The sequence below is a fragment of the Daphnia pulicaria genome, chromosome 5, assembly GCF_021234035.1.
Source record: "Daphnia pulicaria isolate SC F1-1A chromosome 5, SC_F0-13Bv2, whole genome shotgun sequence".
NCBI lineage: Eukaryota > Metazoa > Arthropoda > Branchiopoda > Diplostraca > Daphniidae > Daphnia > Daphnia pulicaria.
The window spans coordinates 5,403,291-5,922,555 of record NC_060917.1 but is presented as its reverse complement, the minus strand read 5'-3'; the positions used below and the strand labels follow the sequence as shown (position 1 = coordinate 5,922,555).

General features: G+C 41.8%; 95 protein-coding genes, 22 long non-coding RNA genes and 1 other non-coding gene across 183 annotated transcripts in view; 55 read left to right on the top strand and 63 right to left on the bottom strand.

Moving 5' to 3' along the window:
* LOC124340991 (U4/U6 small nuclear ribonucleoprotein Prp3-like) overlaps positions 1–1,571 on the bottom strand; it is a 2,513-nt gene extending 942 nt beyond the window's left edge. The window contains exons 1-3 of one of the 2 annotated variants that reach the window (XM_046793857.1): positions 1,397–1,571; positions 1,153–1,234; positions 1–966 (exon numbers count right to left, since the gene is read on the bottom strand). The exon at positions 1–966 is cut by the window's left edge and continues 942 nt beyond it. In XM_046793857.1, coding sequence (XP_046649813.1) covers positions 1–930 — 930 coding nt within the window. In that variant the 5' untranslated portion in view covers positions 931–966; positions 1,153–1,234; positions 1,397–1,571. Of the gene's footprint in view, positions 967–1,152; positions 1,235–1,350 lie in introns of both variants that reach the window. The other variant, XM_046793856.1, reaches the window with a different exon arrangement.
* A 705-nt stretch (positions 1,572–2,276) lies between these two features.
* On the bottom strand, positions 2,277–4,087 carry LOC124341267 (serine/arginine-rich splicing factor 1-like). Its single transcript, XM_046794292.1, has 6 exons — positions 3,738–4,087; positions 3,577–3,681; positions 3,315–3,448; positions 3,081–3,253; positions 2,980–3,022; positions 2,277–2,919 (listed from the first exon to the last, which is right to left on the bottom strand). Exons 1-6 carry the CDS (start codon positions 3,905–3,907, stop codon positions 2,756–2,758), a joined length of 789 nt encoding a protein of 262 aa, XP_046650248.1. The 5' UTR covers positions 3,908–4,087; the 3' UTR covers positions 2,277–2,755.
* A 2,370-nt stretch (positions 4,088–6,457) lies between these two features.
* LOC124341223 (2-methoxy-6-polyprenyl-1,4-benzoquinol methylase, mitochondrial-like) lies at positions 6,458–14,169 on the bottom strand. Its single transcript, XM_046794231.1, has 7 exons — positions 14,155–14,169; positions 7,628–8,180; positions 7,456–7,562; positions 7,232–7,393; positions 6,861–6,949; positions 6,691–6,802; positions 6,458–6,623 (listed from the first exon to the last, which is right to left on the bottom strand). The coding sequence occupies exons 2-7, from the start codon at positions 8,001–8,003 to the stop codon at positions 6,522–6,524; spliced, it is 948 nt and encodes a 315-aa protein (XP_046650187.1). The 5' UTR covers positions 8,004–8,180; positions 14,155–14,169; the 3' UTR covers positions 6,458–6,521.
* On the top strand, positions 10,121–11,112 carry LOC124341355 (39S ribosomal protein L18, mitochondrial-like). The gene is made up of 3 exons (XM_046794433.1): positions 10,121–10,393; positions 10,605–10,833; positions 10,907–11,112. The coding sequence occupies exons 1-3, from the start codon at positions 10,185–10,187 to the stop codon at positions 11,042–11,044; spliced, it is 576 nt and encodes a 191-aa protein (XP_046650389.1). The 5' UTR covers positions 10,121–10,184; the 3' UTR covers positions 11,045–11,112.
* Positions 11,095–14,252, bottom strand: LOC124340966 (gametogenetin-binding protein 2-like). Its single transcript, XM_046793819.1, has 10 exons — positions 14,100–14,252; positions 13,759–13,870; positions 13,505–13,695; positions 13,285–13,428; positions 13,132–13,218; positions 12,938–13,066; positions 12,668–12,871; positions 11,921–12,597; positions 11,633–11,826; positions 11,095–11,565 (listed from the first exon to the last, which is right to left on the bottom strand). The coding sequence occupies exons 2-10, from the start codon at positions 13,846–13,848 to the stop codon at positions 11,386–11,388; spliced, it is 1,896 nt and encodes a 631-aa protein (XP_046649775.1). The 5' UTR covers positions 13,849–13,870; positions 14,100–14,252; the 3' UTR covers positions 11,095–11,385.
* Positions 14,253–14,379: 127 nt separating this feature from the next.
* LOC124341280 lies at positions 14,380–15,894 on the bottom strand. Of its 3 annotated transcripts, none has more exons than XM_046794315.1 (7): positions 15,746–15,894; positions 15,416–15,596; positions 15,206–15,349; positions 15,052–15,141; positions 14,831–14,983; positions 14,741–14,760; positions 14,380–14,649 (listed from the first exon to the last, which is right to left on the bottom strand). In XM_046794315.1, exons 2-7 carry the CDS (start codon positions 15,553–15,555, stop codon positions 14,444–14,446), a joined length of 753 nt encoding a protein of 250 aa, XP_046650271.1. In that variant the 5' UTR covers positions 15,556–15,596; positions 15,746–15,894; the 3' UTR covers positions 14,380–14,443. The 3 variants fall into 3 exon arrangements, with proteins under 3 accessions (XP_046650271.1, XP_046650272.1, XP_046650273.1); XM_046794316.1 differs by having other exon boundaries at positions 15,750–15,894; XM_046794317.1 differs by having other exon boundaries at positions 14,831–14,977; positions 15,746–15,893.
* Positions 15,895–15,995: 101 nt separating this feature from the next.
* On the top strand, positions 15,996–24,786 carry LOC124340771 (transcription elongation factor SPT6-like). 2 transcript variants are annotated; one of them, XM_046793397.1, is made up of 22 exons: positions 15,996–16,113; positions 16,179–16,248; positions 16,341–16,425; positions 16,496–16,695; positions 16,763–16,865; positions 16,937–17,126; positions 17,186–17,423; positions 17,484–17,624; positions 17,690–18,973; positions 19,037–19,522; positions 19,592–19,906; positions 19,968–20,183; positions 20,245–20,559; positions 20,629–21,784; positions 21,856–22,056; positions 22,119–22,190; positions 22,258–23,336; positions 23,399–23,500; positions 23,565–23,663; positions 23,727–23,834; positions 23,902–24,449; positions 24,521–24,786. In XM_046793397.1, exons 2-22 carry the CDS (start codon positions 16,210–16,212, stop codon positions 24,603–24,605), a joined length of 7,062 nt encoding a protein of 2,353 aa, XP_046649353.1. In that variant the 5' UTR covers positions 15,996–16,113; positions 16,179–16,209; the 3' UTR covers positions 24,606–24,786. The 2 variants fall into 2 exon arrangements, with proteins under 2 accessions (XP_046649353.1, XP_046649352.1); XM_046793396.1 differs by having other exon boundaries at positions 16,493–16,695.
* A 569-nt stretch (positions 24,787–25,355) lies between these two features.
* LOC124340855 (piwi-like protein Siwi) lies at positions 25,356–30,575 on the top strand. Its single transcript, XM_046793591.1, has 17 exons — positions 25,356–25,503; positions 26,479–26,641; positions 26,702–27,068; positions 27,134–27,342; positions 27,403–27,504; positions 27,566–27,661; positions 27,724–27,879; positions 27,953–28,254; positions 28,319–28,427; positions 28,482–28,626; positions 28,688–28,829; positions 28,897–29,062; positions 29,134–29,256; positions 29,327–29,502; positions 29,565–29,679; positions 29,758–30,087; positions 30,154–30,575. Exons 2-17 carry the CDS (start codon positions 26,513–26,515, stop codon positions 30,268–30,270), a joined length of 2,784 nt encoding a protein of 927 aa, XP_046649547.1. The 5' UTR covers positions 25,356–25,503; positions 26,479–26,512; the 3' UTR covers positions 30,271–30,575.
* A 770-nt stretch (positions 30,576–31,345) lies between these two features.
* LOC124341268 (14-3-3 protein epsilon) lies at positions 31,346–35,216 on the top strand. 3 transcript variants are annotated; one of them, XM_046794295.1, is made up of 6 exons: positions 31,346–31,572; positions 33,215–33,414; positions 33,476–33,582; positions 33,900–34,037; positions 34,092–34,306; positions 34,408–35,216. In XM_046794295.1, exons 1-6 carry the CDS (start codon positions 31,509–31,511, stop codon positions 34,458–34,460), a joined length of 777 nt encoding a protein of 258 aa, XP_046650251.1. In that variant the 5' UTR covers positions 31,346–31,508; the 3' UTR covers positions 34,461–35,216. The 3 variants fall into 3 exon arrangements, with proteins under 3 accessions (XP_046650251.1, XP_046650250.1, XP_046650249.1); XM_046794294.1 differs by having other exon boundaries at positions 34,405–35,216; XM_046794293.1 differs by having other exon boundaries at positions 34,399–35,216.
* Position 35,217: 1 nt separating this feature from the next.
* Positions 35,218–37,444, bottom strand: LOC124341138 (stress response protein NST1-like). 2 transcript variants are annotated; one of them, XM_046794090.1, is made up of 8 exons: positions 37,305–37,444; positions 37,013–37,239; positions 36,907–36,952; positions 36,482–36,843; positions 36,296–36,425; positions 36,135–36,235; positions 35,854–36,059; positions 35,218–35,798 (listed from the first exon to the last, which is right to left on the bottom strand). In XM_046794090.1, exons 1-8 carry the CDS (start codon positions 37,306–37,308, stop codon positions 35,663–35,665), a joined length of 1,212 nt encoding a protein of 403 aa, XP_046650046.1. In that variant the 5' UTR covers positions 37,309–37,444; the 3' UTR covers positions 35,218–35,662. The 2 variants fall into 2 exon arrangements, with proteins under 2 accessions (XP_046650046.1, XP_046650047.1); XM_046794091.1 differs by having other exon boundaries at positions 36,482–36,840; positions 37,305–37,443.
* A 1,010-nt stretch (positions 37,445–38,454) lies between these two features.
* LOC124341092 (mothers against decapentaplegic homolog 6-like) lies at positions 38,455–43,420 on the top strand. The gene is made up of 5 exons (XM_046794022.1): positions 38,455–39,421; positions 39,493–39,654; positions 41,377–41,508; positions 41,629–41,898; positions 42,037–43,420. Exons 1-5 carry the CDS (start codon positions 39,124–39,126, stop codon positions 42,519–42,521), a joined length of 1,347 nt encoding a protein of 448 aa, XP_046649978.1. The 5' UTR covers positions 38,455–39,123; the 3' UTR covers positions 42,522–43,420.
* Positions 43,421–43,480: 60 nt separating this feature from the next.
* LOC124341217 (transmembrane and ubiquitin-like domain-containing protein 1) lies at positions 43,481–44,831 on the top strand. The gene is made up of 3 exons (XM_046794226.1): positions 43,481–43,630; positions 43,737–44,249; positions 44,318–44,831. Exons 2-3 carry the CDS (start codon positions 43,744–43,746, stop codon positions 44,769–44,771), a joined length of 960 nt encoding a protein of 319 aa, XP_046650182.1. The 5' UTR covers positions 43,481–43,630; positions 43,737–43,743; the 3' UTR covers positions 44,772–44,831.
* Positions 44,832–44,839: 8 nt separating this feature from the next.
* LOC124340952 (WD repeat-containing protein 76-like) lies at positions 44,840–47,727 on the bottom strand. 3 transcript variants are annotated; one of them, XM_046793801.1, is made up of 10 exons: positions 47,643–47,727; positions 46,895–47,542; positions 46,597–46,817; positions 46,243–46,530; positions 45,999–46,177; positions 45,851–45,923; positions 45,657–45,792; positions 45,393–45,586; positions 45,210–45,328; positions 44,840–45,144 (listed from the first exon to the last, which is right to left on the bottom strand). In XM_046793801.1, the coding sequence occupies exons 2-10, from the start codon at positions 47,494–47,496 to the stop codon at positions 44,995–44,997; spliced, it is 1,962 nt and encodes a 653-aa protein (XP_046649757.1). In that variant the 5' UTR covers positions 47,497–47,542; positions 47,643–47,727; the 3' UTR covers positions 44,840–44,994. The 3 variants fall into 3 exon arrangements, with proteins under 3 accessions (XP_046649757.1, XP_046649756.1, XP_046649758.1); XM_046793800.1 differs by lacking the exon at positions 47,643–47,727 and having other exon boundaries at positions 46,895–47,634; XM_046793802.1 differs by lacking the exon at positions 47,643–47,727 and having other exon boundaries at positions 46,597–46,814; positions 46,895–47,634.
* Positions 47,728–49,013: 1,286 nt separating this feature from the next.
* LOC124340998 (WD repeat-containing protein 76-like) lies at positions 49,014–51,700 on the bottom strand. Its single transcript, XM_046793863.1, has 10 exons — positions 51,555–51,700; positions 51,031–51,487; positions 50,851–50,975; positions 50,528–50,794; positions 50,285–50,460; positions 50,116–50,197; positions 49,912–50,053; positions 49,643–49,842; positions 49,457–49,575; positions 49,014–49,385 (listed from the first exon to the last, which is right to left on the bottom strand). Exons 2-10 carry the CDS (start codon positions 51,483–51,485, stop codon positions 49,233–49,235), a joined length of 1,719 nt encoding a protein of 572 aa, XP_046649819.1. The 5' UTR covers positions 51,486–51,487; positions 51,555–51,700; the 3' UTR covers positions 49,014–49,232.
* A 348-nt stretch (positions 51,701–52,048) lies between these two features.
* On the bottom strand, positions 52,049–53,686 carry LOC124341371 (cysteine proteinase 6-like). The gene is made up of 5 exons (XM_046794456.1): positions 53,044–53,686; positions 52,873–52,961; positions 52,606–52,762; positions 52,356–52,525; positions 52,049–52,276 (listed from the first exon to the last, which is right to left on the bottom strand). The coding sequence occupies exons 1-5, from the start codon at positions 53,068–53,070 to the stop codon at positions 52,207–52,209; spliced, it is 513 nt and encodes a 170-aa protein (XP_046650412.1). The 5' UTR covers positions 53,071–53,686; the 3' UTR covers positions 52,049–52,206.
* Positions 53,687–53,863: 177 nt separating this feature from the next.
* LOC124341412 (annexin B9-like) lies at positions 53,864–54,481 on the top strand. Its single transcript, XM_046794511.1, has 3 exons — positions 53,864–53,946; positions 54,007–54,183; positions 54,251–54,481. The coding sequence occupies exons 1-3, from the start codon at positions 53,938–53,940 to the stop codon at positions 54,464–54,466; spliced, it is 402 nt and encodes a 133-aa protein (XP_046650467.1). The 5' UTR covers positions 53,864–53,937; the 3' UTR covers positions 54,467–54,481.
* Positions 54,482–59,130: 4,649 nt separating this feature from the next.
* On the bottom strand, positions 59,131–60,335 carry LOC124341404. 2 transcript variants are annotated; one of them, XM_046794501.1, is made up of 4 exons: positions 60,064–60,335; positions 59,783–59,998; positions 59,622–59,723; positions 59,131–59,561 (listed from the first exon to the last, which is right to left on the bottom strand). In XM_046794501.1, exons 2-4 carry the CDS (start codon positions 59,813–59,815, stop codon positions 59,271–59,273), a joined length of 426 nt encoding a protein of 141 aa, XP_046650457.1. In that variant the 5' UTR covers positions 59,816–59,998; positions 60,064–60,335; the 3' UTR covers positions 59,131–59,270. The 2 variants fall into 2 exon arrangements, 1 of the variants encoding a protein (XP_046650457.1); XR_006918233.1 differs by having other exon boundaries at positions 59,303–59,561; positions 60,060–60,319.
* Positions 60,336–60,991: 656 nt separating this feature from the next.
* Positions 60,992–72,862, bottom strand: LOC124340795 (mucin-12-like). 2 transcript variants are annotated; one of them, XM_046793469.1, is made up of 15 exons: positions 72,708–72,862; positions 70,983–71,122; positions 69,944–70,187; positions 69,506–69,856; positions 65,889–66,310; positions 65,021–65,177; positions 64,046–64,935; positions 63,857–63,965; positions 63,479–63,783; positions 62,710–63,395; positions 62,466–62,636; positions 62,171–62,384; positions 61,920–62,080; positions 61,671–61,843; positions 60,992–61,590 (listed from the first exon to the last, which is right to left on the bottom strand). In XM_046793469.1, exons 2-15 carry the CDS (start codon positions 71,055–71,057, stop codon positions 61,466–61,468), a joined length of 4,083 nt encoding a protein of 1,360 aa, XP_046649425.1. In that variant the 5' UTR covers positions 71,058–71,122; positions 72,708–72,862; the 3' UTR covers positions 60,992–61,465. The 2 variants fall into 2 exon arrangements, with proteins under 2 accessions (XP_046649425.1, XP_046649424.1); XM_046793468.1 differs by lacking the exon at positions 72,708–72,862 and adding an exon at positions 71,269–71,692.
* Positions 72,863–73,014: 152 nt separating this feature from the next.
* Positions 73,015–77,608, bottom strand: LOC124341298 (GTP cyclohydrolase 1-like). 2 transcript variants are annotated; one of them, XM_046794345.1, is made up of 7 exons: positions 77,389–77,608; positions 77,214–77,294; positions 75,690–75,813; positions 74,830–75,018; positions 73,907–74,072; positions 73,712–73,828; positions 73,015–73,617 (listed from the first exon to the last, which is right to left on the bottom strand). In XM_046794345.1, exons 3-7 carry the CDS (start codon positions 75,787–75,789, stop codon positions 73,488–73,490), a joined length of 702 nt encoding a protein of 233 aa, XP_046650301.1. In that variant the 5' UTR covers positions 75,790–75,813; positions 77,214–77,294; positions 77,389–77,608; the 3' UTR covers positions 73,015–73,487. The 2 variants fall into 2 exon arrangements, with proteins under 2 accessions (XP_046650301.1, XP_046650300.1); XM_046794344.1 differs by lacking the exons at positions 77,214–77,294; positions 77,389–77,608 and adding an exon at positions 75,946–76,063.
* Positions 77,609–77,635: 27 nt separating this feature from the next.
* Positions 77,636–78,575, top strand: LOC124341367 (B9 domain-containing protein 2-like). The gene is made up of 3 exons (XM_046794451.1): positions 77,636–77,969; positions 78,057–78,317; positions 78,397–78,575. Exons 1-3 carry the CDS (start codon positions 77,882–77,884, stop codon positions 78,573–78,575), a joined length of 528 nt encoding a protein of 175 aa, XP_046650407.1. The 5' UTR covers positions 77,636–77,881.
* An 18-nt stretch (positions 78,576–78,593) lies between these two features.
* On the top strand, positions 78,594–80,674 carry LOC124340946 (tectonic-3-like). Its single transcript, XM_046793788.1, has 2 exons — positions 78,594–79,386; positions 79,472–80,674. Exons 1-2 carry the CDS (start codon positions 78,594–78,596, stop codon positions 80,659–80,661), a joined length of 1,983 nt encoding a protein of 660 aa, XP_046649744.1. The 3' UTR covers positions 80,662–80,674.
* An 8,370-nt stretch (positions 80,675–89,044) lies between these two features.
* LOC124341037 (homeobox protein OTX1-like) lies at positions 89,045–95,517 on the top strand. Of its 2 annotated transcripts, none has more exons than XM_046793926.1 (5): positions 89,045–89,184; positions 92,118–92,989; positions 93,116–93,276; positions 93,681–94,616; positions 94,690–95,517. In XM_046793926.1, the coding sequence occupies exons 2-5, from the start codon at positions 92,797–92,799 to the stop codon at positions 94,903–94,905; spliced, it is 1,506 nt and encodes a 501-aa protein (XP_046649882.1). In that variant the 5' UTR covers positions 89,045–89,184; positions 92,118–92,796; the 3' UTR covers positions 94,906–95,517. The 2 variants fall into 2 exon arrangements, with proteins under 2 accessions (XP_046649882.1, XP_046649881.1); XM_046793925.1 differs by having other exon boundaries at positions 89,047–89,184; positions 92,118–93,004.
* A 6,537-nt stretch (positions 95,518–102,054) lies between these two features.
* Positions 102,055–117,110, top strand: LOC124341075 (homeobox protein OTX1 B-like). Of its 2 annotated transcripts, XM_046793993.1 has the most exons (7): positions 102,055–102,186; positions 102,350–102,466; positions 102,692–102,837; positions 114,653–115,105; positions 115,182–116,130; positions 116,199–116,469; positions 116,556–117,110. In XM_046793993.1, exons 4-7 carry the CDS (start codon positions 115,027–115,029, stop codon positions 116,688–116,690), a joined length of 1,434 nt encoding a protein of 477 aa, XP_046649949.1. In that variant the 5' UTR covers positions 102,055–102,186; positions 102,350–102,466; positions 102,692–102,837; positions 114,653–115,026; the 3' UTR covers positions 116,691–117,110. The 2 variants fall into 2 exon arrangements, with proteins under 2 accessions (XP_046649949.1, XP_046649950.1); XM_046793994.1 differs by lacking the exons at positions 102,055–102,186; positions 102,350–102,466; positions 102,692–102,837 and adding an exon at positions 104,769–105,371.
* A 41-nt stretch (positions 117,111–117,151) lies between these two features.
* Positions 117,152–125,240, bottom strand: LOC124340847 (EH domain-binding protein 1-like). The gene is made up of 14 exons (XM_046793583.1): positions 125,074–125,240; positions 124,653–124,763; positions 124,374–124,581; positions 124,129–124,310; positions 123,960–124,048; positions 123,378–123,888; positions 123,212–123,317; positions 122,665–123,144; positions 122,252–122,599; positions 121,923–122,190; positions 121,530–121,851; positions 120,625–120,698; positions 118,135–118,249; positions 117,152–118,054 (listed from the first exon to the last, which is right to left on the bottom strand). The coding sequence occupies exons 2-14, from the start codon at positions 124,754–124,756 to the stop codon at positions 117,973–117,975; spliced, it is 2,889 nt and encodes a 962-aa protein (XP_046649539.1). The 5' UTR covers positions 124,757–124,763; positions 125,074–125,240; the 3' UTR covers positions 117,152–117,972.
* A 200-nt stretch (positions 125,241–125,440) lies between these two features.
* Positions 125,441–130,322, top strand: LOC124341447. The gene is made up of 12 exons (XM_046794551.1): positions 125,441–125,867; positions 125,943–126,031; positions 126,372–126,582; positions 126,648–127,025; positions 127,320–127,508; positions 127,747–127,902; positions 128,072–128,149; positions 129,006–129,122; positions 129,190–129,301; positions 129,372–129,710; positions 129,772–129,880; positions 129,955–130,322. The coding sequence occupies exons 1-12, from the start codon at positions 125,841–125,843 to the stop codon at positions 130,139–130,141; spliced, it is 1,992 nt and encodes a 663-aa protein (XP_046650507.1). The 5' UTR covers positions 125,441–125,840; the 3' UTR covers positions 130,142–130,322.
* Positions 130,323–130,465: 143 nt separating this feature from the next.
* LOC124340766 (dynein axonemal heavy chain 12-like) lies at positions 130,466–148,326 on the top strand. Of its 3 annotated transcripts, XM_046793382.1 has the most exons (54): positions 130,466–130,702; positions 130,806–130,831; positions 130,905–131,232; positions 131,297–131,580; positions 131,642–131,831; positions 131,899–132,066; positions 132,138–132,294; positions 132,363–132,531; positions 132,592–132,696; positions 132,758–133,019; positions 133,082–133,479; positions 133,543–133,696; positions 133,763–133,819; positions 133,889–133,986; positions 134,057–134,164; positions 134,235–134,347; positions 134,413–134,564; positions 134,628–134,803; positions 134,861–135,089; positions 135,153–135,356; positions 135,432–135,601; positions 135,675–135,793; positions 135,855–136,021; positions 136,084–136,323; positions 136,386–136,551; positions 136,622–136,707; positions 136,795–136,932; positions 137,000–137,134; positions 137,194–137,357; positions 137,428–137,614; positions 137,679–137,777; positions 137,839–137,966; positions 138,035–138,216; positions 138,281–138,482; positions 138,549–138,723; positions 138,821–138,987; positions 139,057–139,249; positions 139,318–139,523; positions 139,594–139,750; positions 139,818–139,996; positions 140,057–140,220; positions 140,285–140,475; positions 140,541–140,732; positions 140,800–140,918; positions 140,996–141,402; positions 141,475–141,548; positions 141,614–141,700; positions 141,774–141,840; positions 141,914–142,067; positions 142,131–142,704; positions 142,789–143,010; positions 143,084–143,555; positions 143,622–145,541; positions 145,625–148,326. In XM_046793382.1, exons 3-54 carry the CDS (start codon positions 130,954–130,956, stop codon positions 146,242–146,244), a joined length of 11,826 nt encoding a protein of 3,941 aa, XP_046649338.1. In that variant the 5' UTR covers positions 130,466–130,702; positions 130,806–130,831; positions 130,905–130,953; the 3' UTR covers positions 146,245–148,326. The 3 variants fall into 3 exon arrangements, 2 of the variants coding, with proteins under 2 accessions (XP_046649338.1, XP_046649337.1); XR_006918179.1 differs by having other exon boundaries at positions 130,466–131,232; positions 145,625–147,299; positions 147,364–148,326; XM_046793381.1 differs by having other exon boundaries at positions 130,466–131,232; positions 145,625–146,246; positions 146,990–148,326.
* On the top strand, positions 147,320–149,913 carry LOC124340725. The gene is made up of 4 exons (XM_046793334.1): positions 147,320–147,970; positions 148,409–148,507; positions 148,563–149,817; positions 149,900–149,913. The coding sequence occupies exons 1-4, from the start codon at positions 147,320–147,322 to the stop codon at positions 149,911–149,913; spliced, it is 2,019 nt and encodes a 672-aa protein (XP_046649290.1).
* A 2,572-nt stretch (positions 149,914–152,485) lies between these two features.
* On the top strand, positions 152,486–154,659 carry LOC124341512. The gene is made up of 7 exons (XR_006918398.1): positions 152,486–152,563; positions 152,664–152,768; positions 152,870–152,944; positions 153,042–153,271; positions 153,331–153,432; positions 153,492–153,720; positions 154,534–154,659. It is a non-coding gene; the product is annotated as an uncharacterized LOC124341512 (long non-coding RNA).
* Positions 154,660–156,238: 1,579 nt separating this feature from the next.
* Positions 156,239–157,009, bottom strand: LOC124341534. Its single transcript, XR_006918428.1, has 3 exons — positions 156,904–157,009; positions 156,627–156,806; positions 156,239–156,524 (listed from the first exon to the last, which is right to left on the bottom strand). It is a non-coding gene; the product is annotated as an uncharacterized LOC124341534 (long non-coding RNA).
* An 806-nt stretch (positions 157,010–157,815) lies between these two features.
* Positions 157,816–159,630, bottom strand: LOC124341219 (annexin B9-like). Its single transcript, XM_046794228.1, has 9 exons — positions 159,557–159,630; positions 159,316–159,495; positions 159,044–159,248; positions 158,897–158,976; positions 158,741–158,813; positions 158,480–158,653; positions 158,333–158,408; positions 158,164–158,269; positions 157,816–158,099 (listed from the first exon to the last, which is right to left on the bottom strand). The coding sequence occupies exons 1-9, from the start codon at positions 159,563–159,565 to the stop codon at positions 158,049–158,051; spliced, it is 954 nt and encodes a 317-aa protein (XP_046650184.1). The 5' UTR covers positions 159,566–159,630; the 3' UTR covers positions 157,816–158,048.
* LOC124341132 (leucine-rich repeat and immunoglobulin-like domain-containing nogo receptor-interacting protein 1) lies at positions 159,572–163,218 on the bottom strand. 2 transcript variants are annotated; one of them, XM_046794077.1, is made up of 7 exons: positions 162,670–163,218; positions 161,694–162,612; positions 161,486–161,620; positions 160,605–161,413; positions 160,462–160,532; positions 160,335–160,386; positions 159,572–159,638 (listed from the first exon to the last, which is right to left on the bottom strand). In XM_046794077.1, the coding sequence occupies exons 1-4, from the start codon at positions 162,697–162,699 to the stop codon at positions 161,277–161,279; spliced, it is 1,221 nt and encodes a 406-aa protein (XP_046650033.1). In that variant the 5' UTR covers positions 162,700–163,218; the 3' UTR covers positions 159,572–159,638; positions 160,335–160,386; positions 160,462–160,532; positions 160,605–161,276. The 2 variants fall into 2 exon arrangements, with proteins under 2 accessions (XP_046650033.1, XP_046650035.1); XM_046794079.1 differs by lacking the exons at positions 160,335–160,386; positions 160,462–160,532.
* On the top strand, positions 159,977–160,257 carry LOC124341621. The gene is made up of 2 exons (XR_006918542.1): positions 159,977–160,116; positions 160,178–160,257. It is a non-coding gene; the product is annotated as an uncharacterized LOC124341621 (long non-coding RNA).
* A 93-nt stretch (positions 163,219–163,311) lies between the features above and the next one.
* LOC124341131 lies at positions 163,312–164,734 on the bottom strand. Its single transcript, XM_046794076.1, has 3 exons — positions 163,756–164,734; positions 163,561–163,689; positions 163,312–163,494 (listed from the first exon to the last, which is right to left on the bottom strand). Exons 1-3 carry the CDS (start codon positions 164,705–164,707, stop codon positions 163,352–163,354), a joined length of 1,224 nt encoding a protein of 407 aa, XP_046650032.1. The 5' UTR covers positions 164,708–164,734; the 3' UTR covers positions 163,312–163,351.
* A 464-nt stretch (positions 164,735–165,198) lies between these two features.
* Positions 165,199–169,804, bottom strand: LOC124340848 (peroxidase-like). Its single transcript, XM_046793584.1, has 16 exons — positions 169,330–169,804; positions 168,749–169,204; positions 168,385–168,679; positions 168,069–168,298; positions 167,959–168,004; positions 167,786–167,880; positions 167,657–167,689; positions 167,371–167,567; positions 167,022–167,256; positions 166,602–166,947; positions 166,378–166,534; positions 166,217–166,301; positions 166,036–166,124; positions 165,765–165,963; positions 165,602–165,704; positions 165,199–165,531 (listed from the first exon to the last, which is right to left on the bottom strand). Exons 2-16 carry the CDS (start codon positions 169,191–169,193, stop codon positions 165,201–165,203), a joined length of 2,886 nt encoding a protein of 961 aa, XP_046649540.1. The 5' UTR covers positions 169,194–169,204; positions 169,330–169,804; the 3' UTR covers positions 165,199–165,200.
* Positions 169,805–170,978: 1,174 nt separating this feature from the next.
* Positions 170,979–177,843, bottom strand: LOC124340852 (peroxidase-like). The gene is made up of 18 exons (XM_046793587.1): positions 177,728–177,843; positions 176,379–177,242; positions 175,135–176,311; positions 174,675–175,062; positions 174,292–174,586; positions 173,988–174,217; positions 173,874–173,919; positions 173,699–173,796; positions 173,604–173,633; positions 173,331–173,527; positions 173,027–173,267; positions 172,614–172,959; positions 172,386–172,542; positions 172,225–172,309; positions 172,066–172,154; positions 171,799–171,997; positions 171,633–171,735; positions 170,979–171,566 (listed from the first exon to the last, which is right to left on the bottom strand). Exons 4-18 carry the CDS (start codon positions 175,060–175,062, stop codon positions 171,245–171,247), a joined length of 2,826 nt encoding a protein of 941 aa, XP_046649543.1. The 5' UTR covers positions 175,135–176,311; positions 176,379–177,242; positions 177,728–177,843; the 3' UTR covers positions 170,979–171,244.
* Positions 177,844–178,945: 1,102 nt separating this feature from the next.
* LOC124340724 (peroxidase-like) lies at positions 178,946–180,919 on the bottom strand. Its single transcript, XM_046793333.1, has 10 exons — positions 180,899–180,919; positions 180,792–180,848; positions 180,588–180,720; positions 180,072–180,417; positions 179,855–180,011; positions 179,682–179,766; positions 179,531–179,619; positions 179,267–179,465; positions 179,104–179,206; positions 178,946–179,033 (listed from the first exon to the last, which is right to left on the bottom strand). The coding sequence occupies exons 1-10, from the start codon at positions 180,917–180,919 to the stop codon at positions 178,946–178,948; spliced, it is 1,278 nt and encodes a 425-aa protein (XP_046649289.1).
* Positions 180,920–187,671: 6,752 nt separating this feature from the next.
* On the bottom strand, positions 187,672–188,407 carry LOC124340723 (bromodomain-containing protein 3-like). Its single transcript, XM_046793332.1, has 2 exons — positions 188,201–188,407; positions 187,672–188,124 (listed from the first exon to the last, which is right to left on the bottom strand). The coding sequence occupies exons 1-2, from the start codon at positions 188,405–188,407 to the stop codon at positions 187,672–187,674; spliced, it is 660 nt and encodes a 219-aa protein (XP_046649288.1).
* A 4,090-nt stretch (positions 188,408–192,497) lies between these two features.
* On the bottom strand, positions 192,498–193,147 carry LOC124341592. The gene is made up of 4 exons (XR_006918510.1): positions 193,061–193,147; positions 192,832–192,974; positions 192,630–192,751; positions 192,498–192,570 (listed from the first exon to the last, which is right to left on the bottom strand). It is a non-coding gene; the product is annotated as an uncharacterized LOC124341592 (long non-coding RNA).
* A 372-nt stretch (positions 193,148–193,519) lies between these two features.
* LOC124340722 (chromodomain Y-like protein) lies at positions 193,520–193,992 on the top strand. Its single transcript, XM_046793331.1, has 3 exons — positions 193,520–193,581; positions 193,643–193,765; positions 193,827–193,992. Exons 1-3 carry the CDS (start codon positions 193,520–193,522, stop codon positions 193,990–193,992), a joined length of 351 nt encoding a protein of 116 aa, XP_046649287.1.
* Positions 193,993–197,646: 3,654 nt separating this feature from the next.
* Positions 197,647–200,407, top strand: LOC124341054 (UDP-GlcNAc:betaGal beta-1,3-N-acetylglucosaminyltransferase 9-like). 3 transcript variants are annotated; one of them, XM_046793952.1, is made up of 6 exons: positions 197,657–198,386; positions 198,473–198,543; positions 198,623–199,593; positions 199,669–199,870; positions 199,939–200,204; positions 200,239–200,407. In XM_046793952.1, the coding sequence occupies exons 1-5, from the start codon at positions 198,375–198,377 to the stop codon at positions 200,162–200,164; spliced, it is 1,482 nt and encodes a 493-aa protein (XP_046649908.1). In that variant the 5' UTR covers positions 197,657–198,374; the 3' UTR covers positions 200,165–200,204; positions 200,239–200,407. The 3 variants fall into 3 exon arrangements, with proteins under 3 accessions (XP_046649910.1, XP_046649908.1, XP_046649909.1); XM_046793953.1 differs by having other exon boundaries at positions 197,659–198,386; positions 198,465–198,543; positions 198,655–199,593; positions 199,939–200,203; positions 200,236–200,407; XM_046793954.1 differs by lacking the exon at positions 200,239–200,407 and having other exon boundaries at positions 197,647–198,386; positions 199,669–199,876; positions 199,939–200,009.
* A 581-nt stretch (positions 200,408–200,988) lies between these two features.
* Positions 200,989–201,713, top strand: LOC124341606. Its single transcript, XR_006918526.1, has 3 exons — positions 200,989–201,066; positions 201,336–201,441; positions 201,523–201,713. It is a non-coding gene; the product is annotated as an uncharacterized LOC124341606 (long non-coding RNA).
* Positions 201,714–202,596: 883 nt separating this feature from the next.
* Positions 202,597–216,861, top strand: LOC124340721. Its single transcript, XM_046793330.1, has 5 exons — positions 202,597–202,697; positions 202,787–206,979; positions 207,050–210,897; positions 210,973–216,500; positions 216,648–216,861. Exons 1-4 carry the CDS (start codon positions 202,597–202,599, stop codon positions 215,971–215,973), a joined length of 13,143 nt encoding a protein of 4,380 aa, XP_046649286.1. The 3' UTR covers positions 215,974–216,500; positions 216,648–216,861.
* Positions 216,862–218,033: 1,172 nt separating this feature from the next.
* LOC124341564 lies at positions 218,034–220,447 on the bottom strand. The gene is made up of 3 exons (XR_006918474.1): positions 219,617–220,447; positions 219,221–219,484; positions 218,034–218,402 (listed from the first exon to the last, which is right to left on the bottom strand). It is a non-coding gene; the product is annotated as an uncharacterized LOC124341564 (long non-coding RNA).
* Positions 220,448–220,602: 155 nt separating this feature from the next.
* On the bottom strand, positions 220,603–221,600 carry LOC124341358 (superoxide dismutase [Cu-Zn]-like). The gene is made up of 2 exons (XM_046794439.1): positions 221,369–221,600; positions 220,603–221,296 (listed from the first exon to the last, which is right to left on the bottom strand). Exon 2 carries the CDS (start codon positions 221,291–221,293, stop codon positions 220,733–220,735), a length of 561 nt encoding a protein of 186 aa, XP_046650395.1. The 5' UTR covers positions 221,294–221,296; positions 221,369–221,600; the 3' UTR covers positions 220,603–220,732.
* A 585-nt stretch (positions 221,601–222,185) lies between these two features.
* On the bottom strand, positions 222,186–225,012 carry LOC124341039 (putative ferric-chelate reductase 1 homolog). The gene is made up of 9 exons (XM_046793929.1): positions 224,189–225,012; positions 223,794–224,117; positions 223,476–223,716; positions 223,273–223,409; positions 222,953–223,205; positions 222,761–222,873; positions 222,567–222,698; positions 222,373–222,492; positions 222,186–222,328 (listed from the first exon to the last, which is right to left on the bottom strand). The coding sequence occupies exons 1-8, from the start codon at positions 224,393–224,395 to the stop codon at positions 222,385–222,387; spliced, it is 1,515 nt and encodes a 504-aa protein (XP_046649885.1). The 5' UTR covers positions 224,396–225,012; the 3' UTR covers positions 222,186–222,328; positions 222,373–222,384.
* A 124-nt stretch (positions 225,013–225,136) lies between these two features.
* LOC124340878 (peroxidase-like) lies at positions 225,137–228,959 on the bottom strand. The gene is made up of 16 exons (XM_046793631.1): positions 228,813–228,959; positions 228,380–228,735; positions 228,022–228,316; positions 227,730–227,959; positions 227,627–227,672; positions 227,454–227,551; positions 227,364–227,393; positions 227,089–227,285; positions 226,793–227,030; positions 226,385–226,730; positions 226,159–226,315; positions 226,001–226,085; positions 225,847–225,935; positions 225,577–225,775; positions 225,408–225,510; positions 225,137–225,349 (listed from the first exon to the last, which is right to left on the bottom strand). Exons 2-16 carry the CDS (start codon positions 228,723–228,725, stop codon positions 225,253–225,255), a joined length of 2,556 nt encoding a protein of 851 aa, XP_046649587.1. The 5' UTR covers positions 228,726–228,735; positions 228,813–228,959; the 3' UTR covers positions 225,137–225,252.
* Positions 228,960–229,094: 135 nt separating this feature from the next.
* Positions 229,095–231,547, bottom strand: LOC124341113 (oplophorus-luciferin 2-monooxygenase non-catalytic subunit-like). Its single transcript, XM_046794049.1, has 7 exons — positions 231,235–231,547; positions 230,986–231,048; positions 230,761–230,888; positions 229,833–230,682; positions 229,635–229,769; positions 229,310–229,541; positions 229,095–229,261 (listed from the first exon to the last, which is right to left on the bottom strand). The coding sequence occupies exons 2-6, from the start codon at positions 231,002–231,004 to the stop codon at positions 229,405–229,407; spliced, it is 1,269 nt and encodes a 422-aa protein (XP_046650005.1). The 5' UTR covers positions 231,005–231,048; positions 231,235–231,547; the 3' UTR covers positions 229,095–229,261; positions 229,310–229,404.
* Positions 231,548–232,735: 1,188 nt separating this feature from the next.
* On the bottom strand, positions 232,736–239,746 carry LOC124340814 (fibroblast growth factor receptor 1-like). Of its 5 annotated transcripts, XM_046793503.1 has the most exons (22): positions 239,411–239,746; positions 239,154–239,330; positions 238,742–238,751; positions 238,558–238,661; positions 237,999–238,496; positions 237,767–237,926; positions 237,512–237,691; positions 237,264–237,428; positions 236,979–237,181; positions 236,725–236,899; positions 236,495–236,661; positions 236,165–236,342; positions 235,867–236,088; positions 235,604–235,771; positions 235,509–235,543; positions 234,451–234,513; positions 234,235–234,367; positions 233,932–234,162; positions 233,650–233,864; positions 233,466–233,588; positions 233,271–233,400; positions 232,736–233,192 (listed from the first exon to the last, which is right to left on the bottom strand). In XM_046793503.1, the coding sequence occupies exons 2-22, from the start codon at positions 239,211–239,213 to the stop codon at positions 232,876–232,878; spliced, it is 3,537 nt and encodes a 1,178-aa protein (XP_046649459.1). In that variant the 5' UTR covers positions 239,214–239,330; positions 239,411–239,746; the 3' UTR covers positions 232,736–232,875. The 5 variants fall into 5 exon arrangements, with proteins under 5 accessions (XP_046649459.1, XP_046649458.1, XP_046649460.1 ...); XM_046793502.1 differs by having other exon boundaries at positions 239,154–239,746; XM_046793504.1 differs by having other exon boundaries at positions 235,509–235,540; positions 239,154–239,746.
* Positions 239,747–240,592: 846 nt separating this feature from the next.
* LOC124340720 (dynein axonemal heavy chain 3-like) lies at positions 240,593–254,689 on the top strand. The gene is made up of 48 exons (XM_046793328.1): positions 240,593–240,673; positions 240,740–240,825; positions 240,912–241,038; positions 241,108–241,517; positions 241,586–241,781; positions 241,840–242,041; positions 242,112–242,329; positions 242,400–242,775; positions 242,860–243,288; positions 243,351–243,562; positions 243,631–243,874; positions 243,937–244,547; positions 244,613–244,819; positions 244,886–245,001; positions 245,065–245,194; positions 245,262–245,347; positions 245,417–245,585; positions 245,643–245,836; positions 245,908–246,024; positions 246,089–246,287; positions 246,364–247,185; positions 247,245–247,365; positions 247,429–248,042; positions 248,104–248,289; positions 248,347–248,736; positions 248,798–249,040; positions 249,099–249,338; positions 249,413–249,687; positions 249,742–250,204; positions 250,270–250,460; positions 250,535–250,742; positions 250,815–251,075; positions 251,140–251,341; positions 251,398–251,556; positions 251,623–251,774; positions 251,837–251,979; positions 252,060–252,153; positions 252,227–252,309; positions 252,369–252,477; positions 252,537–252,698; positions 252,756–252,889; positions 252,951–253,122; positions 253,191–253,397; positions 253,462–253,663; positions 253,742–254,052; positions 254,118–254,275; positions 254,355–254,514; positions 254,600–254,689. Exons 1-48 carry the CDS (start codon positions 240,593–240,595, stop codon positions 254,642–254,644), a joined length of 10,917 nt encoding a protein of 3,638 aa, XP_046649284.1. The 3' UTR covers positions 254,645–254,689.
* A 4,855-nt stretch (positions 254,690–259,544) lies between these two features.
* On the top strand, positions 259,545–261,245 carry LOC124341562. Its single transcript, XR_006918472.1, has 5 exons — positions 259,545–259,592; positions 259,657–259,813; positions 259,873–259,974; positions 260,039–260,283; positions 261,121–261,245. It is a non-coding gene; the product is annotated as an uncharacterized LOC124341562 (long non-coding RNA).
* Positions 261,246–262,087: 842 nt separating this feature from the next.
* LOC124341597 lies at positions 262,088–263,130 on the top strand. Its single transcript, XR_006918516.1, has 3 exons — positions 262,088–262,099; positions 262,509–262,511; positions 263,043–263,130. It is a non-coding gene; the product is annotated as an uncharacterized LOC124341597 (long non-coding RNA).
* LOC124341543 lies at positions 262,779–263,743 on the bottom strand. Its single transcript, XR_006918448.1, has 3 exons — positions 263,606–263,743; positions 263,380–263,501; positions 262,779–263,276 (listed from the first exon to the last, which is right to left on the bottom strand). It is a non-coding gene; the product is annotated as an uncharacterized LOC124341543 (long non-coding RNA).
* A 1,680-nt stretch (positions 263,744–265,423) lies between these two features.
* LOC124341602 lies at positions 265,424–266,347 on the top strand. Its single transcript, XR_006918522.1, has 2 exons — positions 265,424–265,517; positions 265,595–266,347. It is a non-coding gene; the product is annotated as an uncharacterized LOC124341602 (long non-coding RNA).
* Positions 266,348–266,873: 526 nt separating this feature from the next.
* Positions 266,874–267,955, top strand: LOC124341381 (adhesive plaque matrix protein-like). Its single transcript, XM_046794474.1, has 5 exons — positions 266,874–267,004; positions 267,100–267,205; positions 267,304–267,372; positions 267,449–267,514; positions 267,604–267,955. Exons 1-5 carry the CDS (start codon positions 266,990–266,992, stop codon positions 267,834–267,836), a joined length of 489 nt encoding a protein of 162 aa, XP_046650430.1. The 5' UTR covers positions 266,874–266,989; the 3' UTR covers positions 267,837–267,955.
* An 813-nt stretch (positions 267,956–268,768) lies between these two features.
* LOC124340932 (coronin-2B-like) lies at positions 268,769–277,506 on the bottom strand. 3 transcript variants are annotated; one of them, XM_046793764.1, is made up of 8 exons: positions 277,417–277,506; positions 273,073–273,127; positions 271,762–272,956; positions 271,525–271,658; positions 270,953–271,159; positions 269,860–269,964; positions 269,617–269,772; positions 268,769–269,487 (listed from the first exon to the last, which is right to left on the bottom strand). In XM_046793764.1, exons 1-8 carry the CDS (start codon positions 277,488–277,490, stop codon positions 269,344–269,346), a joined length of 2,070 nt encoding a protein of 689 aa, XP_046649720.1. In that variant the 5' UTR covers positions 277,491–277,506; the 3' UTR covers positions 268,769–269,343. The 3 variants fall into 3 exon arrangements, with proteins under 3 accessions (XP_046649720.1, XP_046649721.1, XP_046649722.1); XM_046793765.1 differs by lacking the exon at positions 277,417–277,506 and adding an exon at positions 275,311–275,501; XM_046793766.1 differs by lacking the exon at positions 270,953–271,159.
* On the top strand, positions 274,174–275,396 carry LOC124341623. Its single transcript, XR_006918544.1, has 2 exons — positions 274,174–274,579; positions 274,647–275,396. It is a non-coding gene; the product is annotated as an uncharacterized LOC124341623 (long non-coding RNA).
* A 4-nt stretch (positions 277,507–277,510) lies between the features above and the next one.
* LOC124341182 (glycerol-3-phosphate dehydrogenase [NAD(+)], cytoplasmic-like) lies at positions 277,511–280,254 on the bottom strand. Its single transcript, XM_046794179.1, has 9 exons — positions 280,142–280,254; positions 279,915–280,044; positions 279,410–279,590; positions 279,184–279,324; positions 278,867–279,121; positions 278,575–278,805; positions 278,360–278,466; positions 278,205–278,297; positions 277,511–277,821 (listed from the first exon to the last, which is right to left on the bottom strand). Exons 2-9 carry the CDS (start codon positions 279,956–279,958, stop codon positions 277,797–277,799), a joined length of 1,077 nt encoding a protein of 358 aa, XP_046650135.1. The 5' UTR covers positions 279,959–280,044; positions 280,142–280,254; the 3' UTR covers positions 277,511–277,796.
* A 1,176-nt stretch (positions 280,255–281,430) lies between these two features.
* Positions 281,431–283,011, bottom strand: LOC124341232 (single-strand selective monofunctional uracil DNA glycosylase-like). The gene is made up of 4 exons (XM_046794240.1): positions 282,550–283,011; positions 282,169–282,432; positions 281,930–282,079; positions 281,431–281,856 (listed from the first exon to the last, which is right to left on the bottom strand). The coding sequence occupies exons 1-4, from the start codon at positions 282,913–282,915 to the stop codon at positions 281,722–281,724; spliced, it is 915 nt and encodes a 304-aa protein (XP_046650196.1). The 5' UTR covers positions 282,916–283,011; the 3' UTR covers positions 281,431–281,721.
* A 107-nt stretch (positions 283,012–283,118) lies between these two features.
* LOC124340948 (mothers against decapentaplegic homolog 4-like) lies at positions 283,119–286,399 on the bottom strand. 2 transcript variants are annotated; one of them, XM_046793790.1, is made up of 12 exons: positions 286,160–286,399; positions 285,945–286,092; positions 285,785–285,889; positions 285,551–285,725; positions 285,200–285,490; positions 284,912–285,121; positions 284,552–284,839; positions 284,364–284,479; positions 284,156–284,292; positions 283,650–284,088; positions 283,503–283,585; positions 283,119–283,433 (listed from the first exon to the last, which is right to left on the bottom strand). In XM_046793790.1, exons 2-11 carry the CDS (start codon positions 286,074–286,076, stop codon positions 283,505–283,507), a joined length of 1,974 nt encoding a protein of 657 aa, XP_046649746.1. In that variant the 5' UTR covers positions 286,077–286,092; positions 286,160–286,399; the 3' UTR covers positions 283,119–283,433; positions 283,503–283,504. The 2 variants fall into 2 exon arrangements, with proteins under 2 accessions (XP_046649746.1, XP_046649745.1); XM_046793789.1 differs by having other exon boundaries at positions 283,119–283,585; positions 286,160–286,398.
* Positions 286,400–286,755: 356 nt separating this feature from the next.
* Positions 286,756–289,525, bottom strand: LOC124341018 (sialin-like). Its single transcript, XM_046793900.1, has 11 exons — positions 289,271–289,525; positions 288,958–289,184; positions 288,738–288,877; positions 288,555–288,663; positions 288,291–288,474; positions 288,055–288,188; positions 287,822–287,971; positions 287,630–287,762; positions 287,383–287,555; positions 287,242–287,313; positions 286,756–287,156 (listed from the first exon to the last, which is right to left on the bottom strand). Exons 1-11 carry the CDS (start codon positions 289,347–289,349, stop codon positions 286,935–286,937), a joined length of 1,623 nt encoding a protein of 540 aa, XP_046649856.1. The 5' UTR covers positions 289,350–289,525; the 3' UTR covers positions 286,756–286,934.
* Positions 289,526–291,028: 1,503 nt separating this feature from the next.
* Positions 291,029–297,632, top strand: LOC124340891. Of its 2 annotated transcripts, none has more exons than XM_046793665.1 (11): positions 291,029–292,130; positions 292,203–292,290; positions 292,354–292,467; positions 292,545–293,994; positions 294,813–294,937; positions 295,221–295,307; positions 296,440–296,566; positions 296,730–296,779; positions 296,873–296,943; positions 297,017–297,094; positions 297,191–297,632. In XM_046793665.1, exons 1-11 carry the CDS (start codon positions 291,995–291,997, stop codon positions 297,319–297,321), a joined length of 2,457 nt encoding a protein of 818 aa, XP_046649621.1. In that variant the 5' UTR covers positions 291,029–291,994; the 3' UTR covers positions 297,322–297,632. The 2 variants fall into 2 exon arrangements, with proteins under 2 accessions (XP_046649621.1, XP_046649622.1); XM_046793666.1 differs by having other exon boundaries at positions 291,083–292,130; positions 296,918–296,943.
* On the bottom strand, positions 297,499–298,221 carry LOC124341617. The gene is made up of 2 exons (XR_006918538.1): positions 298,131–298,221; positions 297,499–298,015 (listed from the first exon to the last, which is right to left on the bottom strand). It is a non-coding gene; the product is annotated as an uncharacterized LOC124341617 (long non-coding RNA).
* Positions 298,222–302,466: 4,245 nt separating this feature from the next.
* Positions 302,467–323,954, top strand: LOC124341059 (cell wall integrity protein scw1-like). Its single transcript, XM_046793966.1, has 9 exons — positions 302,467–302,909; positions 303,744–303,941; positions 311,321–311,452; positions 311,524–311,586; positions 312,717–312,861; positions 317,371–317,600; positions 318,691–318,965; positions 319,053–319,507; positions 320,036–323,954. The coding sequence occupies exons 2-9, from the start codon at positions 303,792–303,794 to the stop codon at positions 320,047–320,049; spliced, it is 1,464 nt and encodes a 487-aa protein (XP_046649922.1). The 5' UTR covers positions 302,467–302,909; positions 303,744–303,791; the 3' UTR covers positions 320,050–323,954.
* Positions 323,955–326,798: 2,844 nt separating this feature from the next.
* Positions 326,799–328,793, top strand: LOC124341553. The gene is made up of 5 exons (XR_006918459.1): positions 326,799–327,042; positions 327,129–327,299; positions 327,548–327,626; positions 327,691–327,927; positions 328,763–328,793. It is a non-coding gene; the product is annotated as an uncharacterized LOC124341553 (long non-coding RNA).
* Positions 328,794–330,557: 1,764 nt separating this feature from the next.
* On the bottom strand, positions 330,558–332,103 carry LOC124341498. Its single transcript, XR_006918374.1, has 2 exons — positions 331,449–332,103; positions 330,558–331,348 (listed from the first exon to the last, which is right to left on the bottom strand). It is a non-coding gene; the product is annotated as an uncharacterized LOC124341498 (long non-coding RNA).
* A 114-nt stretch (positions 332,104–332,217) lies between these two features.
* Positions 332,218–333,441, bottom strand: LOC124341608. Of its 2 annotated transcripts, XR_006918529.1 has the most exons (4): positions 333,339–333,441; positions 333,138–333,272; positions 332,754–333,072; positions 332,218–332,360 (listed from the first exon to the last, which is right to left on the bottom strand). It is a non-coding gene; the product is annotated as an uncharacterized LOC124341608 (long non-coding RNA). The 2 variants fall into 2 exon arrangements; XR_006918528.1 differs by lacking the exon at positions 332,218–332,360 and having other exon boundaries at positions 332,611–333,072.
* Positions 333,442–334,086: 645 nt separating this feature from the next.
* LOC124341487 lies at positions 334,087–335,210 on the bottom strand. Its single transcript, XR_006918333.1, has 5 exons — positions 335,120–335,210; positions 334,934–335,001; positions 334,638–334,702; positions 334,387–334,444; positions 334,087–334,178 (listed from the first exon to the last, which is right to left on the bottom strand). It is a non-coding gene; the product is annotated as an uncharacterized LOC124341487 (long non-coding RNA).
* A 2,689-nt stretch (positions 335,211–337,899) lies between these two features.
* On the bottom strand, positions 337,900–342,383 carry LOC124340888 (dipeptidyl peptidase 9-like). The gene is made up of 15 exons (XM_046793658.1): positions 342,279–342,383; positions 341,743–342,002; positions 341,317–341,672; positions 341,096–341,236; positions 340,921–341,020; positions 340,656–340,832; positions 340,401–340,587; positions 340,193–340,337; positions 339,903–340,129; positions 339,705–339,831; positions 339,463–339,635; positions 339,283–339,402; positions 338,931–339,226; positions 338,760–338,871; positions 337,900–338,689 (listed from the first exon to the last, which is right to left on the bottom strand). Exons 2-15 carry the CDS (start codon positions 341,970–341,972, stop codon positions 338,597–338,599), a joined length of 2,484 nt encoding a protein of 827 aa, XP_046649614.1. The 5' UTR covers positions 341,973–342,002; positions 342,279–342,383; the 3' UTR covers positions 337,900–338,596.
* A 27-nt stretch (positions 342,384–342,410) lies between these two features.
* LOC124341047 (BTB/POZ domain-containing protein 17-like) lies at positions 342,411–344,728 on the top strand. Its single transcript, XM_046793943.1, has 8 exons — positions 342,411–342,655; positions 342,714–342,854; positions 342,927–343,038; positions 343,096–343,291; positions 343,361–343,677; positions 343,747–343,974; positions 344,040–344,137; positions 344,222–344,728. Exons 1-8 carry the CDS (start codon positions 342,536–342,538, stop codon positions 344,510–344,512), a joined length of 1,503 nt encoding a protein of 500 aa, XP_046649899.1. The 5' UTR covers positions 342,411–342,535; the 3' UTR covers positions 344,513–344,728.
* Positions 344,670–346,941, bottom strand: LOC124341032 (WD40 repeat-containing protein SMU1-like). Its single transcript, XM_046793919.1, has 9 exons — positions 346,809–346,941; positions 346,675–346,741; positions 346,447–346,590; positions 346,257–346,371; positions 345,772–346,190; positions 345,487–345,710; positions 345,117–345,411; positions 344,888–345,040; positions 344,670–344,823 (listed from the first exon to the last, which is right to left on the bottom strand). Exons 1-9 carry the CDS (start codon positions 346,832–346,834, stop codon positions 344,725–344,727), a joined length of 1,542 nt encoding a protein of 513 aa, XP_046649875.1. The 5' UTR covers positions 346,835–346,941; the 3' UTR covers positions 344,670–344,724.
* A 1,992-nt stretch (positions 346,942–348,933) lies between these two features.
* On the bottom strand, positions 348,934–354,140 carry LOC124341311 (acidic phospholipase A2 D-like). The gene is made up of 5 exons (XM_046794365.1): positions 353,274–354,140; positions 352,862–353,198; positions 352,158–352,209; positions 351,982–352,039; positions 348,934–349,515 (listed from the first exon to the last, which is right to left on the bottom strand). Exons 1-5 carry the CDS (start codon positions 353,335–353,337, stop codon positions 349,367–349,369), a joined length of 660 nt encoding a protein of 219 aa, XP_046650321.1. The 5' UTR covers positions 353,338–354,140; the 3' UTR covers positions 348,934–349,366.
* Positions 354,141–355,539: 1,399 nt separating this feature from the next.
* LOC124341431 lies at positions 355,540–357,381 on the bottom strand. Its single transcript, XM_046794532.1, has 5 exons — positions 357,051–357,381; positions 356,807–356,860; positions 356,644–356,723; positions 356,492–356,545; positions 355,540–356,316 (listed from the first exon to the last, which is right to left on the bottom strand). The coding sequence occupies exons 1-5, from the start codon at positions 357,081–357,083 to the stop codon at positions 356,193–356,195; spliced, it is 345 nt and encodes a 114-aa protein (XP_046650488.1). The 5' UTR covers positions 357,084–357,381; the 3' UTR covers positions 355,540–356,192.
* Positions 357,382–357,678: 297 nt separating this feature from the next.
* On the top strand, positions 357,679–357,818 carry LOC124341640. The gene has a single exon (XR_006918556.1). It is a non-coding gene; the product is annotated as a U4 spliceosomal RNA (small nuclear RNA).
* Positions 357,819–357,988: 170 nt separating this feature from the next.
* On the bottom strand, positions 357,989–359,479 carry LOC124341296 (peroxisomal membrane protein 11C-like). Its single transcript, XM_046794342.1, has 6 exons — positions 359,372–359,479; positions 359,094–359,304; positions 358,988–359,034; positions 358,722–358,921; positions 358,590–358,656; positions 357,989–358,520 (listed from the first exon to the last, which is right to left on the bottom strand). The coding sequence occupies exons 2-6, from the start codon at positions 359,214–359,216 to the stop codon at positions 358,253–358,255; spliced, it is 705 nt and encodes a 234-aa protein (XP_046650298.1). The 5' UTR covers positions 359,217–359,304; positions 359,372–359,479; the 3' UTR covers positions 357,989–358,252.
* Positions 359,480–360,117: 638 nt separating this feature from the next.
* Positions 360,118–361,419, top strand: LOC124341414 (ATP synthase lipid-binding protein, mitochondrial-like). Its single transcript, XM_046794513.1, has 3 exons — positions 360,118–360,252; positions 360,490–360,573; positions 360,846–361,419. Exons 2-3 carry the CDS (start codon positions 360,532–360,534, stop codon positions 361,194–361,196), a joined length of 393 nt encoding a protein of 130 aa, XP_046650469.1. The 5' UTR covers positions 360,118–360,252; positions 360,490–360,531; the 3' UTR covers positions 361,197–361,419.
* A 296-nt stretch (positions 361,420–361,715) lies between these two features.
* On the top strand, positions 361,716–363,370 carry LOC124341321 (ras-related protein Rab-11A-like). The gene is made up of 6 exons (XM_046794378.1): positions 361,716–362,010; positions 362,207–362,328; positions 362,394–362,467; positions 362,550–362,676; positions 362,876–363,023; positions 363,112–363,370. The coding sequence occupies exons 1-6, from the start codon at positions 361,971–361,973 to the stop codon at positions 363,246–363,248; spliced, it is 648 nt and encodes a 215-aa protein (XP_046650334.1). The 5' UTR covers positions 361,716–361,970; the 3' UTR covers positions 363,249–363,370.
* A 1,110-nt stretch (positions 363,371–364,480) lies between these two features.
* Positions 364,481–367,077, bottom strand: LOC124341450. Its single transcript, XM_046794553.1, has 6 exons — positions 366,973–367,077; positions 365,632–365,701; positions 365,380–365,568; positions 365,176–365,314; positions 364,943–365,104; positions 364,481–364,878 (listed from the first exon to the last, which is right to left on the bottom strand). The coding sequence occupies exons 1-6, from the start codon at positions 367,075–367,077 to the stop codon at positions 364,581–364,583; spliced, it is 963 nt and encodes a 320-aa protein (XP_046650509.1). The 3' UTR covers positions 364,481–364,580.
* A 255-nt stretch (positions 367,078–367,332) lies between these two features.
* Positions 367,333–376,528, top strand: LOC124340868. The gene is made up of 4 exons (XM_046793615.1): positions 367,333–368,155; positions 373,038–373,287; positions 373,378–373,725; positions 373,827–376,528. The coding sequence occupies exons 2-4, from the start codon at positions 373,045–373,047 to the stop codon at positions 375,873–375,875; spliced, it is 2,640 nt and encodes an 879-aa protein (XP_046649571.1). The 5' UTR covers positions 367,333–368,155; positions 373,038–373,044; the 3' UTR covers positions 375,876–376,528.
* Positions 376,399–379,251, bottom strand: LOC124341109 (uncharacterized protein B0303.7-like). Of its 4 annotated transcripts, none has more exons than XM_046794041.1 (6): positions 379,036–379,251; positions 378,864–378,960; positions 378,217–378,608; positions 377,610–378,031; positions 376,978–377,193; positions 376,399–376,839 (listed from the first exon to the last, which is right to left on the bottom strand). In XM_046794041.1, exons 1-6 carry the CDS (start codon positions 379,061–379,063, stop codon positions 376,720–376,722), a joined length of 1,275 nt encoding a protein of 424 aa, XP_046649997.1. In that variant the 5' UTR covers positions 379,064–379,251; the 3' UTR covers positions 376,399–376,719. The 4 variants fall into 4 exon arrangements, with proteins under 4 accessions (XP_046649997.1, XP_046649999.1, XP_046650000.1 ...); XM_046794043.1 differs by having other exon boundaries at positions 378,864–378,957; XM_046794044.1 differs by having other exon boundaries at positions 378,217–378,605; positions 378,864–378,957.
* Positions 379,252–380,324: 1,073 nt separating this feature from the next.
* LOC124341386 (calmodulin-like) lies at positions 380,325–381,229 on the bottom strand. Of its 2 annotated transcripts, XM_046794480.1 has the most exons (4): positions 381,087–381,229; positions 380,993–381,023; positions 380,619–380,927; positions 380,325–380,553 (listed from the first exon to the last, which is right to left on the bottom strand). In XM_046794480.1, the coding sequence occupies exons 1-4, from the start codon at positions 381,087–381,089 to the stop codon at positions 380,450–380,452; spliced, it is 447 nt and encodes a 148-aa protein (XP_046650436.1). In that variant the 5' UTR covers positions 381,090–381,229; the 3' UTR covers positions 380,325–380,449. The 2 variants fall into 2 exon arrangements, with proteins under 2 accessions (XP_046650436.1, XP_046650435.1); XM_046794479.1 differs by lacking the exon at positions 381,087–381,229 and having other exon boundaries at positions 380,993–381,056.
* Positions 381,230–381,372: 143 nt separating this feature from the next.
* On the top strand, positions 381,373–388,897 carry LOC124341444 (structural maintenance of chromosomes protein 6-like). Its single transcript, XM_046794548.1, has 23 exons — positions 381,373–381,528; positions 381,587–382,022; positions 382,082–382,273; positions 382,336–382,891; positions 384,446–384,541; positions 384,604–384,765; positions 384,824–385,068; positions 385,195–385,386; positions 385,451–385,546; positions 385,609–385,680; positions 385,752–385,846; positions 385,909–386,108; positions 386,168–386,305; positions 386,390–386,574; positions 386,644–386,972; positions 387,043–387,262; positions 387,325–387,495; positions 387,563–387,750; positions 387,807–387,972; positions 388,032–388,145; positions 388,208–388,438; positions 388,531–388,670; positions 388,735–388,897. Exons 1-23 carry the CDS (start codon positions 381,464–381,466, stop codon positions 388,760–388,762), a joined length of 4,317 nt encoding a protein of 1,438 aa, XP_046650504.1. The 5' UTR covers positions 381,373–381,463; the 3' UTR covers positions 388,763–388,897.
* A 158-nt stretch (positions 388,898–389,055) lies between these two features.
* On the top strand, positions 389,056–400,629 carry LOC124341025 (aldehyde dehydrogenase, mitochondrial-like). 2 transcript variants are annotated; one of them, XR_006918194.1, is made up of 14 exons: positions 389,056–389,156; positions 389,223–389,389; positions 389,473–389,577; positions 389,661–389,801; positions 389,864–390,057; positions 390,116–390,168; positions 390,232–390,383; positions 390,456–390,491; positions 390,550–390,699; positions 390,762–390,769; positions 390,830–391,124; positions 391,189–391,384; positions 397,738–398,398; positions 398,566–400,629. XR_006918194.1 is itself a non-coding variant. In XM_046793911.1 (13 exons), exons 2-13 carry the CDS (start codon positions 389,252–389,254, stop codon positions 391,578–391,580), a joined length of 1,578 nt encoding a protein of 525 aa, XP_046649867.1. In that variant the 5' UTR covers positions 389,056–389,156; positions 389,223–389,251; the 3' UTR covers positions 391,581–391,703. The 2 variants fall into 2 exon arrangements, 1 of the variants encoding a protein (XP_046649867.1); XM_046793911.1 differs by lacking the exons at positions 397,738–398,398; positions 398,566–400,629 and adding an exon at positions 391,433–391,703 and having other exon boundaries at positions 391,189–391,346.
* LOC124340719 (motor neuron and pancreas homeobox protein 1-like) lies at positions 393,373–398,465 on the bottom strand. The gene is made up of 2 exons (XM_046793327.1): positions 397,757–398,465; positions 393,373–394,756 (listed from the first exon to the last, which is right to left on the bottom strand). Exons 1-2 carry the CDS (start codon positions 398,463–398,465, stop codon positions 394,176–394,178), a joined length of 1,290 nt encoding a protein of 429 aa, XP_046649283.1. The 3' UTR covers positions 393,373–394,175.
* A 474-nt stretch (positions 400,630–401,103) lies between the features above and the next one.
* Positions 401,104–402,838, top strand: LOC124341538. Its single transcript, XR_006918441.1, has 5 exons — positions 401,104–401,156; positions 401,222–401,437; positions 401,505–401,599; positions 401,664–401,897; positions 402,675–402,838. It is a non-coding gene; the product is annotated as an uncharacterized LOC124341538 (long non-coding RNA).
* A 761-nt stretch (positions 402,839–403,599) lies between these two features.
* LOC124341215 (post-GPI attachment to proteins factor 3-like) lies at positions 403,600–415,654 on the bottom strand. 2 transcript variants are annotated; one of them, XM_046794224.1, is made up of 7 exons: positions 415,295–415,654; positions 415,071–415,213; positions 414,860–415,012; positions 414,655–414,779; positions 414,450–414,592; positions 414,270–414,361; positions 403,600–403,893 (listed from the first exon to the last, which is right to left on the bottom strand). In XM_046794224.1, the coding sequence occupies exons 1-7, from the start codon at positions 415,425–415,427 to the stop codon at positions 403,876–403,878; spliced, it is 807 nt and encodes a 268-aa protein (XP_046650180.1). In that variant the 5' UTR covers positions 415,428–415,654; the 3' UTR covers positions 403,600–403,875. The 2 variants fall into 2 exon arrangements, with proteins under 2 accessions (XP_046650180.1, XP_046650179.1); XM_046794223.1 differs by lacking the exon at positions 403,600–403,893 and adding an exon at positions 413,966–414,093 and having other exon boundaries at positions 414,157–414,361.
* LOC124341539 lies at positions 404,226–404,695 on the bottom strand. Its single transcript, XR_006918442.1, has 2 exons — positions 404,420–404,695; positions 404,226–404,316 (listed from the first exon to the last, which is right to left on the bottom strand). It is a non-coding gene; the product is annotated as an uncharacterized LOC124341539 (long non-coding RNA).
* LOC124341587 lies at positions 404,784–405,643 on the bottom strand. Its single transcript, XR_006918505.1, has 3 exons — positions 405,562–405,643; positions 405,180–405,496; positions 404,784–404,942 (listed from the first exon to the last, which is right to left on the bottom strand). It is a non-coding gene; the product is annotated as an uncharacterized LOC124341587 (long non-coding RNA).
* On the top strand, positions 413,219–417,066 carry LOC124341152 (alpha-(1,3)-fucosyltransferase C-like). The gene is made up of 2 exons (XM_046794109.1): positions 413,219–413,845; positions 415,923–417,066. Exons 1-2 carry the CDS (start codon positions 413,428–413,430, stop codon positions 416,699–416,701), a joined length of 1,197 nt encoding a protein of 398 aa, XP_046650065.1. The 5' UTR covers positions 413,219–413,427; the 3' UTR covers positions 416,702–417,066.
* LOC124341063 (monocarboxylate transporter 12-like) lies at positions 416,861–419,299 on the bottom strand. Its single transcript, XM_046793969.1, has 10 exons — positions 419,079–419,299; positions 418,636–418,958; positions 418,278–418,544; positions 418,031–418,184; positions 417,891–417,964; positions 417,769–417,810; positions 417,541–417,664; positions 417,290–417,415; positions 417,078–417,197; positions 416,861–416,995 (listed from the first exon to the last, which is right to left on the bottom strand). The coding sequence occupies exons 1-10, from the start codon at positions 419,296–419,298 to the stop codon at positions 416,988–416,990; spliced, it is 1,458 nt and encodes a 485-aa protein (XP_046649925.1). The 5' UTR covers position 419,299; the 3' UTR covers positions 416,861–416,987.
* A 213-nt stretch (positions 419,300–419,512) lies between these two features.
* Positions 419,513–425,054, bottom strand: LOC124341056 (monocarboxylate transporter 12-like). Of its 6 annotated transcripts, none has more exons than XM_046793963.1 (10): positions 423,444–425,054; positions 422,419–423,064; positions 422,021–422,346; positions 421,738–421,953; positions 421,522–421,672; positions 421,335–421,450; positions 421,120–421,243; positions 420,919–421,044; positions 420,054–420,184; positions 419,737–419,811 (listed from the first exon to the last, which is right to left on the bottom strand). In XM_046793963.1, the coding sequence occupies exons 2-9, from the start codon at positions 422,699–422,701 to the stop codon at positions 420,084–420,086; spliced, it is 1,443 nt and encodes a 480-aa protein (XP_046649919.1). In that variant the 5' UTR covers positions 422,702–423,064; positions 423,444–425,054; the 3' UTR covers positions 419,737–419,811; positions 420,054–420,083. The 6 variants fall into 6 exon arrangements, with proteins under 6 accessions (XP_046649918.1, XP_046649919.1, XP_046649917.1 ...); XM_046793961.1 differs by lacking the exons at positions 419,737–419,811; positions 420,054–420,184 and adding an exon at positions 420,243–420,834 and having other exon boundaries at positions 422,419–422,722; positions 422,796–423,064; positions 423,444–425,052; XM_046793960.1 differs by lacking the exons at positions 419,737–419,811; positions 420,054–420,184 and adding an exon at positions 420,243–420,834 and having other exon boundaries at positions 422,419–422,882; positions 422,944–423,064; positions 423,444–425,052.
* An 883-nt stretch (positions 425,055–425,937) lies between these two features.
* On the top strand, positions 425,938–428,040 carry LOC124341104 (carboxypeptidase B-like). Its single transcript, XM_046794036.1, has 9 exons — positions 425,938–426,027; positions 426,088–426,278; positions 426,338–426,532; positions 426,592–426,783; positions 426,854–426,985; positions 427,055–427,167; positions 427,241–427,363; positions 427,431–427,605; positions 427,672–428,040. Exons 2-9 carry the CDS (start codon positions 426,095–426,097, stop codon positions 427,845–427,847), a joined length of 1,290 nt encoding a protein of 429 aa, XP_046649992.1. The 5' UTR covers positions 425,938–426,027; positions 426,088–426,094; the 3' UTR covers positions 427,848–428,040.
* A 470-nt stretch (positions 428,041–428,510) lies between these two features.
* LOC124341242 lies at positions 428,511–430,402 on the top strand. Its single transcript, XM_046794258.1, has 5 exons — positions 428,511–428,612; positions 428,728–429,001; positions 429,067–429,232; positions 429,299–429,445; positions 429,509–430,402. The coding sequence occupies exons 1-5, from the start codon at positions 428,579–428,581 to the stop codon at positions 429,743–429,745; spliced, it is 858 nt and encodes a 285-aa protein (XP_046650214.1). The 5' UTR covers positions 428,511–428,578; the 3' UTR covers positions 429,746–430,402.
* Positions 430,403–430,412: 10 nt separating this feature from the next.
* LOC124341410 (salivary glue protein Sgs-3-like) lies at positions 430,413–431,366 on the top strand. The gene is made up of 2 exons (XM_046794508.1): positions 430,413–430,874; positions 430,952–431,366. Exons 1-2 carry the CDS (start codon positions 430,762–430,764, stop codon positions 431,241–431,243), a joined length of 405 nt encoding a protein of 134 aa, XP_046650464.1. The 5' UTR covers positions 430,413–430,761; the 3' UTR covers positions 431,244–431,366.
* A 432-nt stretch (positions 431,367–431,798) lies between these two features.
* Positions 431,799–432,917, top strand: LOC124341264 (salivary glue protein Sgs-3-like). 2 transcript variants are annotated; one of them, XM_046794287.1, is made up of 3 exons: positions 431,799–431,909; positions 432,021–432,304; positions 432,371–432,917. In XM_046794287.1, the coding sequence occupies exons 1-3, from the start codon at positions 431,898–431,900 to the stop codon at positions 432,807–432,809; spliced, it is 735 nt and encodes a 244-aa protein (XP_046650243.1). In that variant the 5' UTR covers positions 431,799–431,897; the 3' UTR covers positions 432,810–432,917. The 2 variants fall into 2 exon arrangements, with proteins under 2 accessions (XP_046650243.1, XP_046650242.1); XM_046794286.1 differs by having other exon boundaries at positions 432,021–432,917.
* Positions 432,918–436,246: 3,329 nt separating this feature from the next.
* LOC124340833 (chromatin-remodeling complex ATPase chain Iswi-like) lies at positions 436,247–440,562 on the bottom strand. The gene is made up of 14 exons (XM_046793555.1): positions 440,317–440,562; positions 440,176–440,238; positions 439,574–440,116; positions 439,213–439,500; positions 438,807–439,151; positions 438,605–438,745; positions 438,349–438,543; positions 438,005–438,286; positions 437,826–437,935; positions 437,637–437,760; positions 437,231–437,570; positions 437,017–437,168; positions 436,795–436,955; positions 436,247–436,727 (listed from the first exon to the last, which is right to left on the bottom strand). Exons 1-14 carry the CDS (start codon positions 440,377–440,379, stop codon positions 436,421–436,423), a joined length of 3,114 nt encoding a protein of 1,037 aa, XP_046649511.1. The 5' UTR covers positions 440,380–440,562; the 3' UTR covers positions 436,247–436,420.
* A 440-nt stretch (positions 440,563–441,002) lies between these two features.
* LOC124341077 (alpha-L-fucosidase-like) lies at positions 441,003–443,513 on the bottom strand. Its single transcript, XM_046793997.1, has 10 exons — positions 443,313–443,513; positions 443,084–443,250; positions 442,880–443,018; positions 442,705–442,811; positions 442,472–442,632; positions 442,205–442,406; positions 441,987–442,127; positions 441,725–441,887; positions 441,507–441,654; positions 441,003–441,444 (listed from the first exon to the last, which is right to left on the bottom strand). Exons 1-10 carry the CDS (start codon positions 443,414–443,416, stop codon positions 441,352–441,354), a joined length of 1,425 nt encoding a protein of 474 aa, XP_046649953.1. The 5' UTR covers positions 443,417–443,513; the 3' UTR covers positions 441,003–441,351.
* Positions 443,514–444,157: 644 nt separating this feature from the next.
* On the top strand, positions 444,158–447,927 carry LOC124341110. 2 transcript variants are annotated; one of them, XM_046794046.1, is made up of 5 exons: positions 444,158–444,624; positions 444,697–445,002; positions 445,133–445,348; positions 445,466–445,544; positions 447,613–447,927. In XM_046794046.1, the coding sequence occupies exons 1-5, from the start codon at positions 444,202–444,204 to the stop codon at positions 447,744–447,746; spliced, it is 1,158 nt and encodes a 385-aa protein (XP_046650002.1). In that variant the 5' UTR covers positions 444,158–444,201; the 3' UTR covers positions 447,747–447,927. The 2 variants fall into 2 exon arrangements, with proteins under 2 accessions (XP_046650002.1, XP_046650001.1); XM_046794045.1 differs by having other exon boundaries at positions 445,133–445,544.
* LOC124341485 lies at positions 444,881–452,406 on the bottom strand. 10 transcript variants are annotated; one of them, XR_006918327.1, is made up of 10 exons: positions 452,093–452,406; positions 451,772–452,031; positions 451,481–451,690; positions 451,298–451,391; positions 451,065–451,223; positions 450,533–450,858; positions 447,307–448,697; positions 445,949–446,163; positions 445,589–445,820; positions 445,443–445,527 (listed from the first exon to the last, which is right to left on the bottom strand). It is a non-coding gene; the product is annotated as an uncharacterized LOC124341485 (long non-coding RNA). The 10 variants fall into 10 exon arrangements; XR_006918328.1 differs by lacking the exon at positions 451,481–451,690 and having other exon boundaries at positions 447,307–447,777; positions 447,868–448,697; XR_006918323.1 differs by lacking the exons at positions 445,443–445,527; positions 451,481–451,690 and adding an exon at positions 444,881–444,967.
* Positions 452,407–452,562: 156 nt separating this feature from the next.
* LOC124340923 (NHL repeat-containing protein 2-like) lies at positions 452,563–455,690 on the top strand. Its single transcript, XM_046793747.1, has 10 exons — positions 452,563–452,794; positions 452,856–453,025; positions 453,090–453,249; positions 453,318–453,622; positions 453,684–453,821; positions 453,890–454,357; positions 454,420–454,647; positions 454,704–454,820; positions 454,883–455,069; positions 455,137–455,690. Exons 1-10 carry the CDS (start codon positions 452,635–452,637, stop codon positions 455,385–455,387), a joined length of 2,184 nt encoding a protein of 727 aa, XP_046649703.1. The 5' UTR covers positions 452,563–452,634; the 3' UTR covers positions 455,388–455,690.
* Positions 455,691–455,822: 132 nt separating this feature from the next.
* Positions 455,823–458,142, top strand: LOC124340980. 2 transcript variants are annotated; one of them, XM_046793840.1, is made up of 4 exons: positions 455,823–456,906; positions 456,974–457,767; positions 457,834–457,912; positions 458,047–458,142. In XM_046793840.1, the coding sequence occupies exons 1-3, from the start codon at positions 455,928–455,930 to the stop codon at positions 457,891–457,893; spliced, it is 1,833 nt and encodes a 610-aa protein (XP_046649796.1). In that variant the 5' UTR covers positions 455,823–455,927; the 3' UTR covers positions 457,894–457,912; positions 458,047–458,142. The 2 variants fall into 2 exon arrangements, with proteins under 2 accessions (XP_046649796.1, XP_046649795.1); XM_046793839.1 differs by lacking the exon at positions 458,047–458,142 and having other exon boundaries at positions 457,834–458,019.
* Positions 458,143–458,445: 303 nt separating this feature from the next.
* On the top strand, positions 458,446–460,258 carry LOC124341142 (gastric triacylglycerol lipase-like). 2 transcript variants are annotated; one of them, XM_046794098.1, is made up of 9 exons: positions 458,446–458,577; positions 458,642–458,819; positions 458,887–459,001; positions 459,058–459,144; positions 459,202–459,358; positions 459,420–459,578; positions 459,645–459,729; positions 459,820–459,968; positions 460,037–460,258. In XM_046794098.1, the coding sequence occupies exons 1-9, from the start codon at positions 458,461–458,463 to the stop codon at positions 460,184–460,186; spliced, it is 1,197 nt and encodes a 398-aa protein (XP_046650054.1). In that variant the 5' UTR covers positions 458,446–458,460; the 3' UTR covers positions 460,187–460,258. The 2 variants fall into 2 exon arrangements, with proteins under 2 accessions (XP_046650054.1, XP_046650053.1); XM_046794097.1 differs by having other exon boundaries at positions 459,811–459,968.
* A 91-nt stretch (positions 460,259–460,349) lies between these two features.
* On the top strand, positions 460,350–463,084 carry LOC124341202 (tachykinin-like peptides receptor 86C). The gene is made up of 9 exons (XM_046794207.1): positions 460,350–460,556; positions 461,080–461,273; positions 461,392–461,503; positions 461,583–461,684; positions 461,993–462,127; positions 462,216–462,287; positions 462,375–462,540; positions 462,609–462,802; positions 462,868–463,084. The coding sequence occupies exons 2-9, from the start codon at positions 461,102–461,104 to the stop codon at positions 462,929–462,931; spliced, it is 1,017 nt and encodes a 338-aa protein (XP_046650163.1). The 5' UTR covers positions 460,350–460,556; positions 461,080–461,101; the 3' UTR covers positions 462,932–463,084.
* An 880-nt stretch (positions 463,085–463,964) lies between these two features.
* Positions 463,965–464,842, top strand: LOC124341281. The gene is made up of 2 exons (XM_046794319.1): positions 463,965–464,062; positions 464,138–464,842. The coding sequence occupies exons 1-2, from the start codon at positions 464,015–464,017 to the stop codon at positions 464,840–464,842; spliced, it is 753 nt and encodes a 250-aa protein (XP_046650275.1). The 5' UTR covers positions 463,965–464,014.
* LOC124340907 (neprilysin-4-like) lies at positions 464,828–472,983 on the bottom strand. 5 transcript variants are annotated; one of them, XM_046793704.1, is made up of 17 exons: positions 472,752–472,983; positions 472,576–472,661; positions 472,390–472,515; positions 472,146–472,307; positions 467,654–467,737; positions 467,384–467,589; positions 467,126–467,323; positions 466,936–467,055; positions 466,729–466,870; positions 466,546–466,663; positions 466,168–466,441; positions 466,004–466,110; positions 465,882–465,940; positions 465,769–465,820; positions 465,648–465,715; positions 465,449–465,591; positions 464,828–465,387 (listed from the first exon to the last, which is right to left on the bottom strand). In XM_046793704.1, the coding sequence occupies exons 1-17, from the start codon at positions 472,817–472,819 to the stop codon at positions 465,046–465,048; spliced, it is 2,355 nt and encodes a 784-aa protein (XP_046649660.1). In that variant the 5' UTR covers positions 472,820–472,983; the 3' UTR covers positions 464,828–465,045. The 5 variants fall into 5 exon arrangements, with proteins under 5 accessions (XP_046649660.1, XP_046649658.1, XP_046649659.1 ...); XM_046793702.1 differs by lacking the exons at positions 465,449–465,591; positions 465,648–465,715; positions 465,769–465,820; ... (7 more) ...; positions 467,384–467,589; positions 467,654–467,737 and adding exons at positions 469,805–469,947; positions 470,000–470,067; positions 470,133–470,184; ... (7 more) ...; positions 471,722–471,927; positions 472,000–472,083 and having other exon boundaries at positions 472,752–472,982; XM_046793703.1 differs by lacking the exons at positions 465,882–465,940; positions 466,004–466,110; positions 466,168–466,441; ... (4 more) ...; positions 467,384–467,589; positions 467,654–467,737 and adding exons at positions 470,251–470,309; positions 470,376–470,482; positions 470,549–470,822; ... (4 more) ...; positions 471,722–471,927; positions 472,000–472,083 and having other exon boundaries at positions 472,752–472,982.
* A 2,959-nt stretch (positions 472,984–475,942) lies between these two features.
* Positions 475,943–477,323, top strand: LOC124340718 (rho GTPase-activating protein gacN-like). Its single transcript, XM_046793326.1, has 2 exons — positions 475,943–477,229; positions 477,309–477,323. Exons 1-2 carry the CDS (start codon positions 475,943–475,945, stop codon positions 477,321–477,323), a joined length of 1,302 nt encoding a protein of 433 aa, XP_046649282.1.
* Positions 477,294–479,241, bottom strand: LOC124341244. 3 transcript variants are annotated; one of them, XM_046794263.1, is made up of 7 exons: positions 479,029–479,241; positions 478,902–478,955; positions 478,713–478,836; positions 478,549–478,643; positions 478,326–478,485; positions 478,015–478,254; positions 477,294–477,934 (listed from the first exon to the last, which is right to left on the bottom strand). In XM_046794263.1, the coding sequence occupies exons 1-7, from the start codon at positions 479,137–479,139 to the stop codon at positions 477,918–477,920; spliced, it is 801 nt and encodes a 266-aa protein (XP_046650219.1). In that variant the 5' UTR covers positions 479,140–479,241; the 3' UTR covers positions 477,294–477,917. The 3 variants fall into 3 exon arrangements, with proteins under 3 accessions (XP_046650219.1, XP_046650217.1, XP_046650218.1); XM_046794261.1 differs by having other exon boundaries at positions 478,019–478,254; positions 479,029–479,239; XM_046794262.1 differs by having other exon boundaries at positions 478,019–478,254; positions 478,713–478,833; positions 479,029–479,239.
* A 4,022-nt stretch (positions 479,242–483,263) lies between these two features.
* LOC124341570 lies at positions 483,264–487,503 on the top strand. The gene is made up of 5 exons (XR_006918482.1): positions 483,264–483,309; positions 485,527–485,652; positions 485,756–485,906; positions 485,987–487,325; positions 487,385–487,503. It is a non-coding gene; the product is annotated as an uncharacterized LOC124341570 (long non-coding RNA).
* Positions 483,332–486,976, bottom strand: LOC124340910 (neprilysin-like). Its single transcript, XM_046793708.1, has 16 exons — positions 486,879–486,976; positions 486,726–486,811; positions 486,544–486,663; positions 486,322–486,483; positions 485,967–486,256; positions 485,691–485,894; positions 485,523–485,636; positions 485,320–485,461; positions 485,051–485,265; positions 484,809–484,985; positions 484,637–484,740; positions 484,514–484,572; positions 484,403–484,454; positions 484,272–484,339; positions 484,064–484,206; positions 483,332–484,003 (listed from the first exon to the last, which is right to left on the bottom strand). Exons 1-16 carry the CDS (start codon positions 486,935–486,937, stop codon positions 483,662–483,664), a joined length of 2,337 nt encoding a protein of 778 aa, XP_046649664.1. The 5' UTR covers positions 486,938–486,976; the 3' UTR covers positions 483,332–483,661.
* A 42-nt stretch (positions 487,504–487,545) lies between the features above and the next one.
* Positions 487,546–489,781, bottom strand: LOC124341172 (1-acylglycerol-3-phosphate O-acyltransferase ABHD5-like). 2 transcript variants are annotated; one of them, XM_046794145.1, is made up of 10 exons: positions 489,599–489,781; positions 489,383–489,473; positions 489,238–489,320; positions 488,960–489,169; positions 488,770–488,896; positions 488,494–488,702; positions 488,287–488,404; positions 488,185–488,209; positions 487,945–488,106; positions 487,546–487,885 (listed from the first exon to the last, which is right to left on the bottom strand). In XM_046794145.1, exons 2-10 carry the CDS (start codon positions 489,451–489,453, stop codon positions 487,757–487,759), a joined length of 1,134 nt encoding a protein of 377 aa, XP_046650101.1. In that variant the 5' UTR covers positions 489,454–489,473; positions 489,599–489,781; the 3' UTR covers positions 487,546–487,756. The 2 variants fall into 2 exon arrangements, with proteins under 2 accessions (XP_046650101.1, XP_046650100.1); XM_046794144.1 differs by having other exon boundaries at positions 489,383–489,608; positions 489,667–489,738.
* A 247-nt stretch (positions 489,782–490,028) lies between these two features.
* Positions 490,029–491,932, top strand: LOC124341123 (interleukin enhancer-binding factor 2 homolog). Its single transcript, XM_046794064.1, has 8 exons — positions 490,029–490,150; positions 490,217–490,555; positions 490,632–490,800; positions 490,887–491,067; positions 491,127–491,247; positions 491,312–491,423; positions 491,488–491,640; positions 491,703–491,932. The coding sequence occupies exons 2-8, from the start codon at positions 490,226–490,228 to the stop codon at positions 491,870–491,872; spliced, it is 1,236 nt and encodes a 411-aa protein (XP_046650020.1). The 5' UTR covers positions 490,029–490,150; positions 490,217–490,225; the 3' UTR covers positions 491,873–491,932.
* On the bottom strand, positions 491,870–493,340 carry LOC124341212 (beta-sarcoglycan-like). The gene is made up of 5 exons (XM_046794219.1): positions 493,108–493,340; positions 492,967–493,043; positions 492,824–492,902; positions 492,594–492,768; positions 491,870–492,522 (listed from the first exon to the last, which is right to left on the bottom strand). Exons 1-5 carry the CDS (start codon positions 493,209–493,211, stop codon positions 491,974–491,976), a joined length of 984 nt encoding a protein of 327 aa, XP_046650175.1. The 5' UTR covers positions 493,212–493,340; the 3' UTR covers positions 491,870–491,973.
* Positions 493,341–493,426: 86 nt separating this feature from the next.
* On the top strand, positions 493,427–498,568 carry LOC124340816 (FYVE and coiled-coil domain-containing protein 1-like). 2 transcript variants are annotated; one of them, XM_046793513.1, is made up of 13 exons: positions 493,427–493,650; positions 493,719–493,838; positions 493,899–494,011; positions 494,077–494,327; positions 494,627–494,708; positions 494,988–495,200; positions 495,264–496,454; positions 496,611–496,733; positions 496,831–497,043; positions 497,114–497,268; positions 497,356–497,844; positions 497,938–498,109; positions 498,178–498,568. In XM_046793513.1, exons 1-13 carry the CDS (start codon positions 493,578–493,580, stop codon positions 498,409–498,411), a joined length of 3,429 nt encoding a protein of 1,142 aa, XP_046649469.1. In that variant the 5' UTR covers positions 493,427–493,577; the 3' UTR covers positions 498,412–498,568. The 2 variants fall into 2 exon arrangements, with proteins under 2 accessions (XP_046649469.1, XP_046649468.1); XM_046793512.1 differs by having other exon boundaries at positions 496,810–497,043.
* Positions 498,454–505,501, bottom strand: LOC124340916 (protocadherin-like wing polarity protein stan). The gene is made up of 15 exons (XM_046793722.1): positions 505,316–505,501; positions 502,485–502,657; positions 502,316–502,396; positions 501,986–502,119; positions 501,788–501,856; positions 501,568–501,660; positions 501,381–501,488; positions 501,183–501,284; positions 500,927–501,052; positions 500,666–500,756; positions 500,435–500,544; positions 500,170–500,346; positions 499,849–499,995; positions 499,287–499,762; positions 498,454–499,212 (listed from the first exon to the last, which is right to left on the bottom strand). Exons 2-15 carry the CDS (start codon positions 502,570–502,572, stop codon positions 498,756–498,758), a joined length of 2,259 nt encoding a protein of 752 aa, XP_046649678.1. The 5' UTR covers positions 502,573–502,657; positions 505,316–505,501; the 3' UTR covers positions 498,454–498,755.
* LOC124341523 lies at positions 500,212–502,320 on the top strand. Its single transcript, XR_006918414.1, has 4 exons — positions 500,212–500,340; positions 500,404–500,530; positions 500,603–500,804; positions 501,998–502,320. It is a non-coding gene; the product is annotated as an uncharacterized LOC124341523 (long non-coding RNA).
* Positions 505,502–505,824: 323 nt separating the features above from the next.
* On the top strand, positions 505,825–506,639 carry LOC124341451 (stress-associated endoplasmic reticulum protein 2-like). The gene is made up of 3 exons (XM_046794554.1): positions 505,825–506,030; positions 506,248–506,320; positions 506,394–506,639. The coding sequence occupies exons 1-3, from the start codon at positions 505,947–505,949 to the stop codon at positions 506,429–506,431; spliced, it is 195 nt and encodes a 64-aa protein (XP_046650510.1). The 5' UTR covers positions 505,825–505,946; the 3' UTR covers positions 506,432–506,639.
* Positions 506,640–506,651: 12 nt separating this feature from the next.
* On the bottom strand, positions 506,652–508,831 carry LOC124341378 (RNA-binding protein 1-like). 2 transcript variants are annotated; one of them, XM_046794472.1, is made up of 5 exons: positions 508,689–508,831; positions 508,279–508,488; positions 508,071–508,214; positions 507,020–507,115; positions 506,652–506,966 (listed from the first exon to the last, which is right to left on the bottom strand). In XM_046794472.1, the coding sequence occupies exons 2-5, from the start codon at positions 508,485–508,487 to the stop codon at positions 506,957–506,959; spliced, it is 459 nt and encodes a 152-aa protein (XP_046650428.1). In that variant the 5' UTR covers position 508,488; positions 508,689–508,831; the 3' UTR covers positions 506,652–506,956. The 2 variants fall into 2 exon arrangements, with proteins under 2 accessions (XP_046650428.1, XP_046650427.1); XM_046794471.1 differs by having other exon boundaries at positions 506,652–506,956.
* A 199-nt stretch (positions 508,832–509,030) lies between these two features.
* LOC124340954 (microprocessor complex subunit DGCR8-like) lies at positions 509,031–512,287 on the top strand. 3 transcript variants are annotated; one of them, XM_046793805.1, is made up of 12 exons: positions 509,031–509,372; positions 509,466–509,735; positions 509,801–509,920; positions 509,994–510,136; positions 510,201–510,466; positions 510,532–510,816; positions 510,883–510,998; positions 511,067–511,272; positions 511,337–511,440; positions 511,503–511,659; positions 511,736–511,930; positions 512,037–512,287. In XM_046793805.1, the coding sequence occupies exons 2-12, from the start codon at positions 509,474–509,476 to the stop codon at positions 512,127–512,129; spliced, it is 1,947 nt and encodes a 648-aa protein (XP_046649761.1). In that variant the 5' UTR covers positions 509,031–509,372; positions 509,466–509,473; the 3' UTR covers positions 512,130–512,287. The 3 variants fall into 3 exon arrangements, with proteins under 3 accessions (XP_046649761.1, XP_046649759.1, XP_046649760.1); XM_046793803.1 differs by having other exon boundaries at positions 509,031–509,735; XM_046793804.1 differs by having other exon boundaries at positions 509,032–509,735; positions 511,340–511,440.
* LOC124341234 (transport and Golgi organization protein 2 homolog) lies at positions 511,957–513,786 on the bottom strand. Of its 3 annotated transcripts, XM_046794243.1 has the most exons (7): positions 513,607–513,786; positions 513,256–513,533; positions 512,937–513,192; positions 512,633–512,866; positions 512,471–512,575; positions 512,283–512,411; positions 511,957–512,164 (listed from the first exon to the last, which is right to left on the bottom strand). In XM_046794243.1, the coding sequence occupies exons 2-7, from the start codon at positions 513,398–513,400 to the stop codon at positions 512,131–512,133; spliced, it is 903 nt and encodes a 300-aa protein (XP_046650199.1). In that variant the 5' UTR covers positions 513,401–513,533; positions 513,607–513,786; the 3' UTR covers positions 511,957–512,130. The 3 variants fall into 3 exon arrangements, 2 of the variants coding, with proteins under 2 accessions (XP_046650199.1, XP_046650200.1); XR_006918201.1 differs by having other exon boundaries at positions 512,223–512,411; positions 513,256–513,783; XM_046794244.1 differs by having other exon boundaries at positions 512,231–512,411; positions 513,256–513,784.
* Positions 513,787–519,265: the final 5,479 nt, after the last annotated feature.

Genomic DNA, 519,265 nt, shown 5'->3' with positions numbered 1-519,265 from the left:
CTGTCCGTCTTCGCCTTCGTAGCTTCGTGTTTGCAAGATGACCGAGTCCCACCATTCCAAATCAATGTCCTCCTCCTCTTGACGATCGCCAACTCGTGGGGCAACTAGAGCAAGTGCAGTGACTGAATTGATGCCAGTCTTACGGGCAATTTGAGAGATTTCGCTTTGCAATTTGTCTAACTGAGCCTTCATTCGCATTCGAGATGCCACTTGTTGAAATTTGCCCTGCTCGTGAAAGTGGAAGGTTCTGCGTGTTCTCACGGAGGATTTGGCTGCAACACGTGGATCGAAGAAGCGACTTTCCGTCAAATTTCCCGCTTCCTCGCTTTGTTGTTGAGATCCTTTGCCCATATGAGTCTTGAGCACCTCGCGTTTTTTGGCACGAATGTTTGCCTTGAGAGTTGGTGTGTATTGGGCCAAGGCAATCTCTTTACCAGTCGCATCAACTGTCCTTCCATCAGCGTTGAGAATCAGTGGGCCAGGTTTTGGCTCATTATTAGACCCTTCCCCTGTTGATGCAGGGACACTGGCTGTTTTAGGAAGACTCAAGTTCAATGTGGCTAAAGTGGAGGTGGCTAGTTTTGACTGAATTTGAGCCTGTAGTTCAGCAATCTTTCTGGCCCGTTCATCCATTGAAGATGGGGGAACGGCTTTAGGAGCTACAGGTGTTGGAAGTGATGAGAGCACTGGGGTAGTCTTGAGAAGAGCTGGCGGTTGATTGAGAGATCGTTTCCTTTCCTCAATCATCTTTTGAGCATTCATCATCATTTCTCTAATCTGAGAAGAAGAGAGTTGCTCAGTAGTATCCTGGTCACTCTTTCCATCTCCATTGCTGTCATCCTGGAATCGTGATTTTAACTTTTTTGCTTCTCGACCAGGTCCATCGAGTGAATCTTCTTCTTTAGGTCTTTTTATGCTTGTAGTAGCCATGATTGGAAATACCCAAAAAACCTATATCACAGATGCCTAAAAAAAAAAGAAAGAAAAGTTGTTGTTTATTGAAGAGGAAACATTCTGCTACATTGTTATTATAGTGACAATTTTCAATGTACTGAAAATATCTTCTAACAATGTTTGATCTATGACAAATGATGAATGAGCTGTGAAATAAAATCATCGGTTTATTGAAGAAAAAACTAAAATTATTCTTACCAATGCTTCAATCTTCCACTGTAGTTCGTAACTGCAGGTCTAAACGTGCTCTGTTAGAGACCGGTTAACAACCGATAAGAGCCTATTGATGCACAGAAAAATCGTAGAAATTCAGATAATAAAATCAAAACGCTGTACAAATATATAATTTCAAACAATATGTTTTTTTTAGTATGCTCAAAATAAGTGTGTAATTACACTATTTTGGGGGAAAATTTGTACGTTATTATACGTTTTTGGTTACCCAAGCAACGCGAGGACGCCATCTAGAGGAATCTTGAGGAAGTACTGGGACTTTCGTAAAAAGAAAAAGAAGCAAGCGCTGAAGTTCAAAGCATTTTTGGTTCTCATTTTTGGTTCCAAGCCAAGGAGATATAAATTTAGAAAGAAATTAAAACTAAACTAAACAACCTATTTTTTTCTCTGAAACAGTTTCTATGGTGAGTAACTGTACTGCGAATTGTTTTAATTGTTCTTTGTGTTTAAGACGAAAAGCAACTTTGTATTTTAAACACGTCATCAAATTTTTGTTTTAGTCTAGAGAACAGAATAATTTTGGGTCATAATTTTTTTTTTCAAAAACATTTCACTGGTTGTATTAAATCGTATCATACATAAAAAAATTGTCATTAAAATGGTAATACTGTTTCCAATGTGCTGAAAACAGAAGTATCGGTAAACATCGAAGGAATTTCTTTGTACTCCAAGGAAATATCACCATTTGCAAGGCATGTATTATTTCCATTTTGTCGTCATCCGTCGGTTTCTTCTTTCTCTGAATGATGATGAAAAAAGTGCCTGAAAATCAAAGGGTAAGCAATCCTAAGTTAACTCTTCTCTTAGGTCGGGCTCAATTCCAAAGTGCCGGAGTCCAACAGATCTCTTTAAAATAAAAGGGTCCTGACACGGCAAGTCCACAGCGATTCACCACGACGGTTGTAGACAAAGGAGAAGTGGTTGCTGTTTCCAGCATATCCTCCAGATCCTGTCACCTATCAATCCACAATGCATCCATCCAAATCCATTCCAATGAAATCCAAATCCAATGCAATCCAAATCCCACAACAATCCCATCCAGAGAGAGCAATAACCTTGCTGTGTACGCTACAAATAGAAAGGGGAAGAAAATGAGAATCATGTTTATTCGACGCACAGCTATTTTGTGTATTACAAGAGGGAGGGGAAAAAGGAAAGGATGAGGTTGCTCACGGAAAAAAAAAAAAATTTAGTTGGTTGGAATCGGGGAGCTCTGAGGGTATTCGAAACCAAAAAGGATTACGTGTACGTCGAGAAGAAACTGAATGATTAGTAGCAATAATTGCAAATGCCAAAATCATAACCCAAGAAAAATATTTTGAGTTTCTCATAAAAAAATGAAATCTTTGATGTAGCTTGTTGTAAAAAAAAAAAAAAATTGGTTTTTGCAATTTAAAAGATTTGCTATTCATCTAAGAATTTTGAAAATATAGTATGAACCATGGAGACAATACCAAAGACCCCTTTCCTCCTCCAGTCCTTCCAATCCTTAAGCTTTTTGTTGTCCACATCGCACAACTTTTGTCTTTTTGTTTAGTTTTGCCTTTTTCTCGTTTCCATAACTTTTTTAAGATCGTGATCTGGAACGAGGTGAGCGTGAGCGTGAACGGGAATATGAACCACCACGACGAACGGGGGAATAGCTGGGGGAGCCGCGACTTCCACGTGTTTTGCCGCCACCACCGGCTGGAGAATAAGATCGCGATCGATCACGAGTTCCGCCGCTGCGACCTATAGAAGAAAAATTCAAGGTCAATATTTACTTTAAACAAAAATTGAAATGTAACTTACCGTCTCCGCTATCTTCCTTAACGCGCACATATGATACTTCTCCCTGTAAACGTACGAATAATTTTGAAAACTTTGTTTATCAAGATTTGTAGAAAATATACCTCATGTGATCGGAATCTTGAGTCATCTAATTTCTTGATGGCGTATTTCATATCCTCGTAGCGAAGGAATTCAACCATTCCAGTTCCATCTTTATAGGTATCAGCATAACACACATCACCAGCTTCTCTCATGTGATCTTTCAAATCTTGCCATGATCCAGTAGGAGGGAGACCTGTGAATATCAAAAGTGGCTTTAAATGATGGTTTAAAACTTTACTAAATGTTTAACTCACCAGTTACAATGACTCTGTAATTTGTTCTTCTTGCTGGTGGCCCTCGACTCCTGCCTCCACCATTGCTACCACCACCATCACCCCCACCTCTACCTCCATCACCACCTCTTCCTCCACTTCGACCACCACTACCCCTAAAAAAATAAATATTATGAAAAATTAAATTAGGATTTTTACTTGTTTGTCATAATTTCTTTTACCAGCAAAATAAAACAATCACAACTAAATTACAAATATGGTATGTGAGCATAGAAAAACTGACCTGTGTCCACCACCAGAATTCTGTGATCCTCTTGGAAATTCCACTCTCAAACGATATCCATCATAGTCATAGCCATCACGAGCATGCACAGCATCCTCAGCATCCCTATAAAGTGCTTGAAATTAACTAAACAAGGAAACAAATATTGCCATGCAACATACCTGGGATCTTCAAATTCAACAAAAGCAAAAGGAGGTCCTCGTCGGTTCTTTAAATCAATGTATGCAATCTTTCCAAATTTGTAGAATAAGTCTTCAATGTCCTTGGTACGAATGTCGGGTGGCAAGTTACCGACGTAGATTCTGGCTTCATTGTTGCGAGAACTTGACATACTGACTGTTTTTTGTCACTTACGGTTAGTTGCCAAATGTGTATGTTAAATCGAATTCGAATACGGAATTTGCTTTTTCGAAAAAAGACGTCACAGTAGTCTTGGGTGTTAGGCGCCCCTTGTCAAACAGAAAAATGCCGTAAATTTTTCTGAACGGGTAATGGCGTCAGCCATGGAGCATTGCCAGATCAGCAAGTTGATACGCTTTTATTTTTATTTTTTGTCTTTTTTTTTTATAGTTACCAGAGTGTAGTTACTATTTTTGTGATTTTAATTTTTTTTTGTTTGCCTGTAAAAATAAATCTAGCAAATAAATCGCGGATGAAAATTAATTTGAAATAAGTTCATATTAGTGGCTTTTTGAATAATTAGGTTTCAAAGTGAACACGGTGGCACTCTAGTAAGCGCAAACCGAAGACCGAACCACAGCTATCAATGGTTAACTCAGTTATCTCAAAATTATGCTTGTTATCTTGAGTACTTCTTTGTTCTGGTGCAATTAACTGAATGACCCTTTGCATGTAGAGCCTATTGCGCGACATTTTTGTTGGGCTCTTGGTAACGACGTTCGCGTGCAATCTATACCTGGTATAAAATCGTACATCAAGGTCGAGTTCTTTTCAACCGCATTGACGTAACGATCAACTTTGTGACAAGGTCATTTGCTCTGGGGGTTATCTCCTTTCAAGAACTGGTATAAATAAACCGGCATTGGTTACAACAATAACCTACCTTTAAATTTTCAGTGGTGCATTGCTTTCTTTTTTCCTGTGAATTTTGAGTTCTCCTTAGCAATAGGCCAATAGCTCTGAAAATTGTAAGTCTGAAAAATAGCTGAGCGTGCCATAAGGGATAAGGCAACTTAGATTTGAAATAATAATAACAAAAAAAGTATTTATGTTCTTCTTTTGTGTTCCTTATTATATTTCACAATGTTTTGTTTTGTCCGTTCCGCCCGGAAATGTGATATTTAAAAAAGTATTACAACAGCAGCAAACGGAAACGATTAAAAATGTTGACGTCACACATTTCATTTTAATTAAAAATTTTAGCAAGGAGAAACGTGGATAATTATTATTGTTAATTATAGTTGATAGACTTTCAATAATTTCCCTGTTTAAAAAATACGCGCCTTTTGTAACTATCGTTAGAATCACTCGGTTCTATCATTTACTTCTACCGATACTTAAAGCCTTAATACGTTGGAGCAAGGTATTTGTGCGATAGGCAATTGACTGTAAATTTTAGTCCCGCATTTTTTTGCTACGGTTACTACTGCCCTCTAACGGAAAACATTCATTCAGTCAAAAACGTTTTCCCTCATGAATGCAATCTGAAAATAAATGAGAAATCAAATGTTGTTAACCTTGTATTTTACTAACCAAATTGTAACCATATTATCATGATAGTATGTTGTTTGAATGAATTAGTCCACTGGTGGCGCTTTGGACACAACTTGGTCTACGAACATCAGAGTTCATGTAAGTTTCTGGTAACAGGCCTTTGTTAATATCATTGAAGAAGAACTTAACCGTCTGCAGATCTGCGCCGGTCAGAAAGATCTTGAATTTAACGTTGTCAGTTCTGAGTGTGCTTGACTCTATAGTTGATTTACTGTTGCCGAGGTCTGTGCAGTAGAAACTTCTAGGTTTTTTGAAAAAAAGAAAAGATTCAAGACTGGTCCTTTAAAACAAGTATTGATTTATTCATCATTTTAGCACTCAAAGTGGCCCTATAACGCAACAGGTCTGATTCATTCCCATTTTTCATCTCCTCCCGCAGAAGTTTTGACAAAATTTTAAAAGAATGGCCGATCGAAAAGCTGTTATTAAAAATGCGGATATGTCGGAGGAAATGCAGCAGGATGCAGTAGACTGTGCAACACAAGCCTTGGAAAAGTACAATATTGAAAAGGTCAGTCAAAATACTTGAGTAATTGGATATTTCAAACATTGAAAACAATGTGTTAAAGGAACAAAGTTGTTTGATTTCGCTGGTTGATTCATAATACGTTTTTCTCATAGGATATTGCTGCATACATAAAAAAAGAGTTTGACAAAAAGTACAATCCCACTTGGCATTGCATAGTTGGGCGGAACTTTGGTTCTTACGTCACTCATGAAACCAGACATTTCATCTATTTCTACTTGGGGCAGGTGGCAATCTTACTCTTCAAGTCTGGTTAGGGTAACCAACTAGATCCTAATCATTCAACAAATACACATTTTACAAGGTTTTACACTCACAAAAGTGATCCATCCCCATGATGTAACCCCTACTGGTCTCTTGCTCCACCCCCAACCTCACATCGCTCATATTTTTTTTTTGTTTTGCCATCTAGCTCTGCCCACCCCTCAATATTTCACAGTACATTATTGAAAATGCTTCAGACTCGTAAAACAGGATAATATTGAACGTGCGGTTTATCGATGTAGTCTGTCACCCTTGGTCACTTTTCTGTTGTGAATCTCTGTGTTCATGTCCACCCGAAATCATCGCCAACAGATGTTACCGCGGGCTTCTTCGCTAATACAAAAAAAATTAACACTCGACGAATAAATGCACCTTTATTTAGAAATTCAATACAATCTAAACCCAGGATAAATAGGTACTTTTAAATCTTATATCCAGAGTGGATAGTAACTACACCAAATGACAAATTTTCATATTTAACACTTCGAAATCCTGCCTCTTCAATCATTTCCTTAAACCGATCCTAGTAGAAGAAAATAGAAAAATAGAAAATCAAGTTTTTTTTCACAAAAATATTTATTTATAGTTACTTGTGTATGGAACTTTCTTATGCTTTCGACGAGGTACTGATAAGATTTCCAATCTCCTGCAAAAACTTCTCCTAAGGGAGGAATTATTTGGAAGGAATATGTGTCATACACCCTAGGATAGAGAGTTATCTTAACAGCACATTCTATTATTCCATATCAATACTTATTACTGTTTTAGAAGGGGATTCTTCACATGACTAAATTCCAGGCACAAAAATCTTCCTCCAGGTCTTAATACTCGGTAAGCTTCGTCCAAAGCCTATGAATCAACAAATTAAATAAATAATCAGAAATCACTTTTCTGCAATTCCGAGAGAAACATAATGCTGTGAAAATTTCCACCGATTACCAAATCAACTACTAGATTAAGAATAACGTCCAACATAACAATGTTGCATGGGAGGATCATGACACTATGTATAGTATATCCTGTATAAAGGTTCAGGTGGAAGCGGATATATTAATCCGTCTCTATGAAATTCAAGACTACTGGAAAGAACAGCCTTCAACTGACAATAAATGAGAGATTATAATTCATTACTTTTGAAATTTCCGTTACGTTTCGAATTCCAAACGCGATGGTATAAAGATCAAAAGAGTTGTCGACTAAAGGCAGCTGTTGAGCATCGGCGCATAGCCAAGATAGCATATCCGATTGAAGGTTCATTTTTGACGCTCTTTCTTTTCCGACATCTAGCATAGCCTGAAATATTTAACAAATTGTGTTTTAAAATGATATAATGTAAAGAATAAAAAAAAAAATACTTGATTAATATCACTGATCAGAATGCTGCTGTTTTTTTGGGTTCCACTAACATCAAACTGTTTATCTTGCCTTTCAATACTCTGCAGCATTCTAAATGCTATATCACCTGAAATGTCAAATTTAAGTAGGAAAATATACTTAGTTTAAAATGTACAATAGTTTGCAATTTACCAGTTCCACCAGCAACATCAATAATACTTGTTCCCGGGGGAAGGGGAAACATTTTTTTGACAAAGTAGTCTTTCCATATTCTGTGAATGCCTACTGACATCACATCGTTCATAAGATCATATTTGGAAGCAACATTTTCAAAAACTTGGTGAACTTTTTCTGCCTTCTCACTAGCAAGAACTGTCTGAAAACCAAAATCCACTGTTTTTTCTTTGCTAGTTGTACTGCTATTTACATTTTCAAAGTTTGGATCATTTGAAGCTTTATTGTATGAAGAAACATGCAGCCTTTTGGAAAAACTCTTATGAAAATTTACGTTACGAAAATTACTTAAGCTACCGATTGGGGAATGTCGTACAAGCTGTAACAACGACATTTTCAACAAATAATTGAAAACAAACACTTGTGTCTGCTGACTGTTATGGTTTGATTTTTGATAGAACCCACGCTGTTAAAAAGTTACGGCACTATACTATCCCACGTACATGTCACGTAGACTCTTTGAATATATATAGTAACTCAGAAATTAAGAATTATAGAAACCTAAAGAATTCTGAGAAAACTATATTTCAGTTAAACCAGTTGATTGAATGAACCGCTCAAGGCCTCAAGCTCGAAGGCACGACTGAAGTTCCGGGTGTTACTAAACTATGGACTTGGACAGTCCATTTTGGACTACTAAAATATGGACTTCGGTGCAAAACTATGGACTTCACCAGATGGCGCTGCCTGTCAAAGTCCATATTTTAGAACCAGAACGCTCCACCAATGGCCATACTAAACTATGGACTTTATCCAAATTCAACATAAAACATAAACTACGAAGTACGAATCGTTCTATCATTTTTTTGTTTGATATATTTAACGTCCGTTCAATAAACTACAATAAGCCACGAGCTTTCTAGAGCTGGCGGGACACTTACTTTTTTAAAGCCATTTTTTAAAGCCATTTTGGTTCATTGTTTTTTATTATAATAATAGTAACAAATGCCAGAACACTGCTTGGTAGAATTCCGTCGGCGGTAGGATATATTTTTGTAAAATATTCTATTTTTTTTTTAATTTCTTCTAAAGTATTATTTTTTATTAATTTTGTCTTGCTTTATCCGATCTATAAAACGGTTTAAATACAAGATGTTTTTCCGTGTTAATTAAAGGCAAAATCTCTTGAATATTTTCAATCTTCTATTTGCGAATTTAACTAATATTCTTTCCTCCTATATCCACATTACTCTCACTAAGTTTACCCGGTTCCAAAGATAAAATTGAAAATTCGGGTTGTCCAAGTAAAGCACCAACTGCAAGAGAAGCATGAGCTACATATCTTTTTTGCTTAATTAATAGGTTTAAGCTTTTTATCAGATGATGAGCTATGCTTTTTATATCTTCGATTCATACTTAAGATCTCATTTTTTTAAAATTGACTTTTGCTTTTATATAAAACAACGTATAGGGCAAGAACAGTCTTTAGAGACATAAACGGTTCTGCAGCAGATTTAAAATTAATTCCCTCTTTTGAGAAATGTGTTCATACTGTGTACCTAAAAGATCAATAGCTCCATTATTAACAAAACCACTACCATATCTTAAAAAAATAAAGGGATACAAATAATGGGTATAATGGGTAATGCGAAAGCCAAAAAGAAAGCGGAAGTTGCGGATTATATGTCATCGCATTTGCGACAGCCTTGGCATTTTCATTTAATCCATCTGAATTGAGGTTTGATGGGTCACAAATGCGCTCCCATCTAATGAAATGCATTTCCGACGGCGCAATCATTCCTTTTCCAACCAAAGGACTCCGAACGCGTTCAAATTGGAGACCAAAGAAACAAATTTCCATTCCCCTCTTCTGTGTGTGTCGGATGCCCGACTTTGGATTTCATAAACTCCTTCCTAAAAAATTTCACGTTATGGTACAGTGCAACATTTGCCAAGAATATTTCCATCCGGAATGCGAGAACATACCCGAATCTGCCATCAAGTGCAAAAAAGTGCCCTGGTATTGCTCATCTTGCATTTAAACCTTGAATGACTTTGTTTTATTTCTTTTCTCAAATGTCAAATCAAGAATAATAATTAACCTTTTTTGAAATGTTCAAAATGTACCTTGTAAATCGTGTATTAATATTCGCAATACACCATTCAGAATGGATTTGTTGTTTTCTTAAATTTAATTAAAAGATATATTCATTTAACCGTTTAAAACTTAAGCGAAAATATTCGGATCTAAGCCAAGTTTATAAATTTAAAGTCCATACTATAGACGCCAAGTCCAGTGTTTCGGATACAACGCCATCTGATGAAGTCCATAGTTTCTGCAGGTTAAAGTCCATATTTTAGGTCCCAAAGTCCATAGTTTCGGACAGGCAGCGCCATCTGGTGAAGTCCATAGTTTTCGATCGAAGTCCATAGTTTAGTAGTCCAAAATGGACTGTCCAAGTCCATAGTTTAGTAACACCCTGAAGTTCCGCAATGTTCCGCACAAGTTTTCGGCTGCTAAAATCCAAAACCATCCGATTATAGCGTGCGTCGGTGAAACGGGAAACATAGAAACATGTTGGAAGCAAGGATTAGAAATACCAGTTTATTTTCTTTAATTAAAAGAACATATTCTTCTGGTAATGAAGCTTTACTTGAAGGACCAAACAATTCTTTCCTTCCTTTCATCTACAACAGAAATCCCAGAAATTTAGAGAGGTTAAGAATTGCCCCTAAACCATCAGGTTATGTGCTCGACAAGAAACCCGTAAACTATTGGCACAGGTATATTTATTTTTGAGTAAAGAATTTTTAAATATTATATCAATGATGACAATTCACTGCGCAAAATTGAAGAGGCTCATCTTGAATTCCCTCTGTGGTTGAGTTTGATCTGTTTCAATGTCAAAAAAAAATTCTGATTTAATTTGATGATTTCTTTGTTTTTCTATTGAAATTCATGTTTTAATAGCATTTGTTTTTAATCTGTTCTCAGGCTTGTTATTGAGCAGTCAAACAAACATTGGAATGCTTATATCGAACACTTTGAAGGAAGCAAAGTTGTTACAGCATCAACTAAAGAGTGGGCAATCAAGCAGTTTTTGAGAAGTACTTCAGACTCTGTGGCTGCAGCAATTGTAGGCAAAGTTCTTGCCCAACGTTGTCTGGAATTTGGTTTACTGGAAGTAAATTCAGACTATGACTTAAAACAGACTTCTCCAAAAGTGAGTTTCATCACACTTCTATAATAGTCACTTACTTTTTGATGTTTTATTTATTTTTAAATTTTTATTCCAGATTACTCTAGTTTTAAGAAACATTGAAAAAGGAGGTATCGCCCTTAAAGAACCGGAGCAATTCCTTCCGCACCGTCACTGGAGTCGCGAGGCGAAAGAAGATCCTACGAAAGTTTATGAAGAAACACAGTCGAGATAAACAAAATAGATGTCATACAAAATTAAAAGTTTAAATTAAATGCAATAAAGTTTCTGATTTGAATAGTACATTTGTCCCCAGTGTTAGCAAATGACAAATACAGAAAAACGAAAAGGGCATACTAAGAGTGCCTCATAAAGACATGAACTGTAAAGAAAACGAATGAAGAGAAAAAACATTCGTTGAAAAAATATGGAGGGAGCGCGAACTCGTGATGAACGCACTCGTTTATTTGCCCATAAACAACGCCAACAATGCCTCTCATTTTTTTTTTTTATTTGTGATAACCAACGAAGGCGAGAGGCACGAACGGGCTACGCTCCATTTTTGTTTTCTTGAATCTATTGGGACTGATTCTGAACACGCCCACAAAGCTGATCAAACTTTAGGCGTAAGTCATTTCGTAGCTGGCGACGTTGTTCGTTATAATGTTGTTGTTGCTTGCGAAACGCTTGCACTTCTTCCAACGGAATAAATCCCTCTTCACCTTCGTCATCGTCATCTGAATTTACGTGCCATTCCTGATTTAAAAAACAGAAACAACAATGTACAAACGTATAAAATATTTAAAAGCTTAAAAAAAGTTACTTCGAGCATTTGTTGCAGACTTCGACCGTTACGACAGTTTTCACGTAATCTGATATGAATGGGACATCTACTGGCACGGCTCAAATTAGCTCTCGTTTCAGGATTTTCGTATTCGATATCATCGCAGTTACAGTGGTCTTCTGAAAGGCCTTCAGGGACTGGACTCGGGCTTGGACGACACTGCACAGGAGAACCTACAAAAGAAATCCAGCAGAAAATATAAGAAGAGAACATTAGGCTGTGTAAAAAAAAAAAAAAAAAAAAAACCAACGAAATAAATAAACTAACCTGAATGGTGGTTACAAAGTCCTTCAGTACACGCAACGTCAGATCCTTCAGGGGTAGTCAAATTGCTCGAATTGGTTGAAGAGTATCCAGATTCTTGTGGGCACTTGCGAGAGCGACCATTTACGAAAGATGGCTGTGCTGCGAAAGGAGCTTGTCCAGGGCCGCTGGAATGCTTGGCGTCAGAAGCCGAGCAAGGACAGTTTTCACGACTGGGCGACCGGCTTGATTCCATAATAGAACGATGACAAGTTGGCGGTGGGGGAACAAGGGCTGGGAGAATCTCTTCATCGGCATCTTCCTCCACATCATCTTCATTGTCGTAATCTTTTTCGCTTCGACAAATGTTGTCGGAACTTGAAATACTATCTTTCTTTCCACGCCGCTTCTTACGCTTCTGCTTCTTTGCTTCTTTCCGTTGCTTCTGAGCAGCCTCTTCACGGCTAAGCTCTTCACACAGTAGTTCAAGCTGAGAGACTCCTCGTTTAGATTCCACAGCCATTTCGAATGATCGACGCAACGCCTGCAAGGACGCAAACTGCAGCATATCCACCATCTGCTCCTCTTCTCGCAGCCTCTGCGCGACTCTCTGAAGCCGTTCTAGCAAGCAAATTCCCACGCAAGTCACAACTTCTTCCTGAGCAACTTCCATCGTCTTAGCATGTCTCTCTCGACGGAAACTAGACAACAAAATTTAGTCAGTTTTCTTTTTGTTCTACTGACGCCTTTCGAAGAATAAAATTTGGTTACCTTCCAACAAGTTCAGGTTCAGCCCTGGCGATGAGCAAAGACATCAAATCTGCATTGCACTGGACATGAATATGTTTTTCCGCCGGACAGCATTTTAGACCGAGATATAAAAGAGGCTTGTAACCCTTTTCTTCTGTAGGCTCGACCTCTCCTACCAGAAGACTGTATGCTCGCAGAACCTTTAGACGGCATTCTGGACAAAATCTATCGTAACAAAAGTGAATTTTCATTTTAATTTTTCGTACAAGACAAAACGGAGAGTAAATTTACCGGTGCTTCTGGAGATATGCCTCTAATGTATCAAGTAGAGTATTGGCTTCCACCAAAGTTAACTCTTCCCTGCATTCCTGAGCCATTGAATCCCACAGTGGGCGCCAATTCACACCAGAAGGCCGAGCTCTGTAAAAACAAAGCGACACACTTATTCATATGTTTCCAACTATACTGAAAAATAAACCACAAACCTATGCGCATCTAATGAGTGCAATGGACATCTTCGATTTTGACGGGACTTGGTCGTAATTGACTCGGCCATTGTGCTAAGTCGGCTCCTGTATGTCGTTAAAAAATATTAATACTAGTTCTCAGTGTTATGTTTAATAATACAACAAACATACCCATAATACTTTAACAAGATAAAAAGCTTAGATGAAGAAGATATAACCTCAGGAGCTAGCCCCAAAGAACCACTTGGAGATAATGTAACAGGATACAAGGCATCTTGTCCAGATGCTACAAGTTCATGAAACAGTCTCTCAACACTAAATTTTTAAAAATCTGTCAGTTTGTCTAACACAGTATGGCCTAGAATAAGTAAATTCTTGAACAGAATCATACCTTCTCCTGCAACCAACACATGGGACATTGGGCCCAATAAGCTCTAACACTTCCTGGCTAGAGACTTTCATGGAATCATTCATCTCTGCTACTGTCAGCAACTTTCGTTTGTCTACAAATGCATCATTCTCAGAGCCTTTCAAGCAAGAAGGTAAACGGGTCAAATTCAATTCAGGCAACTTCATCACCATCTATCATAAACATAAAGACAATTAGTTTAACTGATTTAACACAATTATGAAAGTGAGACTTACAGAAATATTTTCATCAAATGGAAGAGGGAGTTCCCTCCTGCCTAAAGGTGATGGGGCATCATCCCGGTAGAGAGAAATTAATCTGGCCATCGTTCCAGTAATGTACCAGAAACTGCAAAACAAAATAAACTATAAGAATGTTTGAAAGCTTTCCTCCAAAAGAGATGATTATGTTTCGGCGGCTTTTATGATAGAGCTGTTATCAGCAATCAATTTCGAATACGTCGACACTTTCATAAGAGATAAGTTGTTACTGTCACACGCAATTCTTTATGATTTTAATGCAACCATGTGCGGCAAAGAACATGCGACAGAAGAAGGAACAGTAAATAATCGCTTACACTTGATCAACTATGAAGGGGAAATTAGACCTAAATAAAAATAACGGCCTCGAACTAGACTTGAGAAAACAGACAGGTCGGGTCTTTTTCGGCCGAAAAATATCTGAGTCTATGTGGGGTGTTTCTAATCGGGGGACCGACGGGTACGCAACAAATTAGCGCATAGCGATTCTGGCATGATTCTGGTCGAGTGAGACATTTTAAAAGTTGATTTTTTTTAAAGTGACAAATAGCATAAAATAATGTTTAAAATAAAATAAAAAAATTGTACGCAAATAAATTCACCGACAAAAACGCTTTATTTTATCAAAATTAACATACAAATTCAAAAAATAAAAATGTGATTAGAGATCATCATCCATTTCGAGATCCGATTGGCTAGCCATCTCATTTAAGTTAAAGTTATCAATTGGCTCATTGTTGTTGCTTTCGTCTTCGTGAAGCTCCAAGCCATTAGAAGGATTTTCTTCTAAAGCCGCCCTGCAAGACTGTTCTTCTGTTGAACTGGTAACGAGCTGGTGAACAGTGTTCCTCGGCTGCCATAAAACAACTTATCGTTTTTTTTTAGTCAATGGAATAAAACAAGATTGTTAATTAAATAAATAATAAAATTTTTTTGAAAAATATTATTAAATACAAACCTGCCATTGAAGGTTTGTTACTGCAATAACAAAAATAAAATGTTTTAAAGGCTTACATCAATTAAAGAAATGAATTTGTTAAAAACGTACAAGTTTTCAAGAAGAGATGCAGGGATGCTATTTTCGCGCTGGAAGTTAAGAATTTCTTCGGAAAGCACTAACTTGGAGCAGGAATCAATTTTTAAACCTTCTAAACAGGTTGTGGTGGGTGTACTATCCTCTTCCATATTATCTAATCTACAGCTTAAAACACATTAGCATTTTGAGAACAAATCTGAGTACATTTACATTGAACACAGCAACCAACTCACTTGGTATGTTCCACTGTGGGGGATCCTATTTGAAGTTGACTCAAGTGTGCAGAAATTTTGTCTTCAGTTATAAGCTGTTTTCTAACTTGTCTATAAAACCATACAGTTATTAAATCCAAAATTTGAACAAAACAATTACTATTCCTGCACTTACTCTTCACAAGGATCTTCAATTTTTCTTTTTATGGGTGAAGCTAATGGCATTAATTTCCAGTTGTCCTGGGGGGTGTTCCAAAGTAACATTGGTTCATTTGAAACTGCAGTGCATGACGATTGTGTGTCTAATTCACCTGAAAACCTAAAAATAACATTGAAATGTTGGTTCTGAAATTAATAAATAACTAGATACAAATTTCCTCACAACCTTGTAACTCTGTGCTGTGGTAAAGGACCCCAAGGCATTGATTCCGGTGGATGTTGATTCCATGTATTGTGAGTTGGAGAAACCACAGTGTTGTGGGGACTACTAGAGGTTACTGGTAATTTGAATCCAGATGTAAACATTGTTTACGCAGTAGGATTCTCTGTCGAACTCGATTGTGAATCTGTGAAATACATTCGAAGTCGAACATAGCTTAGGTTATTATTTATTTGTGCTAAACTCTTAAAATATTGACGGACGATCACCAAAAATTCTATAATTTTATCACACCGTTTATGGACTATAATCTTTGCAAATAATTACAAACGGTACCTACGAGATCTTCGTCGTTTGCTCGTTCGGGGAATATTCCAGGAATCAAATTCAAGAGAGAAGAATCCGGAGTAAATTTCTGCTTTTTGGTGATCGTGTAATGTAAATACAGCAGAACTTCAGAATGGGAAACACTAAAGTGTGGGAACGCATGTATTGGCTTACGACTATGGCTACCATCTAGCGAGGTTGTTAAAACTACTTTGCATGAGACATCTATCGCAAACCTGTTGAAATGTATACCGGCTAAGCCCGCACAGACGATGCTCAGTTGTTCGTCTCGGACCTTCGAAGTTGTTGTAATAACGTGTAGCATTGGCAGCATTTATCGGTTTTCTTCCTATGAACACTCTTTTAATAATTGTTAAGTATGAAATTTTAAGGATTTTCAAATGGTGTTAATGTGATGAATGTAGAATTATATGATTTTCAGGTATTTTGAGGTAGTTTTCTAACCCAAAACCATGGCTGATTTTATCGACTCGGAAGCTGAAGAAAGTGAGGTATGGGAATGATTTATTCATCAGTTTGCACTGATTATAAAAACGTTTTCGGTAAATTTTTTGTCATGTAAAAACGTTTTTCTTAATGTCAGGAGGAGGAGGAATTGACAGAAAAGGAAAAATCAAAACTGAAAAAGATGAAAGCTGCGGCTATCGACAGTGATGATGACGAAGAAGGTATTGTGCTGATTAATTTGCCATAATTTTCACGATTTTGAGCTTTTTGGATAAACTGTTCCAACAGAAGATGATGAACAAATGCAAGAGGAATTAGGGGACTTGATTGACGACAACCCAATTGAAGACGATAGTAGCAGCAGTGGAAGTGATAATGAAACCTCTGGTGGTACCAAAAGAAAAAGAGACGATGATGACGATGAACTGGATGACCGACTCAGTGAAGAGGATTTTGAGCTCATTGAAGAAAACTTGGGCATCAAAATGAAGGTAAATACATGTGTTATTTAATTTAAAAGCCTTCAATCATAATATAAATGATTTATTCCCTTCTCAGCGTAAGAAAACTTTTGTCAGAGTCAAAAGGATTGTTGACGATGAATCTGATGAAGAAGGACAAGAAAGAGGGAGAGATGCTATTGCAAATGAGTTATTTGAAGGTAAATTTCAGTTAATTTTGCTACATAATACTAGCTTCGACTACCTAAATAATTGAATGTTTCAACTTTAGGTTCAGATGGAGAGGATAGCAGAAGAGCTGCCAGTAGAGTCAGACAAGAAAGAGATGAAGATGAAAATTTAGATAAATACTCTGATGAGGAAGATGAAGACGAGGAAGATATTGGTGATTTCATCGTAGACGCCGAAGGTCAGCCTATTCATGGAAAGAAGAAAAAAAGAAAAGCAATTTATACTGACGCGTAAGTCACTACTTTTTTTTATCGAACTTACGAATTCCCAACGATTTTTGTTTTCTCAGAGCTTTGCAAGAAGCCCAAGATATTTTTGGGGTTGACTTTGATTACGAAGATTTCAACCAAGAAGGTGAAGAATATGAAGACGATGAGGAAGAAGAATATGAGGATGAAGAAGGAATAAGGAAGACTCGCAAAAAGACTGGTGTTGTTGTGAAAAAGAAGTCACAACGAAAAACTATCTACGATGTCTACGAACCTAGTGAACTTGAACGGGGTCATTTTACTGATTTCGATGAAAAGGTAAAACTGTATTTACTCTTGCAATAGTTTTGTTTCTAATGGTAAACATTAATTTAACAGATTCGAAAAACTGACATGCCAGAACGCATGCAACTCCGAAACGTTCCAATTACTTCTGTCGAAGAAGGTTCTGCCGAATTGGACTTAGAAGCCGAGTGGATTTACAAGCATGCTTTTTCCAAAGCGTCCATTTCAAATCAGGTAAAAACAACTTTAACTTAACTTCATGCAAGGCAATTTCTCAAGTCCCTTTTGAAACCGTAAAGGACGGTACCGCAGATGGACGAGAAAAGGTGATTAAGGGACCTCAGACTGTCGAAAAGATTCGTAAAGCTCTTGAATTCATTCGCAATCAACACTTCGAAGTTCCTTTTATAGCCTTCTATCGTAAAGAATACGTCCTACCAGAATTGAGCGTAAATGACCTTTGGAGAGTCTACAAGTTTGATGAAAAGTGGACCCAACTGCAGACACGTAAAAAAAACATGATGCGACTCTTCAAGAAAATGCAAAAATACCAATCGGAGAAGCTTACGCAAAATTTGACGGAATCTATTCCTGAGAACGTGCGTGTTCTTAAAGATGAAGACACCGATAGATTGAGAATGGTCCAATCCATTGAAGAGTTGAGCGACGTTTACAATCACTTCACCCTCTATTACGGCAATGATGTACCTGCCATGCAAGAAGAACATCGTCGAAGGGCAAGAGAAGAAGCCAAAGAACGGCGAAGCTCAGCAGCCAGGCGAAGATTGAACGAAGATGGTGAACCTATGGATGTCGACGATTTGGGTGAAGATTTGCGCGACCCAGATGATGTGAATGTCGACGAGGAATCTTCAATCAAACAAGCTAAGCGAAGTGACTTGTACTCTCTTTGCGCCAGAGCTGGCCTTGATGGCTTGCTAAGGAAATACGGTTTATCTCCGGAGCAGTTCGCCGAGAACATGCGCGACAATTACCAACGACACGAAGTTGATCAGACATCAACAGAGCCGTTCGATGTTGCCCTCGAATATGTCTCGCCCAAGTTTCCGACCGCTACTGAAGTTCTCAAAGCGGCAAACTACATGTTGGCTGTACAAATCGCTAAAGAACCTTTGGTTCGTCAGTGCGTCCGTGAATCCTTCTTTGAACGCGCTCGTATTGACGTCATCCCTACGAAGCAAGGTTTGAAGGAAATCGACGAGAATCACAACCTTTATCCCATCAAATTCCTTAAAGATAAGCCGGTGCGCGATTTAGTCGATGATCAATTCCTCCGACTGGTGGTCGCTGAGCAAGACAAGTTGCTAACCATTGTCTTCCAAACGAAAATTGAAGGAGCCACTACTGCCAGTTACGTTGACGAGATAAAGGCACTATTTACCCGGGACGAATTCAGCAAACTTGTACAGGAATGGAATGATCTGCGTAATGAGATTATCGATCTTGCCCTCAGTAAATTTGTGTTCCCAGCGCTGGTCAAAGAACTAAAGGCAAAGCTGTTGAACGAAGCCCGAGAATTTGTTATGAGAGCTTGCTGCCAACAATTATACAACTGGCTAAAGGTATGTTTGATTCTGACACAATGTTCTTTCTATTTAATTAAAAAACCATTTTATAATTATTAGGTTGCCCCTTACAAAGTCGACTTCGATGACGAAGAGGATTGGGACACAAAAAATGGTATCAGAGTCATGGGTCTCAGCTATGTAGCAGATCTCGATCAAGCAGCATTTGGTTGTTTGATCAACGTCGATGGTGAGTGTTCCGATCACATTCGTCTGGAACACATTCTGAAACGCAAAAATGCTTGGAAGGAGATGGATCGTACCGGCAAAGAGAGGGACCTCAATATGTTAAGGAATTTTATCTTCAGTAAGAAGCCTCATGTGATCGCCGTGAGTGCTGAGTCTCGAGAAGCCACGATGCTGGTTGAAGATTTGCGAGCAATAACTGCTCAGCTAGTCGAGGATGAACAGTGGCCAACGATCAATGTCGAACTTGTGGATAACAGTTTGGCTAAAGTGTTTGCAAATTCGACTCGGGCAGAAACTGAATTCCGTGAATATCCGCTGTTGTTGCGCGAAGCCATCAGCATTGCCAGAGGCTTACAGGTAAATTTTTCATAAACTACATTCATTTTTAACTTGAATTCAGTTAAACGTTTTTTTATTATTATTTAGGACCCTCTTATTGAATACTCTCAACTGTGTAACACCGACGAAGAAATCGTCTGTCTTAAATATCATTCTATGCAAGATCAACTATCCAAAGAAGAACTTTTGGAAGGTCTCTATCTTGAATTTGTGAACCGAACAAACGAAGTTGGTGTTGACATCAATCGCGCCATTAACTACCCGCACACGGCCAATTTAGTGCAGTTCATATGCGGTCTCGGACCAAGAAAAGGTCAAGCTTTGATCAAAATCCTGAAGCAAAACAACCAGAGACTAGAAAATCGAACACAGTTGGTTACTGCTTGTCACATGGGTCCAAAGGTAAATTAACTACATTGCTACAATTTTGTAAAGACAATCTTCTAAATCAATTTGTTTATAGGTTTTCATAAACTGCGCTGGTTTCATTAAAATTGACACAAATTCGCTGGGGGACAGTACCGAGTCGTACGTCGAAGTGCTAGATGGTTCTCGTGTCCATCCGGAAACCTACGAATGGGCCCGTAAAATGGCTGTTGATGCTCTTGAGTACGATGATGAAGATGCCAACCCTGCTGGTGCTGTTGAAGAGATTCTCGAAGCTCCCGAGCGACTGAAAGTATGCTCAACATTTGTCGCAGTCTGTAAGAGTTGATTTTACGTTTAATTGTCTTTGACAGGATTTAGATTTGGATGCCTTTGCTGATGAGCTGGAGAGACAAGGTTTCGGCAACAAACGAATTACTTTGTATGACATTCGCTCTGAACTAAACCATCGCTACAAGGATGGTCGGCCGTCATATCAGCAACCATCACCTGAAGATATCTTCAACATGGTTACCAAAGAAACTCCGCAAACCTTTTTCATCGGCAAACTGGTCTTGGCAACCGTCACAGGCTTCCAACATCGTAAACCCAAGCGAGAAGAACTGGACAGAGCCAATCCAAACAGAAACGATACTACTGGCTTGTGGCAATGCCCGTTTTGTCTGCAGGTAAAATTGTTGTGACTAACATTTCAAATTTGTCTTCAATCCCAGTAATTTATTGATTTATTTTTATAGAATGATTTCACTGATCTGTCAGAAGTTTGGAATCATTTTGATGCTGGATCTTGCAGTGGTCAGGCGATCGGTGTTCGTATCCGCTTGGAGAATGGACTGTCTGGATTTCTTCCAATGAAGTGCCTCTCTGATTCTGAAGTAACGAATCCGGAAGAACGTGTCCGTCCAGGACAGACGATCCATTGTCGCATTACTAAGATCGACGTCGAACGCTTTTCCGTAGTGGCAACATCTAAATCTTCCGATTTGATGGACAGAAATGGTGAATGGCGCCCGCCAAAGGACGCTTACTACGATACACCAGCCGAAGAAGCTATCTTAAAGGCAGAAGAAGATTCCAAAAAGCTCAAGCATCGTCAAAGCTACACAAAACGTGTCATTGTTCATCCTTCTTTCAAGAACATTGGGTTCAAAGAAGCAGAGAAGCTTATGACGTCAATGGATCAAGGTGAAGTCATTGTTCGACCATCCAGCAAAGGAACGAATCACTTGACAGTCACTTGGAAAGTTGGCGAAGGCATTTGTCAGCACGTCGACGTCAGAGAAGAAGGCAAAGAAAATGCTTTCAGCCTCGGCCAATCTCTTATGATCAACGACGAGGAGTTTGAAGATTTGGACGAAATCATTGCTCGTCACATCAATCCAATGGCTGGACACGCCCGAGATTTGTATGCCTTCCGCTATTTCCGCGATTTAGGCATTCCAGAAGAGAATTATACAGCAGGAAAAGAGCGTGAACGCGCCGACGAAGTGATCAAGGATGACAAAAAGAAAAATCCTGCAAAGATCCATTACTTTGTTACGGCTTCACGCGACTTTCCGGGGAAATTTATGCTCACCTACTTGCCACGGACAACGTCTAAACATGAATATATTACTGTCACGCCGGAGGGATTCCGCTTCCGAGGACATGTCCACGACAGTTTAGCGTCTCTATTCCGATGGTTCAAAGAACATTTTAGAGATCCCGTTCCTGGCACTCCTTCATCACGTGGTGGTGGCGTCGGCGGCGGCCATCACGCTAGTTCTTCCCGTACACCCGGCTACGGTGGGACTGGAACTACTCCCAATGTTAATCCAGAGACTCTTCAGCGAGTGGCTCAATCGATCCCAGCCAATATGCTTCACTCCCTTAGTCAGGCTGCACACTTCCAAGGTAAAAAACAAATATTTATGTCACGATTTATCAACTCAAACTTATTTTTGTTTTACATTTTTAAATTGTAGGAACGCCTACCCCATTCGGTTATCCAGCTAACACTCCATACACACCTTCGGGAACAACTCCGTTTATGACTCCGTTTGCAACAACCCCACACCAACCTCAAACTCCACGGTATTCGGGCACACCTGCAACAAACGCCGCACCTTCGGCAGGGGGTTCTCAGGGCACGTTCAGGACTCCTGCTGCCCCAACTGCTCACAGAGGTAAATGATCAGGTGGAATTCGATGTCATTTTTCGTTCTAAACTTTTAATGTTCGTTGATAGGATATGGATCGCAAAATCATGCGTCACCATTCAACCGTCAATCTAGTGGATCTAATCGACCCAGTTCTCAAAGTAATTTTAATTAATCTGCGAAATGGCTATTTGTTTTGACCATTTTTTTTATTTCTCGTTATATCAGGTTCATCCAGAGGTGCCGCAACCGAATCGTGGGATGCTCCTGTCGATGATTGGGGACTGGGAAGCACCGCTAATGGTTCAAAGACCTCTACATCTCGTTCTGCAGCACCCGCCAGCAGCGAACCTGATGACTGGAACGCTGCAACCAACGCCTGGGGTTCCGTTACATCCAATCGAACTGCAGCGAAAACGACGCCTAATACAAGACCTGCATCGAGTAGTGGCGCCTCTAATGATGATTGGGGAGCTAGTGCTGATGCGTGGGCATCGGGCGGAAGTTCAGCTCCTCGTGGAAGAACAACACCAAGTGCAAGCCGAGCAGGAACCAGCACGGATGATTGGGGCGCACCCAGCAAAACGCCAACCAGTGGTAACGCTGCTGCGGCGGATGATTGGAATTCCGGCTGGGGATCTACATCTAACCCGTCGACTCCCAAGTCCACTTCTGCTCCCAAATCTGGAGGTGGTGATGACTGGGGAGCCAAAGCTGATGCTTGGGCAAGCTCTAAGGGAAGGACAACTCCAAGCGCTAACAAAGGAGATGATTGGGGAGGCTCTACCAGTTCAAGCAGTCCCTGGGCAACTGGCGCAAATGCTGCTCCCCAATCAAGAGGTGGAAGAACTTCTTCACGAGGTGGATCCAGATCCGGTGCTCCTGCCGTCAGCCAACCCGCTCCAGTCGACGATTGGGGTATACCAAGTGATACACCAGCTGCCCCACCTGCTACAACTACACCTCGTAGCGGTGCAGCAACATCATCAGCCAACGACGACTGGGGTTCAGAAGCCGATGCCTGGGCATCTGGAACTAGTAGCAAGCCAACAACTCCGAGAGCTGCACCGGCCGCTAGTTCATCTGGTGGTGGCGGTGATGATTGGTCATCAGCAGCTGATACCTGGGCCAGTGGAAGCAGCTCCAAGACCACAACGCCTAGTGCCAGCAAATCGGATGATCCATGGAGCGCCGTAGTTAACAGTGGAGGATCGTCTTACAGCTCTAGAGGAGGAGGCGGGGGATCGTATGGCTCTAGAGGAGGCGCTGGCGGCGGCAGAGGAGGAGGAGGAAGACCCTGCTTTAATGTAATTTTCTTGCTTCTTTCGTATCATGTAATATTTATCATGAATCTGTTTTGAAATCCTAGTGCAATGAAGAAGGTCACATGTCTAGAGAATGCCCCAAGCCTTCTACCAGGGGAGGTGGTAGAGGAGGAGGAAGAGGAGGAAGCACTGCGACGTGTTATAATGTAAATTTATTTATTTTACTTTTTTATTTGTATCGTAGTAATCAATTTGAACCTTAAAATGTAGTGCAATGAAGACGGACACATGTCGAGAGAATGCCCCAAGCCTTCCACCAGGGGTAGAGGAGGTGGAGGAAGAGGAGGAGGAACCGTGTCCTGTTATAATGTAAACGACGTGTTAATTTTTTATTTTTGCCCTGGAAACTTATTTGAAAATATTTTCTTATAGTGTAATGAAGACGGGCACATGTCGAGAGAATGTCCCAAGCCTTCCACCAGGGGTAGAGGAGGAGGAAGAGGAGGAGGTAGCGGTGGTGGAAGGAATACTTGCTTTAAGGTGAATTTATTTTAATTTAATTTTGTTGTTGATTTCCTGATATCTAATATTTTACTTTCTATTTTAGTGTAATGAAGAAGGGCACATGTCAAGAGATTGTCCCAATGGAGGCAGTAGCGGGGGAGGCAGTCGCTCCCGATCCAGTACCGCGCTTGCCGATGATGATTGGGGAACATCTTCCGCCACCAGCAGCAGCAGTCCATGGGCTACGGGTGCTAATGCAGCTCCTAGAGGCAGAGCAACACCGAGTGCTGGAAAATCAAATGATGATGACTGGGGAGCTCCAGCACCTCCTCGAGGAGGCAGTAGATCAACACCAAGTGCCAGCAAGTCAAATGACGATGATTGGGGAGCTCCTGCGCCTCCCGTAGCAGGTGGCAGAGCAACTCCTAGTGCTAGCAAATCCAACGACGATGATTGGGGAGCTGCTGCCGATTCCTGGTCTTCGGTTACTGGAAAGAGTGGTGGTGGAGATCGCGGGTCACGATCTAGTAGAAGTGTTGCACCTTCAGGGGATTCTTGGGACACTGACGCGACCTCCAAAGCTTCTGCTTCTAGAGGAGATGATGATTGGGGTTCGTCTACCACTGCACCTGGAACAACACCGAGATCTGGGTATGATTTTAATTCTGGATTTATTTATTTTAAAATGTGTTTTATGTAACTGTTTTCGTTTGATTTTGTAGTGATGGTCGAAGAAGCTCCCGCCCAGGTGGTCGCAGTCCACGACAGATGGAAATGGGTGATGCCACTCCACTCTACGACGAGTGACGTGCTAATAATTAACCCCTAACGTTGAATTTTCTCTGTTCCCTTTGCTCATTTTTTGTTTTCGTTCTTAATCATCTCTCTAACCTGGCTTTGCGAAAATCATCACTAGTATCGTACTGAGTTCGGGCAAAATTTTGATACTTGATAATTGAATACAAAGGACACGTATTTGCACTTGCAATAATGCTCATTAAGATTTTTCTTTTTTATTGGTATATCATTGTCACATAAAACAATTTTGTATAAAAAATTGTGATAGCAAGCAAATAGCCACCAAAATACTAGCGCTTCACACATGCCAGTGAAGCGATTTGTAACCTTGATTATTTTATGCACGCGCTCGCCCCCCAAGATGCAGACGTGGAGGGTGAGGGGATTTTCGTATGTGTCAAGGTTAGGGGGTAGAGTTGCGTTATTCTGAATTTTACTTGATTGACTGCTCTGGGCGTAGCCGGAAGATTTCCCCCTTATTTTTGGAGGTCACCAAGGGAGGGGGGGGGGTGATGTGTAGGTAAATCGAAGTAATCGAGAACCCCCTATCGGAAATAAAAATCAATTCAAAAATTCTCTATCTACGTTATGAGCATTCGAATTTCTAAAATTATTTACATTTCCTGTTATTTTTTTATAAGTTTGTGTTATGTCACAGGAAGACCACAGAAGCAAGTGGATAGATTGGGTCATTTCATATTTTCATTCATGTTTTTTTTTTTTTCAAATTTCAAAATAATCTTCGATTAAATCCGGCAACGCTGGAACGGCCTCCAGCAGATATTTCCTTCGCCGTCATGTACTTGCCAAACTCGCGGCATTTCTCAGCGCGAGGTCTTGAGCTCACGAGTGAATTATCTGCAAGTGTGAAAAGGTGAAATTGGAAAACGAAATTGGAGTCTTGAGGGTAATGACTATTTTTTATTTCATTTTGTATTCAACCCATTGATGGTTTGTGGTGATTGAAACACCAACATAGATGCATTTGTTACGTGGACTCTGAAAACGATTGAACAGATTTTGCACACTCGCCTAGCGACTAGGGGTAATAACAAACACATGCTGTCAATTTAATCGTCTGAACCGGCATGGCTCATTTTTCCCAACCCTTTCTTTTTGGCATACCAAAATGGCTGAATTTGGTGTTTGATTAATTGCTATGTGTTTCTGTGTTTATCTATTTTAATCATTGCAATCTGATTTCACTCAAGTTTTGCTTCTCGTTTTTGTTTTTTGTTTTCTCTCTTGTCACATTTAATTGTTAATTTTTTTTAAAATTTTTATCAAGATTCAAGTAAGATTTAGATAAATTGTCTTTAAGATTTTGATCGTGTCTGTAAAAGTGTATTCGTCATACTAGCCTTAGGCTATAATGGTTTCCACTATTTGCCCTCAAAACTAGGGTACTATATACCTTCAGGGGGATTTTCTCTGAACCGTCAGATGGGATGTAACTAAACACTAGTGATCAGGGCATCGGGACGTCGAGAAACATTACGCTAATGGGTTGAATCGAATATTTCAGTTTTGTTTTTCTGTCAGTGACTTGTGTTTCTCGTGAAATATGAGAATTTAAAGGTCTATTTTTAAATTTCTATTTTCGTCGCCCATTCATGTGTTTCGTATCTGTGTTCCTTGATTTTCATTTTCGATCGAGATCTCAGGGACTTGTTTCTTAAAAATTACGCCATTGATTTGCAGGAATGAAATTATTTTCTTGATCTAAAGAATCCTGTATTTTCTGTTTTTAGATATGATTGATAGAAACTATTATGATCTAAGAACTTTGCCTGCATTCATTTAGTCAGCAGGAAATTTGTTTCTGAATTGGTGGTTTGTGACGAAATGAAAAGTTTGTTTAAATGTTGTTTTAAATTATTAGGTTTTATTTTTGAAGTGAAAATCGACATCGGAAAATGGATCCTGCTGGGCGTGCACGAGGTCGTTCACGTGGTAGGGGTCGTGGAGATGAAGTAGAAACGACAAGGAGACCTGACTTGGCTCAGCAACATGGAATCGCGCCCTATTCAACACAGCCACCACACGTACTTAAATGAATATTTCTTCTAAGAATCTGTGTCAATTAATTCTTTTTCCATGAATAGTTGGCTGGACGGTCAAGAGGAGGTATGACACAGGAATCCGAAGGCCGAGGTCATGGACCACCATCTTCATTCACTAACACATCTGGATCAGGGGGTCGAGCTACAAGTGGCTCCTCAAGTAGAGATACGCCTCAAGAACCATCTTATGGTCCAAGTGTACCTGGTGGTGGACGAGCTTCATTGGCCCCTCGTGGTGGTCCAGCTGCACCTCCACAGGTTCCTTCCGCTCGCGCACCCCCACCAGGTGTAGTAGCCCCAAGGGCCTCTGGGGATGCTGCTGCCAGCATGGGACGGGGTGCTAGTCGTGGACGCGAACAGAGGGATGTGCAGATTTATACTCGCCCTTCGGCTGAATTTGTTAAATTAGGTAATTTTTCGAAAAAATTGACATTCGCAATGTGTTAATATTTCAAATTACTTTTTTTTTTTAAGGAAAAACGGGAAGTCCTCTCCCAGTGACTTCGAATTATTTTGAGCTTATCAAGAGGCCAGATATGCACTTGCTTCAGTATCGTGTTGATTTCACTCCTGATGTTGATCATATTGGTGTTCGTAAAGCCCTCATCCGTGTTCACGAAAATGTGCTCGGCAAGTATCTTTTCGACGGCACTCTACTGTATAATGTTACTCGTCTAGCACAGGTATAATTTCACTTCATTGTTGTCGCAATTCGCTCTTTTCATTGACACTTTTCTATACAGCCACTGGAACTGCATTCCAAACGCGTCTCGGACGATTCTGATGTTATGGTCAGTTTCCGTCTTGTCGGAGAAATTCACAAAGAAGACGCTACCTACACTTCGGTATATTTATTTTTAATTACACTCAAGTAGTTTTCTAATTATTGGTTATATTTTTCTGTAGGTCATGAACATTATTTTACGCCGTTGCCTTGGCATGCTTAATTTGACTATGTGGAAACGTGATTATTATGACCCGGCAGCCTTGACTGAAATTCCGGTAAGGATTTTCTTTTATAATATCCATAAATTTTTTTTACTTAAGTTCGGTTCGTCTTGTAGCAACATTTCTTGAACGTATGGCCCGGCTACCTGACTACTATCCGACATCACGAGGATGGATTTCTTCTTGGTGTAGAGATCATCCATAAAGTTTTGCGTCGAGATACTGCCTTAGATGTTATGGATAGATTGCGTCAATCTGGGGGTGATATTCAGGTATGCAATTTGTAACTGAATTTTCAAAGGACGATTTTTAACCTAACAATTTTATTTTAAATTGCTGCTTTAGGCACTGTGTAAGGCGGAACTGCTAGGAAAAGTTGTCATGACGCATTACAACAAAAAAACTTACCGAATTGACGATGTCGACTTCACCAAAAACCCCAGATCAACCTTCCACCTGCGCAAAGAAGACCGTGATGTTTCGTACATGGAATATTACCAGACGCGTTATAGCCTTTCGGTGAGGAATGCTTCCCAGCCAATGTTAGTTTCACTCCCTTCACGACGAGATAAAAATCGAGGCGACGACCAACCAGTGTACCTCATTCCAGAACTGTGCGGCATGACGGGTCTCAGTGATGACCAAAAGTATACATTAACTCGAGAATTCAGTATTGATAATAATTTTACTTAATCATTTCTCAATTTTTAGAAAAAATTTCAATTTGATGAAGGATGTCGGTAATATTACGCGAGTTATGCCAGATAAACGTGTTGATGCCCTCATGAAGTTCCGCAAACGACTGGCCGATAATCCAAAGGTGAGTGTGGTTAAATATGACTTATTACAATCTATTAATGATATGTTCTAACAGATTCAAGAAGAGCTTAACAGTTGGGGTCTCGACTTTGCCAAAAATATTGTCTCTTGCAATGCGCGTATTATTCCTGCTCAAACGATTCAACAGGGTGGTAACAGTTTTCCAACACAAGAAGGAGACTGGAGTCGTAATATTCAGCGTAAGTTATACTTGACATTAAATGACGAATCCGAGTACTATTCAATTTTTAATCGATTTAGGATCCAGGATGTGTGTGTCAGTGGAATTACAGGATTGGGTTGTATTTACGCCGTCAGCAATGATGCAAGAAATCACACCCTTCGTTAATATGATGAAGCAAGTTGGAGCTCAACAGGGTTTTAATATCCCGCAACCTGAATAGTATGCGACCATTTTTCTAATATATTTAATATTCAATTCATTCTTAAATTACGATTTTCAATAATAGTATTAATATGCAAATGGACCGTACGTCAAACTACGTCGAGGCTATTCGAGCGGAATGTGGTCGAAAGCAATTCAGCCTTATTTTTTGCGTGTTGCGTGCTGCACGAGCAGATACGTATGCTTCAATCAAGAAGATGACGATCTCAGAATTCGGCATTCCATCTCAGGTATCCGTTTGAAAGGGAATCGTAGTTGGCATCTTCATGATTGTTTAACTAGATTTGATCTTCTTGCACAGGTGATTACGGGAAGAAATATCAAGGGACAGCCAGGTAAGCTCATGTCAATCGCCACCAAAGTTATGATTCAAGTTGCTTCGAAGTTGGGTGCGGAACCTTGGAGAGTTGCAGTCCCCCAGACGGTAACTTTTCTCGATCGAGACGTTTGCTTCTTGAATTCTTAATTTATCTTTTGGCTATTATTGAATGTAGAAATGGATGGTTATCGGCTATGATACGTACCACGATGCACGCCAAAGAAAAGCTGTCGGTGCATTTGTTGCATCCATCAATCCGACCTTCTCGCGTTACTATTCTTCTGTGAAAATTCACGAAAACAATGAAGAAATTTCACCCAGCTTCAAAGATCATCTCTTTGGCGCACTCAAGTATGTTTTATTATGCTCTCTTTGTTCCGTGCAAATAATATCTTTTTCATTCGCACAATTAGATCTTATTACATCATGAACGAAAAAACATTGCCGGAAAAAATCATTGTCTACCGTGACGGTGTCGGTGCTGGAGACATTGCGCGACTAAAGGATACGGAAGTGGCGGCACTGAGGGTAATAATGATGAGTGACGGTTTGTGGGAAGATTGAGGCTCGTTTTTCTATACAATTATCATTTTTTGGCTTGAGTAGGAGGCTTGTTCCGATGCTGGTGCTCGAACAAATTACCTCGGGACTGGTGTGTATAATCCACCCATTGCATTCATTGTCGTAAGCAAGCGGATCAACACGCGATTTTTCGCCATGGGACAACGTGGAGCGAGCAACCCGCCTTGCGGCACGGTTGTCGACAATAAAGTGACGCTCAATGAGAGATTCGACTTCTTCCTGGTGTCTCAAAAAGTTACGCAAGGTACCGTTTCTCCCACCAGCTACAATGTTATTGAAGATGACACTGGAATCGCCCCTGATATCCACCAGCGACTGGCTTATGCTCTTACCCATCTTTACTACAATTGGCCTGTAAGTTTTTTTATTTTTATTGTCTATTTTATTCAGAATTGAATTTAACCAATTTGTTCATTTAAGGGTACCCTGCGTATTCCAGCGCCCATCCAGTATGCGCACAAGTTGGCGTACCTTGTTGGTGAATCAATGATGACGCAACCGCATGAAGGACTGAATCGACTTCCTTATTACCTTTGAATTACCTTTCATTTATTTTCTCCCTTAAGTTTTGTCATTTTTAACGTATTAATTTGTTCACTCACAAGAAAAAAACTACAAGACGACGAGACATGCCTCACTCGCACGATTTTCGAAAGACGCCAAAAATATTTTTCTTGAGTTTGTTTGCAATGGCGGATATCGACAATGGAAGTGTTTTTCATGCAATTTTTTTTTTCTGTTTCACCTTCATGGGCCATGTCAGAAGTGTGATAATGTACGCCCCTTTGTGCCATGTTGTATGTAATCAAGGAATGAGTAATAAACCTTTGTTTTTAAATGAAGTGGATTTATTGACTTTCGTGTGGTGAGTTTTTATATGATGAAATAAACATGAGTTTCAATGGAATTCGCGTTCAGATTGCATTGACGGAAAAGCTCTAGTGCTCTACGTGTGCAATGCACATTAGGTGTTTCGAAAGCACTGAGGAAAACAAAAGAATGTGGCATCGCTGCTTGGCAGGCGTGGTCAAGCTGACAGCTGTATCGAGAAGAATGCAGGCCTGCAAGGCCAACAAGGGTACGTCTGGGCAGGATCGTCTGGGCTTCCTCGATAGTCAACTTTCAGGTCCGCAAAAGCCAAAAGAACTCGCAAGTCATTGAATTGCTAATTGTCCACTAGAGACACCATGCGGCTGTATTATTTGTAACCAAGGGCTTTCAATCGATCTTTTAGCGAACTAAATCGTTTAAAAATTATTTCAATACTATAAAATGACTTGATTTCATAATTTCAAGCTTTTTAAAAACACGATAAAATAATATTTACGTAACAAAAATAGATGGTTGCTAGACATTCAACGATGAATTTTGCATAGAATCAAATGATTGGAATGAAAATTTCATTGCTCGAATAAAAGAAAATTTGAATCAAAGTTTTATTTCATAAGAATCAATTAAATACCTAAAAGATTACAGGCTTACAGCCCCCCAAAGGTGTTTGGCCTTGTATAGATGTCAGCACTGTACGCTGCTAGATGCATAGGTAATAAGAAACGAGATCTGGCAATCTGGCCTCTTCCCATCCCATCGACTCTCGCTGGCATTTTCCGCTTTAGCTACAGGGCAAAGCATTCTAGCAAGCGTACGGTGGAGTCTCAGTTGCTAGCTACACTCTTTGGTCTTAGTCGAGACAATTCGAGGCAGGTTCCGATTCCAACGGTCTCGCTTTTGTTTCTTTATCCAGTGACATCTGCTTATAGTTTATTCCAGCAGCCATGGCAGACAGAGAGGATAACGTTTACAAGGCAAAACTCGCCGAACAAGCCGAAAGATACGATGGTACGTAAATGTCATTTAAATGTAAAATCGAAAAAAAGAATGAAGTTTCATTTCCTCTGTGTCTCTATGACTGTGCATCTCTGTGGGTAAAACCGAACGAGACGGTAGGCGGCTTTGAAAAAAGGCTTGGGCGTTTGACAGACTTGACGTTTTGACTTTTTGTCTTTTTTTCTTGTACATTCGGTTGTGTAATGGGGAAATTCAGCGGCGTCCCCCCTCAGTGTTGGCTTGAATACTTTCGATCAATATGACACTCGTACTTGAGGTTCATTTTTCCTGACAATTCCATTTTATCAAGTATAGTATAATCTCAGTCATGTTTTCTAGAATCTCTTTTGAGGGTTTTGTCGCAGTACGAATTTTAAAAAAAAGTAATTCTGGGTGTGTGTCCGGTGTGTGTGTGTATCTCTGGGTGGTTTTCCTCGAAACCTACCGCTACGTAACGAGATGACTTGGATCAATGAGTCATGAGAGAGAGAGAGAGCAGAGACTTTGGACTGTCTCTTTGTATACTTGCTTTCCAATAACTTTTTTATTCTCTTTTTCGTGAAAAATACGTAGTCGTTTCTATTCAACTTGGGCCTCTCACCATTGCGCATCACCAAGGCGACGGATCTCTTCAAAACGACGCTCGGTAGAGTACCCCACCCTTATGTGCGTGATGCGTTGGGGGTCCTGGCTACGTTGATGAAAACATGCCGTCAAAAAAAGCTTCTCTCTCTCTCTCTCTCGAGGACATCAAAAAGGAAACCGTTCACACAACAATGGCCGCCTGTGATGGTTAATTTTCTCTTCTATATTTTTCTCTCGACTCTTCTGTCTGCGGCTTACAAAAACCAAGAATCGGTCAAGCTCTGACAGTGGGCGGAGAAACCCGATGGAAAATTAGCCACCATTTTTATTTTTCGTCTTTTTCCTTTAGGAAAATATTCCAACTGGTATGAATGGGGCGTTTTTCTATTTCCACATATTTTCGAAAAAATAGTTGTCGCACGTGACGCGTCTCGTGCCTTTTGTCGTTGGAGTAAAAAAATTAGTTTTTATATTTTTAACTTTATTCCCCCCCCCCCTTCACGTTTCAATGATGGAGGGAAGTTGGAAAGAAGAGAAAATGCGGTGTGGGTGTGTCGCCCTAGAACCTGTCATTACGCCACTGCGATGTGAATCCAAGTGGAGAGCCTGTCCGTGCATACAACTCGATCGTCTGGTTATTATTTCCCTGAATTCAAACATATACGCCCAGCTGGAGAAACTTTTATTTTTCTATTCCTCCCTTAGAAAAAAAGAGGACACACATAGTTATGTGTGTGTGTGCGTAACGTCAACTCGGTTTGCCCCTGTACTTTTCCTTCCGCCACCCGATGGGGATGCTGATGTTGGGGGTTATATGACGACTGCGACGTGCTGGATGTGTGGAGAGCGGGCGGAACTAGGCGGTAGCGTGTTTCCTCCCGTGGCCGTTATTGATCCGCTACTTGAAAAGTCGCTCGAGTGTGGGGGTGGGGTAGACAGGGAGATGGGGGGAAAGAAGGCGAAGCCTTTATGTCTGAAATGTATCTATCTTTTTCTGTCCAAAAGAGAAAGGGATCCTCTGACAAGTTTCTTTGGCTAAGACTATATGATAATCTGTTTGTTGATGCAGAAATGGTCGAGTCCATGAAAAAGGTGGCGTCGATGGACGTCGAGTTGACTGTCGAGGAGCGGAATCTGCTGAGCGTGGCTTACAAAAATGTGATCGGCGCTCGCCGTGCATCTTGGCGCATCATCTCGTCCATTGAACAGAAAGAGGAGAACAAGGGAGCCGAAGATAAACTTGAACTCATCCGCAATTACCGCAATCAGGTATGGATAATGTATTCAAATTTTATTCATTGATTTGTGCCTTTATCTGTTTTGTCTACAGGTCGAGAAAGAGCTGAAGGACATTTGCTCTGATATTTTGAGCGTCCTCGAGAAGCATCTCATCCCGTCAGCCACCACTGGAGAATCTAAAGTCTTTTACTACAAAATGTAAATCGATTTTGCTTGGCTTTTTTTCAATCTTGCGAGTAGTAGTTGGACATTCCTATTAAATGCACCGGTGGATTTCTAAGTCCTTGAGACTCGAGCGTCTGCGATTTCGAATTCTACTCGTGTTTCGCTTTGAGAGAAAAGAAAAAGTGTCGTTACTATCTATACCAAACGTGTACACAATTTTATCGTACGTAAACGTTGCGCCAAGCGCAACTTTGTGTGCGCGCAGACATGTTGAGGATGGATGGCCTGGTATTGATTATTGACGATTTTACACAACTCCCTTCCTCTGCTTTTGTCGTTGTGTTATACAGGAAGGGTGATTACCATCGGTATTTGGCCGAATTTGCGACAGGAAATGACCGAAAGGAAGCTGCAGAGAACTCGTTGATGGCTTACAAAGCCGCCTCCGACATTGCCATGACGGAATTACCCCCCACCCATCCCATCAGGTAACTTAACTAACAATTTGTTGCCGATCCTCAACTTAACTTTATCATTTCTAGATTGGGATTGGCCTTGAACTTTTCCGTCTTTTATTACGAAATCCTCAACTCTCCGGACCGAGCGTGCCGGTTAGCCAAGGCAGCTTTCGATGACGCCATCGCTGAGCTCGACACCCTTTCGGAGGAGTCGTACAAGGACTCGACGCTCATCATGCAGCTCTTGAGGGACAACTTGACCCTCTGGACTTCCGACATGCAGGGCGATGGAGAAGCTGGTTAGTAGAGAAACAGCTAATTGATTTTTGTCCAATCACGCCAACAGGACTTGTGTGTGTTAATAATTAAAATTTCCTTTTTTAAAAAATTGATCAAGGAGATGGTGAACCAAAAGCGGAAGTCGCAGACGTTGAGGACCAAGACGTCTCCTAATCGGCGATGTAATTTGTATTGATGTGTTTTTTTTCTTAAGTCCTACATGATTTGTTCAATTTTTTCATTATATTATTAATTTTTTTTTTCAACAAAAAAAAAGTAATCCGGAAATCCACCACCTATGTTTCCTTTACTCTTATCTGTCTCCCATTCGCTCCCCCTCCCTCTAATTGTTCATCCCGCGCTCTTCATCGAACACTGGAAACTGCATTACAACAATTACCGAAACGGTTTGCATGGACACGTGTATAACTCCTCAAAACAAAACAAACAAAAAATAATTAATAAGCAAAGGCTGTGTGTGGTTTTTGTTGTCATTCCCGTTGTCCCTGCCCTCTGTCTCTCTTTAATTTCCAATAATCATTTCCGTTATCTCTTGGATCTTCCTCGTCGTTTTATTCGTCGAAGATCCAGCGTGCCCGCACACACACACACACAGACGATACACAACACACTCACAGTTTCAATTTCTCTTCGGAATTTTTCTCTATCTCTCTGCGATGTAGTCTGGCGTCACACAAGACTTCACGTGTAACCTATTAAAACAAAAGCTGCTGTTGTCTTTTCAACTTTTCTGTAAAACTGCCGCGATTTCTTCATTTCCTCAAATTTGTATCAAATGGGATTGAATTTTCTACCAGGGGCTACTTAGAGAGAGGAAAGCTGAAGAATTCGAGTAGAGGTAATTGTGGAAAAGTATTTGATTCAGTCTGTCCGCAACTAAATAATTGGCAATGGAATTTTTGAAAAGTATAAAAACACGAATGGAAGAATAATTTTCTTGGCTTCGTATCGCATTTTCCCCCCTTTACTATTTACTATTAGGCCTACTATTAAGTTTTTAACTTTTTCCATGTCGCTCGAGCCATTCCCTATTTATTTCTCTGTGGTGTCCAAACATTTGCTCACCATCATAGTTGGGAAAAAACCAAGAAGAAGAAAAAATATTTGAATTTTGGAAAAGAATTTTTTTTGGTCCGACGTGATGTAACCAGTCTCCTTTTTTGCAAAGAAAAATAATCTCCTTTTCCTTTTTCTATCATCTGTCTGGTTGTAAAACAAAATAATCAAGAGGATGACCGCTGCAGAAAGAAAGCTAGGTCAAATACACGCGCGCATTCTTTTGTCCTCGGTTTCCACAAACAATAATTTTTTTCTTATTTAAACACATTTTTATTTTGGTTATATTAGACGCATCATCATGATATTCTGTGCAGTGTCATATTCTTTCGGTAACATTGGATACTACAGAGTGGCACTGCCGTCTTGGAACATGAGTAGCGCTTGAGATTAGTGCATCCTTGCACTCCACAGTTGACTCGAGCAGGTGGTTCTCTAAAATAATAGACAAATTAACTTAAGTTTTGTCTATTTGAAAAACATTACATACTTGACACTCTGTGGGGCCAGTGGAAAAGCAGCTCCAATAGGTACACTAAATGTTATCTCCCCGTCTTGTGTTTGTTTCCACGTATAGGAAGAGACGTGACTGGGGACGGAAACAGAGGCTGATGAAGTCGAAGCCGAAATACTCGCAGCACAGGATTTGTTCAGTTTACTTTCCTTTTTCAAGAGAAGGCGATCGATGGTTCGTTTCTGAGTAAACGGGAGAAACACCAATTCAAATTACAGCGATGAATAAAAGAACAATATCTCGTACGTGATTAATACCTTTTCCTTTTCTCTTTTTTGAGCAGCCACTTCCCGTCGTCGTTCGGATTTAATGGCTTTCTTTTTCAGTAACTCTTCCGTCATCACGGTTTCCTTGTAACCTGAAACAATCCATTGTCAAACTTGCATGGCTGAATCTTAAATATTTTAGAGGGGTGTACCTGTTGGCAGAGCTACAAGTTCCTCTTTGATGATTTCTTCGTTCTGCAATTCTCCTTTCCGCTCTAAGAGCGCGCGTTGACGAACAGTCATCAACTTGGGGTTCTTGATCTTCTTGAGTTCATCGTCAACCTGTGGAAAGCCATTGAAGATTATGAGGGGTATTTAAATATGAATCATTGCTATACCTCTTCTAATTTCCCTGATTCTAAAGCCTTGAGCCATGCCTCTTCTCCACTTGATCCTTCTCCATCATCTCTTGTTCTCTTTGAACGATCTCTCACTCTCTTTCTGGATGAATCTTCCACCGGTTTGGGTTTTTCTGGTGTGTTGTCTATAGGTTCTTGTTCTTCTTCTTCATCATCTTCTTCTTGTTCTTCTTCTTCCAAATCTTCATCTTCAGATTCTTCAACATCATCTAGTAAGTCTTCTTCAATGTCTTCAAGGATTTCTTCATCTACACCATCCACATCAACCACATCTAATTCATCATAGTCTTGGCCATAGTTTTCCAATACCATTTCTTCCATGTTGATGGTACTAATGTCTGCTTAAAAAGTATTATTAGAACATTAGCTAGAGGATAGTTTTATCATGCAACTTATCTGTTTACCATTTACGTCAATCTCTACGAGCTCTTCAATGACTTCAAGGGCACCCTGATGAATTAAATAGAATAGCCTCAATTTGAAGAATGAAATTTAATTTTGTGATTATACCTCACAGTGCTCAGCATCCATGAGAAAATGTTCTTCTGCCGGGATCGTAACAGCTTCTTCGTGGATCATATCCATGCTGTACTCAATCTGATCGAGTTCTATCTCTTGTTCTGTGCTACCCTCTTCGGCTTCACTCATTTCTTTGATGCCTTTACGATGTTTCTTGTGTTTCTTGTGTTTATGTTTCTTGTGATGGCGATGTTTCTTATCAGGTGACGAATCCAAATCTGAAAATTAAAATAAAGGTTAAATACTTAATTTTAAATGCAGTTTTCAGTTACACTCTACATACCCATCTTTTAAAATCTTTATCGGGATTACTTTTGCTTTCAGAGCAATTAATAATGAAAATGTTAAGGAATAATAACACAATCGGCGGCTCGGCGTTTGTTTTTATCGCAATTATTGACAGCAGAAAGTGGTGCCACCTAGTATCCAAACTTACAACTAACAAAAATAATTTTCGATCAGCAGAAATTCCTTCTCTTTCACAGTGGAACCTTAAGCAACCGCACCTTGGAAACCATGTCCACTGGCAAAACCAGTTTTTCCCCTCGTTATTAAACGCTCAAATGTCCATGGCACCGTACGTACATACGGCAATGCATTCCTTTGACTGGCTCAATCATGAATGAAATCATTTTGACGGTGCAGAAATCATTTGTCTACTTGTGTGACGATTAGAATTCCACAATTTAGACAGGGGTTGAATAAACCCCTTCACCTAGGAAATGCATAAATTTTCCTTTACATGTTTTTCAAAATAAGTTGAAAGAAATTTTGGGGGAAAACTAATGCTCTCTGCGGGATGTGTTTATATTTATTTCCCCCCCCCCCCTTAATATTTTGTGTTTTTTTGTTTTGTTGAGGTTCAACAAAAAATCCTCAAAGAATCTAGTCGGAAACAAAAGAAGAAGAAGAAGAACAGTGAATGGTAAGGGAATGGAAGAATGGATAAGAGGTGATAGGGGAGGGGAGAACCATGGCGCCACTCGAAAAGAGCCAGACTTTTTATTTTATATATATTTTTTGTTTCAAGAAAAAAACATTTTCTTTTTTGAAGAAGAAAAGGCGGGGGCCCTATGACGATGGCTGTCGGCGATTCCATATATCTACTCCCATCGTCCCGTAGCTCCTCCCATCTAGCGGTTCCAATTCGGTTTCGATTCAAACACCCCTTTGAAATGCTTATCGCATTTCCACTACATTTCTCGATCGATTTGAATCCAGAAACGATTCAAAGTATGAAGATTCAATTCAAAATTCATCTTTAAGTGGAATTGAATCAACGAAATGTGGATGTTGTTGTCTGGGCGGTTTGAATCCGAGTTCACATACCATCTAGCCATGTGGTGGTTGGGCTTATAAAAAAGAAGGGGGGGTTAGGAAGAAAAATGGCTTGCGGCTATTTGAGTTTCAGCCCCGTCGGTTGCCCACTCTGTCGGGCTGTCTCAGTCGCGTCCCTTCGTACCACGAGACACACACGGCCGGTCGGCGGTGTCCGTTCCTTTTTTAAAATAAAAGACTACAACCCTGTGTTAGTGTGTGTGTGTGTGTGTGTCAGTTTCAATGCTACATAATCGTGTAACACGAGAAAAATTTGATTTATAAAAGAAGAATTTCTCCAAGTGAAATTGATTGTTCTAAATAACGTGGCGACAACGTGTTGTGTTTTGTTCTTTCTCGGTGTCGGCCATTTTTATACCGAGTGAAAATCGTAACTGGCGCGATGGCAACGTGGTGAGAGGAAGAAACGTTTTTCTTCATAAAACGTTAACATACACACACGTATTTGAGTGTGGAATATTTGAATGATTTGGATGCGTGCGCAATGCCATCATCAGAGAGTGAGGTGTCGTTGGCCGTCAGTCGTCAGCAGTATCGGGCGTCTCGATTGAAATTATTAAAAATTAATCAAGTTACTGTTGTTGTTGTTGTTGTTGGGGTTGTTGTTGTTGGTGGTAGCCACGGCTCCTCCCGGCTCCTGTAAATTCCTCCACCCGGCTCGTGTGGTGAATGGGTCCGGCTCGGCGACGGCGGCGTCGGCGGCTGTAGGAGGCGGCGGCGGCGGATCGTCTTCTAAACTGCTGCGTAGCTGTCCGTCCTTATTCATGTTCATGTTCCGTTCGAGACGTAACGCCCTCGTCAAGCGGCTGTGGCGTCAGGCCGCTCTCCGGAGAGGAGGAGGAGGTGGTGGCGACGACGACGACCCGACACCAGGCGAGACGGCGGCGGAGGAATGTGCTCCTGAGGCCACCAGTGAGGAGCAACAGGTCAAGAGCTGGATCAAATCCGCCGCTCACGCCCTCTTTAAACGACTGACGGATGACCAATTGGCCTTGCTGCTGGACATTTTAGACGGCGCCTCAACGTCGCCTTGTTTCCCGCTCGACACGGACCTCGTCAACAGTAAAACTAAATTCTTTTTCATTTTATGTAAGCCATTGTTCCATTTCCTGTTTATTTTACCCGTGAAACAGGAATTTGTCCAACGGAAGGAATCCATCGGCTGTTGTGTCGTCTGTTTCGATGGCCGGAATTGTCAACCGGGACTGAATTGAAACGTGTCATCAATTTATGCGGCCATCATCAGTCGACGACGACGATATGCTGCAATCCTTACCACTGGAGCCGCCTCTCAGGTATATTATTCATTAACAAGAGGATCACGTCTAATCACACGCAGACGTACGTCGACTGGAAAAGAAAAGCTGTCTTTTGGCTGTGCTGCTGCTGCTGTTTATTAGCGTGAACAGTAAGACAGTCTAGACAGTCGTTTGGTCGGGACCTTGAGAGAAGAGTGGTGCGTGTTCTTTTTTCCAAGGTACACGTATTATTGTGTGGGGGGGCTTATATCACACGCGCTGTGCATTTCCCGTCCCGAAAAAATAAAATAAAAAAGAACTGGGCTCCACACACATTTGCAGCATCGGCGGGCGTCAGTAGGGCGGGCTCCAAAACCAGTGATGATGATGATGGCGGCGGCGGCGGCGACGGCGGCGGGTCGGTTTCCGCTTTTGATGGATATAGTCTGTCTGGCTCCTAACCCACAGAAAAGGAGGGGGAAAAGTTGTTGCATTGGCGCCGTGTGTCTCTCCTTCTTCTCATTGTGTTTCAATAGTCGACACATTATTGCCACAAAAGAATTTTTTCTTCTTCTCCGCACTATTAACATTTTCTTTTTAACCAAATTCGATCGAAGTAGAAAAAAAGAGTTGCGGCTCTCCCAAGGTCCCGGACAAACTTTTTTCGTGTGTGTGTGTTTCCCCTCATTATAAGTCCATTAGCGGCGGCCGGTTTTTTTTTTTTTTTTTTATTTTTTCTGTCAACACACATAACATTCGATAGAATCATTAATTAAAGTTGAAAAAACTAGAACTTTTTTTTCTCTTTTTAAAGAACAATTTTTGTTTGTGTTATCAACAATAAGGAGTGTCCTTTTTTTAAAATGTTGGGAGGTGGTGGGCGGGTAAAGAAAAATTGCAACTTGGGAGAGCAGAAGGAGAATATGTGTGTGTGTGTATATATATAAATATATACAAGAAAAGAAAAGGAGAGAAGGAGGAGTTACGGGTTTTTTTTCTTCAAGAGAGAGAAAAGGGGCGCGGAGGGTCCTGGCGTCGTCTGGGCGGCTGCGAAGAAGAACATAAAAATTTTTTAAAAAGAAGAAGAAGAAGAAAAGAGAGAGCCACCTTGTCGGGCCTCGTATCTGCGACCGACTCTTTGGCTCCCTTTTCTCTTTTTTTGGTGATTTGATCATTCCAATAGGTTTGATCCATTCTTTTGTGAATGCGTGGATGAAAATATCTTGATATATTCCCACCAACCAACCACCACCTTCTTTTTTTTCTCTCTCTCTCTATCCTTCATTCACGTTGTTGGCCGTGAGACGGTGACGTCACCTGGCGGCGACCGGTCCGTCCACAATGTGTCGCGACCCCATTCTCTGCCGTCTTTTTTCTTCGTTGGGAAAATAAGAAATTAAGGCGCACCAGTGTCGAGTTTCATCATCTTTTAAAACAAATTTGAGAATCTTTTTTAAACCTTCCCCTTCCGGCTAGTGGTTTCGCATCACTCTGATCGAAAGGTCAAGGCCGATTTATTAGAGACGACTAGACGAGAAAATGAAAAAAAAAAAAATGTTTTTCCAGACATCCTTTCAACAGAAAATAGAGAAGAAACCGTTTTTCCATCTACCCCAAATTGAAGTTTTTTACCTGAAATATCCCCCCAACTTCCCTCGAGCTGATTTTGTAAAAAATTTTCCTTTTTCTACCTGTTTCTCTGATGTTGTCTCGAGATGGAAGGAATTTTTTGTTTCAAAAGTTTTGACCTTTTGTTTTCCTTTTTTTCCCCATTTGCAGATGTGGCTCCACCGCCTTACACCCGACTGGGCCTCAATCATGATCGACCAAGTCGCCTTACCAACAGTTATCCCGTTGAATCGCTGGAAACGGGCGGAACTAACCAGTACAGCAGTACAGGAAGCAATTTGGGTACTAAAGAAAACCTTTTCGGTCATTAATCATAATAAATTATAGATCTCTCCCAAATAAGAATTTCTAGTTTTTTTAAAAAAAGAAACCGCATTTTAATTTCGGTTCCATTTCGGTCAGATGGTGGCGTGGTCCGATTACGGCCGTGGTGCACATTAGCATACTGGGAACTGCGTCAGCGAGTGGGTCGTTTGTTCCCCGTCACGCAGCCATCGGTGGCTATCTTTTCGGACTCGTTGGCGACGGCAGCTACTTCTTCTTCGATGGTGGTACCAATGATGCCGCTCGATCGTCAGTGCAACGCCACTAGCCTCTGTTTAAGTGCACTCACCAGTCAAAGACCACCGGAGACGGACGCCGTCCGCCGCACGCGACAGAAAGTCGGATTAGGTATGATCTACACATTTTTCTCTCTCTCTCTCTACTCCCGAGAAAAAGACTTTCCAAAAAGTTGTTTTCTTGTTTTATTTTTCCCTTTTTTCTTTTTTAATGGTTTCCTTTCTTTTGTTTTTGGCTGCATTATAATAGGACTGTTGCTGTGCCAAGAGCCTGACGGGGTGTGGATGTACAACCGGTCGGAGAACCCAGTATTTGTCAACTCTCCGACGCTCGATCCGCCAGGAACCGGTCCGGCCGGCGCCCCCCGCACTCTACTCGTTTACAAAGTGCCGCCAAGTTTTGCCATCCGAGTCTTTGATCACGAACGATCCTTGTTATACCAACAGTGCAGCAGTTTGTCTGAATCTCTGACCGGCGGACCGCCTTGCTATCGCCTGGACGGCAACACGAATTCTACAACAATAGAAGCGAGTGGAACTAAAGTGGCCAAGATGATGAACGAGTCCCGTTTGCTCACCCCTTGCTTCGTCTATAAAGAAGAGTACACTGACGGCCCGTTCGATCCCAACGCCCTGCGAATCAGTTTCGCCAAAGGATGGGGACCTAAATATTCTCGACAGTTCATCACCTCTTGTCCCTGTTGGATCGAAGTCCTCTTGGCCCCGTCCAGATGATTATTGTCCCTCTCTCTCTACGTTGAAACCAGTGCAAAAATAGAATCATCCCTCCATGAACACACACGCCCGAATAAAACCACACACACACACACATATGCAAAAAGACACCATGGTTCTAACTCAGGTTACGCCAAACATTTGTTTATTTTCTTTTCTTCTTAAATTCTACTTGTAATTGTTGTTATTTCTTACACACACACTCTCTCTCTCTATCTCTCAAGATATGGAATGATACCTTGATTACCTCGTTCGCTTGGAACAAATGATGGAAAAGCTAGTGGCAGAAAAGAAACATCTTGATGCATGAATTATTTTCTCTCTGTGTGTGTGTGTGTGTATATTATATATGTAAATATGGGTGGAATCGTCAACTATAATTTTTCGAATCTCGCCGTTGGTGTGAGGGCGTTTGTGTGTGACAATTTATCTGTTTCCGATTTATTTCTCTCTTCACACATTTGAAGAATCCCGCGCACGCTCTTTTGTTTTTCTGTCAATGTACGTATATGATTCATGTGTTAAAATTTGTTTATCCTTTGAAGAAATGTCTTTTGGTCGCTATCTATTTGTACATTGTTCGCGCATTCTTAAAAATTGCACACAACTCAAAAAAGTGTTAAAAATTTTGTGGCCTCTTTTTTTCCGTTTTTCTTTGTACAGTGCCGAGTGTCTTTTAGTCTCGTTGAGAAAAACAAAATTATGATTATGACCGTGCTCTTCTATCACAAAACACGTTGCCTGTTGATGTCGTTTCCCATCTACCTTACTCTCTTGTTATACTAATAATTTACAATCGACGATATACCGTAATTCCCTTTGTCTATTACTGTACAGCACTGTTGAATATGAAATTGGATAAAAAAACAAAACAGAAGAATCAAAAGTTCAAAAACAGAGAACTTGTTTTTACGCTTTTCTCTCGAGTGACAGACGACCTGACAACTCAGCATGTTGTGTTGTCTGCAAACTCCATATCTCTATTTCTAAATTTTGGTTAACAGCTTCACAGCTTTCTCTTCTTTCTTTAACTCTTGTTTGTATCTGAAAATCATGTGATAGTTACGTTCCATTTTGTAACAGAATCAATTTATCATCATAATATTCAAGTAATCAATTCATGTTATTTTAACGTAAATTTTTCTCTAGAGGGATAGTAGGTCGAGTGACGCATTTACATTTGATCTATTAAGTATACTGAATTATGTTTTTCAGTTTCAGCATGTCGTTGATCGAAGGAATGGGCGATGAAGTGCCCATATTTTTTGTTCTGGCTGCAATCGTCATCGTGGCTTTCATGGTTTTAGCCTGGAAATCAACTGATGTTCCCGAACTGTCCCTTCCATCACCTGTCCTGACATTCACACTAACCCAAAGAGAAATTCCTGCTGCGTCTGGACTTGTTGTAAATGAAGATAGACCTCGGCTTACACCTGAAGAAAATGTTTTAAATCAAGATATTCCTTCACCCCCCAATCCAGACTTGATTTCAAGTCATCAAGCCACAACGATGGGCTCTGACACACAGCCTGCAAATGGTGATTCAGAAACTGTGGCTGAAGCTACATCTGAAGCCATTTCTGAAGACAAAAGTGGTGAACTGAGGGAAAGACAGACTGATGCTTCTCACAGTGAAGCTACCATCATCAGTGTGAAATTAAAGTACATGAATGATACACACAGGGTTGTAGAAAGTCTTATACACTCAACTATTGGCGATTTTAAAAGGTGACTACTAAATCAAACTTCTCACTCACTTCTTGCCATTTCTCACCATTTCATTGATTATTTTTCAGGACACATTTCAAGAAAGAATTGAATGAAAACAAAGTAGTTAAACTCATCTTCAATGGCCAAGTACTCAGCGATGAGTCGTCTTTACTCTCCCAGCTGGGTCTCGACAATAATTCTGTAGTTCACTGTCTTATTCATCAACCTCGTTCATCCGATACTACACCTTCATCTCCTCCCCATACTAGCAACTTGCCACGTCCAATTCACCATCAGCAACAAACAACAGAGGATTCGATTCCTCGACAGCCCGGGCAGCAGAGTGCCGCTGAGGCCGGTATAGACATTGGCGGTCTACTAGTCCCTCTTTTTGGAGTCATTTTAGGTTTGGTTTGGTATTGCCGGTTCGCCTACGCCTCTTATTTCACCGCTGCAGCGACAACTGGTCTTGTTGGACTTTCAGGGCTCTGCATCTTCTCGGTCCTCATTATTTGGTATCCTGAACCCGAAGCACCTTAGATGACCTGTAGGTTTGACAATTTTGTTTTTTCCCAAATACAATATGACACGTTGTTTCCATCCAAATGTTAAATTATGATGAAAATTTGTATTTTGACGAAAATAGCATAAAATATGCAGGGAGGTAGACAACATACCGTTCAACTGCGGGTTTTAAAAGATTTTAGGGGGAAAAATCTAAAAATCATTGCGCAATTTAAACCAATTTAAAAGTCGCGCGAAATTACGGACGAAAAATGTGAACTTGAGACAAGTTACAAGAAGCAAAAACAGGTACAGTTGGGTGAAAGGTGGCTAAGGAAGTCATTGAATCCAAGACATCCCCTTCGAAGGTATGAAGAAGTTCGCAAGAGGGAGCGCCATAAAGTTCAACCTATTGAAATAATGGGTTTTGGTTAGTTCCTTTGTATTTGAAAGAAATTTTTTCATTTTAATTACCCGACTAGGATCTTCACCGCTGCCAACGATAAAAACGTCTTCGCGTTGAGGATGCCAATTGGCTTTGAATGGGGCAAGGAAACGTCCAACGTAGTTGTTATGATGGATGGATTTGATGCCTGTTAATGGAGTTTTATCTTATTCTAAAAATTTAACTTTGGTAAAAATTTGATTCAATTTTACATTCTGGTTCGGAATTTCCCTTCTGGACATCGTACAATGTTATAGTGTCATCGGCACCCGTAGTCAAGGCGAAGTTTCCAGTAATAGGAGAGAAAGACGCTCCATTAATTCGTTTTGAAGCCTTTGGAAAACTAACGACCGGCACGGCAACGGCATTTGTCGCCGTGTATCGCATATCAAATATTCCTATTTCTCTATTGTTTTGTTTTTTTATAAATAAGTTGTTAATTTCATGATCTGATTTAATGAATTTATAACTTTTACCCGGTGCGACCGCAAGCGATGAACAGATTTTCGTCCTGTGGATGCAAGCTAATGGTATAGGTAATATTTTCAAAACACTGAATCGTGTTTTCAATTCTACAAGATCCTGTCCGCATGTCAATCACAACTGCATTTTCTGTAGATTGAAAATTAGGGGATTGATTTCTCGTGAACCTATTCATTAATGGACTTACTGTGCGCCACGATTAAAGTGGATCGATTCTTCTGTGCATGATCAGTTATCCTACTCGATGATGAATGGAAAATCTAACAGACAGCGGTGGTAAACAATAGGGAAAATGCCCTTATTTTAAATAATTTAAAAATATATGTGTACATTACTTTTTCGCAGACGTTAGAATGCAAATCCAAACTTCGAAGACAATAATCATCACCGCTAGTTATCAGTCGCATTCGGTTTGAAGTGTCGAACGTTACGCAGTTGATTGGCATTGTGTGGACCTTGTTGAAAGCCCGAACACCTTGATACTTGTCATCAAGCTTATCAATATCCCACAAACCTGTGTAAATTGTCGAGATTTACTATCGAGAAATATGGCAAATAAAGGTAACAATATGTCATTACCAATGTTTCCGTAACGATCACCGACTGCAACAAGAAGTTTGTAGTTACTTGGATGCCAAGCAAGGCATTTTATATCGGTCTGGGATATTTTGGCCACTCCTTTCTCGTGAATGCTGAAGGATTTCATCAATTTCAAAAAATCTGGTTGGTCTACAGGTAATTCTTCCAATTCACCTTCTTTTTCTAGCAAAGGAATCATTTCTTTGATGAATTTGCTGTCAACAATAGATTTGTGTTTCAATTTCGCGTCAGCCAAAGTGACTAGGTCCATACGTTTCCTCCATTCCTCTAATTTTAAAAGGAAAACTTGTATAGCAGATTATTTAGGTAATGTTTTGTTGTTGTTATAATTACTTATTGTGTAATTTCTGAGACTAGGAATTTCTGTGGCTTTATCAACTTCCGTTTTCCTCCTATAGACAGGTCTTTCATATTCATTGCTGATATCTGAAGATCCCTCTGAGCTTTCCTCTGAGCTTTCCTCTGAAGGTCCCCCTAAAAGTTCATTATAATTTTGAATTGGTAATGGAGTTTTCCTTGCCCTCAAAGATCTATTAATCGAGGTCAGGTCTCTGCTTTAAAAAAATAGTGCGTGTAAATATTTTCGAAATTTCTCATGCTGAAATTAATAAGAAAAGTGTTCTCAAGATACCTTTTATTCATATCTTTTTGCTTGTATAAACGTTTAACAGCTCTGAACTCCTGCTCCTGCTCATTTACATCGTTGTACCATCTCCTCTTCTTCTTCTTAGTTACTTCAACATTATTGTAGTTTTTCTTCGGTACTACTTTCATAAAACCCTTTTTTGCACCTCCAATAAATTGTTGGAACATTTTCTCATTTTCTTCTATGTTTCTTTGAATTTGCTTTTCATATTCTGACATTTCAGAAGTGGCTTTTGCATTAATTTTTCTTTCACTTGTTCTGTTTTGTTTGACAGGTGTTTCATTTTCTTCCACAGACTCCACTGAAGCTTCAGATTCATTTTCCTCAGCAAACTCTTCTGCTGAACATTCAGATTCATTTTTCTCAACAGACTCCTCTGAAGATTCAGATTGATCTTCCACCACTTTTCTGACTGGTAATAACCTTCTGAGAGTTTCTTGATCAAGTCTTTCAACACGGACATATGGCTGAAGAAGTGTGAAGTGTTTTCCAATTAATGGCTTCTTTTTAGGAAAGGAATCCACTGACGAATTAGGGGCAGCGTTAACCAATGACATATCTGCAAATGTTGAGCTTCTTTTCTGCATGATGCCAAGAGAAGCAAAATATCTGTGTAATTTTGATTTGTAGCCCTATTACATGGGATCAACCAAGTGAGTTACAGAAAAACTTGGCATAAACTATCTTCTTATAGAAGGTGAATTGATAAAAAATGTATTGCCTACCAAAGAGCAAAGATGTATGTAGGTAAGAGAATTCCTTAGAAACAACAAGGCACAAGCACAAGATAAAGAATATTGCCGCCAAATGATAGCAAGTTAACAACACTTATAATTTGAGCAGACGATTTTCATAGTTTATCCGTTGGGAGGCGGTAAATACGGGCGTCCCTAAACTGCGAAAGCGAAACGCGAAACGCGAAACGCCTAAAATGCGAAACAGCTGTGCGAAACGGACCAAAAAGTTGGGACCCTGTTTCGCATTTTAGTCTTTGGGTCCGTACTAAACTGCGAAATCGGTGTGTGCGAAACGTCGCAGTGTAAACGTCTTGGTAGCAGACGACAATGGACGCCATCAACAAACAAATTGTTAGAGTTTCAATTTTTCGAAGCGACTACGAGTTTCGCGCACCTTATTATGGCCGGTCTATTTGTGTGTTGACCATGAATACGGAATTTTACCTTGAATGCAATAGGTGTTTTTATTAAATTTTTTGGTATAAAAAATTAATGGAACTTCTCGTTTTCATGTATCAATCAGATTAACATTCTTAATTTTAAGGAAAGTTTTAGCTGATTACATTTTAGCTTCATTTGGAACATGGGATCGTGGGATGAGCTTTGATTTTTAGCTTGATTTAAGGCACTCATGCTGTAATGGCCGATTTTTCTTTGTGCACGTAGCCTACTAGTTGATTTAAATAATTTAATGTAATGTATAGTAATCCCTGTGCCATTATCTAATATATTATTATTTACAAATATCACCATACCGTGCTGCTCTATGTCATTCATTAGTTTAATCGTAAAATGCGCATTAAAACATAACAGGGGTAGTGGCCGAAGAAATCGAATTTGATTGCCCCCTACCTCCTTCCTCCTTTAATGCCTCATCATAGCGTGAGACAATGAAAAATGGCGGCAATCTCCATCAATTTGGACCTCTGTGGGGAAAAGGAAAACTATTTGTTTCGCAAGATGTTTCGCTCTTTAGTATGCCCTCCGGCATTTGGTCCCGCGAAACGGTCCCAAAATTTTGGTCCGTTTCGCACAGCTTTTCCGCATTTTAGGCGTTTCGCGTTTCGCGTTTCGCTTTCGCAGTTTAGGGACGCCCGGTAAATACGGCGGAAAAGTCACTAAATTGCGGAAACTCGGCGCTTGAAAAAGAAAAACACGCAAGCCGACTCCATCGATCGGAGATAAAAAATTAAAAAGGTAAGACTTTTAAACACTTTTTAAAAATAGATAGAATTGAGAAAACTTTTGAGTAAATATGAGAGCTAAAACTATGATAGGTTATGTGTGGGTTCGACTATTTAAGTTTGACCGCTTTATTTGCCACCAGTAAAAATTCAAAATTGGTTCTATTAGTCTCGCAATCAAACTTGTTTTTTAAAAAGTGTATTATATAGGGAGGAGCAAAGAAGCAGGCACATACATCTATCAATTCAGAGGTAGAATTTGAGTTATCTACTCAGACGAAGCCTTCAAATTACCAACGAAAACTGCTTCCCCACAAATATATTGTGGTTTTAATTGTGATGCCACTTAAAACTTTTCAAACCAAAATCGTCGAAAAGTCGTGAAATATTTGGAAGGTAAAACTAAGCACGGAAAATGTGGACTCGGCCGCTTGAGTTGCCGCCAGCAAAAATAGGTACTGTCGGGTGAAAAGCGTTTATTGAAGTCACCGATGCCAGGAAATCCCCGTTGAAGTTATGGAGGAGTGTGCCGGAGGGAGCGCCATACAGTTCAACCTATTTAAAGAGTCAGTTCTATTTATTTTGTTTTCTTATTTAAAAAGAAAGTTGTTTTTTGATTTTATTACTCGTCTAGGCTGTTCCATGCTTCCAACGATAAAAACGTCATCCCGTTGAGGATGCCAAACAGCTTTGAATGGGGTGAGCCAACGTCCAGTGAAGTTGTTATGATATATGGACTTGATGCCTGTTAATAGATTTTGTTTCTTTCATTCCCATAGATTTCGATTAGGTTATATTTTATTTGAATTTACACTCTGGTTCCGATTTGCCCTTCTGGACATCATACAACTTCAAGGTGTCGTCGGTACATGTAGTCAGGGCGTACTGTCCGCTGATGGGAGAGAAAAACGCTCCATGAACTCCTTTTGGAGCTTTCGGGAAACTAACGACTGGCACGGCGAGGGCATTATTGTTTGTAGACGTGTATCGCACATCAAATATTCCTACCTCTCTGAAATCAAAAGAAAAATTTTAATAAGACAATTAATTTAATTTTTTTTTTTTTTTTTTTTTGTTTTACCCGTAGCGATTGCACGTCATGAAGAGATTTTCATCCTGTGGGTGTAAACTAACTGTTCTGGCGCTCATTTCAAAACATTGGATCAAGTTTGCAACGCTACCAGGTTTTGTCCGGCAGTCAACTACCGCTACATCTCCGTTGGCTACATAGCATCAAAATTCGGGTAAAAATTTGTTTATACAGTTTTTTAAACTTAATTCTTACACTGTGAAATGATTAGGGTAGATGGGTCTTTCTGTGCGTGATAGGCTGTCCACGTTTTATTCGTTCTTTTGATCGAGTAAACCTTATGATCCAAGACAAGACGACAGGAGATTAAAATCTTCACAATTTAACAAATTTCTGATTCATGTTCCTATTTCAAGTATATTACCTCATCAAACACGTTGGAATGCAAATCTAAGCATCGGACATAACCATCGTAGCTAGTGGTTAGCAATCTTGTTGAGTTAAACTTATCGAAAGTTATGCAGTTGATTGGCTGGTTGTGAACCTTAAACGCCCGAACGCCTTGATGTTTGTCGTCAAGCTTATCAATATCCCAGAAACCTGTCCAAATTAATGAGATTTGACAATTTGTTTCACTTGGCAGAAAACAAGCAATGTATGTCATTACCAATGTTCCCATCACGATCACCGACGGCAACAAGGAGCTTGCAGTTACTCGGATGCCAAGCAAGGGAATAAATTCGGGACTTGGACACCTTGGCTACTCCTTCCTCGTTAATGCTGAAGGATTTCATCAATTTCAAGAAATCTTGTTGATCTGCAGGTAATTTTTCTAATTCACCCTCTTTTTCCAACAAAGGAATCATTTCTTCTATAAATTTGCTGTCATCAATTGACTCTTGGTCCAAGTAGGCATCAGCTAATGTAAAGGTACCTAAAATAAGGGATTTTGAGGCTTAGCTAATAACCAAAAAACTTTATTGTATTTACCTGATTTATTAACTTTAGGATTACTAGGCCATTGCTTGATTTCATCGTTATCTTTCATAATGAAAAATTCTTCTTTAGGTGGCTTTCTGCTTCGTAAAGACATTCTCAAGGGAGGGATTTCAATGCTATGCAAAATATGTTTGTAAATCGTTTCTGCAATCAATTCAAGTTATTATATACCTTTCGTCCATTTTCCTTTTTAGTCCACGTTGAGTTGCTTTGTTTACCTTCTCCCGAATTACTTCACTCTCAAAATCCTTTTTGGCATCCCCAACAAGTTCTTGGAACATTTTCCTTCTTTCTTCAATGTTTCGTTGAATTTCCTTTTCATATTCTGACATTTCAGATGTGGCTTTTGTGATCACATTTTCTGTCTTTTTTTCACTTTTTTTGACAGGTGTTTCATTTTCCTCATTAGATCCCTCAGAGGATTCACGTTCATCTTTGATCACTTTTTTGGTTGGTGATGTTTTTTGGGGAGTTTCCAGATTCAATTTTTCAATAGAAACATATGGATCAAGAACTGTGAAGTAATTTTTAATTGTTGTCTTCTTTTTAGGAGAAGAATCTACATTTCTTGGTGGAGGAGACTGGACTGATAATTTTTCTGACACTCTTGCACTCCTTCTCGCCATTTCTAAGCAAAAGAAAATACGTATTATTTAGAGGTCATCTACAAGGCATTTTAGTAACGAATAACTCACTAGTATCGATTATTATAATAGATTAAATGTTTAAAAAATTAGTCCAGTGTACAATGGAACACCATAATTTTACGAAGCACGATAGGTGATTGTATTTTACACGTTGTAGCAGAAATCTTCCACTTCTAGTTCCAGAAACACACTCTAGAAATTTGCCGCCAAATCCAAGGTACTACAAAAAGTTTTTAAGCAGACGATTTTTTTCAGTTCAAATGCCGCGGGATTCAAACTTGGCACTCGAAAAAACGCGCAAGCCTCTACGGAAAATTTTCATCATCGGGATACAAATGGTAATCGCTCCAGGAAACATAATTTTATTCGAATTCTTTTTTTGCTGCTGATTAAATGTATTTCAAATGAAATTCACCCAGGGTTAAAGCTACAAACACCCACGACCAAAAGTCCAAAATAGGATATTGTTGTGAAGGTAAGCCGGTAGTGCATAGTGGCATAAAATTGAAAATGTTGAGAAATCCTGTAATTTTTGGGTTTTGGGTTTTAAGCCGCAATAACAGCCATAGGATACGATTCAATGCTGCATTTGTTGACACCACGCTGAATCATTCCGTAATCCAAGAGCCCCCATGTGGTTCCCCAGGAGTTACGAATGATCCAGTAGTCGGTTCCAGACGAGCATTAAGTTGCATTTGTCTTACCAAACCCGACAATGTTGATGGCATACTGTTTTGTTATCACAAGCCACATCGTTGTAAACGCCGCTCCTTTTTGAGGATAGTAAGAAACGTTATCATTTATCTTATAACAATTAACAACTACTATGTTTAGATTTATTACACTTACTTATAGCTCATGAAGGACGAGGCAGTGGCGATGGCAACTGCAAGAGGACCATATTGGAGCAAAGCCGATTGCATAACCGATGCGGTATTGTTAGAGCTACTGCTTCCTACGTTACCAAAATTCGAAACCTTGGCTCCCAGCATAGATGCAGTGTATTTGCAGGCTTTCCTCTAAATTTATTAGGTAACTTGAATTTGTCGTTCTTCTTTGGCATTAAACTAATTAAAAGTAATTATCATTGACGATTTACTGCGCAGCAGGAAGTTGTACAACAAGTAGCGGAGCTGTAAGCGTAACTCGCAGCTTTTGCCGATCCATTCTTGGTTTTGATGTGGTACCAAGCGTTCGTCGGCCAACCTCCATTGCATGCATTATCGTAAAGATCGCAATCAATCAGATGTTGCTCACTGAAGAAATTTTGGGTGAGATTTTTGTAGCCTAAATGTTTTATTTCATAAAGTTAGTACCTGATCCTCTTTCAGTAAACCTAATAGACTAACTTATTTAAAAACCTCACCTCAATGGAGTTAGTACTTTAGTTGCGGTTTTGTTGCAAGCAGAGAACTCGAGTGGATTTATGGCAGCAAAGGACCAGCAGCTTCCACACTGTAAAGTTATCAAAGAGTAAGGTAAATATAGTTAAAACGCAACAACTATTCTGGATAACTGTAGAAAAACGAAGAATTACCGCTGCTTGGTTTCGAATTGGTGCCATACATTTATGCTTGCGATAATCCAACTAAATCCCCAACATTTTTTAAATAATTATTTACAAACTCGTAATATTCTTCTCAGTTTTTAAAACCAAAATCGATATTTAAAATACGTAAAGTAGCAGGGAGAGCTTGGCGATTTTCACGGCTAATTGTAGTAATTAGAGTACTTCCTTTTTCGTTGGCTGGTTTCTTGTCTCCATCAGTGCGGCGATTTCAAAGTCGAACTAAATTTGAATTATTATTATTATTATTATTATTTCATTCATGTAGTATGTAGTTACAGATTTGCTGTAATTTCAATTGGCACATTTGAATGGTATTACCATATCAGAGAAAACGTTGTGATCTTGTTTGTATTTTTCGTGAATGCGACGTGTAGCCTTTTATAGCAGGTAGAAAACTTACACTCGCGACGCTAGTTGAGTTTCTTCACTAGCCGCGTTAAGAGTTTCTCTTCTTAAACAGCCGCTTGCTCTGTGTTTATATGATTTTAATAAATAATCGACGTTCATTTTAAATTACTTTGAAGCAGCAAGCAGGTAATTATCTCATTTTTACTTAGGATTGATTTCTTATTTTGGTGAGATAATTTCAGAATTATTGTCATTAAATGTTTTAAACTTGTTTTTTCTAAACCTTAAAGAAATTTATCTCTTATAAATTCTATCCTATAGATAAGAGCGTTGAATGTTGAAGCATCAACCTTAGAATGTTTCCACTCTACAATTAATTGTCATATCAAATGATTTGATTATCTAGAACAAATTTTATCGACTATTTGTTTTTTTGCAGCACCTAAAACAAAACATCCGCTTCACGCAGCATTACAGGGCTGTTTTCAGACGTTAATATTCAGCATCCAAAAAATGGGGGAAGTAAGCATACTGATTATTGTAAATGTGTCAAATAATTTGAACTCGAAATTTAATTTTCAGAATATTCCTACTATATTTCCGGCTTCATCGTTTAATCCCCGAGCTGATGCTGATGCGCTTCATAAGGCAATGGAAGGTTTCGGTACGGACGAAAAAGCTCTGATAAGCATTCTGTGCCATCGCACCTGTGACCAGCGCGCGTCAATAAATCTTGCCTACAAGGCAGGCTATGGAAAGGTTATCTGGCAACAATATGTATTACATACATTTTTTTTTAAATTTGAGCTCGTAATATATAATTTAGGATTTGGAGTCGGCATTAAAGAGCGAATTAAGCGGTTTTTTTGAAAAATTAATGGTTGCTCTCTGCCTTCCTATAGCTGAATTTATGGCACGTGAAGTTCATCATGCTATCAGTGGAATGGGGACCAATGAAGATACGCTCATTGAAGTTCTTTGTAGTGGGAATAACCAGGAGATTCGCGAAATGAACGCTGCCTACCAACGATGTGAAAATTAGAAATCAACAGGTTTATTACGTTCTAGATTGTTATTTGTGGATTTTTATTCGTCTAGTGGGCACCCTATGGAGAAGGATATCAAGGGAGATATTTCTGGTGAATTTGAATTGCTTCTCGTTCCAATGGTCCAGGTGTAGTTCTTGCTGATTTAATGTTCTCGTTATATGTCCTGAGTTTATTTTTTTGTATTTACAACGCCATTGATGGATTGGGCACAAACGAGTATGACCTAATCTTTATTGATTTTTCACTTAATTTAATTGACATATATATTTCACATATTAAGTCGTAACCTTATTCGTATAATCGTTGGTCGTTGTGATGTTGATCTCAACAACATAAAACAAGAGTATGAAAGGAAATTCAGCCGTAGTCTTCAAGCTGATGTTTCGGTACAAAATTTCTTTTATTATAATCATGTTTATGGAATAATTGTTGCCGAAATAGTTACAATTGTTTAAGAATAATAAGTGTCTTAAATCTGCTTCTTTAATTTGCTAATTCTTTACTAAATATGCAATAAACACACTGTGGTTTTGGAAACCACTCGGGCATTATTATTGCGAGCCCGAAGGGCGAAGCTAATAATCGCATACGCAGAAAAAAAAAAGCCATGTCACTTTGTCTGTATGTGTGTCTGTATGTAACGCTTCATAGCTCGGGCGTTTTACGACACATTTCAGACTTTTTGGTTTTAAAAATTAGACAAAAAATATGCGGTGCGACCAGAACAAAAATAATTTCATTTACTTAATTGGTTCTCCCGTAATTAATGAAAAACTGCTAAAATAATTGTTTAACGACTAGAGACATCTGGCGTTGGCGACTACAACTTTTTCTCCTTAGGTTTAAATTCCAGTTTCCACTACATGTGTAAGCTTGTCATTTACTAAACGTGTTAAGTTTAAAATTAATCCTTTTCGTCGAATATTTTTTATTGAAATAGATTCGTAATGTATGGTTAAACATGAGTAAAATAATATTACGAATATATGCCGCCCAAATAAATCACCACCAGATGTCCATAGCATCGCCGTGATGACGCAATCTTTGATGACCCAACCATGACGCAATAACCAGATTTGTATTTAAGTTTTGCAGTAATAAAAATAAATGATGGTCATGTTTAAAATTCAATCATTGAACTTTATGTGTAAAAATAGGAACATATGAGTTGAGCAAACTAAACGTAAATAACTTGCAAGGATATTGGACTGTAACAGAAAAATCCCGTTTTAAAACCAAAAATTCTGTGAAGAAAAGTGTGAATTGTGGATAATTCCGACTTAACAATAGGCCCTGAATTTGTCATTTAAGACAGTTTTCAACTGGCTTACGACTATCCCTTCGCGGCGAGCTGATAAGCTTGCTTTTCTATCTTAATCGCATACGCAGAAAAAAAAAAGCCATGTCACTTTGTCTGTATGTATGTATGTATGTATGTAACGCTCCATAGCTCGGGCGTTTTACGACACATTTAGGACTTTTTGGTCTTAAAAATTAAACAAAAAATATGCGGTGCAACCAGAACAAAAATAATTTCATTTACTTAATTAGTTCTCCTGTAATTAATGAAAAACTGTTAAAATAATTGCTTAACGACTAGTGACATCTGGCGGTGGCGACTACAACTTTTTCACCTTAGGTTTAAATTTCACTTTCCACTACATATGTAAGTGTCATTTATTTAACGTGTTAAGTTTAAAATTCATCCTTCTCGTCGAATAATTTTTATTGAAATATATTCGTAATGGATGGTTAAACATGAGTAAAATAATTTTACGAATATATTCCGCCCAATCAAATCACCACCAGATGTCCGTAGTATCGCCGTGATGACGCAATCTTTGATGTCCCATCCATGACGCAACAACCAGATTTGCATTTATGTTTTGCAGTTATTTGACTAAAAGATGGTTATTTTTAAATTCAATTATTGAACTTTATGTGTAAAAATTGGAAAATAAGAGTTAAGCAAACTAAACGTTAATAACTTGCAAGGATATTGAACTGTGACAGAAAAATACCGTTTTAAGACCAAAAAGTCTGTGAAGAAAAGTGTGAACTGTGAATAAGTCCGAGTTAACAATAGGCCCTGAATTTTTCATTTAAGACAGTTTTCAACTGGCTTACGATTATCCCTTCGCGGCGAGCTGATAAGCTTGCTTTTCTATCTTAAATAATAGCCAAGTTTCTTTATACATGAATGTAAAACTTCAAAGACAAATAAATATTCGGTTTTATTTGCTAAACATTACTTTGTTATAAATTACTCAGACACAATGAACAAAAACATGAAAAGGAATTGCTTTATTTTCCCACCTCAGCCCACAATTCCTCCACTATTTACAATCACACATATACATACATACATGCATACATACATACATACATACACTTAAGTAAACCCGTTGGCTGCCACGCCATACAACCCGTAGGTTGTTCTCTACTCTCTACGCGCCATGTCTGAAGGATCCATGACCAAGGTGGGACTTGCCATTGCTGACAAGTCCGGGCTGACACGGTGACAGGAGAAGATGGAATGCACGCCTCTAGAATCCATCACCGTATCGACAAGGGGGAAGTCCCTATGGTGCACTGCCTAACAGGCGCCTTGCGGCGAATCTTGGGCTGGTGCGACTGTCCGACCCCGCGGCATGTAAACCACGAGACCGAACAGCGCGGCCCGTGCTAAGGAGCTAGGGGAGAACAAAGGCGTGGCAGCCAACGGGTTAACTAACACAAACGAAAACATTACCAACAACAAATGATGGTCCGCGCTGACATTTTGGACCGGCGAAGTTTTGGTGTCCATCTTCTCGACGTCTCCTCTATAACCTATACCTAAATAAAGACAAAACAAGCGTTATTAAGTGAAATGCCAATAAAAGTTACATAATACATAAAGGTACATTGATCTGTTTGTTTTTGCTAAAAATTTTACAGGCGCTTAAAAATTTTGCTTTTAACATTCAGAACTGTACACAGAACCAGTGTTCTGCCGAATAAGGTATAGATTTATTTAAATATGAATATGAATAAAATGAAAATTGGATCGAATAAAGAATAAGAATAAAGAATAAAAATAAAAAATGAAGAATAAAGAATAAAGAATAATAATAAAATTTATTTTTATTCGTATTTCGAATAAATTTTCGAATAAAATAAATGCTCATAATTTGCGAAATTTAAGGATATTTTGATTTTTAAATCATAAAATTATTTTAAAAAACCATTAATAGTAAATAATTACTTTTAATTAGGCCTTGTTTAACAGTTTAAGTGATTTCTTTATTTCTCTGACACATCACCAGTCCAATCAAATCAAACAACTTCAAAAGTCAAAACCACTGGAGCCAGATTCATGAAAACACTGAATCCAGATTCATGAAAACAAACAGAAAAAATAACAAATATTGATACAAGACCGAATTAAATTAAACGCTTTTGTTGATTGATTGATTTGATCTGAACAGCTCACACCTGTCTTACACTCACACATGTTCAAAATGGAGCAGTCTAACATCCTGTGTTGCCATCAAATTTGTGTCCAAAATGGCCAATCAGCGTACAGCATCTTTAAAACGCTGTACGCTGATTTGGGCCATTTTGGACACAAATTTGATGGAAACGTGGATGTTAGACTGCTCCATTCAAGTAGCCCTATTGTATTAGTATTCAATAATAAATAAAATGGCAATATTTGATAATTTTATTACCAAAATGCCTAATTTCCAGTTTCAAAATTTGAATATTTGAATTTGATACACAACGTTTGATACTTAACAGCTTAGTTTTATACTTTAAGTTCTTCCCGCAGTACTATCACTAATTCACTAGTGTGCTTACTGCCGTACTTACTGCTTAGCGCATGGTGTACACCATGCTTAGCGTGAGACAATTATTGGCCTCATGACTATTTCAATGGCTAAACGGAAAAAAATTACTCCAAACAAAAGAGCAACGGCCAGCGGAAATATGAAATTTTAAACTTGAAAGAACTTTATTTTTTATTCGCCTTTTTCGTTTAAGTTTTGGATAATCGAATAAAGAATAAGAATAAAATAAAGCTAACAATTATTCGAAAATAAAGAATAAGAATAAATTGGATAAAAATTTATTCGAAATAAAGAATAAGATTTTATTCGTATTCTTATTCAGAATACGTTTTTTATTCGAAAGAACTTTATTCGGCAGAACACTGCACAGAACAAAGCTCACTTGCTAATTTTATGAAAATTTTCCGGAAGTATACCGGAAGTAACCACAGCGCCTCAACAATTGAGCTGTTGTCAAATTTAACCACATATTCGTGATCTCCATGAAATTTGGGGTCGATTAAATATGATTTAAACGAAATCCAAAATTTGGCCAAAATCGAGAATTTTCCTGAAATCTTGAAACCGGAAGTACGCGTAGGTACAAAAAATTACATTAACTTTACCACCAATTTGACGAGGATCACGAATATGTGGTTATTTTGCTCCTCGAATGAATATTTACTGAACTACTGACTGAAATCAGAAAACCGGAAGTAAAATCAAAAACACATAATTCAAAATCTAACAAATGAGCTTTGTTGGTGGAAAAGTTATCGTCAGTTTTCACTAAAAATTCCTACACAGCAGCTGCCGATAAATGTTTAAAGAGATTTGCAAAGTAACTGAAACTGACTGTTTTGACAGCTGAAAATTATCGGAAAGCCATCTAGCGTTAGAAAAAAGAAACGTCTAAGTAACACACTAACACTTCTTTTACACGCAAGAAGGGCCTGATTTTAGAATTATTACACAGACAGAGAGTTTAACGCAAATAGATTACTAGAAGATAATCTACGAAAATAAGTGAATTGTGCGGTACCTGGCCATAATCCCGTGGTGAGTGACTGCAGGTGTCACAGCAACGGAAGTGATCCAACTCGCCAGTGAAGCAAGAAAAGTTGTGTAGCAGGACTAGCAGCATAAGAAGCACTGAAGCTGTGAAACTGGATGAGTCTTGAAGATAAGGATGGAGCAGAACGTTGGTGGAAGTCCCTCTTCTGTGATGGACAAAATCCAGCATTGGCTCAAAGATGTCTGTGGGATCTTGCTTGCTCTGTAAAATTAATGTTACATTAATGAAAATATAAAAATTAAAAAGCATATCAATCTTTACCTTTTCTAAGAAGCACACTGAAATGTTCATGATGAAAAACCGTGATAATGGAACTACAGCAACCAACTGCATTTCTCCTCGGGTGGGATAAATTTCCTGATGCTAAAGAAAGTGTTATGAAGTATTGCAATAGCGTGGTGATAGGTGATATTGATGCTTACCTTTATCATATGGGTGATGATGTAGTAAGGCATTTGACGTAGTGTGGTTTTTGTGGTAGCAGTAATGGGAAAATACCTTATCTCCACACATTTGTATACCACTATATGTGTGCTTCAAACATGAGTTTTAGGCTTTTGACAGCATGAGTATCTAATGGATGGAAAGTGACTGAGCACTAAGTCAACTTGTTGGGATGACTGACAGTAGCTATGCATCTAAAATTTGAAGAAATCAGTTGGTATAATATGAAAATAAGGAAATTATGTCGAGATAAACCTACATTAGATACGAAGCTCAATTTGTTATTTGAAATCACAGGAATATAAGTATAATTAGCAACAATTTTGTTTCGTCCATTGCGTCCATTTCACCTCGTTTCATGACAGGCGTAGTAACAACAAGAACGACAGTGGCGACATCTAGTAATGAGTTTTGAATCTTATGTTTGTTGCACAATCACAGTTCTATCGAGTTCGAACAATTGAGATATTTTTTTTATAAAAAAATTCAATTGATTTCTGCTGTCGGGCATGAAAATAGTTTAAAATCATTGGAGTTCTATTGTCGGACATGAAAATAATTAAAAATAATTGGAGTTCTACTGTCGGGCACTGGAGTTCTATTGTCGGGTATTTTTAATAATATTTAAAAAAAAAATGAGTTCTTATGTTTTTGGAGTTCTACTGTCGCATACAAAGAAATTTTTAAAAATTATTTAAAATATTGGGGTTCTTTCGTGGGTGGAGTTCTTCTGTCTTCTTGGAGTTCTACGGTCGCCATACCTTAAAAACCAATTAAAAACTGACTAAGAAAAGGTCCCACTTAACTTTAGCATGGTTGAACTTGAATCCAACTCTTGAATCTTGAATCCAAACTCTTGAATCAAACACTTGAATCCTCTTCCCTTGTCTCTACTCTTTTTTAGATTGCGTAAATGACAAACACTATCGACGGTACTGGAAAATTGGAATGAGGAAAAATATTTTATGTTAAAGAACACAGCATTTTGTGGAATTTTTTTAAAAATACCACTCAAGGTCTCATAGTTACTGAATAACTTGAAACCTTGTTGCGCCTTCCTTAATATACATATCTTGGTACAATGGTACGGTATGCACGGCATTGAGTAACCAGGAAGTTAAATTTTTTCAAATAAATTCGAGAAAAAATTGTTGATCTGTAGGAAAATATCACAATTGACAAACAGAAAGCGGCAGTAATTTGTATAATTAATATTCCAATCTAGACATTAGTCGATAACTCATTCTTGTTTTTATCAGATACGGATAGGAAAGAAGTACTTTCTTGCCAATGTATAAAAAGTAAATAATAATAAGAAAAAAACTGTACAGTTGAATTTTAAGGAAGAAGAAGCCAACAATCCATCGTGTCAACATTTTTATGGCCTATCACCCAATTTCATTGTATAACGAATATAACAGACTTATTTGCGCAGGCAATTCTTTCCGAAAAAGACACTCAAAAGGAGAAGTAGAAATAGAACAAAACATTTAAGTGAGCAGTAATAAATTGTCCTACGCCAGAGAAACAAAAAGTGGGAGGCGGGGGTTAAACAGGGTAAAGTAAATCCTGTCATAATCGAAATAATGTATACGTCAGCTTCAAGCAATTAAACGTCAGTAGAAATAGACTTGAAATCGTGAAAGCGTATAAACAGATATTCAATAAAAATCCCCACTAGTGTAGCCATTCCAGTCGTCTCCCTCAGTGGTTGTACCATCGTTTAGAATAGCGCCTTCTTCTCCGCCGCCATCTAAAACGTCTTCAAACAAGACCTGGTCCAGCGCTGATGACCAAAATAAGCAAAACGAAATGTCATTCCTGCTTCATGATGAATACCGCGGGACAAAAGTATGACAAATTTACCTTGAAAGACCTGTTCGACGCGTTTCATAACCTTGAGCGTGCCAGACAACTCCCTAGAGCTTGACCTCCCTGCTGTCATCGAGTGAATGGGCGATTCCGAGGCGCAGTCAGACAGGCGGTTAAGGGCATCGTCAATCAGGCCCAATCGTTCCAAATCGTCCACATATTGTGGCCTAGTCAAAGACAAAGAAATGATAAGATTACCAAAACAGGTCAAAGACAACGGAACAAAAAGGAGTTGGAACACACCTTAATTTCCTCATTAGGCTCTCGGCGTTTGAGCGTATTTTTGCTGACATCCCGTAGATTGTAGAAATGACCAAGTTGTCCAGTGCTTCTAGTTTTGTGCGTGCTCGTAAAGACGAATTGGAGGCCGAAGTGCGCATCAATAGTCCGTCTTCCATGTACAACTAGATACAGCGAAGAATTTCGTTAATCAACATTGACAATCAATTGCCTTGAAATCTAGGATAAAGAAAATCAAAAGTAAATCATACTACCTTTCTTCGGGGGGATCCGGGACTGGAGGTTAAGTCTACGTCATTGCTCATGACGCTGGCCAAGTCGCTGAAATCGGCAGGCAAACTGGGTGGAGAATTGTGCGAACTTGTTTGCATCAGGTTGAGACCCATATACTTGCGGGTGGTCATCGGACTGGGTTTGGGGCTTGCCTTCTTTGGTGGACTGTAAAGCATTTCGTTCTCGTCGTCCGAGCTGGAAATTTGCCATTTGGCAATTCAAATGAAATTGCGACCAAAAACAGAAACAGTAACAGCCAAACAAACGCTTGTCTACCTGTAAAGTAGGGCGGAGTTGTGCATCGACGAGGGCTTGTGATGCGACGTCCTCCTACTGTTATTGTTATACTTCGATTGCTGCCCAGCGGTATCCATTCCTGCGGAACGAGCTTTTGAATTGTTCACGCAAGTGAAGGAAGCGGAACGGATGATTGTTCGGGGCGGTGGGCTATAGGAAACGAAAATGAAAAATTGTTAATTTTTGGATCCGATTGGTTGGAAAATGAAACAAAACAACGCACCTGGGACTTTGTGACGACGGGCTGCTAGCCATGCTTGTCACGGTACCAATCATGCTCTGGCTCATGGTCAGCGTCGTAGTCTGGGCCCGTCTAGCAGCTTCCTTCTTCTTGCCTTCAGCTGCAGCTTTCATGGGATCGTAGTTCTTTCGGCGTTTCCAGTTCTGGAATTCGGCTTCTTTGGATGATAAGGTCGAGTTGCTTCGGCTCTTGCGAGCACCGGTAACATGAGGCGGTTGCGGAGGAGATGCAATCACTTGCTGCGATGGAGAGGGCATGTGGCCGCTCTGACTCTTACTGACTTTGACTGGCTTGTAACTCGATGGCCCAGGTGTCGCCATCTTTTCCGTTTTGCTTCCAAGACGCAGGCTGAATCGGCCACCGTCGTTGCGGGAAAACGAATTGGAATTTGGCGGAGTAGCTCTGGCACTGTGGGTAGACGTCGCCGACATTTGACTGTTGGTCGAAATCGACGACAACTTCCTGGCCAGTGGGGCAGTTGCAGCAGCCGGAACTTGAGGGCTAGAACCACGCGAAGGTGAATCATTAAGTCGGCGATGTTCCTTGTTGGGAGCCGAGGAGGATCCAACCGCAGACACCGAGGCAGATGAGCCTTGCTCGACGTCCAGACCGAGTCTACCTCTGCGTAAACTGAGGGCTCGGTTGTACCGTACGGCTGGCGCATTGTTCTGCAAATAATGAAATGCCAATAAATACCTCAAGAGTTTTGACCTTATACGGCAATTGTGAATGAAAACGTGTTAACGCTTACCGGTGTCTTGTGATCCTCGTGAGCGTGTCTTGAACGAGAGCTAGTCTCTCCCGAAGTGAAATCACTGAGGCTGCTATCTGAATGAAGGCTCTTGGCGTCATCGCCATGCAGTTCGTTGTGGATTATATTGGTGGCGGTTGTGGTGGTAGTGGAAGTGTTCATGGCGTTAGTGGTGCTATTATTGGCAGTCATGACGTAAGTAGTTTTGCGGGTAGGGGCTAAAGGCGCCGCAGGTGTAGACGTTACTGGGTATTGCTCGTCCAGGCTGCGGATCTTGGCTCGCAATTGTGCGCTCAGTTTGCGACCTGAAAGGGGGAAACATAAAATAATAAAAATTAATTGTGATCACTTAACAATCAAACCAAATAATATAAGTACTGTTTTCTAGTTCAGCAGGGGCGGCGGAAGAATGGACGGACTGGCGATAGCTGCTGCTACTTCGAGTTTCAGCATCGGATTCTGTACTACTCCGGCCGTCGACTCGAGCCTAGGTGTCGGTAATAATAAAGATAATCCAATTACGTCAATAACCAATAAGCTGCCTGATTCGATTAAGATGGCACACACCTGCATAGCGGAAACGACTGATTCCGTATCACGTAAGAAAGACTCGGTTTCCAAACTGCTGTCACTTGGATCGGACATGTCACTGGGACGGGGAGAGGAGCGGGAGCGAGAGCTACCGTTGCTAGCACCGGGCGGAACACTCGGCAGACGACGCCGGGGACGTTGTGCCGTCGGAAGCTCAGGCGGAGGTGGACGGGGATGCGACGGAGGTTTGGCCAAGTTGGCCGGAGCGGCCGGGATGTTGAGGTGAGCTAAAGGAGCCTCTTGCTGTTGTGCAACTTGTGCTGCCCACTCGCGGATCCACTGCGGAGTCGATCGGTTGTTGTTTTCAATGGAATCGATTTGGCCGGCTGCCGTGATGGTCGCCAAAGAATCCGACTGAGAGGATAGAGCCCCAGGGGGCAAGAGACCGAAAACGCGATCAATGTCGCGTCTCGATTGATCCTCGTCTGGCGACGGACTGTCCTTTCCGATCGTGTACGTGCCCGTCTCACTGGCCGCATCATCACAGCGATCCTCCTCTTCCTCCACCGTCTCCGCGGCCGTTTCACTGTCATTGGCGACTTCCGGATGGCGGCCACTCCCAGTACGCCCAGTGCCACCCATCATCACTTCCTGATGATGATACTCATATCCGCCCTCATCCGACTCGATCGACTGTTGTGGCTTCAACTCGCGGCCCGTAGGATGTGAAGTCGCTCTGGTCGACCCGTTGTTGTATGCGGGCCGGTTGATGCTTTTGACGGGCGACGGTGGCGGAGTGGGTGACGGAGAGCGTCGAGCCAGCGGCTCTTGCGGCGGTTTCTTTCTCAATCCGTTGGATTTGGCGGCCGAGACTTCGCTAGTCCTACCGACCGATGAGTTACGATTGGGATTCGTAATTTTACCACCTTAACATAACAACAATAAGGAAACATCATAAAATAAAAATAAAAAGTGGGATTCAGTCATTGATTTGTATCGCTGGGTACTCACTCTTGGTAACCGCCGCGGAGCGTCTCGGAGTCTCGACGGTCTCGATCTCAGGGCTGGTATTAAATTTCGACAAAGGACTGAGCTGACCACCCAGCCGGTTGCTCAAGGACTTGAGCATCTTGGTCTCGGACGGCTCTGTTGCGGTGCCACTTTCACTCTGAAAGAATACAGCGCAAAGAAAACAAAACACACACACACACCCACAAAAGGCTGGAGTTAGAATAGAACAAAAGAATCCGAGATCGCACTCCACATCATTATGCCAAAATCGACAATTGCCTGCGCAAACATCAACAATAACAACCTGAAAGCCAAAGCAGCACAACAGACGCGCGCCTACAGACGGACTAAGACACGCTTGGGCACTGGGCAACGGGCGAGATCGGACTACGCGACATCCAAATCTCGCTGACCAGTTTTCGTGTGCAAGAGATGGAGAGAGAGAGAGAGAGAGAGAGAGAGAGAGAGAGAGAGGGAAAGTCACCTTAAAGCTCTGCCTTCTAGCGCACGAGGTAAAAGTTGGTTGGCTGCCAACCTGTACGTACCATCAGAGAACGACGGTCCATATAGAGCGAGATGAAGGTCAACATTCAAACAAACTCAAGCGAGAAAGAGAGAGAGAGTTTGAAAAAAAATGCCTTGTTAATTCCTCCTCTTTTTTTTTTTTAACATTCTATCTGGTTTAGAGCCTGGCCTGCTGATGACATCATCTTTTTTCATTCTTACCCTTGAGCCGGGCAGGCCCCATCACGAAAGTCATTGTAATACTGTATATATTTTATAGACCTCCGAAGGGGAAGAAAGTTTTTTGGGAAAAAAAAAGAGACCTTAGAAGGAGTTGTCAATGTCGCAATTGAGATTCAATCACCTTCTTAACTTCCGCTTTGCCGGACGGCGATGCGCGTTTGCCGAGCCCTCCGCCACTGGACGCTGCGGCCAGACGTTCGGCGAATCGTTTCGGGGGCGCTTCTTTCTTCTTGCCGGGCGTAACGTCGCCAAAATCGATGGTGAACGCCAACGGTTCCAACTTGACAGTCTCCGTGCAGCTGCTGCTGCTTTCTTCTTCCTCTTCAACCACTTCTTGGGCCACGGCCGCGTGCTGTTGTTGTTGATGCAGTTGTACCTGTCGTGGTGGGGCCGATTGTTGTGGAGTCACGCCGGGCGAGTTGAGCGAGTCTTTACTGAAATCCAGCAGAGCAGACGACGACTGCTGAACTACTGGAGAGGATTGAACGGCGATTGGGCGTTTCTCTACCGCCATGCACGATCCGGTTTCCGGAATCCAATGACCTGGAAAGGTAAGAGACCATATCCGTTAATGCTACAAGTAGTAGTAGATCAACGCATACCATATTATCCATCCGTTACAATCTCCCCCTCCCACCCACACACGCACTTTGAATTCGGGACCTACGGCGTGACAAGTGCAGCGAATCCGGGACAACTCCCACTGACTGAGCTGCTGTTGCCATTATCTTCCCATCTCTTTCTCTTTCCTATTGTTTTCGATTACAAGTGTCTGTCTGTGTGTGTGGGGGGCAAAGGCACAGAGACACAGGCCGATAGTTTACAACACTCCCGGCCCCTCCCCCAATCTCCTTCATAGAAAATTTATGCCACGTCGGTTGAACTTAATCAAGAACAACATGAGAAATAATCGAGAAATGAGAGCCCCAAAAGGCCGGATAGCTTCCTTTTTTTTACGGCCATAATCCCCCACCCAGCGGTGTCGAAACGCCCAGATAACACCCATAAAGAAAAAAGGAAAGAAACCAACTGAACAGAAGAAATAGAAAATGAAATAAAAACCACACGACCGATAGAACCTTTCGGTTCACACTGGAAGAAAAGAAAAAAAAAATAGTGAGCAGAATGGCCTCCGTGAGCTACTGACATACCACCATCGGCACAAGCCGATAAATATATCCGACTCGAGTATATCACCTCAATAAGTAGGCAGAAAGGTAAACAAACAAGCCAGACAAAAGAGGAAAAAAAAAAAGGTTGGTGGCTCCCGGGAAAAGAAGCCACCGCCGCCGCCACTGTTGCTGCCGGAAACGGGGTAATTCGGTCACACACACAAAACACAAGACACAAGGAAAACTGATTCTTTCGAAGAAGATAGAGTCGTCAAGAGAAAAGAAATACACGTATGCAAAAGGCGTGCGTACAAAATTCTTTGACCCGAGAAAAATACATGTCCAACCGCAAAACTCGACCCAATTTAATTCGAGACTCTCTTTCGTCTTCGCAGACCGTCACGACTTTTTTTTTGATGGAATTTTGAATTTCCAAAACGGATTGAATTCGTGCGTCAACATCAAAGTAGACTATTTTTTCCCAGTTTTAGCCAACTTTCGTCCAGCCAGGGAGCAGCATTAAACAAGAGAAAAACGGAACACACACTCGGCCCATGATGAACTCGAAAATAGGGGCGGCTACGGTCACGAGCGTAACAACGGATTAAACCTTATAGCAACCTAAACCTAGGATGGATGCAATCTAAAAACTTGAGCTTTAAAAAAATTATTCGAAAGGAACTCCCCCCCACACACACACGATAATGTCTAATTATGTTTTCAAATTGAAACGAGTGTTATTACTGTATACGTTTTAACATATATACGTTCAGTTTCCCACGCATTGCGGCAGCTGGGGGTAACGCCCGAAGGAGACAAGAGTGTCATCCGGGTGGGCCCCGTTCGACCCTTCTCTCTCTCTCTCCCTTTAACATTTGGAAACGGCCAGCATTTCCGGCCGGGACAACACAAAGTTGGTCGTGCCCTTTGTTGCGTTTCAACCAAATCCTGGAGAGGGTCGCTGATCTTTTTCCAGAAAAGGAAAATTGAACAAATGGAAAAATCTGAGTTACGCAAACATGGTGGGCGCTGGTACGAAAATGTGACAGGCAAACTTTCTTCGGATGATTTTTTTGTTTTCTCCCACCTTTTTAAGCGGCTCACTGCATTGCCAAAACGACAAGGAGCGTCCAGCTAACAAGTCCCGTTAGACGACACCACAGGCTAGCAGACAAACAAACAATCACGCACGCACGCACGCTCACACACATACGAACGAAATGGAGGGGGTGGATAGGGGCTCGTATATCCTGGAAACCACTAAAAACAAAAACAAAAATGACGTCGGACAGGCGGACGTTGTTTCAAGCTCAAAAGTCGAATAGAGACTACTGCCGAGGTTTCTTTTTCCCGTCCATCTTACATTACCAGTGGCACTCGCCTGTTGTTTATCCCACCTCCACCCACACCACCAAGCCCCCCGGTCCGTCCTCTTTTTCGTTTTCTTCTTCCTCGACTGGCAATCACGGCCGTGTAACGACTCACGACTGATTGTCTACTTGCGCCAAACAAAGCCGAGGAACACGGGAAGGAGAAGACAATACAAAAAATGAAACAATTCGTGAAAAAAGTCGTGACTAGCTCTTTCATGGTCGAACTTTGGCTTCCTGCTATCGGTGCCGTTTTTCCTCGATCGCGTGACCTTTAATCATCGCGCCAAACTCAATTTGATAGTTGGAAAAAAGATAAAAGAAAAAGAAAAATTTCGGTAAAGGAAATTGCGCACGCTCCACTGCCCTCCCCATATGTTGCACGTACGGTCACGCAAACTCTCCTAAGTGTCTTCTATCAGGTGTTGTGTGCCCAACTGTGCACTCATTTCACAAATTTGGGATTACCTTTTCTGGTGTTTTGTATCTCTTTTCTGACTTTCGGGGGCGGTTGTTGGTGCCAGTGCCAGTAGGCTTGGGATATTCTTTAACGAGGCCATTCGCACCTTCAAATTCTCCTTAATGTGCCGATGACTATTATTTCCTAAAAGTTCTCAAACCCACCCAGCAACGTGAAATGGCCTTCTTACTTTTCAGCTATAAAGCCATACGATCTAATCGCTGTGGAATGACACAATTGAAAGGTGAGATTTTATAGACTGAGCGGAGACCAAAAGAATCCCCAAAACAAACATAATAAAACAAAAGAAACATTCTGAAATGATATCCTTGGCTGGCCACGCACAAGGAACGAACAATTCGGAGAATAATAAACGAAATGCAGCAAGTATTTTTTGTTTCTCGTTTTCTTTCACGAAATTGTAGTCAAGTAGAAAGAAGGAAATAACTGGGGCAGGACGTCAACACCCACCGGCGGACCCAGGATGGGATGTTCCACTGGATTTACTCATCGAGCAGCTGTTTCTCTCTCTCTCTCTGTCGTCGCTTTAACACTACCACACACCACCACCGCCACCACCCGAAATTGTGTAAAAAGCCTACGCGGGAATTAAACGCTTTCTAGATAACAACAGTTACGATCGAAATGACTCCAACCCGTTACTTTTAAGCGCGACGTTTTCTCAATAGAGAAAGGGATATTAACATTACGATCACGGGTTTTTATTGCGCCCAGTCTTTTCTTTATTCGCGTTTTATTTTAGTTTTTTAGTTGTGTGTTTATTTATTTTATTTACCGGAATTGTGGCTGTCGTAGTTGATGTTGTTCCAGCGCTGGGCGGTAGGTGTCGCACCGGCGAACTCTCCGGCGATGCACTGCTGACAATTCTGATGATTGCTGAACCTCTGGTGCTGGTTCCCGATCAGCGAATCATCCGAATAGGTAGAATGAGCACTTTGAATGCTAGCGTTGCTCATGCTGGTACTCAGGGGCAGAGCGACCACTGGAGAAAGCGATTTGTCGCGGAGGGGCAGCGACAAATTGCCCGTCTGTGCAGGGCTCGACGTGTATGGTGGCGATCGTCTGCTGACTTGAGGCGACAGGATTCGATCCAAACTGGCCTTGCGGATTGGAGGTGAATCCCTAACTGTAAACAGAGTTGGCCATCCAAAAGGAAAGGGTCGGCGTTAAGAGAGAAACACGACGTGAGCTGCTTTCTATTGAAAAGACGGACCTGGTCTGTACTCGAGCGAGTCGGGCTCCTTGCTGTCGTCGTTTTGGGAGTTAGTGGTAGTGCTGAAGCTGGAAACTGGCGTAAAATAATGGCTGGATGTGGTCGACAACTCCCGTAGTAGTTGTTGTTGCTGCTGCTGGTGCTGATGAAGCTCGGCTCTACCACTACTACCACTGACCTGGCTCAGTGGCGAAAGCGAAACGGGTTCTGCACTATTGCCGCTGCAGTGACAAGTGCACGCCATCTGAATTTTCAAATCAAACAAAAACAAAAAAGCAAAAAAAAAAAAAATGAAACCCGTTATAGTGCACCTGTTTAGCATAAACCGACAAGTTATTATAGGGTCATTCGACCCTAAGAAGGAAAAAAAGTTGATAGTCTCAATGGAAACAACATGAATTCCTTTTCTTCGTTTCGCTGATCGATTAATGTGGCAAAGAACCGGAAAGATATTTGACTAGAAAGTAAGCGCGTGTAAGAGACAAGACAGGGAAAGAAACAAGAAATAAAAAAAAAACCTGCACCACAGTTTACCCGCATTTTAGAGCAATCATCTTTTTTTTCTTTTTAACATCTATATTTTTCTTGTTCTCTCAAAGTCGGCACCGCCCAATTGGGAACGCTCGTACGGCACAAACACAAATCTCCACTAGAGCAAGGTTTTGAATATTATGACTCGGAGTAGTAGATATAAAGTTGTGAGGCTTTTTTAAATGCTGCTGCCCGAGTTATAATGTTAGAGTGCGTAGCAAACGGCTCCATTTTGGGTTCGTTTGACGGTCCGACGAGATAAGAAAAAGAGAGAGAGAGGAAAATCCTGCGGGTAAAGAAATAGTATCGTGAAACGACGCCCGAGGAGAGAGAGAACGAACGAAAAAGGGAGAGAGAATAGATGAAGATGGAGAGGAGAGAGGTGCTGGATAAGAGGGAACTGAATGAACAGGTACAAGGTCTCCCCTCTTGCTGGCTCATGTTTTCTCTCTAAAAAGATGTTTGTATTGCCTTTGCGTCTGTATGTTTTTTTCTTTCTCTTGAATACCTGCGTGTGAGAGGGTGTCGCTGGAAGGCCGCGAGAGGCCCAAGGTGTCAGCAGGCCGTCCGCATCAGAATCCATGGCTTCACGCAACTTATTCAACTTTTTGGCAGGCACACATGAAGAATCCGGCGGCGGCGGGGGTTCTGTCGATGAGAAAATTTCAACATCAAACAAACAATCACACTTGATGCAGTAACACAATATCTGTGGTCGGTTTCAAAATGAAAAAACAAAAACAAAACAAAAACAAAAAATAAAACTAAAGGCAAAAAGAGACTGTATGGCTAACCACGACTCTCAGGCACTTTGGAGTTGAACCCTTTAAAAACCGATTGACGCAGAAGTTTGGGACTTGGAGGTGGTCGGATCACGTTTTGCTCTTGACTCTTCACACCGTTTAACGTCGCTTTATTATTACTGACATTGCTGGGCTGTTTACTGACGCTTTTGTACGATGAGGAATTGGTGTTAAGTATGCGTTCGGGATTGTAAACGTGAACGATCATTTCCGAAATGATGAATTCTCACGGCCATAAATAAAACTTGAAAGAAAAGCACTGGAAGAGAGGCTAGCCGGGGACCAAGGAGATGGTGATAAGCGTGTATGAATGAATCGCCGGAGCAACGGAGACTGAGCCGATAGAGCAGAAGAGGGAGAGAAAACAGCTGAGGCTGTTGCAGGTGTGGCCTAGCCATATTCCCCCCCACTGAACGAAGGGGAAATCGCCGACCTTCAAACAAAAAAACTAAAGTAAAATACAGAGAATCACTCCTCCAACCTAGCTAGCATGTCAAGAATAAGAAACCGGTTAGGATACTAATAAGAAAACCGCGGACAAAGAAGGCATTCGCCACTTTCCTCTCTCTCTCTCTCTCTAGACCATATGGACACTTCGACTGATTTAAATAGCTCCTCCTACCTTGGACCATTTACATTGGGTTACATGATCACCAGGGAGATAATTATCGGGCAGAGAATAGAGCGAGCCATCCGCTCCACTTTCGACATCGTCAGCAGTTTGCAAAATCAGTTTAGAAATTTGTTGATTACTCTCTATGACGACGTGGTCATTCTCTTCGGTTTCTCTTTACGGTCGCAACACTCTCCTGACACATTGTGTTTTCATTTTCAAAATGCAAAAGGTATGGAGGAGAATCAGAATATTCTATTTGGTTTAGGCCTGCGACTGGAACAAGGTTTGCATCTCCTTTTGGACACCTCTGATGCACAAGAGCAGCTGCTGAATAACAATGACTCTGAACAAAATCACACAGCCTCTGGCTACGAAAACAGTTGGTGTGACCGTTTTAAGCACACACACTGTGCCAGCCATGAAATACCACAGAATTCTTTGGGATAAAGAGATATGAAGCAAGCTGTGGGCAAGTCTTTCCTAAATGCATTTATGGCATTGCAACCTGTGCTTGATAAGGACCGAGCTGCTGCTGAGACTGCAAGCGAGTTTTAGAAGAATTCCAGAGATGCTGGTTCTTGAGTAATTAAGTCTGCTCAGTCATCCAGAGTATTTCACAAGGAAAATTCTTGCACATAATTGTTAATATACGAAACACTTTTGGTACTCGGCTAGCCAGTTTAATGATGGTTGACAAGGGGGAAAAACAGTAGAGTTCAGCAGCAAAGTTTGGTGTTGTCAGGGTTATCTGTCACAGGATTGTAAGCCAAACTACGGGACCGGCGTACAGGACACATAGATTTGAACTATTTACCTGGTAAAGAACAGAGAAGATGATAAAATGGTAAGCCACTTCAAAACAAAACAGAAGCCGTTGAAGTGAGAACCAAATTATTACATGTTACAGAACTTTACACCTGACGAAGCACACAGAGAGCAGCCATAGGCCATAGCGGACACTTATGACAAAGTCCAAACTAACACCGGTAGATGGCTAATTTTGCATCCCAACAATGCTGCAGCAATGCAGCGGTTCCTTTGAAAGCAAAAATGACAAGAATATTTATCGAATGAATCTAATCTAGCATTCATTTGCTGACAATCCATTAAAACGAATACGATCCAGATAAGCTCTATATTTTTCAAAGACACGAATATATTATCAATCGATGCTGTTGATATAAATAATATCTTAAGTCACACCAATTAAATGTAACGTAACGTATCAATTTTTAAAAGTTACCACTGAAATGGAATGCTTCAATATTCGCAAACACAGCTAGCTAAACAAAAAAAATTATAAAAAGATGAACAAACTGTAATAATATTTGATTAATGAGAATTTTTGTTAAAGTTGATAATAATATGCTGATGGTAATCATGGTCCCCACAATGATCCGAGACAATACTAATTGATACATTCTTGTGGCAGGGTCATGCTTCCTGTACGCAGCGAACTTATGCAGTGCTACTTAACACATTCCTCAGGCAGGACTGTTGGAAATGAGTAATAAGTGATGTCATTCGGTAATTTGGATGATGGAGTCGTATTCCGGATTGGCAAAGAAACATTATTACTACCAAAAAACCGGGGTCAAGGAGTGCGCACAAAAGTTAGAAATTCTTCGCGTGTCTTGGAGTCATCACGGAAACCGCCCAACATGGCGGAAGTGACTGTCTTGGCGTTGATCTTCTGAACGCCCCGCATGACCATACACATGTGTCTGCAAAATGAGCACAACAACAAAAGGAGATCAATGAATCATCCAATCAATTGTGCTGTAACAAATGATGAATTAACAATGTTCAAATATTTACGTTGCTTCTACTACAACGCCGACTCCGTGGGGCGTTACCGCCTCACACACGGCCAGTGCAATCTGTTTGGTCAACCTCTCCTGGACTTGTAAGCGACGACTGTAGATCTCCACAATCCTGTTTTGGAAAAAACAAAAACAAAAACCTGTTATATTTTATTTCATTCAAAATTAGATATTCAAATGAACAGCAAACCTGGCCAATTTGGACAGTCCAAGAACTTTGCCGTTGGGCAAATAACCGATGGACACTTTACCGATGAACGGTACCAAATGATGTTCGCACATGGAAAACATTTCAATGTCTTTGACCACGACCATTTCGTCGTGGTTTTCATCAAAAATGGCATCGTTCAAAACCTCTGTCAAAAGAAAATAATAACAAATGACTTGAGAGTTTTTAATAAGATAGGCGGCGCCAGCTGTCAAACTGTCACGTAGACAATGATTATGAACAAAGACATTCAAGCCCCACCAAACGAGACAGTGAAATGAAAAAAAAAAATGAAACTAAGACGAAAAAAAAAGTCATTTAAGTGACAGGCGAAACGAAAGGGACAATTCCTAACTAAGCTGCTTTTCATCATCTACCCCCGCACGATATCGATCGCGTGCCAGCAATCTGGTGAAAGCTAGACGCGTCACGTACTGCGAGGACCGTCTATCTAGCGACAAGGAATTTTTCTTGGAGGGGCTCGTGCTCAACAGGCAGCAATCAGGAAGAATGTTCGCAAGTCGAAGAATGGGACCAATCACTCCTACGAGAATAGCAAGTCAAACGAATATCCCTTTAAGGCTGCTCAATCTTAATAAATCGCGGAGAAAATCATTTCGGGCGGGTCTTGTGCCGGACGGGATGGAAGCAGTAAACCATAAAACAGCACTAATAAAAAAGGAGGATTGTTGACGGCCGGCTCATCATCCCGGCGTGCGGGAATGAAAGCGCTTTCACAGCCGAGTAGAATGGAAGATGCCTTTAAGCGCTGCCCTAGTAATCAACAACGGCCCGTCATTTAATTACAGACATCTAACGGGAAAAAAACGTTTCTTCGGAGATTGGACGAGGAGAAAAGAAAAGAAAGACAAGATAGATTGGCATGAATGATGTCTTGGAATAACCTTCTAGCGTCTGTTCATATCCTTTTGTGAAAAAGAGGAAAGCTTTGGCCGCTCTCTCGGGCGTTTTCAGCAGCCCTTGGCGACATGGGTCCTCCCCTACGTCAGACAGCAAGGAACGATACGACTCCACCATTGACGGTAACATGTCCTCGCGATTCAGCCGTGGAGAACTCCGCAGATTGTCGACATCTAATAAAAAAGGAAAGAAATAAACAAAAAATTATGTTTTACAATAATCATCATTTTTATTATGACTTGTAATTGACGTCATGTAAAAGTAGGATGCTGGGCCTTGATTAGAAACGTAATAAGATCCAAGTCGTTGAATTCCCCATAGGTCCCCTAATTTAATTTGCTACATCCATTCTGGCAAAAAAATATGGGCTATAGTTATCAGCAGGTTTCTGATGAAATTAGATTTTCCCGGAGAAAGCTGAACCTCGGTTGATTTCTTTCGATGTCCCAGAACTACGTATGTATCGATCGTCAACCGTCTCGAATTTTCATGCTTAGCATATCAGACGAGGAGCAAAGTACATTGTCTTGTCAAAAATGAGACCAGATACTTGTGGGGTATTCCTGTATATGTGCGATCTAGGTATTACCACGATCAGTTGTCACACACGACACACACACAACTCTTTGAACCTCATTTTCTAAATCTCGACTAGACATCTCGTGGAGTTCGGACCAAATTTGAAAGCTTTTTATTCGCATTTAAGGCTTTCACATAGATTACGAACCAAGCCCAGGGCGTTTCTACGCGACACATTTGAAAGAATGAATGAAAAAAAAAACAGCTTAAACCTCAACAGCATTTGTCTTAAACTCAAAGTAGAGGAAGGAAAGTAGAAACTAACCGATTGTCCGTAGTCCATTAGTGATGGATTTACACTCGGGATCATCTCCGTTTGTGACAGCCGCTCCAGCTACTGGCTTACTGCCTTTGAAAGCTTCCATGTTAGTAGTATCAGATTGATTGATCTAAAGATTGAAAATTGAAAAAAAAAAAAGATTACAAATAAATCCGGCTATTTTCGTATTTTTCCTATTCAAACAGTAAAATGAAAAAACGGGAAATTTAACAATGGAAAAGTCATTTTCTTGATTCTGTACCTAATCTTTTTTTGAGAAATAATATATATATTTTTTAAAAACTAAATGTCCAGCTGCCTGTTGGTTCTGCCACTACTGGTGCTGTTGCTCCGGAGACTGTGAGGGGACTGAACCTCTCTTCTGCCGACCTTCTTTATATAGTGCGTAGGGCGCACGCCGAGAAGCAAAGCAACAATGCTCTCGTTTCATATTCGGGTTACCCAATAACGCCGCAAGCTTATATAACACTCAATCAGTCCGCATTTGATAGATCTCGTTTAATAGAAAGTGAACAGCAACCAACAAAAAATAGGTGATTAAGGTGTAGCAGCTGGAGCAAATTGGATAAAAAGTGTCCAGGAAAGTTTGGCGGGAAAAAACGCTAAATTTTATGCAAGTGCATTGAACTGCAGTTCCGAATAAGTGAACGCCTCACATATAGGGAACCCTGTCACGTAGACCAAGAGTATTGGTATCCTCTTCCTTTATCGTCTCGCTGTATGCAATTATCAGATTTTTTTTTCCCCCGGCCAAAAATGTCAATCGAATATACGAAATATATTGAGGAGCGCGGGGGCAGCAGCGCGAAAGACTTTAACAAGAATTCAATCGCCCATAGAGAGTGCCTTGATGAATCTTTGATGAAAATGCCAATTTTCCATTCCCGACCCACCCAAGCCGACGGCGGGACTTGATGCATCTACGGATCGATTGCTTCTGTGAGAGAGTAGATTGGATCAAACGACTCGAACGCTAAAAGCTGATCTCATGTTCATTCATCGAGCGTTGAGAACTGCAACACGGTGCCCTCGAGGGGCACTGTAGAAGGTTTGAATCGATCTACTTTCCCCCCCCCCCCTCCCCACCCACGATCCATTCAACTTATGGCGAGTTGCGCAACAAGATTTATCTATCGGTTGTTTTTACTATCAGCTTGTGAATAATGCCCATCAAAAATTGTTTGCGTATGTGCAGCACCGACGACACAATATACTGTACAAACTGATGATCGATGGCCACACTTTGGACGTTCAATCAATTACATTAACAGATTTCATCAGAATCTATCAACATTGATTGGATATGAAATAAGTGACAATAATTTCAAATAGGATTTGAAATTACACAAAGTTCTATAAATCAATCGCTATAAAAAATCACTAAAATTATAAGGCATTAAAGCCAAACTTGTACAAGTTTATGGTTATATAGAGCAAAACTTGTACAAGTTTGGCAAATAAAACTATTTCTTGTGATGAAGTGATGCCAAATATTGAAATGACACCTGCCTTTTAAATCAAGCAAGGTTGGAGACAGATCTGCTACTGTTGAAAGACTAGGTCAAGGCTTCCATACCATCCACATGGAAACTGCAAATATTTCAACATAAAATAGATTATAATATTTTTGAAAGTAAAATTGTGCAACAAAATCCAAATGGTTGAAACAAATATATATACTAACTTGAGAGATTGTGACGGTTCAATGAACATGTGTGCCAATTTAAACTTGCAATGAAGTGAAATAAAGATCTTTGAAAGCCAGGAAACTTTAAAAGTTAGCCAACACACAAAAAAAGATCTTGTTAAGATAAAAAAAATATATTCTGAGAAATTTGTAGGAAAAAAAAACTGGTCCAACTTTTAAACTCTCAATTCAGTACAACGAACGCCACTAGTTATTTCTAGGTTGAAACTAATACTACTATTACTGTTCTCGCTTTATTGAGGTTCTACATGTAATAAGATAAGATCAAAATCTTTGTTGGATAAGTTATTCAAAAGGAAAACCGGATTCAAATCGTGTCTCTTTAAAAAACAACAAAACTATCTTGACAAACAAGCAGACGACTTTGCCATTGCCATAGTAACTAGATCACCCATGGCAACCTTTTGTTTGTTTTCTTTTCGAGTAGTTGGCGTCTCTCTCATATTAGTAGTGGGATGGAAAAAGGGATATGGCAGAACTACATTTAATCGGGCAAATCATCGGCGGAACAGAGTTTTCCGAGAAAACAATTTGCTGTCGCTGGCAATTATCTTCAGGTAGGTGCCAATCGGCTTTTACGTGCGCTTTCTCTCTTTAAATGTGATCGGGCTCGTTAACGTTTTGAATTGTGAAACACATCACAGGTAAAAATTGGCGTGTTCTAGAAGGAGCCACTGAAGGCCAGACGCAACTTGACACACCACAAATCGGTTCTGTGAGCAGCTGGAATCATCCATTGGACGTGCACTGGGCTACTCGAGGTCTTCAAGGCTGGCCGCAAATTCACCTACAGATTTACCACCTGGACGCTTACTCACGAACCAATTTGATAGGCTACGCATCTGCATCCATTCCTACTCGGCCCGGCATCCACTACATCGACGCTCCGGCCTGGAGACCTTTAGGTTCTTATCTTGTCTCCCTTTTTTAGAAAAACCTGTCCGTTTAGGAGTTAAGAGTGATCAATTCTGGTTTTTTTAAAAGGTACATTCACTGAGGAGTTGATGCGTCATTTCATTGGCGGTGGAGTCGAGTTGGCTGACGCAGAGCGAATCCAAAACGGAGCCGATCGATCCCGTTTGAGAACTGAAGCCACCGGAAGAGTCTACTTGGAAATCGGATTAGTCTTCCGGGATTTCAAAAAGTTTGGCATCGAGTACTGACGAGACGTCAAAAAGAAAATGGCCAAGTTACCCACTCTTCAGCTGCTGTTCGTCATTCTACAATTTGCCCTGCTCATCTCCAAAACTTTCGTCTTTTCCCAGTCCGCGACGCAAAGTGCAGTCGATCCATCTGAAAGTAATAACCAAACCGACTTGAATCGAAAAAACCAGTCGAGCACCTTCGATTCGACGACGGCGGCGACACCTATGTCAGAGAATTTAACCAATTCCTTATCAACAGCAGATAATAATCTAGATGAGAATATTTTCCTTTATCTCAACACCGAGTCGTCGTCGGAATCCATTCCGACAACGACCGTCGCTCCCGAGCCACCGGAATCGGATCCGTTCGATTACAATTTGTTCTTCTGCACTTGCGATTTGATTGGCGGAGAGTGTGACGTCAACTGCTGCTGCGATCCCGACTGCAGCCAGGACGACCTCCGCCTATTCAATGGCTGCTGGTCGCCGCCCAGTTCGTATTTCGACCGTTACTACTGCTCGCCGGATCCTGATCGTTACGGACTCGTATGGAACAATACGCCGGAATTCCGCGTCCAGTGGAGTTCTCGCAGCGGAATGTTCTGCATCGTCACAGACAACGTCCCTAAAAAGAGATTGTTCCAAGATCGAGCTCCCGTTACCGAAGATGAGCTTTTAAAACAGATCTCACCCAAATTGTCCGGCAGATGGAACGATCCGGAGAGCCAAGAGCCAAGTGCCCGATTGGAACAATGGATTTATCAGCCGTACTACAAGCAAGGGTCGCCCATCTTCACTCTCCACATCAACGGGATCGTTAGCGTCTTGAGTAATGGCCTGAAATTCAATTTTTTCTTTTCTAGACTTTTGAATTATTGATGCGAATTGGTTTTAATTGCAATTTCATTTGTCAGAGTTACCGCGTTCGCTCAATAGCGCTTCGTGCAACACGGCCCAAACGGTCCATTTCCTGGAATCTGATAACGATTACCAGTGCAGTCTGCCGGGCGAGGATCGATGCCGTCCAACGATTCGTCTTGAAGAATGGCTGGCCAATTTAGCTGTCTTCCGGCTTCCGTCTTATTCGCTCTCTTCGAACGGCAACGCCGGCAATAGCAGCGCCCGATGGGGCGACATGGACAAGTTGGCGCCGGTGGTTGTCAGAATCTGCGAGAACTCTTATTCCGGATGCAGATCGGATCTTCCAGCACCTGAGCCCAGCTGTCGGAATTCGCTGGCCACCGTAACGTTGCGCATTACTCACAACGGGACAGAAGGCATCCGCTCCGTTTTGGCGGATCTGCTCTACACGTCGGCGTCGGCGGGACCGGTCCGTTTCCAAACGATCCATCAATCACTGGCCGAAATGAACCGACCGAGTGGCGGTGCGAATAATCCGCTGAGAACACGGTCGGGAAACCCTGGCTACCTGACGGGCAAACCCCTTCTGGTTGCCAAATTGAACTCGTCCAGCGGAGAAGGAGCTTACCAAACGCTGGACGTCTTCCCCGGCACGCCCAAATCCCGGCTGATCCGATTTGGAGAGGACAGTTACCACGCTTTCCGTATGAATGGGATCAAGATGGACAATCGGACTCAATGGTGCACAAACTGGAGCCAATTCGTCCTGGAATCTTTCTGGGGTCCGCAATTGCAACTGCTTCGCTTGGGGGCTTTCGGCAACGTCGAGCTGAACGAAACGGAAGTCTCCAGCTCTCTGTGGCTGGCCATCAGGATCCAGACGGAAGAGCTGAGCTGCTTCGATTCGCTCATCCACGGCCAACTGGTCGTCGCCTACGCCAAATCGGGGTCGTACGACCAACCGCAGAACAAACTGCTGGGCGCTGGGTTGACGCTGAGGTCGTCCGGTGCGGATTGTCTCGTCGAATCGTCCAACAGGTGCTCCCTCCAGCTGACTCAAACCGTTTCGTTCGTCATGTCGGATTCTCCCACGTTCATGGTTCTGCCTCAACCGCCCCGTTGGAAAATCCAGTTACCTCACGATTTCTTTTATCCTTTTCTTTTGTCCTCGGCCGGAAGCGTATTATTAAGTCCGTCCATCACGCTTCCTCTATTTCTCGTCGTCGTGTTTTATGGCCGTTAGATGGTGTTCACTGTCTCCTATTTTGGAAAAATAAAAAGCGGAGAATTTCTTATCAGTTGACTTTTCGACCGCTAGATGGCGCCTAGGGTTACACATAACAAATAATAACAATAATGCTGGCAAAAAGATAGGGACTGAAGTGAAGCCATGAAAGAGAAGAGAGAGGATCACACTAAAGTATTAAAAAAGAAAAGATAATAAAAGAAAAAGAAAAGAAAACAGGTTTAAATTTATAATGGAAATAGTAAAAGTCGAGAGTCGCAAGTTCTTCTGCATAAAAGGATGATATCGCGTGACAAGAAAAACGAGTAACATAGTATTATTATAACATTCCGAAACAGGAAAAAGAGTGAAAACTTTTTTTTCCTTGGCTAGCGTACAGGATCATCGCATCCGATATATCGACGGGAGGATTACGCGCTAGCGCGGCGACTCCAAAAAAGTCAAAACAACAACAACAACATCCACCGGGGCAGACAGGGGAAAAGAAAAAAAGACACACAAAAAGGACGGCAACTTCAACCGTCGAGGAAAGTGCGAAGCCAAAAAACCACACCCACCCAAACACAGAGAAATATAAGGAGGTACTATACTTACTACTATACGATTATATGCAAGTCTGATCAGAACGACGATAGAGATACAGGATCCCCCTCCCGTCGAAACGCCACAGCAGAGTTGAACGAAAAAAAAGGTGAACTTTCGACGCCGGTTCACGGAGGAACATGAACCGACAGTGGGTGCGGACGGTCGGAATTTGTTGGGGAGGGCATGTACTTACACACATTTCTAAATACTTTGTGTGTGTGTGTGTGTCTTTTTTTTTTTTTATTCTAGTACTAGACTATTTTTTTTTTTGAAATGTCCCGACCCCGGTGACCGTCTCAATTTGCTCGCCGATAACCCTCGCTGACTCGGTCGCCGCTAAATAACCATAAAGTTCACCAGCGGAAGATTTCTAATTCAATTTTACAACCAAACCCCCTCAAAAAAAAAAAAATGTTAGACAACCAACAAAATAATAGATGTGTGCTGATGCACCCGACGACTTTGGGCGACTCCTATATATCGATCGTCTTTTTGATTGTTAGGGAAAAGAAACAAAATAACCGACACAGTGACATCATGTCGGAGCGGGAGCGTCTAAACGAAAAGATATAGAGGAAAAAGGCTTAGTCCAATTAGAAAAGGTCCCGGGATTGTCCCGCCAAGAAATAATAAGACGTATATACTATATTACGTAGTGCAGCCTACGTGTATGGCAATTATAGCGGCCGGATCTCTCATCTATCAAAGTTGATTCCACTTTTTTAGAGGGGGAATCTAGACTAGATCTTTTATAAATTATTATTATTGTTACCATCGTTGGGAAAAAGAAAAAAAAATGTGTTGTTATTTCTAAAGAGGTCACGTGACTGACGAGTGCGACTGGAATAAGCGAACGGCGTTCATCGCTCGGTGGTTGAACGCCCGCCGAAAATGCGGCCCAGTCACGTGCCGCACTCATCTCTCCATCCGTCGGAGATATATCTCATGCGGCTTATTGATCCGGCGCTCTCTCTCCACACACACACACAGTGTGTGTGTGTGTACACATATCATCGCTGACAATCCGGGGTACTAAAAAAACCGAGTGAGAGGGGGGAGTGAAACCGCTAATTAACCGCCGGGCAATGGTGCGGAACGAATGAATATTTCAACTCGGCGTCCGTCCATCTATCAACAATTGGCCGGCATCAACTTGCGATTGTCCCGGTGTTGAGTGACAGGGCCCATCCGACGCCAACAATCAAAAGACTCTCGTCTTTCCCACTCACTTTTCCGCGCACTTGTGCTACACACATACACAAAGGTCGTTTTGAGGTGGCCATGAATAATTCATCGATTTTGGTATAGAAATAAATAAAAAAGTGGCTCATTTCTTTTTTGCTGGAACAGTTCAGCACAGCCGGCGCAGGGACTGTGTTATTCTTTAGCCTATATAGCGCTCTCCTTTTTTTTATATTTTTGTCATTGTTAAATATAGAAAATAATAGGAGAACCTCTTTTTTTCGTTTGGGGGGGCTGTGTGAGGGGAGTGATGATTTTGATACAGCGGGTAGAGGGGGGGCCTTCTATATAGTTTGACAGCCAACGACCTTTTTATTATACGGACAATCAAACAGCACACGGGAGCAGAAAAAGAAAAAGAATCTATATATATATGCCGCGCTCGCTGTCTATCATTGGAGCTGTGCTGTGCTGTTGCAGCCGTCGATGACAAATCTATTCCGCACCAGGAATGTTTTTGCTATCGATTCTATTCAACACCTCCGGTGTAGAAGAGGAGGAGGAGGAGGCAGGCCTACACATGAAAAGTGCTGGATGTGGTGTTGAATTGGCCATGTGCGGATGATGATGGCTTCTTCGGGGGTCTCTTGTTGTTACAAGGGACCCTAGACACACATAAGGGGGAGACCGACGCTCCTATATATCTATACGATGCGGTATTCCAAGCGTTTCAATGAATATAGGGGATCGGGCGGCCGAGGTTTTTTCCTCTCTTCTTTTTTGGGATATTCACAAGAGGGGAGAAAGAAAAGCGACAGAGTTTCTCTAACGGTTACTACTTACCCCAGTGTGTGTGTGTATCCAAAGTCAACAGGGCGATGGATCTACACGGACTCTCACTTAGAGTAACAGCGCAATTTATCGTTCTAGTACCGCAGCAGCCCACGAAAACTAGGCAAACATTTACCACATACATTGGCTACTGCACTCCCCATTCAAAAAAGGCCCGTCTCTCTCTACTTGGCTGCTGCTGGCCCTGACGTCTTCTTTTATATCTCTCGACAAATAGGACCAATGTTTGCCCAGTCTCCCCTCCTATAACCCATATGTACATTTATGTGTTATGTATAGGCAAACAGCAGCAGCTGAGAGATATTAGCGATATCTTCATTTCAAATCGATTTCCTATGTATATTCCGTGCTGTGTGTGTCGCGTGTTCGATGCAGTGTACAGTCTCCGCTGGAAACCGCTAATTTCGATGCCATTCGACGATATAGTCAAACCATCTCTTCTTCACAAACTCGATGGTCATCATTCATTGAGAATGGCTTGGAAATGGCCAAGCGTGTGCCCTACATACGAGAAACCTCCCCTTTTATTTTATCTTTATCAAAGAAAAGAAAAAGAATATGAAAAAGGGTCTCTGATGGTCTGGGTCTGATGTCGGGCGTGCGCCCACGACGTTTTTCTCTTTTACCATTCGCCCCCCCCCCCTTTTTACAACATGTTTCAATGAGAACTTAACACAGACACACACAGACAAAAAAATTGGCATCTCGGGTTACCTTTTGATATGATAGAAGCGGAAGAAAAAAGACTAAAGAGCTAGAGAGGGGGGGGGAGAGACTCTTGTGTCAACAATTGGCCCGACGCCCGTCCGCGCACATTCTGCGCGGGGGTTTCAAGTTCACCAGCTCGTATTGATAATCATCGTTGCACTAGTAGTAGACTAAATAATAATAGTTATTTTTCTTAGTGTGTGTGTGTGTGCCAGCAGCACGCGACCGTTGGTCTCCAATGTCACGCCCCTCCTGCTAAGGCTGACGAGTTTCAAAAATGGCGCCACCAGATTATTATGATTACATTTGAATCCTACATGTAGTTATATTTTGGGAAGTATAGTAGTACCTTTTCTGGCGTCTGTGTATAGCGGAGCCCAGCTAGCAGCAGGATTATAACATAATATAAAACCGGCGCTCCTTGACTCATCATCACCATTTGACTGACTTATTGCACTTTTTTTCTTCTCAATAGAAAAGTTGAAAAGCAGCAGCACAGGATATTTGGGAGAATATCTTGCGTGTGGCTTGGCTATATTTAGAAAAAAGATATAGCTACATACACGCGCTATAGCTTCTTCTTCTGATCTTTTTTGTGAGTATAGAAAGAAGAAGAAGAACAAGTCTCTGGTTGGTCACGTGGTTATATTATGGGATAGAGATCTACTTAATAGTTTTTACGCATAGTAGTATAGTAGATAAGCTCCTTAACTTTTTAACGGTGGGGTGGACGGAAGAAGAAGAAGAAGAAGAAGAAAAGTTTGTTTTTTTCTCACTTGTGGAAGAAGAAGAAGTAAAGCGCATAATTTACGGTGCTGGCCCTGGCCGAAAGGTGAAAAACGGACGAGCGTTCAAAAAAAATATTTCGAAAATAATAATTCTACGACTTGGCTCGCTCTTTTCTTTAGCTGGTTCATATTGTTTGAATTCTATCAACAACTACACCACTTTTTTTTTTTTTTAGTTTACGAACTCGTTAAAAAAGAAAAATCCGAAAATCCCCTTTGATATTTTTCATGACGACGCGGCTGTGTGTATAGCACGCGACCGTTGGCCTATCCAAAATAAAAAAAAGGGGGGAAATTCAAACCAGCCAAACCAGAAGACGACGAAAACACGCGTTGATAACATCTTACGGTACACACACGTCTGTTTATGAAAAACTTCTTCTTTTCAATTTGATATCGATAATAATAACAAGGTATAGGGCCTATTTATTCCGTCGAGCGAGGAGGAGAAAAGGGGGGAGGTCAAAGAAGAACTTTCCCCACGAAAATCCTTACAGTACACGGTTATCGCGGTGTAATCAAACACACAACCGACTCTCTCTCTTTACCAATTGGCCTCTCTCTTTGCTTTTGTCTGACGTTTTATTTGTGGCAAATGACAATTCAAGAGTATCTCTCTATCTCCTGGATCGCGTATATAGGGTGCGAGTGGGGGGAAGGCCAGAAGGGATTGGGAAGTCCATCGATCATCTACAGACCCATCCGCAGTTCATCACATGATGGGCACCAAATTGGTGCAGTGGTTTGAGACGGATCGATTCTCTCCGCGCCGATCCGTGTAGAATCATTTCATCGTTCGATATCAATAGAGAGAGAGAAGAGAGCCAGCGATGTTTGGCCAGTAAATAAATCAAACTATAATATACGTGTAGTAGAACTCTAAAAATAGGCCATGTGAAATTAGCAATTTTCTGCCAATTGAACCGCAACGGCGGTGGCGGCAGCCAAAAACGGACGATCTAAACAATAGAACTTTTTATAACTGTACACAACGTTTTATAAATAGGTGCCGGAATGCTTCACCTGGCCTACTCCTCCCAACGCCAGATAGGAGGAGGGGTGGAAATAAGCCTCCGGTCAATCAAAGAAAAAGAATTCATCTCCATCCATCCATCTAGGTATATAGCTGAACTATTGAAAAAGAAATATACATATCACACAGCTCTACATGTCCAACACACGGACGTTTGTGCACAGCAGAGTATATGCGTATACGAAGAAAGCGGGGTCCCTGTTGGCGTCCCATGATGATGGGCATACAGGGTAGGTAGTACTACTATATATATACCCTGCTGTGAAATGATAGTGTGGCGGAACCCCTCCGTTTAGACACACAGGATCCCTCCCCTTTTATTTTCTGCACAGCACCATTCAATCTAGCGAAAATACAGAGGCCATCAGCCATCATTCTCTATACACTTTTCTTCTTCGTTCCCCCTATATTCTGTGTGTTTATTTGTATACACATCAACGGTGTGTGTGCTGTGTGTGTACAGATAGACGCCGAGGCGTGAAATGTGCCCTGCCGTTTTGTGTATCGAAAAACGTCGTCCTGTGTCGGACATTGGCGGCCATTTGCCGCTAGTTTTCTTCTATGATCAAAAATGGTTTTCTATTTTATTATTTTGGCCATTTCCTCACTCCTTTTCATCTGTCAATTCTCGCCTTCCATTCAAACAAATCACAATATAACTTGGGGGACGTTCAAATTGTGTACACACACATTTCCGCTGGCCCGGAGAGATTGACAGCCGTCCAAGGAGAGAGAGCCGGAATCTAAAAAAATAAAGGTGTAAAGATGTACCAATAATCGAAAATGGATTGGTCTATCCATTTATACACCTTTTTGTAGAGATTGATCGAGAGATCAAAAAGAGCGATCTCATTCGATTTTCTCATAATAGATTATACATATTAGACGTTATTATCTAATATATCTCATCATTACAAGATTGAGATGATTGGATTTCTTCGCTAGGAAAGGAGGGGGGGGGGGGGGCTTTATACCGGGGTACACATATAAAAGCTCCTGGGTGTCTGTAATACTTTCTTTTCTTTTTTGTTCATCCGATAGATTTATAGAGTGGCTCTGTGTGTAGTGTAACACAGCAGCGATGATTAAATGAATGAACCATCAGCAGCCAAAAACAAATATCAAAAAAGGAGAAAAGGTTTGATCCTCTACAACAACAATAAAACAACTCGGAAAAAAAAGCACGGCATCATCATCATCATCAGCTCACACACACACACATACAATGTGTGTGTGTCTACAGCTACTAAAGTCGCCGGCTCGTCTATGTACATCTCTATAGGACGAAAGAGAGGCTGAGCTTTGAATCAACAGCTTATTGCGGTTCTCATCTTATAAGTCGATTATTGCTGTGTGTGTGTGTATTGTCAACGGTGTTAGACGCCACTAGACTATAGGCGGGAGGAGCCTTCGTGTTTTTGTGGTGTAGTAGCTAGTAGTAGTCACTCGGGATGATGATGATGGATCTAATAATAGGCGATTCTCAACTGTTGAAGAAATCCCGAAATCCTACACATGTTTCTCTCTCTTTTCTTACAATTGAACGAGGAGGGGGGACGACCTTATAAATAACCATCAACTCACAAAGCCGATCAAGTGTTTGTGTGCGGTTTGATATTTTTGTTTGGCCTAGGAATTTATACACACTTACTTACTTACTTACTGATGGCCTTTCTGGCCCCTCAATCAAAATCCGATCCTTCTTAGCCGTCGTCACTCGTCACTTTTCAAGTGCATTAGCTCCACCACCACTGACCGTTGACTGGGCACACGGGTGGGTTTATATGGTGGAATGAAAACAGCTGAAAAGCCGATGACCATCATCATGACCGGGCGGGCCATCATGCACACGACGGCGACGACGACGAGCGAGTGTGAGCAACTCGACACAAGCGATCACAATATAGGATCTAGACGGGCATTAAATCAATGAAGAAGGAGACGAGAGCCGGATGAAAACTTGTCGACCAGCTTTTTTTAGACTCTATAGGAGGATCATGCTGTCTCTTCAACAACAACAACAACAACAACTTGAACCCAGGGATATAGAAATGAAATATCAAAGTTATCACGAATTGGATCTGTTTTCTCTAGTGGCCCATTTGTCTGATTTCTAAAGATGATTGTCGATCATGAGGAGGGGGAATTTCTGACAAATAGTTGATTGAATTAATTCGGAGAAGAAAATAATAATTATTCAACTTTAAGTTCTTCTTCTTCTTTTTAGTTTTCGATTCCCCCGTGAAGACGAAAAAAGATTGGGGGGGGGGGGGGGGATGGGAGGAGAGTGTGTGTGGGGTGGGACCCATTGGGGCGGAAGCGAAAAACGGTCCGGAAACAAAAAAAGCTGATGGAGGGTCGGTCCCTCCTCACCCAATGAAAAGAGAGAGTCTGGGCGGAGTTGTCGAGTCTGATTGGCGGTGGAGATGGGCGGAACGAGGCGGAGCCCAAACTGGGCAAGATGAGAAATGACAAGGCGGAGCCAAACTCCCCACGTTCGTAACAGCCCCCCTCCCCCGTTCTTTTCCCGATGGTTTATATCCTATCCAGCCAGATCCATCCATCCATCGACACAAAAAAGAAAAATAACCCAAAAATAAAAATAAAAAATAAAAAATAAACGAGCGAGTTGCTGGCTGCTGTGTAACAGCGCACCCCCCTCTCTCTCTATTCGTCCGCCCAGTCAAAAACGCTTGGCCCGTCTGGTACCACTGACTGTGCGTGCGGATATGCCCGTTTGCTGGCTGCTGCCCGTTTGTTTGTGTGCGCTAGTCGTCGCGGCAGGGACTGTTCTGGGCTAGCTTTCGTCTGTGTTGTAGTGTGTCTCTCTGTACAGTGTGTGTAGTGTGTGTGCAGCTAAAACATCAGAGGCAGTTATTGGGCAGGGAGGGCGGCTAGAAGGGCTTATCGCATCGACGTCGTCGCGTGGTCAGATTTGAGCACTGGCACACACACACATAAGGGCAACAGCCGCCTTAGAGTGTACAGCCCATAGTCGAGCGACTCCTAGTCGACAGTCGCACACAACACACACAAGAGCTTAAAGAGAAAAGCGCCAGACTCTCTCTCTCTCCTTTGCTCTTAAGTCCTGGCGTCTTAAGTTGTGTGTGTGTGAGAGGCGCACAGAGAAAAATATATAAGCGAACACCATCAGCTTTTTTTTATTTTATTTTGTGTGTGTGTGTGTTGTTGTCGGGAGGTGAAGCCTCTTAAGGGAGAAAAAAGTTCGGACAAGACAAAATAGAATTTTCGTTCAGTTCACTAAAAGGAGCGACACGGTTTCCGTGGGTTATAATATTCGTGTGCGTGTGTTTCTTAGTAGTAGTGGTGGCCCTACGGAGTGAATCCAACATTGGACAACTGGGAAAAAAGGTAAGAAATAGAAAATTTGAATAATTGCAAGAGTTTCAATATTTTGATAGCAAAAAGTGAATCGAGACAAAATGTGTGAATTTCTTTTGATTCTGGTTGGGTGGAAAGAAGAAAAAACAAAAAACAAACAGAAAAGTCAATAGGAGACGCGGCGAAAAGCCGGGAGCTTATTGGTTTATAGACTCTCAATTTGACTAAGACACTTTAGGCCGATTATTAGAAGCTCAGAGCGGCTCTCTTATCTCTTCTCTGTATGTGTATGTGTAGTAGTAGGTAGTACTACTATGTGTGTGTAGATATATATTTGTCTGTGTGTGTGACTGCCCCCTGTGTGTATGTGTCGATGAGTTAAGTAGAGTATAACACACCCCTCTTACTTATTGACAAGAGGTCATTTAACCCCGCGTGAAAAACAAACAAACAAATAAGAAAAAGACTTCCCTTTTCTTCCGGTTGGGTTTTATTTTTTTTTATTTTTGTGGAATTCCGGAATAGTTTCTCGGAATTTTAATTTCCCGTCGGATGAGGGCCAGTAGTGTGAATCAAAATGGTCCAAAAGGTGGACAAACAAGGTTCTGAAGAAGGAGCCGTTGGGCACAGCTCCTTTCAACAGGAGGAGGATGTGGGGGAGTACAAGTGAGGGGGAGGGAAGGATTGATGGGCGGAAGTGCGCGGAAGTTAACTCGGATACCCCCCCCCCCCTCTCACCTTTGAGCAGTCGGTTTGTGGCTTAATATTGGCTGGTATTATGTCAAAAAAAAAGAGATGGGAATCTTTGATATGTTTCAACGTAAAAATAGCCAACCCGATCCGTTGACAAGAATCGTAGAAACACATCCGGACTTCCGGACAGAGTCACACACAGTAGAGAGATTAGAAGCGGATTGTATTGTTTCATTCGCCGAAACTATAGGCGCTTGTGTGTTTCTAACGAAAAAAGTTGTTTTTCTTCCGGCTTCCGTCGCGTGCCGTTGGATATCCCCATCCGGAACTACAACAACTGCTAACCGTGGGACCTTTTCTTATTATTAGTCAAAAACCTCAACAACACTCAAATGGTTGTTGTTCTCGATGATGATGATGATGTTGTGACCTTTGATAGACGAGGGTCCCATCCATCATCGGAATGTCGGATGCGTTGTGGCTCGTGCCCCCCATCCAGCTACTGCTACAACCCGGTGTGCAAAAACCCAAGAGAATGTGAAATAACCCATCAAGAAACGATCATCTATTAAATGCCATTTTCTCTTCTTCTATATATATATGCACTCTTTTACTCGGAAAATCATTAAGCCCTTCTGGTCCCCCCACCACCACCTTTAGGCTACATAGAGGCCTATCTGAACGATAAGGGACTCTCCTTCCATGACCGGATCAACCCCACACCCTCTCCCATTGAATTCTATAAAGGTTCAAGGAGTCAATTAGGCAGCCACTACTACACCACCTCCGTTATTTTTGTTGAATGGGGGGGTTGGAAACAAATAATAAAAGATGATTGGGACGAAAAAAAAGTTAACAAAATTTTTTGCTGGCCATTTTTTGGGGCAGGGGGTTGCAGCTAGGGACTCGGGATCAAAAGTTCTTTTGGCTATTAGATTACAAATAAGAGGAGAGGTTATTATATTTAGTGGTTCGAACCGAGAGTTTGAATTGTCTCTCTCGGGTCAAAGGTCGTACATACCCCCCATAAAAAAAGCGAGAGGGGTGACCCCGGAGAAATGAGGCCCCATCTACTCACTACCTATGCGAACACACACAACAACACAAACAGAAACAACAAAAGATGCGAGAGGGGAATAAGAGAAACAGGGTTCGATTTTTGAGCGAGATGGGCCATCCATCCATGCACACAAGAGTCTAACCTGGTGGTGTGTGTACAACACAAAAACCAGCTATACGTATAGGGTCCTCGGCAGCTGCTGTCAGCAACCTCAGCAGGCGGTACATATAACCGGAATAAAATTGTATCTCTCTCTCCGGGGTCGTGTGTGTGTATACGATTTTAATCCTGTCGATTTGTTACTCGATTCATTTCTTTCTTTTTTCCCCTTTTTTTCTATTCTCTTTTGTTGGTTGATTCACTGTTGCTTTTCCCACACATGAACCACCGAGCTCGAATTTTGGACGCCATTTGTCAACATGTTAAACGAATGGGGGTGTGGTGGTTACATGACCCAATTGGCCTGGGTGACAAATGATTTCAGCCAATCAAGAAAAATAGAAATTTTGATTATTCCCTAGCTGCAGACACAGTGTGTTTCAATTCAAGAAAATTCTTCCAACTTTTTTGGGTTGGAAAAAATAGGCAATTGGCAGAGCATATACGATCCGTGGGAAACACGACAGACGGAAGCTGGAGTCTCTCTCCCCAGAGTTTTATATATACCAACTAAATATATTCTTTTTTAAAAAATAGGAGAAGAAAAACATGTATAAAGAAGCTGGAAGAAGAAGAAGAAGTTTCTTTCTGTTAAAAAATAAAGTTTGATTGACAAGTGGAGGAAGAATAGGCGGGGTCAAATCAGGTAGCCCCCAGTAGCTGTTGTATAGACACACTAAGCAAGTCTACCTTTTAATTGGGTCTTTTCTTTTTTCTTTCTTTCTAACCTTTTGTTGTATGTTTTTTGTGTGTGTCTCTCTCTCGGAAATGAAGATCCCCCCAACTCTTGACGTTCTTCCCTCCCACCATTTTGATTCTTCTCTCCCCAAAGAGATGAAGAAAAAATAGAAAAAAAAAATTCTTAAAACAAAAGAAAAAATGTGACAGGTGAAAAATCGGCCATTTTGAATTGTGGTGGGCGTTCGTTCTCTTCCCACACGATCCAAAAAGTTTTTCAAACTGAGAAAAATTTCATTGCCATTTTCATCGCCCAACCAAAAAAATACGTTTTCTTCTCGATTTGATTGAGATTCAATTTCTATTCCAACAGGTTTGAAATCTCGACGTAGGTGAAAAACACAATCATCCAATTCCCCCAGAAGAAGCAGAAGAAGAATCTCCTTAAGGCTAGAAAAAAAGGTGGGGCTGAAGAAGAAGAAGAAGAAACCTTCACTCCTCCTCCTGAGAGGTGCCCTGGGCCAGTCCCTTCCCAGATCCATCGTCATCGGTCGTGAAGGTTTTCTTGGAAGAAAAAAGGGGAAGACGAGGACACACACACAACTAGAAGAAGGAGGGAGGAGATCCAAATCTTTTTTCTCTCTTCCCATTTTACTTTTTCCACTTGTGTCAAGACTTGATCCCACCAAGTCCAGTGCAAAGTGAACTATCGACCGGCCGTGACGTGTGTCTCTGAGCCTCCCCAACAACGTTTCTAACCTGATTTTTGAGTTGAAATAACTATTTGATAAAAGAAGTTTGCACTTACTACTTTTGGCTGGTTGGTGTGAGTGTGACTTTGGTGTTTTATTAAACGTGTGCTGCAGTAGTGTGGTCAATCGAAAGTGGTTGCCAAGAGCTCAAGTGTGGAGTGGACTCGTCTGCTAGACCGCGCTGCTGATTACTGGGGATCATCAGCAGCAGCCAATCACAGCAGCGTAGCAGACGTCCATTGTTTCGACTTGAATTATCGTCTGCACGACAACTCGAAAATTGATAATTCTGCCAACATCATGGCCTACCTGGCCAAAGGCAATCCGTACGCCATGAATATGGGTGTGGGCATGGGTCCCGTCGGCCTACACCATCACCACTCGCAAGGCGGTTTGGGTCACGTCGGCGGCGGTGGAATGCCTGGGCTGGCCGGTTTGGCTATGCCACCGTCGGCCATGGACCCACTCCACTCGGCCGTCGGGTTCCCTCCAGGTATGGACCGACCATGTAAATATGACCATTTTCCAACTTTATTTCTCTTTTCTCTCCGTTTTGATAAATGAGCACTGTCCACATGGTTTCGTTCGTCAACTAAACGTTTCATTTGGTTTTGTCCAGGGAGTAACGGAGCTGGTAGGAAACAGAGACGAGAGCGGACGACATTCACTCGAGGCCAACTGGACGTCCTGGAATCTTTATTCGCCAAAACGCGTTACCCGGACATTTTCATGCGGGAAGAAGTTGCACTCAAAATCAACCTGCCGGAATCTCGTGTCCAGGTAAAAATAAAAACTAGTTTTCATTTTAACATGTTACGCTCGATTGGCTCGTTTAATGGCGGGTAATTCCGGGCAAACGGTAGTCACCGTTTTCATGTCCTTATTTGTGTGTGTGTGTGGAATGAAAAATTGGATGACGGTGGCGGTGGCACGTGCACAAGACACTTTCCTTTTTCAAGAAATAAAAGAGAATCTTTTTGAATAGAAACGGTTCATGTGACGACAGTCTTTTTTTGAAAAGAACCCGACAGGACAGTAAATCTTTTTCCTTGAATGAGACACACGTCGTTGACATTTGAGAACGACGTTTTCAAGCTTTCGCAATTTGAAAATTACGTCAGCACATTTTTAACATGTCCAATTAATTTATTAATAAAAATGTGTTTATTCAATTGAATTTTTAGGTTTGGTTCAAGAATCGACGGGCAAAGTGTCGCCAACAGTCTCAGCAGCAACAACAGCAACAACAGCAGCAGCAACAGAATTCGGGTGGAAGCTCCGGCGGAAGCAAAAGCACCGGAACGCCGAGGCCTAAAAAGATCAAGAATTCATCGCCGGGCAGTCCTGTTTCGAGTCGCCAACAACAGCAACAGCAGCAACAGCAGCAACAACAACAACAACAACAACAACAATCGTCAATCATCACCCCGAGTCAGCCCAGCAGTCTTAGCTTGCAACAACAGCAGCAGCAGCAGCAACAACAAATTCAACAACAACAACAACATCAAACGAAAATGCATCGCGAATGCAGTCCGCCTTCTTCACTGCCACTCCATTCTCCCCATACTCCATCGTCGTCCGTGACTCCTACACCGACGCCTCCTCCTTTAGGAGCCGGCGGATTGACGGGCGGATACGGGACTATGGTGGCCGGAATGGTGAATGTTTCTACGCACGCCTCTACCGGCGGAGGAGTCGGTGGTGTGGGTGTAGGCGGCGGTTACGGCAACGGAGGCAACACCAACTTTTGGGGTGGACACGATTTTCACGTTCCGTCGCCGCAGCGGGCCGGATCCTACGGATTGGCGACTGGACCGAAAATGACTGGATCGAGTTCATCGGTCGGCACGCCCATGAGCGGCTCTATGGGCTCGTTTTCATCTCCTAGTTCGATGCACGGCATGTCGCCGATGGGCATGATGCCCACCGGTTATCCATCACCTAATCCGAGTCCGGCTGGATGTTACGGCGTGGCTTCGGCTGGTGGCTACGCTGCAGCTGCGGCCGCTGCTGCCAACGCGGCTCCTTATTACAGTAACGTCGGCATGGACTATCACCACCACCACCACACTACTCACTCCATGGCCAGTCATCATCATTCCATGGGCTCTTACGGACAGGTAAATTTCAAACTCCATTTCATCTTCGACCAATTGTATTAAATTGTTTGGTATTATTTGAATTGGATCACAGATGTCTAGTTATCCTGGATCGGCTCAATCGGCCTATGCCAGCGCTTCAGCAGCTGCTCAAGCGGCCGTCCAGGCCAATCATCACCACCACCACGGCGGAGTGATCGGCAATGGCCGGCCAACGGTGCCCAGCAGTGTTGGCGTTCAACAGCAGCAGCAACAACAGCAGCAACAGCAAGATTGTCTGGACTACGAGGCTAAATTCCAAGTGCTGTGAGAGACAAAACAAACGAACAAAAATTCAATTGAACAAAAAAAAAAGACATTATTTCTCTGTAACATAAAAAATATCGTTGGCTATTGCTGCCGCATCTTCTCCATTTTCTCTCCTATTCTTTTTTTCCCGTTTATTTTCCTTCACGGGCTGGCCGTCAAAACTTTTCTTTTCAGAATTTCAGTTGTTTTTGATGTGATGACTTGATGAACAAATTTTTACCTACACACACACAAAAGAAAAGAGATCAAATAGTGTCTTCCCCTGCCACCCCCATCAACCTTGGATCCTTGTAACCTTCCCATATTTTTTCCTTTTATAATTATCTTGGAATGATTTTAAAAGAATTTTTTGACCACGGATTTCAAAGGAAAAAAAAATTGGAGAAAAAAAAAGAAAAAAAAAACACAATCGCTGGGAAAAAGCATAAACAATTTATCCATATTAATCTATTGTCATTATGTAATTTTGTCTCGTGTGTGTCTCATCTTTAGTGTCCTTCCTCAATGAAAAACTGGCTGCCCTTTTCCTATTTTAATTTTAATCTCGTTTTTTTATTGAAAGACAAGTAATAATAACTGTATATTTGATTGAATAAGAACGGCAAGACAATTATTGGAATTTTGATTACTGGGTGACTCACAGCTCCCCTCCCATCTCCCCTGAAGGGTTTTTAGCGTCTTCGAAATGGGTTTTTGGAGATATTTTTCCAAATAACAAATGTTGATCAACATTTTGAATTAGAGCTCAAAGTGTTTCTGTTCGTTTGTTTCGACTATATTACACCTTCTCTTTCCTCAAAATCTCGATGAATCTGTAAATAATTGGATTAAAATAGTTGTCATTCCCCATCATCATTTTTTTTTCGTGTGTCAAATTGAGAAACAAAAGTTTGTAATTTTCTTGTTTCCCTTTTTGTCTGATTGCGTCATATCACACACCTTTTTTTTAAATTAAATTAATGGTCCCTCGTTATTTTTTCAGTTACAATTTGAATTGAAAAAGAAACGAAAAACAAAAAAAAAATCGTGTCGCATTCCGAGTCATTTATTCCCTCCGCTCCCGCGTGTGTGTCGTGTAATTGATAATCTCTCTCTCAACAAAAAAAAAAATTGTTTTGTTTGTGCGTGTACGTCTTTTATTTGACTATTTTTTCCAATATTTCTCGTATGTGTGACTTGTGTGTGACTACATTAAAACGAACCGATGAAAAAACTGAAAATTTCGTGTCCATATTTCCGCACACCTTATCCAGCCATTTCCGATGTGTCGAAAAAACAAACAAACAAACAACAAAATGATTAACCGAAATTAATTCTTAACGGTTAATTGATTTTTCACTTCCCTCAATTTTCTTCGTCTCTCATATTATATATAATATTATATAACAACTTATGGATACTATCACACACAATACACAATTCGGTTCAATGTTATAGCCCGAAACGCGCAATTTTTATTCGCCGGATGACAATAGAAATAAAAAATGGGAGGGGGGGGGAGTGGATCAAAGTTTTTTTTATTCAATCATTTGAAATTTATTTTTTTTTCAACATTTTATTATCCGTCGTCGTCGTCGTCCAATGATACAACACGGATGAAACATTTTGTTGTGGAATGAATGGAGGGAGAGAGGGGAAAAGGTTTCTGGGTTGGCCATTCCGGAATCATCCGCCAGCACACCGGATTATACACACACATCTCCCCCCTCTCGTAGCTATTCATTCTTACTCTGCTGTGTGTGTGCGTCCCTTTCATACGCATCACATGCAAAGGTTCCGTGTGTGTGTGTGCCGTTCCTCGTCGTGATGCAAAATGGGAGGAAGAAAAAATAAAAAAAATACAAATCCTCAAAAAGAAACAACAACAAAACCAAACAGCTGCGACACTTCCCACACCTGGATCTAGATCAGGTTTTTTTTTTCCTTCTCTCCTCCTTGTCCAACTGCTATCAAATGTTAGGTTGATTGCATTAAACAAATATATGACCAATCCGGTTCAAATAATAATTCCCCCGCCAAAAAATAAAATAAACCCGAATGGTGACGACGACGACAGGGAAATAACACGAGTCTAATAACGTAACGTGACTCTGCGGGAATGTCGGACATTACAACACGCATCCCAAGCCTCTTCTCCTCAACAGGAGTGAGCGTGATTTATGGGTTGGCATCTCTCCATGCTGCTGGCTGCTACTGTGTTGCTTTTGCTTCTGTGTATATTTTCTTCTTCTTTTCGTTCGTTCAACAGCCCGGGTGTACACAGTAGCAGCAGCTCTATACTATAGCTGATCTCCTTCTTCCTCCCGGCACGAACGATGATGATCACATTTTGAATATGATTTTTATTTCCTGGCGACCTTTTCTTGTATTATATGTTTGTTGACTCGGACAAGAAGAAAAGAAGAGCCCTCCATAGAAATACAAAATTCTATCATAAATAATACCCCCCTGGACCTGGGACCAGTCCAGTTGTGTGTATCTTTTTTTTTTCTGTTTGTGGAAAAAACGGTGATGGCGGACATTTTGGCTTCACCAACCATAGGAAAAAAAAGGGAGGCGGGTAAAGTCATGGGAAACAAGTCCAAAAGGTGAGGCTCTTACAAGAAAATGTTGTTGCCCGTTCTCTGTGACCATCACACCCGCGCTATATACGCCGATCCCGTCGGAATTGTGTCTGAAAAATAAAAATCTAAAAATTCATAACGTCCTATACAAGAAGAAGATTGTGTCAACACGACTTCCTGTTTCTTATTTTTTCACCTTCAGAAGTTTGGCCCTCGAGGGCAAACTATATACTACACCAACCTGTTTCTTCTTCCCCATTCACCCAACTTTCTTCTATTGAAATTGCCTTTTTTTCTTGGTCGAATATAAAAATTTTGTTTTTTGTTCGTCTTCACACACACAGTTTGCGGTGCTCTGAATAGTCAACTTCTTTTTCTCCTATTTATTTATATCGACTCGAGAAAAACCGGATGTGTATGACGCCATTCAGAATTCTTTTAAGAAATAAAAAATTTTTCGGACCTTTTCATCAAAATGACACTATAACTCAGTGTATGAAAACTGTACACCTTTTTTTTATTTTATTTATTATCATTTGTTTTGTATACACATACACACACACCTTTTCTTGAAAGTCGGTGGGAAATGTGTCGGTAATTTTATTTTTTAAGAAAAGGATGAAAAGAAAAATTTTACTCTAAGGAACCGAAACAAGGAAATTTGATGTCTCTATTTCAAAATATATAACCCTGGGAGGGGGGGTTCTGTTGCTGCTGGCCTTTACGTGTTGTTTGTTGTCGCTATATTTTTCTTTCTTTTTCGTTCAGCTTTGAACTTTTTTCATGTGCAAGTCTTCATCACACTCGAAGGAGTGGTGGGCGCCTTTTTTTTCCCACTTTGAAATGCGATCAGATCCGCTAACTTCCAGTTCATTGATCGACATCAAACAACAAAAAACCCACAGAAGAAAAAGGTTGGACGAACGGAACCCAAGACACAGACAAGAAGGGAAATATTTGAACACAAAATGGCTGACTGCCCTCTCCGGAAAACCCCAACATCTATTACTTATACCAGATAGAATAGGACTATTTCCTTACGTGACATGACTGCTGGCAAAATGGCCAGTCACGCCCATCACATATCCCTCCCACTCTTTTCGAAAAACAAACACCCGGGGGATTATAACAATTATTGAATCTAAAAAATAAATAAATAAATAACCAAACTCGTATAAATACTAATCAAAAGAAAAAGCGAAATAATAATAATTTGTGTTTAAAAATGCGCTGAACGCTGTCGGTCCGGCGAATTAGGAGGATCATTGGATCAGAAAGGAATTAAAAGAGGAATGAATGACACTCGAGTACTTCCTATGAGATTACACAGACTCAATCGGCTGTTGAGCACGTCAATTCCGTATACATACAGGCCTATATCCGACACTACAGACACAGAGAGAAAAAACCGGAGGATTTCCACAGCCGCCCCCAAAAGGAAACAACAACAACTTAAGATTTGCTGCTGCTGAGCTCATCATCAGCTTTAGATAGATTCTACTTGTCAATGTGTGTGTGTGTGTGTGTGTTTGTCTGTATTGTGGGCTGAATAACTAATAACCCGCCAAAAATATAAGAAGAAGAGTCAACTCGACAGTTTCCGAAAAAAAAGGAAAACAACAAGGAGGGACATTTAAGGCGATTTTCCATCTCCTTTTTCTCGCTCTCGACGTCGAAATGGTTTGAGAAAAATCTTGGAGAGAAAAATAGCCATCGGCCCGAGTCACACAGGTGTTGTGTCGTTATACGTAGAGAGAGAGGTGGGCCGATCGGGCGTGAGGAGAACAATGAAGAGAGAGATCACACTTTATTCTTTTTTCGGTGTCTATACCCACCCAACATGCCAAAATGTCCAAATATCGATCGCGGAAGAATTCGAGGGTCTAATATAATAAAAGGTGTGAGATTTTAGATTTTTATTATACACCCAATTGACTCCTGGACTTTTTGAGCTCCACAATGTCTACTACGTGGTTTTCGTCCGTAGGCCTATAGTGTAGTACAGGTGGATGTCGTACGCATCTATCTCCCCCACCTGGGTGTGTGTCACAGGGACAGAAGTGTCACGTGCATATAATTGCACAGGGAGTTGTAGCTGGCTGCATTGGGGGTTTGATTTAATAGCTCCCATTGGGAGGAGGGTGTCCCCCACCACCACCACCAAAAGAAAAGGTCTTTCTCTATCCATGTCGTATGTAGTAGTTAGCAAAAGGTCACGACCCTTCACCCCGCCCTCGAAATTGATGGAGTGGATTTTCTTTTTTTCCCCCTGTTATTGTATCGAGTTTTTCTTCTTCTTTTATATTGTCCAATAAATATTGGAGTTGGCCCACTCCTCTGCGACAAATGACTATCATAACAGACACCTCGTCAAACACCTGGAATGTACCCCCACCTCAATCTCCTGAACGAAATGGGAGTCCAAAAATTTCTATCAGATAATTCCGCAACAGCTGATGAAAATATTTGAAAAATGAAAAAAGAGTTGCGCGCAAAGAGTTCCGGATTAAAAACGCGTTTCTTTGAATAAAGAGAGATAATACCCCATACGATTATCATCCCCTTTTTGTCGCACAATATAAAAAAAAGGGGAAAATTTCTATTCTTTTTACTCATCACTATACATGATACGTTATACAATCCTCCCCTCACCATCTCTCTATACAAACTAGGGGTATATCATAGCCTCAAACTACCCCCTACTACCCCCTTGGTTATACAAATCATCATAAAGAAAGAAAAAATGAAATGCCGTTTGTGTGTCTGTGACATAATAATAGTTGTGTGCTTCGTCTTCTACAAACATATAGCGGTGGTGGGCTATTCCCGCTATATAATACCGGTATCATCGTATATATAAAACTGTTGGGTCGTCTGCTGCTATAGCCAAAGGAGGGGATTTATACGTCCGATATGATATCACACAAAAGGAAAAAAGAGGAAACTCTCTTCATCCCCCCGGTTTCTTTTTCAGAAGAATTTTTCTTCCTTCTTCCGAGCAGGGCGGAAAGATATGTTTCTCTTTTTTCTATTTAATCCTTTCCGGCCGTTATCATCACAACAGTTCGGAAACTGGGAAAAAAAAAATATTTTTCAGTTTTTTATTTTTCAATGGATTTGATTTGTTGTTTGAATTGCCCACGCAATAAAAAAAAGGGGCGCTAAGATGTTATTCCATAAGCCTATTTGTAGACTGAGAGAGAGAGAGCTCTGTGCTATTATGGCACACACCAACTGTTGAGAGATATCATTCGTATTAAATCAGAGTAGTGCGGCTTTAGAATAAGACGACACGCGAAAAATAAAATAAAAAGGCTCGAGACTCTTATAGATTAAACGAGGAGGTGCCGGCAGTCAACCGCCTAGCTTAGAGGAATAATCGTACTCTGTACTATGTCACGATTTACAATCAACGCCACTAAATGGTCAAAAAGGAAGAACATATTTGTCCTACCTTTAAGCCTGGGAAATACGGCCAGGAGCCCATCCACAAGTGCTCCATCCGTAAAAGAGTTGAATGTTAGACGCAGGCGGGATAGATATAGAACGCCCTCGTGAATACACCCACACTCACATGGCTGTACACGAGGACATTGTAACTCGACCGACATCGGTAGTTCCTCGAATCAAACGGGATGCTGTTTATCTAAAATTCAAAAATCAAAAATGGTTATGAAAAATATATTGACAGAAACAACAAGGAAAAGTTGAAAATGAGACTGTGCCCTAATTGTATACAAACAGGAGAATTTGAAGTTTGCTAAAAGTTGTTAAAAAAAGTAACGAAATTCATTAACCAAGAGATAATTTGGTTGGTTTGATGCTGATGACAGTCAATACCAGTACCAGTACAAACAATGCTGGAATGTCTAGTGGTGGCTGACTCAGGCCTCAAATCTACACTTAAAGGAAAAGTTAAATATCATATCAAACTGCCATGCAGAGACAGGGGATTTGCATGATGTGGAAATCAGAAACTAACATGTGACAATTTGGAACAGATTTAACTCTATTCTATTTCAGCTCCCAGCACAATAATTTTATTGATATTCTTATTATATATACCTGCTAAACAGCACATAGTGTGGATTAAGGTATTACAAGACCAGAATTTTCACGACGAACACATTTTCGTAATTTTATCTAATTGAGCTATTTTGGTGAAGACAGCAGACGACACTAATCTTCTAATTAGTCATGCTTTAAGATATCGATAGAAATTGTTCCCTTTCGGACAATTTGCGGATTTCGTACAAACGTTTACTAATTACTATGACTTGTTTGTGGTGGCTGGGCTTAATTCTAAATTAAAAATCAAGCGATGTGGAAATAATACTGATCCGTTCAGCAGATGTTGAGCTCTAGCCGTCTAGCGAAAACCGCTTTTATCCTTTTTCGCGGTTTAAATTTTAGGGGAGGGGGGGGGGGGGTTTATTTTTAATAAATTATAATCGATATCTTAAGTATTGCTAATTAGACGACTATTGACTTCTGCTTTTTCGTTTTCAACTTTTCAAGTCAGATACAAGCGATACAAGTCTCGAAAAGGAGAAAGTTAAATAAAAAACAAAAAAAAATTTATAAATATCAAAGAAAAAGGAACGATCACCTATTTGGACGTGGATACACGAAGATCAAATTACAAAATTTTGTGGTCATCGTTATGTGAACTTTAGTGTCGGAGCTTTTCATTCTCTCCACTCCATGCTGTATAGCAGGTAAATACTAAATACTCGGAATAAAAATAGGATGACTGGGAGCTTAAATAGAGTTAAACTTGGTCCAAGTTTGTGAATTTTTATTTCCTGCTAGCATTATTTATCCCCTTGTCCATGCATGGCTGTTTGTTTGCACTATAATGTAACCTTTTCCTCTGTGCAGATTTGAGGCCTGAGCCAGACATCGTAACAGCAAAGTTTTACCTGTGCTGGACCTCCAGTCATATGATTGGACTGATGACCTCCTGTCATCAGCAGCAATCACAGTTTCATCGCTCAGGTAATAGATTTCGTTACTTTGATTAACCTGCATGTGACCTGCCAGATTTTTTAATGATGCATGACTTGCATAAAAGCAAGTGTCTTTCATGGATTCCGTGAATTCTCCTGTTTATTAAACTAGGGCATTCTCCAGGTTTACAACTGTCTTATTTTCAACTTTTGCTTGCTTGTTATTGCTTCTGTAAATATTCTTCGTAACTCATTGTTGAAATTTTCTATTTAGATAAACAGCATCCCGTTTAATTGGTTCCTAATGTACGCCCATGTGAATGTGGATGCATATTCACGAGGACTCCCTTTTACCTGGCGGATTCAACTTGTCTGTGGATGGAGCACGTGGATGCCTGGCTGCATTTCCCAGGCTTAAATGTAGGGCAAATTCATCTATCTTTCCTTTCTGACTATTCAGTGGATTATAAATCATTGCGGAGTACGTTGTACGATTATTCCTGGGCCATGCAGTTGGCTGAAACTGTTTCATCTTGCCCTTTTTTGTTTTTCTTAGTCAGGGTTCATTAAATAGATAGAACCACTGCAGATCAGAGGCTTGTTTTTGTACCTCACCACTTTGTCTGTGGGTAAACAATCAAATTCAAAAACTTTTGAACTTGAAACGTACTTGAAGCAAAGTGAAACTTGAACAATTTTTTCCACAAAAATTTGCTGTCACACCGGCACTTTCTGTTTAAATCGACATCCGCTGAACGGATCAAGATTATTTGTGTATCTTTTAGTACTGAACCAGTTTGACTAAAGTCCCCTACAATGTCAAGATAATAGTCAAATTTGGCACGAAACCCCCTCCCAAGACCCTCTTGATGGAAGCCAAGAGGGAATCTAAAACGGTTTAAAGAGTCGAGATTTCCGGGCTTCTTTGAATCTAAACAAATAAAAACACGTCGAGACCTTTTTTGTTGGGTGAAATCTTTTAATAGCCCGTGTGCTGGTTGAATGGCGGGCGTGTTCGGCCGACCCGGCTGTGACCTGGACCGCATCATCCATCAATTTCTCGTATAATATCCTTACAAAAAATTGAGGTCCAATTCTTTCCCTTATTTTTCAGAGTTTGTTAACTGTCCGCCCAAACAGTCAATAGATATAATAAACAGGACTGGACCACCTACGAGAGGGGGGATGCATTTGTAGCCTATACTATATAGGAGACCTGCAGCAGAAATAAAAAGAAAATGCTAGTGCCTTTGATATAATCAAATTATCAACAATAGTTTCGCGTGTGTGTCGTCGTCCCTACGCATCGGGAAAAAGGAGAATAGACAGGTTGAAAACAAAAATATAGTTGTCTCCTCGACTATAGATTCACGGTCTGAAATTGTTATTTAGTTAAAGGGAAGCATGTAGCGTGCAAATAGAGACTGGGATCCATATAGGTGAAGCCCCAATGAAGCTCTACCTGTCCTCCGTACCTTATTGGAACGCGAGACTGTAGTGTATGCTGGACTGCATGTAGGACGGCCATCACACAACAGTCACACTATATGCCCGCTCCCGCATATTGGGTGGAGAGGGAAAACCTACACAGTTTTCCGTCTTTTTTCCCCGACAAATATTTATTCGACATGTACGCAGGCCAGTGTGGAAGGGGGGGGGGGAGAGAACACCTCAACTCTTCCATTGCGGGTTGTTGTATGTATGGGACCGAGGGCCGGCAGCCCGGCCAGAAATGCTCGCGGGAGAGAAGGAAAAAATCATTTCAAAGTCTTCCTTCATATTTTTTCCAATAATTTTTTCTTCTTTTATTATTTTTCCCCTCTGGCTGGTTCCGTGAGGACACACAACCCCGTTTGTGTGTGTACATTTCCCGCGACATGACATGCAGCACGAGCGGGAGAATCCTTAGAAAAGAAAATATCGTCCGTCTATATGTACGTGTATACCACTGGTCCCCCCTCCCTTTTGCGCTTCTCTCTCGTCATATTTCACTATGTGATGTCTGCATTTGAGAGATATTCCCAGTATAATTATTTATAGACTAGTTAATTTTACGTCATTTATTCGTTGATTTTATTTCGATTAGGATCGCTGGATGTGTTCGGTTGTTGCAAATTTTTTGAAACAGAAAATTTAATGGGCGAATTTGAGATATGGTGTCCAGGAGAGTGACCCACCTCACCTGGGTGATTGTTTCAAAGTGGGGTGGATGGGTGGTGGGTGGTGCTTCACCCAGGTTTCCTCTCCCGCCGCGATGAATATGTCACAGTCTACATATTCGTGTAAAAAAGGAAAAAGAGAAAAAGTTTGTTGGTGGGCGCCATGTGAGTGTCGTGTAAGTTCGAGTCGGCCAGTTCTTCGAGTGTTGGCAATAAGGACAGGTCGCATTCAGATTGACCGAAAAAATTTCCCCCCAAACAAACTTTTATTTTCCACTTTTCGAAATGTTTTAAATTTTATTATTCGATTGTGTGGGCCCACCGTCAAAGTTCCGATTCACTCGTGTGTCAGGTGTGTTTTTATTTCTCTCTCCTTTCAACTCGGAAGAGACACAAAAATAAAAAATAAAAAACCTTTTGGGCGCAAAAATAACATTTCCATTCCCAGCAGCAGCAGCAGCGATTCTCGATCGTGTCCAGTCGTGCACTCGGAGGATTTAAAGAAAGTTTTTTTTTGTTATTCTTTTCTTTAAAATCAAAATTTGTCTTCCTTATATATTTATACATTTCTATACCCCCTTTTGCGAGAGAGAGAGAGAGGAACGTGTTATGGTTATTGCCCTCAAACGGGTCCTCCGTTGTAGTTTGGACCGAATCGGGTCCGTTTTTTTTCTTCTTTCTCCAGTCGACCGAAATATTTTGTGCCGGTCATTTGACAGTTCCGAATTGTGACGTTTTGTTCAAAACATTTTCGTGCGTGCGGTTGTTCCATCAAAACTACAAAACTTGATAAGGGTAAGTGATTATTATTACGCCAATTGATGTATCATCAAATCGATCGATCAAAATTCATTTTTTCTGCGTGTGTGTGTGTTATAAGGCTTAGATAGAAAATAAAAAAAAAGGGGGAGAGCAAAAATCGTATTCATAGTACACAGAATAATGGGTGTATACTAGTTATGAATAATATCGAATGTTGGTCGGTCTTCTATGGTGGGGTGGGGTGGGACTCCCTCCTCTTTTTACCCGCACCCAGCAGCACTAGAGAGAGACTCTCTCCCTTGTAGTAGTAGTAGCAGTGCATGGGGATCCCACTCGTATAAGGTATCGCAACTGTTCGATATGCGATACATACATATAAACGACTAACCAGCAAACTTATAGACACACACGAGAGCGAAAAAAATATATGTGTAAAGAGGGCCTTGCGGGACTTGAAGTGGGGGGACCCCATCTGTTCGGCAACCTAAAACTCGGTTGTTGATCGTGAAATCAGAGAAACCCAAAAGACTATAGCAGTATACGTTTATTGCACACATATGTGCTCCGCCGGACTATAGCTAGCTATAGATGTTCCAAACGAACTATTGTCTACCACCGCATGAAATCGACAAGAGTTTCTCTCGTCATCCCGCAGGAGGTACTCGACTTCTTTCAGCTGGAAGGGGTACTACCCACATCATCATCAGCGTGAAGAATGAAGAAGAAGAAGTAGAAGCATCTGTGCTCTATTATCAATCGATTGTAGTATTTTTGGGTGGAGGGGGGACGCTGCGTACAAAGCTGCTGGTGTACAAGTATAGTTCGCGGCAGCCCAACAAAAGAGACACTTCTTGTGCCATCTTCTTCAAACAGCGAAAAAATAAAAGTAGAAGAAGAAGAAGAAGAACAAGTGTTTGATGGCCTATAGAAATAGACGCCCGTTTTTTTCGGGATGTGGAGGAGGAGGTTATATTGATTCCCCCCCCCCCCCCGCTTCTTCTTATATTCTTGAATTGATGGGAGTCACCCAAAAAGAGAATGAGAGTATAGACAACACAACAATGGGGAAATGTTTGAACGATCATCAAGTTTCTCTTCTTGTTGGCCGGCTAATTGCTTTGCACTTTGTGTCATGGCCAAAATAGAAGAAGCCCAAACTCTTTCCTTTGATCATTTCTTTTTTTTTCAAATAGTTTTTCGGTGATAGGTTAGATCTATGTGTATATGGGGGAGAGAAAAAGGAAAAGAATTGAAATGTTTGGGTTGATATATAATCCGACCCGGCTAGGAATGTATGGGCGTATCGATTCGTTTCAATCTCTCTCTCTCTAAGGAAAGAATTAGAAACATCGAAATGTTGGCATGTACATATTACCTTTCAGCAAATGTATGATGTTGTATATGTAGGAGCTACTGTGTACAAACGATGTGACTTGATGGCCAAGTGCTGGAATGATTGACGGACACGCTGCCAGGCTACTGTCGTTTGTCTCGATCCAATGGATAAGATGGACGTCCGATAATTTCTGTGTGTGTTTCCCCCCTCAAAAGTCACTTGGCTGCTGCATCTTGTGTCCATCAAGTCACTTTTCAAAAAGAAACATGTCCATCCGTGTTTGACTTTGGCAATATGTGTCAACGGACACAGAAATACTAAAATCTACAAATATGTGTCTCCTTCCGCATTGCATTCCGCGCCGGATTTCCAGATTGATTTTTGTTCAGATGGTCCCAGCCCAGCCCAGCCCAGCACTTGAATGTTATTTCATTTCTCATTAAAAGCGACGGCGTGTGCGGCTTTTTCATTTGAAACTTTTCAAATGTCCGACGACAAACAATCAAGACAAAAAGAAAAAGGCCCAGGATCGAAATGTTATACATTTCATATTTCCCGCGTCGCCGTCAAAAGAAAACTCCAACCATCCAAGGGTCGCAATACTCGTAGCGATATTATATATTGACGACGAGTACTCGATATTAGTTACAGTGTATCAAATAAAGAACCAACCCGCCGGTAAAAGAAATGGGGAAATCAATTCAATGGACGCGTTCAACCGCGGTCGCCAGCACACACACACACATATAAGAGACCGCACCCCTTTTTTTCTTCTTCTTTGTAGATATACGTATATTTCTCATCTGTGAACCGCTGCTGAACGGTTAGTTACTTTGGACCCTCTGTGTCTATACACAGTGGCGAGCGTCGGTCGTTCTCCCATCAAATATTGACACGTGACTTTTCGAGAGCGCCAACTTGAGAAAATTTTTTTTTTCTTTTATTGATTTCGATTGAGGAATGTTTGATGTAGTAGGGGGGGACCAAACTTTTCCGTTGGGAAGATATGTTATATATCGGTTGATTGGAACGTTATTTCCATGATATAATGCCGATAGATTAAATCAATACAAAAGACAATCGATTGAGCGGAATAAGACGAAAGTTGTCTATATCTATAGTTTGATGGGGAAAGTCTAGTATATAGATGGGATGTTAGTATTATAGAGAGAGAGACCACCCCACGGCTGGAAGATGGATATAGAAAAGATAGTATAAGATGGCGATTGATTGGATGATGCAATCGAGCGGAAAAGACGCTGGATCGACCCGCGCCCCCCTTGTATCGTATAGTTTTGTGCGCCGTACTACACATCATCCAAATCGGCCATCTTTCTTTCTTCTGTTGCGTGTCTCTAGAAAAGAATTTAGAAGACGGCCAATGGCCGCCGCCGCCAAGGAACTTTGTGTGTGTGAAAAAGAAGAAGAAGAATACATTTTCCGTCTTGTATTCTTCACTGTGGCCGTTCTTACGTGCTGTACAATACCCGATTTAGTCTTTTCCCTTGGCGGCCTCTCGTCCAGCATCCACCCCACTGTGTGAGACCCAAGGAACCTGCACACGGCCCCCCCCCCCCCTCAAAAAAAAAGAGACGGACTCAAAAAAAAATCTATACTGGAAAAATTGGCAGTGGACGCGGTGCATATCTAAGGTTTATCTTGTAGATACCCCATGATTTATATACATACATACAGGCAGAGAAGATATATCCTTCGGAATAATACAAACCAAGAAAAGGTGTGTTCCCCCCTCCCCCCCCCCCAATAAGAAAATGTCCAGTTGTTGTTGCCCGGCTGTGGGCGGATAAGGACGACGACGACACAGCACAGAGTGGCAGAAAAGTAAAACCACAGAGGACTATATGCGACCATCTCATATCCCTGGTACTATATAGAAAATAAGAAAATAAGAAAATAATAATAGAGCCATATAGTAGTCTCTAGTATAACTTAAGAGTGCTGTAGTAGTAGTAGTTTCAGCTATATAGCAGAAGAGGAGTTCTTAAGTTTTTTGGGGGGGTCTGACCCACCTCTCTCTCACGATAAGCCGGTCATAATTGGGCGAACTGAGGTTTTTTTTTTCTCTCTATTCTTCTTTCTACCTTGGTGGACACGGAAAATCGATTAGAAAACAACAAGGAAAAAAGAAGAAGAAATTCCCTCCTTCGAATTTTTATAGAACGCGCGCAAAATCTTTTTTTTTATTTTATTTTATATTTGGTGACTATTATTTTCCTGGTCGGGGGGTACTATTATAAATGGAGGCATGCGCGGGAGGCTGCAAGGAAATACACAAGAGGGAGGTGCCTTTCCACTCGGTCGCTTCGACCGTCTTCCATCCGGATTGGATGGGCTTTTCTCCCCTGAATTTGGTGTCCCCTCCTACTCGTGTGCGGATGCGTGTCCGTCTCTATTGCCCATAGAAATATATACAGGCAGAGAGCGCCCTCGTATAATAATATCGACCGTAGATATATATTGTGCAACGCCAAAGTCCGTCAACATTTCAACAAAAATCAATTTTGATGGAACTTTTTTATTTTCACATGCGAAACCTTTTTTGGCCAGACGTTTTCGATTTGTGGTGTGTCTGTCCCCCCTATATCACAACAATAAGATTTACCAGACTTTTTTTTTTCTCCCTTTTCCGTTTTATTTTTTCGGTTAATATAATCCCTCCTCTGCAATCCTGCGGAAAAATTCCTGTCCGTCTTAACGGCGTTTCAAACCAGCCGCCCACGGAACCAAAAAATGTAGAAGAATAAAATAACCCAGCGCGTCAATGATTCGTTGGAATTCTTTGAGACGTTGTTATTATTATTATGATTGCCGTGTTTTTGTGCTATCACATTCCAAAGGAGACTCAATTCAATTTCAGGTGAAAATAACAAAAAATAAAATATCTTGCGTGTTATTTTCTTAGCCGGACAGATTTCGACGCCATATTGGACGCAATCAGGAATATGGTCGTTTCCCCCCTTAAAAGAAAATCAGATTTTTCCACCTTGTTCAGATGATGGGTTCCCCCCCCCCCTTTTGATACATCCGACCATCTGATGCTGTACGGAAAAACGGATTAATATCGATATAATATAGCCAAACACACACACATGTGTGTAATGTTAGATGTGGAACAGAAGGCGAATCAGAAGTGGTCGGTCGGTCGCTAGGGGGTGAGCCCGCGCCATCTGCAAAAATCCCAAAAATAAAAAGAATATCAAAACCAATCCAATCGAGTAATGTGTATGTGCGTTGCACAGCAGCCCATATTATATTATTATTATTACGCTGATACGTACATATATATATCTATCAAATAATACCTCCTCCTCTTCCTGTGGTGGTCTCTGTGCACAGCAACGCTCTCCATAACCTCATCGCCCGGAGCCATGATATGATTCCATCTAGGAAAATGACATCGGTCGAAGCACTCTGATAAATATGTGTGTGTGTGTGTCTATCTCTCCATCCCAATAGCAGAAAGCCGGATGCGTTATAAGCTCTTCTCTCACGCACACACACATATACATAGAAAGAAAACCGCACCGGCCATCCGCTAGCGCTGTGGATGCGTCTACATATATATATAAATCCATCAGGTCCATCCGACAATTTATTCTAGGCCTATATAACATCTAAAAAAAAAATAAAGTTGAAATTTTGTTTTCTTCTTCCTCTTCTTTCTATCGTGTTGATGTCGGCCGTGGCCGTGAAGTGTAGAGAGAGAGTGCCGCCGGGCCGCCTTCTCTTCCATCTTCAATTGCTTCTACGTGAGATATCAACGTCGTTTAGGATTAGCATCGTCTGATGCTCCTGACTTCTCCTCTCTCCCTGTGACACACACACCAAAATGCCATTGCGCCGGAGGAGAGAAAATCATTTTATTCGATTCGGCTGATGGCCGCTCTTGTCTGTGTCTGCCGGCTGCAGCAGCAGCAGCAGCAGCAACAGAGAGAAATGGAAATTTGTTTGGCCCGTCTCTTTCTTTCTCTGTGTGAGAAGATTGGGTTGGACTCTTCTCACCAATTCCCAGGGTATTGTTGTCCGTCTTCTATAGGCCCCTAAATAGTTTCCACAGAGTCTGCAACAATAACGGAGATGTGTCTACATATTAAATAGCATCTTCTTTGATTGCGTAGTTGTTTAACAAGAAATACCAAAACTCTCAAACGATCAAATATTTCATGTGAGCCGGGGTTCGCGCGTTCTCCGTACAAATTGGCGACTGGGAAAGATCCGGATGGGAGCGTAGGAAGAGATCCTGATGCTCTTCCTACTTGGGAATTAGGAAATGATGTGGGAGAACTTGACAAATGAATTCTTGACGTTTGCGAATAGTGGGCGTATTTATATTTAGGCAAGTGGTAGACGTTAAGGCGAATGAATAATTCAATGTAATCACAACGAATGGAAAACAATGCGCCAGATTTAGTCAAGAGAAAAAGCCCAAGGTACACGCTCTATACATCCTCTTATAGTACCTATAAATACTGTTGAATCATAGGTTATTAACTTATTATGTAACATTTTATTTTTCGTTTTCTTAGCCGCCACCGAGGGAATTATAGCGCACAATAACTCGTATAATACGGTCTCTCTAAGATATGTCGGGGATTTGCCATTCACTACTAATGAATACTGAATCGTGTACTAGCAGTTTTATTTATTTATCGATTTTTTTTAACCGTGTACCAGCATTTATTATTTAGATAGTTTGGAATAATATCCAATCAATTTTTTTTTTAAATTTAATCAATTCATTTTTTACCTCGCTATTATTCTATCGCCCGTCACATTTAATTGAATGTAAACTGAAATTGGGATTATAAATAATAATTCCTTAAAATTTTCATAGTGCGTTTAAATCCTATTTGGGTATACTGCACTTGGGGTACAAAATTACATTGTTGAGGTGTACACCTACACCCAGTTAAAAAAAATTTAAGCGCTTTCTAAAACTTTATCAATCCCTTTAATCGTTTAACATCAACACTTTCAATTTTTTTCTAAATTATATTTACTCAACGGCTCGTCATAGTCGCTCAACATAGGTAATTCTGAACCATATGTGCCAGTTATGATTGAGATATCTGGAATATCCAATCCATGCAGAACAGAAGCTAGGCTTCATTTTTTTTATCTCAAGCTAAAATTTTATTGCTGTATCGAATTGAGATTACACTCAAGATCAGACTCAAATTGGCATCTAAAATAATTCTTTAAAATTGATAGTGCGTTTAGATCCTGTTTGCATGCGCCTGGGGTACAAAATTATATTTTTTGGGGTTATTACAATGCACCTACACCCAATTAAAAAAAATGGTTTGAACATAAAAAAAAAAAAAACTTAATTTATTCCCTTATTTATTCATTAAGCAATTTAATTTTTTTTTATCATTTCCTTAAATTAAAATTTTAAAAAAATTGTAGTCTAGGCGTCGGCTCGTCATATACGGATTGACAAGCCGTTTGTGTTTGCATACACGATGATACATAAGTTGCTGCTCCGCATGGAACTGCTGGATGAAAACAAGAATAAGAGAAAAATGTGTACATCCGATATCCGTACACACACACACACACATGGGCGCTTGTATTTGTGTTTGTGCTAATACAATTGCACTCACACAGACGACTCGATTTAGCCCCGACGGGCGTGTGTATTGACACGTCAACAAGTGGCGAAATCTACTCCAACTAGCAAACAAACGTCTAGATACATTCCCCCCTCTCTTCTACTGCCAGCAGCAGCAGCAGCTTTCCAGTTTTCTCTTTTGGGGCCCGTCTAACAATGGAGGACACACCTCGTTGATGGCCAGATTGGCCTCATACAGCCTCCCCCCCCCCCCCCTTGTATAGGTAGAGAGGTGGAAAACGGTGTACAGATGAACCCTTTTGATTTACTCTTTTCAGACTCTTTTTCTACATTTCTTGATTCTTTTCTCTTGTTTGTCACTGCGCTCTGGGATTTGCTGTGTGTTCCTGGAAACTCTATCCGCTAATCCTCTCTGCCCAGCAGTTTCTGTGTGTGTACCACCGTCACCTTCCACGGCGGATATGTACACTATTTTTTTTTACTCCGCGCTGGAACAGTCTGTCACATGTATCGAAAGAAGAAGAAGAAGGAAAGGTGTCCAATTTCTTGCAATCCGTCGTTATAGATAAGGAGAAAAGAAAATCCGAGAATTTGTCGGAATTTTTTCCCCTCCATTTTCTATACCCCCGTCGAGTTGCTGCCGGGCATCAAATGATGACCGGCCCAAGATATATACGCGTATATATTTCTACCTGTGTTTTTGGGAGAGAGAGAGAGGAAACGTGCGGTTATATTCCTCGTGGAAAGTTGCCAAAATGAGAAAAAAAGGGAAAAGAAACGGGATCATGTTGTTTTAATCCGACGACCAGAGTGGGGGGAGAAGAATATATAGAATGCTCCATGCCATTATATTTTCTGCACTGCTGAATCTACCTGTGATGTTTGTAGTCTGGGCATCAGCTATTCTTCGATTCTCTGCTCAAATGGAATAAGAACTTGAGCCTTTTTTTTCTCTCTTTTCCCTCCATCAGTCCGCGGCCGATAGGCCCAGCAAACAAGGTCCGATAATGCACTCGACTCCATTCGACACGACGGCCAAGAAGAACCGATTATAATCGCCCCTTTTTATTTTTACATTCATAGGGGTGAGAGACGAATGTTGTGTTGTGTGTGTGTGTATGGACAAACAGACAAATAACAACAGTCTTGCATTTCACGCTTGTCCGCTGGATACAACCCGATCCGCTGGTCAGAACAAAACCGGTTGTTCCGTTGTATCCATTTTTCCAGGGTCGGGGGTTGAAGAATTGCGGTTGGATATCATTTTATTAAGACGTGGAAAACTGCGTCGAAAGTTAAAGGGGAAAAAAGGATAACGAATGAAAAATTCAGATTTCCATTCCGGCGGGTGGAAAATAAGTTTCCCATCATCGTCGTCTTCAATAGCAGATGATGATGAAACTACCCGGGATATTTGTAATGCGCATATGAAGACGTCAGCCACTGCGCTTTCTAGACGAGTTAAATAAATAAATGACATGCCAAACTAGAAAGCGACCCGGCCGAACCATAAATATGTCAACGTTATCTAAAAACAAATTTTCAAAACTCCCGCCCCAGCAGCCTACTCTAGTCAAGGAAATTAAGTCTTCCCAAAATTCCAGGTATATAGTATATGCCTATATAGACGTATGAGGACTGAGAACGGGTTTTGTAGGTCTGACAGAAGAAAATGGAATTGTTAATCACTTTGATGAATAACATTATTGATTCATATCGACACAACACTAAGGGTTGTGAAATATACGCTCCCCCTACACTGTCATCGGGCCGGATCAAAATGATCCTGGCGCATTTACATTTTTCAGAGAACATTTACTACCTCTTAATGTTGATCACGCATGTGGTATATTTGATTCCGTCTGCCGGTTGTCCTGTCCCGTTCGAAACCTGTCCATATGTGTGTCTTTATTTATTTTTATATGTCGAGTTGAATATTCAAACTGAGAAGATCTTGTTAGATTTTTATTTATACAAAACAGTCCCTTCCACAAGGGAAAAAGTAGTAATCCTACGTCCAATTAGACAAGGTTTCCTTGACGTAGTACACGCGCTACTCATCTTAGATATTTCTTCGAATTTACCAAAGGTAGCCTGTAAAGTTGGAAAAATAAAAATCATTTTTAAAATCCCGACATGCTGATAGGGTTGGGATCCTGGATATTATAAGAAATCTATTCTCCCCGTCAGAGAGACCTCGCCCAATGCGACTTGTATTAAGTCGAGTCGATTATTTTAAATTAGTTCTTCAAGTATCGTGAGCGCGCTCAATTCGTGCATCATCCATTAAAATGAATAACTTTAGATGGCTATATTATGTCGTAGGAAATTAGCTCAGAATGTTAATTTTTTTCATTTTTTTTTTCTCTTTGAATCTTTCAGGAAGTAAAAACCCAACGAGACGGCACACAACCATCCGGGGGCGATCAATAGCTCTGCCTTTGCGCGGTGTGGTGGTGCTGGGCACAGGTGGAAATCAACGACGGAACTTGAACATTTTTGGGGCCTATAATTTCCGGTCGTCGTCGTAAAAGAGAGAACTGGCGTTTTCCAGTTACGGGGGGGTTTTGCTGGATGGGCCCAGTTGCAGTCAACAAGCGCCAATCTGCCCGGCCCCCCAGTTATCGATACAACAGCCAACAGCCAATAATAACAAGCCGCCAGTTCCTTCCGGCATCCAACAGCACAACAGCGGGAGCAGCTCTAGCAATCCAATCAATAATAGCAGCAGCAGCAGCGGCGGCTACTTTGTCGGAATGGCGATGGGAATGTCGATGACCTCTGACCCTCAACACCACCCCATGGGCAGCATGAACGGCCTCTCCTACAGTCACGGTATAATCACATTAGAGCGCCAATAGGCCTCGATGAATTTCTCTTAAAATTTCATTTGAAAACCAATTCAAATTAGGTGGAGCCGGACGGAAACAGAGACGAGAGCGGACGACATTCACTCGAGGCCAACTGGACGTCCTGGAATCTTTATTCGCCAAAACGCGTTACCCGGACATTTTCATGCGGGAAGAAGTTGCACTCAAAATCAGTTTGCCGGAATCGCGCGTCCAGGTCTGGTTCAAGAACCGGCGGGCCAAATGCCGCCAGCAGCAGAAACAACAACAGCAACAACAACAACAGCAACAACACAACGGGGCCGCCGGCGGCGAAAGTGGTGGTAACAAAGGTGAGAAGAGGATACGCAAACGAGGCGGACAAACTAACACGACGACGACTACCAATCCGGCCGGCGCTCCAGCAACCAACAACGCGACGTTGAACAACAAACAGCCGGCCCGTAATAATAATGCGGTTGACCCTGTTTCCCTGTCGTCGGCCGTCATGCCGCCCGTCAGTGGTATCAGCACTGGTCCGCCCAGCACGCCGTCGGCCGTGTCTGCCGTGTCGATGGAAGGTGGCGATTCCAGTCAAGTGATGATTCCGTCACCTTACCGCAATTTGGCCATGGCCCTCAGTCCGATCCCGTCCAATTTGATGTGCAACAGCATCAGCAGTTCACCGCCGTTGATCCAGCAGCAGCAACAACAATTGATCCAATCCATCCAGCAACAGCAGCAGCAACAACTTCATCAGCCGGTCCCGGCTTCTTTCGGCTCGGCCTCGTCGTCCACCTCATCCAGTTCCGGCTCCAACAACAGCAGCAGTTACGCGGCTCCATCCTATCACTACCATCACCAACAACAGCAACAACAACAACAGCCAATCAGCAACAGCCATTTCAACGGGTCTCACCATCATCATCTCCATCATCACCATCCGACCGGATCATTCGGGCCGGCCACTGACGCCAACAACAGCGGCCTCTCCGGCTTTTTCCCGCAGTACACCACGGCCAACAACAGCGGGTGAGTCCAATGCTACAATCCATCCGGATGCCACAGTTATATACAATTTTGGTATTATTTATTTCCAGTGTGGATTTGATGCTGTCGTCGCCAACGATCCTAGCGGCGGCCGGCAACATCAGCTCAACGAGCGGCGGCCTCGGTCCGGCCATGAACTGCCCCGGTGGCAATGGCAACGCAAGTATCGGCGGCTCGTCTTCGTTCTGGGCCTCGCCTCCGCCGATGATGGATTACGGCGGATCGCCGTCCATGTTGCTTCCGTCATCGGCCAGCACCCAGTCGTCGTCGTCGTACTATTCGTCGCTCGACTATTCCCTCTACGCGCCCAGTCTCCATTTGGTATGATGGAATCACCAAAACGATTTCGGTTCTTCTTAATGAACCTGTAGACTAAATGACTTTTTCTGTGAAAATTCTCGATCCAGCCGCTAGCCAAGAGCTCGACCGTCGATGAAGTGGATCAGCTCATCCATCGGGAAGCCTCCAACAAGAATTCTAGTCCAGTCGAGGCCGACGACGATCAATCGTGGGCCAAATATACCAATTTCCAAATCCTTTAATTTGATGCAGCACCGCCCGTGTCCAGCAGATGAGACCAATTAAAACCGGATCGGATCCAAGAAAAGAAAATGCGCCATCCGCTTGTCAAATTGCTGATTTGTTGTAGATCTCATTATCATTAGTCTTACACACATTTTTGAATACGAAAAGAAAAATCATACATCGTCAGGTAAATATTGTAGACACACTTTTGATAGACTTTGGATTCACTTTGATCATTTTCACATAGAGTTTCAAATCGCTGATGCCTAAACTGTGTGTGTGTGTACCTCTCTTTTCACTACTGCAGATTTCTGACCCAAGTGCAATATAAGCCTTTCTAAAAGCCCCCCCATTTTGTGTGCGTATCAGTGTGTAAGTGCTCGTCTTTGTGCGTGTGTTTCTGTGTGTCTCTCGTGAATACATTTTTCATCTCACTCTACCGTCTAAAAGTAGAACACCACCATCACAAGAGATCAGCCAATTTTTTCTTAAACTTGTATTGTTTCTTTTCTTTTTTCGCGCGGGTTTTTGAAAAGTTATCCGACTAGACGCCGTCCAAATATGTATATAATCATACGGGGGGAGATGAATTCATTTCAGTCTGAAATGATAGAAGAAGAGGCCATGGCGGGAATTTTGAAACGAATTTCTAAACAAGGAGCTAAAGAGACCAGAGGAGATGGGAGACAAGAAAGTAGGTGGTTTAATACGCGAAAGCTCAAACTGCAATGTCTCAAAATTTGTTGAAGACATTCGAGACAACAGCAACAAACAAATGACGTGCTAAAAAGAAGAATATAATAGAATTTTTGTTTGTTTGTTTGAAATGACGGGGGGAGGGGAGTTTATCACGCTCTTTCGTTTACGAAATTGATGGGGGGGGGGAGAGGGGCTACTGGATAACTAGCACAGTTCATAAAAAGAGTATTCAAATGAGAGAAGAAGATGATTTTTTCTTACGTGGATGGATGATGAAGAGGCTGGGAGCGGGTAGCGAAAGTGAGGAGGATAATATGCCAGCAGGTGTATAACATAGTTTAGGAAACAAAAGCTATTACGATTCTTTTCTCATCATAATATAGCGTCAGTATTAGGAGGGGGGTAGACAATAATTTTCTTTTCTCTTAGTATTATTATTATTTGTTTTCTTACCAAAGCGATTCATGGCATGAATGATTGATTATTACTGAATTATTATTGTTCCGTTTGATAATTTCCATTTCCCGCTGCTAGAGGAGGAAAATAGGCGGTCGATAAAAAGAGAGAAAGAATTTCCTTGCGAATTTGCCTGGGTCGGGATCATTGGATGATGCAACCCCGGTCGTGATTACTCAAATCGGCGTTGTGAACTTCCCTCTGAATCAGATCATCCTCTTCGATCCTGAATGGGATAAAAATACAATCAACGATCAAAGAAATTAGGAGCCGGATGACACAGACTCAAAGCTCTAGTCAACTTACGCCTTTTCTTGACTGTCCAAGTGATGGACGAGCTCGTCGCGCTTGTTGACGATGGCCACCAATTCTTCCAACAGAAGTTTCTCGCGCAGCTTCTGCGCCTCCGTCTTCTGCCAATCTGTTTGTGTAAGTGTAACGTGCGAAACAAACAATCAGACAAAGACAGACAGACACGGTGACAAAGAACCGTCACAATATTTGCCTCCCCCCCCCCTCGCCTTATCAATAGGAAACGGAGCGTTCAACGATATCCAATTTGAATAATAATCAAGTTATTATTTGGGTTATTATTATTTCTACCCTTAGATAGAGAAAGAAAGAAAAGAAAAGAAGGAAAAAAGAAAGAGGAAGAACAAAATATATAGTATCTAAATAAAATAAAATATAAAATCGTGCTCTCCGTTCCACGAGGCTGGAACGTTACGCCACCAGGTTCTTTCTCTCTCTCTCTCTCTGGGAGAGCTGCTGGGAGCTACGGAGAAACTTATAATCGGCTTACCAGCTTAGCCAACAATGCACTCAAGGCACAGAGCTCGCTCTCTCTCTCTCTCTCTCTCTCTGTGTCTGTCTGTCTCTCTTCAAAAAGTCAATGGCTTCCAAAAGAACAAAAAATACACACACACACACACAAATAATAATATTTCAACTACACTAAAGCATCAGAGTGACACAAAGAACCTTTTGGAACATGTTATACTGGCTGCTCTAGCCTCTGAAAAAGCCCAGCTAGGAGCAGCAGCAGCAGCAGAGCCTGAGAATCGAGGCAGGCCGAATAGGGACCCGACGGATGGATTGGATGGATGTATACAGTATATGTACACAAGGATGGATGGCAGTAACGGCAGCCAGCCAGCCTATATAACGTTGAGGCCCGACATATTTAGTTACTAATGCAAAGTCATCTGGTAATATTTCCTTCACGGGCAAAACCACATAGGAGCCGAGCCGAGTAAGAGGGACCCTGGGCTGAACTCTCTGGCGCATCCACCAGATGTCACATAATAATTTAGGGATGAACTTTTTTTTCCTTTTTTTTCAAGTTTAAGTTTCCCCCCTGAATTGAAGATGGTGTTTGTCTGCGGCACGGTAATACAAGCGACAGCCGCACAACATGGCAAGGGAAAAGGACATCCTTACATGGATCGGATCGGCCCAATCATCTCATGATTAGGCGGGGTTTAGACAAGCAACACAGGAAAGTCGAGAACTCCAAACTCTACGTCTCTCTCTCTCTCTCTCTCTCCAATCCGATTGTCTTTTTTTTAAGGGGAGGCCGTATTCTCTTTTCGACTACAATTTCTACTTCTCAAATTACGTGTGCTGCTTCTAAAGACAACAGAGAGAGGTAGGAACGTACGTATAGGTAGGTGGGACCCCGTCTCTTTTATATAAGTATATCTTCCGCTCTTTCCATCCCAATTAGCTGCAGGATTTCCCCAGCGCCCAACTTCCATCCCATCTGCGTCAATCCGTTCGAGTGACCGTCAAGATTCTAAAGTCTCTTTTACAATCCCCCACCCCCCTTTCCCGTCCTTCAAGGCATTTACTTTTAGTCAGATGGTGTAAAAATACGCATCAAAGTATATACGTATTTGTTTTTATTCTAGTAGCCGGAGGGGAATTAAAAATAAAAATATATACACGCCGAAAAAATACAAATAGGGAGCCCAAAATGGCAAATGTAACAATCCAATTTGATCTGCGGGATCGAGTGCTGGACTTGTTTTGATTTTGTTTGTTTTTGTACAGTTGTTGTTATTTTTCCCGAACGCTTTTCGTTTGGCGGCCCCCATCTTTTCACCTCCCACCTTAAACGATTCGGCGGATGTGATTGGTCACGGGGGGCGTGACTGAAGGCGGGACACGCGGCTGGCGGAACCGTCCGGGAACGACAACACCTGCCCGGGAGGGGTTGTAGGAGCGCAAGATGGGAAAAAGGGTGGGAGCCATGCCAGCAGAAGTGAATAGCGTTGCGTTTAACTCGGGAAAAGAAAAAGAAAGAAGAAGAATACAAAAAAGATAAAAGGAATAAAAGAAAACTGACTCTTCAAAGAGACAGAAAAGAAAAAGGAAAAATGGGAAAATCGATACGAGAAACGCTGGGAGAGAGAGAGGAAGAAAACGAGGACCAAGATGAAGACATAATAATGACCTCCTCCTATTTCTCTCTTCCCCCTCCCTCCTTTTCCCTCCTCTCTCTCGTTCCACCAACGTCCCGAAGAGATAATCGGCTTAAAAGACACGGAGGCTGCACCGTGCAGATATCACGCACACACACTCCCAGCAACATTGAAATGCACTGCAACTCTCTCCGCTTGTCATATCAACTCCCACTCCCTCGCTTCCCCCGTTTTTTTCTCTCTCTCTCCCGGCCCTGTCCGACAGTCCCCCCCCTCCCAATCTATTTATAACAAATGTCGTTATAGTCACGAAAAAATAACAACTCAAAATAAATTCAACACTAGTGACAATTTGGTCGTTTTTTTTTCTTACCTTCAATGGCTAAAATGTCGCGCAGTTCTTGGTCCAGCAGAACAAATCGTCGCTCCAAATCGTCCTCCTTCTCCCTGGAAAGTAACAAAAGTAACGTAAGAGATAACATCAATCAGCCGCTCGTTTACGTGTGTCATCAAACATGCAATCACTACTAGACGGTGCCTCCCTTTCTGGTTTGCTTGACAATAGGCCGGGCAAAGAGATGGGTAGGGGGGGGGGGGGGGAGGCAGAACACGAATTCGGTCTCATATGTTCGGAATCAAAGTCTGTGTGTGTGTGGGATGGAGCAGCGCAACATTGGGCGTGCCCCCCTAGAGACGAAGAGAGCTAAAAGCGGACATACAATCGGGACCGAGAGAGAGCGTAGAGTAGTAGTACTCTCCATTAGTGGGGCAAGAAATTCAATCATCCTTTTGCGACGGATTAGAGGCAGAAGCGAGGCGGCAGCAGCCAGCGTCGTTGCATTCAGAACTGGGCACTGGGATCGTAGGGGGGGGGGGGGGAGAGATGTGGGGGCTAGAGATGGAGCAAGCCCAATCACGCGTGAGTTTCACTTTCATATCTCGTTCCGACTCGCTTTTTATCTCCCTCCGCTCTCTTCTTCATTCATGAGACCGCAAATGAATTGGGAGTGGGTCCACCATCCCCCCTTATCTCCCAAAGGGACGCAGAGAAAAGGGGAGAAAGGGGGGGGGGGTAAATGATTTTCATACGCTCGGTACACACGTAAATGGAATCGCACTGATACCATAACAAAATCAGCGGTCCCCCACCCCCCAGAAACTGTTGAATGCTATTCGATCAATTCGTAATGAAATGAGTCTCTCTTTTGGAGATCCGCCGGGGCGAGGTGATGAGGGGAGAGAAAGCGGAGCCTGGACAATTGACGACCAAAAACTTACAGAATGTTAAGTTGCATTTGGCGGCGAATGAGAGCGTTCTTCTTGTTCACCAGGGTAAACCATTGCTGCATGAGCTGCTCCTCCGTCTCGTTGCGGTTTCCCACACCGACGACGCCGCTGCCGCCGCCAGGACCGGCGGGCTCCATCAACTTGCGTAGTTTACGCTCCAAAATGGCCGCCTGCTGGTCAATCTTCAACTGCTCCTTTTCCAGAGTCTCCAGCTCGTTGGCTATGTAATTGCTCGTGTCACGTCGAGCGCCTTCGGCCACGGCGCTGGCGTTACCGATGTATCCCGGCGTTTTTTCTCGATCCGGTGTCTTGGCTGTCAAATTCAAAAGATGAAGTGATGGTTATTGCAGCCAAAGTTCTTTTTAAAGAAAAGAGGCAACTGACATTTACGGATGGAAGCATCTTGAGCTTTATCAACCATTCCTTTAAAGGTTTGCAGGCGATTACCGCCGCTGCTCAAAAACTTTTGAATTGATTCCGTCGGGCTGGGACTCGGGCTGTGACTATGACTGCGGCTGCTGGAACTCTTCCGGCTGGATCCGTTGTTAACAGACTCAACCGGTGTGGACGCAGGTGTGGACAGACCCTGGCGAGCTTCAGCAATCAACTTACGAGCTCGCTCTCTCAACTGCTGCTGACGTTCGTCTTCTTCCTACAAACAAAGATATTGACGCAATGATTCAATCAGCAAATAAATGGTGTGGTTTGTATACCTGGGATCCTTGTTTTGATAAGGGTTTCGTCGATGACGGGGGAGAAGACGTCGCTTCTCGTTTGGTTTGTTCCAAGAGTTTGCGAGCCCTTTCCTTCAGGTCATCCGTTTTGGAATCTCGGGGATTTGGATTCGATTTGATCACCTCTAGGTCTTCCTCGACTGCTCCAGCAATAACCAGTAACGAAGGGACCTGACTATCGCGCCGGATCTTTTCCGCAGATTCTTCCTTGGGACTCGGGCGTTCTGGGCTTTCGCTGGGAACTTTCGTTGGAGTTTCATCTTCATCTTCAGATCCGAATGGGTCCGTCAATTGTTGTCTAGTCATCAACGCAGGTCCGTTTCTCACCTAAATCAAAGGTAAATAAAGATGAAAAATTGAGATTCACAATTCACTTGGGGCTGCTTAAATACCGGGATGGTTCGGATTGGAGATTCTGGAGGGGCGGAAGGCGATTTTTCTTTGGAAGGCGACAAAACTTTGCCAAACTTGATCAATTCTGAAGTAATTGATTTCGCTTTGTCTTTGACCAATTGAACGGCTGCAGCAGCAGTGGCCGTTCCTGATCCAACTGTGACATTTTCTTCCATGGGACTGGTTCGTTCGCGACGAAAGATGACACCGGCGCCAACTCCAGTGCTACTTCCGCTACTCTGCCTTCGCCTCCTTCCGGCCTCCTCTTCGGCGGCCTTCAGTTCCTGGCTAATAATTTCACGCGTAATCTCGCTCCGCTCCGACTGATTATCCGAAACATTTTGTGACGTCGAAGTGTAAGAAGAGTCTTCAGTGCCACCTCCAAGCTGAGCAACCGACATTTCCTGTCCGGTGAAATGGGCTCGCAATTGATGCAGATATGTCATGACTGCCAATTTATCAGGCACATTCAATAAAACCTGTAATTCAATATAAACAGTAAAAAGATAAATTTTCCAGACACGAAAAAGTATTCAGAAAACATACCATGTCAGCTGGCTCAATAACTCGAGGAATTCCGAGTTTCTCAGCCGTTTCGAATGCTAACTTACAATTGCCTCGAGTATCTTGTGAGCTCAAGGATCCAAAGTTTCTAAAAACAACAAAAATTTAAGATAAAGGTAAATTCGATTGGTTTGGAATTTCTACTAACATCAAATCAGGTCGAAAACGATGCAATATGGCGCAGAACGCTAGTCCATTCCGCCAGGAAGTCGTCATATTCGTGATTCTCACTCCACTGTACCCTTGAGTGACTTCTTGACACCACTCGAGCAGATCTTTGCTTGGATTTATTGCCACAGAGGGATTAGTTGGAACAACCACTGGTGTTTGAATTCCAGGCGATAGATCCTTGACCGCCAGATCTACGATTTTGCGATCCAATATCAAACGGTCTTTACTTGGTTGGTCAACCGTAGAAGGCTGCCGAACTGGTTCAGAATGAGTATGCAGGTCCAACGTTGTAGGCCTCGGCAAAGAATTCTCCTGAATTGCTGGAGCTGGTTCGGGGAGCTTTTCTTCCACTTTTGGCTCATTGATTTCATCGGGTTTTGGACGGACGGGTTTTTCTGCCGTTACCGCCTGATAACCTTCTTCAGTTTCCATAAGAAATTGACTGATTTGTGAAGTAAGGTCCAATAATTCCGAGTTGGGTTCGATAGCTAGAGATGAAAGGAGGAGCCATGAATACCTTGATTAAATAATTTAAACATTCTATGGAACTAAAACTTACAATCTTCTTCCTCAAAATCTTCTAAGGGAGCTATGTCCCCTGTAGTATTTACTGACATTAAACTGGCCAAACTTTGCATGTCTTCGTCACTGAATAAGCGTAAATGATACAAGATAAAAATCACGCGGACGAAATGACTGAGCGTCACAGTTCTAGAATCAACACTTACGTGGCTTTGCCTTCTCTAACGAAAACGCAGGAAACAGTCAAATTAAGAGATGCGGAAACAATCTTCTTTGACGAGATTGTCATTTTCAGTTTCACGGGCTGTTGACTTGGTACCATGCTTGCATATAACTTCATGTTCAAACAAGCACTGGCCAGTTGACGGCGTTTTCCCGTACTGGAAACCTAACACGAAAAAGAATTATGTGAAAACGTTTTCTCTTCTCATCAAATTTAAATTATGCTTACATCTTCAAGAAAAAAAGTCCACATCTTGTCTTCAAAATCATGGGATCGTGGGTCCCCAAATAAGGTAATTGAGGCTTCTTTATTTTCTGGGACCGTCCATACAACTAACCCCTTCATGGGATTTTTCATTGTTGGATCCCATTTTCTAGGTTCTGTAACAAGTCTTCTGTTACGACGGGTCCATGTCACTGACAGCATATTGGGTTGCCTGTGGTGGAACAAAGTAAGTCTGTAATGAAAACGATAATTTAAGGTGACCAAACAACAATAACAACAAACCATTTTGTAGTTGTTTCAACTGAAAGTTCATTGTATGACACAGTAAACTGAAATTTTGCAGCTCGTTTGTTTACTCGCTGAAGCCTTTTCCAAACAGATCCCATTTTAGATCTAATTCAGACAGAAAACTTAAATTTGTTAGTAAACAGCACATACAAAAAAAAGTAAACAATTCACTGAGAACAGAAAGTAAAAAATGTCTTTGAGATTAAATACAAACCTAAGATGAAAGACATTCAACAACTAAAGAACAACAACACAATCTGAATTGAAGAAAATACACACAACAGGAAGAGATCATCAAGAAACTCAATGGAGAACTAATTGATTTAAATATCGCAAAGGAGCAGCTATAGATACTAGCCAAAGGTTCTTCGACTTGACGATTTTTCAAAGTTAAACGAAGATATCCATTATTTACCTATTATGCGTAAAACAAAAGGAGGGGCTATTCACGGACGCCCATGAATGATATCAGTCCAGTAATTCTTGATTATACGCTTCTATCCTTTTTTCTATCACTCACATAGCAGACAACGATAGTATTCTTTTTTTTTCTTACACACTGCGCCCATCAAAACACTGATGCGTTGACGCACTTAACTTATTAAAATATTTTATATTTCTTTGTGTAATGGAAGTACTCACAAAAAACGAACTCCAAGAATTAATTTAAAGTTTTTTATTTAATAATTATTATAGTTTATTTTTACTGAAAAATCTAAAACAAAATATTCCCGCTCATGAGTCATGAACGACTTAATTAATTAATGATGTGACGACTGCCGATTCATTTATATAAACTATTTCCCATGAATTCAGGCACAATGCATTAGATTACAATCCTATAGATTTCGTAATTTTTTTTCCGGTTTCGTCAACACTCAACTCTGACTCAGGTTTAGCTTCACAAGTCACGACATCCAAAACAGAGGCAGCGTCATGGTTCCGTGATATTATTTTGTTTTAGCAGACGCTCCATAGATTTTGTTCACCTACCTGTAAACTTTGTATTTTCCGTAAGATATCATTACATTAGTTTATTACGTGAAAGGGCGCTGATGAGATAGTTCTGTTCTATACGTTATCTTGAAATTTGTTTTTATCTGTCAGTGTGTTTCCGCCCACCATCGAATATTCCTTTTGAAACACGCCATTTTTCTCTGACGAAAGAAAGAACAAGCAAATATGGCTGCTACGTCCATAGCAAATCCGGTATTAAGAGACATTTAACTTAGATTTATATATAAGACTGATTTGGTAATAATTAATGCTATTCTTTTAAAACAGCAAATGCCTCTTTTGACACCTATCCCAGGTGGTTTCATGCATGGGAAAATCGTAAGAATTCAAGGCTCACTAAGTCCCTCAGCCCAACGGTAAACTTTCTTATTATTACAGTTTAACTTCATGAAAACATGCCACACAGTCTTACTATACTTTATTTACTTTTACTTAAAGTTATTTCTTTACAAATGGAAATATCTATAAAAGTTTTCATTTCAAACACATTGTGTACTAACCTGTTTTGGAATTGAGAGTGCTGAATGCATTCTCATGTGTTTCGAAGCTTTCTAAAAAAAAAAGGCACTTTTTTTATTTACCATAGTGTGCAAAGATATTTAGTTTCATCCATCAAATATTGAATTGATAAATAATCTTAAGACAATATTAAACTTTATCTGTCAAAATCAACAATTTTCTTTTTCTTGTGATCAGTTTTGCTATAAATCTCCAGTGTGGACCCAATACAAATCCACGTGATGATTTGGCTTTACATGTGAACGCAAGAATCCATGAGCGCGCTGTTGTCAGGAATTCTCTCGTCAGTGGTCAATGGGGACCCGAAGAGCGACACGGTCCCACATTTCCATTTGTGCCTGGACAAGGATTTGAAATACTAATTTTGGCAGAATCCAATAACTATAAGGTAAATTTCATTACGAATCCACTATGAATGCAAAACAAATTCCATCAGTAACTTTTGTTCCTCAGATTGCTATCAACGGTCAACATTTTGCAGAATTTCGCTCTAGAACTCCAATGGAGCGTGTTTCATATTTATCGGCCGATGGTGAAATAATGATAGCTAAGATAAACTTTGAAGGGGGTAGTCATGGGATGCCAGGTATGCACGCTCCGATGCCCGCTCCGATGCCCATGCCCATGCCAGGAATGCCTCAACAACACTATCCTGCTCCCGGGATGCCCCATCAACCTTATCCCGCTCCAGGGGGAATGTATCCGACGCAACCAGGCATGGGCTATCCAACGCAACCGGGCATGGGCTATCCAACGCAACCAGGCATGGGCTATTCAACGCAACCTGGAATGCATCCAGCTAATTATGGACATCTTTCTCCAAAATCAGCCGTAAGTTATGAGACGTTAATTTTAACCATTTCTTTTGTAAATCACATCTTCAAACCTTTCACAATTATGTTCTAAGATCGTCAGATAATCGCGTTTGAATCCAGAGATTTTACCAAGACACCAGATTTGTTGGTGTAGGTTGGTTCACTTGTGTTTTCTTCTTTTATTGTGGTGTTCCGAGTCCATGTGAAAGTCTTGTGGTTCTTTGCCATAATCGTACTTGTTGATGTGACTTCATATGTGGATGACTCCTTGAAAAATACTAAAAGCAAATGTTCGGCTTCGTCTCTTCAGCCCTATCCTGATCCCTACGCGCCCAATCCTGATCCGTACGCGCAGTACCCGAATCAACCTGCTCACGGCGGTAGTGCCGGTTCGGGCTCAGGATTGAGCGGTTTGATAAATAAGGCTTCCACAGCTGTCGCTGGCCTTGGACTGGCATCTGGAGTAACTGGAATATTGGGATCTCTTGCCGGAGGAGGAGTAAGCTTAAACGAACCTAGGCTGAAACCTTGCATGACGACTTCTCCCATTCGATTCTATCTGCGATTTTCCGCTTTTTTAATTTTTACTTTCAGATACCAAAATAACTTTCTATTGGGTCGTCAGTGGCCCATTTGTTTTTGCTTGCTATTTTCAAAGAGCTTACATTTTGTTTATTTCCTTTCTTGTGACATTTGTGAGGGTGTACCCCATTGTCTTCTTGTTTTTTGTCGTCCAGCATCGCAGCAGTGGTTATCCCGCTGCAGGTTATCCTACGGGTTATCCGGGTCAACAACCGGGATTCATGAATCAAGGAAGTGGAGGGGGCGGACTTCTCGGTGGTCTTGGTACCGCAATGGGTGCGGCTGCTTTGGGAACTGCTTTACTCAATCCCGTAAGCGTCTTAACATTGTGGCGTATGTTTGTGGCGTGACCACGGAAAGAGTAAAAATTCTTTTAATTTTTTCTTATAAATTTATTTTTACCAGATCTCCAATTTACTTTTCAAATTTGTCATACACAACGCTTAGCTTGTTTTTTGTTTTTATTATTATTTCTTCTAGAAAAAAGCTGCCAAGAAACAACATAAAGCACAAAAGAAGGCGATGAAATACGGGATCCCGCTAGCTGCAGTGGGGGCAGTGGGGGTTGGCGCCTACGGTCTTCACCATGGAATGAAACATCACGGATATCATGGTCGCAGTTCCAGTAGCTCGAGCAGCTCCAGTGAATAAGAATGCACCATAGTTTCTTATGACGTATAGGATGTGATGCCATATACGGTTTTTCTGTGTGAAACTCTTCTTTTCGTTATTGTTATTCCCTTTTAGATGTTTAAGCTTTCAAGTATCCTACTCTATACTTCTTTGGTGGTTTATTTTTCAATTTTTATGAAGCAGAATATTATGAACTAAACTTGCGGCCTTAGGAAACTTGGTGATTGAACAGTATTATTAACAGAATGTAGCCCTGAATAACGTGGCAAATTGACACGATTACTGTGCGATTGCTATGCGATTACGAGTGATCACAAGATGTAGGTTGTAATAGTTCGCATCAACGATATGTTTCCTTGTACTAACTTTGCTGCACAGCCTATATTATAACATTTTCAATAAGAATTTCTTAGCCAACTTGGCATTTAGGGCAACTGCTTGTGGTCGGAGTTATGGAACCCAAGTTTTACAATTCCGATCAAAACCAAACAACATTTAATCCTTTAATATATTAAGAGGGTATGGATATTAAGAGTATACAATACGAATACACTTTTGATGTTAATTCAGAATATTGGAGTCAATAAGTGCGCTCAAGTTATTATTCCGCAGTGAAACCGCAAAAGAAGTGGCTTCAAATACACGTAGGGTACTTGCGTCGTCTGCAACCTCTCTCTGTGTTCTGACTGACTATCAGACGGTGTGACACGTCCTAAAACTTTAGACGTAAGCAACTCTCAACACAAACCTAGGCGATATATATATATCTACATAGTTTGAGAAAAATATTGACAAAATGGGCTTGTGCAAATGTCCTAAACGAAAAGTAACGAATCAGTTTTGCTTTGAACACCGAGTCAATGTATGCGAATCATGTATGGTATCAAATCATCCTAAGGTATTTCTTTTGAAGTAAACATAATTTCTTAGGGCATAAATATAATTTTTTTATTATTATTTATTAGTGTGTTGTCCAATCATATTGCCAATGGCTAAAAGATAGTGACTACTGTTCTACTTGTACACTGTGTTCCACAGATTTGTCACAAGATGATTGCATCCGACTCATCTGCTACCGTAAGTCATTATAATAATTGAACTAGAAGCACAATGTTGAAAAGGTTATGATTGTGTTTCGATTATGCAGATGTATTTCATTTGAAATGCTTGGATGCTTACTGTAGACAGTACCCAGTTAACACTGCACCTGCAGGATATGTGTGTCCCTCACCCTGCTCCCATCCAATTTTTCCAGCATCCAATCTTGTTTCTCCAGTTGCCGATGTAATGCGATCGGTCCTTGCTAATCGACCATGGGCCAGAGAAGGACTAGGTCTACCTCTGCTGCCATATGACAATGCAGTTGATTCAAACCAACCAGAAATTCACCAAGCTAAGATTGTTGCTGTTCAGAAAGAAGTAACTAATTACAGTGTAGTCAATGTTGAGGGAGATATTTCGAACACAATTCACCGCAATGAACCTAGTAAGAAATTTCTATTGTAAATTTTTTCAATGTAACTACTAATGTTGTGTTTATTATGCAGTAATTCATGCCAAACGTCCAATCGGGTTGCTTGCCGACTCGGATCGTGACGAAAGTATTAATAAGTATAAACGTCGTCCACCGTGGGAATCTTTTAAACGTATGCTCAGGTTGGTATTTTAATAATGTTGCCGTGATTTCATCAATGGTTTTAAAATATATTGAATTGCGCTTTTTACTTCAGCAATTTACTGGACCCTCACTCCAGAAATCGCCAACGTGGTCATCTTCGTCGACGCTACGCCTTAATGTTGGTTATAGCTGTCTTTGTTCTATTATTCATTTTTGCCATTGGCTCAAGAATATTTAACAGCCCGGTGGATCTTGAACCGCTAGATGCACCATTTAATCATAGAGTTGCATCGAACTAATGAATTAATAAAACCAACAAATTTTTATTAAATAATACTTTGTCGTTCGTAAAATTACGTTGGCATATAATTCCCAACCATGTTAATTTTCCATATTTTCTGCTTACATTAATTTGATACTGTGTAAGTGTATATGTATATGACATTCTATTAATTAAAGGTACAGAAATCGGCTATTGGACATAGAAGTGTCGAATTTCATCTTTGGAGTCTGGTATGCTTTTATTTTAAAACAAAAAAATTTCATTAAGTTTTATCTCTGTAATTTGTTATCAATACCTATTTAATCTCTTTCTTGTTGTATCCCTACTATCGACCATATTTTAGAGCGTCCTAGTGATCAAACGCTAATGAGTTTTGTTTACTCATTGGTCTGTTGCTAGTTTCATTGAAATAACAAAAAAATCTGACCCTATCCACGGCGCAGGTCACTTTATTCATGCAATTTTATATCAGTAAGAAAAATAGTTGGATCGGCCGTGTTTGTTTAGGAATGATAGCAATAGTCCCGACTGCGAGTCGCTCAACAGACATCGATCCAACATCCGGTTGTCCTTGCAGGTAACACCGTTGAACTTCATTCTCTTCAACACCCACCCCAACAACTAATAATAACGTATTCAATGTTCTTGCGGTTCTTGTTTTCAACGTTGGATAATTATAGATATTTTTAGGTCTATTGTTTAAAAGGTGAGTGTTTATCTTCTCATAGATTTTAGAATAAATTCATTTATGTTAAATTACAGCTATGCTGCCTTGTTAGAATGGTCAAAACAGCTCCCTGATTTAAATACGTCCAAAATCAGACAAAAATGAATAGACGGAAGATCAAACAGCAAGTCAGCGAAAAGCAAAAGCTGACTGAAGTGATGGCCGATATCCGCGAAAAGGATCGCGAAAGGATAGTTTTCTTCCGTCAGATTGGAGAAATTGCTGATAGATATGCTTGGAAAGGCATCCACCAGAACGGCAATCATGGTAAGAAAAAACGCCCGACAGGAAGAATTCCAGCTATTCCTACAAGTATAGTCCCTCCCGGGAATAAGTCAATGGTTCCATTTCCCTCTCTGTGGATGGAGTCCGTTTTTAAAGTAAGTGCCACAGTATAGTTTTACATGAAAAATAGTAAAAGAGACTAATCTGAGAGTTCTATAGCGTGTTGGATTAGAAATCCGGAACCAGTCGTTGACGAATGAGCTTAAACAAGAAGTAGATTTGGATTACTGTACTGCAATTAAGAACATCAAGACATCCAATTTAGTAAAACCACCAATTTCAGCTGGAGAATATGGACTCGTACTGGATAACAGTAAAAATAGTTTCAAAGAGGCTCTTCGTGTTATTCAACGCAATTTAATTCGATGTCATCCTCTAATTCATCGGCCGGCCGTTCATTTACGCTCAAAATTGATCAATGTTCGATTGAAACCACTATTAAGGTAATTTGGACAGTTTCTACTTAAATTTCAAGAATGCCTTATAAGTTATAGCCCATTATAGAGGAGAGTACATATCACTTGAGGACATGATTGATTCCATTTGGTCGGAATGGAAGAAAACTACAGATGAATTCAAGGAAGCCGCACTCAGCGTTCGCCAACGAATACTCATCAAAACGAAAAACAGTCCAACAGCAGTTCAACGACTAGCCAGAATTGATGCCACTGTATGCGTCATGCTTTCCTTGCAGGTAATCCGCAAATCAGTTTGATTTATCCATATAGATTATAGATTTATCACTATATATTAATGTGAAGGTCCAAGAAACTTGTGCAAGACTGATGAAAGATTTGGCAGTTTTACTTGGAAGCCCCGCATTCGTTCCATTATCGATTGGCGTTGGCTGCTGTAATCAAGAAAATGTGATCACCGTTACTCACACAGCTGAAGATATCGAAAAGGCTCTATTGGATCTTCTCGAAAAAGTAAGAAAAAGTTTCCAGTTTCACTAACAAAACAAATAGGCGATCCTATATATTGTATTAAATCGCAATAGATTACTGTCAATGTACCTTTCGATGCTGATGCTATCCCTGCAAAATGCAACCTAAGTCTCACCGTACCGACTGATGTGCAGTTAATTTTCGAAGATAGTATCCGACGTTTTTCCGCTAAGTGCCGTGAAGAGAAAGATTTCTATCTTAAAGAATGTGGTAATTTATGTCATCAATTGTAAATACTCAGATCAAAATCACTCAAAGGAATCATATTTATTTCAAAGACACGCGCTTTGGCGATATCATTCGTGGAGAAGTAACCGCTAAAACAGACGAGCTTTTGGCTGCTGAAGAATGTAGCATCGATGTGTTTATCCCTGCAATAATTAAACTTCGTTCTCGGCTTAAGCAGGCTGGCCTTCTTTGGGAAATCTACCCTTACCATCGTTTATGGTATTACGTTTTCTTTACCGAATTAATGTCGCCCTAATTCTCCGTCGATTACTTCTTTAGGTTCTTGAATGTGGAATTGAAGGTCGAGATTCACAGCCAGTTGACAAATGATAAAACCCGTTTGAAAGAGTGTTTGCTAGGAAAATATCGCAAGGAAACTAATCGGTGATCAATAAATTGATATTCCGTTCATAATCAATGAATTTATATTAATGATATTTTAAAGGTTGCTGGCGGAATTGGATCGAATGAAAAAACAGATTCTGCAGCCTCCTTCAAACACAATGGAACTGCTGGGACGTAGTGCCTACTTGGAGGAAGCTCGCAATAAACCCCTGAACGATCTGATCGCCTCTATGACAGCACTCAAAGGACTTTTCGTTCGGCTTACAGAGATTGTCACTTATAGCGATGCTGATGTTATAAGATCTTCGCAAGCATTCTTCGGACCTGACGAGATTGTACCTATGCTTGACGATGGCACTGAGGTATATTGTGAACTCTAATTTTATTCGACAAACACAAACTAAAGGATAAATTTTGCAAGTAGTTGATCGCAAAATATCGGAGGCAATTCGAAGATCGCTATCAGGAAGTACTTGAAAAGACACAAAAAGATTTGAAGCGCTTGAAGGTGAAAATGAAACATTTTAACAATTGTGGTGACTGGGAATCGGTAGAGCATTACGTTAAAGACATTACGACAATGTCCCGTAAAGTTCAAGAGATTCAAAAAACAGCCAACTGGATTACCCAAGAAGAAATTCAGCTCAAGTACCCCATCACATCATTCCCGGAAATTGTAGAGATTAACAATTATATTGAGCCCTACATTCGCCTTTACGTCAGCGTTCACTCTTGGCGAAAACTGCTGAAACGCTGGTTAGATGGTGATTTCCATAATTTGAATGCTGATGATATAGAAAATCAAACGGACGAAATGTCGAGGTATGATGCTCATTTTTTGTGCTTTTATTTTTACGAAAGATGACGTGTTTACCAATTATTCAGGGAAATGTTTCGACTCCAAAAAGTGTTTCGAGCTAGAGGAAAACAATTGGAAGTTGGTAACGCTCAGTCAAGAAAAGCAAACGAAGGCGCCAACCAAATGGGATCATCTTTAAAGATGTGTCAAAGAGGGCTAGATGACGTGAAAGATTTCAAGGTGCCCCTTAAAAAATGCGCGGTGGTTGTGTTTTAGAAAAACTAATGTTACAAAATTACGTCATAGGTACAATTACCGCTAGTTGGAGTTATATGCAATCCTGGTCTAAGGGAACGACACTGGGTTTGTTGTGTCATTTAAATTGCACAATTTTTTATTGGTAAATCTAATATGGCAATTCAATCTTATTAGAAAGACATGTCGGAGCTAGTAGGCAAAGATTTAAAGCCAAACACCGGAACGACGCTGAGAAAGTTCTTGAATCTCGGCTTGATGCCCTATTTAGAAAAGTGAAAATTTGAAATCTCATGTCCTTTTAACATTCACACGTGTAAGAATTTTGGTGTTACCTTGTTTCAGGTTTGAAGTGATCAGTGGAGCAGCCAGCAAAGAATTTAGTTTAGAAAGAGGCATGAAATCTATGGCTGAAGAATGGAATGTCGTGGTTTTTTCTACCGCCAAATACAGGTACCGCAAGTCGGATGTAAACGTATTAATTTTGCCATGTTTGGCATAAAGATACTGACCTCTTTGACAGAGACACAGACACACCTATTTTGGCAGGCGTGGATGAAATTCAAGCTCTTTTAGACGACCACCTTATTAAAACACAAACCATGAAAGGATCGCCTTTCGTCCGACCAGTAGAAAGTATTTTATTTCTTTGGCTTATTCCTCCTTTAAAGAAATAATTACTTTAATTTCATATTGAACAGAGCAATTACTCGCATGGGAGAGTACTTTGTTGAGAATTCAACAGACTATCGAGGAATGGCTGGTAGTTCAAAGTCAGTGGCTGTATCTGGATCCGATTTTTTCATCACCAAATATTATCGATCAAATGCCTGAAGAGGCTGCTTTATTTAAGGCATTTTCATTAAAATCTGGATTATATCTACATTCTTGATCTCATACATTAACTTTCCTATAGAGCGTCGATTCAATCTGGCACAGCGTTATGAGTGCACTGGTTTCAGATCCAAATGTGATGCAAACAGCCGGATCGGTAGGATTGCTAGAACAGTTGACCCATTCGTCAAAACTTCTTGAACAAATCAACTTTGGTGTCAACGCGTACCTCGACAAAAAGCGGCTATATTTTTCAAGGTTTACCTTCTAAGCAAACTATTTTTAACTGGTTGTTTGACTTGTTTATTGTATTAGGTTCTTTTTCCTTTCGAACGAGGAAATGCTGGATATTTTGTCAGAAACGAAGGACCCGCTGAGAGTACAGACTCACCTTAAAAAGGTCTTTGAAGGGATCGCTTCGTTAGAGTTTGATGAGGATTATGTTATTCACGCAATGATCAGTCCGCAAGGAGAGCGAGTTCCATTCATCAATCCAGTAAGGACTGCAGATGCTCGAGGAAGCGTTGAAGTTTGGCTTCTTCAGGTATTTTCTAAACATTATTATAATCAATCCTTTTAATAATAGAACTAAATTTGTTTTCTGAAGGTTGAGGAAGCTATGATTGATGCGTGCCGCGGTACAATCCAGCAATCGCTAAAAACCTGCGTCGAATCAAGCCGACACGATTGGGTAGCGAAGACCCCGGGACAAGCTGTACTCTGCGCCGCTCAAGTTCAATGGGCGGCTGGTATCACTCACGCTATTATGCAAGGACCTAAAGCGCTGAAGCAGTATTATAAGGACCTATGCGTATGTTACACCCCAGATTTATTTTAATTTGTATGGTATCAGAGCTTATGAAAATTAGGTTCTGTTTCTTTATAGTGTAAATTGAACGAGAGCGCTTCGCTGGTAAAAATGCCTTTGGCTAAATTAGCGCGTACTACTTTGGGAGCTCTGGTGGTAACAGAAGTACATACACGAGATCTCGTCCATGAACTGATAGAAAATGATGTCACCGACATAAACAACTTTAGTTGGATTTCCCAATTACGGTATGGAATTAGCGTTTTCTTAAAACAATTGTGTAATACTTGATAATTTTCGATTGCCATTTTTTTTCATTAGCTATTACTCAGAAGAAAACAACGAAATTCTTGTAAGGATGATTAATGCTACATTGAAATACGCATACGAGTACTTGGGCAATACATCGAGATTGGTTATCACACCACTGACTGATCGCTGTAAGTTTTTCATTTAAGTTGTTTGTGGTTATTTGTAAAATCTCCCGTTTCTTTACACAAGGCTACCGAACACTCATCGGAGCATACCACTTGCATTTGAGTGGTGCACCGGAGGGTCCAGCTGGAACGGGTAAAACCGAAACAACAAAAGATTTGGCCAAAGCACTAGCCGTCCAGTGTCTGGTATTTAATTGCTCGGATGGTCTGGATTATGTGGCTATGGGAAAGGTAGAGTGAAATTTTGAAAACTTATGAGATTCATTTGATGTATTTTATGTGGTTCTTTTTAGTTTTTTAGGGGTCTTGCATCATCCGGAGCATGGGCATGTTTTGATGAGTTCAACCGAATTGAGGCTGAAGTGTTATCAGTGGTTGCCCAGCAAATGCTCTCTATTTTACACGCCATTCAATCTCACATGAAGACTTTCATTTTTGAAGGGATTGAACTTAAATTAAATCCCATGTGCTTTGTCTGTGTAACTATGAATCCTGGATACGCGGGTCGTTCTGAACTGCCAGACAATTTGCGGGTAAACCCACAGACTTAAAAAAGCTAAAACTTAATTTTAAAAAAAATTATATTCAAATGTAGGTTCTTTTCCGGACTGTGGCCATGATGATTCCTGATTATTCAATGATTGGAGAGATCTCACTTTACTCTTACGGATTCACAGATGCGCGTAACCTAGCCACAAAAATTGTCACCACCTATAAACTTTGCTCTGAGCAGCTGTCCACGCAGTCACATTACGATTACGGTATTGAAATAATTCGAAACATTTATTTATTTAGAGCGGAAATCCTAATTTGTGGAGCAATTTTTCACAGGTATGCGTGCTGTGAAGTCTGTGCTGGTAGCCGCTGGTAATCTCAAAGTCCAGTCACCGACCGACGCAGAAGACTCCCTTATCCTTGTGAGTTTTGTTTTATTGAAGCATTTCTACATGATCTAATTCGTTTACGTTTTAAAAAATATCTGGCCCCATCCTGAATGGAAAAAGCGATCCTTAATGGATGTAAATTTGCCCAAGTTCTTGGCTGGAGATCTTACTCTATTTCATGGTATCATAGCTGATCTTTTTCCTGAAATTCCTCTGCCTCAGTCTAAACACAATGCTTTGCTGGCTGCCATTCAACAGGTTTGAAGTTGTTTTCTTTATTATTTGCTATCGTGTTTCCAATTTCTTAATCTGAATTTAACTTTAGGCTTGCGATGAGAGAGACCTGTTGTTGACGGATAAATTTGCACAGAAAGTGATCCAAATGTACGAGATGATGTTAGTCCGACATGGATTCATGCTCGTCGGTCGACCAATGGGAGGCAAATCGACAGTGATTCAAGTGGGAAAAGTCTTAAATTATTAATTTTCATTACCTTTATTTTCATTAAAACTTCGAAGGTTTTGGCAGCTGCTTTGAATTTTCTTTCAACGAAGGATAACGAAGAAACTGGCGTCATTTATCGCACGCTGAATCCGAAAGCGGTTACACCCGGATTGTTATTCGGCCAGTTCGATCCTGTAACTCACGAATGGGTTGATGGCATTGTGTCTCTCATATTTCGGTAATGGACGAAGGTTTCTTTATTCTTTTTAAAAACTTCGTTGAAACTTTCTTTTCTTTCGACCCTGTAGCGAACTATCAACTTCGGAGTCAACAGCCCGAAAATGGATCATCTTTGACGGACCGGTAGATGCTGTTTGGATAGAAAATCTCAACACAGTATTGGATGACAATAAAAAACTTTGTCTAGCGTCGGGTGAGATCATCGGCCTCACACCATCGATGTCTTGTATATTTGAAGTCATGGATTTGGCACAGGTTTGATACGCCAGAATTGTTTAACACCTTTGATTGATTGCAAACTCAATGATCATTTCTATAGGCGTCACCTGCAACTGTTTCTCGTTGCGGTATGGTTTATGTCGATCCCGGTGATCTTGGTTGGCAACCCCTCTTTCATACCTGGCTTAAGTCCTTCACGGTAAACAAAATGTTACTTAATTAATTAAGCTAGTGGTGGTTTAAGAACCTTCTTCTGACAGTCAAACTGGAAAGCCGCATTAGAACCGGTACTCATCAGTCTGATTCAGTGGCTTGTTCCAGCCTCTCTTAGTGGCATCCGCAAATTTGGTGTCGAGTTGCTGGTTGTGGAGGAGAACAGCAAAGTCTCGTCAGTACCTTTCGTCTTCTAGACAGTAGTTGTCACTTTTTCTTGACGACCCTTTTGATGCGTTTAAGGTTTCTCTTACGTATGGTGCAAGCTTTAATGCAACGGTGTTGTGCCGGATTGAAAGATGTCAGATATGGCCGTGCCTGGCTGCAGGCTTCAATACTTTTTGCGCTCACGTGGACAGTTGGCGGAGCTCTAGAAAGCGAAAGTCAGATCAAATTTGACACCTTTGTGAGATCGCTGTTGTCAGGTAATTTATAACAATAGTTATAAAACTGTTAGTATTAGTATTTAATTTTAGTTTATTGTTATAGGAAAAAGTGAGGCCTTTCCATATCCAACAAGTGCTGGACGTTGGGAGTGTCATTTACCTTCTGACGGAACCCTTTATGATTACGTTTACGAGTACAAGCAGCGTGGTCAGTGGCGTCAGTGGGCTGAAACTGTCCGGAATATACCCATTCCTGATGCAAAATCTCTTAAGGAACTTACTATACCTACGGTTGACACTGCAAGGTAACTTCAATTTGAGCTCTTAACCGAATAAATTCTCTTGCATTTTCCCATTTATTATTTGCGCAGGTACTCGTATCTATTGGATCTAAGCATAGCTAGCCGTACACCAATACTACTTGTTGGCCCCACTGGAACGGGAAAATCTCTTTGCATCCAGGAAAAAATGAGTGGATTCAGCGATGAAGAATTCGCCTCCCTTTCTCTAACGTTCACTGCTCAAACATCGGCAGCTCAAGTTCAGGTAAGAAATGCTGCTTAGTTATTTGTCTAGTTATTTGTAAGTATCTGTTAGCTGAATTCTCTGGCTGGATTGTTATTAACTGATTGGTTCTGGAAAGGATTTGATATTGAGTCGGTTAGAGCGGCGCAAAAAAGGTATCTATGGTCCACCGGCCGGTCGTCGATGTTTGGTTTTTGTTGATGACCTCAACATGCCAGCAAAAGAAACTTATGGAGCACAGCCATCTCTAGAACTTCTCCGGCAGTACTTTGATTATCATCAATGGTAATTTAAAAACATTAATAAAATAAAATATTGCACCACGGCCGTTTTATATATCTACTTTTCCTTTAGGTATGACCGCAAAGAGGCTAATCTTCTGGATATTCAAGATATTCAAATTTGGGGAGCAATGGGTCCTCCTGGTGGTAGTCGTCAAGAGATATCTCCACGATGTCTACGCCATTTTCATATTATTGCCATCAATCCGTTCTCCGATTCTACAATGACCCATATCTTCAGTACCATATTAACAATCCACTTAAGCGTAATTCATCGATTGTTTTTTTTTATATAAATTTGTTATGGTATTCTAGGTCAAATTTTGATTTTTAGAAAGGAGGATTTCCTCCAGACGTCTTCAGTCTTGTCGGTTCTATCGTTTCTGCAACTTTGGAGATCTACCGTGCAGCTTTAAGAATACTCCTCCCCACACCATCAAAAGCTCATTATGTTTTCAGTCTGAGAGATTTTGCTCGAGTCATTCACGGTTGTTGTCTCATTCAAAAGGATGCTGTTGAGAACCGTAGAACATTTTTGAGGTACTTTTTCTTTCATCTTCTAGAATTTAATATGCCACATTCTTCACGCAATTTCTTTCATTAAATATAGGCTTTGGATTCACGAAGTATTACGCGTCTTCGGTGACCGACTAGTTGACGAGAATGACACCAATTGGTTGTACAACATGCTTCGTGAATGCGTCCGCACCCATTTTCGGGAGAACTTTGACGGTTTACTTGAACATCTTGGTCGCACCGATGGCAGAGTACGTATCCTGAAAATTGCGCTATTGATTCACTGTTAAAATGATTCAACTATTTATGATTCGTTAGGTGACGTTGGCCAGTCTAGAAAATTTAATGTTTGGAGATTATACTGTGCCAGACTTGCTTCAAGAAGACAGAACTTACAAGGAGGTTACCGACGTGACGCGGCTCGATTCGGTCATTATGAGTTACATCACAGACTATAATAATACGAATAAATCCCGATTGAATCTCATCCTTTTCCAGTACGTTATAATAGTCTCTTAGTGAGCTGAAATAAGAAATAATATCTTTTTATTGAATAGATATGTGCTAACACACTTGAGCCGGATTAGTCGCGTGTTGCGGATTTCAGGTGGTCATGCTCTGTTGATTGGTGTAGGTGGATCAGGAAGACAATCCCTAACGAAATTGGCAGCTTCCATGGCAGGATACACGCTTTTTCAGCCGACTGCCAAACCTAATTACGGTAATATTTACTCTTCTAATTATTAGCTTGTTTAGTTGAGTAAATTTATCGTATTGGGTTACAGGACTAAATGAATGGCGCGAAGATGTAAAACGTGTACTGCGAACGGCTGGTGGTCTTGGTCGTGACGTTGTCTTTCTAATTTTGGACTCTCAACTCAATAATGCTTCGTTCCTTCAAGACATTGATTCAATGCTAAACAGTGGCTTGGTACCTAACATCTTTTCTGTGGAAGAGAAGCAAGAGTTGATTGAAGTAATTTAACTTTTTTTTTTAAATAATTTTGACCAATTAACTTATCGCCTTTTTATTATCTTTAGTTGGTCAGGAAAAATCGACAGAGTGCCCCACAAATGGAAAGCAGCCCGGCGTCGCTTATGACTTATTTTGCGCAGCAATGCAAAGATCATTTACACTTGGTGTTGGCATACAGCCCATTGGGATCCAGCCTACGCGATAGTGTCCGATATTTCCCTTCTTTAATTAACTGCTGCACCATCGATTGGTTTGAAGTAATTCTTTTATTTTTCTTTAAAAAAAAAGTCGGTTCTTAAATAATTCTTGTGTAACGTGATGTAGGCATGGCCAGAAGAAGCGTTGGAAAACGTAGCTGTAAGCACAGTAGAGACGATCGAAATTCCCGCTGATACAAAACGTCAAGTAGTTGTGGCGTGCAAATATTTCCACACTACGGCAACGTAAGCGAAAAATAATAAGAAATTATGTGAATTGCTATCGTATTAATGTTTGCAACTATATCATTCTGTGGAATTAGGAAATACGCAAACATGTTTACGCTTAAACTAGGTCGACCAGTTTATGTCACTCCGGCGTCTTACCTATCACTATTGGACGGATTTCGCAATTTGATGTCGGAGCAACAGCAACAAATCAGGCAGGCAATTGAGCGATATCGCAGCGGTTTGTCTCGCTTAGCTGAAGCGTCCGCTCAAGTCAACCAGATGCAGATCGAATTGTCAGAACTGCAACCAAAACTTGTGGAAGCTTCCAAACAAACGGATCTCATGATGAAAACTATTCAACAAGAATCTGCGGAAGTAGAGAAAACGTCGACACTGATTCGAGCCGATGAAGTTGCCGCAAACGAGGAAGCTGCAGTTTCTACAGCATTGAAAGCCGAATGTGAAGCTGATTTAGCCGAAGCATTACCTGCATTAGAAGGTCCGTAATTGTTTATCAGATGGTTATCATCTATCTTATAGCTTGTTAAGTAACGCATCGCATTGATTATAGCTGCTTTGGCTGCTCTCGATACTCTCAAACCCGCTGATATTACTTTGGTTAAATCAATGAAGAATCCACCGAAGGTGTGTATTTTTAAAATATTTCGTCACCATATTTAGTATTTTCAATTAAATATTTCTCAATGAAGGTTATTAAAACGGTTATGGCTGCCGTATGTGTTATGAAAGACATCAAACCGGAGAAAATTCTTGATCCTGATGGTTCCGGCAAAAAGGTAAGGAATCCTAAAAGTCTTAATTTATTATTGGGAAAATTATGCAACAAATTAACGAAACGCATTTAACTAGATCCTTGACTTCTGGGGGCCCAGTAAAAAGTTGCTCAATGATTTAGGCTTTCTTACTCAATTGAAAGGTTAGAAATATTATAACTTATAAAACAATTTTTAGCACTGAATTAACCGTTTTAATATCGTTTAACATTATAGAATACAAAAAGGATACGATCCCGCCTCACATTATGCAGCGAATTCGCACAGAGTTTTTACCGAATCCAGATTTTGAGCCATCAGTTGTTGCTAAAGCGTCCAGCGCAGCTGAAGGTCTTTGCAAATGGGTGAAAGCCATTGAAATCTACGACAAGTAATCGTCATACATTTAACGCTAAATAGCATTCCCTTAATAAAACTGTTTTTATTTAATCAGAACGGCCAAAATTGTAATGCCGAAAAAAGCCAGGTTAGCTGCAGCCGAGGCTAGTCTTGAAGAGACGATGAATCTGTTGAACTTGAAGCGAAATCAGTTAGCTGTATTAGAAGCTCGGCTGGCTCAATTGAAAGATGATTATGCCGAAGGATGCAGAAAACGGCAACAGTTGTCCGACGATGTTGACATGTGCTCCAAAAGACTCAGCCGAGCATCAGCTTTGATTGGTGGCTTGGGAACGGAAAGAGAGCGTTGGTCAGATGCCGAGATCAAATTAATGGATAAATTGGAGAATTTGACTGGAGACATTATGCTCTCCGCTGCTGTGATGGCCTATATGGGTCCTTTGACATCGGCCTTCCGCGATCAGTGTTCCGCCGATTGGGTTCAATTTACCACCAACTTGGGAATACCGTGCTCAGCCCGTTTCAGCTTGTCTGACACGCTTGGTTCTGCCGTTCGGATTGAAGGTTGGACAGAAGCGGGTCTCCCTAGAGATAGTTTTTCTATTGATAATGCAGTCATGGTATACCATCAAAAGAAGTGGCCACTGCTTATTGATCCACAAGGCCAAGTATGTGAACAACAGTTTGAACTGATTTTTCTCGTGTACTGTGACACATTTTCTCAACAAATTTGCAATTGTTTTTATTTCTAGGCGAATGCGTGGTTAAAATGCTGGGAACTCGATCGAGGTTTAGTCGTCTTACGAGCCGGCCAATCTGACCTTCTCCGCCAGTTAGAACAAACAATTCCTTCTGGACGTCCTGTACTTATTGAAGAAGTAGGCGAAGAACTTGATCCTTCCTTAGATCCCCTTTTATCGCGCTCCATTCAGAAGCAAGGTGGAGTGGAAATGATACAGATAGGTGATGGAATGGTAAACAATAATATTGGCCTACAATAATTTTTCGCTACAGCCGAGTGCATCATCTTTACGATAATGTATCTAGGTCGAATATCACCGCGATTTCCAGCTATACATGACTAGCAAGCTGCGAAATCCTCATTTCCTTCCAGAAGTAACAACTAAAGTTTTAGTCATCAACGCCGCCATCACTTTGAAAGGCTTGGAGGACCAATTGCTCGGAATTGTGGTTGCCGAAGAAAGGCCAGACTTGGAAGAGATGCGTCAAAGGTTGGTCAAAGAAGGTGCTGCGTGTCGCTCAGCCTTGCAAGAAGTAGAGGACCAGATATTGGCTACGTTGAGTAAAGGGGGTAACTTGTTGGAAGATGAAGCGGCCATTCGTGTTTTGGACGAATCTAAAGTACTTTCGGCTGAAATCGTTACAAAGCAGCAGATGGCTTCAGAAACGTCAGTACGGATGGAACAATCAAGACAGGCTTACATGCCAGTATCCCAGCACGCAGCAGTTCTCTTTTTCTGTTTGGCGGAATTAATCAACCTCAGTCCAATGTACCAATGTAAGTTGAGTGTTTCGCTCGTAACATAACGTGGAATTTATTAACTGTGCTATTTTCCGTCATCAGATTCCCTTAAGTGGTTCATTCGACTATTTCTTCACTCTATCCGCAACTCAAGCCGCCCGGAACGCGTTGAAGAACGGCTGGAGATACTTCAGAATCATTTCGACCGTGCATTGTACACCAACGTTTGCCGGAGTCTTTTTGAAAAAGACAAACTTCCATTCAGCATGGCTCTAACTTCTTCACTTATGATACAACGCGGAGAAATGTCCTCCGCTGAGATCGACCTCTTTCTTACAGGCAGCAAGAGTTTGACCCGCGGAATAGCAGCTGAATGCCCTGAATGGCTCAGTTTAAAGACGTGGGATCAAATCTGTCAGTTGGCGGGTGAGCCACCCTTCATTGACGCCAATCGATCCTTGATGCGAGGGTCAGATCAGTGGCAATCTGTCGCCGATGCAATCAATCCCTACGAAATGGATTTGCCAGAAGACTGGAATAAGAAATGGAAACCATTCCAGCGGCTCCTTTTCCTGCGCTACTTGGCACCCAGTAAAATTGTTCGTATGGTTAGAACATTTGTGGCTGAACAACTTGGCGTGGAGTTCGTCCAGCCGCCTCCGTTCGATTTGTCTTGCTCTTTTGATGACTCAGATTCAACTACTCCGTTAATCTTCCTGCTAACTGCTGGCGCTGATCCTATGGCCTGCTTACTTCGATTTGCTGAAGAGTATCGATCTGGTGATGGAACGCTTCACATTGTTTCACTTGGCCAGGGACAGGGCGTCCTAGCTGAAGAAAAAATCCGCCAGGCGATCGTCAGTGGAGAGTGGGTCATCCTACAAAACTGTCATTTAGCAGCGTCGTGGATGCCCGCCCTGGAGCGCATCTGTCAAAAATTGGGCAGCCAAACTATCCATCCCAAATTTCGACTTTGGTTGACCAGTTATCCATGGGAAAGCTTCCCAGTATCTATATTACAGAACGGTGTTAAAATCACGAACGAGCCTCCTGTTGGATTAAAAGAAAATGTACTCAGAACTTTCAATCCTGATCCTTTGGACGATCTTGTTCAACAGCAAGATCAACTTGAATGGCCTACCCAAAAAATGTTGACCCTTCGGAAACTGAGCTACTCTCTCTGCTTTTTCCACGCACTGGTACAAGAAAGACGGACCTACGGTGCTATAGGTTGGAACATACCTTACGCATTCGATGATTCTGATTTGCAAATTTCACTGAAACAAATTCGCATCTTTGTGACTGATTACGAACAAGTCCCATATCAGGCACTGCAATACTTAGTAGGAGAATGTCATTATGGTGGACGAGTGACAGACGATTGGGATCGGCGTACGCTGAGCACTCTACTGGCAGATTTCTGCAATCCAGAATTGGTTGAAAATCCTACATATTCCCTTGTACAACCAGTGCATCCAATGTACCATCTGCCACATTCGGCTGATTACGAATCATTTTTGGAGGCAGTCCAACGTTTGCCGGTTTTGCAAGCACCAAACGTTTTTGGAATGCACGACAACGTTACTATTGGACGCGATTTGCTCGAAGGAGACTATCTACTAAGTAGCCTTCTTTCTCTGCAAGGTTGCTATTCTTCCGGAATAGACGAAAGTGAAGAAGGCGAGCAAGCTGAAGGAGAAGAAACTCGGGAAGATTCAGGCGAGAAATCGCAACAGCAAACTGCTCCGCCTCCAGCAGCCTCATCTCAAAAGAAGCCTACGGACGCAATTTTGAATGAAATGATTCAGGATTTGATCCAACAGTTACCGGACAACTTTGATTTGGATTTGGCTGAGGAAAAATTTCCGATTAATTATCTCCAACCACTGAACACAGTTCTGGTTCAAGAGATGGGACGTTACAATCGACTGGTCGGTATCATCCGCACAAATCTTGGCTCACTGCAACGAGCTGTTTGCGGGCATGTAACAATGACGGCCGAGTTGGAAGCTACTGGAAAAGGTTGTAAAAATCTAAATTTATTGTTTTCTGTTTTATTTTCCTGGACGGCACACTAATAGATATGTATTTTTTTTGCATTTCAGCATTACTAAGCAATCGTGTTCCAGCCGTCTGGAGAGCAGCTTCTTATCCTAGTCTAAAACCAATGCGAGGCTATTTTAGTGATTTACTGGAACGGTTGCAGTTCTTCAGATCGTGGTATGAAGAAGGTCAGCCAGTGATTTTTTGGCTTCCGGCTTTCTACTTTCCTCAATCCTTCCTTACTGGGGCTCTGCAAACAACGGCTCGTAAAAACCGAATCCCAGTTGATTGTCTTTACCACCACTGCCGAGTTATGAGTCCCCAAAAATTTGGCAATCTTGAAACCCCTCCAACGGAAGGAGTTTACGTCCGTGGTTTGTTTCTTGTTGGAGCTCGCTGGGACGGTGACGAGGAAACCTTAACCGAACAACGTCCCAAGATTTTATGGGAAGAAATGCCCGTTCTCTGGCTGAATCCATCCGAACATCTTAAAGCTGGTAAACAGATGAATCAACAGGACACCTATACGTGCCCACTTTACCGTACATCTGAGCGACGGGGAGAGCTGTCAACAACAGGTCATTCTACTAACTTCGTTATGTCGCTCGAGCTGCCGACCAAAATACCACACACCCATTGGATAAAGCGAGGCGTGGCCCTTATCACTCAATCAGACGATTAAATGTAAGTGTTTGAATCCAAAAACCCTCCGTTGATCTGTCATTAGATGTAAGATAAGATATGAATACTGGTATTTCAAAGTTACTTCACTTTGTAAAACACTAAATAACGTAGTTAAATGACTAGTTGTGTTGAAAATGTAGAAAATCGCTTTTTAACAGCAAATTGAAGCATTGTTTCTCTTTAATTATTTTTTGAGTTCCCCTTGTAATTACGTCAAGTTCCATGCCGTACATTTAGTAAGTTACTTATCTACGCTTACACTCAGAGATGCCGCGATCGATTGCTGATCAAGATCGATTGTGATCGATCGATCCGTTTTGCTGATCGTGAAACGATCGAACGGCAGCTCTGCTTACACTGATAATGAATAGATAAAAAAAAAGATAACGACTGGACTACATATGACGATATGCATACACCATGAAACATTTAGGAGTATGTGTTCAAGTTATTCACTTCATTGTTGAACCGTGGATGAAATGCTAACTTGAGTTATTAAAAATTAAACGTATTATTTAGTAACATTATTGCCGTGTATAACATACTAAATCAGTGACTAAAAAAGAATTGAAATGAAGCAAGGAAACATTTCAATATCGAAACTCAATTGCAAAAAGGTTTTTGTGATATTTCTGATTTTAAACGTAGTGCTCGCAGTTGTACTGTTTGGAAGACAAAATGAAAATTTCAGTTTTCAACAGCTCTATTCGCCTTCTAACACATCTTTGTTTGATGTATTCCAGAGTGCTCCAACACTGCGTGAAAATAAAACTATTTTGATATGGAACAGTGCACATCGGATCGAGACGGCCGCATTTGGATTTGAACTCGACTCATTTCGCCGGCATGGTTGCGAAGTTTCTGATTGCATTGTTTTCGACAATGCAACATCACACGAATTATTGCCGCTTGAAGATTACGATGCAATCATTATTCACATGCATGAGCTGTAGTTAACACACCTGCCAGAATTTCAGAGAAAATCACATCAGCGCTTAATTTTTCTATCGCAAGAATCGCCTACTACACTGCCCATCGACGTAACTAAGTTTGGTAATTACTTCAACTGGACGATGACTTACAAACTTAATTCGGATGTTCAATTACTCTACGGTAGAGTTTCACCGCTTCCGACAGCACCCAAAACTTCAGAAGAAACGCTCAAAATGATTGAAGAAACGCATCTCTCATCAACCAAAAACTACGCTGCCAACAAAACCTCGCCGGTCGTTTGGATGGCATCTCATTGTGGTACTCACAGTTTGCGAGAAACTTACGTGCGTCAGCTTGGAAAATTCATCCCTGTCGATGTTTATGGCGGATGCGGTAATTTGAGTTGCTCTCGAAATCACTCACACTGGCTATCTTTCCCGCAGTGCTACAACGTATTGGAGGAGAAATACAAATTCTATTTGTCGTTCGAAAATTCAATCTGCACCGATTACGCCACGGAAAAATTCTTTGAGATTCTGAAGCACAATATGATTCCGGTCGTCTACGGAGGAGCCAACTATAGCCAGATCGCACCACCCCATTCTTACATTAATGCACTGGATTTTACTCCGGAGAAATTGGCCGTGTACCTGAAACTTGTTGATTCCAACGACACGCTCTACAATGAGTATTTCTGGTGGAAGGATCACTATGAGGTAGAAGCTGGAGTGGAACAAATGGCCAGCCACGGTTTCTGCGACTTGTGCAAGAAACTTCACCAAGATCAAGGTGTAATCAAGTACTATTCCGAGTTAGTTTCGGAGTGGCATTACAATACGCAATGTCATCAGTTTACTTCTTGGGAAACTCAAAGTTAGCAACAAATTATAACCATCATTTTCATACTTACCATGGCAAACTTTCTTAACCTCTGATCCCATTCCGCGTTTGATTTGGTTTCATTTATTTATCTGTGAGTTCTATGTCTATAATATCTGCTAGGGAACTGATTAAATGTATGTTAATCGAATAGCTAAAAATCAACTAAATTGTTACATTTGGAACATGATATGGAATAATGAACCATTAATAAGAAATCCGTTAAAAGTCACGTTTTCTGCAACGAAATAAAAGAACCTGAAACAGCTGTGCTTTTGTATATTAGTTTCATGTTTCGCTTTCATTTGATGTCTGAATCGAATAACATTTTTATAAATTTTTTTTCTCAGTCATCCTTAACGTTGAAGGAACACGGACGTCAATCCGACGATGCATGTTCATCAACAGTGAAAATTTACTTCTGCTTTTCCGATCGACAGTTTAGTCAGGCAAGATAAAAGAAAAAGTTGTTCTTTAGGATTATATTTACAAATGTTATTTAAGGATAACGATCAAAGTTCAAAGAAAAACGAAGCCTTAATTGAAGTTATTCAAGTTGGTCATCGACTTTTGAACTTGTACTTTATGAAGATGTTGCTAACATTTATAATCGCTATCGTAGTTCTCGAGGTAGTTCTTACGATGGTCCCATTTGAAAAATACGTCACAGGTTCAAATCTACAACAGATTAACTTGTCGTCTGACAAACCAATTTTCGATAAGTTTTCGAGAGTAAAAAATCGTGGAAACAAAACTATTTTGATATGGAACAGTGCACATCGGATCGAAACGGCCGCATTTGGATTTGGTTACCAGCCCTTTATTCAACATGGATGCGAAGTTTCTGACTGCGTCGTTTTCGACTATGCAACAACACCAGAATTATTGCCTCTTGAAGATTACGATGCAATCATTATTCACATGCATGAGCTCTGGTTAACACAACTACCAGAATTTAAGAGACAAGCGCATCAGCGCTTAATTTTTTTTACACAGGAATCGCCTACCACCATGCCAATCGACATAACTGAGTTTGGTAATTACTTCAACTGGACAATGAGTTACAGACTTAATTCGGATGTTCAATTACTCTACGGTAGAGTTTCACCGCGTCCAACAGCACCCACAACTGCAGACGAAACACGAAAAATGATTGAGGAAACGCATCTTTCATCAACCAAAAACTACGCTGCCAACAAAACCCAGCCAGTCGGTTGGATGGTGTCTCATTGCGATACTAACAGTTTGCGAGAGACTTACGTTCGTCAGCTTAGTAAATTCATCCCTGTCGATGTTTATGGCGAATGCGGTAATTTGAGTTGTCCCAGGAATAATGACCATTGGTTGTCTTATCCGGAATGTTACACCATGCTGGAGGAGAAATACAAATTCTATTTGTCATTCGAAAATTCAATCTGCACCGATTACGCCACGGAAAAATTCTTTGAAATATTGAAGCACAAGATCGTGCCGGTCGTCTACGGAGGGGCCAACTATAGCCAGATCGCGCCACACCATTCCTACATTGACGCACTGGACTTTACTCCGGAGAAACTGGCCGAGTACCTGAAACTTGTTGATTCCAACGACACACTCTACAATGAGTATTTCTGGTGGAAGGATCACTATGAGGTAGAGGCTGGAGTGGATCAAATGGCCAGCCACGGTTTCTGCGACTTGTGCAAGAAACTTCATCAAGATCAAGGAGTAAAGAAATTCTACCCTGAGTTAGTATCAGAATGGGATCCGAATAATAAGTGTAAGCTCACGAATTCTTGGAAAAGAAATTCTTAAAACATCCTATAAAAGTCTTAATACTTTTCCCTACATTGTTATTAAAGCTCATGAAATTTAATACACATGTTTTGCTCGTTGGTTAAATAGGTTTTCCCTTTTTTCGTTTAGTGATTGATTTTATTTTATGTGTTTTTAATTGACCGCACATTATTACATAGGGCCATAGACTAGGTTTCGCCGTAAATGATTGATCCCATTAGATGATTATCCATCTAGCTTAAATGAAATGATAAATATACCTTGCACTGTTGCTGTGATATGCGTCGGTTGTTTCTTGGTTTTTTTTATCACTAATTTTATGGCAGCCGCAGCCCTTCCTAAACCGGTAATAAATAAGTGGCCTAGGTTTAAGCCGGACCCTTTAGCTGAATCTTTCTTGAGCCAGAGATAGAATAATATAAAATGTTTCTGTACATCCCTACTTGAGCACTTCAACAATCAGTCTCATCAGTGTTGACTGTTGAACTTGAACGCGGATCGGTGGATGCGGTTCTAAGCCGGATCTGTACCCTTGGCCCTTCACGATTGGATAGAGACCCTATCCTAATCCTCTGTCGTAATCTCAAGATTTCAAGCTAGGTTAAAGCAAATAAAAGTGCACCGTTCAAGTGATAGAAGTAGCTAAAGAACTGAATTTATCTTTAAGTTACATGGCAGATACAGAGCTGCACTGCAGCCCAATATAAACCAGTGCGTTGCAAACATTTTCGTTGCCCTATATATTATGTAATAGTTTTCATGCAAAGCAATAATGTTTTTTACGATCTACAATATCCCTAGAATTCAAAAATTCAATGTTGTTGTGTCTGTGGGCCCACCCGGATCTCGGCCCACCTGACTGAATCTCGGCCCAGTAAGATCTCGGCCCACCTTACTGAATCTCGGCCCACCCGGATCTCGGCCCACCCGGATCTCGGCCCACCTGACTGAATCTCGGCCCACCCGGATCTCGGCCCACCTGACTGAATCTCGGCCCAGTCAGATCTCGGCCCATCTTACTGAATCTCGGCCCAGTCAGATCTCGGCCCACCCGCATCTCGGCCCACCTGACTGAATCTCGGCTCACCCCAATCTCGGCCCACAATTAGGCGGAGCCTAAAGATAGCCGTGCAGATGGCGTTGTAGTTATCTCGGCCCACCACTGGGTGGAGCCTAAGCCGTCCGGACCTTTATAAGCGCCCTCTGGTAGGCCACAGTGCTGCCACTATGTCGGATTTGTCAGTTTTTGCAGGATTTTCGAAGTGCTTGCATGACATTTGCAGGACGTAAGATTTTGCAGGATTTTCGAATTTTTTGTCGGATTTCTGGTAATTTTTGGGGATTTTTTGAATATCTGGTGATAATTGTATTAATCAATTGAAATTTGCAGTAGACAACAACTGAGACCACTGTGGCGCTGTTGTCTGGTGCTCTGAGCCTAAGCCGCTCTGAGCCTGACCCTGAGTTTCTGATCTGTGGACGTCTAGGCTCTAGTCCTCTCGTTTGAATGTTCGTATTTGAGAGTTTTATTGAAAAAAAGTTCTGACTTTGATGAGGTTTGAACCTTAAACCGCTGAAGTTCTAATCGAGCTTGCTAACCAATCAGCTATAGGGACCTTATCAACAATTACAAATTGTATGTATTATTTAATATTTATTAATGGTTAATGAAATGGACTGTCATTTTTTCGTTGCAGCAGAGAAAACGTTGGGTAGTACGTTTATAAATAAAGTAAATACGTTAAGTTTATGATAATTGTGTTGCTTAAAGGACTTGTTCTTTTTTATTTAACATACTTTAAGAAGCATTAACATACTTTTTAAAACTTTAAGTACGTTAAATCTATGATAAGTGTGTTGCTAAAAGTACTTGTTCTGTAAACATACTTAATTTCATTTTATAAACATACTTATTTTTTTGCAAGCATGTTACACTTCGAAGAAGCATGAAATTTTGCTTTTCAGTTTGTTTATAATTCTTACCAAAAAGCGTAAAGTGTTAAGTAATCTTAGAGTGCTGAAATTGGGCTAAAATAAGCATCCTACCGAGCTGCTGTGTAGCTTTTAACTGTCGGTCAACAGTATCAAAATAATGTTTTACCTGTCTGACAAGAAAAGACTTGAAATATACTAGGATAACTAGGAAATTACGTTGGATCGTGTCGGATTTATGCGTTTTTTTTTTTTTGCAAGATTATTGCGGGATTTTGAAGAAAATCGTGCAAGATAAAGTGCAGGATTTTTCAAAAAAAAAAAAACGGATTTTCGGGACTTTTTAGGCAACCCTGCACGACTTTGCTATTTCAGAAGTGGCAGCACTGGTAGGCCAAGAGGTACCATTCTTCACTGAGAGCTGCCACGAGACGGATGTCTGCTGAATCTCGGCCCACCTGGATCTCGGCTCACTTGGATCTCGGCCCACTTGGATCTCGGCCCCCCTGGATTTCGGCCCACTCGGTTCTTTTCAGAGCCAACCAAAAAGGCAACTGGCCTTACCAAAAAGGCAATTGCCTTTTTGGACTTGCCTTCCTCCAGAGTTGCCTTTCCGTCTATAATCCCTCACAAAACTTAATTACGTTTTTGCTATTGGGACTTGGAGTGTCAGAAGTTTCCAATAGATGGCATAGGTAATCTTGTTTATCATGTGATGGCGGATTGTTGAGTGAGTGGTTGTCAAAAGTTTCCCAATATTTTCATTTTTTCCATTAAAATTACCGATGAATTCAGAAGTAAATTCAATTTTATTTTGTGCAACTTGTTTGTGCTGTGATATATTCCGTATGTGTGTTGCATGGATCACCTTTAATATTTTCTTGTTGTAACGTGTAGGAAGGAACGCGAAAGGCAACTATCCTACAGGCTACAAGTTAGCCTACCATCAATTATTTTATTAAAAATCGTCGTTCTGCTGAATGCTTTATCCTGTTAAAACAGGTAAAAACCCATAATAGCTTATTCACAATTTGGTGAATATCTCTTTACATTCTTATTTAATATTCATTGTAACTATCTGGAGTTTCTGCTGCTGTTGGTAGGTCACTAACCCCAGCCATGACACTTCTGTTGTTTTTTCCGAACATGTTTTCTATAAATAAGGCATTGACAGACAAGTATTATTCTTCCTTCAAAAATTTTTACGACATGTCATACACTGGCATGTGATGTTTGTGATGTGACTGTACTAATTTTAGATTCAAAACTGATTAGGCTACTAGATAATATCGCCAGTGTCGCCCTTGTTGTTCTCACATCGACTAGTAGCGTTCAGTCACTTTCCATCCATTAGATCCTCATGCTGTCAAAAGCCTAAAACTCATGTTTGAAGCACACATATAGTGGTATACAAATGTGTGGAGATAAGGTATTTTCCCATTACTCCTACCACAAAAACTACACTACGTCAAATGCCTTACTACATCATCACCCATATGATAAAGGTAAGCATCAATATCACCTATCACCACGCTATTGCAATACTTCATAACACTTTCTTTAGCATCAGGAAATTTATCCCACCCGAGGAGTAATGCAGTTGGTTGCTGTAGTTCCATTATCACAGTTTTTCATCATGAACATTTCAGTGTGCTTCTTAGAAAAGGTAAAGATTGATATGCTTTTTAATTTTTATATTTTCATTAATGTTACATTTTTTTACAGAGCATGCAAGATCCCACAGACATCCTTGAGCTGGATTTTGTCCATAACAGAAGAGGGACTTAACCAACATTCTGTTCCATCCTTATCTTCAAGACTCATCCAGCTTCACTGCTTCAGTGCTTCTTATGCTGCTAGTCCTGCTACACAACTTATCTTGCTTCACTGGCGAGTTGGATCACTTCCTTTGCTGTGACACACCTGCAGTCACTCACCACGGGATTATGGCCAGGTACCGCACAATTCACTTATTTTCGTAGATTATTATCTTCTAGTAATCTATTTGCGTTAAACTCTCTGTCTGTGTAATAATTCTAAAATCAGGCCCTTCTTGCGTGTAAAAGAAGTGTTAGTGTGTTACTTAGACGTTTCTTTTTTCTAACGCTAGATGGCTTTCCGATAATTTTCAGCTGTCAAAACAGTCAGTTTCAGTTACTTTGCAAATCTCTTTAAACATTTATCGGCAGCTGCTGTGTAGGAATTTTTAGTGAAAACTGACGATAACTTTTCCACCAACAAAGCTCATTTGTTAGATTTTGAATTATGTGTTTTTGATTTTACTTCCGGTTTTCTGATTTCAGTCAGTAGTTCAGTAAATATTCATTCGAGGAGCAAAATAACCACATATTCGTGATCCTCGTCAAATTTGTGGTAAAGTTCATGTAATTTTTTGTACCTACGCGTACTTCCGGTTTCAAGAATATTCCTGAACTTATAGTTCAGGAAAATTCTCGATTTTGGCCAAATTTTGGATTTCGTTTAAATCACATCTAATCGACCCCAAATTTCATGGAGATCACGAATATGTGGTTAAATTTGACGACAGCTCAATGGTTGAGGCGCTGTGGTTACTTCCGGTATACTTCCGGAAAATTTTCATAAAACTAGCGAGTGAGCTTTGTTCTGTGTATACAGTTCTGAATGTTAAAAGCAAAATTTTTAAGCGCCTGTAAAGTTTTAAGCAAAAAAAACAGATCAATGTACCTTTATGTATTAAACTTTTATTGGCATTTCACTTAATAACACTTGTTTTGTCTTTATTTAGGTAATGCAGAGAAGATGTCGAGAAGATGAACACCAAAACTTCGCCGGTATCTCCAAAATGTCAGCGCGCCAGCGCGGACCATCATTTGTTGTTGGTAATATGTTTTCGTTTGTGTTAGTTAACCCGTTGGCTGCCACGCCTTTGTTCTCCCCTAGCTCCTTAGCACGGGCCGCGCTGTTCGGTCTCGTGGTTTACATGTCGCGGGGTCGGACAGTCGCACCAGCCCAAGATTCGCCGCAAGGCGCCTGTTAGGCAGTGCACCATAGGGATTTCCCCCTTGTCGATACGGTGATGGATTCTAGAGGCGTGCATTCCATCTTCTCCTGTCACCGTGTCAGCCCGGACTTGTCAGCAATGGCAAGTCCCACCTTGGTCATGGATCCTTAAGACGTGGCGCGTAGAGTAGTAGAGTGCAACCTACGGGTTGTATGGCGTGGCAGCCAAGGGGTTAATTTAAGTGTATGTATGTATGCATGTATGTATATGCGTGATTGTAAAAAGTGGAGGAATTGTGGGCTGAGGTGGGAAATTAAAGAAATTTTTTTTTCATATTAATGTTTTGTGTCCGAGGAATTTATAACAAAGTAAATAAAACGTTAAATTTGTTCGTCTTTGAAGTTTTACATACATGCTTAAAGAAACTTGACTATTATTTATGAAACCATTTCTCTTTCAATAAATTTCTTTGAAGGGGCCAAAAACACAATGTCTGCCATGAAATCCTTAAACATTAAACAGTACGTTTCTTTCGTAACTTGCCCTGAAAAGAATTTCGTCCAAAGACCAGGATATGACCGTATGAAGAGCGACTAGAGAATAATTACCTCCTAAAAATGAAAAAGACAAGATCCAACCAAAATAGAAACATCTGTCGCGTTTTCGAAAGGTTCAAAGGTATTAAGGGAAGTCTTACAAGATAGTTACCCACAATTAAATATTTATTTTCTCATTAAACAGCCACAATGAAATATCTGTGACTAGCAACTATTAAAACTAAAAAAATAACCGACAAATTTTAACACAAATCCCGACACGGATAGTCAAATTAAAATTCAGCTCCAGTACCCAGGAGTCTCCTTGTAGTCAGCAGCAGAAGCGTAATGGTGTAAGTATATTGCTGCCTTAGTAGTGTAGTACCTTAGGGCAGAGGAATACTTTGGAACCTCGGTGTATATGTCGGAGCAGTTTAAGTAGCGGTTTAATAATTATGAGCCTTAGTTTGGTAGCGTTTGGTAGTAGCTTGGAGTTGAGTAATACTTGGGTTCCTCGGTGTACTTAAGTGGGACAGCGTACGTTGTTGTGTAATATGATGCTTCTTCGGTGCAGTACTCCGAGGCTTCGGTGTTGTTGCTAGATTTAGCGTAGGTTGGGGTGTAGTAAACTGGAGCATCAGTGTAGCATTTCTGTTCAACGTAGTAGGAAGGAGCAGTTTCTGTGTAGTAAGTCGGGGCTGCGTAATGCTTAACCGCCTCAGTTGTGGCTGTGTATATCGTGGCAGAGTAGTATTTGGGTGCTTCGGTGTAGTATTCGACCGTTTGGGTCGAGAAAGTAGCTGGAGCCTCGGTGTAGTAGCTGGAGCCTCGGTGTAGTAGCTGGAGCCTCGGTGTAGTAGCTGGAGCCTCGGTGTAGTAGCTGGAGCCTCGGTGTAGTAGCTGGAGCCTCGGTGTAATAGCTGGAGCCTCGGTGTAATAGCTGGAGCAGCATATACGTAGTCATGAAGTACTCCGCTGCCTTAGTGGTGTAGCTGGAGGCAGAGTAATAATTCGGGGCATCGGTGTAGTTAGTAGCTCGGGGAAGCGTAAGTAATGGTGTCATACTCCGATGCCTTAGTGGTGTATAACTTGGGGGCCTCGGTTTAGTAACTGGTCGTTAAGGTTGTTGTTGTGTAGTAAGGCAGCGGCGTTGCGGTTTGGTATCCGCTATACCCAGGAGACATCGGTACACCAGTGGTCGACCCAACCACACAACGCCTAACAGCAGCACGACGTTAGCTAAACAAGGAATAAGTGTAAACATTAATTTTCAATGGCATATTAATAAATAGAAAAAAGTAGGATTCATACAAAACTCAATGTAGAAAACAGAATATTTACCCATGATTGCGATTTGGTTACACGATGAGGAATGCAGTGATAGGGCAGTGCAGTTGTTGCCGTGTTGGAGATGCCCGATGCTCACTCGACTGATAACGATCGCCTTTTCTCTCCTTTTGTACGATTTTCTCTCGTGGTCAACCAAGCCATCAATGAGACCCAACATAACGCTATAGCTATCTGTACAATAAACAATTTGAAAAATTACGACAGTTTTATCAACAACTAGACACGAGATAGAACTGATTCACGACTAGAAATAAAAATGCATATTTACCAATTATTGTGAACTGATGTAATAAGGATGAAGAAAGCAGATGGTGACAGATAGTGCGCTGCAGATGTTGCCGTGTCGGAGATGCTCACTCAACTGATTTTATTTCGCCTTTTGTCTCTCCTTTTATTAAGATTTTTTTGTCATTCCTTCACCTCTTAAGCCTTGCGGCTATTTTACCTGCTTGACAATTATGAAACACGTCCCGTTCTCACCCAACCTCTACACCACATGACACATTTTACGTAATGATCTCCGTGACCTTCAAAAGTGAAGGAAAATTTTCTTTCCTTCTGCAGGTTGATGTTGCTGGGGACAGAGCTGGGGATGGGTCTACAAAAACAAGTATCAAAATGAATACCAAATGGCTATGTAACACGTGTCGTTCTCACCCAACCTCTACCCCTCTGCATGACACGTTTTACTTAATGATCTCCGTAACCTTCGAATGTGAAGGACATGCAAACTGGCCTTTCCTTCTGCAGGTTGACGTTGCTGGGTAGGGTAACCAATATCAAAATGAATATCAAATGGTTATGGCTTAAACTCTCTTTTTTCCAATTTACATTTGAGTCATTTAACTCGTTTCTTCGGTGAATGAGTGATGTTCTTTAACCATGCTTTAACTAACAAGTGTCATATTATATTTAACTTACGAACTAGATTATATATAACTTTACTTTAAGAACTTTAATTTTGATCGAAATATCAAATCACGGAAAAGAATTTACAAATGATTTTTCGTTCAGAAATTCAATTGGTAGTCCGTTCCGATTACGTCAAGGGCAGATTTTTTAATATTTTTTAGGCAACTCTTTATTCCTATAAGCGCTGTAGATTTCACTCCGGAGAAACTGATCTGTGCTCATTGAGACGAAGATGTAGGCTAATCAAATATTACCCAGAACTATAATCTATAATGCCCGAGTGGCTTCCCAAACCACAGTGCGTTTACTGCATATTTAGTCAAGAATTAGCAAATTAAAGAAACAGATTTAAGACACTTATTATTCTTAAACAATTGTAACTATTTCGGCAACAATTATTCCATAAACATGATTATAATAAAAGAATTTTTTTGTAATGGAAGTATTAAAGATAACTCAGATACAACTCAAATGTAAAGAATATAGTTTCCTATTACATTTTCAGCCGAGAAGAGCCAGAAGTGCCCTTCGGTAATCACCTGAAGTATCACCCTACGAAGAGATCGTAATTTTCTTTCAAACTTTATTGAAAAGAAAAGTAAAAGCATTTCAGCACCGAAACATCAGCTTGAAGACTACGGCTGAATTTCCTTTCATACTCTTGTTTTATGTTGTTGAGATCAACATCACAACGACCAACGATTATACGAATAAGGTTACGACTGAAATGTAAAATATATATGTCAATTAAATTCAGTGGAAAATTAATAAAGATTAGGTCATACTCGTTTGTGCCCAATCCATCAATGGCGTGATGTAGGCGATGAGCGAAATATTCATGTCGGTTTTTGGCACATTGCACTGGCAGAATGTTAAAAATATTGTGAAGTCATGCAAGAAGTAGGAATTTCGTAGGAAGCTGTGACACTTACATATTGTTAAAAGACCTCTCTCTGCGTTGAACGAAAACTCCGCCTTCACAGCACGTTCCAAAGTGTGGCCGTTCATATTGTGATATTCGGAAATAACCTGACGTAAATGAGGCCAACTGCGAGAAGCAAGGATAGAATGAAAAACACTTTCATCTGTTCCTATCTTGGCCGCTCCTGGAAATAAATAAAGCGGATATTTTCACTGACAGAGCTATAAGTTATCGATCACTTGATATACAGAAATGCAGTTAACAAAACTACCTGCTTGAAACAAAAGATGGGCATCCGTTCTAGCCTCGTAAACATCAACCGCTTGATTCTCATCTCTTTGACCCTACAATTAAATTAAATACAAAAAAATAAACTCATGACATATTAAATCGAATACGGAGAACATTAAATCAGCAAGAACTTCACCTGGACCAATGAAACGAGAAGCAATTCAAATTCACCAGAAGTATCTCCCTTGATATCCTTCTCCATAGGGTGCCCGTACACTAGACGAATAAAAAGCCACAAATAACAATCTAGAACGTAATAAACCTGTTGATTTCTAATTCTCACATCGTTGGTAGGCAGCGTTCATTTCGCAAATCTCCTGGTTAGTCCCACTACAAAGAACTTCAATGAGCGTATCTTCATTGGTCCCCATTCCACTGATAGCATGATGAACTTCACGTGCCATAAATTCAGCTATAGGAAGGCAGAGGGCAACCATTAATTTTTCAAAACAACCGCTTAATTCGCTCTTTAATGCCGACTCCAGATCCTAAATTATATATTACGAGCTCAAATAAAAAAAAAATAAATATGTATACATATTGTTGCCAAATAACCTTTCCATAACCTGCGGCCTTGTAGGCAAGATTTATTGACGCGCGCTGGTCACAGGTGCGATGGCACAGAATGCTTATCAGAGCTTTTTCGTCCGTACCGAAACCTTTCATTGCCTTATGAAGCGCATCAGCATCAGCTCGGGGATTAAACGATGAAGCCGGAAATACAGTAGGAACATTCTGAAAATTAAATTTCGAGTTCAAATTATTTGACACATTTACAAATAATCCGTATGCTTACTTCGCCCATTTTTGGATGCTGAATATTAACGTCTGAAAACAGCCCTGTAATGCTGCGTGAAGCGGATGTGTTGTTTTAAGTGCTGCAGAAAAACAAATAGTCGATAAAATTTGGTCTAGATAATCAAATCATTTGATATGACAATTAATTGTAGAGTGGAAACATTCTAAGGTTGTTGCTTCAACATTCAACGCTCTTATCTATAGGATAGAATTTATAAGAGATAAATTTCTTTTAAGGTTTAGAAAAAACAAGTTTAAAACATTTAATGACAATAATTCTGAAATTATCTCACCAAAATAAGAAATCAATCCTTAGTAAAAATGAGATAATTACCTGCTTGCTGCTTCAAAGTAATTTAAAATGAACGTCGATTATTTATCAAAATCATATAAACACAGAGCAAGTGGCTGTTTGAGAAGAGAAACTCTTAACGCGGCTAGTGAAGAAACTCAACTAGCGTCGCAAGTGTAAGTTTTCTACCTGCTATAGAGGGCTACAAGTCGCATTCACGAAAACAAAACGGGAAAAGGAAAACCAAACAGTGACAAAGAAATCAGGTAAAATCCGACCGAATCTGACTTGTTTTTGGCTTGTACTAGAAACAACATTTGGTTTTAGAGTGTAAGACGGAAATTTCCCCGTGAAGTCTGGAACGCAAATAGTAGAATTCTACTTCCTGTTTTTATACCGCCTCGTTTTCCTTGTTACGGATAATTTATAATTTGAACACATCAGAACTTTTTAATTCATTCTTTACTTTTGACTTGATAAGAACCTTTATCAAAAATATTAATGAATTCAGTTATTCAGCAGCATTTGATTAAATTCTGTAATTCCAAAATCAATTATGATCCTGTGTGTAAATTATTCGTATCATAAAAATGTTTGGTCTGTTTGGTTACCCTTTAAATTTGTTTTAGATTCCATTCACATCAGTTTGCTAAATGTTACATAGCAATGTCAAAATTTAACCCTACGGAGAATCCACAAAGAAACTTTTCAACAATAAATGTTATTAAAACTTACAGCAATTAATGTTACGTACCTTCGTCCTTCAATCCAGTCTTCCACTGTACATAAAGATGCTAAGGATATTTCCTTGTCTTCAATACTTATTTCCATCAACCGACCAAGCAATGTTTTGGATGCAAAGACAAAAGAGAACTTGGGTGTTATGGAAATGGAAATGTCATAGATGTGTAGGAGTGGTTCTAACATGCTGGAATCTCATGGGAACCGTACGAACCCTATCCGTATACAATAGTAGAGTATTTAAAACAAACGGACTGTTCTGAATCCAACCATGAGACAATCATTTGACACTGAAGGTGATGACAATGATTATGTAAATTACGTGCGTCTGCCATGGAACCAATCTGACACTGATTCAAGGCCGGCACAGATTTCGATTTCGAAAAATCAAAACAATAAAACTTGGCAATCGTCTCAACGACCGACGCTCCATCTATGACTATGTTACAGTATTTGCAAATGGAATTTTGACATTTTCTTTTTTGTGTGTTTCTCGCTAACGCAACAACACTTTTTAGAATTTGATCGGGCAAAGATATAAATCATCAAAGACAATTATTGTGAGGTTTCAGGAATGAATCGTATATTGCTTACCATAGTGTTTAGGTAATTAATAAAGCCAAATACTAAAGGGGATTACCAATTGTTATATATATACCAATAAATTCGAGCAATCGGGCCCAAGTTAACAGTTTGCGTAGGAATCAGGATTGAGATCCTCGAATCTAAAGAATCCGCCGCAAACTCCGTTCTTGACACTGGGCAGGAGAGCTGGATTGTCTCGGATCAACCAGGCCAAACCGCAATCGCAATCAAATGGATCTGATAGACAAATGCGAGTCAGTATCATGTCAGCAACATACAGCCATCAGTCTAAATCAATTTTGAAATTACTTTCAGTGAGGATGACTTGACCTCCAGTACCGACGGGCTGAGCGGCCATCTGCTGAAGCATCGATTTGAAGACGTCCTCCCTAAACTCGGTCAGTTTATTGTTCTCCAAGTAGACAAATGCCTTTGAGTAGTCACCTGCCCAAAAAGATGTAACAAAAAGATAAATAGAGAAAGACATTTTATTTGCGTAATTTAAACACAGACTTACCCAAGAAAGCCCCTCCTTCGATGGCGGTCAATCCGATATTTTTGAGGCCGACCAAGTTAACAGGTGCGTTGAAAATCAAATTCGATTGGCTCATGAAAGGGATGGCGTTGAAACTGACGTCATACAAAGCCAATTTAGAGAAAGAAGCGATCCTTGGGACTTTGGTCATCGTGTACTCATTCGACAGAACCAATTTCTGTAATGAACTGGACGACGATGAACTGGCAACGGCAACTAAAATGCTGTTGACGACCGCATCGGTCAACCCGTTGCCTTCCAGTTGCAACAGCTCCAATCTGGCCGGAGTCAAATCGGGAAAGGTGACATTTTCCAGTCCTGTGCAGTTGACGACAATCATTTCCTTGAGAGCGGGTAAGGTAGAAGTGGGCAGGCTTTCGATGGCTTCAATGTTATCGCAATCGTCAACTCTCAAAGTGTTGAGAACTAAAAAGTCGTTCAGGTATTGCATGTCCGTCTGTCCGGCCAGATCGCAGTTCAAGATGCCGAAGACGGTCGTGTTGAACCGCGTGAATTCAAAAGTCAAAGGCGCAATAGTGAGACCGAGTTTGGGGGAAGCGTTGACCTGGCAGCCCAGGTAAATGCGTTCAACGCGTTTGTCTTTCAAGAGGTCGGCGGGCAAATCGACAGATCCCGAACCAGAGGCCGTCAGGACGACCTGGTAGAGGTCGATGCTTCGGGTGCGGTAAAAGACGTTGACAATATCGGCGACGGGAATGTCGACGCAAGTGACTTCGATCCCGTTGGCAGACAATTCGCACAGGCAAGGCGAATAATCTTCCGGGCAGGCAGCCCGTTGTTGGCCCTTACTGTTATGTACTGTTGGCCTTACGTCATTCGCATCAAATTGTCTGCGGGGATCGGCTACAACAGCCGTCAACAGAAACCCGAGTACTAAAACCTAATAGCAACAATAAATTTAAAAATACTGCCATTTTTATGTAAAAGAAAATCTAACCTGCAAAAGAGAGTGATGAAATGCTGGCATCTTAAATTGAAAATGTTGTTCACAGTTGGAAGCTCAGTGGGCACACGACGACGACTAACGATTTACCTTCATTATATAAAGCCTCGTTTTCCATCAACGATAACGAGATAATGAGCATTGCTTAAACAAAGTCTCACAGATTTCGTTATCTCTGACAGACATGAGCGACATTTTCTAATGGTTTTGACATTACGTTAAAATTCAACCTTTGTGTAGTACCTAATGCAAATAGCGACAAATGTAACATTTTAAATAATTCCCGCTGCAGTTTGAAATTGAATCCAGTCGCATTCAATAAAGTTGAGAAATCGAAGCCGAAAACAGAAAACAATTCCCATTCTGATCGATAATAGGCCTAACGAAATTGATTTGTCGATGTCGAAATGTTTAGGGGATTTTAAAATTACAGTAGGATATCAACCAAACAAACGTGATAATTGATAAAGCCACTAAATGCGTTCAGTCTTTAGCCCGACACGCACATACAGACGTGTCACGTGTGTCATTCAAAACAGGAACTGTGAAACTATTAGGTGGGCAGGCGACCGTTGATTTCTGTTGATAAGATGAATTATAAAATAATTATCTGTTTTTGTGTCCTCATTGTTCTAGATTGAATAACTGGTTTATTGCTCTGCATGATTGGAGGTTTTTACGGGCAACTGGAGAAAATGGATGGGCTCAGGGATGCGAACGGAGTTCCATCGGAACAAGTGGCCGATTTGACAGCGCTGAGCAAATTCGGGTTGTCGCGAATCAGCCAGGCCAGATGGCAATCGCCGCAATTCACTGGGTCTAATCAACAAAAAATGATAAAACATTTCCCATCAAATAAATCAAATCAATTGAATAGGCTCTTACTAGACTCGAGATTGACTAGACCACCGCCGTTAGTGACGACCATCTGCTCCAGTAGCGACTTGAAAACGGCTTCCTCGAACCTGGTCAAACTGTTGGAGCGAAGGTAAATTTGTCCTCGGCTAAAATCACCTGATACGAACCAAAATAGTATAAAGAAATCAAAGTTGATGTGAACCTATTAAAATGGGCAATCACCTTGAAAGGCATCGGGTTCGATGCTGCTGATACCGTCGGATTCCAGGTACAAATAATCGACAGGAGCGTTGAAGACGAAAGAGCCACTAGCAATGAGTGCTGGCAAACTGTTGTTGGACAAATCCAGCTGCATCAGCTGAGAGAACGAATCCATCTGGGCAGGAATCTGCGTCAACTGATTGGTCGTCAACCACAGCATCTCTAGGGCGGAAGCAGCCGACGGGGAAGAAGCGATGGCGTTCAACATGTCGCCGACGATTTGGTCGCCCAGTTGGTTGCCATTCAGCCAGAGACGTTTCAACTGAGTGCGCCCAAGACGGGAGAAATCGGCAATCTGGTCCAGCCCTGTGCTGTAAGTGATGGCCAGTTGGGTCAGACTAGGCAGAGCGGGCAGATTCTGAATGTTTTGGACGTTGGACGACTGGCTGATGAAGATGGTGCTCAATTTGAGGAAACTATTGAGAAAGGAAGAAAAGTCGAGTTGACTCTGATCGCATCCGGCGCTGAAGAAGAAGAAAGCAAAGTCACTGGACGGACGGAAAGCGTCGGCATCTATCGTCAATTGCCACTGCGGAACTGGGCAAGTCACGAGGATGTTGCCGGCCCGTTTCCCGCTCAGCAAATCGGCCGGAATGGCGACGACGTTTCCCTCAGACGGTGGAGGGACTGTCAGTTGAAATGAGAACAAATCGTTGGAGGTGGTCCGGCTGAAAACTTGTTGAATTGTTTGGGCGTCGACGCTGTCACAGATGATCTCCAATCCGTAAGAAGGACTGTTGATGCAAGTGCACGGCGAATAATCTTCCACGCAGGATTCTCGGCCGACTTCCTGGTGATGGCCGTTGGCAATTTTCAAATCGTTCCACTCGATATTCCTGGCGGAAGCGATGAAACTTGAACCGAACAAAATTAAAACACCCAGAAAGGGTGAAGTTGCAAAGGAGCCTTTCATGTTGTTGCTTCTACAAAGAAATGCGTCGACTCTTGGTCATTTAGTTTTATTATCCAAACATTTCACTCATATCCCGATAGCAGCCGATACTCAATTATCTCATCGCCCCCATTGATCATCCTAATAGATAAGAAGGTCATAAAATACACAACATAACAAACTTGCGCGTGTTATCAGAAGTCGACAGACTGAAAACAATTGAAAACCTTTTTTTAAAAATGATGTTCACTGTGGATGAGAAAACGTTGAATTTTTGTTTTAAATAACGATGCCTGTACACATTAGTGCTAGGCTTACTTTCGAAAATACCAAGTCAAATAACAGAAGCTCTAGCTCGTCATTATTTCCAAAATAAATTAAGTAAATTTAGTATTCCGAACGGAACAAGTCGAAAATCCTACGATTTGCATACAACTTCATTTGGGAAATGTTGTCTGTGCAAGCCTTGAGGGATGAGGGTTTTCGGAGGCTTGAAAACAAATTGTAAGTAAAATTAGAATTTCCACGGAATAATTCCACAAACGCCGCCAATGAAATGCGTCCGACGGAAGCCTTCCGGGATGCTCTTGATAGAACAGGATCCGCCTTTGGACCAGAAGGCGTTGCAGCCGGGTGTGTCGATGCATATCCTTCCGCACTGGCCACCATCGATGAGATTCAAAGGGGCGTCAATGTCGTGGCCCTCAAAGTCGCAATTCTGCGCCCATTTGACGCCGTCCTCGGCGATTTGCCAGTCGGAATTGGCCGAATTGTCAATCTCTTTCCACGGGTAGAGATTCATACGAGGAATGGAGTCGAAGGACTCGCAACTGACGATGGGATTCCTAAAGAAAGAACAAACCCAGTTGATTGCGGGTCGAATGAATTGCTGGTGGGAATTTGGTATTAACTTACAGTTCAGATTCGGCTTTGAAGAAAAGAGGTTGGATAAACTGGACGAAGCTGTTGTCACAGACGATGCGCGAGTAACTGGTTTTCCGGATTTCGTCCAATTGTTCTGAATCGACAAATAATTGGATTTAAAAAAATGAAACGAAAAATATTTGCGGTTTTCTACCTTCGGTGAACGAGCCGGACTGACCGCCGAGATCGTAAAAGTAGCGATCACCCCGTTTCAACCTCAAAAACTGGTCGGCGATGATACACTGGAAAGTGGGGCCTATCATGGCGCCTTTGGTCGGCCGCTCTGACACACCGGCAATGAACAAATCAACATCGTCCACAGAGTCGTACATGGACTCGAATTTCTCGACAATCTGTCAAATTGCAAATCAAAAGTTTCGAATAATATTTTTCGCTTAGCTATGGCTGGCGAAGAGATGACGTACCCTAGGAGGAATCACATCGAGAAGGTCGCGGAAATCTCTGGCACGGGAGAGTCCGCAAAGTTGGCGGTAAGAATTGTATCCAGGCAAACCTATAATCATGCAGCCATGAAACGAATCGATAGTTACATTATAAATAATATGGGCACACGTGTCGGTTATTCATGAGAAGAAGGACGTCTACCATGATCACGACCGCGCTGAATGTTGAGCGACACTATATCCATGCCGAATCCTTTGCCCTCCTCTTCAAACAAGTGATTGGTCATCTGTTATGAGAATGGAGGTGATTGGCTAGATAACAATCACAAACAATCGACATCAGCCTTTAATATTATTAATTACCTCTTCGGTGAAATAGGTGTCGACCCTTTGGCCGGGCACCGTTGCCAAGGCGATGAGAAACTTGTCCAAATTGCCGGGCGTGTACGTCTCTGTCGTCTTGAAAAAGTGTTGGCGCAACAAAATATCTCGCTCCTTCACTCTTCGCTGGTTGATGAGGCTGTATGGCAATTAAAAATGAATCAATTTCAAGCTATTCACAATAATGTAGACATGTTAATGCATACTCTTGTTTTCCGGGAACCAAGGAATGGCCGAAACGGAAAGCGGCGGCGGCAAATTCGTTCAAAACGGACGGATTGACAGTTTCGTCGTAATCGCGGCTGAACCCGTGCTGGAGTGGCAAGAGGCCGAGCTCCTGCATCTTGTCCCGTCCGATGAGAATCGGTAGAAATTCGTTGTAGGTGATGTGCTGCATTTGGGCGATAAGAATGCGTCTGGCCTCCTGGTAGAGACGCTCGTCGCTCCAGTGCGGATTGAGTTCCATCAGCAGTTCGGCAACTCCGTTGTGTTCCCGCAGGAAAACCGTTTGCGAGGCGACCATGTAGGGACTGACGTTGACTCGGTTATCACCTGTATGACATGAATCAAAGTTTAGTAGTCAATGTCAAATCAATCTGGGTTTTTCAGCATTTCTTTAGTACTACCTGCTTTGAAGCATTTGATTTCGGGAGGCGGATGGATTCCGGTCACGGCTTTGGACAAGGCGCAATCGACGTCCGTGTCGTTGTCGGGCGGGTGCAAGTCCATGTCGTACTGGTGGTAGCCTTTGCGAGCAAACACCTTGAGGGCGCCTTTCTCAAACGTCCTCAACTCGCCGGCCACTTGATCGTCGGAGCCATAAAGGCCCGAGAGATCCAGAAAGTGAGTGTTTTGATTCATCTGCAATCAAACAAAGCGAAAACACAATCAGAACAGAAACGAACGATTATCAGCCGCACTTTCACAACGTGCCCTCGTCAATCCCCCCTAAAACAAAAACAACACCCGACTGACCTGCTCTACATGTCCGAGGCGGCCGTCAGTTCTGCACGCGGGAGCGGAACGGGCAAATTGCATGCAGCGTTGGCGAAACTTGGAGTAAAACGGGTCGTCCTTGGGAATTTCGATGGGGATACACTTGCCGTGACTAAGGTCGGTCTCTTCGAGGAATTCACCATCTTCCGTGCAACAAGGCACGGCCGATCCGTTCGCTTAAACAACAACCAGAGAATAATATGTTAAGAACTGGAGCGTTCCTTCTCATTGCCCAGCAGCACAATCATTTTTTTAGAAATAATACCTGATTTAGATTCCATGGTTTCCAGCATGTCGTCTGATAAAACAAACAAAACAAAACAATTGGCAAATGATAAGTCGCAATTATTTGTGGCATGACTGATGCTAGTCAATTCTAATCTAATGCACTTACGATCGACAAACTGGCCGTACTGCATGACGAATGTGGTGTCCGTGTCGCTGGGAACGTCGAGGTCGCGAACCAGCAGCAGCGACAGCAAACGGGGCCTATCACATGATTGAATTATAATTAAGAAATGTGAAATCAAATTGTAAAAGTCGTAAAAGTGGATGTGAAGTAATTACAGGGGAAGTTGGCCACCATTTTTAGCTCGCCGGGGCATCCAGACACCTGTTGGATGACACGAATTAATTATTCTACTTTTGGAAATGTTTCAAAGTTTCCTTGACATTACCGTCGGCGTAATTTGGGGCGAGGGCCCGTTGGTATTGGGTTTTCGGTAAACCCCAAGGAACGTGGCCAGGTGGATGAATGTTGTTGCAAATGCCCGTAATCGTTCGAAACGGGGAATTGATCGTCTTGTGATCGCAGTCCGGATGGGTAGGACACATGTCGGCTATGATCGTGTCCTTCAGTTCGAATCGGTTCAAAGCGCATTCGACCTGCTCCGGTTTGATTTGATATCTAATAAATAAAAAAAAAAAACATTTAAATATTCTTACCAAATTCCAGACATACAATGATAATATTAATATCCATTTGAAAATCACTTTTTAGTCAATTGCAGGGCCGTGTAGACTCCGTAGAGTGAACTGTTGCTGATTCGAACGGCTTCGGGTGTCGAGTGGAAAAAGACCCAACTGTGGGTGTGGCGCTGCGACCCGGGTCGGACTACGATATTTTTGCGGACGAGTTGCTTCTCCGTTTCGATCATGGACACCATTTGCATTTTACCCAATTGGACGGCTTCGTTCACCGACATCACGTTGATTCGGTCAAGGTGATGGTCCAACTGGAGGCCTTTCGGGCACGAGCTCAGCTTAGCGAACGGCACCCCATGACGGCCTATAATAATAATAATAATAATTGAATTGGAATGCAATATACAAATGAATTCAAATTGTAGGCACTGACCATTGTAGGGCAGATCGGGACAGCAGATGCCTTTGCCTTGTCCGTTTTCTAGCGTGCAGGAAGTTCCGGGAGTCTTCCGAACGAGGTCGTACCACACGGCGCAGTCTTTTGCCGGGCGGCAATGCGATTCCAAACCGCCAACTTCTGGGCAATAACTCAACGGGACATTGTAATCCTTGGGCGGGTATTTGTTGTAACTTCCTCCGGCGGCCAAATGGCTGCTGGGATATTTGTAATCATTTCCTTCCTCGTGAAAATTAGAGCCATAGACGGGCTTGACGGGAAGATAGTCATCTTGCGTAATGGGCCGATCCGAATAATATCTAGCAGGCGGGATCCGTTCGTTGGGATAACCGGGCGACTTTTGCTGCGGATATTTCTGGCTGGTGGCCACGGTCAGCAGCAGGCCCATAACGGACACTCCAATCAGCCACCGTAACTCCATACTATCACGAGCTGTGTAATAATTAAGACAAAATTAACTTGCCACTCTATTAGTATCGAGTGACGGTACAAGAAAATCCCAATCGAGGTAATCCAACGTCTGCAATAAATGAAATGCATCAACATTCAACACTGACCTGAAAACAAAATGATGAGGAAGAAAAAGGCACTGGACTGTTGGGACTGGTGCTGAGCTCTTGGACACTTGTTCCAGCAACGGCCGACTCTGAGCGCCTTCTGCGGTGTACACCCTTCTCTTCCTCCCGTATTTATACGTTATACAATCCGCGTTACGTCAGTTGGGTTAGGTTCTTGCAGCCATATTATTTTGTGTTCTTTTTTTCTTTTTCAAGTCCAGATTCGTGCGATAATCAAGGTTGTGTCCAGGCATTTCGTGAGGTTTTCTTTTTACATTGCTGGGCTAGCTGCGAAGGGGTTGTCTCACGTTGCTGCACTGATTCCTCGAGGGGTGAAAGCGATTAGGCGCAATCAACCAAGCGCGCGAGCAGCCAGCTATTACAAAAGGGGGGCTTTTGATGCCAATCGAAATGAATCGGAATGGAATACAATCAGCGGCGACGGTGTGATGTGAAACAGGGCGTGACCACTGCTGCGTTCGTGGTTCGACAAAGAAGAGAAAACAATACCAACGACATCATACACATGGGAAATAAAGATTAGGCAACGAATCAATAAATAAAGACCAATGAATACAAGAAGAAAATAAGAGTCGAGTCGCCACAGGAAAGAAATAAACGAGTCCATTATTACGATATTACATAAGCGATTTTCTGTTATGTAATTGGAAAACACGACAGCCAATGGCTGAAGTCCAAGGGAAATAAAAATCTTATCGTTTCCGGAGAACAAACGAAATCCCAGAAGGCCAACAAGATATTAGGTGACAATGTTTCGCCGTCGTAGGGAAATATTTGGCCAATAAAAACCCCACCAGAAAAAAAAAAGAAAAAAAGAAATAATTCTACATCTGGGAAACCGTTAACGGTTGGAAATGAGAACAGGCCGTTTGTGGTTGTGCGGCTGAAAAACATAAAATAACCGACGCGTCGCTCGCTCTACTGTCACAATCTTCTTCGAATGTTAACAGCATATGTTGACTGCGGCTGTCAACGCAACGGTTCGCTCCCATCCCGAAAAAATTGCAAACTTTGCGTAGGCGTGGTTCCATTGTAATGAAGCAACAACCTCGCCTAAACGAGTCTAGACATGATGTACTGGGAAATTTTGTTCACCCTTCCCCTAGGTCTCCCATCTCCCCCCAAACAAATTACATTTAATTGGTTTTTGAAAAAAAGATCCAAGGTTGAACGGATCGGTGCGAACTAATAGATAACGATGGTACGGTCTGTAGCCCACCGTCCGGAAATATTCGGATTTTTTTAACGGTCCGGACTTGGCCGCATTGACAGTCTTATTAATGTTGGCGCATCAAGGGCAAGGCGTTTCCGGCTAAATATTTCGCAAATTTCTAATCCGGTTTGTGGGCACAGTAATTCAAATCAATTTCATCCATCAAAGACGAACAATGTAGTCAGCGATAAATTCAGAATGAAACTACCCCGGCAGCTGTTTTGATTATAACATTTCTGTTGCCATCAAATTTACCCGACTGAACTGATTTGCTTATTCTCAAGACTCCTCTGTGGAAAAAAAAAAATAATGAACCAAATTTAGAACTGAAAGGGAGAAACCACAATGACGAGGCTCTTTGGCCAAATCGACCAGTCATCGACGCTCCAGGAAAATTGATATAGCGACCAATGGATCAAACAACACTGCGTAATATTGGCTGGTGGACGAAAAACACATTGTAATTTTCTGGAAAAAAAAGGGAATGCGTGAAAATATTTTCTGATTGATAATATTCTAGTCATTATACTTTTGGTTTTGATTTTAAAAGGGAAATTCAAAATTCAAGGCAATAAAAAAGGGGGGGGGAGAAAATCATCAGAATCAAGAAACAGCAAGTTTGCAATATTTGACTGCGGGGATTTTTCCAAATGGTTGGAGTTGATAAATAATGAAAAGAAATCAAAATTTCTCTGGAACAAAGCCGCAAATGCCGCCGCTGAGATGGGCTCGATGGCGCCACGATGGGATGGTTTTCAGCGTACACCAGCCGTCGCTGGCCCAAAATGCGTTGCATCCTTTGGTCTCCTTGCACTTTTGGGCGCATTGGCCTCCGTCGGCCACTTGCTGGACGTAGCCAATGTCGTAACCGGGAAAGTCACAGTCGGGGAACCATTTGACGCCGTCTTCGGCCACATGCCAAGCAGAGTTTTTCACTTCTTTCCACGGGTAAAGGTTCATCCGGGGAATGGAGTCAAAGGACTCGCAATCCACAATGGGATTCCTAAATGAGACAAGAAAGACAATTGTGAATAATGTCTGACGCAATTACAGCCGATTATTAACTTACACTTCAGAGACAGATTTGAAAATGAGTGGCTGACTGGACAAGACGTTGCTGTTGTCACAGACGAGACGGGCGTAACTGATTTTCCGAATTTCATTCAATTGATCTAAATCAAAACCAATATTTAGAAGAAAAAAAAAACTAAATCTACAAAATTGTATCTTTATACCTTCCGTAAATGAGCCGGGCTGTCCGCCGAGATCGTAAAAGTAGCGGTCGCCCCGTTTCAGCCTCAAAAACTGGTCGGCGATGATGCAAGAAAAAGTGGGTCCAACCAAGGCACCTTCGGCTTTTTTCTCCGACACGGCAGCAATGAACAAATCAATATCGTCGACAGAGTCGTACAACAACTCGAATTTCTCAACCACCTGTTAATTAATCAGTTGCAAAATCACTTGCAAAATTAACGCAAAAGAGAAAGAAATTATTACAATACCGTTGGGGAAAGTAAATCGAGAAGATCGTGAAACTCTTTAGCGACTGGAAGGCCACACAAAGCACGATAAGCATTGTAGCCATCAAAACCTAATTCCAAACATATTGAGACGTCAGTCTCGATAATTCAATTATGACGCCAAGTGAAAATGTAGGATACCGTGATCACGACCGCGCTGAATGTTGAGCGACACTATATCCATGCCGAAGCCCTTGCCCTCCTCTTCGAACAAATGATTGGTCATCTATACAAGGTAGACCACGTAGAGTTGTAATTATACTTTTAAATGAGAATATAATTATTTAAGAACATGTGATTACCTCCTCGGTGAAATAGTTGTCGACACTTCGACTAGGGACTGTTGCCAAGGCGATGAGAAACTTGTCGACATTCCCAGGCGGGTAAACCTCTTGGGTTTTGAAAAAGTGTTGGCGTAGTAAAATGTCTTTCTCTTTTATTCGCTGCTGATTGATGAGACTGCAGAAAAACAAAACATGCAAGTCATCGGTCATAAAAATCGTTCAAGGATAATCGAGCACGAAACTTACTCTTGCCTTCCAGGAACCAGGGAGTGGCCGAAACGGAAAGCGGCGCCCGCAAATTCATTCAAAATCGACGGATTGACTTGGTCGTCGTAATCGCGGCTGAAACCTTTTTGAAGTGGCAACAGGCCGAGCTCCTGCATCTTCGATCGGCCGATAAGAGCTGGAAGAAATTCGTTGTAGATGACGTGATGCCATTGACCAATTAGGATGCGCCTAGTCTCCTGGTAGAGACGCTCGTCGTCCCAGTGCGGATTCAACTCGGCCAGTCCCTCCGCAACTCGGTTGTGTTCACGCAAAATGACGGTCTGCGTGATGGCCATGTACGGCGATACATTCACTCGATTGTCGCCTGCAGAAAATTGCCATTTGAATAAAAATCAAACCAATTGTTGACTTTGAATGTCTTGCCGCCTCACCTGCTTTAAAGCACCTGACCTCGGGCGGTGGATCAATTCCGGACACGGCCTTCGATAAGGCACAAGTGGAAATCTCAGGGCCGACATCGTCGGGAGGGAGCAAGTCCATTTGGTGGTGATAACCCTTGCGGAGTCGAGTCACATTTAAGGCGCCATTTTTGAACGTGCGGACCTCAAGGGCCACTTCTTCGCTGGAACCATAGACGGCCGATAAATCCAAGAAATGCGTATTTTGGTTCATCTAATAAAACCAACCGCTTGTTTTAAGTTGACGAAACTTTCTGAAAATCTAATTGAAACTGACCTGCTCTACATAACCAAGTCGACGGTCAGTTCTGCACGCGGGAGCGGAACGGGCAAATTGCATACAGCGCTGGCGAAACTTGGAGTAAAACGGGTCGTCCTTGGGAATTTCGACGGGGATACACTTGCCGTGAGCGTAGTCTTGTTCAGAAAGGAATAGCCCGTCGTCCGTGCAACAAGGGATCGGTGATCCGTCCGCTTTGTTAAATTGTGTAGAGTTGATTAGAAAAAATTGACTTTTTACTCTTACTTTAATTAATTATTCACAATTTACCTAGTTTGGCTTCGACAGTTTCCAACACATCTGTTAAACGAATCAATGGGGAATTTTTTATTAAAGATAATTCGATAAGGACGTGACTAGTTTACCGTGATCGACAAATTGGGCGAATTGCATCATCCAGGTGGTGTCCGTATCGCTGGGCGCCTCAATGTCACGGACCACCGATAGAGATATCACGCGGGGACTGTTTGGGATTTTTAAACAAACAAATGGCAATCATTTTATAGAGCAATTAAATAAAAATTCAGTTAAATTTCTTACGGTGGGAGTTCGCCACCATGTTTAGCCTGTCGGGGTATCCACAAGCCTGTGCCAAATAATTGCAACATCATGATTACACATTTTAATACTTTGAGCGTTTCAACACGTTAGTACCGTCGGCGTAATTTGGGGCGAGAGCCCGTTGGTATTGGGTTCTCGGCAGACCCCAGGGGACATGCCCAGGTGGATGAATGTTGTTGCAAATGCCCGTAATCGTTCGAAACGGGGAATTAAATGTCTTTAGATCGCAGTCCGGGAAAGTCGGACACGTTTTGGATATGACCGTGTCTTTCAGATCAAACCGGTTCAAAGCGCAGTGGACCTGCTCCGGCTTAATTCGATACCTGAAACCGTAAACAAGTAGCCAAATCTATCGCTCAATAATCAAAGCCAATTAAAAGTGATTTTAGTAAATTACCTTTTAACGAGTTGTTGGGCCGTGTAAACTCCGTACATTGAGCCGTTGCTAATTTTCACCGATTCGTTGGTCGAGTGAAAGAAGAGCCAACTGTGAGTGTGGCGATCTGATCCGGGTCTGACTCGGATGTTGTTGTCAAAGAGACGCTTCTCGGTGGCTTTGGCTGTACTCATCTGCAAGTTTCCCGCGTCGGCGGCTTCGTTGACAGCGACGATGTCGATACCTTCAACGTGAGCGTCCAATTTGTAGCCTTGCTGGCACAATCCCGGATTACTAAACGGCTTTCCGTGACGACCTGTCAAACATTTATAGTCATCCGCTCTATTAATTTTAAAAAGATTTCAACTTTGCTAATTTGTATCATTTGAAATATGGCGATTTACTGTTGAGGGGAAGATCCGGACAGCAGATGCCTTTCCCGTGTCCGTTTTCAAGTGTACAGCCAGTCCCCGGAGTCTTCCGGGCGAGATCGTACCAAACGGCGCAATCTTTTGCCGGGCGGCAATGCGATTCCAAACCGCCAATTTTGGGGCAATGAGCTGATCCCCCCGACGAGTATTTGCTGTAGCCTCCTCCCTGTTGATCAGCATCGTATGGGAATTTGGCATTTGCGACAGGGAAAATCGATTTGGCAGGATAATTAGGCCGTTCCGAGCGATAGTCAGGGTCTTCAAAATAAGTCGGTTGATAAGGGCAGTTCTGACTTGCAATCCCACCAATAATAAACAGCAGTCCCATCAGGAGCACTTCAATCAGCTTCCTCAACAACATCTTCAACAGGTCAAACATAAAAATTATTAAATTTTACGGTGTACTAAACTTAAAAAAAAAAATTCAACTTACTTAAATGAGATTGCATGCGAGTTGCGACGATAAGAAGTTGGGGTAGTTTCCCGTTTCGCGGTTTCGGACCGAATGAACTGTGTGTCGTCGTGAATCGCCTTTATTGTCCAATTTATAGTATGGGGGAAATTTCCCTATTTGGAGATTCACTTGTCGTCAAGTTTGGTCTGCCGATCTATTTTAGTCAAGGAGTTGTCACCCCGTTTCCCCAACTGAAACAGAAAAAAGAAACAGGAACATTGGAAAACAAGACCCGCTGGAATCCATCTCCGCCCCCTTTTTTTTCTTCCCAAGAAAAATCCGCCACGCAACATAATCGATATGGTTGACTTTTGACAAAAGGCCTTTCGATTCCAGTCCCCCATTTTATCCAGACAATTAACACCGATGGCTTTTTTCTTTTACTCCTGTGCACTTCCAATAACGGGATTGCGTATACTTGAACCCAAATAACTGTAATTCGATTATGGTTGTGAAATAAGATGCAAATAGAACCGACTGAGCAAAGGAATCGGTTGAATGCAAATTAAGGGCGTGGACGTCGCATTGACGACCGTTAAAAGAGAAAAACAATTCAACAGCGGCATCCCCATCGGAATAGAAATGAGATAAGACCTAAACCGGTAAAAAGGATTGCAAGTCACTTGACGACGAACACACACAAAGCATCGACTTTCATTTGGTTTTAATTGTAAAAAAGAGCGGGCGACTCAAAAGGAAACTGCTGCTCTTATTTGATCTCTCCTTAAAAGAAAATCAGCCAATAAATTATTTGAAAATGTTTTATTCAACTTACTTATTGGCAATCGCATGTCAAGAATTAGATCTTAGTAAGCAATGTCATTTCTTTAACTTTTCGAGCTTTTTCTTTGCTGATGGACTCAGCAGTCGATTTGGCGGAACTACTAGACGTGCCAACTTGCCAAACATGTACGGATAGTGTTGAATGTTGCGCTCATTAAAATCCGGATACTCTTTGAAATGAGGATCCAAGTAATAACGGTGACCTGTTAGCAAGTGCATCGTGTCGTAATTCTGGTCCCAGTTTGGCCATTCCTTGGATTCGTAGAGTTCATCCATCAGCTGAGCGACGCCGAGCCGCAACTTGACACGGTGCATCAATTCCGGCTGCTTGTAAAGGATCTCGACTGTCGGGCGCTCGCCGGCATTGTAATACCTGTTGTGATAATCAATCTGCACTTTCACATAAGGGACTCCAATTAATTAGAACTAAATATAATTACCATGAATTGGGGTTGTATTTTCGGTAGCAATCCAGCCAGAGTGGCAGGAAGCGTGCTTTTCGATGGGCAATAATCACCTGACTGCCGATGAACTGACTTTCGTCCCAACCCATGGCTATTTCGTATTTCCTGTAGGCGTTGAGATTGTGAACGACGTAGACGTCGTTGTCCAAGTAAATGCCACCGTACTTCATCATAATCTGAATGCGGGCAACGTCGGAGCCGTGGAAGAGTCCCCAGTCCTCGCTGAGCGGCTGGCCGTAAATCTCCTTGGGCAATTCCATCGGCTGGATGACGATGCGGCTGTACAAATCCCGTTCGCTTTTCCGGATCCACTGCCAGTAGATGCCGGTAAAGTGAATCTCTTTGACGTTCGTGTGCAGGTAAATGCGGTCGGGTTTCTGAGCCAGGTACGCCGAGCGCAAACAGATGTAGTCTACGAAACTGAATTTGGTGACGTTGAATCGAATGTAATGAATAATGTTGGGAACAATCAAACGTCCGTCGAAAGTCCGGCCCGTCTCGTTGTCGAACCCGCCAAAGAAAAAGTCTGCCGATTCCGTCATTGCCGGACCGGCGAGTCCAAAAGGCGATTCGAGTAGTGCGTTCAAATCGCTGGACGAAGTGGTGGCAGTCTCGTTCCATCTTTCGATATCGTTGTAAATTGCTCGAAAGAAGGTGAAATTCATGTAGAGAAGAAAGGAAATGGCGAGAGCGAAGTAGACTAGATTTTTTCGATTCCGCATTTTTCCCTCTTGTTCAGTCGTCGATTGAATTCCAATTAGATTTAAGGTGTCACAGCCCACAGCGTGATTTATTCACACGCCTGCATAATAGAAAACAATCCGGGAATTCACAATAGATCTAAGAGATAAAAAGAGAAATTAAATCGTCTATAGAGTTTGACACAAAAGAAAACACAAGTAATTTCGAAATACTGGTCCTCTCGGGAAACAATTGAAACAAAAACGTGAGTTTCTTTTCAATTCCACGGTCGGTCGTGTGACATGGCTGAATGGACACAATAATCTATTGTTGCGGATTGATAGTTTTAGTGCCCATTATTTATTTACAGCCTGCCCATAGAAGCTATCTTTACTGCCCCACTGTGTAGAGCGTGAAAGGCTTATTGATACGAAATTCTCATCAAACTATCCCAAAGGCGTTTAGAGCGTAGAAAACGAGCGCATGGTGTCGCAACAAACCTTGAGGTTTTCGCAATTGTGTGAAAAGTGTAGCGACCGACCGTATACATTCACGCACCGTGAATCGCAACAATATGATTCGCGGTTTGGAGGCTATTCACAGCAGCAACTTTATAAAAGCATGTTCTATAAATCAAAACTGACTTATGACCGAGTGTTGGACGTATTGTTAGTTTTTACTGGCGTTTCACGAGCGATTTGAACTATTCAAAAAGGAAAAGGGAAACAAAAGCTGTTGTTCGACTTGCGACGCTTGACTAAGTGAATTCAGTTTTGACTCTCGTATTTATACTTTACCTCAGCCTTGATTGACTTTTGAAGATGAATGTTTCATTTAATTTTTGACTTTTCAAGTACAAACTGATGGCAGTCCAATGTTAAGAAATCAGCAAGTTCCCATGGACATCGGCTGAAATGATCACGTCCTTCGCTCAAGTCGGTTGAAATTTGCATTTCAAAGGGAAAGATGCAAATGCGTATCGCAATGTACTGCTAAAAAATGTAGAAATACATGCCGAGAAATGTAAAATTAGAACAGGAAGCTTGTTTCGCACACACAAGAAAAAGTAACTGTCTGGTATACTTCATTGCAAATATCTATTGAATTATTATCTCACCATGTCTATACCAGATAACTGGATCGGGCCCGCGTCTGTTACCGATATTCACAACCGCAGCAATTCTCGTGTGTAAGTAGAGATAGATTCTAGGTGTAGAAGTAGATGATGAAGAAGCGGCGACCGCTGTTCAGAAATTCCGTCCTGTACCTAACGTTTCGGTTCTCAAACAAGAATGTTACACACCAGGTAAAACTGAAATGCCCATCATGTGTCGAAGAGAACGATGTGTTGGTGTCTGTCGTGAGCTGACATTGTGTTCAGACTTGTGTTTGATATGTGGGTTACGCGGCGAAACCGATTACGTGCTTGGTTGCATTTGGGTGATGAATGTTACGCACACATGGAACTACGTAACTATTTTTTCCTGGTGTGAATAAGAATACTATAATTAGGATCTCACCAATCGTATCGAAAACCGCGTCCCGAGTGAAAACCATATGGAGCCACACCAGTCTATCAAGTTATTAATAGTAGGATGAATATTATCGGTTATTGAGGATGACGGGTTCCGCGGCCTTAACGCCCCCTAATTTCCGAAGACCTAGAGTCCCTAGAGACCTAGACAGTCAGAAATAGAGACTCCGTGTTGCATATGCTTAGTTGGTATGGTCATATATATAATATTGGTCATTGTCGTTAACGACAATGACCAATGAAGTTGTTACATTAATCGGTACACTTTGATACCAAAATTGAAACGGTATCCTTGTCGGCCAAGCGTAGAACTAGTCTTTTCTATTTTTTAGCCTTTTTTTCCGGGAAACTCTTTCCACGCTTGAAGACTAACGTGAGAAATAGAATTAGTCGACTTGCAATCAACGATCGGGTTCCTATAAAACAAAGTCAATTCCAATTAAAGGGGTTAGTTAATGAGCGATTGAGATATTAATAGTAGCTTACACGGCAGAGACCGACTTGAAAACTAATGGCTGAGTTAACTGGACGAGGCTGTTGTCACACACGAGACGAGCGAAACTGGTTTTTCTTATCTCTTCCAATTGTTCTAAATTTTGAAATCATTAGGAACTGGATGTGAATTTCATGCATTTATATTTGTATATACTTTCAGTGAACGAGCCGGACTGACCACCGAGATCGTAAAAGTAGCGATCACCCCGTTTCAACCTCAAAAACTGGTCGGCGATGATACACTGGAAAGTGGGGCCTACCACGGCGCCTTTGGCCGGCCGTTCGGACACTCCGGCAATGTATAGATCAACATCTTCCACAGAGGCGTACAAATATTTCAATTTGTTGACAGTCTGCCAAAACAAGACGAAGAGGAATTGCCGTACACAATTTAATTGGATTATTTGAATTGTTGTACCTGCCGGGGAATGAGGTCGATAAGACCGTCAAAGTCTTTGGAGCGAGGCAGTCCGCAATTGGCGCGATAGGAATTGTAGCCAGGCAGACCTGAATACAAGAGAAACTATAAAACCTAATATTCGATATGTAATACGGACAGAAAATGGTACCGTGACCACGTCCACGTTGAATGTTGAGCGACAACAAATCCATTCCGTAACTCTTGCCCTCCTTTTCGAACAAATGATTGGTGAGCTGAAGTGCAGTTATGACAATAATCACGAAAAAACAGAAACGTTGAACACCTTTGAGGGCTATCAAGTGGGAAAAGAAAAAGTTTCACCTCTTCGGTAAAGACGTTGTCAACTTTCTGGTCGGGCTGAGTAGCCAAACCGATGAGGAACTTGTCCAGATTGCCGGGTGTGTAAAGCGATTGCGTCTTGAAGAAATGGTGAAGCAACTGGACTGAGCCCGTCTTTTTCCTCTTCAAATCGTACAAACTGGGCAAAAGAAACTCGTGTGAACCAGTTTGAAAGAGATAAACAATGTAGGAATATTACTAATACTGGCCTTGAATTAGAGAGTGGCCAAAACGGAATGCAGCGGCGGCAAATTCATTCAAAATAGACGGATTGGCGTTTTCGTCGTAATCGCGACTAAATCCTTTTTGTAGTGGCAACAGGAAAAGCTCCTGCATCTTCTCCCGGCCGATAACGACGGGCAGCCATTCGTTGTAGGTGATGTGCTGCATTTGAGCCGCCAGAATGCGCCTGGCTTCCTGGTAGAGACGCTCGTCATTCCAGTGCGGATTCAAATCGGCCAGCAAAGCAACGAGTCGGTTGTGTTGACGTAGAAAAACGGTGTGCGTAACGGCTAAATTCGGAGTCACGGACGATCGCCCATCTCCTAAATGAATAAATCAAAAACATTTTGTCATGCAGCTGTCCAGAAATCACGTTAACCGTTTAGGAGAGGGTGTTACTAATGTGACGTGTAAGACGATGGTGAGGCGTGGGATTGGTGATGAAAACCAGGAAAATTTGCATGATTTGGTTTATGGACACTGTTCGGCTCACCTGCTTTGAAGCATTTCACATGAGCGGATGGCTCCTTCCCGGTTACTCCTTCGACAGGGCGCAAGATGAAATTCCTGTTCCCGAGGCCTCGTCGTATGGCAGAAAGTCTAGCCCCACAGGCTTTACTGGGTGGCCAGAATTAATTTCTATTTGGGAAGTGACATTGAGGGAGCCTTTTTTGTGCGTCCGCAACTCACGCGCTACCTTGGCGTCCGAGCCGTACACGTTCGAAAGGTCCAACAAATGAGGTTTGTCATTCATCTGATAATGGACAAAGAAAAATGAGAAATTGTTCAGGATCACCTGATCACCTGATCCAGGATCACCCACATTTGGCCATTTGTTTCCCGACGAGTTTAAACGGCGACGTGAACGTCATCACGACAATTCGATTCGCTCTTTTGGGCCGCTGTCAGAAAGGGCCGAGACAAAAGATGATTCCGAGCGTTAACTCAACAACCAACGAACAAAAAATCCTTCCCAAAATGTACGGGCTGGATTAAAATAAAAAGCACAGGGGGAAGGTTTAGGAAAGGCACGATTAACTTTGGATGTCACGCGGTTCCACTTTTTTTTCCTTCTCCTTCCTCGAGCATGAAATGTTATTTGCTGCCTCTTTTGTCCGGTCCCCACTGTGCATACACACGTTTATATAAATATCTGATGTCTTTTAAATAGTTATCGTTTTGATTTATTTCTCCTTTTTCTCGGCTCGGCTGGGGCCATCACGACCCGAGTCGGCCAGCCCAACAGGGGATGCAATGCCGAGTGATTGAAGAGATGCCCAGGGAAAGAAAGAAGAAAAAGGTGGATAAACATTTCCAATCAGCATCTTGTGTTACAAGGGGGTAGATGTCTATAGGGGCGTTTTTTCTTTTTCTTTCCCAGCGCACCCCGCCCTTCTTCCAACCTTCACATCCATTTTTCGAATTGGATGAAGGCCTCGAAAAAATATCAAAAAGAGATGAGCCCCAACCATTTACTAAATCATCCATCTCCCCATGAATTATAGAATGAAATTGGCTTCTACACACCCCAGGAAAACTAATAATCAAACTCTTTTTTCTTTTCTTTCTCCACTAACTAACGAATCGGTAATCGGTTGCCCAGTGTTTGTACAAGACGCACAGCATTTTACGGCCAACTAGAGAGGCGGCGGGCAAGGGGGTGAAAAAAGAGGAATGTGTTTTTACGCGAGTTCACATCATCGATGATGTGCGTGATGTTGGTTGTCGCCTGGCAGCGAGCCTTTTGAGCAGAGACAAAACATCGGCCCAAACTTCTTTTTTAGTTGTTGTTGGAAATCAATTATCAGTCAATAAGGACAAAATGGAATGTGAGGAAACCTGAGAAGATGTGCTGATTAATTCACAACAACGGCAAGAATCCTGAAAAGTGTTGAGGAATAACAGCTGCTCCATCATCTTCTCTCGACTAAGACTCTTGGGGGGGCTTTGAACGGATGCGGAATGCGGTTGATCCTTCTACAACAACAACAACAAGAGGCCGAGAGTTCTGTGACTTGTCAAAAGTTTGAGAAACGGATGTTGTGTCATTAGCGGGGCCTGGAAAAAAACCTTTGGGATCACAATCCATTAGGTGTGAACACACTTCAAGTGTTGTGTGTGTGGAATCAAAAGCGCATTAATTACACGAGTTGGCAGTGCACCTCAGACTGGGGATATTTACTATTTCATCCTGCGGCCACTAGAACTGGAGCAAAGAAATGGGGGGGGGGGGTCGCACAGCAACTGTCGCGTTGGCATAGACTACAACATCCATCTGTAAGAGTCTACACGGCGTGTGCATCTTGTCTCTTACGGGAATGAATATTCGAATAATGCGTTTTGCTCACAATGTAACGTTTTATTGTGTATAGTCAGAAACTACAATTGATGGGACAGATAACTAATGAAGGGGAAGAATAATAAACGAGGAGACAATACCTTTACTCGGATGTAGTTAGTTGGAATCGGCGTTACGGCACAACACAACACAGCTTAAATACGAATACAAGATAGCTTTCAATACCAAATACAATTAGAGCCGGGTCGTTTTAGGAACACCCGGTCACTTGAACTAAGAAGAGGATCTGCTTGTGGAGAGAAGAATATCGCACCCTTTTATATGAGAAGAGTGGGGTTGCGACATAGTATAAGGAAAACTATAGCAAAAGGTATCCCATAGAAAACCCACCCCCGGGTGAGTTGACAGTTCTGTCAACTCACTTAATTGAGGTTTAAAGAGTATTTAATTGGGGTAAAAGGGGCTTGAAATATGCGTGGAGGACGCGTAATTTATGCATGGGGATGCAATCTAAGAAGGGTAAAGAACCGCGGCGTCGGCAGCAAGGGAAAAGGGGTTGCACCGGAAGCAGTACAGGTGTGATGCGTCATCATAGCCCTAGGCCATTGACGCAAACGCCGTTCTATTACACATCACTTTGGACACGCCGAGCGCCAGCACCACAACGCGCATCACCCTTGGTGTGCGCTGGTACAGACAAGACACACGCGGGCATGAAATGGGCCAGACCAGATTAGGAAAGAAGAAAAAAAGAAGGAAATAAACAAGACCCTTTTGGGGATATCTATCGCAGTTATAAGACCAGGGGGTAAAATACTACCCCCCGACAACACACACAGAAAAAGGCAGCGAGGCCAAAAAGTAAGCACGTTCCATCCGTTTTCTTGTTGGTAGCCGTTGTAGGAATCCTTGTTAATAATATTGTTAATAGTTTTCAATAGTGATTTCTTAGCTCATTAGTATAAAGAATCAACGGGAAATGTGAGATTACAATTTTTTTTATCAGGTTTAATTATCATTAAGGTTATGTTATCATTTCTTTTCAGACTTTATTCAGTCTAGCGAATAAGTATGTAGTTGGTGTTAATGTTGTTTCAAATAATGATCAATGAATATGCTAAGAATGATTTTACAATAATTGATGAATGAAAGATGGCATTCCGGAAGTTGTTGAAAACTTTTCGTTTTTTTGAAAAATGAACTAGACAGCATGGAAGTCATCCCAGCGAATAGTGTCAAAATTCGGCAGTGGTAGTGATAGACAGGTAGATGGGATGCGGTATTAATTAAAGACTAACATCAGCCCACTTTCGGCTGTGCACTGATATTAATACCCATTTTAATTTTTGTTAAGATAGATTTTGAAAACTGATATCTGATCTAAAGACTGATTGACTGTGATTGTAGGGGAGACCGGGGCGAAATTTTGTCTGCCGTCTTTGTTATGATTTCTGACAAACTAGATACATTTTAAAATTTCTGTTTGTTCTATATTGTTAAGCTACATCTTGGCTACCCACTTATTTTTTCTTGCATGTTGAAAGTGAAAAATAAATGAGATATCAAAGAAACATAAGTAAGCTTTTTTTTACTCGGTCTGAACTCGACCGAAAAAAGACGGGGTAAAATGGAACAAACCCCGGGGTAAAATCGAACGCCATTTTTCTCAGCAACGGCTCAATAAAATCTATTGAAAAACCTATAGAAAAATAGAACATTCATTAATCTTCAAGATTATTACTATTTTTGTTAAAAAAAAGGAAATTATTCTTGAGTAATCATTGTTTAAAAGTGGCACTATTTTTTCTTCGATTTTTTTTTTCTGTTTTCTGGTTGTTCTTACTTATCCCCGCCTATTTCCGCTAGTCATTTGTTTTTGACACTGTCCCGCCCCTTATGTTCGAGAAAGAAGGAGGGCTTAAATTTCAATGCGTCAAAATTTGTTGTCTGTTTCTTGTTGCTGAATTTCTGCATTTTCAGTTGGTGTAATATTTGTTTGGCTGTTCTGAAGCTCTGAAATACTATTTGTGTTTTCACATAATTATTTAGGTAAATATATTGGTGCCAAACATTTAAAAGTTCACCTCTAATTCTTTCGATTGTAGATGAGAAACTTTAAAAGAAAAACTGAGAAGGTTCCCCTGTCACTAATCATTGATGCTGTCAACAATTTGAAAAGAAATGAAGGAAAATGAAGAATTCGACGTACTGCCAAATTGTAAAATATTAAGGTCACTACGCTTTTCAATCATTATCATAGATTGAAACATCTTGGAATGCTTCCTGCAACATTTGTTCCCCCCATGTATCACAAGACAGTTATGCACGATGAACAAGAAGAAGAACTTGTATGTTATCTGAAAAACTCTGCTCAGCGCAATCATGGACTAAGTCCAATTCAAATTCGTCGTCTTGTTTACACCTTTGCTCGAGCAAAAAATTTGAAGTGCCCAAAGAGCTGGGCAAAAAACGAATGTGCTGGACCAGACTGGTACACAGGCTTTATGAAGAGACATCAGAGATTATCTTTAAGGCAGCCAGAGGCAACTAGCCAAGCACGGGCTGCTGGATGCAACTATGTCGCTGTTCATGGATTTCAACAAGAGTTTCAGCAAATAATGGCTGTCAAAAGATTTCCTGCACACCGTTTGTTTAATGGTAATGAAACAAGTACTCCAACAGTTCTTGCACCTATAAAAGTTGTGGCCGAACGGGGAGTAAAACAAGTGAGTATATTTATGCTTTTTGAATATTTTCACTCTCCTTTCATCGTCAAAGTAACAGTTTGTTTCTGTTTATAAGGTAATGCAAACTACTTCTGCTGAAAAAGGACAGAACGTTACGATGCTTGCATTTTGCAATGCTGCAGGTGGCTACATACCACCTATTTTCTTATTTCCCCTGAAAAAAGAAAATCCAAAAAGTTTAAACGGTTGCATTGCAGGTAGTTTTGGTTTGTTTAACGGCAGTGGATGGATGGACGGTGAAAATTTTCTTAAGTCGTTGCAGCACTTTCAAAAGCATGTGAAAAGTTGCGAAGCTGATCCATTTTTACTCTTGGTTGACAACCATTCAAGTCATTTGGATTACGCTGTAGTGAAGTACTGCAAGGAAAACTTCATAACATTGTTAACATTCCCTCCCCACTGCTCTCACGTACTTCAACCGGAAGACGTCGGAATTTATGGCCCATTCAAAAATTACTTTGCTGCCGAACAACAAGAATGGCTGAGAACCCATCCAGGTCAACGCATCACTATTCATCACATTGCTGAACTGTCTAGAAATCCATTTTTGAGAGCTTTCACTCCTATTAACATTGTTTCATCATTCGAAAAGACGGGTATTCATCCATTTAAGGAGTTTCTTCCTGATGATGTTCTATTACATGTTTGTATATTTTTTTACGTTACGTTATTACCTCCAATGGTTTCAATCTTGGTCTTTTGCAACCTGCAACTTCAATAAACGAAGCTCATCTTGTATTTGCTGCACGCGAATTTTGGCGGCGACTGGACGTTCTCTTGGTTGGAATTTTTGAATGTCGACTCGCGTCACAGTTACGTGAGCGTTGGCCATTCGAGCCACTTCCTTCTATGCAAGTCGAAAAGTTATAAACAAAGTCATGTTACAGAAGAACAGAAAAGAAATTCACGTTTTTTTTAAATTAAAGTCATTGAATGCTTACAGTGGTAAAAGTGAACCGGAATTTTCCCGAATTGGAATGTTCGGCGACGTCATTAGTGACTCCATGGTCGAATTCCATTGCAACAATCTGTTCCTGGTTGCTGGCCAAAGATGGAAATTCCGCCGTCATTTGCGGCAAAACAACAAGAGGATCGACAAATTCTGCATCAATATTTTCCTAAATAACAAAATGATCATAAATTTCAAGTAATATAAATTGTGAAGTGTGTGAACCAGAGATAAGGAGATGACCAAATCAATGGGAGAGCCAGCAGTCGACGCTGCCCCATTTATTCACCCCACCAGAACCCACCCACAAACTCTCTCCCTACCACCCTTCGCGCTACGCTAGCGCCCCTACCGACCACTGCCCGTAACATAGTCGGCAACGGCGGCACCCTTTAAGTTTAAAGGGGGGAAGCTCCGTTTAAACAAGATGAAGGGGGGAAGCTCCGTCTTCGGAGAATTCTTGTTACCGCACAACGAACATCCATTTTGACCTTGGTTTTATAAAATGTAAAATGTGAGCCGGTTCACTGTTATCTAACATAAATTATTTTAGTTTAAGTGTTGCATTCGCAGCAGTCAGATGCCTTCTCTTTGTAGTGCAATTTATTGTATTTCGAAGCGCAGTGACCCAAATGTTTCGTTCTTTACCTTTCCCAAGGAGGAAATTCGACGTTCGATATGGCTTAAATTCTGCCCACCGGGTTTCATGCCCAAAAAAAGTTCAGTGTTGTGTACTTTACACTTTAACAAAAACGACATCCCATAGACGACAAAACCGCTTACTCGATCCAGTAACATTGGATGTCAGATTGTCGCAAGCAGGTGAACAGATAGTTCTCATTAATGTTTCGGTTTATCGTTGAATATGTGTACGTTGGTGTACGTTGAATGAGTGATAACTGCTTATTCAATAGAACTTATTGGGTCCGTTATAGATACCAGTTTAGCGAATAGCAGTTCGAAACGTCTCTTGTTTGAAGAAACTCTTGTAGAAGTGAATAACAACTCACCAACTAAGAGAACTGAAACTGAAATGAAAATTTTCCGAAATATGTAATGTGTCAACTTACCAATCTGTCAACCTCGTAGACTGTGTAGGGCTGCTCACTAGCAGGGTTGCATAACCTTTTTTCCCGGTGTTGCTGCTGGACGGGAAGAGGCGGAGTGGTGTTTTCCGACGGAAGAACACGTACTGCTAAAGAGGGGGCGTAAACAATGACACTTGCTCTCTGCGGAACTGCAACATCTATAATGGGAAAAAAAATGAATGATGCAAACTGAAACATGTTGCTTAAATAATATATGATGTTACTTGTCGTTGTGGTCGTCGGCTTAAGTGTTACAGGAAAACGCATTGTTCGGCAGGGAAGTAGCGTGTCAGAGTTACCTTACCGAATTAGATGAATGAATAAAGATGACACTGAATTGAGATTGCTCGACCTGACTTTTATTGAGACTGACTCGATTGATTGATACAGAAAGACAGAGAGGGCCCGACCCCCTCTGGAACATTACATTGACACCAGGGGGGGGGGGGAGGGCACAAGGAATAAATGCAGTCAGGCGGGTGACAAGGGGCCACCTATCGGGGGCCCCGAAGATCGAATTCTCGTAGGTGAGCCGGAATCCGGGTCGTCCGGCCGGATCTCGTCGTCGGCCGTTGGGGATGCCTTTCGTTCCCAACACGCATGGATGACCGGGCCGACGATTTCTGAAGTCCGGATGATGAGGGCACAGCAGGATCCGCTTGTGTCGCCGATGCTTGGGGCCCAATCTGTTTTTCGGTAGCCTGGCCCCGAGTTGAAGTGTCATCCATCTCAACTTTAGGCATCCCAGCCAATGTTTGGTGGAAAATGTTTTCCAACTGCTCCCCCATGAATACCACATCGTCATTGGGTTGGTTGTAGGTGTAGCAGTTGGCAAAAATCATGTTGATGTCTAGGATGCAGTCTATGGCGCACCGGTAGTTGTGGTTTTCTAGTCGCTGCATCACAGTTCCCAGATCCATGGGAAACTTGACGACTTGGAAGTAGTCCTGCAAAGAGAAGGTAACACCAAGACATTAGCGGTTTTGAAAGATGAGAAGAACAAAATAAAACTTGTCGACTCACAGCCAATTTAAGCTTGATGGTGTCTACTTGCGCGTGGAATGGCCAAGCATGCTCGTAAGCCAACAGGGCTGGCAAGACAGTGTGCTGTAGATATTTTAGCTTGTTTGTCACTCTGCCAGGGCGGATAGGCACAACCAGAGGCTGCACCTTCCCGTTGATGGGTTCCATACTTGGATGTAGGGCAGATCTGGATTTCGGTGTAGACATCTATGAACACGGTATATGTTGTTTAAAAACAGCCACAAAACAATTTGATAACTTACAAAAGTCTTACCTTGTCGTTCTTTTCCTTGGTTAAAATCCCAACACTCGAACTGGTCAAATCAAATATCGAAAAGATTACAATTGCTATATATTGCCAATCTTGTATGGTTAGTTTTACACCAAATATATTTGGCACAATCACTAGTTTCAACGCAATTCACTTAGCCAAGTATCTAAAACATTTGAATACCCAACAACAATAAAACACCATCGAGGGGGGTTTGGAAAAACAATAAGGGTATCTCTGCGAGTGAAGACTGTTCTTGCTCGAAGGGAAGATTTATCTGATTGCAAATTCATTTTCATTCATATTAAGTCCGTGGTTTTTTTTTCTTCTTCTAATGCTCAATCTAAGCAACCACTAGCGATAATCGCCCATGTGAATTGATAATCAGCTGGATGCATAGTTAATTTGTCTCGTGTAATGGAAAATTAGTCGATTCTCAATAGTGATTAGTTATGTTGATCGCGGTAATTTTTAATTAATTTTGATTCCGTTGCTTGTCTCGATACATCTTTTTCGAGTCATCTTTGATTTGGATGAAGAAATATCGCTTGGCTTCTTTGGTCTCTCCGTTTTAGACTCCAAGGAGTAGATAAATGATGTTGACGATGTGTGAACCGGCGAGGTCTTCGAACAAGCAACTTTCGGGAATGAAGACGCTACAGATGCCGGTAGAGATTTTTGTTTGACGATGGTATACGTAGCATTGGCTTTAGGCCGTTGCTCCACATTAGCTACTATGGGAACAGAATCGCCACATAGAACTTTGCCTGTTTTTGTCTCCGTAACTGGGACTCGGGTATCGTCTGCCCCCAAGTTTGATGGTTTACCAGCTCTACCCGACGACAAGGATTTTCTTCTTTGAGTACTTTCAAATGGTTTGATCGACAAGGGGTAGTCGACCGAGTCTTCCCACGACTCATCAGAAGAGGTGGTAGGAGGTGTGACCAGAAATCTTGGCTGTCCTCAGTCACAAATCATCACAAAAAAAAAAAATTATAAAAAAGACCAAGATCTCTTCAGTAGTTGGATGAACACCATTGGCGAGTATGGATAGAATTTTACTCAGTTTCTTCGTAAGATCAACTGAGGTGATTCTTGCCTGCTTGCAACGAAAGGTTGGTCTAAAGTGCTGGACGTTTTTTTTGTGATCCTGAAGAGCAAAATCACGTCGTTACTGAAGCGACCAAAAATGAGTAGAGAGCAATTCCTTGGGAAGTAGATACCTGGAAAAAACAGCTGTACAATAGAATCAGTTAAATGTTTAGAGGTGGGGTTATAAATTACGTCATTATCCCTTTGGTACGATTTGAATAAATACTAACCCATCTCCTAAAAATTACTTTAACAAAATGTATCCTCTCCCTTTCCACATTCAATATACAAAATAATGTTCTAAGAAAATGTCCGGAAGACATGGTCAAATTTTTCTGCGCCCCCACCCCACTCATTCTCTTTTTCACATCCCATCGCAAAATGCATCCCACCCCATTTTCGGTGCATGGCGTTATTTGTGGACTTGGGAAATATCTGTATTATTTACGCCAAAGGAAAGATTGTGTAATTGGCAAATGGTGAAGCACTAATGAGAAGAACTGGTCATCGTCACCTTCAGCATTTCTGGAGGCATTAAAATGAAATGTCAAAATATTAACTAATGAAACAAATTTGATTTGTCTTACTGCGGAAGAAAATGTCAATCTCCTTCAGCCCCAATGAATGAATTCCACCACCATTTTTTTTTTGGCATTGCGTATAAGACTATTGGCTTCGACAAATGTTGTTGTATCTTGGTTAAAGTCTTTTTTATCCACTGAGAACACCCTGTGGACTCTACAAGAAAGTTGCATTCAGATTAATATTTTGTTAAATGTACATTATAAGCGAAATATACTTCGTTGCTCTAGGAAAACGCACCTCCGTAATATTGTCACAGTTTCTTATGTAATCCACATACTTTGTCAAGGCATAACTCTTGATTTATTTTGAAACTTTGTGTCAAACTTTGATCCTCGTAGCTGAATCCTCGACCGTTCGAGCTTTTTTAATATTTTAATTATTCCCAATGAATTTCGTAAATAATCAGCGTGTTGCATATTAGTTTTCAGCTTGATGTTTGGTCAGCAGGTATGATGGGCACATGAAGCCGGCGTAAAGCCACTGGAACGATGGGCACATGAAGCTGGCGTAAAGCCACGGGAACGATGGGCACATTATGAAGCCGGCGTAAAGCCACTGGAACGATGGGCACATGAAGCCGGCGTAAAACCACTGGAACGATGGGCACATGAAGACGGCGTAAAGCCACTGGAACGATGGGCACATGAAGCCGGCGTAAAGCCACGGGAACGATGGGCATAACTTTGTTTTGTCTAAATTTTTCCTTTTAGGTATGTGTTCTTTCATAAGCAATTTCATTAAAAACTTCCATCTTTGTGAAATCGTGGAAGGTCATTACTCAAAACTATAAGACACTCAATGCCATCTTCTGTGATAAGACCCAAAAAAACAACACCACCACTGGAACCATCTCTGCTCATTGACGGAATATAAGTTACGCTGTCTTCTTTGTGCGGACTCGTCGCAAATGTTCCAATTTGAAGCTAGGCTTTCCACTCCACGTTCAGGACGAAATCATCGTGTGGGCCACACTAACCATTGGATTCCCTGCAATGGCTTTTCGTCATCGTTGATGGAACATCTCGATACGCGTTCAATCTGGCCAACGAAACCTAACATCATATGCATGCAATACATTTATGATTTCTATGATGACATTGACAAATAATCTAAAGTTTTAATAAGTTACCTAGGAGTTTGTACTCGAGGCCGAATTTTCCCATGTGTTCAAGCAAAAGAATTCAATTCATCGAAATTTTCATCTATAGTGACTGCAACATCGGCCGCTTAATCTGGAATGAATGGAAATGAAATAAAAAATAGAATAATAATTAGATGTATAGTTAAAATTGATGAATGCAAATTAAATCCAAAAAGAAAGATATGGAAATTTGTTTTAAAAAAAAGAATTGAATTAAACTTAAGGCAACGGTCCAGCAATAGACAATAGTGTTTTACGACCACATGATTGTCAGGAAGGTAAAAAAACCAACGAGTCAACCCCCGATCGTAAAAAACTCTCACATTAAGACGGCGACGACCACTTGATTGTCAGGAAGGTCCGAAAACCGACGAGTCAACCCCCGATCGTCAATCCAGCCAATAAAAATAGCAAATATCTAATATAAATGGGAAATTTTTTTTTTGTTTTTGTTTTGGAGGGCTGATGCTGACTGCCCCAAGCAGGGCTTTCAAAAAGAGTACATTACGGGGATGGAAGGAGATTGTTGAATTACACGATCAAATAATGACCAAAAAATTATACATGACCTTGCTCTGCTTGGAGATTTGTAGTATTTCGGAACTCTAGTGTACCAGTGGGTTCCTGGAGACTGCTTCCTGGACCGGTAGCTGGCCCGGGCTGCTGTTTCACTGCCACATCCAGCAGATTTGCAGTTGGAAATGTCCATCCGGCCGGCAGATCCATTAGTTCCTAAACGAAACTGAGAAGAAAATTCATTAAAGAATACAGAGAGGAAAAATGGGAACGATGGGCACATGAAGCCGGCGTAAAGCCACGGGAATGGGCATAACTTTGTTTTGTCTAAATTTTTCCATTGTGTATCGGTACTTTCATAAGCAGTTTAATTTAAAATGTCAATCTTTATAAAAGCGTGGAAGTGCATTACTTAAAAATAAAAGACATTCAATTCCATCTTCTGTGATTTGACCCAAACAACTGCAACATTGGCCGCCAATTCTGGAATGCAAGAACGACGCCAAAAAGTGTCAGCACCTGTTTTAATAAATGAAATAAATTATTTGTCCTTTTTAAGCTGTTAGCCACTAATAAATATTGATGTATTTTTTTAAAAGAAACCTCACACAAGATAAAATAAAATTCATACTTAAAACTGTATCCGCTGTTTTTGAGCTGTGTTGGGTGAATGATGGATTAGCATAATTCCAGAAGTGTTCACCTTTACATCACTTGCTTGACCAGAAAAAATTTCTTGACGTTATCCAACAATGAAAACAATACCTGAATGTATGACAACGAATTTAAATTAAAAATTACAATAAACTTTTTATTTGTTTTACCTGCCAAACGACTGCCTGCCAAGTGTTTTGATGCAGAAGATCTCCATGGGATGCAATAGTAATTAAGAGTGTTTGGCCAGCTGATTTGCAAGCCGCTGGGTGTTTAGCAAAACACAAGTAACCTAAGCCATGTACAGATTTAAAATTCCAATTAGTCATCATTTCCATCCAAAGAAAAACAAGCGTACAGATGATTTATTACCAAGTTTGTTACACATCCAGAGTTTGTCAAGGGCTGCCAAAATTGGCACACCAGAAAAGTGTAAGGAAAGTTTATTTGTTTCTTGATACAATGAAGAGCGTAATACTTTTCGATTTTGGATAAAAATAGTCGGATATGTTCACCTGAAATCGTACAAAATGGTAGAAAAACAACGACACAACATTAATTTAAAATCGCTTTAACTAAATAAGTGTGATTCTTTCTTTACCATCAAACCCATTTCCGTGAGTGAGACGTTTACATCCTGTGTTTGTGATGCAAATTTTCTTTACCTAAATCACAAAAGTTTCAATGGCGACTCAGAAGCCACGTCAAAGACAAAGAAGCCCAAAACAAAGAAGAAGGTTAGTCTAAACGGCATTCCAAGGGTACCACCAGTTTTTGGACGTGTGACAAAACGACGATGTGGCAACACCGTTTGTTTTGTTTTTCAAGGAATTCTGTCCGAATTTGTCGTCTGGTTTTCAAAAAAAAAACATCAAGTGTAGGAAAACAGTTTGATTATAGCTTACAATTGTTTACTTGGATCTGCTGTGAATGTAAGTTGAAATTTTCCATCTATTTTGTAGTTGTGCTTTTTCGTGTTGTTTCGTTGTTTTGAGTGAATGTCCTCACTCACAATAAGATTTGTCACTTAATTAATTCTGTTAATATCAGATATTAAGCCATGGCATCTGTTTCCAACACAGAAAGTGATGAGTTCGTGGTCGACCGAATCCTTTATAAAGGGTAATATTTTGTTGTAATGTGCTTGAGTATGAGTTTTGTTTGTAATCAAATTTTTTTTTAGCGTTTACAACAGGAAAACCATGTATCTTGTCAAATGGATGGGATACGACAACACCGACAATACTTGGGAGCCTTCGAGCAATATGCAAAATTGCAAGGAGTTAGTGAGCACATTCAATCAATGGTAAGTCAATTTCAATGTTTACCTAGAATTAACAATTTATTTATCGAACAATTTTTGATAGGTTCAAGCATTATGACCTGCCAGTGCAAAAGCTCACTGCTGCAGTTGTGGCCAACCCACAGATCGCTACACAACAAAACAACCACCTAATGGATCGAAATGTGGTGACAACCCAGTTATGGGGGTTAGTTAGTGAAGGATTCCGCGCAGGAATGGTAAGATTTTAATTTTTTATAGTTCATCCTATTTATACATTGTATTAAAATTTCAAATTTGTAGCGTGGTAGAGAAGAAGATACTGCAGCTGCATCCGCTGGTCCGCCGATGGGAGATGTGCGCCAAGCGACGGTCGACGGGCCAACGGACGAGCCTCTTGCAGCGGCCGTCAATCCAGCGGCGGCTGTGGCGGAGCCTCCCGTAGTGGCCGTCATTCCAGCGGCGCCAACGGACGAGCCTCTTGCAGCGGCCGTTATTCCAGCGGCGGATGTGTCGGAGCCTCTTGCAGCGGCCGTCATTCCAGCGGCGGCATCGGCAAAGCGTCCTGGGAACAGGAAATGCTACCACTGCCGCGCTAATGGACATATCAAAAGTGATTGTTCTAAACTCGATATGTTCGGTAACTTGAAATGAAATAAAATTCTATGCTATTGTAATTTTTCTAATGATTAAATTTCTATTTCTAGATTTTGGGAGACCCGGTTCTTGCCGTCGTTCACGCTCTCGCTCAACCTCGCGTTCCCGTGTTCGTGGCCAATCACGTCCTCGCTCACGTTCTCGTTCTAGGTAAAAAAAAATTCTCGAAATTTTTTAATTATTCTGTTTCATCTTTAAATTGTTATGTAGACGCGGTTCTCGCCGTCGTTCGCGCTCTCGCTCATCATCGCGTTCCCGTATTCATGGCCACTCACGTCGTCGATCACGCTCTCGTTCTAGGTAAAAAAAAATATCTTTGAGTAGAGTAACCCGTTTACTAATCAAATGTAATGGTTGAAAGCGCAGCCGCAGTCAACATCGCGGGAATTCAAAAACCAGGAGCAAGTCCCGCGGTGATGAAAGTAAACGCCATGACTCTCGAAGAGAAATCGCGTTACGTGGACGTGAGGACACGGGTTCTTTGTCGTGCCACCATGACAAAATGTAGAAAGATGAACGCCGTAAAACGTCGGAGATTTGTCCCAAGCCTTCAAACAGGGAAAGAGGAGGTGTAGAAGGGAAAAGTGGTGTAAGGAATACTTGTTTCAAGGTGAGTTTATTTTAATTTTATTTAGTTGTTCATTTCGTGAAATTTAATTATTTACTTTCTATTTTAGTGTAATGAGGAAGGGCACATGTCAAGAGATTGTCCCAATGGAGGCAGTCGCTCCCGATCCAGTACCGCGCTTGCAGATTACGATTGGGGAACATCTTCCGCCACCAGCAGCAGCAGTCCATGGGCTACGGGTGCTAATTCAGCTCCTAGAGGTAGAGCAACACCGAGTGCTGGAAAATCAAATAATGATGATTGGGGAGCTCTAGCACCTCCTCGAGGAGGCAATAGATCAACACCAAGTGCCAGCAAGTCAAATGTCGACGTTTGGGGAGCTCCTGCGCCTTCCGTAGCAGGTGGCAGAGCAACTCCTAGTGCTAGCAAATCCAACGACGATGATTGGGGAGCAGCTGCCGATGCCTGGTCTTTGATTAATGGCAAGAGTGGTGGTGGAGATCGCGGGTCACGAGCTAATAAAAGTGTATCACCTTCTGGGCATTCATGTGAAACTGACGCGACTTCCAAAGCTTCCGCTTCTAGAGGAAATGATGATTGGGGTTCGTCTACCACTGCACCTGGAACATCACCGAGATCTGGGTATAGTTTTAATTCTAGAGTTATTTTTTTATAATAATGTGTTTTATGTAATTCTTTTCGTTTTATTTTGTTATGTTGGTCGAAGAAGCTCCCGCCCAGGTGTTCGCTGTCCACGTCACATGACATGGTGTGTATGTAATGAATGTTCCAGTGTTGAATCACCACGGTACAATCCTGGATATCCCAACAAATTCAATTTTTTTCCCAATAACTCTCCGCTCTTGTGTTCCTTTTTCTCCCTTAAAACAATCAAGAGAGTCACCATTATCCCTCATGGAAATCAACGTTTGCTACCTTCCCAATACTTCCTTTCCCCGATAAGGAAGTTGACAGTTATTTAATATCTGGACGACGACTTATGTTACGGGGATCGTCATAAAAGGCTCAGTGGACTGTATATGGGCAAACTCAACTTGGGATCGAAGAGTTTCAATAGTGTATAAACTTCACCAATCCTAATAACAAACAGGGGTCACTAACAAATTAACATTGGACATGATTAAAACACAATACCTGGGAAAACCAGTCTTCGGTGGGACAAATACAAATTATGATACCTTGTCCACGTGAAACAAACAAATGATGCTTTGGGATTACACATCCAAGGGCAACCAATGCCAATAATTCAAATATGAGCAGTTATCTGAAAGTATAGCACGTTGCAATCAATACACATTATAACAGAAGCAAAACCATTCAAGATACCTGTCGGGTTGCACATCAAATCACCAAAAAAAACGTACAACTCAAACTGTTTCCATGAAACTGACACTGAGTGACAGCAGGGATGGGAAAATCGACACGTCGTCAAAAGACAAGTGGCGCCATACTAATTATTACAATAAATGATATTTAAAATAATGCTGCTAGATGCAGTGCATTTCGCGGGTCCAACTTAATCAAGAATAATTATTCACTCGAAAACCATCATTTGTCCTGTTTCAGCCCACAAAGAGTTCCGACGTTTCTTCTTCCTTTCTTTCTTGGCTAAAAATTTTCTTTTTTGTTTTGGTTAACACAGATGCTGGGCAAAATTGACAAATAAAGGTTTCTCTTCCTGTCGTGCTTTTCCTTAACATTTCTTTATTGAAAAAAAATCCAGCATTTGTAGGCTTAAATTGAAAGACTAGGTTAGTTACTGAATAAGCTCACGATCAGTTGGTTGGTTATAGGCAAGTAAAATCGGGCAATGAAGGACGAGAGAATAGGTTGCCGGATCAACATGAACAGACACTGCAATCCATTGCTCTAAATATTTTACCACATCTTGGGTTCTCATGTTGGAAGGATTCAGTCCACGAGTACAGCAAGCCTTAAAATTAAAAAAAAAAACATTGGTAATTAAGAATGACGATTAAATAATCGTACTCGTGTAGGAATAGGTGTCAAAGATATTTACAGAGCGTAATTCTTCCAATGTAAGAGACGTCACTCCTTCTCGTTCAAGAACTATATCTTTATTAAGGATCTCTTATTACGCTCTCTGCGACAATCGACGCCGCCGATTCTAGAAAATATTGAAAACGATTTTAAACTGAAAAATATTGTTTGCATGTTTACTTCCCTCGGGCACGATTATCCCGAAAAGCCTATTACTATGCCACATGGGGCGAGCCAAAATAAAATCTCCTGTTCACGGCACCCCTTCACACTGCAACGCGCCGCTAAGGGGTCGGCTTGACCCATACCTTTTGATCTTAATAAGGTCTATACAGCAGCGCATTTCGAACCATCGAAACCATAACAGGAGATTGAACCGTAAAGTTAGAAAAAAAACCTTACGAAACGAGACGTACGTTCGATTTTTGAAATTAATTTCGAATTTTGTTTCAATATTGATTAATTTTTTTAACTTCGTTTTTTAATTTGCAAAGCGTTTTTCAAATTGATTTTCAATTTCAAATTGTAAATCGATTTTTAGAAAAAAATTCATAAAAAATGATCATTTGGTACCCCATAGTTTTCAATGCCCACGATGCATTGACTTAAATATTTTATATTTAATCAGAATTGTATTAGGATGTCAAGGAATTTGAATTCAAAATTTGTTGTGGCAATCATCTTCGAAAACATTATATCATTGTTGGCAACAAAGCTCCAGTTGATTCAGACTGGAACCAACCAGAGGAGTGCTGGCTGCTGACTTCTCATGTCAGCATGGTTTAAAAACTAGTATTCAGTTTCAGTTTAACTAATTTTCACTTTGCAAATTTCATTCATTTTCCAAATTTTATGGCTGGGCTGCAGAATAGTCTTCATCATAGTCAAATTCATTTCTGCTCTATACCGAGAAATTTGATCCAAGTGACGACTGACTTCGCTTTTGGGGGTGGGGCTATTGCGGTGCTGAAATATGGTGCTTTAAATTTACCTTAACTAACATTAAACGCCGGATTTAACCAGTTCAAACCAAATCAATCCCGAAATACCAGGATCGAAGTGAATCGTAATCGGATTTCGCTCTTGATGGCCACCACTGATGGAATTGAATTGCGCAGACTTTCAAAAGTCACGTTCGAGATATTTGATGTGGGATCATTTCATTCACTATCGACGTGTACTTGCACAGGTTTTGTTGACGTTGCTATAATTTGAAACCATTGGTACATGCCGAAGTCGAGATTTATGGACGTGCCGTTAAAATGCCAATAGCCAATAGCCACGTCAGCCATTATTCACGAATATTCAACTAGAAAAGCCGCCGTACTTGCGAGTTAATTTCACAGATCCTTTCTGGTCTTCAAAACACTAGCTGAACTCTCCAACATGAACTTGATGGTAAAAGTCAATTAATTTTTTTTTTAATTGTGGTCAAAAAGAAATTCAATAATTTTGCAAATGCGTCACCTGCTGGAGGTATTTAGTATCTCGGCTTTGCTGGTCGTCCTGGTTTGCGTCTTTACGGCAACCGCCATCAATCCAGCAGAGAAACATGGTAAAAAAAACTGATTTTAACGTTTTATTATTTGTGTCGTAGCCTATACTTATTCCCGCGGTGGGTTATAAAATCCAAGCGCGATCCTTATTATATTTCTCCTCATTGTAGTTACTGAAATGGCCCACAAATCTGATCACGCTTCGGACGATCATCACGATGCTGCTGGAAAAGTCGATGACGTCAAAAAGGTGAAGGACGGAATGAAATTGGTGCCCAGCAGACACGCTGGTAAAGCGAAAGCTGCCCATCAGCACGAGAAAGGAACTAAGCATCAGGGCAAGAAAACTAAGCATGTCGTCCCGAAAGCAGCCGAGGCGGCCCAGCCTAAAACTATAATGAAGAAATACAGCAGCATAACCATCGGCCGAGAATTGTTCGATTACCTCGCTTTGCATTTGCGCGAGACGGCCTACGACGGCGTCAAGAATTACATCCGCTTCATGACGGCCTTTTTGGGTCTCGAAGAATTGGCAGCCGGCGCCGAACCGCTGGCGCCCGGCATGGGTCCCGTTGTCAATGACATCACCTGGTTTCGTTATCCGATCAACATCAATCCTTGTCGATTTTTTGACAGTCCAGCTGCTGCTGCTGCTGCTGGCAATTCCAGCAGTCGTAAAAGCCTCTTTATCAGCGTCATTTCGGGACCCAACAACTTTGAAAGACGGGCCGCCATTCGCCGAACGTGGCCCGTTCATTTGAAGAATCAAACCAATTTGAATAATCCACTGGACGTTGTGGGTTTTGGCTTCGTCATCGGCCTGACCAACGACAGCGTCGTCCAGCAAAAGGTCAAGGAGGAAAGCGAACAATTCGGCGACATTTTGCTGGTCAACATGATCGACAGGTACGTGAACTTGTCGGTCAAAGTGGCCAGTCTCTTCAACTGGGTCGACACTTATTGCCCTCGAGTCGATTACGTCCTGAAAGTGGACGACGACGTCTACGTCAACGTTCACAATTTGGCGACGGTCCTCCACTCGTTGACGGTGGCGGATCAAAGTATCTACGGCCGCCAGTGCGGAGGCAATATTCCCGACCGTAAGGGAGGTACCTTTCCAATCGTATTATTGTTCATTGTTGTACAGCACAACTAAATTGAATTCCATTTGCACAATTTTGTAGGTAAATGGATGACGAGTTACGAGAATTGGCCGTGGCAAAAGTTCCCCATTTACTTCCAAGGAGCCGGAGTGGTGATTGCCGGAAGTGCCGTCCGTCCCATCCTGGCGGCCATGCAAGTGACTCCTTACTTCATATGGGACGACATGTACCTGGTCGGATTGTGTGCAGTCAAGGCCAAAGTTCAACTCCGCACGTCCAACCAGTAAACGTCAGCATTTCTCCTATTAATAATTTTTATATAATTGTTCTGTAAATCTAAAATTTGTCAAGGATTTTCATCGACATGCCGGCCAACTACGCCGACCCGTGTTTCGTGCGCACCTCGGTCATGTGGACAACGGGATCCTCCGACGCCATGAACTCGTCGCATTTTGCAAGCCACAACTTTTACCATCAAATTCAACCCAAAGCTCATTGCATTGGCAAGGACAATAAGACCAACGACGAGCCGGCCAATCATACCGACTTTCCTTTCGGCACCGCCGTCCAAAACTAAAATCCCGATTCGTTTCGATTCCATCTGTGCTGTGCAAAAGGAATTTATACATGTATACGGCTTGTCCTGAAAAGAATTCAAGTTCACAAAGCATTTCGCAGTTCATATAGCAGTGATTGATTATTATACCCCTTTTTTGTGTGGGTGAAGAGGATTGTAAATTGGCAACTATTAGTAAACTTGATGAATAAAATGGCGTTCAAGTCGGAGAAGAGAGCGTCCAATACAGTTGAGAGTCAACTATGAACTGTACGTAAAGAAAAACACAAATGAGAAGGTTCGGGTTTAGCATTGGTTCTCTAATCCTGTGACTAGGGTTAGGTTAACATGTAATAGTCTAGATTTTCAGGAAACCGCTATCTTCGATTTGGAATCGTTTCCACTTTTTTTAAGGGGTCACTGACTCGGTTATATAAAGGCATTCATTTTAACATTACAGGAAAAAAATCTACTTTTGTTATCACTTTCGAGGTAAAAATGTACTTTAGCTACCCACTGCAATACTTCTCCGTTTTACTGTCTTGCGTTGATTCAACACGTGAAAAAAAAGCGCGAAAACGAAGAAATAGTGATTCAGTGTTGCCACTTCCAACTTTTCTCATCCCCTCCGTTTGCAATGCCCACGATGCATTGAAAAATATTTGTATTTTTAAATCAGATTTGTATTAGGATGTTAAGGAATTTGAATTCAAAATTTGTTTTTGCAATCATCTTTGAAAAAATTATATCATTGTTGGCAACCTCCAGTTGATTCAGACTGGGATTCCTCATGACTCATGTCAGTATTGTTTAGTCGTCTAGTCGATGGCTTATAGGGTGGATACTGGATAGGTTATTTTCCCGCTTCATTTATTCACGTGTTGATGGACATGGACCTTAGTGATGATGTTTACCCATTATGTGTAAGTTTTCCATTTCTAGCATTGCTGTAGGTTCTACTATTGCTATATTTCACTTTATTTGATTTTAATTCACTTTTTAAAAGTGAAGTGAGTAAAAGAATAGTGAAATAATGGTAATAGAATATTGTGTACAGAAAACATTTGTAGTGTTGTGTAATAATGTGTCAGTGTTGAAAGTCGGGTAAAATCTGTCACTTTTATTTGCTTTTCTTTTACCATTTTATACACATTGTTGCTGTAAATGGTTATGGTGTTCTCCATGTATACAGGCAGATATTTCATATCAGCTAGCACTCTTCAGCACACGACAAAGTGGAGAAAATTATGGGTGACCCTGTGTCATTGTAAATGCAGATTTATGGAAAATTCTGTATGGTAAGCTCCATAATTCCAGTTTATTATCAGCCCTATAAACTTGTAAACCGACTGAATTTCAACTTTTTTATTTCTTTTCAGGCTAGATATCAGATTGTGCAACAGGCAGCTCTCCTTGTTTCTACCTTAACATAGTGAAAGGAAAGTCAGGTGAGACTTATCATCTAGTTGAGCGTGACCGTTTGAACGGATAACATCGCGCTTTAACATCTTCTTTGGTTTTGCATCCGACTATCGCTACACTTCCAGAAATTACAGATTCCAAGAGTAAAAGAAGACAAAGAAGGTGAATAAAACGGTATGCTAATATTTTTACTTGAGTTTATCTTGATGTTGGGAACGCTTAAGAAATATTAGAGTAAACAAACACATTTTCTACCTATTATGGCAAGAAAAAAATGTAAAAATGTAGTGAGTAAGAAACTATATCCATGTGAGGCGAAGAGGAAGGTTGTTGCTAATCTGATGTTACGGTTCCGACGAGGCCTAGTAAATCGGATGTTACAACATAAAAAATAAAATAAAAATAACGAAATGGAGCAATTTCGAAAAAAATTTATTTAACATAAGCAATCTCACATTCAAATAGTTAAATGGTAGTAAGCCCCCTCCCCGTAAAAAATAGTGTTTAGTTGGTTTTAGTTTGGTGTAGTGTCAATTTTGTTTTTCCATTTTTATTTTTATTTATGTCTTACTTTATTGTAAATATAAAAAGATAGCATCATTTTTTATACTGAAGTGATAAAGGGCAGAGCAAGAAGATAATGTACCAAAGTAACAACTTTTATTTGTTTTTCGTGTTGACATAGCTTTATTCGGATACGACGCTAGCCCTAAATTTTCCGTTGTGAGCTAGTTTCTAGTACTTTTTGAGTTTAGGGAGTCGTATTTGTGCTGCTTATCTATATATATTATTGTCAATCAATTGTCAATCAATCATAAATTTTCTTTCGTACATTGTAAACACCTTATTGGACTTCCTTTAGTTTGACAGCAGATAAGCACGTAATTTTAATTAATGCAATCTACCTTACAATATAGAACCTTTTGATTTTCACTCTTGCTGAAATGAACATGTCTGACGGCCACTATAAATTTAATTCATTACCCTAACTAACGGAATTTAATACAGGAAAAAGGACTACAGCGTGAAAAATGGAAATTGAACAACAGCCTTCCTCCATTCTTTATGCGTTTTCTACGATCTTACTGCTTCCACTGCTTCCAGTTGTAGCGCGATCTTTCCGCTCTATCAAGTAATTTCAATAGTAGATTTTATATTGCATACAATTTTGCCTTTTTTACATAATTTTTTTTATTTCACCCTCAAATAATTCTTCCACAGAAACTACTACACCAAACCGGCAATTAATGAAATTGGTATTGAAGGACGACGGACTGTCGTCGATCCTGAATGGAACCGATATCGCCTGCAAGAAAATTTACAGAAAATCGGTTTGAGTCTGACGTCGATTCATGACGCAATTGGTGATCAGGAAATTTCTGTCACTGACTCACTTGCTACCTGCTTCATTCAACACGCAGCGAACCGATACGACGGCGTCTCCAACTTGGACGAGGCTTGGGATTCGCTGGTCTCCAGCACCGAAACCAAAGAAGAAGATTGGATCCGATTTCGCGTTCGGCTGGAAAAGAAACGCCAAGAATTACTGTCGCTCCCACTAAACAATTACAAAGACTTCAAAAGAGTAGTCGATGAAGTCGTTCGTATTCTCCAAGAATTCCAATGGTTTCAACTAACAACTAGCCGTTCCATCCACTTCACCCTGTTTGCTGATCAATGGAAAGTACAACTCGCCGAAAAGTGCAGAGACTCTCCCGTTGTGACGGAATGTTTCATTTGGTACGACAAAGAGGCAGGGGCTTTCAACGGAATCGCCAAATGGAGTCAAACATTCGCCGATGCCCAGGTCTACTATCCGGCGCTCATGTGCCAGTTGGATCAGAGCTTAAGGAACTTTTTTCGTCTTGTGTTGAGCGAAGGCAATCCGGATGATGAGATGCTGAAAACGAGAATCGACGGCTACCTCGACGACTTGAAAAATTGCGGAGACAAAATTGAAGATCACGAAGCTCTGCTGATTCGATGGAATTGCTCCGAGGATGGCTTAATGATCCTTATGAAAGAGCTACTCAATCCCAATTTCGTTGAAGATAATCGGCGAGACGACATTGAAAAGGAACTAAGGGAAGCATTCATGCAGAACCTGGACAAGTCCTCTGAAGAAATTCAAATCAAGCACTCTGAGTCTTTCGAGAAAGCCCGTCTGGAGTTGCTTGAGAAAGGAGAAGAAGTTGAGAGACAAGGACGTCAATTGATTCAAGCAAAGGAAGGAAAGCTTATTCGATTGGAACAAGAACTCCGAAAGGCAGAGCAATCCGACACTATGGGAACGAACGAGTCCGACTTTCTGGGGAGCTGCCCAGCTATGCTCATCAGTGAGTTAAAGAACAAATTGCAGAAGAAGAAGGACAAACTGGCTTGGGGTCGATTTCTTTCTCTGTTGGGTCGATCGCAGCCGCCCTACGAGCTCGCCCGTCTACGACGTCACCATAGACTTTTCAGTGGCCAGTACGAGAAAATAACAGATTTCGCAGATGACGTCATCACCGAATTTGTTCTGAAGGAATCCTTTGAGAATGAGGGAGGCGACCTATCGAATTTGATGTCGTTTATTCAACGCAACACGTCCATTGCCAAGAACGAGATTATTGGCATTTTAAAGGACATGGTGAAAGAACCGATGCAGAATACCAACAACCCGACGTGGAAATTCAATGGGACTGCTCTCCTCTTGAGTCAGGTTCTAGACAAAGTCAAGTCGCCGTTGACTTGCGAAGAAATTCACGTCGTTGCTTCCAGGGTCATCTACGTTGATTGCGACTGGGTCACGCCGGGCATCGGTTTGGCCATTTCGGCGCCACTCGTCCAAGTCAGAGAGGAACGAACCATCGACACGTCAGGCGGTAACGCACAGCAGATTAAATATAAGAAGGCTAAAGCTGGCGTTGGACCAGGAATCAGCGGGGACCCAGGATCGAATGGTGATGCAGGAGAAAGCGCCGGACACGTTTCAATCGTTTGTGACTACTTGCACGGTTGCAAATTGAAAGTAAAGGCATGCGGAGGCGATGGAGCAGACGGTCAGGATGGCGGAGATGGAACACCAGGATCAGATGGTAAAGACGGAGAGGACGCCAATTTACGTCCGCCAGAGGAAGTCAATCAGAATTTTAGTTACATTCCCCTCAACATTCTCAAGTATTTTGTTCCGATATGGAACGTCTATGAGATGTCACGTAGTGTCATTCACTACTTTCAAGGTTCAGAATTCGCAATCAGATACTTGGAGAAGGGTGAAGAAGGAGAGCCTGGGATTGCTGGCGGATCTGGAGGTGCAGGTGGAAGCGGTGGCAAAGGCGGATTCCCTGGTCAAATCGACATCAAGTGCCGATTGGAGAAAACTGCTGCCATAGAAGAGGATGCCAAAAAAGGAGCTGATGGCAAAAATGGAATTCCAGGCAAAGGAGGACCTGGTGGAAAAGGAGGCCGGAATGGATGGGACGCGGCTCGAGTCTTCACTCCGGACGATCTGAACCCTTGGCTTTACATCTCAGGAAAGTGGGTGGAAGACAAGGGCGATTTGCTGATTGAAGACGTCTACTGCAAAAACAAAAAGAAAGTTCTCGGGTGTAAAATCACGAGAAAAAGCCAAGACAAAAGAGTAGTAGCCGACGGCCAGCGAGGAGAAGACGGCGATCAGTCAGAGACGAGCAACGCGGCCGTTCCCAAGAAAGCCATGTCCGAAGTGGATACCGAGTGGACCATGCAGGAACAGGAATCGACTGCAGCACTGGATCAACTCGATCAATCCATTCGTGCTGACGCTGCCGCCCTTGAATCCATCGAAGCTCAAGCTTTTGCGGAAAATGAGAAACGCGCGAGGGCAGCCGCGGAACAACTAGAAGCCAACGAGCAAAAACTAGATCGCGCCAGCGAGATCGAGCAGCGGACAAGAAAGGAATTTCAAAAAGCGAAAATTGCGTCCCCTGCTCAGTCGATGCAATCGCAGCTGTTGTTGAATGCTGACCAGCAGCTTCCCAACGAACCTGAAACAATGGATGAAGCCGAAAAACCTTATCCGGAAATTGTTAACGCAATCCAAACGATACCGATTACATCCAGTGACGAGTGGGATTCGCTTGAAGGCATTTATTTATTGGATGCCCTTATTGACAAATTCTCCGACGACGCAGAAAAGTCGCAAACATTGTCCATGCTCTCCCAGTCTTTGTTTTTGCGAATCCAGCAACAAGATTTGTGGACTGAAGTGACGAATATCGTCCGCCGTCACATGGACCACGTCGATGACTTGATCCAGTCTCTCAAGCACATCAATAAGAACATTGAACTGGGCCAACTGTTTCTGTTGAACAAGGAGGTGGAACTCTTGAATGATATCCAACGTGCTATCCAGGACAAAACTTTTGGATCAAAATTATTTAACGATGCCAATAAGAACAGCGTTCTGGTTACAATTGACTATTTCCAACGCTTGACTTGGGACTACGATGAACTTGCAAGTTTGTTGAAATCTCTTGAAAATTATTCTTCAGTAGAAGAGGGGTCGTCGAAAGTCCGGTACCAACTGGTGGAGGTTCTCGGCAATCGACTAGTTTCCGTCGTCGCTTCAAAATTGCCTGGCAGCCCAGAAAAACTATTGAGAGAACTCTTCCAGTGCTGTCGCCGCAACAATCCATCCAACCGTGTCCAGTTTGGAACATTTTTCGACAATCTGGTAGAAGCATTGAAGAAAGGGGCAGCCGATGGCGGCCATCAATCAGAGACAAGCAACGCGGCCGTCCCCAAGAAAACCAGCACCTTAACGAAATTTGATCAAAAGAGGATCACTTTGAACGAGTTTATCCAGGAGAAATTGGGCGTTCTTCACGTGAGGGATTTGTTTCCCTCTGAAATGAAAACCATCAGCCCAGAGCAACTGGATAAGTTGGCTTTTTTGTTAAACAACGTCAAAACTGATGTTGAAGATTTAGACGACGTCCGCTCGCTCGTTACAACATTGTCATCGGAGAAGAAGGAAATTGAAGAGAAAGAGCCGTTTAAACAAGTCCTACTTCTGGTTGAAAAGGCATTTGATCAAGTTTACTGGAGTAAAGAATGCATCAAAATTCAGACAATGTTGGCCGATGTCAATGCAAAATCTCTGCGACAATCGACCAATGCCCAAATGTCGAAAGAAGCTGCGATGGAGAGGGAGTTTTTTCTGAATTCAGTGGAACGACTCAAAGTGGCTCTAACGTGGGCCTATTGCCGCAAATCTTATCAAGAAAAACTTGAAATTTGCAGCGAACTGAGACACAGATTCAGGAGTACTGCCTGGAGAGATTTTGTTAAGAAAATGTTGAAAAAGAAAAGAAAAGAGAAAGAAGGAAAAAAAGAAACTGAAAAAGAAGAAATTGTAAAAAGATTCGACTTTGAGAAAATTGTCCGTTTTTGTAAGTTCACTACTGCTAGTACTCAAATAATAATTTTTGAAAAACTAATTTCGTGACATTTAATTTGCAGTTCAATCGATGGAATGGATTAAGAAACAAGAGATCGGCATCGTTGGCGCCTTCAAAGATCAAGGAACAAAATCTGATCAGGATTCCTTTATGGATTTCGTCAAACAACTTCAAGATCAGAAAGAAGTGAATGCCAATTCGATGAGGCCGCAACTAAGAAGAGCCCTGCACTTTCTCCATCAAAATAAAATGGTCCCGTTTACGGCAGCTGAAATAACCTCGTTGAATGAGTTATTTGAAAAAAGCCGTTTCGATGCCGCTCGAGACGATTCCTCCTGCCAAAACGAAGCAGATTTGCGAGCAGAATATTTACTCAACTGGAAAGAACGCTACTTTTTGCGCTGGACAGACTGCTGCGCCGAAATCGACCGGATTCGAGAAGAAATCCGATCAAATTGGATAGAAATCTGCGCGGACTTGGATTCGGTTCTCGAACCAACAAAAGTTGTCCATCGAATGGATGTTCTGTTGAATAGATACAACATCCTTGCCAGTCTGTGCCTGTCGCCAGCAGAATGTTACCAAAAATGGCTATCTCTCAGTAAAGAGCCTTATGAAAGCTTGGAGCAGTGCATCAAATCCAGAATGCGGCAAGATTTCTCGTTCAATTATCAACAGCTAATGGACGATGTCGTAAAGGAAATCAAAGAGCTTTCGGCAACCTCTAAACCAGAAACAACCAATCAAATCCAGCAAAACCCAGAAATTTACCTTCTAGAGGCATTGGATTCACTCGTGACTGCTGTTGCTGTACAATGTGAAGAACCAGAAAAAGAGAAACGTCTCTCTTCGTTGCTGCCCAATGTGGAATTGCTCATTCTATGCCAAGTCGGACTGGATGATAGCAACCCGACGCGGACGTCCAACGTCGTCTCTCAACTTGAAGAATGGAAGAAATCCATCAGCCGCAGCAGCATGACACTGATGAATGGTAAACAAAACGAAACATGCAAGAGCTTGTCGAAAATATTGGATCTCGTTTTTTGGTCCGTCACTGGCGATGAGCTTTTAATTGAAGAACTCGTTCTCAAAGACAGACAGAATCGTCAAGACGTGAAAAGAGCCATTGTCTCACTTGAGTCTTTTCTTGATCATCTGGTGGAGGCCAATGAAATTGAGACATTGGACATTTTTAATGCGACTGTCCAAATTTTAAAAGACGGCGAAGACTTGAGCCCATGGCGACTATTATTCAACCAAAACCAAGATCAATTATTATTGGTGGATAAGCAGATTGACATTTGGAATCATTGCGTAAAAGAGGTGTCACTTCATCCGAACGAAAAGGGCGTTGCAGCATTTTTGGAGGCGCTTCTCACTTCGTCGTCTCCTTCGTTGCTTAAACTACGTCTGACAATTGCGGTGCAACTTTTGGACCATTACGTTAAACCATGTGAGGATTTGGTCTTGTTGGTACGGTGGTCTGGATTAATAGCAACCATCATTTCCACTTGGCCACAAGTCGAAAGTGATCGAGACATTTTCAATCGGCTGTCAACTGTTCAAACCTTTCTCATTCTTCATCTGACGGAATTTCTAAGACGACGGCTTCAGCAGAAGAAAGTAAAAAAATCCATTGAATTTCAGTTGAAGGAATTGATTAATCAGTTGGGTATCGTAGCCAATTTCCTCGACCAGTCTGAGGTCCAAGCCAATCTCCTCATTTTCGAGGGCCTAGTGCTTCTAGCCAAAGCCATGGATGCCAACGTAGACGAACTGAATCCATCGCTTTTCATCTCCCAGTACATTGACCGGTTGTACAATGGCAACAAAAAGGGGGTGAACAAAAATTACGATTTAAGAAAGAAAGCCATCTCCCAAATTCTTTATTCCGATCAAGAGAAGGAGCCAGTTTTCACCCCTTTGGAAAAGTCATACGTAGAGCGTTGGCTTCAGACCAAGTCCTGCTTCCAAAGTGAAGACCACATTCAGGATTTCTTTGGCCAAATCGATGCAGTCAATAAATCAAATCAAACAGAGGCAGTGAAGACCCAAGAAAATCGCCTATTCTCTTCGGCGGATTTCGACCTAATGTTGACCAGCGAAGAGAAGAATTACATTGGCATCGTAGGCCGAGATGTCGCCGAGGAATTGCTCCGAACCCAACAGCCTTTGTCTTACATGCATGTTTTGAAAGAGCGCGCCGTTCAAAAGATTTACCTGGGCTTTTTGCGATACTTTTATCCCGAACTGGATGCAGAACAGAAAGACTTGCTGCAGAAGACAAAGCCAATTGTGTCGACGGATCCCAGCGACAAGCGCAAATGTATTGTTGAATTCCGGCAAGCATTTAGTAGAGCCCACTTCTTTGCCAAACGACAAGGTGTTGAATTCGAGTGGCTCATTTGGCTGCAAGAGACCGTGCTGAGGTCCATCGTATCAACGCGGGACCAAGTGGGATTGGCTTTGGTAACCGAAATCCTTTCGACGTCGATCGAGTTCACTCCGAAGCAACTCTTCAGTTGGACGACCAAAAGTCGACCCCACCGGTGGCTGGACGACGCCTTGGTCAATTCCATCATGAACGTCATAGACCAGTTGGATCGAAAACCGTCGGCAACAAATGCCGGATCACTAGATCAGCTACGTTTGCTCAAGACTGATTTGCAATCCTGTCTGAAAACCCACCAGCAGAATGGAAGAGCCGTCCTCAATATTTTCCTCCGCAAGTTAGAACACGAGAGTAGACTGAATCCAACGAGCAATCCTCCGATCGATTTGTCTTTCCTGACTGGAATTGTTGCCGATTTGAAGGTTCTGCAGCGAATCGACGACATCGGACGATTCCGGGAAACTCCTCTCCGTAAATGGGCGAGGCTGATTCAGCACGCTCGCCTGGCGGATGCCTGGCCGTCTTCCTTGACTGATCAACTGACGACTATCCTGGATCGACGCTTGGGCCACGACAAAACCGACCGTTTTCTCCAGCGGTTCCATTCGAAATACGGTCTGTCAGAAAATACCAGCAGCAGTGGACGGAGTCCCGAGAAGATCTTGCAAGACATGCTCAGAAACTTATCCAAATACCCTTGGATTGTCGACAAGTTCTTCACCTTGGCCAACGAGGAAAATGTTTTTGACGACCACCTCTGGAAATTTATTCAAAATCGAGAACTGATTGAAAACGAAAAGAAAACTGATTCCAAGGCCGATTTGGATCCTAAGCAACTCACTGACGTGATGAAGAACGATGAAGGCAGTTGTGCCATTGTCGGCAGCCTCCAACAGAAGCTCATCGATCAGATGATGAAAATTCGACGGTTAGCGTTGGAGGAAAGAAAGTCGTGGGATGACAAGAAAATCAAAGAATGGATTGAAAATCAAAAGAAAGATTCAAAATCCAAACGCATGGATCCCGTCGATTTCTTGTCCGTCGCTTTCCGGGCTGTCCAGTTGAAGGAAAAATATGGTTTGCGTGACGCTCAACTTTTAGCCGTTTTGATCTTCATCTCTCCGACTACTGATGACGGGCCTCAATTCCAACGTAGAATGGCCCAGATCTCGACGGGCGAGGGTAAAACACTCATCACTGCCTTGCTGGTTGTCTTTCACGTGCTGGACAACTGGTCCAACGGTCGGCGGTTCGTCGACATCATCACCAGCTCGTTGGTTTTAGCCGAGGCCAATGTGACAGAAATGAAATGGTTCTTTGACCTGTTTGGCATTTCAGTTACCAATAATTGTGATGCTGAATGCTCCGAAGATGAAAACAAACGACGTCTGCGTTACAACAGCGACGTCATTTATGGCGATTTGTCCAGTTTCCAGCGCGACATTTTGTTGAGTAATTTCTTCTCCGAACGCAAAATCACCAATGGTCGAATAGCTAGTGCCGTCGTCGTCGACGAGGTATATAATGTTCCCTTTTGTCATTTTAATGAATGTCAAGTTTACTCAAAAGTCATTTTTTTTTATATTTACCAGGTTGACAGTATGCTCTTGGACAAGGGCGAAAACATCCTCTACTTGTCACACAAGATACCAGAGATGGACGATCTGACCCAGGTGTTTGTGGAAATTTGGAATGCCGTTCACGCGCCTGACGTGGCCATGAGCGACGAGAGTGCCCAAGCCACAGTCTACCGTTTCATCAAATTGCGACTAGAAGAAGGCGACATCGTGATCCCGAAATGTCTCGAAACGTATGTTCATCGTCATCTTCTGGCATGGACGCGCAACGCTTTTCGTGCCAAAAACCTGGTAACGACCAAAGATTCTTACAAAGTGGACGACGTAGGCGACGGCCATGGACAGCAGATTGTCATCATGGACAAAGAGACGGGCGTGGAACAAGTGCAAATGCACTGGTCGCAAGGGCTGCACCAATTCTTACAGCTGAAGCACACCCTCAAACTGAGTCCAGTCTCACTCAAGGCCGTTTTCATGTCCAACATTGGCTTTTTCGAGGAGTGCAAAGATGACGGGCGCCGTACGGCTCTGTACGGCATGACGGGCACGCTGGGCTCGACCGCCGAATGCCAATTGCTCCACGACGTGTTCAACGTCGACTTCTTCAAGATGCCACGACACAAGCGACGCTTCTGCATCGAGGAAGATCCCCTTTTAGCTCCGTCCAAAGACAAATGGCTGGAAAACATCAGCAATGCGACCCAGACCCAACTGGATAAGGGGCGAGCTGTTCTGATTATCTGCGAGAACATTGCGTCAGCCGAAGAAATACACACCGAGCTATTGCTCAAGCAAAGCCATGACAAGAAAAATCCATCCCAGATTGTCAAGTACGTAAGTTCCTTCGACAAAGAGTTTCTAAAGAAACAGCACGATTCCGCTTTGGATCCTGGTGACGTCATTGTGGCTACTAACTTGGCCGGACGGGGAACAGACTTGAAGATCAATGACGAACTGGCCGAAAACGGTGGTCTGCACGTTGTCATTGGCTACGTTCCGGCAAATGCTCGAGTCGAGGCCCAAATCGAAGGACGTGCGGCAAGAGCCGGGCAACCGGGCAGCTTTCAGTTTGTCGTTTACCATCCTAGTGTCAATAGCAAAAAAGAACCAATCTCTGAGCTCCTTCGTCTCAAAGTGTACAGAGACGACAAAGAATGTCGCCGATTGGCAACGATTCGCAACCGTGGACTTCAAAAGATCAACCTGGAAGGGAAGCTCTTTGAACGATTTCATCAGGAAATTTACAACGAAATCAAAAAGAAATTGGAAAAGCGCCCCGATTGTAAATTGCAAATGGAATTTTTGACAAACCGCTGGGCTTTGTGGCTCGACGAAAACGCCGAGCACATCAACAACGTCCATCTCAAAAAGACTAACGAGATCAACAAGAATTTCCAGAATTTCAAGGATGAATGTCTAAAACTTTGCCATCAGCCTACTCCTCTGGCATTCGCCTTGACGCCGTCGGAGCTAATGAAACTGGGTGATTTCTACGAAACTTGCCAAGAAACCGATTTGAAAAAAAGTAGCCACTGCTACAACAAAGTCATTGAAGACGAGCCCAACGCCTGTGAAGCCGCCCTGATCCGCAAAGCTAAACTGATATTGCAAAAGGCCATTGAATTCGATAAGAAAAAAGAAGCCAAAGTTTTACTGAAACGGGCCAAGAATTTGATCAAAGTCAAAATGGAGTTGCTCACTTCCACGAGCGAACTTGTCAAACTCACATCCAAATGTAATCAGCGAGCCGGCGGGACTGTCCCAAGCCAGAATCGTTTCGAAGAACAGATCATCAACCAATTGAGTCTTTTACAGATTCACTTGTCAGCAGTGGAAGACATTCTCGGCCGTCCAGTTCGTCGGATGTTGGAAGCCCAGTTCTCGAAAGATGCACGAGAGGAAATCGGTGAATTGTTAAATGTCATCGAGGCAGGTGCAGGTTTATGCAAACCGTATCGCTTGTCCAAGAACATTTCTTTCACGAGCAAAGATGGCAATGAGCTTGTATGTTTGGCAAGCCACCAGGTTCAAAAGACGGTCGCATGGCCGTCGCGTCTGGACCACTGTCTGATACAAACCATTCAGCTCATCAAGCAAAAAATGAAAGAATCCTCATTGAAAATGGTGAAAAACGAACTGGAAAGTGTCATCGTGACCCAAGATCAACTGTGGCAAGCGCTGATTGAAGAAGGTTTCGTCAGCCAAGAGGAAATTATCCGCCAACAAAGAATCTGCTGGGCGGACCAAAAGATGGAATCAATCAAGACGTTTTTGAACGATTTGCCCAAAGAATTGATTCATTACAAAAGCCTCCTCGTAAATTGGTTTGAAAATCACAAAGATGAAGATTATACCACGGCAGAGGAGAAATTGGGACTCGACCCTGAGCACTCGTCTATACTGGAAGAATTCTTGAAAACCAAAAAGGTCCTGTTATACGTGGATGAACGTCATGGGAAAGTATCCAAGACATTCGAGTTCAAGTATAATCTACCAGAAAGTCTGAGAAAACATCACCGTCTGTTGTCCGACTGGTCTCTAGACAATAGAGAAACGACAGCAGCCCAAATAGGTACAGCAGTGAGCAGAGAAGATCTGCCGTGCCCCAAAGACAGTCAGGAAGCAGTTGACCAGTTGTGGAACTATCTGATCGAGCAGGGCGTCATCAAAGAGAGTAAAATCATCTTCTCTCGTGGACTGGAATCGGGAGAGAGTCAAAAGCGGATCAGTGAAATAGAAACAGCCGTCAAAACCTCTTTGTCCGCTAGCAGCATTGACGTCATTTGCCGAAAGTACCGCACTGCTCCAGAACGCGCTACAGAATTGTCCCGCACCGACATCCAGGAATATTTGGAACATGATAAGATTGAAATCACTGGCGAGTCTACTCAGATTACGTTAAATCCTGGAAAAATACTAAAGTGGATAGCCAAACGAAAGATGAAGAAACATCTCGAAGCCTACCGTGATGAAGTATTTGAGACATTGAAAAAGAGCATCGGGCAGCTCCACACCATTCCGAGGGTGACGGCCTCTTTCCAGCCAATGTCCAAGAACTTCATGTCCGATCCGAATACGAAACGATTTCCAGCCGAAGAGATCCAGAGTTTGCAGGACAAGTCGTTCGATCAAGTCATCATCTTAAAAGAAGATAAATTATGGCGGGATTACTTTAGCTGGCGAGCTTTCTTCGTGGCCTCGTTCGCCTTTGCGAAAATCTCGACTGGCTTGGTCGTTCAGGTGATGTCCGATGGACTGATTAACTTGGACGAATTGAAAATACCCGGAAGTTTCGGAGAAATGATGTTCGCCATTCAGAATAGCCTATCTGGCATGAGTGTGTCGAATGTTTTCAGCAATCACATGTTGTTGAGCGTTGGTTTGACTATCGCCACGGGTGGATTATCTTCCTACTTGACTAAAGGAGCCGCGGTGTTGAAGACGGTCTTGTCCGGTTTCCAGGGCAAAACAGGATTATCCTCCTGCTTCGCTATAGCCAAAGCGGCACTGGCAAAATATGGCAAATCCGTCCTCTCGGCTTTGACCAGTTTTGGTGTCGACAAATTCCTCCCTTGGCTCAAAACGTACATCATGGACAAAATGACTTCCCTCCTCAAGGGCCTCATTAGCAAGATTTTGTCGCCAATGTTCGACACATTACTGAAGAAGCTGGAACAAATACGGAAATTGATGAAAAAGAAGGGACTTCAATTGGCCCAGATTATGACATCGATTAGAGCCACCCTGAAAAAAGTAGGCACTTCCGAATTGACCAAACTCTGGGTCCGGCGTGCGGTCGACCAAGCTTCCTCATTAGCCAATGCCATGGTCGGTGGTTTCGCCAAGACACTAGGGGATGTCTCCAACGCTCTGAAAACATCTTTCAAATTTGACGGATTCGTCGAAAAAGCCAAAAACGTCCTCAAATATCTGGAAAAAAGCGCAGAAGTTGTTCGGCTCGCCAGCCAAGCTCCAGAATATGTTGAAAGCATCAACCAGACACTGGACACGACGATCATCAAAAAGCTAGAAAGTGGGACTGAAATTGAAGTGGACACTACATCCAGCGAACAAGCAACAGAGAAGAACTTTACTGAGTTTAAAAAGAACGTGAAGAACCAAATCGAAGATAACATTTTCCAGTCCTTGGTTGAAAGCTTAAAAAAAGCCTGGTTTACACCATGGCTTCAAGGCAAAATCGAAAATATGGTCGATCACTACAGCAAGAAAACTTTACAGGTCGCCGGTTTTGTGTGGCAGGGCTCAGATGACGCCGCAGCAGAAACGGGCGATTCTGCTGATCAAGGAAACGCAGAGGATCCACCAACGGCCATCGATGCTGGGGAAGAAGACGCCGAGAAACTCAAAGATTTGCTCGGTGATGACGGATGCGAAATTCAAAAGGATCGTCAAGGCAAAGCCGTCGTTGAGCCGAAAACATTCGAGCAAGTCGTCGACAGCATAGGCTGTGGTGAACCAGTCGGCCTCCTCCAGATGCAAATGATTGCCAATTCCGTGAATTATTCTCTTGAAATTGTCGACAAAGTGGGCGAACTTGTCAAAGATGGAAGTGGATCTTTTGTTCCAGAAGGCAAGTCGAAGGGAAGTATTAAAGTGATTTACACTGAAAACGAAGAAGACGGTACCAAACGTGTCACCGTAGAGGGACTTGATGACCAGCCAATTGACCTACCAACGACAGACGACGCCAAACCTACCTCACTTGGTGGATGCCTTTATGATGCCGTAGCCAAAGCCCTGGGTAGTTCGACCGAAGAGCTGTTGGCTCAAGTTAAAACCCATGCCATCAACAGCAAAACGGCTCGTTATTGGTACGAAGAAATGGTGGGCGACGCCTTTCCGGGACTCGGCAACAGAGCAAAGGACGAGAGTAGCACTGCGGACTTTCGCCCAGATGAAAAGAGCAAAATAAGTCCACCAAATGGCGTCTCTTCCGTTGTGCAGCACCTTATTATTGGCACCATCAAAGAACATCTCACTCTTGATGCTCGCTAATTTGTTTTAATTTTCCTTTCCGTTGGACTTTTAATGAAATACTTTTCAATAATTACACATGATGCCATTGTATCGATGACAATATAATAATTAATTTGGTCTGCATTTCATATGGTCTTATAATTAATTTCTTAGCTTTACATTTCACTTGATCCTGTCATTTTTATTAAATTGTTTTTCTTTCAAAGGTTTTATAACAGCAGGCGATATTTTGAGCTGTTTGGTGTTGCTAAATTTGATGGATGGACCCACCGATTGCAAGTCCACCAGGTAGATCCCAAGGACTTCAAGCTGAATACCCAGAAGGATCTTTTGCAAAAGAGAAAAAACTATAACGGATGTTCCTCGCCTAAAGGCTCCTGTGAAGATGGAAATCCTGTTGCACTCTCAAGGATACACTTTGATTGTCACATGGCCATGGAAGAAATTGTTTGACTAAAGGAAGAAAAGGAATGGGCAAGATGATCTCCCGTGGCTTGAAATTGACCCGCAGCTTCTTTCTTCTTCTTCAGGGGCCAGCAAAAACGGTGAGTTTAGTTGTGATTGAATTCAAAACCCGTCGGTGTCGGCCTGAGCACTCCTGAATTCTCTCGCCACCTTATTAACTGAAAGCTGAAAACTGAAAGCATTCTGAAGAATTCAATTTGAAAAAGCCGCATTTTTTTTCTTAACAGAGGCACCTAGTGTAAGAATTCCGTACTGATCGAAAGGAGTCGGGTTTCAGACTTTCAGCTATCGTCTGTTAATCTGTTTCATTCCGCGTGGTTTTCAATGGTGGTGGTCGATCTAGTCGTTCGTCTCGTCTGAATGTCAATTTTAAGTATCTTTCTTTGTTTCTTACGACATTTTAAATTTGAACATATATTAGTTGATGCTAGGTTGATAGATTTTAAACAAACTTTATCTGTAAATTTAAATATTGGTGTAATATTGTAAATCATGGTGTCCAATGTCCATCCATGGCGGCATGGCCAAAGAATTTATTAAGTATATTCTCGAACTTTTTGCTTGAAATAGTAAAACTTATTTGCTTTCAGACAAATTTATGTAAAGATAAGCTATTTAAGTAATAAAGTGACACCCATTTTCCTCTAAATGTAAATCTTAGAAATGAGTGAAAATTGTGTCAGTAATATAATTTATTAATACAAAGCTATTAACAGTGTTTGTTTTTTCTATTTAGGCTTCGTGGTTAAAAGGCTGGTGTTTTAGTTGGATTTTTGGAGAACCAGGGGTGAAACCATGAGGGAGGAATGGTGAAGTTACCAGCCACTACAGAAAACGGGAATTGCTTCAATGTCTGTTTGCAGTCTAGGGTTTATCTTAAGTTTAGGGAATATTTTTTATGTTGGTCAACTGTTTAACAGTATGAAGTATTGAGGGCACAGGAAAACTGCTATGATTGATAGTCAATGATGCGGTTCATTTCTTTTGGTGTGGACACAACGAGCATTATGGCTATTATCCGCACCAACCTGTTGATTTGGGGGGGTGGGGGAGGGACAGTTGTTGCATAACATGACAGTTCAGGGAAAATGTATCGGTTGTTTGCCCCATATCTTATGCCATTTGGCGTTTGTTGAGTGTTAACAGTTTTTAAAAAAGTCATTCTATTTGTTGTTTTCTTTTCTTTGGATTAATATTTAAGTGTCGCTTTCTAATTCAAAAAGTTTAAAGTTTTAGTCGTATGTTCTGGTGACGCTTTGGAAAGTAATAAGTTCTGATACCAAGTAAAGAAAATCTACATCAACTTTTAAAATCCGACATTAGAAGTGGACGGTTTCACACGACACGACTAGTAATGGAATATTTTGAAGTCTGAGATCAAAACAAACTTATTATATTAATCCAAAGAAATTAATTAACTAGTATTATCTCAACAAACGCCTAAGTGCCATTGGCCAAAATGCGTGATCGACATTTTAGATAGTAGTTGAGGGATTTGGAATATCTTCTATTTCTAAGCGATTTATGTTAATCTAGCCAAGTTTTATAATAAAATGAGGAAAGTAAAGTTGTAATATTGAATTTTGTTTTATTTAACCCACCTCCACCCACAATTCCTCCACTTTTTAGAATCACACATATAAACATATACGTACACTTAGGTTAACCCGTTGGCTACCACGCCATACAACCCGTAGGTTGTTCTCTACTCTCTACGCGCCATGTCTGAATGATCCATGGCCAAGGTGGGACTTGCCATTGCTGACAAGTCCGGGCTGACAGGGGAGGATGGAATGCACGCCTCTAGGAGGCCTCTAGGTTGCCCGTGGTAAGGAGCTAGGGGAGAACAAAGGCGTGGCAGCCAACGGGTTAACTAACACAAACATATTACCAACAACAAATGATGATCCGCGCTGACATTTTCATTTGGAGATACCGGAGATGTTTTGGTGTCTATCTTCTCGACGTCTCCTCTGCATAGTCTGAATAAAAACAAAACAATTGTTATTAAGTGAAATGCCAATAAAAGTTACATAATACATATAGATACATTGATCTGTTTTTTTTTTAATCAAAACTTTACAGGAGCTTATAATTTTGCTTAAGATTTAGCTTTCAGCATTAAGAACTGTACACAGAACAAAGCTCACTTGCTACTTTTATTAAAAATTTCCGGAAGTAAACCGGAAGTAACAACAGCGCCTCAACCACTGAGCTGTCGTCAAATTAAACCACATATTCGTGATCTCCATGAAATTTGGGGTCGATTTGATATGATTTAATCGAAATCCAAAATTTGGCCAAAATCGAGAATTTTCCTTAACTATAGTTCAGGAAAATTTTCGAAACCGGAAGTACGAATACGTAAAAATAAAAACATGAACTTTACCACAAATTCGACGAGGATCACGAATATGTGGTTCTTTTGTGCGCGGAATGAAAATTTACTGAACTACTGACTGAAAAGAGAAAACCGGAAATAGAAAAAAAAAGCAAATATCGAAAATTTAACAAGTGAGCTTTGTTGTCGGGATAGTTATCGTCAGTTTTCACTAAAAAATTTCCACACAATAGCTGCCGATAAATGTTTAAAGAGTTCGCAAAGTAACTAAAACTGACTGTTTTGACAGCTGAAAATGATCGAAAAGCCATCTAGCGTTAGCAAAAAGAAACACTTCTAAGTCTAAGTAACACTTTACGGCGCCAGAAGGGCATGATTTTGGAATTATGACACAGACAGAGTTTAACGCAAATAGATTACTAGTAGATAATCTACGAAAATAAGTCAATTGTCCGGTACCTGGCCATAATCCCGTGGTGAGCGACTGTAGGTGTGCCACAGCAACTGAAGTGTAATCCAACTCGTGAAGTGGATCCAACTCGCCAGTGAAGCAAGAAAAGTTGTGTAGCAGGTTAGCAGCATAAGAAGCACTGAAGTAGTGAAGCTGGATGAGCGTACGTCTTGAAGATAAGGATGGAGCAGTCAGAACGTTGGTGCAAGTCCCTCTATGTCATTGACAAATCCAGCATTGGCTCAAGGATGTTCGTGGGGATCTTTAGAGCTCTGTAAAAAAATGTGTAACATTAATGAACTGCGACGAAAAGTGGAGTTTTCCCAACGTAAAACCAACGTTTCCCAACATATTTCCTGCAAAATTAGTAGGATGATAATGATCTCATCAATCTCAATTTTCACCTTCGAATCCGGAACATGTAGGCAAAAACTGGGCTGCTTTCGCCTCGACGATCCGAACTAACTTTTACATTTTTCTTTAACAGTGATATTTTGTTTTCCAATGTGAAACTGTGGTCTACGAGGATTCACAATTGTAGTGGAAATTGCTATTTCGGCCAATCATCATGGCTAGTTTAAGCAGTTCAGATAGTGTTCAACTTCACTTCAAGAGATGATTGGTCTTCATTGCCAGATTATTCCATAGGCACAGACAATTTTCAAAGTCACACCACTGTACTTGAAAGGTCTAGACTTGTCATATTTCAGCTAAATGATCTTGTCACATTGGCTAAGAATCATACAAGAACATTTCCTTGTAACACCACCACTTTTAGCATCATCAGCATCAGAGATTGAAAAATTCGCTGAAAGAGATTCACTGAAAGAGAAACAATCTACGACTAACTTCTTGCACCGATGAGATCTGGAAATCCTGAGCTGTTTTCTAACGTTTCCTCGGATTACCTGCGTTGTTACAACCAAGTGTAAGGGGACGGGGCAGGCATTAGGCAATCGAGAAACAACTATACGTCAATGCACTTTTTTGGAAAATGCTGACTGCTGTCAAACAATTCATTTTCCAAGTCTTTTATAAAACACTATAAATCAATAAATGGTGATGACTTACGTCTGGCGTAAAGATAAAACCAGCAATCAGTCGGCGTCGGCCACACTCTGCATAGCAGAATGACTAACAATACAATGTTGACACTGCAGAGTGCAGACGGACCTCCGCTATAAATGATTAAGCGATGTTGCCCTTTTACGAAACTGATTAAATTTTGAATTTTTGTTTCCTGATTATTTTTCCTCGTTCTATTTTCTATCTATTATTACTTTTTCTTTTGAATTTATATGGAAAACCAGCGTAATTTTTTTTTTTCAAGAACGTCGGTAATGAAAGCTTCCTCAAAAACAAAACACAGGTTGCTGAATGTATAGACCAATTTGCCAGGGAAGAATTCCTACATTGTATTGACAAATAATTCAAAAACATTGAAAAAAAAATGGGGATTAAGAGACAAAAGAAAGGCAGAAATTCAAGTAGTATATCAGTTATAACTTGTTAATTGATTTTCAATGATATTTTTTAGTCTTGGTAATTTTTACGATGGTACCACAGCCAACTCGGGAGCCAGGATTGGCGTTTGGTGTTAAATTGTCCTCTTGGGCGTGAACGACAATGGCTCGTCCGTCGATGGATAGAGGTCCGATGAGAGAAATGACCCTGTCAAAGATATTGACGACGGCAATCCCCTGTTCGTTTGCAACGACATTTCCCAAATCACCGACGTGCCGCATGTAAGGTGCGCTATAGGGCCCACCGTGCGTCGCGTTGTGCGGATTGTAATGAGATCCGGTCGAAGTGCAGCCATCGGTTTTCACGTCGCCGAAAGAATGGACGTGCATTCCGTGCCTGCCCGGCTTCAAACCCATGAGCCAACCGACCAACTTGACGCCGTATTTCATTTGAGTTAGAGCGAGGAAACCAACCACATCTTTGGACGGACTGGACATCATGACGACGGCTTCGCAAGGATCACTTTCATGGTGTTGGCCACTTACCCAATGGGCCCCCGAGAAGCATCCCAAAGTCGACAACAGCAACAGGGTAGCTAAAGTGCCGGCGATTTTCATTTTCTTCGCCGTGCACCAATAAGAAAAATGGAATTATTTGACCGATATTTAGAAATGAATTGATTGCTTTATTACCGCTATCTTGAAGGTTTTTTTTTCAACGGGGAGACGCAGTAAACTTACCACCTGCTTCTGCGATGTAGTTTCAATAGTGTTGAACTCATTCTCTAATGCCAGTTTAATATCCTGCTCTCGTTAGAATTCCAATACCGCATTGATACCGCAAAGATTTATCAAACTGGTTTCCTGTTTCAAATCCAGATAATTTATAATTCCCGCTCACTAACATTAATACCTCTACATCCTTTGCATCGTGCTCATGAAACGTAAACTCTAAATAAGAAAGTATTTGTGTCCATTGGGCTTTTGAAAAACATTCAAATTAAATGAAACCGTGATTTTGAAATAGGTCGGATTTAAGAAAATGCACATGGGACTAATTTAAGCAATTTACTTGATTACTGCTACGCCGTAAAATAAACACAATCAATTTAGAGCCAAATAAGGTTGTCAAGTCAGAGAATTTACAACGGAATTGCGGTGAAAGTGACGGCTCTTTGTACATTATAAAGATTTTTTTTGTTTCCCGTTTCTTTATGTCGTCGTCCCTCACCTTCATTTGCCCCTTTTTCTTCTCCCCCAGATTTCCACCGGATGGATTTCCGGCCAGGATGAAGTCCACACCCTAAAATCCATATCAAGGTTTACCAAGAATTTCCGAGGGAAGAAATACTTGGAATTTCAATTCAGTTTGTTAGAAGCAACGAGGTAACTAACTTAACACCCAAGTAGAAATAAAAACCACACCTTCCCTTTTCAGTTTCCGTCTTGCAATCGATTGCAACGGATAGCGCATAATCAAAAGTAGGAAGGAAACCACAGGTGACATTGATCAAACGGAAACTCTGAATGTATAGATAGTAGAAAGTGCAGTAAATAAGAATCGAAACGACGATAACGGCACTAAAAGTAGGTAATGCATGCAATGTGTAGGGAAATTATGAAATGAGACTTTTCGATTTTCTATCGATATAGCCCGGTCTAACCGTCACGGTTAGACCGTGGAGTGAGGCGTTGAGTGAGGCGTTTTGTTACTGCTTGGGCCAGGGGGCTTTGGCTATCGTGGCTATCACAGCGATGCTTAAACTGGTCACCAGCAGAACGTAAAAGAAGAGATATACTCGGCGAAACTGGGACCCCTGATTCCAAACCAAAAAGATTCGATTTTAGACAAAAGCCAACGACAGAAAAGAATTCAAAGCTTCATTATTACGTAAGCATCCTCCTTGTTTTTGGCAAGATTAAGGACATCTTGATAGCTCTCGCGTTGTGGCAACATATCTTTCATGGCCATAGAAGTGGTCGGTCTCGGCCTCCAAGGAGCGTGCATGAAACACTGGGAAAACTTGAGAACCGATAAAATTTCGAATGAATAATCAAGTTTAATCAAATGAAATGACTATCTACCGCTAAAATGTTGTGACTTAGGATGTAAATGACTGTGTAGACGACGATAAGCCAAGTGACCCAATAAGGAATGGCGGCCTTTTCAAGATTGACGGCCAAGAAAATGCAAACAACTGGAAATTGTGGATAAAGAAACAAAATAAGATTTAACGTGCAAACAGTATAAATATTAGTTTGAATTTGAAAACTTACCGCCAAGGACATGGGCGGCTTTCCCAACCAACCAATGAGCCCAGTTGAAAATGTATCGTCGGGGACCGTCCGGATGCGGCCGGAAGTAAGCCATAATCGGCTGAATAAAGGCCAACAGAGTCGTGATGAGACCAATGACGGCATGAGGATTTTGCTTGGCGGGAATCGAAGTCCAGCCTCCCAGTTCCGAGAAAATGAGAATGAAAGCGATCATCGTCAACGTCCATGTCACCATCATCAGAATAGCGTGATACTAAAAAAGGGGAAATGAATATAATTCAGACATCGAAAAGATTTTCGATGAAATGATTTCAACTCACCACAAACCAAAGATCTTTGCCCATGATCTGCTGGCCCACCCAGGTGAGCTTATAATAACGAGCCAACAGCAGTCCACAAGAGGCGGCCAGCATCCAAGCCGTCACCATAAAGATTCCGTGAAGTTTAACCAACGTGCCTGAATAAGAGAAACAATTAATTCAACACAGTTATAGGTCCAGTAAGACGAACGAGTGTCATATACCTTTGCTGGCCCCAACGGCTCCCGTTTCTGATAATTTGAGAGAACGATCCGAAACTGTTTTCTCACTGCCGTGATACGAGAGGCCGTCATTCGAGGCCAGCCCACGAGCCAAAAGTAGAAAGAACTTTTGAGAGGCATCAAACTTTTTCTCGCCGAGGACAAACTGCGACGTGCGTTCAAATTTGCAATACAAATTGCCGTCGCTGAATGTCGTGCTGATCACATTCAACCCTTCGGTTGGCTGTGAAAACCAAAAATGGTAAAAATTAAGTTTTTCAAACATCAATAACGGGAAATGAGTTGAATTATTTCAATTACGTTTGGGAGTCGAATGTTTGTTTTGGTGGCGTCGTTTTGTGACATGTAAACGTTGACTCTGCCATTTTTCACAGTGCATTCAGTCACGCTGTCGTCGCCCATGAGTCTGTCCTCCGAGAACCCAACGGCGACAAAAAAATCGTCTAAGGATTTGGTCGCCAATAATTCAAATTCGATGCGCTGGCCTTTCTGGGCAAAGGTCACCAATGCAGAGCAGGATCGTTGTTGAATACACGATGCTGGATATCCAAAACAGCCTTTGGTGCCATCACATCCATCGTACACTGAGGAGAACATCTGTGGGGAAACCTGAGCGAATGGAGTCTGAAAAAAAGTGAAAGTGTTAACAGCTGGGCGGAATATCTTGTAAAAAGGAATTTGCAAATGAGACTCACTGGTTGGGCTGGAATTTTCGGTGTCGTGATGGTTGTAGTCACGATGGGTGGCGGCGCTTTCGGGTTGTTGGCGAACGGAACTGCTGGGGGGTAATAAGGATCGTCATCAGGAAATTTGAAGGGCTTGGGAGTGTCGTAGCCAGTCGACAAGTGAATGCCAAACACAGTCAAGAGCAACACAGCGGATTGAACGATTGGCCACTTCATGTCGATGTCGGAACTGAATGGATGTTTTCAGTGCGAGGCAGGATTTTTAAAACAAACGACAACCGGGAAAAAAAGTTGTTTGACGTTTGCTCTTTTTTTTATCAGCCAACTAACAAGTCAAATGTGGTCAAACAAATCTGGCGACGATAATTCTTTCTACAATTCTCTAACCACCATTTCAAAGGGAAGTTGACACTGATTCAAGGATACGGAACTAGACGTTTCCCATTTTCCAATAGACTGGTGACGCACATTTAAAACCAAATTTGAAAACTTTTGTAAATGGAAGACGAGCCACAGCGACCGATTTCTCTGAACGCTCGACGGGAACAACGAAACGCGCAACAGACTAGCGGGGAATGCCGAGACTGCAGCCCAAAGCGAGCGCGCAGTTACATACTTAACCAGCCTTGAACTAGTTTCCATATTCCTCTTGGATGTAGGTTGAGTAAGCATTTCTTTTGTGTGTCTACACACCTGCAATCCCCCAACTCAAAGGCGTAGCGAAGGTTTTCTAAAAGAAGAAAGGGCGATGAAAGGAAATGGACAGAAAATGTTTTTTCTTCAAAAGGCCTTGATGTCTCTTTTTCTCTTATAAGGAAATTTATTACGTGCACGTGTCTTGGGTTGCGACCTTCACGCTTTTCTTTCACTTTGGTGGGCCTTTTGCGGGCGTTGGCAAGTTCGGCAACTAAAAATCGCTCCTTCATTTTATTCGTGACAAGGAACTGATTCTTTTTACTTTTTGCCCTTTTGTGTTTATTTGAATTTGGTTACTCCACAGGTAGAAATAAAATGTTGTGTTACTATTACTATATATTACCGTCACCCATATTATAGAACGGGGATTTAGAACATCAATACTTTAGTCGGGCAGTTATTTCGGCTTCTTTCCAAGGCTGAAGGCTCATGCGAGGAATAGAGTCGGTAGATTCGCATTTCACAAGTGGGTTCCTATAAAAAGAAAATCATGAGGCCTCGTTTCGTGTCGAATATTTCAAGGATAACTTACAAGTCGGAAATGAGTTTGAAAACTAGCGGTTGCATGTAACGGATGTCGCTGTTGTCACAGACGATGCGCGAATAACTCGTTTTCCTTATTTCGTCCAATTGTTCTAAATTTGAACCAACAAATGAAGGAACCATCGAGCGAAAAACCCAAATTTTTATTTGTTCAATACCTTCAGTGAAGGAGCCGGCCTGTCCGCCGAGATCGTAAAAGTAGCGGTCGCCCCGTTTCAGCCTCAAAAACTGTTCTCCAATGATGCAAGCAAAAGTGGGTCCTACAGCGGCACCGTCGGCCTTTTTCTCGGACACGGCAGCGATGAATAAATCAATATCGTCGACAGATGCGTAAATGGACTTGAAACCCTCAACCACCTGTCCGATTCAAATGTTTACTGTAAAGTTGCAACTTTTGTTTTTCTAAATCTTAAAAAAATTTAACGAACGCTAGCGGGAATCAAATCGAGAAGATCGTCAAAGTCTTTTGCGCGCGGAATGCCACACACGGCCCGATAACTGTTATAGCCTCTTATACCTGTAATGAACAATAAAGTGATGAGCAATATTCAAATGTCACGATAAGACTTGCTACTACCGTACCGTGATCGCGACTGCGCTGAGTGTCGAGCGACACCAAATCCATTCCGAAACCCGTGCCCGCCTCTTCGAACAAATGGTTGGTCATCTGCAATATCAAATCGAATAGATATTATTTATGTACTCGACACATTTAGACAAATTTGCTTTTAGGTTATTACCTCGACAGTGTAATAATTATCGACACTTTCTCCGGCTAAAGTTGCCTGGGCGATGAGGAACTTGTCGACGTTGCCGGGGACGTAAACCTCTTGCATTTTGAAGAACAAGCGACGCATCAAAAAGCTTTTCTCCTTTTCTCTCTGCTCGTTGACGAGACTAGACAAAATAAACGAAGTGAATGCCAAAACTACAAAAATTTTATCGAGGAAGGAACTGTAAGCTTACTCTTGCCTTTCAGGAACCAGGGAGTGGCCGAAACGGAACGCGGTGACGGTGAATTCGTTCAAAACGGACGGATTGACTTTGTCGTCGTAATCGTGGCTGAAACCGTGCTGAAGCGGGAAAATGCCGAGTTCCTGCATCTTTTTGCGACCGATGAGAACCGGGAGATATTCGTTGTAGACCATGTGCTGCCACTGTGCGACCACAATGCGCCTAGACTCCTGGTAGATACGCTCGTCGCCCCAGTGCGGATTCAAAGCGGCCAGCTCCTCCGCCAAACGATTGTGTTGGCGGAAAAGGGAGGTTTGCGTGACGGCCATGTAAGGACCATCATTCACTCGATTGTCACCTACGTAGAAGATTTCCCATGAAACCAAAACACTTTTGAACTTGTTAATAAAAGAATGTCACCTGCTTTGAAGCACTTGACATCCAGTAGTGGGTAGATGTCGCTGTCGGATTTGGGTGAGGAACAGTCCAAAGTGGTTTCATTGTCAGCGGGCATCAAATCCTTTTCGTAGTAATAGCCCTTCTTTGGTCCGGGAGTTGCTTTCAGGCTGCCTTTTTGGAACGTCCGCAAATCGGACGCCACTTCATCGTTCGAACCGTAGACGGGCGAGAGATCCAAGAAGTGGGTGTTGATGTTCGCCTAATAGAACGACACAAAACATTAGGCCTCGTCAGTAAATCACTATAGTATAACTGACCTGTTCCACGTAGCCAAATTTGCGGTCATTTCTGCACGCGGGAGCGGAACGGGCGAATTCCATGCAGCGTCGATTGAACTTGGAATAAAACGGGTCGTCCTTGGGAATGACAATGGGAAAGCACTTGCCGTGAGCGTAGTCTTGTTCAGAAAGGAATTGTCCGCCTTCCGTGCAGCAAGGCACTGGTGATCCGTCCGCTTTGAAATAGAGAAATTTGTAGAGATGATTAGAAAAACGACTTTTTGATTATCATGGCTATAATTGTATGCGTTTACCCAATTTCGATTCCAGAGTTTCTTGCAAGTCTGTTCCATTACAAAATTTATTTATTATTTATTACCAAACTAATCGTTAATATTTCATACCGTGATCAATGACCTGTCCGAATTGCATGACAAAAATACTGTCCGTCTCGCTTCGAGCCTCCACATCGCGAACCACGGTCAGAGATACCACACGGGGTCTGTTGGGAGTCAATCAAATAATTGGCTACGTAATTGTTCGACGTGAATTAATGTGCATCATATTAAATTCTTACGAGGGAAGTTCGCCTCCATCTACAGCTCGTCTGGGCATCCAATAACCTAAAAAGAAATGTTTAATTGCAGTTACATCGTTTTAACGAGAGAATTTGGATTTACCATCGGCGTAGTCTGGGGTTAGAATGCGTTGGTATTGGGTATTGGACACACCCCAGGGGATATTGCCAGGTGAATGGACGTGATTGCAAATTCCGGATATGGTTCGATAAGGCGAAGTCAACGCCTTTTTATCACAAACCGGGAAAGTGGGGCAAGTGTGGGTGACACCCGTGTCTTTTACATGGAACTGATTTAGTGCACAATGGGCTTGATGCGGCTTAATTTGATGTCTACAATGTAATAAGTTAGTGTAATAGTTGGACGAATTGTTTTAGAGAAATGATCACACTACCCATGGACGAGGTTATGGCCAGAAAAAACACCGTGCATAGTGTTTCCGGTATTCTTCAATGCTTCATCCGCCGTTTGAAAGTAAACCCAACTGTGCGTGTAGCGAGCTGAACCGGGTCTAACCAAAATGTTCTGTCTAGCCATACCGTTCTCAGCCTCCACCAATGATGCCATCTGATTCTTGCCTGCGTGATGAACAGCCGCTTTCACAGCGTCCAAGTCGATTTTATTGACATGATCGTCGAATTTGACGTCTTCGCAGGGACTTGGTTTCTTAAATGGCGCCCTGCTATTAACTGTAGGAGGGAAAGATGATTATTTTGGACTGTCTAGAATTCAAGCAACATTTTGTGGATTACTGTTTATGGGAAGATCCGGACAGCAGAGTCCTCTGTCATATCCATTGTGTAGTGTACAGGCAGTCCCCGGAGTCTTCCGGACGAGATCGTACCACACGGCGCAATCTTTGGCCGGTCGGCAATGAGATTCCAATCCGCCAACTTTGGGGCAATGGCTCTGATGACCGCCAGGATATTGGGGTTTGTGGGCACCAGTATTGTAATCGGATTTTGCAAGATGAATTGGTTTGGGTACATATCCAGCTGTCTGCTGTGCTGGGCCCGGTTGATAAGGACATTTATTGCTGCTAGCCGCAACGAATAAAAGTCCCAACACAAACACTCCACATAGCCACCGTGCCGGCATCCTATTAAGCCTAATAATTTTAGATAACAATTTAATAAAACTTTATTTTCCAATATAAACTAGATGGTTGATTTTTATTATATTTACCTTGATTCTGCAAAAATTAGGGAACAACAGCGTTTCGAGTTCCAGTACGAGGTCTGGCCAAGCGAATTCTATCTTGTATCATCGTTTACCCCCTGTATTTATACCGATGCGAATTTGGGGTTTCACTGGCTTTTAAATATAGGCTACGAATCTATTTTTGCCAACAAGTGATTGTGCACTCAAACTATTTTTAGAACTAGAAGAACATTATTTCAGAAAAAAAAACACGGCAAAAGTTCACTTTCTCTCAAAATCTGTCGAAATCACAGAACTCGCTTCGTATTGACAGTAATAGCTCCTTGATTTTATTCGACTGCAAAATGGGGACAATTAGTTTCGGGTAGTTTCAGTTCATCGCAGAATTAGTATTCTAATTGAAGTCGGAAAGTTAAAAGGAAAGCCGCTAAGAATATAATTTAAATTGAAACGGAATGCTGTTCGAAAGCATTGCTCAATACGTCGAACTTATCTATGAAAAAGGACAACAACATATTTTTCCTTTTTTCTACAACGTACATTTAAAGTACAAACATACATTTAAAAAATGTTTTCTTTTGACATGGCCGATCGGTGTGTCTATTACGCATCATAACTAGCAATTTCCGTAGGCATCTGGGTTAAGATCCTCGAACCTAAAGAATCCGCCGCAAACTCCGTTTTTGACACTGGGCAGGAGAATTTGGTTGTCTCGAATCAGCCAGGCCAAAGGACATCCGCAATCGAACGGATCTAGTATACGTTTAGGCAATAGATAGATGATAAGTGAACGTTAACTCGAAAGATAACAAAGTCTATGGGGAAGCAGCTCGTTAAATCACTGACTTCCAGTAACAAGGACTTGTCCTCCAATAGCCGGTGGTTGAATCGTCATCTGTTGCAGCATCGATTTAAAGACATCTTCCCTAAACTCGGTCAATTTGTTATTCTCCAAGTTCACCTGGGCATACGTAAAATTACCTGCAAGCGCGTAAAAGTAAATAGAAACATTTTTGGGTTATAATATTGACAGCGCGTTGTAACCTTGGAAAGCGTCGCCTTCAATAGCGATCAGCGAAAGATTTTTGAGGCCAACAAAGTTGACTGGAGGACCAAAGATCAATGTCGATAGGCTCATGAAAGGGACGTCATTGTAGGAGAGTTCGTAGGTAATCAGTTGAGAGAAAGAGGCGATCGTGGGAATTTTGGTCAGTGCGTTGTTGGCTAGTGACAGCAATTTTAGTGAACTGACAGACGACGAACTGCCCAAGGAGATGAAAATATTGGCAACTGCTTCATTGTTTAAACCGTTCCCATCCAAGTGCAACCGCTCCAATCTGGTTGGAGTCAAATCGGGGAAGGCGACATTTCCCAGTCCTGTACAGTTGACGACGGCGAGTTCCTTGAGAGCGGGCAAACTGGGCAGATTTGCCATAGCCTCGACGTTTAACGTGTTTTCTAAGTGGAGGGTATTGAGAGCTACAAATCCGCTCAGGAATGTCATGTCCGTTTGGCCGGCCAAGTCGCAGTCGTGAATCTCGAAGCGGGTCGTGTTGAAACGCGTAAATTCAAAAGAGGCTGGATCGATCGTCAGACTGAGCTTAGGGGATGCGGCGGATGGGCAATTTAGGTGAATATTTTGAGCGCGTTTGTCACTCAGCAGATCGGCGGGTAATGCAACCAACCCCGTGGCGGAAGTTGCCAACGAAACCGAGTAGAGAAATAGACTTTGCGTGCGGAAAAAGACGTCGACGACATCGACAAGGGGCAAGTCCACACAGGTGACTTCCAGGCCATTAGCTGTCAGATCGCAGACACAAGGAGAATAATCTTCCGGGCAAACTGCACGAGTCGTCGGATTAGCGAGAATTCTCGTCAGTCCAATGACAATTATCTTTATGCAACAAACGAGAGAAAAGATATTCTGTTGTCAGAAAAAACGAATCAATAATGCAAAATAGAAAGGACTAACCAGGACCAAATAGTTGACTGATGTCTGCATTCTGTAGTGGAATAATTTTTCAGGACCGTAAGAACACAACACGCTGTAGTGTACACTTGACGTTTGTCTTATTGTATTCCCTATTCGAATCCCCTTTTCTGTCAAGATCGTGTGATAATCGAACGATGGATTCTGTTATCGCACTTTGCCTATCTCGCTTCGATGTGACTCATCTCATGATAATATTTCACTTACTTTGACTTTTCCAATCCATCCGGCCGAATTCGAACGTACGACCAGCTTTTTAAAAATCTTACACTTCAACTCGCACTTCAACCGACTTCAACAAAAGTTTGTTATAAGTCGGACTGCCTCAAAGAAAAAATATGTATGCTACATCGACTCCATAGAGGGCATCGGATATCTAGGTCAGGTGCAAGCCGAAGAATGTCGCCCTCATCTTTTATCAAGACGTTATCCTTTTATTTTTTATTAACCAATTACCTGATGACGAGGAGGTGCCGGTGTGGCGGCAAGTCCTTCTTAGTTATCAAAGGTTATAGTTGCACTTTGCTTGAAGTGTTTCAAGTTAAAATATTTTTGTTTACCCACAGACAAACTTGTGAGGTACGTACAAAACCGAGCCTAATCTGCAGTCGTTCTACCAATGAGATATAATAAAATATTTCATGGATCCTTAATGAGTAAACAAAAACGTCAAGAGAAACATAACATTTCCAGCCAACCGCATATAGCTTGATTAGGAATAATCGTAGTCCGTACTGTGTCAGAATTCACGACCAACGCCACTAAATAATAAAAAAGGAAGAATAGAGATACATTTCCCCTACCTTTAAGTCTGGGAAATACAGCCAGACATCCACAAGGGCTCCATTCATCTGCAGAGAAGTTGAATCCACCAGGCAGGATAGGAAAAGGGGTCCTCGTGAATAAACCCAAACTCACATGGGGTAGGCATAAGCGAGAACAGATGGGGGACTCGACCAACAGCATTGGTAGTTCCTTCAATAAAACAGGATTTACAGAAAAAAAATCATTTAGGATCCTACAGAAACATGAAGTAAGAACAAGTTGAAAATTGACCAATTTTCCATGCAAGTCATGCATATCAGAAAAATGTCTATCAGGACCTACAGAAATAAAAGTAATGACAATATTACCCAAGTGATACTGAGATTGTGGTTGGATGATGACAGGTCAATACCGGCAAATGAAACTTGTATATCATGTTGTTAGCTCAGACCTCAAATCTGCACAAAGGCGGAGAAGGTTACAGTGCAAAATAAACTGATATTATGTATTGAAAGGGGCTTTATACATGATAAATTCTAGTCAGGAACAAACACTTCACAAATTTGGAATAGGTTTGACTATTCTATTTAAGCTCCCAAATCATTCCATTTGTATGATTCTTAGCTTCAATTATACCTGCCAAACAGCATGAAGTGGAGACTGGAGAGCATGGAGAGCAGCGACACAGAGGTTCACACGACGACCACATTCATGTATAATTCCGTGTAATTCTATTCGTTGCCTTATTTTTCACCACAGCCACAGCTACAGCCCACGGACGTTTCCAAAAACAAAAAAGATCGTTCCGTGTTCTTTTAAATAATCTTAATCTTCGTATCTTTTCGGAAATTTCAAATTTGTGAGTTGTGACTTGTGAACCATTGGGAACAAAAGAAAAGCAGATGATACTTTTCTGTAAGAAATCGATAGAAACCATCAAAATCGAAAAATGGAGAAGAATGCGAAACCGCCAGAATCTGGGAATCCAGAATCAGTCATACAGAATCCTCCTAGAAAGCCAAGAGGGAATAACGATTGGATAACAAGAATAAAAAATTTACACCTTATTAACTGTAATCGTCTTCAAACTGTGTCACTAGCTTAAAACCTTACTTCATTTTGAACTTCCCTTTCTCTTTGTCGATGTCGTCGAAATCGTATTGGCGGAAATCTTTTAGGGAAATTCGAGTGAAACATCCAGGTTCTTGGGAAAGTTTCTGTATTTGTATACAGGGCTACTCACGAAAGGTCTGAATTCCGCGCATTAAGACAAACACTAAACGTAAGAGTTTCCTATATAGAGGCAGGCGTCTTATTAAGGCAAGATATGGACTATAAGCTTATTAATCCTTTCAGTAGACTAATCCTAATAGGTTTATAAACAGGTTTCACACTGAAGTTTTCGTATGTCCTTTTGTCGATATTTAATCGCTGGCAATCTTCGTTAAGTTGCAAGTAAAAAGAAGTGACCAAGGACTCGAGTGGCCCGTCGAGTAGTTCCTCAATATGGCTGAAAGTCGGTCGCTGTTTAGGATCCACCATCCAACAATCTTGCATCATTTTCGCCACGAAGTTTGGAGTATGTTCCGGTGTCTCCATTCGGTAGCCGTTTTTCAAAGCTTGGAGGAACAGGAATTCATCCGTGTATCCTGTATTAAAAAAAAGTAAGGTAATGCTGCTATTTTTATTATCGATTTTGATTTAATACGAAGAGAGAGTAGACTGACCTTGATAAGGCATTTGTCCAAGTGAAAACATCTCCCACAATACGATACCGTAAGACCAAACATCTGATCGACTGGACCATATCTGGCTGGTCAGAGATTCGATGGCCATCCATTTGAGCGGAAGCAATCCCTAGGTCATATCAACAAATATCGTTACAGAATAATTTTAAGTGCAAATCTCTTATTAAGCAATACTCGGCTGCTCTTCATGTAGTTTTCATCTCTGTAAAGTTGGCGGGACAGTCCGAAATCGGCCACTTTGATGACGTTGTGATTGCTCAGCAAAATATTGCGGGCCGCCAAATCACCGTGCAACACCTTTTACAATATTTTTAAGAAATGCACTATGGAAATAAAATTATAAATTGTAGTAAATTGCCTTGTTGCTGGCGAGGTAGTCCATTCCCCGGGCAATTTGAAACGACCAACAAATTAGTTTTCGTGTTGTCACCACCTCATCTGCGTCATTTTCCACGTCGCTTGCGATCAGTTCGCCACTTTCATTAACTTGGTTGATGAACGTGTCACGATGGTTGATTATGAAAGTGCGCAGATTTCCAAAGGGGCAATACTCGAGAATCACGAGTAGTTCACCTGCGAGAAGAAAAACAAATTATATATCCTGCGATAAATTTTATCAAACAGTTTGGGTTTCTATTACCCCGATTAATTTCTTTTGTACAGGCGCCAAGAAGATTTACTATGTTCACATGAGCTCCCAAATGAATCAAAATCTTTAATTCACAAACAAGTCCTTCTATGGCGGCTAAATTGGTTCGTGATCGAACCATCTTTACGGCGACAGTGCTGACATAATTTTCCGTTCCGTCATTGATTCCAACAGCCTCAGCTTGAACCACACGGCCGAAACAACCGACTCCGAGTTGCTTTCCTTTAAATGAATCAAAGAGCTAATTTGAAATTTTTTGGGGCAATACTTCTTTCACTTCGAAATAAATGTTACCTAATCTTAAGCGATTTCTAGGAAACTCCCACCGTTTATCATAAGACAACAGATCGGTTTGTTCATCCAGCGGTTCATTTGGGTTCAATTGAGTAGAATTTCCATGTAAAAGATGCTCCAATTTCGTAAATTTCTTTACAAATCAAATGTAAAGTATTAGAACAGCTCAGGCAAAGAAGTAGCAATTCAAAATGAAACTACGAAATTATAACTAACCTTGCGAAAATAAACGAGAAAAATAGTAATGGCAACAAATATAAATACCACGACGATCGTCACCCACACAGCACATTTGGTTCCTCGGGACCTCCTTAGATCCTCTTAGTTTTCTCCCCAGTCTTTCCTATTGAGTCCCTAGATTTCTCTTAAAACCTTCTTTTTGGTCACCTGACAGCTGCCTGGTAGCTTCCTCTGTACATCTTAGAAGTGCCTCAGTACATCTTAGAAGCTCCTCATAAGACAAAAGACTCGATAAAAGATTCGTCGCTTCCCGGGATCGAACCTGCATCTTTTCGCATCGCAATCGAACTTGCTAACCACTACACCATTGTTGTTCTGTAGTAGTTAACATATTTTCACGTAATTATATTCTTCATTATTTACGTTTGATTTGTAAGTTGTTTAGTTATGTACTCATGCTTGACACACGAGTAATGTACTCTTTATTGACGCATTGATATATTAACTAACTGGTTAACGAGATAGAAATGTTTTAAGGGTGTGTAACATTGCAGCCATTATGACTGCAACAAATTCAATAGAGATTTTTCGGCAAATTAAAATTTAGTTAAAGTGTGGGAAGAAAAAATGTGCAGTCGTTTTATTCTTGCCTACACTGTAGCTTTTTTGCGTTACGTATAAATGGCACGGTTTAATGTTTTTAGTTTATTGATACAAATGCATTTTTCAACTCTCATTTTAACAAATTTTAGTAAATTCGAGTAAATTTGCTTATTATATTTCTTTTTGTATTATTTATACATGATTTCAACTGCTAACTTGTTTTAATGTACCTGGATGAAATATTCTAAAGCTAGGTCATTGTGATCCGCCTTTCTTAAAATAAAGAGTTTGTTGAAAATAAATCAGCAGTCCTGAAGACCTCCTGAATAACTTCTTTGGAGAAGTCGAAAGAAAAAAACCCACACGCAGAAATAATATATACTGACATTCCCGCAACCTTCCCCAGTGCCTCCTGCCTCTACTACCATAATCTTTGGGAGGCTAAGAGCCTTTTCGGAGGATCCCAGGAGGGAGGTGTGCTGTGTGGGCACCGAAACCGAAACATTGGTAACCGTAGGATCATCTGCTGCAAATCGTAATTATTTTCACATTGTTAAGAAATTCACCAAATGTTCGTTCACTTTTCCTGGACTCTTAGAACTCGCCTGCAAGTTGATTGAATCAAAGTAATTGCCTATGTTAGCCTTTACGAAACACTTGTAGATACCAAACGATTCGTCAGTCACGTTGGAAATGGTCAGTGTGCTGGTTTGCACTTTTATTTTCCTATTCCAGGAGTAACTTAATGTCATTCCTAAGAAAAAAAAAATGAGTCAGAATATTAATCATATTGCGTTTGAAAGGTTTAACAATTATAAAAATATATCCACTTATATGTAGCCTAATTACCCGCCTTCGCCTTTGAATGGGATATTTTAACTTCGCCTCCATCAGAGATTACAAACCACTCAATAACAGCAGATTCGTTATTGCTGAGGTATGCATGGCAATTCAACTCTATTTTATGTTCGCCTTGTTGTAGCTCAGCTGGGTTAACTCGGGCGTTGAGTAATCCATTGATTCGTTCAGATGATGTACTCCAGCAGCCTTTCGTACATTCAACAGACGCTCCTAGTTTAAATAATTCGATTTAAATGAGTGTTAGGTATTCGCTTAAAAAAAGCTGTTGTGTTCTAAAGAGCAATACCAATAACCATAATGGAAAACTTCTCCGGGCCCACTTCAATTTTTCCACTAGCTGCCTTGCACTGAAAAGACGTCGACGATCGCAATTCATCGTGTTCCGGCAAAAGTCTATGGATGATGAATCCTTTTTGTGGATTGTACTCGTAGTTATCGTCAGATGTTGTGCCATTAGATATGATCTAAATATCGATTTAACGGAAGCATGAACAACTTTAATCATTCAATTCATTCTTTTTAATCTATTTAGCAAATAGACGCGATATAACGAATTTCGAGTGCATAAATTGGACACTAATTTCATTACGATAGGTTTTTATTTATTTTTTCATACCAGTTTAATTTCTTCTTCTTTCAATATCTTTAAAATATCCATTCCTATGCTGGGATGAACTGGTCGGCAGGGTATAACGGCCAGTTGACCGTGCGTTCTGATGTATGTGTTTCTCCATGAACTTCTCACTAGATCAAAATTGGCGTGTTCTGCTGGTTGATGACGGTCTGTCACGCGGATCACAAAGAAATTTAATTAATCGGTTTAAATGCTTAATACTTAAAACGAACCGTCGACATAGATGTATTGACTGATGCTCGTTGAAGGCGATCCGTTAAGAAGGCAAGTGAAAAGGCCACGATCAGAACGCTCCACGTTCTTCAGGAGCATAGTAAAGTTGTCCGTACCGTCTCCAGAGTTTGTGTTTCTTGTCACGGTGAGCCGAGACCAAATTCCATCGTTTCTCTTTGAATCGAAACAAGTAAAGTGCCCTTTTAACAACAGTTTATCATTCAATACGTAAGGGCTACAGATTTATTCTTACCTCTAAGGTATACTGAGGATTGTCGTCGAACTGCTCCCATTGCCATTGGTAATAACGTAAATAACCGGAAGTCCCGAAAGAGCAGGATATTTGGAGATCGGATCCAACTGGGATAACACGATCATTTTCCGCATTGGTTGAGGCAGGTGTCAGTATTCCTTTCAGTTCTTGGCGGGAAATCTTATCAGACCAAACAACATTCCCTGCGTTCGGAGAAAAAAATTAGTTACTAAGACGTGCCTTTTTTCTAGTTGTTTGTTGCTGTTGTTTGTTGTTTTAACTTACTAAGAACATTAATGGAAATATTATTTGATGTCAATTGCACAGAATTATTGAAACCGTGGAACACGGATCGACATCTGTAAGTTCCTGACATAGCGATCGACACGTTGGAAATCTTCAATGTCGAAATACCATTTTCCATGCCATCATTAAACTTCAATTGCACACCTGTCACAAGTCAAACCAATCGGGAATAACAGCACAAGTTTTGACAATTAATTTGAGGAATTGAGTAATTCCGTTAAAATTACCAATTGGAAGCACAGCCGCATTTGTCTGTGTCAAAACCGTTTCTTCTTTGCTGATAGCGAAGACAACGGACCATTCGACAGGATCGACAGTCCGATCTCGCAGTTTTAACTTTTGTGTGTTACATGTCAAAGTTACGTCAGTTCCTTCTGATGGATCCCATCTTGGGTCTACGTTTAGCACTGTGGAGGAATTATCATGAACAATATCAAAATACTTAACCCGAAAGGTTTTAGTTAAGTCTTTAATTTACTAACCTGTGGTAATGACATGAAAATGCTGCCAGGCTTCTTGCATTCCTAAGAAAATTGAGCATTTATACGTTCCGTTGTCACTCACCGACACGTTCTTAATGACGAATCCTTCCAACGGATCATATTCATAGTTTTTGTTTTCTGATATCCCGTTGAGTATAATCTAATACGATGGATAGAAATAATGAGGTGGCACGAATCTGAAAAATTAAATTAATTGTTCATCCACTTTTACCTGATGATAAACGCTTGATGGCTTCTTAATTTGTTTAGAAACATTTACTCGGAATAAATCGAAGTTGGTTGCTGGCCGGCATGGTACGACTGCTTTGCGTTCTCCCGGAAATGTGAAGAAAAATTGTTCATCTAAATTCGGATCAAAGATATTCGCTTCACGTTCACACACGGATGCCCAATCAAAATGTCCAGGTACATCATGCCAACACCTATTTATGACAGCCATAAAGTGCTCGTTTTCGAATCCGTTATCTGGCTCCCCACGACACCAGTTTTCGTACGTAAGAGGCTTAGAAATATTCGAATCAGGTCGTTGCCAGACCCAATTATCGGGGTCCAAATTCGAATTGTAACCCCCAATCCAAAATTGTTTTGGTATTACGTCTTTATTTTCTCTAATTAAGTTGGTAATAAATTCATTTTCCTCTCGGCTCTCAATTGAAAGGAGATGCATTTGATTGTCGGCGCAATATTGGCTGGCATCTTCTCGAATCATCTTTGTGTACGTAAAATTAGAATATAATAATAAAATAATAATATAGGGAAACTTTTCTAACCTCTTTCGAAACTAAGCAGTAACAATCCAATTTTGAGTTTGACACGCATTTCGTCGATGGTCCAATGTCAGAAGGACATTTTATCCAATCGGGCGTTGTTCGCTCTGTCGAATACCATATGTGCAAGGAGTAATGTTCAGTTATTTAATATTAAAATAGACCCCCTCGACCCCCTCTATCGTACCTTCTTCTATCTGTGGATTTAAGCCAAAAAAACACATTTATTAGAAATCCAAGAAGACAACACGGTAAAAGTCTAGTTTAGTGACCTAAATTCACACTACCACATCACACTAGATTACGTTGCATGTAACTGCGTGTTGCAGGCTATTGAGTTATTGACAGTTTTGCAGCAAACAACTTTTGCAGGGGTTTTTAAACTATTTCAATTTAGTTTTCTTTTCATACATTTCAAAATTTTATTAATAAATCACATTTCATTCACTGGTACAAATAAAACTAATAACTTGCCATTTCTCGTCTGCTGTTCTGCTGTATTAGCATGGCATTAGCTGTATGTGTGATGTGATAGTGTAAATTTAGGTCACTAAACTAGACTTTTGCCGAAAACACTGTCAGGTGATTAATTGACTTACGAATACAGCAGATAATCCATTCATCGACACGGAGAGCAAAATTAACAATGTGACGAACATTTTATTTTTTCAAAATAAAAGTTATCAATGCGTGCATTTAAATTCTCCCACTTGTTTTTTTGTTTATAATTCAACAGTTCAAATGGGAATATGTCATACGTAATACGTTGTCGTGGTCTAGAATTGGAAGATGTCAATGATCTTAAAAAGGACTGATATGAAAGTTTTTCGCCACAAAAATGCTTGTCACTCTTAACCTCACATAAAAAACTTGGTTTTCTCACTGTGTGTTGCTTTTCACTTGCGAATCAACTCGAACGTAATAAGAAATACATCACAGGTCTCTTCAAGTCAGCAGACGCTGTGTGTGTAACTTTCGCACTAACCTTCGAAAACAACACGCAGTAACACTGAGGCTTCGGGAGAATGATTTTGCCTACGGCACACTAACAAAACAGGTTTCTATTCCTTTATACGGTGTTGTCGTATAACTACGGCCAACTAAAAAATCGGCTTTTACATGCCGTTTTGTTTGCTGGATTCCAGCAAGGGTATATGGAGAGTAATTCTGTTATTATTATTATTTTACTGAGTAAAATTCTGGCTGTGATACTGGTGATACTTTTGACGCTCCATAAGAAGCTAAAACATCCAGTGGATGTGGCCCTGTGGGTTCCCACGTGTTTTCAAGATCGCCTTCAAGAACAGAATCACTTCCTAAAATTATGATTGTAATGAAGAATCCTTCTAGGGAAATCACGAATTGCTAACGGACTAACGGTACATCTAGATCTAGCTAAAAAAAGAAAGATGAAATAGGACGAAATATTCTGAAAGAGCCCAAGGTGGTCTAAATCTGACGTTGAATCGTGTAGGCGAGTCACGACGAGTAATATGGGGGATTTTTTTCCCGGTTTTTTTCCCATACGGTCCGATTTTACAGATACAGACTTTAACACCACCTACAATTACGCGCGAATAAAACGTCTCTTAAATTTTGCATGTGAAATGAAATCAATGAAACTTGAATTGATAATATTTTAATGACAACATACAAAACGATCGCAGCAAAAGGCGCAAAAGGAGGCGTGAAATGGTCTGAGGAACGGGCTACCTTTTCTCGTGGAATTTTCTATAGGGGAAAGCCAGTGTAATTTTTGTTTTTTAAAGAGATAGAAGCCGACAACTTTTCGATAACCTCGTTGTAATAATTTTTTTAAATATCTAAAAGCCATGTGCATGACGTCGACGTGGTCTGCAACAGGTCCCTATGGACTTGTTAAATCGATATACCCAACTTAATGACTTAAGATTACACTTCTTCCTCATGTTGCTATGGTGACCTTGACTGTTGGTTCGATTGTTGTCGACAGATTACAGACTAACCTTACCAGTATAGGGACTCATTGCAATCAGGAAAATATCATTGCAATTATGAAATGACGAGTAGCAATTCAACAACAAATTCAAATTTTGGATTTCTCATGAAAGATGGAGTTCTCTGTCGTGTGCAGCTCAGGGTAAGTGTGAAAACATTTTATATATATCATGAAACAATTTGTCTATAAATCGGCATTTTTACGTAGTACCGTAAAGCGGAAGTTGAAAAACCGGTGGAAAAGAAAAAGAGAAAAAAACAAAAGGAAAAAAGTGATGAATTCAGTCCATTCATGTAAGTACCTACAGCTACTATATCATAGAAGTTAATTTTTTGGTGCATCATTATTCATTATTATTTTATATTCGTTATCCTTAAAGGGTTTCCCAGCAATGTCCAGAGGCAAGTCCACCATTGAGTCCTCAAGAGCAAAGAAAAAGGGCATGGTGTTTTAGGATGACTGGCATGAAGCCAGTTTTTTATTCCAAACCAAGAGGATCGTACAGTGTAAGATTTTAACTTCATGCCAATCCGTCAAGTGTTGTGTTTTTAACTAATCCTTTTGCTGCTACATAGATTGATAACGTATCGTTACGAGCCAGGCTTTTTCAGCTTATGATCACGCGAATTCCGAAGTTGGTGCAGCCCGTCGATCACTCTGTCTGGGCCATGCAAGAATTAACTGATATCAACACAAAGTGCATGAAACGAGCAGCCATAAGCCAACCGGAAAGACCTTACAACATCATAATCAGAGCTCCGGTGCCTTGGCATCAACAATATCTCATCGCCCGTGAATTCGCCACCCACAATCTTTTCGCCACGCATTCAGTGTCACTTGAGATCCGCAAACTTTGGGATTCGACATACCGTTCCTGCCGCCTGTTTGAAAGTTCCTGGGACAAGAAAAATTCTCTGGATCCCGACGTACTTTTGGAGTTGATCCGGAAGCGATGCAGTCACCTTCAGAGTTCTTTAATTGAAAAGTGAGTGTTTTTTCATTATTATTAAAATAGGAGAGGACACCGTTAAAATCGTCATTATGTTGTTACAGATGGATACCGGAATGCTGCGCAGTTTTAAATCGTCAAAAACCCACCTGGGCCTCCATGGTCCCATTAAAACGAGGCGAATCGTTGCAGCAAATCCTGCGCTTTTTCAACAGTTTAACGCGACTAATTTCCTTGCAAATTCGTTGCCTTTTGTACAGCTGGATCGATGAATGGAAGGATCTCATGTCATCCTACCAGGTACTTACTAAATAATAATAAGCGACAAGAAAGTTTTTGAACTAAAAATGTATTATAGGCAGGAAACGATGATGATCATGTGACAGCAGACGAATTTCCAAAAGTGTTCCCCTTCATCCGGCTAGAACTGGCCCTTTCGAATCGCAAAGTGTTTGTCAAGCCAAAACACGAGAGAATTCAACGCATGATGGAAAAGGTGCTGCAAACCATCGTCAGCGTTAGCTGGCACATTCCTCGCATAGAAAGGATTTTTTTGTCAGGTGTGTATAACAAATTATTTAGAAAGTTTGTATGTATCCCGATTAACTTTTAAACGATTCATTGAAATAGGGTACACTGGTGGCGAGGAATTCTTAGTTTCCATCGCCTGGGAGGACGATCACGTCCAGTCTGTGCTTAAAAAGGTGAAGCAGGTTGTCAACTCGAACAAGAAAGTTCCCGAACGGTTCATTCGCGATACTTACGCCAAATACGAGCCCCTACTTCAGCAACCTTTTAGCGAGTTGTACGGAGAGACCGATGAAATGATTTGGGATAAGAATGAAAAAGTAAGAGATGAGATATTTAATACTTGCTTTACATTTACTAATATTCAGTGTTCTTTATCTGATTTATTAGTTGTTCAAGAAGCGTATGGGAGAATTGAGTGACATCAAAAAGAACCTTTTGCGGCTGAAATCACATGTCTACTTGAAGCTCTTTTTCTTAGACTGTCACCAGCTCAACAAACATTTAGTTGATTTTATCGACAACATTAAATCGTCGTTGGTGACGAGAATTATGAAAGACAACCGGCATATTGTAAGGCAGATTTGCACTCGGTTTGAAACAGTCACCGAGAAGGTCAGCCACGTACCGGAAAACACGGCCGAGTTGGTGGAGTCTGTCGACTTTGTCAACAAATCGCAGAACGAAAGTTTACCGGAAATGCTCCAGGAAGTGAACGCCGCCGGTGCACGACTGCTCACGCTGCTTAACTACACCATGCTCCAAAGTAAGTCTTTAATCATTGAAAACCGCTGCACTCTTGAAATCTATCATCGTTTAATTTGCCAACATAAAATGTGATTGAATTCAGAGGACGATTTGTCGTTGAGCTGCCGCCTCTTTCATTGGCCCAGTGATTTGGATTCTGTTTTGCAAGTGAGCTCCACCCGTCTCCAGCGGATTCGTATTGAAACCGAACGAGTCTTGAAGGAACGCACGCAGTTATTTTTAGAACGATTAGAAGACTATGGAGAAGCTCTTGAGAATTTCAAGAACAAGGAAACGACGGCCCTTACAACGGAAGAGATGAAAAACAGTACGACTCTACTCCAAGATTTGCACCAGAAATTGCAAGCGGCTCAACTTGATTTGGAGGAAATCAACAATGACGAAGCTTTACTCGAATTTCCGGTGACTGACGTCCCGACACTTCCAGCACTTATTCAACTCATTGAGCCTTACTACCAGCTGTGGCACGTTGCCCACAAGTTCCACGAAAGTCACGACGTTTGGTTTCATGGTAAGTCAAGTCAAACTTTGAAATCGTGTTGGCTGTTGATTGATTCCAATTCCTGTTTTCAGGTCCTTTTCGCAAACTGGATTCCCAAATGATCGCCGATGAAATCACTGCAATGTACAAGCAAATGCAACAGTTGGCCGTTGTGTTTGCTGATGTTAGTGCAGCCAAACGAGTAACCGACACCGTCCGTAAACGCATTGAAAAATTTATGGGCTACTTGCCGTTGTTGCACTCCGTTTGTAATCCTGGACTTCGAGATAGACACTGGATTCTGGTAAGATTGCAATAAATTTGATCATACTTTCAAATTCTTGAACGAATTGTTTCTTGTCTAACACACAGATTAGTCAAAATTTCGAATCGCCCCTGTGTCCCGAACCCGACACTTCACTGTCTGAACTGGTCGGAGCGGGTCTTATGCAGTACATTAGTCGGATCGAAGAGGTCAGCGTAACGGCGACTAAAGAGTTTGCCTTGGAGGAGACCCTTCAACGGATGCAGTCGGAATGGAATGACATTTGCTTCGAATTTCTACCGTATCGCGATTCGGACGTCAGCGTTTTGACAGGGATCGAAGAAATTCAAGGTGACCAATTTTGATTTATGTTCATTGCCGGATTTGAATAATTTGACATTAATTCGATTCAGCTCTTGTGGACGATCACATTCTTCGAGCGCAAACGATGCACGCGTCACCCTATATCGCTCCACTAGAGCCGGTGCTTCAAGCGTGGGAGGAGCAATTAGTCGGCATACAAGATACGATGGACGTCTGGATGAAAGTCCAAAACACTTGGCTTTACTTGGAACCCATTTTTAGTTCAGAAGACATCCAGAGGCAAATGGCTAGCGATGCGGCCAAGTTTTCTCATGTGGATACCATGTGGCGTTCGTTGATGTCGGGAGCCACCAATGAGCCTCGTGTTCTGGTGGCCGCTTCTCGTCCAGGGCTCTTGGATGAGCTGCGGGAAGCCTTCGGAATTTTAGAAGATATTCAGAAAGGATTGCACGACTATTTGGAGAAAAAGCGTCTCTTTTTCTCCAGATTTTACTTCCTGTCCAACGACGAGCTGTTGGAAATTCTGTCAAAAACCAAAGAACCTGAACGCATCCAGCCACATTTGCGCAAATGTTTCGATGGTATCGGTCGCCTCATGTTCAATTCCAATCAAGAGATTGAAGCCATGGTCTCAGATGGCAACGATAAAGAACGGGAAATTGTTCGCTTCAAAGAAGCCATCGTTCCAGCCAGAAGCAAGGTATTAACACGAAGTCCAAGGTGGGAAAATTAATGTTATAACGAAAAAGAACATTTGACATGCAGGGTATGGTAGAACTCTGGATGTCTGAAGTGGACGACGCCATGAAAGACGCTCTTATTCACTACACGGAAATGGCCATGACAGAGTGGAGCAATCAACCAGACATGGACTACCTTCAACGATATCCGGGCCAATCTATTTACTGCGCATCGGCAATTAATTGGACAAAGTCTATCACCGACACTATCACTGCCGGCAGCAAGTGGAGCGTACATGCCCGAAAATCAACAGGATTTTAAATAGGATGAAGATTGATTTGTGTTGACTTTAAATAGGAGCTGGAATCTTCAACCAAGTTGCTGGTGACTCACCTGACATCAATGATTAAGCAACGACCTATCCCGACAGTCAGAATCACGCTCAACAATCTCATCATGTTCCACCTTCACAGGTATAAATAACCCAAACATGGTCACGTATCGTTTATAAATATGTTGTTTTTCTTTCGTTGCAGTCGAGATGTGTTACAGCGTATGAAATCGAAATACGTTTCAAAACTCGATGATTTTTACTGGCAAAAGAACTTGAGATATTACTGGAACACGGACGCTTTGGAAGGTCTTGGACATCTTACTGTTGCCATGGTGAGTATTTTATATCGTAAGTTAATAGAGACTTTTCGTGATCCATATGGTGTGAATGATTTCCTAGATTGAAACTCAAGTCCCGTACGGATTTGAATACATGGGCAATTGCCACCGACTGGTTCTGACACCCGCAACTGAAAAGGGATTTCAGTAAGTCTTAATTGTTAAGTATCAAGTTTCCTTTTCCTAGATTAATTATTACTTTTTGGCTAAACCTAGGATCATTATGCTCGCCTTGAAGCAGTTCCAAGGTGGTTGGCTCCACGGTTTACAAGGCGTTGGCAAGACGGAGACAATAAAAGAACTAGCTCGCGCTGTGGCCAAACAGTGTTTGGTTTTTAATTGCTTCGATGGATTAGATACCAAATCTATTGGCCGGATTTTAAAGGTATTTCTAACACTTTGTAAATTAATTACAACCATAATGCTCGTTATGTTCGATTAGGGTATTGCACAATCGGGGGCCTGGTCCTGTTTCGACGACATAGACAAAGTGTCACCAGACGTCGTTTCAGTCATGGCTGTTCAGGTGTATACACTGCAAATGGCTCTTAATCGACGGCTTAGACGAGTCAACTTTGAAGGATCGGATGTCCAAGTCACTGTAGGCTCTGCCATTTTCATCACCACTCAAACCAAGTGAGAGACAACATTAGCTAATTAACTCATGAATTATCAAATAATTGTTGATTCGCGTGCAACAATTACAGGGATCGCTTGCCGGACAGTTTCCGCTCACTGTTCCGTCTGGCTTCCATTCTTTCCCCTGATCTTCATTATATTATCAAGATTTCTCTTCTCTCCCAGGGATTCCAGAATCATTTGGCGTCAGTTATTTTTTACAGTTGCTACTCATTTTATTATGAAATTCTAATCAATTGTTTCTTTTAGAATCGGTACCCGCATCGTCAAACTCATTTACGACATTAACGAACAGATTCCGGACGTTTCAACCCACGCAAACCTGCGCTCACTACGAGAGATTTTGAGGATTTCTAGTCGACTAAAGGCCGATGAAGCAGATGCTGATGAGATGGCAATCATGCACCGCGCTTTCATATCATTCTTCGAGACTCAATTAACTCCAAAGGTGAACTGACATCAACTTCTACGATCGAGTTCTTTATTTTATTCAACTGAATATTTGCATGATTGTTTTTGAACAGCAAGGGGAGGTGTTACATCGTCTTGTCAACCAAAGTTTCCCAGTGGCTACAATCGACCGTCAAAGAGCATCTGATGGGTTTGCCAAAAGTATCCAAGAGGCATGTCAAGATCTGAATTTAATCCCGAGTCAATCGTTCATCGACAAAGTATGGCAACTGCACGAATCGCTTGTGTCCCGCAACGGCGTTATCCTCCTCGGAGCTACATTGGCCGGAAAAAGCACTCTTTATAAGATTCTGGCTAAAGTCTATCCGAAAATCGTGATGGGCTCATCTACCGGGGACGACGGTCGTGTCATGATGCACGTCATCAGTCCGTGGTCGCTGCCTTCTAAATATCTTTACGAATGGAACGAGCCGGAGAAGAATCGATGGAACGATGGAATAATTACGAAAGCCTTGCGGGAGTTGTCGTCCGGTTCGCCGACTAGTCCTCGTTGGTTGGTTTTAGATGGGCACGTCCATTCGGAATTAGTTGGACATTTACACACGTTGTTGGACGCCAGCCGCAAACTGACACTTCCTAGCGGAGAAATCTTACAGATCCCGCAGTCGTTTCGAGTGATTTTTGAAACATCCGACTTGACATACGCTTCACCTTCTACCATCACCCGGTGTGGCATAGTCCGGGTGGCAGAGGACATTGTCAGTGTCGACTCTTTGTATCTCAGCTGGTTAAAAAGATCCAACTTTCCACCAGATTTGCACCAACTGTTCGACAAATTCATGCAAAAGATAGTGAAACCCACGTTGGCTTTTGCTATTCAGTCATCATCTTCTTCTTATTGCATCATCCCCGCAAGTCAACCTTACCTCTTTGTGGTAATAACTATAATGTAGAACCTTAAAATATGTTATTTTAATCTTTCTTTTTCACACAGAGTTTCACCAGATTAGTCAATTCGTTAACTGCGAGTCACGAAAATCTCCAGCTGAAACCCTTGAATTTACTGAAACTGTTGACCTTTTCGGTCATTTGGACCATAGGGGCCATATTCAGTCGTAAGAGAGTTCCATTTCATCGTTAAATGTCAGTTGTGTCATAATTCTCACGGTTTTATTTAGATGATTGCAAAATCCATTTCCATCAATATCTTACCAATCTCTTTGACGCGGTTGAAGATTCAGATAGCTTTGGCGTCGAAAAGATATTACCTTCGCCGGACTGTTCCGTTTTCTCTTACAAGTTAGACGTAGTTCATGGGCACTGGATTCTCTGGAGAGATGCCCTTCCTTTGATTCCTGGAAGCTTTGATGGGCCTCGAATTATCATCAGCAACGAGTCGGTTGCCATGCAACAATTTTTCATCAAAACTTATTCCAACGGCAACGTCCCAGTTTTGATTCTTGGTCCAGCCAGTGTGGGAAAGTCCCAGGTGACCCAGTTCGCCATCGAAGACCTGCCCAAGGATCGTTTCGTTCACAACATCGTTCATGTAACGCCTGTCACGACGTCCTCGTCGTTACTCAACTCGGTCATGATTGGACTCGATCGGCGTAGGAAAGGAGTTTACGGCCCAGCCCTTGGTCGACGCTGTGTCCTCTTTGTCGATGATCTCATCGCTAGTGATCCGGCGGAAGGAAGCATCAGGACTCCGTCGGAACTCTTACGGCATTGGCTCAATTACGAATGCGTTTTCGACGGGAAAACGGCATCCAAAATGGAACTTGTTGATATTGTAAGTTAAATTTTTGTACTGCACTTTTCGATTATTTGATTGACCCATATTTTCTTTCTAGCATCTGATAACAGCCGTCAGATTAACTGACCGTTTCCAAGAAGAGTTTGATGTTCGTCTACTCCGGCACATGAACACAATTTTCATTGATCCCGTGACAACCAACAGTCTCATTACAATGACGTCTACGATATTAGAAAGACATTTCTCATCAGGATTCGTTAATGCTGTCTCTAAAATGGCAACGGTTTGTCAAACAATTAATTATTATTTTGATTAAATATTAAACAAAAATGTCTTAAAGGTGGTGTCTGTAGCTACTGTGGAATTGTACCAAGTGTGGGAGGAAAAGACTCGAGAGAAAGTCCCTCACTATTCGGTCAGTGTGTCGTGTGTCAATCGAGTCATTCAAGGATTAATGAACGTCCAAGCTGCTAACTTACCCAACGTCAACAAATTGCATCGGTTATGGATCCACGAAACGTGCCGAGTTTGGGCTGATCGACTCATGTCTGACGAGGATCGCCAGTGGTTCATCAGTCATTTGGACCGCATTGGATTAGTTCATTTCAAACAGAATTTGAGCAAATATCTGTTCGCCTCGGCTATGGGCGGTGCCGATTACACGATCCTGCCTAAAATTCACTTTTCTAAATTGCCGAGTTTAAAGTCGGCCGAAGTCATCTGTGACGAGGTACACACATTTCGTTTTGCTCTATTGATATTTTTGCTAATTCACATGGAATTAATTGCAGGTAACTGACATGGACGCCATCATACAGTTGATGGAGAACAGGTTGGAACAACACAACAAGGACAACACGGTTTCGGCTCCAATTAAACTCGTCATCTCACTTAATGTAGCCTATCATGTCCTTCACATTAGTCATGCATTGAATCGTCAACGAGGTCATGTGATCCTCATCGGAGACGCCGGAAGAGGTCGACGTAGTTGCGCTACAGTTGCCGCCTTGTTGCTGGATTACGACATTTTTCAGGTTCCGCAAACTGCAATTTAGTTTTACCAGAAGTTGTATTAATTAAAAAATCAAACAGATCAGGGCTGGCAGGAACTACGGAGTCCAGGAGTGGAAAGAAGACGTAAAGAAATTGATCCATCGGTCTGGTATTCAACAGGAGAAGATTGTCTTTTTATGCAATGCCGCTGATTTCCAGAAACGAATCTTTTTCGACTACATTGGACGATTGATATCCGGCTACGAGATTTCTGAACTCTTTACCAACGAGGAACGTCAGGAAATGACGGAACTGTACCAGAAGCGCACCAAAGAAATTGTAAACAAACTTATTTCTTACTTTAACTTGTCCCGATAGATCCCAAACATATTTTCTTTTCTTTGTTTTTACAGGCAAACTTTAATCAAATTTTATCGCAAGTTGACGAAAACCTGCGCGTGGCTCTATGCGTGTCACCGCGGGATTCGTGCTATGTCCACCTTCCGATGTACCCAACCGTTTTTAAATTTGCCTCCATTCTCTGGTTTGAATCTTGGCCAGAGGAAACGTTGGAGGTGATAGCCAAGAAATGGCTGGATGATATCCCCGGCCTCAGTGACAAACTGCAATTAAATTATTCCAACTATTTCAAAAACGTTCACAACAGCATGCGGTTATACAGTGAAAGGTAAAACATTTGAAATTTCAATCACGCGTAGATTCATTTCATTTCGGATTTTAGCAAAGGGATGGCACAACATTCGAGCGCTGCATATTTGGAGCTCTTGTCGAATTTCCGAACGCTGTGGCTGAGCAAAGAGAAAGATTTGCTTCAACAAAAGGAGCGCTACAATGTCGGCCTCGGTAAACTTCAATTCGCCGCTTCGCAGGTCGTCGTCATGCAAGAAGAGTTGCGCAGTCTTCAGCCGCAACTTGTGGATACTTCGGCGGAGACGGAGAGTCTGATGGTGAAAATTGAACAAGACACTGTCAAAGTAGAAGCCCAAAAGGAAATCATTGCGGCAGACGAGAGTTTAGCCAACGAAGCTGCTGCGGCAGCACAGGCCATCAAAGACGAGTGCGAAAGTGACTTGGCGGAAGCCACTCCAGCTCTAGATGCAGCCATCAATGCACTGGATACACTGAAACCTGCCGATATTACGCTAGTCAAGTCAATGCGACATCCGCCTTCCATAGTCAAACTGGTAATATATCCATCATGTATAAAGTAAATCTTTCAATTAAACCGGTTCTTTGGTTAAATTAACAGGTAATGGAAGCTGTTTGCGTCATGAAACAAATCCCTCCTGTCAAGAAGCTTGATATGGGAACAGGTAAAATAACTGACAACTATTGGCAAGCTGCGCAGAAAATCCTGGGGGATCTTCGCTTCCTAGATCTTCTACGTTCATACGACAAAGACAATATCCCCACAAACGTCATGAAACGTATCAGAGAAAAGTAATTTTGACTGTTTTACACATCAGTAGCTAATTATAGCTAAAGTTTGATATGATTTTTTTTTTCTGTAATAGGTACATTCCTAATCCTGAATTCAACCCTAATATTGTAAGACATGTTTCCACTGCCTGCGAAGGCCTCTGCAGATGGGTAAGAGCTATGGAAGTCTACGACCGTGTTATCAAAATTGTCGCACCGAAACGTGCCAAATTGCAAGAAGCCGAACAGGAACTGGCCCGGCAAATGAAGCGCTTGTCAGAGAAACATAGTCAGTTACAGCAGGTCAGTCGTCGATAAATGAATTATTCTGTGCATTCTGAACTTACTCATTTTGGGTTGTATCTCTTTGTTTAGATCTCAGATAAGTTGCAAGGTTTAAACGACGACTTTGCCGCCATGTCGAAGAAGAAGAAAGACTTGGAGGATAGCATCGATCAATGTCATCAGAAAATGGAACGTGCCGAAAAGTTGATTGGAGGGTTAGGTGGCGAGCAAGAGAATTGGAAAACGTCCTCCAACAACCTCGATTTTCGGCTGAAGCAACTACCTGGAGACGTCCTTCTTTCAGCTAGTATTATTACCTACCTGGGACCCATGAAGAACGAGCAAAGAACGGTATCTCTATTTGAATGATCCCTAATTATTCCAAAACTAATTCTTGTATTCGTTTATTCTATAGGATTGCCTTAAAAAATGGCTGCAACTCATTCAGGAATGCCAAATCCCACACAGTAGCAATTTCTCTCTAGTCGATTGTCTAATTGATCACGTCAAGATTCGGGCGTGGAATATTGCCGGTTTGCCGTCCGACAGGTATTCATTGGATAACGGCATCATCACTACTCACTGCCAGCGCTGGCCCTTACTTTACGATCCACAAGGTCTTAGTTCTTTTTGTTTCTATATCCCAATATTAATATGTAGTAATTTCTCACAGACCAAGGATTGAAGTGGATCGTTAACAACGAGTACAAAAATCAAGTACAGCAGATTCGGTACGATGACGTAAATTATTTGTGTGAGGTGAAAGCGGCCATATCGTTTGGCCACATAGTTGTTTTAGAAAACGTTAAGGACAAATTGGATCCAGAACTTGGTAAGCTGATGACTTTAATCTTCTGTTTTTCAATAATATTCCATCCACTTTTGAATTCTACCAAAGACAACTTGCTGGAGAAACGTACATTTGTTACCAGTGATGAGAAAACCGTTATTCAAATCGGTTCTGAACTCGTTCCGTGGTCTCCAAAGTTCCATTTGTATTTGATCACCAAAGAAGAGAATTCTGCATCAAATTTGGAACTAGCTTCAAAGGTACAAGTTTATTTTTATTGTCTCTTGTTGTTCTTTGTCATATAACTCCTCTTTTACTGCAGTTGACAATCATCAACTTCTTGTTGAGCCGCGCAGGGCTTGAAGATAAATTTTTAAGCCTTTTCTTATCAAACGAACGTCCGGAACTAGAGGACCAAAAGCAAATGCTGATGGTCCAAAGCGCTTCCAATCAGCGTCAGATTCGGTAGAATATTATTATCGATTCACACGATAATCTCGCTTCGTTTGAACGTTATGTAAAATGAATTTTCTTAATTTCTTCAGTGATTTGGAAGACCGTATCCTTTACGTCCTCTCTTCATCTCGCGGAAATATTTTGGAAGACGAGACGGCAACAAAGACCCTGTACAGCTCCAAGGTGAATACTTATTCAAATGCATGGGATAATTTGATTAAGGTGGGATTTACCTAATGGTGAGGGACTTGCATAGATCACGTCCGAAGGTATCAGCGTCAAACAAAAGGAAATTCAGAAATCCGAGCAGGAAATCGATCAAGTCCGCGAAAGTTACAGGTGCGCTTATAAGTTGAAATCATTATCATTACATTTATTACGTTTATTTGTGCTAACAGGGCTGTGTCATCTCACGCGGCTTTTTTGTACTCTTGTATTGGTCAACTGAGGCATCTCAACAAAGTTTACCAATTTTCACTCCCGTGGTTTCTAAACCTTTTCACAAACGTGCGTATAATGTAAACACGCTTTCTAGACGATCTTTATTAATCAGCTTCTTACTACAGTCAATTGTGGCGAGTCAGACGTCGCTCTTGATAAGCGAAAGGATCGTTTACGTCAACGAGCATTTCACACGCACTCTGCATCACTCAATTTGCCGGGCTCTATTCAACGTCGATCGACAGCTATTTACCGTTTTGTTAGCTTTTGCAGCCCTTCGTTCCAAGGTACATTTATTAATTATCTTTTATAAAGATGTAGTCGACTTATCTTTTATTTTTCAGAGCAATGTTCAACAAGAAACGATTGATCGCCTTTACGCAGAAAAACCGTTACCCCCGAGTCATTGGATCGGCCCATCTTGGATCGCTAACAACACATGGCAGCATATTATGGATCTGAGTCAAACGATCGAAAAGTATCATTGCGCTATACCTTCTTAAAAAAGAAACTATTCAAAAATTCTTTGTATCTGGCAGCTTGAAAGACTTGCCAAATCACATGGAATGCAATGTTCAAGAATGGCAAGATTTCTGCCTACCATCAAATGTGGCCGACAGCTTACCTTCTCCTTGGAACAAATTGGAACCTTTGGAGCAGCTACTCCTAATCAAACATTTGAAACCGGACTGTTTTGCGACATCGATTGCGGTTATACCTTTTATTATCTATCAGAAATTAAGAGGATGTATTAAAATGGACAGTTCTTCGTTTTGTAGAAATTCATCAAGGCCATTTTGGGGCCCAATTATTCGGAAAACATGGGTAGCGGCTTAAAAGGAGCTTACGACGAATCTAAAGCTACCGTGCCAGTCCTATGTTTTGTGTCAGGAAACATTGATCCTTGTCAAAGCATTTCTTCCTTGTGCGGGAAAAAACTGGAGAATCGCAACAAAATTAAAACTTTCGCTCTAGGACGGGGTTCAGTAAGAATCTTTACCTAAACATAAACTGGAAAATTAAATTATTTTCTACTCTTTTGACCGGCAGGATCGAAGTGTTTATAACTTAGTCCGCAGGTGCGTCGATGAAGGTAACTGGGCTGTGATCCAGAATATCCATCTTTATCCGGAACTTGTTGATCAAATTGTGGATCAACTGAGACAAGATGAAAAGGACTTTGGTAATGAATTCCGACTGTGGATGATCGGTTACGCGTCGTCTCAATATTCTCCAATGGCGCTACAATTTTGTGAGTGACTTGATATCAATCGTGTCCGTCAACACTTTCTTGTGCTGCTTAACTATGATAAACGTTTTTGAATTACAGGTGTAAAAACTGTTTGTGAGTCGCCCACTTGTTTTCGGGACGGCCTCCTGGAAATCCTGCGTTTGGATTTTGTTCACGATTTTTCCAGTGCGCGTGCTTCGTCGGCTGAATCAAGCTTCCAGTCGGCGAATCCATCTCAGTTGGAGAAAGAGAATGTCATCTTCCGCAGTGAGCCTTGGCGGCGAGTTTCCCTCGCTCTCTTCTGTTTTCACGCCCTGCTTCTAGAGAGGAACCGCTACACGAACCTTGGATTTTCCGGCGTCATCGAATTCACTTATTACGACTTGAAATCAGCGTTAATCCTAATAAAAGTGCTGTACCGCATGTTTTTATCTTTCTACATTTTGCTTTTAATGACCCCCATTTATTTTTACAGGATGCTATGCTTTCAGCCAAAGATATCTCATTGGCCTCACTGCGGTCATTGGTCGTCGACTGTGTTTATTGCGCTCAGTTAACCAACGAGGGTGATGCTGCCATTTTACGTCGATTCATCGATCACCTTTTTACCACAAACATTCTGCAAGCTGATAGGTATCGAGTCCAAAAAAAATAAATGCATACATCCCTTTAAATCTCGAGGAAATGTAAAAGAAAAATGGTTTTCACATAGGCTGATTATTTCACTGTGCGGAAAGATGACTATTCCTTTCACGAACAATTCGCGAATCCTGCAAGAAGCCATCCAGTCATTACCGAAAGATTTGGGGCCCGAAGCAGTTGGCCTATCACGAGACTTGGTAAAACAATGTCACACTGAGGAATCTGTTGATGTAAGTATATACTATATGCATCTTTGAATTTTAAGATTAGTGCAATGTGCAATGATAATTTTTCTATCATTTTCCCAACTATTAGTTATTGCGAAAACTGAATTGCTGCTCCGGATCTTCCGAAAGATAACGTTCACTGGTTAAAATTTAAAATAAAATAATGAACATTACAGTAGTTCGTTAATGTTCTTTTTTTTCGTTATGATTAATGATTGGAATTATTCATAAATAATATACAAAAACAGCTGAATCTAAAAGTCAGACGACTATGATTTATTGATTCTTCTCCACTAGATCAGAGGCATTCTATGGCTATCATCTGATGACTCATGATAGAGATAGTCGATAGACCACGTCACCACGAGTGGTCTTTATCTGTTGTTTCAATCGAGAAATTATACTATGTGCAAGATTACATACTTTTCTTATGGCGTACAAATTTCGAAAAATGTTATGTTCCAAAAGATTTCAAATAAAAATAAAAATATTTGATTTATAAGCCGCCGTAGACATTTATAAAATTTAGCAACACTGCTTTCCACTTTCCATGGAAGATCGTCTGCATTTCAGTGCATTGCAATATTCACCTTCACCAATCACCGCACCGCGAGTCACATCTGCCGTCAGAATTAGTTCCATTCCATGGCGTTGAGGTTGTAAACTTAGCAATGGCAGCAATGAGCAGATGTCGCCACTGTCGTTATTGTTGTTCCTACGTCCCCATGAAACGAGACGAAATGGGCGAAACAAATTATTGCTAATTATACTTATACGAGTTACCTGAGCCCCGTTCAAATCCGGGGAACTTTTGTCTAGCGTAAATTCGAACTTTTTTGCTATTCGCTTTCCTAGCTGTAGCACGATCTGTCCGTAATAGATTTTATCGTGGGAAATCTGCTACTTGAAGATTTCGTAATAACGGCGATGCTATAGACATCTGGTGGTGATGCTAATTGTCAACAAAGATTGCGCCATCACGACGACGACATCTGGTGGTGATTTGTTTGGGCATGTTTGGGCATGTTCCATTTTGGGGGAGGAGCCTGTGTAAGAGACTACACGTCTTGTGCATCTTGTCTCTTACGGGAATGAATATTCGAATAATGCGTTTTGCTCACAATGTAACGTTTTATTGTGTATAGTCAGAAACTACAATTGATAGGACAGATAACTAATGAAGGGGAAGAATAATAAACTAGGAGACAATACCTTTATTCGGATGTAGTTAGTTGGAATCGGCGTTACGGCACAACACAACACAGCTTAAATACGAATACAAGATAGTTTCAATACCAAATACAACTAGAGCCGGGTCGTTTTTAGGGACACTCGGTCACTTGAACTACGAAGAGGATCTGGCGTTTAAGAGAAGAATATCGCACCCTTTTATATGAAAAGAGTTAGGTTGCGACATAGTATAAAGAAAACGATAGCAAAAGTATCCCATAGAAAACCCACCCCCAGGTCAGTTGACAGTTGTGTCAACTGACTTAATTGAGGTTTAAAAGGAATTTAAATGGGGTAAATAGTATTTGAATTACGCGCGGAGGGCGCGTAATTTATGTCTTGAGATGCAATCTGAAAGAGCGAAAAGCCGCGGCGGTAGCAGAAAGGAAAAGGGGTTGTCCCGGAAATGGTCAGGTTTGTGATGCGTCACTATAGCCGTAGGCCTAGTGACGCACACGCAGTTCTATTACATGGCTCCGGGGCCCCTTTGATTACGTCCCGTAATCTACTAAATTGGTTGATTGATGGTAGAAGATCTTGAAGTTTCGCAGCTGATGCAGAATCCAAAGTTTCTTCACGGCGTCGATGATGAACGGGAACAGGTGACGAAAGGACGCACGGTGAAGCTTGCAGTAAATGTCGAAGAGGAGTGCGAAAATCAAGAAACCACGTAGGAAGGCGAAAACAAATAATGAACTGGTGATGAGACAGCCAACAGGTCGATGGGTCGTTAGCTCCCAGGGCCTCGTTTAGGTTTGACTGATACATTTTTTTTTTAAATATTATTCAACGTTTAACACTAGAAAACTTTCGCTCCTGAATTTTAACAATTCTATAGTTGACGACTCAAAGCAACTGTTCCTATTATAACGCCGTTTCAATGTCACTAAATTTTTATTAGTATTCCTCTCACGCACATGACCAAATCCTATTAATCTCCATATTTATGTTTTATCGATTTTATCCGGCAACATCTCTTGTTCCAGACTATTATAACAAAAATTCATCCGCAACGTCCGTTTCGATCTAACCTCTAAACTATAACCGTAAATCCATCTGACACTTTTCTCATGTCAAGATAACCTTAAAATAAAATCTATCCGAAAACGTTCAAACCAGGCTTCCCTTTTTTTTTTGTAGGAGATCTTTTGTTAATCATGTCGTAATGAGGAATTCTCTTTCTAGAAATTAAATAAAAATACAACTTGCTAAATAATACTTTACTCTTGTTGTTGTTCAGTTTTAATGTATCTACTCTGACCTCACGATACCCAAGGATTTCCTATCAACTGACCCATGTTTCCCGCTGGTGTCTACACAGTTAGGCCCATTTGTCCTTCCGCCAAGCCGCATGTAATGACCTCATTGCTGGAACAGCTTGATGGTTGATGTTCGGGAGCTCGGTAGTTATAATATGTCATTAGTCTTCCTCTTTTTCCATTTGCGTTGAACGTTTGATGAGCACTGAAAGGCGGTTGCTGGCATGCAATCAGATGATGTAGAATTTCCATAATACGATTGGTCAAGTATTCGTTCGGAATCAGTTCGATGGCTTTATCTGGAGGGTCTGTGTTGAAGCGTGACATCGACGGGATGGCGTTGATTTTTTCATTTTGTGTCTCTATGGCAAATTTTCTTTTTCTGAATTCTTCTTTTTCTGCTTCTAGTCGTCGATCATATTTGTCAGTTTCTCGCACGAGATCTTCGTAGACTTTAAATTGTTTATAACGAACTTTAAACTTCTTCTGGAGGTGAAGTCCAGCAAGAAATTTTTGTCTTAATATCAGAAAACGCGTGGTTTCTTCGACTTTAGTAGGTTGGGCGTTCTTGGGGTAGCCACGTTCAAGAATATTTTTCAATCGAAACCCAGAAGTGAAAATATTTTCGTTTACTACTGAAGAACGCGGTTGTTTGATGACGAGCACTTCGGATTCGCCGTAAAGGTGGTCTGCGGCAGTAGCGACGTTAGGGTGTATAAGAACGCTACTGGAAAGATGAGTTGCGGTGTGCGGTGAAGAAGTGGGGTTGGAAAAACGAACTGAACTTGCGACTGGAGCTATTGGCGTGGAACTTCTATCGGGGGTAGCAAAAGCGACCGGGGAGCATTGATGTACAAGCCGTGTAGCGTTGGTGGCGTTTTGTCGTAGTTCTGACGTATTGCGATTGCCAGCAATGTCTCCGTTGCCAAAGATTTGCTTTCCGGACGCTGCGCTTCCGTTTCCGTAAGTTGGCAAAACGATATCCTGATTCTTAACTTCGATAAGGTCTTCTGGGACGTTGCTGTCAGAGATATCTTGAATTCGAGAGAATGTTCTCGCCCGGATGATCCTGCTTTCTTGCAGTTGCTCAGTAGATAATTTTTCCTTGACCGTCGTATTTGGTGATTCATCAATCTTCTTTTCGAAATCAGACTTTTTTCTTTTCGAAAAAAGACAAAGAGTCTTTGCAAGAAGAGATGAGCTATTACAAATAGCGGCCTTTGCGCGTGCCCATCTAGAAGGCTTTTTCAATGTCGCTGGCGGCTTGAAGATTCCAATTTTTCGTAAAAAAGATAACTTTGGTTGTTTAACTGGGGGGACCAAGCTCTCTGTCATGATGCTTGATTCCGAATTGCGTTGCTCACGCCAACGCGAAAATAAATCAACTATTTCAAGACTGATACTTTTATTCATTAACATTGTGAGTGCATTCGGACGCCGCTGTCACCAGATGTAAGAGACTACACGTCTTGTGCATCTTGTCTCTTACGGGAATGAATATTCGAATAATGCGTTTTGCTCACAATGTAACGTTTTATTGTGTATAGTCAGAAACTACAATTGATAGGACAGATAACTAATGAAGGGGAAGAATAATAAACTAGGAGACAATACCTTTATTCGGATGTAGTTAGTTGGAATCGGCGTTACGGCACAACACAACACAGCTTAAATACGAATACAAGATAGTTTCAATACCAAATACAACTAGAGCCGGGTCGTTTTTAGGGACACTCGGTCACTTGAACTACGAAGAGGATCTGGCGTTTAAGAGAAGAATATCGCACCCTTTTATATGAAAAGAGTTAGGTTGCGACATAGTATAAAGAAAACGATAGCAAAAGTATCCCATAGAAAACCCACCCCCAGGTCAGTTGACAGTTGTGTCAACTGACTTAATTGAGGTTTAAAAGGAATTTAAATGGGGTAAATAGTATTTGAATTACGCGCGGAGGGCGCGTAATTTATGTCTTGAGATGCAATCTGAAAGAGCGAAAAGCCGCGGCGGTAGCAGAAAGGAAAAGGGGTTGTCCCGGAAATGGTCAGGTTTGTGATGCGTCACTATAGCCGTAGGCCTAGTGACGCACACGCAGTTCTATTACACCTGTGTTGACACATTGTTGACACAGACACAGGCTCCTCCCCTAAAATGTCCGTGACATGAATAAGCCCCTCCCCCAAAAGCTTGTTCTTTTATTATATATAGACGAGTAACCTGAGCCCCGTTCAAATCCGGGGGACTTTGGTCTAGCGTAAAGTTGGACTCTTTTAATATTCGCTTTTCTGTAGCACGATCTGCACGTAATAGATTTTATCGTGGGAAATCTGCCCAGTACCTTACTTGAAGAATTCGTCATCACGGCGATGCTATAGACATCTGGTGGTGATGCTGGTTGTTGAAGATTGCGTCATCACGGCGACGACATCTGGTGTTGGGCATGTTTGGGCATGTTCCATTTTGGGGGAGGAGCCTGTGTTGACACATTGTTGACACATGAATAAGCCCCTCCCCCAAAAAGCTTGTTCTTTTATTATTATATATAGATTCCTGTGATTTCAAATACCAAATTGAACTTCGTATCTTTATCTTATGTAGGTTTATCTTGACCAAGTTTCCTTATTTTCATATTATACAACTTATTTCTTCAAATTTTAGATGCATAGCTAGATTAGCTACTGTCAGTCATCCCAACAAGTTGACTTCGCGCTCAATCACTTCCTTCCATTGGATCCTCATGCTGTCAAAAGCCTAAAACTCATGTTAGAAGCCACACCAACCACACTACGTCAAATGCCTTATCCATATGATAAAGGTAAGCATCAATATCACCTATCACCACGCTACTGAAATACTTCATAACACTTTCTTTAGCATCAGGAAATTTATCCCACCTGAGGAGTAATGTGTTTGGCTGCTGTAATTCTATTATTACAATTTTTCATCATGAACAATTCAGTGTGCTTCTTAGAAAAGGTAAAGATTGATATGCTTTTTTAATCTTTATATTTTCATTTATGTAACACATTTCTTTTTACAGAGCACTAAAGATCCCCACGAACATCCTTGAGCCAATGCTAGATTTGTCCATGACAGAAGAGGGACTTCCACCAACATTCTGACTGCTCCATCCTTATCTTCAAGACGTACGCTCATCTAGCTTTACTACTTGAGTGCTTCTTATGATGCTAGCCTGCTACACAACTTTTCTTGCTTCACTGGCGAGTTGGATCACTTCAGTTGCTGTGACACACCTACAGTCACTCACCACGGGATTATGGCCAGGTACCGTACAATTGACTTATTTTCGTAGATTATCTACTAGTAATCTATTTGCGTTAAACTCTGTCCGTGTCATAATTCCAAAATCAGGCCCTTCTTGCGCGGAACAGTGTTACTTAGACTTAGAAGTGTTTCTTTTTGCTAACGCTAGATGGCTTTTCGATCATTTTCAGCTGTCAAAACAGTCAGTTTCAGTTACTTTGCGAACTCTTTAAACATTTATCGGCAGCTATTGTGTGGAAATTTTTTAGTGAAAACTGACGATAACTATCCCGACAACAAAGCTCACTTGTTAAATTTTCGATATTTGCTTTTTTTTTCTACTTCCGGTTTTCTCTTTTCAGTCAGTAGTTCAGTAAATTTTCATTCCACGCACAAAAGAACCACATATTCGTGATCCTCGTCGAATTTGTGGTAAAGTTCATGTTTTTATTTTTACGTATTCGTACTTCCGGTTTCGAAAATTTTCCTGAGTTCAGGAAAATTCTGGATTTTGGCCAAATTTTGGATTTCGATTAAATCATATCAAATCGACCCCAAATTTCATGGAGATCACGAATATGTGGTTTAATGTGACGACAGCTCAGTGGTTGAGGCGCTGTGGTTACTTCCGGTTTACTTCCGGAAATGTTTTCATAAAAGTAGCAAGTGAGCTTTGTTCTGTGTACAGTTCTTAATACTGAAAGCTAATTCTAAACAAAAATTTCAAGCGCCTGTAAAGTTTTGAGCAAAAAAAAACAGATCATTTGTACCTACATGTATTAAGTAATTTGTACCTACATGTATTAAGTAACTTTTATTAGCATGTAACTTAATGAGAATTGTTTTGTCTTTATTCAGATAATGCAGAAAAGACGTCGAAAAGATGGACACCAAAACATCTCCGGTATCTCCAAAATGTCAGCGCGGATCATCATTTGTTGTTGGTAATATGTTTGTGTTCGTGTTAGTTAACCCGTTGGCTGCCACGCCTTTGTTCTCCCCTGCACGGGCCGCGCTGTTCGGTCTCGTGGTTTACATGCCGCGGGGTCGGAAAGTCGCCAAGCCCAAAATTTGCCGCAAGGCGCCTGTTATAAGGCAATGCACCTTAGTCCCCCCTTGTCAGCACGGACTTGTCAACAATGGCAAGTCCCACCTTGGTCATGGATCCTTAAGACGTGGCGCGTAGAGTAGTAGAGTGCAACCTACGGGTTGTATGGCGTGGCAGCCAACGGGTTAACTTAAGTTTGTGTATGTATGTATGTATGTATGTGTGTATATGTGTGATTGTAAAAAGTGGAGGATTTGTGGGTGGAGGTGGGCAAATAAAGCAATTCTTTTTTATGTTTATGTTCAATGTTTCTTAATTCATGCTAAGTTTTGTGTAGGAAAATGCTATGCACTACGTCCCTTTCGTAACTTACCATTTAATACATAATCTTCGAAACATACGAATATGTCCGTATGCAAAGCGACTAAGGCAGTAATAACCTACAAAATATGGAACAAAAAAAAATTAAAATGCAGAATATTGAACTTGAAGAATTCCAACACAAATAAAAATACTCGTCTCGATGTTGAAAGGGTTGAAATGATACTAGTCCAAACAAGAAAAATTCCGCATTAAACATTTATTTTCTCATTAAAAATCAACAATCAATTTCAAGTAACCATGAAGACCACACACCACCAACTAATTTTCATCAAATAAAATAGAAATTTCGGCTTTAGTATTTAAGAGCCTCCTTGTAACAAGTTGAGGAATTGAAGGATATGGTGTAAATTTCAGATGCCTTAGTAGTGTAGTAACTTGGGGCAGAGTAGCGCTCCGGTGTAGTAGGTAATAATTAGTTGCCTTAGTGGTGTAGTACTTAGGAACTTCAGTGTTGTACTTGGGGGCAGCGTAGGTTGAAGTGTAATAATCCGGGGCCTGGGTGGTGGTGTAGTATACAGGAGCCTCTGTTTCGTAATAGCTTGGAGCAGAGTAAAACTTGGGTTCCTCTTCTCTAAAGTAGACTAGCACAGAATACGTAGTTGTGTAATATTCGGCCTTGACAGTGTAGTACTTCGGGGCTTCGGTGTAGTAGCTAGGTGTGGCGTAGGTTGTGGTGTAGTAAACTAGAAAATCGGTGAAGTATTTCGGTTCAACATAGTACAAGGGACCGCCGCTGTATAATAATTCTTGGCCGCCTCAGCTGAGGTTGTGTAGCTCAGGAGTCAGGGCAGTGTAGTGAGATTGGGCCTCGTAGTTTGTGGTGTAGTACTCCGGTGCCTCAGTGGTGAAAGCTAGTGCAGAGAAGGATGTACAGTGTCGTCCAAAAAAATCCGAACACCATGGTCTCTTTCTTTATTTAAAAAAAATATTTCTGCATTTTTTTCTTAATTCTAATAAATGAACTTTGTAAAACAATTAATTCTACACATAATATGAAGTCTTGAAAGTTAAAAACAAAGAATCTACATTAAACTGGGCATTTGAAAAAGAGGTGCGTTCGGTTTTTTTTGGACGATACTGTACTTGGGCGGTTCGATGCAGTATTCGACCGCTTTACCGGTGTAGTAACCTGGAACAGCATTCGTATTCGTGTAGTACTCCGGTGCCTCGCTGGTGTAGTACTCCGGTGCCTCGCTGGTGTAGTAATCCGGTGCCTCGCTGGTGTAGTACTCCGGTGCCTCGCTGATGAAATCTGGGGCAGAAAACGATGTAACTGGGCGCTTCGGTGTAGTATTCGACCGCTTTGTGGTGTAATAAGCTGGAGACTCGGTTTAGTACCAACTACCAGGGAGCAGAATAGTACTTGGGAGCATCAGTATAGTAAGCTGGAACAGCGTAGGTTTTAGTTTAATACTCTGGAACTTTGGTGGTGTAGTACTTAGGCCCCAGTAATTAGGCGCTTTGGTGATGTAACTCGGGGCCAACATGTCCACCACACCCAGGAGACATCGGTTCACACGTGGTCGATGCCATCAACGATACACACCCAACAGCAGCACGACGATGTTGTAGTTATAGTTACCTAAACAATTAATAAATTTAAACAATGATATTCCATAATAACAGTTCATGTTAACAACTGGAAACGAAATAGAATCACGACTCGAAATAAAATTAATATTTACCCATGATTGTGAATTGATTACCCGATGAGGAATGCAGTTGGTGACAACTAGTGCGCTGCAGTTGTTGTCGTATCGGAGATGCTCACTCGACTGATTTCTATCGCCTTTTCTCTCCTTTTAAACTAGAAAATAAATAATTTGAACATTAATATTAAAAAACTGGCATATTAAGAAATGAGAATAACAATAGAAATCGATACACTAATACAAGTAACAGATTATTTACTCATGAACTAATTACACAATGAAGAATCCCGGTGACAAATAGTGCGCTACAGTTGTGAGTTGTTGACGTGTCGGAGATCCTCACTCGACTGATTTTCCTTCACCTTTTTTCTCTCATTTTATACGATTTTTTTCATCCCTTCACCTCTTAAGCCTTGAGGCTATTTTACCTTCTTGATAATGATGCGACACGTCCCGTTCTCACCCAACCTCTACACCACATGACACATTTTACGAAATGATCTCCGTGACCTTCGAGTATGAAAGACATACTTTGGTCTTTCCTTCTGCAAGTAGATGTTGCTGGGGATGGGTCTACAAAAACCAATATCAAAATGAATACCAAATGGCTATGTAACACGTGTCGTTCTCACCCAACCTCTACCCCACTGCAACTGCATGACACGTTTTAAGTAATGGTCTCCGTGACCTTCGAGTAGGAAAAAATGAACACTGGCCTTTCCTATTGAAGGATGACGTTGCTGGGGATGGGTCTACAACAACCAAATCAAAATGAATACCAAATGGTTATTGCTTGGGATAGGGAAAAGAAACAAACCAAAACAAGCCAACTGAACATTTCTAGCGTGTGTGTAGCAGAATTGAAGGCGCATCACGTTTTTGTAGTACCGTTTACAAATAGCCATAGCATCTCAATTTATAGGAAATTAACCCGGAAATAAACACACTTTATAACGGCTGTTGTCAATCGTCATTTCTATCGAATTCAAGTCAAGAGTTGGCGGAAATCTATTTTTCTTAATCATTTTTTTTTCAACTCTGTTCGGATGAGTGAATATAAAAAACGCCTCCACAACGTTCCCGGAACCTGAATGTTCACTAAAACCACCTTTAGATTTTTTAAATAGAAAAGAAGGTAGTAATATCCGGAAGTAGGCGATAGACCAGTAGTTCTTTAACAGTAGAGTTCCCATAAAAAAAAGACACCAATGACGCTCTACAGTGAGATCTAGGGTTTCAATACCCATACATCCAAAATAAGCTTAAATTTGTAATATTTTTCCAAATGCCTAACGGCATAATAAGATAAGCGGCAAATAGCCGATACATTTTCCCTGAACTGTCATGTTACGCAACTACTGCCCCCCCCCAAAAAAAAGGGTTGGTGCAGATAATGCAAGTTGTCCCCACTCTAAAAGAAACAAATTGGAACATAGACCACAAATCACAGTAATTTCCCTGAGCCCTTACTTACCCTTACCACATGAAGTTGACTAACAAATATTCCCTAAACTTAGCCTGTTAAACAAAAACAGACATTATAGCAATTCCGTTTTCTGTTCTGACTGGATTTGCCACTGGTTTTCCAAAACTCCAACTAAAACACCTGCCTTATTGCCATGAAGCCTAAATAGAAAAAAAAAACATGGTTAGTAGCTTTGTAATAAATCATATTAATGACACCAATTTACTCGTTTCTGAGAATTACATTTAGAGGCAAATGGGTGTCACTTTATTCAATCAACATATTTTGCTCATCCTTACATAAATAAGTTTTCTGAGAGCAAATGTGTTTAAGGCCATGGAATTCCAAGCAAAAAGTTAAAGAATCCGCCATGTAAAGCTAAAAAAAATGCTTTGGCATGGATCAATGACATTAAACCAATATTTAGATGTACAGATAAAGTTTTTTTTTATCTATCAACTCAGCATCAATTAATAAATGTTAAAACTTAAAGTACAGTAAAAAAAGATACTTAAAAAGTTTAAAATTGCCATTCAGACTCAATCGAAATCGACCACCATTGAAGACGACGGATAAAACGCGACTCTTTGGATCAGTACGGAATTGTTACACTAGGTGCCTCTGTTGAAGAATAAAGAAGCGGCTTTTTCAAATTGATTCCATGAAGTGTTGATTCCTTCAGACTGCTTCCAATTCAAAATGCGAGGTTGATTTTGCGACAAGCAGCAATTTCTCATGTTGACACAGTTATCGACCAACTAATGAAAACGTCTTTTATTTCAGTTTGTCAGATAAGCATAATAATTAAGATCCATCCAACATTTGGCATTACAACTGCTCGACGAATACAACATACAAGGAATACTTGCAAAGCAAATAAGTGGCAGAATATTTTTTTCATCAAACATTTATTGTGACACATTAAGACATTAAGACGTTGAAAAAATGATAAGACATAATAATAAAAAGTGGGAAAAATTCAACTTTTTAAAAAAGCACAATAATGAAAAGATAAGCTTCTTTTTCTTCTTCTTTTGCAATGCCCAACTTACTTCTATCGGCTGCTACCGTAAATTTCATTAAATGCAATACTCATACCTGCAATTTTCATTGGTTTCATACTTTTATGAAATAAACGACTATTTTATAGCCACCATTTACCAAGTAAAAAATATTAGCTTACAGCTAAACAAATAGAAAAAAAGGATGGCGGCGAATTGGAAAAAGAAATTGCACGAAATATTTGTGCATTATAATTAGCATCCGCGAAATGAAAGAGAAACTTAGCCCACACACAACGGAACCAAGGAATGCCCTTCAGGTTTTAGGCAGAATTCTACAATTTTTTGCTACGTTATGAAAATGCTGTCAGGTCAACAACACCTTCTCTCTCTATATAGTCTATATATAAAACACAATTGCGAAAGGCGTGAAAGGGATGTATTAATAACAGTCCAGAGAGGTGTTGCGGTACACTCACGGGCACTCACGGACTAGACTAGAATTTCAACAAAAAAAAATGTCGTGAATGTAGGACTAGAATCGACCAAAAAACAAATACCACAAAAAGAAAAGACGGGGGGGATGAGAGAAGGTGGTCGTTATTCAAGTCATTGTTCTCGGTTCAGAATGTGTTTTGGATTAAGTTCAAGGGAAACTAGTTAAATTGTATGGACTATGAATCGAGCGCCTAGTAGAAAAATTGTCAAAATTCTTTCTTCTTTTCATGAATAAACGAAAGAATCAAATCATTTGAGTCATCGATGCTGGGTTATTGGGTTCGGCCAAACGGCCGCCACCCAACCTACATGTCCCTATCTAATTAAAGGCATTACTTTCAGTCTTCATAAAAACCATTTCACATTTTTTTTTTTCCTCTTTGAATCTGACCGAAACCCGCCAAACTTTCCCGAAGATTGGTCATGAAGCCGATTCATAGTTTGGCGCAAGGCGTTCCTTTCACTTGTCCTCGAAAGTTTTTGTACGTAAGATTTTTTGATATCAAGTCGTGTCGGTTTTTATTTTTTGGACATGAGAAGCCCGGCTATATAAAAAGGACGTTTCAACAGAACCAAGTCATAACATTTTGAGCACTCGGATCTTCTGCAAGACATCAGCCGGCCGTTCAGTTTGAATCACCCATAAATTTCCATTTGTATCCTTAACAACTCCAACGCAATGGCTTCCTTGAAAGTATTATTAGCGAATTATTTTACTCGTCCGTTACATCTTCCGTCCATTTTTGAATATCATCAATACCTTTTGTTTTGTTGTTTGCTTACCTCTAGATTACCGCACTGATCCTTGCAGCTATGGTTGTCGTAGCTTACGCCGAAGAGGCCGCAAAACGGGACTTGGATTCTTCAGAGTCTAAAAAGAAAGGCTACCGTGGAGGTGTGAACAGACATTTCATTTAGAAAAATTCAATCAGATTTAATTTTGATGCTGTAGTACTTACTATTGAGAACATTTTACTCGGTTCCACCTTCCAGGTTACAGCAGTGGATACGGTGGTCACGGCGGATATGGTCAATCTCACTACCAGCCTTCCTCTTATGGAGGTATCAACGAATTTGAAATAGTTTTGCACATTTTGTTTTGTAATCTTCAATGTTTTTTCCCTGTTTTTCTATTTAGGTTACAGCAGCGGATACGGTCACGGAGGATATGGACAATCTCACTACCAACCATCTTCATACGGAGGTATTTTTTAAATTTTAATCGACTTACTTCAGGAGCTCAATAAGACGCACAAAGATCATATTTGTCTTGATGTGTCTTGTAAAATTCAGGTTACAACAGCGGATATGGTGGACACTCTGGATACAGCCAAAGTTATTACCAACCTTCCTACCAACCTTCCTATCAGCCTTCTTACTCTTACCAACCTTCTTATCAGCCATCCTATTCGTACCAACCTTCCTATCAGTCTTCTCACTCCTATCAGCCTTCTTACCAATCCCACTCTTACCAGCCATCCTACCAGTCGTCGTACTCTTACGAACCATCCTACTCCCATTACTAATTCTGTCATTACGGTTTTAACAAATCGCTATTAGCAGAGCAATAAAATATTTATCCCCAAATATGCACGTTTTGAAATTGTATTCTTTTGCTGTGAGCTAAATAAAATATTCGATTAACCTCTCTGTCAGAAATAGCTGAGTTAACCAAGAATTCATAGGTCGGCCGCACCCAAAATAGAATGGGAACATGACAAAACGTTGGCGCACCCATTTTGCCATTGTCCGCTAAAGAATTCAATGAATAGTTTGGGTGAAAACCCCCGAAACTTTCCAAAACAGTCGAGAAATGCCGCAAAAAATTGGAACGGAATTTTGTTTTTGTTTTAATTGGCTAGGCAAAACGAAAAATAGTTATATGCCAATAACAGTTTTATTGTAGCTCGACAAGACAAGGTCGATAAACCTTTCAATAACTGGACACAACAGACAACATATAGAACCGAGCTGGGTTTCCCCCACCCCCCTCGTGATCGTTCGATTTTCGATCCTAGGCGCTGTACTACGTGGGAACGGACAAGCTGTTGCGGTTTTTCACGACCCCATCGTGCGTAATTCGTTCTATTTTTGAAACGCCTACCTTGGTAATTGCATCTGCGTCGGAAGAGCAAATGTAAACCGCATCCGACATCACAGCTGCACCAGCCGAGTGCGGAGTCGGACTAAAGCATGAAGCGGAATTGCATAATCAAGTCACGGGATAAAAAAATAAATAAATAAAATAAAAAGACGCGGCGCAACAGACAATTTCAAAAAGAATAGCCCCATCGTCAAGTCTGTGGGAGGCGGGCATCACGTCACAAACGACCAACTCAAACTCTAACTGACACGTCCAATGAGCAGTCTATAAAAGCGTGGCATTTTTTGGAACAGCGCCCCAGGATTAGCTCTCGCAACTGGGAAACTAAAAATCTCAGCGTGAAGAGAGTCGGCATTCAAAGTCAATGGAATGATTTATGATGTCATATGTATATATTTATAAGAAAGAGCCAAAGGAAAAAAAAAACACGTCTTTTAACTTTTTTACACACAATCCTAGTCAGGCGAGGCGGCGCAAATCGAAAAAAAAGGAAAAAGACCAAATGCTTAACGGTTTCGAGCAAATGAGAGAAAAAAGAAAAAAAATTCCAAGTCAATTCCGGTGAGGCAGAAAAAACAAAATATTCTCACAGAAAACAACGAAATGAAAGCTGCAAATGCACGAAACTGGCATTCGACCAGCGAACAATTTCCGAGTGGATAAAGCGAGACGTTGGCCAGATGGACCTATCTACTGCGGCCGTTCGACTTCGCAACAGGGAAGCGCGTCATCGCAACACACACACAAGTTTGAAGCGAAAAAAAAAAAAGAAGAAAAGAAAAAAAGAAGGTCTGATGACAGACTCCTTGCATAATTTATATACAACACGGATGGAAAAAGAGTGACGGGACTTTAGCGTCAGTCTTCCTCGAAATTGGCCGGGAAAGGCCGGGCGATGGTGTTTTGACGCTTGCCAGCTGCTCTGCCCATCACGCCGTCGAGTCGCCGATAAAAGAATTTTTGTAACGTTGGAGTTGCTCCTCCAGTTCGTGAATGCGCCGGTCTTTGAGTGCCAGTTGCTGCTTGAGGCGACGGATTTCTTCGATTTGGGCATCGTTCGTCGATCGCCGTAACTGTTCATCACAACAACATTTCGCGTTATATAGCGGTCATTGTTTTCCGCCAAACCCAAACCCACCGCATTTTTTCCAAAAGGCAAAACTAAAACCAAAATAAAAATAAAAAAGGGGGACACAACATACCTCCATTCCCTGGGCAGGAGCGTCGATGATTTCGATGGCTTTCTCAGAAGACATGAAAGCCGTTCCGGAAATGGCGCGCTGATTGGCCGCTCCGATGCTTCCGATCCCGATGCTATTCGCTTTATGCATGCCATTGGTAGGCGAAATAATGTTCAACTAAATCAATCAAGCCAAAAGAAGAAAATGTAATTAAAAAATGACGAGAATTTAAACTTGAAAGAGAGAAAAATGTTGTGAAATCACCTGAGTCATGGAACGAGTCGGTCGCGACCACATTTGTTGAGTTTGTTGGAACTTTGTGCCCAAGTTGCAGGAGGTCTTTGCTGCCTTGGCGTCTGCCGCACGCATCTAAGCACAATTCAGACAAGTCAAATGAATATCTGTCTCTCTCTTTTCTCCACCGACATTTCTCTCTTCCAAAAATAGGATCCACCACATGCACCGGCACTGCGGAGGGTGAAAACCAGAGACCGTAGCCAGGGCGAAGGGGAGGGAGAGAACAGAATCAAAAGAGACAGAAAAAACAGAAGAGAGACGAGAGACGCTTTGTTTTTGAATAAAAATAAACCACACAAAGTCGAGGGAGAGTTGTCGTTCCTCGGGACAGTGAGAGCCAAACAACCATCCGCCCTCGGTCCCCCCCAACTTTGAACCGAAACGACCCACGCACATGTTCATAACACACAAGCAACAAGAGAAAACAGCAGCAGCAGCAGACGGGATGATGAGTGTGGCCTGTTTTTAAAAGAGATTTAAACAAAAACCGCCATGCACAGATCTGCGGTCCAGTCATTTCATGGGTTTTCAATGAAATGTAGGACTCGGACAATTATTATTATTATTTATTATTATTCAACGCGGAGGAGTTGCGGCAACGGCGGCGGCGTCCCTCATTTGAAGCCCCTGACCGCATTATTTCCACTGATTGAAGACCGACAACAACAGGCCAAAAGGGAGTGAGGCATTAACGGAAGAATTAAGGCAGCAGAGGCTGTGAGACTTTGTTGTTTTGTTGGGAGGATGAACGAGAAGAAGCCGGGTGTAGAATTCGGGTTACGATGAATAGGATTTTGAAAAGAATCAAAAAAGAGGGAAGAAAGAAAGATAGAAATGTGTCACGGAAACCCTATTCCCCCATTCGTTCGTCACACCCGTCACGAAAACAAATCCAATAAACGAGTTTTGGAAATAAAAAGGTTGTGCGTGACGCCACCGAATACGAAAATGGTATTGTTGAGCCAACACCTGGACACGCGTTGCCAATTGCCTTTGATTTCTATTTTATGGTGTGTGTTTGTGTTGGGTGTTGGGTGTTGGTGGTGTGGTGGGGGTATACCATCAAGTGATAAGGTCCTTTGGCTTGCTCTTCCAGCAAGCTGATGATGGCCCAGACGTGATTTCGACGGATCCTCTCGCGTTGAGCCGTCGGATCACTGTCATCCTCGTCGTCGTCGTCTTCCTCGTCATTCTCGTGCGAATCGGACGAGGCCATTTCGTCCTCGTCCGTCGACGGGTTCATGTCGTGGAAACCGGATTCGGCCCGCTTTTGTTTGGTTTGTTTTATTACAACGAACGCGACGCGAGAGGAGAGGAGCGGGTTGGAAAAATGATCATCAGTCAAATGTCAAAGAAGATGTCAACACGTTATTCGAATAAAAGAAGATGAGAGCACGCGTCCATCTCTACAAGTGGACGGGCGCCAAATGGGGACCGACAATCGACAATTGGCGAGAGTTGACACGGAAATATTTTTTTTCAAATCATCATCAAAATAATCATTTAAAATCATAAAAGAAAAAACCTGCGACGGAGTGGGGAGGAGGAAAAGAGCAAAATGACGACACGACGGGCTCGACGGGAAGAAACGAAACCAAAATCTAAAAATAAAAAATGAGAGACAAAATTTACCTCGACCGGTCGATAGTCGACGACTGTTTCTTGCGTGATGAAAGCAAACTTTTTGTCATTATTCTTGTCCGACGTCAAGAGTTTGCGCTCCACCGGGTCGTAGCGGACGGGCTTGAACGTCCTGACTGTGTGCGCTGTATAAGGAGGGGGAGAGCGGGGAGGGTTATAAATTGTCATTTGAATTGAGGCAAAACTTTTGTTTGGTTTTGTTTGTTTTTTTGGTACGAGTCAACTTACGCAAGACCGATCCTGTTTTCATGGACATGAGGACGGGGTCTCGATTGGTGCCCTTGATCCACTCCTCGGCCGTGAGCGACGGAGTGGGAGCTGCCGTGTCGGGGTAGAGATCGTCCTGGTAAGTTTCGCTCTTGCGCGGGACGATCATCGAGATGGGCTCGCACAATCCGCGCGTCGCGTGCAATTTGTAGAAGCGGAACGTCTCGCAGAGTTGCGTCTGTACGCCGCGCTTGGGCATGAAGCCGAGGCCGCGCTGCGGCGAGCCCGACAGGTATTGCGTCAGGTAATGAATCCACGGCTCCTCGTCGACGATCTCGTAGTAGCGGATGTTGCCGTCGCCCTTGCCGGCCACGTAAATCATCCGCGTGTCGGCGTCGTAGTAGGGGATCAGGATCCCCGAAGAGGAATCGATCATCTCGCTCCGCAGCGGCACGCCCAGGTCCTCCTGCGACCACAGGGCGTATTGGCGATCCGACGTGCGCGAGAATCCGGTCGTAAAGAGCCGGCCCGTGTCGCCCAGGTAAACGACTTTGCTGGATTTACTGCCGACGTGGCAGGTGCCTTCCTTGACCACTCGGCCCGTCCTCGGCTCGATGATGCGCAACTGCTTGTCCTTGCAGGTGGTGGCCAGCAGGGAGCCGTCGCGGTTGAACGACATGGAATAAATGACATCCGGGTGACATTTGATGACGTTGATGGGCGTGCTGGTCCCGATGTTCCACACGAAAATCAGGTGATCAGAGCCGGCGCTGAGGAGGACGTTGTCGGCCGTCGGGTGCCATTCGATGTACGTGCAGCGCCTCTTGTGGCCGCGCAGCTCCACCAGCCACTGCTGGACGTTGTCCGTGAACCCGCCGTCGGGGATGTGCCACAACTTGACGGTGCAATCCTCCGAGGCGGAAGCGATGACGTTGTCGTTGAACGGATTCCATTTGATGTCGAGCACGGGACCGGCGTGGCCCGTCACCTTCCCAGCGTTGAGATCCAACCGGCCCGTCTTCTCCAGCGGCAAAACGATAAAAGCTCCGCCTCCGGCCACTTCGGTGATGATGGCCAGGAATTTGGGATTGGCGGCGCAGCAATTGGAATCGTGGGCGTCTTTGGTGATTTTGACGTTCTCGTAGCACTTGTCTTTGCGGGCAACTTGGCCGTAGACGTGGCGGAATTTGGAGGCCCTCACGCCACGGAACGACAGCTGTCAATTGAAAAAAGAGAGAAAAAAAGGAATCGCCAATGAGTCATCATCAGTCAATGGCTCGACACATTTGATCAAAATGATTTTTGTCTTTTTTTTTATTTCTTGCCACTCACCTGCGATGTATTCGTCATGGCTTCGCCGACAACTTGACTGATAATGGTGGATCCCCTGCGTGAAACAAAATAAAATAAAACAAAACAAGATTGATTAGCGCAGCGTTTAGAGAGAAAACAAACTGGAAAAATGAGGCTCCTACACACACAACAACAACAACAACAACAGCAACAACAACAACAGGTTGAGACTTTAAAGGGTGACCGAGACCTACTTCCTAATGAGATTCTCCGCTCGACTTGACTTTTTAAAAAGTTAACCAAGCGGAATAAATAAAACGTACCGGCTAATACCTTTTCTTTTTTTAACATCCTAGACATTTTTTTCGCAGTCCGCCCAAACATTCGTTCCAATTAGACGTTTGCACGCTTCCCTTTTTTTATTATTACTTCAAAAAGGGATAAAAGAGAAAAGTGGATTGGAGAGAAACGAGAGAGAAAATGAACGCGTCCATCTTGTTATGTTAAGAGTTTCACTGGCTGGCAACAGCGAGACGAGTTTGACTGCGCTGCACACGAATGTCGTCAATTGGAGGCAAACGATTTCTCCGCTTCAACGGAAACCCATTGGATCAACAACAACAACAAGGGGATTATCGATGTTGTTGTGTAGCCATCGGCACCTCTCGGCCGGCCGGCCAGCCAAGGACACACTATCATCTCACATGCTAATGATCCATTCAATACCTTGCGGCCCGAAACGCGCGTGCGCCGCCGGGACTGCTCACGTCACGCTTCTCCCTGCGGTATCACTGGCACAGCTGCCACCGTCAATGGATTTCAAATTTTGAAGTCTCAAAATTATTTTAAGTAAGGCACTCGAAAAAGGCTGGCGAAGGAACGCGGTAGCGCATGGGGACGGATCATTGACGTAAAGTTAATGTCGGGACACGTCTTCAATTAAAAATTTCTAGCGGGATCTCTTTTTTAAAAGGGGGAGAATTTGGAAGAAAGAAAGAAACTACCGGGGGGATAAAGGGCGTGACTCCTTCAGCGGCTGGCTTCGCGCCTGGTTGCCTCCAGTGAAGGACGGCCACCACCAAAAAAACGGAAGAAAACGAGAGAAACACAAAACGCTGCCACCACGGAAGGTTCAGTGTCCCTTGGCCGTTTCGCTTGACGGCCCATTCTCACGGTGACTCGGCCGCCGTCATATAATAACCTCGAAAAAAAAAAAACGGAATGATTTCGTCTTTTTTTTTTTTGTTAAGGTTATTAAACAGTTGCCAGAAAAGATGACTCCAAACGCAGTCATTTGCATAGCGGCTGGAAATGATGGCGATTGGACTTGGGGTGGACTAGATTTGGGAAATCAAGGTCCGCGTCGCGGACGGGCGGCGGCCGCTATCGCGATAATGCCCACTTGGGCAGACACACGAAATGTGTGTGTTTCTCTTTCTGTTTCTTTATCGCTATTGCAACTATCCCAAACGCCAATGACATCAGCCCACCGAGAGAACAGTACACGTAACGGCAAATCAATTGCCGTCTCAACAGCAATCTACCGGTAGGTTAATTTTCATCATTAACTTTTAGCGTTTCTTTGACTTCGTTTTTCTTTTCCGTCTTCCCAGTTCCACCAGGATTTAAAAATAGACGAGGAAAGGAAAGAAGAAAAACGGATCCCCTGTGACGCCCAGGGGGGGTGGTGAATGATTTTCTCCGCTAACGGCGACGACAGAGAAATTAGCAAACGAACTGCTGGCTCTGGGTGCGCATTACTGCACTGTTTTTCTAGCAATGTAGGTTAGTCAGCCGTGGTGACCAGATGGCGTTGATCGCCCAGGACACCCAAATGTGAAACGGCACTTTTCTTTCTTTTCTTTTTTAGCGGAAAACATCTGCGATCCCGCAATTCTCTACTCTATTCCCGACCCGACTGATTCAAAATAAATAAAAATCGAACAAGAAAGATAAAGAACAAATAACTGGTGACCGGCACCGGTCGATTTTTGCACTTGCGACCATCGACAGTAGAAGGTGGGGGTGTCTAAACGTCAGCATCCGCTTTTGGCACATCTCCATTCATTTAGAGGGCCGTTTCCTCCGGAACTGCACAATCTCTTGTCAATGGACCATAATGCGCAGCATCCGGAAGGCGGCCTCGCCCCTGGGTGCGTATTGTTGACATGTAGACACACACACACGAACACACACACAAAACACACACAGAGAGGCGCACGCATGGACACACTCAGAAAAAGAAGGGGGGGGAATTTGTAAAAGATTAGGACATACCTTTCAGGTTTCAATTAACACTACATCAAGCGCCTATTGTTTGTGTTTGCTAGTCACGTAGAACTGGGCCGAAATTCCACCGAAAATGTTGAAAAAAAAAGTAAAAATAAAATCGAAGAGGCGACCGGACGGAGGGGGGAAATGGTTGACGAGTGAGCGACGGAGGCGCGGAGCCAACTGACGGGCATGGCCGCCGCCACTGCAGCTGATATACACCACCACCAGCAAGGGTAGGGACTCTCTCTCTCTCGACGAACGCCCAACCAACCAACGAAAAAAACCCAACAGGGTGGATTCAAAACCGCCCTTTTTCTCTACGTCGTTCGATACACAACGAGGAATATACAAACAGGATTGCTTTACAAGAATGCACGGGTAGCCTTTTCTGACCAATTGCCCACAAATTTGTATACACGCTGGAAAAACGAAAAAATTTCTCTTGTTCTCTAACGAAAAAGTGGGAGCCCCTTTTTTTCTCTTTTTTTTTCGGGGCTTTGGTGTGCCAGAATAAACTCACATTTCTCCCACCCAACTCTGATGCCCATTTCCTCCCTGCTGCTCAGCTGATATGACACCGGTCTCGTACGCCTGTGGAGGAATGGAGACGTGCGTGCCAGAGATAACAGGCCGATATACGATCCCCCAAAAAGATCTCGTTATGTTACTACTACGTACACGCATAAACGCTTTTCCCCCTCCTTCCAAATAATCAACTGGGGAGCTGGGCGGCATCTCATCGTAAAAATTCAAATGGGAGGCGAGTCAACATCTTGCGCGAGAGCTTTCCATTATGATGATGCCGAGTCCCGAGCATCTGTTGTGGTCGGTTGCCTGCCTCGCAAGTTGCTGGCAACCGTAGGAGAGCAACTCGTTCAGAAAACGCCAGCAGACCGCCCAACAACAAGAACAAGACGCTTCTGATTGTATAAGAGAATATAGGTCGGGCGAGCAACGCCAGATGGTCGTGATGAGATTGACCAACATCGTTCTGGAGTTTCAGACTTCACAATGTAGTCGACAAGAAACAAATGCTACCTACAGGCACACTTTTTCCTACTACTACCACTACTACTACTACTTCTACTCTCAGCAGCTGTCTCCACTTTTTGTTTTCTTTTTTCTAAACCCATCGAGTCAATCCAATGCGCCATCCGTCTTAATATGCAGCACCGGCGGGAGAAATCTGGCGTTGACCGGCTTCTGATTTGAAGGTACTTGTTCCATCTCACGCCCGATTTCGCTTTAAAATTTTTGTTTTTCCCTACAATAAAAAAAAAAAAACTTTCTACGACGGCGAAAAAATGTGCAACAGACCGATACGTCATTATCAGCTCTTATCGCATTAGTTCTCATCGTGTTGAAACAAGATGGTAGAAGCACTCGAATGGAAACTCGGATAAAGCCACTCTAGTCCCGTGAAAGAATGTGTGAGGGCGGCTGATTTGTTTGACTTAATGATTAGAAATAGCTATTATTTGAAAGACTATGTCGAGGAAGTAGAAATCACCCCACATACTGCCCACAATGATTTGATTCAAAAGTCTGCAACAGTGCTTGTACTGGCACAAAGAAATACTTTCTTATGGCTTCCTCTACAGCCCTAGTTTTGAGTTTACAGTATTCACACCTGCTGACAAAAGAAACCTGTGGACATTTTTATACTACACGAGATAAAACTGAAAATATAACACAATCATGTTGATAGAATATTTGCATAAGAAATTTCTCAGATAGTCTTGGCAATATACTATCAGCAAGATCTGATAAAAACATTTAAAAGCCACCTTAGGTAAATAAAGTGATACAGAGAATGTGTAACGGGGGCAAGGTCTTCCTCACACAAGTACCCATTCAGGACAGGGCAACATTTACATAATGCATCAGACCAAGTCCCACAACTGGACTTGAACACATTTCAAGGGTGTTTACTTATTTTCACAGAGAAGAAGCTTCTAATTTGCTTTCCAAGGAAATGTGGTTTTAACGCTTGACAAGCGAGATGTCTTGGTTTTAGCTCTAAGCAACCGTCACATGCATGACCTAATGACTAGATTTTCCCGCAGCACGCTTTTAAAACTATAATTCAATGCCAAAAATTCAACTTACGTTTCAGTCATCGGGGAATGTTCAAATTGTTTTTCAACGGACACATTCGTCAATTGAATTGCAGTCGACGCCATGAGTACACAAACAAATGAGCTGCGTTGCCAAGTATGTATTTCAAAGTTGACAAACAAATTATCCAACAACGATAGATAAACAAATTCCAAAACAAACCCACAGTTATTCTACTTAACAAACCCAGATACATCTTGTAAACAACTTTACTCTCAGCTCGGCAAATATTTTGAATTTTTCGCGTTGCTGAGAAATGGCTGAAACTTTGGTAGGTCGGAAGTGGCAAAATCAGGCACACGCGAGAGAAAGTAAATAATTGGTTGCTACAGTCAAATAAAGTACCAGAAAAAAAGTAGTGGGAAGATGACTTAAAGCTTGGCTCGCGAATCGGCCCTGTTGACACAAAAAGATGAAATCAAGTCGATGTATTATTGTTAATTGTTAATTAATTTTTGCTAGTATGCAGGGCGACTACGGGAATTGGTTAATCAGTGGGTGGAAGCCATCGGACAAACCATTCTGCATACTGGCCCAAAATAACTTCAGCCATGAGATTGAATAGATGAACAATAAAGGGGACTGCTTTTTAATAAGCATTTGAAATCTGTTAGCTGACGAACACTAATATCTAATTGAGAAAAAATTTGCTTGTTCACAGAGATAACCATCCACGTCTGCAGGTAATGAACCCTAGATCTATATTCTATGACAAACACATGGTGCGGTGCGAACGGAACCCTAGTATAGGCATTTTTTTCGTTGTAGTCGACACTCACATGTGCTCGGGGTGGTTGCGGATGCAATCGACCATCTGCTCCGGGGAGAGCTCTCCTAGACAAATTCGATGAATAGCCGTGAAAAGAGGGAATCTAAAAAATGCAAATCATATTAAATTAATACATTTTCAGAAAATATAATTAAATAGACATACTTGTCTTCAATGCCTTTGGCTTTGAGCATAAAGTTGACCTCTTCTGCCGTTGCAGGTCCTTGAAGTTGCTGACCATTGAGCATTTCTTTCTCCAACTCAGCAATGCTCTGAATAGTCATAACATCAGCTTAATTCCACTTCATTTCAATGTTATTGCAACAAGCGCAGATGCAACGTTTCCGAGGTTATCGAAACTTTGGTCGTTTGATAGCTACCTTCTTGCTCTTTACGAAGGCCTCGGAAACACGTCGGTTACGACCACCATAGCAAGTTGTGATCAGATCGGCCACACCACAGCTTTCGAAAAAGGTGGACAGTTTGGATCCCGGATAGAACAGCTCGGCGAATTTAATCATCTCCATCAATCCCAAACGGATGACGGCTGCCTTTGTGTTGTCGCCGTAGCCTAGGCCATCGACAAATCCAGCACCGCAAGCCACAATATTCTACAAAACTCGGAAGAGTTAATTTACATATAGCAATCAACCGTACTTGACTGATTTTTACCTTCAAGGCACCGCACATTTCTACAGCTTCCACGTCATTCACAACCACCACCCTGAAATACTCAGTTTGGATAATATCGCGCAGAACGTTCCCGTTCTCCAGTGAAGCGGCTCCAATTGTGGTCTCGCAGAATTTTTCGTCGGCCACTTCTGGGGCAAGATTAGCACCCATCAAGACAGCGATGGGGATGTTCAGCTTCTTGTTGATGGCATGCGAAATCAATTCGATACCACCTCCGGGAACGGGCAAGAAACCCTTCACGCACAAAAATGTGATATTAAACTGTGTTACATTTTAACAAAAGTTTCAAACTTTACCTTGATTAGTGAAAGTCCAAAAGCAGTTGCTTTGATATTTCCCACAAGCTGTTCACAGATCCTTGTGATAAATTGATGGGGAATAACAAAGATCAAAATATCAGCATCTTTAGCTGCCTCGACTACATCTGGAATAGCAATCTATCAAATAGAAATGGGAAACATTACAACAGTGCAAATAAGATACTTAATTATATGATGTGCCTTAATGAACAATAAAACTTACAACATTCGTTGGCAATTTGTGATTGGGCAAGTACTTCACATTTTCGTGGGTTTCATTGATGATTTCAGTTAGCTTTTTGCCATCAATCATTTCCTCAAAAACCCACATGGACACCTGACTTTCAAATTGTTCATTGTACTTAACAACATTGTGCCCAACGATTTTAGCAATGGTTGAGCCCCTAGAAAGTGGAAATAAGAAACAGTGTTAAAGTAGAAATTTAAATATATACAAAGCACACATAAATCTGTTCAGATATTATTAACTTTCTTTGGGGTTGTAAAAAGGATAACAATAAGAAAAAGTAGGCTGGAGGTCACCTTCAGGCAATCGGCTTTCTAAATTTTGCATCTATTTTTATATTTTCAAGCAGACTACCCTGTTGCTCAGATAACATGAACTGAAGTTTCATTTGCCTTTAAAAACGAAATCCTACATCCCCAATTCATTTTTTACAGCAAAAACGTGCATTTAGAAACTAAAATCAATAAGTATGAGAAAATACCAATTTCCTGATCCAACAACGCAAATTTTCTTCTTTAGACTCATGTTGTCACGCGATGAGCAGCTGAAAAACAATGAACAAGGTCTATAAAGTCTAGATAACAAGGGAGATCGCACCAATCTAAGGGAACCTAATAGAAAAATCATATCAATTATGTAAGTAACATGGAGCAAAATACTGAATTTAAAAACAATCTATGTTTATACAACGTATTAACGAGAGAGAACCTTTTGTGATTGTGCGCTCGTACAGGACTCGTCTGCTGCCTGCCGATCAGATGCTTCTACGACGAAAGTTGCGACTGACTACCAAGTCAAACAGTGGCCCTAGTCCGTATATATATAGAAGCCAAATTGTATCGTCGCTTGGGTTCAATGCTACTTTCCAGACTTAAAAACTCATTTGAATTTATAATTAGTGAAAGTAACAAAAGGACGACAGTTGGAATTTTTAGGCATATTGAATGCAAGAAAAAGAAATTTGTTATTTTAGTTGGGCTTGACGTCTAGACTCATTCCGCTTGGTTTTAATTTCCGTCTTTGCTATTATTACATATTACAACGGAAAAAACGTTTCAGATTTCTTCAGAACGGTCTGCTGGGAACCAATTTCGGTAAAATGAGACCACTTCTCCTGAATCGAGGAGTCATCTTATCATGGCCCTGCAGATGTGTGTTTTGAACTCCCTTAGCACACTGGTCAATGGCTGTTATTCAACACATGCGAGCCCCAAGTTCTCTGATAAACGAGTATCTCATGGCATATAAACAAATACGGATGTCATGAGAAAAGTTACACATGGAATGTAGTTGAAGGCCACAAAATATGGCGGTCAATATGACTTAGTACTTTCCTATTGCAGTCGAATATTTTTAGTCTGGTTTTAGATCGAACTATAGATTAAACAACAGTTTTACCGTACAAAAAAAAATGGAGAGTTCATAGAACGAGCTGAGAATAAGCAATAAAAGTCTACCTACTCTGGTCCATACCAGAATTAAGGATTCAATGTGACGCGCTTTCTCTTTTAAAAACTTCTTTTTTGTTCAATCAGATAATAATATCGTCATTACAGTTGACACGCGCTCGATGACGATCATTCAGACTTAATAAAATAGCACGGGTACTTTCGTAGAAGGCTCCAGACTGATTGAAGTATATAAGGCCACAGCCGTTTTGTCGGTGGTGGGGGAATTGATATTACTTTGGTTTCTTTCGTCCTATTCATCAAAAAGCGCCAATAAAGGAAGTGAAATCCTTCGTAGGGATTCCGTTGACCTCCTTTGTAAACTAGGCTTGTGATTGGCTGGCTCCATTCCACATGTCCCACCTATAGAAATGCCATGCATGTCTTAATGAAAAGTTAACATAACAGTAAAACATTTAGTAATAAAACCCGCCACGTCGCGATTTGAAGGGATTAGTAGTGAATACGTACCGTTAATCTAACGACGTCCTAGGTAGAATCCTGTATTATTAGATTTTAGATATTAGAAAAGGCGGGTAACTGCGCGCATTGACATATCAGCGAAATTGTATATTCACTTCCACATTGAGATCCAAAAATTTAGAGAAACTAGAAATGTTAATATACAAATGCTAAATGACATCGTAACAATAAAAGGAAAGTTCCTTAACGAATATCTTTATATGGCCTTGATTATAGCTTTTGAAGCAAGAAATTTAAAAATTTGTCAAATGGCTTATCCGAGTTTTGAAAACAATTCACAACAATTACTGTAGCTTATTGAATAAGATCGCAATGGTTGACTTGGACTTATTGAAAAACGAGAATAGTACAAATAACTTAAATACATTGATGAAGCTGATCTCCTCTGACAATATGAAGAATGTTCATTTCTTGCATGGATTTCAGCACGGCTTCTTTCCATCCCTTGTTAGCAGATGGATTGATCGGGCTCGGGTGCAGAATGCAACCAATCTAATTTGATAAAACACAACAAGATATTAATGATTAGTATCCAATGTCATTAGCTTATTAAAAGAGCCCGTACTGTAACGTTTAACGAGTTTTTTTTAACAGTCTCGCGTATGCGGTACTCGGCAAATTTGCCAATACCGATGACGATATCCACTTGAAGGACTGTGATGATCTGAGCAAGAGATGAGTCACACATTTCCATGATCGCCTGACGGTCCGATGACTTGGAAAAAAAAAACCCAACAAAAAGCAATAACCGCATTCATGAATAAGCAATAATTCAATACCCTGAAATCTGTGATTGAGTCATACTTTCAATTCCGGGGGCGTGATATTGCGACCACTAGTGTGCATGAAGCTCAATGGACAGTAGCTATAAACGAATGAATTTTTGAACATGTTTTCTGGAGTGATGCAGATGTCTCGAAAGAAACCCCAAAAGCGTTGGCCGCTAACCTCGGTACGTGGACATTGGAAGCCTTGGACACGACGCTGTGGATGCTCTACAGGCGGCTGACCCACAGTTCCGACAATTCCGAGCCAATCTTGGACCAATCTTGCAGCACCAAAAGGAATCTGAATCACACAACAAGGACAATCAAATCGTAGGAAAAACATGTTGACAGTTCACACAGCCAAACCAACAGTGAAGTTGGATGCTGAATGCAAATTAAAGTTAGAAAATGTAATTACCCCAGTTTGAACCATACCCCATGGCCCTGGGTTCATGCCCACGAAAAGAATTTGTTTCTTTGTGTTTCCAAATTTGGTGACGAACATGGAGTGTGTTTCCCAAGCGTAGTTTAATGGATTGTAAACATAGGCCACTGGAGGGCTAAACAAGAGACGATTCAGCTCGTTGCTTAGCCTGCTCTCAATACTCAGAACTTGCACAGCAATCGAAGCCGTCGAGTTGTGTTGCCCTTGAAGTTCGTCCACTCCATGTTTCACCTCGCTCGATGTCATTCCGGTTGATGCATCCACGTAAGTAGGAACACTCAATACCGAATTACTGGCTGCTGACATTGTCGTACCTGCTGTCGCGTTAAACAAATCCATCGTCGAGCTGTATAGCAACAATATGATGGGCAGCTTGAAACAAAACAAAAACTAGCATTTGTTTGTTTTGCTTTTTTGGAACCAGAACAGCGCCATCTAGAAGCAGAAATATCACCTTTTTTGTTATTTCGTTTGAAACTTCAATTGCTGCTGCTGCAAAAAAATGAAACGATCAAAATTGAATTAACAAGTTAAAACTTGAGTCAATTGTTATTTTCTTTTAATCGGCAGATTGAGTAGCCAAAAGTAAAAGTAACAAGTGGAAAACAGATGACGGGTCATGCAGTATTGCAGTTCTCACAAGACACACCAAGCATCAACAAATTTTTCGAAAGTGTCATCGAACATCAGAGAAGAAAGCGTTCTCTATTAACCAAAAAAAAAAAAACAAAGGAGAATAGCTCTAGCCAATTCCATGAGATGTCCAATACAGTCGTGGTACAAAAGGGGCAGTCGGCATGAATGCGAATGCTATTACACAATTGTGGCTTAATTTCTCAATCACTTTGACGCATTTACTGTATTTAAAAAAAAAAAAGGGAAATTTATAAATTGCCAGTGCCGAAACAAAATGTACTAGCAGGCACTTTTATTCGTGAGGTCTCGGTCCATCGATGGGCATCGTGTGTAACACTTCGTCAAGTAACTGTAGCGCGCGGTGGAGATGAACCTGGACGGGCAGAAAGGCGAACAATTAGAATTCCGACCGAGGGTAAATGAAAAATCAATGGTACCTCAATCCAGCAAGGGGTTTCCTTAATTGAGTTTCGTGGATAGTCGGGACCCCATCCTTTTACAAACGAGAGCCGGAGAATACAAAGTCTCCTCAAATCGTCTACGCCGATGCCGGCCGCCGCCGTTAAACTAATTGGCGGGGGCATTCCGGGAACATTGTTCGATCCGGGCATGTGTCCAGCTACGGCGGCAGCTTGGGCGGCGGCAGCAGCCTGGGCTGTGGCCGCTTGCTGCTGCATTTGCCCGTGACATTGCCTCAGGTCAAACACTTTGATGTAAGCCGATGGATAGATTTTGTGAACGGCATCTCCGGGAGCTCGGCCGGCTTCTCGATCCAGATAGTAGCTCTGAACGAACACGCTGTGATCCGACAGGCAGCGCAGCCAAACGTCTCCTTCTCCTCGCAGATCCAATTGTACTCCTTTGCCAATATGCAAACTAAAGAAAAAAGCGACGACGAAATATGAGATGAAATTGGAGTTGAAACATTTGAAAACACAATTACCGGGCCCTCTCACTCTGGTCAGTTCGGTGGACGTTGCTCAGGGCTCCTAGGCAAAAGCGATCACCGCCCGAGGGATCAACGTATCCATCAACAGTCACCGTCGGACAAGACGACGGAACCTTAAACGTTTCTCCCACCTAGACGGAATAAAAGAAAAAACTGAAATTGAAAACTGATTTGGATATCGAATAATATCCGATCAGCTAACCTGCGTGTCCAATTCGAAATAGGCAACCGAACACCAAAATTCGGGCACAGGTTGCGAGGACAGAGCGGCCTGGACTCCCAAATCGTGTTGCTGCACTGCAGGTGTCTGATGGGGCCCTGTTAAAAGATTTATAGCGGTGGATTATTTTGACGTTTCAAAGATGATGGAATCATGTTTTGATTGCATACAGTAGCTCGGGTGGTGATTCCTGGGATCGGGGGGTTGCATCGTCTGGGTGTACGTTAAAGTGCTGTTGCCTGTCCAGGTTCCCTGTCCACTCACACCGGCCCCGGTAGGCGGGCACGGAACGGGGCCAGAGCCCACAACGGGTTGATTGCTCATAGCAACCAGAGGAGGTGGCACACTTTGCGGTGGAACATAACTCTGTTGCTGACCAACTGAGTTTTGAGGAGTCAGCGGTTGGAACCCGTTTTGCTGGAGATTGTGAGGTGACATGGGAATTAAATTCCCTGAACCTAAAGAAACCAACGAAAGTTAGCATCGCATAAACGTTTTTTCCTGTAAAGCCAAAAGGTTTTGTTTTTTACTTGGAGGCATGTCATTTCCGAAAAAGACTTGGTGATGATCGTTTGATGAAGCATTCCCTTGCGGAGTAGGTGTGGGAATGCTGTGCTGTTGTTGTTGTTGAACTTGCTGCTGCTGCTGCTGTTGTTGCTGCTGCACTTGCTGTTGTTGTACCTGCTGCTGCTGCTGCTGCTGCATGTTGTGAGGAGGGCTGGTGGGACTACTAGGAGGCACTTAAAAAAAAAAGGCGAATCGATTTGTTATTCATCACTGTTACGCAATCGACAGTTGCACAATGAAATGGTGTTTACATTGCCCTTGATTTTGCGACGGATGTGGCATCATGGAAGAAAAGGTGGGAGTAGGAGGAGGCCCATGATGTTGTATCGTCTGAGGCGGTGGCTGCTGTTGCTGCAACGGAGGAGGTATTTGCGGAACGACACCCGATACACCAGGTGTCGACATTCCCATTCCCATTTGAGGTTGAGAATGGCCAACGCCACTTCCATCTATATCCATGCTTCGCGAAAGATATTCGTCCTTAACCATTGCGCCAGATGAAGAAGCTCCTCCAGATGATTGCAAACTAAGGCTCGAGAGATCTACAATACAAATAAAATGACGTAATGCAAGTGCATTATAAATATTAGAAAACAGCTTACCAATTCCAGGTGAAACAACCCGTTCATAATGATATGGGTTCACACAAACTGAATCACATTTGAGGTCGAAAGCAAACTGGCAAAATTTCACATGTTTTAGCTCGTTTTTATGCAAATCAGGCCATCTCCAAATTCTGGCGTAGATGACATGTGGGAAGCCTTTCCTTCCAGCCACCTTAAAGTTTGATTGTTTTAGGAAATGATGTGTTGATGAAAAAGGTGTAAGTGAAATACCTGCAGCCTCCCATCTAGTGTCCGTTGAATGGTGACACACTTGCTGGGATGGGCTCCATTGGTGGTTATCGCAGTAATCAAACTGTCAAGTTCATCTCTCTTTTCCTAGAACAAGGTTCCGTTATTAGTTAAGAAAATATGTTGACAAAATAGTAATTACCTTCAGCTTTTTGACAAGGCTCTCAATGGCACGCTTGGAGAAACCTTCACTCTCCCCCCCTTGACGATGGCACATCAAACTGTGAACGATACTGAGGCAGGCATCAGCACTGGTGGGTGAACTGCTTGCCATCCTGGGCTTCCCTTATCTGAATGACATGAATGTTTCAAACGTTATTAGTTAACCGTCAGGGTTTATAATATTTGAAAACATACCTGCTGGGCGGATTAAATAAATCCTGCCACCTCGCTAACGTCAAACTTTTACGAAATACGAACGAAACAAAAATATCAAAGTCTGAGTTGACAGACTGAACGATGTAAATTCAAGTGTTTTATTGCACGACAATCACATAATACTTTCGTAACGTGCCAATTTTCTATCTCTGCTCTTCTCAAAACTTGATCAACACAAAAACGCCATTGCAACAACCTATCTACAGTGACGGAAGGACGTTGCCAGATCTCCGGCGACTGTCTGGCGCCAAACGAAAAATTCAAAGCAAAATTATTACCCTCCAGGCTAAAATACCGTGTCACCCCCCTCCACTTTCTTTTTTAATAATATCTCGAGTCCAACAATTGTCCTTTTTATGGCGTCCAAAACAAGTGCAAGTTCAAAACTCGTTTTCCCATGAATTTTCTACTTGTGTCAGTTGGTGTGCTGTTGGATTATATAAGGTGTGGTGGCCGATTAGTCATTCGCATATAAAAACCACTCCTTTTATAAAGAAGGTCGCGTCCTCTTTGTTTGTTCATTATTCTCAATCTGGTTGAATTATTTTTAATGATTTCCCAATTACAATTCGTCATTAGGATGATTTAAAAAATGTATTTTAAATAATTTTGTCTTTTATAGAGGTTCAATTTTATAAGAAAAAACGTGGAAATGAATTCGTAGTTTTGTTCACTCGTCGTCGTGCTGTATTATAAAATGCTCTGATGAATTTCAACAATATTGAAAAAGTAAAAAAAATTAAGAAAACGATTCTCATGAAATCTCCGGTCGGCTAGACGGAACGGGAGATTGAAACAATTGGCGGGCGTCTTCTTTCCCGTCGTCGATATCGGCCGCGGCCGCGGTAATAATCTGAGTTGGGTGGTGGGACCATTTTTGTCGCTCGCTCGTCCCGAAAATGAGATAAATCATCGCCCCCAAAACATAAAAAGATCCGCTGATGTAGAAAACGTTGGCCCATTCACCCGCCGTCCCCTTTGTCAAGTCAAGATAAAAACAGAATGATTAGGACAATTACAAATCAAGCCAATAAGGGATATTCCAATTGAATCGAGAGTACCGTCGGCGTGAGATAGGCGATGGCGATGGGAGAAACGAACCCGGGAACGGTTCCTATCGTGTTCGAGATGCCCTTGAACGATCAATCAATAATTTTATAGAAATTCTCAAAACTGTTATGTAATGTATAGAGCTGTATCACCTGGAGGACGCCAGAGTATTGGGGTGCCAGATCGATGTTTGAGAACATAAAACCGCCCATGATGGCGATTTCACTACCGGCCTGACTCAACGCCAATAAGAAAACGGCCACGTAGCGCCACTCGGATGTCAGTTGGCCAACAGCGAAGAAGCTAATGGCCGGTAGCAGGAAACCTTGTTTTATTACAAATTGATTTTTTAAAAATTTGCCCCCAAAAATTATAATTTGGTGACGAAGGAATACGAACCGACGGTGTTGAATATTTTCCTGAGCCAAGTGACGGACAAGAATTGCTTGGCGCGACACCAGTCGAAGAATTTGCCGGCCACGAGATGGACAACCAGGGCCGCTGCGTAAGGCATCGACGAGAGTAGTCCGTTCTAACGACATTATAAAATTGAAATTGAATTGGAATTGATGGGTATAGTAGGAAATTTACCTGGGTGATGTCAAACTTGAGAGCCTCTTTCATGAAGATGGGCAGGCCGGAGATGAGAGTGTAGAATCCCCAGTTGAGGCAAAATTGGCAAATGTTGATGGTATGGACGGGACCGGAGGTCAAGATCCCCTTCCACGGGATGCTGTTGTACTATAAATGATATTCATTCATCAAATTGGATTAAATGTCTTCAACATAAGGAAACACAAAAGAGAGATGAAGTGATTGTTGACCTTTTTGCCCGGCTGTTTCTTGAGGCAGTAGGGCTCCAAATAGGCCAGCTCCTCGGCGGAGATGCGCGGATGAGTGTCGGGCGAGTCGTGAATGAGGAAAATGGCCAGCACGACCCAAACGACCCCAAACAAGCCTATTATTACATGGAAAGACGGCCAACCAAAGTGGTTGTCGTCATTCGATTAGTCTCAAAGTGGACGGCCAAAAATAGCAATTGAGTAGGTATGGTATATACCCGACAGGTAGAAGATGGACGGCCAGCCGCCAGCGAATCCGTACTCGCACAAGAATCCCGACAGCGGGAACGTGATTGAACTGCCCAGCGTGAAACCGGCAAAGGCCAGGCCAATTAACGTCCCCCGTTCGTCGGGCGCCGACCAGCGGGAGAAAAGCGGCTGGATCGTTGGCAAAGCCATTCCCTTTTTATAATAACATCAAATCATGACATCATAACTGTACCATTTAAATTCAAAATGAGAGGAGGCAAAATGATTCATACGGAAGTCAATCCTAGGAGGAGTCGCAAGGCGAAAAAGAGTTGACTCGACTGGGCGGCGATTGGCGACAGGAGACTAATGAAACTCATCACCGACATGACCATAATCAATCTGTCAAATGATCGAATTTCAATACAGCTGGACAATAGTACGGTTTACTATTATATAACACGAGATGTACGTACATGAGTTTGCTGCCGGCAATTCGATCGCTGATCCATCCGCCGAAAATCTGAGTGGCCCCGAATCCGTAATAGAAGGCGCTCAACATGCTGCCCTGCATTTCTTTGTTCCAATCTAGTCCGGCAACATCTTCTTCTTCTTCCTATATCGACCGCCAAAAATGAGCATGCCAAGTGGTTTCATAAAACGGCACTTATTTGCATAGAATAGCGAACGACTCACCTGATGCTGGTCGTCGTCGTAGGTCAAATCGTACGGGCGGGAGCTGCTGGTGGCGTTGCCAATGGTGGTGACGTTGACTGGGCGGTTGATTGGCTGACGGACCATACAAACGAGAGCAAAACTCAAGTTGAGTCGCATCAGGAAAAAGCCCAGGGTGGCCGCCAAGCACATCAGGGCCAGGTTCAACCGACAACTCGGCCACAGACGGGCACGACGTCGCATCAATGCTACCACCCAAAAATCCATTTCCATTTTATTATCTAGCCAATAATTTATGCAATTGAATTGAATTGAAAAGATAGAAATGAATTACGTGCGAACGAGGATTCCGTTGGGCAACTGCTGGCGGTCGAGATTTTGCGCAGGGCTTCCATGTCTTCGTCGATGGCCATTGTTTGAATTGATGAACAAATGAAACCAAAACCAAAAGTGATAAGAAGGGGAGAGAGTGTGTGTGTGTTGGGCCAGCTAGCAGAAGAAGAAAGGAACTTTCGCAGTTGGCTGTTGACTGGGCAATGCTTCGTCTTACCAGCCTCCAGTTACCTGACCCGCAGCCCAGGCAGCAGCACCTTTCCATCCACACGGGGAAAAGTCCTCCCGGAGGCCCTTTTTTTCCCCAGCACTTCCCTTTTTCATATTGCGAAATCTCGGAAATCTCCCAATTATATTCCAAGACAATGTCGTGATCTCTTTTCTTTCTTCCAGAGCACAAACTCCGCCCACTTGCGGGAAGTTTGAGAAAATATGAACGTCATAGGTGGAATGAATGACGTCAATGCAAATTCATTTCCATCATCAACCGGTTGTCCAGCAATTCTTCAAATTGGTAAATGTTGTGAAACTATAATGTTGGGAAAATACTCGAAATTGTTGGGAAAATAGTAAAATACTATTTATTGTGAAAAAATGCATTGATAGCTGATGGACAGCTGGTCGGGGTAGTAGTAGTAGGACCCGATGTGTTTGGTCTAGATAATGGGCTCGATCTTGGCCCACATTCCCGCCGAGTGCTGGGAAACGGGACACGTTCGGGTGTTGTTGGCTGATGTGCCAGATGCCCGGACTGGACCCGATGACGAAGTGATCGCTGCTGCTTTATCGTTTCCCCCCCCCCGGTTCTAGTATAGTCGACTGGTCGGTTCGGTTGGTTCGGTTGGATGTTGTTATGGGGGTCATGGTGAAAGTGCTGCCTCCTCCATCTTCCACTGGGCTGCTGCTTGGCCGGCGTGAGTTACCAGCACCACCAGCGCGTCCTACATTTCACGTGAACGCACCAAGGACACTTTCTCCTCTCCTCCGGGAAAAATAATCAAAAAAATTTGAGAAAAGCGAAAGAAAATAATGGGGTTGTTGTTGTTGTCGTTGCTCTTTTCTTTGGCCACATCAAAGGAGATCCATTGATGAACGTTCGGCCTCTACGTGAACAACATATGCAAATGAAGCTGGCCTGATTCATTTAGAGAGAGATCCCAGCAGTGGCTCATATCGAAAAAGAGAGAGAGAGAGAGAAGATATAGTGCGCCATGAAGATGAATGGCCGGAACTATCCATCCTCATCAAGTGTGCGAGCGGATGTGTGTGTGTGTGTTGTGTGTATTAAGTAGTGCACGACGACACACACACACACAGGGAAAGGTTAAACCAGACGACCAGCCGGGGCGGCCGTTTATTTCCAGTTGGGGGGGAATAAAACAAGGGAGGAGGAGGGACGTATGAGAGCGGCGGGCGTTGGCCTAATTAAACGAAAAAAAAAAGCTGCAACAGCCGCAAAAACATATCACGCAATCAGCAACAGCGACGGGGTCGGTCCCGCAATCTCTTTTGTGGTTGCGCGTCTTTAATAAAGAAAAGGACCCCCCGGCGGGAGGAGGGAAGGGGGGGGGGGGGTCAGCCTGGAAGGAATGGCGTCATCGACAGCAGATTAAATGACACACCACTACTCACGCCGAGAAAAAGAGCTGCAAAACGAATCAGTTGAATCATCCCAATTTTAAAAAATAATAATCAAAGTCGCGGGAGTGGGGGGGAGGGGGGGGTCAACGTTCCCGGGGTGATGCGAATTCCGGATGCGAATTTTGCGCAGCAGCACCGGCCCATTAGTATCGGACGGGAAAAATAAAATAAAAATAAAAAATAATTCCTTTTATGTAATGGGAAAATTGTTTGGGGGGGTTTCTGTTTAGCCTTAATTTCTCTGAAATGTTTCGCTGATGGTCGAGATGGAGACGGCTAGAGAGAGGGAAACGGGACTGGTCAAAATAAACAAACAAAGTCTGAAACTGCTGCTGGAAAGAAATAAGGGAGGGATGGGAAAAGAAGGAAAAGTTCAAAGTGTCAAGTCGTTCTTCTCAAACAAACCCCGGCCCTGTAGCTGTAGGAGATGAAGGAGAACTGCTGGGCCAGCAGCAGCGACGACGACTCGTTAGTGTGGCTCTTTCGCTCCTTGTCGTAACTCGTCCAGCCGCCGCGTCTCTCTCTCCCAGACATTTGTTGTCTTCTTGCCCGTTTTCCAACGCAACAACATCGACCGGGAAAAGACGAAATTCAATTTGACGTTTTGCAAGTGCCCAGTTACGATTTGGGAATTACATTTGACATTTGGTTATTTAATTGTGGTTGTGTGACGCCGGGATTATTTGTTTTCATTTGTCGTTGCCAGCAGCCAGTGAGAGACCAGCGTGAGAAAGTGAACGAGAGACCGAAAACATTTGGTCCAGTCGAGTCGAGAGAAGAAGAAGAGCAAGAAGGGGGGTGGGGTTGGGTGGGGTGTGTGTGTGTTGGGGGTGAAAGAAAAGACAAATATTCGAAAAAAAAAGAAGGATCGAGGGCAGCAGGAAGAGCAGACTGTGCAAGGGTTTTTTATTCCGGTGGTCGTCGTGAATGTCTGGAACGGCGACTCAACAGACAAGCCAAAAGAGAAGAGAATCAAATTCACGCGGCGGGAAATAATACCAAAAATTTTGCCCCTCAATTTCATATCAAGAATTATTGCATCAGTTAGAATTAATTACATCAGGAAATAGAGAAATCAAAGAAGATGCAACTGGGAATATTTGTGATGGTTGTTATCGTCGTGTTGGTGGCGGATGTCGGCCGGGCGGCCATCCTCGACCCCATGACGGCCATGAAGGACGACATCTCGCGGATCAAAGTCATGATGGAAACAGTCGGAGGTAATTTCAACCCTCATTTCATTATTAATTATGTCACAATTATTTTTAAAATTGATGGAAATGCAATTGAAGAGCGAATGGAACGTTTCAACGATTTGTACCTCAACAAGTTGGAGACTCGTCTGCTCAACAGCGCCACTTCGCTGGCCCACATCGACAGGTATTATTGGGTCATTTTGATTCAATTGAATTAGACATTGAAATAAATTGAATGAAATTGCAGCAACGTGAAGAATTTGCAAGAAAGGGCCCACGTCTGGGACACGTTCCAGCTGCACGTCTCGGCCTGGAACGAGCAAATCAAATCGGTCGACAAGAAACTCGACATTTTGAGCAGGTCCCCTATTTTGCCCCAATTTCCTTTTTTAATTTCATTAATTACAAATTCAATTTCAAATTGACATATGAAAACAGGGGGGCAGAGAAATGGGAAATCATCGACGAGAAAATGGCGACGCTGTTGCCGCTGGACGACCGGCTGACCAAATTGATGACGAAATTACAAGAGACGGACGCCAAAGTAGCCGAGATCCAGCAGAAACTCAACAGCAACAAAGGTGGCGGAACAAACGGCAATAACGGAGCGGCAGGGACGGCCATGGCCAGCAACGCCGAGGCGCCGCTTTTCTCCGAGTACACCAGTCGCGGCGTCCTCAGTGCCTTGAAGGACATTGAGATCAAAGTCAACAAAATCGCCAACGGCGGCGACACCTCCAACGGCTCGCCAAACGGCCACCACCACCAACAGACGGACAAAACCAACGGCCGCTCATCCAGGGACAACGAGCTGCTGCTGGAATTGCAGCAAAAGACGTTCGACGTCGTCAACGACGTGGCCGGCAAGGTCGACTTTATCCTGGACAGGACGCCCGTCGTCGTCGTCAGTAATAAGCGCCAGAACGGCGGAGGCGGCGGCGGAGGTAAACAGGCGGCCCAGGGACTGGACAGCGACAATTCCGAAGATGTTTACGACGACGGAGACTCGGATTATTCGACCACCAACGGCGGAGAAAATGGAAACGGAAATGGAAATGGCGGAATGAACGCGGCAGCCGAACGGTCGTTCGTCAAAACGTGGCGGCGGATGCTGCAGCCGGTCAGACGGGCCAACCAGAAATTCGGATCCCTGGACAAGATGCTGGTCCAGTTGGAGAAAATGGTCAACGCCAGTTCGGTTCTGGTCCGTCGCGACGCCGAGGTCCGTGAAATCACCGACGACTTGGCGGCCCTGCTGGAATGTTGTCGCGGCAACGACGTCGGATGGCGCGGACTGACAAAGAGCCTCGAGGCCCTGGGCGAGGCCATCAAGGCCGGCCAGACGGCCGAGAACCAGTGCGTCAACGAGGCCGACCTGCAGACGCGGTTGCAGCACACGCAGACGGAATTGGTCCGCCAGATGGGCGACGCCTTTAAGGAGCAGATGACGGCCGGCGTCGATCGCATCCGCCAGACTTGCATTGGCCAGCGCAAGAAATCCCTGGCCGTCAGCCACAACCATCACCAACACAGCGGCGGCGGTGGCAACGGGACGGGCCAGTACCTGGGACTGACGGGTGACGGCGACGAGTCGACGACGGAAGGGGCCGTGGCGTCGCAGGGCCAGGCGACGCCCGTCGGTCCCGACTCCGCCAGCGGCGGTGGCAAACGAACGGACGTGAAACAGTCGACGCCGTCGTCATCGGTGGGTGGACCAGGCGGAGCGACGGGAGGGAAGACGGGCGTGCGCGGGTGCCACGACTTGCGGCTGGCCGGCGAGACGGAAACGCGGACGTATTCGCTGGCGTCGGGCAAAGAGTTGAACGAAGGCGGGCGGGATTACAACACGAGATTCTGCGACATGACCACAGATGGCGGCGGATGGACGGTGAGACTTTCTTCCCGTTTTCAATTTCTGTTTTTTTTTTTCTAAAATAATAAAAAAACATTTCCGGCCGGAATAATAGAATTAATGAGACACAGCCCAGGGTCAACCAGGCCTAGGTACTGCTATTACATCAGTGCCGGAAGCGTTGGTAAATTAACAGGGGACTTGATATTCGTATAACCATTTTGGTATGACGTCGAAATGGGATCAACTTTTGAGTTGCGTTTGGTTATGGCGTCGTTGTCGTCATCACCTGGGCCGGAAGGAAAAAAAAACCCCGATCCAGTGTCTCTCCGATATGTCACTGGAATGTCGAATGCGATTGGCGGATGCCATGTGGAAACTATTAGGTCGATCGTGGCAGCATTTCATGTTGTTATCCAGTCGGATTTGATTCGACGTCTAATCACAGACTAAAAGGAGTGGGGGGGAGAGTATCCATCGGTCCGGTTCTATATCCGTTTATGGCGTGACCTACGTCGTCTGCTGCATCCATCATCATTCTCATCACAAGTCGCCGCTCATTTCCCTTTTTTTTTCACGTGGGACCGATATGCTGGACTCAACTTTCTTGTCTATTCCACCTGCCCAGTGTTTGCCCAGTTGACTTTTGTGGGTGGATGGGGGTCTATACCGGGACTGGGCAGACTATATGTGTGGGCGCGTGCCGACATGTTGGGCCTACACGTCTATTAGAACTGGGTGAATGTCCTCTCGGTGCGGATGGTAGTAGATGATAATAAGATGGATGGCCAGCTGATATTGCCCGTCTCTCTACTTATTCTCTGTATTGTGTTGTCTGTTGTGTTGTGTGGCAGGTGATTCAACGTCGAGGAGATTACGGACAGCCGCGGGAGAATTTCTCCGTCAATTGGCGCGACTATAAACTCGGATTTGGACAGCTGGATCGCGAGTTCTGGTTCGGCAACGATTTCATCCACAGGTCCGTCCGTCCGTCCTTCTCCCCCTTTTTTTTGGTTATTTTATCTCTCTTCATTTCATCAACGGCCGGCCGGTGGACGGCCGTCTAAATGGTTGTCTACGACGACAACCCAAATCCACCACAACCGCCAGCACAGCCGCTGCGCTGACGCCATTTTGATTCTTTTGATTTTTCTTGTTTTCTTGTTGCCCAACGTCGGAAAACACAAACCCAATTTTCATTTTTCTCTATTTTCCGTTTGATTCCGTTTTTATAATTTCGGTGTGTCCTGATTGTCGTGCAGATTAACCAACGAACACGACGTGGTGCTGCGCGTGGAACTGTGGGACTTTGAGGACGGCCACGTCTACGCCGACTACGAATCGTTCAGGTATAACATTTACTAAGAAAAACAATCGGCCGTGAATATCGACGCAATGAAAATGCCCCTAAAACTCTGATGACGCCGATGAACAATGGCGCGTCTACAATCATTCCCGTTTCGTCTGGCTCCATTTTCCAATTTTTTTCCCCAATTTTGTCGTTTTTTTCTTGCTCGTTGGCTGTGCATCGCCAAGGTGCGTCGATGATGACGAGAGACGAGTGAAAAGACTTTTGATTCCCGGGACACTACGGGAATTTGTTTCCCGAATCGAGCGTCATCGTTCGATTTTCTTTTGTTTCTTTCCCCCCCCCCCTTTCTGGGTTGTTTGGTTGTTTGGTTGTTTGGTTGGTTGTTTGTCATCATCTCCGCCGGGGTTACAACACGATGGGACGACGTGAATCGATGCCACCGGGAGAGAAAGAGAGAGAAAAGCAAACTAGTTTTGACAAGTTCCTTTTTCTTCTATTTTCTCCCCCCCAATCGGTAATGGAATGCAAAGGCCAAAATTGTTTGTGTGTGTCAAGGTAAGAAGCGGAATAAGGCGATACGTAGACACTAGTACACACGGTATATCCATTGACTATGTGTGTGCTTGTGTGTGTGAGGGGAAGGAGGGGGAGCAACGGTTGATTGCCTCCGCCGCTATATGGACTCTCTTCTTTCCTCTCCATCCAGCGGCCGCATCATCCGCTCGCACCGTTCCGGGGTCGCCTGTGCGCTCATTTTTATTTACCTCCTCCCTCCACCACCGCATCACTTTTTTCAATTCTTTTTTCGGTTGTTGTTGTTGTTGTTGTTACTTCCTCTTTCCTCCTCCTCCTCTTCTTCTTCCACCTTGTTCTCTCTCTCCTCCCTCGATAGAAAATATTCCGGTCGTTCACCTTTCTCTTCCTACTCACTTCTCCTACTGTCGATTGATTTCCTATTTTTCTTCCGTTTTTTAATATTGGCGATGCTAATAGCTCCCCCAGGCCATTTATATTTCACTAAATTATTTCAATTTTTTTCAATTTTTTCAATTAAAACCAAACAAAAAAAAATGTTGGAATTCCGGATTGACGTGTCTACCGGATTTCCGCCTGCTGGCCAACAACAACTGGGTGAAAACAACAAACGAACGAACGAACGGCCTGTGCAGGGTGGACAGCGAAGAGGACCTGTATCGACTGTGGGTGGAGGGATACCAAGGCAACGCCACCGACTCGCTGGGCTCGCACAACGGCTACGCGTTCAGCACTTTCGATCGAGACAATGACGAGGCTCCCGTGAGTTTACATCAGCACTACCTCTACTTTTTCACCTTATTCTTATCTCCCACCCCGTTTCCGTTATCTACTACTACCCAATGACAAAGAAAAAAACAAGTGCAACAACCAACGGGATTTTCTCTGTTCATTTTATTTCTTTTCAATTAATTTTGTCATGTAGCCTTGCTGCCCTTGCGCTCCGGCTTACGGCGGAGGATGGTGGTTCTACAGGTAAAACATTTACATCTTTTAGATCTAACGATAACCATGCCATTAATTAATTCAATACGAGTAATGACGGTTTATTGGTTGTACGCACTTTGGCCTTTGGAATTTGAATCTGGCGGGCGGTAACTTGACGGCCAACAGCTGCTTCGAAGCCAATCTCAACGGAGGTAAATTCATTTTTATTATTCAATGTATAACGGAGAAATCAATTGACAAATTGAAATGTTTTTTAAAAAATAGAATATCACGTCAACCCGATCGAGAACGATTACTTTCGCGGAATCATCTGGGAACTCTGGCGCGGCGATTATTCGCTCCGTAATTTTTTAAAATTCAATTCACCAATGAAATTTTATAAAATTGTCTTGAATTTTGGAATTTGTTTTTTTTTCTAAATTGTGATGACGAAATTAGGAGCCGTCGAGTTGAAGATTCGGCCGCACGATTTCCCGCGGATGCTGCCGCTGGTGACGAGCACGACAATAGCCACACCCCTCTCACCTGACGTGATGGGACCGGACGACAGCATTCCCGAAGATCCTTAATCATCCCGTATCGAAATAACAAAAAATTCCTATTTTTATCAACTAACACCCAAAAAAGGAACTTGAAACCAAATAATCAGCTTTAGCTCCTCTCCCTCAACAACCAAACGACAACAAAGTTCATTCCCCTCCTCACCTCTGATGGATCCCCCCCCCCCCACCTCCTCTTTATTGTTCTGTTTGTTTTTTTTGCCCCACCCAAAAATCTATAGGAACCTCCCCCCACCCTCACTATTAACTCCCGCTATCGAAAAAAAGATGATATTTTATTATTGCGCAAACCACAAATGGAATACACACAAACACACACAGATAAGAGAGACAAATCAAGCAAGGTTGATGGACATTTTGATGATGATACTATCCATTGCCCGATTTGGAAATGATTGAATCACGCTCTGGCCGTGCAGCAGGGATATAATGTCAGATTCATTTTGATTATTCATTTGTTTCTGCTGCTGCTGCTGTGGCCGGGATTGATTTCCATCACAAAAAGGGACACAGAAACACACAGTCGTCGGGGTAGTATATCCATCCGTGACGGGCCAGTTCCAGTCTAAATGATTCACCAAGCAATTGCCGTGAGCAAGTCCGCAGATGACGGAACATTTCATGGATTGTATAGGGGAGGGGGCCAGGGGGGGTCGTGCGGGATTTATTATTCAGTTGGGTCCAGTCTCTCCGGACGTCCATTCTGTGGGTAAGAAAAAGAAGAAGGAAATCAATTGGGCGATGATTATTTGATTAGTAGGACGATGGAATAACGAAAAGAGCTGTGCTGGGCTGGACGCTCTACTACTACTACTCACCTGCCGGATCTATTCCGGCTGATGCTGATATGCCCCTTCCTCCCAAGAATGCTGTTGGGAAATTGAACGCGTTCGGTTCATAGGTTGCTGGTCCGTCCGCTGTCGATATTCTTGTCTGTTTGTGTTGGTGAATGTGAAATGAAGGCGTTGCCATGGCGACGCCTTTTGTGTATCGTGTTGCGTGTCGTCGCAACAAAACACAAGCGGACGAATTTCAACTGGGGGGGGGGGGATAGGTAGGTAGATAGGGTGGGGGTAGGGAGAAAAAATTGTTTTGATAAGGAGCGAGGAGGAGGAGGAGAAAAGGTCACCCAGCGGCGGCGTCGGTGCACACGCGTCGTTTCGTTTCGTTTCGTTTCGTGTCTGATTCCACCAAACCACCCAACCCACCCACCCGCAACAGCAACCGCTTCTCCACGGCTCTATGGATTTCTCCAAGCCAGCGGACGGACGGACGGAGAATAGCAGCTCACGCAATAATCGAACGACTTTCAATGCATAAGTTAGACGACGGGCCAACAGACGCGCCCGTCTGACTCCCGAAGCACCGCTCCTCCGCCACGCGTCCCTTTAATGCCAAAAAAAGAAAGAAAAACAATCACGAAATAGAAGAAGAAATCGACAATTCACTTCCAGCCGAATCATCCGACCAAGATTTGTTCACGAAACGCGCGGCGATTAAACTAAACGGACGGACCGACTATTAGGCCAATCTATGCTGGCATAACTCGCAAGCGGATGATCGGCTTTTCTCGTCATCCATTGTGTGTTGTTTATACACAGTAGTAAACGCTGCCCAGGTGGAGGTGGAAGAATGGGGGTGGACTATTAGTGCGACGGTGGTGGTGGCGGCCCATTTTGTTATTTTGTTCTCCGACGACGGCCGCTTTTGTCTCCGACCGTTCGCCGTATCGATCGCTGCCTACGTGGCCGTCCTCCCTGGCTGCCAGGACCCTGAATTATGCACACACCTGGTCTCTCTACTCCCTCCTCCTCCTCCTACTTCGACGTGAGGTGGAAAGGCGAGGGGGGAGAGACTGTGCCGGCATCGATCCCGGTCCGTGGCTGTTCAACTTTAATCAGCGCCTTTTTTTCTATTTTTTAAATCAAATTTCAAACTTTACTGCGGTTTGGGTTTTGGAGGGGACCGCCATTTGTCGATAGGAGCACCTGGGATCAATGGGATGATGTGTGCTGCTCACCCTGGGTAAGTCAATAGAAAGAAAATCCGGCGCCCCAGGAATCTCACGGATGCCGCAACTCGGCGACACTTGTCCAGGCTTTGATGTTTGTCACGTTTGTCACACCCACAATGTCTCATACGTCGGATATAAAACAAAAAAAGGACTTTCTTTTCTTTCTTTTGATTTCTGATGATGACATCACACTGCTGCTGCTGGGCAGAAAAATAATAATAAAAGAAAAAAAGGATTGGGCCTCATCCCTCCCGCCAGGTGTGTGTGTGTAATAAGCCCAGGTATTTTGGGTGGGTGGGCGTGTTGTTATCAATTCATTTTCTAGCCATCACAGGGCTGATGGTTATATTATATGTGTGTGTCGACCTTCTTTTGTTTTTTGGGGTCCCGTATCCTACATGAGAGAGTGGACGGTGTTACGTCAAGCGGAGCAAATTGCATCGGGACGGACATGGACGCCCTTTTCATTCCCGCCATCGTGTCGAGATTTTTACACACACACAGGAGCAATGCAAATTCCGCCGTTGTTGTTGTTGTGGGGGGGGTTAGACTGCGATCACAAGTCACTTCCGCTCATTGTTGTTTGTTCTTTTTTTGACTCTCGGTTGTTGGGTCGGGTTGTCCTCCTATCGCTGCTGGTGGTGGTGCGGATGTTGTTTCTGCTGCTGCCCAGGACAATGGACACATTCGACGATTCCATATTCTCCCGTCCGTCTAATAATAAAACTCTCGAGAGCTGATGACAGACTGGGCTACACTGGACTGGACTGGACACAATTGAAACAGGAAATTTATTTGGACGTTGGCCGTTTGAACTGCCGTCGTCTATAATAAACGCCCCCCCCTCCATCCGATTATCATTTTCTCAAATTTTGTATTCAAATAAAATTAAAAGCCAACGCCCGTTTGGGATGTGTTTTTGATCGACATGTCACAGGCATCAAATCAGTCAAGGAAATTCATCCGATCATTAAGAGCATCTCCTTGTGTGTGCGGATGGTTAGGCAGCAGCACCGGCCCAGCCCAGCACACAATGCGGCAATCAGATGATGATACTCTGGGATTCGGTTTTATAATGCAGAATGTGTACCGTTGTGTGTGTGTATTATGTTACGAGTACTGGCTGCTGCTGCTGCTGCTGGAACAACAACAATTTTATTTCCATCGGGAGATACTAGAGAGGAGAAACCCATAAGGACGACGGTCCCGCTCCGTCGGATAGTGAGGACGACACTCCTCCCGACATTAGACAATAGCAGCAGAGTAGCAGACCCAACCAGCGATGGCCTCCCACTCCCGTGTAAGTACAAAAAAGAAGAGAAAAACAAGAAATTTCCCGTAGCAGCACAGCACATCGACAGGAGCAGCCACTTCCGTTGTTGTGCGCTGGATGCATCACGCCCTGCTGCTGCTGCTGTTGTCTACACACACACACACACGGGTCAGCCAAATAAACACGCACCAACGTCATCGTCAAATTCGTGAGCGAATCAAAGTGAGCGCCGCTCTATTTCTATTATTATTATTTACTATTTTCCAAAATATCGGACATTGTATTTCTTCAGTCATCAATCAATTGAACTATGATGGACGTTGGAATCATGTCATCGTCATATCGGGAGAAATTGGATCCGTCGTTGCAAGAAGTTTATGTCACGTCATTTCGTTCGACGAATATTTCGATCGCCAATCTTCGACGACAGTCGGTATATACTGCTGTTCCTGTCTATTTATTATTATCATCATTATCAGAAAGACAATAGAATCAAAATGGGGATTGTGTCACGAACTATTCCAGTCCGTCTTCTTCTCCGTTTGGTTGTCGATGATCAAGTCGCGTGTGGTTGCAACAACAACCAACCAACCAACCAGCCAAGAGTATTGGCCCACTATATACCCCGTCCGCCCTTTTTTTCTTTCTTATTCTGAGCTGAGAGAGAGACCGGGACAGGACATCCGCACGAACGAAAATAAAAAGAGTCAAGCGAGACTTTTCTCTTATTCTATGCCAGTCGCATCGGAGTTATACAACATGCGACAAAACAAGAAACCTTGTTTACCTGGACCCTCCCATACCTACCTACCTCCTCCTGTTAGTCCCGTGTATACAATTCAGCTGCTGCTGGGCACATAAAACAACAAACTAAACAACATGCAGGTATATATCCTCTATCTATTTATATAATCAGGCGACTTGATGTAGAAATCAATCAATACATCAACTATTTGGGCCGAATGGCATTCAAATGGCCAACAGGAGGAAATGAATTTGTCCGTTTCCGCTTTCCTCTTTCCTCATCTCGTCGTGCAGAGATTTCCCCCTTGAAAACATTTTGGTTTTGTCTTTCCTCTTGCAACTAAATTTGAACTCTGGTTCAAACCGAATTCAATTCGGTTTCACTTTTTCGTCCAGGTGAATATTCTCGAGATGGAAATCAATTTTTGAAATGGAGAAAACAAAAAAAGTGGGAAGAAAAATAAACAAAAATGTCTGACAACAACCCAACCCCCTCCCCACTCCTGGGTGATACAAAAGAAGGAAAGAGAGGGGAAGAAGAAGAAGGCCAGGTAGTTTAGCCAAGCGTGAATCCCGTATACACGACCGCAAGACTTTTGCTGTTCCTTTTTCCAACGACTTTTTTTTTCTTCTTCTTCTTCTAAAGAGAGAGAAAAAGACGGTAGAGTAAAAGTCGATTCTAATTTTAAAGGTGCAACGTCCATAAATAAATATATATATATCGGGTGACGATTATGACGCAGCCCGCCATTTTCTTTTTTGCTGGAAAATTCCAACTATTCCACATTCCACGGGGGAATTCCTGCGTAGTAGAAATTTTTGATTTCAAAATGTACAAACTGCCGTCGATTGGAGAATTAAAAGAAAAGAAAAACATATTTTTTGAGAAGAAGAAGAAGAAGAAGAAAAATAAATGAGCATCGCGACGTCTGTCGTCGGTGGCCGTCGTCACACTCGGCAGGACCGAGGGGGGGGGGAGTCCTGGAACTTTTTTTCTTCTGTTCCATTTCCCTCCCTTTACCCATCCATCCAACCCACCCACCCACCCTCCTGTATAAATATATCCCTCCCACCCTCCCTCTCAGCAGAGAGCAGACTACATCCCCCTTCATTTGCCGGTGCTCTCGTTCACGCTCAGTTCAGTCGGTGGCCAACTGTTCGGTTGTGTGGTGGACTCTCTTTTTCGCTCCTCTCTCTCTCTCTCCACTCCCGGGTCAATTTCCTGCCGATCCTCTCTGCGTTCACTGGCGGAAAATCAACGTTTCTCTGCTCCATTTATATACCTGTACACTATTTAGCATCGTGACGTCACTTTCGATTGTGTGCTCCCGCCATTTTCGAAAAGAAAAGAAAATTTTTTTTGCTCGCCCTCCCTCCTGAAACGTTCCGCCATTACAGAGTCCACGCAACTTTTCTCTCGTGTTGAATCAGATTTTTTCAATAAAAGTGACCGCGTGTGGATAATTAAAATTGTGTTGCGAATCGAAAAATCGACAGTGTGTTTTTTGTGTGTTTTTCGGGTTGAAAAATTCTCGTCGTCGTCATCATCAGCTGATCGCCATTTTGGTAAAATTTGTTTGTTCCTTTTTTTATTTTCTGGTGAAATTGAGACGCGTGTCAAACAAAAGAGGGTCGAATATCTTGATTTCTGTGCGAGTTGAAATAATTATCAAAAGGAGAGACGCAAGAGACGACGACACGTTCGATTGAAAGATTACCACGGCGGTGGCCACGTGGTCGCTAATTGTCTGGCGAATATTCAAAGAATAAAAAGGGGGTGACATGCTCTATCTCGAATTGGGCGACCAAAAGAATTGAGAATAAAGGGTTTGTGTTTAATCTGGCATCGTGAAAAATGGCGGAGATTTGAAACTAGTCACGCACGTAAAAAAGTTGAATAAAAATTCGATATACAATGCCAGCCACATTGGAACAGAAACCAACGTTTAGTAGACGACAGCCGTCACCTGTTTTTATTATTTCTCAGCTGTGTCTATATAGAAAAAGGTGTGCAGCTGCGGTACTAGCAAACAACTGGCCCCGAAATGTGACGAGTTCTCCCTGCTGGTAATGGGGAACAAGATTGAAATTATGATTAGACTTTGTCATTAAGAGGGGGTCCCTTGAACTTTTTTCAATGACTTTTTTCTTTGTCGTCGTCGTCGATTCATCTCGACGATACTTGACAGTGTTCCAAAATCTGTCAAAGGACGACGACGACGAAAACCGTGCGGGAAACGATAATGATGGGCCACAGCCATTAACGCTGCTGTGGGGTGGGGTGGGGTGGGGTTCCCGTTCACGCCCATCCTGCTGCTGCTGCTGCCTCAATTGTTATTTCAACGTTTGATGAGATTTCCATGGCGTATATCAAATAATTGTCAATTTTTCTTTTAACAGGAGAACCAACAAATTCCCAGTGAATAATTTTTGAGCGGCGCAGAGAGTATGCCGAGCTCTGGATTGATGCAATTAAGCAACGGGAGCGGCAACAACAGCAACGGAGTCGTCGTAATCAGCAACAACAACAACAACAGAATGGACGGAACTCTTAGTCAGAGTATGGATTCGGTCAACACGGTAGCCGCAGAAGAAGAGGTAGTAGTACCACCCTTTAAATTTATTTTTCTTACCTGTCATCGCCTTGTTTTTGTTCTTCTTCTGGCAACCAAATCTCTCGGGAGGGTCGCCGACCTCCGTCACAACCCACTGATTTTCTAGATGACTGAATTTTATTTTATTTTTTTTAAAAAGGAGAACCACATTCTTTTGTTAAACGAAACTATTTTATTTCAATTTTAATTCAATTTTTTCGATATTTTCTCCCCTTAAAATCGAGATGACAGATGTTTATTCGACTTTGCACATCACATGGGAATTTCTACTTAATGACTTTGATAACAGTTTCGACGAATTTCATTTTTTCTTTTTTTTTTTGCTTCTACCGGAAACTCTTTTTTTTTACTTTTTTCTCAACTTCCGCTCCTAGTTTTTTATTTCCAGAGTTGAAAACTTTTGCCCCCGCCCAGTTTTGTTTAGTCGAAAAAAAAATATCACGAATGGAAGAAAAAAAAGATATGTATATATACTGGTACCCTATAAAACTTGTGCACTGAATACTAAATGGAATAGTCTTTAACCCTGGGCTGGCTGGCTGCTGACGCCTTTCAATCCGTGTCCTCTTTTGTCCGTGTTTGTCTTTGTTGGCAGCAGACGACGTCGGTATATTAGGCGATTGCGAAGGAGAAAAATAAAAGTTGTTGAGCCTCTCTTTTGTTAGGAAAACATTTCGGGAGTTCATTTTTAGACTCTTGCGACTCGATTTTTTCTTATTCTTTTTTGACGAAACGCTTGGCCGCGCCCGGCTGCTGCTGCTGCTGGCCCTGGCCGAGGCTTGTTCACACCTGCCGTCACGCAGTGATACGCCACTCCGCATCCGGCGTAGTACGTACACACACACACAGCCGGTCCTTGCATCTTTCTAGCCGAGAGATGTCGATATTATACTGACTGGGACAGGGGGGGTCAATAAACATTCCACCGGGCGTTTGTTTTGTGTATCTTTTTTGGGGGGGTTGTTTGACGTCGTCGATTGTTTGGTTTCTTCTTCTTGTTGTTGCGGCGACAAAATGGAAAGCAAACACGTTGAGTACTCGCAGCATCCGATCGGCAGTAGCCATACGTCGTCGTCGTCGTCGTCCAGCTCTGCGTAATCGATCTGCTTTTTTCGGTGTTTTTCTAGCGGTTCTTGTCCAGTTAGTCTTCCGCGTTCATTAACTCTGGGCCGGATCCCCAGTAGCTGCTAATGGATTGAACATGAGACACATTAAGAAAAAGGCCGCCCTGTTGGTGGACAAATGAGGAGGAGGCGAAATAAAAAAAAGATGGAGGAGGAAATTTCGCTATTCCTCATTATCTCTTATCATAATAATAACGAGCCATTTTGCGTTTCACAGACTTTTTAAGTTCCCCCCAGAGTTGGAAGGGTGGGGGAAGCGATTTGTGTGCTGTAGTCGAGAGGGGGGTTGGTGGTGGTGGATCAATACCTGTACCCTCACAGGTAACGACATTTTGTACGGGAATTTGAGATGGAACACGAGCATCTTTGGCGTGTGGGAGGAGATAAACGAGGCTGTCATTCAGCAGCAGCATCGAGTCTCTCTTTTTTTGAGGCTCCCGCTGTGTGTTTGCTACGTCACTTCTCACGGCCGCTCGGGTGAAGGAATATATTCAACCGCATCTACACGGGCCGTCACCACTCAACGGGAGAGGGGGGGGGGGGTTAGATGCGTTTCAATGCTCTGCTGTCGGCACACACTCGCACGCTCATGCCATTTTTCCTTGTCACACGTATAGTAGAGTAGGAATACGTTTCTTCTTCTTTCTTATTTTCTGCTGCTGCTGCTGTGGTACAAGAAGAAAAATACCCAAAGTTTGGTCGAGCGGACCGGACGGTCCCGCTACTAGTAGCGATTCGCCTGGATAGAGATTCTTCTTATTTCTATCTGTCGATGTGTGTGTGTGTGTATTTCCCAGCTGTCGTCTTCTCTCTTATATTCGATCAAAAGCAGCAGCAACATTTTCTAGAAAATTTTACCATTTGAATTTTCCAATTTTTTTCCTGGCGTCGTCACACCCCTCCAAACGCGTTGCCATGGCGACCTTCCATATCCGATGCACCCTCTCTCTCTCGCTGCTGGGATCGTTAATGATGGATGGAATCAAAATCTACATGTCGTAGTAGTAACAGCAGCAGAGTCTTTTGCCGAATCACATTTCACAACGGGAGCCCCCGGCAGCAGCAGCAGGTGAAAAGGGGGAAAAAGAAAGTTGACGTTTGCCCGTCTGACTCTCATGTCGCCCCTGAATTATCGACGGATCCACCGACGTCCCCCCCCAAAAAAAAGAAATAACTTTTGACTTTATGCATAACTCTAACAAGGTTGACTTGAAAGAGTCGACCTCTCCTTCCTATAAGTTGTGGCGTATTATGATCGGGCGGATCTTGTTCACACATCATTTGACGACATTCTTCTTTTCATCTCGACGACGACAAGTGTGTGTGTAGGCCGATTAGTTTCTTGACCCATCAGCGACGAAGCTGTCATCTGACGGCTTCTTAATACTCGGGTTTCCCTTTTTTCCTTCTCCTCCCGTGTACATCTTTACATCTTATTTCGTCTTCTCTTTTTATTATCCGCCTCTATTCTACCCCCCCGCCGCCGCTGCAATCAATACCGAGTCAAAGGTGAATGTAACCACCCATCCAGTTTCTTTTTTCTTATTTCCACCGGTCCTTTGCTCGCACACAATTCCGCTTTTTCATTTTCTTTTTCTTTCCCTTTCCCCTCCGTCTGCTGCGGACGACGCGGACAAGAAAGAGCCTCGTTACTACTCGGCTTCTTCTATCTCCCGACCGAACCGAACCGACTTTGAGATCACCGACAGGCCAGTAGCGAGTAGTAGAGAAACTTGTCTCTACTCTTTACGCCCGCGCGTCGTGGCCAGAAGTTGTTTCCACGGCAGTTTTTTCCTTCCCCATCCGTCCGTTCGTCTCAGTAGGAGGAGGACCGTGTTTTTGATGATGATGAAATTGGCAGCTTCGGCTTTATCCGCTTTCTCCCCTCCCTTGGCCGTGGCTGCTGCTGTGGGAAACTTTGCACAAGGTGGTTCGACGGTCGATGTTGATGATGGATATCTTTTTCGGGATGTTTGAGAAAGGGCTGGGATGGGACGGCACATCAGTAAAGCCGGGGAAAATTGAATCCTGTTTAATGTTATTATCTCTCTCTATACATCACTCTTGTTTACCATACGATACGATGATGATGATGACGACAGTGCATGTCGTCAAGGGTTCGACCGGACCCTGCGCCGAGTTTGTTAATATTGTTGTTGTTGTTGTGCGGGAGCGTGCGGGATTTTGACCGTAGGGAACTGTGATGGCAGAAAAGCAAAAGAAGGACATGATGATGATCGTTGGGTTTAACTGCCGAGGAAACGGGCCATAAGGCGGCGGCGGCGGCGGCATCAGGAGAATTCCTCCCCCTGCCTTTCTTCTATCGAGACAATTTCATCTGGTAGACGTGTGTGTTTCTATCTGAATTCGCGTGCCCAAGGACTTGGCGTTGCCATGGCGACGTCGGAATAACACGTTTAGATGGGCCTTTCTCTTGTTCAATTCGATACGTCCCTTTTCGGCTGGCCGCTGCTCAAAAAGTCTTTTCTTCTTCTTCTTCTTTGGGTCCATCATCTCTCGTTATGTTTTCGTCGAAATCCACGCCCATTTTTGTTCCCCCCTTGGGCCACTTTTTTTTTCACCATCCGGATCGATATGCAAATCAAACGTTGATTTTCTCCCCTTTTTTTTTATATCTTACGGGTGGGGCGTGTCGCAATCATTTCCTCCCCATCTCTGTCGGGTGGGGGTGGTGAGGAAAAGTTGACGTCCCAACTTGTAGCTGATTGGCCTACGAAATTGGCGGTGGGGTGGGGTGGGGGGGAAAAGGCAACAAGACGAGGAAATTTGCTCCGATAATCAAAAGAGACGACGAACGAACGAAGGAACGAGAGAGGAAAAGCCCATTAGCTCCAGCGCTCCTTGGTAGTAGTGCACAGGATCTCTCGAATGGTCTTTGGGGTTGGCTTTTTGGGTCTTCTGGTCACGTTTGCATCAGAGCCTTCCTTTATTTTTCTTTTCCTCTTTATTTTCTCCCTTTTTTCTTCTTATTTCTTTTTCTTGCCTCCAGTCCTATTTGATGTGTTGGTCGCGGGGCTGCTCGTTCAATTTTTACCCGTGAACCTTTTTTTCCCTTTTCCTTTTTTTAAATGCGGGAGCGGCTGCCGGGCTATTTTCGGTATCTTTCTTCTTCTTTTTCACGCAGTTTTATAGTTTTGGCTTTTTTGGCACCTCGTCGTCGCAACTCGTCAGACAGAGAAGAAGAAGAAGCTTTGAATAATAATAATAATAATAGGGAGGTTAACCATTATTTGACGCCCATCACCCCAAACAAGAACGGACGTGCTCAAGTCGCTTTTATTGGCAGGATCTTGAAGTGGAGAGCACAAGAAATAAGAGGAGTTGACGATAAGACTCGTCTTTCCACTTTTGAAATCAAAAGAAGAAGAAAAAGAAGTTCCAGTTGTGTCTGTCGACTATGTCGGCGAGCCCTTTCAGAATGGGTCCGTTGGGGTCTGCCGTGTGGTGGACCAATCGGCTTTCTTGATCAAGATATCGAGCGTCGCGTTTCCGGCAGTTTCTTAGTTTGTGTGTACATGTACACCACCGGTACACACACACACACACTCCAATCCAATCATCTAGAGTATAGTCGAGTGCTGGTGTTTGATGGCTAGACGCGCGCGCGTGTCTCTCTCTTTCTGTGTCTATTTATTCATTTGAAAAGGGGGTAGTAGTAGTACTACCTGGGAACTCGTTGACTTGTTCTCAATAACAGACGTTTCTCATCTTTTGATAAATCAACGGAAAAACGCGACTCGCAGTTTCAAAAAGTTTTCCTCCGCCCAGCCCCCCGTTAACCTAATCGCGTAATAGGGAGCCGAGCGCACAGGACCTCCAACACTCAAAAAGAAGCTGCGAGACGGAGGAGGTAAAAGTTGTAGTAGCAGTAGAGCTGGAACTCGTCGGTGGAGGTTTGGATCAATAGAAAGGGACTCGCCCCCCTCCTTCCTCCACCTCATGATAACGTAAAGGTTGTGTCTCTCTCTCTCTCTCTGTGTGTGTGTGTGCTGGGAATACCTAAAACACACACACTCCTCTTGACTTGGACGTCCCTGGAGCTTCTGCTGCTGCACTCGTCGCATGTTCCAGCGCCATCCATCGAAAATGCGCACGACGACGACGACGACACCACTTTTTCCTTTTTTTGTTTCTTTCTTGTTTTATTTAGGAGATGGAGGAGGTTATCATTGGCTCTATCGCCGGAGAAAAATTGTTGCTAAAGGATCAAACTGGATCAGCCCCAACGCCTCCCCCCCCCCTATACTCAAATGTGTTTTTCTTCTCTTCTCTCCTCTACATAAAAGAAAAACACGAAAAGGGATCAAAGCTTTTGAATTGCGCTGCCATGTTTTTCTTGATTTTTCAGTGGGAAAATCTTTTCCGGCCAAGTTTTTTAGGATCCGTCATCGAAATTATTCAACGTCAACTTCTTCTCCCCCCCACCCCTGTTTTGTGTTGTGCGATGAATGCGGAACGGAAACATTTTGACAAATTCATGAGGATGCTGCCAGCAGCCGGAATAGATTCCAGATGATAAAAGAGAAGAGAGAGACAGACAGGTGTATGGTAGCAACGACACCTGCGCTCCAGACTGTTTGGCTGGCTCCGCTGCCAAACGTCGACGACCGGAAAGGTTTCGTTGATTATTTACTTTGATTTCGGCACTGGCGTGTCCAATTCGCTCCGAAAATAAATTTTTCTTTTTTCTAAATTCAAACGCTCTTCTCCCGTTGGCGCTTTGTTGACAATCTGCACTGCGTCACAACTTTATCCCTTTTCTTTTAAATTTTCATCTGCCAATTTTATTTGACTTTTTTTTAAAGATGAATGTTTTCCCCCCCGAACGTGTAGACATTTGGATTTTAATATTTAGATGGTGGGGAGATCGACATTTTGGGGTGTGGTTGGCCTCGACAGCTTCCCCACCTCTTCCTCCTCCTCCTACGTGAAAGCTAATTTGATTATAACATGGATCTAGATTGCTGCCTCACCTTGAGGGCTTTTTTTCTCCCTCTCAGACTTGTGTGTGCGGTGGGGGGGGGGGGGGTTTGATCAATGTCGGCAAAGTTAGCTCGTTCGTGCAGCTCGTTTCGTTACCAACTGCGGGAGGAGACACGGGGGTTGTGTGTATAAAAGAAACTTGGTGCGAATCACATACGACGACCCCACCTTTACTACTTTTCCTTTTTATATATTTATTCGATGGTAGCAGCAGCAGCAGCAGAGTTTGTGTTCTTTTTTTTCTCTCCCCCGCCAACATTTTCCTTTGGTTTTTATTTTCTTTTCTTTCCCACGTAGGAGATCCTTGTTTGCTTTTGGGTGAGGAGGGAACAGTAGAGGGCCGCGGCAGTTTGCCACTGTTTCTATATTGACATTCTTCTAGTCTGTTTAGCCGGGCCGCTTGAAAGCCCAGTACTAACTAGTAGTACTAGTACTAAAGGCCTCTCTCTCTCTATATATATAACATACTGCTGCCTCTCTGTGTGCTGGTGGTGTGAACACATGTTAGGCTTGTTAATGACGAAAATCGATGCTTGTCTAAGGGAGTGGCTGAGACTGGGCGAAAAAAGGGTCGGCGGCCGGCAGTCCCAATTAGCCGACGATTGGGTTCTCAACGGATTTGTCATTTAGACGATTTGACGCCGGCAACTTTTTAATATTTCGGGGGATCAAGGAGGAGCCAATTCAACAAGATGTACGATGTACCACCATTGCACTATGCAATAATCATAAAAATAGAGTTTCGGTCGGACGGGGGTTGTTTTTAGGCCTTGCCCAAGTTAAAACCGACAAAATAAAAGAAGAGGGTTGGGCAAGCGCCGGGCGAAAGGGCGCGTGCAGGTTGTTAACGATCTGGATTAAATCGACCAAACGCTCCTCCTTGCCGGTACGCCAAGTCCAGTAGCCCGAACCGAGAAAGGGGGGGGGGCACTGCTCGATCCCGCGTCCTGTGTGCGTTTGCGTTTGTGGCGTGACCAGAGTAGCCAACGATGGAGGCATCAGCAGGGGGGCTATAAGCGCAATAAAAAGAATCAAATTGAGCCAAGGAGCAAGAAAAGGAGGGGAAAGAGCTCCATCACTCTCATGTCCAGGGACGGCCAGCAGAAACTCCTGGGCATAGATTTATTTATATTCTTTTCTCTCTCTCTCTTTTTTCCACCCCCAAAAGTATTGATTTTTTCTTCTTCTCCAATCTTATTCTAACCATTTGTATGTTTTGTGTTTTTTATTGCAGGTGAGGACTTTGTTCGTGAGCGGACTGCCGATGGACGCCAAGCCGCGTGAATTGTACCTTCTCTTCCGCGCCTACGACGGATACGAAAACTCTCAACTCAAAGTCACCAGCAAGAATGGCAAAACCACTTCGGTGAATACATTTTATTTTTAACCCCTTTTCAGAAATTTGAAGAAAAGGTTAACTGATTTTATTTTTGACAGCCGGTTGGATTTGTCACGTTCGCCACACGAGCCAGCGCCGAAGGAGCCAAGCAAGACTTGCAGGTAACAACATTCTTCCCTTTATTTTTTATTTTTTTTTGGGGGGGGGTTGAGAATTGATTAACTGATCCTCTTTAACATAAGCCGATTAAACGTGAATGGTCCGGCAACAGTTTCTCTTTGGGGATCGATCGCATTTCGGGGATCATCGCGCGATCGTTGTGTTTATTTTTCGTTTTGACATTTTTATTACACATTGGATTTCACAGGGAGGTGGGCGTGTAGTGAATGGGGAGGTAATGAATTGTGTGTGTAGAATGTTGGTGGATTCAATCACGTTCGTTCGAAAAAAGATTCTTCGTTGCAACACATTTTTATTTTGATTTGTAAATGTCGTTCAACTGACAATGCAGCGTCGATTGGGGTAGGAACGTGTTCCCCTTTTAATGTTGCGGGACTGCTGCTGGGCGAAAGTGCGCCGTCGTTTCGTTTCGACATGCCCATTTGGATGTCGAGGGGAGAAGAAGAAACTGCTGGGGTCCACCGGAATTGAATCACGTCCTCTCTCTCTCTTTCGTCTATATCCCGAAAATAGCGAGCGCCCAAAGAGGCTGAGAAAAGACCAGACGGACCAGCAGCAGCAGCATTAGCAGCAGAGAAAGGAAAAGTGTGTGTACATATCTCGGGATAGGTTGGACGAGTGGCTCTTATACGTATAAATATATAAAAAGAGTCTCTCTCTCTCTCTCACGGGCGCTGTGGGTTTTAATAGAGAAGAGACAAATAAAATGTCAAATAACCATAAAACTAGTCCCGACAACATTTCACGCCGGGGTTTAAGAAGAAGAAGAAGAACAGGAATTTGGGTCAATTGTCTTTCACTCAAAACGTTTCCAGGGGGAAGAACAGGTGCCACTACTTACCGGGATTCCCTGGCCAGCTGTGCAACTGGAAATAGTTTTTCTTTACTTTTGTGTTTCTCTCTCTCTCTCTAATAAAACACACACGGAATGTTTTGTTATTCTCATTGTTGGACAACCCAAAAAAATGGCCAAATGTTTGATTGTTGTTTTTTCTTTTTTTTTCCAAAAATTCCATTTCACTTTTTTCTGCACACACGAACCTTTTTGGGCCACCACTCCACGAACCCACACACACACAACACGCGAATGGACATGTACAACAACAAAAAGGGTGTGCGGTTCGATCCGGACATCCCGCAGACGATCCGGCTGGAATTTGCCAAGAGCAACACCAAGGTCAGCAAACCCAAACAGCAGAACAGTTCGCCCCCTGCAGCCGCCCCTCACCCCACGTTGCTGCACCCCCTCACCGGCCGTGAGTACCACGACGATTTTTTCACGTTTTTTTCTCGTCTTTCTCGTCTTTTAACTTTTATTTAAGACAATGTCACTTTATTTCACAAATCACTTTTGTTTGTGTGTGTGTGTGTCATTTGCAAAACATGACGAGGGTCGTGTGTAACAGCTGACGAATGTTTTGAACCATAACATTCAATTGGAATTTCGATACTTTTTTTCTAAAAACAAATAATTTCAAATTTATCGACATTTTTCGTGTGTTTGAAAGATGTTTTTGGAACAACGATGATTTTGTTGTCAACAAGCCAAAGCTTCTTTATCGCCATGTGCCAACCGTCACCAGTTGGTCAGGTGTTTCGTGTAAAAGAGGAAAAAACCCAACCCCCCCAGCCGTTATATAACGGGTGGGAGGAGGAGGGAACTCGTTGTCGTCCAATAAGAAAAAAGCCAAGCGTCAAAACTTGGAAAAACAACAAAATTGAAGCCTCGCCGGCTGTGAACACTCGGTCCGTCCCCCCGTTTTTTCTTCTTCTTCTTTTCCGACTTTTTTTAAAAAATGAAAAAGAGGAGGAAACTTGATTAAAAAAACCTGATGTGATTTTTTGAAGAGAACTAAAGATAAGCTGCTCCTGTGAACGACAGGAGTGGGCGGTTGATTCTTTGGCCTCCATTCTAACCCCCCTCACATCTTTTGTGTGCGTGTGCAAGTAACAGATCCAATCAATCGCGGGGCCCGCCTAATGTTTTTCAGTCGCCACTCTTATAAATCCCGTAAGAATAACAAATGTGCCGTGTAAAGATGAGGAATTAACCTGCTGAGAGATGGCGTTCTCGTTCATCAATCGATAAATATACTATATCGTTTGTGTCGGTAGTGGTGAGGAGGTAAGAGGCCCCTGGAAGATTAAAACTATACCGTACGGGAGCAGCTCCTGTTGTTGTTGTAGGGGAGGAGGGGTTCTTTGTCGGCGCGTTTGTGTTTCATGGGGATGAAGGAATTAACGATGATGATGTTGCAAAGAGCTCGACGGGCACGGTCGTCGTGGGGTTAAGTCTCCCGATTAAAATGAGTAGTTTAAGGAGGTTATTATAAGCTGCTCCTGGTGGGTGGGTTGGGTGGGTTGGGTCAGGTGTGGGTTGTTTACGGATTTCGCCTCGTTCCCGTTTCATTTCGATCCTTGACGACGACGACGACGACACTAACCGTTGCGTTATAAAAGGGCTGAGTGGATTTTTGCTTTTGAATTTCAAGTTGGCGGTCGAAAACTTTGATGAACGCGCTGGGCCCAAGAGTTTCCCCATTTTGTCTCGGTGTAAAAGACGATCTGAAAAAAAGTAGAAAAGTAGAAAAAGAAAGAAAGAAAAAGAGCCAGGCCAATCGATGATGATGATTTCCCCCGGCTGTTTCCGTCGTTGCAACTTGGGTGCAAGTACAGCAGCAGCAGAGACTCTGAGACGATGGAGGGGGGCGAAAGTGAGAGAGAGAGAGTAGAGAGAGTCGGGGGTTGTTATGTATAGCGTGGGGGATCTCTCCAGAGACTCGTGTGTATGTAGTGGCGCGGGAGAAGTCTAGAACGAAATGGGGCTCGCTCTAACAGCTCACGTCATTTGTCCTTATGACATAAAGAGAGATGCACTTAATCTCGGAGTAGTCGGCGGAGTAGGAGCACCACCTTTTCTTATTGAGGTGTGTGTGTCTGCCTTGTTTGCTTTTTACATTAGGCGAATTGCAGTTGGCAAATTGAAACCAAAATAGAGTAGAAAAAGGAAAAAAAGTTTTGGGCTTTCTTGGCAGGTGTACACGGTGCGCGATGAATGAATGATGGCGGTTTATTTTTACACTTTTCGGGATGCACATCATTTTCTCTTTCTCTGGTGGTGGTGGTGGTGTCTGGTGGTGGTGGGGGATATATTCCTCCACGCACTTTGCGCTGCCACAGTTTTTCTCTTCGTCTTTTGTCGTCTGCCTAATGCAACTTGCATAAATGATGCGGCAAACACACAACAACTGCGGCCTAGATGACTTTCCCCCCCAGTCATTCTTCAAAAGTGAACTGTGGGGGTTGAGCTCATTATCGTTTTCGTGTCAACCTTTGCCAGTTAAGCGAATTCTCCTTTTTGATCGATCGCTCCTTTTTCTTTTTTCACTTCACGGTTCGAGTGTCTGAACCACCACCAGGAGCGCAGTCGTATAAATGACCAATCAAGACCACACAGCCCTAAGGCTACTACTACTAACTCCTTGTCTTGCAATATATCGCAGCCATCTCGGATACGGCGCTGGATATCAAAAGAAGGAGCTCCGCTACTACTACTACTCCCGAGCGCGCTCGTCCCCCCTAATTGAAATGGATCGTTGACGAAGAGACGACGATGAAAGATTCTTTTGCGTTGTGTTTCGTGTCGAGAATGCCAACAAAAAGAAGGAAGAAGAAGAAGAAAAAAGTTTCTCCTCTCTGGGCTGTTTCCATCCTCCACTCGCTCACTGATTCAATCCGTCAATATTCACACTTTCAATCTCCGCGACTGCTGTGACTATAGGTAGGAGGAGGAGGGCGGAGGAAGGAAATGGGGGAAAAGAAAGAAGAAAATGGGGAATATTCCGTTGCTCTCGGCTCTTTTTGGGCGAATAAAAAAGGGAATAAGAGAAAAGAGAGAAATAGGATCGATCGTAATTTAATCGGCCTTCCACTTGCCCATTCTATTGGGAAGGAGCAAGGAGGGGGGACGAGGAGACGTGGACCGGGTCGCTGTGCCGTGCGGAAGGTTAGAAATAAAAGAAAAAAGGAACTTCCGCAGTTCCGCTCGCTTCCGAGCAGCGCCTCTATTGGAATTTCCCAGCGGAATACCTTTTTTCTCTTTCTTTTCTTTTATTTTCGTGACTTTTGAGAGAAAAGATGTTGGTAGTGGCAAAGGAGTACACAGCTGGGTGGAAAAAGAAAAAGTTCATCATTCATCTTCTTTCCACTCTCTTGGATATTATCATTTGTATGAGCCAGTAGCAGTAGCAGTAGCAGGCGGAGGAGGGTAGCGTCGTTCTAAAATTAAACATTTTCTCCTTTTGTTATTTCCCCCTTTTTTTTCTTTTTCCCGTCTGATGAGTTCACGGAGAGAAAAGTAAGACCTTTCACTTTGTTTGACATTTGCCAGTGTGCCACTAAAAGGCGTCCAGGGAATATTTGAATAAGAAAAAAGGAAAAAAAAAGTTGTCGACAGTCGTGGACAGAGAGAGAATAGTCGACAACAACAACAACAACAACAGCGCGTAAAGAACAATTTCTCTTTTGTTGTAGGGGCTCCCGTTGATTGAAACGAGAGGGGGGATCTTTTGATTATAGAGAGAAACGAAGGATCTCTTTTTTTATTTTTCAGGTAAAAAAGAAGAGTAGTACAGTAGTAGTCGAGGTGGCGCGGCCAGGAGAAGTTTTAACGACACTCCTCCTCTTTGCCGTTGTGTCCTGGAAATCGTCGTGGACTATTTCTTTCTTCTTCGTCTTCTTTATCCTCCTCCTCGCAGCAGCTCTGGGGCTCTGGCCCGTTGTTGGTAATTATGTCGAGGTCCGGGGCTAGGAAATAAATGGCGGAATGGAGGAGGGATCGAAAAAGAAGAGAAATAGGTTTCGGGGGGGAGAGGAAGACGGACGATTTATGTGATGGCCAATTCTTGGATGCCAGCCCGTCTCACGCTCACTGTACCACCACCACCACCAGCAGCAGCAGCAGCACACACGGTTGACGCTTATTTTAAATTGTTTCAAGAAGAAGAAGAAGAAGGAGCTCTTACACACATACACCCGTGATGGCACCCGATTTAGAAACCCTTTTGCCCGGCACGGAAGATTAGTCGCTTCCTAAAATGTGGTCCCCCCCCCCCCACCTCCCTTCCACCTCAACGGGCAAAAGAAAAGAAGAAAAGAAGAAATATTTATTTATACCTATATAGTGGCAGAGTGAATATTTCAAAGTATAACTAAATAAAAAGTCTCTACTCTCGTCTCCCCCCGTACACCGTAACGTTGAAAAAAAAGAAGAAAGAGACGGACGGACCCGTTCTGGCGTGTCTCTTTTTGACTGCAACACGCATAACAATATGGACGTCGTGAAATATTGTCGTCTTTCTTTCTTTCTCTCGAAACGATTCGTCTTTTTTTTATTTTCTCTTTTACCATGGAAGGTAGACTATATATTGATCGTGGGTGGGGTCAGGTTCATTTTTTGTTGTTGTGTGTGTGTGTGGAACCAACAACTCGGACAGAAAATGATTGGGTTACGACGATACACAAGTAACATTTAGGTTAGGTTGAGATGCCCCAAGGCCTAACTGAGAGACCGCCCAGGCTCCTCAAATGTCACCAAAGTCTTTTGTTACACGACCGACCACTAGGGAACTGCCAACGGGAAAAAATGGCAGATGGGGGCGAGAGAGAAATGTGACATTGTTTCTAATCAAATGAAATTCTTATTTGTTTTTGCCCAATTTTTGGAAACAAAATGTTTTTATTTATTTATTTATTTATTTTCGCAGAGGATTTGAGCCCGGCCTTTTTTCCGACGGCCTCGGACATGTGGACGACCCATCCGGCGTTGGCGTATTCGGCGGCGGCTGCAGCGGCTGCGGCGGCGGCGGCCGAGCTGCAGGGCCACCAGGGCAGCGCCCACCAGGGAGCGGCGGCGGCGGCGGCGCTGCAACACGCTCACGCTCATCACGCGGCCGCCATGGCCTCTGTCCACCCGGCCCTCCACCCGCAGTTGCCCGTACGTTTCTTTCATCAGTTACACGCCCTGCAACACAGTCAGCAACAGCAACAACAACAGCAACAGTTGCCTTGACTCTTGGGGGTCGTGGCGGGGTCGCAGCTCAATCAAGTGTTGTCGCCTCCAACAACAACAACATCAGCAGCTACCTTGTTTCGCCCCCACCACGCCACCCATCGTCCCACCACCACCACCACCTCGCCTCATCATCAAACCGTCCTCGTGCCATCATTCCAACCCGTTTTCGACCTTTACAGTTATTGGCAGCAGCAGCAGCAGTACCACCACCAACAACAGCAACAACAAGAGGAGAACCACCACCAGCAGACGACGACTCGACCGGAACAGCCTGCACAGTACGGAGATCATCAGCAGGTGTGCAAGCCTGTGCAGTCCATTACACCACCACCATTTCGTTATATCCAACCACGACACGATAAAAAAAGACACACAAAAAACCTCCCCAACAACAATTATGTCGTTGCACCTACCTAGCCTCCATTCGACCTGCATCAGAGAATCTCTTTTCTCTTTTCTTGGCACTTTCTCTGACTTTTTTTTTTTTCGTTTCGGTTCACAGCCACCAAACACGACAACAATATGCCCCTGCCTCCTCCTCCTCCCCCCCCCCCCCCCCCTCGCCCAACTGCACAGGCTGCACGATGATCTCTCTTCTGTTTGTTTTTGTCGGTCGGTCGCTCGGTGTTTTTATTTTTATTTCCTCTTTGAATGGAGTCGCTGCTGCTGCTGCTGCTACCTAAGATGCGGGAGGTGGGTGGGGGGTGGGGGGATAAACGGTCGTACTCTACGGCGACCCCAATTGACGGATGAGACTGTCTCTTTTTATTTTGATTCAAAGGGCGAAAGGGGATTAAGACGTTGCCATAGCAACTAAACTGGCAGGAGAGAGGGGTGTATTACTCTTTGCTCGTGTTCGCACTGCTTACCTGCATGAATCGACCACACACAATCCCCGTACCCCGAAATTGAATTTGAATTTTTCTTTTTCTTTTCAAATGAATTAACTTGAATGAATTTTTTAATATGGTTGCGGTAATGTCTGTTTTATTGTTATGTTGTTGTTGTTTAGGGATCGATGCAGATGAGTCACGGCGGTCATCACTTGACGCAACTAATGGGATCGACGCCTCATCACCACCATCATCACCACCACCAGCAGATGGCCCAGGCTGCGGCTGCGGCCGCTGCGGCCGGTGGTTCGCCGGTCGCCGCTCCGGGCGCCGGTGCCGGAGCTTCGACTCCGTCGGCCATGGGAGGCGGTGCCAACGCTCCTTGCTCGACCCTTTTCGTGGCCAATCTCGGCCAGTTTGTCTCTGAACAGGAACTCAAGGAACTTTTCGGCAGGTACTACCCACTCACACACTGGCCATACACATTTGATTTGACCAAATATGAATGTGGAATTTACCTTTATTCTTTTTGTTTTCCAAGTTTCCCGGGCTATTGTCGCCTCCGCATGCACAACAAGGGCGGGGCTCCTGTGGCCTTTGTCGAGTACGCCGACGTCCGCTGCGCCGCCCAGGCCCTCATTTCCCTGCAAGGCACGTACTTGCTGTCGTCTGACCGTGGCGGCGTCCGGATCGAGTACGCCCGCAACAAGATGGCCGAGACTGGCGGCGCTGGAACGGGCAGCAACAACGGAGGAAGCCCCACCTCGGGCGGATCCTCGTCCTCGTCGCTCCTCTCGTCGATGGGAAACGGCCAGCCGCAGGAGCCAAAGTACAACCTGCACCACCAGGCCGAAGTGGAGGCGGCCAAGATGTCCAACAACCAGGCCAACATGAACGCCATGGCCGCCGCCGCTGCCGCCAACTCGGCTCTCTCGCAGGCCGTCCAGGGTGCTCCGCTCCACGCTCTCGGCCTCTACGGCCATCACATTTGGCTAGGTGAATATATTTATACCCACCCCCCGCCTTATGATTATGATTATTATTGATAAGTAACGATTCAGTGGTGGTGGTCGTCGTCGTTTTCTTTTGGCGGACGACCCAAGTTTGTGGCCCTCCCCCAACTTGTGTCGGAGATTAATGTGCCAGCAAATCGATGAGATATGTATAACAAGTGTGTGTGAACGCTTGGGGTCGTACAAAAGTTTTAGGGGGGGACGTAGTAAACTCGATGGCAGCCGCACAAGTTTTGACGGCGTCCAGCAAACAAGGCCAGTCAAACTGCTGTTTTTAGCCAGACCGTTTGTAGTGGTCGTAGTGGTCTACACACTCACATAGATTACGACCAAGAGTTTCCTACTTGCTGGCCTAACTTTCCGGCTTTCTCAAATTTGCTTCCCATCCCCTCAACGGGGCCGGCAATCCTTAATTAAGAATGGGAGGAGCTTGAAAATATTAAAAAAACGATGTCGATTGCGCTAATGACTGAATCAAATCGACTGACCGATTTGCACGTGTGTCGTCCAGGAATGCAAGATTAACGCCGTGGAATCCGGATCCATCCAGCCACGCACATTCTCTCCGCACACGTGACGCAAAACCGCTACTAACCGACTGCCGGGCTACTCTGCAACAACCAAATTCTTGGGGCAAAATAAAACTGTACAATCTGCAAATTCATGACAAATTCAACAAAAAAGGGAATCCACCGACCGATGCTGCCGCGACCTGGTTTTCCGCTCTCTCCCCCGCGGATGCTGATGCTGCTGAAGCTGCTGCTGTGGTGGTTACATAACATTCTGAAAAAAAAACAAAAATTTTTGGATAGGAAGAAGAAGAATATGATGAAAAAGAAATGAAGGACATGATGACATTCTCCCACTTTATTTACGTTTATTGATCTGTTGTGCTTGTTGTTGGTTTAGAAGAAGAAAAAAGTTCCTTATAGAGCGGCGAACCCACCCACACACCTGACATTGTTTGTTTGTTTGTTTGTTTTCTCTTCTCCCCCCTCCGTTTATCCCATAAGAAAATTTTTGGTTTGGATGAAAAAATTTGTTCTCGTTTTGATTTCTCTCTATTTTGTCTCGTTATATATCAAATCAAATTGTTGTGTGTGTGTGTTTGCTATGTGCATCCCCCCCCCCTCCATTGATTATTATTTTTCAACGTTTAGTTTTTGACTTTGGCTTTCGTCTTCATTCAGCGCGGGGGACGATTCGTAAATTTCGAAAAAATTTCAAAAAAAAAGATCCTTTTTTTGTTGGTTTAAACTTTTGTTTTTCTCGGGGTGAAAATTCCTTTTTTTCTCAACTTTCTGCAGTCGACAAAAATGAACAGAAAGTGGCGTGACAAACTCTGTCGTTTGTAATTTTTTTTTTTTTTTTTTGGGTTTCGTGTTCATTTGTGCTCCCCTCAAAAAACGTTCTGACCGCGAAAGCTTAATGGACATTGGGCTCCAGCAATAATGAGATATATTTATAGACAGTAGTAAGGGTTACCCCGTATAGCAACAATATTATATATATATATCGCTATCTAAATATATATATATTTACCGAATATATATATGTATGTATTGCCAGGCGAAGTGGGTCACTCGATTTCCCAGGTGGATTACTCCCCCTCCCTATGAATCTTCTTCTTCTCTTTACCCCAGCCCTTCCTCTGCGTCAAGTCGAGTCACGTCACGCCGAGTGCTTGCGTGTGTGTATGTGTGAAAAAATGTATATGCCGGACAGAGAGTAGAGGGCGTCCTCCATCAATGAAAACCAAAAAGGACAAACATTCTGAAATAAAAAACAAAAAAAGAATTGAAGAAGATTTTATGTAATCATCAGCAATAGAAAAAGAAATTTCCCCCGTTTTGTCTGTCTCTCTGCCCCCCATTTCTTATTACATTATATCAAAATAGATTCCTCGATTATGTATACATGGTATGACATTTCTTATGTTTTTTGGGGGCTTTTGTTTGTTTGTTTTTGTCTGTTTTGACTTTCTCTCGTTAGCTGCAATGTGAGGTCGAGTACCCCCAGAAGAAGAAAAAAGGTGAGGGTTACATAAGAGGGGCGTGGCCCGGCCAGGAAATAATGAAAAGGGCCAGGACATTTGATTTTGTCGCCTGTTATTATTACCTGTTTTTGTTTTTTGATGGGAATGAACAAGACAGTAGAGCGTGGGAGAGAGAGACAAGAAGACCGGGGGTGTCGAGTTGGTGTCGTTTTCTCTCCCCTTTTGTGTATGTGTGTGGTTGCTCCCTCCGTGTGTGTGTGTGTGCCGTGTTGTTAGGTAATCTCTTTGAAAAAGATGTGAGCGCAGGTAGAAAATTGTTCCTTTTTCCGTGTGTGTGTGTGTGTGTTCTTTATTTTTTTCTTTTTCGCAATTTGATACATACCAGCCCGTTTCGGGTTGTTGGATTCCGTCCAAACAAATCTTGTTTTTTTCTTTTTTTTTCTTCTCTTTTTTCGTCGGTTGTTGTCGTTTTTTCGGAGGGGTCTTATCAAAAAAAGGCTATATAGTAACAATTTCAAAATTCGACAGTGTTATAAAAATCTCTCTCCGCCCTCTCTCTCTCTCTCTCTCTCTCCTTTTTTCTCAATGTCATTTGTAATTATTATAAACAACAATAGCTAAACATAAAACAAACAAAAAAACACATGTTCAATGTCCTAGTTATTATTATATTATTTTCTTGTTTGTCTCTCCCCTTCCGCATTTCCTTACTTAACCCCAAAAAACATCTCGATGGTCGTCGACTATTATATCAAGAAAAAATTATATCATTATACTATATCCCCTTTTAATTTCTAATTTCTAAATTTTTGGAAGGAGAAGATATGGGAGGGTACTTTTTTTTAATTTCCTGTATTGTTTTTTCTCTTCCCCGTTTTTATTTCGGTTTGTCTCTCGAGAAAAGAAGAAAACCAAAATATTGTGTGTGTGATGTATTCCCTCTCTCTCTCTCGCTGCTGGTGTGTCATCATTCATTCATGTCGGACAATTGCAAAAGACAATCTTCTTTTCTCTCTCTCTCTCTCTCTCTTTTCTCTTCTCTGAATCTTTTATACGCGTTCTCCGTTTCTCCTTTTCTCTTTGGCGTTTGCTGACCTGCTGGGTCCCCATCTGTTTACTCCGGTCAGTGTCCACCTTGCAGTGTAGATTCTCTCGTGTGCAGGAAGGGAGAGGGAATGTCATTACACGCTCGATTATACGCCGAGTCAATTTCTAAACAACCCAACCGATATCACTCATGCAGGAGAGACGAACCAACAGTGAGAAAAGGGAATTTCGAGTGGGCCAATGGTAGGGGCAGACGATACAAACCAAAGTTCTGATTAAAAATTAAACTTTAGACGACGTGCTCTGTGTGTTGTGTTTTGTAGATTCCTAAATATCAAATGATGACGACGAATGTCTAATAGGTCGCCGCTCGACGGGGTGGTAGTACATTTTTAGAGAGATACCTTTATAATAAATATACAGAGAGAGTGGCCTTATCTTAATAAAACAAAACAAACAAAAGACAAAAAGCTAAAAAGACGAATTATTGATGACACTATACAACGTCTGTCTGTGAGCGCGGGAGGACATACATGAGCTCGACAAATCTCGACGTATGACTTTTTGAAATTCAGGAGGTTCACCCCGCATAGAAACAACAGCCGATTTTATAGTTGGTTTCAGACGATTCGTATTTTCTAAAAATGCACAGAGGATTGATGACCCCACTTGTATTTTAAAAAATCCGAATCCTTGATTGACTCGCTCTCCGCTTTTGTGTGTCTCTCGACTCGACAGAAAACATGATTAGAAAACTTTTTGATTTAAATTTTCCGATTGATTGTCATTTGAGTTTCCCGCATTTCTTCAATTCAATCATTGGCTATTTGTAATCATCATTTGGTTGACGACCGTCGACTTTTTTGTGTTTGATTTTTCAGTGAAACATTTTTGGTCTCATTATCGTAATACGCTATAGAAATATCCTTTTCTCCCTATCTCTCTCTCTCTAGTTTGATTCGTTATGTTGTATTTTGATTTTATCATTAAACCGTGTTGATTCAAAAGTGCTGCTGCTTCTTTTATTTTCATGCTGGGATTATTTTGGGTTCTATTTCGGCGTGTGGAGCGCGAGATCGTTTTCTTTCTTCTTGCTCCCCATTTCCGACTTGGTCGTCGCTTGTGGGGGGAGCCGGGCGAGGCAGCAGGATCGATCCGTTGCTGGAAGGATCTCGCGGTCTCTCTCTCGCTCTCTCGGCACACACGGGGGGATTGAAGTTGATCTAATTATCTCCGTGGCAGATGAGGCCCTCGCCTCGTCGCCTTTGTTGTTCTTTCGCTAATTCTTCTAGACCCGCTCCCTCGCCCTCCTGCGGGCCAGCACACAGCATCCACCATCCACCAGCCGCAGTCAAAAGATGAGAGAACTGCTTTTCTTTTCTTTTTTTTTAAAAAAGAAACCACAACAACAACAACACGGCGAACTTCTCGGCTTTCCAATATTTCTATAGGGCAGAACAGCAAATTCAATGCGGCGCTCGCATTCGATTCGCTTCACGGGAGATTGAACTGCGAGGTGAGCGATTGGTCACGTCACGATCCCCATGTCTCATTTCAACAACCAACTCGACAGACTCTTTTATTTCAGACTCCTTCTTTTGTTTCTCCATCACAACTTTGTCTGCTCTCTGTCTTCGCTAGTCTTCGCCCACCGTCGACATTGAAACGTGCTTGCATGTGACGTATCTCTTCAACTGTTGTATAACCCCCCCCCCCCCATCCGTTTCTTGATAATTATCTGCTGCTTTTTCAAAGAACTCGCCCAACATTTTTTAAAAAATAGAAATAATAATTCCTTGTTATTTTAAATAGATGTAAAGAAAAAATTCCCGCAGACATCGAGTGAAAATCTCTTTCCATACAACCGCCAAATAGCGCCAAATAGTTGAGTGAAATGCGGGAAAATGACGAGGTTTCAAGTGGGAGCGATTCCCGTCGTTGCTGGCCGTCGGTGTTGTAATCTTAGACACGGCAGCAGCAGCAGCGTCGCATCTAATGAGCGAAATGTGCACTCTCATTATCCATTGAGATCCGTTCCGGGCGTTGCTAATGAATCCGTCGACGGTTTGATAGGCTTAGATCACTCGACAGTGGAGGAGCCCACTGGAGCAGTTCACCCGCTCCCTCCAATTCTTCACGGCCGAAGCAGCATAAAGAAAAAAAGGGGCCAGGTATATATAACTCTCTTCAAGTCTCAGATTGTTGTTGTTTGAAACCGGTTTAAACTCTCTTTACGACATCCTTATAATATCCAGGAGCCAGCCAGCAGCAGCAGCAGCAGGAGGGGGTAGGTTGAATATATAACAGGCTTTTCTCGCTCTGATGGATTGAATTAACGAGCCTGTGCGTAGGACGCGGCCAAAGTTTCCACTGTTTTTTCTTTGACGATTCCACCGGGGTAAAAGTTAAAAGGAAAGTGCACAGCAGCTCACTGTACGACTCTGACATATATCGACCAGCCATCTTTCTCTCAGCCGTGATGCTGGCAACTATACACCTTATGTTTTTGAGATGCAACGATCACACAAGCTTAGAGACTGGCAACGGAAATCCACTTCCCATCCAGGTGACATGTAAACTTTAGGCAATGACAATTTGAAAAAAAAGAAACAGACAAATGACTGAGAAAAAGGAGATATTTGTCACGCTTCGACAGCGCGAGATGCCATTGTTGCATTCTCCGAATGATTTTCCCTTGTCGCATTCCGTGACGGTGCTGCTCACGATGGATGATTGTTATTGAGATGCTGCAGCATCGATTTTTCCAATTTCGACAGGTACATACGGTAGGTCGACGGACAATAGATGGCAGCACCTCTCGGCTAATTGATGAAAGTCGAACAAGGAAACGATTGTCGCAAAATACAAGTTTCCCTCGGTCAATTTACCAGAAAACCGGCTTGAACACTTTTTTGCCCTAGTTTAGTTTTTCTCTTCAGCAGGATTTTAATGTTGAGATAAACTCGCCAAACAGGTGAAATTAGGGGCAAGAATCGGGTTTTCTTTATTTTCTTTTCAAATCGGTTACGTGCAGTTCACCTGCATGTGGAGATGGTTACCATCGGACAGTCGCTCTTTCCTCCTTAGAAACAACGGTCGACTTTGTAATAGTTCAAGTACATTCCACTTTAACTGAAAATGTTGAGCGTTTTGTGGATTTTATGGAACCCAATCGTTGGATCACTATTAGCCAGCGTCCTGGCCATTTACTATTGGATTCAAACGCGCTTTGAACGACAAAGTTGGCAAACCTATCAGCTGGTACGTACTGCGGATGACTTTATTTGGCATTACATTTAAAAAAAAATAGTTGATTTTGTATTTACCAGGTTCAAAACTTATTTGGCGATTCAGTTCGGACTATCAACTGGGGAACGATTGGATGGGACTTGAAGGGCGAAATGCTTTTCCCAAATCCAAATTAGCGCAATGACCATACGAAAGAGATTTCCAAACAACACCTATAATCATTTAATCAATCAAAGCTTTCTCGTCGTAAGATTAAGAAAAAAATTTAAAAAAAATATTGTACAAATTTTCCCTGCCAAACAAATATTATACGGCCGTAATATATTTTTGTTTTACATCAGAAAATAAAATTAGCTATGCACCAAATTGTCAAAACAATAATTTATTTGGATTGTGTCCGTGATTTGGCCTTTTCTATCGCGTCCATGGCCTGCACACAATTTCTTTCATAGTATGGCATTCGCTTTTACAAGAAACCGGATTTTTACTGTGTAGGCAAGAAACTACAAGTGCAATTAACCTATAAATACTATGTCAACTACTTTCTCAAATGTGAACCAGCAACAGTCAACTAATGAATCGCGTATTAAGCGCTGGACTTTGTTGACTCTCAGACACCTTTCAAGGTTTTTCTACTGATGGAAAAAATGCAAATTTACTCCAAAAATTCCAGTCATTTCTTCTTACAGTTCCAACCGTATGGTTTTCGTGTTACACCATTTATTTGTTTGAACCTAGCCGCGCCTATATTTTCCCTTTTGCGCCCATGCAGCCTCGAGCAGTCGAGCCTGGATTGAAACAGGATTGAAATTTGAAATTGAATCTCGAGAGACAGACGAGAGGCAGACGACAGACTGACAAGAGTGCCCGTTTCTCAACAGGCATCTACCGGAGGAATTATTTACTGCCTGGTGCTCACTGACATCGAATGTCGTCTGCTGCCAATCTGCCATGATTGGGGTTCGCGAGTCGCGACTTCGCGTTGCTCGAGTACACACTTTCAGTTAAAGTTCTCCTTACACTTTGCTATATTTTAAGAAGTATAAACTGCAGCAGATCTTGACTAGTTTGAAGTGTATGAAGATTCAGCACTAACGTTGAGTGAAATTTGGGTTCGAAAGGAAAAGCTTAATGCGAAAGTTAAAGAAGAATTATTGGATTTGTTGCTCGTACAAAGACAATGTGCAAGGTGCAATATACTTTGAGTTCATAAATGAGATTAGAAGGTAAACTAGATTAGATGAAAGTGTTTCTAGTGAGTTACTAGCTGCTAAATTTGCAAACTGTGATGATTGTAACTTTTTTCAAACAGGTTTGTGGACCTTCAGTCATGGCCATTTTAAGTTCCTTGAACATGCTGATAGATCTCAGACAACAGCAGCAGCTACCACAGATAGAGAATGTCAGAGTGGTAATAACTGATAGGTGTTGATATCCAGGAAAACAGTAAAATTCTGTTGCTATGTGCTACCACTCAAGCTAGGTAATAAGTCAAATCCAGTTATATTTAACCATCACTGATAAAACAAAGTATGAATAAGATTCTTTAGTGTGTATATATAGTAATAGCATATAGCATGAATAATTGAATATGGTGATGGTGATGGTGATACCCTGATGTTGGATCTTGTCATTGTCCGACCCTCAGTTATCTGATTTTTATCCCTATCAATTCAATATCACCTATCACCACGCAACTGCAATACTTCATAACACTTTCTTTGACATCAGGAAATTTATCCCACCTGAGGAGTAATGTGGTTGGTTGCTGTAATTCATCGTGAAAAATTACGTGTACTTCTTAGAAAAGGTAAAGATTGATATGCTTTTTTAATCTTTATATTTTCATTAATGTATCACATTTTTTTTTACAGAGCACTGCACGAACATCCTTGAGCCAATGCTGGATTTGTCAATGACATAAGAGGGACTTCCACCAACGTTCTGACTGCTCCATCCTTATCTTCAAGACTTGCGCTCATACAGCTTTACTACCTCAGTGCTTCTTATGCTGCTAAGCTGCTACACAACTTTTCTTGCTTCACTGGCGAGTTGGATCACTTCAGTTGCTGTGACACACCTACAGACACTAACCACGGGATTATGGCCAGGTACAGGAAAATTGACTTATTTCCGTAGATTATGCGTTAAACTCTGTCTGAGTAAAAATTCCAAAATCAGGCTCTTCTTGCGCGGAAAAGTCTGAGTAAAAATTCCAAAATAAGGCCCTTCTTGCGCGGAAGTGTTACTTAGACTTAGAAGTGTTTCTTTTTTCTAACACTAGATGGCTTTTCGATCATTTTCAGCTGTCAAAACAGTCAGTTTCAGTTACTTTGCAAACTCTTAAAACATTTATCGGCAGCTATGGTGTGGAAATTTTTTAGTGAAAACTGACGCTAACATCTCCCGAAATATCCAATCTATCCCGACAACTTGTTAAATTTTCGATATTTGCATTTTTTTTCTACTTCCGGTTTCCTCATTTCTGTCAGTAGTTCAGTAAATATTCATTCGACGCACAAAAGAACCACATATTCGTGATCCTCGTAAAATTTGTGGTAAAGTTCATGTTTTTAGTTTTAGGTACGCGTACTTCCGGTTTTTAGAATTTTCCAAGTTCAGGAAAATTCTCGATTTTGGCCAAATTTTGGATTTCGTTTAAATCAGACCAAATCGACCCCAAATTTCATGGAGATCACGAATATATGGTTTAACTTGACGACAGATTAATGGTTAAGGCGCTATCGCTTACTTCCGGTCTAGTTCCGGAAATTTTCAGAAAACTAGCAAGTGAGCTTTGTTCTGTGTACAGTTCTTGATATTGAAAGTTTAATTTTTAGCAAAATTTTAAGCTCCTGTAAAGTTTTGAGCAAAAAAAAAATCAATATGTATTATGTAACTTTTATTGGCATTTCACTTAAAAACAATTGTTTTGTCTTTATTCAGGTAATGCAGAAGAGAGGTCGAGAAGATGGACAACAAATCATCTCCGGTATCTCCAAAATGTCAGCGCCGATCATCATTTGTTGTTGGTAATATTTTTTTGTTGTTTGTGTTAGTTAACCCGTTGGCTGCCACGCCTTTGTTCTCCCCTAGCTCCTTAGCACGGGCCGCGCTGTTCGGTCTCGTGGTTTACATGCCGCGGGGTCGGACAGTCGCACCCGCCCAAGATTCGCCGCAAGGCGCCTGTTAGGCAGTGCACCATAGGGACTTCCCCCTTGTCGATACGGTGATGGATTCTAGAGGCGTGCATTCCATCTTCTCCTGTCACCGTGTCAGCCCGGACTTGTCAGCAATGGCAAGTCCCACCTTGGTCATGGATCCTTCAGACATGGCGCGTAGAGAGTAGAGAACAACCTACGGGTTGTATGGCGTGGCAGCCAACGGGTTAACTTAAGTGTATGTATGTATGTATGTATGTATATGTGCAGAGTTGCCGTTCGCTCACCATTTGGTGATCAACGCTCTCGATCTTGATCACTTGAAATTTATGGTCAATTCGCTCCAATCGCTCGATCGTTTATGAAGTGATCAATCGCTGATCGATATTGCTCAAATCGCTCACCAAAATATTGTATTTCTGGAATGACTCCACTGTCCATCAAAACAATTACAAATCTTGTTACACAGTTATTTCCTGTTACTTCTAGTGCTCGTTTTTGATGGATTATAGCCGCTAACCTTCGAAAAGAATTTTTCTGGGACGGTGACAACATATTTCCTTTTCGTTCCTGACTTCCCTGAAGAGTTTGAGTTTTTATCTTGACTTTCAGTTTCAGTTCTAGTAAATTAGTAATGGAGATAATTCAAAAAAGAAACGAAAGTGAAACTTGGTATCATAGATATGGCAATAAAATAACCATTTGCAAAAAAATTGTTTTTCAACTTACAAATCAATAACAGGGTCATCTTTTGATGTGGAAGGCGTGGGATCCATCTCATAATTGTTCGTTTGCTAGAAAAACTCTAAAACTGTCAATTAAAGAGAAAAGTGTAGCAATTTTCTAAATCGTTAGACTCGTGATGTTCTCGTGGCGTCTTCAATGGAGACCACTTCTTACAACGGAAAAAGGCAACCGTTCAACGTTTTTATAGATCTTTTAATTGCGACCGCTAGATGGCGCTGAAGCTACGATCGATATCGCTCAACACCATTCGCTCTTGATCTCGCTCTCGATAAATTGGTGCGATCAATCGCTCGATCTCGCTCGCAAAAAAACGAGCGATCGCTCAATCGCTCTCGATCAATCAATCGCTCGCGGCAACTCTGTATATGTGTGATTGTAAAAAGTGGAGGAATTGTGGGCGGAGGTGGGAAAATAAAGCAATTCTTTTTCATGTTTATGTTCATTGTGTCTGAGTAATTTATAACTAAGTATTGTTTAACAAATAAAACAATATATTTGTTACAACTTTGAAGTCTTACATTCATGCATAAAGACATTTGGCTATTACTTATGAAGTTTTGAAATCTCCTCTCTTTCAATAATTTTCTATGAAAGGTCCAATCACAATGCCCACCATGAACTCCTTTGTTACGCCATCCTAAATGTAAAGTACAGAACTGTTGATATTAGGCACTAGACAGTACGTTTCTTTCGTAACTTACCCTAAAAGAGAATTTCGTCTAAAGATCAAAATATGTCCGTATGAAGAGCGACCAAAGTAGTTACCTCCGAATAGGAACATCTGTCGCAATGTTGAAAGGTTTAAAGGTATTAAGGGAAGTCTTACAAGATGGTTACCCGCAATTAAATATTTATTTTCTCATTAAACATCCACGATACTCATCAACTATTAAAAAGTAACCGATAAATCTGAACACGAATCCCGTAGAAGTACTTGGGTTCCTCTGTGTACTAAACTGGGACATCGTAGGTGGTTGTGTAACATGATGCTTCTTCGGTGCAGTACTTAGAGGCTTCGGTGTTGTAGCTAGATGTAGCGTAGGTTGGGATCTAGTAAAATGGTGCATCAGTGTAGCATTTCTGTTCAACGGAGTAGGAAGGAGCAGCTTCTATGTAGTAAGTCGGGGCTGGTAATGCTTGCCCGTCTCAGTTGTGGCTGTGTAGATCGGGGCAGAGTGGTACAGGGCGCTTCGGTGTAGTATTCGCCCGTTTTGGTCGAGAAATTAGCTGGAGCCTCGGTGTAGTAGCTGGAGCCTCGGTGTAGTAGCTGGAGCCTCGGTGTAGTAGCTGGGAACACAGTAGTACTTGGGGAGCCTCGGTGTAGTCAGATAGGGCAGCATACGTAGTCGTGTAGTACTCTGCTGTCTTGGTGGTGTAGCTCGAGGCAGAGTAATAATTCGGGGCATCGATGTAGTAGCTTGGCGAAGCGTAAGTTATGGTACTCCGATGCCTTAGTGGTGTAGTACTTGGGGGCCTCGGCGTAGTAACTGGTTGTTAAAGTTGTTGTTGTGTAGTAGGGCGGCGGCGTTTGGTATCCGGCTAACCGCTATACCCAAGAGACATCGGTACACCAGTGGTCGACCCAGTCATACAACGCCCAACAGCAGCACGACGCTATAGTTAACTAAACAATGAATAAGTTTATACATTAATATTCAATGGCAAATTAACAAATAGAAAAAGTATGATTGATACAAAATTCAATGTAAAAAATAAATATTTACCCATAATTATGAACTGGTTAAACGATGAACAATCCAGTTGTTGACAAAAACAACTATCTTTGGTACTCCGGCTCTTTGGTAGTGGTGCACGGGGCAGAGTTATACTTCAGGGCTTCGGTGTAGTAGCTCGGGGCATTATAAGATGTGGTGGTACCCTGGAGCCTTGGTGATGTAGTACCGGTTGTTTCGTCTGTTGTTGTTGAGCAATAAGGCGGCGGCGTTACGGTTTGTAATCCTCCATACCCAGGAGACATCTGTACACCAGTGGTCGACCCAGTCACCCAGCCATCAACGACACCATGATTAACTAGACAACTTGAAAATTTAAACTCTAATATTTATTAATTACAGGAATATTTACCATTAGTAAAAAGTTTCATTAAAACAAATCGCCATATAAAAACAGAATACCCAAATTGCGAACAGTTGGAGACAAATGGTAAGCTGCAGTTGTTGCCGTGTCGGAGATCCTCACTCGACTGATTTCCCTCCACCTTTTTTCTCTCCCTTTATACGATTTCTTTTCATCCCTTCACCTCTTAAGTCTTGCGGCTATTGCATCTGTTTGATAATGATGCGACACTTCCCGTTCTCACCCAACCTCTACACCACATGACACATTTTGCGTAACGATCTCCGTGACCTTCGAAAGTGAAGGAAAATGTTCTTTCCTTCTGCAGGGGATGGGTCTACAACAACCAATATCAAAATGAATACCAAATGGTTATTGGCTTCCGGCTATTGTACCTGTTATATAATGATGCAACACGTGTCGTTCTCACCCAACCTCTACATCACTGCACGATTCTCACCCAACCTCTACACCACCGCATAACAGTTTTACGGAATGTTCCCCGTGACCTTCAAGCGTGAAGGACATGCAAACTGACCGGCCCGTCTGCAGGTTGAACTCTACAATGGTAATTGAAAAATAATTAATAAACACTGCATCAGTTGGAACATGTTGAAAAAATACCTAAATTTAACTTAAGACAAATTATTGTAAAATAGAAAAGGATTTTATTAAGTTTCCTAAGAAAAGGAACTATCAACAGCTCCGATAACTGTGATATTATCCGCTAGATTGACTATCCCTGTGGTACTGTGGAAATCAATCTAGGCTCTGTGAACAAAATTTAAATTACTAGATTTTAATCTAAAGTAACGTACGAGTGTACGACTCTTTCTCTCTGTCATCAACAACATGATGGCATTTGTCCTGCAGTACGAATATCTTCTATTAGGGGTCACTTTACGCACTTCCACTCCTCGATTGCTGTATAACAAATTAAATTTTACACTTACCCACTAATAAATAAATAGGTTTAGTCTTGACGATGTTGGTAATAAACTCCACAAGTCATTGGTAACGTCTCTCTGTAATCCGGGTCTCAATTATCTGGTCTCAACCAAAGTCCATGCTTTGATCCTTGATGATTTATCTGATGATAGTCAGGGACTTGCTTTTAATTGGGCTCAAGGAACGGCCAGGAGATCTTGGGGGATCTGCAACTGCCGTGGAAACTTGCATAGTTCTTTTTGACTGCGAGTACCCAGCGATCTCGTGTTGGGTAGTTACAGGCTTCCGGCCATAACCAGCTCCAAAAGGCTTCACTTCACTCAACTGAAAAATCAAATACTCACACCATTAATTCAGGGGTAGAAATTATTAAAGAGCAATGAACTTACACTTAGTTACATCCCAAGTTACAAGCACAGCAGAAAACATGGAAGATGGGGAATACCGGAATACATGATGAAATCAGTGATTGGGGATTGTGAAGCCATCACCACACATGGGTTTTCTTAACGACCACAGGATTTCTAAAAGGAAATTCAGAAATTTACTTGTTCTGATAAGGATGGCAAAGAGAAAATCACCTTACTTACCCAAACATGATTTCTTTTCAGGTTTTTTTAAGCACTGGCAGGACTATCGAATGAGTGTTCAATGAAAGGAGTTATCAGGTATCACTCTGTCACATTATAAAAAATGTTCTACAAAATTATGTTCATATAAAAATGAATCATGACATACATCTTCTTGTTGATCTTTCTTCAGAATTTGTCAATAAGCAGGAAGCTCTATAAAAAATTTCTTCTTATCAGGCAAACATATCCAGAATATGCTATAATAAGGTATGTTGTTCATTTAAACTTGTGTTACTTATGTCAAAATTTAAATTACCACATGAAGTGAAACGATCATCAAAACGCAGAGCGGCCATTGCTTTTGCTTTCCGAAATAAAAGTTTAATCACTCAAAAAAACTAATATAACTGAAGACAGCCAAGCAGGTGCTGAGAAGTGAGAATGACGGAGCTGGTAGTTGTTAAACGTCTCCAAAAATCACAAACAAACATAATAGCCACAATACGACTCCGCCAAATTCATAGCAAACGCACCATTCTTAAATAATATTTGAATGGTGTGCTTTTGTTATCGTGTTCTACTACCGTTTTATTTCAGTAGCTTTACTAAATATCACGACTTTTATTGCTTGGCAATGAGGGACTCTCTAACCACGAAACACAAACATTTCCGTTTTATAAAAAAACCATTGCAAGATGTCGAAATTGGCTGAAATGTAATGGCTCCCACTAATGACCCGTGATAAATTAACAAGTAGACAATCAAATTTCATTTCTGCAAAACAGGTTTATTCAAACGAGTCCATACATATAACGAATATTACATCGCGATTGAAACCTACGGCCATTTTCCAAATACCTATGAATGAAAAATATTTAGCCAAATGAATTGTTTAGTTCAAGCAAGCAAATGTAGGAATTTCTCAAAACTGTAGCGGCATTAATTCCACTCAGCTCTGCAGAAATTCCACATTATATAGCACTTAATTCTTCCAACTATTCCATATTTCAAAATAAGCCAGACTATCAACGTGCAAATCCTTCAAATTGACGCAACAATGACGTACCTACTTAGCACCTCCAACGATCCTGCTGTTGACCGACAGCATCAGTTCCTTATAAGTCCTAAACGAATAGTAAACGGAAATTAGTTAACGATAAAAAGTATTCGAAATGTATCCGAATCAACACGCCAAACGCTACGAACACAGAGGACGCGTTAGATACGGAGGATAATTTGCGAGATGAATAGAACTCGACATCCACAAGAATGCAAAGTGTGCTAATCTCAAATGTATGAAGCGGAAAAGAAACGTACCTAGCGACGCAAGTGAAAAAAACCGACACGACGGAAGCAGAAACCGCCTTGAAGCAACGAACGCACTAGCGACAAAAAGTAAAGGGTAAAATCCAATCCCTTCACGCCAGCTAGTCGTCACAACGATTCGTAAAGGACATGTTGAAATAAAATCTGACCAATATGATCACGAAGATCATTCAGTGGATGAATATTCCACTTTTATCTACGAGAACTTTCAAACACCAATCAACGAATAATTGCAATGGTGGGGTAAGATTCTCGAAATCACCAACGAAGTAAAAATAGTCACCAACCTTGAAGCAAGCAGTCGGTAGGGAAAGAAAACACCATGTGCATCAGCTCCAGCCCGAGAATAAATCACCTGCAATTGTTAAAAATTCAAAATTTAAAAAACAAATCCACAGTTGAAATTTTATTTAGTTGTTGGTAGTATTCTAGAAGGTGCACTCCATGGAGTAAAGTCACCAGCTGGTACGTACAGCATTGATCTAGCACCGTTGCAAATGTGAAACCCCAAAATGGAGAGAGATCACTAATCGACGATGCATATTTGAAATGAGTCAAAAAATACCTCACCTTCGAGAGCAAAGCATCCAGTCTTCTTCAGGCACTGAAATACGATCGCCAAGACTACCAACACCTAGAGTGAAACGGGGATCAGTCAACATATAAACAAACAAACACAATGAGACCATCAATATGGTGTAAGTCAGATAGCACAGAATCAACACAGAGCAAGATCTACCATAGTACACCCAGGCATGTCCAGCAGAACCAAGCCTCAGTCGCAAATTACAACAATCATGTGAAAGAATAATTCGAACAAACTTCCTACTCCTCACGTCAACATACCTTGAGCCGTTTCATCCTTCACACCAAAATAGGCTGACTTATTCATAAACAAGCAGTAAGTCACCCAACCATACCTGTAGTAGAAAAAAGCAGGTGAGGAATCGGCAGTGCAATGATAAAATATCGCAATAAAATGTGTTTCAGAATTAAAAAATCATCAATGTGATCAGACGGCAATTCCTATCAAGACATTTTAAGGTTCATCATACTGCATATTAAGCCTTAATAAATAAAAATGCTTTACCATTTTAAACCATGATATCCATCGATCCCTCCACAAAGATTCCATTGAATATGAAGAAAATATCATTTGGTGAAACCCTGAAACTCTGAAAGAAAGAAAACAGTAAATCTAACCAATTCATGGCAAACAAAAAGTACTAGAAGGTACAAAAAGTTCTGTTGGAATAAAATCTGACCGATATAATCACAAAGATCATTCAGTGGATGAATATTCCACTTTTATCTACGAGAACTTTCAAACACCAATCAACGACAGATTGCAATGGTGGGGTAAGATTCTCGAAAACGGAAAACAAACATGAACCAATGACGTCTCACCCACCTTGAAACAAGCAGTCGGTAGCAACACGAAAGTGCCATTTATATTTGAGAATAAATCACCTGCAAATGTTCAAAATCAGAAGTTACAAAACATGTCCTCTAGTAAGATCTTATATAAAAAAGTGTCAGTAGTATTCTAGAAGGTGCACCTCATTGAATAAAGTCACCAGCTGGTACGTACAGCATTGATCTAGCGCCGTTGCAAATGTGAAACCCCAAAATGGAGAGAGATCACTAATCGACGATGCATTTGTGAAACGAGTAGAAACAAACCTTACCTCAACTGCAGACTTGCATCCAGGCATCCTCAGAGACCAGAAGATTATTGCCACCACCATACAACTACACCTAAAGATAATGAACAACATCAGTAAAAATTTGATAACCAATATCTTAAGACAAACCCAATCATTTGGGTATCAGATACCACAGTATCAACAAAGAGCAAGATCTACCATAATAGACGCAGGCATGTCCAGCAGAACCAAGCCTCAGTCGCAAATTACAACATCATGTGAAGGAACATCTCAAGCAATAAGCCTCCCAAATTGATATACCTTTAGCTTGGTTCTATCGCAAGACCAAAAGAATTCCCAAAGAAGGCAGCTAGCTGACCTCTCCAAGACTTGCATCCAGATTAACCTGTAGTTAAACAGAAAGTTAGACAAATAATCAACAGAGAAGAAACATGGATATAAAACTCTTATCAGAAATAAAAATCACCAATGGATAATCAGACGGCAATTCCTATCAAGACATTTTAAGGTTCATCCTGTTTAAATTATTGTGACCACTCAAGGAATTCAAAATCTTACCTCACATTCACTGATGAAATTGCTTCAGACTTAATGCTGCAGAAATATTATACCATCTTGAAAATAATTTGCCTTAAAAAAGTAAACATTTATGTAACAATGAAACAGTACTGGACACTGCAAATTAATTGAAACCAAATTACCTGCAAATTACATATTCGAAATCTAACACCATTTTCCAACTGCTTCTTCGGCACATGCAAATCAAACTCATGTTCAAAATTTTGACCATGCTTGAATTCAAGTGACGAGACTATTTATACACTTTCTCAAGGCTAACTTGACGGTTGATAAAACCTAATATCTGGAACTGGACTGCGGAAAACGTTGCCATATTCATTAAGAAAGACCAACAAATTTGAGCGATCACTTCACGGCAACTGGCAACTGTGCTTACTGATCTTTTGTGTGTAAATCGGCGCGGTAACTGTACTCCAAATTTCAAATGTGAAATTTATTTATTTCGCCACATTTATTATTATTACTAATCACTAAATCAGTAAGTAACTAGTCTAGTCAACCACCTCGACCACTAGTCAACCACTAGTCTAGACATCACCTAGCACCGCTAGGTGCTCATTCATCATCACCAATATACGCTACAAAGCTACAACATTACATCATGAACCTATATATCTAGAAGTTGTGTCGGTCGCAATCAACCCCTCAAGATTGTCAACCGTTACCGTTTATTGGTAAACGAAAGGTGGTCCAATTATGGCCCAGTATGCAGCCCAATGAAGTATGAGAGGGAACCCAGGTCGGACACCCAGCGAATACCACTCCAAATAACCGATTTTACTTATCTCATATTAAAACTAACTGATATTGAATACATCCATCGTCTGATATTTTCCCAAAATCCCGATTACTCTGTTTATTTACTATCTTTTTCTATCTCCAATGGTGGCACACTAGTGGGGTTTTTATTTTGTTGGTTTTGTTTTTGCTACTGACAGACTAAATTCGCAGATCATTGACAGCATTAGTTTTAATTAGAAATGTCCAAACACTTAACTTAGTGGCAATGGAAGTTAGCGATGAATTTATTTATGAAAGAAAATAGTACAGCGTAGCCGTCAAAGTAAAAGAACAAGAATATTAGGAAAGGGGGCCAAGAAATGAAACAAACCAAACAACATGGGCTCGAAAGAACTCAACTGCCAATTTATAATCACCACAAGCATATGCGCGAAAAATGCAGATGCAAGATGCGACAAAAACCTTTTCCTAAACATCAAAAGAGTTTTAGCCCAAATGTTCTTCTCGCAAAAAGCACAAAAGAATATAGAAAGAAGGAAAAAAAGCTACCGAGGACCGTGCGGCACCGCTCAAAATAACAGTTGAGTCAATGTGTTGCCGTGCGGTCGCACAGTAACACCGTAGACGATGGAAAGAAATCAACAAAAAATCAAAAATAGAGTGGCTAAAAAATAGTGCCGTTTCTTCATGGACTGCTACTATACATTAATGTTTGAAGTGAAGCAAGCCCCCTTCGTCCTGGAGTGATTAACTGACGATATACTGAGACACTGTAGAACCTCCGTTGAGGCGATAAAGATGGCAGTGACAACACACATGCGCATCAATGGATGAATCACAGTCACATAAACTCAAGACACATACAAACACAAGGTTATACTCGTTAACGAATAGGTTGTCACAAAATTAAGAACCACTCTCTCGTTCCCAAGAGGTATCCCATTCTCCCCATTTAAATTCATTCTATAAACAATTGCGTAAGAATGTAAGTAAGACGGTTTCGTAGTGCTCGCTAGCATCTAAATGACGCAAACTGTGGCGCTCGTTAGGGTACACCTGTGTTGAATTGAATTGATAATTAAAAAACTAGTCGCATATGCTTTTAAAAGAACTGGTTAAGACCAACCTGAAGCTGATAGGGTTTCCCAGACCGAACTAAAGCATTGATTAGCTGACTAGTGTGGGCAAAATGCACGTTTTCGTCGATCATCCCATGAATAATCAGCAACCGGTTTTCTCTGTTCAAAAACAAAATAATTGGAAAACCCGTGAATGACTGGATTGTTAAATGACTTACTGATCTGGGAATTGGTTCACGTAGCTCAGCACGGATCCGTTCTTGTAGCCGATTTGATTGGTCTGCGGTTGACCCAGATATCTCTCGGTGTAACCTGTATCGTACAAGTTCCATGAAGTGACTGGCGCTCCAGCAATGGCAACCTTGAAGACATGGGAATATTGAGCTAATCCAAGGAGACTGAGGTATCCACCATATGACCAGCCGTGAATTGCGACGCGGTTGAGATCGATGCAGCTCATCGTCTCCGCTACCCACTGCAACACTTCAACTTGGTCGTGAAGCTCAACTGTGCCCTGTAATAACGTGACGGTTGAGGAAAGTCAGACAAGTATAAACTTAAGTCTCCTACCAATCGTCCTTTGATGTGACTCTCAAAGTTGACGCCGCGATTTTGCGATCCCCTTGAATCAATGGTGACGACGCAATAACCAAGAGCGGCCAGCATGTGCAGTCGTAATTGTCGCAGACCCTGTGAAAGCGCTTGAATTGAGAATCGATAAACTTGAGGTTATTTATAGATGTTAGATACCTTGAACGTATTTGTGACCAACTGAACTTCAGGGCCCCCATAGATGTTGAGAACGGTTGGATACTTTTGTCCGGGTCGATAATTGTGCGGTCGAAATATCATTCCGTGAAGTCTGTCACCGGAAGAGATCACGTGACTGAATAGTTCTGGTGGCTGATACCACTGATCTGGAACTGTTGGCAATGAAATAAATATCATTATTATTATATCTTTTTTTTATATATAAAATTATGGGATCTAACGGGCTGGTTCGACTAAGAAAGCCAGGGGTACAGGATGAACTAAATCGGCTGGAGGTTCCAAGGCCACTACTTGGCAGGCTGGCATCGATTGAGTATTGCTGTAGACTGTCACAAATATTGTGCATTCCTTCAAATCAGTGAAACAAAAGGGGTTTGAGAAATGACAATTAAGCAAGCAGAATTTTTGAACAGTTGTACCTTATTCATGGAAACAGTGTGCGAGTAGCCATTCTGTGTCAAACGAACAATGTTTGAACCTGGTCGGTTGTAAGATGTGACGTATAAGTGAGAGCTCAATGGAGAGTCACGCAATCCCATAAAATAGACCAGTCCGAATTTATGATCCACCCACAACCACTGGTCTAGCACTTCCCATTCACCGCTAGTCAATGGTTGTTTATCAACTTGCGTGGCTCGGCAAACTCCTAGCATAACAAACAGGATTTTTCATCTTGAATGAAATGACTCATTCAAAATTAAAATTTTACCGTCAGTAATTGAGGCCTTGTTTGGGGAGACAGCAAGCTGAACTGTGTAAAGGTACAAATGACGGTAGCCAGTTTCTTCGGAAGCAAAAATGAATCGCATCATGTCCGGTTCATCCAATGGCAGAAAATGCAGGATATCGTGGACCTAAGAATTTCCAACGGAGTATTAAACATTTTAGTTTGCAAGGAATTTCTTTTGATTAGGTACATTGATCCAATTTTGACTGAAGACACTGCATAACATCTGGGCTGGCAGACGGCATATGGGAGACAATGACGTACTGGTTTCGATAAAATTAGCCCTCCGTGTGGCACGACAGGGTCGGAAAAAGTGGACTGGAATAAGTACCAAATCAAGTTTCTGTTGCAAACGGTCAACCAGTTGCACCCAGACGCTAGAAAATAAAAATAAGTTTTGATTTTGCGTAACGCGATTGCCAATGAATCGAATTTTAGAACTTACTGGTCGCCTTGAGGTGTCCACCCGGCTCGAGTCAAATATTCGGCTGACGGGAACATTATTCCTAAGGGCTGTGGCAATTCAAGTAACTGAATGTCAACAAATTCGTTCTTTTCATTGAGTTGAAAGGTGACCATCTTTAGATCCGATTTGGCGTTCGGAGTTCCTGCTCGAGGGAACCTATTTATTTCAGTTATTATTAATTAGCTGTTCTATTAACAATTTCTATTGACAACTTTCAAAAAAGCGTGAAAATTCTTTCTCAAACCTATATTCTTCCATCCCTCCATCACCGTTGAAGCTCGGAAACTTTATTATGCCTACATCGGATTCGTCCACCTCTTCTATAAGGATTCGAAAAATGCCATCTTGAAAAAAAGAAAAGAAACTGTTGTGGTGAACCAGATTGTTTTTCGGTATAGTAAACTATGGTCAATATTTACCAGTCATTACAGGCTGCCACCAAAAGCCCTGAAAACGGCAAAATTCTTCTTGAATAACATAAGAAGGGATTCCTGCACTTAACGGATCTGCTGCCAAGCTATTTTTGTTGGTATGGACCCATGTTAATCGTTGTTCATTTCCTAAAATGTAGAGAAAATAACCGTACCGGCTAATTTTAATATGCTGCGAAAACTAGCTCGGATTAATTCTATTGTTTTACCTGACTCGGTGTGCGCGACCCAAACATCTGAATTCGATACGAAGGCTACTAACTCGGAAAAATTCGGGCAGATTTGACAGTTAAGGCGAGCCCCACCGCAATTCGTTTCTAATTGGATAGGTTGTAAATTCACGATATGATTTCCTGGGTCCATGCACTGGAACATAGATCCACCGGCGGGAAAGATTAGCCTTCCAGATTCATGATGAAGCTCATAAGAAGTAATTCCAGATGTAACTAATCTCTTTCTTTCCCACTGCAACTGCTCTTCTTTAGAAAATTTGCCAACTGTGGGCATCACTTGAAAATTTGGGTCTATTGCTGCATGCCAAACTAGAGGAGAACCTTCAAGTTCCCTATTGATTCAAACAACACATTATTACACATGATGAATTACTTGTGTTACAATCCCTGAGAAGATATTACCAAGCAAGAGTTGCATCCACATCACAGAAAAAAAGAGTTGTCTCTCGTCCATTTGATGGGGAACATAGGAAATAAATCCTTATTAGTGATGGAGAGAGCTGTCTGAAGGAAAATGTTGATGGTACTCTGGAAGAAAGACAAGAGATTTGACGCCGCAGTTCCCTAACTGCTTGTTTAGAATCCCCCCAGTTTTTTGTTCTGGGATTGTTTACAAGGTGGTTGTCCTCCATGATCCGAGTCCTACAGTGGACAAAGGATTCCTTAAAAAACACAGTAATCTACAATTAGTTTAGAGGAATGATTTAGATAGCTTGAAATAATAAATTAACTCCTAAATACTTCTAGCATCACAATGTAATTCTCAAAAGCTATTGTCTCCAACTACATTTTAGTTCAATAGTTTGTCACTACTTGGAAAATTCTTCAATGAAAGGGTTAGAAATGTAAACATGTATATTTTTATTCACTCTTGAATACTGATATAAATTAATTTTATTGGACGAACAAATCTACTTAAATAGCGTTAACGGGCTCACCAACTAGGAAGATTTCGAAAGTGTTAGATGTCAAAATGATGACACTCTTGTTTCTGTGTGGCAAATTTTCTGACAGTAGCAGAAGTTTGGCTTCCACTCCCAGCTGATTCGTTTCGGTGTAGTCTGCTATATTTTGTTGTGCTTAAACTGCATGTTGTTGTTTCCTCCCTGCTTGCATAATTCGAACTCGTGCTGAGCCAAAGAAAAATTATTTCATTCAATATTCTGGATGCAGTGTTCAAAACTGACTTATTATTATGAATCACCACAATCGCCCAGGCCCTTTAAATGAGCATGATTATTACAGTACAAGGGAATACACAGAGACACAGCAGAATGAATCTTCTCAAGAGGAGGTTCATATTGATGGACTGCAGGTGAGTTTTAAATTGAAAAACTAGAGTGCAACTATTTAAAACATTAAATGAATTACAGGTGGACAATTCATCTACAGTGCTAGATAAAATAGCAAAATTGTATGCTGATAAATTAATGAGTGATGTGTGCTTGGTTGTCGGTGGAAAAGATTACCTTGCTCATCGTCTGATACTCTGTGCCTCTAGTGAAGTCTTCCATGTAGGGCCTCAACATTTAAACCTATTTTTATTTTAATATTTAGAATAAACAATTTCATCCTTTTGATCATAGGTAATGCTAATGAATCCCAACTGGACAGAATCTCACAACAAGAGAATAACATTGCAAGAGCCTACACAGTGTTGTAATGTGTTTGGGGACTTTTTGGCTTACCTATATACAGGTAGCATACTTCTCAAATGTAATAGTACACCGAGATATAACTGAATTTTTGTTTCAGGGCGGATACAAATCTCCCATGCAACTGTGATGCCAGTAATGGCTTTAGCTGACAAGTATAATGTACTTGATTTGATGAGCCTTTGTAAGAACTTTATGATAGAAAATATCCCCTCTGCTTCAAGATGTAACCAGCTAATGAACTGGTTGCAGTACAGTTTTGCCTGTGGTCATCAACAATTGGCAAATGCTTGCAGGTATAAAATAGTGAATCCTTATTATAAAATAAATGTTAATTCTATGTAATTTGTTCATATCTTATGTAGAGATTACGTTCGATGGAACTTTCAAAGCGTTGCGGCACAGGATGACTTCGGGACTTGTGAAGTTGACGTACTAATTTCTCTAATCCACATGGACGACTTGGCCGTTTACGACGAAATGACTCTTTTCCACTGTCTAGTCAAGTGGATAGAGGTTCAGGATGATCCTAACGAAAACCTTATTCGTCAAGTGTTTTCGTACGTCAGATTTCCAATGATGACTCCGAGGCAGCTGGCCGATTTGCTTCTCTGTTCGCTCACTCAGCGCTTCAAAGAATTCTTCGTCGAACGCATGGCCATTGCAATGGCATTTCATTCAGGTAAAAGGAACCACAAACGTTTAGTTGACGATTGATTTTTCATTCCAGTAATCAATTACGTCTTAATAGGGCAAAGGGAAGAATTCACAGAAGCACTGTTGCAACAGAACAATCCCGATTCCCAGTTGTTCACTCCGCGTCTTTACACTTCCGAAAAATGGGGCACTCACATAACACTGGAGAATTTCCCCTCATTACCGGCGTACCACACGAGAACTCTGTTGCTCTCTTCGCCGGCTTCTTGTGCCGACTTTGAAACAGACGCCTATGAGTGGGTTATCGAGTTCTCTCCCAAAGGTAGAATAACATTCATACCCTGAGAGCCCAATTTCAATTTACATACCTTTTTGAATGTGTGACAGGAGTGTGGTTTCGGCCTTGCTGTCTAATTGTCTGGCAAGGAAATATCGAAGTTCCAGAAACAGTTTTGCGTACAGTAAGACTGTCACTTATGCTAAAGGTCGTTTCATCGTTAATCTTTTTTTTTTTTTTTTTAAAATTGATTGAAGCGCCATTCTGAATTGTTGAACTTTTGTTGATGCAGGACCCTATTGAAGCTCACGTCCGTGTAGCTGTGCTGGTTTACGGTGTACACGGCGGAGTTGAACATGTGCGAAGCACGACGGTCCGGAATTTCATCTTCTCGCAGGAAGAACCAGTGTTGCGATATGACAACTTACTGACATACTCGGACATCAATCCGGATCGGTTCGATTGTGATCGGCCACAGCCAAATAGTCCACCATCGCCTTTCCTGGTTGGGCCCAAGCGTGACACGCTCAAGGTCCAACTCATCATTCTACCTCAGCGACCTTACAAGCGACGGGAAAGATGAAACACCTTAAGTGCATACGGGCTAACAACGAAAAAGTCAGGAACCAAGAGAAGCAGCACAAAATTATGAATGAAATTTATGCCTTGTGTTTCACCATCATGTTGTTTCAACTCCAATCTGATGACTTTGCTGTGAAAATCGAAAAGTCATTTCTAGCTTCACAAAACGACACCTGTATTTTTCCTCGTTCAAAATAGATTCGTCATCAAAGTTTAAGGTCGCCACATTCTCAGAAATCCATCTTCACTGTAGGTACATAGGAGATTTTGGTGCGGGTGGTGACTCATGCCTATGACTTCTTTCTCGTGGACCTAAATCAGAAATGGAGAAATGAAGACGACAACCAGCAGCGAAATGACGAGAAAGAATAATTACCGTTAAAGTTTTTTCGAGTTTGCCTGATGCGATGGAGAAACAATAGAGCACCATGTCTTCACCGATGCAATAAATCCATTCGCCTTTAGGTGATAGGGTACAGCAAACAAAGTCACCACCATCACGCTTACCGCTGGTGAATGATCTGACAATCTACGCGCATTTTTTAATGAAGAACCAAATTGATTATTATAGCGATAGGCGATTAACGTTTAGATTTTTCTCTTACCTGTCCCTGCATATTCATAATAACTACGGTACTGCTCTTATTGCTGACGATAAACTGCTCTGGGTTCTTGGGTAGGAGGGTGATGGTGTGAATCGTCAAGTCACCGCCTGACGAACCGCCCAGCGATTTGTAGGTGGAGACGCACTCGCCCGACTTCATACTCCAGACTTTGACACTGCCGTCACAAGAAGCACTCAACACGTGATGACCATCGGCTGTGAAAATGGCTTCGTTGACGAAGGAAGTGTGGCCACGGAATTCTTTCAGAGTTTTGCCTGATTTTAAACCGTGGACTCTGCAAATAAAAGTTTAAGAATCAGCATAGGTGGTCGATTATTTTTCACTAAAAGCTGGGAACAATTGCCTTTACCTGACGGACATGTCGAACGATCCTGTCAGTAGCTGGCTGTTATCTTTGGAAAACTGCATACTGGTCACACCTTTGCTATGGGCTTTCTCAAATTTGCGTAGGCACTGGCCAGTCTGAATTTTCCAAACTTTGATTTTGCCATCTTGAGAGCCACTAGCAAGCATTTCAGAGTCACGACTGAAGGTTAGGCAGAGAATAGCATCTTCCATCATCATGAAATTGTCCTGGAGATAAAAACAAACACGTTATAGTGATTTGAAATTGAAGGGAACATTTCTTGATTACCTGAGCTTGGTATTTGAGATCTTTACGAATCTTTCCTGTGGTAAAATTCCAAACTTCAATAAAGCCGTCAACAGAGCCGGTGACAAGATATTGTCCGTCAGGTGAGAATTTTGCGCATTCGACGTGAGACTTTTGTCCAAATTTGATGTGTTTAGTCAACTGAGTAGGTGGCTGTTCTTCTTCTTGTTCTTTGATGGCAGCTTTACCTCTGAAAAGATCGATACTGGTACCGGGAGGCAAAAGTCCTTGATGCTGTTGCCATTTCAAAGATTGCCCGAGTAGAGCGAGTAGACGAGACGGTGGTACCACGGACACTTCTCCACTCAAAGCTTGAGCAATGGCTGCTCTCCGTTTTTCTTTACTGCTTCCTTCGGGATATGCTTCCCTGGTGTCAAAATAAGACCTAGCCAGCAGGTTTTCTATGGAAGACAAAAAAAAAAATCATAAATTACTGGCGGTGGGTTGACTAAAAAAGAAGAACTTACCTAGATTTAAATATCGATCAGGTTCTTGCTGTTTCATAAGGGCCATGGGATCTGTCTGACGGAGCAGTGATCTGGCTGCTCCTAACTCACGGAGCTCTATCAATTCTAAAACGACCTAGTAATAGTAAAACCCGTTACTATGACAATAAAACTCTAGAATTTGCATAGATTCTTGAAGAGAGATTGATACCTGTTCATAAAGGTCAATTAATTTTTTGTCTGGAAGTTTAAGAGATTGTGTAGCTTTTAAAACTGTATCCCAATGGCCACTGAGAATGTCATCTGCAAATGATTCAACTGAATCAACAGTGTTGAGAGAAATGCCTGTTTCATCCTACATTATGAGGAAGATAAAGATTTTTTTCATGAATATTGTTTTCGGCAACATTGAGTAAGAAAACAAAAACCGGCATGGTACCTGGAGCACTTGGAGGGTCCTCATCAAGTTAGACTCTTTCAAGAACTGCTGGATAAGACGAATAACGCTAGAATATTAAGAAAATACATGTTACATTAGGAACTCAATGTTTTAAAATGTATGTTTGTAATTACTCGGCTGATTCAATTTCAATAGACATTTTCAGAAACAATTTTTAAGAATTTCCAAATTGTAAACCGAGGAGCTTCTTCTGTCACAAGTTTGTTTGTTTCAAGAGCCATCTAGAGGTCACTTTTAAAACTAGAGAGTTTCGTGCGAAATTTGAAAATCAAAGAAAGTAAAGTTGCTAAGTTGGACAACATTGTCTTTCAGAGGTTTTATTACCCTTATACTTAAATTACACTTATGTTCTTAATCTTAGAAATTAATTTGGATTTAATAATTCCGATGAATTGTCTATTTAACAAACTTTGGTTGGGATAGAGTCCCAATCAAGAAATTTACGATATGCTATTTTAATTGTCGCAAAATAGGAATTACAGCAATTCATAAAATGTAGTCAAATAGCTTATTATTAATTCGATTAATTGCAAGTATAGCCATAACAATAGCAATGACCATCGCCCGAATGAGTGACCTACCTTCGTCTAAAAGAATTATATGTATAAGTTTGCTTTGACTTGGATTTGTTTCGCCATTCCATTATATTATCGATCCGAGTCACGGACAAGCTGTCCTCAATCCTTTTCTTATTTTCTTTTTCTTTTGTCCAGACGGCGAGGCCATGAATGATTCATTCGTGCGCAAATTCCACAGATTTGGCCGTTCATTTGTCATTGGCTTGACCGGTTCGCCTCGACCGTTGGTCGGCAAGTTGCGATATAGTTTATCCCCTTTCCCATTATATTATGCACCGACAATATGAAATACCTTGATCTCCTGCCTTTATTTCAGAGATAAATGCTGGCAACGGAATATATGTATCGCTTATAGTCCCGATGGTATTTGAGCTGAAAAGATTGGAAATAAGGACAGCCCCCAAAGTCCTTGCGACATCCTTCAATTATTACAGAGCGGGGAAAGTTGTGGAAACCCTGTCAACATTTTTCTTCCGCAGCAGTTATACAACACACTATACGGCAGTAGAAAATCTGGTCGAATGGAAAGGCAGGAAAAAAAAAGAGATATGGAACAATGGAAATCATAGTAATAATAATAATGAAAGAGCGTGTGTATTTAATCAAAAGTTGGCCAGTTTTCCCCACCGCGCGCGCGACTCTTTTTCCCTTCCATTTGTTGAGTAATCACAGGAAAGAAAAAGCTGCTGGCGAGCTGTTAGTTTTGCGATGACATAACACAACATGTATTCGGTGAAAAAGGGAAAAAGAAGTTTGAAAAGAGAAACACACCACGCGGGCTAATAGAAGAAAAGAGAACCTATGTGAAAGAATAAGAGAGGGAAATAGTAGAGTCGCCCTTAGATTTTTAGAAAGCGAGAGTGATTTCGCCTCTCCATCGTCGTCGCTGTGTTTCCATTTCCATTTCTTGTTTGTCTTGCCCTTCACCTAGATCACCATCCGTGCAACAGCAGTAGACCAGCAGAGACCTGCATTAGGGCGACCGAGCGACCACTTTTGGTCTCGAATGTCTTTGTGCTGTTGCTGCTGCTGGTGGGCTCTCTCTCTTCGTTCTTCACCGGCAACAACTCACCGGATGAGCGCCTATATTCCTTTTTTTTTTCTTGTCATACCTTAAGCTGCTTTTTATGGCCCACTTTTCCTCCTCCATTTTCACCTCTCGGCTCGGCGAGGTACGAACGAGAGTCAAGGACGAAAAAGTTTCAGGTTCCAACGACCCTACAAATCTAGAAATAGACGGGGCATATTGCTGTAGAGATGTCCGATCAACTCTTGTATTTACTATATGTGCACACAAGATAGGGGGAGGGGATGAAGGATGTGAGTTGCCTTGACTCTCGGCTGCACCTCTCTCATCCCCATAGGTGCGCTCTATACGGCAGGTAGACACGACGGTTTAATAGACAGCAGCACCGGTGTCTGTGCATGTATAGGGACGAAGATGGACCTTTGTTTTTCTCTTCAAGGACTTTCACTTTCCATTTCATCCGGACCCTCTAGAAAACGAAATTTTTGGTTTTCTTTTCTTTTCTTTCCCTCAAATGGCCTCGACATTGGGCGGACATCACATCACATCTGACGGCTCATTTAGCCGCTGGTAAAGAACAACTTGACAGAATAATTGACCAAGCTATTATAATACTACGACTAGTTGGATATGTATCAGTTCATTGTGTATATTTGATTGCAATCTTTTTAAAAAAGTGTGAAATTAGCGATATGGGAAATTGACAAAACGGTGATCAAAGATTATGCAGGCAGTCGAGCACTTGATGGTGTGTGTGTGTGTGGAGGGGCAGTGCTATGTTTCCGAACACGAGAACCAAATAATGATGAAGTGGAAGTCAATTATAGATTATAAGCTGATTGCGGGGTGGAACGTGGAAATAATAAAGGCACTCAAACAGTCAATAAGTTTCACATACATTCACGTACGAAGGGGGAGGGGGGGGGGGAACAAAAATCTGGAAATTTCAAGTCGTTTGAAAAATGCAATTTCTTTTTTAATTAGAAAAGATGAATTCAAAATGTTTTTTTTTATAGTTTTGGCCTTTTATTTAAAAAAATAATAATTGTTTTCTTCTGGAAGGATATCAGCCAAGACTTCTGAGCGGATTGGACGGGCAGGTCGTCTTCTTGGCCGGACACGGATAATGGCGGATGCACTCGGCGAACTGTCGGTCGCACTCGCACAGGTGATGGGCGCAAATGTCGCCCGCCTTCATTTGCCCGTATCCCGTGACTAATTGAATCAATGAATCAAATTGTTAACTTTTATTAATGGCGCGCTATAGCCTTATTTTCTCTCATAATCCTGTAATCAATTCAAAAGACAAAACGACGACGGATAAAAAAATTGCGGACGGTCGTCGTCGGCCGGCGTGAATTCGTGAGAGACTTTCCCTTTCCGTGTCGTTGCTGCTAGTGGCGCGTAGCAGACAGGAAGAAGGAAAAACGTCGGTCGCGTGTGCGTAATAATATTTCACGAGTGTGCGATGTGTCGTCATGGTCGAGTGAAAGTGATCCCGTCTGCACGCTAGAAAAATGACACAGCACACACAAAAGTATCTACTATACCCCCGGAAAAAAGTTTTCCCTTCCACACGGATCGATCCATCATAACAAACACGCGAACACATTTTTCTTCTTCTTTTTTGGCGATGATTAGACTGTACAACAACAACAACAACATAAGGGTTGTTGTTAAGGACAGGTCGTCGTAAAAGAAAACAAATGGAATCTAAACCCCTTTCTACCTGAACTGTCACTTTTGCTCTCCGATGTTTTTCTATCCAATGGAGGAGAGAAACGTGTGGCAGAAGGGAAAAGGTGCGGATAGAGCGAGGGGATTGAGTTGCTAATCGCAGTCGTTTTTCGGGGGGGAATATAAAACCCTGGAATAAGTGAATTCGAAAAAAGAAGAAGAAAAAAACCTTGACCCCAAATAGTCACAACCCCCTTCACCAAAACTATCAATATAATTTATTCCAATTGATTGAGAGATGATGACGCTATTCTTTAATAAATAACACCTTTTTTTTAGAATTTGTCAGGTTCCGGTCGGTCGAAGCTTTAAAAATTATTTTCTTCTTGTTCGCCTGAAAAAAAAAGAAAACTTTCACTGTTCAATTCTTGTCATCGGTCTAACAATGATGGCACAAACTGCGTGTGATATACACCGCACACTTTTCCCTTTTTTTTTCTTTCATTTGGCCGGGCGAATTCAAGCGGCAACAATCGGGAAAATGAAGGAGCCGAGCTGCCGAATCGTTACGACAATCGCCAGGGGAAAGTTCACTTTTCTTTCGAATCAAAAAGGGCCAAAGAGCAGCAGCATGCAAATGTTAATAATAGGAAGAAGAAGAAGAAGAGGAGAGTGTCTGTGTACATGCCCACTTCTTCTTTCTTTTGTTGTGAATAAAAGAATCAAAGAATAAGAAGAGAAAAGATCAATGGAGGACGACGGTGCGATGAAAGGGCCCGGGCCCTACTTTCTCAACTCAAAATTTGACTCTCGTTAAAACATTCAGATGAAGAAGAAGAAGCCTCTTATCCCCATCAATCTCCCAGCGCCAACTCTTAATCAAATAAAACCATCACCGCGCTGCATTATTTCCTCCTTAAAAAAAAAAAAATCACGTAACTTTATAAACAGAAAACAAAAAACAAAATGACCAAACGTGAATGAAAAAGAAAAAGAAAAAAAGGTTTTGGCATTCGCTGCATCAGAGAAAGTTGACTGCGGGACGAGAGAAATTTATATTTCCCTCCCCCCTTTTAGTATGTAAGGCATACACATAGTGGAGAAAAATAAAATAAAATGGTCGGTCCGCACCGGAAAATTGATTATTCTTTTTTCCAATATAAATAACGAAAGAGAAATAAATGGGAAAATGTTTGTTTGTTTTTTCTCACACACGCACTTGGACATGTCTTCACGTCCGCGATCCACTTTCACTGGCCATGGGCACATTGGTACGAGTCAATAAACGGCCATCACTAAATACACACAGAGTTCCAACTTATGTAACATCAACTTTCTTCGGTAAAAAATAAATAAAAAAAAGATAGAGAGAAAAAGTCGCTATATAATGGACTGGTCGACCAGCATATGCGGGCGTGATAATGTACAGGTGTAAAACGAATCATCATCAGCAGAAATGCCACTTTCACCGATGAACTTGTCTCTTGTGTGTGCATAGAGTCATGTCCAACCTTCAAAGAGGAATTTCAAAATTTCGCGGGCTCTGTTCTATTACCGTTACGACGAAAATGCAAAAATAATAGGAAGAAAGAGAAGGACATGTGAAATCGAATTTTCACCCACAGCGGATGAACGAGTGTGAAGGACGAGACGCTAGAGGGGGAGAAACGGTGCCGAGCAGAAATAGCAGGTACTATACACAGGCGCCCCTTTATTATTATAATTCTCTGCTCTTTTATGTTTGGTTTTGTTTTTTGTTTTCGCCTGGTCATGTGAGAGTGAAAGGTCCGACGAAACAACTTTGAATCCCAAGAAAAAACGGATAAGACTTTTAACCTACATTATTGACTATATTAAAAAGAAGTTGGACATGACATCAGCATCGGCTATAACAAGGAAAAGTGAGTCGGTCGGTCATGAAAGAGTCGTCCATTCAATTAGTTGTGTGTCCATGAATGAATTAAACAAGAGAGAAATACTAAAAAGTGGCACATTAATAGTTACCGCAGTAAGGATGTCCGCCGTTGCACTTCCATTTGTACGGAACAAAGTAGATCAGCGACTGCCGGCCGGCCAGGGTTTTGACCATGTCATAATAAACATTCAAAGGGAAATATAATTCAACAATGGTTGCCTATAATTGAATAGTTTGAATGGAAAGGAGTTGAACGGGGAATTACCTGGTGGCGGCAAGGAGTTGCTCCGTAGCAAAAATCGTGTTTTTTGCAACACCTTTTTTTGTTGGGCGTCGTGTGGAAATTTGCCGGGCCGTTGAAGAAGCGAACGGGGGGAGAAAAAAAAAATGGAAACAACAACAACAACAAAGGAGAGTGAAAATGTCAGTGTTTAACACCTGTGAAAGTGTTTCTCTCTCTCGACAAAATTTCTAAAGACACGAGCGCACAAAATCGGCACACACACAACGGACAACAACAAAAGTTTTGAGGCCATGGCTGGCCAAATAAAAAATAAAATTTGGCGAAATGACTTTCAATAATAATCCCAGAAGCGATATTTTTATAAGACCTGAGCTGTACTATCTAACAAAAACAGTGAAACTGTTGGATTCCAATGTCGAAATAACAATAAGAAACAATTACCGGTAATTGGTCGCCGGACCTGCACACAGTCAGTACACACAAGAGATCGCGCAACAGAAAAATAATAATGGCCCCGAGTTAAAACATGCTGGAGAAAAGAGAAAACAATTGCGCGGTCGATTTAAAAAATAATGGCGCCAAGTCAATGATTAGTTGTTGCGCACTAAAAATAATCTCTCTCTACAGTCTACAGACAGACAATTGAACCATAAGCCTATATGTACACATGCACATATTATATATTATTCATAATAATATGCAAATGTGTCTATCGCCTGTATTACCTGTCGATGGCGTCGACGGTGAGCCCGGAGCCGAGAAAGCCGCAATAACAGCCGTAACCTTTGTAGGAAAGTGGATCGCATCGCGTCGTGCAGCTCATCATGTTGTACAAGTGGAAAATGTCCCGCTTCGTTCGTCCGCTCCCGCTCCCGCTGCTGCTGTCACTTTTCCTCCTGGACTGGACCAGGGCCATGGACGTCATCACCTCGTCCGATCCCGTCGACCTCTCGCCCCTCACGCCCATCCAGTTGCTGGACGATTCGTTCACGGCTGATGCAGAGCTGCTGCCCATCACGTATTGGCTCGTGTCCATCGATTGCTGGCACATGGCCACAGTAACTGCACAAAATGGAATGTTCCAAATGACTTAAATGAGAAAAAGGCTTCAATTTAGGTCAATGAATTAGTAAATACCGAACGTGATTTGAGCCAGCAGGATCCTCCAGCAGCAGCGACTCCGATCCCACGGGCAGAGCATAGCGCGTTTGCTGGCGTGAATGCGGAATAACCGGAAGGAGAAGAAGAGGAAGAGGAAGAAGAAGAAGAAACGCCAGTCAATAAAGGCATGAGAGAGAATCACGCGCTTGTTGATCACACACAGCACACGAAAGGCGCAGTTGATTGAAACGTCCGGTTGTCCGCGCGTAATAATAATCAAAAACAAACAAGGAATCAAAAACTAATACGACGACGGGCGACGACGATGATTTGTGTCAACTCATCCGGTTACAGCCAAAAATGATGACGAGGTATACATGCGCTGGGGAATATCACTCAATATTATTAGATAATAAATATTGATTATACTTTCACGTCCTGTTCATCATGATTCAATTGGATGATGATGGACTCTCGTTATTGATTGGCGGTTTCTATTTTTCTTTAAATTTCGAATGTGTGTCTATTAAATTCACTGGGCGAATTCACCGAGACAACTGGAAGAAAAACCACCACCACCACACACCAAACAACTCGATTGTCGGTCGGCCGGCCAACAAGTTTTTCCACTCGTTTATTATTATTTCACTAAACTGGCGAAGAAAAACAAAAACCAAACAATTGGCGTCGAATGTATTTGAATATCCTGGGAAATAATGGAGAGTTGATTTGCGACGACGGGGGCGCTAAACGAGTTGGTTCGTTGTGGACGATGGACGATGCAAAACTGCCGTCCGGCTCGCCTTGGCAGCGTGAACTTATCATGAACACAAAGTAAAAGCCAAGAAGAAGAAGAAGAAGAAGAAGAAGTAGGAGGTGGGATATTTTTCTTCTTGCTGGGTTCTTTTACCCAACGGCCAGAAGACTCCGCCTCTTTCCTCTCTATGCCAACCACCACCACCACCGCCTAGTCTAAACCTTTTCTAAATAATAATAAAAAAAGGAACAGCACAACGGACAATTTTCTAGGCTGCACACAGCACAGCAGCGGTCGGAACCCATTTTCACTTTCGTCCAGCAGTTATTGTGGGGCTAAGGTGGCCGCCCATTCCAACAACAAGGAGGGACTACACATCACCTGGTTTCATTTGGAAATGAAAGAGCTATTTCAAGGTCGCAAAGGGCGCCGAGTTCAAACCGCTTTTCGAAAATGCTCATATAGTCAGATATAGTAGGACGAATAACATATCCCGAATAATAGTCCAACGTGAAATATAGACGAAAGAGAGTGGCTCGAGCTCTTCCCAGCGCGTTAGAAAGTGATGACGCGACGACTAGCACAGCACGGCACGCACAACCTTCACTTTCTTCGGCGTCTCTCTAGATTTTTATATTTGATTTTTTCCTTCGTCCTTTCCTTTTTCTTTCCTTACGTGTGACCATGCAGCTATAGAGAAAAAACACGGAGACTTTATTTATTTCTTTTTTTCTTTTCTTTTCCTTTTTCTCTCATCATCTCAAAGATTATAGCCACGTTTGGTATCGGATGATACGGCCGTTATACTCGCTGCTGATGATCATGGTCGGCAGGAGCGGTGTATATACAGCAGCAATGCTGGGATGATGTTATAGGAGAAAACGAGGTAGCACTTTCTCTCCATTTCCAGCGGGCGTGAGCGATAATACGCCACTACTACATTATTATATTATACAACCGGTAGATTTTATATTAACTCGGCGCTAGCTGGCGCTGGATGGACGTCATCTCAAGCGCGGCCGCGGTGGAGATGCCCATCCGACCGGAAAGGTCAACACTTGATGGTTTTTGAAGGCCATCTCGCCAGTCTATAGATTTTTTTCCAGGGAGGAAAAATGACGTGACCTTCAATGGAATGCTGTCGTGTCGTAATTACGTCCCATCCTCGATAACTGACTCTAACTTTTTTCACCAAAGGAGAAATGAACGTCGTAGATGCCAGTGAGATTTGATTTGATTTCTTTTATATGTGCAGGCACGCGCTTGCCCTGCCAGAGTGAAAGCGCACGAGCGTGAATTCTTAATTTATTTCATTTTTTTCTTCTTTCCTCTTGCGGCTTTATATTCATCTCTCTCTCTCCTTATAGTACAATTATTTTTATTTTTGGAGTTTGTTTCCATTTCATTCTGTGTCACAATTTGTTGGTCTACTCCTCTGGTCAAGTTGATTCTGATTTTTCTTTTAAGGTTCAACGAGTTCACGCATATAATGTGAATGAATGAATTAAATTTTGAATTTCCCGCCGATGCTGCTGCTGTTGGTCAGGCGGGAGAAAGTGCCGGGCTATTTGACGGATAGAGGGAAATTTTTCGGGTGATTCTTTTTCTTTATTTTATTCATCTGGAGCTCTACGCGAATCTCATTACGGGCCGGCGGACAATCACAAAGAGAATGGACGGCCCATCACATCCAAGTACGGACGATGGGGGAAAATCATGTCAAATAATAAAGAAAAAGAAAAAGAAAGAAAAAAGATGGTGAGAGCATCATCATTTGAAGAGACAACACGTATAGGATTTTCTCTTATTTTCTCTCCTTGAGACTCTTGTACAGTGTACAGCACACGACACTCGACACACAGTACATACTATAGATCATTATTCGGGTGGTGAGGTTAGACATTTTCGTTGGCCATCATGACGTGAATTATTGTTAGACGAATAAGCCAACAATTGAGAATAGAGAAGAAACAATAATTGCAATCCAAAAATCCAAAATAGATATGGTAGGCAAATTGGACAGTCTGATGCTAATACAATTTATACTAAAGAGAAAACAGAAATGACGGATCCAGCAGAGGTCGAGGTTATATAATTGCGTTTCGATCATGGCGGCATTCATCGGAGTATATAGTCAGTCAGTCGGTCTGTCCTCTTTTTTTTCTTCTTGCTGGTGGATGGATGGCGTCAGCAGCTGATTAGGAGAAAACGGGGAAAGTGGCCAATTGGAGACGCTCGAAGCGTTGATCCAATTCGTCCACCAGTTTGCGCTGATCGGCTCGTTTCTCACGCAATTGCTGCCGCTGGTGCAGCATCTTCTCCCTTGAACCGCCACAGCCAACCCCCGCCAAGTTTCAAATCCAATTGCCATCGCAAGAAAGAATCAAAAGTAAAAGAAAAGAGACAATGCCCTTAGAACCCCACGAAATCTCTCTCTCTCTCTCTCTCTCGCTATGTTAGATTATCTATTCTATTCACAATGATAATCGATTCGAACCTCTGGTGAATGTAGTGACTGTAGGCCTTTTGATCGTCGTTAGCCAGCAGTTTCCTATTCGGCAACCAATTTATAAAGAAAAAAGCGGATCGTTTATAAATTCTTTGAACCCTACGACTATTATAACAATTCAATCAAAAGTCTTGATTCACCGTAAATTCTCGACGTTGTTGCGGCAGTGGCCGATCTCGGTCAACAGGCGGAGGTTTTCGTCGCGTAAAGACTCCAGCCGCTATTATAATATGGCCAAAAGCGAATGAATTATATAAAAGGTGAGATATAAGAAATATAAAGAAAGAGTTTTTTAAAACTCACCTTGGCGAGTCGGGCTTTTTCCGATTGGTTCTGCCGCTCTTTCCTCAGCAGTTGCTGTCCGGGAAAATCCAAATGCAAACAAACAAATGTGTAGTAGTGTTTTCATTTTCAAAAATGGGATTGAGCTGAGGGATTTTTAATCGAATGACGTGACCGATTGAATTTCTCGACGACAACCATTCGATTTGCAATTATTTTCGGAAAGTAGTTTTATTTTTTTACAAGTGAATTTACAAGAACTTACGAGGAGCTGATAGATTTCCTTCTGGTCCGACATGGTCTCGATATGTTATGCTCGCTGATCTATCGATCAAACAAACTGTCAGCACATAGACGAGTCGGGCACAGCAGTTGTGGCATAAACAAACGACCGAGTTTTATTCGGTTTTTGTTTCTTCTTGACCAAATTGACCCTTTCTCAGTCATGGAAAACTGTTGTTACAGCTACTTTTGTCCAATTTGGCCATTACTATCGAAAAAACAGGCTCATAGAGATGAATTTACCGAGGGAAATAGATTAGACGCCCATCGGTTTCGAAGCGTGCGCGCCGAGCACGGGTGGATCCACACACACACACACACACCACCCTTCTCTAGCCCCCAGGCTACACACTGAGCAGCGGAGTCGACGAATGCTCGGCAGTAAACGAAAGTTTATCTAACAAAACGATTTATTGCAACCGCATAGCGCAACTATTTACAATTTGATTACATGAGCTTTGTTGGTTGAGTTAATTACTTGGCCATCGTTTTATTTTATTTTACAAAAACGTCAATGTTGATCACAACGGTGTTGTTAGTTACTTGGTATTTCACAAAGGTAGTTTCGTCTTGGAAAGTGTATAAGTTTTATTATGAACTGCTTCTTCTTTAGCTTTGCGCAGTGGCAATATCGTAACCGATGAGGGTCTCCCGAGGTGCGATTATTGCTAGTTGAAAACTTTAACCAATACCCCGCCTTGATAGTGTGAAACATCATTGTCAACGGCAATTTTTGAAGGTCCCTAAGGGACGGTTAACAAATAAAATAAATGATTCGAAAGCATGAGTAGACAAAATCTCTCACATGTATATGTTGTGATAAGCATGAAGGGTAATGTTGTAGAATAACCGATTCATGTTGTGCAATAAAATGTGTCAATTAAACAAATCAAGCGGATCAAATAAGTCGACACATTTCAATCCAAATTTAACTAGTTGTATTTTGATTGCAAAAAACGTCACCATATGATAGAATTACCCTAGCATATCACATGAAACAATATTGCAAAATATTTTGCATTTCTCTCCACTAATAAAGTATCGAAGGAAGCTCAAAGGTAAATTGTTTAATATCCTCTTAACAACGTTGGGAATAAGGTCCACCCACCGTGCTATTCGTACGTAGTCTAACCGCGTTTCGTGACGCAAAACAAAACGAGCCCCAAAACTAAAACTGCACAAATTTTAAGGCACTAAACGGAGTAGTTTGGCTAATGAAATGAAGGTCGACACGATCCCGAGGATGCCAATGTGTCGAGGCTTAAGCTTGCCTCCCCACAAGAACCCTGGGATGGAATTGACTGCTACGCCCATATCAGACATCTGTTGTATGAGTGACAATAATTCCTGCAACATCCCGCGTCGAAATTTCATGACATCACTGTCCGATGGCTTCCCAGAATGCAAAGTGTGCCGCCTGTGCTGTATTAGCATGGATATGGTTCTTACAGTCCTAAGAATTCAGACAATTATTAGCATTGGAACTGTTCTCGCTCAGTGTTTTGGTTTCTTCACTTTATACCTCACAATGGCCAGGTACATAGTTGATGCCCAACAGTAGGAAACACCTCTCCAGAAAGTTTTACTTTCTAAAAGGAATTGATTGAATTATTGTTTCGAGAAAGCTTTCACCAATTACATATGCCTTGTTTACCAACTGCTAAAACTTGTTGATCTCCGAACCATGCCAAATGTTCGAGTGGATAATAGCAGGTGTTGATGACATTTGATATAAGGTTGGAGATTCGGATGATTTGGTCTTTTTCACTGGAACCAATCCCATAACTTAGTGTGCGATTGAGCATTGGCAGATCATCAAAAAGCCTGTTGATTGTCCGACTGTTACTTATCTGCCTGTTTTAAATTTTTGCATTAAGTTGTTGTTGTGGGTAAATGAATTTAGATAATTTTTTTTTTCACCTGCCTACTGTGAGGAACTTCTTGGCCAGTGGAGTGTTTCTAGTACCCTGTATTTAAAAGACATTTAAGTGATGCTAGACAAAAATTGATGAAACAGATTAGTTACAGGAAGGTCTGACAGCAAAGTGCAGATGTATCCAGTTATCCTCAAGATTTTGTCTCTTCCTGCGTGGGCATCCAAAAGTTCGCACCATTTCCGCAAAGCAATTTGTAAAGAAAGCCCATCCATTCTGCTGTCGGCATGGAACTGTTGACGACTGACGAAACAAAATTTTTCAGACGTCTTGCACGCTCAGCAAAATCTAGAAGCCTGTGTTCTCTGTTGTAATTTTTATCAAGGTTACAGCAGCTTCTATGTATGTATTATTTTATTTATCAAGTTACCAAAGGTTACAGAATTGCTGATTTGTTGTCCGTCAGCGGTTGTTGTATTTATCATCAGGTAACACTGCAGCGTCATCTAGTCGGACATTTAAAAACTGCTCAGGTAATTCAAGGTTGCAATTCCTTATTTTCGTGTTACTACGCTGAATAATCGCTGATTTTTTGCAGGAAATTGAAATTTCGAAGACTTTTTGTTTATTTTTATTTTATTTACAAGGTTGGTAAGTGGTATAAGTATCGTATAACGTCGCTTTTTAAAATCTGCCATACGAAAATAAGATTTTTAAAGAGCTTTCTGAAGATTTTTTTTTCGTGAACCTTTCAACGTTGTGCACCTTATTCATTTGTATGGGCCTTGATCTTTGTACCGAAAAACCTCGTGACTTGGATTCTGATTAAATTCCGAATGATTTTTCCTGATGAGATTCCAATATATTCTGACTTTAAGATAAAAAAATCATCTTTTAGACTAACACTCGAATTAGTCAAATAATTGTGTCTTTCTTGCGACTAAGGCTATGGAAGCACAATTAACAACTAATAATCCATAATCTTCGATGGAGATTTGTAAAAGAGTAATCTCAAATATGTCTGATAGGGTAAAATCAATGACTTTTTAAGGGCATACAGAAAAAAGAATAATTTTATAATTTTATATTCCTTTGAAAATATTGCTCTGCATTAGGCACATCTTGCAAAGTATGCACTTTAAGCCAAAGAAGTTATTTTTGTCTCTCGGCACCGTTCCAAATCTATTGATTCGGCAACGTTGTCGGACGTCACTTCCTTTCCCCTCGTTCCCATCCCCCTTTTTTTCTTACCTCAAGCCTAACCATTTTACTTGAGCCACAGAGACTCTAGCACACAGGACTTCAACACCGGTGAGTGAAGAGTTGCACAACATTATCTGCTCTCATCTACCTTATTTACGGTTTCTTTGTTGAAATATCGGTTGTTCTTGCATCCCCGAATTCATCTCTTTCATTGTTTCATGAAATTTGTGATTTGTATAAGTTAAATTGTTGGCTTGAACTTAGTACTAAGTTTTGTGTCCGCCATAGCCGGTAGAGAAAGGAACTAATATGGCCGATTTCTCCTTGGTGTTTTTCTCCCGATAGGTTTTTCTTTGTCCACACACAGCCAACCAAAAACCTCTCAAAATGTACTGTGCCAGGATTGTTGCTCCCGTTGCTCGCGCCGCTGTAAGTATTTTGTTTCACTTAAACTACTTAACGGGACATTTTGCTGTGTATTAGAAGGGATAGGCGGTTGGCCATTTAAAAATGCAAATTAGGATTATTTGATTGCATTAAAGGTTTGGTTTTGCTAACTGAGTAAAATGGTACCCAGTACAATGACCTTAACGCCATAGTTGAAGATCAGCTGATGTCCTACTTTGATAACAGCTGATGGCTTATACAACTTGATTCTATGGTATAATTCACTAATATCACTTTATTGTTTTGCTTTGCAGTTGGCCCCACGATCACAGATGTACCTGCGACCAGTGAGCAGTGCTCTGATGGCCAAGCCCTCAGAACAGTCTTTGGTTTCGGCTGCCCCCGTCCGTGCCATCCAGACCTCAGCTGTGTCCAGAGACATTGACTCTGCCGCCAAGTTCATCGGTGCTGGAGCTGCCACCGTCGGAGTCGCTGGATCTGGTGCCGGAATCGGCAGCATCTTCGGCTCGCTCATCATCGGCTATGCCCGCAACCCATCCCTGAAGCAACAGCTCTTCTCTTACGCCATTCTGGGTTTCGCCCTGTCCGAGGCCATGGGACTCTTCTGTCTCATGATGGCTTTCCTCCTTCTCTTCGCATTCTAAATGATAAAAAACAAGAGCCAAGTCACCACCTTGTTAACTCTTTTCCCCTCAAAGATGTTAGTAAATTTCCATTTGTCTAGTGCATATCCCAGTCTGTAGTAATATCGGGAATTTTACGTTAAACATCAGTAACGATCAAGGGGCTGTGTGTGGGATATGTACAACTTTCAACGATGTAAAACCCGAGATGCTGTAGATTGGTGAATACATGAAAAAAACGAGATTATTATAAACAGAACCAGTTAATTTAATTATTGAACGAACGGTACGAACAGAAACTAAGCTGGTAATTGAACTCAACACCTGGCCTTTGTCGTTGACCTTGTGCATTATGTAATTAAAGAAGACCCAACAAATAAAAGCAGAGTTCTAAAGTTAAGTAAGATTGCGTTACATAAATTGATTAAACTACATAAATAAATTAAATACATGAAAAAATAAAAATGAAATAGCCGTATTCTCTCTATCTGGCATCGACGCCATTTTGTGGCCCACAAATGATTTAACGGTCAGGAATTCCAGAGTTAACGAAGAAAGACAGAAAGTTTATCCGAATATAGCGATAACATCTTTGCATGAAAAAAATATTAGACACGAATCTGAAATTGGTTGGTCATATTTACATTTTATAAATTCCCCCCCTTTGAAACCAAAGAGTCTAGGGTTTGAGTGTTGAAAAAAATTCCCATAGGGGGTGTCGGTAGACAGTCGTTGTCAAGTTGTTCACCAGTAAGGTGCTTTGTAGTTTTCATTCCTCCCTTCTTTAACACAACTATGGGCACCAGAGACGATGAATACGATTATCTCTTTAAAGGTATTTCAATTAATTGACTTGATAGTATAACGTGGCGAGAATTTGAAGACTGTAAAATATTGGTGAAACTAGCATTAATTCAAGTTTTATGAAGTCTCGTCAACGACACAAAAAACAAGGCGTATTAATCAGCTGTTCTCGAGTTGGGTAATCTCGCATTTCCTGTAACTTAACCTTTTCTCGTCTTATTTTACAGTCGTGTTGATTGGAGATTCTGGAGTCGGTAAAAGTAACCTGCTCTCTAGATTTACTAGAAATGAATTTAACCTGGAATCCAAGTCCACCATAGGAGTGGAGTTTGCTACTAGGAGCATACAGGTTGATTTCATTATTATTCAGTACAAGGAAAGTTGGAGTTTAACCTCTTTGTTTCCTACATCAAGGTGGATGGAAAGACAATTAAAGCTCAGATTTGGGACACAGCTGGACAGGAACGTTATCGAGCCATTACATCTGCGTAAGATTTCATTCATTCATCTCATGACAGATGACACAAAGGTTAAGTCTTGTTAATTGGTTTCAACTTTTCATAAATTCAGTTACTATCGTGGAGCTGTTGGTGCCCTCTTAGTGTATGATATTGCAAAACATTTGACATATGAAAATGTGGAAAGGTGGTTGAAAGAACTTCGTGACCACGCTGATCAAAACATTGTCATCATGTTGGTAAGAAAATTTCTGCTTGCTAAATTAATAAAAAATCTGTTTCCTCAACATGATGCCATAGTTGAGTAAATGGGATATCAGTCTTTTAATATCTCTACATTTGACTGATAAGGCCCAGCTGTGGTGACTCATTGTGTCTGCTCCTCCCAGTGTAACCACTATAGTAGGCTCTGTATTAAAGTCTGATGTAATTTCTCAGGTTGGAAACAAGTCTGATTTGCGGCACTTGCGATCAGTTCCTACGGACGAAGCTCGAGCATTTGCTGAACGTCACAGCTTGTCGTTCATCGAAACATCGGCTTTGGATTGCACTAACGTGGAGACCGCCTTTCATAATATTCTAACTGGTGAGCTATGTCAACATGACCACTTTCGTTGCATTTCCTGGTCCATATGCGATAGCCATTCACCATTATGTACATGTATCACATTCAGAGATCTACCGCATCGTGTCTCAGCGACCGATGCACGACAGCCCGGATGAAGACTCTCCCCCAGGAAATTCCGGTCCTATTCAAATTTCGCCGACCGAACCCAACGCAGGAAGTAAATCCAATTGCTGCAAGGCGTAAAAGATACTAAAAAGACAGAAAGTCCAAAACAAAAAACGACATCGTCGCTATTCAATAAACGACCGATCGTTCAACCTTTATTCCTCTTCAAAAAAACAAGAAATTAAAAAAGAAAAGAAATTGTATTGATGGAGTGTTGCATTGGAGAAACGAAACTTTTGAAAAAGCAAGGGGAATGAATGTTCTCTAATGTGTCCATATAGAAGCAAAACAAAAAATAAAATTCACTATCGACGATGTGTTGCGCGTGTGTGATCTTGTTATTCGGGACTTTTTTCCGGTCGCCGTTTCTCTCTTTGACTCTCCTTGTTTGATGGGCCTTCCTCTGGCTACTTAAAAAAGACGGCTTTTCGTTTTCAAGCATTTCCCTCCCTTTCTCGATTCCTAAATATATCTTTCTACTTTTTTTTTTTTTTTTGCTGAAATTGTATGCTCCTCCCGTCTTAGAAATAAAGTAAACCATCTCCCGCCATCAAAAATCCCTGCGCTGGTTGAATTCCTTTTTTATTTTATTTTCTAATTTTTGGTAAACACGGGAGGGTTGACCGTTCTTGTTGATTGCAGTGCCTGTCTTTTTTCGGATTAGCAGGAAATCGAATTGAAAGAAAAATTATCATATTTTGGTGTAAAAGCGTCGGGAATTTTTCTCTCTCTTTTCCCCCCGGCTCTCAGTTTCAAATTTCGTGTCGTCTCCGTAAATGGTTGTCTATTCCACTTTTGCTTGAACAGTATCTTTTGACGCAATAATGATAACCGGAAATAAACAGCGATATATATCCCCTACCGATGATGAAAAGATGAAAGAAAGAAAGAAAAAGAGTGCAAAAAGTTTCCTAAATCACACACCATCCCGTAAGTTTTCTCACTCGCCACCTTCCGTGCTCCCATGATACGCAAAGAGATTGCAAATACAGTGATTTAAAAAACATTTACCAGTAAGCATTTCACTTGAAATTGGGTATAACTGAAAAAGAGAAATTGAACAAATAATGTTATTCGTTTCCAAGGTTCCCTCATCGCGGCTAGCCATCATGCTAACCGTCAATCCGCTGCAGGTTTTGTGGCTAAGAGTCATTGCGGCCAACTCAGTCACATTTTTTCCCATTGTGACCAACCTTATTGGACATTTCTGAGGAAAAAAGACCCAAGTGTACTCAAATCACGCGGGCTGCGTGACGTAAATCTCTACAACAATCTTCTAGTGCAGTCAAGTCAATTAAAAAGGCGAAAACTGAATTTTTGGGGAACTGTGCATTCCGAGGAGCACCTTTCGCGCAGCTTATCCAGTTCATACTGGATATCTCATGTTTTTCATGACAATGCTGACGTGGTTTAATTAGATTTTTTTACACTTTTCTTTGTCTTGGTCGGTTTCACTGTTTTTGAGCTCTTCCATGCGTTCAGGCCGACTGCAATCAGAATAAGGAGTAGAGTGACGCCAGCAGCTGGTAATATCCACGGGTTTTCTTTGAGTGTGAAAACCGCTCGATCAACTAGTTCATCAAAAGGTGTCTTGGGCGACGATACATTCTTGGACGGAACATTTTTGTACCATCCCAGCGCAAAATTTTGAAAGGCTTTGCTGTCTTGGTTAGAGAGATCGTAAGTAAATATCTTTCCTTGGCGAAAACTAGATAAACGAAAACATAATTTATCATCAAATTTTAAATAATAAATTATGTCAAATGTCTTACAAAAGGAATGCAGGTACTTGGCTGACATCAAAGCGACTTCCAGTTGAGATCCCATCATCCTTAATGTTTACTCTAGCTAAATTGATCCTTCCTTTGAGCTGGGAGGCAATGTATTCCCACTTGGCTTGGAATTTCATGCAGGATTCACAGTCGTCTCGGTAGCTTATGAAAATAAAACATTTACAGATCAAGCGATAGGACATGTACACTAGTACAGAAAAAATATTCCTTACAACATGACAAACCAATCCCCAGTTGTTGCGCCAGAAGCTGCCTGGGTTAAGTGCTCAAAGGAATCATCATTTAAATGATTAACAGCAGGGTCTTTATTCTGGATAAATGTATCCAACATAACTTCATCATTCAAAGGACCTAAAAATAAAAACCATTAGGATAAGCCACTTAGTTGGACAGTTTTTGCAATGACGGAAGCCTACCATCATATAAAAGTGGGACGCTGTGTCTGAAGTAAACAACAAGTGGTTTGACCGATTCCTTCCCTGAGGTGAAGTTGGACACAAGTGAGCTGGATACTGCCTTCACCACCCAGGCATTTAATGCATCCACAAGATCTTCCCTTATTGAAGAAAGTTGTGATTCCAAATCATCGCAGTCCTTACAACTTTCTAAAACGGATTGAAAGAAAGTTAGCTGTCGATCATTCTTGGAACATTTAATCTAAATCTTACCGCCACGAAATAGGGCGACGACAAATTTTTCGTTGGCAATGAGTTTTTCTAGTTCTACATCGCTGACCTGCTCAAGATTGCCCAATACGTTATTAATGACTAATGACGATAGAAACAAAAAAAGAATGGAACGACACGTCATTTTTTAAGGATCACTTTTTTTCGTTGAACAGCAGACGTCTCTTGAGCTGTTGCCATAGAAACCATCTGAGCAGACGATTTCGCCGGTCTGTCGGAACATGTTGAAATGTTTTACAGAAGCGTGAGGACTTTGGTCCTTAAAACGTTTAATAATGTGTTTATTTTGAAAACCAGAAAATATTGTTCTGATAATAGTCGTAAGAAATGGAAGATTATGTTCTTTGGCACCGACGGTTTCGCCTTAAAGAGTCTCGGAGAGCTGCATAGAGCCATGTAAGTGAATGCCGGTATGGTTGCAAAAACCAGTTTTATATTACATTTCTGAATGAAACAGTTGTAAAAGAATTGCCTCCATGTAGGCAGGATGGAAGTATGGTCAGTGAATTGTCTGTGGTGGTTCCAGCCCCTAAGCCCCATCCCTGCTTGGTAGCAAAATATGCAAAGCAGCATAACCTGCCGATCTCAGTCTGGCCACTTCCAAAGGAAAAACAAAATGATTGCTGGGACTTTGGGGTAGTCGCTTCATTTGGACATCTCATTCCGTCAAGAATCATCAATGGTTTCCCACTGTAGGTGAACCAGTCCAACATTGTAAATTGCAATTCACTTAACATAAATGTGTTTTATATTTTTCCAGGGGAATGTTGAACATCCACGGCAGTATACTACCCAGATGGAGAGGTGCAGCCCCTGTAGTTCATGCTGTTATGAATGGAGATGCAGAGACAGGAGTGACAATCATGCGAATTAAGCCCCATCAGTAATGCAGTTGATTATTTCTGAGGCCCTGATGGCGCTTGTCCAAATGCCTCAATTAACTTGCAAATGTAAAATTCAATGTGTGACTTGGTTGCAGCTTTGATGTTGGAGACATTGTGGCGCAGGAAAGTATCGCCATCGATCCACACATTTCCGCCGTGCAATTAACCGATAGACTAGCCGGAATGGGTGCCAATTTGCTGGTTCGCTGCATATCCGATCTACATTATCATCTAGATCGATGCATTCCACAGCCGTCGCACGGCGTCACATTAGGTATGTTGTTTATTGTCACGCACGGGCGCATCTTGCAACTCTTTTGTTTGTCCTCGCAGCCCCGAAAATTGATGCCAAATTGTCTCACATCGATTGGACTCGGTTGAATGCCGCCCAGATCTACAATAGGTGGAGGGCGACGTGTCACCTGTTCAAACTGCAAACCATCTTCCATGGAGCCAACGTCAAATTGAACGCCGTGGAACCGCCGACGACGGAACCGTTTCCCGAAATGTTGCAAAATCTAGTCGATGTGCGACCGGGCCGCATCGTGGTCGACCGGACGCGGAACCTGCTGTTTGTCCGTTGCCAGGAAGATCAGTGGGTGGCCATCCGATATGTGACGCCGCACAGGCGTCCGGTCATGAGCGCGCTGGACTTCTCCAACGGTTATTTGGCAAAAAAAGCCATTGGCCAGCATTATTTCGACGTGCCCTAGCGAGCGGTGCCGAGCGTTTGTATGTGTGTTCTCTCCTATCGTTGACAAATAGACAAGTTATTATTAACTCCATATGTTAGGGTCTGGCACACGTCGGAACGTATTAAAACGTCACCCCGCCGGGAGAGAGAAACAGATGGAGGGAAATGTTATAATAGCCCAACACACGCACACACACACACACACTCTGTAAATCAATGACCAGTTGAAGCTCGTCTCAGCGAACCCGGGGGGGTGATTATGATCTATGGAAGCCAGTGCCAGTCGTCGACACCCTTCCTTTCAGCGGACAACCATGTTGTGTAGGCCAGTCGGTAGTACTACGCCTTCGATAATCACATTATGGAGCAGCGGCGGCGGTGGCGGTGGCGGCCAGTCTGTTGCCGCTACCAGGCAGAGAGAAAAAGAAAGAAGAAGAAGAACATGGGAGAATCATTATTATGGATTATCGACTCTTGTACCGTACGCTCTGACGCGCCCAGCTATCTGTATACTAGTAGTCATGGAAGGCAGGTAGTGTGTGTGTATAGCGGCAGCCCGCAAGTGCTCCAACTACGATCGTGTGTGGCAAAAGAAGAAGCGGTTCCCTCCGTTTTTTCTTTTTGGGGCGTCAGGAACCAGTTGCCCTGCGCATCCGCCGGGAGAGAGAAAACGGCGGAAAAGAAACGGTGGGGGGCCTGAAAGTGGGGTGGAAGAGCTATTGGTGACACTGGGTGGTGTCCCACCCGACCGGCAAGTTGACGGACACCACCTCTCTACTAGTAGTACTTGTCTGTCCTTCGGACTGAACAAACACATCTCTCATCGTGTGTGCTCTTTCTCCAGCGGTTGAGGAACGTTTTTGTAACTTCTCTCGTGTGCAACCACTGCAGAACGGCGTCTACTTTCTATAGGAATTCCATCACAGCGGTAAGTTGAGATTTATTCCCATTTCCATCGACATTTTTTTTTTTTTGACGTCATCGGGAAATGTTTTCCCGCGGGCGGGTTTTCAATTACGTCCTTCCCCCCCTTACCTACGACATTTTCGTGGATCTAATGTCACGCCGAGGGTTTTCTCTCTTTTCTTTCTGTTTACTCAATTCCAAGGATTTAATTGGCAGCCGCACAAATTTGGAAATTTTCGGGATTTTTTATTTGGGCAACATTTCACGTCGCAACATTGATTGAATCAGGTCCCGGCGTCGGTACAAATCTTTCAGTGTCAGTATTTTTCTAGTGGGGAGAAATCAAAAGGAAATAAGGAGGACGAGGGGTTACAGGTCCTGTCGTGTAAATAAAAGGGAACGAAAAGGGAACGAAAAAAAAGATAAATCCCGTTGCAGTTGCGCCTTAATTAGCTCTGCATTCACATCTGCTCTGACGTCTTGTTTAACCACATATCCTAGTCTCTTCTTCTCCTTTTTTCGAATGGAGATCCTTATTTTCCGTACCCCTATTTCCCTGCGGCGGCGGCGACCGACATGGTAACACGATGATTGTAGACGGGAAGGCTCCTGCGTGCTTGACTGCCTGCCTGCCTGCCGCATATGGAAATAACCCGGTCGTAACTTTTTTTTGTATTTATTTTATTCAGTCGTCGGCTTGCAAATCAATGGCTTCATTAACAATTGATAAACCGGCGGTGAGGGGGTTGTTGTTTGGTTTGTGCGCCTTAACTTTGCGCGGCTCGTACGACATTTGCACATGTTCTTTTTGGTGACTCTCGCCAGTGAGAAGAAAAAGAAGAGTTTTCTCTCTCTGTGTGTGTGTGTGTTCAATGGCGAGCCTAGTTGGGAGACAATGGCTCATAACTCTACGTTTTCTACTTGTGTGCCATTGTGCCATCATAAAGTCGTCGTATAGGCCGACCAAAGTCGATGGGCGGCAATCTTTTCCTCTTTGCCCCCGCTCTGCCGTAAGTCGAAACGTACAAGAATAAGAGGATAAAGAGAGTCGCCATAGTTGTGAATTCCACTCGGCACTGGCCATTGCAACACTTCGGAAATGTACAACCAATGGCCAAGTTAAGACGTTAGACGGCAGAGCGAAAAAACGGACGTTGCCCGTGGGTCACGCGATCCAATCAGCACGTGCCAGCAGCCCTTTTGTGGAAATCAGGACTAATCCCAAACTTTTTCTAGAGTTCCATCGGCCATCGGCATTTGAAATGGGTTGAAAAACTCGTGAAAAACCAGGGGTGGCCCCCTGCAACAGCGTAGCGAAATAAAACTTGTCGCTTTCGATTACTTTTGGCGCTTTAAAAAAAATCCATCGATCCTTGAAAACGGCAGCAGCAGCAGCAGCAGCAGCTCTCCTATACGCTACACGTAATAACAACGGTTTTTACATTGAGCAGCGAAATAAAATAAGGTGACAGACTGGTGGAGGGCGAAATAAAAGAAAAGAAAAACGGAGAGCAGCAGCAACAGAAAAAAAGTTGATCTAATAGAGAGAAACACGAAGCAGGCGGGACTGGAGGACGGACCAAACGGGGCGGAAGTGTTTTTTTTTTTTTCTCTTCTCCCGGACTGGATCGTGACGGAAATCGGTCAAGTTCTGTTTTTTCTCTTTTTTGTCTTTTCTGTTATTTTATTTTGGCCATAACTGTCTGGGCATTATTAGTTTGGTTACACTTAAAGATAAAACCCTGTCGAATAGGACCCAGGAGATGTGTGACGTTTTATTTAAGGAGCCACCACCCAACCCAGCCCCCCCAAAAGCGCACCCGAAATGAGCTCTTGGCAGTTGCCGGTCGCGTCCGACTTAATTGACAGAGTCTTGGGGGAAATCTTTGGGCCCATCATCTCTCGACTCATCCGTCGTGACATTCACCAACTACGTCGACTCGATTCGTTGGTGGCCGTTCCCCTTTTTTTCGGCGCTCAAACTGCCAAAGAAAAATTTTCTCTTGAACGGCGGCGGCTGCGGGCGGATCAATCTATACACCCTCCTCGTCTCTCGCCTTGTGTCCTCAACACTACGTATATCAGCCGATCCCGCGGGAGAAGGTGAAGCTTTAGCGGTCATCGCACGTCTTCATCCCAACTCTCCGATGCCGACGGAAGAAAAGAAAAAGAAAAGAAGGAAAACCTTAGAAAGGATCGACTAATACTATAAGATCTTTACATCCTGTTTGCCGATCGTGATCGATCCCTAGGCAAATAACTTAAACGCCCAACGACGACGACGTTTTCTTTTCTTTCCTTCAGCGATGCTGAGAAAAGCTACACTCTGTGTGTGTGTGCAATCCATTAAGTTTCTTTTCTCTTTTTCTTGTCTCTCTTCTGCAACAAACACTTTCGCTTATCGGGTTCTATTCTTTTTTCCGCTTCCTTGATTGGCCGTCCTCGAGTGACGTTTGAATTCGCCGCGCTCTGTTTTCCGCACGACGAAAACGAATGTCATTCCGGCGGCTAATGCCCTGCTAGCGATACGACTCTACTGCTGCTGCTGCTGCTTATAGACGTGTGTGTGTTGTCTGTCACAAGCGTCAGGGTTTCTACTTATCATCGACACTTTGATCTTCCACGTATCCTCCTTCTTTCTTTCTTTTAGTCCTTTTTTTTGGGGGGGCAGGATCTCTACAGTGAAGATATGAGAGAGTTGAGGAAGACTTAAGTTGTTAGTCGGGAGACCTTAGAAAAGGCGAATGAAATTTCCAAGGGGGGGGGGGGAAACGACATCAATTCTTTGTTGTTGTTGTTTTTCCAGGGAGGCGAACTGTCAGGTCTAAATTGAATTAGCGCCTGACAATTTCCAAAAGTCGATCGCCGTGACAGTGTCATCACACACAATCGATTGTGTGTGTGCGGATATTTCACAAAAAAAGGGGAATTTGAGCGACGGAATTCATCCGCCGTAGCACTGGACATTTGGGTGGGTGGGGTTGGAGATTGTCGAAATCCAATAATTGGGGTGGGGGCCATAAGTTACGAACAAGTCCAACGACAACGATGATGCCATTTTGTCGTCGGCGATTCATGTAGGGAATTTTCTTGTTACTATTCCGTGAACGTGAAGTTGTAGAAAGCGATGGTGGGGCTCACGATCTCACGATGGGGGGGAATAAAGAAAAAAGGGAATAAGTTTGTCTCTGTCAAAGCCTGGCAATTGGATTTGGAATGGGAGGCATTAGACGGCCATGAATCGAGTCTTGTCCAGCTGCTGCTGGGACTACTAGTCGTCTATATACTTTCACCCTATAATCTCGTAATAGTATCATTTCTTTTTCACATTTTTCTTCTTCTCCCCACTCCCCCCCCCCTCCTGCGGCCTTCAATCCCAAAGTGAAGCCTCGTGAATGTGATGAAGTCAAAGAAACGCCTCACAGTGCGGCTCGTGATCACGAACGAGACGACGACGAACGACGGTCCTCTTCTTATTCTGAAATGCACGGGTCTCTCCGGTCCCACCAGCTCAGCCAAGGGGAGCGTGTACGTGCCAGCGAAGTCCTACTACCCAGATATAACTGCCAAAAGATTTGACTCCCGATTTTCTTCTTTTCTTTCTTTTCTTTTCGCCGTGATCGGACCAATAAAAAAAAAAAAAGTCCGCCGTGCAAAATTGGTCATTGCCGATGATATCGCCGTAACTTTTCTTTTTGATCCTCTTTGATCCTCTTTTTTGTTTCCTTCTTCTGGGGGTGGCCGGAATTCATTCACGCAACACGCAGCTTGGCAATATCCGTCAAACGTCGCCCCTCGTTTTACAACCGCTTGAAAAAGAAAAAAAAAAGAAGAAAGAAAAGACAAGGAAGAAGAAGAAGATGTTGCCTGCCATTTTGTTTAGGTCGTTTTTTTTGGCCCATCTCGTCGTTTGTTTTATTGTTTCTTGACGGTCGGGACAATTAGATTCTTCCGTGTTTGGCGGACACATTCGATCGCGTAGGCGATCATAGCGCAGAGCTCGCCACTATACACTATATACGCTCCAATCGATCGCCACCTACCGAAAAGGCGGACTGGGCCATCAATATCCCACCACCACCACCCCCATCGCCAATGTGTACAGTATGTGTGAGGGGGAGGAGGAGATGCGCAACGCGTTTCATCATCATCGCAAACACCTCGTCGTTGGAATCTAACCGTCCGTCCGTCCGTCCGTCGGGGAATCAATCTCTATTTTTAATACAACGGGACACGCCAACGACGGGAGAGCCCCCCTTTCAAGAAAACAATCATCGATCGCCCATCTAATCCGCCGGAAGGGATGGCCAAATTTTTTCATTATTACCTGCTACTTTTTTTATGGGGAGAGAGAGGCTAAAAACTATCGATGAGTGGAGAAAATAGGACGAAATTCCGTTATTGACTTTTTTGATTCGACACAAAATGGAACTGAGGGTCGATAAATGTTCGTGAAATCAGAAAAATAGGAGGAGCTGCACAATGTTGATTTATGCGGACACATACACATCACAGGCCTATTGACTGTGAAGAAACAATGGGGAGGGGTGATATTGTACACACAAAGAAAGAAAGAGGAAAAAATGTGCTGTGTCCGGCAGATGAAGAAAAGTGTCCACCATCTTTTTCGTTCCCCGCCATCCAGTCGGCAAATATTGGACTATATATAATATGACCGGAAGACTTTAGATACACACAGACACACAGAGAGCGGGATAGATAGCTATATCCTTCATATTGACTCTGCACCGTTTATTTATATCAAAATGTAGTGCACTCAGGTTTTTCTCGGAGAGGGGAGAGAATCCGCCGGATGGGTGTGTCAATGATGCCCCAGATAAAAGACATTTCTGGCCTTATATTTATTTAATATGAAATTTTTTGTTTTATTTATTTATTTTCAGAAATGACATGCTGGAATCGAAGCTTGCCCGGAAGATGAGATTCCATTGCGGAATTATTACAAGCCTTGTCGTCGTCATCATCTTTCATCTGGCCGGCCCGACGACCGCGTCAGCAACTACTCTAACCGAGCCGGCCAACACTTGTCTCAAGCCGTGCGTCTGCAAATGGAAGGGCGGAAAGGAGAGCGTTTCCTGCCACCAGGCAGGCTGGACGGAAATCCCATCCAGCGGATTGGAGAGCACCATTCAGGTTATTCTTTTGATTCGAATATAATTCACCCCCTCCCAAAAAAAGAAAATGTCACACAATGTCTGCTGGTCGTGTATTATTATTATTTAGGTGCTGGACTTGAGTGGTAATCCGCTCTCGCAGCTGGCGGCCAACGAATTCCGCCAACTGGGACTGACTCATCTCCAGCGGGTCATTCTGCAACGTTGCGCTCTTCGGCACATTGACGGAACGGCTTTCTACGGATTAACCAATTTGGTCGAATTGGATCTCAGCCACAACGTCTTGTCGTCCATCCCGACCCAGGCCTTCCAGTTCTTCCCCGAACTGCGCGAGCTCAAACTCAACGGCAACCCGCTCCTGCGATTGGCCGGACAGACCTTCGCTTTGGCCACCAAATTGGTCCGTCTCGAGATCGCCAATTGCCAACTCAATCACATCGATCAGAAAGCGTTTCACGTAAGGTTTTTTTTCATTCAGCCAAAAGATTTTATCGCCTTTCGCCACACACTCTCTGGTAATCGATGCTCACACAATCCGCCAATCCGTACAATCCGCAGGGTTTAGAGCTTCTCGAATGGCTGCGGCTGGACGGCAACTTGATTGAAGTGCTTCCGACCGCCACGCTGGGCCCGTTGCGCACCCTGAGGGGCATCGATCTCCATCACAACCCTTGGAACTGCACTTGTCCACTCCGGCCGCTCAGGTCATGGCTGGCCGCCCGCAACATGCCCTTCTCCGTTCCGCCTCTTTGTCTCTCGCCGCAGCGACTGCGGGGGCAATCGTGGAACCGGATGCCGCTCGAGGAACTCGCCTGCTCGCCCAGAATTCATCCGGCGGATTCGTTAGTCCAGGTCATGGTCGGACAGGTGGCCAACCTCACTTGCCACGTCCAGAGCAATCCGGAAGCTTCCGTTTTGTGGTTTTTCGCCGAGCGCTTGATTGTCAACTTGACGACGCCGGAAGAGACTCCGCCACCGACGGCAGTCACGTCCAGCACATCCAACGCCAACGTCAACCAGATCTACTATCTCCGCGAGATTAGCGACAGGATCGACAGGACGGACAAGACGAGCACTTTGGTGCTGGCCGCCGCCCGGGAGCAGGATTCCGGATTCTACGTTTGCCAGGCCACCAACCGGGCCGAGCGAGTGTCGGCCAACATCACCTTGCTGGTCAAATCCAACGGCATCGACTTGGCCGCCGGCCAACTGAGTCGCGGACTCACGGCCGGCCTCATTCTGGCCATTTTCGGTATGTTGATCTTGGTCCTGTTGATCTGCTGTTTGTGTTCGCTGAAACGGGCCCGGATGCACGCGAGTTTGCGCCACAGGCGGCCCTCCATGGTCATGGGAGTGGCCTCCATGAACGGGCAGAACTCTGGCAGCATGTTCGACAAGCTGGATCAGATGGATCACTTTTTGCGCCGCCAGTCTACCGCCTCGGACAATTACAAGAGCCATCAGAACGGATCGGCGTTCAAATCCGGCGCGATGGACAGCGCAGCCATGGAGAACGGGACCGGATCGTCGTACGAGCCCAAAGTGGAGACGCGATTATTCCAGGACAAGCAGTGGCTGGTGAACAATCAGCCGGCCAAACCCTCGCCCGAGATTAAGCTGCCGACCAACGATGCGGAAGTGATGACGGAGCCGATGATGATTGATGGCCAGCACCGCCAAATCGCCATGTACCAAAACAAAGTCAAATTCAATGCGGATGCCGAGAATCAACAGCCGAATCGCCGCTCTTCCATCCTCAAGTCGGACAAGGCGACAACCTCTCCGAGTCCGTCACGCAATTATCCGGATCTGGTGGACTTTTTGCCCGAGGGCGACTATTCGCCCGGATCCAGTGACATGACATCCAATCAGGATGACATGGAATTGATCCAGCTGAAACGGGAGACGCCGCCCATCTTCCCGACCGCGCGCTTCCACTTTCACCACCGACACGAGCCGGCCTTCCCTCCAGCAGCTGGGCGGAGGGCCATCCTTGCTTCGTCGGGCACTTTCAGTCATCGACGGCGGCTGTCCGACTGGGAACTGAACGATCTGGACGACGACCTGCAACAGGAGCCCTCGCCGGCCACCATCTTCTACCCGGCCCAGCACGTCGTCCCACCTTCATCGGGCAGGGACAGTTTCGACTCTGAGCTGGATGGCGGCGGCCAAATGGAGTTGATCCGCCGTCACAATTCCGAGGAAGTCTTTGACGAGGACTTTCACCGCCGCTACGCCTACCACACGGGCCAGCTGAATCGGTTCCTGTTCGAGTACCGGGCCCTGCAGAAGCGGCTGGCCCAAATGCAGGACACGTGGGGCCGATGCCTTGACGACGAGTCCATCGATAGCCGGCCCACGGTCCGCCACCAGCAGCATCTCCGCCAGCAGCAGCAGTCCCAGCCTCATCATCATCATCTTGCGAATCTCCCGCACGTCCATCAACGGCCTCTGCGTCCCATTTTGAAAAATCGATTGCCCCGCCATCAGACGAGGAGATGGTCGTCTGACGAGCAGGAGCCGGAAGGCATTCTGGATCTGCCGGAATTACCAAGCGACAGCTACCAAGTCCCTTCGTCCGTCGTTGACGAGCTGTATTACAGTTGATAACCCTCCTCATCCGTCATCAGAGTCTAATCATGTACAGAAACGACGACGACGCAACTTATTGCCTTTTTTTTCTGCCATTTGAGATTGTCGACTGCCATCGACGACGGCCAAAAGGAGCCCGGCGAAAAATTCCCCCAAACCCAAACCACCAAACCAAACCAAAAAAGGCGAAAAAACATGAATGCAATTAGCTCTCCTTCTTCTTCTTCTTCCGTCCTTGTAATTAGCTCGTCCCATCTCGCCTCTTTCCTGTCCCTCAAATAATAGTGTGTTGTACCATTCAGATTTATTACGAGCGACGTTGTGTGCCTGCCACAGTCCTAGTTATCAGGATTACCGTTTCCCGATTGGCGCATTACCATTTCGTAATGAAGGGATTAGATTGCCTTCCGCTGCAATGGAGAGAACGAAACAGTTTCGCCACCATCACCACGGCTCGATTGCCTAGACGGACGACGGCCCAGTTTTTTATTTTTCTTTCCTATTCTCGTTTCCCGCCGAATGTTTTAAAAAAGGGAAATTGGGTCGGGAATTGTATTTCATTTTGCAGGCATGTACATATGTATATAAATTAAAGTGCGATATCCTCACACTCTTACCGAGGCAATAGACACGTGCGAAAAGAAATTGTATATATATATCTCTTCAAAGTTGATTTAAGTTGAAAACAACATTTCTCTGATAATTATAGACAGAGGCGATCAGATGCAAGGCGGCGACGAATTTCTCTAACAAGATTTTTCGAGATTGGTTCAAACTTTTTATATCTTCTCATCGATGCGCATTTTTTTTTTAATTCCCAGAGTGGGTGGGTGGGTGGGACGTGTGTGGGTGATTCAATTCAATTCAATTCTCGGCGGACAAAAGATTCGGGGAACTGACCGCGCCGACCGGATTGACAATCTTCTCCGTAGAGCCAGCCGTTGCCCACTGATTCAATCACTCGGACAATATCACCTTCCTGTCGTTGATGGATCGATAACAAGACGAAAGAGTGAGTGAGAAAAAAAGTTATCACATTATCAAAAAAGAACATCACTCCAAATACAATTTTTATTTTTAAGTCGTCGTCACCACCCCCAGTTGAATATTTTCTTACCTTCAAACTCAGATCGTGATCAGTTTCGGCTTCGAAGGCGTACAAGGCCACTGCCCGATTTGACGATGACGGCGGAGCGTCTCGGCTGGTCTCCACTGGCGTCGGTGGGGCGTCGAGGCGGACGTAACTCAACGGGAACATTCCCTGCGACGATCCAATCGACCCCTTACACCATTCTTCGTTAACTTGAGATAATACCACGATCCGCTCTCCTTCCTGCAGATATGATGATATGTTAATTACAGTCGGATGTGTCAAATATCCTTAAGGGGAGAAGAAGGAGCCGGGAGCGGGAGGAGACGCTCAAAAAGTGTTGTCTCATCAGTATTCTCTCGCGTTCTCTCTCTCTTCACGTGTGTGGATGTCTTAAATACAAAAGGATCAATAATGTCCCTGCGTGCGGGATTATAAACTGAGGAACGAACGGACGTCATCGATGCAGCAAAGACGCACCGGCGCTCATGCAGAAAACCTTTCTATAGTTTCACTAACTTTGTGCCTCGGGAGGACACGGGTGAGATCCGTTTGAGGAGACGCGGAGGGAGTCTCAATCCCCGCACCAAGTTTCCCGGCGCCACACACAAACCACACGAGGGATTTGTGTGTTGTACATGTTTCACGCCGCTTCTCACCTTAAAGTTAAGATCTCCGGGGTGTGAACTCTGGTAATCAAAGAGAGCCACTGCTGATCCAGCGTCAGGGCCTACACCCAACTCGAGGGACGGAGGAGGAGACGACGACGTCAGCGTCGGGGCGGCGGCAGCAACAGCGGCGCTGAGTGATGAAACGAGCAGGAACGACGGAGGGGCCGGTGGCGGAATGCACGGCTCCGGCGGTGAATAGTCATCGGCACCGACCGTGACGTCTAAATCAAGCAAATCGGCCAGGTAAGGAGACGACGATCGCGGTAGTGGTAGTGGTGCAGCTGCTGATGGAATGGAGGAGGTCATCTTTTCCAAGACTTTTAGGTGAGTAGACGATTTGATGGCCGGAGGGGGCGGTCTGGATCGATTCGGCCGGATAATCGTCGGCATGGTAAACGGTTTCACGTTCTCTGTGCAACAACAACAACAATGCTGGCATTTAGACACGTGACGGGCCGACACATAGAAATTCGAGGATGAGGGCGTTATTCGATATCGTGTTTACAATCTCTCATCGCGGCCAAAACAACAACAACACCCCCCGACTCATTCCTTCATATTTTTTCACGTCCAACATGTTGGCAAGAGAGCTTACCATTTCTGACGGGTGCGGCCAGAGTGACAGCTGTTTCACTCCAAGCGTCGGGCTCGCTCTCAAATCCACTTTCGCTTCGCGTCATGGTGCTGAACGCGCCCTGGGTCCCGCTGCTATCCGATCCAAAGCTCTTGAGACTGAGGCAGTCGCTGGATGATCGGCCGGGAGTGGGCGAGGTTGGCGGCGAATCCCAATTGATAAGAAGATCGGGGGCCGTTACAGATGAGGTCAACGGAAGCTGAGCTTGTTTTCTCGGCTGAGAAATCATTCCAGCGAAAGCCACGGCATTCTGCACTGCCTTGAGCTGGGCACTGGCCTTGGGTGGAGGGGGCCTTGGTGGAGCTATTTTCTTCTTACCCGGTTCTGAACTTGGTCGTGGAGGTGCCCTGCTGCTAATCAAAATGAAACAATTTATTCACAAGATTAAGTCATGAGGAAAACACCAAAGGTGAACAAGGAATTCCTAGTATTTATCCTTGTGCACAAAACAACATGTAACTGACAAAAGGATGTAACGTGAACCTTGAAATTGATACTTTCATGGTTAATTTATGCAAGTTCTCAGTTCAAATGAATTTTTTAATAAGGAGATGTGTTCTGCCTGGAGGCTACATGCGTGGTAACAAAGAAAGGATTGTCCTGATTACCTAGATGATGCCGCAGCTGCATGTTGCACATGGAATGTGTTGACTTTTGCAATGTTTGATGGTGGCGGGGGAGCAGGCCTCACAGGGGCTTTGACTGCTGTGGAAAAAAAAGCCAAACCAACATTTTAGCAAAACAAGTTTTATCAGATGGCAATGGGAAAGATTGCCTCACCATTTGACGATAGAGTTCTCTGCGACATTGGTTAAAATTATAAATTCGATGTAGAATAAAAGAAAAAACTCAAAGAGCCACTGATAAAACTACTTTTTGGCTAAAATAATATTCGCTGTGGAAATAAAGATGTTAAAATAAATTTTGGTGAAATTAAAAAAGAAATAAACAAAGAGAAAGAACTCTCGTATCCCCCTCACTACCAAGTCTGCGACCAGCCGACCACCAACTGAAACAGCTGACACAAGCTAAGCGTACGACAACGATGGCCTATTTTTTTCGCTTCCGTTAGCTCGCTAGAGTGAGCTGCTGCGCCGATGACCGTTGGTGGCGTTGGAAAAAGAGAAAGAGCTTTTTAAAAAGAGAGAAAATTAGGAGAAAATGCTGTAACCGCTACTCAACAATAGGCAAATTCGTGAGAGAAAAAACATGTTTTTTTTTATCTCGCTTTCCTGTTTTCACTTTTTTCGCGTCACTGAACCTGCAACAGCAAAAAAATGTGTTGAATGTCTCCAGCCAAAACTCGTTTGTCGGGAAATAATCTAAAGAAAACCATACAATTTTGTTTTCCAACGTTGATTAAATAAGAAATTTCATTCATTAATTTGAAATTTGAAATTAACCCTTTGGGCATTTTGTTCGTTGATGCGCATCGGTTGATTTAAAAATGCAATGTCGCAATTCTCACAGTCTGCTGCTGCATATCAATAACATCTTTGTTTGAATAGTCAACAAATTAGTCGCTCATTTGATTGAATTGCGTAAGCTGACCTGTTATTATTTTATCGGCACGATGTTTAAATGATTTATTTACTCTTTTCTCTAGGTAAGGATTTTCCCGCGTTAATGAAAAAGAATATAGACATGGGTTCCACGACTCGATCAAGCACAAGCAGCAATGCTGGATCTGGGCCGAACCAAACAGTAGCTGCACGGGAAGCTTTCCAGGTCCTGTTGGAGTTGTCGAAGCTTCTTAATACAGGATTGGATGCTGAAACCTTGGCCATTTGTGTCAGACTTTGCGAAAATGGAGTCAAACCTGAAGCCCTTTCCCTCGTCATTAACCAAGCCAGACAGGGGGTTTCTAAAAGTACCTCATCAAGTAATCTTGCTACAAATTTTGATGCCAAACGCTAATATTGTGTCATGCAGTTCTTCCTTTCTGAACCAATAGCACAAAAAGCACATGTATCACTAACTTCTCTTTTGGGTGAGAACAAACTTTAAGCTGTACAGATGATGAAATCTTTCTTACTTTTCAATAAAGAACTTGGAAAACTCTCAAAAGCTAGTTACAAATTTCCTTGTATTATTGTTTTTTTCCTTGTACTGATTGTTCTATAAGTTAAGTAAGTCTAGAAACTATTTAAAACATTGGAATGCTGAAGTAAAAGTAAACATTAAATGGCTTTCTTCAGTAGTAGTAGTCTGGAACTGGGGAGGTAACAACCTTGATAAAGTCTTCGTATTTCACTGGTGCATTAGCCTTTATGTGTGCTTCACGAAATATTTGTTCAACTAACAAAAAGAAAATGTTACAGATTTAATATTTATTTACTAAAATGGTAACTATACTAAAATACCTTCTTTGGTTGACAGCTTTTCTCCCCAACCACAAAGAATGTGGCGCAACTCTTTATAGGAAATAACACCTCTACCATTTGTATCGGCAGCTCTGAATGCTGCCTGTATATCTTTTGATGACTTTTCTTTCACTGTATGAGCATGCATGACTTCTAGGAAGTCAGCAAATGAAATTTTGCCATTCTTCATATAAACCTTGAGCTCAGGTGGTGTTGGACTTGTTCTAAGTGATCTCATGATGACCATCAGAGTTTCCATAGTTTCAATATATCCATTTCTTGCATACAGAGAGAAGCAATCTCTGAATTCTGGGAAGAACATTGCAACAGAGTGTTAACAGGGCATATACAACCACTTACAATTATAGTCTTACCTGCAATATCTTGTTCTTTAAAATGTCTGGCCTGCATGAAGTAAAATTCAGAATCATTAGGCATTCATACTAACAAAAAAACTAATTTACTAACCATTTTAATGATAAAAAAACCAAGGATACAGAACAACAATGGGGAAACTAAGGTTTAATGGGGTTTATTGCACTTTCAGATAACGGATTTCGAAAGCAGCCGATGTTTAGCTGTCAAGTGTCAAAACAGGATTTGCGGCAAGTCCAGATCTAAGTTAAAATATCTGCAAATGATTTTAAACGCATTTTCTTGTAAAATAAAACGATGAAAAATTCTTATAAATATTTAACACAATCAATTTTTTTTGTACATCCTTAAAAAGGAAACAGAAAGTACAATCTCTCTGCAACAAGACTCCGTCTAGCAGCAGACGACGCACAGTCATTCAAAACAAAACAATCCAACGTGTCATCACTGTCAACATTCCTCACGTAACAATGGAGTTAATCAATAGAATAGAGAATCCATGCAACTACCAAATCAGTAAAGTTGTAAAATTAAGGTAAATATAGGAAATCAATAATATTTTGATTTCCTCATGACAGATTATTGATTTATAGGCCAGGAGCAAAGGTTGGATCATGGTGTGGATTTGTCCTGCCAATTTCCATGATATTTTCTTGTTTAAAATACCATGAAACTGTTTCCATAAGTTACAAGTTAGCGACCATTTGCTCAACAGTGTCATTAGTCTTCTTGTATATGAATCTGTTTAACAAGAAACCACTTATAACACATGTTGCAGCTTTAGCTGTAGCTCTTTCTGGTTGTTTACTAACTGGGACTGCACTGATAACTGTGATAAAATTTACGTGCTTTATGATCCTCATCAACATCAAGAGTTACACATTCTTGTGTAAACTTTTTCATCACTTTCCATCAAGCTTTTCAATTGGCGAAGCAATTCTTGCTGTTCAGGGGACAATTGTTTTTTGTTTTGTTTCAATATCAAATTGTGTGTTGGATGGCTCCAATCTCAGCACTGCTTTTTGCCAAGTACATCACATCAATTTATATTATTAATTGATACATTATTTAATTTTTAATTTTTTCAGATTTTTCTTTTGGGAATTGGAACATTTCTTCTTGGTACTGGCCTGATACAACAATTTCAACAACTTTTGCCTTTCATTCTACTGCTTTTCACTGTGATGGGAACTGTAACAATTCCAATTATGCTTCTAGTGATGAAAAAGAACCCTATTACCTGGTTTCTGATAGACTTTATTTTTCTGGACGCAACAAGGGTATTAAACTATTTAGCATCATGTCATACATTTGCATAATTCATTCCCATTTCTCTTTGCAGGTATTTCTCATATTGTATTGGCTAGCATGTACTATTTTGGCTTTAGCAATTGCTTGGTGGTTTGGAAGCGGTTCTTCCGTCAAGTTAACCGTCCTGCGCAAATATTTCCATGGCGTCGTTATTGCCATCTATTTGCCCGGAGTATTTTTCGACACTGAACTACTCTTTGTAGCTTCGGTTATTGTCTTGGCTGCCTTTCTTCTATTAGAGTCAGTTCGACTGTACAATCTGGACTACGTTGGAGACATTCTAAACAAGAACATGGTCGGCTTTCTTGACGAAAAAGACCAAGGAACTCTCATACTCACTCATATTTACCTGTTGATTGGTTGTTCGTTACCAATATGGATCTTCCCTCTCGAATCAGCAATGGACACAACAGATAAACTGCTACTGTGCTCTGGTGTAGTGTCACTTGGAATCGGGGACACTGCTGCAAGCATTGGCGGAACTTTGTGGGGCAAAAACAAGTTTCCTGGTAGCTCCAAGAGTATCGAAGGGACAGTGTGCTCTATATTGGCGGAAATCCTGTTCCTAGTCATCATGTTTAATTTAGGTAAGTGATCCATAAACTTATTGGAATTTGCATATCACAAATAAGAGATTTTTCTGGCAGGCGTGTTTGGAGATTCCCCCCGATTGCCGTGGCTTAGCTTTATTGGGGCCGCCGCAGTCACTTCTCTCGTTGAAGCTTGTACAACTCAAGTTGATAATCTTGTTTTGCCGTTAGTCATGTACATCGTTGTTATGATCTAATATCAGTTATATTTCCTCGAAATCATTCTTAACAAAATGTGTCTTTAGTCTGATTCCTTCGTTTTAGCTTATATGTTTTATTGTTCTAACTTCTAATCTATTTAAAATCGTAGTTTTTGTATTTCATTCTTAACTAATGAAAACTAACGCCACTCATGAAAATTGTGTAGTGCGAGTTTCGTGGTGGATGCGACCCGATGCGACGAACATACGAGCCTCATTTGACGTAGCTTTTCCGCTTGTGATTTTCCCCCAATTATATTGCACGATCAAGCGAGAAAATTCGTCGCGTCAAGACTCAGACAGTCAGACAGCAGGCATATATCCGTGAAAGATGGGTTTCCTTCCATAAGTTGCCTTCAGTAAGTCACCAATCCCCATGACCAAAGCCAAAGTCTTATGAGAAATGGTTTATGTCTCTTACCTACTAAGTCGTTATAAATTAAAATTATATCTAGAGGAAAAAGTACTTTTTCCTCTAGATATAATTTTGTGACATCCCCGATCGAGGATCGACACTACTGTCACAGGTAAAAACTAAAAAGGTAAAAAAAAAAAGACCACCACCCGTCGTCTTTTAATATTGATTGCTACTGTTATAAAAATCAAAAATAATGTATTTAATATAAATTTACATACATCTATTTTAAAATATCGAGTGATGACTAAACTTATTTAAAAAAAAAAGACAAATAAAATTGTATTTTAAAAAAAGAAAATCTAGATTAGGAATTTTGGCAACGCCACGGCATTTTCCAATAAAAAAATTGGGTAGCTTTCGAGCGGGAATCTATCTAATCGTGTATACACACATGTGCTAGAGTGTAGAGACTAGAGAGGTGAATTTTGTACTTTGCTGTATTTAACTGGTTAAGACAGGGTTAACATTACATCATTTCAGTTTAGATTAGTTTTAATTAAGTTGATTACAATACTTTTCAAGTTAAAAATGATAAAATATTCCTTCACTTAGCATCATGTCTTTTCTCAATGCACTTTTCCCAGATAAAAAGCTCCACATTTGAAAACAACCAAACTCCAGAAATGAAACGGGCTCAGAGTAGCCAAGAGTCATCGGTTCTCCAAAATGAAAGTGGAACCCTTGAAATTACTAGGCATACAGTAATGTTCAAGTTTGTTTTTCATAGTCAAATTTCTTCTGGTCTTAATAAAAGTATTTTTAAGGATCGATCTTCAGAAACAGCTGGGATATTGAAAAAAATTGTACTAGAAAATTTTCTATGTCATGATCGCCTGGAAGTGAAATTTAATGAAAAAATTAATTTCATCATTGGTAACTACATAATTTGTAACAAATGTCCTGTCCTTTAAATTACATCTGTGTGTTGCAAAGGAAAAAATGGCAGTGGAAAAAGTGCAGTTCTCACAGGGATAGTTGTTGCTCTTGGTGAAAGGGCTTCAGCCACATGTCGTGGTCAAAGTATTAAAGGTATTTTCAGATATGTTTTCTCCTGTGTTGAGTTGATTAACTGCCTTATTTAATCCCCTTAGATTTTGTAAAAACTGGCAAATCCAAAGCTGTTGTCTCTGTTACTTTGATAAATAAAGGGAAGGGTTCCTACAAGCGAAACACTTTTGGTGATACCATCACAATAGAAAGAACAATTAATGCTTTAACAGGAAGTGGAGGATACAAAATTTTCAACGAACAACGTATTATTCTCGTACAATTTTTTTGAGTGCTAGTTATTGTTATTATATGTTTTTTAAGGGAAACTCGTCAGCGACAAGCGAAGTGATCTTAACAGAATCCTCGCTCAAATGAACATTCAAGTGGACAATCCAGTATGTATTTTAAACCAAGAAACAGCGAAGAACTTTCTGCACAGTAACGACGCTCAGCAGAAATACAAGCTGTTCGAACGTGCAACACAGATGGATGCGATGCGTAACGAGTATTCAGTAGCAGAGGATGAGATATCAAGAAGCAAGGCTTGCATGAAAGAAAAGTTACAGGTATGTTTTCTATTAACCTATTAATGTTGTGTTATCAAGCACTTTCAAAGTTAGCCTTCAATCAAATATGCCTTAGTGTTAATTTAACATCAAATATCTCCTCAACTTAGTAGCTATCTTATTTAGAGTTTGGAAATCTTAAATGCTGATGTGAATAAATGGAAGACCAAAAAGGAATGGTATGATGCAATCAATGAAATCCATGACAAGAAAGCAAAATTAGAAAATGAAATATTTTGGGCCCAAGTTGAAGGTTTCGAGAAAAAAGCGTCTGAAGCATTACAAAGAAAGAATCATCAGCAGTCAGAAATTGATAAGGTTTGTTTTTTTTTTTGCTCTTGGAATTTTCGTATGGTCAATTAATACCCATTTTGTTTTTTAGGCTCGCGTTAAAATTCAGGAACATGAACAACGGTTGGTTGAATTGCAAGAAAAGTTCCAAAATCGCAGATCAGACGCCGTTGAAAAGAAAAAAGAGGTTAATTCAAAATATCTCATTCTCGTTTATTAAGCATTCCCCAACTCAAGTTTTTTTCTTAGTTGCAAATTGCTCGAGAAGAATTCTCTGTCGTTGATAACCAACTAACCGAAATGAAAAATCGACAAGGAACGGTAAATATTTATTACTTATGCCTATTTAGTACATCCTGTACTGTTGTTGACACCATATTTTGTTTTATTAGTTTCAGAATGATCTTAGGCAACTGGGCAATGAAAAACAGCGTCTTATGAAAGATAAGGCAGAACTGAAAGCGGAAATTGACAAATTAAATAGGGAGTATGTGTTACCTACACAAAATGTTTGATATATTTGATTCGTCATTTATATTCCATGGGCAGGTACGGCGACAGCGAACATGCTAAAAGAAAGGAGAGGAGAGAAGCAGAATTGCACCAATTAAATGAAAAGTTGGAAAACTTGGAGTCGTCGCGAAAAGTTTCTGAACATCAAGTCGAACAGCTAAAAAATGCTTTGATTCAATTGAGAAACGAAACTTTGGCTGTTAGGAGTGAATTGACGCGTACTCACAATAGCTTAGGTGAATATTGTGACTGGTGCTCAGAAACCATATTTAATCTGATAACAATTTTACTACAGAAAATAAGAAAAAGACACTGGCTCAGCTCCAAAAATCAGATTCAAACTCATGTGCAGTCTATGGAGATTGGGTCCCTAAATTGCTTCAAAGAATTGACAGAACGTCGTTTAGGGGATCAAAGCCTAAAGGGCCAATTGGTATAAAGAGCTATGACCAAGCATAGTTCTTCATATAATCTTAAAGGTTTTTTCCCCCTTCACATTTTCCTTTTACGTAATTAGGTTCTTACATTAAACTCCGAGATAGATCTTGGGCACCTGTAGTAGAGCATTATTTCGGGCAAAGGCTTTCATGTTTTGTTTGCTCCAATGATGAAGACGCGAAGTTACTTCAGAAAATAGTTCACGAGGAAGCGCCGCGAAACGGACAAGCTCCAAAAATTCTTGTTTCGTGTACGAATGGCCAGGTAATTTTCGCGTAATTTTCAGGTAATTTTCAGTTTCTAAGTTTTCTATTTTTATCTCAAAATTATTAGGTTCATGACGTTAGGGAACACAAGGTTCATTGCAGTGAGGAATTGATAAGCAAAGATATTCATTGTTTAATGGATATGCTGATAATTGAAGATAACGAAGTTACGAATGTCTTGATAGACTTAAACGGCATTGAACAAGTTCTCCTTATTGGTAATGACCGAGATGCGTGCTATTTATTGTCGGATTCCTCTCGAGTGCCTTATAATTGCAAAAGTGCGATTACCAAAGAAGGAAATACTTATCATCCGGATCCAAATTATCGTTCTTACTGTGGAAGAGTGGGAAATACGGCCAGATATCTTCAAGCCTCGGTGGAAGACGCAATTCGGTTAGTAATTTGTCACTGTTTAACTTATTTGCATATTAATTTGACCGAAAAAATTGCTTCTGTATGAAAGGAATTTACACGAAGAAATTGAAAACCTCCAGCGCGATGAAATAAGAATCAGCCAAAACTTGAAAAACTTCAGTATGCAAATTCAAAATAATGAAGGGCAGTTAAGAAACGAAGAATCAAAACTCTCGTCGACACGTAGAGAAATATCTGATGGTCAGAGGAAAAAAAAGACACTCGAGTTAGAAAATGTCGAAGGCGGTTCTACGGATGTTCTGGCTTTGGTACTAATTTTTTTTTTAAGTGTTCCGTCTTATCTTCATATTCAAACTACTTAATCTCACAGGAAGAAGATTTAGTTGATGTTGAAAAGAAGTTGGAAAGGATTGATGACGATATCCAAACTAAGACTGAGAGTTTCGAAGAACTAAAGCGCGAGATGCAAAAATTACGACAAATTGTTAACCAGCACCAGGCCACTATTTCTTCCTTGATGGCAGACAGCGGGCCATTGCAGGTTTATTACAACCAACTTTTGCGTAAATGAAAATGAAAATTTATCTATTTATTTTTGTGTTTGATAGGACTCGTTTAGATTCATGGAAACTCAACAAAAAAACATCAAGGAGACGATTGAGAAGTTGTCTGCTTCGCTTGCTAGTATGCAATCAAAGTTGGATTCTTTTGAAGCAGATTATGAAGAAGCTAGGGCTAAAGCAGAATCGGAAGCCGCTTTGGCTGCACAGGCATCCTCTCGGGCACCAGTGACAAAGTGAGAGAATGTCATTTCTTTTCAGTTAAGAGTATTAATAACATGTAAAATTTTAGATCTTTAAAGAACCTTAATTCAGAGTTAAGACAATTGGAGCAGCAAATCGTTGCACAAGAAAAGGAATTAGGATCCCGTGACCATGTTTTTGCAGAATATCGAAAGCGCAAAGCAGATTTTGAACGAGCTTTCTCGGAAGTCACAGGAGTACAGAGTTCTTTAAAAGTAATTTCTACTTAATGATAATACTCCTTCACGAAATAAAGTCTTTTACGTATGCATAGAAAATGATGGACATGAGTAAGAAGCGTAAAGATTTCATTAAAATATTTCGCAATAGCATCGAATCAAGAACATACCATATTTTTCGGGCTCTTCTAAGAACTCGTAACTTTGAAGTAAGTTTATCAGTTTTCTCAACATCGTACCTTCGGACCATGATTATTTTAATTCATTTTAGGGAGAACTTTCGTTCGATCACAATGAAAAGACACTTTCGTTGATGGTTGTTCCACCTGGTCGTGATGGATCCTCTCAACCTAAGGTTAAACGCGGTCGTGAAAGTGGTGCAACCGACATTCGATCCTTAAGCGGTGGAGAGCGTTCTTTCGCGACGGTCTGCTTCATTTTATCGTTGTGGGATGCCACCGAAAGCCCATTCAGAATCCTCGATGAGTTTGACGTATTTATGGTAAATCAATTGCTATTTACAATTTTTTCGTCTTAAAGTTAAAAAATTTAAGAAAGCCTAATTGGAATCATCCCTTACTAATCTTTGTGCAGGACCATGTTAATCGATCGATCTGTATGGATTTATTGGTCACCGAAGCAAGAGAAAACTCAGGACGTCAATTCGTTTTTCTCACGCCCCTTGGATTGGAAAAGCAGCAGCTGAATAATATGGATGACCTATCCATCTTCAGGTTTGTAATTTGTTGTCCTAAATTAGTAAATAGTTTTTCAATAACCTCATTACCTACCTTGCAGAATGGATGATCCTAATCGTCGGGAGTAAAGGAAGGATCCCGTTTAAATGTGAAAACTTTCTTTTTGTTCCGTTACCCCTTTGTTTAAGACGAATTCGTTAAAATCCGTATTCTGTTCGTGCGTCAACCTGGAACTTTTGAAATAAACCAAGAATTAATGTTCATTATGATTGAGTCGCTAGATTTTTCAATCTCTCGTGTATATTCTATTTTAGATTTTTAAGGAAATAGCAGTAATTTCTAATTTGTTAACGAAATTGACAATAAAGTTAAACAGTAAAACCAAAGTGAGAAATGTTAAATATGTTGGCGCCATAATGTTCGAAAAACAGGGTTTTGAACGCCGGTAGGTGTCGTTTAGTCGACATATTGTTATCGTCTTCATTCAAGGTCCTGCCTTTGAACGTCAAAGCTGCTCTTAAGGTAATGCGCACCTGTTTGCTATCATGTAAATTTCTATCTCTAATTAATTATCTTCATGTTTCATAGGAATTCTTATTACTTAAGTTTTGTTCGCCATGATTCGCTTAATCAACAAAGCTGCCAGTCTTAAACTCAAGTGCAATCTCAACTCTTTGGCTGCAAGGTGCATGTCAGCAGCACCTTCTTCAGGACTGCCTTCACCTCAAACAAATCCTGAAATTCTATATACAGGAGTATGTTTAACCAAAACTGTTTGCCATGCCTTGCAGAGTACTTTCATGCACATGCTTGTTTATGAAATCATTTGTTTTTACAGGTGTTTATTAACAATGAGTGGCATAATTCTGTGTCTGGTAAAACATTTCCAGTTTATAATCCTTCCACCGGTGAAGCAATTGCAAATATACAAGCTGCCGAAAAGGTAATATCATTAAAATCTTAATTGACATTAGCAATTGTCAACCACTCGTAAAAATGTTTAATAATTTTGTTTAAATCATTTAGGAGGATGTTAACAAAGCTGTGAAAGCTGCCCAAAATGCATTTCAATTGGGTTCTACTTGGAGAACTATGAATGCTTCTTCACGAGGAAATCTCTTGAATCGCCTAGCAGACCTCATGGAGAGGGACCGGGTTTATTTGGCTGTAAGTTACTTAGACATCAGTTTGTTATGGATTAATCAGATACAAATTAATTTCTCTGCAAGAGTTTGGAAACCCTGAACAATGGAAAACCTTACAGTGCAGCATATGCTGCTGACTTGGAGCTGAGCATCAAATGCTTTCGTTATTACGCTGGGTGGGCCGATAAGGTCCAAGGAAAAACCATCCCAGTTGACGGATCTTTCTTTGCATTCACTCGTCATGAACCCGTCGGAGTTTGCGGACAAATCATTCCATGGTAAATCGCGTGTCCCTTTCAGAAAATGTATGAATACTAAAGTAGCCTCTTTGTGCAGGAATTTCCCTTTATTGATGCAAGCATGGAAATTGGGTCCAGCTCTCGCCACAGGTTTGAAATAGATCAAGTTTAACGACCACTAGAGGTTGTATCATCGATTTATTGGAATCACAGGAAACACTGTCGTCATGAAGCCAGCTGAGCAGACACCCTTAACTGCCCTTTACGTTGCCGAGCTTATCAAAGAAGCTGGATTTCCTCCAGGAGTAGTAAACATTGTACCTGGTTTCGGACCGACGGCAGGAGCTGCCATTGCGTCACACAAAGTAAAAAAAAAAAGTTAATTACAATATTCCGTGTTGACGCAGAATGTAAAAACTGCTTCTTGTTGTGTGTAGGGTGTCGATAAAGTGGCATTTACTGGATCTACCGAGGTAACTATCATTCGTGCTTTCTATTCCAACCATGTTGTATAAAATTTCATGTGTACAGATTGGACACCTGGTCATGACAGCAGCAGCTCAATCAAACTTGAAGCGCGTGACATTGGAGCTTGGTGGCAAGTCACCCAACATTATTTTCAAGGATTGCGATCTCGATCACGCAGTGGAAACCGCTCATTTTGGATTGTTCTTTAATCAGGTAAATTTTATCCATTACATTCAATCGGAGTCGTGGTTTAACTCGTTTATTTTCGATTTCAGGGTCAATGGTAAGCTAATGCAAATAACATTAATTGGAATGGTGTAAACTGAGTTTTTTCGCTTGCCAGCTGTTGCGCCGGATCTCGTATTTTCGTGGAAGATTCGATTTATGACGAATTTGTCGAGCGGAGCGTCGAACGTGCCAAAAAGAGAAATGTGGGCAATCCGTTTGATTTGAACGTCGAACAAGGACCTCAAGTGGACGAAGATCAGTTTAAAAAGATCCTGGCACTCATCGACACGGGCAAGAGAGAAGGTGCCAAACTTCTAACTGGCGGTCAACGCTACGGAGACCGCGGCTATTTCATCCAACCGACCGTGTTTGCTGACGTCAAAGATGACATGACCATCGCCAGAGAAGAGGTATACTACATGAATTTTTGCTTTTGAGCACTCCTTTGATGGTAACCCCTGTCGTTTTGAGTAGATCTTTGGACCAGTCCAACAAATTTTGAAGTTCAGCTCGATGGAAGAGATCGTCGAACGCGCCAACAAGACCATCTACGGCCTGGCAGCTGCCGTCTTCACCAAGGATCTGGACAAGGCCATGTATCTCTCTCAAGGACTTCGCGCCGGAACTGTCTGGTATTTTTCCTGTCAAAAAATATCTTCTTCATCCTAGGGTACGTAACAAACTTTTTTCGTCTTTTTTTCCGTTATGTGCCGATCAGGATCAATTGTTACGACGTTTTGGAAGCGCAAACGCCTTTCGGAGGCTTCAAAATGTCGGGTATCGGCCGCGAGTTGGGCGAATATGGCCTCCAGGCCTACACGGAAGTCAAAAGCGTCATCGTCAAAATGCCCCAGAAGAACAGCTAAACGTTTTCTCTGAAAAATGATTGGTCGAGGGAGTAATTTGTTGAGCAATGTTTTATTGTTTTCCGTTTAACTGTTGCCTAGGAGGATGAAATCTTTGAGCGCAATATATCTATCTCTCTCTCTATTACTTAAGGATGGTCTTGGGGGAAAAAAAGGATCTTTTGTTTGTCGTCGGATGTGTTTGGTGGGGTGAGGGCGGAGAAAGAGTCGCTGGTAGTAATGAATCGAATAAAGGGGACAATGAATGGGCTGGGGCGGAGGTAATCAATGATTCCGGGGGGAGCGATTGAGAAGAGAATGAATAGCCACTGTAGTTTGGCGAGCTGCGACTGAAAATGAAAAAGCGAACTGGTGTGGATGGGTGTGGGGTCTGTGGGGGAGTGCGAAAAAGAGGGTGAGATTCTTTCGGCATGACGGCCTGTGTCTCTCTGTGTGACCAGCCACGGTTGATGGCCCTCATTAGGAGGTGAAGAGTGTTAATTAGCTGCGCATTTCCTCACGTCGCCCCCTTTGGAGATGGGCCAATTAGAGGCGACATCGCTCCAGGGTCAAACTCTGTTCTCCAGCCAATTCTCTTCCCTCCCTTTGCTCCTCTTTTTAGAGTCGCCTCCCGATGGAGGAGGAGGAGGCCTCCAAAGTTCTGATGAAAACCATCTCGAATGATCCATTCCCTCCCCCCCTTTCTTCCATGACGTCCATCCGCACGCCATCCACATACCAATCAGCGATCCCGATTCCCAATTACCGTCGGCAACTCTTTTTTCCCGCTCGACTCCTCCGCCGGCTCGGAGATATTCCTCACTCGAACGCCGCCAGAGTTGGTGGTAAAAACTTGACCGATGGAATCATAACTTATTCGCCAGTTTTTATATTCGTCCAAGAAAGGATAAACCCCCCCCCCCCGCTCACCAAAAGTCTCTCTTGGAAGCAAAACTCTATGACTCCTTCGGGACCCAAAAGCGGGTCCCGCTGTTTTCCGAATGAGTGTGCGCTACGGATTGGCTCTTAATTAAAAGTTTCTCCCGGAGGCTCGGGCTCTTCTTCACACCAGCTAATGAAAAGAATAGAAAAAAATGAGAAAAATTCCGGCCAACTATAGAAAACTGTGCTAGACGATAAAAGCCCCTCTGGTGACTTTTGGTCACGTTGGGGCATCTCTTCCGGCTCGCGGATGAGATGGACGAGACCGAAAAAAGAAAAACCGAGGCAATTCATCGGCCGTAATCGACCATAGTGCCGCGATGATCATGACCGTAGATGTAATATTCACGAGTGTTTTGTCCAGAGAAAAGAAATGCAGCGGTCCGTCGGCGGCCAATCGGATTATTTGTTTTAATTCCCCTCCGACGTTTTCCGCTTTTGTGAGACGACGACGAGGAGGATGGATGACGACAGTTATGCGCCGAGGTCAGAATGGCGAGCTGAAATCTCTGACAAGGGGGTTGGGGGGGGATATGATGATATGCCATTGGCGGGGATGGCTGTAAGTGGGTGGCTGTTTGGTCAATCTCGTCGATGGAAGAACGGACACTACAACTAGGGCCGCTTCGTGCTTGACGATCTCTTTCCAGCGATTTTGCGCCGGCTCGGCCAGCCATTAACATGATGAAATCAGCGGGAGAGAGAAAGAGAGAGTCAAAGAGTGTCCCAAGACCGATCACGAATGAAATGATGTATTGACATACACACACACACACACACACACACACAGCCATGAAGATCGAAAAGAAACAATCGACTTTAAAAGGGTATAGCGCGCGCGGTGTATAAAAACCAGAGAAAACAAAAATTGTTTCAAATAATGGAAAAAACAAATTCACATCGTCATATTCTGTACAACACACGAGTTGTTTTTTGTTTTGTTTTTTTATTTTTCTGTTGAGAATTTTTTCAAATTTTTCCTTTGTCGAAGGATTACACGAACGAATTTTTTGTTGTTGTTGTCCCCTCCCAAATAACTCTGAGAATTGCACATTCAAATTCAAATGGAGAGAGAGAGATAGAGATAGAAAGAGAGAGCTTATTTGGTTCCAAATTGGTTATATAGTTGTATAATATAAAAGAAAGAAAAGATTTCCCCCCCCCACTCTTCCCTCTTATGTATATACTAAAGAAGAGGAGAGGAGAGGAGAGCCAATAAGACAAAGTGGGATCCGCCCCTCGACGCAGACGCCACAGAGCGCCGGCAATCGTTTGTCATCAAGCCGGTTATATTCCAGTCGACGATTTACAACGGCTTGGCTTTTTATGTCGCCCAGTTTTTCTCTGTGCAATGATGTGGTTTTTGGTTTTTGGTTTGGTTTTTTTCTTGTTGTTGTTGGCTTCTGACAGGGCAGATTTTCCGCTCGGCGGCCTATATGACCGATGATGTCTGTCCGCATCCATTGTCCGCATTAAATCATCCGAGAGACTAACACAAAAAAAGGGGGGGGGGGGAGAGGGGACACAACCGAAATGGGTCGGGCAACAGTCGCCTTGTGTCGGGCAATCAACTAAAAATCTGCGTAAAACATGTCAGTCCATTTAGAAAGAAGAGAAGATGTAAGAGAATTTGCCTGTGAATGGCTAATTATGAGACGTGGCTGGGTGCCGTCATCACGGGTAATAGGGTCGGTACATGCCGCTTCCGGACTCGCTTCCGATGAGGGCGGCCGCCGAAGGACGGATCATGGTCATCGTCTGGTGATCGTCCTGGTCCACGTTGACTTCTTCTTCCTCCTCTTCGTCGCTCTCGTCCAGCAGGTCCTGGTCGTCGCTGCTCACGTCCATTTCTTTGCTGGAAAAGGCCGTCGACGGCTGATGCGACTCGGATGAAGATTTACCTCCGCCCACCACCAACGACGACGACGACGACGAAATGCCTCCGCTGCTGGATCGCGAGGCTTTGTTGTTGTTGTTGTTGTTGTTCTCTCCGCTCTTGTGATGGCCGCCGGAACTCCGCAGCTCCTGCTGGGCTTTTTTACTCCGCTTCCATTTCATGCGCCGGTTTTGGAACCAGATTTTCACTTGGGTCTCGGTCAGCATCAGCGACGTGGCCACTTCGAATCGCTTCGGTCGCGACAGGTACTTATTCTGCCGGAATTGGTTCTCCAGTTCCAGTAATTGTTGGCTCGTGAAGGCCGTTCTCGGCCGTCGTGTTTTGCCCAGCAGAGCAGCCGTCGTCGCTGCTGCGCTACCTAATTTTAAAATAGGAATATTGAGTATGAGTACATCTGGCCCAGTTTGTCGATCAGATTGTTGTTGTATTTATTTGTCTAATAATACGGGGGGAAGTCTTATCGGCCGGTTGTCATATCCCCCCCCCCCCCTTCGGTGCCCGAGTGTATTGGGTAGGAGCGGGATGTCGTTTTAGATAAGATAATCGCCTTGATTATGTTGATCCCCCTCTTGTTATGCCTATTGCAGCCTGCCAGGCCGTTAATGACGGCGACCTTTTTTCTCTCTTTCTTTTTTGAAAAAAAAGTGCCACTGGCTGCCTCTTCTTTTTTGTTTTCTTTTTTTAAATTTTCTGGTTGGTCGTCGTCTCTTTTCTTTTTGACTGGTACGTGACAGAAACACAAGAACTGATATCGCCGAGTGGTGATTTACGGCCTGGTACCTTGTTGACTTTTCCCTTCCTTCCAACCCAAAAGAGCGACAGACCCCTCCCGTTGACTTTCTTGTCGGTTGTCGCCTAAGAAGAGAGAGACTAGGGGCTGGTGGTGGGGGGAAAGATGTTTTCTCTTCTGGGAAGAAACAAATATCTCGCCGAGAATTTCGACGTCATTCGAATCATTGAAAATGTGTTGATTTATTCATAATATTCGAAACGTCGAAAGTGCTCTCGTGACCCGACGTTCACATCACCAAATGTAGAATTGACGACCAACAACCCGGGTCCCTTGTTTCTTTTTATTTTCGACGCACCTGTCGAGTGTTGATCTTGGTCGTCGCCCGTTTAGTCAGAAAATCGAAAAAATCTAAAAAAAAATGGAGGGTCACCCAGGTGTGCACACATTGCTGCTGGGTTGCGCCAAAAAAGAAAAAAAGGAAAAACGGGGAAAAGCAGCACTTGAGCACGCGTAATCATTTTCTATTGACCCGACCGAGATAGTATATAGGACCTCTGAAGGAAAAAACGTCACCTCATCCCAGCTCACCCAGCAATGTCGTCGTAGGGCCTCCAATCACATGCAACTCGCACACAAATAGAGACCGAGACTAGTTACGTGTTGACTTTTGGCCAGAGCAGCCCTGATAAGGCCATTATTTTCCCATTTCTCGTGACGTCGTAAAAATCATCCGCCAGCATTGTAGACTAACTGTTGATTGCTCATTACACATGGTGTTACCTGCTCTGCTACACACATGCGACTTAAGTGAGTGTGGACATAAGCTAGTAGTAGTAGCCGCTCCGACTGATAACCGTCGTTCCCGTTCGTGTTTTCGAGCTTCAGTTTTTTTCTTTTTTATCTCTGATTATTAGGGATGAACTTAGAGCCCCTCGGCGCTTTATTGAATCGCAAACAGACACACACCAAATAGGTGACTAACGAGATTCATAATCATTGTTGGCTGTCGACATCGCGAGTGGCTTTATGATTTTACGACAGCGCACGCTCAACATTCCCTAGCTACTTTTATTGTCATGATTAATCCATTGTAAATTTTCCCATCAAATCCAGTTTCAGATTGCTACTAATGGACATTTGGGAAAAGTAAACGGACTTTTTCTCTTTTTTTTTTTATTTTTCCACCCCGCTTGATTATACTCGGTGCCAGTTGCGTCACGCATCATAAAAATGTAATTCGTCGACTCAATTATTTCGGGGCCTTTTGTCAAATTGCGACGTCACAACAATCGATCGATTTCAATAAAAGCCGATCCGACTGTCCGGCCCAAATTTTTTTTTTCCAATTGGATACCAACCGGATTGGGAAAAAGAAGAAATTCTATTATTGAAAAAAAAAAGGCCATTACGGTCAAGAGTGCGTGAAATTGTTGATGAACCCCTTTTGGCTGGTCCACACACACATATAACTGCTGCTGCTGCTGCTGCTTTCCAGATTGCCTTTGAATGCCGAATCGAAAGAGAGATGGGGGGAAAAAAGGACTAGGAATAATGTCCCGCTTGCCTATGAATGTGCGCATTATCAGCTAGTTTGATTCAATAGGCGCCATATAGTAGCTGAACTGAACTCTATATCCCTTCATGTAGATGTATATACATTACACTTTCATGCTCCGGTTGCAACAGCCAAAACCGATTACAGTTTAGCCAGAAAACTCGATGACAATGGCCTTTTATGGCAAAGGAGAGAGAGTCACGCCAGTCCCCATAGAAGAGCAGGTCAGCCGGCAGCAGATGGCCCCCCGAGTCTCGAGCCATCGCCACCCTCTCTCTTGCTAACCATATTGAGCCTATTACAAGCTACTATTGACATTATATTCACCCCCTTATGCTTCTTTATTCTCTCGAGCAGAGTGGGAGCTGCTGCTCCCCCCCCCCCCCATTCTCCCTACTACTACAATACTAGTTGCCACCATTTAGCGTTAATGAAATTATCATATCAATCGACCGCAGCAACATGCTTTGGTCGTCGCATTTTCCAGCCAGCCGAAAACCCATTTGAGCTGAGACACACATCAGCCTCATTGTGCCGGGTTGGTGACCCCCCACCCGATCTGATCGTCTGAAATGTTCTCCTACCATCATTAGCTGGCTCATCTATTTTCTTTTTGATTCGCGCAAATTGATTTCCAGACGAGATTGACGAGATCGAATCAAGTTGCGGGGGTTTTTATTCGGGTTGTGACTAAAACCCCGGCCAGCACAGCAGCAGCAGCAGCCCGGGTCCATTATCGGGTCAAAGAAAAAACGAAGGGGGTTGAAAAAAGAAATGGTAAAATACAAGTCGACAACTTTTCAATGTGTGTTGAGTTCAAACAACACCTGCTTATCCGTTCGTGGGCGCCATTTCTGCCACCCCTAGTACTGTACATGTCAACCCCTTTTCTTTTGTCAATTTGCCATTTCGGTTGCTGATGGTTATCGACGACGAGTAACAAGACCGATAACCCATTTGATTACAAGAGTCAACATTTTCGGCCTTTTAAAACACCCCCACCCTCTTGTCCTACATTACAACTTTTTAAAATACAATTTTATTATGTTAGGAAAAATTGTCAAACTAACCTGATAGATCTCCGCCGAAACGGTGGTAGAGGACGCCGGCCCTTGCGAGCCACTCGAGATGGGCCGAATGGAACTGATGGGCTGCCGGTGACGAGGCGGCGACAGCTGCGGCCGCCGCGGCTGCTGCAGCGTGAAGGGCCGCCGCCGGACTGGTGAACAACGGCCCGGCGTAATTAGTCAGACTGCTGCTGGACGCTGTGGTGGCCGACGACGACGTCGTCAAACTGCTGGACACTGTCGGAGCGCAGGAGGAGGTCGGTGGGCCGTAAATCATTCGACTCATGGAATGCGGTTGAGTCCAGCAAGAAAGGCTGCCGGGCTGTGTGACGAGTGAGGACTGGGCTCCTTCTCGCTCGTTGGCCGGCCCGTCTTCTTTGTTGACGCTGCTGCTGCTGCTCTGCCGGCCGTCCGTCTCCTTCTCACCTTCGGCCGACGCCACGGAATCACTCGACGGAAGAACTTTGTGACTGGACTCGACGGACGTCTCAAACGACGGGTAGTGATGGTGATGAAGTCCGCCAAAGAGATTCGAACGGAAGCGGATGGAATCACCGTAACTGCTGACGATCAGTTGCTGATGGGCCGCAGCCGCTGCCGCCGCTGCCTGGGCGGCTTGAGACGGCATCACGGAATCAGCACTGGGTAATTTGTCCTGGGCCAGCAACGAATCGATGCAAAACGCAGAAGTCTTGCTCTTGCCGGATGCCATTCTGTCGTAATTGTCTCGAATCGATGAGAATGATGATGATGTAACGTTTGAAATTGAAATCACTAATTTTCGGTTTTTTGTTTTGTTTTTTCCCTGTCAGGTGCTGGACTTGTTGGGTGTGCAGCGGCCGGAACTGAGGGCAAAGGACGACTGGGCCTGGAACCGTCACCTTTTGGGGAAAGAGTCTACGATCCTGGAACAAAAACACTGAGATATCGCGTTCGTTCACAGAGCACCAAGTCGCTTGGCTGCTGGTGGTGGTGGTGGTGGTGGTGGTGGGGGGAGAGAGAACGTAGAGGAGCAAAGGGGGCGGAGCCTCGACCCACTCGTGATGAAGGCCAGCCAGTAGAGTGGCAGAGCTTTGTCCCGTCTCGCTCCAATCCCGTGGGCGACTCGCTTCCAAATGGGCGGAGTTTTTGCACGACTATCAGATTCTGCCGGACGACGGATCTCTTTCGCCGGATTGATCTCTCATTTCGGTGCGTGCTGCGTCTAATATTCTTCCCTTTTCAATTGTCGTGACTCGGATCGTCACTTGACTCGAATGATGGCCGTCATTTTTCAGCATCGACTTTTCAACGGACGATAATAACAACCCCAAAAAACGGCCGTCGCCTCGCAGCTACAACATTCCGATTCCGCTGGATCACTTTTTCTTCTTCTGCCCAGTCTTGGGCGTCGGGCGAAGGTTAAGCAGATGCATGAACGAGCTTGCATTATGCTAATGAAATGGGCAGACAGCAGGGAGTTGATTGGACCAACATCAACGACCCAACTTTGATGTGACATCCAGGAGCAGCAGCAGCCGTCGGCGTCGTCCAACACAAGAAGAAGATGCAACAAAACATGCCAACTTTTTCTCTGGCGTTTAATGACGGCCCAGTTAGGAGCCGGGAATCTTTTTTTTTTCTTCTTCGTTGGGCGTCGGATGCGCCGTCGTAAAACAAGAAAATAAGAAAAAAGGGAGAAAAAAGTCCCGACGACTTTGGGGGCTCAGACTGGCGGGTCTTGTGCGGGCGCGTTGAGTGGATTCGAAGCGGAAAACTGAGGTGTTTGCTCTCCTGCAAAATGGAGGGTAGGGAGGACTGGATTTTCGTCCGGCTCGTGTTTGCTTAGCGTCGGATAAAACGTGGCTAACGAGAGCTAACGAGGTTGGCAGAGCAAGCTCTTTTGCCGACGAGGCCTTGATTCGATTAGGAGACGCCATTTGGTCTCGTCACCTAACAGCATTAAGACTCGTTCCGTAAAATCCAAAAAGGATTTGTATATTCCGTCTGTCTTCTTCTTCTTCTTTTTCCCTTTTGTTATTTCTTTTTTCTGTTAGATTTCCCCCTTTTTTGTTTTGTCTACTTTGCAGCCAGGAGCATTCAGCAGCGTTCAAAGTTGTGTGTTTATCCAATGGCAGCGATGCGTGCGTTTATGCAGACTTTTTGTCCCCCCCCCCCCTTTACTGCTGGATGCTGCTGGATGCTGGCTGCTGGTGCGGACGAGGAGGACGCTTTTGGACGCTTTAGGGACGGGCTACGAGGGTCTAATCCGATTGAGCGACTCGACTCTCTGTTGTATAGTCGGTCGTCATCGTTGTCGGACGCTCGGAATAATAATCAAGTCAACAGTGGCGACCCGCCACTGTGTTGCTGCTTCTGCTGCGCTTGTGCTGCTCTTTCCAGCTCCCAAAGTATCATCGAAGACAGCAGCAAAAACTGGAATTGGATTACTCTCGCTTTAAACGCAGCATCGAGGATTACATTCGAGCCTCCTTTTCGCTCTCGTGCATCGACAACTTCTCCACGGACGGGCCAGCACTGCTTCTCCTCCTGCGCTCCTGCTGCTGCTGCTGCCAAAGGAAAACTTTCAATTGGCTAGAATCAACACAGCTCGATGACACAGATGGCTTCACGACAAACGTGTTTCCTAGTGGCTCACATCAGCCCTGATTGGCCGTGGAAGCGTTCACTCTGTCTTCTCGACGAATTCATTTCGATTTTACAGTTTTCTCCTTTTGTGGAGTATGTGGACCACTTCGCAATTAGGTTCCACGGCCCTCCGTCGCCGATAACAACTCGCTGCTGCTATGTTTACTCTAAATTACAAATAATACTCTCTGTGATTTTAGCGTGTTGTAATTTTTTTGTAATCGCCTTATACGATTAATTATTAATTATTTCTATTGTTTTTCTCAATTTTTTTTAAATGTTCGTTAACATCACGAAATATTTGGAATCTTCTGTTGAAACGTATGCCCGAATGAATTGGTTTGATTGTCTTGTGAGGAAAAGTCGTTCAGTGTAAAACAAACAATATATGATATTATTAGTTCAAACTTAGGGAAATACTTTACGATTTTTAAAAACAATGTTTTTAATCTCTCTGGAAGTCGGTACCGGTATGTACAGTAAGTATTTGCCATGATTGTTTCACGATAATATTTTGAATGTCGCGGGCCATAAATAGTTTTACATTTATATGCCATCTATCGTTTACTATTGACATCTTCTATTGAAAGTGACATCTAGTATTGATAACGGCATCTGCTTCAGTTGCAGACGACGCATAACGTTTGAAAAAAGAAGTTGAAATCAGTATACACTTTCAGCATCATGAAACGAGACGAAATGGGCGAAACAAATTATTGCTTATTATACTTATATTCCTGTGATTTCAAATACCAAATTGAACTTCATATCTTATGTAGGTTTATCTTGACCTAGGTTCATTATGTTCATATTATACCAACTTATTTCTTCAAATTTTAGATGCATAGAAGTCAGTCATCACAACAAGTTGACTAAGCACTCAGTCACTTTCCATCCATTAGATCCTCATGCTGTCAAAAGCCTAAAACTCATGTTTGAAGCACAGCACACATATAGTGGAATGAAAATGTGTGGATTTCAGGATTTCCTATTACTGCAACAACACATACCACGCCGCATCAGATGCCTTACTAAATCATCACCCACATGAAAAAGGTAAGCTCATCAAAATCACCTATCACCATGTTACTGTAATACTTCATAAAAATTTCTTTAAAATCAGGAAATTTATCCCACCTGATAGTAATGTGGTTGGTTGCTGTAATTCCATTATTACGGTTTTTCATCATGAACATTTCAGTGTGCTTCTTAGAAAAGGTAAAGATTGATATGCTTTTTTAATCTTTATATTTTCATTAATGTAACACATTTTTTTTTACAGAGCACTGCACGAACATCCTTGAGCCAATGCTGGATTTGTCCATGACAGAAGAGGGACTTCCACCAACGTTCTTCTCCATCCTTATCTTCAAGACGTACGCTCATCTAGCTTCACTACTTCAGTGCTTCTTATGCTTCTAGTCCTGTTACACAACTTTTCTTGCTTCACTGGCGAGTTGGGTCACTTCAGTTGCTGTGACACACCTACAGTCACTCACCACGGGATTATGGCCAGGTACCGGACAATTTACTTATTTTCGTAGTTTATCTACTAGTAATCTATTTGCGTTAAAATCTGTCTGTACATAATTCCAAAATCAGGCCCTTCTTGCGCGGAAAAGTGTTACTTGGACTTAGAAGTGTTTCTTTTTTCTAACGCTAGATGGCTTTTCGATAATTTTCAGTTGTCAAAACAGTCAGTTTCAGTTACTTTGCAAATCTCTTTTAACATTTATCGGCAGCTTTTGTGTGGAAATTTTTTAGTGAAAACTGATGATAACTATCCCGACAACAAAGCTCACTTGTTAAATTTTCGATATTTGCATTTTTTTTTCTACTTCCGGTTTTCTCATTTCAATCAGTAGTTCAGTAAATATTCATTCGACGAACAAAATAACCACATATTCGTGATCCTCGTGAAATTTGTGGTAAAGTTCATGTTGTTTTTTTTACCTACGCGTACTTCCGGTTTCAAGAATTTTCCTGAACTTATAAAGTTCAGGAAAATTCTCGATTTTGGCCAAATTTTGGATTTTGTTTAAATCACATCTAATCGACCTCAAATTTAATGGAGATCACGAATATGTGGTTTAACTTGACGACAGCTCAATGGATGAGGCGATGTGGTTACTTCCGGTATACTTCCGGAAAATTTAAAGAAAACTAGCAAGTGAGCTTTGTTCTGTTTACAGTTCGCAATATCGCAAGCTTGATTTTAAGTTAAAAAAATAGCACCTTTAAATCTTTGAGCTTAAAAACCTGATTGTTTTTTCTTTTTGTATTATGTATTCAGGTAATGCAGAGGAAACGTCGAAAAGATGGACACCAAAACGTCGCCGGTATCTCTTAAATGTCATCGCGGATCATAATTTGTTGTGGGTAATATGTTTTCGTTTGTGTTAGTTAACCCGTTGGCTGCCACGCCTTTGTTCTCCCCTAGCTCCTTAGCACGGGCCGCGCTGTTCGGTCTCGTGGTTTAAATGCCGCGGGGTCGGACAGTCGCACCAGCCCAAGATTCGCCACAAGGCGCCTGTTAGGCAGTGCACCATAGGGACTTCCCCTTGTCGATACGGTGATGGATTCTAGAGGCGTGCATTCCATCTTCTCCTGTCACCGTGTCAGCCCGGACTTGTCAGCAATGGCAAGTCCCACCTTGGTCATGGATCCTTCAGACATGGCGCGTAGAGAGTAGAGAACAACCTACGGGTTGTATGGCGTGGCAGCCAACGGGTTAATTTAAGCGTATATGTGTATGTATATGTGTGATTATAAAAAGTGGAGGAATTGTGGGTGGAGGTGGGAAAAGAAAGCAATTCTTATTCATGTTTATGTTCATTGTGTCTGAGTATTTTATAACGAAGTAATGTTTAACAAATAAAACAATATATTTGTTACAACTTTGAAGTCTTACATTCATGCGTAAAGACACTTGGCTATTACTTTTGAAATCTCCTCTCTTTCAATAATTTTCTATGAAAGGTCCAATCACAATGCCCACCATGAGCTCCTTTGTTACGCCATCCTAAATGTAAAGTACAGAACTGTTGATATTAGGCACTAGACAGTACGTTTCTTTCGTAACTTACCCTAAAAGAAAATTTCGTCTATAGATCAAAATATGTCCGTATGAAGAGCGACCAAAGTAGTTACCTCCGAATAGGAACATCTGTCGCAATGTTGAAAGGTTTAAAGGTATTAAGGGAAGTCTTACAAGATGATTACCCGCAATTAAATATTTATTTTCTCATTAAACATCCACGATACTCATCAACTATTAAAAAGTAACCGATAAATCTGAACACGAATCCCGTAGAAGTACTTGGGTTCCTCTGTGTACTAAACTGGGACATCGTACGTGGTTGTGTAACATGATGCTTCTTCGGTGCAGTACTTAGAGGCTTCGGTGTTGTAGCTAGATGTAGCGTAGGTTGGGATCTAGTAAAATGGTGCATCAGTGTAGCATTTCTGTTCAACGGAGTAGGAAGGAGCAGCTTCTATGTAGTAAGTCGGGGCTGGTAATGCTTGCCCGTCTCAGTTGTGGCTGTGTAGATCGGGGCAGAGTAGTACAGGGCGCTTCGGTGTAGTATTCGCCCGTTTTGGTCGAGAAATTAGCTGGAGCCTCAGTGTAGTAGCTGGAGCCTCGGTGTAGTAGCTGGAGCCTCGGTGTAGTAGCTGGAGCCTCGGTGTAGTGGCTGGAGCCTCGGTGTAGTGGCTGGAGCCTCGGTGTAGTAGCTGGGCAAAGCGTAAGTTATGGTATCATACTCCGATGCCTTAGTGGTGTAGTACTTGGGGCGTCGGAGTAGTAACTGTTTGTTGTTGCTATGTAGTAGGGCGACGGCATTGCGGTTTGGTATCCGCTATACCCAGGAGAAATCGGTACACCAGTGATCGACCCAGCCATACAACGCCCAACAGCAACACGACGTTATAGTTAACTAAACAATGAATAAGTTTGAACATTAATATTCAATGGCAGATTAACAAATAGAAAAAAGTAGGATTAGGAACTAAAGTAAAAAATAGAAATTTACTATTTACCCATAATTACGAAGTGGTTAAACGATGAACAGTCCAGTTATCGACAAATAGTACGCTGCAGTTGTTGCCGTGTCGGCGATCCTCACTCGACTGATTTTCCACCGCCTTTTTTCGCTACTTTTATACGATTTTTTTTCATCCCTTCACCTCTTAAGCCTTGGGGCTTTTGTATCTGTTTGATAATGATGCGACACGTCCCATTCTCACCCAACCTCTACACCACATGACACATTTTACGTAATGATCTCCGTGACCTTCGAAAGTAAAGGAAAATGTTCTTTCCTTCTGCAGGGGATGGGTCTACAACAACCAATATAAAAATGAATACCAAATGGTTATTGGCTTGCGGCTATTGTACCTGTTTCATAATGATGCAACACGTGTCGTTCTCACCCAACCTCTACATCACTGCACGATTCTCACCCAACCTCGACACCACCGCATGACAGTTTTACGGAATGATCCCCGTGGCCTTCAAGCGTGAAGGACATGCAAACTGGCCGGCCCGTCTGCAGGTTGAACTCTACAATGGTAATTGAAAAATAATTAATAAACACTGCATCAGTTGGAACATGTTGAAAAAATACATAAATTTAACTTAAGACAATCTAAAGTAACGTACGAGTGTACGACTCTTTCTCTCTGTCATCAACAACAACATGATGGCATTTGTCCTGCAGTACGAATATCTTCTATTAGGGGTCACTTTACGCGCTTCTACTCCTCGATTGCTGTATAACAAATTAAATTTTACACTTACCCACTAATAAATAAATAGGTTTAGTCTTGACGATGTTGGTAATAAACTCCACAAGTCATTGGTAACGTCTCTCTGTAATCCGGGTCTAAATTATCTGGTCTCAACCAAAGTCCATGTTGATCCTTGATGATTTATCTGATGATAGTCAGGGACTTGCTTTTAATTGGGCTCAACGAACGGCCAGGAGATCTTGGGGGATCTGCAACTGCCGTGGAAACTTGCATAGTTCTTTTTGACTGCGAGTACCCAGCGACCTCGTGTAGGGTAGTTACAGGCTTCCGGCCATAACCAGCTCCAAAAGGCTTCACTTCACTCAACTGAAAAATCAAATACACACACCATTAATTCAGGGGTAGAAATGATTAAAGAGCAATGAACTTACACTTAGTTACGTCCTAAGTTACAAGCGCAGCAGAAAACATGGAAGATGGGGAATACCAGAATACATGATGAAATCAGTGATTAGGGATTGTGTAACACATGGGTTTTCTTAACGACCACAGGATTTCTAATAGGAAATTCAGAAATTTACTTGTTCTGATGAGGATGGTAAAGACAAAATCACCTTTCTTACCCAAACATGATTTCTTTTCAGGGTTTTTAAAGCACTGGCAGAACTATCAAATGAGTGTTCAATGAAAGGAGTTATCAGGTATCACTCTGTCACATTGTAAAAAATGTTCTATAGAATGTATTAGTTGTTTCATATAAAAATGAATCATTGAATACATCTTCTTGTTGATCTTTCTTCACAATTTGTCAATAAGCAGGAATCGCTATAAAAAATTTCTTCTTATCAGGCAAACATATCCAGAATATGCTCTAATAAGGTATGTTGTTCATTTAAACTTGTGTTGCTTATGTCAAAATTTAAATTACCACATGAAGTGAAACGATCATCAAAACGCAGAGCGGCCATTGCTTTTGCTTTCCGATATAAAAAAGTTTAATCACCCAAAAAAACTAACATAACTGAAGACAGCCAAGCAGGTGCTGAGAAGTGTGAATGATGTAGCTGGTAGTTGCTAAACGTCTTCAACAAGCACAAACAAATACAGTAGCCAAAATACGACTCCGCCAAATTCTTAGCAAACGCACCACTCTTAAATAATATTTGAATTTTGAATGGTGTGCTTTTGTTATCACGTGTTCTACTACCGTTTTATTTCAGTAGCTTTACTAAATATCACGACTTTTATTGCTTGGCAATGAGGAACTCGGTTATTTTCTAACATTTCCTTTTTATAAAAAAACCATTGCAAGATGTCAAAATTGGCTGAAATGTAATGGCTCCCACTAATGACCCGTGATAAATTAACTAGACAATCAAATTTAATTTCTGCAAAACAGGTTTATTCAAACGAGTCCATACATATAACGAATATTATATCGCGATTGAAACCTACGGCCATTTTCCAAATACCTATGAATGAAAAATATTAAGCCAAATGAATCGTTTAGTTCAAGCAAGCAAATGTAGGAATTTCTCAAAACTGTAGCGGGATTAATTCCACTCAGCTCTGCAGAAATTTCAAATTATGTAGCACTTAATTCTTCCAACTATTCCATATTTCAAAATAAGCCAGACTATCAACGTGCAAATCCTTCAAATTGACGCAACAATAACGTACCTACTTAGCACCTCCAGCGATCCTGCTGTTGACTGACAGCATCAGTTCCTTACAAGTCCTAAACGAATAGTAAACGGAAATCAGTTAACGATAAAAAGTATTCGAAATGTATCCGATTCTAACACGCCAAACGCTACGATCACAGAGGACGCGTTAAATACGGAGAATAATTTGCGAGATGAATAGAACTCGGCATCCACAAGAATGCAAAGTGTGCTAATCTCAAAAGTATGAAGCAGAAAAGAAACGTACCTAGCGACGCAAGTGAATAAAACCGACACGACGGAAGCAGAAACCGCCTTGAAGCAACGAACGCATTAGCGACAAAAAATAAAGGATAAAATCCAATCCCTTCACGCCAGCTAGTCGTCACAATGATTTGTAAAGAACATGTTGAAATAAAATCTGACAAATATGATCACGAAGATCATTCAGTGGATGAATATTCCACTTTTATCTACGAGAACTTTCAAACACCAATCAACTAACAATTGCAATGGTGGGGTAAGATTCTCGAAATCAACAACGAAGTAAAAATAGTCGCCAACCTTGAAGCAAGCAGTCGGTAGGGAAAGAAGACACCATGCACATCAGCTCCAGCCAGAGAATAAATCACCTGCAATTGATAAAAATTTGAAAGACAAATCCACAGTTGAAATTTTATTAAGTTTTTGGTAGTATTCTAGAAGGTGCACTCCATGGAGTAAAGTCACCAGCTGGTACGTAAAGCATTAATCTAGCACCGTTGCAAATGTGAAACCCCAAAATGGAGAGAGATCACTAATCGACGATGCATATTTGAAATGAGCAAAAAAAATACCTCACCTTCAAGAGCAAAGCACCCAGGCTTCCTCAGGCACTGAAATACGATCGCCAAGACTACCAACAACAACTAGAGTGAAACGGGAATCAGTCAACATACAAACAAACAAACACAATGAGACCATCAATATGATGTAAGTCAGATAGCACAGAATCAACACAGAGCAAGATCTACCATAGTAGACGCAAGCATGTCCAGCAGAACCAAGCCTCAGTCGCAAATTACAACATCATGTGAAAGAATAATTCGAACAAACTTCCTACTCGTCACGTCAACATACCTTGAGCCGTTTCATCCTTCACACCAAAATAGGCTGACCGTCATATTCTAAACAAGCAGTAAGTCACCCAACCATACCTGTAGTAGAAAAAAGCAGGTGAGAAATCGGCATTGCAATGATAAAATATCGCAATAAAATGTGTTTCAGAAATAAAAAATCATCAATGTGATCAGACGGCAATTCCTATCAAGACATTTTAAGGTTCATCATACTGCAAATTAAGCCTTAATAAATAAAAATTCCTTACCATTTTAAACCATGATATCCATCGATCCCTCCACAAAGATTCCATTGAATACGAAGAAAATATCATTTGGTGAAACCCTGAAACTCTGAAAGAAAGAAAACAGTAAATCTAAACCAATTCATGGCAAACAAAAAGTACTAGAAGGTACAAAAAGTTCTGTTGGTATAAAATCTGACCGATATAATCACAAAAATCATTCAGTTTCCATTTTTATCTGCGAGAACTTTCAAACACCAATCAACGACAGATTGCAATGGTGGGGTAAGATTCTCGAAAACGGAAAACAAAAATGAACCAATGACGTCTCACCCACCCTGAAACAAGCAGTCGGTAGCAAAACGAAAGTGCCATTTATATTTGAGAATAAATCACCTGCAAATGTTCAAAATCAGAAGTTACAAAACATGTCCTCTAGTAAGATCTTATATAAAAAAGTGTCAGTCGTATTCTAGAAGGTGCACCTCATTCGACGTCATACATTACGATCCAATACTGGAAGATCTCAACGCCCTGTGAGAGAAGAGGATATTTAGACAAATACTTAGTAATCAAATGAACAATTGTAGAAATTTCTCAAAACTGTTGCGGCAAATTTTTCCACCCAGCTCTGCAGAAATTCCATATACTGTAGCACTTAATTCTTCCAACTACTCCATATTTCAGAATAAGCCAGACTATCAACGTGCAAATTCTTCCATTACTGACGCAAACGTACCTAGCGAAACAGGGCACACGCATCGATCCTGCTGTTGACCGAAAGCTTAAGATCCTTGTTAACCCTATACGAATAGTAAAAACAAAATAAGTAAACAATAACAATTTTTCGAAATGTATCCGAATCTAAAACGCCCAACGCTATTGACAACAAAGGACGCGTTAAATACGGAGGATAATTTGTGAGATGAATAGAACTCGGCATCCACAAGAATGCAAAGTGTGCTAATCTCAAATGAATGAAGCGAAAAGAAACATACCTAGCGCCGCAAGCTAATAAACCGACGCGACGGAACCGGAGGCCTCGAACCAACGAACGCACTAACGAAAGAAACAAAAACCGGTGAAAATTCAATTCCTCCACACCGGCTAGTCATCACAATAACTAGTTAAGAACATGTTGGAATAAAATCTGACCGATATAATCACGAAGATCATTCAGTGGATGAATATTCCACTTTTATCTACGAGAACTTTCAAACACCAATCAACTAACAATTGCAATGGTGGGGTAAGATTCTCGAAATCAACAACGAAGTAAAAATAGTCGCCAACCTTGAAGCAAGCAGTCGGTAGGGAAAGACACCATGTGCATTAGCTCAGGAAAAAAGCACCTGCAATTTACAAAATTTAAGTTAAACAAATTCACAAGAGATTCTATGAAGTTATTGGTAGTATTCTAGAAGGTGCACTCCATTGAGTAAAGTCACCAGCTGGTACGTACAGCATTGATCTAGCGCCGTTGCAAATGTGAAACCCCAAAATGGAGAGAGATCACTAATCGACGATGCATATGTGAAACGAGTATAAACAAACCTTACCTCAACTGCAGACTTGCATCCAGGCATCCTCAAAGACCAGAAGATTATTGCCACCACCATACAACTACACCTAAAGATAATGAACAACATTAGTTAAAATTTGATAACCAATATCCTAAGACAAACCCAATCATTTGGGTATCAGATAGCACAGTATCAACAAAGAGCAAGATCTACCATAATAGACGCAGGCATGTCCAGCAGAACCAAGCCTCAGTCGCAAATTACAACATCATGTGAAGCAACATCTCAAGCAATAAGCCTCCCAAATCAGTATACCTTTAGCTTAGTTCTATCGGAAGACCCAAAGAATTCCCAAAGAAGGCAGCTAGACCTCTCCAAGACTTGCATCCAGATTAACCTGTAGTTAAACAGAAAGTTAGACAAATAATCAACAGAGAAGAAACATGGATATAAAACTCTTATCAGAAATAAAAATCATCAATGGATAATCAGACGGCAATTCCTATCAAGACATTTTAAGGTTCATCCTGTTTAAATTATTGTGACCACTCAAGGAATTCAAAATCTTACCTCACATTCACAGATTGCTTCATATTTTCTGCTGCACAAATATCATACCATCTTGTAAATGATTTGCCTTAAAAAAGTGAACATTTATATATGTAACAATGAAACAGTACTAGACACTGCAAATTAATTGAAACCAAATTACCTGCAAATTACATATTCGAGAGCTCACACCATTTTTCAATTGCTTCTTCGGCACATGGAGATCCAACTCATGTTCAAAATTTTGACCATGCTTAAATATCAAGTGACGAGACTATTTATACACTTTCTCAAGGCTAACTTGACGGTTGATAAAACCTAATATCTGGAACTGGACTGCGGAAAACGTTGCCATGTTCATTAAGAAAGACCGACAAATTTGAGCGATCACTTCACTTTTTGGCAACCGGCAACTGTGCTTACTGATCTTTTGTGAATTTGTCGGCGCGGTAACTGCACTCCAAATTTCAAATGTGAAATTTATTTATTCCGCCACATTCCTACAACGCTGCAAGTGCGAATAATTGAATGCAGTTTTATTACTAATTAACTATCATCTAGTGACTAGCGCAACATGATCCAGTGGAACATTTAAGCGGTTTTAGAAACAGTAAAAAGTAAACAAAAAACTCGAAAGATTTGATGAAAAACTTCCCTTTAGTCAACTTAATTTTTTTATCTTCAATGTGGAACGGATTGATGACTCATTATGTAGTCTCAATATTTAAAACCCAATAAATAACAAAAGGCCACACTTAAAAAAGGGAAATAACAATACACCACCTTTGACTGTGCGTCTTCCCGAAATGGTATGGAGAAAGATTAGTGCATGTGGTATATTAAAGCTCTCCCAGCCGGCCGTGCAGAAGAAGATGAGCTCCATAGTATTACAACAGGAAGCGGATCATGATCCAGTTTCGGACGCATCGCCTACCGAGTACCGACTAATTGCGAACAGCAGACCATAACATCAGAACGTTTATAGTTATGTTATAGTTCCGATTGATGGTTGTCCCGTCTAGCATGTTTACAACGACTCGAATTTAACATCAGATTGTTTATTTGTTGTTACATTTTTACGGTTTGGTGTGCAATAAACTACTGTTGCTCGTTCTTTGACAATGGCATTTTTGTATCGTTTCAATCAGATATTTCAAATGGTCAAAGTGAATTTCTAGTGGAACATATTCAATTGCTGTTTCTATAAACTACACATTCGTTAAAGTCAAAAGCATTAAAAAAATCATATTTTCTTTGTACCAACAGCTGATCGTCTAGACATTGAAAAGAAAACTCTATGAGATACACAAACAAATAATAATCTATCCGTGACTTTTAATCTTGAAGGTCGTTGTGAAGACATCGTCACCCCGGTCTTTTTCGTCATTGTAAGCGGAAAAGAAGAGAATGTTCACGAACAAATGACTCCATCACTGCCAGACGAAATGATGTTGAATTCCCTTTATAGCAATGGAAAACGTCCTCAAATCCGAGTGTCAGCAAACGGATGGGAGTCTCACTTGAAAAAGAAGACATTCCCCATCCTAGTCAACTCTATCGATCGATCAGTTGCTCAACTTGAAATGGTTTCTGATGACACGTCGTTTAGCGCCGTGAACCTTTGACAGCGACCCGTGAATTTCCCGCTTGAAAGGCAATTTCGGCGTCCAGAAGCGAAGTGATTGCGACAATGTTCAATCATAGATCACTAATCAAGCGCAAGTTTCAGATAACGAACCGGATGAATTTCAAGAAGTTAACTGTTTTCCTTACACCGGTCGCCTGACTTCAAAGACGATATGTCTTCAGGAACTCTCCCAGCTGCCGATAAACGTCTTCTGGATGAATTGGAAACTGAATGTGAATGTTATTTGCTTTGTCGTGTGTCCCCCAAGAATGGCTTATCATTCAACCCCATCCACCAACTGGGCATTATTTTTTCCGGTTCCACCCAGGCGAAGTAATGGCACCCGACGGCTGGATAATGATGAAACAAGAGGCTTTGCACCATTCAGGAAATGGTGTTCCGATTGGATAAGTAGATCACTCGTGCCAGCTGGAAAACAAAAGAAAATGCGGAAACGGTAAATATATCACCTTATTTAACAGGAAAAATACTAACAGGGGGTTTGAAGTAACTCCCTAAATGTTGTATATTGATTTCCCGTCCTGAAATAATGCATTTCACATAAAAGAATGGTGTGCTAATCGCAAGCGCCTCTTCATGCTCTAAATAACAATGCTAGCGGGGTTAGTTAGCTATACAAGGAAATTGTTGTTCTTTTAGCGGTTCTTGTTTTTTTCCTCAATTGGGATGGGGATTGCGTCGAGTTCACACGTGTTACATACCGTGAGTTTGTCCCTTTTAAATTGCCAAGAACTGTAGCCTATAAACTATCATCTCTAGAAACGCGCTCACTACTTTTTGATTACCGCTAGTATATGGTATGATTACCGTAAGAACCCTTTCAAAAGTTACCGTACAGCATTCGAAATTCTCGAGAAGAATCAGACTCCAACTATATGCTCAAAGTCATTACGTGATAAAAATTTACTTTATTCTACGCCGATTCCGCTATGTAGTACATTAACGGAGATGGACCACCTTTTCTCACACTTTGTCGAGCACCAGATCTAGAAAAATTGAAAAATGTTTTGGTCTGTTAAGGAATCACTTCAGCAAGACGCAAAATAATTGAGTTTATCAAATACCCACATCTACCGCGAGAAATTAATAAAAGTAACATTAAACTCTTCTGTTCATGATCGGTGTTTCTCTTTTCTCGCGGAAAAGGAACCCGTTATTTAATTCCTTGTAAACAATTTCCCCAAAGACCACACAGTTCTTAAAAAAACACAATACTGAATGTGATATTACCGTCCTTTCAACCGTATCGTTCCCAGTTGCATTAGCCAAACACCCCCTGGGCTACAGGAAAATTTAGAGTAGTGGGATATGGGGTAAAATATCGAGCAGCAGTGAGCGCGTCTTTTAGTCACTAATAAACTGCCCGAGCACGCGCCGGTTTAAAACAAAACAAGCTTTCGAGTTTTGGATTTTTACTTACCACGTCTCTTATTGTTCCGTCTATCCGTTTGATATAACTTTTGATACAAGTGATCCGAGTGTTGTGAGGAAAGCAACGAAAACTTATTCTCGGTTGTGCCATTGTTCCGCCACCGTGGTTCCGCTAAGACTTGGAATAAAATCATGATAAAATGATGGAGAGTAAAAATATAGTAATCAAGCTGTCGGTTCTAGCCATGTTAGCAACCACAATCATTTTCATGACTTACCTGTCGCCACAATCTATGTATGTGCCGCACGCTCTGGACAGCAGCGCTTTCGTTCAATCTATCCCGAGTAAATCGCAGTTATCCATCGTCAATCACACCAAAATAGTGCTGCTGACGTATCCCCATCTTTGGGGTTTCCGATTCAATATGGGCCGAGTTGGATTCATCAACGCTGGTTGTGAGGTGAGCAACTGCATTCTAACCACCAACCACACTTACGTGAAGGATTACAACTTCGACGCTTTTCTCATACACGGACCAACTCAAAGGAAAGGGCCGTGGATTTTGCCTAACCGACGACGAGATCAAGTTTTCATTCTATTCTCTACAGAACCCCCAGGTAATTCAACAGTCGCTAATCACTGGGGAAACTTTGCTTGAACAACAGGATTTATGGAATATGAGATTGCTAAACTACTGCTCAAATGCGCGTTAGGAAAGTTAAACTTCTGAGTAGTGCTAAACTTCAGGCCGTACAAGCGTTTGCATTAATATATTCAATGTTATTAGAAATTGCTTCGCAATTAAGCCAATTTTTCGAGATCCATCTTCAGTCCTTCCAAATAACGGCAATCGTCAATCAAAAATCTGCATAACACAAGTGAATCAACTATGCGGGATACATCATATTACGATAGATCTGTTACTTACTTGTACCATAAAATGGCAAGTGGTGCAGTTGACAAATGCCAGAGAGCATGAGCATCAAACACCCAAAACAAGGGAGGAAAATCAAGCACTTCGAATAGCGTAGTGAAGGCAACCAGCGCAATGAATGTTGCGCACTGTTTCACGTAGGGCCTTTGCTTGTAAAATTTCAAGCACCAAATTGACCACCCCAAAATATTGATTGCTCCTAGAATTTCAAAATGATCAAATTTAAATAAAATTCCAGTTGCATTTCAGTAATGAATATGGGAGCAAATAAGGGCTACTGCATTTACCAAAAGCTATGTTGATGAGCATATTATATCCATAATCCATTTTGACAAAGAAAGTTGTGTAGCTGTGATAAATAAAGTAAAATCCTATGGCAATTCCTGAGCACAAGGAATACAGGGAGCTATAACGTCTCAAAGTAGTCAATCTGTACAATAATTAAATATGAAATTATTATCAAATAGTAAGTGAAAGAATATAGTGATTTACCTAATGATAAAATGGTAGACAGAAAATGACACCATGCTGAATGCACCCAGATAATCCATAATTTCTGTAAACCGGACATCTCTGATGTGGAAAAGGGTGGACCAAAACCAGGCATGACAACATATCTAGATATATTTTGTTAATGTGCTGTGCTAAGATCTATAATTGGTTTAAAACAATAACTTCTCTTAACAAAAATACTTACAAGGCAAAAAATGTGGGTGATAACGTAGAAGGGAGCATTAGGATTGACTTCTTTGCGAAACTTCCTTAGCATAAGAACATGACCAACTAAATTGAGAACTGAAAATAATGCTGCTGCAGGTTCTTGAATACCAAAGACTCTAATGAAAGGCCACTGTTAAAATACAACTACAATTTAGTTACAAAAATGATAAAATCTGTACACTTCATACTTTGCCATAGAATTGCTGAACTCCAATTTCAGCTTCAACAAACCAGTTAACAGTTGGCCACATACACATATATTTACATTCATCAGAGCACGTCCATTGCATTAGTCTTAACGGAAGAGACAACTGGAAATCTTGTGCTGAATCTAGTATTTGTTATTGATAGTTGAGAATGAGAGCTCAACAATAGCCACAGCACACAAACACAGCAATTGTTGTAATATTACCTGAGCAATTTTTTTCCACACAGTCTTTAACACAACTGTAGAACATTTGGGAGCGATCTCCAGTAGAACCAAATACATTTTTAACTACAAACGACAAGATCACCGTGATGATCACGGGTACTGCTTCCAGCATTATTGATCCTTTTAAAATTTTTCTTTCAACTTTAAGGATTCCACAGATTTTGTAGAACAATCATTAAAACATTAATCTATTATTTTTGGAAATTGAGATTTTTGTTATAAGTTTTAAGTTATCACAATCGTTGATAACTTAAAGTGGTCAAGAAAACACGTTTTGAAAATCCAATTGACATTAACTGCGTCGTCTGCTGGACAATGGAAAACAATTGACTAACGGTTTCCGTCCCACTCTGTATCGAACTGGTTTTCACTGTTGCAGTGTTGCGTTGCGCAAGTGGGCATGACAAAAAACCATAAATTGCACTATAAAGGCAGGTTAATTGGTAAATGGAAAATACATGTGGAAAATTCTGTTGTCTGGAATCTTAGCGGTCTATATTCTAACCTATATGGGAAAAACCCACACAATAATAACTGTGGCATGGTCTACATTCTTTCTGAGGACAGAGATTTATTCATTTATCAAACTTTTTCTTGGGTTTTATAGACCACATGCCTCGTTTGGATGTCTTCGAGAACTATTTCAACTGGACGATGACTTATCTTCCCGAATCTGACATCCCTTTGCCTTACGGCCGGATTGAGCAACTGGCCAGCGCTCCCAATGGAGAAAGAGAACGACGTGACATGCAAGAGTCTGTCCGCTTGTCAAACGTCAACCCAGCCAAAGGAAAAAGCAAGTTAGCCATCTGGATGGTGTCAAACTGTCACGCCCGAAGTAATCGGATGAAATACGTGCGCCAACTCCAGAAATATGTCGATGTGGATATTATAAGCACCGGGGGGAAATGCGGAGGCAAAGATCTCTGCCCAAAACTGAAAAACGACGAGCTTTGCTACGACATGATCGAGAAAACGTACAAGTTTTATTTGGCTTTTGAAAATTCCATTTGCCGTGAGTACGTGACGGAAAAGTTTTTCAACTCAATAGCCAGGAACTTGGTTCCGATCGTTTTGGGGGGAGCCAATTACTCGGCAATAGCCCCGGAGCACTCGTACATAGACGCCCTGGCGTACAGCCCCCGTCAACTTGCGGCGTATATGAAGCGAGTGGATCAAAACGATTCCCTTTATGCCGAATTCTTTTGGTGGAAGCCTCATTACCGTGTAGTTAACTTGCCTCAAACGAACAAAGAATCGTTCTGCAACTTGTGCGCCGCTCTCCACGAAACTCCAATGCAGGAAAGGAAAGCCCAAGGTCTTCAGAAATGGTATGTTGACGACAGCCATTGCTTGGTTAGACCCAACTTCAATTCCACGCAATGATTTTTTTTTAAAAAGAATATGGCAAAAAGACGATTGCTTCTTTTTTTGGGTTTGTTTTTATTACATCAAATTTGTGCCTTTTGAGAGATTAGATCTGAATAGACATTTATGCAGCGACGGTGAGATGATGATGTAACAACAACAAGAGCCGAATACAAATGACACGATTGTTTATTGGAAACTGACGGCAAATAATATTTAAATATTTTGTAATAATGTGATTGAAATGCAGCTTTCCGGAAACTGCTCAAATAATATTACAAGAAATTGTTTAGTCCATGATTCCTCAAGCCCCTATAGACATACATGGGAATCAAATTGAAAATGCTTTATGTAGACACATAATAAAAGTGGATTGTTGTTGACTTTTGTGTACCTTCACTTGGTTTTCTGTTGACGCAGGCAAGAGGATAGCAAATAGCGCCGGCGATGAAAACAACAGAGCCAGCGAAATAAAATGTGCCGTGGTAGTCTCCGTAAGTCCCGTATAAATGACCTAAACGTCTCAATCAATAAAACAAGTCATGTACTACTACTGTCTGTGTCACAATTTCAAGCCTAATCATAGAGTGACAAGAACCAACGTACCAGCCAGGGGAATACCAATGAAGCTGGCCAATCCATAAAACATCAGGACAAAGCCGAAGGCATTGTTCACGTTGTCAAAGCCCAGCATTTCGCCCATCAAAATAGGACGGCACACCGAAATGCAAGCTAACACATAGAAAGAGAGAGAATAATAGTAGCCATCAGACTAATAGGAAAATATGGCGGAATAATCACGCCATTGACGGCGGTTTGATAACAATACGCGCCCTATTGTTGCGGGTTCAACTTACACGAGCACAATCCGTACATGACGGCGAAGAAAACCAGAGTGCCATACGTGGTGAAGAGCGGGCACGCAATTAATAGCAAGCCTTCCAGCGATAAGGCGATATTGTTAGTCAGGAGTACGCTCACCTGGAAAACAATGAACCAGCATCAGTCTTTTGAGTTGCCGGTCGACTCGGAATAAGAGACAGTTAATCGAATAAAATTTGGGATATAAAATAAATCAGAATAACCTTAGGATGGCTTGTCAAAGCCCCGACGGCAATATTTCCAACCTTTATAGCGAGTAAAGAAATAATTGGAGAAAATTATACTTCCACCTGACCGACGACAATGTACGTAAGTCTTGTCCAACCGTGTTAGTGACGCCCACGATCGACAGCAAAAACGAGGCCGCTTCCTTGGAGATGCCCACGTCGATTGCATAAGCTAATCATCACATTTGAAATTTAGCGCGCTCAGGAACACAACAATCTCCAATTATAGTTGAAATACCTGTGAGATACACGTAGGGGACGAAACTTCCTAGCAATTGAACAAAACTGGAAGTGCAGACCAGAACGAAGGAGGGCGAGCGGAAGAGGGAAAACTTGAAGATGGATCGATTTCTTGAAGATTCAATTTGATCTGTACACAGGGCCTCGAGAACCTGCATTGCAATGCCGCATCGAATACATTATCAAACTGTCGCATTGAAGTATATTTATTCGGAGAAGCGCAAAACGAAATATAGCTGTCACACCTGCTTAGGGACGTCGTGAGCGGATGTCAAATCTGTCGATCGCAATTCTTCCTCGACGATGCTGTCTTCCACCACCATATCGGGCTGGCCTCGATCCAGCGACACTATTAAAGGATCGGAATTCTCCAGCAGGTCTCGCGTGGTTTTGGATTCCATGACTTTGAGGGTAATGGCCGTGCCGTGCTGTGACGACTTATTGTTTCTTCCACCACGTTTCATCGGGCGGAAGAACATTCCTACCGCTGCACAATTCAAATACAACGCACCCTATGAAATCAGTCAATCAAATTTGTTTGAAAAATCTTATAGCCAAGGCGACACATTGTCTAAATAAAAAAAAAAGCATATTCCAACATACCAAAATGAGAAAGGTCCCTCGCAGTGCATAATTTTCTAATAACCAATAGATGAAGGGCGCGAATACACATGTGCCCATTCCGGATCCGCACATGACAAAACCTGTCGCCAGCGATCGCCTGTTTTCGAAATAGCTGACGGCCACAACGGCCGGCGTCCACACCAGTCCGAAAGCTACGCCGCACATTAAACCGATGGTGAGAAATAAAACGTCGACGGAAGGGGCAAACGATGAGCAAGTGAGTCCGGCGAAGCCCAGGAAACTCCCGGAAACGATGACGACGCGAAATCCAAAACGATTACTCAGGGCAGACGCCAGTGGACCTATTTTTCGTTTCATTCCGGAATAACAGATTTCATATACAGCAGACACGATTAAAGCGAGCGCGCTCTATTTAAATAATTGGCGACTAATGAATTTAATTGATTGAAATGGTGTTGTACCTGAGAGCAATTGAATGCCCAATAGGAATGAAGGGATCCAAGCGACTTTTTCGACGGGCTCGTCAAAGACTTGGATGAGTTCAAACAGGATAAGTCCAAAGCAGAAAGTGATGCCATCGGTCAAAAAGGCAGCCATAAAACAGGCGGCCGTGACGACCCAGCCGCGCGTTCCGTCAAGCTGGTTGTTAATCCGCTCGTAACTCTTCTCTTCCGTCTTCATTTGAAAAGCGATGAGTGGGTTTTCTTTAAGGGGTGCTACTTAATATTTCGTGTCCTTTCAATCGGCTCGCCAGATCTCAGCCATAGACTGCACCAGTGGTGGTGGTGGTGGCGGAGGTGATGGAAATCAGTCACCGTCTCTCTGGACCCGTGCCGAGATACAGGATGGGGCTGCGTGCTGGGCGCCAAACACTATGTCTGCGTGCTCACGGTGATCAATCCAACTGTGTTTCATGCGGACTAAGAACTTGCGTTTTCATTCTATGGCGGAACTCGACTACCCAACGCAATGGAATGCCATGCGCTGTTATTGATTTTTCTTACCATAGTTGGGAACACAGTAGACGAATTCACTGGAATGCACAACAGCACGACGACGACGACGGAAGAGAGATAAGGTCTCACACGTTCGACTTTTGTGCCCATATTGGTTTGACAGCTGGCCTTGACATGAACGAAACGCCCCGTCGAGTAGGTGATGCGCCACGTCCGAATCGCCACTTTATATTCGTTCCTATATGAAGAAGAAGAAACATCACAGCAGTCGGATGAATAAGCAATAGACACAAGAAGACTCCATCCGCCCCGGCCAATAATAGCTCAACATCACTTTACGTCAGTGTCAGCGATCACATCGTGTAGCACTTTCGGCAACACGATGGGGGCATCACACGAAATTTATTCAACAATGACACTAATATGGCTTGAGACTATATAAGCTAAAAAAGATGCTGTTGGCTCTGTGTGTACATATACTTGTATCGGATGCCGGAGAGCGAAGCCATTTCAAAAGATCAAAAGAGCTCGCGTGCCATTTAATGAAATGATATTTCCTGGAAACTGCGGAGGCGAATTCAGAGGATCCATATTGAGAGCAATTACCGGTCCTAAATGATAAGTGATTAATAAGGCGGTTCAATTGTTTCAAGTCTACGGAAAATTCAATGACGTTTGCCTATATTGCCACACTCCATTTCAAATGAATACAATAAATTAATCCGGGTAGTCTCAAGGATCAACAATATTTGTTTAGTCCGCAAACGCTTGAAATGATAACAAATATGGAATGTAGATTTATGACTTGCTGCTTGCATCACCCGGCTTTTTTTTTGAAGCGCAAGTAAAATAGATTAAACATTATCGACAGAACAAATCACAAGGAATTAAAGGGATTTCCAAACAAGCGGAGAAATTATTTTACCTCCAAACAATTAATTGTTTGGAGGAGGGTAGTAGGCGCGATTCAGCTTATCGGATGAAAGGTTAAGCGGACGCGGAAGTATTGTGGAAGTTTATGTAATTGAAAGGTTATTTTATCAACAAAAGCCAAAGTTCAATCAAGACTCTAAGCTGCTTAGCGATTTCAACATGAACAAAAAACACGCCGCGAATGAGACCGATCATTTCTTAGAATTCCGCCGCTTTTCCCACCGATTAATTACGCCGAGAGGATAACATATGAAGGCAGAGAGAAGGACGCAAGATCCGGCGAGATAGAAGGCGCCGTGGTAATCACCCAAAGTGTCATAAAGTAAACCTGCGCGCAAATATGTTGAACGCATGAAAGACTATTCGGTAAATGTAAACATAGCAAGACATTAGCTAATGATTGTTTGCGTACCAGCCATGGGAGTTCCGAAGAGAGTAGCCACTCCGTAGAACACGAGCATGAAGCCGTAAGCATTGTTGACATTTTCTAATCCCAGGAGCTCACCAAGTAAAATTGGTCGTGTAACAGCGGTGCAGGCTGTTTTGTCAAAACAAAAGAAAAGGCTCAATTGGTTTTTCTTTCTTATTTGAAAAAAGAAGTACGTGTACTTACACAAGGCTAGCCCGAGGACTATGGAATAGAAGACTAGTAGTTCGTACGAGATAAAAAATGGGCAAAGTATAATCAGCAAACCGGAAGCTGAAAGTCCAATGTTATTCAAAAGGAGTACGCTAACCTTTGAATGTAACACAAGATATAGAGTTCAAATGGCAATCCTATCAGGATGTGTATCAGCGGAAAACATGTGTAAAACATGGAGCATTTACCTTTGGATGATCAGCAAGCACTCCGTTGATAATGCGTCCCATCATGCTACAGATGCCGACAATCGATAGCAGAAACGACGCTTCCTCTTTGGGTATTCCCATGTTGACGGCGTGAGCTATTCAGAATGGAGAGAGAATAACTATGAGAAATTGCTGGATGCAGTGCGGATGACACGCTAGAGATTACCTGCCAGATACACAAAAGGTACGAACCATCCGATAGACTGGAAGAAACTAGAGATGCAAACGACGACAAAGGTCGGCGACCGGAATAGCGAGAACTTGAAGATGCTTGACAAATATTCCCGCCTGGATAGCTCTTTCCCTTTGGTAGCCTTCTGAAATAGAACAGCAACGCATCTTGAAGTAATGCTTATTTAAATATGAAATCTATTAATATTACCTTATTCCCTTTTTCAACGTTGACTTTCTTATTATTTAACTGCCCTTGTTCTAGAGCCTTAAGATCTTGCTTATTATTTTCTTCTTCTTTGTGAGCATTTGGGGTCTCATTAGCTTCAAGTAGTTTCACTCCTTCAGGTTGGAGTATTTTACGCCGCTGGGGTTTCAACGGTAGGAGTAGTGACCCAAGAACTGCACAGTTCAAATAAATCCCACTCTAATAATTTGAAAGAAATGACAAGTTAGATGACACTCGTTGGCTATTCTTGAATATACTCACGTACCAGAATAAGGAACGTTCCTCGGATAGCATATTTTTCTAATAGCCAGTAAATGACGGGGGCAAAAACAAAAGTGCCAGCCCCAGAACCACACACGGTGATTCCAGTGGCCAATGCTCGTCGTTTGTCGAAATAGTAGCCCACGCCTACAACGAGCGGAGTGAAAATCAAGCCGATCGACACTCCGAATAGAATTCCGAGCGTGAAAAACAAAATGTCTACCGACTGTGCCAACGATGAGGTCGACAGCCCCACAAAACCGAATATACTACCCGTTAGGACAACGGCCCGGAAGCTAAACCGGTTGCTCAACGCAGAAGCGATGGGACCTATAACACCAAAAAGGAGAAGATCATTGATTATTCCATCAGTTTTTTGTTCCAAAAATATTGTTGCCAAACCTGATATCAATGAGATCCCGTTAACAATGGAGAATATCCAAGCCACTTTGGCAACAGGTTCGTCGAAAACCCGCTCCAATTCAGAGAGAATCAATCCGAAGCTGAAGAGAATTCCATCGGAGATGAGGATGCACAAAAAACTGGCCCCTATAACGATCCAGCCGTATCCTCCATCCGGCGCCACTACGACATATTCGACATCTTCTTCTGCGATTTCTGTTTCAATCTTTTTCGAATCCGACGAGTTTTCTGAACTGCTGCTGAATTTGACTTCACAATCCATTCTGCATCCAGGTGCTCGGAGCTATTGAAATTTAGATTGAAAGTTTGCAGCTGCTGGTTTTCACTGCCGCCCGAATACTGATCGTCTGACTCGCCTGGTACTCAACTGACTCAAGTAGATCTCGGCACAACGGGAGTTTTCATTTCATTTCTTTTTTCCTTTGTCGTGCATTTTGGGGAGGCTTTAATATTGCGTCAAGAGTTCAAGACTCAAGTGTCAAAGATGTGTGTAATGGACTATACTTAGAGGTTGATCCATAGTTGGCTCACCTTTACACGTGGATACTTTGCTGGCTTTATCTGCAGTTATCAGTTCAAGCGAGCGGAATATTTTATCCATATCCTGAAGCAATATAATCCTCATCTGAAGGAAAACAACGTGTCAATAATATGCAGTCGGGTCGTTTGAGACAACAAGTATAAGCCTATAGAAATACGAAATATTACGTTGTTATCGTCGACCTTAAGCATCACATTCCGTTTTTGTGACAGTTGAATTAACATTTGAACTGACACCCTATTCTCTTGAATTCAACTTTGGGTTGTACATATCATTTAATACCATGCTATAGTTCAATAATTAACGTATTCCAACATACAGAATGAAGTCGGATAGGACCTTTTATGCTGTCGGCTCACATTCATTGCAGATGAAGCTGCTGATGTATAACTTTTAAATCAGTTCTAAACTTCTAAACTAAGTAGGCCTACAGATAAGGCCAAGACTTAATTAATTAACTAACCTTTCAGCATGGGGTAACTCTTTTTCCGCCAGGGTCATCAAGTTCATCGGGATTTCCTGTTAAAACTTTGAGAACCACTAGCACGTGAATAATATGCAGACGACTCGGCTGTGGAATATGCCTGCAAAACATGCCGATTGCAGAGAGGTCGCCTCGATTGCATCAAGTGCTACAATCGCCTGCTCTTTATCGATTACCTTTTGTCTCTACGTAGAAAGAATGTCTGTTTTGATTAGAAGTTGGCGAGAGCATGAACATATTTACTGAAACATAGTGAAAACTGAATTATAAGAGATTCTTCGTAAGCATGGCCCAACCCGATAATGTACCCCTTTTGATGAAAAGAAATGAAAGTAGGCCTACATGATGAGACATAAGTTTAAAGCGTGCAAAAGGCGATTGACTCGACACTGAAAAAGAGGATCGTCTCGATTTATCTTTTTCATTTTCTTGTTATTATGCTTTTTCTATCTTATTATTTGAAGTCTTATCAAACAAGTGAAATTGCGTCAGTAAAACTCTAAAACCACGTTGGAAAATCCCTTGGCCCTTTGCTTTGGCTCAAAGTTCAGACTTCAGAGTCACAAGTCAAACTACTCGATCCTACTCCTGAAAAATCATTGGGCATGAGGGTAGACGACCTAGTTTAAATCGGACCGCTAGGTGTCACTTCGTTACCTAACATTCGTTACCGTTTATTTAAATTTTTCGTGTATGATTACTAAAAATGATCATCTAAATGTTGCTAATGCTAAAAAATGAAAACACATTACTCTGTTGGTATAATTTTAGTTTAAGATATTTTTATTGAGTCATTCATTTAAATCACGCACTCACAACAAAGGATAAGTGAAGAAAGAGAAGAAAACAGAGAGAGATGGTGAAGTCAGAATAAGAAGAATAAGAAAAGATTTTTTTGTGGGCTTAAATTAATTTTTTCTCTTTTCTCAATCTCTTTATTAGACATCTTAAAACTTGTCACACATCTCTATTTCTGCTCCGTGGACGACACTACGACCCTTTGCGCTGCATCGCGTCGTTTCTTCTCCTTTTTGCGTCGACTTGTCCGTTGGTTTCTCTTTTGCTTTCGAGTCAAGGGTGGCTTCGTTTCGTCGGAAGGAGAACCGCGCTGATCTTCAACTAGTTCTGAGGTGAGACCAACCAAATCCTCGCCGGCCTCCTCGGGAGTCGTTTCCAGATATTTCATTGCGGTAGATGACATTTTCAACTTTGATGGAGATACAAACTAGTAAGAATACTTCGTTGTTCGCTTTCTTGTGACAGCTAAGATTCGATGGAACTCTGCTGAACTGAATAGCTGACGGATTTTTTAATTTTGATCGAGGTCCCCTTATATTCCTGTTACCCGAGGATAGACAGCCTAAGTATGAAAACTTTTCGCTTATTTTCCATATTTTTGCACATCATTTCAATTTGCAGCCTTTTCATTTGGTGATAAATTTATTCTAAGTAATATTTCAAATATATTTCCATATTTAAAAATTATTTTAAGTTGTTTTATAATTAATAATTTTTAATTATTAGGATTTTGCTTTGAATTGCTGGGCATTTTTGCTGCCTTCGCATTTCGCAATATCAATTATCATTTTTCTTGCATTATGAATTAAATCATTTAAATATTCGTTAAGTTAGTTAATTCAGTTATGCAGTAAAAAAATTCGAATAAGAAATTAGTCAATTACAGAAAAGTTCAATGTTGTAAAATATTTTTCGTCTGCTACGTTGGCGATTGTATGTATTCTGCACGGCACGGCTAATCAACTATATACCATCGGCAAAAATAGGAGACGAAGCAATTAGCATTTCTTATTGAAAAGGCCATTATATAATATTTTAGTAAATATGTGCTCAGTCCTGCATTTTTAAATTAGTATTAAACAAGGAAAATACATTGAAGAACAGATACTTTAGTCAAAAGTACATGGAGACACAAAAAGGTTAGTGCCGATTGTTAAGGCGGACTCCAACAAATAGAAAAATTGCACGGCTGAACGAACACTCGACCATATGGGTCGATGAGCGGCATAGAAAATGGGAAAACCGGCGACGAACACGAATCTCAGTTGAACTTGGTGAAAAGTAGTGCGGAATCGGAAGGAAATAGTGCATCACCATAGAATAATTAATAATACAGAACACAGTGACCACGAAATGTCTATTTAAGAAATCTTCAGGCTCGTTTGTAATGCTAATTAAAGTACCAAACTGAATCGTTTCAGTAATAATGACTTTTTCACAGAAACGAACAGATTTTTTGTGGCTTTTTTCGGAGATGATATGAGAGTTTACATGGACCACAGTCACATAGGGGGAATCGATGTTACTTGGTTGAAACGGGGACAATAATACGGGACAGATCGGACGATTAACGAAACAGCATCTTTTAATTCAAAGTGGGTCGACAGTTTTGTGCACAACCCGTGTTGTTCCATACTTAAATTTCTTCCCATAGAAAGATTTTATAACGGAGCGTCCTGCCAATTGGTCGCTCATTGTGTTTGTTAACATCCGTGAAGACGTCCACCAGCAAAACACCTCTCCAGCAGCAACATTTTGAAAATAGGTAGGATTGCATTTTCAATATTTAGTCATTAACTAATTCAATTGGAAGTCTTTTGATTAGATTAAGGATGTCGTTGTTGTTTGCTTTATTCGCCGTGAATTGGGTTTTCTTTGCCTGTCACGCCGCTCCAACCGGACAATGCAAAGCAACACGGAACACTGCCACTTCGTATTCCGGATTCCAGATTTGGTCAATCACGCCTCATTCGCAAAGCGAACAAACTGCCCTTTTCAAGATCATCAAAAACTACAGTAAAGTCTAGCGATATTTAAATGATTAAGTTGCAAGTTAAATTGGATTGAAAACGCAGAACTTGAGATATGGAAAGAGACCAAGGAATTGGACGACCCGGTGGATATCATGGTACCGCCCCGCGTACAAAAAGAAGTCAGACAAAAGTTGAAAGAAGCTAAACTGCCCTACGACATCGAAATCCTGGACTTGCAAAAGGAAATTAAAAACGAGAATCCCATCGTCAACGCCAGTGCCAGCACTCGTAACGCAGGTAACAATTGTTCCTATATCTAAATCAAGAGTGCGTGTAACTGTATTAAAATTGTTTAGCTCACCAAATGGACTGGACCAGGTACCACCGGTTGGACGATATTTACGGCTACCTCAAATATTTGGCCGACACTTACCCGTGTCATGTCCAGTTGATTAATATCGGTACCTCGTACGAAGGACGGCCGCTCTACGTTGTTCACATCTCCAATTCGACTTCTGCCCACACACCTGCAATTTGGATCGATGGAAGTAATGTCACTTATTAAAATCTATTTCAAAAGGTTTGATTTTGACAAGTAACGCTCTCTTTTGTTTCAAGCATTTCACGCTCGAGAATGGATTTCGCCAGCGGTGGTAACTTACATTATTCAACAGCTCGTTGAAGATCCGGCAAACTTGAAACTCTTGCAGAATGTCGACTGGTACATTATGCCCGTTGTGAATCCTGACGGTAAACGTTCTTTCCTATGAAACAAAAATATTAAATAAACAAGGTTATAAATTTGAAATTACATTCAAGGTTATGAGTATTCACATGTGAGCAGTCGACTATGGCGAAAAACTCGTTCACCGTCGGAAGTGGAATCAGGAAGGTGTCAAGGTGTTGATCCTAATCGTAATTTTGACTTTAAGGTCAGTAATTGGTTTTTACTGCTGTTCTAATGTCTTAATTCAATTAATTCATTGTATCCATAATGATCTATAGTGGGGTGGTGCAGGCTCAAGCAGTAATCCGTGCTCTCAAGTATACAAGGGACCTAAAGCCTTTTCCGAGCCAGAGACTCTTGCCTACGCAAATTTCATCAGCAGCATTTCCTACAAAACTAAAGTACAAAAATGTTTTTCATTTTGTTCTTTAGTGTCATCACTAAAACTAACCTTTTCTTTGCAAACAGCTTTACCTAACTCTTCACAGCTCTGGTCAGAAGATTATGCTTCCTTGGGGTTACGATCGAATTGTACCACACAATTTTGACGAAATGTTGGCACTGGCCCAGAATGCCGCTTGTAAATTCAAGCTGTTCAATTATAAAGTTGGAAACAAGGTCGATCTTCTCTACCGTGCTTCAGGTACATACAATAACCTTGAATTTCATTGCTAAAAGAAATAAAATTTTGTGAATTTGGTCTGAACAGGTAACTCGGCAGATTGGGCCGCATCTATTGGAATCGAATACGTCTACTCCGTCGAGCTTCCAATCAGAGGATTTGTCTTACCTGCCTCAAACATTATACCGGTGAGCCAAGACTTCTTCCGGGCTATGGATGTTTTCGCTGATAAAGTATCCACTCTCACTGTGGTTGTCAAATAAATACCGGTACCTCAATTGTTACACTGATCTAATTTGACCAAATGACCAACAATTCTCATCCTCATGTACTCTATTATTTATAAAATTGTTAATCACATTAAGATAAATTATTTAAACCGTTTTCCAACTGAATTTCAAGCTGCTCTGTTGTGTAAAGATAGAAACCTTGAATAAAATCAATTGTGTTAAAACATTTGACTTCTCAGTGTCTTTCTCTAACGAAATTTTTCTTCATCAATCTACCAAAGTAAAAATAAATTGAGTAACGTGTTGGATGGTTACACACCCGTAAACAAAAGTTACCTCAACGTTCTAGGAAGAGAAAAAAGTTTTTCAATTCCGAATTCCTGGAACTGCTGCTTTTCTTTCTTCGGTAAAGTTCTGATGATGGAGCCGTGGCAGGTAGGACCTCGAGGTCGGAGGATGTGCCTCTTCCATCCCCACCTGTCCTTAGCACTGCACTTTTCTCCACCAAGTCCCACTGGGACTGTGCGGGCTGCCGTTTGACGTAACGCGCTTGTTTGCGGGGTCCTGTTGAAGGGGTGAAATTTTTGCGGAAGAGACGGGAACCTTCCCCGTGTCATGTGTCCGACACCTTCCGATTGGTTCTTGACGCTCTGGGTCTCCTCTTATATAAGCCAACATTTCAGCAGTTCAAATCATTCAGTTCTTTCCTGTTGTCTCATCAACTCCTCGAAATAACTTCTCCAGCCTTTCAGCGCATTGCCATCATGTCTCTTGACAACTGTTCCATCGAGTACTCGGGTAATTTTCACTTTTGCTTTTTACTCTTTCCATTTTGTTTTGATTTGTTGTTTGTTTTAATTTGTTGCAATCTGTAAAAAAATGTTGCTAACACTGTGAATGTTTCAATTGACAGATGTCGATTGCGAGAATTCGTCCGACAGTGGATTTTCCATCTCTTCCTCGGAAATTCCGAGTGAACCAGTTCTCCCTCGAGTTGGAATTTTGCTTCCGCTTTTCTGTGTAGAGTTCGTTCCTATTCAGCTGTTGGTTCCGTGTTACTTGCCCATCAATGAAGCTCCGGATCAACAAGTCAGCCCTGTCCAGTCTAAGCATCAACTCATCAAGTGGTCGCTACCTCCTCCATCTCCGGCACCTGTTGCTCTTCCTGGATGGAATCCGATGCCTTAGTAAGATTTTAATTTGTCTCTGTTTGTTTTCCACCATGTTATTGAATTTCTGTGTTTGTTTGTAGTGGATTGGAAACATTTTGGCAGAGCGCTTTCTGCTGGTTCTTCCGTCCCTTTCTGACCGGACACGGACATCTGTGGACACTGGAGCCAACGCAACTTCCTCCGCTTTCCGTCGAGTGGCCATGGCATTCCATTTCTTACTTGGCTAAAGTTCGATTCCAGTGCAAGGTAAATTGATTGAATTTCTAACTTGTTGTGATTGTGACTGATTGAAATGTTGTTTTGTTGTTTCAGTGCAAGCGATCATGGACATCCATGAAGGGTCGAGTGGCCTTTTGGTTCCGTATCCGACGACAAGGCGAAGAAATCTTCTGTGAAGTTTTGTTCAAATTGTTTGGACAGAAATGCAGTTCTTGCAACCCTTCAGTCTCAGTCGATGAGGTAACTTTGCTTTTCTCTTATTTCAATGAAAGTCATTCGCTAATTCGTGTCAAATGTTTTTAGTCTGAATTCCTGCTTCCGCTGTGGTATCCCGATGAAATCGAAAATGCCATCAGATTCCTTTCAGGCCAAGTCATCGCTGCTTATTACGGAGGAAGGAAGGTGAATGATCAGCCGCTGAGTGTTCGTTTCCAGAGCAGCAAGCCCATCAGCGACCGTTCATCGGTTCACCATGATGCCACTCGTTGCCAAGCTTGTCAATATGGATTATGTTTAACTTCTCAATCTTTTTCTATTTGACTGGAAACCTCCGTTGCCATTTGACTAATCGCTGTATCTGAACATAATCGTGTCCTATTTTTGTAGTTCGAATATACACCTTTCTGGTATTTTTAAGTAAAATTTTCCGTCTTATAGCAGAATTATTTGCTTCAGTTATGCAACAAATTACAATTGTATAAAAGAGTGGCTGTGACAACGTGGTCGTCACAATGCCAAAAACAATTGGAAAATGAAAATAAGCCAGTCGTATTCACCTAATTATTGTTCATATAAAGTTACTAGTTTAATGAGAAATACGAGAAACTACGGTAACTTGCTTTCTTTAAAAATTTTTGTTAAACATGCGCAAGTGTGGTAAGTGCGCAGCGCGTACGTCATTCAAAAAAGATGTTGGCTCGACTTGGGTCTTTCAACCCGTCGTGTTTCAGTATAAATGTGTCACAGGTGTTATCGAAAGAAAAGAAAAAAAAACTGCGATTAATTGATAGCAGCTTTCTCCAAAACGTTTTAGATAAGCAACAGATATTATCGCGTGCGACGCACGTTGGACTAACCGGATGTCGGGTGTTTAGCTATGACGCTACTGAACGCACACTCATCGACCAGCAACACAAAATTGCACTTACGGTTTTTTTTTGTCCACGTACTCAGGGCCACGACGATGAAAAATACATGTGCGATCGTTCGTCTGTTTACGACACCACATTTTAAAAAATGAAACACCTTTTTTTACTTTTTTTAAAAAATGCAAATTTGTTTTCAAATTACGCTTGTGCTCGTCTGAACTGCATAAAAACCCCCCGACACTTGCAAAGAGTCATAAGTAAAATTTAGAATAAACAACCACTTAGCTCCTTTTTAAGTCCCCGTAGAATCAAGTCATCATGAAGTCTCTGGTAATCAAATTTTGCTTTCATGCATTTAAACGTATAAAAGCCTCATTAAATTAACATTGACTGAAAATAGGCGATTTTATTTTTGATCCCTGCTTCGTCTACTAAGACCACTACGTCCACTGGCACAATAACGTTACTATGACCAAATTCGCTTTTACCACGGTCCGAAAAACGATAACCATCACCAAAACTTTACCCGGAACCACGACCATTATTACTTCTACAACCCGTCCTGCGGTCACAACAACTAGGTAGGACCGTAACTGATCTCATACCGTGCATCAACCATTTTCACACAAATATTCTTGATATAAAACTATAATAATAGCACAATAACGATTCCTACCACTTGGACTGTTACAACTATAACCCGACCGAAGACTACAGTTACTGAAACAATCACTAGTTTTTCGACGACAACATTCACAACTACAATGGTGATTCCTACAACAACAACAACGACAGTCGAACCTACAGCTGTTACATCGGTAGAACCCACGGTGGATCCTATTACTGATCCTAATTTTACAGATGGGCCAACGGATGCGCCAACGGACATACCTACGGACATTGTTGAACCATCGATCAGAATGCTTACGGTCACCGATTCCTACTATTAGTCGTTTTTTACGGTGGGTTTTTAACTGTATACCACATTACATTTTCAATTAAATCATTTTACCTTGACGATGTTTCACTAAGAATTTTTGGGTGGTTGGTAATAAACATTATATTCTATTCGATTTCTACTCAATAATCCTGTCTAATTCGATTTGCGAACTTTCAAAAGTAAACAAGATGCGACACAATGTCTGCGCTTCTACCTTGCTAGCTATATTGATTGCAAAAAAAAAATCCGAATAATCGGGGGAGTTCTAAAAGTGAATGCTATACATCTAAAACGAAATCCTACAAAATTTGGATTGAATCCAGCAACGAATACGAATGACGTGCGGCCTTCATACCACCTGCATTTTCTGTATTTTGTACAAGTAACAACGCAGCTGAGTTAAGTGTTTCAACGCAGATGTCGGAAATCCGTGTAATGCTCGAGCAGAGTTTGCCAGCAGTTCATTCAACACGAACTGACATTACAGCGTTAACCCTTTACAAAACTCGACAGAGAAATGCCGACATATGTTTTCAGGTTTTCGAATGGAGTTACATCTTCCAGGGTGGATAAAAAAACCTTACATTAGGCGGATTGAGTCAGTGCAACTTCGCAGTCGCAAGGAGACTAGTTCCACAGCTAAGACGATCCTACGCAAATCAACATGAAGACTCTGGTAAGTCAATTTGAATTCGTCGCCATTTCGCTACTTTTTATTTCACTAAGTGATTTTATTAGAAATTAATTTCTTTCCACATTGCAATGATAATTTTTTAATTTAAAACAGGCTATTTTGGTGGTTTTGATAGCCGTCGTTACTTCTGCCAATGTCGATTCACCTAGAATCCGGTCCAGCTTTAGAGATGTTCCCATCGCACCGTTTCCTTCGAATAGAGCCGTTACTACTGTACGCACCACCACCACGCTAACCACTACTATAACATCCCTTATTACTACATTGACTACACTCATAGTCAGAGAAACAACCACCATTCCAACCACTAAAACGTCAATTATTACCACCCGCCCTATGACCACGATTTTTAGTACAACTGTAATACCCACAACAAGGTTCAGTACTGTAACCGAGCGTCCTTCGACCACAATTACTAGTACAACTGTAATACCTACGACAAGGTTCACTACTATAACCCTTCGTCCTTCCACCACAATTAGTACAACAATAACCGTCCCTACCACAAGGACAATAACTTCTACCACCCGTCCTTTAACTTCCACCACAACTACTCTAACGTTCCCCGTAACAACTATCATAACTGAAACAACAACGTCAGAGATTACGTTTACAGACACGGCAACTACTTTCACAACTACAACGGTGTTTCCTACAACAACAGTCGACCCTACCGCTACTTCTCCGGTTGAGCCCACGGTTGAGCCCACTACTGATCCTAATTTTACAGATGCACCTTGTGAATGTGAATGTACTACGGATGGGACAACGGACGCACTAACAGACATTCCTACGGATGGGGCAACGGACACAATAACGGACACACCTACTGTTGAACCATCGATGAGAATGCAATTTATGGTGACTGATACCTATTATTAATGTCCACTATTTCTAGTGGTTTTCCTATCTACTGGGGTCAAATACTTTCAACACTAATTATCTAACATTTTTAACATCGGTGATTGACAATATACTATTGCAACGGGATTTTGTTTCTGTTTCGTCCATTCGCAAACGAGTTGCCAATTTTGATAAATGACCAAAAAATGTTACTTAAAAATTAAAATACGTTTTTGTATCGGACTTTCTTTAGCGTTTGGATTTCAGGAACTATTGAAGGAACAGTAAATACTTACTTTCCTGTTGTTTTAACTACAGCATAAAAAAGAATCCTATTGGCAGACGAAAGCATATTTCTACTTTAAAACAAATTAAGCAATGTTACTTTAGTGTCCCAAGATGCTTCCAATCCCATCGCTGTACGTGCGGTGAGAAATACGTGAATACTACAAACTGACGCTGAAGATTCAGGATTATTTAGTAACTTCCAATGACAACGTTAAAAAGCTCCAACAAGGCACTATTTTCAAGTGAATCAAAAGTTCCATTCCTTGGATCTTAATATTTCGTTTTACAAAGTTTTCCAGAAATCCTTGCCCAATCGCGCAGATTCGATGTACTGAATATTATCCATACTTTATCGATCCCATTTCACTGACATTAAATTTTCATATTTCTGAGTTACTGGTACGTAAATTCAATTTTCCTTGCACTGAGTTTTAATTATCCCTCTTAGTCATCCGCATGAGTTCACAATTTAAAAGCACAAGAACACGGAGATAATAGCAAGAGAAAATTTGAACTAGCTGATCAACATCCATTTAATAAGACCAACGACTTACCAACCATTATTTAATTGACAAAGACAATTTATTCGCATCAAAATACCTGCTTACATTCAATTGGAAAAATAAACAAACGGTGACGTCACACATTACGATCCAATACTCGAAGATCTCAACGCCCTGCGAGAAAAGAGGATATTTAGACAAATACTTAGTAATCGAATGAACAATTGTAGAAATTTCTCAAAACTGTTGCGGCAAATTTTTCCACCCAGCTCTGCAGAAATTCCATATATTGTAGCACTTAATTCTTCCAACTACTCCATATTTCAGAATAAGCCAGACTATCAACGTGCAAATTCTTCCATTACTGACGCAAACGTACCTAGCGAAACAGGGCACACGCATCGATCCTGCTGTTGACCGACAGCTTGAGTTCCTTGTTAACCCTATACGAATAGTAAAAACAAGATAAATAAACAATAACAATTTTTCGAAATGTATCCGAATCTAAAACGCCCAACGCTATTGATGACAAAGGACGCGTTAGATACGGAAGATACTTTGTGAGATGAATAGAACTCGGCATTCACAAGAATGCAAAGTGTGCTAATCTCAAATGAATGAAGCGGAAAAGAAACGTACCTAGCGCCGCAAGTGAATAAACCGACACGACGGAACCGGAGGCCTTGAACAAACGAACGCACTAACGAAAGAAACAAAAACCGGTGAAAATTCAATTCCTCCACACCGGCTAGCCATCACAATAACTAGTAAAGAACATGTTGGAATAAAATCTGACCGATATGATCACGAAGATCATTCAGTGGATGAATATTCCACTTTTATCTACGAGAACTTTCAAACACCAATCAACGAACGATTGCAATGGTGGGGTAAGATTCTCGAAATTAACAAAGAAGTGTAAAGAATCGCCTACCTTGAAGCAAGCAGTCGGTAGGGAAAGACACCATGTGCATCAGCTCAGGAAAAAAGCACCTGCAATTTACAAAATTTAAGTTAAACAAATCCACAAGAGATTCTATGAAGTTATCGGTAGTATTCTAGAAGGTGCACTCCATTGAGTAAAGTCACCAGCTGGTACGTACAGCATTGATCTAGCACCGGTGCAAATGTGAAACCCCAAAATGGAGAGAGATCACTAATCGACGATGCATATTTGAAACGAGTAAAAAAAAATACCTCACCTCCAAGAGCAGACCATCCAGGATTCTTCAGGCACTGAAGTATGATTGCCAAGACTACCTGACAACACCTAGAGAATGAAACAGCAATCAGTCAACATACAAACCAAGAACATAATATGAGACCATCAATATAGTGTCAGATAGCACAGTATCACCAAAGAGCAAGATCTACCATAAAGGACGCAGGCATGTCCAGCAGAATCAGGCCTCAGTCGCAAATTACAACATCATGTGAAAGAAAAATGCAGATAAGCATCCCATATGAACATACCTCCAGCTTGTTTTTCTTTCTTAACACCAAAAAGGCAGCCTGTAGCATTCACAAACTAGCAGTAAAAGTTGCCCATCCATGCCTGTAATATAAAAAACCAGGTTAGAAATTGTTATCGCAATGGAAAAATGTTGCAATAAAATATGCTTCAGAATTAAAAAATCATCAATGTGATCAGACGGCAATTCCTATCAAGACATTTTAAGGTTCATCATCAAGCAAAAAGAGCCCTGTTAAATTAAGTTTTCTTACCATTTCTAGACACTTTATCGATCAATCCCTCCACAATTGAGTAGCTGAAGGTGTAAGCAGCAACATTTAGTGAACACCTGAAAAATCAAGAGGAATTGTACATTAGCACCGGCAGTTCTGACATACTTGGAAGATTTCTTTAACAACTTTCTTAGTCTTAAAATTCGCTCAAGCATCTTTAGTGCCACGTGGGACAGCCCACGCGAAAAGGAATATGAAATTATTCATGAAAAAACTACTGATACATAAAAGCTTTTTAGAGACTATAAATATACCAACATATTCTACAGAATTGAATGCTGCCAATATAATCTTTAAATACTTCAGTTACGCATGGAATATTACAATTAACAATAGACAAAAGAAATTAAAGCTCACCTCATTTTGCGACGTCATTCTCTGCTCCAACAGATACTTAATCAGGGCTGTAGTGAGAGGATGCAAGACTATTTATACACTCGGTCCCCCCCAATGGCCCCAAAGGCCGAACGAAACCACGCCGTCATTCAAACCCTAATTCATAGAAAGTGGATTGCGGAGCACGTTGCCAAACGAATTAGAAAATATCGCTCAAGCGCGCGTTCATTTTTTATGATTATTATCATTTTATTTATTATTACCTGGTTATAACCATTTGCAACTAGATAATTCTCAAAACTGTAATTTCTATCCTCCTTTCAAAAAGTTGTTCTTATTACACAATACATTCTTAGATTTTTAACCTCGTTTTCTGAAGCCTCCCAGAATCCCCGCACCGGCGGATATGGCGCTGTCCGACAGAGCAACTTATTTTACGTTCGTCGAGTCCATACGCATTTCCCACGCTTAAGTCAATTTTAACGTTGAAATATAGTTATTCATCAATATTTATTTGTCTCTAATATGTCAACTTAACAGCATATGAACAAATCGTCCGACGGAATTGCAATCCTTCACTGATTGATTTACATCGCAAACGAATTTCAGATTTAAGGTGTATTGGGTCACGAAATCGTACATTAATCGAATCGGTAAATACCATGAGAAATTTTAAAAGAAAGGGAGCAGGAATGGCTCATTTAAAGAATCATTTTAATAATGTTCGTTCCGTCGGTCAGAAATTTGTTTTACGATATTATTAGCGAGATTGACACTTCAAGTTCTCTTTTTCTTTCCTCGTCCTTTTGTTTCCGGTGTACCAACCGCTGATTCGCTCTTGCGTTTGGAGCCCTTCGTAGGCGTTGCTTCACTTTTGGCTCCATCGTCCTCTAATTTCGGAGTTGCTTCAACTTTAGATCCAATGCTGGTCTTCGGACCACGCTTCTTCTTGTCTACTTTCTCCTTTTCCTCCCACTCTTGAACTTCTCTTTCTATTAAGGTAATTAGAGTATTGCATCGCCTCTGCAACTCCATAGCTGTGCGCGATTTAAGGAACCAATCGAAGCGGAACTGCGGAGCAGATCTGTGGGCAAAGAGAAAGAAAGTTGAAGGTGACTAATCAAAGTTGATAGCAAAACGTCTAATCATACCTAACAGCGGCTCGCAGCTCTTCGTACACGTTCTCTTTGTCAAACCCTAGACGGTGCAGCATACAAACCAGAAAGCGATCTTCTTCTTCAGTGTAATTTTTGCCTTTGTTAGTTCCATAAGCAATGCGCAATTGATGGAACGGTGCTCGATACTTTGACATCTGGAAAAAAATTAAAAATCAGTATTCACAATATTTTTATACTTCTGACAAATTAGTTTACCTTAGTATCGAGAGCTCTCTTGATCGACGTCCGGCGTTGGATTTTGGCTTCGCCGCGCTCAATTTGAGCCATGATTCGATCAATATCCTGCAGCTCATGGCATCGCTCCCAGAAAATTGCACTGTATTCCATCACTTCTTCTGGGGTTTTACCTGATAATCCAAATTAAAGTGTTAATTAAAAGTTTAACTCTTGGGCTGTCTTACATACACACCTTCAACTTCTTTTGTCATATATTCAACATCATCTCGGCCATATTTCTCATTTGCTTTAATAAACTGGTTGAAGTCCCGCTTCGTCCACGATATAAAACCCTGAGTTAAAAGACTTTCCTTCTCCGCCTGCTCGTCGTCCGTTAGTTGCTCGGCTTCATCAATCTTCCTTTGTTCCTCTCGTTGGACTTTGGCAGCTTCAGCTCCCAGCTCAGGGTTACGTGGAACCTTGTAGCCGACCGTTTTACGGTAATGATAAATCTCTTGATCAAGCAACTCAAATAGCCGTGGCGGGAAAAACTGGAAGTCTTGCACGATGGGTTGTTTAGGTGGTCGAGGAGCCTAAGTAAATTGAAGAAGTGATACAGAGGATTTTTCGAACTGATGCAATAAATATCGGGGTCTTACCTTGGGAGCTTTGGGTTCTGTAACTCGAAGAGCTTCCCTAAAATATGCATCGACGGCATAGTTGGCCTTACGCTCACGTTTAGGCGGTTCAATCCAGGCACCAACAATCGACTTTTGTTTCTCTCTGTGCAACAAAAAATTTTCCATGTAAAGCATGTTCCATGATTACAAAGCTAGATGTGGTATTACCGATAGTCTTCGCCTTCGAACTGGTAGACGGACTCTGTTGGGGCGTCCAAAGTGAAATTACGGAGCGATGATTCTCCGAGTTTCTCGAGACGTTCAGCAACTTCTTGTGTCTAAAAAATAACAATAGAAGATGCAAATTACTCAAAATATCGCTCCATATTTATACAAAGCAAACTTACTCTGTTTTCGCTTTTGGCTAAAATAGATTCTATGTCTTCGTCTGTGATGTCGGAGTCTTTGGAGGCAAAAACGTGATCTGCTCCGTGTCTGATCATGTTGAGCATTTCATCTTTGTTGAGGGCGCTGTTGGTTTTGTCAAGTAATCGCCCTTGTTGAATAACCAATTTGTCAAGACGCAATTTCACTTCGGCCTTCTCAACAATCTTTTCTTCCACTGTATTGTCTGTGATGAACCGAAACACCCTAACCTGCTTCAGCTGACCGATACGATGGGCTCGATCCTACATTAGTTGAAACAGTAAATTAACCTGAAAAGTAACCTCAATGTGTTATCAGATAATACCATAGCCTGAAGATCCATTTGAGGATTCCAATCTGAGTCAAAAAGTACGACAACGTCAGCGGTGGCCAAGTTAATACCCAAACCTCCAGCACGAGTAGAAAGCATAAATAAAAACTTCTTGCTGTCTGGTGCATTATACTCTTCAATTTGACGATGTCGATCCTCGTGAGGAGTGCTGCCATCGAGACGACAGTACTGAAAGAATTCAAATAACGTTCAGTTGGGTTTTAAAAAAAATTAGTTTAATTCTTCTTACATTGTAACCTCTCCAGAGGGAATAATCCTCTAAGATGTCCAACATACGGGTCATTTGGCTAAAAATAAGCACACGAGATCCTTGGGCTTTCAGTTTAGGCAACAGTTTGTCCAAGATAACCATCTTGCCACAATTGTAAACCTAGGAAAAATACAATCGTTTTGTAAGTACAACATTTAAACAAGACAAGAAATGAACTCACAATGTGCTCATCGGTAGTGTAGGGTGGCCCAGGTTCAGCTCCGTCAAACAGGTAAGGATGGTTACAACATTTGCGAAGCTGCATAAGAATATTTTGAAGACGCATCTTTTCCAACTTTCCGGCACCATTCACAATATCAATATCTCTCATCAAAATCTTGGTGTACATCTCACGCTGCATCTTGCTAAGGCCGATATAGACTTTAACTTCCTTCTTAGGTTTCAGTCGTTTTTCTACTTCGGCCTTAAGACGACGGAGAAGGAAAGGTCGTAGAACGGCATGCAGACGATGGATCAGAGAATCGTCTCCAAGACAGTTGTTGGCGTTAAACCATTCATCGAAATCCTAAACGATTGACGACAGTTAAGAAGCTGCAAAGAGTTAACGATAAAATAGAGAACATTACCTCTGAATTGTTGAAGATGTCTGGCAAAAGAAAGTTAAGTAGAGCCCAGAGTTCGTGCAAGTTGTTCTGAAGAGGTGTTCCGGTGATCAGTAGACGGTTAGATGTTTTGAACTCGCGGACAATTTCTGAAAGTTTGGATTTTTCGTTTTTGATACGATGTGCTTCGTCGATAACCATGTATCGCCAGTTGAACTTCTTGAATACAGCTCGTTCTTTCATGACGATTTCATAGGAGGTAACGCATGCATCCCATTCACCTGGCATGATTTCATCGCGAACGATATTGGCCTACGAAAATATGATGATTTCAGCAATGCAACAAAGTACTAAATTTACATTTATAAAACACAAAAAAACATACCCTTGTTTCTTGATCTCCAGTGAGGCACACGGCACGAAGGGTGGGGCACCACTTTTTGAATTCATTCATCCAATTGGCAAGTGTTGATTTTGGTACAATAACCATGTGAGGTCCATTAATGTTGCGGTAGTGCTTCATGTATCCCAACAAAGAGATTGTCTGAAGGGTTTTTCCCAGACCCATCTCATCAGCCAGAATACCATTAATGCCGTTTTCATACAATGAAATCATCCAATTGAGACCACGAACTTGATAGTCCCTCATCTCACCGCCTTTGATGTAAAATGGTGATGTATCAAAGCGTGTAACAAGGGCAGCTTTCTCAGCAGCCTTGACTTCCTCCATCAATTCCTCATCTTCTTCTTCTTCAGTCTTTCTATGTCTGTTATCTCCCGCTTCTGCTATTTTCTTTTCTTTGCGGGGTCTTCCTGGTTTCAGTTTCAAGGGGCTTGATGGAGCTTTGGTTCCTGGAGCTGCCATGAAATGACCGAAAAGCTCAGTTTGTTTCAAGAGATAGTCAAACCTCTTGCTACGGTCCACTTCCTACAGAAACAATTTTTGTCAACAAACAATTCCCAAAACTGTTACAGAAAAACACTTACCGTTTTCTTGTCAAAGTCATCTTTGCCTTTAGAAAGGGATGATCGGGATGAAGACTCTGTTTGCTATTAAATTCAACATGAGAAAATTAATGAATGTCAAATAGTTTCAAATTGAAACAAAACAATCGTGATGGGACTTACAGAATTTTCGCCAGTATCAGCTGGAGTTTCCATAGGGCTACTTTCCTCCTCTGATTTCGACATGTCGATTGAGAGGGTAACCACGCTTCAAAAAGTCGAACTTTTAAACGCCAAGTATCAAGAAATAGACGATTGCTCTCGTTAAATAAGTTGAGATATCTCACTCAGTTCTTGCAACAACACAACAACGCCGTTACGCCGGTTTAACAACGGACAACGGGAAAAAGCGACTGACAAAGAGCGAGTCCGCGAAAGGCGTTGCCAAGTCGTCGAAATTGAATATATGCTGCACGCGTGAAGAGCAATTGCCTTAGCCCTTAGGGCTTTTTCTCGTTCTTTAAAATTTAAAATTTTTTTCAATTTGAATTCAAATTTAAAAAAAAATTAATCTTAACAAATTTATTGTATCGTGGACTTGCCTTCGGTCTTTTCTTCCTTAATTATTTCCTATCACAATTTTATTTTACCCGTAAACTCGTAAAGCGACACTTGAATGACGCGGGATCAACGACAAAATTATTCTTTTTTTTTTTATTCGGCCTTCATGACGTAAGTCAGTTAGTCAGTCGTCTAATATTCGTCGAAATTTGATCATGGATATTTAAACACTTGATTTGATTAAAATGTTGTACATTTACTAGATCGGTACAGTGTTCCTACTGGTTAAAAAAGTTGTTGTTTTTAAGTAATATTGCATAGAATTTAATTTCACCCAAAGTGTTGGGAAAATACAGACAATAAACCAAGACCTCCAACGCAGTTGATCGGAGAGACTAATCCTCTTTTCGCGCAGGGGGGTTGCGTGGATACAGCAGAGCTCCTCTTCGTTTTTACTACCGTCTGAAAGTGAAACAAGATCCTCTGCTCCAACTCGCAGTCATAAAATCACATACACACATAGAAACAGTGTAGTACTGGAAAAAATAAGTCAATTAAATTTCAAACCAAACAAAATCATCAGAACCAATTGTGGTTCTACCAGCAACATGTTTATGCGAAACAATTTTTTAACAATTAGTAAGTAGTCAATTATTATTATATGGCGAATTTCACTGTCCATCCCCACTGGCTCTCGACTTTATTCATTTCAGGAAATTGGATTGATAGGACGCCTTTAAAAATACTCCACTAGAAAAACAAATGGCTTAGTTATTCTTCATTGCAAATTTGTTATAGAAATGTTGAAATACTTTTAATGGATCTTTGTATCCCAGCAAAGTGACGACAGATCCATCAGTCAATGGAACTGGAGCTCCGATCATTAGGGTGTTGTTTTCCGGCCATCGTAGAGTTATTCCGTACACGTACTTCCATATGAAAATTCTCTTACTGGTGTACCTATGATATGATATCTCGATGGTTTCAAGAATCCCTGGAGAAGAATCACATCATCGGTAAAATGACTTACCAAACATTGCTGGTTAGAGTATCATTTTGGAGTGTCCACGGACGAGTTCCGAAAATAGCTTCGCCGTTGACTTGCAACCACGACCCGACGTCGCGCAGACGCTCTTCGAATATTGGACGAATCACGCCGTCCGCCGTGGGCCCGATATTCATCAATAAATTTCCTGCTCTCAGCAAGCACGTTTGTAAAAATACGAGCCAATCAAATCTAGAAGGAATGGTCGCGGCTCGTAAAGCCGTCATCTCCCCCCCGGAATATTTACCTCCGCAACTGACGGTGGTCACAAGCGTCTCGATCAACTCCCGAGTCGTTAGAAAGTCGGAAAGGCGGGCGTTACGTCGGAAGGCCCAGGCTTCTTTGTCGATCGTCATGGCGTTCTCCCATTTACGCGTCTGCAAAACACCTTTTTTTCCCCACCGACGCCAAGTGCGTCATCTATTAACTTACAAATCGTTTTGGCAAGCTTAGCTGTCCTCTTACCTGGATTGTATCTGTCTTGACAATTCACGAAATCGCCGTGTTTACACCCAACGCCATGTCCCCACCGATCATTCACGACCACCGTGTGACGTACTGGACTGTCGTTGTAAAGCCAGGCCAGGAAGTTGAGTGTGTCCCAGTATTTCTCGCTGGCTTCCCAGTCGCCATCCGACCAAATGACGTCCGGTTTATAAGTGTTTACCTAATAAAGACCAATCAAAACAAACCCTGGGAAACAGGTCGCATAAGTCTTTTGATGATTCTTACCAATTCGTACAGTTCGGGCATCGTTTTCAACCTGACAAAATCTTGCGTCTCGAAATTGTTGGCTTTATCTTGAAGGTAAAGGGGGTGATACCATTCGTACAAACTGTGATACAGACCGAAATGCATGTTCGTTTTCTCTCTAATGGCTTCGGCCAATTCACCTGTGGCAAGAAATAACCGCCGCCCTTTTTTTAAAAAGAAAAAACCTATTAACGAATTGGGAAAAATCTTACCGACGAGATCTCGTTTGGGTCCAACATCCATGGCATTCCAGTTCCAGGAATACTTTGACGGCCAAAGAGTGAACCCTTCGTGGTGCTTGCTTGTCAGGACGACGTATCTGTGAAATATGTGTTCATCATCAAAAGTTATTTCGCCTTCCAAAAATTAAAAATGTTCATTGCATACTTGGCCCCTGAACTCTTGAGTATTTCAGCCCAGTGATTCGGATCGAAAAATTCGGCGCGGAATTGTTGGGCGAAATTCGCATAAGTGAAACCGGGCGGATAGTTCTTCTCCATAAACTCCACGAAAGGAGGACTTTTCTCTAGAGTGAACAAAATAACATGAAGAACAAGGATAGAAAGAAAATTGTTTTTGTGAAATGGGTACCCTTCCAATTGTACCAAAACCATTCGCCAAACGAGGGGACAGAGAAAACTCCCCAGTGAATAAAAATCCCGAATTTGGCATAATCAAACCAGGACGGTATTTCTCGAGTGTCCAAGCTTTCCCAGTCAGGAGTGAACCGCTTGTTGTTGGCTTGTTCTTCATTTTCTCTGTAATCAAATCGAGTTATGGCATAACTTTTTCATGTAAATATCAATTGGCAAATGCTTACAAATTGACGTCAAACACATCGTCTTCTGCATTGTTCTTGTTGAGAAAATCAGCCGAAATAACTGTCAAAACAGTTGCCAACTTTAAAAGCACAAGTATCTTCATGGTCGCCACAACAACAAACTAAAAGGTCCACTTCTCCCGACGGCAAAAAGGAACGAGTCTCTTTATCTTATCTCCAGCTGATATCGGTCGTCAAATTTCTCAACGCGTTGATGACCTACACAAAAGATAAACCAAACATTGAGCAACATTATTATTATTAAATCGTTCCCTGTTATTTTAACGGTCCATTCAATCGGTTCATTTAATTACATTCGAAAGAAATATGCATCAAAGTCCTTGGATGAATGGAACTAATTTAAATAATTAAAAAACCAAATTCGATCCAATCGACGAAATAAGTCCCTTGAGAATTCACAAAGAAATTTAAAACAAAAGTGAGACATTTAAGCAAGTCCGTGTTCAAACTTGGTCGAATATTGAAGGATGCTGTTAGATCCTAGTCGAAACGGAAACTCAACAGGCGTGGGCGTGTCTGGGACGACTGACCCAACCAATGGGAGTAGACGGGGGGAAGGACTCTGAGAAGTGAATAGTCATGTGTCGCATAATATTTCCTCCCCCAATACCCAAAGACCCTACTACTACTCTACACCTCGTTTTAAGTTTGAACCCACAACAGAGGGAAGCTGTTCTTCTTATTCTGGATGGTCGCCTTTCGGTATCAAGTCAAAAGATATAAGAGGACGACGTCAAATCCCGAAACTTCCACAGTGACTTGGTGAGCCTGGTCGATCGCGCTCCTACAAAATCTCGCTCCTTCTCGCTTCACAAGTGCCTTGTTTATCCCCTGTTGAAATTACATTTTGAATTTGAAACGGTGAGAAATGATGTCTGATCATCGGCGCTACACCGACGCAGAAACTTACGGCGGATTCTGGAATACTCCGAGTAGTGCCATCCAACAATCGCAGCAGCCCGGCTACGAGCAAAGTTATCCGCAGTCTCACCAGTACCAATATTATCCGGCTGCTGCCGTGTCGTCGGCGGGTTCGCACCACAATGCCGATCCTTACAACAGTCATCCAGCCATTCCCTTGTCGCCTCCTTCGTCACGACCAGTTTCGGTGAGTTCCGATGAGAACAGCTTGGCCGCGTCCAGCAGCGGACATCTCATGCCGCTTTACTCAACTGGCCGCCCGTCATTCCACCAATCCGGTTACGCAACCAACGGAATCAAACCGGATCCAGACCGTGAAGATCAGCGCCACTTTTTCCAGCAACGTCAACAAATGTCTTCCATCGAAAAGGTAAAACCGGACAAACTAATCCAATATTAATCCACGAAATATAATGTGCAATTTTCTGATACGAATAATAAGGACTCGTTCATGGTGGCGTCGGAAGAAGATTGCGCAACGTACGGGAGCATGTCTCAGACGGAAGACTCGCTGGATTCAGACGGCGACGAATCAACGTCCGGACACATCCTGGCGCCGGAATCTTCGTCGTCGTCGTCTGGCTCGTCTGTGGCGTCGACGGTGGCCGATCAAAACGCCCAACATCATTTGGACGGACACCAAGGACGTCGCTGTCTGCTCTGGGCTTGCAAGGCTTGCAAAAAGAAGAACGTCACCGTCGACCGGCGTAAAGCTGCAACAATGAGGGAGAGGAGACGCTTAAGAAAGGTATTAATTCAAAGTTAAATGCTGTAAAACAAAAGCTAAAGGGGGGTTTACTAATGTGCCATTTTTGGCGAAAAAAAAACCAAAATGGGGTTTGAACTAATTGGATGGATTATACTTACCACGACGGTAGGTCAATGAAGCCTTTGAATCGCTGAAACGTCGGACTAGCAACAATCCGGGCCAGCGGCTGCCTAAAGTGGAGATTCTGCGCAATGCCATCGAATACATCGAGTCGTTGGAGGACATGCTGTCATCCTCGAGGGATCCTTCCACATCGGGCGGCGGCGGCGATTCTGGCCAGAATAGAGGAGACAACGAACCCATATCGGTTCACAACAACGGCTACGTAAGTCATATATATACTTACCCCGTCGCTCTTTTTGTTCAAATGAATGGCTCTCACCACTCTCCGGTTACGCTACAATTTCACCATCCATTTTTCTTCTTTATTCTATTGGCGCAGATGACGAACGTTGTGGCCTACTACCAGACTCGACTTCATCAGTTCAGCGAATGTCTGACCAACTTCTCGCCGTTAATCGGTAAGTTCATTTCAATCGACTAGATAATAAAGCATTCTGCGTACCTTGTCGACGCGGCGGCCATTTGGACGTTGGGCAGACAACAGATTGACTGCCGTGTTGACGAGTATCGAGAGAAAATGTCCTCCTACGTTTTCCAATATCGGGGAGCACCTCTCTCGCGCTTGTCCGTCGTCGCCGCCGTCAGCAGTTGCCCAGCCAAAACACGGCGCTTCTTCACGTCTCTCCTCACGTCCATTATATTAAGACAGTCCGTTTCGATTGCTTCGCTGGTTCCTGTTGTTCACCAACGTGTTCAATGTTTCCAAAAGAAAAAAAGTTAAAGATAAAAGAAGAAGTGCTCGACTTGTGTCCCACGGTCCCTGGACCACATAAAAAGCTATACAGTATTACCGTCTTCTTACCAGTGAGGGCTAATGAAGTCGTTTATGATCCCTCCCACCAAGGGAGGAGGAATCACTCCAAGAGCCTTCCCATCTCCAATGTGCGCTCCCACGTCTCAACTAATTTGTCTTAAAAATGTCATTCTTCTTCCCTTTTTTCCTTTTTTACTACCACCACGAGAGGGTATCGATTGCTCACCACCAGCTCTTCCTTTTCGCCTATGAATCTGGATCACCTAGAGGGACAAATTAAAATGAGAGTGTTAGTTTTGAAAGAAGAAGAGCAGACTGACGTCATCTTGCATATCCTGGCCATTAAATGAAAAAGGAAATAAGTAAAACCCGTTTAACAGGCCATTAACAGCGAATTTGACGACGGCATCGCGACTAATTTTAGAAAAGAAAACGCTGCTGTCAAACGACGTCGGATATTTAGTCTCGAGCCGATATTATTATGGCGTCAGACGCAATCCATCGAATATATATTCAAAAGAAAATATTACATCGTCGTGCCCAAAATTCGCATTTCCACGGCTGCATTTACGAACTGTTTGTTCTGCGGTAAAAGCGGATTTCCCCCTTCTAGGACGAACTTTATTACCTCTTCCAAGAGCTCTCGTACGTGTATTTTTTTAAAAGTCTGTGTCGTCGAATTACTCGACTCTCCAGGAGTATACAGGAACTCTCAAATAAAGCTGTCGGTCAACTTCCCATCGCACTCCAGAGAGAGAGAGAGAGAAAGCCAAGGATTTTTTAATGGCTACTATTGGGAAAGGGGAAAGAAAAGGAGTGCATGCTGGATAGCTATAGATGAGGTGTAAGAGGGTGGAATCGGAGACGACCCCAGCCACGTGTGTTACTTCCGCTGAAGAGCGATCGAAGAAACTATATAGTCTCTCTTTTTTGTTTCTTTTTGGAACACTCAAAAGCTACAGGAGATCCCTCGAATAGGGAAAACACACGCTGCGACGAGGTCTGGTTTTCTGCAAAAGTTCAGTGTGTGTGTGTGCCATCCACAAGACAAAAATCCAAACTGACCTTCAGCTCGGACATTATTGCCCAGCACTTTGCAGTCATCTGCTGATTTTCAAAATGTCTTGTCTTTTTTTCGGACCAGCCAAAAGGGTTTATGTGTAACCCATCAGCCATTAATCCTGTTTGGGTAACACCGACAGACTTGCTGTCCATGTCACCACAGTCAAGAGTGGCTTTCGAGCTTTGCCATTGCCACTAATTAAAAATCTCAGCTCACTCAAGATTGGTTAAAGTTACAACAGACTAGCAATCATTTAATCATCTTTCATTCTTTGCTACTTGTTAGACAGACAACTTAAACTTAAATTTGAAGAAAAAGCAAAAAGAATACTTAGCAGATGCACCTTCTTAACTCGTGGTGGTAGAAATGAACATCGTAGGGAAAGAATAACGTCAAATTATACAAGCAATCCAAACTATTATTATTATTATTTTAAAATAGGGTTTTAGCTTTGCCTAGATACATTTTTTAAACTTTAAATTTCACATATCACGAGGACATTTTTCGAACGAAAATTATAGCAGTCGATATTAAAAGCGGCATTGTCGGATAATCTGATTCATGTTTATTCAATTTCAAGCACCAATTTTAAAAAATTTTCAAAACAAAAATTGATCAAACTAATTTCTTTCTTTGGCATCACCAACAGGTAATGAAGGATCTGGTGGAGGGCAAGGATCCGCTCCGGGATCGTCCAGTCTCGACCGGCTCAGCTTCATCGTCGAGAGTTTGGCCACGACTTGCACCACGACCACAGCTCCAACCAACACCGGCACAGTCTGATGATTGAAATATAGTATATTCTCTCTCTCTCCTAAGAAAAAGAAAATTTTTTTATCAATTGGAAAATATTTTGAAAATGAAACTCATTCTCTAGATCGAAACGCACGAGTTGTTTACTAACCCCCTCAAACTGTTGTACATATTTATCCTACTTAAAACAATAGAACTTTTTTCTCCATGATTTCGGTGAACTATGCTATGTTGTTATCAATACACAAATTTGTCACGCTCAACAACAAAAAATCCCCCGTTTTTTTTCCTGTTTTTCTTTTCCGTTGCGCATACACAGGACCAGTAAAATTAAAAAAAGAAGAAGTAGGCAGCCCCCGCTGGCTTACGCTATAACGAAACGACTATTACTTAAGACATTCCACTTGTCCAAGTGGATCAAGTTGGAAAGCCCCAACGGACATTATATACGGTTGCCTACATAGAGCTGGAAATAGGTTTTTTTCGTGTCTAATCCTCGCGAGTTTCGGGTCCCGCCGAGGATCCCTTCACTTCGTCGGCAACTTGTCGCGCAGCTCGGCAGCTGTTGCCTTCCATTTCCTCTCTTTTTCTTTGACCCGTCAAACACGAGCGATATTTTTAAACTCGGGCCGACACGACGCAAGGCACGTTCTCAGCCAGCCAGAAGACGTTCCAACCACCATGCCAATAAATTGCCGCGCGAGCAAATGAAAATAATAATAAAAACAATCAAAATATTTTTTCCTTCCATTTTTTGAACCTTCCAACGGGGGAAATGTCGTCGGAGAAAAGCAACATAAATACAGGAGCGATTTTTGCTGTTGTTTTCAATAGTGTGGAGCGAGAGCTGTGCTGTCAAAAGCTCGTGAAAGAGATATGTAATATCATAAGGTTCTTTCTTTCTTTTTTCCTGCGCGGCTTTCAGCTCCACTTTGCGACCGTACAACAAGTAGCCGGCAACTGCTGTTTTTCTCTCTAATTCTGAAATAAGAAAAAAAAAAAATAAAATAAAGAGAGAAAAAGAGACAGGACCAAACAGCTGCAACGGTCCGGAAAAAGATCACAACTCTCAAACTTTCTTTCCTTTTTTTTAGACTGGGGGTCTACGTTAAACAAACTTTCGAGTCTCTATAACAAATGCGGAGAAAAGACAAAACGCCAGGAGAAAAAAAAACTATTCGTTTTTCTTTTTTCTGTTACTTTTTTACCAGTGTCCGAATAACAGATGAATGTGGGTCGTCGCCAATCGTCTGGGTGATTTAGCAAACGTCAATCGACCGCCCAGTAAGAAATCCTTGTTTCAAATTTGGGAAAGATAAAACAAACAATACAGTAACCGGATACAAAGTTTAGTTAGGCCAAAAAAGGATCATTATTCAGAAAAGCGCGTAATGGTGTCTGTGTGTGATTCGTAAAAATGGCGAAAAAAGACAATTAGTTCATAGTCGGATGGCACACGCTGCTGCTGTATGGCTAATGAGAGTGTGAACATTATTATCTGACCTCCCTGCTCTTTTCTGGCCCAATTTTCTACCAAGAGGCCTGACCGAGATAACAGCACAAGGGTCACGGGTCAAACTGTCCCATTCAGATCGATGGGGCACATAGCCACACTCTTTTTGAGTACAGTCCTTTTGACGCTGGATGATGAAAAGAAGAAGAGAAATATAACTGTTGAAGGGGGGAAATTGGAGAGCGCGTGTTTCGAAAAAGAAAGAAATATCTTAAAACAAAAAGGGAGCTGTTCTTCTTCATATGGGTATAGTCTTCAGGGTCCACGCGTTGCTAATGGAGTGTAGAGTGAAACACGTTTCCGAGTAAATTCCGGTTCCCCCTCTCCCTCTCTGGAGGTCTGGCTATATCCTCCGGATCTCCCTCTTTTTTTCTCTTTTAACTTTTTGGAAAGAAAACCCGACTCTGAACAAACAATTTGACTGCCTCTCATCGGCCCACTCTTAGTCTTTTCTCACTGGCGCACATAAAGAATTTCACAACCCTTCTAGCTGTTGAGACACCCACGGATGAGCTTTCATCATCTAAACATCTATCAATCAACAAACCCGTTTCGAAAATTCAACACACGGATGTAGTACAAATCATTCAGAAAACTTCAAATATCGGAGCTGAGAAAGCTGATTATTTCATCCATCAGTTTTGGGAAAACTGGAATGATTTTTATCTGTTTGACTACAATGATTGGGTTCTGAAACAGACCAAAAGAGATCAGATTCGATCCCATTGACAAGTTGAAAAGACTGTTTGATATTTGAGGATGACAAAGGAGACGAAAGGGGGTGGAGTTTTCGAATGAGGATGAACCGAGTGCTGGCGAGAGTCTGGCGCAAAAAGAAACCCCAGTGTGCCCTGGTTATCAATAAGCTGCATAGACATTTGGACCGGTTTCAATGACCAAGTCCCTTATTGACTGCGAGACGACTCGACTTTTTTTTTCGTCTCAAAAGTTCATGAAGTTCGTCAAAGCCCAAAGAAAAATAGAAACGCACTCTCTCGGAGGTGGCGGCGGCTTCCGAAAGGGAAGGAAATGCTCGCTTCCTGTTTCTCTGCTGTCTGACTTAATTCCGCCAGAGAGACGGGAAAGCCAAGATCCACTTGAGACGCTCTCGCGCGCGAGTTTGATGGTCCTGCGGCGCACGTTTCCGTTCAATGGGCCCTCCCTGAGATTTGTCTAGAGTCCCAAGACCATTTAGTAGCCAACCTTTCTCAATCTGTCAATAGTCTCTTTCTCTCTCGTTTCTTTTTGAAATTTTAACGTCGGTTACGTTTCAAAGGAGGAGGAGGCTGCTGCTGGCTCTTACCATCATTTAACTGGGTGGATCCGTAGAAGCTGACGCAGTCGCTAGTCATAATACGCCAAAAGGTGAAGAGAGAGACTAGCTAGGCGAGATGTTGATCAAGGCATCAGAATATCCTCGTGGCAGATATATAGAGATCCGTGTTTGTTGTGTTTTGATGGTGAGACGAGTTGGAGGGAACCGAGTCGAGCAGCGCTAATGAAGTAGGTGTGGAAGCCGGTCGTAAAACTGTCAACCAGCAACAAATGAATTTTTAGCTTCGCTCGATTCCCTCCTACTCATCACGCCTCGTTTCTCCATGTGCAAACTGATCCACCCAAATGGTTCACCTAAGCTCAGCCCAGAGGAGAGAAAAAAGAAGGCGGGACATTTTTAACACGGCTCGATTACAATAAGAAGAAGCAATTTGCTTTCGATCAGGTTTCGACTCATCCATCACAGCCCGTACAAGCGTGTGTTGATTCACAGTGATGAAGACTAGTTAGCGCGCGGGGAAGAAAAAATATGATTCCGGGTGTGTGTGTTTGTGACTCACGTGTGTGTTGTTTCGGCAGTGGACGTTTTTCGGATTCACTTGTGACAGGGTGCAGGGGGATCAATGTTGAGACTAATCCCGTTACGTGCTAGACTGCAGGTTCTGCTTGGAGAGATATTCGGATGAACATTTATCTCTGTCCTTTCAAGACTCGAAAACCTTGACAATAAGTTGAATAGGTCAGTATCTCGGTAGCTGGAAAACTCATCAACATATTGTGTAAGAATACACACATGAACATCTAGTCGCAAGGATGTACTTTGCACGTGTCGTTTGTTCCTTTGGCGGTACACATTTTTTACGTAGTACTATCTATTGTGAAGCAAGCTGAACCATAAAAAAAAGTAAATAAAAATGGTCAAAGGTTAAGTGTCTAGTTGTCCACCGCTGCATGAACACTTTGGCAACTGGCGTACCGTCTGTAAAAGTGCGTACGCAACGATTCCATGCTCGTTAATCATACCCGGAGAAGAACATTCATCTTGTTGACATTTCTTACTACCACTACAGTTTCAACTCAACTGATCTACTCTGTACAGTATGGTTCCATGTTAAAATAAAATTCAAGCTTTACTTTTTCATGAAAAACAAACCTATACCTAGCAGCTCCTCATTAAAATTTTAATCTAGTTTAATAAGAGAACATTATTTACATATTAGTCTAATGAATTTAGGCTTAACAATGATTAGGTAAATGGAAATCTTACTGCATTTTGAAGATGTCATCAGAACACAACTCTTGAAACGGATATACACAGTGAATACATCTTCAGTTGGTAAACATTTCGTCTTCAATACTGTAACCAACCAGCTCAGGCTCTATGTTCAAATGTGCAAGAATTTTTGCAATGCCGAAATCTGCAGAATCAGACGACTGATCTTTCAATTTCTGTTCCAGATCTTGAAGAGTTTGTTGGCACACTCCCAGCCATTCTTTAATCAAGTTTTCAAGTTCAGTGGTATTGTGCTGGTTTTTAAATGAAAAGAGTTATATCTCTGATTTAAAAGAAATGAGTAAGTTTTTGAACCTTTGCTCTGTGCAATTTGACCATTTTCTGCTTTCGTAAAATTTCCTCTTTTTCTTTGATCCTCTTTAAAATTTGTTCTATACTGTCTTCCATTGAAGAAAATCTGAATGGCTGATGGTTTGAAAGTTGTTATAGCCTACTTTAAACAGGCTTCACACACAGACCTGCACAGACAATGACTCAATGACATGTGCTGACATGTAATCAAACGAAATAATTGAATAACGCTTTGATTGGCAACGTTGATTTATTGAGACTAAACGGCATGCTAGCTAAATGGTATGAAACAAAAGAAAAATGAATTCAGAATGAAAGAGAGTTTAACAAATTTAAAAGTTTTTGTTGATGTTGCAAGGTGAAACAAATTTGTGTTGTGTTTTTTAAACAGTTAAAAAGTTACTATTTACATAATTATTTGAAATTTGAAAAGCCCCGCAATTCGAAATTCGTACTTCAATTGTTTTTGGATATTTCGTCTGCTGTGTTTACTTTTTTCCTTGAATCAGGCACAAAAGAGGTGGAAGTTTTTAGTTTTTAAAATTATGTCTTTCATATCTACTTTGACATGGAGTTGTATCGAACTTCAAAATTTCATCGAGGATCCCAATGTGAAAGAACAAGAAAAAAAGGATTTGATTTTAAAGCACTTAAATTCAATGGAGGAAGGAAGCAGCAGAGATGTATTTCCTGAGTTTGAATCTGGTATATCATTAATGTTCCTCCTAAAGACATGTAACCTGTTAAATTCTCATAATTATTTTAGGTTGGGAATGGTTTAATGTCAAGCAAGGTTTATCTGTTAGCTCTGATTTCAAAGACCAAATTGTTATTGTTGATTTCTTCACCTATTGTTGCATTAACTGTATGCATATCCTCCCTGACTTGCATGCACTAGAAGAAAAATATCCAAGTGATCAATCAGGTGTTGTTGTGGTAAGCATTTGGAGATAATTCAGAGTTACTTCATCATAATAACTGTTGATGTGTATAACAAAAGGTTGGTGTTCATAGTGCAAAGTTTGAGAATGAAAAAGTTTCAGCAAATATCATGGCAGCAATTAACCGCTATGGCATCTCTCATCCAGTTGTGAATGACAGTGAAGCTGTCCTGTGGAAAAAATTGGAGATCACATGCTGGCCAACTTTGCTCATTCTTGGTATGAATACAATTTTACAAAGAGAAATAAGTAGGTTGTATAATTCATCAAGTCCTGTTTTACATTAGGACCTGATGGAAAGCCAGTTTTTGTGATTATTGGAGAAGGCCATCGAGAAGTACTTTTTCACTACGTTGAAAGCGCCTTGTCATTTTACAAAAATCGAATTACTCCGCGGCCTCTTCCATTACTGCTCAATGGCCTAGAAGTATTTCAATCACATCTGCTATTCCCTGGGAAAATTTGCATGGTCAAGTCTAAAAGTATAGAAGATTCTGTGTCGGATTGTTCAAAAGAAGAATCGACATACATGGCTGTTTCTGATACTGGGCACCATCGCATTTTGATTATCTCACTTCAAGGTGAGATCAAGGTGGGTTCAGTTTTTTATACTCTAATGCACACAAGTAAATCAAATAAAATCTATTGTTTAGGTAACAATCGGTGGACCTGCACCAGGATGGAATGAAGGTACCTTCTCGACAGCCCAATTCCGTAGTCCGCAAGGTATTGCATTTTTGCCACCGTGCCATCTTTATGTTGCAGACACGGGAAATCACTCGATCCGTTTGGTGTGTATCATATTAGATTCCCCGAACTAAAACACGGTTTTCTCTAACCTCACTAATTCAAACTTTAGATTGATTTCAGTACTAAGCAAGTAAAAACTGTAGCTGGAACTGGTTTACAAGGCACGGACAAAGAAGGTGGAAAGCTCGGAATCGAACAACCATTAGCCTCTCCGTGGGATATTTGCCTGGCTCACTCTTCAACTTCAGATCTTCCAGATTTGTTGATCATAGCTAATGCAGGAACACATCAAATATGGGGTTTGGCTCTTCAGGATTTTATTTGGTGGAAAAAAATTCAAGTTGAAGCGGGTCGATGTCTTCGTTTGGCTGGCTCCGGAGCTGAGGAAAACCGCAATAATAGCTATCCGGCCAAAGCTGGTTTCGCTCAACCATCCGGACTCTGCTGTGCTGCTTTACAGTCTCCATCTACCGACTACCTATTATTTCTTGCCGATAGTGAAAGTTCATCCATACGACAAGTTAATCTGAAAGACGGTTCGGTCAAAGCACTGGTTGGTGGTGGAAAGGATCCAATGGTAATTTACAGTCCTCGAGGTTTCGTTTTATTGGAAAATGTTATTTATTTTCTGTTTTACAGGATTTGTTTTCCTACGGCGATCAAGACAATAGAGATAACCCAAAGGGCGCAGTCTTGCTTCAGCATCCTTTAGCTGTCGCCTGGAACGCAGCTAATCAATTGCTGTATGTGGCTGATTCATACAATCACAAAATCAAAACAGTTGATCCATTGACTAAAGTCTGTTCCACTTATGTGGGCAATGGAAAAGCGGGACTTGCCGATGGCTCTAGCGAAGACGAGATTCAAGTAATTAATATTTTTTATTTGTCGAAGTCACGTAAGATAATTTTGGATTTACTTAGTTCAACGAACCTGGTGGTCTTTGCATTGATGAAGAAGGAGGAGGCATATTGTACGTAGCGGACACAAATAACCATTGCATACGCAAGGTTAATTTGGTTAGCAATGTTATAGAAACTGTGAGTTACCATTCATTCATAAAACATTATGACCCCAAATAATTACAATCTGTTTTTAATAGCTTAAAGTCTTCCTGAAATCCTCTGATGATCATAGTCAAGTTTTTAATACTCTACCGGATTTTGAGGTCTCGGTTGTTCTACCAACTAGAACTTCGAATTCTAGCTGGTCGGTAAACTTCAATTGTTCTGATCAGCAGTGGAAATGGTCGGAAGATGCCCCACACTCGTGGAAAATTAGACTAAGTGGTAACCTTTATCGCGCAGTCTCTTTAAAAATATGCTTACTTAATATAATTTTATTTGGTATCAATAGACGGTATAGAAGCAGCCCAAAATAAGGGAGTGATAAACAACGGGAAAATGAAGATTGACTTTTTACGCAAATCACTCGAAAAACACGACACAAATCATTTTCTACAAGTTCATGCAGAACTCTTTCTCTGTGCCAAAAATACTGGTGTTTGTAAAAAGAAGTCGGTCGATATTCTACTCAATTTAACGTTCAACGAAAACTCAAATGGCGATTCAAAAATTCACCACGAATTTGATGTTAACGCAAATTAATTAAGAATCTGTGCTTTACTTTTGTCCTTAATTAATAATTATGCGCTTGATCCGAAACTAAAATTGTATTGAAAGCATCAAATGCGTAGTATTACGTAAAACTACGCGCTCTCGCATTTAAATTTAATTTTCTTTTCTGTATGTGTTGCTCGGACTTGCTCGTTTACTTTTGTAACGGGCCTATCGCAATCTAAGCAAAACTCACGGCTTTTGGAATTACTTATCAAATTATTTGTCCAGTGCAAAATATAAACTTATTCGTACAAATATGAGGGGAAATATCAATACAATTTTTTCATCGAATATAATACGTATATTTTAAACATTTTAAAAAATCATTAAATCAAATGTTTTCTAAACCGAAAAATGCATTGCTGCCTGCTGGTTTGCGCCTGTTGCCCCGCGGTGGGAAAACAAGAAACTGTTCAAATTAGTTTCAGCAACCGTGTCGCACAAACTAATTTGCGCATTGACGGTTGGAAATTTTTTGTAAACAGTCGTTGCCCTTCCGTAGTTTGAAAATTTTTCGTTTTCGAAAAAATGGATTCAAGTGAAGAGATTAGTGATAACATCCTTTCTTACTTGGAAAACTTTAGAGATAGTGACACTTCAATGATTGAAGGGGAAAACGTTTCCACAGCAACCGATAACGACATTAAAAATGAATCAGAGTTGGATAATAGTCTCAACCCCTTGACTTCACCGTCTTTGAAGTCAGCGTTCTCGTCCAAAAAACTCGAATGGGATTCTAGTGCTGATGTCGGGTGTATTCCACTTAAAACAGCTCAATTCAAATCTAGATTGAGCACTCTGGAGAGAATGGCATTGAGTAACTCTGCATCCAAGCTCTGTTTAGATGAAGATGAACAAAGTCTGGCCCTCATTGCCAAAATTGACCGTGTTCTGGCAAAGAGTAGAAGTATAGCCAAGATCAGCAACAGTAAACCGTCAAGGAAACTGCAGAAGCTGTCCACCTGGCCCAGTGTCGGGAGCAGTTCAAATGGATCTACTGACACTGTGATACCAGTTATCCCCGATTCAAAGAAAGGACCAAAACAAAATGTGCCTGAAGAATCTCACCCTGAAAAAGCCCCCAAACCAAATGTCAAATTCCCCCCGTCACATAGTAATGAAGAACATCAGTCTCAACACTTTAAACGTTCCCATGCTTCTCGCTTGTCAAAACCCCAATTGCAAAGATCCAAAAGCACACCACGATATGAAGAACTTGCTTCTGAACTTTTTATTACCCGTTCTGTGGCCAGTGAAGAGCTTGACTTGTATGCAGGAAATGAAAGGCCTGGCAGTTCTTTCTTGGCTACTCCTCCTAATTTTGCCGACAGTGACAGAGATCAGGCTTCCAACCAGTGCCGCTGTGTTTCTGATGATTTCTCTGAATCTACAACCTGTCCGACTCACACCAGCTTATCTTCCGAACACACAAGACGTATGCGGAGAGAAGCGTTGGGTGAACTCCAAGTTTACAGAAACCTCAAGGAACATTTAAAGAATTTGAAAGGTGTTTTTCATATTTACTTTCCTTTTCCAAGTTGCTTTTTAACATACTTTTTCCTTTTAAATTGCAGATTATGTTTCTCAGTTGGAACAAACTTGGAAATTCCTAGATCAGAAAACGTCAACCGTTCATTCGAGAACTAGGGAAGGAGAGCCGCCAAGGCATTCTAGATCGAAACCGCGCAAAGCAACTGTTCCGTCGTTTCACGAGTTGCCCCCATCATCAAGAAGTTCCGATTCTCAAATCTCCGAGTCAAGTCAGTCTACTGTGGTGAACTCAATCGTATCCCTCAAGAGTGACCGAAGTTTTGAACTGGAGAGGCTCAATCTGCACGATACGGACAGTACAGAAGAGACGCAACAACCCACAAGAAAAAGCAAATCAAAGTGCTGCAATCATTGCAGCCTGAAGACAAAATCCGCACCTGTCGTTCACAAGAAAATCATTTCCGAAATAGGTGTTCAAACCAGCGAGTACCGCTCGCGATCCTCATCCTCCGTTGGAAGCCATGTTGTGGTCCCGCAGAGAGAACCCATCGCTTACGACATCTCACTGGAAAATCGCCCCAAACCACAGGAGCGCCCTCGGAATAAGACCACTCTCCAGGAAGCGCTGAAAACTAGAAGGCCCGACTTCCTGCACGACAGTGAGCTTCGACGCAAAACTATTCAAGAAATCAGTGAAATGCGTCGAATGGGCATGCTGGATTCGAATTTCGCTCCCCATTTGTTCACTTATCAAGAACTGAGGAAACGCACAGAGGAACTTTATCGCCAGTTACCTGAATTTAGAAACCGGAACAAAGACCACCAGAGCAGGGAGACGATCGTCACCAATCGCATCAAAGCTTCCGTATTCCAGAAAGTATAAACCTTTACATGTTTCTGTACTTCTTCTTGTTGTTTTCACGAGGTTTTTGTTTTTCTTTAGAAGCTGCAATCACGCGTGTTGCAGGGCCAACTCAATCTTCCCCATTCTACATGTTTGTAATAAATCCCGCGCTATTTTTGTAAGTCTGCCTAACGTTTTACATTGATTTTATGTTGAAATCGACCCGAGTCAAAATTCAGAATTCTGAATACACTTTGCTTTTCAATGCCTTTCACCCACCATTAATAATCATTTTTATTTTCATTTGATTAGTTTGGATATTTTTCATTTGACGTCAGCACAACCTACTTGCACTGAACGTTCATGGTAAAACTACACCCGTGTTTTTCACCTATACAATACGACAAGTCTACCCTATAGTGGTTAACATGGGGTCGTTAAACCCAACGGACATCAAGGTCATGAACTTTACGAGTAGAAATCCACACGTGAAAGGAATTAGAAGTCGACCCCCCTTCTAATGAATAAATTTGGGAGTTCCAATCCAGCTTTAGCCAGACCTATCCCAGCATTTATTTATTCCCTAGAGGCAATTTGAAAGATATTTTGTAGACCCCATTGGTTTTGTTTTTTTTTCCATTTGTCATTCATTTGAAGTATCAAGGCCCGCAGACTAGGTCCATTTTTCCGCTCTTGCCACATTCAATTCTTTTTTGGCTGTTCGGAATGCAACGCATTGTTCGCATGTTATTGACCGGAATTGTGGGGTTGACATTGTCTGGCTTTGGCAGGTGCAGTGCCTCTACAATTGCCAGCAGAAATCCGGAAGCAGCTATGTCAACGGTGCGAGTGAAATTACTACGTCGTCTCCCAAATGTGAATAGTTTTGAATACTTTCAATCGTTAGGTGGAGATCATCCGTTCACGCGGATATGTTTGCACCGTCTACCAAGTAACAACCGCTGATGGATACATTCTAGAATTGCATCGCATTGGATTCTCAAACGGAAGACCCGTTCTACTCCAGCACGGTCTTTTGAGCACCGATGTGGATTGGATAACCAATCCGGCCAGACAATCGCTGGGTAAATTTATAATTCAAATTTTATTTTGTGTTTAATTATTGAATTTCTTCCGGCTGATCGACTGTAGGATTCCGTTTGGCTGATCTAGGCTACGACGTTTACCTTTCAAACGCAAGAGGAAACACATATTCTAGGCGACACATCCACCTGGACCCCAAGAAGAGGGCTTATTGGAATTTCTCGTACGTTTCTTGTTTTAATGAAAAGTTGACATTAAAGCAATTAATATCTGTTACAGATACGACGAAATGGGACTGTACGATGTTCCAGCCAACGTTGATTTCATCCTCAAGTTATCTCAAAAGTCTAAACTCATATACATTGGGTATAATTCGACATCATCACATTTGATTTGGTATGTTTACTAACGCTTATGATACAGTCATTCGATGGGTGCTACCATGTTTTACATAGCGGCGGCAAGTCATCCGGAATTAAACGAAAAGATCGATTTAATGATTGGCTTGGCACCTGTGGCGAGTATGGCTCATTTCAGTAGCCCAGTCAAAGCTCTTGCTCCTCATGTAGACGTGATTCAGGTAAACAAAATTAACAAATCAAAAACGAATAAATAAAACGAAAAATTTCTTTTTATGGCAGTTCTATTTACGTTCAACGCGAATGACGGCATTTTTAGCTAAAGAGAGCTGGAGCCGCCGATTTCAAAAATCAGTTTGCCAACACACGTTCAAAACGATGCAAATGTGTCAGAATGTCATCTTTTACATTACGGGAGCCGATCGAAAAAATTTCAATTCGGTAGGACTAAGCAAACGAAGAATTTTTTTTTTTCAATTATTTGTTTCAACACTTTTTTGTTTCAAGTCTGTGCTATCCATTATCGAGGGCCACTTCCCAGCTGGAACGTCTGTCAATACGTTGGCTCAATTTGCTCAAGGATACAATGCAGGTGAAAAAAACAGAGAATATTACAATCAATTAGCTTATTTAAAAAATTTTAATTTACAATTTTTAATCCTGCCTGTTTTAGGTAAACGTGAAGGAGAACAGTTTCGCGCTTACAATCACGGCCTTTCTGAGAATTTAAGACGATATGGCTTACCCGTACCACCTACGTACAATCTCACTCGGGTTACAGCCCCAGTTTACCTATTCTGGGGTCCTGGGGACCTACTCGCTTCCCCAAAGGTATATCAAATTCTGAGATTGTAATGGGAGGATATGATAGTATCCATTTCCCGCCATTTCCTCAACAGGATATCGACTGGCTTTCCAAGCAGCTTGGAAATTTACAATCTTCCGTGAAAATCGATTGGCCCGAGTTCAATCATCTCGATTTCCTCTGGGGGATGAATAGCAATCGGTTGCTCTACGATCCTTTAATATCAGTGCTACCGATCCCTTGAGCTTTGGCTGGATCATTTTCAGATGGTTTGCTTTCCTATCAGTTATTTAAAAAATAAAAAGTTGTCATCCGAGTTGCATTTCTTTTACAACTTCTCGAAACAAATTTGTGACGACAAACTTCCGATGCAACTCTTTGACATCGCAATCTTGATAGTCCTAGTTTCTTCTTTAAGAGAGAGAGAGGCGCAAGTGTCAAGGCGCATGTCCGCCAGAGCACATCTTGCCAAGACTTGGCTAGAGCTTCAGTAAAAGGGTATACGTTAATCGTTTGACTGCCACAACATATTCGACAAGTTTGTATGAACGATGTACTGAAGCGTCCCACCACTCATTTCACTGTGTCACTACGTTCATCGGTCCTTTTAAGAGGTATGACTATTTAAACAAACCAAGAGTGGTTGACTGGTTGACTATCCCTTTAAGCATAACAATTGTGTTAGTGGTGTTAAACGCACATTGTAATTGATCAGAATGTTCCACTCTTATGAGCTGAAACGTATTATCTCGCTATATAGGAGACTGCAATGTAATTGATTTGCATCAAAGGGATTCAAATGAATAGAGGTAAATTATTTCGAAAAAAGGAAATTTCGCCTAGAGAGACGGAGACAGTTCGATCGCTTGAAATAGATATTTCTACTCTGTGTCAAATCGATTACAGACAGGGGGGAAAAGTCGTTTAGGGACGGCGGCAGAAAATAGTGTGACGCACGCTCAATCAGGCAATCAAATGTACTCAAAGTGGTTATCGATCTTGAGGCATTAGCGGTCTACCCAATCAATCTAAAGAGTCCGACAGCAATTAATCATCACGGAGCGTGACACGGATGCGCATTATGTAACATTCTGTTCTGTCGAATGCGATGCTAATGGCTCCTATTAAATCCTCCAGTTAACCGGAAAACCATAAAAAGATGAACGAATCTGTCAAAGTCGATGATGGCCAGGTAAGGGCCATCAATGTGACTATTGTGACTCATGCTTCGCAACTGGACACGGAGGAGAAGACGACCTGGATCTTGGCATTTGGTGTGCTTCTAGTCGTGGCGACGGTGGGTAACAGCTTAGTCACGTGGTTCATCATAGGTAAGAAAACGAATAAAAATAGAATGTTTGTACGGCTTTTTAGAAGGGATATTTTAACCAGCGATTTCTTTGAATCTCAACCCTATATTTCCAATCAATTTCTACCGCGCGATCAAAGCTCGCCGCCGGCTGGCCAAAGCCCACAGCTGCTTTATGCTGAGCTTAACAATGGCGGACTTTGCAATGCTCTATTTGGAGGGCGTCTTCAATTTCATCTACATTCTCGATGGGTAAATAACATGCGACAGAATACAAGTCACGAATAGAAGGCTATAAGCTAAATCAAAAATGGTTCATGCCCTGCACTAGACACTGGCGATACGGCACAGCTTACTGCATGATTGACAGATTTCTCTCGGAATTGACCAACGCGGCTAGCATCTTTACGTTGACCGTCACATCCTACGACAGGTACAGTAGACACCAGTTCTCAACTAGTCGTTATCGAGCGAAAACATTGGTGATCCAATCGATCCCAAATTAATGGGGATGTCAAAACGTCAAGGGCCCCATTTATATCAGGACGGAAAGTCAAGCCGGACACATCAATAAGGAATAATGCTTTTACGAAATATGAGGATGTCTGGCTTGCCGTTAATTGAAGGGATACACGTCTGGCTTGTTGTAAATGAAAAGAGGTCTACGTTGCCTGCCGATTATTGTGTCTGAAGGAGAAACTGCTATCAAGCTTCTTTTCGGTTTGCATTCGTGTGTCCTAGATACCTGGCGATCGTGAAACCCTTTTTGCCAAGATCGACTCGGAAAAGCGCTTTTATTACCATCGCAACCTGCTGGATTATCGCCGTCATCTTGGCCATGCCCAATCTCCTGTACGCGAACGAATTTATGTTACGGTAAGTTGGAATATCCCTTGAAATTAGCTTAGGAATCCTGCAGCTGACATGGAGTGGAATTTCTGATATTTTTTTTATTTCAACGCAGCCAATCGGGTGAGGATCTATTAAAGTGTGAGATCGTTTGGCCGGAGCGAGACGTGATACTCAACAACTACTCGTGAGTAATAGATCATTTGACATGCGTTCAAAACACTGTTGCACAATGTTGCTAGGTGATGATGCAGTTGTTTTGGCTCCACCACAGATACAGAGTACTGGTGTTTGTCATTACCTATTTATTACCGACCGTTTGTATGGCTTACTGGAACTTTCGGATCGCCGTCGTGTTGACGACGAGTACGGTGCTCGTCAGTGGAGACAGTGACACGCGCAACAACTTGCAGCTGAGTGTCCTCGTCAAGAAAAGAAAGGTCGGTTATTCAACCAAACCAAACCACTTGAGACTAAATGAATTAAGGCATCAAAGTTGTTTGTATAGAATTTGGCTAGTGGCATGTGGGCCATTTTGGTCATCTTCTGCCTGTGTTGGCTGCCCTATCAGACCTACTTGATGTACCAGGCCTTCCAGACGGAAGAGAATGTCACGACCAAGCGGATTTACATGTGTGTCTACTGGCTGGCCATAGCCAATGCTGCAGTCAATCCGTTACTCTTCTATCGACTCGATAAACAGTATACGCGCAAATAAATTAAAGATTTATTCTTGCATCTAACAAAATTGTCACTTTTCGAAAAAGGTACCGGGAATGTGTTCGAATTTTCTGGAGAAAAATCTGCATTGGTTTGGGAATGCAACCCTAGAGGACCACACGTATTGCGCAATGGGCTACTGATATTGTCACAGGCTATACGAACCTGATCTGCTCGTGAAACTGCCAAGTTTCAACTTGATATTTTAAAACATGTATAACGCATAGTGCATATTATATAATCGGAAATATTTGTGTTCTTATTGTAGTCAAAGGTGTACACCAAAAAACAAATATATCTTACCTTTAAACATAATAGTGCAAGTATAGTCCACCTGTCCACCCGTTTCGGCTCTAGTAAACTCACAAACTGACGACAGATGCTGATACATGGTGATAACAGTCTTAATTAAATTTTCCTTACGTAAAATCGGGTATGGCTGAAGCACACAAACTGAAACACAATGATCTTCTCGGCTAATTTAGCGTGTCCTGATTCAATAATAAAAACTGGGGTGATCACCTGGCACTAATATCACAAAGAGAATACAGCACGCTGTCAACAGACAAGTAAGCGTTGACTGAGTGACTGCAGCTTCCTAGCAGTTGCTACGTAACCATTTTCTTTTTCCTACGTTTGAAATATGTGGGAAGGGTTAGGATCTAAAGACGACTGGGTTAGGAGGAGGTGGGGGTAGGCATACCAAATTTGTTACATAAAAAAATATATAAAATAAAATAACAATAATAATGAAACCCATCTTAAAGGATATCCACGATGGCCGCCATTCTCTTTGGGTGTTTGACAATATTAGCTAGCAACATAAAATCGCATGAAATGACATTGCGATTTCAATACATCATTATAGACTATAAAGTGAATAGTGAACCTTGAACTAGTTGTGTGGACCGGAAATGGTTGCCGAACCTGAGCCGCTACTCCATTGGGGGAAAAAAACGGGAAAACCGCGCATTGTCATTGTAGAATTTCACCGTGATGCTGGTGATTTTCGGTGATGATGACAAGACGAATGAGGGCAGACAAATAAAAGAATCTCTAATAGGCAAGACAATAGACTGAAATCAAGGACGTATACCAAGGCCAGCACTCTATTTCCACTAGCATAAATTGCTCGGCAACTAACCGTTGCCCTCTTATTGACGCTTCAACTCTCGCGCCTGCCATCGAGTTGAAATGAAAATCAATTGCATCTGTTTCGTCGTCTTCACGGCATCCAACGCGGTAAAATTCTTTTGGAGTTTATTTTTACATTTTCTTCTTTGACTTTACCCGGTGTAGTTTGTTTGAATCCCATAGATTCTACTTCCGCTTTGGAACCTTAATCAACTGCAAAGACTACCGGAACCTATTCCGCCACTTTCCTTCTTACTCATGCAGCATTACCTGTCGAGAAACGTCAATATTCAAAACAGCGTCTACCTAGGCCGAAATGCCCTCAAAGTCTCTTACACCAACGACTACCAAAAGTTGGTCGATGAAGATGCAAATTTCATGCAAGGCAGCGGTTACGTTGAGCTTCCGCTGACGACATTTTACCAAGGCACAATCGACTTGGACATTGCTGCGGAACGCAATGGCAAAAGGACCAAAGATCCGGAACGGGCCGGTGCTGCCGGCCTGGCCTTCCGCATTCAGTCCAATTACGATCAATACGAGTTGGTCTACCTGAGAACGACGAACGGGCGGTTCAATTTTCCTCCGCCTTCCATTGAACGACTGGGAAGAGCCGTTCAATACGCCTCGCCACCGGAATGGACAAGCAACAAACTTAGAAATCAGTACCCCGGTCGATTTGAGGCACCTGCCAAAATTGGCCAAGGAAGATGGAATCATGTGAGGATCGACGTCCGGAATAATACCTTGACCGTTTACGTTGATGGGAATCCTGCCTCATCGATTCAAACAAATCTTCTCGGTCTTGACGCCCGAGGATCATTAGCCTATTGGGTGGATGCTGGCACAAATGCCTATTTTACTAATCTGAAAATCATTGAAGCATAATTTATGAAAATTTTAACTTATTCGCATGACAAAAATAGACAAAACCTATTTAGTATATGTAATTCTTCAATTCTATAATTCAAAATAGTCTTAATAACGGAATTAATGTCATTGTAAATATTTAAAAAAAGGCTGTCAAATTATCAAGTTGACTTTTGGATTGGACTGATTGTTAGGCTATTGTCACTGACGTACTAGATTACCTACCAGACAATGCATTTGTTTGGGCGATTCATAGTAGAACCGACAGGGCACTGGAAATGTTCAGAAAATTCAACCAAGTTGGAAAGTGGTCCTATAATGCGATATCTTGGCGGAGTGTGAACGCCAAAGAGGACTTGGTCTTCAAGACTTTCGGGGATTTCGCTAGAGCATTCTATGTTAGCAAATGAAAGGAAAAATAACTGCTCCGGAGTGTAGTGTTCCATTCCGGGCAGTCGCTTCTCCTGGCCATTGGTTGACACGTAATTTTGGTAGGCTCGGAACGCTTCCCTAAGACCACCATTGTCCGCAATATTTTCTCCTTGCGTGTTGATTCCATTAATCTAGGAATTTAAGATTTAATTTTTACAGTTATCCGTGCGGATAATGTCTTTATTTTGTTACGTGAAAGGCATCGGTTCCTTCAAGTTCCGGCAGAGTGTAATTACTGTACTGATCGATAATGCATTGCTTCCGCTTGTAAAACTCGTTCAATGTTGTGTTACTCCACCAAGATATTTCATGGCCCTTTTTGTCGCTCTTGTGGCCTAGAGATAAAATTTTTACAATGATTTTAGAGGATGTTGGATTTCTTGGAAAATACCTTCGTCATCAAATCCATGCGTTATTTCGTGCCCGATGACGGAACCAATGGCGCCATAATTCAAAGCCCTGCATTAATTAAGTTAAATAAGCATGACAATTGATTGTGAGATTTCTTTTACTTTAGATATCCTTTCCCGTAAAAGGGTGGCTGCAAAATTCCCGCAGGGAAAGCTAAAAATATGATTTGGTTAAAATTTATGCAAATCAAGTGGTACTTCAAAAATCGTCTTACTTATAGAATTCAACATGGGATAGTAAAATGCATTCACTACATCCGGAAAAGAGATCCACCTATAGAATCAATTATAGGAATAACAATGCAACATTTTTAAAGGGGGAATAAATTAACGTTACAGATTTTCCCGGTTGGTTCTGAAGCGAAGAAATCTCAGATTATTTATAATTATAAACCGATTCGCAGAGAAAAAATTATCAAAATGCTTGTCCGGTTCGGTTTTAATCTAAGAAATAAAATTGTAAAATTGAACAGTTCAAATTGTCTGCTGGCTTTATCTCACTCCGTGGTAGGCTAACTCCAGTGTAGTTTTGTTAGTTATCCAATCAGGATAACCAATGTACTCTTTCATGGCAGCTGCTTTCTCCAACGCGTTGATCTTTGTCTCTTCGTCCATCCAATCGGATTCCTCCACCAATGAACTAAAGGCCATTTTCAAATTCAGGATCATTTCCTTCATGTCGATTTTTGTTTGAGGATCGAATGCCGATTCGACATATTTAGCGCCGATGGCGAATCCCATCAACTTATGAACTCGTTTCATGCACCAATCTTCTCTAAAAAAACGATAGGTATGGTATGTTCAATTAACTTAAAGAAACTGCACATAACCGATGTACAGTACATACAACACAACATTTTGTCAAAGAATGCAGTGTACCTTGGTAGAGGAAGAAACGGCCCATAAATTTCATGTTCGAATTCAAGAGCTAACTTTTCCATTTCGAAATCCACATCGTAAATGTTCTCGAGGATAAGACGCCAATAAATGAAATTTGCTGCGCGAAAAAAAAATTGAGATATCAAATTCACAACAATAAAATCAGTTGCGGGTACATCATACCAATTACTCTGGGCGGAGTTTGGTCGAGCAGTTGCACTAATCTCTGAAGATATTCGGGTTCAATAACGACGATCTTTTCATCTGAATTGATGGAGACGTTGGCCGCTGAGTAAATGTCAGTCAGGTGCTCGTGCCAGTTAATCTTTAAAATAAAACAATACAAATTTTTACTAATTAGTGTTGAATGACGAAAAATGTTATTCTGACCTGGCCCATTGCTTCGGTTGCATTTGCTTCGTCAGTCCAAATTTGTAATTCAGGAAGAGAAAAAGGATTGTAAATTCGGGTTAAATTCCACTGCGATTGAACCTCTTCCGGAGTTAGAATCTGCAAATAATTCCGCATGCATTTTAAATTCAATGGAAGCTTTGTGAAATGATTTGCAATTAAACTTTACATTGGCCAACTCAATGTGGAAACTTATCAAATCTTCAAAGTCCTTGGTCATATCTGTATCGTTAGCTCCACCTCCGATGGCATCACGGATTGTGTGAGCCACTCCGGAAATGAACGTCAAGTAAGCTTGAATTGGAAAACTGGTCAAGTTGTTACCTTTCAGTACGAAACTGGGCAATCCTAACGACGGATGGTCTAACTGTAATTATATTTACAAATTATTTGAAACGTTTTAAAAAATATTATATCTATAGCTTGCATAAATTGTGCTGAATTCTGTGTTGTTGACATCCACAAAATTGGAAACTTCGAATAGAAAACTGAGCCCGAATGTATTCCGGATGGAAGCGGTCGCTTTTCTCCAGTCGAAACGATCCTCCGTCCAGTTGGACATCGTTAAAGGCCATTGGCCGTAAGAATCCAAAATTTTAACGAGCGGCGTGATTCTCAGTTGGTCTATCGCATCTGTAATTGTAATTAATTAAAGTGATTAATTTAAAGTAATAAATTTAACAATAAATAAGCTTACCAGTGTCCAAGCAAGCTCTGTACATATCTCGGGTGTTATTAACCGGTTTTGAGTCGACGCTGGTGCTATTTTCCTTAAAGAATTCTGCAAATAGGGTTCGAGATCTGCCTTAGTGTTGAGTTGTCGAAAGGCTTATATAATGTCGTTGTAATACCTTGAATAAAATGCTGAATTCTGTCGTCTAAGATGTCAAATTGAGAAATTTTATCGGATCCACGTGGAATGACGTTCTTCTTCTTCCATCCGCCACAGGCAAACTGATAGAAGTCTTGGCAAGGATCGGCTGTTTCATCCATCGATTCCATCAGCGCAGCGGCTGATTTGATTAGAAAATAATTTGTGCACTAGTAACCAATAGCTTCCTAGTTTTATTATGCACTCCAATATTTCAATTAAATACCTGATAAAATGCATTCTTTCGTCCAGCAAACAGCCGGTTCTTCTTTCTTCAGGTAGGATTGGTGGTCTTCTCTCGTGTCGTGCAACTCTTGACGGACGTGCACCAACTCTTTCCGGGATCGAATCACTGCACGGAAATATCAAATGTGTTGAATAACAACTTAATACCGAGATAATGTTAAAGTACCTTGATCAGCAAGGAGACTTGTGGCTATGACGAACACAACAGCACCAATAACCGCCCCTACACCAATTAGGAAAGTCTTCCTGGAACTGCGCAATCGAAAAATTTAGTGTCTAAATTAATCCGCATGTTGTCCTTGTAACTCTGCCTGTGGTGTTTAATAACTTTTAACTTACCGCTTAATTTTAACATCGTCTTCTAAAGGTAATCTGCTAACTAGTGTTGCGTCAGATGCAGCAATTTCCATTTCACGTCTCTAAGTGTGAAGACGACACTACTGAAGTTCTCCGTGTTCCGCTTTTGTGTTAATCTAGTTAACCATCCATATATCGATACGGTGATAGACTATTTCAAACTGAGTCAAGAAACCCAGCATTGTTCAAAACGTACAAAAGCCTCTTCATTCTGTTAGTGGGTGGCGGTATTAAGTTATACGATTCCCATCAATATCCATCACGGACTTTGAAAACAATCATGTAATTGTGAATCTGTGACTGCAGTTCGTGCTCGCCAAGAGCCGTGATGTGGAATTCTGACACGTCCGTTAAAATCTTCTCACGTGGGAACAATTGCATTTCGAATTACACAATCAAATATCCAATGCAGGTGCAAATAAGTCCAATACTTGTCTATTCATTTACAAAGAGTCAGAGACGACTACAAATAAACACTTGGCTGCCACCAAACAACGCACTGCATGAAGTTAAAATAACGTTCGTCAAATCACAATTAAACTAATAAAATTATTCAGGAATAACGAGAAAAAGTAAAAATTGTTTTGCCACTCAATCCTTCATTAGTAATCAAAATTCAAATGAGGTCAAGTCCATAAATTACGTCCCCCCTCCCTTTTGCACATTTTGTCACAAAGGTAACCCTTTCCCCTTAAACAATCCGTCGCAAAAATCGACCCCTTCCCCTAAAAAATTGGTAAAAAAGTGAAAAAAGAAAATTGTTAGGAAAAGCTTTCATGACCCCACCCTCTCAGTGAATAAACTAATTCACGGACGTCCCTAAAGTTATATTCTATAAAACGTTATGTCATTAAAAACTTTTGGGCTAGATTTACCGTAAATACTCGTGAATGGAAATGCGATATTATTTAGTCTGCATGATTAGACTAAATGTTCGTTAAATTAAAAAAAGAACGGTTTACCAAACAGTACATTTGTTGGGACGGTTCATGGCGGAGTCGGCAGGGCACTGGAAATGATCTGAAAATTCAACCGAGTTGGAAAGTGGTCCAATGATGCGAAATCGGGCTGGACTATGAACTCCAAAACGGACTCGGTATTCTAGGCTTTCCGGGGTTTGGTTGCTGCACCAAACATTGGCATAGGAAAGGAAAAATAACTGCTCCGGAGTGTAGTGTTCCATTCCGGGCAGTCGCTTCTCCTGGCCGTTGGTTGAAACGTAATTTTGGTAGGCCCGGAATGCTTCCCTGAGACCGCCATTGTCCGCAATATTTTCTCCTTGCGTGTTGGTTCCATTCATCTAAATTTGAAATTAAATTTTAGAAATTTTAATAAAATTTTTGATAAAGGAAAATTTCTTTTTTCTTTTCGTACGTGAATGGAAATGGTTCCCTCGAGTTCCGGCAGAGTGTAATTATTGTACTGATCGATAATGCATTGTTTGCGCTTGTAAAACTTGTCCAGTGTTTGGTTGGTCCACCAGGATCTTTCATGGCCCTTTTTGTCGCTCTTGTGGCCTGAATTAATTAAGTTAAATCATCATCATTTTTGCTAGGGAATTTTCTTTACCTCGATGATCGAATCCGTGCGTTATTTCATGACCGATCACGACACCAATAGCACCGTAATTCAACGCTCTGCATTAAACAAGTGTTAGGAATGATTGAAGCATATAAGTATAGAAACAAGTGAATGATGTTACGCAAGACGTCCTTTGCCGTAAAATGGTGGCTGTAAAATTCCGGCAGGGAAAGCTAATCAACATAAGTAGGATGATGATGCTTTAATTGTATCTCGTTAACAATTGATAAATTTAATACTTATAGAATTCAACATGGGATAGTAAAATGCATTCACTACAGCTGGAAAAGAGATCCACCTATAGAATCAAATTTTATAGAAATAACAATGCAACATTTTCAAAGGGGGAATAAATTAACGTTACAAATTTTCCCGGTTGGTTCTGAAGCGAAGGAACCTCAGATTAGTGACCACCATGAACTGATTCGCAGTGTAAAAATTATTAAAATGCTTGTCCGGTTTGGTTTTTATCTAGAAATAAAATTGTAAAATTGAAAAGTTCAAATTGTCCGAAATTGTCTGCTGGCTTTATCTCACTCCCTGGTAGGCTAACTCAAGTGTAGTTTTGTTAGTTATCCAATCAGGATAACCAATGTACTCTTTCATGGCAGCTGCTTTCTCCAACGCGTTGATCTTCGTCTCTTCGTCCATCCAATCAGATTCTTCCACCAATGAGCTAAAAGCCATTTTCAAATTCAGGATCATTTCCTTCATGTCGATTTTTGCTTGAGGATCGAATGCCGATTCGACATATTTTGCGCCGATAGCGAATCCCATCAATTTATGAACTCGTTTCATGCACCAGTTTTCCCTGAGATTATTAAGAAGTTTAAAAACGGGCGTATGATCTTAACTTATATATACTGTAAAATACCTGGGTTGTATCTGATATCGACCATAAATAGCATCATAAAACTCAATAGCTAAAATGGCCATTTCTGAATTGAGATCGTAAATTTTCTCGAAGATAAGACGCCAATGGATGAAATTTGCTGCGCGAAAAGAAATTGAGATATCAAATTCACAACAATAAAATCAGTTGCGGGTACATCATACCAATTACTCTGGGTGGAGTTTGGTCGAGCAGTTGCACTAATCTCTGAAGATATTCGGGTTCAATAACGACGATCTTTTCATCAGAATTGATGGAGACATTGGCCGCTGAGTAAATGTCAGTCAGGTGCTCGTGCCAGTTAATCTTTAAAATTAAATAGATAAAAGATAAATACTAACTATGGAATTGTTTGAAAAATGTTTTTCTGACCTGGCCCATTGCTTCGGTTGCATTGGCTTCGTCAGTCCAAATTTGTAATTCAGGAAGAGAAAAAGGATTGTAAATTCGGGTTAAATTCCACTGCGATCGATCTTCTTCCGGAGTTAGAATCTGCAAATAATTCCGCATGCATTTTAAATTCAATGGAAGCTTTGTGAAATGATTTGCTTCACTAATAATTTACATTGGCCAACTCAATGTGAAAACTTATCAAATCTTCAACGTCCTTGGTGATATCTGTATCGTTAGCTCCACCGCCAATTGCATCACGGATTGTGTGAGCCACTCCGGAAATGAACGTCAAATAAGCTTGAATTGGAAAACTGGTCAAGTTGTTTCCTTTCAGTACGAAACTGGGCAATCCCAACGACGGCTGGTCTAACTGAAAGAAAAATTGAAACATAATCTGAGAGATTTTCAATGTTCCGTCAACTTACGTAAATTGTGCTGAATTCCGTGTTGTTGACGTCCACAAAATTTGAAACTTCAAACAGAAAACCGAGCCCAAACGTATTCCGGATGGAAGCGGTCGCTTTTCTCCAGTCGAAACGATCCTCCGTCCAGTTGGACACAGTCAAAGGCCATTGACCATAAGAATCTGAAATGTTAGTGAGTGGTCTGATTCCAAGTTTTTCTATCGCATCTATGACGAAATGTAAATGCCGAGTTGTTATTTATTTTTAAAGTAATCAAATCATTCTAAATGTATGCCAACCTTTGTCCATGCAAGCTCTGTACATATCTCGGGTGTTATTGACCGGTTTTGAGTCGACGCTGGTGCTATTTTCCTTAAAGAACTCTGCAAATAACCAATGCGATAAACACATCAGAGTGAATTAACACGATCAACACAATTTTCACCTTTGATGAAATGCTGAATTCTGCCATCCAAAAGGCCAAATTGAGACACTGATCCGTGACCCCTGGGAATAACGTTCTTCTTCATCCATCCACCGCAGGCAAATTTATGGAAATCTTGGCAAGGATCGGCTGTTTCATCCATCGATTCCATCAGCGCAGCGGCTGATTTCATTAGAAAATAACTTGCGCACTTATAACCAACAGCTTCCATGTTCGATTCAACCCAAATGTTCTACTTTCATACCTGATAAAATGCATTCTCTCGTCCAACAAACAGCCGGTTCTTCTTTCTTCAGGTAGGATTGGTGGTCTTCTCTCGTGTCGTGCAACTCTTGACGGACGTCCACCAATTCTTTCCGGGATCGAATCACTGCAAGGAAATATCAAATGTGTTGAATAACAACTTAATACCGAGATAATGTTAAAGTACCTTGATCAGCAAGGAGACTTGTGGCTATGACGAAAACTACTGCACCAATAACCGCCCCTACACCAATTAGGAAAGTCTTCCTGGAACTGCGCAATCAAAAAATTTAGTGTCTAAATTAATCCGCTTTTTCTCCTTTGCGTTCACTAAAATTTGTACAGAAACGATCAAATTCTTACCGCTTAATTTTGACATCTTCTACAGGAGATACACTAACTAGTGTTGCGTCAGACGCAGCAATTTCCATTTCACGATTGCAGAGTCTAAAAAACACTAACAAAGTTCCGTGTCCTGCGGTGTCGATGCTTTGGCTTAGACGTCGATTCCCGTATGTCTAAATTGATGCCACTGATGCGCTATGATACACATCACTTTCGACAGTAGTGTGCGGCCCTAGTTGGTTCCAAAATGAATAGAAGAAATGCAACCTCGAAATCTTACCTCGAATGCGATGGGTGGCTGATGTATACATGAATCCATTAAAAAATTAAACTTGCATTGTGATTATTGCTCTTGGTTCTTGCGCCCGTGAATTAGAATTACTCGCACGATCGCCGGATTGCCTTTTATTGAAGTGAACAATTTCTTCTCCGATTACACACGGGACCAACAATCTCTTTTCATTCACCTTGTTTGTTTTTTTAAGAATTGTGTAGACGGTTCAATCACGGTAAATTGAATACACCTTGTCATTTTCCGAAATATTCCAAAAGTTCCTAAAAAAAAATAGTGAATTTTGATTTAAAGTTCCTAAGTACTTAAGTAGAAGTCAGAAAAATTATCCACTCTAAAGTTCATAATTCGAAAACAACTTAAAAAATAGCTTAACACAAGCATTTCCAATCTAAGAAACGAAGTCTATAATATTCAACGTATTGTTTTATACCAAATTTAAACTTAAACGAACGAACCGGACATTTCGCCGTTTCATTCGGAGTTTAATCGGACGTTATCCTATGGGGTGCGGAATGAACACTTTTTCAAAAAAAAAAAATTTCAAAAATCGATTACTAAATTTGATTTAAAAACAAATTGATAATCGATTCGAATATTGAAACCAAGTTGAAAATATATTCAAAAATTGAAAATGTTTTGAAATTGATTTCATAAATTGAAAATGATTTTGAAAAATGTAAATGATTTCGAAAAACTAAAATGAATTTGAAAAACTAAAATGATTTCGAAAAATGAAAATGAACTTGAAAAATGAAAATGAACTTGAATATCCATACAATTTCGGGAGTGCCATATGACACCACCCTACTCTATCCCCAGCTCTCTCCGGATGCTATAGCCACCCCGAGACAACCGACTAGCCATTGATGGCTATGTCGCTGATTCCAGCCAGCTAGGCCGTCAGCGATACTGTCAGCCCTTGCCGGGCGGTGCTGGCCACCGCTGCCGCCACAACGGCCGCCGCTGAAGTCTCTCTCGACCGCAGGCCGAGTATTCTACACAAAAATAGATTACACGATCCAACGTGAAAAGTTTCATGTACCTATACGACTACTTTTATTTGAGGCCGGCCATGAAAGAAAAGCTTTTCTGTTGAAACGGACATGAGCAACATGACCATTTGGATCCTCTTCTTTGGCCTCCACCGCCATGTCCGCTGCCTCCATGATGGTAGAAAAGATAGACGTTGCGCCAATTTTTGGTGTTCAATCCGTCGCTGCAGCTGAGACAGAGCCATCCTTCCAATGAACTCTTCCTTGGAATGGCCCAATTTTATATAAATGCCGTAGAGTATCGGGTAGGTAACACTTCCGGCGCAAGTGGACCACATGGCAAAGACGTAGAGACATTAGAGAAGTCCAGCTCCCCAATCCGCTTAGATAGCGGATAATTTCCAGCAGGGCCAGCACCAACATGAGGATCCACGTCAGCAAGAAGGCGTTTCCGCCTTCTTCTTCTCGTCGGATTGAACGGCAGAGTATCGCAGCAGTACAGGACGCATAGGCCTATCCAGTGAAACGTACCAGAACACTTCTTTCCGGGCAGTTGGCAGTTAGTGGAATGACGAGAACTTCGCGAGAACGTCATACCGAGGCGTGACTGGAACTTTTCTCAGGTGAAAGCCACCCATTCGGCCGTTCCGTCTTCATCGTTGCTGGGTAGGCTGTGTGTCATTTACTGCAGGAACATGAAACTTTTCACGTTGGATCGTGTAATCTATTTTTGTGTAGAATACTCGGCCTGCGGTCGAGAGAGACTTCAGCGGCGGCCGTTGTGGCGGCAGCGGTGGCCAGCACCGCCCGGCAAGGGCTGACAGTATCGCTGACGGCCTAGCTGGCTGGAATCAGCGACATAGCCATCAATGGCTAGTCGGTTGTCTCGGGGTGGCTATAGCATCCGGAGAGAGCTGGGGATAGAGTAGGGTGGTGTCATATGGCACTCCCGAAATTGTATGGATATTTAAGTTCATTTTCATTTTTCAAATTCGTTTTCATTTTTCGAAATCATTTACATTTTTCAAAATCATTTTCAATTTATGAAATCAATTTCAAAACATTTTCAATTTTTGAATATATTTTCAACTTGGTTTCAATATTCGAATCGATTATCAATTTGTTTTTAAATCAAATTTAGTAATCGATTTTTGAAATTTTTTTTTGGAAAAAGTGTTCATTCCGCACCCCATATTATCCTGTACTAAAACGTCCTAAACAAACCGTGAAAGCGAAACTCAAATGAATTTGTAGCGGCGGCGTTCGGAAACTGGGGACCGTTCTGGGCAGTTCTGGGCTGTTTTTTTCTCGATTACACGTCTACGGGGAAATTTCCTCTTTAAAAACAGCGATATAAATCTAAATATTTGTCTTAACGAAAAAATTTTATTTGAAAAACATTTTTAAAAATCTATTATTTATATTTAAATAGAAATATTTGAAGTAACTGTAATTAATCTAAGGATATTTAAAGAATAGGGTAGTTTTTGCGTCGTGCGCAGCTGTTACTTTGACCCAAGTCTATAAAGCGAGAACGAAATCGCCTTAAAAGCAAACAACACAAATATTGAACCCTTTTTGTGATGGCGTTTACTGAAGTCTGTATTGCCTTGTGCGCTGGGATAATTTATTGGTTAAAGCCAAATCCCAGCAAGAACTGCAGAAACAATGACGGATTACGAAAACCGAACGCCGTTCCAATACAAATGAACGCAGTTTGTAATTTTAATTCGGAACCCGACTCGAATTCAATCCCAGAAATAACTATTTCGGCAAACGCTGGTTCTTTACCAAATGACCACGTTATTATCGAAAACCAAAGTAATGTTCGATTACAACAGCCGAACACTGTTACAACCGTGAACGCCGACGTAAACGCCGTGAACGCCAATACAACAAACCAAAATAATGTAATCCCGGAAATGGAAATCTCCTTCCACGTTGGTTTATTACCAAATGACAACGTTGTCGAAGTTGACCATCCTCGTATGGAAAAATCCCAATCACAAGAAAATGTTGGTTCTTCCATACAGCAGAACGAACTAGTAACAGAAAAGTCAGTTACTTCATCGTTCGAGGACGGTGCTGTGGTGCAAACCCAGGCTATAAATAAGGTAGCTCTTTTTGTAGAAAAATGCGTGGAATTTATAGAAACGAATGGACTTGACTTTGAGGGTCTTTACCGGGTGCCGGGCCGACAAGCCGCTGCAGATCGGATTTACCAAAAACACAAAGAGGCTACGAAAGATTTCAATCTAGATGAAATGAATGTCTCGGTCAATACTGTGGCCACAGCACTGAAAATTTTCTTTCAAAGAAAGATGTCATTTTTCACACAAGAACAAATGAGTGAAATCAACGACATCTTCCTTATACCTGATAGAAATAAAAAATTACTTGCTTTGAGAGATGTTTTAACGCGGCTGACATCAGCCAATTATAATGCGCTGATGTTTCTTATCCAGCATTTGGTTAAAGTGACTGAAAAGGCAAAAGTCAACCGGATGACTGCCAAGAACTTGGCCATCTGCTGGTGTCCGACCATATTGCCCATGAATTTTACTGATTCGGCTCGTTACCAGATGGTAAGACCTCAACTAGAAGGCGCAGTTGAGGCTATGATTGAAAATTTTGCATTTGTCTTCTCGAGGGAAAATGAAAGTTCTCCGGAAAGCGACGGAATTAAAAGAGGACGAAAACCTGAACTGAAGAAGAACTTGGGTTTCTTTCAGCATGTTAAATCAACATTTAAAAATTCTGCCCAAAAGAATTTAATGAAAAATAGTAAAACTGTCGAAGCAGAAATCAACAGCCATACAACTTCGATGGTCATCGACAAGAAAAATTACGACTCGTTTATTCCAACTGAATTGTGGGGAGAACTTGGAAAACCGGAACTACAGGAACTGGACGAGGCCTATTTCAAGCTAAGGAAAAGAACCGGAAAGTACAAATCGTTGTTAAAACAAAACGATATCAAAGGATATTTTATGGGCGTGATCAAAATTGGAGAAAATGAGCATTTGTTCCCTATTTTAGTGTTTGATAAACCGGAAATGCCCAACTTTCTTGGGAAACGAGTCTTTTTGGTTCTTCAACTGGACCAAAAGAAGAATGCTGATTTTATGCAAAAGTCTAAAAAGAAAGAAGAGGAAACAAAAGTGACCGAAGATGAGATAGGACCTGATGGTGACCAGAGAAAGGATTTTGTACCGGAGACAGCAGCAGATAAAAGGAAATCCATATTTTCCTTTAAGATAATGTATAAAAAAATTTATGATTTTGCAGATGTTGTATTGCTAATTTATGAGGAGTAAGTGCAAGGATATGCGATGCTTAATGACGGAGTGAATAAGGAAGAAAAGGAAGAAGGAGGGAAAGGTGGGAGAAGAAGGAGAAGAGTAAGTTGAAAAAGGGGGGGGAATAGGGGGAATATAGGAATGGGGTAAGAAATAGATGAGAGCATTTCTTTCATCATAGGAATTCATGGCCCATCTAGTATGTGAAGAAGATGACCGTTGCTGATGAAGAAGGACCGGAGCTGACGAAGAAGATGACCGAATATAAATGACACTAGCTGAAGGAGAAATTCTAAAACTATGGTATGTATGATTCCGCACGAAAAAGTAACTCTTTCTTTCTCACTTAATTCTTACTTCCAACCTCTCTTATTGTCTCTTTACCGAAATATTTTTTTAATGTTAAAAAAGTAAAAGGTACACAAATACACATGGTTAGTCTGAATCCACCGTGTCATAATTCTATACGTTATATACTAAAATTCCTCGTTGCTCTGTTTCATGAAATGTTAACACATAATATCACATCACAAATGGTATTCAAACAGTGTTCCTCATAAGGTGTTCGTAACTTGGAGGCAGATCGCTATCAATTGACTTACTCCGACTCGGCATCTATTCAAATGAGTTCACATAAACATCAATTTTAAAGAACGAAGCGAAAATTTTTTTTGTCAATATCTGTATAGAATGACTTACGTATTTGGTAATGTGATGTCGGCCAAAGATGCAGCAGTAGCAACATGTTGCCAAAACCATGATGACGCCGACCACGAAAACAGCCAAGGCACTGTGAACCATCCAGTTGGGCATTGTGGTCGGTTGCTTCAACGTCCCTCTCCGCGTACTTTGATCATCAACTGGCAGCTGATTCAAATTGGGACGAAAACTCATTTGCGACTTGTCCGAGAGTCTGGAATCATTCAGATTGTGAGCTATAAAAAGAAATAAAAACAGAATTATTATTAATCCAGCTTTTGCTTTATAATTAACTTGAAATACATACGAGTAGTGATGGGGTTGAGAGTTTCGTCGGAACGCCGAACACTTTTGCCGCTTTTGAGTGCGGAAGGCCAACCGGAATTATTAACTGTTTTAGGTCGCCTAGGAAACCATTCGAAAAAGGTCAAGTTGCGTTGTAAATCACGGATGTATTGACGTAGTAGCTATAGAAATGAGGAAAATGTTTTTAAAAATAAATCTCTCCCGCTGTCAAATGGAATTCTTACCACAGATCTTGTATGATATTCCCGTTGGGCGTTGGTACAGCCGTCAAAACAGGCCGTCACCGCACTAATTGCGCTACCGTACGCTTCTGCACATGCTGTAATGATTAGAATCAACTGATTTAGTCAGTAACATTCGAGTAATTCTACTAATTCAATTAACGTACACCGCTGACAGTTTGGGAGAGCAATCGCCTCGTCAACTTGTGCGAATATTGAATTCTGAATAATTAATGTGTCGAATAACCTGCAGCCTCGTTGGCAGTCCCCAATCAGAATTTGGTCGACCTGCTAACATTTATCCCACGTCCAAAAATCAAATAAACGTGGTTTCAAAATATATCGACGATTATTACCTGAGATGTTTCACAATCATTCACGCAGGCATCATAAATTAACGTTGAATTCACCTGTAAATTTAATTCATTTTTGATTAATCAATGCCTAACCATCTAATTAAATTGAATCAAAGAAACACGATACCATGTAAAAGTCACCGTAAGCGAAACTCGACTGGAACCAGCAAAACAACAAAATAACATTGGCAGTTTTCAGCCAACAAAAGTGGGAATGCGGACTGTGCAGCAGCGCCATATAAGTAGATATCGAACAAGGATTTTATTAGGCTACTCTTTTGAACATGTAAAATGTCGGTGTTCAGGCAGCAAATCTAGAAAACGCGCGTCACTGTCGACCCAAGAGCAACAATTGAAACTGGCGGCGTAATAAGTGAAAAACCCAATCGATAATTATTAAGGCTATGCCAGGGCTATGCTATCCGATAAGAGTAAACGCTTAAAATAGGAAAAAAAATTGGACTAAATATAGCCAAGGATAAGGGAGACATTATCTAATTGGCGCAATAGCTTCTCTAGACGAGGATCTGACTTTATCGCGACACAATTCAAGGCTTACGTAATAAATCTGTTGCCGGGCTCTCGTAACTGGTAAGTCACGTGTCACACACTCTACACTACGACACGTAGGCCTATCTACAAAACGTAGAGTAATAGGACAGAAACATTTATTTTTGTCAAACAATACCCTGACAACCGAGCGAGATCTTATCTGATTTGTGGCTAACAACAAGTTGTCGACATCAAACGTATTTAATTGTAAGGGTCAAATTCAATAGCTAAATCAGGAAAAAAAGTAGGGGAGACCGGGGCTATGTGGGACATGGGGCTACATTGGACATCGCAGTTTTGAGCATGTTCCCGTAATTTTTTTTAAATAATTGTTTTACCCAACATGGGGCATGGTAAATGCTCAAATATAGTAAAAAAATTATTTAAAAAAAATTACGGGAACATGCTCAAAACTGCGATGTCCCATGTAGCCCCATGTCCCACATAGCCCCGGTCTCCCCTATTTCCATTTTCCATCCAAGAGGGGGACCCTCTTGGATTGGAGAGGATTGGATTGGAGGGTCCTGGAGGATCCTATTGTGGCGGTCTAAAAGTAATTATCTGTTGGGCCTAATACAAATCTTTATTTTTATCGTGACTGTGGTAGACTCTGGGAGTCTGGGCTCAGTGTAACTTGTTGAGACGAACTATTTAAAAATCGGATGTCGAGCGCGGGTGAGAAAACAGAATATAAATTCTACTTTTCTTTGGCCAATTTTCATTTATTTAATTTAATAATTTCTCAGTTATCGTTTTTGAGCAGTTTAGATTTAGGGGAAGGGATCGATTTTTAATCATTTCTATCGATATCTGCGAAATCTTAATTGGAAAATTAGTGTCGTCTGCTTGGTTTTGTTTGCAAGTTTCGAAAAGGTTAAATCTATTGCCACGAAAATGTTTTCGTGACACGACAGGTTCGACTCACTATTGCAACGAAATCTGACGATATTGTTTCGTGTCAAATCAGAGCACTTTGTCTATTGCCACGAAAGCCTACTAGTCCTCTGTTTTCGTGACAATTTTTCGTCTGAAATGGCTATTGCCAAGACATTTCGTTGCAATAAACAAACCGTTGACTATTGCCACGAAAAAATAAATAACAACAGATAGATGGCGTACAAGTGTCAAAATTCAAATTAATTGTGCCTGAGGCATGTAACTTGCAAGCACGCTATCCTTTTGAAAAGACCCTTCTTACAAAATCGTTGTAGCCGTATAGTAAAATGGCTATTGCCACGAAAATTAAAAAAAAACACGAAATATGCAGTTGTATTAATATCGTTTCATAGAAATAGAAATAAGTACCTCATTTGAAAAAAGAATTAAATTCGTTATTTTATAAAATCAGTTTTATTTTCAAAGACATAAATGATTAATTGATTAGATAACGTTAGATAACAAAACGCAGTTTTTCGAAACTTTTTATGCTATCTTAAACACTGTTTAAACAGTTTGGACTAATAAGTAATAACCTGACTCATTTTCTTTAAAATAATTAAGTCAATCGGAGGTACAAAATAACTTAGACAAAAAAATATTGCAGATGGGCTTATTTAGAAAAAAAAAGACCTTTTGATACTTTCCCATCTGGAATTCAAAGCTACTACTACAACTATAGAAAAAGGCACGTAGGGTGATCAGAATAAGAATTCTTTAAAAACATGAAATTACGGAAAAAATATAACACCAAGCCCAGTATGCCAAAATTGGTGACACAGACATAGCCCAGCGCGATGTAGAAGACTGTATAAATCTCAGAGATTGATCCCTCCATATCAATTCTTGGAAGTAACGTAATTAGGTAACCTCTGGAGAGGCTATCAATGTTAAGAAGGGCAAGGTCACCGGACACAGCATAACAGGAGAGTAAAACCTCTTGCTGCGTCTTGAAAAAGTGTTGGCGTATCTTTCTCTTTGATCTCTGCTGATTGAATGAGACTGCAAAAAAAAATGTATCGGTAATGACAATCGAAAAAGTAGATTCAAGCACAAACTTGCTCTTGCTTTCCAGGAACCAGGTAGTGGCCGTAACGGAAAGCCGCGCCCTATAAAATTCCTTCAAAATGGAACTATTGACATTTTTATCGTAAACCCAGATTAAACATTTTTGAGGAGCAACAGGCCGAGCTATTGACCAATGAGGAGTCCCCTGATAAAGACGCTCGTCGCTTCAGTGCGGATTCAAATCGTTCAGATCCGCCGCAATTCGATTATGTTCACGCAAAATCACGGTTTGCGTGACGGCAATGTTCGGCGATAGGCTACATTCACTCGATTGCCGCCTGCATAAAATTGCCATTTAATTAAACTAAAACCAATTATTTTAATGACTACCACCTCACCTGCTTTAAAGCACCTCAATTCTGTCGAATTGTTCAGCCATCAACTCTGCTCAGATTTGATTATTTCTTTGATTATTTCCGAATTATTTCAAATATGGCGATCTAACGTTATTCAAAGCGAGATATAATAACGTTTTCGCAAATCTTTCGTTTAGCAAACATAAAAACATTAATAAGGTACACTTTCACGCACGCACATATTGAAATGAGTAGAACGTTTGCCATAAAAAAAGCCGTGTGTTCAATTTGGTGTGAAATCAGTTTAACGTCAAATTCTAGGTAAATATAATATACCAATAATGCTAGGCTTAAATGAAGGATTAATAATGACAATAATAACCTAGGTAAGCACCTAATTAGAAAATAAAAAATATAAATTTAAAAAAATTTCGTGGCAATAGACAAACGCTTATAAACCGTAACGAAAGATGTCGGAGCATGTCGTAGCAAAAGACAAATCTGAGACAATTACCAAGAAAAGAGAGGGACGCTAGGCTTTCGTGGCAATAGACAATCTGTTGTTTATTGACAAGAAAACTATTTCGTGGTAATAGACTGTGAGGTCCGTCGCGTAACGAAAAAGCAGACGGTAAGTCGTGGCAATAGACTCAACCTTTCGAAAAAGAAAAAGAGGCGACGTTTTAATTAACAAATAAAACGAAACGATGATCACTTGTTTTCAAACGTATAGGTACGTAAACGTGGCTGCGAGGAAAATAGAATAGCAAATAAAGGTAGATCGTAGATGTGGTCATCGTGTCATCTCTGGTCGCGTTCTTGATAGAGAATCGCTGAATACACACTCCATGCTGTTTCTAGCAGGTAAAATCTAATGGTTATATGGGAGCTTAAATAGACGAGTCAAACCAGTTTCAAATTTGTGTAATGCTAGTTTCTGACTAGCATCATGTAAGCCCACCGTCAATGTAGCTATGGTAGTTTGTTATTTGCACTAGGTAACCTTTTCCTTATTTGTGCTGATTTGAGGCCAGAGCCAGCCATCGTAACAAGATGATATATGCCAGTTTTGCTTTTACTGGTACTGACGTGTCATCAGCAACAATCTCACTATCTTTGCTGGGGTAATTATGTGTGTTACTTTTAACCCTGTGACCTGCTAGGTATTTTAATGATGCACATTACTTGCATGCATATGTAGTGTAACATGGAAACTTTCAATTCTCCCTTTTATTAAAAAATAGGGTTTACCCACTTTCTCATTTACAACTTTTTTCCTTACTCTTTGATTCTGCAAATATTTTTCGTAACCAATTTTTTATTTTGTATTAGATAAACAGCATCCCGTTTGTTTGAAGATTACCGATGTTGGATCCCGAGTTACGTATCTCTTATTCCCTGTTATGTAAATTCCTCTGTCCTCGTGTACACCCATGTGAGTGTGAGTGTATTCACGAGGACGCCCTTTTCCCTATCCCGCCTGGTGGATTCAACTTTTCAGCGGATGGATGAAGCACTTCTGGATGGATGCCTGGCCGTATTTCCCAGGCTTAAAGGTAGGAAAAATGTAACTGTATTCTTCATTTTTGACTATTTTGGGGCGTTAATTATAAATTGTTACATGTAGTCCGGAATACGATTATTCCTGAGCTAGGCGGTTGACTGGAACTTTTTTCTCTTGTCGTTTTTGTTTACTCAGTCAGGGTTCATTGAATGAATCTTTGTCATCCCACAACTTTGTCTATGGGTAAACAAATATTTTAACTTTAAACACCTGAAGCAAAGTGTAACTAGAAAATGTTATGACAAAGAGGGTGTGTAAGGTTCACCACAGGGTGCTTCCGGCACCTCAGGGATTTTTAAAATTAAACCGAGCTGTATTATTACAGATACATCATTTTAACTATGTTACCAGAGAATGCATTTATTAGGGCGGTTCATGGCACTATCTTTCGAGCATTTGAAGTGACGGGAGAAATCGACCGAATTGGACAGGGTGCCTAGTACTCGATAGCGTTCGGGACTGTGCGGACCGTTCAAGATTTGCTGTTTGAGACTCTGCGTAGTTTGTTTGCCACACCAAATGTTGCCATAGGAAATGAAGAAGAGCTGCTCCGGTGTATACTGCTCCAAGCCGGGCAGACGGGCTTCTCGCCCGTTCAGGGCTACGAAATTCTGATAGGCTAAAAAGGCCTCTCTCACGCCGCCGTTATCCGCAATGTTTTCACCTTGTGAGATGATTCCGTTGATCTAAAATTGTCCAGGTGTTAATACTCCTCCTTATAATTTAATTGTATTTATAATGCGCACATGAAAAGCTTCAGTTCCAGCGAATTCCGGGAAAGTATAGTTTCCGTATTGCTCGACAAAGCACTGCGCTCCTTGGAGATATTTAGTCAGCGTTTGATTAGTCCACCACAAGTTGACTCGACCGTCTTTATCTGTCTGCCGCCCTGTCATTTATAAGAAGCCGAATTGAGTCACGCGCATTCAAATAGTTTTAGTCATTTTTACCAACCGTGATCGTCAAAGCCGTGGGTTATTTCGTGTCCAATTACAGCTCCTATTCCGCCGTAGTTGAGAGCACTACAAGAGAACAAATTCAATTATACAAGCCCTTTTGAAATTCAAAAGAATAGAGTTACTCACGCCAAGCGACCCTTTCCAAAAAAGGGTGGCTGTAAGATCCCAGCAGGGAAAGCTGTCAAATCATTCGACAGGTTTTTTAATTAATTAAAGGTAAAATTGGGTTCAACTTACTGATGGAATTGTAGAAAAAGTAATAAAAAGCGTTGACAACCGACGGAAAAGTGACCCACCTTTCAAATGACAATCAGATTATGCAAGAGGTTATGTAACAAGTTATATAAATGGCCAAATTACGTCGTGCGATCTGTTGGCAAACGAAGTCCTTTCATCTCTCCGTACTCTAAAAACCGAGTGACGTTGAGATAATTTTCAAAGTGATTATTGCTGTCTATCTCCACCTGACAATTGAAATAGGCGGTCATTTACTGTGATTCGATTTGAAAAGTAAATGAAAATAAAGACACACCCCTTCGTAAGCAAGTGTCAGTTGAGTTTTATTGAGTATCCAGTCCGGATAAGCCACAAATTCTTTCATGGCGGCCGCCTTTTCCAGCGCTCGAATTTTAGTTTCCGGGTCCATCCATTGCGATTTTTTCACCAAAGAATTGAATGCTTCTTTCAAATGTCCAATCATTTCAATCGCCTTTGAAGAAATCATTTTTTTTTTTTATTGTTATCAAAATTTCCCGTAATGAATCCAAACCGTACCTCTTTTTTGGCGTGTTCGTCGAATGCCCTTTCGACGTACAAAGCCCCAACGGCGAATCCCAACGTGTTGGCTACTTTGTTGACGCAGAACCGCCACCTTGGTTGCGGTTCTGAAGCCCCGTAAAAGACTTTCCAGAATTTGAATGCGATCGAGTTCATCAGCTGATTTGTATTATCACTCGCCTTCATCACCAAACGCCAGTGGATGTAATTTGCTTGAAAATTTAAAATGTTAGTCGATTGTCTATTTTTTCAAGTTGATGACATACCAATAACTCTTGGGGAAGTTTGGTCCAAAAGACGGACGAGTTTGCGGAGGAATTCCGGCTCGGTGACGACAACTTGCTCGTTCTCACTCACAGAAATGTTGACGACGGAGTAAATGTCGTTGATATAATCAGCCCATTTAATCTGTTTTATCAATCCAAAGCTAAATTATATTAGAAGATTTTTGATTAATTTTAACTTTTACGTAGTTGGTTGAACGAGTCAAATGGACAACATTTGTCCACCGCTGCAGAGCGTCTAATCGCATGGGATTGTACATCCGCGTCCTGTTCCTCCTCATTTCCGGCTTGGTTTGAATCTGCGAAACAATTTTGGTGAATATTTTGTCTTTTCATTACAACATTAATTATACTTTGGCGAGTTCTATTTGGAAATCAATCATCTGTTCCACTTGACGGGTTATGTCGGAATCATTAGATCCTCCTTGAATCGTGTCCCTTACCGCCTTGGCTGTTTCGAAAACGTAATTGGCATACGCTTTCATCACAACAGCTGTTGAGTTTGACTTGGCGTTGATCAGAGTCGAGTACGGAAGTCCCAGTCCGGATTGATCCAACTAATACATTAAGTAAGATAGCATCAAGTTCAAAATATTATTATTCATTTTTTGATTGATCCAATAACGTACGTAAATGGAACTTCTATTAGTGTCCTTCCAGTCGAGATAATTGTACACTTCAAAGAGAAAACTTTCTCCAAAGTTCTTCCGGATGGATAAGCTCACTGATCTCCAATCGAACTGGTCGGCCGTCCAGTTTGACACGGTCATCGGCCACCGACCGTACGAATCCAGAATTTCAGTCAACGGTGTCAATCCCAAAATTTCAATCGCATCCGTGTCCATACAAGCCATGTACATATCTCGTGAATTATTCACCGGTTTCGAATCCCGCATCGCATTCGGCTCGGTTAAAACTTCTGTTTAGTGTTTCGGCATTTTAATTATTAAGCGATAAGACGAGGAGATCAGTTTTCTAAAATACCTTTAAGTAAGTGAGTGACTTGTTCCCTTAAAATATTGAAATGGCCCCAGCGGGAACTTGTTTCGGGAATGCTGTTCTTACGAAGCCAACCTCCGCAGGTGAACTGGTAAAAATCCTGACAAGGATCGACGGATGGATCCATGGCTTCCATCAAAGCAGCGGCTGAACCGGCATAATATTAATTAATTATAATAAAACATTCAATAGTTTGAATAGATTTACCTGAGACGACGCATTCCTTGGTGTTGCAAATGGGATCTTTCTGTTTAAGGCCATCGATCGTTTGTTGAGCACTTCCCAGCTCTTCGATCACAGCGTCCAATTGTTTGATGGATTGGCTAACTGTTTTTAAGAATTTTGACTGAGATCAAACAAGAAATTCTAACTTGATTGAGTCACTGAACCTTGATAGCTTAAAAGTCCAGTGGCCACCATAAAAACTCCGGCAACAACGACAGCTATCCGCACGAACCAGCGAGATTTTATCGGGCTGTGTGTTGTCCAAAATCGAAAATGAACTTTTGCAATCCATCTGTCAAACAAGTAATTATACGTACGTATTAATATTCGCTGGGGATAGAGTCTCTGTCGATGTGACGACGAATGAATCCGCCATTGTTCAATCCTACAGAAGTGAATATCAAAAGTTGTATTTTTCAATTTTTAGCGAATTGTGGTAGCTCGTCTCCGTTTTTTCTTCCTTGAAGAATGACAATTTTCTTGCAAGTTACTGATTGTTAAATACAGGGAATACTGTACATGATGTACAAAGGGGTCTGCGGAGCAAGATATGTGTTTATATAAAGGAACGTGACCTGGAATTATTTCCCCTAGTATCGACGGGCTACACCAAATGAAGCACACTTAACGTCTCGAATGACAATCACCAGCAGTCTAAACTCTCTTCCGTGGATTATATTTCTTTTGTTCAAGGGTCGAACAATATGTTCTTGGCGTCCGCATCAGATTGGAAAGTTCATCTTTTATGGCAATCGTCAACAATGGTAGTAGAATGAATATCCTCATTTTCAATGAAATATTGATGTACCTTGTTTATCAACAGATCATCATTATGTCGCTTTTCCTACACGATTCTTTCAGAATGTCGCCCTATAGTTTGCTCGTTCAGTTCTACATCAAAGAAAATTAAATAACGAGAAACGCTTCGTTCGTCAATGAGCACGACCGGAGCTGAGTGTGTATGCATTAATGATCTGGCAGTAATTAAAGTGTGTTAACACAACTTTGTATTTTTCTTTGAACTTATAAAAAAAAAAAAAATCGTAGGCATGAACATGAACAGAATATTCAAGAATTTAGTGTACATAATTTTCTAACAGGCAAAATGATATCCTAATCGTGTTCCACAGATTTAAGGATTTTATAGTGTTTCGTTCGCCTGCGTGGCTCCCAATACCAATTGGCTAATTTCCATCTATAATTCGTGCACCCGTTCTTCTTCAGTGGTCGGTTTCTCGTCTACCGACTTGCATGCTGTCAACACAAGTCGATGGAACTCGTCCGTTTTATCAGCGTAAACATGGTGACCGGCACCGTCAATAATCTGAATGAAAAGGCCTCTTGTTTTAAACATTCAACTGAACACTGAAAACAATCGCATACGTGGAGTTCAACAGTTGATTCCTTTCTGCTTTCCTTGATTATCTCTCCCGGATGCCTATCAACCCACGATCTCGCTCCATAGATGAACGTAACAGGGATGTCTGTTCTTAGTGCGGGGATACGATGAAGCATGGGATATTTGGCCCATCCAAAACTAACCATCTATTCATCGAACAATAAATACATAAAAGTGTTCATTGAGTTGGAAAAGAAATCATAACGAAAACACGAACTACTTACCATAGCATGAAAGCAGGATTCCCCTCTGAAATTATATCAAGGACCAAGAAAACTTTTTAGCCAATTGTTTAATCAAATTAGCATTATTTGATCCGTTCTTACGTTGGGCTTTGGGCGTTGCAATGGTAAACGTACTGAGAAATGGCTTCATCTGCATCTTCTACTGTTGCGGCATACTTTTTAAAAATGTCGGGACGAGCTTTTCGCACTATATGAGGCCCTGTTCAGTAGATTCAAAATTGATTACAAATTTACAAGGAAGATAAGCATAAGCTGGATAACACACAACTGCTAGCTATGTGAACAAACCTAAACGTCCAGACACTCGGATAAGCCACAGCGGGTTAAAAGGTTGAAGGAGAAAGGCAATTCCCTTAACCAAGAGAGGAATTCTGATACGGCTGTTGGAATCGTTCCCAGACGGACGATCAGGAAACCCCCAAGGGTCTGCCAGTACAACGTGCGAAACACGGTCGGGATGTTGCAAAGCATAAGCCGAAGCGAGAAACCCTCCCATACTATAGAAAAATACAATTACTACAGTACTATTTGATTGAATTACCGTGCATTAATATTGTTTGATACCTATGACCAAGCAGAACAAATTTTTCCAATCCTATTTGTTTTCTCCACTCTTCGATAGATTTTACCATTTCAGACTCAGCTTCTAAGGCATTACTGCTAAAATGTGGTCTGCTGCTGGAACCAAAACCTGGAATATTATTGCACCACATGAAACTATTAAAATCTAACACAAATTTGTAAACATGTTTACCTAGAAGATCTATTGCATAAACAGGCCTCTCTCTTGCAAGGGTATCAAGGTTAAGGCACCATAATGCAACACCTGAAGCAAATCCATGAAGCATTACCAATGGTGTTTTTTCTGCATCCTTGTTGAGCATTAAGGTCCATATTTTGTTCTCAGTGCCTCCTACACACTTCCCAATATTGACATATTTCGCCTCATATGCAGTCTTGATAACTAAAGAATCATACAGTTAATTTAATAGTTAATATGGTGACTAACTTCAAAGAAAATGACAACTTTACCTTTTAGAATTCTGCTCTCTGCTCGCTTAAGGTGATACATTGATGTTGGACACCACTGGAAGTAATTGCTTATGCTCCACCAACTATCAAAAATTATAAAATTGTCAAATGGTTTAAATTGTGATTTATTTTGTATCTTACATACCACTTAGTATCCACTTCAGCTACAGTTCCAGGAGAAACCTGTTCAATGGTAGACTGTTGATCTATTTCCATCACAATTTCCGAAGTATTCCCTGCAGAAAAGCAATAGTTATGTAATAGGATGACACAGCTATTTCCTACACTAGGCCTATATAGAGCCCGTCAAACGAGTGCGGCTACTATTGAAGCAAATGAATCAAGGACTGTCTGACGAACTTTGACAAAACCTATAGAAGTTGAAAAACTACGAGATTTAAAGGAACGGACGCCATTTAGGCCTACTACAATCTGCTCGTTGTGATGTAAATATTTATCTCGACGATCTTCGGACGCACAGTCCACAGTTTCCTTTTTTTTTTTGCAGCGTTGGATTCGTCTGCTCCAAGGTTTATTGATTATCATTGGATTGCTGCGTAATGCTGACTTGAAAATTGTAAACAAACGAATTTTGAATGGAAGTTGCTATTACTGTGGATAGATGGCTGATGTAGTAGCAAATGTTTCTAATCATCTTTTTTCCAGTTTACTGGATTTATTGCATCGAGATTTAATTGTAATAATTTTTTAAATTATTTAATTGCGTGTTTATATTTTATATGTATTACATTATTCACTTTTTTTATTAGCCAGCAGCTACGTTTGCTCCATGAGCACTGCATCCAGCTCCAGCTGAGTTTCGTGGCATTTCGTAGATGTTGTCTGCTTTGATAGGTCGATTCTGCTTTGAATTTGGTCGCCTTATTGCTGCTTTTGCAAAAGTATTTAAACGTGTTTAATAGTATTTTTATTTGAGCTGTAGTGTTGTTTGTGTCTCCATCAAACATCTCTGATTTGTAGAATCATCATGCGTGGAAATTTTCGTCGAAATTCTCGTATGTTACGTCGCGGCGGGGCCGGTCCGATATTGATGGGAGGAAGACCAATGCATCATATGTCCGGCTTTAAACCTCGTCCTCATATTCTTCGAATGCCGTTTGATATGTTTGTTTCTGAATCATTTTACCCACGACTCAAACCCCAACCTGATGATAAAGATCTCACTCAAGCTTTGTTGAAACGGCATGCTGAGCTTGTCCCTCCTGCCAACGAGCAGACTTCCATTCAGTGTCTTCTTCTCAAAGTACAGGGGATTCTTGAAGGACTTACTGTGGCCCCAGGATCCTTTGAAGCTTGCGTAAGTGCATATTTTTTATGACTTTTTGTGCCTGACAAGTAACCACCACTTATTGTGATTTTGAATTTAATTTTAGCAATTGGAAGAAGTGAGGATTGTTGGATCCTTTAAAAAGGGAACAATGGTCTGTGGGCACAATGTGGCTGATCTTGTCGTCATTTTGAAAACTCTTCCAACACATGAAGCTATTCGTTCCCTTGGGGCCAAAATCTTGGAGGAGGTGCAGAAGCAACAAGCACAAATAAGTATATACTTATTATTGTTACTAGTGTAGTATATTATTGGTGTACTAGTGTATTCTTTAAAAATAATCATGCTCACTTGGTTTCAGATCATGAACTTGAGATAACTGACCGAGGTTTTAACATTCTCAGCGTGACTCCTCCTGAAAATACAAAAGCGGTCGTTCGAGTTTTAATTACAACTATCGGCCGCAACTTTAGGCTCATCAGCTCATCAATGCATCTAGACATGAAATATCTCCAGTCTCACTTAGCTGCCGTCCGACACAGGTAACATTTTTCTATCAAATTCTTGTATGGTTGTTTCGCTAAACATTATCAATATTCAGCCGATGGTTCGAAGAAAATGTTAACCACACATCAGTTAAAGTCCTGATTCGCTTATTGCGTGATATGAGGACACGCATAAAAGGACTTGAACCATTGAGCCCATGGATGATCGACCTTCTGGTAACTTCCAGTTTCTATTTATTGGTTTTCAGAGTTTACTAACTTGATAATTTTGTAATTACAGGCTCATTTTAGCGTACTCAACACCCCTAATCGACAAGCATTGTCCGTCAATCTAGCGTTCCGCCGTGTCATTCAACTTTTGTCAGCTGGATTCTTTCTCCCGGGCTCTTGTGGTAAGTCGACAAGGATAGTTTGCATTTTTCCAAGGAGAGATTTCTTAATTCAATTTGTCTTTAGGAATACTTGATCCTTGTGAGGTGGGAGCCATTCGCGTTCACATGGTAATGACGATGGAACAGGAAGACTTACTTTGTCGTACCGCCCAGAATCTCCTGCGGATTCTTTCTCATGGAGGCTACAACGCCATTCTCTGTCTTGATCAGAAAAATGGTATTTCAACTTTTAATCATATCCGTTGACGCGTCAATCTTATTTTCCAAATTTCCCTTTAGTGGATCCTACTGCTGAATTGTCTGTATGGAACGGCATCGTCGTCACCCCTCAGGACAGTGTCTACGATTCAACACTATACGATAGGAAAACCGGCGAGGAACCCGAAGACGAGGAAGTTGAAGAAGTTGAAGCCCCTACAACAGAGAAAGAAGCCGATTCTGCCATCTAAAGATTTGATGTTTCCGTGTATTGACTTTCGGTGTGAACAACAATGACTAGTTTGGTTCAATTATTGACTAGAAAAAAAAGATTTTTTGTGAGTATTGAGAGTTAAATGCAAGGATTATCATCGCCCGTGAGATCAACAGAATCGCAATTGATTGTATCAGTGCTTTCAAGAACAGGGATTCGGAAAAGTTGCCCGGCCGGCATGCAGATGCACAACTTGTATTCAGCCACTTTTGTTGCGTTGTGATCTTCAAGTCTCCCAGTCACGGCCATGGCGTCTACATCCATTATTACGCCATCAGATCCGTCTAAAATAATGCTTCCATTGATACTGCGCAACAGAAGATCCTGGTCGGCTCTCATTACAACTTCTTTGCCCCGGATCCTCATTCCCTCTTTGCCTTTCACGCGAATGGCTTTCTCTGATCTGATAAGTAAGGAGCCTTCCAACTTGCTAGTAATCCTGTTGGCCGTGGCTTTCTTGATGTGCAAGTTTAAAACACCTTTAGGCAAACCAAAATTAGGAAAAGTTGTAGAAAATGCGCTAGTCTTTGGGGTTGTGCGCGGTTCGAACATCTCGAAACCCTCGACTTTCCGAAATTCGACTTTATCTTGACTGATTATGATCTCTGGTTCTTCATCACTCATAACCTAAATGGAGTATATTTAATAGTTTTTTTCTTATTCTATTCTTTTTCTATTGGTTTTTTAAATTTCATTACCTTGAAGTTAAGATCATCTCCATCACTGGTAATTGTAACTGGGCTCTCTTTAAAGCCACTAATCATTCCATCAGCTTTCATGAGTTTGTTCATCTCCAGATCACCAAAAAACTTGATGAGATTTGCAGTGGGGACAACTTCAATGTTCTCCATTGATTTTGTAACATGAAGAACACTGTAAAAATGTCATTTCAGTAACTGGAGAAATTTTTAAAATTAAATGGTAATACCTGAAAATAGTTATGGTGAGAAAAAAGTTCCCTAATGCAACAACACACAAAACAAACACCAGCGCCCAAAAAGTATATCCTGTGTCCAAAGATGTTAAAAGTAAAGTGAATCCTTTCAGTAAAAGTGTTTTATTTAGTTCAACCTCTTGGCTGGTTCTTTGCCTTTTTAGTTTTTACATGATCTTCAGTAGCAGAATCTTCACAAAACTGTGGATTCAGTCTAAAAGGTGAAGAAATTATTTGCAATGTGTTTTTTTTTTTTTTAATTTTCGTAAGTGTAGTACGCGTTATTAGCCAAAGAAGGGCGGCTGACGTTCCGTTTCACCAAAGCTTTTTCAGCCCTAGAGAGGGTAGAAACCTGTGAGGGCACTCCATTATTGCAATCCATAGCTTGAATAGGTTATCAAATACAGAAATCTAGCCAAAATTTTGACTTGGAACACAACCAAAGAGTCTAGAAATCAAAACAATCACATTTATTGACGTAGCAGACAAACATTTAGAGGCTGGGGAGCGGCGGCGCTGTCTTTTTAAAAAATTGTAATTTAATCTTTGCATTTCTGGCATTTTATCGACAACGCTGTTGCAAAATTTTAGTCTGCTGACTCTGTTAGATGACGAAAATATTCGAACCAAAATAGAAGTTCCAATGTGTGAATTTCGTTGTTGGCGCCGAACCTCGTGCCGGCTCAAATGAGCAGCCTAATTTTAATCTGAAGAACTGATTCGCTATTTTATTTAAATTTTTATTGCCATGGCAAGTCGAGTCCGAGATAATAATGAAGTGTTCAAATCTAGCATTGAGAAAAACCTCTCTGCACTATTTGGTACACATAACTTGTATAGTATTTGCAAATATTGGAAAAAGTTTCATTCTTTTATCCTAATATTACAGATTGTGTGAAGGGTCTGAAAACCAATTTTGATGATACACAATTTCCAATTGATGATGACAACATCATGCTTCATCGACTTGGTGACAGATTGGAATTTTTGCTTTGTGTTGGACTGAGACGTATGCTATAATATTTATGGAATCATTTGAATGCATATTTATTTAGACTTTAATTTTTAGAAAGTTCTGGAGTATTTAGCCGATCAAAAAGCCCTTGGCATTACATCAATTCCTGCCTTAGCAAGTTAAAAAATAATCATGATGGAATACGTTTTGTCAGGGGATTGTCTGAGGTTTTTCCATTTCTAAATGTACAAGTATCAAGGAGATTCTTAAAGGCTTTATTTTCTTTTGTTAGCTAAAAACTCCCACAGGGAAACTCCGTTCTTTCCTGAGATTTTGCCTTGTGCACCAGTGTCTGGCGGACACTTTACAACAATGCACACTTTGTGAAGATGTGACCAGTGAATATTACAGTGCAAATTCTCTTTTTTCCAAACAGACTTGGAAATCAAGTTTTATTTCATCCCTCTACGAACTCAATGACATTCAGTACGACCTCGCACCAACTGGTTACGACTTGGATGTCGGTTGGCCCACTTTTGCTCGGTAATCTAGATAACCATTTCCCCTTTGCTCTTATTTTTCTTCTTTTCCCGTCTGTGTCTTTGTTTCTATAAGTACTTCCAGCGTCGTAATGAAGCTGAGGTCGCTGACTGTTGTTTTAAACACGCATGAGATTTGGAGGGGAGAGGGTGGGCCACTACTGGGTATCCGTCAGCGACTGTAATCTATTTATAGCCATAGCTTAAAGGTCGGCTTGCCGTGTTGTTGAGCGTCCGCAAAGGGCCAGAGAGTGTGAATTTCTCAAGCCCAGCTAACCGTGTACGTTCTAACTGTCTGTGCAGCAAACAGTTTGGCAGTTTCAATTGGAGCAGACAGCAGCGATCCTCTTCGAGGTTATCTCTCAGTCTACTCTCCGAATCTCAGGTAAAATTTTAACCCAAGTAAACAAAGTTTTGGTGTTGAGTAGGTGCCTTGCATTCCCTCCAGAGATTACCATTTCCCAGTGGAGTCTTTAGGCCTTGTTTCAATGACCTTATTCCTTAAGGTCACACGTTTATGACCTCGATGTCAATATATCCTCCCCAAACTTACCTGCTGGCTCGAACCAGTTCCAATGCAAAGATCGAACTTTTCGAGTTTTTCATTCTTTTATCTCACATGTTTCTTTTGTTTTTGTCTATTTGCTCGTCTGCTGCAATGCAGAGTGTCAATAGCTTTCGTAGTGAGTTGACTTCTCCTCTTTCCACTGGGCCATTGAATTCGACCATGGCCAGCAGCGTTCAGTCCAACAGTCCGTCGCCGCCGCCACCGGATGCGCACGAAATGGATCGGCTCATTGCGACCATTCGGCAGATCACCGAAGATAAAGAAGAATTACAAATACAATTGGATTCACTTTCCAGACAGTTGGGAGAGGTACATTTTTGAAGTTTTAAGCCATTTAACTTATACAACATTGATTTTTTTTTTGCTGTTTAGGAACGGGAAAATGGGAAGAAGGATCGTGAGCAAATGGAGGAGGAGCGACGCCAGTACCAGGAGAATTCAGCAGAGATGGATCGTCGTTTGGAGCTGACCCAGAAACAGGTGAGCCCCCAAACCCTTGAGAGTTTGCGACAAGCGGAAGCGCTGGGCAGGAAAATGTTGGCCGTCCGTGATGGAGAAGTTGAACTGCTCAAGGCTCAACTGGTCTCCACCGAGGCTAAAGTGGACGCGTTAAAAGAGCGACAAGAATTGCAAAAGGTGGTAATAATGGGTGAGGTTCGTAAGATGGCAAATCAATTGGCCGCCACTGAATTTCAGCTCAAGAAATGGAAGGAACTGGCCACAAATTGGTCACAAATGGAACACGCTGACGACGTTAAACTAGAATCGATCAAGGAGTTGGACGGAGCTGAAGAGCTGGGCAAGAAGTTGAAGGAATTGTTTAGTTCCCAGCAAACGGCCATCAAGGAGTTGGAGTCCATCAAAGAAGCCAACATGTCGTTAGCTAGGGCCTTGGCGCAACACGACCATCAACTGTCGACTGTAACCAACCAGCTGGATCAAACTTGGGTCTGGTTCTCCAAGCTGAAGACGCAGGCCAGTCAATTGCAGACGGACGAGTCGGTGATGCGCTACGACTTGAAGGAAAAGCGTAAACTCCTCAACAGTCTCAAAGAACAGTTGGAAGTGTCTAAACAGCAGTGGGAACGTATTCGCAATCAAAACGACGCCAATCAGGAAGAGTGGCAGTCCTTTCGGGACGAACTAGACGGTCGTAAAGTTGCCGGGGCCGCTTCGGTCGTACAAAACCAAGTAGAAGAAGAAGAAGAAGAAGAAAAGGAAGACGCCGCCGCCGCTAAAGAAAGGGAACCACCAGCTTTCGTTCCGCCCATTGATTTGGTGTCGGACATTGTCCCCAATCAAGTCGTTCACGACGATGATGAATTACCAGTTCCGGAATCATCGGCTTCGGCAGACGGCCGGCGTGAGGAGCGTTTGCAGCTGATGGAACAACAGTGTCGCTCTCTTTACGCCAAACTCGTAAATTCCACCAGCCGGAATGCGGCATTGGTCAGCCGACTGGCTAATCTCCACCAACACTATTCCATCAAAGAAGAGCAGCCGCCGTCATCGCCAACTGCTTCGACAGCGCCGGAAATGTTGGTCGAAACTGTGGCAGATCAAGTGAGCTCTGCATGGAGTGCTCTCGTTCTTGCATCATCCCCAATCTAACTCGATTGCCCAATCCATTTTTAATAATCGAATGACACTTTCTATGCCCTGATTTTCGTGTTGTGCAATATATTTCGTGGTTTTAATTCGAAACTTGTTGAATTGCAGGGGAAAGATGCCGAGGAAGTGATTCAAGAGAAAGATCGCCAGTTGGCCGTCGTTCAAGAGGAACTGAAAGCCATCAAATTTGATCAGGCCACTCGTCAGCTGGAAAAGGAAAAGGAAAATCAGGTAAAGAGAATCTTGGAGCACGACAAGCGAAAGTAGTTCAAATCAACCGGATGGTTGTCGTTATTCATCCATGAAGCATTGGAATTTTCTTCTACAGGCCTACCAACAGCAGGAGGAGCAACTCAAACTGGCACTCAGTCAACTGGCCGAAAATGGCCAGTTGATTGGGTCGTTGCAACTTCAGCTGAGCACGTTGACGGGTCGCAATCAGGAGGAGCGCCAGTTATTGGACAATCAATTCCGTCAAATGCAATTATCGCTGATGACTAGGAACGAAGAGTGCGAAGGTTTAGTCAACGAAATTCGTTCCGTAATAATTAATTAATTTTATTTTAATTACCCTTTCGGCAATTCTTGACATTTTTGTTTGAAAATTTCAGACGGTCGCCGAAATGGATCAATTAAGGACATTGTATTTAGAGTTACAAGAGAAATTTAAATGTTGCCAAGAAGCCGAATCACAGGCCAAGTCGGACAACCAAATCTTGCGGGAAGAATCTCTCATGTTGCGTGACAAAATAGTCCAGCTAATCAAGTAGGACTTTCTCAGAAATGAAATTTCTCTAGTAAAACCGAATAATTAATTTCTCCTTTCTTTTTCTCCTGGGAAAAAACTAAAAAGGGAAAAGGATTGTCTGTGGCAACGCAGTGACCGACTTTTACACCTTCAACGGATTCAAGCGACAGATCAGTGGTTGGCCGATGGATCCATCCGCGATTGTCAGAGCTGTCAATCTCGTTTCACCATTTTCGTCCGTCGCCATCATTGCCGCCTCTGCGGTCGCATCTTTTGTCACTCGTGTTCCGACTATTGGCTCAAAATCGCTTCCAGCGCTCGTCCCACGCGCACCTGTCACGAATGTTTCGCCATTCATCGGCAATTCAGTCAACCGGGCGCAACCGGCCAGCTGAGCGAACTCCCCGTGACCGACCCCTCGGATGGTAAAGATCTGACAACAGAACCAGTTGTCGTTCAATCACAACAACAACAATGTGAAGGTGGTTCATTGGCCGAGCCCTGCGCTGGATTCAGCGTCATAAGCGACGACGAGATTGTCCAGTCACTCAACGACTCGAGTCCATACAGTAGCCCACGAAATGGGCCCATCAAGTAACCTTGATTGGTCGTGTTATTTTGGCTTGATTAGTAATTTCACGTTCCTTGTTTGTTGTTTTTTTGTATCTTTCTCTTCTTATTCTAAAGTGAAAACATCCGCACGGCTGCCGTCCGCAGCTTCAGTTCATTGGTCCACGATGAATCCAACGAAACGAATCCGTCGGAAGCCTTTGTCAGCGCCGGAATGATTTACAGGATTCCCTTCCAGGTTGAACGGCCCGGTTGCGTCTTTCACTGGAAATTCAAAACCGATCCCAGGGTGAATATTTGAACTTGTTCGAAATGTTGAAAATCAGTTGGACTTATGAATTTTGTTTTATTTTTTAGAGCATCGCCTTCGCCATTGTAGGAGCTGAAGATGACAGCGAAAATGACGAATCCCTGACTCGCATCATCGTCGAGACGGCCCTACACAAGTCGGAAGAAGATTTCGTCCAAGGACAGGCCGAGCTGCCTCTATCCGGTCGCTACTACGTCTATTTCGACAACAGCTATTCGCGTTTCAATACCAACAAAATCACCTTCCATCTGAGTCTGACAGCTCCCAGCTTCCCCATTTGATGGATGGCAACTTCTTCTTCCCTGTCCTTATTATTTTTTTTAAATCTCAAAAGAGTGCTCGGATCCTCTCTAATTTATAATTTTATAATAGTGGTCGCTCCTTGTGAAGGTGCTAATCAAGCTGTTTCTCAAAAAATAGACACGTTTTTAAAAGAAATGGGCAAAGCAGAGAGAAAATGTTGAAATATCGATTGTTTATGAATGGGGAAAAAAATACGAAATTTCACAATTGGTTATACATCACTGTACAAAAGTTGGAGAAAAGTGATTGGTCAAATTATGTAGTAATGACTTAATTTCTGTTACTTTTTCATTTAAAAATTGTCTTATTATTTTATTTTCTTTTAGAAGAAGACGTTGAACTCGTCTTCCCAACTGAGTTTCTTGACCCGTCTGGGTAATGAGGCGTCGGTCGGCCAAACGGTCGATTGACTGCTACTCAGAAAAGTTCGATGGTGTTGGTGGTGCTGCTGCTGAGACATTGGTGACTCTTCGTTGTTGTTGCCGCTGCCGCCACCGGAAGAGATCTTGTGAGGACTCGTGCTGGCCGTCTGCTGCCTCGGCGGCGGAGTGGGTGGCGGCATGGGCGGAGGAGGCGGCGAGTTCTGGACGGGCGCAAGAGTCGGACTCTGAATGGGCACCACGCGGCGACAAGACGGGCGGGCCAGCGGGTTGATGGGAATGCGGCGGAGAGTCGCCGTGATTGGTGTCGAAGTGTCGCCACTGTAAAGTCCACTGACACTGACTTTCGGTTGCGGCTGGACGACGGTTAAAGGACTCGGTTGAGTCTTCTTCCGTTTGCTGTCGAAACAAAAAAATAAGCAAATTGATCATTGTGTGCCTTGCGGTTATTGCGTCACATCAGCATTACGTACTATTGACATAGGTAGACGGCCAAGCCGGAAATGATGAGAGACAAGATTCCCAGTAATATTCCCAGGATGATTAGCAAGAGTCCACTGCCGTCGGCCGTCGACAAGGTGATTCCGCTTCCGTTCATCATCAAGAAATCCACAGGTAAGTTGATCTTGAGCGGAACGGAGGCCTGTCGTGGAGGGATTCCGGAATCCCTGGCCACCACCATCAGATGGATAACAGTGGAATTGAGAGAGGATGGATCGGAGAAGATGACGTCGCCATTGTCGTGGACGTTGAAGGCCCTGGATTCCGGACCTTTCAACTGCAGATTCACTCGATCAGCTGCGTCGCCATCGTCTACTTGAACGCGACCGATGACGGATCCGACCGGCAAGGCCGATTCTTTGACGATGAATTCGTACTCGGCCAATTCGAAACGGGGATCCCAGTCGTTGACATCTAGGACGGTGACCTCCACCGTGGCCGTATCGTTCTGCCCGTTGGATTAATTGGGATTCCATCATCAGCTCAACACTTAAAAATAAAGGCAAGTATACTGTAAGTAGTCGGGAGCCTTACCGTTAGTCCATCCGTGACCCAAACGACGAATTGATGAGTCATTTGCGTCTCGTAATCCAAGTTGCGTTCCAACTTGATTTCGCCCGTCTTATCGACGCTGAACGCTTGTTCCGTCCCATTATGACTTTCCATTACGAAGCGAATGCTCTGTTGTTGGGTTGTTGTGTTGTGTGTTGTTGTCGGGAAATGCCCGCAAGGCAAACATGTCATTTTGAGGAGAAAAAAACGTTTAGGTAAGAAAAGCCTTTCTGTATAAATGTTTAATTGCTGTGGCAGGTTTTTGTGCGTAGGCGCCTACCAGACGAAGAAGAAGAGACTGACCTGATCGATGGGTTTGTTGATGGCCATAGCCAAAATGGTGGTGTCGACTGGAACGTTCTCCAAGACTTGAACCGAGTAGCGTCGTTGGAGGTATTGCAATTGAGGTGAAAACGACCAACTCCGGCTAACGGTTAGAGTGGTTAAAGCGTAACGGTCGAGGTTATCAACTTGGTGAGCCTTTAATCCGTTGAAACAAATTTCAATAATGCATTTTGAATTGAATATTTGAATTAGGCAATTGTAGGTAGGGAATTAGACAATTTACCTTGACGACGAGAATGACGGGCTGGACTAGTTCATTATCCTCCAAACTCCGATTTAGAGAAACGGAACCGTTTAATGGGTCAAGAAAAAAGTCCTGGTACTCGGCTCCTCCTTTATTTTAAAAAGAAAACGTGATTTTTTAAAAAACATTTTCTTTGTGGTTTTTTAGTTTATTGGAAGTCGGGAGTTAGAGGAAAAAACCCAAACGAGCAATTTAGAATGTTGTTGTTACCTGCGTTCCAGGCATAACGAATAGATGCATTGATTCCGGCGTCCTGATCAACGGCCCGCATCGGTTCCGGTCGGATTTCCAGGCCCGTTCCCTGGAGAAACAAGACAAAAAATCGAGAGTGAGACTTCTTCATTGTCTGGTGAGAAAAATAAAATTTTATATCTATATGTTTATTATTGTAGAAAGTAGGCTTTCTCCCACATAGTCGTAAATGTTATTACTTAGTACATTATAAGAGGGGAGTTGTAAATATTTTTTTACTTTTCGGGCCGGCTGGGGTAAATGAGCCCAGTAACGTGACTGGCCAAACAGTGGGTTCTGGTCGTCTGAATCGTTGACTTCGATGCTGACGACAGCGTCCGTGTACAAAGGAGGTTGTCCCTGGTCCTGTATTTAACAAATTTCCCACCGTAATGTATGCAAATTAAGTCGAGAGAAATGTGAAAGGTGTCTTGAATTTTAAAAATGGCAGACATTTCCGTAACAGGAAAAGGAGGAAAAGTAAAAAAAAAAGGACCTGCGCTCTGATTGCGATTTTGAAATGTTTCAGCGTCTCGTAATCGACAGCTTTCTTTAATACCAGGGTGCCCTCCAAGCTGCTGGTGAGCGCCAGCACGTCCTATTAATTAAATTGCCATTTTGTTACATTACGCGACACAAAATTTTTTCCACGACAATTAAAAAGAAAACAAAAATAAAGACAAAATTTTCATACCGAATAAGGACCCGGAAGAATAGAGTATTGTACAGTAGAATAAGGTCCAGGCTGATCGGCATCCAGCGCTTGAATTCCTTGTAAAACGACCGAACCAACCATCGTCGACTTTGAAACAATTGAAATTCGTTTAGAAATTTGAGTTGAAGGCAAATTATTAGGGCACTAAAAAAATAAATAAAAATACTTCGGAAATGTTGATGAAATAGGTCGAATTGCGGAAGATGGGCGAATTGTCGTTTGCATCCGTCACCCTGATGTTGACTGGAATCGTTAAACTCTTTTTTTTTTTTTCGCGTTTCACGTAGGAGCAATTTGTGTCGAAAGGGAGAAGAAGTAGAAAACAAAATGTTTTGTTATAGGAATGAGAGTAGTAATAATATAAGAAAAAAGAGAAAATTGATTACTGGTTCGGCGTTGGGACCACGTCGCTCGCAGGTAATTCGTGTCATCACCTGGGCAGGGCCGGTCAGACCCTGTATAATACGTAATCATACAAGAAAAGAAGTGAGTGTGTGTGTAGGAAGAAAAACGGCAGCATTGAAAATGTTGACGTCTGTCAGGGTGGAGGAAGAATGGGGGGAAATGTGGGTTAATTACTGTACCTCTTTGTCCAGGGCTTTAATGAGCGTGAGATTCTTAGTGTGCGTGTCAATGGAGACGACCGTTTCGTTGCTGGCCTCCAGGCGCATAGTGATATCGCCATCGGCACTCGGATCGCCCGCAATCCGTAAAACACCTGTGTTATTTTCACGTTATGTGTGTGTGTGTGTGTGTGTGCATATTTTGTTTGTTTATTTGTTTTTTCGCCAGCGGGTAACATGTTGTTGCATTAAAAAAAGAAGAAAGAAAGAAAAATAACAGTTTCTTTCAACAATGTCTGGAATGATGAGCGGGGGAAATACGGAAGAATTTAAATGATGTTATGTCCATACCGATAACGGAACCGACTGTGGCATTTTCACTGACGAAAAAGGTCTCGGCCGATCCTCCACCAATCAGGAAGCATCGATTATCTGAAGGTGAGCCAAACAAACAACAGTGCCACGAATTATTGATTGGCCGACAAGGCCGAACAACAAATTTCAGCTAATTCAATTTTACCTTGAGCCCCTGCTGAGAGTGGCGTCGACAATAACAGGAGAAAGGTGAAGGATCTGATCCATGGCAAATAGGAGCTCGACGTTTTCATTGTGTCATTCCGGTAGATGGCTCATCCGGTCTGGCCAACTTCCCCACCGAACAACAACAACAACACGCCAGAACAATTAAGTCGCCTAAACCACCCGACGAAGAAAAAAAGAAAAAGACTAGAATTATAACGGCGTGTGCTGATGTTTGGCGTGAATATCGATCTAACATGTTGCGCTGTTCAACCCAGAAAAGAATAAGAATTATTAGGCAACAACATCCTGTATATACGCGCGCGCTTCCTTCCTCCAGACAATTTCAACATTTGTTAGTGTGGTCAAAAAGAAGAAGAAGAAGGGGTTTCTTGGTTGGTCGATGACGGTATTGGTCGCAGCGGGGAAACGGTACCTGATGATCCAAAGCAGGAAATGGGCCGGTAAATCGCTCACAACTTAATTTTATTTTTTCCTTTTTTTTTTTCGACTCATAGGACCGGCCTTGCACTTGGAATGTTTCTACAGAATGGTTGTTTTTTCTTCTTAGTCTAGTATCAAGCCGAATGTCAAGACCGTTACGAGTTCTATATGCAGAAGGGCCGCCCGGCCGCCTTTATCAGACTGAGCTGTATAAAACCGCACAAACAGTCCATTGTTTGGGGTGGAGTTGTCGACCGCAGTCGTTCGTTATTTCGTGATCGAGCATCTTTTTTCTTCGTCAGATAGTTGACGATATAGTAGAAGACAGACACTGACCTCTAAATGCAATCAACGGCGACCTGCAGCCCCTAATCCCGCGTTCTTCTTCTTCTCCTTTTCTTTAATCTGTTTCAAGTCTTAACAAAAAAGAAGAGGAAATGATGATGACAGTTTTTCGTTCGTTCGTTCGCTTCCAGACATGCGGACGACGTGCCCTGGAAATTCGATCCGGCGTAGTGCTCCGGCTTTTGGCGCTGACAAATTGAATAATAAGAAAAAAAACCACTATAGACGTTGGCTATAGCTTATAGTGCTTTATGGGGCCGAAATTGTGAATAGAACACAGTTGTTACTTGAAAAGGAGAAGAAGTCAATAGGTTTCTTCTTCATGTTTGCTTCGGCGTGCATAACGAGGGGAAATAGACCGCGGCGCGGCTTCAAGGAAAGAAAAACCCGCCAACATTTTTTTCCAATCTTTTTTTTTTTTCATTTGTTTGCCGAGTTTGGAATAGATTCAATGAGATGTGACGACCTCCCGTTATAGCGAACTATTAACTTCCTCGTTCTCTCACCCTTCTATTTACCAAGGAAGCAAAAAAAAAAAAAAAAAAAACTGAAACGAAATTTGAAATGCAAACATGTAGTCTAGTAGTTTTCTCTGGTTTTTTTTCCTTACCAGCTTTTTCTTTATGACGTCTTCAGGCTAAACATTGCTCACCAAAAAAAAAAGTCGGCCCGGCCTCAATTTCCCATTCGTTACCGCACGCCTTCGCCGCCACACACATCTCTCAACCAACGCAATATTTCAAAACAATTATTCTCTCCATTGTCCTAGTAGTAATGGCAGTAGCAACACGCGTATCTGGGCAACCCAATTCCTCAAATCCCATTTCTTATTTTCTTTTTCGAATGAGTGAAAACACATTAATGAAAGTAGGAGAAAAGAAAAAAAGATTTGCCGAAACCCGGGATCGAACCAGGGACCTTTAGATCTTCAGTCTAACGCTCTCCCAACTGAGCTATTTCGGCCACACCACCTGCTGCTTGACGTGAGAAGTAAATCTCTTTTCTCAAAGTGTCGGCGATTTTTATAAAACGTTAATGGACCATTAAAACACGAAAACCAGTCAACGACACTATGAAACGGTCGTTGAGCATCCGGTCTTTGTCACACTGAGATATTTGCAGTCATTTGTGTTGCTGATTGTGTGAACACGCCCGACAACATCGACCATATCCTGTTCAATGAATAATGAATCGCTAATGTCCAACTGTTTAGAACCAGAAGCGGATGCCCATTGTCGGCCACTTAAGGAAACGGCGTCGAGATTTCGGGGAAACAGAAATTTGTGAATAATTCCCCTCCGGCCCCCGAAGAAAAAATAAAAATCCTGCAGCTATAAGTTTTCTCTGCTACGTGTGTAGTAGAAATTTGATGGGTCGACGACGCTATAAGTTCGGCGTGACCAATCAGCATAACGTGAAGAGAGAAAACTTCTCTCTCACTCCCGAGAAAATCGACATTTTTTTCCCTTCGAAAAAAAAAGGGCGGGGGGTCTACACTACTGCACACAGAACCAAAAAAAAAAACAACAAAGTGTTCGAACGAAGAGAGAGAAAAAAAGGGGGCCGGGAGGCAGAAGAAGTAAACGGAAACCGGAAACTGTCTGGTGCGAGGCTCGCAGGTGAAAACTGTTGAAGGGGGCAACATTATAGCCGTCGGAGAGGTGCATGCACGAGAGGGGGGTGCAATGGGGGGGGGAGAAACAACACAAAAAAGCGACTGTATAAGTAGAGAGTGTGTGAATGCCAAGTGAGTCGATATACACACACACTGCAGGGAGGGTGCCCTAAAAGACAAAAAAGAAACACACTAGGAGGGGAAGTCAGTTTTATAATACAACCACAATAAATGGCCGATTGTAGAACAACTGCTGTGCGACTCGGCGTCGCCGACGAAATTGTCATGTGAATCTATCGCTCTGTGTGGACTCTATAAAACGATGAGAAAATCCTTTTTGGTTTTTTGTTTTTTTGTTCGGCTTTTCTTATGAATTTTTATGTACGTCGTGTAATTAACTAGTAGGAATTTGGTGCTCTTTTTTTTACCTTTGGAGCTAATAGCCTTTTCGCCCGGAAGTTCGATTGGTATAATTCCTCTGCCAAATTGTTTTGAATCCACCGTCGAAAGCGTTGGCAGAAAGAAAAGGACACGCTAAATCGTGTGCACCACTGAGCACTCACTTTTGAGTCACGAAAGAGCAAGGTTTGTTCGCTTAATACCTGACACGACTATCGCTCACTGCTTACTAATTTGAAACATGCGCTACACACCAGAAGCCTTTACTCGCCCCCGTCTCTCTCTCTTTCTTCGGTAGGCGTGTCTACGTGGGCGGAGACTCTTTTCGTTGGCAACTGTGGAAATTGTTGAAAACATTGTTTCGTTATTTTATTATATTCTAGTTGACGATTTATTACTTATTAATCGTTTGATTTAAATAAATTTTTTGTATTTTGAAGTTTATTTCAAGTAAATTCCTTTTTCTAAAAATAAATTTCGATTCTAACTGGCAACAGAGCGCTTTTTGACACGTAGAACTGCTATTCGATTTCCCTATCTCATTGGCCTGGCCGTTCAGCGTTGCTCACCGACAGGGCTGTTCTTTTCGCGTTGGACCGAGCTATCCAGCTGTCGTCTTTTCCATTGTTTATCTCAAATCGTAACTTGTTAATTCCGAAAATGGTTGCTTCTCAACGAATGAAGGTGGCTAATGAAAAGGCTAGCAAGTACGTCACAATGAGAGGAAACGTCCCCAAATCAAGCGTAAGTCAAATTTGTTGTTTTCCTTTTGCATCGTCGTGTACACAAGTCACTTGATTGTAATTGCGTTTCGAATGGAGGTGCATTGACCTCAATATCTTCATGGCTTGCACTGTCTTTTTGATTGACAGCACTATAGTCAATTTGTTTGGCCCACTATTTTTCATGTCGACATTTTCAGTGACAATATTTTGACAGTATTTTTTCTTTTTTCATTTAGAAATCCAATGAAGATTCTTCTCCTGTTGGTCCATGGCTTTTGGGTCTGTTTGTCTTTGTAGTCTGTGGATCAGGTAAATTTTTTCTTTCAGAAACAGATTTGTGGTTGAACCAGGTATTAATCTCTTTTATTTCGTTCCTCATCAGCTGTTTTCCAGATCATTCAAAGCATCCGTATGGCATAGGAAGAAACTGAGCCCAAGACTGCACAAAAGAAATCTGGGGTGAGAAAAAAAACAAGAACTGATCCAAACAAAAAAAAAATATGAAATTTCTGTGTGTAAATGAACATTATAAATTTTTCATTCCACACTTGTTGAAAACATTTTCCTCATATTGCAACAACAGCTGAGGAATGGATGAGAATTGCAAAATATATTTTATGGACAGACATTGGAACAATTGTTGTTTTTAACCATTGTATTTGGCCTGTCGAAGAAGAAACGATCCATTTACCACGGTACACATCGAAATAATGGAGAAAAGGAAAGAAAAAAAAAACCAGTTGATTACTAGGAAAAATGAAATTTGGAGGGACTTTATGGTCCATACACACTTTTCAATTCAACAGAATCCTGTCCGGGACAAACGGAAATGAGAGAACGTTCAACAGTGAATGAAACAAATTTTGTTTATAGATGATTTTGGTTTGTTTTTCTTTGCTTGTTTAATCCTTTTCACGGTCGTAGCCATAGCTGTTGGAGCGAGATCTAGTAATATCTAAGAAGTTACATTAACACTCTAGGATATATTTATTAACTTGTCAAAATTACCGTCTTTCGCGGGAGAAGGAACGAGAAGCTCGGCGACGTGGCGGAGGAGAACGTGATGGGCTGCGGGTTGGACGACGACGTACGGGTGAGCGAGACCTTTGATTTTTCCAACGAAAACAAAGATAAAGTTAGTATCAAAATTCAACGATAGAAATGGGCGTTTCAAAAAAAGGAATCAAACCAATTTTACATTCCAAAAAAAAAGAAATTTCATGAAATAAGTTTCTTGTTTGTTAAAAAAAAGGAAACAAAAAAATATGATCTGACGTGTCAAATTTTCTTGGGCTGTTTTTTGCAGGTTTGAGAATGTAAAATACCCGTTTCGTTCAGTAGGAGTAGGAGAGAAGCGATGGGAGGTTGCGAGTTGTGTTGGAAGAGAAGTGTTGGTGAAATATTTTTTGATGAAATTTTGTGACTGGTGGTAGGTGGTCGGTGGGCTGAACGATTGGGCGCGACCCCAATAAAAGTCTGGGGTCGGCGGTGAAGAAACGCGCTGACAGGCGATCTCGGCCGTGACTTGCCCCCTGCCCCTCAAGTGTGTGATATTTCTGTTCCCCTCGCGAAAATCAAGAGCTGATCGACGTGGTAGATTTCTCTACCCGCCCGCGTCCACAGAGCCTGGAGGTAGCTGGTGTGTGGGTGTGGTTGGATGGATGGATGGACGAAAGCTGGCTATGCTCTGTTTCATTTTGCTCCGCCAAGAAAAAAGAATGGCGGCGCTTGAGGACGGCGCTGAGCTGAGCTGATTGAGCTGAGTTGGTGGACGACAAGGGGAGAGACTTGTGGTTGTTGGCAGGCAGACATGTGCCGCAGCAGTTAACCAGAAACAAAGAGGGGGTATGTTATTTCTTTTTTTTTTTTCAACCAAATACTACGGCTGTATGGATGGGGTAGTGGGGTAGTAAATCAAATGAAAAAATCCTGTGAAAGCAATAGGTTTTGATTTAAATAAGCAGCTCCGATATATATATATAAAATTTGATATGTAATAATCAATTTGATTGAAATTCAAAAGTAAAAAAAAAAGTTAGATTATTATTTTCAACCGTACCTTCCGCGGAAATCGGCACCGCCACGGGGCCCTCCGCGGCGATCACCTCCGCGATCACCACCACCACCTCCTCCTCTAGGTCCATTCCTCTCTCTGGCTCTGCCAGAAGACATCTCCACCCTCACACGAGAACCACAAATCCTCCTACGAGAAGTCAATAATTAATTTTACATAATTAATTACCATTGTATGTAATTTGGTTTCTTACGATCCATCCATGGCTCTAACTGCATCTTCAGCATCTCTGGGATCCTCATACTCGACAAATGCAAAGCCAGGGGGATTTCGGGCAACCCAAACATTTTTCAAGGCTCCATATTTGCTGAATGAAGCTTCCAAGTCACCTCTGGCTGTGTTATTGCCCAGATTGCCAACATAGACTTTGCATTTCAAATCCCATTCACGATGACGCGACATTCTAAAGAGGAAATGATAATTTTTATGTTGAAATCTGGGTTTGAAAATAACTATGCTCGATTAACCGCCATCTTGCTTGGCTAGCCCGACCAAAGGCATCACCAAAAACATAAAAAGCATTTCTAATGAAACGCACAGAAAAACAATTGCATACACAAAAATGAACTAACAAACAACAATAAAGAAGAATGTTGTGACTACCTTTCTTGTTCCGGAATTTTGAATGTATTTTCTTTAGCAAATTTGGTTTCAGTATCGTTTTCAACGAGATGCTAGATTAAGAGTAACCTGAAGCGGAGTGAAAACTGACTACGTCATAAAGCTGTCAACAAAATGGAACATCAGCGCTGCCATGCGGCAACAAAATCAACAAAAACATTTTTGCAAAAGACAAAAAAGTATGATTTTAAGTTTGTATTTGGAATAATGTGCAATTTTTAATCAAGGATTTTTTTATCAGATTTATATTAGAATTTTTTAATTACAATTAGATCGTCTTTAGATGGCGTTGTAGACGAGGCAACAACAGATTGATTTTCGAAAAAAGTTCGTCTGCTAAGCCACATTTTAGAAACCTTTTACAAACAAACTTGAGTTATTCATCCTTTGACGATTCTATTGAATTAAATTATTATTTTGATTTGGAGTTTTGAACTAATATTGGCATTCTACTTTAAAACTATAGTTGCTAATATAAATCCAATTATATACAAATAAAAGCGGTTCTTCATCCGTCACGTCGAAATACGATAGCACTATATCATTGCTTTGCCAAGTTTGAGGAAAATCTTCCCGAATGCCGAATGCTATTGATGTGTGTTCGATTTTGATTTTCTCAGAAGACAAGGCCTATGATGTAGATGCTCATTCTTCCATTTACACATTGTAATTCATAGATATTAAGACCAGTTAACTTTATTTGTGGATTTCCAATTCCACACCTTATCTTAAGTTTGGTTTCTACTCTGTGCATGACAGAATTTGAAATGGAAGAGATGAAAGATATTTTGGAAGGTTCACAACTAGTGAATGATATTGATCCCGAAGAAGATGACGCAGATGGACTGTACAAAGATTTCAGTAATATGCGAGAGTTTCATGTATTAGATGAAATAGTTGAAAGCAACGCTAATGATGACGATGAGTGTAAGGAAAATTCAGAGAGTGATTTCAGCAGTTCCAATGAAGCAGACAGTGAAGAAGATTTTGATATACAAGAAGATGAAATTGATGCTATGTTGGAAGAAGGTAACTTTACAAACTATTTGACATTTGTTGTGGATATTTTCTACCTGTAACTTGTAACTTTTAAGGTTTACCAGAAGAAATGAAATCAAGGAAAAAGTTCAAAAAATCAGATGGTTCTTCCAAGCCATCTGGTAATGGGGATGCAAGTATGGCATATGAAGAAAAAGAAAAAATTGTTCTTGAAGGTAACACTTTCAGGTTATTTCTTAAAAACATTTAATTTCAAAAGTTTTTAAATTGTTATATTGTGTTTTTAAGAAAAGGGTAAGAACCATTTTGAAGTTTTGCCTGAAAATTGGGTCCAAGTTACACACAACAGTGGAATGCCTATCTACCTTCACAAACCTACACGGGTTTGCACCCTTGCTAAGCCTTACTTCCTTGGACCTGGAAGTGCCAGAGTAATTTTTAAATTAAACATTACTTTTTTGTTTCTATTTAAACTCCTGAGTTCTGTATCTTTAGAAACATGCAGTGCCAATTAGCGCCGTACCTTGCCTACATTACCAAAGAGCCAAGGAGAAAGAAGAACAGAAATCCGAAGAGCTATTAGAAGCCTCAGCTAACACTGCAGCAGATGGTTCAACTGCTCATGTTGCCCCTGATATCCCCTGTGCTCGGATCGAATCAGTCCAAGAGAATCAGGCAGCACATTCTCTCAATGGAGTTCAGCTGCGCGAGTACTGCTCCAAACGATTTGATTTTAAAACCGTCCGCCTTATGCGATTTAAGTGAGTAATTTGCTTAAATCTTATTAATACCTACTCATTCATTCATCGTTAAAAAATTCATACAGAACATGGGCAGCTAGGAGAAAGCACACCAAACTGCGGAAACAACGACAGATTTACCCCCAATCTGGTCTTTCTTTGAATGAGGATAAGAAACAAGTGATTGGCACAAGCCAAAGCCCTGTTGAGGATGACGATGCTAAATTGTCACAGACGGCTGAACTGGGTCGACCAACTTTACCTAAAGGGACCAAACTTATAACCTTCCCTATCGGACATTCCATTCCGGCAACACACAACGATCCGACCTCCCAAAGCGAAGGACAAGGTGCTGCTGGTGGAGCTAATGGGTAAGTAAACATTATATATTGAAGGCTTCAATTGTGATAACAATTTCTTGTTTGTAAATCTCACAGTGGATCGCGACGGGAATGGATTATGAATCCGGCAGGGAAAAGTTACGTTTGCATCCTCCATGAATACGTTCAACATGCCCTTAAGAAGCAACCTGCCTATACATTTAAAGAAATTGGTATATTCCACTGTCCATAATGCAACGATTTTTTTTCAATGTTTTATCGGATAATTTTTGTTCGACAGAGAATGCAGCAACGCCTTATAGTGCTACGGTATTGATTAATGGAATGCAGTACGGTACTGGGGTCGGTTCGAGTAAGAAAGCCGCCAAGGCGGAAGCAGCGAAAGCGACACTAGAAGTTCTTATTCCACAGATGAAGGAAAAAATATTGGACGAGGCGGAACCAGGTCACAAGGGACCAAATCATCAGTCTGACTTAGATCTATCCGTACGTTGCATTTAATTTTGCTATTAGATGCATTGAATGGTGTAACTTACCGTTTATTGTAAAGCAGTTTTTCAACGAAATTCGAATAGAAGACCCTCGCGTTGCCGAACTGTGTGCAAAAACGAGCGAACCATCCCCTTACGCAATCCTCCTCACATGCCTTCAAAGGTGATTCAACAGTTTTTCTCTTTAGCGTATTGAACGATTTTCAATAATTATGAATGTTGCAGAAACTTTGGTTTAGGCGATAAGAACGTCAAGTACGAGCTCAAAACATTGAAACATCAGAAAAACGAAGTAATAATGACGGTTGGAAAGCATACAGTTCAAGTACCATGCAAGAATAAAAGAGATGGAAAGCAAAGAGCAGCCCAGGCCATATTGCAGGTAAATTGTAATCAACTTGAACATCAGTTTCAGATTTTTTTAATTTTGCGATTTGTTTTTCTTCATCTGGGAGAAGGCGCTGCATCCTCATATTTCTAGTTGGGGTTCATTGCTTCGTCTTTATGGTTCACATTCGCTTAAAACAGTAAAAGAGAAGAAACAAGAAGAACAGCAAATCACTCTACTCCAAAGCAAAGCAGCTGTCAACGCGCCCAATTACGCCATTCTGAACAAGCTTAGACAAGAAATGTTGAAGTTACGACAGATGAGGGTACGCAACGGCAGCTGTGATAGGGATATTTGTTGGAACAGAAAATTTATTTACATTAAATTTATTGGATACATGGCACTTTTTCATTGAAGTTTTCTGTTTATAGGAAGCAGTGCAGCCGATTGGCCGTTTCATTCCACCGGATGATGTTGGCATGCCTTCAACCTCAGGCGCCGATCTAAATAATGTCGATCTCTAAGTCAAAATCTCGAAGTGAAATGGTGTAATCGCTCCCTAGATGAATTTAAACCAATATGAGTGTGTGGAAGAAAGGTAACTGCAGAATATTTACACAAATACTCTCTCCCTTTTCTCTCTGTGCCACATACTGAACATCAATATACGGTCTTACTCGGATTCTAAAGGAAATTCGTGGTGGCTTTCGATCCAGGTGACCGGTTGGTCATTGGGAATACCATTCATCGTCCTTTCGTAAAACAACGTTTGATTCTCCGAATTAATCAAAATCACAGTCTGTGTTCTAAATAAGATTAAATGTTAAAGAGTTTTGATGCACAAGATACTTTACATTGTCCTTACCTAGTCCCATAAAATTTAGGAATATCAACGAATATGGCACTTAAACACTCCATGATAGGGTCAGAACCTTTCATTTGTTCCACTATTCCGGGATCAGGCCAATGTCTTAATTTTGAAGTGATTAGTTGAAGAATAATTACTTAAGTGATTCGGTTTACATACTTTTCTCTGTTTCCTAGTAGATCAATCAGAGAACATAAAAGTTCTTTTCTGTTTTCCCACTTATTAGTTTGTTGAACAATGGCCTCGAATTGCTTTTTCCCATTCGCTATCTTATTCCAAGTGATCCCAGGAGCGTTGTTTCCTAAAGCGTGAACTCCAGGAGGAAGATAGTCTTCATGAAATCCATCGAATTTGCTACCCGCATATGTCAGCGTTCCCACCTTAGGCTCTCCACTACGTATACGGAGTCAATTAAATTATGCAGTGCAGAAAACATTAGAATTTTTCACATTAGTAAAATTACTTTGTGTCAAAAACAACAAGTCTGAAAGTTTGTTGGCGGTTTTCATGTCTTTCCTTGACAATATTGAATATTCCTTCCATACTTTCGTTCATATTGGTTACCCATTCAACTGCATAGAAACCTCTTCCTGAAGTGGGGTCAGCAACAGCAATTGTTTCACTGTCACTTTGACCAACATTTAATAGTACACTGATCCTGCCATGTTTGTTCATAGCTAGCCAAGTTCCACCTTCTTTTCCCGGCTGCATATCTTGTCCTAGGAGAGAAAGTTGTGTCATTATACAAGAACAAGAATATTTGATTCTGCTTATAAACTTGCCTCCATACACTCCACTGTGCTTTGGTAACCACTCATGGGCTGGTAGAGCAGGCCTTGAAAATGATTCATCTCGGTTACTGGCAAGAATTATTTTATAACCACCAGGTTCAGGTTTAGGATTCACAAATGCAAATAAAATACACATTTCACTGTTTTTTTCTTTTTTTTTTTTCCTGTACAGGGGATGATTTTACACTGGACTTGATTTACAGTATGCTCATCAATTCTGACTAACTTCACGAGTGGCAATGTCACGTCATCCCAAACTTTAAGGCCGACTATAAGATTTAGAGAAAAGAGACCTTTAGAATGACCTGATAACTCTGGAATGATTATTCAGGGAGAATCAACTTCAAGAAAATGGACTCAAAAGGACGAAGGACATGTAATGTTACATAACATAACATATAACACGTGTACTATTGACTTTCTAGTTTAGATTTCCAACTCGATTTGTCTGCAGAACTTTTATTTATTATTATAATTATGTCCATTGATCATCGACAAAACATTTAGCAAACACAACTGCATGTGACATCTGACATGACGTAAGCAAAGCAGACGAAAATCGGGGCTTTCGTCTCATCTGTGTAGATGTCACTGAAATCGGTTTGTTTTGAAAATCTTCCTAAAAATCCAGTCACTTTTTATATTCGTGAAAATCCGACCCGTTAAATGAATCGGTCGATTCCTTCTTAACAGCCGGCTTTTAAATGAATTCCTAACTCAGTTACCATTTGCCTGACGCAAAAAGAAATAAAATGAACCTATTTTTAAGTTAATCAATGACATTTGACAAGGCTGCATTGGGTTTTCAAATTTTAGTCTGCTAGCAGCTCGGACATACTCGAACCCCAACAAGTCTGGATTTGTCTGTCAGATGACTTTAAAATCAACACAAGAAGCATTCTGGATTTGTTTGCCTGATAAGAAGAAATTTTACAGCACTCCCTGCCTATTTACAAATTGTGAAGAAAGATCTACGAGAAGATGTATGTCATGATTCATGTTTAAATGAAACAACTAAAACATTCTGAGGAACATTTTTTTACAATTTGACAGAGATACCTGATAACTCTTTTCATTGAACACTCATTCAGTAGTTCTGCCAGTGCTTAAAAAACCCTGATAAGAAATCAAATTTGAGTAAGTAAGGTGATTTTCTCGATGACGGAGAGAATTCAGAGAAAGATTCGTACACTCGTACGTTACTTTAGAATGTCTTCAAAAGTTAAATTTTGTTATATTTTCAACATGTTCCAACTGATGCAGTGTTTATTAATTATTTTTCAATTACCATTGTAGAGTTCAACCTGCAGACGAGCCGGCCAGTTTGCATGTCCTTCACGCTTGAAGGCCACGGGGATCATTCCGTAAAACTGTCATGCGGTGATGTCGAGGTTGGGTGAGAATCGTGCAGTGGTGTAGAGGTTGGGTGAGAACGACACGTGTTGCATCATTATGAAACAGGTACAATAGACGGAAGCCAATCACCATTTGGTATTCATTTTGATATTGGTTTTTGTAGACCCATCCCTAGCAACGTCAACCTGCAGAAGGAAAGGCCAGTTTGCATGTCTTTCACATTCGAAGGTCACGGAGATCATTACGTAAAACGTGTCATGCAGTGGGGTAGAGGCTGGGTGAGAACGACACGTTTTACATAGCCACGCCCATTTGGTATTCATTTTGATATTGGTTGTTGTAGAATGTAGACCCATCCCCAGCAACAACATCAACCTGCAGAAGGAAAGAAAATTTTCCTTCACTTTCGAAGGTCACGGAGATCATTACGTAAAATGTGTCATGTGGCGTAGAGGTTGGGTGAGAACGGGACGTGTCGCATCATTATCAAGCAGATACAATAGCCGCAAGGCTTTAAAGGTGAAGGGATGAAACAAAAAATCTATAAAAGGAGAGAAAAAAGGCGGTGGAAAATCAGTCGAGTGAGGATCGCCGACACGGCAACAACTGTAGCGCACTATTTGTCACCAACTGTCTCCTCCATTGTAAAACCAATTTGCAATCATGGGTATATATTATGTTTATTATGTAGAGTATTGTATTAATGAAACGTTTTACTATTTGTTAATATTCCGGTTATTATTGAATATCAATGTTTAAATTTAAAATTTTTTAGTTAATCATGGTGTCGTGCTGCTGTTGGGTGCTGTATCCAGGTTGTATCGTTGATGGCTGGGTCGACCGCTGGTGTGCTGATGTCTCCTGGGTATGGTGAATACCTAACAGCAATGCCGCCGCCTCCCACACAACAACAATATACGCAATAACCGGTACTACACCACCAAGGCTCCAGGGTACCACCACATCTTATAATGCCCCGAGCTACTACACCGAATCCCTGAAGTATAACTCTGCCCCGAGCTACACTACCAAAGAGCCGGAGTACAACACCGAGGCTCCCAACTACTACACCACTTAAGGCACCGTAATACTACACGACTACGTATGGTGCCCCTGCACACTCAGGCCCCTAATTACTACAACACCGAAGCATCCAAATGCTACGTAATACAACCAACGCTGCCCTAAGCTATTACACCAACCCCCTGAAGTATACTCTGCTTAAAAGGAGAAGTTTTAAAAAGAAGAGAAAAGGAGAGAAAAGGTCTGGTGAGGATCTCCGACACGGCAACAGTTGCAGCGTACTATTTGTCAACAACTGGATTGTTCATCATTTAACCAGTTCATAATTATGGGTAAATATTCTATCTTTTACATTACTCTTGTATCAATCCTACTTTTTTCTATTAGTTAATATGCCATTGAATATTAATGTATAAACTTATTCATTGTTTAGTTAAATATAGCGTCGTGCTGCTGTTGGGCGTTTTATGGCTGGGTCGACCACTGGTGTACCGATGTCTCCTGGACAAAAGGGGTACCAAACCGGAAGTCTGCCGCCCTACTACATTACAACAACTTTAACAACCAGTTACTACGCCGAGGCCCCCAAGTACTACTCCACTAAGGCATCGGAGGATGATACCATAACTTGCGCTTCGCCGAGCTACTTCACCGATGCCCCGAATTATTACTCTGCCTCGTGCTACACCACCAAGACAACGGAGTACTACATGACTACGTATGCTGCCCTACCTTACTACACCGAGGCTCCAGCTACTACACCGAGGCTCCAGCTACTACACCGAGGCTCCAGCTACTACACCGAGGCTCCAGCTACTACACCGAGGCTCCAGCTACTACACCGAGGCTCCAGCTACTACACCGAGGCTCCAGCTACTACACCGAGGCTCCAGCTACTACACCGAGGCTCCAGCTACTACACCGAGGCTCCAGCTACTACACCGAGGCTCCAGCTACTACACCGAGGCTCCAGCTACTACACCGAGGCTCCAGCTACTACACCGAGGCTCCAGCTACTACACCGAGGCTCCAGCTACTACACCGAGGCTCCAGCTACTACACCGAGGCTCCAGCTACTACACCGAGGCTCCAGCTACTACACCGAGGCTCCAGCTACTACACCGAGGCTCCAGCTACTACACCGAGGCTCCAGCTACTACACCGAGGCTCCAGCTACTACACCGAGGCTCCAGCTAATTTCTCGACCAAAACGGGTGACCGCCCAACGCCCACCGGAGCGCCCAATTACTACTCTGCCCCGATCTACACAGGCACAACTGAGACGGTCAAGCTTTACACAGTCCCGACTTACTACATATAAGCTTCTCCTTCCTGCTACGTTGAACAGAAATGCTACACTGATTCTCCAGTTTACTACACCCCAACCGGGATTTGTGTTCAGATTTGTCGGTTATATTTTAATAGTTGGCAGTCACCGATATTTGATTGTGGATGTTTAATGTGAAAATAAATATTTAATTGCGGGTAACTATTCTTGTAAGACTTTCCTTAATACCTTTAAACCTTTCGGCGACAGATGTTCCTATTTTGGATTGTTGAGTGTTTAATATCAACAGTTCTGTACTTTACATTTAGGATGGCGTAACAAAGGAATTCATGGCAGCCGTTGTGTTAGGACTTTTCACAGAAATTTATTGAAAGAGATGTCTTCATAAGTAATAGCCAAGTGTGTTTATGCGTAAAGTAAAACTTCAAATTTATAACAAATATATTGTTTTATTTGCTAAACATTACTTTATTATAAATTACTCAGACACAATGAACATAAACATGAAAAGGAATTGCTTTATTTTCCCACCTCCACCCACAATTCCTCCACTTTTTACAATCACACATATACATACATACATACACTTAAGTTAACCCGTTGGCTACCACGCCATACAACCCGTAGGTTGTTCTCTACTCTCTACGCGCCATGTCTGAAGGATCCATGACCAAGTGTGACTTGCCATTGCTGACAAGTGGGGGACTAAGGTGCATTGCCTAAAAGGCGCCTTGCGGCAAATTTTGAGCTTGGCGACTTTCCGACCCCGCGGCGTGAAAACCACGAGGCCGAACAGCGCGGCCCGTGCGAAGGAGCTAGGGGAGAACAAAGGCGTGGCAGCCAACGGGTTAACTAACACAAACACAAATATTACCAACAACAAATGATGATCCGCGCTGACATTTTGGAAATACCGGAGATGTTTTGGTGTCCATCTTCTCGACGTCTTTTCTGCATTACCTGAATAAAGACAAAACAATTCTCATTAAGTTGCATGCTAATAAAAGTTACTTAATACATGTAGGTACATTGATCTGCTTTTTTTTCTCAAAACTTTACAGGCGCTTGAAATTTTTGCTTAGAATTAGCTTTCAGTATTAAGAACTGTACACAGAACAAAGCTCACTTGCTACTTTTATGAAAAAATTTCCGGAAGTAAACCGGAAGTAACCACAGCGCCTCAACCACTGAGCTGTCGTCAAATTAAACCACATATTCGTGATCTCCATGAAAAATGGGGTCGATTAGGTGTGATTTAAACGAAATCCAAAATTTGGCCAAAATCGAGAATTTTCCTGAACAATAGTTCAGGAAAATTTTCGAAACCGGAAGTACGAATACGTAAAAAAGATAACATGAACTTTACCACAAATTCGACGAGGATCACGAATATGTGGTTCTTTTGCTCCTCGAATGAATATTTACTGAACTACTGACTGAAATGAGCAAACCGGAAGTAGAAAAAAAAGCAAATATCGAAAATTTAACAAATGAGCTTTGTTGTCGGGATAGTTATCGTCAGTTTTCACTGAAAAATTTCCACACAATAGCTGCTGATAAATTTTTAAAGAGTTTGCTAAGTAACTGAAACTGACTGTTTTGACAGCTGAAAATTATCGAAAAGCCATTTAGCGTTAGAAAAAAGAAACGCTTCTAAGTCTAAGTAACACTTTTTCGCGGAAGAAGGGCCTGATTTTGGAATTATTGGACAGAGTTTAACGCAAATAAATTACTAGTAGATAATCTACGAAAATAAGTCAATTGCGGTCAATTGTCCGGTACCTGGCCATAATCCCGTGGTGAGTGACTGTAGGTGTGTCACAGCAACTGAAGTGATCCAACTCGCAAAGAAAGCAAGAAAAGTTGTGAAGCAGGCTAGCAGCATAAGAAGCACTGAAGTAGTGAAGCTGGATGAGCGTACGTCTTGAAGATAAGGATGGAGAAGAACGTTGGTGGAAGTCCCTCTTCTGTCATGGACAAATCCAGCATTGGCTCAAGGATGTCCGTGGGGATCTTCAGTGCTGTGTAAAAAAAATTGTGTAACATTAATGTATATACATGAAGATTTAAAAAACATATCAATCTTTACCTTTTCTAAGAAGCACACTGAAATGTTCATGATGAAAAACCGTAATAATGGAATTACAGCAACCAACAGCATTACTCCTCACTCCTCAGGTGGGATAAATTTCCTGACGCTAAAGAAATAGTCATGAAATATTGCAGTAGTGTGGTGATAGGTGATATTGATGCTTACCTTGACCATATGGATGATAATTTGTAAGGCATTTGACGTATTGTGGTTGGTGTGGTAGCAGTAATGGGAAAATACCT

What these genes read in the sequence shown, in the direction of transcription:
- LOC124341267 (XM_046794292.1), bottom strand. Translation starts at nt 3,907, where the DNA reads ATGTCAAGTTCTCGCAACAATGAAGCCAGAATCTACGTCGGTAACTTG. An exon ending in GTTGAATTTGAAGATCCCAG is followed by an intron (nt 3,682 to 3,737) that starts GTATGTTGCATG and finishes AGCACTTTATAG; the next exon opens with GGATGCTGAGGATGCTGTGC. An exon ending in TAAGGAAGATAGCGGAGACG is followed by an intron (nt 2,920 to 2,979) that starts GTAAGTTACATT and finishes TTTCTTCTATAG; the next exon opens with GTCGCAGCGGCGGAACTCGT.
- LOC124341223 (XM_046794231.1), bottom strand. Translation starts at nt 8,003, where the DNA reads ATGTCGTTGTTACAGCTTGTACGACATTCCCCAATCGGTAGCTTAAGT. An exon ending in ACGTAACGGAAATTTCAAAA is followed by an intron (nt 6,950 to 7,231) that starts GTAATGAATTAT and finishes GTTGATTCATAG; the next exon opens with GCTTTGGACGAAGCTTACCG. An exon ending in AAGAATCCCCTTCTAAAACA is followed by an intron (nt 6,803 to 6,860) that starts GTAATAAGTATT and finishes TCTCTATCCTAG; the next exon opens with GGTGTATGACACATATTCCT.
- LOC124341355 (XM_046794433.1), top strand. Translation starts at nt 10,185, where the DNA reads ATGTTGGAAGCAAGGATTAGAAATACCAGTTTATTTTCTTTAATTAAA. An exon ending in CCCGTAAACTATTGGCACAG is followed by an intron (nt 10,394 to 10,604) that starts GTATATTTATTT and finishes ATCTGTTCTCAG; the next exon opens with GCTTGTTATTGAGCAGTCAA. An exon ending in TAAAACAGACTTCTCCAAAA is followed by an intron (nt 10,834 to 10,906) that starts GTGAGTTTCATC and finishes TTTTTATTCCAG; the next exon opens with ATTACTCTAGTTTTAAGAAA.
- LOC124340966 (XM_046793819.1), bottom strand. Translation starts at nt 13,848, where the DNA reads ATGGCCAGATTAATTTCTCTCTACCGGGATGATGCCCCATCACCTTTA. An exon ending in CATTTGATGAAAATATTTCT is followed by an intron (nt 13,696 to 13,758) that starts GTAAGTCTCACT and finishes TGTTTATGATAG; the next exon opens with ATGGTGATGAAGTTGCCTGA. An exon ending in TGTGTTGGTTGCAGGAGAAG is followed by an intron (nt 13,429 to 13,504) that starts GTATGATTCTGT and finishes TTAAAAATTTAG; the next exon opens with TGTTGAGAGACTGTTTCATG.
- LOC124341280 (XM_046794315.1), bottom strand. Translation starts at nt 15,555, where the DNA reads ATGTTTACATCTGGATTCAAATTACCAGTAACCTCTAGTAGTCCCCAC. An exon ending in CCACAGCACAGAGTTACAAG is followed by an intron (nt 15,350 to 15,415) that starts GTTGTGAGGAAA and finishes TGTTATTTTTAG; the next exon opens with GTTTTCAGGTGAATTAGACA. An exon ending in CCCACAGTGGAACATACCAA is followed by an intron (nt 14,984 to 15,051) that starts GTGAGTTGGTTG and finishes ATGTGTTTTAAG; the next exon opens with CTGTAGATTAGATAATATGG.
- LOC124340771 (XM_046793396.1), top strand. Translation starts at nt 16,210, where the DNA reads ATGGCTGATTTTATCGACTCGGAAGCTGAAGAAAGTGAG. An exon ending in CTTGTCACATGGGTCCAAAG is followed by an intron (nt 19,907 to 19,967) that starts GTAAATTAACTA and finishes ATTTGTTTATAG; the next exon opens with GTTTTCATAAACTGCGCTGG. An exon ending in TGCCCCAACTGCTCACAGAG is followed by an intron (nt 22,057 to 22,118) that starts GTAAATGATCAG and finishes GTTCGTTGATAG; the next exon opens with GATATGGATCGCAAAATCAT.
- LOC124340855 (XM_046793591.1), top strand. Translation starts at nt 26,513, where the DNA reads ATGGATCCTGCTGGGCGTGCACGAGGTCGTTCACGTGGTAGGGGTCGT. An exon ending in CAGCCTTGACTGAAATTCCG is followed by an intron (nt 27,662 to 27,723) that starts GTAAGGATTTTC and finishes TTCGTCTTGTAG; the next exon opens with CAACATTTCTTGAACGTATG. An exon ending in GAGTTGCAGTCCCCCAGACG is followed by an intron (nt 29,257 to 29,326) that starts GTAACTTTTCTC and finishes TATTGAATGTAG; the next exon opens with AAATGGATGGTTATCGGCTA.
- LOC124341268 (XM_046794293.1), top strand. Translation starts at nt 31,509, where the DNA reads ATGGCAGACAGAGAGGATAACGTTTACAAGGCAAAACTCGCCGAACAA. An exon ending in ACAAGCCGAAAGATACGATG is followed by an intron (nt 31,573 to 33,214) that starts GTACGTAAATGT and finishes TTGTTGATGCAG; the next exon opens with AAATGGTCGAGTCCATGAAA. An exon ending in CCCCCCACCCATCCCATCAG is followed by an intron (nt 34,038 to 34,091) that starts GTAACTTAACTA and finishes TATCATTTCTAG; the next exon opens with ATTGGGATTGGCCTTGAACT.
- LOC124341138 (XM_046794090.1), bottom strand. An exon ending in AATCAGGGAAATTAGAAGAG is followed by an intron (nt 36,426 to 36,481) that starts GTATAGCAATGA and finishes GGCTTTCCACAG; the next exon opens with GTTGACGATGAACTCAAGAA. An exon ending in ACTTGTAGCTCTGCCAACAG is followed by an intron (nt 36,236 to 36,295) that starts GTACACCCCTCT and finishes GGATTGTTTCAG; the next exon opens with GTTACAAGGAAACCGTGATG.
- LOC124341092 (XM_046794022.1), top strand. Translation starts at nt 39,124, where the DNA reads ATGTTCATGTTCCGTTCGAGACGTAACGCCCTCGTCAAGCGGCTGTGG. An exon ending in CAGTACAGGAAGCAATTTGG is followed by an intron (nt 41,509 to 41,628) that starts GTACTAAAGAAA and finishes CATTTCGGTCAG; the next exon opens with ATGGTGGCGTGGTCCGATTA. An exon ending in GCGACAGAAAGTCGGATTAG is followed by an intron (nt 41,899 to 42,036) that starts GTATGATCTACA and finishes GCATTATAATAG; the next exon opens with GACTGTTGCTGTGCCAAGAG.
- LOC124341217 (XM_046794226.1), top strand. Translation starts at nt 43,744, where the DNA reads ATGTCGTTGATCGAAGGAATGGGCGATGAAGTGCCCATATTTTTTGTT. An exon ending in ACTATTGGCGATTTTAAAAG is followed by an intron (nt 44,250 to 44,317) that starts GTGACTACTAAA and finishes ATTATTTTTCAG; the next exon opens with GACACATTTCAAGAAAGAAT.
- LOC124340952 (XM_046793801.1), bottom strand. Translation starts at nt 47,496, where the DNA reads ATGCAGAAAAGAAGCTCAACATTTGCAGATATGTCATTGGTTAACGCT. An exon ending in CACTTTAATCGTGGCGCACA is followed by an intron (nt 45,793 to 45,850) that starts GTAAGTCCATTA and finishes TTCAATCTACAG; the next exon opens with AAAATGCAGTTGTGATTGAC. An exon ending in ATCGCTTGCGGTCGCACCGG is followed by an intron (nt 45,587 to 45,656) that starts GTAAAAGTTATA and finishes ACAAAACAATAG; the next exon opens with AGAAATAGGAATATTTGATA.
- LOC124340998 (XM_046793863.1), bottom strand. Translation starts at nt 51,485, where the DNA reads ATGGCGAGAAGGAGTGCAAGAGTGTCAGAAAAATTATCAGTCCAGTCT. An exon ending in ATTCCAACGTGTTTGATGAG is followed by an intron (nt 50,198 to 50,284) that starts GTAATATACTTG and finishes TTGGATCATAAG; the next exon opens with GTTTACTCGATCAAAAGAAC. An exon ending in ATGACGTGCAATCGCTACGG is followed by an intron (nt 49,843 to 49,911) that starts GTAAAACAAAAA and finishes TTTTGATTTCAG; the next exon opens with AGAGGTAGGAATATTTGATG.
- LOC124341371 (XM_046794456.1), bottom strand. Translation starts at nt 53,070, where the DNA reads ATGGCACCAATTCGAAACCAAGCAGCG. An exon ending in CAATTCGAAACCAAGCAGCG is followed by an intron (nt 52,962 to 53,043) that starts GTAATTCTTCGT and finishes ATAACTTTACAG; the next exon opens with TGTGGAAGCTGCTGGTCCTT. An exon ending in TCGTCCTTCATGAGCTATAA is followed by an intron (nt 52,277 to 52,355) that starts GTAAGTGTAATA and finishes ATCCTCAAAAAG; the next exon opens with GAGCGGCGTTTACAACGATG.
- LOC124341412 (XM_046794511.1), top strand. An exon ending in ACAAGGCAGGCTATGGAAAG is followed by an intron (nt 54,184 to 54,250) that starts GTTATCTGGCAA and finishes TATATAATTTAG; the next exon opens with GATTTGGAGTCGGCATTAAA.
- LOC124341404 (XM_046794501.1), bottom strand. Translation starts at nt 59,815, where the DNA reads ATGCCTTACTACATCATCACCCATATGATAAAG. An exon ending in TCATCACCCATATGATAAAG is followed by an intron (nt 59,724 to 59,782) that starts GTAAGCATCAAT and finishes CACTTTCTTTAG; the next exon opens with CATCAGGAAATTTATCCCAC. An exon ending in CAGTGTGCTTCTTAGAAAAG is followed by an intron (nt 59,562 to 59,621) that starts GTAAAGATTGAT and finishes TTAATTTTACAG; the next exon opens with AGCAAGCAAGATCCCACAGA.
- LOC124340795 (XM_046793468.1), bottom strand. Translation starts at nt 71,485, where the DNA reads ATGATCGTTCACGTTTACAATCCCGAACGCATACTTAACACCAATTCC. An exon ending in CTACGACAGCCACAATTCCG is followed by an intron (nt 66,311 to 69,505) that starts GTAAATAAAATA and finishes TTACCTTTCCAG; the next exon opens with GTCATTGGATTCCGGAAACC. An exon ending in CTCCGCGGCGGTTACCAAGA is followed by an intron (nt 64,936 to 65,020) that starts GTGAGTACCCAG and finishes TGTTATGTTAAG; the next exon opens with GTGGTAAAATTACGAATCCC.
- LOC124341298 (XM_046794345.1), bottom strand. Translation starts at nt 75,789, where the DNA reads ATGGAAGCTTTCAAAGGCAGTAAGCCAGTAGCTGGAGCGGCTGTCACA. An exon ending in ATATGAACAGACGCTAGAAG is followed by an intron (nt 74,073 to 74,829) that starts GTTATTCCAAGA and finishes TTCTTTTGACAG; the next exon opens with AGGTTTTGAACGATGCCATT. An exon ending in GGACTGTCCAAATTGGCCAG is followed by an intron (nt 73,829 to 73,906) that starts GTTTGCTGTTCA and finishes TTTCCAAAACAG; the next exon opens with GATTGTGGAGATCTACAGTC.
- LOC124341367 (XM_046794451.1), top strand. Translation starts at nt 77,882, where the DNA reads ATGGCAGAACTACATTTAATCGGGCAAATCATCGGCGGAACAGAGTTT. An exon ending in TCGCTGGCAATTATCTTCAG is followed by an intron (nt 77,970 to 78,056) that starts GTAGGTGCCAAT and finishes AACACATCACAG; the next exon opens with GTAAAAATTGGCGTGTTCTA. An exon ending in TCCGGCCTGGAGACCTTTAG is followed by an intron (nt 78,318 to 78,396) that starts GTTCTTATCTTG and finishes TTTTTTTAAAAG; the next exon opens with GTACATTCACTGAGGAGTTG.
- LOC124340946 (XM_046793788.1), top strand. Translation starts at nt 78,594, where the DNA reads ATGGCCAAGTTACCCACTCTTCAGCTGCTGTTCGTCATTCTACAATTT. An exon ending in CGGGATCGTTAGCGTCTTGA is followed by an intron (nt 79,387 to 79,471) that starts GTAATGGCCTGA and finishes TTCATTTGTCAG; the next exon opens with AGTTACCGCGTTCGCTCAAT.
- LOC124341037 (XM_046793925.1), top strand. Translation starts at nt 92,797, where the DNA reads ATGGCCTACCTGGCCAAAGGCAATCCGTACGCCATGAATATGGGTGTG. An exon ending in TCCAGGTATGGACCGACCAT is followed by an intron (nt 93,005 to 93,115) that starts GTAAATATGACC and finishes GGTTTTGTCCAG; the next exon opens with GGAGTAACGGAGCTGGTAGG. An exon ending in CCATGGGCTCTTACGGACAG is followed by an intron (nt 94,617 to 94,689) that starts GTAAATTTCAAA and finishes ATTGGATCACAG; the next exon opens with ATGTCTAGTTATCCTGGATC.
- LOC124341075 (XM_046793993.1), top strand. Translation starts at nt 115,027, where the DNA reads ATGGCGATGGGAATGTCGATGACCTCTGACCCTCAACACCACCCCATG. An exon ending in ACCACGGCCAACAACAGCGG is followed by an intron (nt 116,131 to 116,198) that starts GTGAGTCCAATG and finishes ATTTATTTCCAG; the next exon opens with TGTGGATTTGATGCTGTCGT. An exon ending in ACGCGCCCAGTCTCCATTTG is followed by an intron (nt 116,470 to 116,555) that starts GTATGATGGAAT and finishes TTCTCGATCCAG; the next exon opens with CCGCTAGCCAAGAGCTCGAC.
- LOC124340847 (XM_046793583.1), bottom strand. Translation starts at nt 124,756, where the DNA reads ATGGGATCTGTTTGGAAAAGGCTTCAGCGAGTAAACAAACGAGCTGCA. An exon ending in AGATTTTGAGGAAGAAGATT is followed by an intron (nt 123,889 to 123,959) that starts GTAAGTTTTAGT and finishes TTTCATCTCTAG; the next exon opens with CTATCGAACCCAACTCGGAA. An exon ending in CGACATTTTAGCCATTGAAG is followed by an intron (nt 118,250 to 120,624) that starts GTAAGAAAAAAA and finishes TTACACAAACAG; the next exon opens with ATTGGCAGAAGACGGAGGCG.
- LOC124341447 (XM_046794551.1), top strand. Translation starts at nt 125,841, where the DNA reads ATGGCTGCTACGTCCATAGCAAATCCG. An exon ending in TGGTATCAAATCATCCTAAG is followed by an intron (nt 129,123 to 129,189) that starts GTATTTCTTTTG and finishes ATTATTTATTAG; the next exon opens with TGTGTTGTCCAATCATATTG. An exon ending in TCTTTTAAACGTATGCTCAG is followed by an intron (nt 129,881 to 129,954) that starts GTTGGTATTTTA and finishes TTTTTACTTCAG; the next exon opens with CAATTTACTGGACCCTCACT.
- LOC124340766 (XM_046793382.1), top strand. Translation starts at nt 130,954, where the DNA reads ATGAATAGACGGAAGATCAAACAGCAAGTCAGCGAAAAGCAAAAGCTG. An exon ending in ATGACGTGAAAGATTTCAAG is followed by an intron (nt 133,697 to 133,762) that starts GTGCCCCTTAAA and finishes ATTACGTCATAG; the next exon opens with GTACAATTACCGCTAGTTGG. An exon ending in GAGGAGAACAGCAAAGTCTC is followed by an intron (nt 137,967 to 138,034) that starts GTCAGTACCTTT and finishes GATGCGTTTAAG; the next exon opens with GTTTCTCTTACGTATGGTGC.
- LOC124340725 (XM_046793334.1), top strand. Translation starts at nt 147,320, where the DNA reads ATGACTTACAAACTTAATTCGGATGTTCAATTACTCTACGGTAGAGTT. An exon ending in AACTTCACCAAGATCAAGGT is followed by an intron (nt 147,971 to 148,408) that starts GTAATCAAGTAC and finishes TTTTTTTCTCAG; the next exon opens with TCATCCTTAACGTTGAAGGA. An exon ending in CCGATCGACAGTTTAGTCAG is followed by an intron (nt 148,508 to 148,562) that starts GCAAGATAAAAG and finishes ATGTTATTTAAG; the next exon opens with GATAACGATCAAAGTTCAAA.
- LOC124341219 (XM_046794228.1), bottom strand. An exon ending in TTCTCGTTTCATTGGTCCAG is followed by an intron (nt 158,814 to 158,896) that starts GTGAAGTTCTTG and finishes ATTTAATTGTAG; the next exon opens with GGTCAAAGAGATGAGAATCA. An exon ending in GTCTTCAAGCTGATGTTTCG is followed by an intron (nt 158,100 to 158,163) that starts GTGCTGAAATGC and finishes ATCTCTTCGTAG; the next exon opens with GGTGATACTTCAGGTGATTA.
- LOC124341132 (XM_046794077.1), bottom strand. Translation starts at nt 162,699, where the DNA reads ATGCCAGCATTTCATCACTCTCTTTTGCAG. An exon ending in CGAAGGAGGGGCTTTCTTGG is followed by an intron (nt 161,621 to 161,693) that starts GTAAGTCTGTGT and finishes CTTTTTGGGCAG; the next exon opens with GTGACTACTCAAAGGCATTT. An exon ending in TCAAGTCATCCTCACTGAAA is followed by an intron (nt 161,414 to 161,485) that starts GTAATTTCAAAA and finishes TTTGTCTATCAG; the next exon opens with ATCCATTTGATTGCGATTGC.
- LOC124341131 (XM_046794076.1), bottom strand. Translation starts at nt 164,707, where the DNA reads ATGAAAGGCTCCTTTGCAACTTCACCCTTTCTGGGTGTTTTAATTTTG. An exon ending in CGAACCCGATGCCTTTCAAG is followed by an intron (nt 163,690 to 163,755) that starts GTGATTGCCCAT and finishes GGTTCGTATCAG; the next exon opens with GTGATTTTAGCCGAGGACAA. An exon ending in TCTAGTCAATCTCGAGTCTA is followed by an intron (nt 163,495 to 163,560) that starts GTAAGAGCCTAT and finishes TTTGTTGATTAG; the next exon opens with ACCCAGTGAATTGCGGCGAT.
- LOC124340848 (XM_046793584.1), bottom strand. Translation starts at nt 169,193, where the DNA reads ATGGAGTTACGGTGGCTGATTGGAGTGTCCGTTATGGGCCTGCTGCTG. An exon ending in TCGATGTGATTCCTCCTAGG is followed by an intron (nt 165,964 to 166,035) that starts GTACGTCATCTC and finishes GCAATTTGACAG; the next exon opens with ATTGTCGAGAAATTCGAGTC. An exon ending in TTCAAAGCCGAATCTGAACT is followed by an intron (nt 165,532 to 165,601) that starts GTAAGTTAATAC and finishes TTCTTTCTTTAG; the next exon opens with GAATCCCATCGTCAGTTGCG.
- LOC124340852 (XM_046793587.1), bottom strand. Translation starts at nt 175,062, where the DNA reads ATGTTGTTGAGGAAGCTGATTGAAGTGCTCCTGATGGGACTGCTGTTT. An exon ending in TCCGGATCTTCCCCTCAACA is followed by an intron (nt 174,587 to 174,674) that starts GTAAATCGCCAT and finishes AATGTTTGACAG; the next exon opens with GTCGTCACGGAAAGCCGTTT. An exon ending in TCGATTTACTTTCCCCAACG is followed by an intron (nt 171,998 to 172,065) that starts GTATTGTAATAA and finishes ATTAATTAACAG; the next exon opens with GTGGTTGAGAAATTCGAGTT.
- LOC124340724 (XM_046793333.1), bottom strand. Translation starts at nt 180,919, where the DNA reads ATGTGGGTGATCCTGGATCAG. An exon ending in TGTGGGTGATCCTGGATCAG is followed by an intron (nt 180,849 to 180,898) that starts GTGATCAGGTGA and finishes GTCCATTATCAG; the next exon opens with ATGAATGACAAACCTCATTT. An exon ending in CTAATTCAAGGCCAGTATTA is followed by an intron (nt 180,012 to 180,071) that starts GTAATATTCCTA and finishes TCTTTTGCCCAG; the next exon opens with TTTGTACGATTTGAAGAGGA.
- LOC124340723 (XM_046793332.1), bottom strand. Translation starts at nt 188,407, where the DNA reads ATGTCTACACCGAAATCCAGATCTGCCCTACATCCAAGTATGGAACCC. An exon ending in CCATCAAGCTTAAATTGGCT is followed by an intron (nt 188,125 to 188,200) that starts GTGAGTCGACAA and finishes TTCTCTTTGCAG; the next exon opens with GACTACTTCCAAGTCGTCAA.
- LOC124340722 (XM_046793331.1), top strand. Translation starts at nt 193,520, where the DNA reads ATGGCATCTGTTTCCAACACAGAAAGTGATGAGTTCGTGGTCGACCGA. An exon ending in GACCGAATCCTTTATAAAGG is followed by an intron (nt 193,582 to 193,642) that starts GTAATATTTTGT and finishes ATTTTTTTTTAG; the next exon opens with CGTTTACAACAGGAAAACCA. An exon ending in GTGAGCACATTCAATCAATG is followed by an intron (nt 193,766 to 193,826) that starts GTAAGTCAATTT and finishes AATTTTTGATAG; the next exon opens with GTTCAAGCATTATGACCTGC.
- LOC124341054 (XM_046793952.1), top strand. An exon ending in CAATCCAGCAGAGAAACATG is followed by an intron (nt 198,544 to 198,622) that starts GTAAAAAAAACT and finishes ATAAAATCCAAG; the next exon opens with CGCGATCCTTATTATATTTC. An exon ending in TATTCCCGACCGTAAGGGAG is followed by an intron (nt 199,594 to 199,668) that starts GTACCTTTCCAA and finishes ACAATTTTGTAG; the next exon opens with GTAAATGGATGACGAGTTAC.
- LOC124340721 (XM_046793330.1), top strand. Translation starts at nt 202,597, where the DNA reads ATGGAAATTGAACAACAGCCTTCCTCCATTCTTTATGCGTTTTCTACG. An exon ending in CGATCTTTCCGCTCTATCAA is followed by an intron (nt 202,698 to 202,786) that starts GTAATTTCAATA and finishes ATTCTTCCACAG; the next exon opens with AAACTACTACACCAAACCGG. An exon ending in GTGCCGTCGTCGTCGACGAG is followed by an intron (nt 210,898 to 210,972) that starts GTATATAATGTT and finishes TATATTTACCAG; the next exon opens with GTTGACAGTATGCTCTTGGA.
- LOC124341358 (XM_046794439.1), bottom strand. Translation starts at nt 221,293, where the DNA reads ATGAAAATCGCCGGCACTTTAGCTACCCTGTTGCTGTTGTCGACTTTG.
- LOC124341039 (XM_046793929.1), bottom strand. Translation starts at nt 224,395, where the DNA reads ATGAAGTGGCCAATCGTTCAATCCGCTGTGTTGCTCTTGACTGTGTTT. An exon ending in CGAAAATTCCAGCCCAACCA is followed by an intron (nt 224,118 to 224,188) that starts GTGAGTCTCATT and finishes ACTTTTTTTCAG; the next exon opens with ACTCCATTCGCTCAGGTTTC. An exon ending in TAAGTCACAACATTTTAGCG is followed by an intron (nt 222,699 to 222,760) that starts GTAGATAGTCAT and finishes TCGGTTCTCAAG; the next exon opens with TTTTCCCAGTGTTTCATGCA.
- LOC124340878 (XM_046793631.1), bottom strand. Translation starts at nt 228,725, where the DNA reads ATGCCGGCACGGTGGCTATGTGGAGTGTTTGTGTTGGGACTTTTATTC. An exon ending in TCCGGATCTTCCCATAAACA is followed by an intron (nt 228,317 to 228,379) that starts GTAATCCACAAA and finishes TCCCTCCTACAG; the next exon opens with TTAATAGCAGGGCGCCATTT. An exon ending in GGCCGGCTCCTTCACTGAAG is followed by an intron (nt 225,511 to 225,576) that starts GTATTGAACAAA and finishes GTTCAAATTTAG; the next exon opens with AACAATTGGACGAAATAAGG.
- LOC124341113 (XM_046794049.1), bottom strand. An exon ending in CAGTCAACTATTTGGTCCTG is followed by an intron (nt 230,683 to 230,760) that starts GTTAGTCCTTTC and finishes TGTTGCATAAAG; the next exon opens with ATAATTGTCATTGGACTGAC. An exon ending in ACAAGTCCTTGTTACTGGAA is followed by an intron (nt 229,542 to 229,634) that starts GTCAGTGATTTA and finishes AACGTATACTAG; the next exon opens with ATCCGTTCGATTGCGGATGT.
- LOC124340814 (XM_046793502.1), bottom strand. Translation starts at nt 239,213, where the DNA reads ATGTTCGTCACATTGTTAATTTTGCTCTCCGTGTCGATGAATGGATTA. An exon ending in GGCGAGTTCTAAGAGTCCAG is followed by an intron (nt 235,544 to 235,603) that starts GAAAAGTGAACG and finishes TACGATTTGCAG; the next exon opens with CAGATGATCCTACGGTTACC. An exon ending in TTACCAATGTTTCGGTTTCG is followed by an intron (nt 234,514 to 235,508) that starts GTGCCCACACAG and finishes TGTGCTGTGTGG; the next exon opens with GTGACGATCGTCGTGGTATT.
- LOC124340720 (XM_046793328.1), top strand. Translation starts at nt 240,593, where the DNA reads ATGACGAGTAGCAATTCAACAACAAATTCAAATTTTGGATTTCTCATG. An exon ending in TGAAGAACGAGCAAAGAACG is followed by an intron (nt 251,076 to 251,139) that starts GTATCTCTATTT and finishes TTTATTCTATAG; the next exon opens with GATTGCCTTAAAAAATGGCT. An exon ending in CAAATTGGATCCAGAACTTG is followed by an intron (nt 251,557 to 251,622) that starts GTAAGCTGATGA and finishes ATTCTACCAAAG; the next exon opens with ACAACTTGCTGGAGAAACGT.
- LOC124341381 (XM_046794474.1), top strand. An exon ending in AAAGAAAGGCTACCGTGGAG is followed by an intron (nt 267,206 to 267,303) that starts GTGTGAACAGAC and finishes TCCACCTTCCAG; the next exon opens with GTTACAGCAGTGGATACGGT. An exon ending in CCAGCCTTCCTCTTATGGAG is followed by an intron (nt 267,373 to 267,448) that starts GTATCAACGAAT and finishes TTTTCTATTTAG; the next exon opens with GTTACAGCAGCGGATACGGT.
- LOC124340932 (XM_046793764.1), bottom strand. Translation starts at nt 277,490, where the DNA reads ATGGCGTCGACTGCAATTCAATTGACGAATGTGTCCGTTGAAAAACAA. An exon ending in CATTCCCCGATGACTGAAAC is followed by an intron (nt 273,128 to 277,416) that starts GTAAGTTGAATT and finishes TGTTTCACGCAG; the next exon opens with GGGATCCACCATTATCAGTC. An exon ending in CTCCTGCCCAGGGAATGGAG is followed by an intron (nt 269,488 to 269,616) that starts GTATGTTGTGTC and finishes TGTGATGAACAG; the next exon opens with TTACGGCGATCGACGAACGA.
- LOC124341182 (XM_046794179.1), bottom strand. Translation starts at nt 279,958, where the DNA reads ATGAGTCTAAAGAAGAAAATTTGCGTTGTTGGATCAGGAAATTG. An exon ending in GTTGTTGGATCAGGAAATTG is followed by an intron (nt 279,591 to 279,914) that starts GTATTTTCTCAT and finishes TCCACTTTCTAG; the next exon opens with GGGCTCAACCATTGCTAAAA. An exon ending in CGCAACCACCCCGAGCACAT is followed by an intron (nt 277,822 to 278,204) that starts GTGAGTGTCGAC and finishes TTGTGTCAACAG; the next exon opens with GGCCGATTCGCGAGCCAAGC.
- LOC124341232 (XM_046794240.1), bottom strand. Translation starts at nt 282,915, where the DNA reads ATGGATTTGTTTAACGCGACAGCAGGTACGACAATGTCAGCAGCCAGT. An exon ending in TCACGCCCCCGGAATTGAAA is followed by an intron (nt 282,080 to 282,168) that starts GTATGACTCAAT and finishes TTTTTTTCCAAG; the next exon opens with TCATCGGACCGTCAGGCGAT. An exon ending in AAAACTCGTTAAACGTTACA is followed by an intron (nt 281,857 to 281,929) that starts GTACGGGCTCTT and finishes TTATCAAATTAG; the next exon opens with ATTGGTTGCATTCTGCACCC.
- LOC124340948 (XM_046793790.1), bottom strand. Translation starts at nt 286,076, where the DNA reads ATGGCAAGCAGTTCACCCACCAGTGCTGATGCCTGCCTCAGTATCGTT. An exon ending in GCCTTGTCAAAAAGCTGAAG is followed by an intron (nt 285,890 to 285,944) that starts GTAATTACTATT and finishes ACCTTGTTCTAG; the next exon opens with GAAAAGAGAGATGAACTTGA. An exon ending in CGGAAATGACATGCCTCCAA is followed by an intron (nt 284,840 to 284,911) that starts GTAAAAAACAAA and finishes TGGTTTCTTTAG; the next exon opens with GTTCAGGGAATTTAATTCCC.
- LOC124341018 (XM_046793900.1), bottom strand. Translation starts at nt 289,349, where the DNA reads ATGGCCATCGACGAAGACATGGAAGCCCTGCGCAAAATCTCGACCGCC. An exon ending in ACGACGACGACCAGCATCAG is followed by an intron (nt 288,878 to 288,957) that starts GTGAGTCGTTCG and finishes CGGTCGATATAG; the next exon opens with GAAGAAGAAGAAGATGTTGC. An exon ending in TCAAGTTTGACATCACCCAG is followed by an intron (nt 287,763 to 287,821) that starts GTAAATTTCCTA and finishes TAATGTCGTTAG; the next exon opens with AACGGACTACTCTCGTCGAT.
- LOC124340891 (XM_046793665.1), top strand. Translation starts at nt 291,995, where the DNA reads ATGCAACTGGGAATATTTGTGATGGTTGTTATCGTCGTGTTGGTGGCG. An exon ending in AAACTCGACATTTTGAGCAG is followed by an intron (nt 292,468 to 292,544) that starts GTCCCCTATTTT and finishes ATATGAAAACAG; the next exon opens with GGGGGCAGAGAAATGGGAAA. An exon ending in GGCAACGATTTCATCCACAG is followed by an intron (nt 294,938 to 295,220) that starts GTCCGTCCGTCC and finishes ATTGTCGTGCAG; the next exon opens with ATTAACCAACGAACACGACG.
- LOC124341059 (XM_046793966.1), top strand. Translation starts at nt 303,792, where the DNA reads ATGCCGAGCTCTGGATTGATGCAATTAAGCAACGGGAGCGGCAACAAC. An exon ending in CCCTCCACCCGCAGTTGCCC is followed by an intron (nt 317,601 to 318,690) that starts GTACGTTTCTTT and finishes GTTGTTGTTTAG; the next exon opens with GGATCGATGCAGATGAGTCA. An exon ending in CTCAAGGAACTTTTCGGCAG is followed by an intron (nt 318,966 to 319,052) that starts GTACTACCCACT and finishes TTGTTTTCCAAG; the next exon opens with TTTCCCGGGCTATTGTCGCC.
- LOC124340888 (XM_046793658.1), bottom strand. Translation starts at nt 341,972, where the DNA reads ATGGAGGACAACCACCTTGTAAACAATCCCAGAACAAAAAACTGGGGG. An exon ending in CAAGGCCTCAATTACTGACG is followed by an intron (nt 340,130 to 340,192) that starts GTAAAATTTTAA and finishes TTGTTATGCTAG; the next exon opens with GAGTTTGCCGAGCCACGCAA. An exon ending in GTCACATCAAAGGACGATTG is followed by an intron (nt 339,227 to 339,282) that starts GTAGGAGACTTA and finishes ACGTTATTACAG; the next exon opens with GGCACAGTTGAGCTTCACGA.
- LOC124341047 (XM_046793943.1), top strand. Translation starts at nt 342,536, where the DNA reads ATGAATCACCACAATCGCCCAGGCCCTTTAAATGAGCATGATTATTAC. An exon ending in TTTGGCTTACCTATATACAG is followed by an intron (nt 343,039 to 343,095) that starts GTAGCATACTTC and finishes TTTTTGTTTCAG; the next exon opens with GGCGGATACAAATCTCCCAT. An exon ending in TATCGAGTTCTCTCCCAAAG is followed by an intron (nt 343,975 to 344,039) that starts GTAGAATAACAT and finishes AATGTGTGACAG; the next exon opens with GAGTGTGGTTTCGGCCTTGC.
- LOC124341032 (XM_046793919.1), bottom strand. Translation starts at nt 346,834, where the DNA reads ATGTCTATTGAAATTGAATCAGCCGA. An exon ending in ATCTCAAATACCAAGCTCAG is followed by an intron (nt 345,711 to 345,771) that starts GTAATCAAGAAA and finishes TTTTATCTCCAG; the next exon opens with GACAATTTCATGATGATGGA. An exon ending in AACTCGAAAAAACTTTAACG is followed by an intron (nt 344,824 to 344,887) that starts GTAATTATTCTT and finishes TTTCTGATTTAG; the next exon opens with GTCCACGAGAAAGAAGTCAT.
- LOC124341311 (XM_046794365.1), bottom strand. Translation starts at nt 353,337, where the DNA reads ATGCTCTGCCCGTGGGATCGGAGTCGCTGCTGCTGGAGGATCCTGCTG. An exon ending in ACCGTCGACGCCATCGACAG is followed by an intron (nt 352,210 to 352,861) that starts GTAATACAGGCG and finishes CAACAAAAAAAG; the next exon opens with GTGTTGCAAAAAACACGATT. An exon ending in CAACTCCTTGCCGCCACCAG is followed by an intron (nt 352,040 to 352,157) that starts GTAATTCCCCGT and finishes GCCGGCCGGCAG; the next exon opens with TCGCTGATCTACTTTGTTCC.
- LOC124341431 (XM_046794532.1), bottom strand. Translation starts at nt 357,083, where the DNA reads ATGTCGGACCAGAAGGAAATCTATCAGCTCCTC. An exon ending in AACAACGTCGAGAATTTACG is followed by an intron (nt 356,546 to 356,643) that starts GTGAATCAAGAC and finishes GTTGCCGAATAG; the next exon opens with GAAACTGCTGGCTAACGACG. An exon ending in AGTCACTACATTCACCAGAG is followed by an intron (nt 356,317 to 356,491) that starts GTTCGAATCGAT and finishes TGGCGGTTCAAG; the next exon opens with GGAGAAGATGCTGCACCAGC.
- LOC124341296 (XM_046794342.1), bottom strand. Translation starts at nt 359,216, where the DNA reads ATGGATGGGCTTTCTTTACAAATTGCTTTGCGGAAATGGTGCGAACTT. An exon ending in TCAACAAGTTTTAGCAGTTG is followed by an intron (nt 358,657 to 358,721) that starts GTAAACAAGGCA and finishes AATTCCTTTTAG; the next exon opens with AAAGTAAAACTTTCTGGAGA. An exon ending in ATGTACCTGGCCATTGTGAG is followed by an intron (nt 358,521 to 358,589) that starts GTATAAAGTGAA and finishes CTGAATTCTTAG; the next exon opens with GACTGTAAGAACCATATCCA.
- LOC124341414 (XM_046794513.1), top strand. Translation starts at nt 360,532, where the DNA reads ATGTACTGTGCCAGGATTGTTGCTCCCGTTGCTCGCGCCGCT. An exon ending in CTCCCGTTGCTCGCGCCGCT is followed by an intron (nt 360,574 to 360,845) that starts GTAAGTATTTTG and finishes TTTGCTTTGCAG; the next exon opens with TTGGCCCCACGATCACAGAT.
- LOC124341321 (XM_046794378.1), top strand. Translation starts at nt 361,971, where the DNA reads ATGGGCACCAGAGACGATGAATACGATTATCTCTTTAAAG. An exon ending in TATCGAGCCATTACATCTGC is followed by an intron (nt 362,468 to 362,549) that starts GTAAGATTTCAT and finishes TCATAAATTCAG; the next exon opens with TTACTATCGTGGAGCTGTTG. An exon ending in CTTTCATAATATTCTAACTG is followed by an intron (nt 363,024 to 363,111) that starts GTGAGCTATGTC and finishes TATCACATTCAG; the next exon opens with AGATCTACCGCATCGTGTCT.
- LOC124341450 (XM_046794553.1), bottom strand. Translation starts at nt 367,077, where the DNA reads ATGCGGCCCGGTCGCACATCGACTAGATTTTGCAACATTTCGGGAAAC. An exon ending in CGTCGCCCTATTTCGTGGCG is followed by an intron (nt 365,569 to 365,631) that starts GTAAGATTTAGA and finishes AATCCGTTTTAG; the next exon opens with AAAGTTGTAAGGACTGCGAT. An exon ending in CAAGTACCTGCATTCCTTTT is followed by an intron (nt 364,879 to 364,942) that starts GTAAGACATTTG and finishes TCGTTTATCTAG; the next exon opens with TTTTCGCCAAGGAAAGATAT.
- LOC124340868 (XM_046793615.1), top strand. Translation starts at nt 373,045, where the DNA reads ATGCTGGAATCGAAGCTTGCCCGGAAGATGAGATTCCATTGCGGAATT. An exon ending in GATTGGAGAGCACCATTCAG is followed by an intron (nt 373,288 to 373,377) that starts GTTATTCTTTTG and finishes ATTATTATTTAG; the next exon opens with GTGCTGGACTTGAGTGGTAA. An exon ending in TCGATCAGAAAGCGTTTCAC is followed by an intron (nt 373,726 to 373,826) that starts GTAAGGTTTTTT and finishes TACAATCCGCAG; the next exon opens with GGTTTAGAGCTTCTCGAATG.
- LOC124341109 (XM_046794041.1), bottom strand. Translation starts at nt 379,063, where the DNA reads ATGTCGCAGAGAACTCTATCGTCAAATG. An exon ending in GCAGCTGCGGCATCATCTAG is followed by an intron (nt 378,609 to 378,863) that starts GTAATCAGGACA and finishes CATTTTGATTAG; the next exon opens with CAGCAGGGCACCTCCACGAC. An exon ending in GGCCGCACCCGTCAGAAATG is followed by an intron (nt 378,032 to 378,216) that starts GTAAGCTCTCTT and finishes GTTGTTGCACAG; the next exon opens with AGAACGTGAAACCGTTTACC.
- LOC124341386 (XM_046794479.1), bottom strand. Translation starts at nt 381,056, where the DNA reads ATGCCTAATGATTCTGAATTTTACTTCATGCAGGCCAGACATTTTAAA. An exon ending in TAAAGAACAAGATATTGCAG is followed by an intron (nt 380,928 to 380,992) that starts GTAAGACTATAA and finishes TGTTCTTCCCAG; the next exon opens with AATTCAGAGATTGCTTCTCT. An exon ending in AAAGCTGTCAACCAAAGAAG is followed by an intron (nt 380,554 to 380,618) that starts GTATTTTAGTAT and finishes TCTTTTTGTTAG; the next exon opens with TTGAACAAATATTTCGTGAA.
- LOC124341444 (XM_046794548.1), top strand. Translation starts at nt 381,464, where the DNA reads ATGGAGTTAATCAATAGAATAGAGAATCCATGCAACTACCAAATCAGT. An exon ending in TTTTTCTGGACGCAACAAGG is followed by an intron (nt 382,274 to 382,335) that starts GTATTAAACTAT and finishes TTCTCTTTGCAG; the next exon opens with GTATTTCTCATATTGTATTG. An exon ending in CAGACAGCGGGCCATTGCAG is followed by an intron (nt 387,496 to 387,562) that starts GTTTATTACAAC and finishes TGTGTTTGATAG; the next exon opens with GACTCGTTTAGATTCATGGA.
- LOC124341025 (XM_046793911.1), top strand. Translation starts at nt 389,252, where the DNA reads ATGATTCGCTTAATCAACAAAGCTGCCAGTCTTAAACTCAAGTGCAAT. An exon ending in CATTTACTGGATCTACCGAG is followed by an intron (nt 390,492 to 390,549) that starts GTAACTATCATT and finishes TCATGTGTACAG; the next exon opens with ATTGGACACCTGGTCATGAC. An exon ending in TGACCATCGCCAGAGAAGAG is followed by an intron (nt 391,125 to 391,188) that starts GTATACTACATG and finishes CGTTTTGAGTAG; the next exon opens with ATCTTTGGACCAGTCCAACA.
- LOC124340719 (XM_046793327.1), bottom strand. Translation starts at nt 398,465, where the DNA reads ATGGCATCCGGCAAGAGCAAGACTTCTGCGTTTTGCATCGATTCGTTG. An exon ending in TTTCGGCGGAGATCTATCAG is followed by an intron (nt 394,757 to 397,756) that starts GTTAGTTTGACA and finishes TTTTAAAATTAG; the next exon opens with GTAGCGCAGCAGCGACGACG.
- LOC124341152 (XM_046794109.1), top strand. Translation starts at nt 413,428, where the DNA reads ATGATGGAGAGTAAAAATATAGTAATCAAGCTGTCGGTTCTAGCCATG. An exon ending in ATTCTCTACAGAACCCCCAG is followed by an intron (nt 413,846 to 415,922) that starts GTAATTCAACAG and finishes TGGGTTTTATAG; the next exon opens with ACCACATGCCTCGTTTGGAT.
- LOC124341215 (XM_046794223.1), bottom strand. Translation starts at nt 415,427, where the DNA reads ATGCTGGAAGCAGTACCCGTGATCATCACGGTGATCTTGTCGTTTGTA. An exon ending in TGTGGAAAAAAATTGCTCAG is followed by an intron (nt 415,214 to 415,294) that starts GTAATATTACAA and finishes AACAAATACTAG; the next exon opens with ATTCAGCACAAGATTTCCAG. An exon ending in GCTCATCAACATAGCTTTTG is followed by an intron (nt 414,362 to 414,449) that starts GTAAATGCAGTA and finishes TTGAAATTCTAG; the next exon opens with GAGCAATCAATATTTTGGGG.
- LOC124341063 (XM_046793969.1), bottom strand. Translation starts at nt 419,298, where the DNA reads ATGAAGACGGAAGAGAAGAGTTACGAGCGGATTAACAACCAGCTTGAC. An exon ending in CCCCTACGTGTATCTCACAG is followed by an intron (nt 417,965 to 418,030) that starts GTATTTCAACTA and finishes TGTGATGATTAG; the next exon opens with CTTATGCAATCGACGTGGGC. An exon ending in CATTGGTATTCCCCTGGCTG is followed by an intron (nt 417,198 to 417,289) that starts GTACGTTGGTTC and finishes TGAGACGTTTAG; the next exon opens with GTCATTTATACGGGACTTAC.
- LOC124341056 (XM_046793958.1), bottom strand. Translation starts at nt 422,701, where the DNA reads ATGGATTGTGAAGTCAAATTCAGCAGCAGTTCAGAAAACTCGTCGGAT. An exon ending in CGGGATCTCATTGATATCAG is followed by an intron (nt 422,347 to 422,418) that starts GTTTGGCAACAA and finishes TTGGTGTTATAG; the next exon opens with GTCCCATCGCTTCTGCGTTG. An exon ending in TGCTTGCTGATCATCCAAAG is followed by an intron (nt 421,244 to 421,334) that starts GTAAATGCTCCA and finishes TTACATTCAAAG; the next exon opens with GTTAGCGTACTCCTTTTGAA.
- LOC124341104 (XM_046794036.1), top strand. Translation starts at nt 426,095, where the DNA reads ATGTCGTTGTTGTTTGCTTTATTCGCCGTGAATTGGGTTTTCTTTGCC. An exon ending in GCATTTCCTACAAAACTAAA is followed by an intron (nt 427,364 to 427,430) that starts GTACAAAAATGT and finishes CTTTGCAAACAG; the next exon opens with CTTTACCTAACTCTTCACAG. An exon ending in TCTTCTCTACCGTGCTTCAG is followed by an intron (nt 427,606 to 427,671) that starts GTACATACAATA and finishes TGGTCTGAACAG; the next exon opens with GTAACTCGGCAGATTGGGCC.
- LOC124341242 (XM_046794258.1), top strand. Translation starts at nt 428,579, where the DNA reads ATGTCTCTTGACAACTGTTCCATCGAGTACTCGG. An exon ending in CTGTTCCATCGAGTACTCGG is followed by an intron (nt 428,613 to 428,727) that starts GTAATTTTCACT and finishes TTCAATTGACAG; the next exon opens with ATGTCGATTGCGAGAATTCG. An exon ending in GGATGGAATCCGATGCCTTA is followed by an intron (nt 429,002 to 429,066) that starts GTAAGATTTTAA and finishes GTTTGTTTGTAG; the next exon opens with TGGATTGGAAACATTTTGGC.
- LOC124341410 (XM_046794508.1), top strand. Translation starts at nt 430,762, where the DNA reads ATGACCAAATTCGCTTTTACCACGGTCCGAAAAACGATAACCATCACC. An exon ending in CCTGCGGTCACAACAACTAG is followed by an intron (nt 430,875 to 430,951) that starts GTAGGACCGTAA and finishes CTATAATAATAG; the next exon opens with CACAATAACGATTCCTACCA.
- LOC124340833 (XM_046793555.1), bottom strand. Translation starts at nt 440,379, where the DNA reads ATGTCGAAATCAGAGGAGGAAAGTAGCCCTATGGAAACTCCAGCTGAT. An exon ending in CTGGAGATCAAGAAACAAGG is followed by an intron (nt 439,501 to 439,573) that starts GTATGTTTTTTT and finishes ATATTTTCGTAG; the next exon opens with GCCAATATCGTTCGCGATGA. An exon ending in ACATCTTCAACAATTCAGAG is followed by an intron (nt 439,152 to 439,212) that starts GTAATGTTCTCT and finishes TCAATCGTTTAG; the next exon opens with GATTTCGATGAATGGTTTAA.
- LOC124341077 (XM_046793997.1), bottom strand. Translation starts at nt 443,416, where the DNA reads ATGAAGATACTTGTGCTTTTAAAGTTGGCAACTGTTTTGACAGTTATT. An exon ending in ACCCAAACGAGATCTCGTCG is followed by an intron (nt 442,633 to 442,704) that starts GTAAGATTTTTC and finishes TTCTTGCCACAG; the next exon opens with GTGAATTGGCCGAAGCCATT. An exon ending in ACTCTAACCAGCAATGTTTG is followed by an intron (nt 441,655 to 441,724) that starts GTAAGTCATTTT and finishes ATCATATCATAG; the next exon opens with GTACACCAGTAAGAGAATTT.
- LOC124341110 (XM_046794045.1), top strand. Translation starts at nt 444,202, where the DNA reads ATGATGTCTGATCATCGGCGCTACACCGACGCAGAAACTTACGGCGGA. An exon ending in AAATGTCTTCCATCGAAAAG is followed by an intron (nt 444,625 to 444,696) that starts GTAAAACCGGAC and finishes ACGAATAATAAG; the next exon opens with GACTCGTTCATGGTGGCGTC. An exon ending in CAACTTCTCGCCGTTAATCG is followed by an intron (nt 445,545 to 447,612) that starts GTAAGTTCATTT and finishes CATCACCAACAG; the next exon opens with GTAATGAAGGATCTGGTGGA.
- LOC124340923 (XM_046793747.1), top strand. Translation starts at nt 452,635, where the DNA reads ATGTCTTTCATATCTACTTTGACATGGAGTTGTATCGAACTTCAAAAT. An exon ending in ATCAATCAGGTGTTGTTGTG is followed by an intron (nt 453,026 to 453,089) that starts GTAAGCATTTGG and finishes GTATAACAAAAG; the next exon opens with GTTGGTGTTCATAGTGCAAA. An exon ending in TTAGCAATGTTATAGAAACT is followed by an intron (nt 454,821 to 454,882) that starts GTGAGTTACCAT and finishes TGTTTTTAATAG; the next exon opens with CTTAAAGTCTTCCTGAAATC.
- LOC124340980 (XM_046793840.1), top strand. Translation starts at nt 455,928, where the DNA reads ATGGATTCAAGTGAAGAGATTAGTGATAACATCCTTTCTTACTTGGAA. An exon ending in ACATTTAAAGAATTTGAAAG is followed by an intron (nt 456,907 to 456,973) that starts GTGTTTTTCATA and finishes TTTAAATTGCAG; the next exon opens with ATTATGTTTCTCAGTTGGAA. An exon ending in AAGCTTCCGTATTCCAGAAA is followed by an intron (nt 457,768 to 457,833) that starts GTATAAACCTTT and finishes GTTTTTCTTTAG; the next exon opens with AAGCTGCAATCACGCGTGTT.
- LOC124341142 (XM_046794097.1), top strand. Translation starts at nt 458,461, where the DNA reads ATGCAACGCATTGTTCGCATGTTATTGACCGGAATTGTGGGGTTGACA. An exon ending in ATCGAAAAAATTTCAATTCG is followed by an intron (nt 459,579 to 459,644) that starts GTAGGACTAAGC and finishes TTTTGTTTCAAG; the next exon opens with TCTGTGCTATCCATTATCGA. An exon ending in TGCTCAAGGATACAATGCAG is followed by an intron (nt 459,730 to 459,810) that starts GTGAAAAAAACA and finishes TGCCTGTTTTAG; the next exon opens with GTAAACGTGAAGGAGAACAG.
- LOC124341202 (XM_046794207.1), top strand. Translation starts at nt 461,102, where the DNA reads ATGAACGAATCTGTCAAAGTCGATGATGGCCAGGTAAGGGCCATCAAT. An exon ending in TTCATCTACATTCTCGATGG is followed by an intron (nt 461,504 to 461,582) that starts GTAAATAACATG and finishes GCCCTGCACTAG; the next exon opens with ACACTGGCGATACGGCACAG. An exon ending in GTGATACTCAACAACTACTC is followed by an intron (nt 462,288 to 462,374) that starts GTGAGTAATAGA and finishes GCTCCACCACAG; the next exon opens with ATACAGAGTACTGGTGTTTG.
- LOC124341281 (XM_046794319.1), top strand. Translation starts at nt 464,015, where the DNA reads ATGAAAATCAATTGCATCTGTTTCGTCGTCTTCACGGCATCCAACGCG. An exon ending in TCTTCACGGCATCCAACGCG is followed by an intron (nt 464,063 to 464,137) that starts GTAAAATTCTTT and finishes TGAATCCCATAG; the next exon opens with ATTCTACTTCCGCTTTGGAA.
- LOC124340907 (XM_046793700.1), bottom strand. Translation starts at nt 468,483, where the DNA reads ATGGAAATTGCTGCATCTGACGCAACACTAGTTAGCAGATTACCTTTA. An exon ending in TGGAGTTAGCCTACCACGGA is followed by an intron (nt 466,111 to 466,167) that starts GTGAGATAAAGC and finishes TTTATTTCTTAG; the next exon opens with ATTAAAACCGAACCGGACAA. An exon ending in TACGGGAAAGGATATCTAAA is followed by an intron (nt 465,716 to 465,768) that starts GTAAAAGAAATC and finishes TAATTAATGCAG; the next exon opens with GGCTTTGAATTATGGCGCCA.
- LOC124340718 (XM_046793326.1), top strand. Translation starts at nt 475,943, where the DNA reads ATGGAAATCTCCTTCCACGTTGGTTTATTACCAAATGACAACGTTGTC.
- LOC124341244 (XM_046794261.1), bottom strand. Translation starts at nt 479,139, where the DNA reads ATGGCGCTGCTGCACAGTCCGCATTCCCACTTTTGTTGGCTGAAAACT. An exon ending in TCTCCCAAACTGTCAGCGGT is followed by an intron (nt 478,644 to 478,712) that starts GTACGTTAATTG and finishes TAATCATTACAG; the next exon opens with CATGTGCAGAAGCGTACGGT. An exon ending in GACATCACATTACCAAATAC is followed by an intron (nt 477,935 to 478,018) that starts GTAAGTCATTCT and finishes TCATTTGAATAG; the next exon opens with ATGCCGAGTCGGAGTAAGTC.
- LOC124340910 (XM_046793708.1), bottom strand. Translation starts at nt 486,937, where the DNA reads ATGGCGGATTCATTCGTCGTCACATCGACAGAGACTCTATCCCCAGCG. An exon ending in TCCCCAGCGAATATTAATAC is followed by an intron (nt 486,812 to 486,878) that starts GTACGTATAATT and finishes GACAACACACAG; the next exon opens with CCCGATAAAATCTCGCTGGT. An exon ending in ACGAACACGCCAAAAAAGAG is followed by an intron (nt 484,986 to 485,050) that starts GTACGGTTTGGA and finishes ATTTCTTCAAAG; the next exon opens with GCGATTGAAATGATTGGACA.
- LOC124341172 (XM_046794145.1), bottom strand. Translation starts at nt 489,453, where the DNA reads ATGGAAATAGATCAACAGTCTACCATTGAACAGGTTTCTCCTGGAACT. An exon ending in TTTGTTCTGCTTGGTCATAG is followed by an intron (nt 488,703 to 488,769) that starts GTATCAAACAAT and finishes ATTTTTCTATAG; the next exon opens with TATGGGAGGGTTTCTCGCTT. An exon ending in AATCAACTGTTGAACTCCAC is followed by an intron (nt 487,886 to 487,944) that starts GTATGCGATTGT and finishes CTTTTCATTCAG; the next exon opens with ATTATTGACGGTGCCGGTCA.
- LOC124341123 (XM_046794064.1), top strand. Translation starts at nt 490,226, where the DNA reads ATGCGTGGAAATTTTCGTCGAAATTCTCGTATGTTACGTCGCGGCGGG. An exon ending in GAAGCAACAAGCACAAATAA is followed by an intron (nt 490,801 to 490,886) that starts GTATATACTTAT and finishes ACTTGGTTTCAG; the next exon opens with ATCATGAACTTGAGATAACT. An exon ending in CATGGATGATCGACCTTCTG is followed by an intron (nt 491,248 to 491,311) that starts GTAACTTCCAGT and finishes TTGTAATTACAG; the next exon opens with GCTCATTTTAGCGTACTCAA.
- LOC124341212 (XM_046794219.1), bottom strand. Translation starts at nt 493,211, where the DNA reads ATGGATTGCAATAATGGAGTGCCCTCACAGGTTTCTACCCTCTCTAGG. An exon ending in CTCACCATAACTATTTTCAG is followed by an intron (nt 492,769 to 492,823) that starts GTATTACCATTT and finishes ACATTTTTACAG; the next exon opens with TGTTCTTCATGTTACAAAAT. An exon ending in GAGATGATCTTAACTTCAAG is followed by an intron (nt 492,523 to 492,593) that starts GTAATGAAATTT and finishes TACTCCATTTAG; the next exon opens with GTTATGAGTGATGAAGAACC.
- LOC124340816 (XM_046793512.1), top strand. Translation starts at nt 493,578, where the DNA reads ATGGCAAGTCGAGTCCGAGATAATAATGAAGTGTTCAAATCTAGCATT. An exon ending in GTCTACTCTCCGAATCTCAG is followed by an intron (nt 494,709 to 494,987) that starts GTAAAATTTTAA and finishes GCTGCAATGCAG; the next exon opens with AGTGTCAATAGCTTTCGTAG. An exon ending in TCGAAACTGTGGCAGATCAA is followed by an intron (nt 496,455 to 496,610) that starts GTGAGCTCTGCA and finishes GTTGAATTGCAG; the next exon opens with GGGAAAGATGCCGAGGAAGT.
- LOC124340916 (XM_046793722.1), bottom strand. Translation starts at nt 502,572, where the DNA reads ATGAAAACGTCGAGCTCCTATTTGCCATGGATCAGATCCTTCACCTTT. An exon ending in ACTCTCAGCAGGGGCTCAAG is followed by an intron (nt 502,397 to 502,484) that starts GTAAAATTGAAT and finishes GCTCACCTTCAG; the next exon opens with ATAATCGATGCTTCCTGATT. An exon ending in CCGTCATTCTCGTCGTCAAG is followed by an intron (nt 500,347 to 500,434) that starts GTAAATTGTCTA and finishes AACGGATTAAAG; the next exon opens with GCTCACCAAGTTGATAACCT.
- LOC124341451 (XM_046794554.1), top strand. Translation starts at nt 505,947, where the DNA reads ATGGTTGCTTCTCAACGAATGAAGGTGGCTAATGAAAAGGCTAGCAAG. An exon ending in GAAACGTCCCCAAATCAAGC is followed by an intron (nt 506,031 to 506,247) that starts GTAAGTCAAATT and finishes TTTTTCATTTAG; the next exon opens with AAATCCAATGAAGATTCTTC. An exon ending in CTTTGTAGTCTGTGGATCAG is followed by an intron (nt 506,321 to 506,393) that starts GTAAATTTTTTC and finishes GTTCCTCATCAG; the next exon opens with CTGTTTTCCAGATCATTCAA.
- LOC124341378 (XM_046794471.1), bottom strand. Translation starts at nt 508,487, where the DNA reads ATGTCGCGTCATCGTGAATGGGATTTGAAATGCAAAGTCTATGTTGGC. An exon ending in GGTGCCGATTTCCGCGGAAG is followed by an intron (nt 507,116 to 508,070) that starts GTACGGTTGAAA and finishes GAAAAATCAAAG; the next exon opens with GTCTCGCTCACCCGTACGTC. An exon ending in TCCTTCTCCCGCGAAAGACG is followed by an intron (nt 506,957 to 507,019) that starts GTAATTTTGACA and finishes AGATATTACTAG; the next exon opens with ATCTCGCTCCAACAGCTATG.
- LOC124340954 (XM_046793803.1), top strand. Translation starts at nt 509,459, where the DNA reads ATGACAGAATTTGAAATGGAAGAGATGAAAGATATTTTGGAAGGTTCA. An exon ending in TGATGCTATGTTGGAAGAAG is followed by an intron (nt 509,736 to 509,800) that starts GTAACTTTACAA and finishes GTAACTTTTAAG; the next exon opens with GTTTACCAGAAGAAATGAAA. An exon ending in TGAAGTTACGACAGATGAGG is followed by an intron (nt 511,931 to 512,036) that starts GTACGCAACGGC and finishes TTCTGTTTATAG; the next exon opens with GAAGCAGTGCAGCCGATTGG.
- LOC124341234 (XM_046794243.1), bottom strand. Translation starts at nt 513,400, where the DNA reads ATGTGTATTTTATTTGCATTTGTGAATCCTAAACCTGAACCTGGTGGT. An exon ending in CTTGTTGTTTTTGACACAAA is followed by an intron (nt 512,867 to 512,936) that starts GTAATTTTACTA and finishes CCGTATACGTAG; the next exon opens with TGGAGAGCCTAAGGTGGGAA. An exon ending in CTACTAGGAAACAGAGAAAA is followed by an intron (nt 512,576 to 512,632) that starts GTATGTAAACCG and finishes TTCAAAATTAAG; the next exon opens with ACATTGGCCTGATCCCGGAA.